Source organism: Chionomys nivalis, chromosome 26, assembly GCF_950005125.1.
Source record: "Chionomys nivalis chromosome 26, mChiNiv1.1, whole genome shotgun sequence".
In the NCBI taxonomy this organism is placed as follows: Eukaryota; Metazoa; Chordata; class Mammalia; order Rodentia; family Cricetidae; genus Chionomys; species Chionomys nivalis.
In genome coordinates, this window is record NC_080111.1 from 4,712,441 (window position 1) to 5,289,156 (window position 576,716).

At 43.5% G+C, this 576,716-nt stretch overlaps 3 protein-coding genes across 6 annotated transcripts; 2 read left to right on the forward strand and 1 right to left on the reverse strand.

Annotated features, from left to right (window-relative positions):
• The first annotated feature begins 18,130 nt into the window (after positions 1 to 18,130).
• On the forward strand, positions 18,131 to 47,516 carry Stk17b (serine/threonine kinase 17b). Of its 2 annotated transcripts, none has more exons than XM_057758860.1 (8): positions 18,131 to 18,240; positions 26,887 to 27,054; positions 31,924 to 32,136; positions 37,361 to 37,505; positions 39,322 to 39,448; positions 40,013 to 40,061; positions 41,056 to 41,235; positions 44,914 to 47,516. In XM_057758860.1, the coding sequence occupies exons 2-8, from the start codon at positions 26,933 to 26,935 to the stop codon at positions 45,194 to 45,196; spliced, it is 1,119 nt and encodes a 372-aa protein (XP_057614843.1). In that variant the 5' UTR covers positions 18,131 to 18,240; positions 26,887 to 26,932; the 3' UTR covers positions 45,197 to 47,516. The 2 variants fall into 2 exon arrangements, with proteins under 2 accessions (XP_057614843.1, XP_057614844.1); XM_057758861.1 differs by having other exon boundaries at positions 26,890 to 27,054.
• Positions 47,517 to 76,451: 28,935 nt separating this feature from the next.
• Positions 76,452 to 274,760, forward strand: Dnah7 (dynein axonemal heavy chain 7). Its single transcript, XM_057758440.1, has 65 exons — positions 76,452 to 76,481; positions 81,159 to 81,221; positions 83,469 to 83,531; positions 85,486 to 85,594; positions 86,266 to 86,413; positions 91,948 to 92,038; positions 92,899 to 93,079; positions 95,231 to 95,306; positions 100,126 to 100,251; positions 102,632 to 102,751; positions 107,104 to 107,287; positions 107,785 to 107,964; positions 112,302 to 112,574; positions 113,617 to 113,744; positions 115,930 to 116,008; positions 118,507 to 118,731; positions 121,406 to 121,552; positions 123,294 to 123,979; positions 125,581 to 125,767; positions 140,029 to 140,222; positions 141,853 to 142,051; positions 146,010 to 146,150; positions 150,892 to 151,104; positions 151,917 to 152,026; positions 156,398 to 156,566; positions 158,096 to 158,198; positions 158,319 to 158,446; positions 164,466 to 164,678; positions 166,818 to 166,916; positions 170,400 to 170,648; positions 173,537 to 173,686; positions 175,688 to 175,870; positions 176,534 to 176,710; positions 178,678 to 178,809; positions 180,434 to 180,658; positions 182,718 to 182,915; positions 184,194 to 184,349; positions 185,935 to 186,103; positions 187,442 to 187,568; positions 188,601 to 188,820; positions 194,259 to 195,131; positions 196,743 to 196,972; positions 200,392 to 200,722; positions 201,324 to 201,670; positions 202,213 to 202,393; positions 205,535 to 205,720; positions 209,504 to 209,667; positions 215,492 to 215,646; positions 221,023 to 221,213; positions 226,869 to 227,002; positions 227,863 to 228,198; positions 232,568 to 232,694; positions 234,130 to 234,324; positions 235,389 to 235,481; positions 238,756 to 238,932; positions 240,347 to 240,508; positions 241,507 to 241,707; positions 247,072 to 247,233; positions 249,709 to 249,894; positions 252,409 to 252,546; positions 257,029 to 257,259; positions 259,672 to 259,824; positions 261,199 to 261,376; positions 266,404 to 266,507; positions 274,489 to 274,760. The coding sequence occupies exons 1-65, from the start codon at positions 76,467 to 76,469 to the stop codon at positions 274,693 to 274,695; spliced, it is 12,078 nt and encodes a 4,025-aa protein (XP_057614423.1). The 5' UTR covers positions 76,452 to 76,466; the 3' UTR covers positions 274,696 to 274,760.
• Positions 274,761 to 274,876: 116 nt separating this feature from the next.
• On the reverse strand, positions 274,877 to 381,058 carry Slc39a10 (solute carrier family 39 member 10). 3 transcript variants are annotated; one of them, XM_057758625.1, is made up of 11 exons: positions 381,041 to 381,058; positions 354,895 to 354,990; positions 298,826 to 299,838; positions 296,736 to 296,943; positions 286,688 to 286,857; positions 285,591 to 285,779; positions 282,071 to 282,191; positions 280,680 to 281,045; positions 280,038 to 280,118; positions 279,487 to 279,677; positions 274,877 to 277,426 (listed from the first exon to the last, which is right to left on the reverse strand). In XM_057758625.1, the coding sequence occupies exons 3-11, from the start codon at positions 299,825 to 299,827 to the stop codon at positions 277,268 to 277,270; spliced, it is 2,487 nt and encodes an 828-aa protein (XP_057614608.1). In that variant the 5' UTR covers positions 299,828 to 299,838; positions 354,895 to 354,990; positions 381,041 to 381,058; the 3' UTR covers positions 274,877 to 277,267. The 3 variants fall into 3 exon arrangements, with proteins under 3 accessions (XP_057614608.1, XP_057614606.1, XP_057614607.1); XM_057758623.1 differs by lacking the exons at positions 354,895 to 354,990; positions 381,041 to 381,058 and adding an exon at positions 348,650 to 348,777; XM_057758624.1 differs by lacking the exons at positions 354,895 to 354,990; positions 381,041 to 381,058 and adding an exon at positions 315,890 to 316,277.
• Between the last annotated feature and the right edge of the window lie 195,658 nt (positions 381,059 to 576,716).

The window sequence follows — 576,716 nt, forward strand, 5'->3', positions numbered from 1 at the left end:
TTCTTCCTAAGCTCCATCTTAGCTGCAGGATCAGGCAATTCCAGGAAGAGATTAAAAATCTGACAATAAAAAACAAAATAGTTAAAGCAAAGCAGATTTATATTGCCACCTCAGGCCTGAATAAAAACAACATAGGCCTTTTTGTTTTCTACATGTATCTGGGTGTTTTGCCTACTTCTGTCTCTATGTACCACAAGGCTGCAGTGCCTGTAGAGGCCGGAAGAACACATTGGATCATTTAGAACTGGTGTTCCAGATGGTTATGAGTACCATGTGGATGCCGGGAACCGAATACTGGTCCTCTGCCAAGTCAACGAAAGCTCTTAACCACCGAGCCCTCTCTCCAGCCCCAAGTACAGGACTTTTTGATAAGTCTGGAGAATTGGGAGATGGTGATGTTTAACTAAGATGGGGCAGCTCTTGTTACTGTCCATCTTCATGGCATGGGAATTGAAGAAAAACCCAGAATAATAAGTGAAGCAGGAGTCCAGAACCAACCAGGCTGATCCGGAACATCATTTCTCCGAGGTGGTACGAGGGAGGATGGAGAGAGCGATGAGTTACCATTTGGGGGACTGATTCTTCCAGAATTTGGCTTTCGAGAATAAAACTAAATGAGCAAATGACCCTTCACCTACGATGCTCTTAACTGCGGGCTCAGGGAGTAGTTACCAATTAGTGCTAATTTTCCATCACTTTAGCTTCAGGTGGGAAACCATGCCTCTTAGCCTTGCATCTTGTCACCCTTAATGCCAGAGGACCCTTCCAACAGGGAGGTGCAGCAGCGTGACGCTATCCCTACCCCTCACAATGACTTCTGTTTTATTTATTGTTCGCTAAACCCTTCTTCATCTAGCACCCCGTGTATTAGAGGCATATGTCAACCCAATAAGGTCCCATCTTTGATTTTCTCCATTCTTTGTCTGGTCCCTGTGTTCCCACACTAACTTGAAAATATTGTCTGGAAAATGATTCTTTTATTATCACTGATCTTTTGGAGCCAAAATGCTTGGCTTGCTTTTGCTCACGTGTATCTAGCTCATCTGTCACGTCACACAGATCAACGGATGTTTCGGGAGGTGTGGAGATAGCCGGCTGCCTGTGGCTCAGAATTCCAGCAGGAATGCCTACAGTGTGGTGGGGAGAGAGGACACACACACACACTTTTCTAACCCGCTGTGCAGCTAAGCTGTGGCAGTGACTGTACAGTTCACTTGAGTAAATGTCTCCAGCTTGACTTCAGTGCGCCCTTAGCTAAGGCCCCAATTAACACATAAAATCTTGGCGTTTCCTAGTGTCTTGTGCTGCCAAGTAAGTCATGAGAAAATTAGTAGATGATGGGGGTCTCCAAGAGGGGTCAAGAGTTCCAGTGGCCGGAGCTGGAACAATCTGAAGAGCCCAATGTTTATTTTACCAAATAAAATCAAAGTATAGCCGGGCGGTGGTGGTGCACGCCTTTAACCCCAGCACTGGGAGGCAGAGGCAGGCGGATCTCTGTGAGTTCGAGGACAGCCTGGTCTACAGAGTGAGCGCCGCCGGGATAGCCAGAGCTACACAGAGGAACCCTGTCTCAAAAAAAAAAAAAAAAAAAAAAGACCAAAGCATGATGTACTCCAATTCACAATGTGCCTTATGAAGTATAATTAATGTTGTATTAGTGTATGTTAGCGTGGGAGCTGGGTATGGGCTCTATGTAAACTCTATTATACGACTTTCTCAACTTTTCTGTAAATATGAAACTAATAAAGTATATTGAGAATAAATGGAAGCATTCATGGAGAAAAATAAGAGCCCAAGCAGACCATGTGACCAAGCCAGCCAATCAATGTAATGATGATTGAAAGGGGACCCAGGCCATTAAGTATAGTCCCTAGCAGCTATGAAAATGAGCATCATTCGGACACAGTTCCCTGGCTCAGAGCCCAAGCATCACAGAGAGTCCAGCGAGAATCAAGGCAGCTGTATAGACAGCGACCAATGGGAGAATATCCAACGTGGAAACCACTGTCCCGCTGAGCAACATATTGTGCTACAAAGGGGAATTCTGAAATTTTGTATTAAAAGCAAATAGTTTTGTTTACCTTTGTTTTGCGTTTAGGAACGAGAGAACTAAGTTGTAGCTCGGTTAGCAGACTGCTTGCCCAGTATGCGTAAGGCCCCAGGTTCAGCGCCTAACAAGGCATAAATCAGGCACAAGGACAAGCACCTGTAATCCGGAGAGTTGGAGCACGGAGGCAGGAGGACCAGGAGTTCAGAGCCATCGATACAGAAAGCCTGAGAGCAGCTCAGGCTACATGGGAGATGCAGGGGAATAAAAAGAATAGCTGTAAGAAAGGAAGAGAATTATGATTGATGCAAAACACCTCGGGAAGGAGGTCTCACTCACGAAAGAGAAAAGAGACGGCAAGCCTGTTCCCATAGTGCTGGACCAAGAATGGCCTCTGGCCTGTTTATTTTATTCATGTTTTAAAATAAACATTTTTGTAGTGGCATTTCAATCGTGTTTTAATAAATAAAGACTGCCTGCAGATCTGAGAGTAAAACAGTCCCACTGCTCAGCCTTACAGACCAGGTTATGGTGACACAGACCGTTAATCCCAGTAGCCACGCTAGTTGCCGTAGAATTCGGGTGGTGCATGACTTTAATCCCAGTCCTAGAATGGAATATAAAACAGCAAGGCAGGGCGGGGGAGGGAACAACTCTCAGACACAGTCTCCTTCTGAGATTCTAAAAGGCAGGATTGCTGTTTCAGACTGAGGTCAAGGCAAGAGCCAGTGGCTGGCTGTTTTGTTTTTCAGATCTTCAGGTTGGACCCCAATTTCTGATCCTAAGTTTTTATTAATTGTGCATCAATTTTCTTTAAACTTTATCCTTAAAAATTCCAAATAAAAATAAAAGCACACCCTGAAATTAACCAGATCCAAGACCTTAATTAACTTCCATACAGCCAGAGTGGCATCAGGAATGCAAGCTGTGCAGTTTCATGTTGGATCCCAGACTTTCACGATCATGATATTTTTATGAATTTATCCTGCACCCCAAATGAAAAACCCATGACAGAATTAAGACTAGTGAAAGAATTAGCTTTATATCCTCTTTCATAGCCACGTCCATTACCTGTATTCAGTCCCTCCCCATCCCCTAATATGGAGCCCTTCTTGTTCTTTTTTCTACATGCTGTACTGTGTTCTTGTTTACGTGTGTGTGTGTGTGTGTGTGTGTGTGTGTGTTATTGGCTAGTTCCACATATACAGGAGAAAATGAGTTTTTTCCTGAGATTATGTGATCTCACTTAATGTTGTATATTGTAAGTCCACCTAGTTACCTAAAAATTAATGATTATCTTTCTTTCGAGTGGAACACACACACACACACACACACATACACTTTTTCATCACCCATTCATCTGATGATGGACAGCTAAGTTAATTCTAATTCTTCACTATAGTGAATACAGCAGCAATAGATACAGTATGCAGATACCTTTATGGTAGGGTAAAATGGTATATATGTGTCTATTTGCTTATATGCATAAATGAAATTTTAAAGTATTAAAAAAGATGAAAACTTGGTTAATGGACAGGGGGAAATAAGTTAGTGTGTCAAGCCTTAACCGTATGTGTGGATAAAAAAACACACTACCATCCAACTCTAGTGGTTATTACATAAGAAGGAAGACGTCTTAACACTCCCATGAGGAAAAGGAAAGTCTCCAAAGAAATAATCATTATTCAAGTAAATGAATCCTTGTTAATGAGCTTAGTGAAGTTGTTTTTAGATTCTGTTATCTGCAGCCCAACAGTCCTAACATCTGCATTCTTTGAAGCATGACTCACCTGTCGAGCTAACATGGAGGAATTGCTCAAAGCTGTACCTGAATGGCTATGGTCCAATAGCTCACCTCCTGCATGAGGCAGCCACTGTCTTACCTGGCCTCTTCTGATGACAAGGAAACCTCTTTCCTGGGGGCTTTGGTGTCCCTACCAGAAGGACAGGTCCTTCCTCACCATTCTGGTCTGATACCTCTAGATGGATCCATTTGCCTTGGTGTCACAGATGGAGCCTGGCATTAGCCTGTTCTATCCTTCTGGGGGTGTTCTGATGTTCCGGCTTACAACACAGCCAGACATGAAAACCTCATTTTCTTCACCAGGAAGCCAAGGAGTGGGATCGTGACAGCTTCATCCAAAAACCGGAAGTAAGCTCTTGCTTCTCCCTTGTCTGAGGACTCACAATACCAGTTAAGACACCAAAGTGTAAGTCTCTAAAACCAGGGCCTGCCTCCATCAGAGTGAGCAGAGGGAGGAGGAGAGGTGATGCCCGCTGTGGACAAGGACATGGAACAGGAGCACACTCTGAACTGCTAAACAGGGTGTAAGCTCACGGAACCACTCTATGAAACTGGCGGTGTGGTCTAAACCCAGGCCCTGTAGAGATCTGAGCAGCCGTCTCGCTATACGCCCAGAAATGAATGCTCTTATAGGCTGTCCCCCAAATAAGCGCCAAAGAATGCCTATAGCACTCGGTTAATAAAACTGGAAATAATGAAGTGCCCATCCACAGCAGGATAAGTGGAATGTGATTCGATGACTTCATCGAACTGTCCCATAGAGATGAAAAAGAATCAATTACCACGACAGCACGGGTGAATTTCACAAAGTTCAACATCAAAAGCAGAGGTTCCAGCACAATTCCATTGACGTCAGGTCTAAAACAGGAGCCTGTGATGACTGAAGCCAATTAGTGGCTGCCTTAGGGATAACGACTGTGGGAAAGACACCGGGGAAGCTTCACCAGTCGGAGGCTCAAAATGTCGGATTTCTTAACCTGGGTGATGATGATGGGATATACACATCTTTAAATTTTATCGACTATACACTTAAAATATGAACACATTTTATGTTTAGTTAAGAAAGAATAATCTTCTAAAAGTGGTACAAGAAGAAGAAGGAGGAGAAGAAAAAAGAAGGAGAAGAAAAAGAAGAAAGAAGAAGAGAAGAAGGAGGAGGAGGAAGAAGAAGAAGAAGGAGAAGGAGAAGAAGAAGCATGGCCTTGAACACCTGACAAATCTAATTCCATACACATCCTGGTGCTATCACTTGTGTGTGCATGGGTGTGTGTTGTGTTCAGGTTCATGTGTGTGTTGGGGTGCCTGTGTGCATACGTATGTTTGCATGTGGAGGCCAGCAGGTAATCGTGAGCGGTGTTCCTCAGGTGCTGGCCACCTTTTTGGAGATAACGTCTCATACTAACCAGGCACTTGCCAAGCAGACTCAGCTGGCCGGCCAGTGAGCCCCAGGGATGAGCTTGCCTCCCAAAGCACCGGGATTATAAGTCACGTCGTTACACTGTGGCCTTTTTGTTTGGGTTCTGGGGATCAAACTTGGGTCCTGGTTCTTAAACATATTAGCCAGGCTCAGCCATCATCTCCCCAGGCCCTCTGTCATTTTTTATATGACCTCAGGTAACCTCACGAACCCATGTCTTGGGTTTTAGTTTGGAAATCGGGGCTAAGTCTCCTACCCTGCTCTTTGTGTTGAGGCAGTGTGTGCGCATGCATGGTGCTGTCTGGTGCTTGGGAAATACTTTGTAGATGCTACTTCCCTTTCTCTCTGTCCCAGCAGGCCAGTGTCATGGCTCCTGCATTTTGTCATTGGGAGACTATCAGATGTCATCCCTGTTTTTAAGGACCGGTGATTGACTTACTCTGACCTAAAATGTGATCCATCCTGCTCTAGACTGGGTGATCAAACCACCTACTCCTCAGCTCCCTTCAGGAACTTCTAGAGTGATCTGCCCATCCATTTGTCCATTCATCCACCCATCCATCCAAGGAACACATACTGAGCTGCTGTTTTCTTTCAGGTACCATGGTATGTGCTTGGGAAACAGCCGCGTAAAGTAGCCAGATGCTGATGTGGGACTCCCTTTGGGGAGTTTACAGTCTCCGAGGGAGGACAGACAATCTTGAGCTGTCCATGTGATGACTAAGTGTGACTTTTAAAAGGTTCCATAAAGAAAAAGGAGCAGCACTGGAGAGAAAAAAAAAAAAAAGAAAAAGAAAAACCCTCTCTGAGGATGCCACACTGAGGATGGGAACGGGAGGGGGAAGATCAGAGGGAAAGCTTCTGCTGCATCCTATCATTGCCGTCCCATAAACATCCCAAATAATTACAGAGCGCGCATGAAAGGCTGAGTCTCTTCCAGGGAGCATCTTCTTTCTCATGAAGAGTGAGCGCTGGGACACCCATCCTGCTTGCTTCCCCTTTGACCCAACAACCAGTTAAGTAGGTTCCCTTAGAGTGATGTGAGTCTCTTGAGTAATGAGTTTGGAGCCAGGACACGGCGAGAAGGAAAATGTGAGAACACGTGACCTGCATGTAGCGTGTACTACGGAATGCTAAGGGTGTGAGATTGGTAGCCTGAACTGAAAAAATCTGTGTCCATTGATTGACTCCGTGATTCCAGACAGGTGAGTGAGCCTGAATTTCCCTAAATGAGACTACTTTACAATCTAAGCTCCAAGGACTAATAAAACGGCATATACATTTTGTCTCATGCGAGAAAGTACGGCCAACTTTTCTTTATTACAGAAGTGTTATCCCTTTGTCGTTTTGTTTGTCTAGTCTTAATCTGGAAATGCGGGTTCTGAAGGACAAGCAGACTCCCTTGACTGCTGGCTCCCAATTCTAGCGTATGCTTGATACCATTAGCTCAAAGGTCGATCAGCCCTGATCTACCGAATCCTCACTCACTCCCGAACACTCAGGTGGTCTAGGATGGGAGACGCGAGTGAGTCTGGCCTAGCCAGTAGAGACTCTGTGATCACTAAGGGACCAGGTCTTAGGACTTCCAGTTTGACACACAGCTGCGTGTGGGAGCTGCACGTTTCCCCCTTGCTTGCCATCTGCTGACAAATTATGCTTTCCTTTTCCCCCTCCCTCTGCCCGTGGCTGCTGCGTCATAGGACCCCTGGTCTGATTCAGGACAGGATGAGAGCGGGGGAAGGGAAGCGGCCCTGAAGTCTCCCCCTGGCTTACCCCTTCCTTGGGTGTAGCCCCACAGTGCCTGCGTGGTCATCAGCTCTAGCCTTCGCCTGGATGGGCATCTCATCTCCTCATTCTTTTCTCGTCTGTGGAATGGGATAATGCTAGCCTTGCTCGCGGTCATCCTCGAGTTACCAGGGCTGAGCTAAAGCACTACCCACGGAAGCTGTCCGGTAACTCTAAAGCGTGGCCATTAATACTGATATACCCTGTGCCACAGTCAGCCTGCATGGCTGGCCTAGAAGCTCTTATACCCGCTCTGGGGCTCTGCTACTCAATGGAGGTTTTTATAGGTCAATAGGTAATGGGGAACGTCTCAAAAGAACTGTCTAATTTTGCTCGGCTAGAGTGGCCTTCTTAGAGGCTGGCTCATAGTGCTGAAATCTCGAGGTTCAGAAGATTAAAATAATGAAGTACTAAACAGAACGGGCCTATTCTGATCATTTCTATGGCTGAAAATATGTACGTGATGCTGCCTAGGTTAAAGTGAGCAACGCTTACAGAAGTAACGGGAACAGGTCAAAACCATCTTTGCCATTTCCTGTTCTTAGCAGGCAGAGAAGACAGGCAGACACTGTGGGTGAGAGACAGGAAGAAGTAAAGGCACACGATCTTCTGCCCATGCAGCTTCAAGTACATCGAGATAAGAAGCCACACACTGCTCAGAGCGCTCGTGGTTAGCAAGATGCACCCATAATTTGAGCGTGCAAAAAGCAGGTTATCATTGCTCATTATAAGAGCCTGTTCTTCAATATGTCAACCTGTTCTCGAGTTACGTTGTCTTATATCTTTCTGCTGCGTTGGGTACTGTACCCACGCCTGCCTTGTGACGACATAGGGACGCGCCCCCCAACCTCAGACTCAACAATCAAAGTACACAAAACGAGAAAGAAAAATCAATGTTTGCTTCCCTGGTTATGTTTTTTTGTTTTTTCTGAATTATTTCAAGACTTCAGAGAATCTTTCCTCTTCCGTATTGTTTCAGTTTCAAGCAGCGTTTCTGCTCCCAAAAGAAGATGCTGTTCTCAGCCAAAATGGACTTAAAGCCCTAACAGTTCGAGTTAAGATGAACTGGAAACATCTGTGGGACCCAATCAGCCTGCACACTCTCCACCCTTAATGTGTAGCAGGAAGGTAATTTGGATTAAAAAAAAAAACTTCAAAATATCAAAATATACTTGCAAAATTAGAGAAAGCAGAACCATTCCTGGCCCAAGCAGCCCAAATGGAGTGGTATTATACATTATATAAATAAGAAGAAAGAAACCTAATAAGAGCCAGGTCCTGGATCCTTTCGAGATACTTCGCTACCTTTGAACTCCAGTATGGTTCTCACGACACTCTTAAGCACTCTATAAAGTGAGATTCTCTCAGACATTTCTGTTTTGGTTGGCTCAGAAAGGCTGGAGGGACTTGAAGGGATTTCTGATGAACTAAGCATATGGCATGGCGTCACCGGCTGCTCGCCTCAGAGCCTCTTGCCCCTTTATAGGAGCTGCGTAGCTGAGCAGTAACAACGAAAGTCTTACACTCTACTGGTTGCTGAGTTGGATCACGGTTCCAAAGTCTGGGTAAAAGTTCATTGCGGGAGTAGGACGCCAGCATCTCCTTTTTCAACTCTGAAAATGTAAATGTTTTAATTTGCTTAAGCAGTTTTTTATTTTTGTTGGCAGACAAAGGGCTAAAGGTCAGGGTACGTTTATTTTGTTTTCTTTCTTTAAAAAAATTAATGACTACTTTATGGAATTTCAGGAAGGCCAATTGATATAAACAGGATCAAGATCTGTATACTCAGTTGCTTGTAGGATCGGTCAGAGTTCTTGAGCATCTCTGGATGAGCGAAATTTAAGAATATTAAAATGGGCATCTGAGTAGGAGAGCCAGGATCAGGATGAATAGCTATGAACAGCGTCCAAAGTCCTGTCTGCAGGTGTTGTAAGTACAGATTCTGCCGCCCAAACACAGGACTCCAAGCTGCAGTGTGCACCACAGATGCCTCTCAGAGTGAACACAGATGAGGCCTCCAGAGCCTTTGCTTCTGAGATCTGATATCTTTGCCACCCTCCTGCCATCTCAGAGTCGGTCACAACTGATGTGGGATTCCCCTGTGTGCTGTGAATACAATTGCTTAATAAAGAAACTGTCTTGAGCCCGTGATAGGGTAGAACGGAGCTGGGCGGGGAAGACCAAGCTGAATGCTGGGAGAAAGAAGGGCGGAGTCAGGGAGAAACCATGGAGCCCCTCTGGAGCCAGATGGAACTTTAGCCAGTAAGCCACAGCCATGTGACAATACACAGATTGATAGAAATGGGTTGAATTAACATGTAAGAGCTAGCCAATAAGAAGCTAGAGCTAATGGGCCAAGCAGTGACTTATTAAGACGTTGCATTTCATGCAGGCACTGGAAGCTCCGCAGTATCCTGAGGGACAAAGAAGGAGAAGAGATCAACACGTTAGCATCATTATGAAACCAGTTTTGACACTGGTGTCTCTGAAAGGGTCTTGGAGTCTCTTCATAGTTCTAGAGCAGCTAGGTGGAAGATGCCCCTTATGATTGGAACCAGATGGGGTCCATCAAATCAGGGCACACAGCGCAATGAAAATACCTTCATTCCTGTCATGATTTTTGCACAGAGGTGGGCAGGATTGAGTCTCCATCAAGTTATAAAAATGATCATGTTCTGAATAGGTAGGAAAACCAAGAGATGGAGACTATTGGTCAGTTTATTGAGCTTTATTTCACTCTCTCCTTTAATTTGGAGAAGGGTTACTTCCACCTTTAGTTTCCGGTACTGTAGTTTTCCTATGTGGATGCCTTAAGAAATGGCAGACAAGTTATTTTAAGCAAGCCATTAAAAAAGCTATAGATTCCTAGAATTATCGCAAATGTAGGATAGAGGTCCTGCAAGCTTGTGACCAATTTCCCCTATGGCAGGGTGCATTTATCACATCTAGCACATTAACACAAACTCGCGGTTATCAGCCTCGGCACATTGCTTGTTCAGAGTCTCATTTTCCCACTTCAGGTTCCCACGCAGGATATCACATTCAATCCAGTCCCCACAGCTCCTCAGACCCTCCTTACCTGTGTCTGAGTCTCAGACATCCCTCAGGTTTGATAGCTTTAGCTGTTCTGAGGGTCATCACTCGGGTGTATTACAGAGTGCTCTCTGGTCAGGGCTATGGATGTTAAGGAGGAAGGCACGAGAGGCATGCTGTAGTCAGTGACCCAGACACGGACACAGGTTATCATCTTAACTGCACAAGCGTTCCTGACTTTGAAATTTCCTGGGCTTGAACTGTTATCACTTCCCTCCAATATTAATGCTGTGCTGCTCTCTCTCTCCCACCGTGTTTGTCTGGAAGAAAGTTATGGATAGACAAGGACAGACTTTGCTAAGCAGTGACAAGTTCTACCTTCTGCCTGGAAGATATTGCTTCTCTATTGCTGTTTATTGGTTCACTTACTCATTTGAGTTATTATCAATCCAGGAATATGTATCTCTTACTCAGACGTGTTGCTCAAAGTCCCCGGCCTTGGTCACTTAGCCTGTGGACACACCCTACACGCCCCACGTTGTGTGATGGCCCTTGTCTGTCTACACTTCTTTTGTAGACACCATGCTAGCTTAGGCCCACGGTTCACCACTGTCCTCTACAGAACCAGCCACGCCCATAAGGAGCTTTGGTTCTTTTGACTGGAGCATGTAAGACCTGAATACTTGTTGCTTCTTGGGCATATTATTTTTAGGCATTGCTGGCTGACAGTTCAAGGGGAGACACGCACATTGTTGTTGTGCATATCAATGAACATTTAGAGAAGTAAGCATCTATCTACATGAAGATAACCACAAATTTACACGGCTGTGTAGGACTCACTGCTGCAGGGGATGTGCTAACCTCCATCTCTTACATTTTTATACTGTTACGATATTATTTTAGTAATTGAAAATGGTAGGTTTGAGAAATAGCCAAAGCATGATGAGAGTGGGAATTCCAGGGATCCTTGTGAATGATTGGCTTGCGGTGGGGATGGAACCTGGGGTCTTCCACCAGCTCTGCTCACAACACCAAGGAGATTAGGCACCCGGAAGTTGTGCTTCTGTGTCAGTAGCTACAGTTACCAGAGATCTGTAACAGGAGTGCTGTTTGTTTCTCCCGGCTGCCCAGAACTGAAATAACCACACAGAAACTGTATTCATTAAAACACTGCTTGGCCCATTAGCTCTAGTTCTTTTTGGCTAACTCTTACATTAATTTAACCCATTTCTATTCATCTGTATATCGCCACGTAGTCGTGGTTTACCGGCAAAGATTCAGCATGTCTGACTCTGGCAGATCTATGGTGTCTCACTCTGACTCTGCCTCCTTCCTCCCAGCATGCCATTTAGCATCCCCCCACACCTAGCTCTGTGCCCTACAGCTCTGCTAGAGGCCCAAAGCAGTTCCTTTATTAACCAACGAAAGCAACACATAGACAGAAGGATCTCCTACACGAGAGATCCATAAGTAAAGTCTGTGCAGTGGCGATGGGGTTGGAGCCTGGATTCATGGGTGACTACTTCAGTTACGTGGGTAGAATGGATTCCTCCAGTTCATTATCTTCAAAGAAGGAAAGTGTAGCACTTTAATTCATGAGAATGTGTGAGTGGCTCGGGGAATTAACACAAGCTCCACTTTTAGAATCACCAGGCTCATTATTTGTGAGTTGTTGTTATTTATACCGTGGGGCAAGTGTATTATTATCTCCATTTTAGAGATGAAAATAGAGAGGCACAGAAATTTTCTGTCTTGCTCAAGGCTTCCCAGCTGGTAAATTAGAGAGCGACTCTGCTATCCACTGTGACCTTTCAAGGGCTGCTGCCCATGTCTGAGCTTGCTTCTCGTTCTACAAAAATAACTTTATGGACGGCTGCTCTCTGCGTCTCAGAGTAGAATACACCACTGAAAAGATCTTCATGTCAGTGGTACCATGACAACGGTGTCAAGGGTCCCAGTGAGTAGAGGACCTTTCTCAATTCTTGTGGTATTGCCTTAAACCAGATGAGACAGAAGTCCCTCCTAGAAAGGCAGCTCTTCCCCAGCTCTCTGCCTGTTGTATGGAAACACAGTGAAGGAGGTTTAGGTATTGCTCTGCTGCTGTACACTCCAACAATGCATGCATTGGGAAAGTGAACAGAAGATCTGCTGGGGAGAGCCGGTAGGTTGGTCCAGCTTCCCAAATCAAGTTGATAACAATCCACTCCCCACGTTTCCTGCCTTGCTCCACTCCTATCTGCTTCCCTTAAATCCTGCTGCCTAATTCCTTTATCTCACATAGCCCCCACCCCCAGGCTTCACCATTTATTGAGTCTAGAGATTCATGTTGATTGTGGCCTACCAACCAGGCAAATCCCAAAAGCAATCCTCCTCTCTGCCCTCTCCCTCCCCAGGGATTGACTTCTCTTCGTGGTCTTCACGCTAGCCATCTATCTCTCCTGGCTTTCGGATGTGTATTCGCGTTGCCCTGTCTGTCTCCGGCCTTGGACAGTCACAGGTGCAGTCAATGGACCAGGCAACTGTGGTCCCTTCTCTGCAGGGAGCCTGTGGACCTTCGGAATCTCTCACCAGGTGATGGAAGCCCTGCTTGATCTGGCCAGGCATTGTCTGGCCGTCATAATCACATTGAAATTTTACAGAGGCAGCTGTTCCTTTTATTTCCTTTTTAATTGCAAGAAAACCAAGGACTTTCCAAAGTCACAGAAGGAACTGGCAGATAACACCGCAGCCGGAATCGTGTCTTATAGACATCCTCTTTCTTTCTCATCCTTCTCGCGGGGCTGGGTGTTCGAGGCTGGGCCGCCTGGCAGCGCTTTACTCTGCTGCCATTTGTCCTAAGTCTTTTGGTTTGCAAATAGAAGTCCCTGGTGCACAACCGTAAACAAAGTGTGGCAGATAGCTGGGAAATGACAGCTGCAGAGAGAGAGAAATGTGGCCGGATGCTCTGGGGGTGGGTGGGATGCATGCGCTGTCAGGTGACTCCCTGAAGAGGAAACTGTGACAGACAGGCTGAGGTAAGGGGCGCTGTGAGGGAGGTTCAGTCACCCAGCCCTCCAACCACAGTGTAAGCAGGTACCAACGCATTTGCTTTCCTTTGCCCACAGCATTTGATCAATTGTCCAAACAAATTTGATTTCTTTGATTTCTTTCCCCCTGAAGTGTATATCTGACATAAGAATAACAAAATATCCTCGATTAAGAAGCAGGAGACATAGGCCAGGCTATATTGTTTGATGATACAGTGCTTGCCCAAGGCCCCGAGTCCGAGCTTCAACACCGCAAACTGCAACATAATGAAAATAAACAAAACTACTACCTAAACATTTGTTCAGGTACAGGCTAACAATGAGTGTAGGCTTGCGAGCGAGCCTATAACTTCTCTCGTTCCATTTTCTTTCTTTACTTTCTAAAACCAAGGAAATTTGGGCAAGTAGTGATATTTGAAATTCCAAACTTTTCTGATACTATGATTTACTGAAAGCTTGCAATGTCTCCAGCACTGAAACAGGGCAATCTGAGATTTAGACCAATTAAAAGAGTACATTTCCAGATTCGTAGACCTGGGCAGCAAAGCGGCCACCAGCGTGTGTTGATGCAGCCCTCGAAATGTCGTGAGTGCGGCTGAACTTTCCTTTTAGTTCTCCTTACTTAAATTTAATTAAGAAATGTTTACTAAGGTCATTTATTTTAAAAAGTAATATATTCAAAATCACTTACACGTGTGGCTCTATTTTATCCTGTGGTAAATACTATGAGCTGTAAACACATTTAGTGGTTGAACTGGAAAGGGCTATTGGATGTAAATTTAATGATAATATAAAAAGGAAGCAAAATGTCCCAATAAAGCCGGGCGATGGCGGTGCACGCCTTTAATCGCAGAACTAGGGAGGCAGAGACAGTTGAATGTCTGTGAGTTCAAGGTCTGCCTGGTCTACAGAGCGAATTTCGGGACAGGCTCCAAAAGCTACAGAGAAACCCTGTCTCAAAAAGCCAAAAAGAAAAACCATTCTAATAATTCGTTCCACATTGAAATGCTAATACTTTAGTTATACTAAAAAACATAGTATCAAAATTAACAGAATTTATTTTTTCAGATGCTATTAGAACCCTTAGAATTACTAACGTGTATGGTATTTCTTTCAGAAGGCCCGGCCAGTTTTCCCCTGTAAACTGTAGTGGGTGGCTGCATTAGCATAATGGCCCGAGTCTGTCATGAATTGTGTCTCAGTTTGAGGAAGTCACCTGACTCACCCTGAGTCACTCTTCTTCGCCAGGAAGACTTGCCCCAATTACTTTTGCTAACAGGGTCTAGGAGAGTCAGGAGGTTTGAATCGGTGTCTGCAACATGAGGGGCCTTCACATTTGGGATGTGCATAAGTGGCGTGGCTAAAAGACTCTGATGTCTTCATCTGACACCTGAAAGAGGCATCCCTTGCCTTCAGAGAGTGAGTATTTGGAGGCCTGGGCTCCATCGGCATGAATGGAAGTTGGGTGGAAGTTTACACCACGCCTCTACAGAAGTGGTTGACTCCTCTTGTGTCTGGCTGCCTTCAATCTGGCCTCAAATGTCTGGACTATTTGGCTGTGGATAGTTTGATGTCATCTTGACACAAGCTAGAGTCATTCTGGAAGAGGGACACTCATTTGGGAAAATGCTTTCCCCAGATTGGCCTAGGGTCCATTTCCTTGATGGATGACGGGTGTGGGGAGGGCCCAGATCGCCTTGGGTGGTACCACTTCTGGGCAGGTGGGCCTGGGTGCTATAACAAAGCCAGCCGAGCAAGCCATGAGAGAGCAGGGTACTAAGAAGCATTCCTCAATGGCTTCTCCACCGGGTCCTGCTTCCAGGTTCCTGCTCTGACTTCCTTCAGTGATGGACTATGATATGGAAGTCTAAGATGAAATAAACCCTCTCCTCCCCAGGCTGCTTCTGGTCATGGCATTTGATCATAGTAATAGAAAACCAATTAAGACAACAGTAAAGAGTGTTTTTGCTTTTGTTTTCCTCTTTTCACGTAGATTGAACTCTAGGCCCTTAATATTTAAATACTGGTAGGCATTGTGGGTATCTTTTAAGGAGGATGTGACAGGAATTGGAGTTTGAAGGCTTCTCTCTGCAAAACACTATCCTCCTCTCCCTCTGGAGGTATTGAATGGAGATCAGGGAGAATTCCTTTCTCTGGTCAATACATAACGGTTGGCCTGTTTGGACCAGGGAAGGTACCTTTTCCTGGTATGGTGAACATAGTGGGCATGATCAGAGCAGGAACAGGGAACATTTTGGACATGGGCACACTTAACTAGAGTGACCAGGAAGGACCACCTGCTCCTAGTCCACATGCGAGTTCTAAGCTGTGAGTTCAACTGTGTTATTTTGCAAGGGCTGCTCCGACAGATACCAGAGTGAGTAGCTTACCCAACAGAAACTGGCCCTTCCCACAGTCTGGAGAGCTGGGTCAAGGTGCCAGATTGAGGGTCTTCTGAGGGGTCTCCCCTTGGCTCGCGGATGGCTACCTTCTTTGGTATCTTTCCATGACTGTCCCTGGGTCTGCACTGTGAGCGAATGTCTTCTAATCAGAAGACCAGCCATACTATATTAAGATCCTTTCATGTGACCTCATCTTACTTCGACTGCCTATTTAAAGATAACATCTTCCAAATACAGCCAGATTTTATGTTCATATAAGATGCAAATGAATTGGGAGAATTCATCCATGCAATCTATGACCACCCCCATGCCTGCTGGTCAGTGGTGTTCAAGGATATCAGGTCAATACACAGGGCAGAGGCTAAGACAGCACAATGACCATCACACTACACGAGGATTTCCTCTTTGAATGAATAACAATAAGAACATACACAGCCATGAGTGCATTGAATTCCTGATTGTCTTCAGAGACCACAGGTGGTACAGGGCTCTCCTCAGAATAAGATATTCCTTGTTACTTAAATCACAGTACCAGAGACCAAGCGAATGCAGTTGAATGTAGCTGAGTGTCTTTGGAAGAACATAAGTCTGGCATCAGGGACAGGGTTGTGGAACTGTAACGGTTAGGTTTGTTTGTTTGTTTGTTTTGATTTGATTTGACCTAGAATCCCCTAAGACGCAACTCAATGAAGACTTCTGATTGCTGGAGAAGGCAGCCTGCTTACCGTTCAACAGTAAACGGAATGGAAGAAGACAGTGGAGAAGCTGGTGGCCTATGGATGGTGGTGGCAGAGAAATGACTCCTTGGTTAAGATACAGTGATATCTAACTCCAGCTCCACGGGGGAGGAGGGTGCACCACCTCCAGCTTCCCCTGACACCTGTACTCATGTGTGCATACCCTTCACATACAAAGGATTAAAAGTTTGTTGTTGTGGTAGTGTTGGGAATGGGCTAGGGAGGTGTCTCAGTTAGTAGAAATGTTTGCCTTGCCACCACATTGCCTTCAGCTCAGATCCCCATGTAAGAAGCCGGACACAATGGTGCCTGAATGTGTCACCTGTAATCCCAGTGCTGGGAAAGTGGAGACAGGTGGATGGATCCCCAGAGCTCACTGGCCGAGTCTGTAGAACTGATTCAGGGTGAGACTGTCTCAAAAGTAAGGTGGAGAGCTAACAAGGAGGCCTCTGACTTCTTCACGCAGGCACACAGATGCACAACGCCCCATGTAAGTACACAAACACACCCCAACACACACAAAGCTGACAACCGAGGCACTGTCGAAATGACAAGGGTATAGTTACACACATGTATACACCAGAAACCACCACAAAGAACCCTCAGAGGTTGCTGAGACTTTGGGAGGCAGCTGGTGTTTCCTGAAAGAAAAGATGGGGACAGTTTCATTGGTCTGTGGACACCTGACAAATCTATTTCAGTGTGTGACTTTGTTTCCATCCTAACATTAGGCTTCCCTGACTGAAAAAAATGTGATATTCTCAATTAGACAAAGCTTAGAGAATCAATCCGCTATGCTGAGGCCCGTGTAAATAACAACAGACTTCATGACATGGCCACGATGCTTGAAATATATCTGTCTTAGGATGTTTGGGAAAAAAACGGAGGGTCTGGGGATAGCTTGGTTAAACGTGACCAAGGAGAACAGCTCCCTTAAAAATGTTGCTAAGATCTTTTATAAGCATGAGGATCTCACTTCCAGTATCTTTCCCCAATAGTTTTTCACATCTCCTGAAAAAAAGATACTCTTCCACCAATTTTAGATTCTATGTGCACATACTACATACAAGTAACCTAGGATCTTATACGTATGTAAACCAACTGTGTCTAGCCCAGAACTTTAAATTTTTTTCACTGTCTTCAAGATTCTGGGGGCTGGGGCTGTAACTCAGTGATGGAGCCCTTGTTTAGCATGTGAAAGGCCCTGGGTTTTCTCCGGACTCCTAACACTGCTGAAAAAAAAAATTAAAAAATAAAAAAGTTAGCAATGCATGTCGAGCAGACGCAGGTTTTCATCCTTTCTCTTAGCTCAGTAAACTAGCAATTAGTTCGTCTTTGGCCTCTGCTACAGTGCCTCGAGCCAGTGTCTCAGGACACCCAGCTGTAGAGACCAGAATCGGGAAATCCCTGAGTCGTGTTTATGGTTCCATGAACTTGTACCGAACCGACAGCAAACAGAAATCTCTATTTGCAGGGAAGGTTCAGGTGGTAAGGAATAGGAAGACTTAAAGAACAGGACTTTGGTCGTCACAGACGCAGACAGGTCTCCTACTTCTGTCCTCTCTGGCGTCTCAGGACTCACACCTCCCCCGATCACAGGAGGTGGAAAAGGTCGCGCCCGCCCCCACCCACCCGCTCTGCAGTCCCAGACTGCCAGCAGCCCAGCCTGCAGGCGCCAGGCGCCCCGCCCAGGCCCCGCCCACTCCCCCCCCCGCTTCGGCCCCGCCCCTCAGCACGCGCGGCTGGCCTGCGCCCCGCCCCGCCCTCCCACGTGACGACCCCACCCTCCGCGCGCGCTCCGATTGGCTCTTGGACTCGAGCGGGCGGAGTCTGCCGAAGTCCAGCGGCCCCAGACGCGGCTGCACTTTTCAAACCTCAACCGTGAGAAGCGCCGGTCGGCGTCGGTGCGTGCGGCGCTCGTCGCCGGGAGTCGCCTCCCAGGGACCCGGCCGCCGGCGAGCAGCCGCTGTGAGCGGGGAAAAGAGCGAGGTGAGCCTGGGTAGCCGCCGCCCCGTCGGGGGCAGAGCCCGCGGCGGGCCGAACCGTCCGTCCGTCCGCCGGCGTCGGGGGTGCGGGGCGCGGGGACACAGCGGGGAGCCCGAGGGGCCAGGGCGGCCGTCCCGGAGCGTGGGCCTTGCCCGATCGCCTCCACGGTGTGTGTGTGGACGCGGTGGTGGGTCCCGGGCTCGCGTGCTGCGGCCACGAGACGCTTTCTCGTCGGGGCGGACGCGCTCGGCCCGCAGCCCCGGTGGAACTCGGCGGCCATCGCGTGGGCCGCTGTCAGCCCCGGTGTTGGGGAGCCGCAGCTGTTTGCCCGGACGGTCCGGCTTTCCCCTGTGCTGGTGACCGAGCCTCAGACTGCGGTCTGGACCGGTCTCCCGGCCCGGCCCTACCGTGGGAAAAGGCGCTTCCGTCCGCTTCCCCCTTCGGGACGAGGAGGAGTGGAGACAAAGTGGCGAAGAACTCCCCGGCCGGCTTGCGGCCGGTCTCGGTGGCTTGCATGGGGGACTCGAGGCGCGCTGGCTTCAGCTTGCAAGTTGGGATGAAGGAATACATCCGAAAGTTTAGTGATTTCGGTCACCCTCAAGCGTCAGGTCCGTGGATGACATTCACCGAGTGTTGGGCTGACGTCATGTTGACATCCGTGGCACCGATAACGCCGAGCCTCGCCGGCAGGTTTGATAGCGTGTGGACTTTTTAAAAAAGTTTTTCAAGCCTAGCGGCGAGGTCTGCCGCGATACATAGGCGACTGGAGGCGTTTGAAACGTGGGATTTTGAACTCCAGGAGCAGAGTTTTATTACAGAGAGATAATAAACTCACTTTCTCATTGGTACACCGTTGTTGTACCGTCTTTAGGGTGAGATGCCCAGAAATGGTTTTGCGCAGTTTCGTAAAAATTGAATCACACTGCTTTAAAATCGTGTATATTTCAAAAAAGCTGGTGACCAAGTTTTAGACCCGTGTTCTTTCCCAACCCTTTTCTGATATTAATTGAATTTTCTGATTTTAATATTTTAAGTGTTATTTTTTTTTGAGATACACATACATTTTAGATAATTTTCTAAAATGAAGGTTTACTCTTAAAGCACATTTACCTTCATGAGAGTATGTTTAAGTTAGAGAAACAACATTTCGGTAATCATTTGAAAATCTTTTTTGTATGTGGACAGAATGGTGACGGTTTCTCTCGGATTAAGTAAAAAATTACAGTTCCAGGTCAGGGAGAAGGCTCTACTGGAAAAGTGCCTGTCACCAACCCAAATGTCCTGATCCCCTGGGACCTGCATGGTGGAAAGAGAGAATTTACTCTCACTGGCCTCTCCGCTTGCATGTAATAAAAAATTAAGAAAAAAAGAAATTACAGTTTGATTAAGGTGGAAGTGGTATTTTAGTAGAGACCTCATTAATCAGTGTGAATAACATCTATAGAAAATACAGGCATTTAATAGCAGGCATTTTTTATTAATTTCATTTTTAAGTTTGTACTGACAGTCAGGCAGTGGTGGTGCTTGCCTTTAATCTCAGCATTCGGAAGGCAGAGGCAGGTGGATCTCTGTGAGTTTGAGGCCAGCCTGGTCTACAGAGTGAGTTCCAGGACAGCCAGGACTCTTACACAGAGAACCCCTGTCTGGAAGAGAAAAAAAACAAACTATGCTAACAGTGAACAGTTTACTGGTACTGAGCGAACATACGCACTTGTTTCAACGCTTTGTTCTGTAGCAATTTGAGAATTATAAAACAGGATCTCCGTGTCAAAGGCTCTCAGTTTTAATTTTAGAGACTCAGTTTAAAACTCAAATCAAGAAAATCAATTACAAATTTATGCATTTTTGTCCTTAAATTTTCTTAAAATATAATATATTATAATGCACACCCCCTTTGTCTAAAATTCTTACTTTCTGCACCTTGGCATTCGCTTAGCTGTTGAGTTATATACCCCAGTTTGAAAGGAGTGTTGCTTTTTGAGACAGAGTCCCACTGTGTAGTCCAGGCTGGCTTTGACCTCAAGAGAGCCACCTGCCGTTGCCTCCCAAGTGCTGAGAGTAAAGACGTGCGCCACCGTGGCTGCTCAGAGCTGATTGTCTGTTTATTTCTGTGGGGTGCTGGCCATTGAATATGGCCTCGTGGACTCCACCAACAGAGCTGTGCATGCAACCATACCTATCTTACATTTTCTATACCAGACTACTAGAAAAAGACAGGTTTTCTATGTTCTTTTCAGTCAGGTCTCAAGTGTCTGTTTTTACGATGTTGCTGTGATAAAAGTTGCATTTTTTGAGAACATCGTTCATTAAATTACCTTCTATTTATGTTTTACCTGAGCATTTAATTCAGTTACTTTGTGCATGTAAATGAATCCTCTTATAAATATTTATATATAATATGTTTGGTTGATTTCCTTGCTCTTTCCAACTAGTCCAAAAGAGGACGTATTAAGCACTGAGAAACGTGAATGGTGAGATAGCAGGTCTCTCTAATCCTTTAAGGGCTAAATTCCGTTTTGCATTGTGATAGCTACTGAGCAAACAGTGCTTTGGCTGTGTTGTTAGTAAATGGTGTGGTAATTTATTGTACAACAGAAGCCCGGCTTTCCACCTGATGAGTGACAAGCTCCGTGTAATTGTTGGCCCTCCATTATTTCCGGTTTTCAACATCTTCCATCCTACTTCACAGCTGTAGGATCTATTCTTCTCTGAAGGTGGGGAGAGGTGGCGGCAGGCCTTACTGCCTTGGCCTGGTGTCAAGCTGGGGTTCTTTGCCTGGACTGCAACCCTGGTGTAAACCATATCCCAGGGCTGGACTAGAGTCACTTGGCTTCCTATTGTGATCTTCAGGGGATTAAATTATCGAATTATGCTTGCTGTTGAGTACTTAAAGACAAACACAAACAGCACAACGCTATCAGAACACACAGCACGTGGGAGCCATCATTTGCTTGCGACAGGACTGTGTTCCAGTCCCTGGCCGACTGAAGCAGATCCCTCCTCAACATGGCAGGAAGTTGTGTTTTTATGGATGCTAGGTAAATACATCTTCAGTCTATTTTTTCCTGGACGCAGTTCAGCCTTGTTGGTGCGCATGTGGGAGAGGGGAGTTGCTCCCCTGCCATAGCCGTTCACACTTCCTTCATGCAGATCTAGATTTGCCAGTCTTTAGGCAGCACAATGTGGGGCTCTCAGGGAGCGCTTAGCTAACCCAGATATTGATGTGCAAATGGGGGGTCACCTGGGCAAAAATTAGTAAGTACAGACTAAATGGTTTTTCAATCTTGCATTACAGTAGATGATAAAGATAATTGTCACATTTCTGGGTCTTGTGATGACCTCGTTTTAAACTGACAGTCTATAAGAAAAATCTTAATTATTTTAGTCAACTGCTGAAATAATGAGAGACCGCTGAAAGCTTCAGGACTGCAATTTCAAGATGGTCTCAGTTCAGCCTACCCTTAGATGTACCCAGACATACATTTTGCTCTGCCTTACCTATAGACTTGTAGTCAAACGTTTTCAATCCTCACTAGGGACGCCACGCTGAGGTGTGAAAGGTAGGTGTCCCCAGACACAAAGTGTGCTGCTCTCTAACGGTCAGTCTTCAGGTGCTGTGTCCAGAGTCCTCTTGTTTGAAGATAGACGAAAGGCATGTAAGACAGCCTGTGGGTTTTAGGCAAAGCTTCCTGGGGCAGAGCATGCATAAGAAGTAGCCATTTAAGGAAAGGTAGGATGTATGTTTCAGGCAGAGAAGCAAAGCAAAGAAGTGGAGATCAAATAGGAAACTGAAGCGTGAGAGGAAACGGAGCTAGGGCATATTGAGCTTCGGGGTCTTTGAGCGTCACGCCACAGAGGGTTTTACCTTACAGTTCCTGGGGGTAATAAAGGACTCAACGCAGGCAACTTAATTCTCAGTGCGTTCAGGATTGCACTCTGTAGTTTCTGCATTCACAAGCTCTTTGCATTTGATAACTTTGAAAGAGTATTGCAGTGAGTAAGTTTTAAGTTCGCAGGTTGTTTATTTAATGCTCATCATGCTGGCTTTCTCTGTCCAGCTCAGCCAAGGCACAGACCGAATCTAACATTTCCTCCCTTCCTTCCTTGATTCCTATCTGAATTCCTATTGTAGTTATCGTAATGGGAGTTAGAGAAAACACTGGAAAGAGTGTGTGACCCCATGCGTGTGCACCACGCGAGTGCACGGCTGAATCTCACTGTGTCTCTGATTGCTTATGAACACGAGTTCACCAAGTCCCCTATGTCTTTATTGCTATAATCTGATAAAATATTCAGTGATTTCAAATTGAGTAAGCCAAATTGGTAATTTGAATTTAGAATGTTACATTCTTGATTAGAACTGGCTATAAATCTATGAATTGCAGAAGAGAAGATCTCTGGATTGTTTATTAGAAATGAGAACTTGATGATAATTTGAGGACAGACAAGGAGAGGCAGAACTGACTGGCAGCCCTCATGTGTATTGTATCACAGGCAGCCCCCATTTGTGAAGACTTTGTTGACCAGAGATGACTTGTGCTCCCCTATAGGCAGCATTGGATATAGGAGAAACAGGAAAACACCTAGACTGACAGCTCTTAAGGAAATTAGGAGGAGGCAAACAAGAAGGCTGTACGGTGCAGGGGTATTAGCAATAGGTAGATGTGCCTATGGTCTGGTCTCTTGAAATGTCTTGTCCTGCGGCAGAACTTGTATCCCAGGAGATAGAGAGCCACGATGAAATGAGTCAGAGCATCCAAACTCATTTGCATATTTAAATGTATTTGGAAAACTGCAATTGCCCAATTCTGTTTCTGGTTACATCTGTTGTCATACAAGTACCGGTGCTATACTCATCCTTTTTGGTGACCATCACATGAGTGTTAAAGAATTTGCTAAGGGTATGAAGTTAATACGTGCCAAAGACCAGTTAGGAAAGTCCTCTAAGCAGGCTGATCAATAAGATCTGATTTAGACCACCACTGTGCATTTCACTTCCTTTTATTAAAGAGAAACTACGTTCCCTTCTTCCTCATATAACTAAACAGCAGGCTTGGCCACACTTAATTCTCATTGGTATACTTGAATGTCACACTTTGGACTCTTGGTCTCAGTATCGGACTTTTCTCAATACCCATTCTGTGTGTGTAGATTATTCTCTGAAAATTTCATGCATGTATACAATGTATACAATGTATCCGTGCCCACCCCTCCCTCCATCTTCTCTTCGGACTGCATCACATCTTCCTCCTAACTTCATGGTCTTATTTATTTATTTATCTCTGAGGCCTGTATGTGCATGGCTGCTAAATTAGCACATGGGGAATTTTCAGTGACCACACTCCTAGAGGAAAGGGGCTCCCCCTCTTCTGATAGGTAATCAACTCCTGATAGAGCCTCAGCTAGGGGTGGGGCCACGGGAGCACCTCCCCATGCTAGAACTTTCACCGGCGTGGTCTTGTGCAGGTTAGCACAGCACCATGCAGCCCACGTCTCGCCCAGAGGAGAGCATTTCACAGCACTCCCCATCCTCCAGGTCTAATGTTCTCCCCCGAGATGTTCCTGACTCATTACATACAGTGAGAACTAAGTCTAGTCAAAAAATGCATAGTGTTTTTCTACATAACATTAAACAGTACACTGATTTTTGTTTAGATTATAGCCTGAAGTCATACATGGTCTCTGAATGAGAACTGACCTTTGATTTGGATAATAAACACCATCAACTATACGTAAAAGCAAAGCAAATGTTGAGACCTTGAAAAACCTGGCCAATAATGGTTACTGAACTGATTTATCATATGATCTATAAACTTTTATGTCTTTCATTTCGTATTTAATGAGGTAAAAGTCATCTTTCAAAGTGCAACTTTGTTGAGTGTTAATATGTGGATTTTAGAGTTTCAGATTTTTGCAGTGTTTTTAAAGTTACAAATTATGCTTAATTGAACATAAACCTTTCATGCCATAAAAGGATCATATTACCTCTTGAAAACTGAGAGTAGAAAATGACTATTCATAAAATGTTTATTAGTTTTAGTTTCTATGAGAGGCAAATATCCTAGAATCTAAAATTTATATAAAAAACTCATAAACTTGTCTCTCTGATTACTTGCCATGTTTTTTTTTGTTGATGAAAGGTGCCGGGACTACAGCCCAGTTATGTCAGTGACTGAGCCCTGGCCCTTCTATTTGTGGAAATGGGAATAATGGAAGTGTAACCATAAGCATGGACTCAAAATAAAGGTGGCACCGGAAAGCCTTAGCCTAACTCCATGTAGAGACTGATACTTGGGTTGATTTGTCAGAGAATAAAATGTGACCCGTGAACTGAATGTCTGCAGCACTAGGAAAGTATGAAGAAGTTCACGCCACCGGGTGTGATGGCACAGGCCTGTAATCCCAGTGAAAGAGAGGAGAGAGAGAGACAGAGAGAGAGACAGACAGAGAGAGACAGAGACAGAGAGACAGAGAGAGAGAGACAGAGAGAGAGAGAGAGACAATGAGAGAGAGAGAGAGAGAGAGAGAGAGAGAATGAGAGAGAGAGAGAGAGAGAGAGAGAGAGAGAGAGAGAGAGAGAGTGAGAGGATTATAACCATTTCAAGGTCTCCCTGGCTTACACAGAGTTTTCTAGGCTAACCTGGATCACATAGTGAGACCCTTAAAAACAAACAACAACAACAGAACCCAAACGGCGCTTTCCTCTGTGGTCATGTTCTGCCGGTGTTGTCGCTTGCCTTGCACTCATGTGTTTTCTTATAGGAACACCAAAGTCTTACTGCATTAGTGCCTACCTTACTGACCATTTTAGCGCCTCAAACACCCTTATCTGAAAGGCAGTTTGAGTGTGAGTTACTGGGGGTTAATATTTCACTAACAAATACAAGGAAGGTGTAGTTTGCCCTAGAATGGTAGCCGTTAGCATCCCAAACTCATGTTGAATCCCCATTGCGAGGCTCCCTTTCCCTCCTAGAGGAGGTTTTGTTGTGTAGTCCGGCGGACGTGTGGTTCAGGTTGGCCTCAGACTCCCAGCTGTCCTACCTGCCTTACCCTTCAGACTGCTTTAGCCTCCTGAGTGCTGGGTTTGTAGGCATGCACCCCACCGCACCCAACCATTGTGAGGTGTTGAGAGAGGGAGGACTTCAGGCTGTGTTAGAGCCACTGGGAAGTGATTAGGGTTAGGTAGGGTCCTTAGGTTAGAACCCCATGGTGATGAAGCATCTAGGGGCTTTATGAAAGGAGGGGAAGAGACAGACAAGTGCACATACTCCTTGTCTCTTGTGATGCTTTGTGATGTCTCTGGACTCTCCAGCAAGAAGGCCACCATCGTCTGAGGCTCCTTGGCCATCTACTTCCAGAACTGTAAGCCAAAATACACACTCTTTCTTTAGTAATAGTGCAGTTGCTGTATTGGCCTTCCAATACAGCGACAAGAACCAGACTGACACAGTCGGGAACTTAAAACTGCACAGCCTCGTGGCAGTAATGAAGAGTAAGTGGAATTCAGACCCGAGCGTTTCCGCTCCGTGTGTTTCCAGTGCACTGCGTTGATGCTCTTAGACTCCTAGAGATGCTCCTCCAGCTACCTAGAGGAGTTTTCCCCGTGGGACCAAAGGTTACAGAGAAACGGTTTGCAGATTTGAGAATTGAACAGGAAACTGTGCTCCAGTCACACTGCCTGTTTGCTGAAATACAGAAGAGAATAGTTTGCATTTGAATTAAAATGCAAAATTAATTTAAAAAAAAAAACCCAGTTCTGAAGCAGGAAGTGGGGCGGGGGATGTGGCAGTGGGAACAGTCTAGAGGGTTTTATGGAGGGTGCTAGCGGACTGATTCCTGGCCTTTTGTTAGGCAGAGGCCACCGTAATTACAGGAGTTCAGCTCATACGAACCAGCAGTTCGGTAGTGAGGCTTCATAAAGCTTTAATATCAGTTAATAGGAAGCAGGAATTTCACACTAGATATGGCCACATAACATAAAGTACACGAAGCTGCAGACAGTCTGAGTTCAGATGCGGATTTGAACTCTGGGTTGGTGATTATCTCTGGCCAGTCCCTGACCCAGCGAAATTACTGAGTTTTCCTGCACGGCCCACTCAGCGTTTAGGCTCTTCCCTAGGAAGAACTCTGCAGGTCTAAGGGAGTTTCTAGATTTAGTTTTGAAAAGTAGCCAGTCCATGAACAAGTTCTATTTTTGTGTTTCACAGGACTGTAATATAATTCACAAAATGTGAACTTGCCCCCCAAGCTTGTTTGATCATATGAAGTTAAAACACAGTCTTTACATTGCTACACTAAATTGCACAGGTGTGTGAAACCTGTCACTTAAAGAAGGGTCATTCACAAATCAAATAATGATCACCTTGTTCCATTTTAATCATATGATTTTTACTGTTTTTATAGCAATTTCATTTAGAAGTGAAGTCGGTAGCTTTGTTTCTGTGCCATGGAGGAGGGGATACCAGTTTAAGCTTCTAGTGTTTTCTCCGTGTGAATAGCATGGTTTCTGAAATCAGCCTATCTGCACTGTGGTTGCGTCTTAATACTATATTTGGACTTGTGCTCTGTAGTGCACATCCTGCCTGAGATAATGTCTCTCTTTCTTGGTTACATTTAAGTGACAGCCTCCCTTCCTGTCTCCCCTTCTAGCAGGTAAAAGTGTGTGCCCAGAGAAGCAGACCTGCCATCATCTACCATGTCTCGGAGAAGATTCGATTGCCGCAGTGTCTCCGGCCTGCTGACCACCACGCCTCAAACGCCAATGAAGACGGAAAGTTTTAATAATTTCTATACACTTATGTCGAAAGAACTCGGGAGGTAAGGAGACTTTGATATGTCTGCTGTCTAAATTCAAATGTTTTATTTCTGCTCTAAAGCTCACTTGGACCACTATCAGTAATTAGAAAGAAAAGCCGCCACCTCTGCTCTCTTAGGTGACTAGAAAGTCACATCTGTGGAGGAGTTCATGTCCAAGGGTCCACCCAGCTTCAGAGCTCAGCTCTTCCTGTGTCTGTGAGTGGGAAGGGGCAACTTAGGCTGCCAGGCCCCCATCTGGGCTCTGCCACTGGGTGTCTGGGTGACTTTAGCTGTTAAACGTACCTGTAAGTGCCGGTATCATCTTAAGAAGAGATGCGGATCCTACGCGGATGCTCGCATTTAACTCATTTAGAATTTTCAGGGTTAAGTCACCTAATGTTTGTGAAGTGCTTAGTGTGGTGTTATATGCTGTGGTTTGAATACATTTATTTCCATTTCTGGTGTTTTTCTAAGAGAGAAATAGAGAGATGCTTCACACACGCGCGCACACACACACACTTTCATAAACAAAGAATATTTGACTCCTGTCTGATATCACAATTTATATCACAGAGAGCTGGTGTCCTATAAATAGAAGCTGTATGAATTCTGCCTTGGCTTAATCAGATGCATCTTTCTCATGGCCAACGGTGCCCTTGACACTTAGTACTGCAGTAGTTTTGATATGCTTGAGAATTAGAAAAGCTATGCCCAGTTATTTATCTGTTGTGTGTCTCCTTAGGTTTAAATTAAGTGTGGTTGTGAAGTTTAGACGACCGTGGTCATATATATATGTGGAGGTCAGTGTTTTGTTTTATGCTACAGCGATCTATAAAGTCTGTTTTTGCTGATATGATTACTTTAGCCTGAAAATCCCCGTGTGGAGCCTCAGATTTGCTGACCATGAACTCTAATTCTTTGCTGGCGTCTTTGATGTTTAGCAGAGGCTAGCCCTGGCTTTCTACGTTTTCAGCTGTCTCACACAGCCCTGCTTTCATGACATAAAGATGAACCCCTCTCTCCTCGCTATAGAATATTTTGCTTTCTACTCTGCTAATCTCTATTTGACGGACACAGGGTTTTTTTTTTTTTTTTTTTTTTTTTTTTTTTGTAGCTGCACGCAGTAAATGTTGAGGTAGCAGTCTCTCAAACGTTTAAACAAAGCTGAACACCGCTGATTCCCTTAAGTGCTGTTGAGGTAGTAGTCTCTCACATGTTTAAACAAAGCTGAACATTGCTGGTTCCCTCAAGTGCTTATCAGGTGATCCAGTATCCAGATCGCCTTCCTTGGTGCAGTTTCCCTCTTCTGGACCTCATTCTGCTTCTGATTGTTTCTCTTGAAAAGAGAGGCCTGTATTAGACACAGCATTGTTAATAGCTTCCTCTTTGGGTTGTAAGCAGACTAGTGAAGAAACCCAGCATGCCATTAGGTGCCCGTCTGCCTCCTGTACATTGTTCCTCTCTCTCCTCCCTTTCTTCCATCCCCTTTGATCACTGCACATGTCCTGTCTGTGTCATACACCATGATGTTACTCCACCTGAGCTAGAAGCTACTCGAGCTGCCTTGGCTCTGGATCAGAATTTGTGTGATGGTCTTAGTTGTGTGCTCTTTTGTTCTTAGTTGAGAAGATAGACTAAATATGTTCAAGTTGCCTTTTATTGCCAAATGTCTGGAAATTGCTCTGAACAGATACTTAGACCATGACTCGTTTAATCTATACCACAAGAAACCTTCTCACCTATTTTTCTAGGTCACTGTTTGGATGAGTAACTTCATTAGTTTGACTCTGAAAACAATAGGCCTAGTAGCTACTAAGGGCTTCTCCCTTTAACTTTGTAGAGAATGTGAGTGCGCCCGCTCTGAGCTTTGAGTTGTCTTACAGAGCTGGTGTCATAGGAGCCACCACGAGTTGCAGTTAGTTTGCTTTTACACATTTTAAAGCAAAAGCTCATGTTAGGAGCTGATTAAAACCAAGTCAGACTGCTAAAATGCCGGCATCAGATGTCGTCATGGAAGAGACCTAAATTGTGCTTTTGAATTGCTTTGAGCCAGTGACTCACATGGTAGATACTGGTGCGTTTAATTTTTAACCTTGGCAATTAAAAATCATACTATTTTTTAATTTTCTGTCCTTTAAGATCCTTTCAAGCTCACAACCAGTCTTAGTGTGCGACCCTTGTGAAGTGACTCTGGGGTTCTGAGCATGTTTCTCTGTGCGGCCTGCGCATTCTGTAACTTAAACGTAATCTAGCATGTGGAAAGCTACAGAGTTATCTTTCTGTATCAGCTAGACTTTAAAATTTAATTTTAAAATGTCAGTGTTTGAGAGTGTATTTCCCTTTAGCAATACAAGGGAAACTGTATAAAGTAAGTCTAAGTTCATTTTTCACTATTCTCAAAAAACTGCATTGTTCCTGTTTTTTAACATGTTGAATAAGTTTTTTCCACCCCTCCCCCAGCTGAGGCAAAGTTTCATGGGCCTTGTGGTTAGAAGGGTGAGGCAGATTCAAACGTCAGCTTCCTCTGTGGCTTCCCCTCCCCCTCCCTTCATATTTTATTGTGTGTTGTAGATGCAGAGAGTACTGGGTAGGCGGTTCTCTGCCGGGAAGCTAGTCAGCTCTGCCCTCTGAAGGTGTGTGTGGACTAGTATTATTAAGGTTTTATGTTTTCTTGACTCTGTCTTAAATTTGGTACAGGAACATTATATATTGAAGATTATTTTTATACTTCTAAACTGCAACTAGCATCTTAAAATGTAAAACTGATACTTGATCGTTCCCCTTAAAGCCTCTAATATTTATGCTAAAATATCTATCTTTTTTCACAGTATGTATGACTTTATGCATGTGTGATTATGTGTTAATATATGGATATAACTTTATCAAGATCTCAAATGTGGTAGTGCACACCTTTAATCCCAGCGCTCCAGAGGTGGAGACAGGCTCTGAGTGTGGGCCAGCCTGGTCTACAGAGTGAGTTCCAGGACAGCCAGAGCTACCCAAAGAACCCTGTCTTAAAAAAAAAAAATTCTATGTGGATTTAAAAACCTAGCATAATGTGTAGTATCACAGTAGGTCCACAAACTCTGCTGCTCATCGGGTGCTATTGTGTGTTCGCAGAACATAGGTTTTTATAGACTATATTAATGAGGTCAGAAATGTTTCCTTTGCTCGTAGTGCTTTTCCTTAGCACTGAACATGTCAGGTGACCATTCATTGCCCATGACATTTGCTCAACTTTGTCCTGGCTCATGGGAGTAAGAGTAGGAAGTGTCAGGAAAGCCAGAAACAGTGAGGTAAAAGCAGGTGAAACTTGTTCATCTTGCTACTTGTTTTTGAAGTGATTCTAGTGCCTCGATACTGTCACGTGACTAGTGTCGTGATGTCATCACAGCTGCAAACTGTCTTTCAGATACATAGCTCTCTTGGCTTCCTAGTTTGTTTCTAAACTTTACAAGGTGAGGTTTGTTTTCTTCATAAAACCCCAAACTTCCTCTCTGTTTTAGACAAGTTTTTGCTTCTATATCTCAGTAAGAATTAGTAAATGTGAAAGTTAATAGAGAAGCAAAGTCATTTTAAGGGAAGAAGTTATTCCATAGTTGTGAGACAAGAAAGCTAGAAATTCATATTCCATTGTTTAATTCCTGGCACTTAGCAATAAAGTATCAGGTTTGTACGTGTAGCATTATTTAGTTACAGTATGTTTTAATAAATGTAGGGCTCAGATTATAGCTTGTATGTTTTATTTTTAATTATTAGCTATACAGTTTAGATTATTAACACTGGTTTTGATGTAATTAGGAAGCAGTGAAGAGGAATATGTCATTTTGGTTCTTGGGAGTAAAAGATAAAATCCAGTCAAGCAACTTATTCTCCTAACCCCACACACTGTGAGCACCACGTGGGTTAAATGGTTGACCACACTACCAGCTGACCATCCATTAGAAGTCTATTTCTGAGAGTAACTGCAGCAGTGGAGTTAAAATAACGTGCTTTCTGAAGATTTGTTTGTACCTGTGGTTTCAAAAACCAGAGTGTGGTTTATTCTTAACATGAAGGTTATTAAATTGGGGTCTTTCAGAGTAAGGCCTAGAAGGTTTGTGATAGGCTTCAATCTGAAAAAAGGACACAATCTGTCACGTGACTAGCGTCATGATGTCATCACACCTGCAAACTGTGTCTTTCAAATACATAGCTTTCTTGGCTTCCTAGTTTGTTATTAAACTTTATAAGGTGAGGTTTTATCCTAAAACCCTGAAAAAGAGGGTTTGCAATAGGCTTCGACCTGAAAACCCTCCAGAAAGGAAAGTAAACCTTCTTATTTGAGGGTATGTATGCATTTTTTGGAGTGTACAAATCAATAGCTTTTATTATTTCTTAAAATAATCCTTGCTTCAGAATAACTTTACATCTTTGTAAAAGTAAATGCTGTAATAGATGCATATACCAGGAGGAATAGTCTTTGTGCTTTAACTTTGGGTAGGATGCTAAGTATTTCTGTTAGAGAGATAAAAGCATTTGTACTTTCTTAGAAAGATTAGCGTGGCATTACTGGGTGTGCTTGTGCCAAACTGTTGATAACCCCAAATTTCTTTGCTGGTCAAAAAATGCATTTGAATAGACTCCGTATCTCTTAGGTGTCTATTAGAAGCATGAAGTTGTTGGTAGGCAAACAAAACTATCAGGTATGCTGAAATTGTGTCACACTAATACTAAAAATAAGTTGATTATCCTGCTGAGATAGTTAGTCTGCATTTTGTGTGGTAGCATTGTAGACTTTATAAAAGAACAAACGGTATTTGATTCAGCTTATAGAGGAAACAATGGCGCAGATGTGAACGAATTCACTTTAAGTTGAAGATATGAAACCGCCCTTTTCTTTCTCTCTAGAGGAAAGTTTGCTGTTGTTAGACAATGTATATCAAAATCTACGGGCCAAGAGTATGCTGCAAAATTTCTGAAAAAGAGGAGAAGAGGCCAGGATTGCCGGGCAGAGATTTTGCACGAGATAGCCGTGCTGGAGCTGGCCAGGGCCTGTCCCCACGTGATCAATCTGCACGAGGTCTACGAGACGGCCACCGAAATCATCCTGGTGTTAGAATAGTAAGTGTGTGCATTCTCATGGACTCAATAGTAAGTGTGTGCATTCTCATGGACTCAATAGTAAGTGTGTGCGTTCTCATGGACTCAATAATAAGTGTGTGCGTTCTCATGAACTCAATAGTAAGTGTGTGCGTTCTCATGGACTCAATAGTAAGTGTGTGCGTTCTCATGGACTCAATAGTAAGTGTGTACGTTCTCATGGACTCAATAGTAAGTGTGTGCGTTCTCATGGACTCAATAGTAAGTGTGTGCGTTCTCATGGACTCAATAGTAAGTGTGTGCGTTCTCATGGACTCAGGGTGTTTGTTGTGATTGGTGGAACGTGCTATGAAATGGCAGAGGTAATAATAACAGTCTGACAAAATTTATAGGTGCTTGTTAAAAAATACTCCTTTATGTTTGTATGTTTTTGACAAGACTAAATGTTTAGCTTCATACTTACATACCAAAACTAATTAATAGCAGGTAATAAACAAAAGACAACATAATAATTTGGGAATATAGTTGCAAGAATTTGATTCCATATAAATAGTACACAAATTGAGATTTTCTTCTAGAAAATAATGGTAAATAAAATCAAAGTCATTTTTATGACTAAAAACTAAAACCAAACCTGTTTGAATAAAAATGCCTAAGAAAATGACTCAGGAAGAAGCTTGCCCAGAGATGTGCCTCCAACGTCACTAAGATATGTACAGTGCATAGGATGTGAAAGGAGTGTCAGGAACTGTGGCCAAAAGAGAGGGAAAAATCTCTTGTTAGTAAAACATTGGGAACACCAAAATGCTCAGACCGCCATGGCCTGCTGACGCACAGATTAACATCCAGTACAGACAATTAGAATTTTTTTTTGAAGATAAACAACACTGGAAAGAGATCAGGTAAATTAGTACTGAGTTTATCTCAGGTTTTGATAGGTTTTAATAAAGTAATTATGCTTTAATTAAATTTAATAAAGTAATTTATGCCAATTTAGCACAAACTATTAAAGAAAAGTGCTATTTTAGAGAAAATAAGGCTACAAACTATAGTGATTCTTTTTGCCTGCCAGTGTACATCATTGCCCGTTGAATTTCTAAGTGTATTTGTCCTATTTTATTTGCACAGTTATGTGTCTATAGAGTGTGTGTGTGTGTGTGTGTGTGTGTGTGTAGCACACAAGCTCGATGTGGGGATCGGAGATAGAGTTTAGCTGTCCTCTCAGTTGGTCTCCACCTCATGTATCAGAGCAGACCTTCCACTGGACCCAGAGCTCACTGTTTCTGCTGATCTGCCTGGCCTGCTGGCTCCTGAGATTCCTGCCTTGCGTTAGCATTGTGGGTGGGCCACCACACCTGCCTGGTGGTCAGGACTCCTGTGGCAAGCCTATCACCTGCTGAGTCACCTCCCGGCTCCCAGGGCTTTTATGTTAGTGTTGCTGTTGTAAGGAAGTGGAGATTTGTTTATATAGTTTTTGAAAACCAATTGTTTTGTGCAAGGAAGTAGATGTGGCTAGAATTAATTTGTGAATGAAAGTGCTGCTTTTCTAAGGTTAAGCTGGCATGGGGTTTCCTGAGCAGCGAACAGTGTGTGCGTCCCCAGAACCAGACCCCGTAGCAAAGTCTGATCTAGAGCCGGCAGAGTAAGGTAGAGTAACAAGGAAGACTAGGATAGCAACGCCACTTCAGTTTTTATATAGTTTATGATGACTTTTGTCAAAGATTCTTAGCAGCCTTTCCTCTAAATAGAGCTACCTTCCTGTAAGCTATGGGAAAGGCAGCTAGCATAGAAACAGTTAAGGAAAGACTGGAGGATGAGTACGTACAGGACCCTGACTGTGTCTGTCAATCCTGCTGGAGCTCAGGTGAAGCAGCAGGAGTCTCTCAGAAACACGATGCATGTCATGCATAGCCTGTGTTTACAGTCGGAAATGGGTCTAGAGACCTCTCCCAATGACTTAGGAACTGTTGTGACCTCACTGCCCGGCTGAAATATAACGAGCTCTCAGCAAGTGTTTGAGTAGATTAGTATATTTAATCTCATAAAGTGGCTACGACTAAAATTTATTGCTAGGACTGGGGCTTAATTGTGTCTATCACTTTCGAGGTGGCAGCCACCCTGGGCGCTTTCATTTAATTCACACAGTTTGGCCAGACAGGTTTGCTGTAACAAGGAGACATATGTCTTTTGTCTTATACAGTGAAAACGAAATGGTGGGGTCTTTTACTTTGACAGTTTACAGTTTAAATTCCTACCACAAACCATCCCATGTACTCACGTTTATTCTACAAAATTCAAATCTCTGAAGACTTGGAAACATAATACAGTTAACATTCACGCATTCTTCGCTTTGATTCCTCGGTTGTTGACCTTGTGCCGTCTTCACTGAGTCCCTGGAAGACTGCACGTGTTAGTACGTCACATCAGGTGGCATTAGCATCAGCTGGTTTTTTTAAATTTGGAGATGAGTACGGCGGTCTGCCGGATCTCCCATTCGTTATAAAGGGACAGCCTCCCTTTGCAGTTGTCACTAATCTGAGTGATGACCTAGTAAATACCCTTCTCCTTGACAGCCGTTCCTCCGGCGTTCCTGTGGTCCTTGACATGCTTGCTGGCCTTAGCAGTCACCGTGGGTGTCAGGACGTGCTTCGTTCTAATCCCATTATTCTCTCTACATGTATTTACGTAAATTGTATATTTAAATTTATTTAAGCTGGCGTTCTTCTGATAAAAGTGTTCCTTTCCCCTTTTTCACTATGTTTTCATGCTTTCGTTGAACTGTTAGCTAGAGTCAAGTAAAGGTAACCCGTTATGATCAATTAGTGGGCCTAATCGGCTTCTTCCATGATTTTCCTTCATGCCAAGTTTATCAAAGATTGACATTTGTCAGGTAGGCTTTAGATCTCCTACCCGTTCTGTCTGATGAGATTGAGTTAGTGTCTAGAGACTTCCTGGTTCTGCACACTAAGATCCCTTGAGCCTTCCCCAGCTGAACCAGGTCAGCCCACTCTGCATGACACCCTGGTTACAGTGGGTGGTATCTGGCAATTCAGAATAAACCTGCTAAGACAACACCTAGCAGCAAGTGACAAGATCCCCCCCCCCCTTTTTGCTGTTCTTTTAAACTAAAGTATTGCCCGCAATGGCATGTTTTCAGAGAGTCAGAGTTACAGGGTTAGGTTAGGTGCATTTGCTTCTGTTTATATTCAGTGTTGGGGTTTCATTAAAAAAAAAACTCCTTATTAAAAATCATTTTAACTGTAAAAAAGGTATGCACAATTTAAAACTCAGACATGTAAAAATGTTTGGTGCTTGTGTGTGCGTGCATGTGCGTGTGTTGATGGGCAGGGGTCGTGAGCACCTGCTGTGTCGCTCTGTCTTCCATGTCCCCATGGATGGCTGATTCCAGAGGACTCCATGTATGGCTTAGCGCTTTATTCTGCTTGTCTTACACAGATGGCTTTATCTCAGGTAAATCTGGGAGCTGATTGCTGGCTCAAAGAATAAATGCATATCTAACTATATATACAGTGTCTGAACCCCCATGATCATTTTAGAAAGTCCTTTTTTGAGTTTCTGCATTTGCTGACTTTATAAATACACATAAAACTTCCTTTAGCAATTAATATAGCTAGGAGTTCTTCGAGTTCTATTGTGTTTTTGTAAATCAAAGTGGGGTTCTTCTAATTACCTTGTCACTTGTAAGTAAGTTTTAGATCTTCTTATTTTTATCGAAACACATAGCCCACAAAAAAGTATTACCTTCCAGTTAAATGTATCAGTGGCTTTCCAGTCCTCTCTTTGGCTGCTTTGCTGCGGTGGTCTTGTTGCGTCTCTTTATGAATTTAGGGCTCTGAGAATGACAAGTAAGCACATCCCCACTTTGCCCACACTGAATGCTTTAAAAGTGTGTGTGCGGGCAATGAGGCGAATACCTTCAGAACTAGTAAGGGGAACACGTTTTTTAAACGGACACATGAAGTGTTTAGTGCTGAGTTTTAAGCAAACTAAAATTGATTGTGGCATAAACTGATTAGTTTTTTGAAGCCATGAGACAAAAGCTGCCCTTGAAACAGAGCAGCCTAAAGGGGAAGTTGCTGGTAATTAACACGCAATAGCTGTAATTGTGCAGGACCAAGACGAGACACGCTTTTTGTTGGGAAGTTACAGAGTTCTGTCCATTGTGAACGTCCACTGTGCTAGCCAACTTAGCAACAGCCACAATACGCAGTCTTGATTTTTGTGGCGCCTCCACGAGTACCCGCTGACCCGTGTCTTGCTTGCTATGGTTTTCGCAGTTCATGGTACATCTGCACCTTGTACAGTGCTTAGCACACAAGTTCTGAGAACTTCGTGTGTCATCTCTCTGTTTTCACCTTCTGAGAATTGCATTTGCAGTATTGTAATTGCCAATCTCATCTCGGTGCCGCTGCAGGAATGCAGTTGGGCCACTCTATTCTTGACTGGCATTTTTAGTTACAGTAAATAGTGGAACTAGAAAGGGAGGGGTAAATGTGTTGCCATCCACACCATGGATTCCTGCTTCTTCCTCCAGAGACCTTGGGGAACTATGTGGAAAGAAGAGGCTAGTATATTAAATATTCATGAGTATAAACTTATTTCTTTTTCCAAATTGCAGTTTTCCTATATTGCCTTCCCATGACTGGTTTTGTAGTTTCTAATTGTGAAATATCTGGTACTTACGTTGCCTTTATCATGATACCTCAAGTCAGACAATACAGTTAGTTTTTGTGAATGTTCAAAAGGTTTTGGTGAGTGGGGTAGGATGGAGTGGGCTGTGTGTCACTGTTGAGTGGGTAGGATGGAGTGGGCTGTGTGTCACTGTTGAGTGGGTAGGATGGAGTGGGGTGTGTGTCACTGTTGAGTGGGTAGGATGGAGTGGGCTGTGTGTCATTGGCTCCTTCAGACATGTTCCTTACCAGCGGATATTTTTCCCTGTGTTGTCATAAACCAGGTGTCAGCAGCAAATCCTCATGATTTTCCTTGGCATGCTGTGTGCAGATCAATCCGTGACAGCTTACAGCGGCAGTGTAAAGTATTGGTGCTTGGAACTTAAGTTTGAGACCACTGTACCCTACATACAACATCTATCTTAGTCTTGACAGCCACGGAGATGCTATACAAGCATGGACGTTTACATGAACATTTGCTTAATGGGTATGCAATATTTAAAGGTCATTTTTAGATAAATGATTTTAATAGTTCTATTTGAATTTTCTTTCAGTGCTGCAGGTGGGGAAATTTTTAACCTGTGTTTACCTGAGGTGGCTGAAATGGTATCTGAAAATGATGTTGTCAGGCTCATTAAACAAATACTTGAAGGAGTGGATTATCTACATCAGAATAACATTGTTCACCTTGACTTAAAGGTTGGTAATGTGATTTAAACTAACATTGCTGTTCTTTCTCTGTCCTTGGTAGCTCAGTGTCAGGCTGGCCTTGGTAGAAATAGGGCCTATCGTGGTCTAGACCCATGGGTGCCTCTGCCTGTGTCGGGCTGCATTGGGCTTCGCTTTGTACTGAGTCAGGAGAGGCTGCCTGTGTGCTAAGCGTGAATCATACCACCTAAAATCCAGCACCCTTACATGTAATCTATCCGTCCTGCGCCAAGGCATATCCACCTTGCCTGGCTCCTCCTCCCTTTGAAGTGATTGGTTCTGCTGACTGCCTGATCCCCTCCTGTTGTTCCTCATCCCTCTGCTTCTGCATCTCATTCCCCTTTCTCTGAGGTGTCGTGTGGTCTGTCTCTGTAGTTTAGTCAGTCCCGAGAGCCATGGTCTGTCTGTCTTTCCTGCACAGCCACTCCCAGGCCTTGTAGTCCGAAGTAACACGTTTGTTACCCCCCTGGATTCTCTCTGTCTGTATAGTTGGCCTGCATGAGCCTTTGGGTTCCTCTGCCACCTTCATAATATAATTCCAAAATAGTTGCCTAGCATAACCCAGACCTGTCTCTAATTTCCAACTCTTTTTCCACCTGTGGATTCTGTACATTTGAAAGTTCTATAAATTTAACTGTACACTGCCCAGCTCTTTATCCTATCCCCTTAAAAACAAAGCAAAACGAAGATAAAAACCACATTTTTGTTTCCCTGTGGAGGGGGACGAAATTTTTATCATCTGGCCTCCCTGCCCCTTCTCCTGTAATCATGTGGTTGGGGAAGGGCAGCATAGTAAGTGCCAGGATGATTAGCTGTGAATCTGTTTGGTCTTTGTCCTGCGTAATGCAAACTGTCCCACGGCACCTCCGAGCACTTGACGTCGGGGTGGCCTGTAAACCTGGCTTTTCACACTGCGACCATGAAGCTGACAGCAGAGTTTACTTGTCTCCTATAGTCGTCTTGTGATTTAACGTGAAGCCTGGCATTAGTCCCTAAGTTAAAAGACTATTAGGATTTTTGCACAGACTTTGTGAGCACCACTTCTGCATTTATAATGGGTTCTGATAGGGTGCTTTATCATACCTACAGTAATAAAGGGAAACAGCGGAGGACACGCACATATACAGATACAGCTTATTGTCTGAGCCATACACCTCAGGACAGTCAGGCCCAGCTCGTCTAGGACCATCCGTCACACTGTATAGAACCACGTTCTGCCCTGGACATGCATATGCGTGTAACTCCTGCATGCTTACCCTGCTGTCTCCCAGAGCACCTTTCTCATTGACAGACTCAGTCTGAGCATCGTCTCTACCGCCAAGACTGCATGTTTGTGTGTGCGTGTGTGTGTGTGTGTGTTCACCACTTAAACTTTTTTTTTTTTTTTTTTTTTTTTTGGTTTTTCGAGACAGGGTTTCTCTGTGGCTTTGGAACCTGTCCTGGAACTAGCTCTGTAGACCAGGCTGGTCTCGAACTCACAGAGATCCGCCTGCCTCTGCCTCCCAAGTGCTGGGATTAAAGGCGTGCGCCACCACCGCCCGGCCCACTTAAACTTTTTGTGGGCAGAATTTAGTGTTCTTGTCTTTATAACTGCATAATCCATATGTCATAATCAGCCCAGTGTCTTACAAACTGAAACTTGTTGGCCGCCTTTTACTTTCTTCGTCATTAAATGTGGGCTTCTCCTAACTGGCAGTTGAGCGGTGTTGGCTGAAGTTCTGTAAGGATGCAAAGAGCTGAGCAGCAAGGTAGACTCCTTCACCCCCTCTGCTGTGCATTGCTCATCTCTTTTGTGTGCTTTATTTAGCCGCAGAATATACTACTGAGCAGTATATACCCACTTGGAGACATAAAGATTGTAGATTTTGGAATGTCTCGAAAAATTGGGAATGCGTGTGAGCTTCGAGAAATCATGGGAACACCTGAATACTTAGGTAAGAAATGCATTTATTTTTATATCATTTTGAAATGTATAAAGATACCTATTTAAAGCTATATTTATGATGGAGATGTGGCTAACTCATATGGTGGAGTACTTACCAAAACAAACAGAAAAATCCTCACGTATTTTAGATCACACAGTACTAGGATTCATTTGATTCAGGAAGTTTAGTGCATTCAAACATGGTTATGACTCATTAAATGAGGGGCAGTGAATACAGGAACAGGTTACACATTTGGAACAGCTCACAGGACATTGGCTACGTGCAAAAGCACAGTGCATGTTTATACTGACTTTGTATGCAGGGAGAAAAGCCTAAAAGGGAAATGAGTAGCAAATAGGCAGAAAGCAGAGGAGAGAAACAGAAGCACTTCTTCATGCCATGTCCACACTATCAGCTGTGCAGAATCTCAAGATGATTAAAGCCCCACTACATTCCTGTTGGCGTTCTCTTACTCTGCCTTCCATAGCCAAATCAAGTCGTAATTTAATGTAAGGTGATTATTTTGTTTTCAAGTTTGCCTGTGTTGAGTCTTAATTTAATTTTCTCTTTCAGCTCCAGAAATCCTCAACTATGACCCCATTACCACCGCGACAGATATGTGGTGAGAGTCTATTGGTTATCTAGACACCAGCCTTCACAACTGCATAATAGATACTTAGCTTTTATAAAAGCAAGTTTAATATTAAGAATAAGGCTTTCTGTCAAAGATTCTATTCCAAAGAGGTCATTGAAGACATTTTACGTGCCTGTCCTTTTCAGTGAGCTCTTGAGCCAGAGGTGCAGAGATAGAAACTCCCCTCGCTAGTCACCTCAGCTGAGTAAGAGCTAGGAAGCCTCAGTGACACACACTCCGGAAGCTGGCTTGTGTGTCCCTCATAGCTTGGCGTGACTCTCTGCCATGCTCTGCGAGTCTAGAAGGGATCGGCACGGTATTTGCTGAGCAGGAGTCAGCACTAGGATGGGCCATGGAATTTCTGTTGCCACGACAGACCGACTGACTTACTTTAGCCTTACTCTCCTGATTGTTTGAATCTAATGGGTTTGTAACGATACAAAGGTCTGATTACTGATAAATGTGTAAAGTCTGCTGTGTTGTCTTGCCCTAGCTCCTGACCAGCCTTGTCCTTAACATATTTACATTTGAAAGTTTTTGCCCTTCCAACCTTGGGCTTTGCCAAACTTGCAGACTGAGTTTGCACAAAACCCTGGCTACATCATTATTGTGTAATTGGACAGACTTAAAATGCAGCTGTCTTATGTTCCCATCATGTGTCTATACCAAAGGTTGTATAGACTGTAGATAAAATAATATTTTCATTGGATTATGTTGATATTATATGTAACATATATGTGGACTCTGTTTTCTTTGTGAGGCCAATGGAAGTATTGTAACTATTTTAGGTTTTAAAATACAGTAATCTCTTGAAGCAGTTTAAGTCTTTTTTTACTGCCAGTTTTGAGGACAGGAACTTGTGTACTATTTATTGTGTTATCTATAAATATTGTTAAATTAATAGACCTTTTAAACTTCCTTCTCCCTCATCTGTCTTTCAGGAATGTTGGTGTAATAGTGTCTTCTCCCTCGTGTTTTTCAGGAATATTGGTGTAATAGCGTATATGCTGTTAACTCACACATCGCCCTTTGTAGGAGAAGATAACCAAGAAACATACCTGAATATTTCTCAAGTCAACGTAGATTATTCAGAAGAAACTTTCTCCTCAGTTTCACAACTGGCCACGGACTTCATCCAGACCCTCCTAGTAAAGAATCCAGAGTAAGTAAAGCTGTGAGTTAAATGTTGATACAAAAGAAATGACGTGTCCCTATCGAGAAGGGCGCAGTCTGCACAAAATACACCGTGTGTGCAGACCATGGTGGGCGCATGGAAGTTGAAGGGAACTGCCAGAAAGCAGGCAGGGGTATGGGGAAGAGAGGGACGGGAATCTCAGTAATAAAAACTATTTTGTGCATGTATGGAATTGTTATTGTGAGCCATTTTTGTAAAATTTGAAATGCTAGGAAAGTAAAAATACACTAATGTCACAAGAAAGGTGATTCTAAAGTCACACAGAGTTATTACACGTCTGTTCAGATTTCTGGTAAAGTGATAGAGAGTTGATATGAAAGACAATTAAATAACCAATATGCAACTCTAAGCAAAAAAGCACACAACAGGAAGTTTAGAATGAAGGGGAGATTAAACTAAATGCAGAAAATAAATTCCTGATTTACATTTTCTCCTGAGGCTTTCTAAATTGAAGGGCTTTAGTAATTTCATTAACATGTGTTTGCTTGGCCAGCACGTGTTTCAAACTTGACTGGTTTTCCATTGTTCTCTGACACATTATCTGTTCAGCATAGGTTAGGGTGAGGTGTCTGCACCCCAGTTTTCCTCTCAGCTGTCGTGAAAAGCACATCTTCATGCGTAAAGGGAATCTCCCCATAAGCAGACGTTAGGCCTGGGGGTGAGGAGGAAATGCTCTGTCCAATCCTCTCAATCTGTGTTTTCGGGTAGTGTTGAAACACAGTATTTAAGCATTTTGCTTACCAGCTGCATCCCACATATATTTCAGTTGAACCGACCAGTTTAACTTCAGAAAAAAAAAATGATTGTCTTAGTTAGGGTTTCTACTGCTGTGAAGAGACACCATGACCACAGCAGCTCCTATAAAGGAAACATTTGAGGTGGCAGCTGATAATTTCAGAGCTTCAGTCCATCATCATGGTGGGGAGTATGCAGCATACAGGCAGATACGGTGCTGGAGAAGCCTACTTCTTTGATTCACAGACAACAGGAAGTAAACTGAGACACCAGGTGCTATCTTGAGCATTTATGAGCCCTCAAAGTCTGCCCCACATGACACGCTTCCTCCAGCAAGGCCACACCTCCTAATAGTCCCAGTCCTTTGGGAGGCCATTTTCTTTCAAACCACCTCAGTGGTCCTTAGAAAATAAAGCACACATTTATTCTGTAATAAAGGATATCTAGCCAGGTGGTGGTGACGCACGCCTTTAATCCCAGCACTCGGGAGGCAGAGGCAGGCGGATATCTGTGAGTTCGAGACCAGCCTGGTCTACAAGAGCTAGTTCCAGGACAGGCTCCAAAACCACAGAGAAACCCTGTCTCGAAAAAAAAAAAAAGAATATCTAAAGCACGCATTTATTCTGTAATAAAGGATATCTAAAAATTAAGTACAACAATCAGTCATGATCGTTGACTGATGTTTTCTCTGAGCTTTATAGAAACAGATTTTTTTTTTTGTATTGCCTTACACAAATGTGAATTCATGGGCTGAGGGTGAAGCCAAATGGTAGAATTCCCTCATTTGTGTAAGGCTGTGGCATTGGTCCCCACCACTGAAAACTAGTATGTGAGCAGAGATTAAAGAAGAAAGGTCTAAGCTGGGCGATGGTGGCGCACGCCTTTAATCCCAGCACTCGGGAGGCAGAGGCAGGCGGATCTCTGTGAGTTCGAGACCAGCTTGGTCTACAAGAGCTAGTTCCAGGACAGGCTCCAAAGCCACAGAGAAACCCTGTCTCGAAAAACCAAAAAAAAAAAAAAAAAAAAAAAAAGAAGAAGAAAGGTCTAAGTTCACAAAGTACATCCTAGATACTATAAATGCTTGTTTTCCATAATCTTCTAAAAGATACTGGTATTATTGCATATTAGAAGTAATTGGGAGGACACATAAAACCATGTTGCAAAATATAAAACAGAAATTCCTGCCCTGGGGAGAATCAACCTAGTTTCTGGAAGGCATTTCTTTAGTGTTCACCAGATTGCTCTTTATAACATCAGGGTCTTGGAAGCACCAGTAGGGTCTTGTTAAACAGACTGTGGGGTACCAGGGTGGAAGAGTGACATATGAATAAATACTTTTAGCTCTGCAGTGACGTAGAGGGATACTTAAGTTGTATTATCTACTTTGAGTTACCACCTTACTCTGAGTGGCTCTCAGAAAATCTGATAACTCTCATGCTGGAGAGGATGTGAGGAAAGAGGAATCCTAGTCACTGTTCGTGAGACTGCAAATCAGTAGTCATTATGCAAATTAATTGTAGGTTCTCTAAAAATTCAAAAGAAATTATTTTATGACCCAGAGGGACTCTATGTCCTACCACAGAGATATTGGTATACCCATGATTATTGGTGCTTTATTTATAATAGCAAGGAAACCGAGCCAGTCAGTAGATGAATAGATAGTGAAAATGCACAAAATATACAAAATGAAATATTACCCAGTTGTAAAGAAAAATCATGAAATTTGTAGGAAAATGAAGTTGGAAAGTATAATATTAAGGAGGTGCAGTATAATATTAAGAAACTAGCAGTGTTCTCCCTCATATGTGGATCTTAGGCTATAATATAGGCATGTATATGTAGACAGCTCCAAGTGTAGATATAGTGTAGCATCTACAGAGGAGACCAAGGCAGGGTGACGTTAAGTTATGAGGAAGGTCGGAATGCAGGCTGAAGGACACAGGAGTCCCGGAAGAGCATAGAATGCCAGTTGTTTTTCTAGTTGAAACTCTGCCACTGGCTTTCCTTTTCCGCGTGTGTGGTGGATAAGTGCGTGCAAGTGGAATTGTCAGAGAAAGTGTGAACCAGTGCAGCCCCATGGCTTCAGAATTCCATCCTAACTGTGGAGAAGGCCGCTGAGACGCACAGGTCGCGACCGGGCAAGTGTTTTGAGTGGCTGCTTAATCTGTTGTGAGCTCATTATAACAAAATGGTTTTGTTTACTAAGAGTAAAGTGATGTATTTTCAGGTGGGCGAGAAAGCAGCTGACAAAAATGATCATAGAGAAACTCTCTGGAGTTGACATAGAGAAAATAATCTTACTTCCTTAGAACGAGACTTGAAAGTACACACTAGCCCATGCCTCCACCTGGCTGCCAGGCAGGATCCATTGCCGTCACGGGTTAACACAGACCTTGCACTGCCGGGAAGAGAGGTTTTGCTCAGGACCTCACAGTGCTCGCCACTTGTCTCTGCCGTGTGGGGCCGAGGCGAGATGGATCATGACGTGCCGTATGATGAAGGCCCAGCCATGTTACCTCCTCCAGGGTTGTCCTCAGCGAGTCCACCACCTTCCACTCATGTCACAGGCCAGTGGCCTTTAGGGAGACACTCAGTATCCAGACTGCAGCATGACGCTGACAGCTTGGGAAATTTGCCTCAGATTCAAGTCTTCTAGTATGTCCTTCAGTGGTCTGTTAGATGACAGTAATGGTGCCTATTTCCTAGGTTCCCTGTGATTATTAATAATATATTGAAGCATGTGAACTAGCCCTAGTGTATGCATGAGCAGTTCATGAGAGTCAGCTGTGCCCACTGCACTGTTGGGGCTTTATGCTGTGTGCTGTCTCCATCCGTGTCCGTGTAAAGCAGATGGGAAGCCGTCTCCAGCCGGCTCTTGTGCTCATCTTTCCCGTGTGCTTCCTGCCGCAGGAAAAGACCCACAGCAGAGTCCTGCCTGTCTCATTCGTGGCTGAAGCAGTGGGACTTGGGAAGCTTGTTTCACCCCGAGGAGACTTCGGGTTCCTCTCCAGTTCAGGATCACACCCTCAGATCCTCTGAAGACAGGACCCCCAAATCCTCCTGTAACGGAAGCTGTGGAGACCGGGAGGACAAGGAGAATATCCCCGAGGACAGCAGCATGATCTCTAAGCGATTCCGCTTCGATGACTCCTTGCCCAGCCCCCACGAGCTTGTTCCGGACTTGCTGTGCTAGCACTTTTCTCTGTGAGCCGTCGGGACTGACGTGGAGATTGAAAATCCTCTCTGTGCGAGATTGTCTCTAGCTTCATGTGTGATATATTTTTATTACAAATGCACTTTTGCTTAGAAGAACGTAGGGAACAGTTTAAATGCTAGGTTTCTATTTGCTAGCGTAGCATTTCCTGTCCTGAAGTTGTTTTACAGAGAAAAATATTTAAGTATATGACAAAAATGTAAATTGTGCATGTGAGTTCACATGCAACTAAAAGAATTCAAGTTCAGTTGAACTTATAAAATGTTTTACATATCAAGAAAAATGGGTTCTATTATGGTGAGTGAAGACTGAACAGAGTGCAAACATTGGAATGTAATAGCTTCTCTAAGGCGAGCCCTGTGCCGTGACTGTTGACGGAATTGGTCTGGGGAAGCAATGTCAAGTATAAAGCACACTGTACTGAGATGCTGTTTATTAGCAATGCTCCAGAGATAGTCACTATTGGAAGTGCTTTCCACTTACCAACCAACACCTTGAAACTATGTAAGATTTCCTTTGTGTGCGGGATGCTCCGTGAGAGGGGCTGTCAGCCAGAGCAGAGAGGAAGCAAGGCTGATCCAGGCTTTTTCTCTGCAAGCTGAAGCAAAACATGACATCATTTTCCAACTCCGATGTGTTCTGCACACTCATCGTACATCAGATCTAGCAAAGGTCTGGAAGATGGGAATGTGTGGTTTGCAAATAAGAAAAGCCCTCCCCATCCTCTAGAATCACCAGAGTATAGGAGAATTGGGAAAAGCCAAATGTGTGCTCATTTCAGTCAGCTAGACACACTCATAAAGGGAAATGCTAAGTCCAGGCAGCTCACTCAGTGTTGGGTGTCTCCTAAGTCTTAGAACAAGCCCACCGTTTAGAGTCTTCCACAAAAGTACCAGAGTATTAGTGGAACTGTTGGCACCAGAGTCCTTGGTAGACAGCGCAAAACATTATGGCTTAGGCATTGCTGGAGTTCTTCAGTGAAATTCCGAGTGAGTGAGGAGGCTTGACACGCAGCTATCTCCAGGGTCCGTGTGTGTGTGTCTGTGTGTGGCGTGTGCGTGTGTGTGTGGCGTGTGTGTGGTTTTGCTGGAAACGACACAGATGAGCATCTAGTGTTGAGTCCGTGGTCAGTAACTATGTTCAGTCCTGATGGGAAGGAGCCTGGGGAATGCTCTGGTGACTTCCCATTTGTGCCTGCTAGAAGGTCTGTAATAATATGCTACTATAATAAACTCCATTACCAAAAAACTTAATAAAAAGCCCCTGTATTTCCACATTGAAGTGGGTTTAGGCTAGCGATCTGTAAATTCTTGAAATTGTTAATAAAAATTCTGAGTTCTTTAGAAAACTTTAAACTGTTTTAAATGAGCATCAGGTGTTTGACTAAACATTGAGTTCCTTCTGTCTTTGTCATCTTTAAAGGAACAGTTGTGCTTTGTATATGTGTGTGCATACGTGTATGTATACAGTGTATGTATATATGTATAGATAGAGAAAATAGAGTCTTGGGTTGTTTTTTATTTTATTTTTTTTTTTTATTTTTATTTTTGTTTTTCGAGACAGGGTTTCTCTGTGGTTTTTGGAGCCTTTCCTGGGAACTAGCTCTTGTAGACCAGGCTGGCCTCGAACTCACAGAGATCCTCCTGCCTCTGCCTCCCGAGTGCTGGGATTAAAGGCACGCGCCACCACCGCCTGGCCAAATAGAGTCTTTAAACATTCTTACGTTAGACATTCTTTGCTTGTGTATTGTGCTCAACTCAGGTGCCAAAGGAACCCTCTTGTATGAATCATAGATGCTTTCTGGAGGACATCATCTGTTGGCCCAGTAAGCTAAACTCTGAAGATGCTGCATTTAACTCATGTGTCTAAAACTGAGGAGTTGATAAACCATTGATTGCTTGTGTATTTTCCACCAGTATTAATTCAGGTGAAGTCGTTAGTCAAATCATAAGGAAGGATTGTGGTTGCTTTCCCAACAGGTAACATCTTATCGTAAAACTTTAAAAAGTATTATGCCATACCACAAGAGTAAACATTTGAAGTTTTAATTTTAAGCCATTTGTTTAAAAATCTCTTTTTATTGTCTTTCTTTTTCTGGGGAATTCTGAGATGGTTTGCCTGTTCTCCTTAGTTAAGGGGCCACCAATCTGTAAACTCCGCACCTTTTCTTGAGATGTTGTTTATTGTAAAACAGTAGCTAGTGATTATACACAGAATATAAAAACGGTCTTTCCATAAAGGTGAATTCAAGTATTTCCTGTGTTGAAATCTGGAAATAAATGTCTTTTGAGAGAATCTATCTGAAATGCCTTAGTTCTTCCTCTTCTCCCTGCAAGGCTGAAGAACAAGTCCATCAAGAGCAGACGTGTGATGATGTCTCTCTTGCTCCAGTAGGGGTTGGAGAGCCCCTCTGAGAATCAGCTCACACACCTCAGGAGAGCTGCTGGCGTGTGAAAGCTCATGAAACTCACATCGCTGTTTCGGGTGGATCTGGGTGGCTGGGATTTTGGAACTGCTGGTGCATAAAAGGCATTTGAGGGGTCTCCGTTTGTGATTGAGGTGGCGTCAGTCCTGTTACTCACGATGCTAACAGCCACAGTCCGTCTGAAGTTCCCACCCTTGCAGAGTTCTAAAGCTTTGCTCCCCAGGAAATGCAGCAGCGTGCTTCTGTAACCTCTGCTTGTAACATTCTTCTTTGGCAGCCAGTCGGCACACAGCCTCACTCACCTGTTTAAAGACGCTATGTAATGTAATCTACATGGCTAGGTCATTAGCTTCGAACCAGCTGGAAATAGTCTAGACCTGTAATGCCAGCACTGGAGAGACAGAAGCAGGAGCGTCTTCAGCACATTCAAGACCAGCCTGGTCTGCACAGTGAGTCCCAGCATAGTAAGACCCTGTCTCATAAAAGCCAAAGCAAACGAAAACCTGTGCCTAACTTATGCTGAACTCAGGGCTACAAGGATGAACTCCTGAGCCTTGCTTGTCTCACACTAATTCTCTCCGTGTCACCGTCCTCTGGGTGTAGAGACAGACACACAGCAAGGTACTCTGTCGTGTTTAACTGAAACCAGCGAAAGTGTCGGCTTTTTCAAGTTCTGTGACAGTTTCCTTTACCCCAGCGGAGAGCAAGTTCCGTCAGGTGCCTTGTTCTTTTGAGAAATGGTCAAAACAAGATCATGGCAGAAGCCACAAATTACGTTGCTGGCAATTTTAGACTCAGAGCCTTCTCCATGAGACCAGCCCCTATGTGAACTGTTCCAAACCAGGGGCAGCGGGTGACCCAGACTTGTGTGGGCGTAGAACGAAAAGGTCTCGACTTCCTTCAGGAAGGTCTGCCTTGCATCAGGGGAGGAGGCCTATTTTGGTGGGATACTTGGTTTAACTTTAAAATTTTTAGTTTTAGCCCCTCCCCCTTAAAAAAAATCATGTAGGCTCCCATCTTGATTAAAAAAAAAAAAAGTGACACTGATGTCAAAGGTCATCAGGAATCCATCCAGACTTAGCACCTTCACTCAAAGGAGCTTTGGGCACGTAAACGTGGGGGTCCAAACCTTAGCACCACAAAAACAAAAAACAAAACCCAACCCCACCCCTCCAAAAAAACAAAAGAACGGAAACAAAATCTTTAAGGTTCATTTATCAGCATTGAAAAATAAGACCAGTTTTCTCCTTAAGAAGTGTCCAGCCAAATCAGAGTAAAGTGCAAGAAAGGACTCGGAAGCCAGTCTGTCCTGACCCAGGGCCGTTCTTCCAATGTGGGGCAACATAGGCTAAAATGCTTTGGATATTATCCATGGACACTTTTTTTTTTTTTTTTTTTTTTTGGTTTCTCTGTGGTTTTGGAGCCTGTCCTGGAACTAGTATCCATGGACACTTAAACTTGGAACATAGCACTAGATGGTAAAGCGATGGGATTCAGTGATATTCAAAATCTAGCTTATCTAGGGGGTGGGATTCATATTGCTTTGTGAGGACCAAATCATTTCCTTGTGTCCATCAGCTACCGTTATTGCTGTCACAACATACCAGACAACGCAAGAGAGGAAGAGTCTGTTTGACTTCACAGGTAGTTCATCTAGGTGCGTGAGCTTGGCACCGGTAGGAACCAGCAGGGCGTATTTTGGCCATAGTTAGAAGGCAGTGGTTGGACAGGAAATGTGGGCAGGCTGATAGCCCTCAAGACAATCCTCACTGCTTACAACAGCCTTCCAGAACTGCTACTAGCTTGGGACCTGCGTGTGCACACACATGAGCCTACAGAGAGACACTGAAACCACGTTTTCGAGAAGACACTGTGACAGCAGGCTCCTGACCTGACCTGAGAAACACTACTCTCGCCACTCGGCACTCTCCGGAGCTCCGTAAGCTCCACGTGCACGCTACGAACCAGTAGCAGATTCTGATACAGTGTGCGCTGATTCTCATGGTCCCTCTGTGTGCCAAAGATGCTTCCTATAGAAAGTCATTGCTCAAGACTCAACTTGACCATGCCTGGGCTTCCAGAACTTTCTCTGCCACTAGCACTTATCTCTTTGTGATATTTCCTATAACTCAACTTCAAGGTCTTTATGTATCTCCGTATTCTTGGCAAGTACAGTTGGTGAGAACAGAAAAACCTGTATGGTTTCCTTACATATGTGTACATAATAACTCCATCCATACTTTTCCATCTTAAACGTTAATACAAAAGGTTTTCTTAGGAGGAAGTAAATCGATCTTCCAACTTGACGAAGTATATGAATTCCTTCCCTTTAGGATGCATTACTTAAAAAAAAAAAAAAAAGTCAAAATCACCTCCAGTGGAGACACCAAGCATAAACATGGCCAGAATCCGATGAGTAAAAGCCCATGTGTACGTCCAAGCCAACCTATGCTGTAGTCCAGCCTTAGAATACGCGAAAAGAAAAGGATTATTTTATAATTAGTTCAGAGGATTCCACCCTCCGCGGCTCACCACTGGAATTTAAATTTAGTAATTATAATACTCCTTTGAAAGACCAAAGGAGAGATATATGCTAATTATCCTGGTATTTCTAGCCAGATTGTAAAGTGAAACTGGGTCACTAATTACGCAGTTGCCAGTGTACAATCAGCTCGGCTGTGCGCAATGACCAACGAGTAAATGCAGAATATTGGTGGAAATTAGAAGATAGGCTTGCTGAACGAATAAGACAACGGATTCTGTCGTGTAATGTACACTCCAACCCCTTCACTCTGTGAACCAACAAACATACGTAAGCCCGCTAGGCCTTTTGATTCTCTGTGGTTTCACCCTTGAAACCCAGCGTATTTTATACCTAGATTTCATAATTTGTATCACCGAATTAATCGTCTAAATTGCCTTCCTCCGAGTCAGATTTTACGGGTGAGATATTATAGCTTGTGTCTTCCTCTGAGATCGGTTGTTAGCCCCCACTTAATTGGAACGTGATTGGATTCTAAAGCGTGATGTGTACAAAAAGGCCTCTGAAGTAAATGAATATTTAAGTAAGCACAGGCTGCAGACCATTGAAAACAAGTTGAAAGGGGGAAAAAGCGCCTGGTCATTTACCCAGAGGCCGCCTTGGCTGCTGGAACCGGTGTGAACATCAGCTCCTTTCTCTTAGAGAGCCCCAACCATCAGCCATTTGCTTCTTTGATTCGTTCCGGTCCTGATTCACTTAACACTCATGATGAAGCACAGGATACTACAAATGAGCCTGTCTCCTTTCTTCCCAGAAGTTGAATGATTGCTGGCCAGTGGCTGGGACTTCTATATGACTACATTTGTTAGGGATTTAATTACTTTGGCTCCGCTCCAGCAGTCCTGAGCAAACATGGCAAACAACCCCACAATATTGGATCTAAGTAGTCAGCCTCGTTTTGAACTCTCAGCAGAATATGTCGCTACTGAATTGGGTGCTTGTATGTGGCGTAACAAGTATGGCCTGCGGATACATCCGCGTTCGGAGATCAGCAGCCTAGAAGGCGAAAGAATGAAATGTGTTCAAGGACCTATCGTGAGTCAGGAAGGATATTTGGCTCTTTTCTTCATGCTGGTTCATGTACTTTGCATGATGAGCCGGCAAGTCTAAAGCCACGCTCCTTGTGTGCAGGCGAGGAAGCAGATCTCCTATAGTTAGGTAACCTTTCAAAGTTCTCAGGTTACTCTGTGCTGGGATTTGTGCTGAGGTTCTTCCTTGCTAAGGCTGCCTTCCTGCATCCTCCCCCTCTCCTAAGGCTGCCTTCTGTCCATCCTCCCTACAACTTCTATTCCTTCCTTCCTGACTGCCTTGTAAATTGCTAAATAATGAGCCTTTCAAAGACATCTTTTTCCTTTGCCCTATCATACCAAAATGGAACTGAATTTTCCAGGAACAATTTAAAACCTTGAGGAAGTGACTGGAACCTCATCATTCTTTGAAAATGGATGAAAACCTGAATTCTTGCATGATCAACTGAAAATATATCACAATGCCAAACGAAGTCTATACTATAATATTCTAAATGTCGGTGTCTGTTGCAGTACCCAATGTACTAACCAGGGATGCGAACAATTCATTGTCCTATGCCAATTCGACTGCACACGAACAGCTACATGCTGATTTCCTAGCTCCATACAGTTTGCTACCCTGGAGTCAGAACTAGGTCAGTGTTGGTCCTTCTTTAACCACCATGTCTGAGAAGCATCTAATACGCATAGTTCTCACTGAAGACCTCCTCCAGGAAGGACGATCAGCATTTGCTCTGAGGCACAGAATGTCTGATTCATCTAAGGAACTGAGCTTCCAGAGAGGTGAGGGCAGGGGAGGGCGGGGTGGGCGGGGAGAGCGCGGGTGTGGGCGGGGGAGCGCGGGGTGGGCGGGGGAGCGCGGGGTGGGCGGAGATCGGGTTAACAAGCTTAGCTTTACCCTCAGGGCTATGAGCTCCTCTCCAGGGAGTCTTAAGGTTGAGTTTGGCCTAATCTTATTTCCCGTTTCAAGGGATCTTCGTTTGGTTGTGGTGTGGAAGATGGGTCGGATCTAAGAGATGTCATCTAGGAACATAGTTCCCTGTATCCCGGCGAGAGGACTGGGTGTGGTCCCGAGAGAAATGGAGGGATTCCAACAAAATCTGGGAGACGGATGTGACAGAGTCTCCTGGTTATTCTGGTGTGCCCAATGAGGGACGTACAGAGCTGTCTTCTGAACCAAGCAACTAATGTCTTGGAGAGTTCAGCTGTGCCCACTGGCCAAAGATTACTCTAGCTTGCGGGCCATTTACATCCCCTCCAGAAGGGCAGTGAGGACCACGATACCCTCTCTCTACCACCTGTTATATACCACGCTGTCTTAATTACATATGACCTTGGAGCGGCTAGACCACAGAAGGCTGGAGGAGGGGCCCTATGTAGGTGGCCATAGGAAGGCTGTCTTCTGGGCTGGTAAAGACTTCTCGCTGTGACCGTGTTCCTGGCGAGCATCCGCACCCAGTCACCTCTCACCTATACTATGTCAGGAACCCCCCAATAAACTCACTGGTTCCCTGGAGTGAACTTTGGTAGAGATGTACCTCCATTTGTCTTTGAAATGATAGGAGGGGTAGATGTTCTTAATGTCTCTTCCTGGGAAAAATTTTGGCAGCAAAATTAGAATTGTTACCCAATTTGTTATCATCTACGTAACTTTTGAATGTAGATAAACCTCATTCTGTTGTCTACCTAGGGGGTGCTCTGTATTAGCTTTGAACTTGTAGTAAAAGCCAGTGGATTGATTTAAATTTTCTGACCATGGTTCTGTAGCTTGCTTCAGTGTAAACTGCATTGCCCAAATGCTAGGCACTTATGAGTGAGTACACAGCTTGAAACTCTACCTGGAAATGGCAGTATTAGTAATATTGCTAATTACTACGGCAGCAGTAGTCATGTTGGAAGAATATGGCATCCCTGTTACTGTATAGAAAACGAGGCATGCTATTTATAATGCACTTAGGAATCTCTTACCTCGTGTTGGCTTGTGTATGTTGTGTGCACATATTCCTGTGTAGGTACACGTAGGGATGTGAGCCTGCACATGCCTGAGACATCAGGAGTACCCTTAGGTCATGTCAATCTCGGTCATGGAGGCGGAGTCCCCCACTGACTCCAGAGCTGGCCCACAGCAGCTAATCTGGCTGGCTAGCTTGCCCGGAGAATCCTGTGGCCACCTCCCTTGTAATGGAATTACAGGCAGGCTGCCACACCCCGGCAGCGTGTCTGTGGGCTCCGGGAACTCCAGTCTGAGTAGTGTGCAAGTCATCTCCTAGACCTCCACCTTATTTACGAGACGAGGTCTCTCCCTGAGCTTGGCATTGGAGATTTGGCTGGACTGCCTGGCCAGTGAAGTCTTAGATCCGGCACAGAGCTGGGGTAACGCCATACTAGAGCTGTATGTGGTTGCTGGGAATCTGACTGGGGTCCTCACTCACGCCTTCCGAAGGCACGCCGCCTCTTCCCAGTCCGAGACGACAGTTTCGTGGAGGTGTAATTCCCACATCATAAACTGACCCACTTAAAGATTTTAAGCTTCTGTCAATGTTTTTGTTATTTACCGGCTTACGTAACCAACACCGATAATTCCAGAACATTCCATCCTCCTCAGCGAGAAATCCAGCATCACTGTGGAGTAGCCCGTTCTGGACATTTCGTATAAATGAAGTCCTAAAATGGGCTTTTGTGACTGGCTTCTTACTCAGCATTCCGAAATTTATACATTTTGCAGCGTAAATCAGTATTTGCTTTCCTCTTCTTGATAAATAATATCCTCTCTATTTATAGACATGCCATTTTCTTTATCATTGGTTGTTAGATGTTTGACTCATTTCTACACTTTGGTTATAAATAAGTCCTGATAATGAGCAACATGTATGTATAAATTTTTGTGGGAACGCATGATCTCATTTCATTAGGTCTTATACATAGGAGAAGAAGAGCCAGGTATTAATGGTAACCAACTGACACATTGTTTTCTGGTTTGCATCCACACAAGCAGTAAACCTAAGGATTTAACATTCTTCTCTGCTCTTGTGACTGTCTATGGTATGCATATGTGGTGTATGTGTCCTCTCATTTCTGCATAGCTTGGATTTTTTAAAAATGATAATTTATGACCTTGAGGGTTTGTTCAGGTCTTTATTAACATTTGTATATATTTTTCGGAGAAATGACTACAGGTTTTTTTGCAAACTTTAAAATGGAATGGTTTTCCTTTCTACATATAGGCAAGCCTCAATTGTTCAAAACCTTCATCAAGAAAAAATATTAGCCGGGCGTTGGTGGCACACGCCTTCAATCCCAGCACTTGGGAGGCAGAGGCAGGCGGATCTCTGTGAGTTCGAGACCAGCCTGGTCTACAAGATCTAGTTCCAGGACAGGCTCCAAAACAACAGAGAAACCCTATCTCGAAAAACCAAAAAAAGAAAAAAAGAAAAAAAAAAGAAAAAATATTAGATAAATAGATAATCTGATTTGGACACAAAGCAAGCGATGATACACTAAGCCTCTGAATTACAAGCCAAGCTATACCTTCTCAACTTGTAAAATGATTGTCTCGGGAATTTTCTATAGCAGCCGAAAGCCGGTCATGGTCTGGTTTTCTATGTCTGTGACAAACACAGTTTAAGTGGAGGTGGGGGAAGCTGGCTGTGTTGCTTGAGGTCTGAGGCAGGATGGAAGGAGTACCAAGGCAACAAGAATGAGCAGGACATTGGTTCCTCTCACGACGCCCCAAAAACAGAAAGAGGGAGCAGGATGACTCTAGGGACAGGCTATGACCCTCAAATGCTCACCTCCTAGGGACCACTTCCTCCAGTGAGGCTCCACTTCCTAACCTCAGCACCCCTAAATAATGCCATTGAATTCTGAGTCCGGCAGTGGACTCATTTACTAAAGACAGAATCCTGATGGCTTGATCGATTTCCTAAAGTCTCATATTGGGACACTGTTGCACTAGGGACCGTGATGTGACCTTCTCCTGGAGAGATGCATATGTTTTTACTCCAAATAGAGCACCAACCATTGTGTTCAAATCTAGGTTGGCGAACCAATGATTTTAATCGGCGTTTCTTTCCAGTGCAATGGGTATGGAATTATTTCTTGGAGCAATGAAACATGAGGCTATCCCATGGAACCAACTCTCTCCTCAGGGAGGAGTGGGGCTGCTTGAACCCCTCCTCCCAGTAACTGTCGGTGGGGAAGAGCAGGGTCTCAGAAATCCCTCTGCGACTCCCTGCTGGAACCTAACTGGTCTACAGCTTTCACAACTGCTGAGTGTTAAGGAGGCCATAGCCGTACCATGCCCGGAGAGCACCGCTCCACAATGGGACCAAGGCTGCAACAGATGAGCCCGGGGGCCTTTCATAGCCGGACCAGAACACAGAAGAGCCCAGCGAATCCCCTCAGTCCGTTAACCTGGATTCTGCGCAGTGAAATCGAGGTTATATTTTCCCAGGCTTTACAATTCTTTACGGTGAACGGGCATTTCTTTGATAATCAGGGCACTTTACTAGAGGGGTGGAAAATTGTCTCTGCGGTAGTGTTGGGACCATTTGGAGTCCTGGCCTCCCCAGCTGCTCTTCCCTGCTAGAGATCTTTACTTTCCTTCTGATTTGAGTTACTGAAAGCTGTGTCAGAGTTGTTTACCAGCTCTGCTTCACGAGCACGAGTTGCCTTGGTTAAGGTTTTCACCTGTTGGCCCACCTGACTGTTGGGTATATGAGCCTCCATGGGGCTATTGAATAAAGGGCTTCTTACCAGTGACTAGAGGTTTGTGTGTCTTTGTGTGTGTTTCAACCTCCAGCCCCTTGCTCGAAGCTCATGAACTGTATGGTAACGCATAGAGCGCAGACAGGCGTTGTGTGTTGCACGGTGGCATAAAAAATTGTGAAATTAAGCTAATAGATTATCTTTGAAGATCTGAGAGGGTTTGGGAATTCTGAGTTGGTGTTTCATGACTCTGTATTATACCTTTTTTTTTTTTTTTTTTTTTTAGTAAAGTCAGGAAGTGAGAGTCATTTTCCCTCTAGTGTTCCTAGCCACTTATCTTGGATTGCACTTCTCTCTTTAAGTTGCTTCTTGGAGGGTAGCTTGGGAAACCGAGAAACATTTCCTTGTTCAGAAACAATACTTTGTGGGAGCACACACCCTTTATATTTTCCAAGGTTTGGGGAATTCTGATTAGAGACCATTTTTGCTTTCTCACTGTTTATTTCCTTGCTTCATGTACCTTTGAAAGAGGGGTACAGAAATCTCTGAAAACATTTGTGTGTGTGTGTGTCACAAAATTCCCCGCAGCATGTTTTTCTGGGGCTGAGGCTATTCCCATGAAGCAGGCAAGCAACGGATCTCTGGCCACAGTTCCTGCAACTGCTGTCATTTCAAGGCAAACCACTAATTGCAGAGGAATTCACTCGGAGCTAAAAAAGATTTCTTTGCAGGAGACTCCTCAAGACTCCTCCCAGATTTCCCTTGCTCGAAACGCAAGTGCTCCTTAGGCACGGCAGTCCTCCCCTGCTCTCCACGTGAACGGGATTCTGAGACAGAGCTGCTTCTGAAAAACAGATTGTTCTGGTGGGTTTGGCTGCACCACACCACAGAGACGCTGGCACGGAGCTGCGGACACGCGTCCAGAAGTGCTGTTTGCAATTGTGATAGCGATCTTCCTAAAAATAAGGACTCACTTTGCAGTTCACAGAGGTGTGGGTACCGCTGTCCCCACGTCTCCCCCACACCTCCCGAAGCCCTTTCATTTCCTGATGGATGCTGATGTTTCAAAGCCTTCACGTGAATCAGAATATTTTTTTCACCAGTTTCTGTTCTTAGCAGAAAGCGTTGTCTGTAGGTGTCCTTTTCTAAATTATATCTTTTCCAAATCTGAAACATGAATTAGTCTCTTTAAAGGAGGCAGACAAATCTCTTTGTTTAAGGCCAAGGACTTCTATGGAAGGGATCATTCAACTCCTCCTTACTGACGGTCTCCACTCCAAAGTGACCTGGTTCCAATGTTTTACCTTTTAAGTAAATGTTCCTGCTTTATTTTTTCCAGTAGTGAAGACGACGCTAAAAAGAAATCCCACACGAGCTCAGAATTGAGTATAACAAAGGGTAATTTATTTAGGGGTAAACTCACAGATCACAGTTTTCTGCTAGAACCGGGAGCAGGAACCAAATCCTGCAGTTGGAAGACAGGGTGAATGTGTTCTTTACATAAATAGTATAAGAGGCCACGCCCGAGTGGGCGGGTAACTTAAAGGCTACTGGCTGGAGGAATCGCTACAGCCAGTAGTCAGTGTTCCAGTCATGGATTATTTGTCACGTGGAGAGGTAACTGTTCCTGTGCTCAGGCAAAGAGTATGTCCGGCTGTCCCTTTTGCTGAATAACTCATCTCTGGGCTTCAGCAACGTTTACAAATTTAGGCAGAGATTTTAATTCAGCCCTTTAAAAACTATGGCAACGCCTGCATAGTTTCGGGGAGAAGAAGAGCCTCACGCAGTTTGAAGAGGACCCCCTGTTGCCCAACCCTTGCTGGACTCCGGCTAACAAAATGGTAAGTGTATTGCTCTCCAAGGCTTTGTGGCGCTTGCAGTTCTCCGAGTCAACTCTGACTGTTGTAACAAATTCCACGAGCTGGGCAGCTTAAACACCCCGAACATTACTTTCCTCAGTTCTGGAGGCTGAAGGGCCAAGATCAGAGCCAACCTAGTTCCCGATTTTCAGAGAGAGGTCTTTATTGGTGTGTCCTCACACGGTGAAGAGAGCCAGGTATCTTCCTCACTTTGTCTCATTTTCCAATGGTACCAGTACCGTCCGTGGGCGTTCCAGCTTTACTACCTGCAAAGGCCCCAACTCCGAGTACCGTCACTAGAGACTTCAACTCATGGATTTGAGAGAGACAAAATATTCAGGTCACAGTAACGGCCGACTTAGAGCAGGGAAAGGCTGTAACGAGAGCCGCCATGAATATCACTGCGTGTCCGCCACGTGGCTCTCAATGACTCACCCGCCCGTCCGTTCTCATCTTTTCCACCTGCTCTCCATGGAGCAAGGCTCAACTTCTCCCACGCGTGTGGCGCCTGCTCATGCACCACACGAACCATCTAAAGAGAAGCAGTGTTGTGTGATGTTTTGAGTGTGTTCTGAAGGCGAGACTGAGCAAGGATCTCTGCTCCTTCCTGTGGGAGGAACCAGAGAGGCAGTAAGTTACCCTCATGGCTCCCCTGCTTTCCTGATCTTTCAGGTTTTTACCCCAATATCTGACTCCTGATGTTTCTATTGATAAAGATTAGATTAACATTTCACCGGAGCTTTCACAGAGCCTTCAATAAACATTGCATCTGCTATTATAACTATATTGATTAAAAACCAATAGATTGTATTTTTTTACAAAAATAGTCTATTAATAACAGGTTATAAGTTGAATTTTTCGTATCTGTTTCACAACATCTAGGAGTCTGTATTCAAGAAACATAATGTTTTAGAAATCTCTCCTTAAAACATTCTATTATGTTTTATTGTTTTAATTAAAGCAGAGAATGCACTTCCCATAGAAAGGGCATAAAAATAAAACTCAGCTTAAACCTTTATAAGGTATCGATGCAGTTAATACATCTCAAGGTGGTTCTTGCCACAAAATGTCCTAACACAACATTGTTTTCAGTGATACCATTACCTGGCATTGTGTGGGTGACTCATCTCTTATTTAACTAGTTCTCTCACTTTGGGACATTTCATTTTAAAAACAGTCTTCATCAGAGACAAGGTAGCTATTATCTGTTAATACTGAATGTTATGATCTAGTCACAATTATTTCTTTAAGATAACTTTTTCTTGAAAGTAGAATATCAAGGTTAAAGAATGTGCAAAAAGATTTTTTTTTTCCTTTTAGGAAAAAAATGTGATATTTTAAGGCCCATCAGATGAGTTCCCGTTTTTATTTTAGGATTTATAGAAAAATAGTACTTTGGTTTTTGCTATTTACTTTTTGGTTGTTTGTGCTCCTTGTGTCTTTCTCTTTATATTTTCATATTGAGAAATAAGATTTTTAAATAATTTTGGCTCAGTTTAAGAAATACTAAATCCGGGCTGGCGAGATGGCTCAGCGGTTAAGAGTATTGCCTGCTCTTCCAAAGGTCCTGAGTTCAATTCCCAGCAACCATATGGTGGCTCACAACCATCTGTAATGAGATCCAGTGCCCTCTTCTGGCCTGCAGGCATTATATGCAGACAGAATATTGTATACTTAATAAATAAATACTTTTAAAATATATATTAAAAAAAAAGAAATACTAAATCCCAATGACTGATTGAAAACCAGGTATTAGATTTTTTGTTTGTTTGTTTGTTTGTTTTACTGTATTCTTTTTCTTTCTTGACGTGTAAAGACCAAAGCCTTTGGAAATAGACTGTCTGGTGCTCGATGTTACTGAAGTACAGCCTTGAACAGTGGCAGGGCTTTCTGCTGTGGACAGTCACACATGGTGGTCATTGGATGGGCGTGTGAAGAACTGGGTAGCGGTTGGAGACTATGACCCACAGTAAGCCTTTCTCTCATTGGACTTCAAATCTTAGCACTTAGTAGTCTCTGCGGCTCCAAAGCTATTATTGGCAGATAGTTTTGAGCTCTCAAATTCAGCTCCATCTGTAATTGAATCAGAGACCCACATTCTGAAGTTCTCCAGGGAGACAGATGCCCGATCATTGTCTTTGATTTCTATTTATGGAAAATGTCAGTGAGGAGAAGCATGAAGGAACCTTAATATCTTTATTTTCAATCTAACTTAATAATCAAACGCGAAAGTGAGAAAATTTCTGCCAAACACTATTTAAAAGGAATGTTCTGGGCTGAAAAGCCAGACTGAGGTCAATGAGCCAAAATAAACACAAGTCAAACTTTCATGATGTAGACAAATGAACTTAGAAAATCTAGTGGAAATATGCTTAGGTCCCAGTCAAAAAGCGGGATCTGTTCCCAAATGGCTAAGATTAATTCTGGCTGTTTTCCACTTGAGGTTGGTGGGTTTTCAAAGTTTGGGAGTTGTCATTTACAGTTGAGATAGCCACTTCCTTGTCTTGTCCATGGAGGAGGATGTGTTTGGGGCAAGAAAAGAGAGGGGCAGAGATAGTAAAAGTCATGAAGATACGTGCTAGAATGGCCACAGCTGGCACCGAGGGGCAGCGGTGCACCAGACACTGCTCCAGGTGCTCACAGAAAGCAGTCAGCCTCTCTGTCACCCCAGGTTCACGGCCACGGGACTGGAAATCCAGGGATGTGAGTAACAAAGCTCAAGGGCTAGAAGACAGGATGGAAACATAAGCAGCTCCAACCACTGGACTCTTCTCTGGATGTCTATGCATGTCTCCAGCCTTCTCTGGACATCTATGCCTCTGTCTCCAGCCTGCTTCTCGATGCCCTTTGGGAAACGGAGGCTAAACATCCTCACATGTGGTTCTAAGGCCCAGGCTCCTCAATCCGCGCTACTCAACCCTTTACTGGGGAAAGTGACCTTAGGCAAGGTACCCCCCTTTGCGGCCTGATTTTCTCATCTGTCAGATTCTAATGACATTAAAAGTGCCATATGTCTAGTGTGGATGTTAAACCTGGCCGTGGATAGAAAATACTCAGCCTAAGACCTGACGTCGTCATATCATCTGCCTGCCGGTGAAGTACGAAGTTGACAGAGTTGAGACTCAAGATTGCACAGTTGGGCCGGGCGGTGGTGGCGCACGCCTTTAATCCCAGCACTCGGGAAGCAGAGGCAGGTGGATCTCTGTGAGTTCGAGACCAGCCTGGTCTACAAGAGCTAGTTCCAGGACAGGCTCCAAAACCACAGAGAAAACCCTGTCTCGAAAAACCAAAAAAAAAAAAGATTGCACAGTTGGTAATACAGTTATACTGATTGGACAATGGGTGACAGCATTGTAAAGGTTACCTGTCTATTCATCCCCAGCACACTCTGATTCCATGCCTCCTTGATGGAGGAGACCACCCCTCAAATTTTGTGTTTCTTGTCATCCTTAGTTCCAACATGCACGCACAAAAAAATGTGTGTGTTTGAGTGTGTGAGTGTCTGGCACATTATCGATGCCTGATATCTCACTTAGTATAAAGACTAATATTAACACATGTTTGTATGTGCTATTATATAATATATAGCACAGCATATATTATCATATATACAATAAATAGCCTAGCAAAATTAGAATATATTATGATAATCACACCATTGGTTTGTTATTAATTAATAATATATTAACTCGACCTATTGCTAAAATACTAAGATCCTGTTGTCTTATGCAGCTGAAGGTCAATAGTTTAAGGTGTTGAATAACAATTTATCACGTGGCCATAGCACAGCTCATTCATTTCCCTTGGTAGTGGGCATTGAAGCCGCAGCTCAGTCAGAAAGCTGCGAGGGATCCTTGAGAGAGAGAGAGAGCAGACGCTGTCGTTATTGCTACCACCACACGTGGTCCTCTCTCCATGTCCCTCCTTACAGAAACCAGTGAAGGAAGCCACCACGCCCTTCCAGGGGGCCAGGGGTCAAGCTTGATTCCGCCTTTCCCTCGCGACTGGCTTAGGGATTGCCGCCTGCGTCTGAGGAGATCTTCCCACCCACTGCGTGGAAAGGACCCATGGTGCAGCTAGCTCTCTTTCCCACCTTTTGGGCATTACTGAGTAAGGACCATAATGCTTAGAACTGAAGTAAACAAACTCTTTCTGGAGGCGCAGGGGAAAATCTCACTTTTCTTCTTTCCTTGTCAGATTCTAGAAACTGCCTATACTCCCTGGTGCATGCATGGCCTGTTTTACTCTATTTGAATTGCAGCCCAAAAATACCTTACATTGAACAATTTATAAACAGAAACTGCCTCCAGTACAGGAGGCTTGGACATTCAACACTGAGATGCCAGCAGACTCCTTGCGGCGGAGGCTCCTTGCCATCCACGGGTCCTTCTTGCTGTGCCCTTACATGGCAGGAGAAGCACTCTATCACGAGCCTACTCAATTTTGCCTGCCATCTCAATAACAACACTTGACAACCCAACTGAGTCTTTGCTATATGCTGTTTTAAGGGCTTTAACTGTGTATGATCAGTAATCAGTAATTAGGGCATTACTTTGAAATTATTGCCACTGTTAAAGACTCCCATTCTGCAGAGGGGCACATTCAACTGTGGATGCTGATTTTTGTCTACTTTTAAATCAGTCGAAAGCCCATGGATTTTAGTACTCTTTCAGAAAAAAAAAGGGCAAGCTTCTCCAGCTGGGGAGAGAGTGGGTAGCTAGGGTGCTCTTAACTGTGACTTTAATCTATCAAGGAGGGCTTGGACAGCGGAATTTATCACCTTTCCAAGCAGGAAGTCCAGAGAGAGAGAGAGAGAGAGAGAGAGAGAGAGAGAGAGAGAGAGAGAGAGAAAGAGCTGGGGGGGCAAATTAAGCAACTGGGTCAAGCAAAGGTTCCTTTTATTAGGGAAAAAAAGGCTTCATTTGCAAAGCCCCTAAGCAGTGTCTTTATTGGCTTGATCCCTGCACCCTTTCCTGGCAAGGGGGAAGGGCCCAGCCTGACTCTGTACCGCTTAGGGCCCTGACCAAAGAGTCCCTTAGCGAAGAGTGAAGACAGGGAGCCTGGGGCCTTGGTCTCTCCAGGCCCTTGCATGCCTGCCTGCAGAATGCAGGACGTCCAGCTGCACGCTTATACAGAAAGCCAGCTGTGCGCCTGGGCCAGGCGTCCCCAAAGCCTCTGACCACTTCTTGATGTGACTCAGAACAGCTTTCCAAGCTGCACCCTCGCTGGGGCAGCTGGGGCAGCAAGCCGAGGCTCCGCTGAAAACGCGGCAGGGCAAATGGAATTCCACTTCTTATCTGCCGGCCTCAAAGGGTCTGGGGAGTAACAGTTCCAGATCACTTTAAAGATAATCTTTTATCGTGAGGAAGGAAAGGTTCCCCTTGCGGACCCAATGTGTATCTTCTCGGCGGCCTTTCATGCTGGCTGGAATCGCAAAACAAGTTTCTTTCTACAACCCCCACCGCAAGTAACCTATTTCACTAAGAGTAAAGCATGTAAGCACGGCAGAGCTGAGTCACCCACACAGGGACTCAGACTTACCCTGCAAAGCAACCTTCTGAGCCCCAGCCTCCTGCTTCCCCGTCCTAGACAGGGTCCTACAACTCGGGATACTTGATGCAGCATATCTCAGCGTTCTTGAACACCTGGCTCCTATATGCACGTCCTGCTGTAATTAGATCATTCCCATGTTTCAGAAAAGTAGGATTTTTTTGCTTGGAGTTTTGATCGAATGGAAGCATACATAAAAACAAGCTTTCTGACCTAAGTGCAGCTTCCTTACCCAGGAATCAATAGCCAGCAGCAAGGCTGCCTGCTCAAGAGGACGCCCCTGCTACCATGCTTGAAGTTGGTTGGGATATTCAGAGTAATAGGGGAACACCACTTGTTCTGGCTTCTATTGCAAGGTTGTGCCTCCCTTGCTGCCCTTCTGCTTTCCCTTGTAAACCAAAGTCTCTGCAGTCATTGCCCTCAAAAAGTGCCGTGGTGCCTGTTGGGTGTTTCTTTAGATGAGCCTCTCTGCCGTCGCAAATAATTCCAATCCAATCAAATTAAACCAAATGAAAAGATGCCCATGTTTGTTTGTTTGGGTTTTTTTGTTTGTTTTGGTTTTTTGTTTTTTTTTTTTTTTGATTTTCGAGACAGGGTTTCTCTGTAGCTTTTGGAACCTGTCCTGGTACTAGCTCTTGTAGACCAGACTGGCCTCGAACTCACAGAGATCCGCCTGCCTCTGCCTCCCGAGTGCTGGGATTAAAGGCATGCGCCACCACCGCCCGGCAAGATACCCATGTTTAATGCAGTGCTCTCGGGTGGCCATGGGAAACCCAGAGACCACATGTTCATTCTCTGGGGGACAGTTTTAAAAGCCTGTGGGAGTGGTCCCGACCTTCCCTGGAGAGGGGTTGCCATTTGACATTGGGGCTTTCTTGAGCCAGGAGCGGGAATGAAACCCCCAGGCAAACAATCTAGACTTTTTGTGTAAAGGGGTGTTAGGGAGCTGGAATGATGCTTCCGACCAAACACTCCAGGCTTTTTGGATAAGGGGGTGCTAGCAAGCTGAGGTGAAGCCCCTCAACCAAACATTTTAGACTCCTTGGATAAAGGGGCACCGGCTCAAGTCTGGCTGCTTCCTGTATTTTAGCAGGAAACTTAGCAAATGAACTAATGAGCTACCAGTACCTTAAGTCATCAAATGCCATTAGACAGCTCTAAGGGGGATAAATGAGCAGAAATGAGACAGCTTTTTAGCTACGCAGGCAATCCCAAGTCTCTCCGTCGTCCTTGGAGAACACCAGCCTAGAAGCAGTGCTTGCTGTTAGCTGCTGAGTACAAGACGCCCAAAGATTTTCCTGTGTGGGGAAGATTTAGTCTACCTGTCTTGGCAGGATAAGAAGATCAGTTCCCGGGGTGGCATCCAGGAAGCTGAAGAGGTGGAAGGCCTGCTTTTTGCTGTGCATGGCTTTGCCAAACCCAAAAGCAAGCCTCAAGGCAAAAGGTCTTTTGTAACCATGTATCTTTTTGGAGATGCTGCCGGAGCTGGCCTGTCTCTGTGATAGAAGCCTTTTTGCTAAATGCCATACTCTCAGGTCTGAAAAGGCACTTGAAAATTGGGTACCATTACCTGTTATATTTAAACTAGACATATAAGCAAATTTAGACATGTATTTTATTCACTTAGTTATAGCTTACCAATGCTAGTGAAAGTAAGAAGATTAAAAGGAATGTTTTAATAAGTCAAAGAATACTAGCACACGTGGGTACTCTTACCCAAGACGGCGGTGGTGTTGGCGGAGAGGCTCGTCTAAAGAAATACCTAACAGTGCCTTTTGTACAGAAGGAGTTAGCCTGGTAGTTCGAACCAACTAGTGTTACATGCGTAAACAGAACATTGCATAAAGTCCAAGAGGATTTTACTAACTCCTAAGAGGTGCCCTTGGGCATAAGCAGAGCCAAGGAGCCAGCTACACTTGCTTTTTGGGGGAGATATTTAAGAGGGTATTTTGGGTCTTTTTGGTACCAATTGTTTGCCATGGATGTAGAATAGTGACGATGCTGTGTACTGTGTGCCTCAGTGTTTTAACTGAGCTGTACAGAACTTGGAGACCCCCTGATGCCATGCTGGCCTTCTCTATAGAGCTAGGGCAGGTGTTCCAAGAAGTCCCGCTGTTACATAAATCACACAGTGTCTCCCGGAAGCGGGAGATAATTTCTCTAGTTGAAAGCAAACTGTTCTCAGGTTCGCATCCTCTAGCATGAGTCCCTTGTGTGCCTGAGGAATGAGCTGGGATCCCCAGTTATTGATGCTGGACGCTGCCCGAAAGGAATGAGTCCCAGGAGTTGACGGCTCACGCCGTGAATTTCCCCCCAGTGTTGTCGCGGCTCCCATTGCGAAAGATCTCAGAGGTGTTTTGAGTATGTAACATATTGAACTTTAATACCATGTCCTGGAAGGGAAAACAATTCCTTCGTAGCGGCAGGTCCTGTTGTGTTTTAGAGGAATTTTCCAGTAAATCACCTCACAGCTGTTTTACTGTACAGGCCTTGAAATGCTGTCCTTTATTGGGTCACATACACTTTGCTTTTGGAAACTTTACATGCTTTCCTTTACTACTAATATTTTATTCCCCCAAATATCAGCTCCTGGGGATGGTTTAATAAAAACTGACCCAGCAAGAAACGCTTTTGTGTAGGTCTTCTCGATGTCTTTGGCTAGGCCCCATGGCTTATGTAAGTGCATACTGGGTAGCGTTATCACTGAAGACCCCCAAAGATAACCTCGGCTTTTCACGACAAAAATAAAATGTTGTTGTTGTTGTTGCTTCATATAAAGGCATTTTGTTCATGTGAATGAGGAAGTAGGAGATACAGCGGTGCTAGTAGAGAAATTGTGTGTGTGTGTGTGTCTGTCTGTCTAGAGTGGGGGGGATAGAACAGACATTGATAGATAAACGACCAGGAAAAATTCTCTCCTTTACTTTGTAGTTGACCACTCTCTTTCCACAGGAGAAGGTCTTGAGTCTCAAGTACTTCCCTGTGAACGTTTACTAGAAGGAGGTTGTGCTGGTTTGAAGGAGAGTGTCTCCCATAGGCTATAGAGTTGGAACCTTGGCTCCCCGCTGGGGCAAGCCTTCCAGAGACTTAGGTGTGTCGCTGGAGGTGGGCTTTGACAGTTTAACGACTTGCCGCACCCCTACTGTGCTCTCTCTGCTCGCTTCCTGTTTGTGGTTCAAACTGTGAGCTCTCAGCTTGCTATACCAAACTGTCATGTGTGCCAGACTTTCTAATGAAGTTCAAACCTTTCACAAACTGCCCCTCCCCTTCTCCTGTCAGTGTAAGCTGTCACATTAATAACTCTGGTCTTTGACCGTACCCAGTCTGAGTCACCTGACCTGTATTCTGCACTACTGGTACCTTGAGCAGTGTCCAGTGAGCCCTAGAGCAGACAGCTTGGCTCCTCCCCCAGCTCCCTCTCCTCTTCTTTCTCTCACTGGCCACACAGCATCCTCATTTCTTACGGGACCTTCTTGGTAGCTCCGCCCCAGTGAGCAGAAGTTACACTTGGGGAGTTTCCAGCCGACCTCGTTGTCTGTTTTTCAATCCTATTTAGCTAGGAGCACCTTCCAGAAAGCATCACATCCTGAACTGTCCTGGAGTAGACAAACTCCATAACCAAGGCAACTTACAGGAGGAGGAGTTTATTTGGACCTACGGTTCCAAACGGATGAGAGTCCATCATGGTGGGTATGACGGTTGAGTGTGTACTCCAACGGTTCATTGCTCAGAAACGTAGTCCTAAAAGTCACATATTGTTGGCATTTGGTATAGAGCCTATGTCCATAATTAGAATTAATGATGTGTTGAGGGCCCTCTGATGGCATCTGTGCTATCTAAGGAGAGGACAGAGGCCGGGCGGTGGTGGCACACGCCTTTCATCCTAGCACTCGGGAGGCAGAGGCAGGCAGATGTCTGTGAGTTCAAGGCCAGCCTGGTCTACAAGAGCTAGTTCTAGGGGAAACCCTGTCTCAAAAAACCAAAGCAAAAAATGAAGGAAGGAAGGAAGGAAGGAAGGAAGGAAGGAAGGAAGGAAACGAAAAGGACAGACCTGAGGTAAACATTTGCTCTCTCACCTTGTGAAGCCCTTTGCCACATTTTGGTGCAACAGGAAGGCCTTCACCAGGTCTCTCACATTCAGAAACAAATACATTTTCTTTAGAAATTACCCAGACGTACATATTCAGTTGTCATAGAGGAAAATGACTAACAAACACATTCAAGTTCTATTTGACTCATCTGCCAGTTTTGAGTCACTTTGGAAATTTTATGCAGCGGCACACTGGGAGGCCAATAAATGGAATCGTTCTTCCCTGCTTGGATTTTGAATCTGTTGGTACACTGTAAACAGAATACAAATCTGATTGCTGATAAAAGTTGTATTGGAGGACAGACGATTTGACCGTGGTTAATCCCACTCGAAGGAACTTTAGATACTTTCACCCAAGAGTTTGATATCACAGTAGTTCAATTAGTTCAGGGCATGGAGAAAGAGTGGATTACCAGTAGTTATAGATGTACGCATTTTAAATATATTGGCTCTATTTTAAATGAAGACAGCATAGTTATGTCTTTAAGTGAAGAGTATCTTAATAAAATCACCCCAGGATTTTAACTTTTCATGTGACACAGCAATAAAAAAATCAGCTGAGTCTTCCTAAAGTTAGAGAAGCAGCTCACCTGGGCTTCTGGCCTTGCCCAGACCTACGGAGGCTTGGTACACCTGTTACCACTTGTGGTCTACCGTGTGAGTTTACACTCCATTTCTTCCCACAAATCCTGGCACTAACTACCTAGAGTGAGCATGTACTCAACAAACTGGTCAGCCTGGCAAAATCGCCCTCCCTTTAGACACCAATTACAAGACCTGAGAGTCGTGTGTGCCTCTGACTAACTGCCTGTGGATTTGGGGATTCCCGCGGTCTCCCTGCATGGGGTAAAATAATAATTTGCGAGGTTGGCTCATACCCTGGGAAAGCTGTAGAGTTATAATCACAGGTTTATTATAAAGAATGCAACGGAGGGGCAGCCAGCTGGAAGACATGCACAAGGCAAGGAGCGAAGGACCTTACCAGAGAAGTGGACTACTTTGAGAAAAATAAAACAGAAATTCTATAACTGAAAAATATAACACAGAAAACAAAACTATTACCAGGTAAGCTTAGCATTGCAGAGGAAGAATCCTAAAGATGGGTCCCAGGAACTATGAAAATAGAGGCACAAAATAAAGGCAACAAAAATGAGAATGTAGAAAGTGTGCGCACGCACGCACGCACACACACACAAAGAGCCAGGCGTGGTGCTGCACACTCTAAGTGCCAGTACAGAAGAGCTTGAGGGGGGAGGATTGCAGTTCTAAGCCAGTGAGACTATGACACAAGAGAGAAAAATCAAATAGAACTCTGGTGACCTGTGAGACGTAAGTAGTCACACTACCTTAAGTAGTAGGAATCCATTGGAACAGATAAGGATTTAAGGAAATACCGGTGGAATGCTTTCAAAATCACATGACCATCTCAGTAGCTGAGAAAAGAAACCTTTGACAAATTCCAACATGCCTTCATGACAAAAGTCCTAGAGAATGCAGAGCTAGAGGAAACGTACTTCAACTTAATAAGAAGATATATCTAAGAAACTCACAGCTGACAGCATCCTAAATGGAGAAAAACTTGAAGCCACCCAACCCAAGTCAGGAATGAGTCAGGACCGTCTACTATCCCCACTCCTTTTCTGGGTTGCCCCGGAAGTGCTAACTGGAGCAATAAGGCAAAAGAAGGAAACGAAAGGGATGCAGAGAGGAAAAGAATGAAGTAAAACAAACAAAATCCAAAACCAGAATGTACCCTGTTTGCAGATGACATAATATTGTTTATTAAAGATCCCCAAAATTGCATCAGAATTCTAGAAACAACGAACAAAAACATGTCAACAACACGGTAGAGTGCAGAACCAACTTGCACAAATCAGTAGTAGTTTTTCTGTACACCAGTGATCTTAGGTCTACCCGATCTCAATAGTTTTCAAATTGGATGGCACATACAACCCAAGGAAACCGATTAGTATAAAGCAAGATGATATACACGAACTCATGTTAAACCCTCTCATTTCACACTGATGAAAGATGTCAAGAAAAGATGCATGACTTCTCATGCAGCCAGAATCGATGGAGAGTTTCCTCCCTTGGCCCAGTTCAATCTGCGTGTTCCAATTCAGAGGCTCTCTGTGCTACACAGACATTCTTCAAGGCTCCAGTCTTTCCTCCTCCCCTTCCTTCCCCTCTCATCTTCCTCATCCTTTTTCTTCCGGCAATAAGGATTGAATCCAGGGATTCATGTGTAAGCAAGTACTCTACCAGGGCCCTAATTTCCTAAACTAGTTTTCACATTTTTATTTTGAGACAGGGTCTCACTAAGTTGCCCAGACTGGCTTTGAACTCATTCTGTAACCAAACAGGCCTTCAACTCGCAATCCTCCTGCCTCAACCTCCTGAGTAGCTGGATCAAATTCCTGAGATACCAGGTCCAGCTTACATTCCTTCTAACCTGCCTCCGTTATGTAGCATCTGGTATAAGTGAACACAACCAGTAAGCCAAGAGAACACCATATGGTATGGAAGTGCTGTGTCAGATAAAAATATTATATCTATAATGAGTCTCTGCTTTATGTTTAAAACCACTCTTGGCTAATGATTTCAGAAAAGAAATGCTAGCACTATAAAAAATAATAATAATTCAGCCCAACGAAACTGCCACAGAAGAAGTCAGAAAGCATCTCATAGAACTCAGTCTAAAGGTTTTGAGAAAGGAAGATCAAGAACCCAAATGTGTTTACATTACCCATAAACAAGCCTCGTTTGTCAAAGAACACGACGGCCATTGATAGACAGGTGGGCAGATGAGCATCAGGCTAGAAGGACGCCCCAGAAATTCAGCAGTGACAACACAGTGGCCTCCAGAACGGTTTTTATTTTCTTCTCTACACATGTGACTGTATAGAGCTTTTTAATTGGTGTTGAGATCATCATCATTTACTCTTAAAGCAGTTTTAAGCTCACAGAAACACTGAACGGAAGATGGAGATGGTCATGGACGCCATCCATTGCTTTGCTCACACATGCATGGCCCCCTGCGTGGCAGTCATGCCCCCATGGAGGGATGGATTTATGATAACCCATGAACATGCATGGACACATTATCATCCAAAGTCCCTGAGTGCTATTACTCCCAATTGAGATTTCCTAATTATTGTTTGTTCCTGCTAACTTTAGGTTTGGAGAATAATTATGACAGCAAATGCAGAGTTCCCATAGACTGTTCTAATCCCTACCTCACGTTCCATTAATGATATCAGTATCAGTGTGGTAACGTTTATGACTATAATGAGCAAAACACAGATTTGTGATAATTAGCTGAGGTTTAGTTACTATTAAGATTCACTCTTTGTAGTCTACAGTCTATAATTCTGAAAAATGTATATTGACACAATTACAGCAGAAAATTGGAAGTTACAAAATGAAGTTCACTCTATAAGGATAGGTAGTAAGCATTTCATAAACATAAGCTGGTTCTTAATTGCACTGGAAACAGAATACCACTGAGAGTTCATTTTTATTTATTACTTACACTAATAACACCAATGACTCAATCCAGAAACAGACTGTCTTCTATTAATTTATGTGTATATCCTGTGGTCTGAGAAGGCAATTGAAGTCATTCTTCAAAGCACAGAACTGGGATATTTTATTCGTTCAATTAGATGTATAAAACCACACCTAGTAAAGGTGGCACTGAGAAATGCCTAGAATAGCCAGGAAAGACTTTATTGAAGAGATAATCTTTCAACTGGGACATAAAGAGTAATTAAACGTTGAAATTATAAACATACATATGTATATATCCAAATATAGTTGGAAAAACAATTAGCATTCATGCAACTAATAGCAGTTTAATAATGAGAAGGTTCTTCTGTATGAATTCTTATTAAAAAATAAAAGTATTAGTGTTGACTTTTAAAGCAGAAAGCTCAATTGATGGAGCATCACTGATATAGGATGCTCTTCTTTTTTGTTTTGTTTTGTTTTGTTTTTCGAGACAGGGTTTCTCTGTGGCTTTGGAGCCTGTCCTGGAATTAGCTCTGTAGACCAGGCTGGTCTCGAACTCACAGAGATCCGCCTGCCTCTGCCTCCCGAGTGCTGGGATTAAAGGCGTGCGCCACCATCGCCCGGCTAGGATGCTCTTCTATACTGTGGCTATGTGTTGCTTTTATTGGTTGATGAATAAGGCTGCTTTGGCCTATGGCAGGGCAGAATATAATAGCTAGGTGGGAAATTTAAGCAGAGATAGAGGAGAAGAAGGACAGGGTCAAGAGAGATGTCAGTGGTCACCAGAGAACCAAGATATGAGTTAACAAGCTCCAAGCCTCATAGTATATTATAAACTAATAGAAAAGGGTTAATTGAAATGCAAGAGTTAGACAGTAATAAGCCTAAGCCATTGACCAACTCTAATTAATATTAAGCCTCTGGGTGATTATTTTATAGGTGGCTGTGGGACCAAGTGGGATGCAGGAAAGCTTCAAGCTATACATCACTGAGGCAGGTATAGTGGGGCTGTATGTAAAATAGCAAAGGAGAAAAGAACCATTTTGACCTATAGTTTTGAAGAGTAAGGCAATCAGAGGGATCAGTCATGAAGGCGATTGGGCACTGGAGATTGGTGTTCAATGCTGAGAGATTGCAGAATCTGGAGTCACAGCATGAGGATGGTAAATGGAGTTTCAAAGGTAGATGAGCCTTCTGTGTGAGAACAGAGAGAAAGGGAGCCTGCCAGGAAGGGCTTTGGGGTATCAGGGACTGTCCAGAGATGGAAGAAGTGACATAAAAGGAAATGTCAAAGAGTTAAGGGACAAGGCAAAATGGTTCCCCAAGGCTGAGACAGCAGCAACTTTAAGGATCTGGCAGCAGCAATGAATTCCGAAGAGTAGTTAAGAGAAACAGAAAGGTGGCTCCAGGTTGTTAACAACACGAGGCTGTTTGTATAGACTATGAGATGGAAGTCAGATCATAGAGAGGTTTCAAATACAGCAGGCTAAGGAAGGGGGTTGGTAAAGACCCACCATTTGGGGACTATGAGTAGATCTAGAGGTTGCTACTTCAGTATGTATTTTGCAGCTAGGAAAGTCCTTCTTCATCTTCATTAAAAGCAGACCAGAAGGATTCTTTTCTGCATTTTTGGTGTGCCCTTTTCTGGCTCTTTTTCTATTCCTGGCAGGGGTGCCAGAAGAAACCAACAAACAGAAGCCTGCCATTTTGTGCCTTTTGGGCTCTTTCTTAAGAATCTGTAATTTGAAGGAAAAGGGTAATTTTCAGATGCTACCAACAGAAACTATTCAAACTATCTATAAACTCACCCTTCCAGCTTGATTGCCAAACAGCACATAGCAATGAAAGCTGAAAGAAAACCGGTACGGAAAGTGTGTATTTGGTGCCTGCTTCAGGTTGGGCACAGTGAAATGTGGTAGGTGAAACCCTGCAAGACAGGACATGATTTCCTTTCTGGTGGGTAAGACGTACAGATGAAGCGGCTGAGTAGGCATTTAAAGTATGCATTCCCAGACGATGGGCCTGGGAGACCGTGTGAGTGTCAGAGAGGTTAATTCAGTTAGCCTAGAGGTGAAAAAGAGGGTCTTTACAGAGCTGGGACATAGAACTTAAATTTATGCAAGTGAAGAAGCAGGGATTCCTGTCCGAGACAGTTCATCTCTTCCTGGATTCCAACTGCCCCCCCCTCCTGGTTCTCTCTTCCCCACCCCACATTTAGAGAGGCTGACTGTGTACCATCTGGGGTCTTGGTGAGGCCCACCATCTGCGGAAATGGAGTGGAGCCCAGGGCAATACAATTCCGACAATGTCTGTGGTCTTACAAGAGATGACTTGCAAGTGTGACCTGGGTCACATTCTGTGTTTGACACCAGCACTTGACATAACTTCAGAGTCCGTAACATGCACGACCCATGCTTTAGAGAGTCCCTTGGGAGAGCATTTCCTGTGGAAAATTACAAAGACATGGGAATTGGAATGTGTACTGGCACTGGAAACCAAGCAGGCTGTGTTTTATATATTGTGTGATTCAATCCCCACTATTCGGAAGGGGTGCAATCCCACATTGGCGACACAAAAATAGTCCCAGCAAGATTCAAAGTCACTTGCTGAATTCACCAATCAGTTTAGACTAAGGTTTGATGAATACCAGTTCTGATTCTCCTGCCTTCGGGACAGAAAGGATACCACCCCCTTAACTTACCAGAAACATCTCAACGTTGGGACTTCTGCAATGGAGGATTTATAGAATTAATTTTTAAAATTACTTACAAGGTCAAACAAAGCACTTGGCAGACTGAGAATGGCTGGCTAGGATCACACTCAACCTTTGATAGGAAAAAAAATAGACCGTCTGCAGAATGTTCTTTGGAAAGATAACCAAAGCAAATAGAGAGAGAGTGTGTGTTCTTTAGTTGCCCCAAGCAATCACGAAAACACTACATATCTATGTGATTACCAGGCAAAGTTGGAAAGTATTTTATTGGGCAAATAAAAGTCCACCACGATCTCCGTGCCAGTGACCTTTAAACCACCTGACCGGCAAGGATGTGAAGTACAGTGATTCAGGCATCCGCAGACACCAGACTGTGGAAGCCTTTGACCATTTAGCTTATAGTGTGCAAATCCCCTGAGATCCCGGGGAGGAAGAAGTGCTGTGTATCTGAACAAAAACTGGCAGTTTGTGGACTTTATGCTTTGTATTGCTCAGCAGAAAAATGACTTGCGGTATTGGCCTGAAAACACAGCATATAAAATCATCCAACACAAAGTAACCCGTTCATAGAAAACCTGGTCCAACAAAGAAATCCGTTTACTTTTTAAACGTGTGTCATTTGCTCTAGTCTTAATACATACCCGTGTTTCCTGGTGACAGCAAAATTACCAGAATTCTAAATAGTAGTTCCTAGTGAAAGTTCCGTGTTAAAAGTGTTCTAAAACGTTTCTCTTCCCCATTTGCAAGTGAATATATCTCCCTCTAGTGTTCAAAGAAAATAATGCAGTCACTCGAGGTCGTCTGGTTGTGATTAGCTGCCGGGTAGGTCAAATGTGGTAAAAAGGCAACATCACTGTTTGTTTTCCTAGGAATTGGTCCACACATACTTCAGTGTTTTCCTGAACAAATACCACATGTGCGAATTGCCAACCTCATTTTTTAGGGTTCTTTTTTATCTAATCTCTCTGTTGTAACTTTAACTTTGTACTTGCATCTCTTGGTTAAAGCGTTGAAAAATGTGCGGTTTCTAAAGTTTCCTGAAAGAGAAAACAAGACTTCAGGGCCTGTCCTCAAACTGCCTTTGTCCTTCTTCCCCGCCATGATAAAATCATCTCAGCAGCCATGAACCAGGAATAACAAAACAGTGTGGGATTATAAATTCAATAGAATTTGATATTTAGGGAACCAAATATAAACACATTTTCTCTCCTCCCCTCCCTCTTTCCCCCATTCCTTCCTATATCTCCCCCTTTCTCCCTCCCTCTATTCCTCCCTTCCTCTTTCCTGATGACATCATCTGTCTCCATAGCTTTAGTTAGCATATCAGTCAGTGAAATAGCTCAGCGGGTAAGGACTTTTGCTGTCAAGCCTGGTGACCTGAGTTCACTCCTTGGGACACACACAGTAGAAGGAGAATCTGACCTCCGCAGATTCTCCCCAATAAAGAAGTAGATAGAAAAGAAAGAAAGAAAGAAAAAAAGAAAGAAAATCAAATGCCACGGAGCCTTCCCTCCATTTTCCTTAAAGAGTTTTAAAGCTTTAACTCCACGTGAGGTTGATTTTCTCTGTGACGTGAACTGTCTGCTTGGTGTTTGGGTATATGGATATCTAGTTTGCTCACGTTGGTTGCTGAAAAGGTATTGTTTTTCCATCACTACAGTTTTGTACTAAATTTTGAGGACAGAAATATGAGACTTCCAAATGTGTCCTTCTTTTCCGATATTGTTTCGGCCGTTCCATAAGCTGTCACATAAATTTTAGTTTCGGAATCTGCCATTTCTCAGTCGCAAACTTTCCAGTCAGGTGTGGTGGCATACGTCTGTAATTCCAGCGCTCGGGAGGCTGCCACAGGAAAATGTAGAGTTTGTGGCCAGCCTGGGCAGTGAGACCATTTCAAAACCAAACCAAAATAAACAAAACTAAACTAAACAAGAATTTTGCAGTGGGAGGCCGTTTCCCTTAAAGTCTAAACTCCTCTCCATATATATATATATATATATATATATATATTTTTTTTTTTAAATCAGGTCTTTAAAATACACCACCTATTTATCTCTTCACCTTTATCCCCGGGCTCTAATCTACTTTACCCCACTCCTCAATCTGGTAGACTCGGTTTTGTTTTTGTTTTTCTTCCTCCAATAGCCGTGCAACGCCTCAGGTGGAGCGGCCCTTACACAGTCTTGTCTTCTCCTCCTTCAGACCTCAGCGTTCACATCCCTGCCACATCTTCCAAGAGAAGTCAGGAGAGCTGTGGCTCAGGGCATGGCCTCCGGGCTGGCTTGACGCTCTCCCAAGCCCCTGCGTGGGTATCGTCTTGACACAGAATCATTCATCTAGTCAGTCACGCGTGGATTTACTGAGTCTCCGAAGGCTCACTTTCTAGTGTGCTGGAGAAGTCAACAGGACTGAAAACCGATGCACCCAAATAAGGAACACATTTCCTGCTCCAGTCCTGAGTGCTCCATTTGCCTACGTTAGCAATGAAATCTGCAGAAACAGCAAAATAAAGGCGGGAGGCAGAGGATCACGTCCACCCAGGTTGGTTGGAAGGTGTCTGCCACCACCCTCAGAAGGCCCCAGAAAGCCACCCTTACTGGATCAACGAGAAAGTTCTGGACCTGATCACGCAGATACAGATGACCGGAAGTGAAACCCGCCAGCTTGTTGCTTAGCAACACATGAGGCAGGGACGCTAGAGCTCCCAGCTCAAAGAGAGCCGAGACTGAGTGAGCTGTCCAGCGGTGGACACCTCTGTCCCCGGATTCAGGGTCCCGCAGCAGCGATCCAGGCCGGCCGTGCGCGGTTCGCAAGTCCTCGCAGCCATGAGCAGCGAGCAGGTGAGAGCGGGGCCGCCAGGGTCGCGGGTCCCGGGGGACCGGGCACGCAGGAGTGCAGACTGCGGCTCTCGGGGACCCACCCTCGACCCCCGTGCCACCCCGGGTGTTGAGAGTTTCCCTCCGGTTCCCTACCCAGCCGCTGGGTCTCGCTGTCACCGTAACTGCGGAGCACAGCTCTCTGGGACGCGCTAGCGGCAGAAACAGCTCGACAGCGACCCCAGCTGCTCTCCCGGCTGCTCTCCCGGAGTATTTGTGACCCGAGGCTGGACGGGTTGTCAATGTGGGCGTGGGCTTCTTAGATGTGGGACTTTCTGCCAATCACTTAGTCTTTTTCTTTCCAAGGAGACAGAAACTCGCTTTTTAGCACACCCCCTCCCACCACAAGCTGGCCTGGGGTTCGGTCTTTAGGCCAGGCTGGCCTTGAATTTGCAGCATTTCCTGGTCCCCAGTCTCTGCCAGCTGAGATCACAGGCCACCCAGGGCTCCCACTTAGTCTTGTGGTGTGTAATAAAAGCTGTAGGCCACAATAGCTTGTAGAAATAAACAGTTGCAAAAGTAAAAACCTTTCTCTGTTGACCTTAAAAGAAACTGCACTACAGAGCCGCGGTCATTGGTTTTGATGCCAGCACACCGCAGGAAGGCTGTAGGGCGGACATTTTTCTGGATAGCTAGAGAAAAATTGCAGCTCTCAACACGGTGACAAATGAGAAAAGGACTCTGTTAGCAACCCAAATGAGATGAAGCTGAATTTCCACCTGGGTTTTTTTTCTTTTTTGTTACTTCATAGTGTGTTCTTTTGCAAGTCGAGTTTGTTGTGGAAATGATGTTTAAAGGTGTCTTAGGGGTTGCGATGGCTCAGCGTTTAAGAGCTTGATGTGCAAGCCAGCAAAACATAAACCCTACTCCCCATCATCCCCTTGAAGACCCAGAGTGACTGCACTTGCCTGTGACCCCAGCACTGTGAGGGACAGAGACAGGAGGATTGCTGGGACTTCCCATCCACCAGCTTAATTTCTGGTTCAGGGAAAGACCTGTCTCAAAGTAGTAAGTCAGCGAGCAATTGGTTGGTTTCTATGTGTAGGCATGGACACCCCCATACATACATGAACATACCAAACACACACATTCACACACACTTGGATATGCCACACACTTTCACACACAGGTCCATACTCATATACACACTCACACACTCATACACACACACTCACAAGACATGCTCATATTCACAGATACGTACACACATACGTGCACACACTCATAATGTACACATACACCATCACACAGACACACACACTAACAATTATATATACACACAGAGACACACACTCAAACAGATACACTCACAACACACGCAGAGACACACACTCATACACATGCTCAGGCACACTCACATACACCATCACACAGACACACACACTAACAAATATAGACACACAGAAGGAGGTTTTTTTTTTTTTTTTTTGGTTTTTCGAGACAGGGTTTCTCTGTGGTTTTGGAGCCTGTCCTGGAACTAGCTCTTGTAGACCAGGCTGGTCTCGAACTCACAGAGATCCACCTGCCTCTGCCTCCCAAGTGCTGGGATTAAAGGCGTGCGCCACCACCGCCCGGCCAGAAGGAGTTTTTTAAAGCCTTATTGTGCCGGTCAGGTTGTGTGTGTGTGTATATGTGTGTGTGTGTGTACGTACGTGACAAAACGGAGCAAGGCAACTCAAGGGAGGAGGATGTTTACTTTGCCTCATGCTTTTAAAGGTCACGTGGCTCTGGGCGTTTCTGAGTACTATACCAAAGTACTACATCAAGGCAGGGAGGGCACAGGAGAATAACGCTGCTCACCTCAGGGCAGTCAGAAGGCATAGAGCACGGAGGAAGAGACGAGAGAAACATCAGCACGGTGAAGGCATTCTCCAATAGCCCATGTCCTTCAGCCAGGCCCTACCTCTCAACAGCCCATTCTGCCGAAAGCTTACGTTAATTTTTAGATGAAAATAGCATCCCCGTGGCATCACAGCTTCCCAAGAGCATCACCGACTGGCGCCGCCCCTCAGTGCGGTGAGCCTTTTGGAAAGACATGCCATATCTAGATTTTAGCATCATAGTTCTAGATTATATAGGTTATAGATTAATAGCAGACAATGTCAAGTCGCTAGCTTATTCACCAAGTAAATAATAGTTATCTAAATGCTCAAGAAAACTTATTCCAGCAGTTTTGAAATTCATATAATAAATTGAGAATGAAGAAACTGGTGCTATGATCCAGATATCAAAGAATAATCAGCCATGAGTAGTACAATAACAAACGAGCAAAAATCCTCCCAAATTTCAGGTCCACATAACAAAAAAGGACACACCACAACACCCGAGCAATCACTAGGCCTCACGGTGTGGTAGCAGTGTGTTCAAACTTCTTAACAACAACAACAACAAAAAAAATCACGAATCATTGCCATCGATAACTGAGTAGCTCTTTTGCTTGACGTCCAAGTAAGTCTTTGGCCCCTTTGCGGAACCATGGTCTATACTGTCAAATCTAAAATACTTCGTTTATTTAATATACAGTGGGTTTTCTGGAGAGCTAGTTTCCATAATTCCTTCCACGTGTTCAGCTGGAGCTAAGAAGCAGCCAAGTGATCGCTGGAAGTTGTGTGCTTCCTCTTCCTAAAAGTGACACTGGAAACCCCAACTCCCTTGTCTCCCCACAACCTCCAGAAGGGCCACGTTCCATTGAAGAAGCCTTGGAATCACCCAGAAGGGCATTATTAACCCATCCAGGATTTTTGCCGCTGTCTCAATCAGCAGAGGGCTCCCTCCTACCGTTTTGGTTGACTTTGGAATTTTAAGTCATTTTGACACTTCCCTCTGTCTTAGCTTAGAGTACAGTTTTCCTTTTGAAAAGATAAAAGTTTTACACCGCAATCTAAAACAAATAGAATGGATTAAATTTTCAGCAATTCCATTTCAACGTGACATTTACTTATGAATTCATCCCACTTGAAGATGTGAGCAGGCGGCAGGGACGCATTTACTGAGGAGGTTTTTTTTAACATATCCATCCCATTAAGTGGAAGGCTAAGAGGGACGTGGCATTTTCTTTTCAGAGATAGCTGTCCGTCTTTTTCTCTTATGTTAGGTACTTAAAGAGAAATAGAAGTCTTTTGCAGTTGCTCATTTCATTTTAAAAAGTAGTTAAAAAACAAACAAACCCTCTAGCCCCTTAGAGATTCTGCTGAAGGCGTTTATAGCGTTTAAAAGGATGGCCCTCACGTAAGGGTTGCTTGTGGGGAGAGGGAAGGAACCCGCTGTGCAGCACTTTTGAAAGTCACAGAACAAGTGGTTCTGCTTTGGCTGCCATGATCATCCTGCTCGCCACCTTCTTTTAAAGAACTATTCTTATTTCGTGTGTGTGTGTGTGAGAGAGAGAGAGAGAGAGTTTTGCCTGTGTGTGCACTGTGTTGCTAAGTCCTGGTCAGGCATGATCCAGGCTCTCGTTAGAGGACTGCACGCTCGGATGATGCCCATACGTATATCCGTCCCCTCCATCACAGAGCAGGAAAAAGGCAGAGGCTCAGCTTGGGGCAAAGAACAAAACGGTCCCAGAAATGACTAAAAACAGATGAAACCTTCATAGACAGTATCATAAGCAGAAGCATTTTTCTGTTTCCAAATCATTTGAGGGCTGGGGACACAGCTCATTGACAGAGCCAGCATGCATGAGACCCCAGATTAAAATCTTCTTTAATGGTACTTTATAGCTTAATTAAAACATCTTACACCTTATTATTATTATTATTATTATTATTATTATTATTAGTCAAATTCATTCCTCAGCACACAAATGGAAATCAAAGGACAATTTACAGAAGTCTGTCCTTCCTTTCCATTGTGTGGGTCTAGGCTATTAAACTCAGGTCGTTGGGTTTGATGACAAGTACCTTAACTGCAAGGCCCTTTGTCCTGGTCAAGTGGTTTTTATTTTATTCTTTATTTATTTATGTAGTCACTATGGCATATGGTAGAGTCACCTGAAAAAGAGGGAAACTCGGCTGAGGAAATACCCCTATTGGACTGCAGGCAAGTCTACGAGGGCATCGTCTTGATTGATGATTGACGTGGAAGGGCCCAGCCCACTGTGGGTGGTGCCAACCCGGGCAGGTGGTCCCGGAGTCTATAAGAAGGCAGGCTGAGTAGTCAGGAGGAAAAGCCAGTTAGTGGTGTCCCGCCGTGGTCTCTGCTTAAGTTCCCGCCTTGGTTTCCCCTAATGATGCAATGTATATATAACCTGTAAGCCAAATAAGGTCTTCCACCCCAAGTGGCTTTGATCATGGTGTTTATCACAGCAAGGAAACCCTAAGTGAGATAACATTTTACCTGCCCTAAAATTGTTCCTTAATTTCAGCTTCGCACTGTTTACTTCTAGTGTCTGTAAGGGTGTGTGTGTGTGTGTCTGTCTGTCTGTCTGTGTGAACTTTGTATCCTACAACCTTCTAAATAAAGTAACTAGCTCTAATAGTTCCTTGGTGTGTTATAAGATTTCTATGTGTAAGATCATATGTCAGTAAAATCATATTTTAGGATATTTTGGATGGTATGTGCTTGACTTTATAGAAAATGTAAAACTTGGCTGAGTGAATTAAATTTAGCGATAATGAGTAAACAATCCCCCCTCCCCCATTACAGGATAAACTACCCAGCAAGGAAAAGTCCAAGGCACCGGTGAGGTTCCTGCCACAGCTGTCTATGGTAAGTTCTTAACACATCTTCATGCTTTGCTCGGTTGCGATAATCTTGCTCACTATTGTCTGATCTCACATTCCGTGTCCAGTCGAATCCGATCCCGATGGGAAAGTGCTGTGTGGTACAGATCCTAGAATAGCCAGTTTATTAGTTCAGTCACCACGTTTGTGTCTCTAGCATGAATGGATTATTTCAGCAAGCTGAGCTAAGAATTCCCGAATGACCTCAAGGGGAGTAGGTGTGTGTGTGTGTGTGTGTGTGTGTGTGTGTGTGTGTGAGTGTTGGTATCAGGTCACAGCTTTGTGTCTGGCTCTGTGGTCTTTGGGATATCATTCACTTCTCTGAACCTCCTTTGAAAGCTTCAAACTGAGCTGGGCGGTGGTGGTGCCGCCTTTAATCCCAGCACTTGGAAACTAGAGGCAGGCGGATCTCTGTGAGTTTGAGGCTAGCCTGGTCTTCTACAAGAGCTAGTTCCAGGGGTTAGAGAGATGACTCAGCGGTTAAGAGCACTGACTGTTCTTTCAGAGGACCCAGGTTCAATTCTCAGCACCCACATGGCAGCTTACAACTGTCTGTAACTCCAGTTCCAGGGGATCTGACACCATCTCACTGACATATGTGCAGGCAAAACACCAAAGCACTTAAACATAAATATGTCTTAACAACAACAAAAAAAAGATCTAGTTTCAGGGTAAGCACCAAAGCTACATAGAGAAATCCTGTCTCGAAAAACCAAAACAAAAAAAGAAAGTTTAAAACTGAGAGAAGTTTCCATATAAATTATCACTATCCACATGATGTGGGATTTCCCTTTGTATGCCATGATTACCATTAATGAATAAACATTTATAAATGTTTATAAACATTCATAAATAAAGCAGACCTATAGCAGGGCAGAACTTAGGTTGGCAGGGAATAGCTAAACTGTATGCTGGGAGAAAGAAGGGCGGAGTCAGAGAGAAGCCATGGAGCCGCACCGCTGGAGACAGACACACTGAAACTTTGCTGCTAGGCCACGACCTCGTGGTGATGAACAGATTAATGGAGATGGGTTAAATAAAGATGTAAGAGTTAGCCAATAAGAAGCTAGAGCTGATGGGCCAATCAGTCATTTAAAAATTACAGTTTCTGTGTGATTATTTCAGGTCTAAGATAGCCAGGCGGCTGGGATAAACAAGCAGGCCCTCCTACAGTCTACGGAAAAGGCAGATAACAGACACTGTTAGTTGGTATAGCACTGGACAAGTTAGATCCCTCTGCAGTAACACTTACCATGTATTAATTACTTTGGGCTTAAATGACATTGAGTAACGTTCTTATGGCTCCTAGGAGTTGAGTTTAAGTAGAATTTTAGAACAGATATTGTTTCGAAACATATTTTAAAGGCCTGGGATGAAATAAATGATGGGATGTTTGCATTGCTTCATACAGGGAAGATTTCTAACACTCTGGAACAAAAGTTTCTTCAGTTACAAAAGCAAAATTAAATGAAACAAAACGAAAATGAAACGTTAAGGGAATGACCTCAAACATTTCAAAGCACCCATGTTTTAATTTTTGGTCTATTTGCATTGTTAACAACTAGATTGTCAGAAGCTTTATTAAGTAGAATCAGAAGTTTCTTACTCCTATGAATGCCTACTTTATGTTTCCAAGTTCACCAATCAAAGAACTGAAGTGAAATCAACAGTTTCTCTTTACAGTTTAACAAAATAGAAAATCTCCCAGCACTCGGGAGGCAGAGGCAGAGGCAGGCAGACTCTGTGAGTTCGAGACCAGCCTGGTCTACAGAGCAAGTTCTAGGACAGCCAGGGCTACACAGAGAAACACAGAGATGGAGGGCAGGGATGGAGGAATAAAAGGCAGGAAGGAAAGAAGAAAGGAAGAAAGGAAGAAAGGAAGGAAGGAAGGAAGGAAGGAAGGAAGGAAGGAAGGAAGGAAGGAAGGGAAAAAAGGGCATTTATCTAATTCCCTTCATCTTGAATTGATATACATGTTAAGACAGACAGGGTCTCTCTGTAGAGCGGTGGCTGGTCTGAACTTCTGCAGACCAGGCTGGCCTTGAATTCACAGAGGTCTGCCTGCCACCTCCTCTGGAGAGCTGGAATTGTAGGTCCCATCATGCCCAGCCCCAACAGTGAGGCTTCTGAGTTGGCCTTTGAACATTTTGGCTACAATGCACTTTGCTTTATATTGGACAATATAAAATTTGTGACAATGCCTTTTCTCTTTTATCTCATGTGTGCTATGCAGGATAAACCACTCAGCAAAGAAAAGGCCAAACTGCCAACGAGAGTGCTCCCCCAGTTAGCTGTGGTAACTGTATACTTTATCTAATTAATTTATCTGTATCAATAATACTGCCATTTTCAAAGGTTTATAGGATCCAAACTTAAAGCAAAATATCAAATTCCTGATTTTGTGCCCTAATTTGATTATTTTTTGATAGAGAAATTCTCTGTTTTATGTGTGCGTGTGTGTGAATACAAATATCTAGTAATATCATGGTGCCCATCCTTTCTTAGTGTGTAGAGAATATTTAAGGATAAATAAAAGCAATACCAAGATGGATTAGCAGAGAAATGTCACTGCCAGGAAATAAGGACTCAGAGTGAAACTCCGTGACCTCGGGGGAGTCATTTCTCTCTCTAGACCTCAGTTTCTGGACTGAAATGGGAGATTTTGATCAGTGGTAAAAGTCATGCCACCAATGGCCCCATCGATCCTGGCTTCCTTTTTCACCGTTTTGGTTTTGAATGCTCATTTCAAACAGCGGGCATTTTAGTTAGCAAAGCACCGGACTACTTAATGCTCACTCTCTTTCATAGCCAACGCCATCGAGTTACCTTCTGTAGCTCCTGGGATTGAAATTTAGATAGAGTCTCAGGAAAAATCAGTTTTCTGTTCTAAATGAAATCATATAGAATATTTTCTAGCCACAGTGTAATAAAACTGAAAGAATCATAACGAAATCTCAGCAAATTACACAAATTAGGAGAATTAAGCAAACTGTTTTTGAGCAACAAATGAGTGAAGGAAAAAATCAAGATGGAAACTTAAAAATTAAATGAAATTAGGAAGATATTCTTCCAAAATGTGTGGAAGGCTGCACTAAGAAAGGTTATACAGCAGCCAACAAGTGCAAACTCGGCAGCTGTTAAACACATCACTGTGTCTTCACAAGAACCCAAAGAACAAGCCGAACCCCAAGGAGGTTAAGAGACAGCAGGGCATAGCTAAATGGGATGGATACCGCAAAATCAACCCCCAAAGACCTGGGAAGTAAACATTTGGTCCTTTGAAAAGATAATAAAAGTTTTAGGCCAGGCGGTGGTGGCGCACGCCTTTAATCCCAGCACTCAGGAGGCAGAGGCAGGCAGATCTCTGTGAGTTCGAGACCAGCCTGGTCTACAAGAGCTAGTTCCAGGACAGGCTCCAAAACCACAGAGAAACCCTGTCTCGGAAAACAAAAACAAAACAAAACAAAACAAAAACAAAACAACAACAAAAAAAAGTTTTAAAAAGTCTTAGCAGAGCTAGAAAAAGAGAAGATTCCAATGAAAAGGAGGGACCACAACTTAGCCTCACAGAAATACAGAAGATGGAAATATCTGTTCCACTAACAGAGGTCATTAGGATTAGCTGTGTGATGGTGGCCTTGGCAGCTTAGAAGACATGAATTCCTAGACATCCGTACCCCTTCCTAAGGAGGCAGGGATGGGGCACAAAGCTACAGCTAGACAAACGGAGGCAGCCAGGCCTGCCAGTGTACAGTAGGGCGACTATAAATAACTAGAACACAGTGTGCCTTTTGGAAGGCTAAGAGACAGAACTTGGAGATTTTCACTGTGATAAGTGTTCACATCGATTTGTTGAAACTCGCTTAGATATCACACAATGTGTACGGCACTAAACACTGCACGGCGTCCCATTGGTGTGTTTTGATATGAAGAATTTCACGCTGTCATTCACCAGCCAGAAACATGAGAGGAATTTTATAGACAGTGGCCGATACGGGCCATGAGCAGGCTGTGCAGAATAGGCACTCCAGGTCTGGGTAACGGGCACTCATAACCACGGAGCAGCAGGACTTTTCTTAATGGTCCCTGGTCACGCCCAGGCAAAGGAAGACCTGCTGCCGCCGCCGCCTATACATCTCCCCAGCGGTCCTGATGCGCTCGGGACAGTGCTAGAGCAGCTCACAGAAACGCGGGTTAAATGAAACATCTTGGACATGACTTACTAATACTATGTAAATGTTCCATTGTAGACGGGAGTCAAACCCCAGTGGCTGCAGACTGCCCCGTCATTCCACTTAAATATCAACCAGGAAAACCAGTTTCCAGAACCCTATACTGTTAAAAATGAGCAGTCATACGGTAAGAACTTTAATTTTTGATTAAAAGTGTGTATAGTTAATAAAGCCATAGAATTATAAAGTCGAAGAGGCATACGCCATATAGACAACTTTCTTCTAGGCATTTTCCATCAGGAAACAATTGTTTCCAGCTCCTAGTTACTTAATGCCATCGTAAATGCTTTTTACGAAACATTTGTATTCATTGTAATTTATTCTCTCACCATTTCATTATATATATGTGTATATATATATATATATATATATTCTTACTTCCACCATAGTCTCTTCTGTTATCTTTTTGTATCCACCCCCCTCACACAGGACCCCAACCTCTTCCCCCCAGCAAGTCCCTCCCGTGTTCCTATCTTGAACAATGTGACTTTGTTTTTATCATGGTTTAAATCTTAATCCTTTTAAGAGACGCCTACAGATGCAACTAAAAGCACTTATCACATCAATCAAAGTAGCACAAAAGGCAATAATGAACTTATGATAAATAGAGGTTCCTGTTATGATGATTTAAGTAGGTGTTCAATAACTTTTGATAACAAGACAGCACGCATTAGGATTCTTTGAGATGAGAACATAAAGAACGTAATATTTTTCTTGTTGCTGCTGCAGCGCCTTGCTCTAAGGACTGACTTGTTTTGGCTAACCTTTCTCACGGGCAACTTGTTTTTAAAATTTAAGCTGAATACATGGAGCAATATGGAAAAAAAGGCAAATTGCTAGACCAGGTTGATGACAGCCGACCCGGACCATCGACTACCAGATCGAAGGCCAAATCTCCACACAAGGAGCGAGAGAACTTTAGAAGCACGCTTGTCAACGTCATTATGTGAGTCCCGCGAGGCGGCCAGCATGCTACCCTAGCAAAGGCCCGAAAACAGAAGCACTCTATGCGTCTCTAGAGAGTGTCCCAAAGCCTTGCTACAGTGAGGCTAGTGTAAAGTCGGAGGCCGGAAGAGCTGGAGGTCACCCTGTTAAGTATGCCCCGCTTTTAAATGCCATTGCCTGTCAAGGTGCCCGTGCTAATGCAGGCGTCCAGTAGAGGATGTGGCTCCCCCCCCCACCGCTGCCACCCCATGTTGTCTGTTCAGGTGATATGGTGACTTCTGTGATGTTGAGGGTCTCCTCGTGTGGGGCAGGGATGAGGGCAGCTTTCTGTGGAGAGTCACGTTGGTCCAGGTGACCCTGCAGTTCTCACACAGCGTAGGCAAGTTGTTTAGTGCGCTCTCTTGCTTCATTCCGACCCTCAGGGTGCTAATGACCATTTGAGGAACACATGGGATTTCATGACCCATAGAAGGCTGCTCGCTGCCTCCACGGCTACTTCACTCTCTGGCCTTCTTGAGGGGAACAGGGGATGCTGAGTGCTTCCGTGGAGCAAGTGAGACGTATATGTTCTCACGGGTGCTCTAAGAACGTGGTTTCAACATACAAGTTTATTTTTTCACATCCTGCTGGGATGGAGACAGATTCACAATCCTTTTTCTGCCCGACCAGAGCTGGGGGAGACACAGTGCTTTGCCTTCGTATCCAGCTGCCGAGTGGCTTTGAGTTTGCGTTCGACAGACGCCAGGAGACTATTATCTGCTTATCCCATGCAGGCTGCTTTTGTTTTCTTTGCACACGCACACCTGGAAGAACACACAGCGCAAGATCGACACCCTGTGGGCATAAGGCTGAGTATTTAGAATGTAGTTAGGAATTATTCTGTTCTAGTATAGCGGAATAGCAGGATCACCTCTGAGATCCCAGACCTCACTAGCGCTGGGCAGCTGAATAGGTTTCCAGTGCCAGACACGGCGTCCCTATTGTTGAGACATCTTTGAGTCTGCTTGGCATCTCTTGGTTACCACCACCATGTGAGTGCCACTCTGTCACCTTCAAGACCATGGTGACCCTTTGGTTATTGCTGTGGTTCACAGGCATCACCGCTAGGTGGGACCACAGGCTGCCTTCTTCCCTCGGCAGCTTCCGATGCTGTGGAAGCTGGTCTGCAGAGAGGAGGCCTTCAGGTCAGATCCAGTTTGAATCTTCTGAGTCCTGGGTCTGAAGTATGTGGGGTATTAGTCAACAGGGACACAGGGTTGCTCTCTGAGAGGCCACTGAGGACCACGGCAATAGCCTACATTGCTTGAGGAGTCCCTTGGACTCCTGTGACCAACAGCTTAGAGGAAGGCTCCCCATGCCTGGTGCTGAGGTTTTTGTTAGCTACCCTATGGCTCTCGAGGGGGGCATTGTCAGCCCAAGTGGCATGACTTTATTTAAGACATATCTGCAATTTTAGGTAAATAAAAAATAATATGACTCCTTAAGGCTTTCTTCAAATATTCTTAGTGTTATTTATCCCCCCCCCCCCCCCCGTCCTTTTGTATTGACCTCCTTTTCCCCTTCCCATTTCCCGATTTCCAGCTTTATGACCCTTGTCTTCTGGCAATGACGTCCAGGGGTGGGTGCTTCCCCTCCCTGGGGTTCTCTTTTGCTTCCCTGGTTTCTGCAGTTACCCCAGGTTACACTTTGGGAGCTGAAGACGAGAGAGGGAGGTGGCATCTGTCGTTCTGGGTCTGGGTTACCTCACTCGGTGTAGTGGAGGTTACCAAAGGCCGGACAAGTTCAGGTAGGGGTGAGATCGGGAAGGGATCACCGATCATGCAGGAGGAGCACGAGGGGTTCTACTCAGAGGATCTTTTCAGAACAAGGGAAAATAGGTAAACGGGAACCATACAGCTAAAGATCACCCAGGCAAGTAGATTTCAAAAGTTTTATTCTGAAAAAACAATGAGTATTTACTAGATTTAATTATACATTATGTTAATAAACGATAGTATCACCTTTTGCTTAATAAATATAACATTACAACTTCCCCACTTACAATGGTGAAACTTATAGCTAAATTAAAAATGAAGGCATAAGGTTCTAATTTCTGAACTGAATTGTAAATGAAAATGAACTCTGACCTTTATGGCTTGAGGCGGACTCCTTCCTTGCCTAGTCTGTGAGAGGCTTTATTATAAATAGGTGCTACATTTTCCCCAGATGCTTCTTCCACGTCTACCGAAATGACCTTGCGGCCTTTCTCCTTTGTTCTATCAACATATGATAAATTTTGCTAATGGATTTCCTAGACTCCACTCAGTAACCGAATACCATCTCTATAATATTACTGGATTTTATTTGCTAAAACTTTCGAAGGACAATTTAAAGACCATGTTTATGTTAAGAAAACTCAGAAGCATGCCTCTAACCTAGTTTGGTGTCCAGTCCCTTGCTCTCGCCAGCTCGACGGCGAAGCTGCACATTTTGGACCTTGCCGCCCACCGTCTCGGTCGTAATTGGATCCGGTGGCTTCCCGTGCTTGTGCAGCGGTCCCTCAGCTTTCCACTTAACTTGAAAGCGCGTCCGTGGTTCGTGTGCGCCCGTGCACCAGCCTGGCTCTCCCCTTGACGACGCAGTCGGTGCCCCGCAGTTTGCAACGTGGGACAGGCAGGAAGAACAACAGCCGCGGTTAGGGGTCCACCGTGTGCAGCCAATGCCTGCCGGGCCCTCTTGACCTCTACCAAGGTCGTAGCGGTATTGACCCCGGCTTGAAGGACTGCTCTCTTCTTCAGGACAGCCTCAGTTTCTCGCGCTCTTCTCTGGCTTAAGCAGCAGGAAGCTGTTGAACGGTCCAAGGCCCAGGGAACTGGTTCATCACAGGGGAGACTTCTGCTGCAGCAGCCAGATGCAGCTGGGACACGGGACAAAGCCCTGGGGACCTCGGGACCTCCTTCCCCAGGGATCCTGGACGGTACCCTCGCTCCTAGGCCCTTGCTCACCCAGAAGACATACTACCCTCTGGGCGTCACAGGACCAGCTCGCCACCTCCCTCCCCTCCTTCCAGCATCTTGCTCGGCTGGAGGAGAGAGGTTTGCAATTTTGTGTTGGGTCTTTAAACAAGGCGCACAATTTGGGCCTGCCACGTCATGTCTCCCGCTCTGTCATGACATCTTGGCGCTACCCTCCTAAAGCGAGTGGTGACTGTGAGCTTCTTCCGGGCTCTGTTTTCTCTGAAGAAGTTTCTGGAGCTGGTTGGATTTCTTCCCTGCGGAATCCATTAGCGAGGCCACCCGGACCTGGAATTCCTTGCTGGGAAATTATTAATTACTAATTCAATTAATTTGCAGGATATCGATCTAGTCACGTTTTCTATTCTGAGGCTGGATTTGGAACATTTTTTGCCCTTGGGGTATGTGTCGTTCCCATTCAGCTACCTAATTTTCCGTGTAATTAGCTAACGAGATCACCTCATTTTCCGCCGCCTCTGGTACCCGCCGACTCCAGGGTGAGAGCCTTTCTGGAGGCTCCAGGCCTATTGCTTGCTTCCTCCCAAGACAGAGGCTACCTGTGCTGTCTGCCCTCTGTCTCCGCAATGAAGAGTTTTTTTCTTATCTCCTCATAATCATGGGTTAAAATAATTTCACTTCTTTTTTCTCACTTGAAGAAGGGATTTCCAGGCTGCTACTGTGAACCAAAAGCCTCTTAATTTTATAAACAGAAAATCATTAATGTAGCTTTTTTTCACTTTTGAGAAATCAAGTATATCCTATATTTCTTTAACTAGGCAAAGCATTTCCTGTTTGGATTTTTTTTTTTTTTTTTTTTGGTTTTTTTTCGAGACAGGGTTTCTCTGTGGTTTTGGAGCCTGTCCTGGAACTAGCTCTTGTAGACCAGGCTGGTCTCGAACTCACAGAGATCCGCCTGCCTCTGCCTCCCGAGTGCTGGGATTAAAGGCGTGCGCCACCACCGCCCGGCTGTTTGGATATTTTTAGTTCTGACGGGAATACCATTCTCCTGGAAAGGGCATGGATGCTCAGAGACATAGCGACCCTCCTCTCTCTTCCCATACGTCATTAGCTAGGTGACCAAAGGGGACAATTCTTCTCTCTGACATTTAGTTTCTTTACCTGTGAAGTGGGGTGGTTATGACTTTGAGCAGCCTATGTAAGGCTTGGCAATAACACTTACAAAGCCACTGAGGACTTGATTGGTGACGGGCAGCTCTTGTGATCTCTGCTGAGCAGAGAAACTTCGCCTGCAACCCTAGCACAGGAGGATCATGGGACGGAGCCGCAAGGGTGTTGGCACTCACTCACTTCTATCGTGGTTTCCACAACCCCTGAGTTCTTCCCCCACCCCTGGCCTTCTGGATTGCACCCTTCCAGGCTTTATCCTCACAAAGGACGAACAGGCAATGCCAGGATGCAGGAAGGCTGGCAAGACGAGATGGGTGAATTAAAAAGAACCACACACACACCACTTCCTGATGTCCTGCACCTTACGGCGGCAGAATATGAATCCAGTCTCGATGACCTGGAAACGCAGTATTTTTGCGTTAGTTCCTTTCTGGGCAAGCAAGCCACAGCACCGTAGATTCCATTGGTGGCTAGAGTAATCAATTCCCGTCTCTTTGGCTAGTTAATGCTTTGAGACTCTCCCACCGTTCTTCCACTCACATTCTGTCATTTGTCAAAGATTTATTGATCACCTACCATGTATTAAAGTGAATGGACTCTCACATAGTTCAAAAACGAAGTTCACAGAACGTTGGGTCCTTAGAATGAATTAAAAAAGACACATTACAAGATGTATCCTGGGTACCCACTTGGGTATGGTTTCTGAGAAACAAATTCCATACATTTTCTGCATCTGCTCCTCAGTCAGTGAGGGGACAGGTGTTTCTGACTCAGTACCATCGATCTGTAGCAGCAGAGCCCCACCGGACTCAGGAGCACAATGCAGAAGTTGGAGCTCGCCCAGCACAGCCTGCTGCGTGTGCTGAAGCTGTAACCATGCCCGCTGTGCCGTGGAGCTTCAGGAGAAACAGCGTGGCTCATCTCTGACACAGCATTTGAACTGAATTGTGATCACACTCAATAAAAAAAACGCAAGTCTCGATGTCGCTCGGTGTCAAGGCTCGTGCCCCTAGAGATGCGAGAAAGGGTCCTCCGGGGATGGGTCTGCGTTCTCTGCCGTCACTTCATTCCAAACAGATGAAAAGGCAACTGTACATCTTGTAGGGATAATGCAAGAATATGCCTTGCAAGTCCACAGAAGAGAGAACTCACTTGTGTCGTAGCGGATGCAAATGCGCCGAGGCCGCTTGCGGGGACGTTCCCCGTGAAGGAGGTCTCGGGGAGCACTTCTAAGTGTCTCCCCACGCACAGAGAGAAAGGGGCGTTCTAAGAGGAATGTGGTGCCAGCAAACATCTTCAGCCACGTATCTTTTGGGTGATCTAATAGAGGACAGCCCTGTGTTTTCATATCGATGTTTTGTGTTTGAATCACCTTTGTATGTTTTTGACTCTTCTGTGTTTATCACTGTCTTAGGCAACAACAAGACGGCCGCTTAGACTCCATTATCCCTGAAGAGAGCCTGATTTCAAAATCGACCACTTCTTCAATAGAGAAAGACATCTTGGTAACGTCTTACTTCTTTTGTTAGTAGAACCACAAATAGAGGGAGGACCCGAAAAACGTTCTGTATCCTTGAGATTATTCTGTCTTGTTTTTCTCTTGATTTTTCGAGACAGGGTTTCACCATGTAACAGTTCTGGCTGTCCTGGAACTAGCTCTTGTAGACCAGGCTGGTCTTGAACTCACAGAGATCCGCCTGTCTCTGCCTCCCAAGTGCTGGGATTAAAGGCGTGCCTTATACATCTCTATGTATGCAGAAATGGACAGAGTCACATCCAATTATTATTTTAGATCAATGGAAGAACATGTTCTCTTCCTCGCCACCTAGGGCCACAGTGAAGGAATCTCAGTTCTGCCTGATTCTAGCATAAAGCTCATCTCTGTCATATATACCTGCACACACCCTTATTCTTTTATGATTAATTTTCTGAACTGTGATACCGTGCCTTTTCAAAAGTACATTAACTTATTTTAGAAGTAGCCATTCAGGTCTTTCAGATATATAAGAAGTTTTAGAAATGTAAACATTAAAAATTTCAACATTGTTACTGCGTGGTGGTGGCACACGCCTTTAATCCCAGCACTCAGGAGGCAGAGGCAGGTGAATCTCAGTGAGTTCGAGGCCAGCCTGGTCTACAGAGTGAGTTCCAGGATAGCCAGGACTATTACATGGTGAAACCCTGTCTCAAAAAGAAAAAAAAATTGAGATCTCCAAGAATGCTTACATGAATTACACAGAACCCTTTATGATTTAAAAACTCCTTCATCTCTGCAGACTTGCATTTCCCCTGTGGTTTTATGTGTGGACAAACACAATCCCTTACCGCAGTACTAACTCCCCTGCCTCCCTCCTCACCCGTCCAGAGATATTACTACTACATTCATCACGGAATTGATACGGATCACGTGGCCCCAATGGAAGATTCTTGGCTGGAGCATGTGCTGGATTTGGTCCCCCAGCATCTGAAAGTCCTGACCAACAGCATAACGGTCCTGTCAGATGAGATGAGAGAGGACTATCTTCTCAGCGTGAAGAAGTCCATAGGTGAGTGGCCGCCAAATGCGTTATAATTTGAGTGTGTGTTGTGACAGGTGAGTCTTGAATCAAAAGCTACTGCCCGTGCCTGACACTTGTCACTCTGTGCTTATGCACGCAGTTTCTTCCCTCATTGGTGTGTTCCTTAAGACCCCAGTCAGGGCTGGAGAGATGACTCAGCAGGTAACAGCACTGGCTGTTCTTCCAGAGACCTGGGTCCAGTTCTCAGCACCCACCGTCTGTAACACAAGTGCCTGTAACTCCAGTCCCAGGGGGTCTGACGACACCCTCACACATGCCGGCAAAGCACCAGTGCACATCAAATAAACATCAATTAGTAAAAAAGACTTCAGTGAGCTTTCATTGATTGGGCATAAATTATGTTTTAAATGAAATTTTCTACATATAAAGCTATGGTCTCTCATCAAAGGGCAACGCTGAAGAAAGTAATAGTAATTATTTCCAGCCTCTCGTAATGTCTATTGTCTCAGTCAGCAGAGGGCATTAGACACTGGGAAGCATCTTTCCCTTCAGGACCGTCCCTTGTTTACAAGTTTCTTGGTATAGTCAGGAGAGACAAAGCATGCACACCTGTGGACGCATGCGTGTGTGTGCCTGTGCGCACACGCATGTGTGTGGGTGAATCATTACCACAGATTTGAATCATTACCAACTTCCATTAATATTGCTGATGAGAAATGTAGATATGGTTGAGTACATTTTTGCTCCAGACCAGAAGGTGGCCAGCTATGGCTCAGAAGTCATACCTGACCACGGCCTATTTTGTAAATGAGGTTTCAGTAGTACCTGGCAATTCTAAGGTTGTATGTGGGCTGCTTTTGAGTTAAAACCAAAGAGCTGAGCAGCTGAACAGAAGAAATCTTGCGGCTCACAAAGTAGAAGGAGTTACCCTGTGACCTTTTGTGCAGGAAGCGTGTTGAGCCACAGTATAGACTTAAAAAGTTTATCTCTAAGTATCAGTAGGTAATAAGAATACTTTTTTAAGACAGCGTTTCTGGCCCAGTCTGAACTAAAGTCCCTGAGGGCAGAACCTTGGGTCAGGTCCTTTCCGACTGTTTCCCAATTGTTCCTGTTAGTAGAGCTTGCACAATGAACGGTCCCCTAAAGGCTGGTGAGATCACAATGCAAGGAGCAATTTAACCCTTCAGAGAACAGGCATTTCCTGCATTCCTGGTAATAAAAGATGACAATGAGAGAGATGGCTGAATCTCTAAACTACAAAGGAGCCTGCCTAGCAACTGATCTGAGGTGGCTGGTCAGTAAGGAAGAAGAGGCCACCAGGCCACTGTGACTTAGGAAGGACTCCAGAGGCTTCTGAACTGAGTTCTTTGTAGTGGTGGGATGGGGGCAGGGAACGAGACAGGATCTCCCTAAGTAACCAAGGCTGGCCCGAATTCACCATCTAGCCTAGGGTGGTTCTGAACTTGTGATCCTCCAGCCTCTGCCTGTCTAGTTCTTGGATCACGAGGGCATAACACCATCCCAGCTCCTTGAAGCATGTCTCCTAGGTAACATGCTTGGTCCAGGAAGGGCATGTGGTACCAGCAGGCCTGTTTCAAAGGCTGCTCTAGACCTGTGAACCGAGGGGCCCGCGTGCCTCTTTAAAGCCTGTGAAGGTCGGAGGACAGTCTGAGGAACTGTAGGCAGAGGGTAGTAGTGTAATTTTGCATTGTAGAAAGTGAATCCTGAAAGACAGGCAGGAAGACCCAGAAGGCAGGCAGGCACAAAGGGAGCCTTCCTTACTGATTCTATGACTGTGTGGTGCGCTTATGCAATTTCAAACGCAGCAAGGTAATGTGGGCTTTTCCCCAGTGAGAGAAATTCTCCTCTCTTCCTGACCCACAATTTAATGTGAGTGCTTTTGATGGAATAACTCTGAAGGAAAATGTAATATTAAAGTCAATTATCATTTTCCAATGCAACAATTGGAACACATTGTTAAGAAAGAGAACACAATTCTCCAAGACAGACTTGGTAGGTCTTTCCCACAGGTGTTTCTTCAGGAGCACACACACATTTTTCTTTATTATAAAACTAACACATTTTAAGTGATTCATTTGAATAGAATTAGTTTTCTTGAAAATATGCTGTAATTAATGTAACGTTGTTTATCCAAATTTTCCATTTTTTTTTCCTTAGTTGATTTTGTTCTAAAAGACCCCAGAGAAAAAGACGATGATACCAAAACAACGGAGGTCCCTCCGCACCGCGCCGAGTAAGTGTACAGGGTTCTCTAATAACGGTCATTCCATCTACTCATCGATATATAACTGCTGCCAAATAGCAACGTTCCCATTCATGTTTGTATTTTCACACATATGTGCTTATCGTTTATATATTATATCTATGTACATAGTTTTCTCACAAGTGAGGTTGAGGGCAGCATCAAAAACCAAACCAAACCAAACCAACTGACCAACCAACCCAATTAAGAAACCTGCTGCGGAAAGGATTTGATGTGGTTCTTGTGCCTCCGTGGCATGTAGATCAGGCTTCTGGTATGGTAGAGGCATGAATATTTGGTGACACAAAATCATTTGGGACATTGAGAAAATCAAATATATCCGTAGAATATTTCAATTTATTTGTGGATTAGAGTACAGCATATATGGGGGAAACCACCTACTGTACATTTTCCTTAAAAGTAGCATTTAGGAGTACAGCTCTTAAATATTTAAAAAACAAAACATAGATCCTTAAAGATTATTAATGGCTTTCCAACAACAGCATAAGCTTTGTGTGGGGAAATTCCTGAGGAGGAGTGCTCCGGTTAGGCTAGGTGTGAGAAGGTGTTCCCGACTTGCAGCCTGGAGTACCTGTAGGGAGGAAGTGGAGAAGGGGAAGGAAGGGAAGGAAAGCTTTCCCTTTTGAGCTGAGGTCTGCCGTTTCTAGAGAAGGAAAATCCGGGTCCTTTGGCATTCTCAGTCTCCTTAGTAGCGGGCTTTAAGATCGGACTCAAGGGAAAGCCGGAGGACCATTTGATTAGGGATTAAAAGAAAAAAAATCAAGATGAGCAAACTGTAACTCTCAGCAGAGGAGACTGGAGCAAGAAAGTAAAAATAAATCTTGCCCTTCAAATGGCTGTGGAGGTCAGGCATGTAGCAGCAACAAGCAGCCACGCGGCAGGGAAAGGGAAGGAACATTGGAGACAGGGAGCCAGCACTCAGAAGGCCAGGCAGACCTGGATAAACTCAGGGTTACCGGTAGTGTGTTGGTGTCTCGTTAAGGAAAGAAATCAAAGCATTTCTCCTGGCTGTCATCTAATGAAGAACGAGCCCAGATTTGAATTCTCTACTCCACCCTCCCTGTGTTTTCTGCTGTCCTGTCTGTTTGTTGCGTGGGTCTGAGTCCGTGCCTGCCTGAAGACTGTCTTGTGATTCTGTTTGTCCTTGTTTCTGTGTGTGTGTCCTGGTGTGCTTGTCTCTACCGAAGGGCTTCCTGGATGCTGTCTTGTGAATCTGCCCCTCCCCTTGTGTGTGCCCTAAATGCTGGGCTTTTTCTCTCTCTTTTCGCGAACAGCACAGAAAACATCACATGGGAGACGTAATGAGAGATATTTTAACAGTTTTACAAGAGATTAAGTCACTGGCTCCAAATGACCCAGATAACAAACAATATTAGAGATATCATTATTTATCGAGCAATATCCATATGCTGTTTTCAGCATTTTTGGTACTCATTTCATAAGGCTGCTATTACTCTGCCTTAACCAAACTGTTATCATTACTCATGCTTAAACACACATGCATTACTCTCGGGTCAGGGCATGGAAGAGTATACGATTCAAGACTACAGCTGTGCATTAACTTAGATTGTAAATGTTGATTACCTAGGAAATCAAGGTGAGTAAGGCTGGTTGTCACATTGTTCGCGTAGAGGGAGGTCAAAGGAACAGACAGAGCACACAGTAGGACAGCAGTCATAAATTCTAAGTGGCCTCAGGGTGTGTTATTAATTCTGACTGTGAGGTCCAGCAAAACCTCCCATCTCTTTGAATGAAAGAGGATTCTGTGTATTTGTCTGTTTTTGTTTTGTTTCAAAATGTGTTGCCTCACAGTTGAATCAACCCCGTTTACATTTTTTGTAGTTTGGAGTGTCAGGTCTCTGCCCAGGCCAGAGAAATAGCTCCCCCTAGTGGGCCTCCTCAGAGCCCTGATCAAGGCCCCTGTAGGGTCGTGTCCATCCGTGTCCGTCCCCTTCCCCCGTCCCCACGTCCGTGTCCCCCCCCCCCCCCCCGCCTTTTTGGAATAGGTGATCCCAAACTCATTTAGGAACCAGATCAAGGATCACACTCCCCCCACAGATCTGGCATTTCTGGCCACTGGCTAGGACAGGATCAACAATATTTTTGCTCGGCCAAAGACAGGAAATGAAGTCCCCATCTGTAAGCTGCCTGCTTCTGTTCCGTCTCCTGTCCCCGTCATCTCCCCTCTAAAGAGGTAAACACTAACTGCCAGTTAGGGAATTGGACACACAACTGAATCTGGCTTCTCTCTGTTACATGGGGTCTTCATGTCTGGCAATTGGGGTGCTCTTCAGCGAGCCTGTCTATGAGACCCCGGGGATTGTATTGGTGGTTTTGTTTCTACAACAGTCAGGAATAGGGGAAAAGAGGAAGTCTGGACGGGCATCTGAACAGAGATGCGAGGCAGAAGTAAAGGCAAGAATTACCAACATTACAAACCCTAAGCAGAGACCCAGGAAAAGTTAGAGCAAAAGGCATTTTAAAATATGTGATTTAGGCCGGGCGGTGGTGGCGCACGCCTTTAATTCCAGCACTCGGGAGGCAGAGGCAGGCGGATCTCTGTGAGTTCGAGACCAGCCTGGTCTACAAGAGCTAGTTCCAGGACAGGCTCCAAAACCACAGAGAAACCCTGTCTCAAAAAACCAAAAAAAAAAAAAAAAAAAAAAATGTGATTTAGAGTCCATTAGAGTCACTTGGTGGGCTTATGGAATGTGTCCACCCATTCAGTTCCTCCTTGTGTTTTTTTCTACATAGCTGGACTTAACAGTGCTGAAATCAGAATCTGCTTTCAGGGTCTCTGATGGCTGTTGGGTAGCTAGATTCACAGTGTGAGTACCTACCAGATGACTTCTAAGGATAGAGAGCCATCATTTTTTTTTTTTTTTTTAAAACAAAGGTTAAAACAACAATGGACTTCCCTCTGCTGCACGGCCCATGCCCATGCAGAGGTTAGAGAATGTTGAAACTGAGCCAAGATTCAGTCAAGCAAATGGAATTTGATTAAAATATTTAATACACAAAGCAGTTGTGTCAACTGGAAATGTCTAAAGTCAAATGCTTAACCTAAGTATTTAAGTAAAATGGATGATAAAAATTATAGCCACAAAGTGGACATGTTTAAATATACAGAGGCTTGAAAGCACTGTGAATCAAGAGTGCGTTTGCTACATCTGATCACCTCACAGCTTCCTGATACTTGGTGATGCAGGTCCCTTTGTGTGGCGCCTGCCTGCTACTGCCTACCGCATAGTGCCTAGCATCTCAAGGGCACTGACTGGAGCCTATTGCCAGCTCAGGAGAAAAGCAAAATCACTGTGTGGTGTTCTTCCATCCATTGTCAGAGAGCCAGAAAGCTCATGCTAGGCACGGTGGCGCACACCTTTAATCCCAGCATTTGAGAGGCAGAGGCAGGCGGATCTCTGTGAGTTTGAGGCCAGCCTGGTTTACAGAGGGAGTTCCGGGACAGCCAGGGCTACACAGAGAAACCCTGTCTTGACGAAGCAAAGCAAAAGTAAACAAATAAACAAACAAAGCCAGAAAACTCAAAAATCCAACTATGGTAAGCTAGGGGGCATCCGTTTTCTGAACAGCAAAGCTGGTCTGTCTTCTGTATGGAAAGGATGGTTTACCCAAGCCATGAGAGTTACAAACTATGTTTTCAGATGAGAATGATAAAGAATGCCTTATTTGTCAATGATCCTTACCCATTAGGTGAAGAGATCAAAGGGGATTTCCATAGGCAAGCTGGACTATATTCTTACAATTTTTTAGATATATTTTTTTAGGACAGGGTTTCACTTTGTAGCCCTGGCTGTCCTGGAACTCACTCTGTAGACCAGGCTGGCCTCGAACTCAGAGATCCGCCTGCCTCCGCCTCTGGAGTGCTGGGATTAAAGGCGCGTGCCACCACTGTCTTGCTATCCTTATCGTTTTTGCAAAATAAAGCAAAACTTTAAATGTTGTGTGTCCTGCCATTAAGGGACCTCATTATTATTCCGTTTGATTATTTTCAGTTATATAAGGACTCAATGGGGTCAAACATCTAGAAGCAAGAATTATGTTAGAGATTTAAATCTGATTTTAACATTATCATAAGGAAATTATACTCGCCGCAGAATATGGTATATATATATATACTTTGTACCAGCTAGTTTAATTGTCAGTCTAGAACCGCCTGGGATGGAAGTCCTGAGTAGGAACCATCTAGACCAGGTGGCTCACGGGCATGTCTGTGGAGGACTGTCAGTGACACCATTTCTTGACTGGGCCCGAGCTGTTCATCGTGCTCTTGACTGGATGTGATGTGACCATGGGCTGTACTCGGGAGTTATGAACCGGGAAACCCCTTTCTCCCTCACAGCCGCAGATGTGAAGCCGGGGTCTCCACGTAGAAAGGTTAGCTCACTCTTGTTTCCATTCGGTCACTGCAGGTCATTCATAGACTCACTAGGATCAAAGAGTTAGACAACACTTTATGTTAAACATTTAGAGCAAGTCTCAGGATGATTGTAAAAATTAGGTTATGCTAACCACAGAGCATATGTTTTAGAATATAACTGCATGGTTTTTAGTTTATAAGAGATCATATTAGAACAAAAATAATTGTTACTCAAATATATATTTACTGCAAAAAAAGCAAAAAACATAAAAAATGTTTTGTGGCGCTTAGGATCAAACCCAGGACCTTCTGTGTGCTAGGCAAGTGCCCTACCACTGAGCCAGATGCCCAAGCCAGCACCCACTGGGATTTTTATAGAGGATAAACTCAGTTTCTCCTTTTCGTTTCCAGAATGGAAGTTTTGCCAAAGCCATGGAGGAGGTCTTTCCTGTTGGCTTGCGGTTACATCAGGGACCACTTGAATGCCATGAACCCTACGATGCTGGCCGTGCTCGACCTGTGGCACAGCACTTTTAAGTGAGTCCTTCCGCCTCTCCCGAGGCTGCATGTGCTCTAGGTTTATTTACTTACTGTGTCTGAGTGTCCTGTCCACACGCATGTGCACTGTGTGTGCACCTGGCCCCGGGGGCGGTCGGAGGAAGGTGATGCATTTTCCCCTACCTGGAGTCACGGCTGGCTGTACGTTGTTGCTAGGAGATGACCTGAGTCTTCAACGACAGGTGCTCAGAACCACTGAGGCCTCATCTCCTGCCCTCACCCTAAAAATTTTTAAAAAGTTATATTCAATCACATCTGAGCTATTTCTTTTACTATTTCAGCTGTAAATTAGTTAATTAGAAATATAACTAAGTATTCACACATGGTGTCAGTGAGTGATACATGGTGCATAGAGGAGCAAGTGGGCATTGTCTCCCATCTAATCGCCATATACGCTTCACAGATAATCGTAGCACGGTTACTAAAAACCCAGAGACAGATTTTGGGGTTCAACCTGATGGTCAGAAAAGCAAAAACAGCCAGCCACTGGCTCTTATGTCGGCCTCAGTCCAAAGTGGCGATCCTGCCTCCAGGAATCTCAATATGAGATTGACTGAGAGCTGTCTCCTCCCATCTTATATTCCTCTCTAGTGCTGGGATTAAAAGCATGCACCGCTACTGCCCAGTTTCTATGGCAAACTAGTATGGTAGTGGGATTAAAGGTGTGTGTCACCACTGCCTGGTCTGTAAGGCTGACTAGGGTGGCTGTTTTACTCTCTGATCTTCAGGCAAGCTCTATTTATTAAAATGCAAATGAAATGTCACTACAGATCATCTCAGCTAAGGGATTCAGTGTCTATACCGTCAGCGCTCTGGAGAGCTCAGAAACAAGCCAAGTGACATGTCCTGAAGCCCCCTGATGGCCCATGGGGAGCATGGCCAGCCTCACAGGCCTTATCCTGGGGGAGACAGGAAAGGCTTGCCAGAGCTGGAAATAAAGGGCTCAAAAAGCCTTTGTCCTTGCAGGCTGAGGAGGAGCACCATGCTGTCTGGGAACTCCAGCTTCATGTGTCCTCTCTTGCAGGCTGGCTGCAAGTCTCAGGGAAGCTCTGCAGTACACTCATAGGGACACAGGCTTCAAAATGCACCAAGACAGCCTCTCCTGAGACCTCCCCAAACCTGGGCCATCCCTGCATCTGCGGTCACCGGGATACCATGCTTTCCCTTCCCTCACCCTTGTCTTCTTCCTGCCAACCCAAGCAAGCTTCTCGCGGTTGCAGTGGAGTGGAGGTTTTCTATATTGTTCTGAACTCACTTACCCACATACATTTGAACACCTCCATACATACAGACATCCCACAGACACACACAGTATTTTGGGATTTGTTACAACACTTAAAACCTAGGTCTTTAGCAAACATTTTTTATTTATAAATGAAGATATATCCTATTTTTCCCCTATAACTATTTTACAAACATCCCTGTGACTGCACTGGACTTGGGCAAATCCCGTGTCTTAGAAACCCACGCAGGTCCCAAGGATTTGGAGGTTCAAGGGATTCTGCAACCTGGGCTCCCTGCTCCTCGGGGCCACCTTCCCCTTGGAGAAGGCTTATTTATACTTGCTTTAGAAGCCAACGCTGCACGCACCAAGCCTTACCACCCTTTCTGTCTTCATTGTTCTGGCTTCTGTGAGAAACCAGTCTAAATTCTCCACCAAATCCCAGTCACCACGTTCCCTTCACCTCTTCACGGTGACCCCTCACAATGTCACATTGCTGCCAACTCTGAAGAGATACGCTATCTTAAAATCCAGTCACCGGTAAGGTTTGAGTCTGAAAGGTCACCTCTGAGGCTCGTATGTTGAAGGCTTGTTCCCAATGCCTCCTTATTCAGAGGGGTTGGGTCATGGGGGCCTCTGAGCTCGGTGGATGAGTCCGTTCTTGAGTTCACCATCTGGAGGCCCTACTGGGAGATGGCGGACACTCAGGAGCTTAGGAGGTGGGACCTAGCTCAAGTCAGTGAGTCCTAGAGGTATACCCTAAGAGACTGTGTCCTTAGGCCCTTCCTTCAAAAGCTCCTCCCTCCTTCCCTCCCAGCCCCTCCCAGCTGTCTTGATCTTTGCACTTCTGCTTCGCCACAGGACCCCAAAAACAGAGCCGTGAACTGAATCCTTTGAAGCCAGGAGCCCAGATCCACCTTCTTGTCTTGGTTTTCTCTGGCATTTCGTCACAGCAACAGAAAGCTGACCCACCCAGAAACATCTCCTGTTCTTGACCATTTAATTTTATAGAATACAACTTTTGATGATAAATCTGGGAATATAGCATTTGTTTTTGGAACAGGCAGATGAACAAAATCATTAACTACCACAAAAATCTCGATTTAATTGCTTTTTTTGTGTGTGTGTCTCTTGCAGGAAATTACGTCTAGTTGACATAGAAGAATTTCACAACCGCCAGGACGCCTTAGAGCTGTCCGCCTTCCAGAACATCGTCATTAGACACATGGAATCTGCCAAGGAGACGCTGCTGAAAACGTAAAGATTTGAGCTCTTGTGTGGGAACGTTTACGTTTAGAGGTGTGATTGGTGACGTGTTTCACTTTAACGGCTTTTAGAAATCCGTTTCCACAAGTCTTTAACACAGTTCGGCCTAAGAGTTATATTTGTCCTTAATTACCCTGGCCTGTGACTTGTTCAGATGCTGTAACGAGTGGAAAGAAGGTGCATGCCCATCACCGACAGTGACCCTTCTGTAAACGCGTGGCTAATGCCTCTGCTCTGAGAGCTGGGGACACAAGGCAGAAACGATCATGCCCTGGCCACCGCCAGACCTTTCTCCTGACTTCTGCCCCAGGCACAGGCTGTGCACTCTGCTGTCTTGACTTTGGGTGAGGGACACAGAAACGCTTCAAGGATGACCCAGAAGGGAAAGTATATGGTGTAAAGGAGTTTATAACCTCAGCGGTATTAGGGTTACCAAAACGTAATTAAACACCTGCTCGGACCGGGCCTTCAGAATGGAATAGACAGATAGGATTATTAATTATGCAGGTACCAAAGAGTGCACCCTGGAGCCACCTGGGACGATCGTCGCTAATGTGGTCATCAATTTATTAAAAATAGGACATTAAAATTAGGTCAACTTAAAACTAACAAAAGACCCAAAAGTCTGGTCACCCTCATGATTTCTAAAAGTTATCTTGAAATGTATGTTGATCTTTTAAGATTAAATATATTTTTTTTTAAATATTTATTTATTTATTGTGTATACAATATTCTGTCTGTGTGTATGCCTGCGGGCCAGAAGAGGGCACCAGACCCCATTACAGATGGTTGTGAGCCACCATGTGGTTGCTGGGAATTGAACTCAGAACCTTTGGAAGAGCAGGCCATGCTCTTAACCTCTGAGCCATCTCTCCAGCCCCTAAATATATTTTTCCTTCAGTAAGTTAAAATAATATTATTTTTAAAAAGTTTTCCTTTTCTTTCATATTATATATAGCTGACAGAAAAATATAAGTAGAGAGGAGATAAGGAAAGAAACTAATTAAGTGCAGAGAAGTGATCTCTTCAGGACGGGACACAGGTGCACCCCCTCAACAGAGAACTCTGGGGACAAACCCCACTGCAGACTTCAGACAGATGGTGTCGCAGTATTGAACAGAACTCAGACCTTCACTGATTTCTGATAAAAATGGCAGATTGGTTTGCGGTGTCCCCTGGTGCGTTCACACTGGCTCTAAGCACCTTTTGTGAGCCAGGATGCCTTCATCTTTTCTAAAAGGCGGAAATGAGCTCTCCGTAGGCAAGTTAGCCAAGAAACTAGAACAGCCCTCCTAAACCCCAGGGTGGGGCGTTCTCTCTGTGTCGTGTTAACCTCTGCCCTCAGCACCAACACGGTCTGCCCACCTTCTCGATGGATGCCTCTCTTGGTGCTTTTCTAACTCTTTATCCCCACCCCCCCTTTGTTCCTGACTCTGTTTCTCTCACTGTCCCCTAAAAGGGGGACCTCCCTGTTGCCTTTCATCTTGACGCGCACACGTCAATCCCATCGTTTGGCCGGTCTTACCTGCTGCAGCACACACCTGTCTCCTGAGCTCTGGGCCCTTATCAAACGTACGCCGAGGCCGAGGGCGTGCAGCTGAGTGTAAGCCTTGCTCTCTCTTCCAAGCCTGTCGTTCTTGTCCTGGGCCATTCCCGGAGCACCTTAAAGTCTTAAGGCTTTAAAGATCCCTTTGTTCACCAATCTCTGTCCACTCTGATCCTAGCAGGGTGTTGTGCTTTTGAGTTTTTTCTTTACTGACCCCAAAACTCGGCACTTTTCTGTCTACAGCTCTGTGTCTTCTATGCACTTATAAGGGTGTGCAGCCACCACCACTAATTTCGGGAAACTACAACTCAGCAGAACGACCTAGTAGTATGTGGTCATTTCTTTCCCGTTTCTCAGAGGAAGTGTGTTTTCCAGGCTCACCCATGGGATAGCCTTGTGCTGGTGACGGTTTGTCAACTCGCTACAAACCAGAGACAGAGAAGAGGGAGCCTCAAACGAAACGAGGACTTGCTTCCATCATACTGGACTGTGGGCACGTCTGCTTCATGTTTCCCGGTGGTGTTCTTTAACTTTCTAACTTTCTTCTTTCTTTCTTTCTTTCTTTCTTTCTTTCTTTCTTTCTTTCTTTCTTTCTTTCTTTCTTTCTTTCTTTCTTTCTTCCTTCCTTCCTTCCTTCCTTCCTTCCTTCCTTCCTTCCTTTCTTTCTTTCTTTCTTTCTTTCTGTTTTTTGTTTTCTGGTTTTTGGTTTTCAACACAGGGTTTCTCTGTAGTTTTGGAGCCTGTCCTGGAACTAGCTCTTGTAGACCAGACTGGCCTTGAACTCACAGAGATCCGCCTGCCTCTGCCTCCTAAGTGCCTGGAATTAAAGGCACTTGCCGCCACCACCCAGCTTGTTTTTTTGTTTTTTTTTTCAAATCACTTTGAGATTTGCTGACTTTACGTTCTCTGTTTCATCTGCATTGCTTCTTCTCTTCTTGTCTTGAGTTTAGTTTGCTCTTCTATTTTTAATGTCTAGTGGAATTGTCTTGCGGTTTAATGTGGTTGTTTAGAACTAAAAATTCCCTCTGTTCTTTGACTTCTGTTCTTCCCTCAGTTTTAGAATACGATAATTTCATATTCACTCATCCTAAATATTTATATTCATATTATCTTATCTCCGCATACTTGTGAATCTCCAAGTGCCATGTCATTGATCTCTGATTTTGAAGTTCAATCCGTTTGTATTTATTGAGGCCTATTTTATGACTACCATCGATTTAGATGTCTTTTTTTAGAAGCATCTTCTCTGTCCATTTAATTCTTGATTCTCATTGCTTCTACCATTGGCAGGCCCATATTTACTGCATGTGCATGCACACGTGTTCATATGTACATGTAGACAATATGTGTGTTGAGGTGCACACACACACATACACACGTGCATGTGAAAGCCAGAAGACAACCTCAGATGTTGTACGTAGGCGTCTCTACCTTGTTTTTGAGACAGGCTTTCTCATTGGCTGAGGCTTGTGAGTTTGACTTCAGAAGGCTCGCCAGGATCCTCCAGCCTCTGCCTGGAGACACGGGGGCCTCATGCTTGCCAGCTGAGCTGTCCCCCTAACTGACGGTGAACTACCGTTTAGACGGACTACTGCAAACTCTCAGTGGCATCTCTATTCCTTGGCTCTGTAAATATCCCTCTTCAGACTCTCCTGTGAACCTTCTTTTTAGCATTTCCCATTTATTGACAAATAATAAATACAAATTCTTAATCTGTCTTTGAAAGCTTGCAGCGTGACCCTTATCTCTCCGGGTCCTCTTCTCTGAGCATGCTTCCTTTCACCTTGGTCCCACAGAAACACATGATGGATTCTTTTAGTTCTTATCCCGTTTCTACTTCAGATACTTCTGTTAGGACTCTGTCATTACTATCTTTGCTATAAAAGCTTTCTCCAAGACTGCAAGGTTAATGCCCGTCTGTCCTCGCTCATTTTTCACGATGAACTCACTACTTCCATCGTTAGGAAAGAAAGGATGATGTAATTTAACTTTTTATGCCCCTCTAACACTATTCTTAGGACATAGGAGACTCACGGTGCATATTGTTAAAAAGACAACAGTTTTACTTAAAACTTAGGCTTACTCTGTTCGAACACTCTGGTCATTCTTATCGACTCTGGTTTAAGGTTTATTATCCCTCATGACAGAAAGTAGAAGCATTCCTAGATCTTGCTGTGCTGTCGGGGATTTCAGAAGCTGAAAACGTCAGCGGCTTTCAGCATGGAGTACCTAGATATGAAATCGCACCGTTGTTCTTTCATCGCAAGGACACGTGCACCTTTGAAACTTCATGTTGCATCCGTCATTCTTTCTGTATCTCACACTAAGGGAAATTGGGAAAATAAAATCCATGCTGTTTTTGATTTGTGCCTTGTTTTTGCAGTTATTGGGAAGCGGTAGCTTGGCATGCCATGTGGGTTTAACTTGGTATAAGCTAGCTTCTTCGATTACTATTCTATAGCTTTAAAATAACAGTCTAGGGAGATCATTTAAGAGTCTGAAAAGAAGTGTCCAATAAGGTTAGCTCTCATATTTCTTTAAAACCTGCAGGAACCATAATTGCAGGGTTAGATTTATATCTTACAGCACCATATCATTGAGTCGTTTAATGATTTAACATTTCTTCTCCTGGAAGTGAAGTACTCTGGCACTTAGGTCTCAGAGCGTGGGTAATGACACGTACCAATACGCCTCTTTATGAAGACCTTTGAGTGTCTAGAACTTACTGTTAACCCTTAATGTGAATGGGGTAATTCACTGAGAGTGTCAACTTCAAAATGCCTTTTGTCCTTTCAAGGTGGTTCCCGGAAGTGCAGAATATCTATTACCAAGGCAATAAAAAAAAGCAATTGCCAACTGGCGACAGCAGCGCCAAACTGGACTCCTTTTTCAACTGCGCCGCGATGCTTATGACCCTGCAGCTGCAGGACCTCACTCTCGTCTCCATGCAAGACTTTACGAACCTCATCGCCCAACCCCAGGTGAGGACGGCTCAGCTAAGCGGCCGTGCCTTCGATAGCGGGTTTCCAATTCTTTCAGAGAGGAAAGCGGCACAGGAGACAGCAGCGAGTATATCCTCAGACCCGGTACAATCGCGTGCTGAAAGGTTAGGTCAGCTTGTACAGTCTGGATAAGGTCATCGTCACAGTGCTGAGGGTTTGGGTAAATCCCCTGGGGAAGATTGTGTCGTGAAGGCTTAGGTAGGGCTTGCATGAGGAGTCCCTTTTTCGTCTGGGAGGAGACTGTATCGTACAGTGTGAGCAAGGCCTTGGAATCAGAAGGTGTTTCTCCTCTGGTTAACCTCTAGCTTCAACCAGTTAGGATGGCTGCCACTCTGGCTGTCTTTCTAGTAGGATCCGTTCTGGTTTAAGTGTCTCAGTCACAAGAGGAAGTGTGTTCTGTGTGTTTAATTTCATTCATAGCAGTTGATCTCTATGTCCCCATGTATACCTATAGCCCTTTTATTTATTTTTCCTAGGAATCTGTTCGAGCTTTTGAACACCCAGGTTTCATCATGAGGCTGATTCTGGATAATAACGCCATTAAGTTTGAACCTGAGTTTAATGACTACATCGATATTCTTGTAAATGTTTACGAAGTCATGATCAAGGCTGTCAGCTTTGTACCAAGAGTGGAGACAAAACTGTATTCCAAGTGGGTGAGTAACGAGGGCATCCTGATCGCCTGAGTTTGCGTGATACCGTTCACGAGAGGCCGACTAAGAGCTGACAGAACCCTCTGCTTCACAGAACGGGAAAGCTAAGACTACCGGCTTACAGTCAAGCTGGGGGCTGGAGAGACGGTCCCGCAGTTTGAGCACAGGTTTCCGGAGGACCAGTGTTAGATTCCCAGCACCTATATGGTTGCCTACAACCATCTCTAACTCCAATTCCAGGGGATCCCACGCCTCCTTCTTTGTCCTCTGGCACTGCATGCACACGGGACATAGGCAAAATCCAGGCAAAGCACTCACACATATAACATTAAAAAAATTCAAAACTCATTTCCCACTAGCTTCCTTTTATGAAAATATACACACTTTCCTAGCCCAGTCCTCCACTGGCCATAGCATAAAACTTTCTGAGGGGCAGGAGGTCAAGCCGTGATGGGTTTGAATACGTGGCGAGTACTGGCCGTACGTCTCATGACATTTGCTGAAGCACGCATTTGATGACATGGACACAACGCCAACTCTGTGAGACTGTCTTATGAATGAGGACCCTGCTCATGGATAGTGTTTTCTGCCAGTAGCAAGCTCCTGCCGCCCCTGTCCTCACAGATCCTGCCTCCACATTTCCTTGGTGGTCCCCGCAGTTTAGCCCACAACACAGGGGTGCCCAGCGAGTTAGTCACACGTGAGGTTTTCAGGTCCTGGAGCTCTCCAATCAGTAGCTGTCTGCTTCCGTTTCTATGTGTGAAATAGCTTACCCATATCTCACGAATGCAAAGAGTATAGACAGGATACTGGTGTTAGGCTTAAGTGGCTTCAGAGTTAGCCTGCGTAGTTACAGGTCTTCTCAAGGAAAGGAGCATCACCACCCAACAAGTTCTCCCCATCACACCTCACTTCAGGGTTCGATTCCCATCTTAGCTTATAGCCTGAGATTTGAAGTGATTTGATTTATGAGAGAGTATGTGTGTGTTACTAGTTTTCTGTATATTCCTAAATGATTTCTTTTTCTGTCCTGTGTGTGCTTACCTAAGTAGAGACATACGTAACTCATGATTTGGCTTTGTGCTAGCTAATTTAACGACAACTTGACACAGGTAGAGTCCTCCGAGGGGAGGGAGCCTCAGTGGAGAAAACGCCTCCCTAAGGTCAGTCTAGAGGGCATTTTCTTAATTAGTGATTAACGGTGGCATCCCGGGAGGTGGCATCCCTGGACCAGCAGACTGAGCAAGCCACAAGCCAGTAAGCAGCACCCTCCTTGGCCTCTGCACCAGCTCCTGTCTCCAGGTTCCTGTCCTGCTTGGCTTCATCCCCAAGTTGCTTTTGGTCGTGGTGTTTCATCGCAGATATAGAAATTCTAACTAGGGCCGGGCGGTGGTGGCGCACGCCTTTAATCCCAGCACTCGGGAGGCAGAGGCAGGCAGATCTCTGTGAGTTCAAGGCCAGCCTGGTCTACAAGAGCTAGTTCCAGGACAGGCTCCAAAACCACAGAGAAACCCTGTCTTGAAAAAACAAAAAAAAAAACAACAACAAAAAAAAGAAATTCTAACTAGGACCAGTTTAGATTACTTAGCATTTTGATTACGAAAGCGTGCACTGGCTGCTCTCTTCTAACGAAAGACAGAAAGGGAGCGGATCTGAGTGGATAAGGAGGTGGGGAGGGACTGGGAGGAGCAGAGTATTTGAATTACATTATGTGAGAGAAGAATCTATGTTTAATAAAGGGGGAAAGGAATTTTAAAAAGAAAGTATGCATTGGGAGGACAATGCTCCCTTCATGAGTGGAGTTCCTATTAATTATTTTGTTTTCTAGGACATTTATTAATTCTTCATACAAATAGATTTGGGCATTTTTATGATCCTTTCTACTTATTAAGAATTTTTTTTTGTCTTTACACATACTAATTCTTTTTCGTCCTGATTTAAGAATTTCACTGCCTGTGTTCTTGACCTGTGTGATTCTGCTGCTGGTGAAATTCCGCCCACGGTGGCTAATTCCTTTGGGTCTTTCCCTTAGTTACCGTGTGATAGAGATAAGAACTTTACTTGTGAAGTTTTTGTGGCTGTTGTTTAAGCTGGCTTCTTAGGAATTCTGCAATCGTCTGAAAGCTCTGGAAGGCTCAGCTTTGACTGAATTATTTTTGACCTAATGATAGTTTGAACTCCCTGGCTGTGCGCTTGTCCAAGTCGGAGAAGAGAATTCTGGCCATGGACTGTTAAGACAACTATTTCCCTCTCACGGGCAAAGGACCGACATCTTCCTCGCTCTTCCACCCCAGTCAAGGATTCCATCTCCTTTTAGTGCTGTCGTGGTCCTGAGAGTCCTCATTCCTTAATGGCGTGTGCGGGTGTGAACGACCTGGTCCGGTGTGAACACTGGGCCCTGCTGTGCTCTGCGCAGAGGCATTGTCTTCTGGTGTCAGGCCCCGCACCCCCAACCCCCTCCTTGCTGGGGAGTCAGAGCCTAGCTCAGCCACAAAGATGACTGAAGCCTGCAGGCAGCCGCACACCTGTGCCTTTTCTAGATCAAGTTTCCCCCATGTTGGCCCCATAGACTCTTTTATTAAACATAGTTAATAAGAATGACCAAGCTCTAAATACTGAATATAATTACCCCAAATGAATTCTGTTGCTATGACTTTATGATTGTAAAACATAACCCCTCCCTTCCTGGGGTCTCAGGTGAAGAGGATACATGGTGAGTTTAAATTAGAATGAAAATAGATAATTTAGGCTTTTCAAAAAGAGAGTGATATTTGCTCTGACATCAGATTGTGAGAGATAAGGACTTCCATGGGGGCATGGTATGTGGAGTAATGGCTCTGTCAACCTTACTTGGTCACATTTTAAAGATAAAAATTCTGGGGTTCACCATGATCACTACCCTTAGATGTCTCTAGGTGATTTGGGGACCAGTCTGATCTGAAAATAAGCTGTAAGAGTACTTACCCAGAGTCTCCATGACCTTTTGCAGTAAATGCCGAAGCAGATTCATTTGATCTTCCATATTATATTCAATAGGAATGGAAAATAGATTAAGGCACACTTTTATTTCCCAGAGAAGGCAAGCCTGGTGTGGGCGAATGCACCGCAAGTCCAAGCTCAGAACTGTCTCATGATCTAATTTGATGTCTTCCAACACCCAAGGCATCATGCAGAATATCATTTTCCTTAACTCTCAATGGGTACTAATTAAATTTAATATTAGAAACTTTCTAAGGTGCTTCTCGAGTCTGAGAATCCAATTATGCCTAGAAAGATAGCTCCATTTTAGACCTTAGATAAGCTGCTAAGGGTGTGCGAGCCAGTCTACAACGAGTAAAAGTGTGTGAGCCATTCTCAATGAGTAGTAATGACCTTTACACAAGAAGCCATAAATCCACACTGCACACAGCTCATCGTGTGGACCTCAGTATCCTAAAAGCTGCTCTGTAGAAAAGACAAGTGTCAGCCGAGTCCAGGAATGAGGGTCCTGTAGAGGCAGCAGCCTTCGGTAGTGTGTGCCTGGGAGCCATCCAGCTTAAGCCAGATGGATCTCCTGAAGTGCCCACTAGGGGGCGTAGTAGGCAGATAGTCGCTGGAGTTCTAAATCAGGGCAGTCAATTTCAACATCATAGAACAGCCACCACAGACTATGATTTCTGCTCATTACCAGTTTAAAATCCCTCCCTCCAGATGTCGGAGCGCGGATGTTTCCAAGAGTGACCGTGCACATTAGAAACCACCTTAATGCTCGTATCTCATTTGCAAGGGGGAGGGGTCAAGCCATTGAGATTGACATGCTCATTTAAAATTGTTGTCTCTCACATCCTTGCCCCGTGTTACCCTAGCTGTGGCAGCAGACTCGGAGCTCAGTGACCCAAGATCAGCATCAGCGGTCACTAGCAAGTGGCCATCCTCCTCTCCGCCATGTGGGCAGGTTCTGCCACTGTGGAGCGCGAAGATGGGACCCACGGAGCATTAGACTTTTAAAAGTACAGGCCAAGGCCAGCCTTAGAGCTAGCACAGCTACTTGTGGGCTTTGCTGTTAGGTGTCCTAGGTCTTATTTTACACTTACTTTCAAATGGCCATCCTCTCAACCATGCAGAAAAGAAAACACAAACAGCCTTTAAGGAAGATGAAAAGTATAGAGAATCAGTTTCTCTCTCTCTCTCTCTCTAGCATTCTTTGGGTTAGAGTGAATGCATTTCTATAGATTAGAGACTAGTAAATCACAGATATTTACAAATGAAGACAATATAATAAGACAGACACTTTCACAGAGGTAACAGGGCTAGTTTAACTACAGATACTTGAAGTGACATTGTCTTCCTCCTTCGGTTAGGAAAGCAAATCCAAGCCAACAACCCTGAAGCCCATAATTCTGAGCGAGATTGTCGACGCTCACAAAGAGAAGATTAAGGAGGTGGTGCTGAGAGAGAGCGTGGCGCCCACCGAGCACCTCAAATTCTACGACAAGTACCAGTTCTTGGTCACCAAGAAAGCTGAGCAGGACGTGGACCAGTTCCTGTCCCAGAATCAGAGTTACGAGAAACTGATAGAGGAGATCCGCAAATACCAAAAGCTGATCGAAGAGATTCAGTACACGTCTCGAAAGGTGAATGGCCCTGTCCTGGGTGACTCCCCCCTGAGTCGAACGGTCTCTATTAATGTCTGTTAGAACCCACAGTGAAAACCGCAGAGCCGGAGACACACGCCATGCGTGGTGAAAGTCTCAGTGTAGCTCGGCCAGGACACACGGTTCTTGTGCCCGAATGCCTGAGCCACCAGCACCACACGCGGCCCTATGTCCTATGCCGCACCTCCTCCCATTTCCCAGAACCTGACTTTTAAGTCATTTGGGAACTACAGCACAGATACCAAAATGTGCTTGCTTCCATTACTAAGGAGCTAGGACTTTCAACATCCTCTCTTAGCCTTTTTTTTTTTTTTTAATCAAAAACATTTTTTCTTCAAATTCTCTACCATGCCCATGTATTATTTTTCAAAACAGAACCAAGTATTTGAAACCCATCTTGCTGCTGAATGTGATGCTATCTACACACCTGTAATGCCAGCACTCAGCAGGCTGGAGGGCCGCACTTCGTGGGCAGATAGTCCCGACTATAGTGCAAGTCAGTGTCAAAAAACAAACAAAAGAAAACAGAACAAAGTGAAAACGAATGAAGTCAATTTTTATCTGCTTAGCAATAGCCTAGTTTCTTAAGCTGTTAAAATATATTCTTCTTCTTCTGGGTTCCGAGATAACAAAATTCCAGCATATTTATTTCCTTACAAGATAGCTGTAAATACAAAGAGCAGGGGATAGGTACCAGAAACTCCCCCATCCCCACGTGTGAATTTGCTGATGTCTTCTGTTGTTTGTTTTTGAGACCAGGCTGGCCTGGAATTCACTGTATAGTCCAGGCTGGCCTCAACACTCAGTGTTAGTAATTCTGCCTCTCAAGTACATGAGATCATAGGCCTGAACCAGCATGCCTGGCTCAATGACTCAAAAACAAAAACAAAAATCCCCAAACTCAAAACTTAACCTCATTACATTGCACACACAAATCCGTATCCAGAGAATGGACGACTTAAGAGGTTTTTTACTTATTCTTCTTCCTGTTGGTGTGCACTAAGTCTTTATCCCCTCGCAGACGGTTCGTTTGGGGATGTTTGAGATGCACTGTGAGGAGCTGATCAGAGCTCTGGTGAAGCGCGCGGACATTATCTGTGGGAGACTGATAGCGAAGATGTTCCGAGACCACCAGGAGGAGAACACGAGGTACGGAGTGCTTACTTTAGGAGCAGTGGATGGGAACGGTGTCACAGCGATCCAAAAAGAGAGGATTATGCTAATCTTCTACATGGAGTGATGTTTTGCGATGCGATTGTCGATATTGCTTCTTTCACAAATGCGCCTCGCAATTTATCTATGTACCATAGCCTTTAAAACACGCTTTCGCCCTTTTGCACAAGTCAGGTGTATGTAATTACATATATAAATGTATGTAATCCATAAAAAAGTTAGTTTTCAAAGTAAATTTATTTACAGTGGATATCAAGGCGTTGCCTAGTTATCATTACTCTTCAAGGCTTTGGCAAGCTGTTACCGTAACCGGAGAGTTACTTTTTGGCTAACCAGGGTTCGGGGCGTAGGAAAGCTGGCTGTTCTAAACTCGGAGAGTACCAGTGAGCAGAAAGCTGAATGCCTGCTTTCTAAGTCAAGAAGCACAGTTAGCGTGGCTGGTCCACAAGCAGAGGGCCTCGTTTCTCGTGTGACAAGGTGGAAAACAGAAATAACCAGGACTTTCCCTGTGTGGCCTTGGAGGACAGGATCTCACTAGGTCCCCAGGCTGGCCTGCAGACCACGATACTCCACACACTCACCTCTCAGTATCCCGGTAGGATTACAGATATGAGTCACACACCTGCCTCAGAATGTTCCTTCCAACTCTGGTATCAGAGGAAGACAAGATCATTAGAAATCGGGTAGAAGCCTGAAGGCAGCCTTCATTCACCGAGGCTGTGTGTGCTACACATGGAGAAAGGCTTAAGTTGTGAATGAAATATGCGGAGAAAAGTTAGGGTGCAGACATGGAAACAAAACCCAAACTAGCGCATTGCACTAAGCGTAGTAAGAACTCCACTCTTCCTCGACAGTAGGGGGAGGGCGGGGAAACGCAAAATGCTTTCTCCGTGTGGTGCTAGAGGAGAGGAGACAGCAAGGGAGGATACAAGGACAAGCGAAGTAGCGGTTTCCTTTTAAGGGTGCGTCTGCCAGGACAGCGCTGTGGGCAGAGAATCCCAGGTGGACTGGGAGTCTGTAAGGAACTTCAGGCAGGTAATGGGTAGCAAGGGTAAGGCGGGGAGAGGGCTGGAGACAGAGGCGCCAGTGAAGAGGCTGGGATTTGTGGGGCCTCTCGGGCAAGCGCACTGTATCTTCTGCGTGAGGCACTGTCCCCTCTAGACGTACTGAGGATGGTGGGAATGTTTCCTGAAGGAGGATTTGGTACTGGGTGAAGCCTTTGCTTTCCTTTTATTGTTTCCCTGCCCCTTTCTTTGAGCCCCTCTGACCTCCTGGCCTCTCTCCTTCCTCCACCTTGTGTTTAGTTAGGTCAGACTCACTGGGTATTCAGAGGGCACAACAGAGGGGTGCAGGAGCCCTGGGCCGGGGTCCCTCAGCCTCACCACAAAGGTCTCCACAGCATGCTCTCGTCTGTCTCCCTGCCGGTTCCTCTGGTTCCTCTCGGTGGTCTCTTCTCTGTAGCGCTTCGGCAGGCACACACCTGAGCTCCTCTGCTGATTGTGCCGCCCAGGGCTGCAAACATTCAACCGCTCAACCATCTTCCAGCCCGCCTTCCGCTCAGCATGGTCCACGCTCTTCCTTCCTTCCCCAGCCTCTTTTTGTGAAGGTTTCTTTTTTTTTTCCCCCTTGAGTCCCTTACCTCTGAAGCCTTTTCTTTCTTTCTTCCCAACTCCAAGTTTGTCCAATATTTTTGTCGTCCACTGGAAAATACTGGTGTGTGCTGGGCTGGTTGTTTCTCGGCAACAGGCCTGTTTGTGTTTGTTTGTTTGTTTGTTTTGTTTTTGTTTGTGGTTTTAGCTATTTCTCGTAAGCAGAGCTAATTACTCCCTCCCCTTTTACCATCTCAGTGGGTTGAGCAGGGGAACAGCTCCTTGAAGGAACCGTCTCTGCCATCAGACTGTGAGCTGTGTGGGGGCCATTATAAAATCTCATCCATTTTTACCTCTTGGTCACTTACTGTTGTAGCTTGGACTCTGACACGCGGTCGTCAAATTTATATCGAGCAAATAAGCAAGTGAGCACCAATTTGTATTTAAGTCCTTAGATGTCATACGAATAAATCACAATCTACTTTTCATGCAGCGGAGCATTAAATACTGTGTGCTGAAGTGAAATTAACCCGCACGTTTGTTTGTAAGATGGACTATGCCTGCTGTTTCAGATTGTGCGATGAGTTTGAGAAGATCGCGGAGAAAGCGCTGAGCACGCCTCCCAACACAGCAGAGCTGATGGAGATGAAGGTACCAGGGATGCGGATGCGGCGGGGTCACGTCGGGGTCAGAGAAGCAGGTCGCCGCGAAGGCTAAGACAGAGGCTTCCAGTCATCAGGAGGCGTTAAATGTTTCAGCACAAGCCTGCAGTCTGGCCTCTCCGGGTGTTCCTCTTGGCCTCCCTGTGGTCACGCTATTGGGTCACCTGTTAGAGTGCGCTCAGTTTGCTCTGCTGGCCCTCAGTCGAGCTGACGGGTGTAAATATTCTTTGTCGATGGATTCCGCTCCATGGGTCTCTCAGTCTCCAGCAGGTCCCCGCGCAGGTCCCCCCTGCACACAGACACGCAAGCACACGTATTAGACCCGCTTTTCTGCCGCTGTCACGTTAGCTAACACCTCACTGACCAAAGCACGTCGGAGTGAGGGGCCGCCAGGGGGCGTGGCTACCGAAAGCCGTCTGCCAGCACGTTCTTGAAAATGGTGTTTGTAATTAGCACCGTGCTGGTCAGGGTAACCTGAGGTGCCCGTGTGCATCCACTCATTTTAATCAACAGCTGTTCAATCCTACAGCAGCAGTTCTGTTCGGAAAAGGCTGCTTTCTGCCACACACTGACCGTGACGGTCGGCTGAAGTGTTTCCAGCGCCGGATCAGATCCTCCCGTGTTCGCATCGCTTATTTTTCCAGCTGCTTCCGATGTTTTAACGCTATCTGAAGTCATATAAAGCAACGAGTAGCAGCTCCACTCCGTGCTCTTTTTGCTCTTATAACATTTACCTTTTATGGGATTCTCTTTTTCCTTCATGTTCTAAAATGCCCCAAATCCAAATTAGAACCCTTTTACATTTAATTTCAGGTATTTAATTGAACCTGGGAACGTGTGAAATCATTCAAAACTCTGTATAAACAGAAATTATAAAAAGAATTAAAGTGGTTACATGTACATGTTCTTCAAGATATTGCTTAAACAAAATTTATTTAAATTATTGGAACTAAATTTTATGTTTGCTGTTAGTTTGACTCAGAGACTTTTATTTTCTTTAAGATGGTCTGTGTCTAGGCTGGAGTTCTGATTGTGTGAACCCATTCACAGGCTAACAGACTGCAAGGGGACATTTTTGTGCTGTGCATCAAGTAATTCTTCGGTTGGTAATGGGTACAGACAATCTCTGTGTCATGCTTTCCAATATTTAACAAAATTAGCAAGCAAGATTCGCTGCTTTGTATATAACTATTTCTGCCCTTTAAACAGTTTATTTCAATAAGAGCAAACCAGTTCGTAAATTTAGTCAGCACAAAAATTGGTCATTTACTACAAATAAGGATAAATTTAAAACTAGTTATTGGGCTCTGTAGAACACCGACTGGCTAAATTTAAAAATACATATTGTGACTAGACATTAATTACGTGTGAAAACTTTAGTTTCTAAGTCAGTCTATTGTTTGTGTATGGGGACATTGCTGGTTTTATTTTACGGCCATATGTTCTAGACTCATTCTGAGATCCCTAGTACCCAATCAGCGTTTTCTCCCATGCAAGCAAGGTAGTTTTGTGGCAAACTTCGACTAGATACAATCTTTTCTCCTTCAGTTGTTTTGGGCAATTGACTTGAGCCCAGATGGTCCCATGGGATATGACTTCAATTTAAAACCATTTTTCCTGGGACTGGGGAGATGGCTCAGCTGTTAAGAATGGAGAGGGCCTGGGGTTTGCTACCAGCACTCACTTTTGGGTGGGGGGGCTTGCGGTCATGGGTGACTTCAACTCCAGATTATCAGAGGTTCTTTTCTGGCCTCTCTGGGCACCCATACTCATGTGACTTTAACCTCCCCCCACGCCCATGCAGATACATAATTAATAAGAATAAATCTTTAAAAGTAAGCCCCTAGAGTGGTGCCCCCCGCCACAGCCTTGGCAGCCATTCAGACCCTCACACAAGTGTCCTTTTGCCACGCGGGCCACATGCTCCCTCTGCCTGCCCCTCCCCATCTGCCACACCCCATTGCCTCTTCCATGTGTGTTTGTGGAGATCACTGTCCACGTCTGGCTGCCTCAGAACTCCGTGACATGCTGCGAGCAGCAGCGTGCCTCTCAGCGGAGCACTGGCCATGCCGAGTTTGCCTCTTCCCTTGTTTGACTAACCACCATCTCTCTCATCAGCTAGCAACCTCCTGACCGCATGGGCCTTTGTTGCCAGCACCCGGCGAATGTGTTGGGCGGATTCCTAGTGCCCCAAAGCGCGGCACTAAAAGAATAAATAAAATAACTCGCCTGGTGCCCGCTTTTATTTTCCAGGGATACACGGCATCCTCCTGGGTCTTCCGTTGTTTGTTTTGTTTTGTTTTGTTTTTAATGTGTTGTTAAGTATTTTCTCACATATTTTCCTTCCCTAATTTAGTGAAGGGGTTGGGATGGTCGAGACGTAAACTGTGCTGAGGTGCCCAGTTCGGGGCCACGGTTCTGATGTGCCTGTAAGTCTTTCCATGGAACTCTCATGAGGCCGCTTGTAACCTGTGTGTTTTCCTGCAGGCTCACATTCAGAAGGTGGAGTCCACTGACATGGTGGAGCTGGCCCAGAGACTGGTGGATTCTAAAAACTGCCTGGCCTTCCTCATTGAGTGCGTCAACTTCTCTCCTGCGGACATTCGGCTGAATAACAACGTTTTCCAGTGGTACGCCAGGATGGGAGAGATTTTTGACGAGCACAGGAAGATCATCAAAGACAAGACGGAACAGTACCAAGAAGGCCTTAAGGTTGGCATCACAGACTTGTTAGGTCGCTCTCGTCCTCGGGACAGGTTTGGGTTTCCACTCTGGACACAGCAGCACAGACACCTTTGTTAGGCAGGCACACACGTACACAAGAGTGTAAGCGTATGGGATCTTTTCTAATGAACGATTCAGGGGTGAGTCAACGGGGCACTGATTGATGACCAGTCCTTGATTTTTAGGGGCAGAATGGAGAAAATGTTGGGAAATGCTGCTCCCGAGTGACCATTAATAACACAGTGTTTCTTTCAGGCGGTTTATGGTACGAACTTCAGGGTTTTTCACTTGCTTGGTTTTGTTTATATATTACTTATTTTTGATTGCTTTCATGCACCGACATCAAGATTCCCTTCTGACACACTTCCTTACATTTCCTGGTCACTCTGGCTCTCCTAAACACAGCCCTGCCGGGACATTTTTCCCGGTAGGAGGGTTGTGGTTTTCTCTACCTATTGTCTAGCTCCCTTTCCTGCCTTTTGGGACACTCCTGATTTTGTTAACTCCAAGAACCTTCCTAGTTCTCGGCTCTGTGCGTCTCTCATGTCTTGTGTTATCTCTGCACCTGTAGCACACGGTCCTGATCTACACCTGTCCCAGTTGATTTTCTGGGACACCTTCTAGAACTCAGGTAGAGTCTCCGTTGCTCTTTAACACCTGGCCACCAGATTAACAACCGCAGTTACTTTTATTCCTTCGGGGCTGTCTGCCACTAGTTGGTCAGCTCCAAATGAGAATTTTTATTTTTTCTCTGTCTATATCTCCCTGGCTAGCACAGTGTCTAGCACAGTGTCTCAGCCCATCTTGTGCTTCTGTAAGAGAAGGCTTGAGACGGGATAATTTATAAAGCACAGATGTTTACGGCTTACATTTCTGGTGGCTGGCAAGTCCAAATTCAAGAGAGCAGCGTCTACTGAAGGCCTCATCCTGTATCATCCCTTGGCTGTAAGGGCACATCTGTAAGGAAGAGAAAAACAGAGGAAAGGAGGGAGAGGAAGTGGCCAGACCCACCCCTGTCCTAGGAGCCACCCTTGTCTTGAGTCACGTCCATGACAGCCGAAAGTACTGCTTATGTGAGCCAGCAGCCTTCGGCCCTGCGCACTCTTAGGGCTCCATTCCTTGCTGTGTTTCTTTCTAATGCATGAGCACAGGACCCATTCAAACCACAGCTTTCAGAGGGCTGTGAGAATTCCATGCATTTTTATGAATGAATTACCTAAAACTTTGGGTTTTGTTTTATGGAAGAAGCCAAAACTCTTCAGGTTGACCTAGGTCAGCCAGTTCAGCTGTTCTTCAATCACAAGCTACCTGGTTTTCTGCCACACCGAAGAAGATTCAGTTCACAGATTACGTCACTTGGAGTCCCCTTCATAGCCTTAAAATTGTGCGTTGTTAAACTGTTGCTGCTATTTCTCTCTTATGACCGGGCTGTTCCCAACATTATGAATGTGGAAAACATGAAAATGAATATTAGATACTTAAATCGACTTATAGAAAATTCCGAGGTGGCCCAGAATTATCCATACTTAATTTTTGAAGTGTCCTATTTAGAAACTCTACACATATTGGGATGGAGAGATGGCTCAGTACTTAAGAGCACTGGCTGCTCTTCCAGAGGACCTGGGTTCGATTCCCAGCAAACACATGGTGTCTCAAATCATCTACAGAGGGATCTGATGCCCTCTTCTTCAGGCATAAAGTGATACATACAGATAGAACACATATACATAAAATAAATAAATAAATAAATACGTAAATAATTCTTTTTTAAAAAGAAGAAATAATAAAAAAAAAACCATTTAAGGGGAAATCTACACCTATTATTGCTGTAGTCTTCTTATTTTTCTTTTCCCATTAAGTCAGAACAAAGAATTTACTGAGAAGCAAGAGAAAACAGGACAGAAACCAATCTAGGCTCTATGAAATAGAAAAAAAAAGATCCTAGTTTTGAATAACCTAGATTTGACTTTTAGATATTTCATTAATAGATATTTTTAGAATCATTTAATCCGGGATATCTTGCCAATGACAGTTTTATATTAAGTGCTTTTTGTGAGTCACACACAGCTGTTTATGTTAGGATATTAAAATATTAATATTTCGCACCTGGCTTTATTAGCTTCACACATTTCTTGTCATAGGCGCTCATGGGAAACAATAACCTTGGGATACCTTGGTTACATGTTGCTAATTGAAGAGCCGTCTTGGAAACAGCATAATTAAAGAAGTTTGGTTTTTCACAGATGCTATGAAAATGACATAGCAATTTGCAGAGCCCTTAAAGAAACATCTTTCCTTTGGTCCCATTCTGCTTCTTATAAGTTTTTCAAATGCTCGGTCATTTGTTTGCAGCATCTGTTCAGCGTACTAGAGAATATACTTTTAACACATTTTTTTAAAATGAACCAGACTTCCTTACATTATTTAGGGCCAACTTATAAACTAGGGAACAAGAGGAATTTTTAGCGAGTTTTCTTTAAATTAATCTTTTTGTGTGTACTTTAGATCCCAGTTGTCTTTTAGGTTATCTTTCTTTGTATCTTGTCAGGAGAAATACAACAACAACAATTTTTGGTGAGCTTTTCAAATACTTAAACTTTCCCCGGATGCGCCGGGGTCTTCGTTTTGGTAGAGTAATAAGCACGCCCTTTGTTTTGATTAGCTGCGGTGTGAGAGGTTTGTGGAGGAGCTGGAGAGCTACGCTAAACAAGCGGAAGAATTCCATACATTCGGGGACCTGCAGGACGTGCAGCGGTACCTGAAAAAGGCACAGGTGCTGAATGGGAAGCTGGATGCAGCAGCAGACAAGGTACAGTTAAGGTCTCCGGAGGATGGAACAGGCCAATGGGGGAGCAGCGAGTTTGTATTGCGTATTCGCTCTTAAAGCAGATCGATCCTGGCATGGTGGTACACGCCTACTCTCAAGGACTTGAGAACCCGAGGTAGAGGGATTGTAAGTCTGAAGCCAGCCTAGGTTACAAAGTGCGACACTCTTAAAATAAATAAATAAATAAAATAAAACAGTTGGATTACACGAAGCAAGAGAATAATGGAAGCAATCCACATTTCCAGCCGCGCTCTGAGGAGACACAGCAGGGCGGTTCGCAATATGTTTCTGTGGTCCTCAGCTTTATTTTAAAGATAGAGCTATCTCTGCCAGTTTGCCGCGCTTAGTCCTCCACATCAACAGCTCCACCGCAATCGGTGAGAGAAGCACGCGCATAATAGCGTTTGATTGCTGCTTAGCGTTTTTGCACTCGGAGGCCTGCTTACAGTGTGCTGTTGTGTCTCACTGAGCCACTGCCTCAGATCCAGCTTTCTTAGAGGAACCTGGAAGAGGGAAGCTCTATCCTTTGCCGTGCATAGTACAACCTCCATTATGTTCTATGACAGAAACAAACTGAGCTTTTCTTATATGAAACGGCCTGAATGTCTGCTTAGGTAACTCAGTAGTTTATAGACCTCTCATCACAAAAAGGCAGAAATAAGCTTTTAAGTTGGTTTATAACTGGGCTCACTGGAATTCTAAGTCACTTGCTTAATGGATGCGTGCAACTGCCCCTTTCCAATTGTGTGGTTTGTGCAGCCCGTGTCTCCGCACGGTCCATGACTAGCTAAGAGAAAATGCTCCCTCCGCCTCTTCCTGTTCATTCCGCGCTGTGGTCTGCATCCTTTTGCACATGTGCAGGCATAACGTTACATACGTGATACCCAGCTATGGTTCTGCAATAGTCCTCCTGTTGACTTTAAGTTATTATCGAATGAGTGCGTTGTACTGCCGCCTCCATATGTCTTTCCTGAGCTGAGTCAGGAACGCTGAGGAACTGGACCCTCGGTCTCTTTGCCACAGCATCTAACGCAGTGATGCTCTCATTCAAAGCACTTAAAGTCTTTCTGTGGATGATGCCCGATCCTCTTTATGTCTTAGTGGGTGAAATTTCCTTCTACTTGTAAATTTACTTGACTGTTAGTCTAATGTAATAAACCATTGCCCAGAAACATGATCACAAATAAAGAAAGAAATGATATCCAGTCTTTACAAATATAAATCATCTAATTTACAACATAAATTAATCCTGAGGGAATGTGTTAAGTGTATAAACCAGATACGGAAAGAATTGAAAAAGAGTCAAGACTGTAGAAGCAGTGCATCAAATCATGGTTACCAGGGAGCAGGGGTAAGGAGATGTTGATTAAAGGAGACGAAACTTCAGTGAAATGGAGAAATTTGTTGGATCGATTTACCACATGGTGTAGTAGTTATATTTAATAGCCATGTGTTTATATATTGAAAATTGCTGAGAGAGTAGCTTCTCGGGGTGAGGTCATGCACACACTCATTACGCTGAGTTACTCATCACAGAATGCATGCATATGTACTCCATAAATATACACAGGCTCTCAATTTTAAAAGAAAATAAGCAAGAACTAGATTCACGCTCAGTCCTTTACACGCAGTGAATTTACCGTTAGGGCGCAGGGAGCACCGTTATTCACATTTTAAACACCACTCACTCTCAGAATCACTTACTCGACACCCGTCTTTCCAGATTGAGCAGTTTAATGCCGAGGAGGAGGCGTTTGGCTGGATCCCATCCGTATATCCTCAACGGAAAAAGATCCAAGACGGCCTGAACCCTTATCTCCGTCTCTACGAAACTGCCGTGGAGTTTAGTACCAAGCACAGGGGGTGGACCGAAGGACCCTATCACAAGGTGAACCCAGACCAGGTCGAAGCCGATGTTGGGAATTACTGGAGAGGGCTCTATAAGCTGGAGAAGGCCTTCCACGATTCTCCAAACGCACTGGCAATGACCAAGAAAGTAAGAACAAGAGTGGAAGAATTCAAGCAGTACATTCCTCTCATCCAGGTGATCTGTAACCCTGGCCTGCGCCCCAGGCACTGGGAGGCCATGTCCGCCATTGTTGGCTACCCCCTGCAGCCAGCCGATGACTCTACTGTCTTCTCCTTCATAGACATGAATCTGGAACCATTCTTAGACAGGTTTGAAGGCATTAGCGAAGCAGCCAGCAAAGAATACTCTCTTGAAAAGGCCATGGATAAGATGATCACTGAATGGGATGCAATGGAATTTGTCATTCATCCCTACAGAGAGAGTGGGACGTTTATTTTGTCGTCGGTTGACGAAATTCAGATGCTGCTGGATGACCACATTGTGAAGACACAGACTATGCGAGGGTCGCCATTCATCAAGCCGTACGAGAAGCAAATGAGGTAAAATAATAGGACGTTAAGCGAGCCACGTGCGTTCAACCTAAAGTTCTTCTGGGGACTAATTCTACACTTTGCATTTAATATTTTTAGATTTATTATTTCATTTATAGTTTTGCATGTGTGAGAGAGAGAAAGGGTGGGGAGGGAGGGAGGGAGGAAAGGAAGAAGGGAGGGGTCTAGGTACCTGTGGAAGCCAGAGAGGGTGTAGGATCCTGTGGAGTTCATTGTAAGGGCTCTCCTCATAGTTTTTGAAAGAGGTTTGGATCCTTTTAGACAACATTCAAATAGACTCATTTTTACTGTCAACATATTGATCTTCCTTTTTTTTTTTTAACTCTAAGAAGTAATTTTGTGACCAAGCATAGTTTAGGAGAGCACAATGTAACATTTCCCAAATTTGGAAACGGATCCCAGAGACAGCCTATGGTAGTTTTAACCCCTATGCGTGGCAGCTAAACCAGGAGCTCTTAAAAGAAGATAATGAAATACATTGAATTCTTACTGTGTCTCTCCCTTCCACCCGTTTTCATACTTTTTTGGAAGGTGTATTAAACATTTTCTATTTTGCCTTAAGAAACAGACAGCCCCGTCAGATAACTGACCCCATCAGATAACTGACACCGCCAGTATGCGTTTGACCAGTAGGGGAAGCTGACTGGACGGTTTCCGCCTCCGCTCTCACCTGAAAGACGGTCAGAGGCTCTGTGGTCGGCTCTTCTCCTTCCAGGTGGTAGAGCTAGGAACTGGGTGGTATATCATTATCTAGTGGAAATCTTTTCCTGCATCACAAAGGGATTAGAGAAAAGAAAGTAGCACCAGAAGGAAGCAGAGGCAGCCCTGTCTCCTTAAGTAAAACAGCTGCCCAGGTCACAGACAAGAAAGCACCTGGTAACCAGGATAACTGTTTCCATGCCTTTGTTTTAATAACTGAAAATTGTGGATTCTCTCTGATAAATGGGTAAGGCATTAATACACCAACGAAGCTATTTCCTTCCCAGTCTCTCACTGACTTATAAGGCATGCTTCCGTGTTTGGTTTCTCTGGCAGCCATTGCATCTGTGGGCTCTTTGTCCGCTGGGAGAACTGCCATCTGCCACCTAACCTTGCCCCCAGCATTTGTTAAGGAAATGCTTTGCTCGGGGTTATTGCAAAGCTGGGTACAAATGCAGAGAAGTTTTAAAACTGTGGCTATAGAAGTGTTAATTTTGGAGTAATTGTGATGTTTACACATAAAAGAACTTCGGTCATTAAGTTTTCGATATTTAGAGATGAGCTGAGAACCCCACTGTAATTTAAATATTGCCTCTTCCTCATGCGTGCCACCTTGTGTTTAGGGAAATGTGGATTTTGTGACCCCAAGTTCTTTCTTAGTTACTGGTTATAAGTCTAACTGTTGATGTAATTATCCTGGAAATAGGCTTTATTTAAAGAAAACATCCTGGCGATTTGCCTTTGAATGCAGCCAGAGAAGTAGAAACAGAGTAACCATGTCAGGCGTGGGGGCGGCAGGCCAGCTCCGGGTTCGCACTGCTGTCTGAGCGCCTGCCTGGCTGGCCGCCCTTAAAGTCGCTGTGTTTGTCCTCACTGTGCTTGTCCCGCAGAGAGTGGGAGGGCAAGCTCCTGCTGCTTCAGGAGATCCTGGACGAGTGGCTGAAGGTGCAGGCCACCTGGCTGTATCTGGAGCCCATCTTCAGCTCTCCCGACATCATGTCGCAGATGCCGGAGGAAGGCCGGCGCTTCACCACCGTGGACAAGACCTGGAGAGACGTGATGAAGACCGTGGTGCAAGTAGGTCAGATTCTCTGAAGCGGGATGGTGGGCCAGAAGCCGGACAACTTTTGTTTGCCCGGTGAGGGCTGGAGAGCTGGTTCAGCGGTTAAGAGCACTGGCTGTTCTTCCAGGGCACCCAGGTTCAATCCCAGCACCCACAGGGCAGCTCACAACTGTCTGTAACTACAGGTCCAAGGGATTCAACATCCTCACGCAGAGATAAATGCAGGCACAACACCAATGCACATGAAATAAAAATAAACTTTAAAAAATAGACATGAATAGTTACCATTTCTAATAAGCCATTACTTGCCCCCAATACATATTCTCTTCAGAAAGAAATGTGAAAATCAAAAATGGATGTTTTGTCCCAATTCATCTTGGAGGCCTACACTGCATGGAGTTTACTCAGTGGCCTTCGTTTCTTGGCATGGTTTCATATTGGGGCTCTGGTAGGAAGCGACCACCCTCACTGGATGCTCTTCTGTCCCTGTCTCCATGCTCTGGCCTCTAAGGTACTGTGACAGGAAATGACGAAATGACCAGCAAACATGCCCGGCGCTCAGGCAGGAGCATCTCTCCTAGGGAGTTTAAAAAAATAAAAAAATGCCAGGAGAAGTCCATCCAAAGAGTCTAATAAATGCAGACAAAACACAGTGAAGTCATAAGACACAGTGAAGAGAGGTGAGCTTGAGCCAAAGGAGGGATTTATAAAGCACAGTCACACTAAAGAACATGGCGTGCAAGATGCATTTACAAGGCTGCTGGCGTTGTTATTGCGAGAACACAAGCTTCTCTGTTGATATTTTAATGAAATACCCTGTAAGGTAGAGGGATTGCATCTAAAATGTCCCAACCTGAAATAACAATATGCGCGTATTTATTATTTAAATACAAAGTTACTCTTTTTTACAAAGTTGTCCTGTAGTCCTAAGTACTGACTATCATTTATCAATGGCAATTATATATTTGACAGGACGCTACCAGAAAGATAGACATGGATTTGTTCTGTAGGCTTGCTTCACTTTTGTAATAAATCAAATATGTACAAACCAAGCTGTAAAATTAATCACAATGTAATTAATTCCACACTTAACAGAGCTATTAGTGAGTTACTGTGTAGCACTGAGTCATTTCTAATGTAGTTCGAAAATATAATCTGTCATATAGTTTTCTTACCACAATGCAAAGCACTTACAATGTGTATTCATTTCGTTAAGAAATGGTTAATTAGAATTTTTATTGTTTCCCCAAATTTAAAGTAGATATTTCTATTCATCTCATTGGCATAATTTAAATATATATATATATATTTAATATATATTTTTGATGCACAGTCTGGCTGGCCTGGAACTTGCTGCTAGATTGGCCTCAAACTCACAGAGATTCATTTGCTCCTGTCTCCTGAGTGCTGGGATTAAAGGCATGCACTACCACTCCTGGAAAAAAAATATTTTTAATATTTAGTGAAAATATACTTTGAAACCTCATAGTTTTAAGGAGTTTTATACATTGTTCGGTGTCTAGGAAGAGAAGTTATAATGGCATCAGTGAAGAAAGGCAGGATTGTTACGGCCATGTGCAACTCGAATAACCGAATAGCTCATGCACTAATTCCCAAACACTTGGGTTCTGGGGTTGCTGCTGCTTGCTTTGGTGACACTAACATTTGTTGCATGACGTCACTGTCTTCCTGAACTGCTTTGCATGTTCTTATTCTTAATGTTCGTATTCAGAGAAGCTCTTGTGCACACTCTCCCCGCATTTTGAAGATAAGCACATGGCCACGTGCTGTCCAGGAACCTACTGAGACGGCCTGTGTGCCAAAAGCCCGTGGATTAATGGCTTGGTGCAAGAGCTTCATCCTTAGGGGTCCTAAGAAGGCTTCTATGTGATAGACTTTTCCATGACAGAATTCCAGAGGTTAAGAAGAGAACTTCACTGTTATTGTTAGCATGGTAGGCTTGATTGACAGTTCAGTCTTTATCCGCATGAAGTCAGCATGTAACATTAAGTAATTTTAAGTGTTTTTTTTTTTTTTTTTTTTTTTTACTGTATACATAACTGAAATACCTTCCTCACGCCAAGACCTTTTGTGTAGTTCTAGACACTTCATATTGGTTTTTCTTTATTAGCCCAGTTTTTGTTTTTGTTTTGTTTCTTGTTTGTGTTTTTTGAAACAGGGTTTCTATGTATAGCCCTGGCTGTCCTGGAACTACCTTTGTAGACCAGGCTGGCCTCGAACTCACCTGCCTCTGCCTCCCAAGTTCTGGGATTAAAGATGTGTGGCCACCACCGCCTGGCCCTAGCACAGTTTTGCCTTTGAAGACTTGTCTGTTTCAGAACTTTAGGCTTATGTTCTGCTGGGACTCTCCTCAAAACAGCCCAGGTAATCTGGAAGATGAGGGGACCCCTTTCCCACTCTGACCTAGTGCAGAGTGAAGAGAAAGAGAGCGGAGGAGAGCAGGGAGCTGTGAGAGGGAGCTGGGAAGAGATGCACCGTGTAAGGGCTGTTCCCCTTGTGGGTGGGTCAGAAGATGAACCACCTCGCATCAAGGATGGTCATAGATTTCCATCTCTTTAAACACGAAGATGAACCACCTCGCATCAAGGATGGTCATAGATTTCCATCTCCTTAAACACCCGTCCTTTCTTCATGGTGAAAGCTTGGCCAGCCGTCTCCTTCTGACTATTTGAAGTACACACTTGTAATAGGAGGGGCTGCTTGTTGGTTCTGGGCCACTTGTTGGTTCCTGACCACTTAGCGGGGAAATAATCACAGAGAAACTGTATTAATTAAATCACTGCTTGGCCCATTAGCTCCAGCTTCTTATTGGCTAACTCTTACATCTTAATTTAACCCATCTCCATTAATCTGTGTATTGCCACGTGGCTGTGGATTACAGGGCGAAGTTCCAGCATCTGTCTCCGACAGGGCTCCATGGCTTCTTTCTGACTCCGCCCTTCTTCCTCCCAGCATTCAGTTTAGTTTTCCCCGCCTAGCTCTGTTACCCTATGGCTCTGCTATAGACCCAAAGCAGTTCCTTTATTTATCAATGGTAATCACAGCACACAGAGGGAAACCCCACATCACACAATTTATTATCATCATCCATAATCCTGTTGCTGTTTAGCAGTGCACGCCAACCTTGGCTCCTCCTTGTTAGCAATGCACTGCGCGTTGGTCAGATGGTCCCCAAACTCCCTCCTCCTCTTGTCTCACCTCCCACCTCCTGTCTCCTCAGCTTCTGGAAGCTACCCGTCCAATCCTGACTTCTACATGGCCAGCCTCTTCAGGATTCCACGCACAAGTGAGATCACTCAGTGCCTGTGTTTGTCCTAAACAATGAGATCTCAGTTCAGCAATGCACATATTCAGTTTTTCGCCTTTCGTGGCTGTACAATGTGCGCAAGCGTGGAAATGTCTGTTTGACGTGCCGATTTCAGCATTGGATGTGTTCCTAGTAGGGTTGCTGGATCATGTTGCTTCTACTTTGAGCTTTTCCCAGGGACTTCCAGACTGTTTTCCACAATGGCAGTATGAACTTACATTCTCAGTGTGCAAAGAACCCTTGTGTTTTTCTGTCATTACTCTACCCTGTTAGATATAACACTTTCCTTTGCTTTCTTTCTGCTAACCGTGTGTTAATGTCTCCAAGTCTGATGAGCTGCCTTTGTGTGGTTTCCTGTAGATTGTGTCTAGTGGAGATCCATTCTCACAGCTTCTGTTTGTCTGGGGATGGTTTTATCCCGCCTCCCCTCCGAAAGGATAGTTTTGATTGGGTACAGTGTTCTTGACTGGCAGGTTTTCTCCTGCAGTGTTTGGGAATGACATGCTGCTGTCTCGTTGCTTCAGGTCTCCCTATTGTTGTGTCCTTCCCCAGCTCGCCTGAGGAGAGCTTCCTTATTGCCCATCAGAACTCGGCACTAAGTGTGAGCTCCACTAGAGTCCAATCTATCCGGTGACTTTTTAACCTCCCCGCACCCAACACGTGTGTCTTCTCTGTCTGTCAGAATTTTACCTTTAGTAAACTTTGTACGCCATTGTCACTCTCAAGTATCCCTCTGAACCCTCGTACCCCAAAATTCGCTCCTTCAATGCAGGCCCACAGTTGCCATGAGTTTTCTTCATCTCTCTTTGTTCTGTTTTCAGTTCCCCTCCAGCTGTGTTTTGAAGCAGCCTTCCTTCCCTCGCTCTGATGTTCCTTTGGGGAGACCTAGCCTGCTCCTCATATCCTCAGTCACATTTTAAACCTGGCTCGTTCTGTTTTCAGTGAGATTTTGGGTTGAGTTTTATAAACGGCTCTCGTCTCTTTTTAAAGTTTCTTTGTAATAGAACTGAACAGCTTTTGTGTTTTCTTGACTCTCATTGAGTTTTCTTAAAGCAGCTGGTGAAAACTCTCCATCCCTGCCCCGGTCGTCCACAGCGACGCTGGCTGGTCTGTTCCTGGAATCCCTCGTTGACTCTTCCGGGAGAATGCAATCAATGTCTTGAAAGTCTAGGTGCCAATTGGTGTATGATGTCAGCTGGGCACTGGAGGAGTACAGATGTATGTCATCTTCCTGACCTGGCTTGGCACCTGTCCTTCCAGAACCTCTGACCGGGCAGCTGGCCTGCTTCTGGGGCTTTGGTCACTTCCCCTTTTAGCGCTGGCAGATACCCAGATCCAGGCTGTTCAGAAGTCTGCGGCTGGCGTGTGCTCACTGTCTGAGGACCAGAGGGTGATCAAAGCCAGACGAGTATCAAGTGTGTCTCGTTCAGATGAACTAGTGGGACATGTAGTCTGTTCCCACCAGATTCATCCCAGGGGAATAAGACCCCAAGGTCACATCCTCATCTATAACCACCCGGCTGTGATCAGGAAGTATAGCCTGGCTCCACGTAGAACCACCATGGATGAACCAGCCTCAGCTTCCATGACACCTCCAAGGCCAACAGTACTATCTAACTTGGTTACACTCGTCCACAGACCACCATAGCCCTAGTCTAGGACCAAAGCCTGAAGTAGTAGGACACTAGGAACCGCTTACTGCTAAGACAGACTCACACTTGACCCAAGACTGTTGCAGCAAGCTCTAGGAAGAGGGATCTGATGACAGACGGGGATTGCATGTCTCCCCCTAGGACTGGGCCTGTTGAGAGGCTCTGTGGACCTGCAGTCCTGGAGAAGAAGGCCGTCGGAACTACTAAGTAGATGATGTGTCTCAACTGGCTAATGTGACTAGGTGTAGACCTCACTCCAGCGCTGACTGCTGGTGGACCTTACCCCGACCGCATCCTTTAGGTTTGGGCAACCCTGAGAATTGGGTGCTTCTTGAACGTTAACTTCCACTGGTGGCTTTTGGCACATGTCTCTGATGCTATGTACCGTAACTGGTAGTCCGTGCCGGTAGTCCCTGCCTGCAATTAAAAAAAAAAAAATCCCCTGTTGCAACTGTGCTGTTGTTCTTGGTCATTCTATAGGAAAGCCTTTCCCGTGTTTCCCAGAATCAGTCATTATGGCTGGACTTTGAAATACAAGAGCTCTAAGAGAGAATGAATTTTCTTTTAAGCACCAGCAATTTAACTAAATGGCATAATTTAGTATTTTAAATTCTCTGCTTAAGATGTATTCAGAGGACAGGGAGTATCTGCGACACTTTGCTTAGAGCTGTTTGATTTACTCAAAATATTATAGAGTCTGATCCAGTGACGTGCCGACTTGGGGTATAACTGTGCAGTCTTTCTGGACTTGGTCTGCACAGCATGGTTTACTCCCCAGGAAAGAGGAGGGTGGCAAGGGCTGGAAAGGGGACACTTGAATGTGTTTGATTGACACTAGGCACTCAGCGCCTCCCATTATGCTGTCTCCTACCAGAAGTCCTGGCAGAGCTCTGAAGAAAGTATGGGTAGCGATACGTTGTAATAGCGCTTGCCTGGGAGCGAGGGGAGAATCTCTTGGATTTGGCCAAACGTGTCGATGTGGACGCAGTTCTCAGAGACCCTGGTTTCAGTGGGCTAGTCAGAGAGGCATGAGTGGTTCCGTCGACCAAACAACCTCCGTGTCTTATTTCAGTGAGATGAACCTTTGCTATAACCTAAGGAAACTGGGTATCGATTTACCTATAGGCACTTATGCAGTCTATGCCTGTACCCGTCAGCAGTGAACAGTGTTGCCCCACCTGAGCGCAGCCTTTCAGAACAGTGGGAGGGGATCCCCGCAATGTGCACAGCTGAGCTTGTTAGTGTTTTTTACTTTTTAGACCTTATTTGGAAGAGAGACCGTGTGGCTTGACCTTGACCATGGTCAGTAGCCAACCTGCTTAGAAGAAACTAGACTGAAAGAATTGGTATCAAGGCTTGAGGAGGAGGGACCTAAGGGCTCACAGAACAGATGGTGACGTGAACGGACGGGCATTCTAAACAAACACTTAGCAAAAGATGCACCCGCAGGACATACATGTTGGCTAGCTGACGTATTTTCTGACCGTCAGCAAACATGTTCCATCTGTGCACAGTGATCTATGAAACAGAGTGATCATGGAGTATGTTCTCCAGCCCGGGGAGCTGTTGCCAAAGCAGGACAAGAGTGAGCCTGAGCGCTTCTCACCAAGTGCGTGTGTGGTCCCACCAAACAAAGAACACAGTCACAGTGGCAGGGGTGGGCTTGTGTAAAGGCCCACTCTTCAGTGTTGTTGATCACCCCAGCTTCCGATAGCAGGTGTGGCCCCATGTTCCTGAGAGGCCGCCCCACCTAGGAACCCGGTAGCTGTGACGGTGGGAGCGAGCACACCGGCTCTCTTTTGGTGTGTGTGGGGGTGATGTGTCTGTACCAGATAGATTTTTCTTCCCACACGCTGGGCTTCTCATTCACTGGCACACTGACTAACTTACCCCTCTCTGCTCCTTTCCACACAACGTCGCTTCTCCCGGGAACTCACATTACGGGGGAAATGAGGCAGCTGCCTAGCACTCGTGAGATTTATAGGTCCTACTATGAGCATTGACCTTATCAAAAGCAGATGGTCGCAGACACGTAGAGACACTCATTCATTCGCTGCGCCGAGGGAAGACGACAGTGTGTGGGTACGGTTGCGTTCTAAGAGTGTGTGCCTTATTAGCTCCAAATATACGGTATATGGCACAGACAGTGCGAGCCTGGGAGTCGAGACAGGAAAACAGGATTGCCACCTTTACCAATTCGTTCAATAAGAACAAATTTGCTTCTAAGCTTTTGCCCTTTGCTGTTGAAATCCAACGCTGTCTTACTGGATTGAGTACGCGGAGTGTCAGGGAGAGGCGGCATCTGGGCAGGGCCACGTCAGCGGTCCACTCAGAGTGGGAAATCTGGGCTGGCCGTGCCACGCCTTTGCCACTCTGTAGACAGACAACTCCGACTTTACCACTTTTAGCTTCACTGGCTCCATCTTCCTCCCTCCCTCCCTCCCTTCCTCTTCCTCCTGTCTCTGCCTCCCCAGACTTGGAATCAAGGTGCTTGTCGCTCATGACTGGCATTTTCATGTGGATTCTGAGTGCTGAACTCCATGCCTACATGGTGCGTACTTTACTAAGATCCCCGTGGCAGCTAGAACCTTTACAGACTGTCTTACAACAACCATCTACCTGTCAAAACTGCCTCTCCATCCTCGGGTTGTGGGATGGGTGTTGTGGTAGCAGGCATGAGCACATTAACTTTACTGTACATCTCTTGGGTGAACAGATGCCTCGTCAAGGAACATACCATTTTGAGAGGAATCGTTTTGTTTTCCCTTCTTAAAAGAGAGCTTAAATATTAAGTGATCCGTGCATTAGAAGCACCGTCACCTGGGCTGTGTTACTCCATCTAGAGAGCACAGCTGAGCAGATGTCGTAGAATCCTCAGAGATCCCAGGGTTTCTGGATGGTAAATAAGTACTCGTTTCAACTTAGAATCAGCTTCTCAGGAAGGAAGAGAGGCAACCTGCTCTTTGTAGCTTAAATCTTGTCACTGGGTTTTTCTTTCTTCATAGCCGTGGAAGTCTTGGATGACAAAAGACGATTTATATTGAAAACAGCCGTTTGCGGTGGCCACCCTCATCTGGTCCCCTGCTAGCGCTTCTGGGTAACAGTGCAACTTTTGCAGGACAGCAGCCGTTCCACCTTGTACTCCCAGGTCCCAGGGGTTTTGCTCACACATTGTTGGCCAAACTCTGCAGCCTTAACGTTTCCTCTGCAGCTTCCCCACGGCTGTCCTTGTCTTAGGGAGAAGGCTGTGGCTGAGGCGCCCTTCTTTCCAGGCCATGGGGCTCTTCTCCATGTGAGCTATGAAACTGTTCGTTTTCCTGCTCCTGTGTCCACTGTCGTGGAACCTTGCCTTTGGATTCACAGTCTTGCTAACTGTTTGTCACAGGACTCCTGGCCCTCAGCCTGTCCTGGCTTTCAGCGGGTCTTCCTTGCATTCCCAGCTTTTGATTTAAAGTGGGAGACACTGACTTCATTTCCCTTAAACAGTCAGAGACCACTGGAAGGTTATTAACTGGCCTAGCTTCAACATTGCTGTGTCCGGGGGAAGGGGAGCAGCGGGATCGGTGAAGCTGCTGTGTGGTGTGTTCTCTTCTATGCCACGCTTGCTGCTCAGCATGTCGGCACGGGAAGAGCAGAGATCAGTGATCTCAGATCCCCACAGCAGAGGTGATGATAAAGGTTAGAAACGCCGTGAGAACGACCGGAGTGTGACACAGGGACAATAAGGGAGTGCCTGCTACTGGAAGATGGCATTGACCGCGCGACTGGGTGCAGGGTCTTCCCAGCATAGTGACGGCGCGCGAGAGAACGTGTTGAGAACAGCGTATCAGTCATTATCTTTGTTATTTATTGTGTGCTCCTTGCTGGCCACGGAGGCTCAGATCATTGTTTAGTTCACTGTGGTCACCAAGCCCAAAGAACTGGCTCACCCAAGGCAGGGCCTTTGAGAGAGAGAGAGAGAGAGAGAGAGAGAGAGAGAGAGAGAGAGAGAGAGAGAGAGAGAGAGAGAATTGCTAGATTTCTGAGTTTATTGTGAATAAAACATCTGAAAATTGAATTTTAGGTAAGTGGTCCCTGGGATCGATATTAATCCCCGAAACGGTCCGGGTCTTAAAGATTACCCATTCCTGGCGGAATCAAGGTCCTAGAGTCCGAAGAGCCTTAGGGGTTCTGTGCAGTCACCCGCCTTCTCTGAGTGCCACAACTTTTAAGGGGTCCCTACTGTTGTCCAGGGGTTTAAGCCGAGGAATGTAATCCTCCAGTTTACTGAAGGGTTGGAGTTTAACTCCACTAAGCATATACGCGTTTTATTTCCTGTAAAGCTCCTGGCGACAGAGACGAGAAATCTTTCTCCATTTGCCAGAAACAACAGCTTCAGGCTCCGCCATACCCTGGTCACTAGGTGTGGACCTGTCAATCAACTCACCAGTCTTCATTTGAGCTACTCAGACTGGTGGTGCTTATGAAGAAACACACAGACACACACACGGAGAGGAGAGAGAGCGATAAACACGTGTTTCCTTAACCAACAATTATGAGAAACATAAAGGATCAAAGAAAGTCATACCAAATTTTAAACACCTTTGAAATCACTTTGCTGTTGTATCTAAGACCTCAGCAGTCGGGCACCATGTGGAGTGCCCGGTGTTCTCCGAGTTCTCTACATCCTCAGGTCTAACGCGGCATGTAAACAGTTAACAAATCGTCCGGAACGCCTGCTCCACAGGAGGGCTTCACGATAAGGATCCGACCAGCAAGATTAAAGGTCTTCCCGTTTTATCCTGAGTATTTTCTCTGGCAGGTAGGATGGCCCAGTGGGCACAGGCACCCCCTTCAAAGCCTGGCGACCTGAGCTTGACCCCTGTGACCCATGGGGTGGAAGGAGAGAACCAGCTTCCTCGGGTTGGGCTGTGACCAAGTGCACACTGTGCTGGCTCGACTCCGCAGAGATCAGGGAGCCCCGTGTAGAAAATGCCTCCAGAAGCTAGGGCTCTCAGCACACCCACGGGGCATTTTCTTAATTAGCGCCTGCTGGGAGAGGGTCCAGCCCCTTGTGGGTGGTGCCAGCTGTGGGCTGGTGATCCTGGATTGGCTAAGAAAGCAGGCCGAGCAAGCTTCCGGGCCCAAGCCAGTAAACAGTGTGCCTCCAAGGCCTCTGCCTCAGTTCCTGCCTCCAGGTCTCTATTTTGCCTGAGTTCCTGTCCTGAGTGCTTCCAGTGATGAACAGTGGAGGGATAAGCCAAGTAAACCCTTTCCTCCCCAATTTGCTTTGGCCATGGGGTTTTAACACAGCGAGAATAATCTTAACTGAGACACGCATTGTGGCATACATGTGTCCCTCCCCAGAATAAATAAAGTGTAATAAAAATATATTTCTTGAAGAACGATGTTATACAATGTTAACTTTAGAGCAATAAAATGCATAACACCTCTCTTTCTCCTCCTCCCCAGTCTCTCTCTCTCTCTCTCTCTCTCCTTTCTCTGCCAGTTACGGGTGGGAGAAGGAAGGAAGTGTGGTTTTGTATGTGTGTAGGGGTGTTGGCATGTACTAACCTCTTCAGACATGTCATCTAGCCTGGTTGCCACACCGAGGCTGAGAACGAGTTCCCCTCCTCATTTTAAAACACAGAGTGGTGTAAGCTAATGCAGGTACGCAGGAGAAGAGGGCAGGGTTGACATCAGCATTTCTCACGGGGGGCCTTGGCTTTCTCCAAGTCTCTCTTCACCGTGTCTGGCTCCTCACAGTGTCTGATGGCTCTCCTGTGGGTTTAGTCCACACGCAAACGCAAGCAGACGGTTTGGAAGTCCGTACCCGAATCAGAGCCCTTGGGCTAATATGGCTGAGTTGGGTAAACCTCAGGACCTTAGAATCGGTTCAGCATGTCCATCTTGAAGCCTGAGTTGCCTCAAAACCTGAAGCCTTTGTTTTGGATTTTTGATTTTCAGATCTAAGATGGTCAACCAGTAAGGTCTAAGCAAATACCATGCAACCCACAAAGCTTTGGCAGACGAGACGTGTCTGTTCCGAAGTGTTCCAGATGGGAGATGCTCGATCCATACCCCTGCCTGAGTGCTTTTGACAGGGTCTTAGGCTTATTTGTTGTTGCCATTCACTGACTTTAATATTCATTGAACAAAAATCGGTTATACTAAATGCGATATTTATCTAAATTCTTGATATCTAAAATACTTTCAAATATCAGACCTAAAACAATCAAGCTGTGATGAACTGCCAGAGTTTCCACCAAATGATTATTGTCAGTTTGTGCAAGAAATGGTTCGCTTGGGCCGGGCGGTGGTGGCGCACGCCTTTAATCCCAGCACTCGGGAGGCAGAGGCAGGCGGATCTCTGTGAGTTCGAGACCAGCCTGGTCTACAAGAGCCACAGAGAAACCCTGTCTCGAAAAACCAAAAAAAAAAAAAAAAAAGAAAGAAATGGTTCGCTTTTGTTAGCAGTAAGTCCTTTTTGTTTCCAAACAAGAGAAGCACATTTTCTTCCAGCAGGTGGCGCTCTAAGAACACGGTTTTGGATTTTAGAGACAGCCTAAGAATGCTAGTCGGCCCTGCATGACTTGCACTTTTAAAAAATTATAGTCTGAGTGTGTGTGTGTGTGTGTGTGTGAAAGAGAGATAAAGAGAGCGAGAGGGAGGGAGAGATAGCGTTTAATGTCTATTTGAAGGCCCAAATCTTCGGAAAATTATAATTAAATGCCTATGAAAATCAGAGATCGCTTAATCTCTTGCTGAACATGTTCCATACTTTTGTTTTATCGATAACACGGCTATTGATGGTAATTATTTATTTCTTTATCAAGTTGTTATGTTTCTAAGTTGCATCATCGTAATTCAAAATGAAGCAAAACGTATTATCTTTTTAGCCCAGACCTAATTATTCACAAAAGTATGAGATGGGTTCAGTGCTGGCATGTGGGAGGCAGAAGTGAGAGGCCCATGGGGGAGTTTGAGGATGGCTGCAGAGCAAGTTTGAGGTCAGCAACAAACAAAGAGCAAGACAGACCGAAAGCACACTGAAAAAAGAGCCGTGTTCTCTTTGTGCTGGTGCTGGGAATTGAACCCAGGGCCCTGTGCATGCTGGATCAGTGGCTCAGCCCTGAACCCCACCTCCAGTCCTAGAAGAAAGCTCATATATGAAACAACCTGCAGCTTATGTTTTTGGTTTGCCTTTTGCTCATGGCTGAGCACAGTTCAAAAAATAAGCAATTTGTTGATGTTAAAATTCAGTGTTCACGCTTCAAATCTTATCCTCTCCCTGGACTGGCCCGTTCTATTAAAAGATGGCTGCCGAGTTTTCATTAGCTTCATAGCTTAGTGTGATTGAGATTTCTATTAGGTTTTAGTGCCTCCGCCCCTTAAAAATTGTAAGTTTAACTTGGAAAGAACTCTATTTTTGGTACTGGTGAACACCAAGCTCAGAAGTGTAAGGCTGAGAACAGACTCAGATCAGACATGAGTTACATGTTAGGAAAACAGAGAGGAGACAGGGATGCACTCAGGCTAGAGTTTGCCATAGGGGCTTAAAGAGCTGATCCTTGTTTGTGCAAGAGCAGTTGGGTGTTGTGATGCACTCTGTAGGCCCGCTGCAGGGGAGGGACGCAGAGATAGCTGGACACCCGGGACTTGTGGGCAGCCTGGCCAAACTCAAAGTCAAAAAGCTGCTTGTGGGCAGTTCCTAATGATGAAACCAGAGGTTGACTTCCGTGTTCCTCACACAGGCACGCTTGTATACAGACACACACACACACACACACACACACACACACACACAAGAAAAGAGAGGAAATGAGTTTTACTTAAAACTCAAGATCATATTTTTATATATAAGAGTTTTATAAATCCAGTGGTTAGGGTGCAGCTCCTTTGAAAAGGCAGTAAACTTTTTTTTTTAAGGCCTGAGTTCTTTAGATTAGCTTTTGGTTATAATTCTTGAGACCAGCAGCCAATCAGAGCAGCAATCCTTTCGGAATGCTTACTTACTTCATTTCAAGTCACTTGACTGCACTCAGATCCCCCCCCACCCCCTCACCCCCCACCTCCCACCCCCCCACCCCCGCCTTAGAGGCGGCCCAGTCTTGTCTCTAGGAAGTGCCCCTGCAAGCAGAAGAGCAAGTAGAAGGACACAGGGTGGCTGCTTCCAAAATCTTTCCAGGAAACTTCCCCACACTCAAACACTTTTATTCACCTATAATTAGTCCCCTGTTGTAACAATATTCAAAATAATAATTATGCTGACTTGCAGTTTGTAGTGTTTTCTTGCAAAAATAAAGGACAGAAGATGTGTCTCATGCTAGGCACTTTACACCCACGTGAGTTCAGATAGCACAGTCTCTCTCTCCAACTTCCCATCCCTTCGCTCTCTCTTCCTATGTTTCTACCTACAGTGGAAGTTGGGAACACCATGACCCAGGGATAGAGTCAACAGGACCTTTACGTGAAAGAACTTGTCAGGCATAGAATATTCAAGACTTTTTATTTTAGAGATAAATACCTTTAAAAGTTCCCATAATCTGGGCTGGAGAGATGGCTCAGTGGTTAAGAGCATTGCCTGCTCTTCCAAAGGTCCTGAGTTCAATTCCCAGCAACCACATGGTGGCTCACAACCATCTGTAATGAGGTCTGGTGCCCTCTTCTGGCCTTCAGGCATACACACAGATAGACCATTGTATACATAATAAATAAATATTAAAAAAAAAAGTTCCCATAATCTTCACCCCATTAAAAATAGATTAAAATCTCATTAAAATCATTAAAATCTATTACAATCTCAAGTATAACGCAAGTAAAAATCCAATTAATAACTAGTATTTTGCATTGTATGCTGCATGGGGTAGGTTTTTTTTTTTTTTTTTGTCAACTTGACACAAACTAGATTCACCCGGAAGATGGAGCCTTTGCCAAGGAACGGGCTCCATCAACTGGCCTGTGGGTGTGATTATGGGGTATTTTCTTGGGTAATTATTGATATGGGTGGGCCCAGCCCACTGTGGGAGGTGCCACCCTTGCTCCCGTGGTCCTGAGATGTATAAAAAATCCCGCCGAGCAACCTGCTAGGAATAAGGCAGGAAGCAACACCCTCTACGGTCCCAGCTTCAGTTCCTGCTTCCAGGTTTCATTTTGAGTTCCTCCCTTGGTTGCCCTCCACGACAGACTGCAACCTGAAAGTATAGATAAGCTACACCCTTTCCCCGCACCCCCGTACCCCTACCCCTTCGGTCACAGTGCCCTTCACAGCAACAGAAATGAACTGAGACAAGCACTGTTTACCTCTTTTTCTCAGAATAAACATGTCCTGATGGTTGTGACCATCGAGCGGATGCTGGAGAGGCTGAAAAAGTCCAACGAACTCTTGGAGCTCATTCTTAAAGGGCTGAATGAGTACTTGGAAAAGAAGCGCCTCTTCTTCCCCAGGTTCTTCTTCTTGTCCAACGATGAGCTCCTTGAGATATTGTCCGAGACTAAAGATCCTACCCGGTAAGTGTTGTCCGTGCCAGGATGCCCGGTGCATACATCTGTTCCAATTTATTATTTTGGGGTAGGCTAGAACACAAATAGTTATGGACAACTATGTTTATATAAACGTTCTACAAGAATATTCAAGACATTATTAGCAATTATAGCTAGTTATCAGTTGTTGAAAATATGCCGGGCAGTGGTGGCGCACACCTTTATTCCAGCATGGGAGGCAGAGGCAGGCGGATCTTAGTTCGAGGCCAATCTGGTCTACAGAGCTAGTTCCAGGAGAGCTCCAAAACTATACAGAAAAAAAAAAAAGAGCCGGGCGGTGGTGGCGCACGCCTTTAATCCCAGCACTCGGGAGGCAGAAGCAGGCGGATCTCTGTGAGTTCGAGACCAGCCTGGTCTACAGAGCTAGTTCCAGGACAGGCTCCAAAACCACAGAGAAACCCTGTCTCGAAAAACAAAACAAAACAAAACAAAAAAGAATATATATATATATATATATATATATATATATATATATATAATATCTCTGAATATGTATGTATTCCTGAATGGGATGAACCTTGGAGTGAAATTCTTGTCTCACCACATATCTTCTTAAGATTTTTAGGATACATCACATTGATCTTTTCATCTATATTCAAACTGTATCAATAGAAGCCAGCATCATGGTGCTTTGTGGCTTGCCATGGTTTCAGAGATGGGCCATTCTCACATATAACACGAATAGGAATGACATTAATAACTAGCCTTTTAGGTGGGAGCTGTTTGTTTTTTGTTTTTATAGTAACCCCAGTCTAACAGTTGTTGCTACTGAGAGAATGCTGGAGAGGAGTGAATGTCGGCTGCAGGGTTCTTTTCCTCTACTGGGCTCTGCCAGCTTCCTGGCAATTCTCCCTAAATGGGGCAGCCTCTTTCCTTATGCGTCATTCTCTCTGCTTAGAAAATTCCTTAAGTGTCCATACACCTTCTTTGTCTGTCTCCTGGAGACACCAACATTTCCCACTGAGGGAGGCCTTTTATACCCACTCAAGAATGGTAGACCTTAGTGCTTCTCCTCCTGTAGTGGGGCACACGCTTCACAGCGGTGAAGGGTTTTCACTGGGATTTCTGTTTTTGTGTTTGTTTTTAATTCCACGTTCCCCTGTCCTCAGGAAAGAATCTGATGTAAAGCAGGCAGCGAATAAATGTTCTTACCAGGTTTTGTTTATTGGATATCTTGTTCATCGGCAGAAATGTCAGAATCTAGATGACTAAGATCAATGTAGGCTCGCACGTCCGTCTGAATTTTATTCACAGCTGCTTTGTCCCCATGTAAGGATGAAAATGTGCCTCTGGGCATTGTTAGATGGTCTGTGTCACAGTGGCCAGAAAGACAGTGGGCACGCCAGGCCCGCTAAACCACTAACCCACTCCAAGAGTGTCCAAATCATCAAAGATTGGAAGACTGGCTTCTTGTGCTTGCGTGCCGATTAGAGTGCTGTAGCTAACGCCTTTCAACCCCCTCTATTGAAAGCAAGCATGCGCATACTACTTTGTACACATTTTCAAGTGTCAAGCGATCAGTGTAGAAAGAACCCTGACAGGTTAGGAGCTGTATTTCTTAGATCGATTGTTTGATTTTTTTTTTTGTCCCCCACAGAGTGCAGCCTCACCTGAAGAAATGCTTTGAAGGTATTGCCAGGGTGGAATTCACTGAAACTTTGGACATAACACACATGAAGAGCAGCGAGGGAGAGGTTGTGGAGCTCGTGGATACCATTTCAACCGCCAAAGCCAGGGGCCAGGTGGAGAAGTGGCTGGTGGAGTTAGAGAGGGTCATGATCAAGTCCATTCACAAGGTGACTGGCTGTATTGGTTACTTCTAGAATATGCCATTGATAAGCGGACTTTGTGGTAGGAACTCGCTGATTATATTTATGTTTATTTTATCATCTAGAACAGAACACAGAACAATATGTTTTTTTTTTTTCATAGTAGGCACAGGATTTTTTAATTTTCCTGGTGAGACATGTCTTCCACAGTGACCAGGAAAGACTGGATCACATTTGACCTGGGGACCTACGAGAGGTCCCCCAAGGAGTTTTTCAATTGTAATGGGTTGTCTGGTGTGTCTTGTGTGTCTCTACTTGATCTACATTTATTGGTCCAATGTCAGCCTTTGCCACATCTTTTACATGATTTAGAAGATTGAGACCTTTTATTTTTGTCATTCCCAGAGGAGACATTATTTTTAGGAATGCCTTGTCTCTGATACCTTTTTAGATGTCCTATTCTACCACAATTAAAACATTTGACATTTTGATATCTCTTTATACCTTTGGAAATTGAGTTTTTTTGTTTTGTTTATTTTTTTTATTTTTTTTTCCCAAGCCTCAGTATTATAGTCAAACTTTTTTTTTTTTTTTTTTTCTGAGACAGGGTTTCTCTGTGGTTTTGGAGCCTGTCCTGGAACTAGCTCTTGTAGACCAGGCTGGTCTCGAACTCACAGAGATCCGCCTGCCTCTGCCTCCCAAGTGCTGGGATTAAAGGCGTGCGCCACCACCGCCCAGCTATAGTCAAATTCTTAACATTTACTGTATGTAGGATCCATTTATCCATTGGTGTTGATCTAACCTTTAAAGGCCCAAGAATTGTTTTGTATTTTAAGTTGGAGGTTTTAAAAGCCAGAGATTTAATAAGTATTAGTCTAGCTTTTGGATCTGTTACTTTTATTTGTATAGCTTTAGTTAATCTTTGTAAAAAGTCATGAAAAGGTTTTCTTGGGCCTTAGTTAACCTTAATATATGATTTATATGATTTAATTACTTTATTTTTTTGGTTTTTGAATCCTGTCCCAAGCATTTAAGGCCACTGTATGGCGTAGGGACAAGATGTGTTCTTTATAAATAGTTTGACTCAATCCCAGCACTTGGGAGGCAGAGGCAGGCGGATCTCTGTGAGTTCGAGACCAGCCTGGTCTACAAGAGCTAGTTCCAGGAAAGGCTCCAAAACCACAGAGAAACCCTGTCTCCAAAAACCAAAAAAAAAAAAAAAAAAAAAAAAAAAAAATAGTTTGACTCTGTGGATCAGCATAACAGCCCTCGCCAAGAATTTGATTTTGGGAAGCCTCAAATCCCTTAACCTTCCTTGTTGTTCTTGTTTAGCTTCCTGTTGCCCGGAACACTTTCACTATAATTGTGGCCCACCTTCAAGGCCCACTGACGCTAACTGAAGCCAATCATGTGAAGCAGCCTTACTGCTTGAAGCCCGTGTCTTTACCAACTCCCTAACCAATGGTGAAAGCATGCCATAAGATACTGCTGCTTGCTTAATATTTTTTATGTCTTTTACACCTATAGATTTTTATTTACATTTTTTTGTATCCATTTGGGTATTGAGTATTTGCTGGCTTGTCAGAGGTAATAACAGGAGAAGTAGCTAAACTCTAGGTAAGTCATCTCTGACTCCGAGAGGTACTGGTAATGCTGAATCCTTTGCTTTGCACCTCCTCTCCTTGTTTATCACCTTTGATACTTTTAAAAATCAATTTAAATTTTTGCCACTCTCTTTTGTAAATCCTGAATCTCTTGACCTGTGAATATTTTTAATGATTATATTGAGTCAGATAACTACTGGTCCTCATTTTACACATGTGATTTTAAGGTATTAATTTATTCATTTTATTAATGATATCTTTTTATCCTTGGGTATTATTTGGATGCCTTCCTGGAGAGATACTCTATCTGCTAACTTACCATAACTTTTAACAGATTTTGATTTTAATCAAATTCAATTTTAACAGTATGAATCTTTTTAGATAATCTCTCAGTACCCTTTTGTAAGGTTTTATAACCCATTTACATGGATTGCATTTTGTCTGTCAAATTAATGTTATTCTTTATAATGGTATTAATTTTTTAGTTAACTTTTGATATTTAATGGTATAAATCCTGTCAGCTAGCTTTTTATTACTAGTCTATAAAGACTGTATCATTTCTAAAAGTGCCTTATTCTTGACTCTGTTATCAAATCGTTTCTTTAAGAATATAATATGAGGAACAAAGCTAAGTCCCATGATCACAAAAAATGGATGCACAAAAAAATACCACAGAATCCTTGTCACTTTTACATCTGTGTATACAGTACATGTGACCATGCCCAAAGTGGGCCAGTATCTTTTTTATTTTTTTAATTTTTTTATTTTTATTTTTTTTTTATTTTTCGAGACAGGGTTTCTCCTTAGATTTTTGGTTCCTGTCCTGGAACTAGCTCTTGTAGACCAGGCTGGCCTTGAACTCACAGTGGGCCAGTATCTTAAAGGCTGTTGGTTGAAGAAGTTCCCTCAGCAGGAACTGAGGATAAATTACTATTCAAAGTCTAATTGGCAATTTATTAGTTATTTGTTGCTATGACCAAATATTTGATAACAGCAGTTTAAAGAAGGAAGGTTTAGTAAAGTGGCACTCATGGATTCTCCTCTAAGATGGTGACTTCTCTAGCTCCAGGTAGCCGGCTAGGTTTTTAGTACCAGGAATGATTTCTTTCATGTTGAGAGAGTCTTCAGTCAAACTAGAGAGCTGTTGGTTACTGTCAATGTACACATGCCACTACTGCATGCACCCTTAGGGATATCTTTGCCTTGCTGGTCATTGATGTGGTTAACAGGCCTCCTAGCTGGATAGGACTGTTGGTTGCTACCCTCGTTTGGAAGCTTGCATGGTAACATCTGGTACCATGAGGGCTAGTCCTTGGGGAGGAGACTTTCAGGTTAGATTCAGCTTGGGTCCTCTGGGCCTTGTGTCTGAAGTGCCTGGTGTCTTCACTGTTTCTTTCATTTATTGGCTGTTTGCTTTCATCTGACCTGCCTGCAGTTTCGTTCAAGGCCAGCCTTGTCTACAGAACAAGTATCAGGACAGACAAGACTATACAAAGAAACACTGTCTCAAAAAAAAAAAAAAAAAAAAAAGTGTTACTATTGGCAGTTACCTCTTGGCATTGTCTTTGTTCTATAAATATCCAGCTAAAACCCAAAGCCTAGAAAATTTTTAAGTTGTTCGATATTTCTCTGGAAAAATCTAATTTTGACAGTCCCTTCTGAAATGTAAACACTGAAGTCAGTGTCACTCCCCAGAGGATGTTGCTCTCTTTGGTTGGTATGTGTGACAGTGGAGAGTGTTTCCTATCGGTAACTTGTAGAAAGAGTAGATGTATCAGTCCACTGAAAATGTGTAACTGAGGACATAAGTTAGACTTTGCGGCTTTGTAGTCTTTGCCTGTCCATGAAAGAACTGTCCATCTGTCCCGTATGCCCATCGCCACTGCCGTGTGCATCAGACCTATGTCTAGAGGTGGGATTAGAGTCTAGAACGCAGGCGGCAGTTAGAGGGGTGTGTGGCCTGCCTGTGTGTACACACGTGAGGTTCACGAAGGACTGGTTTATCTGAACAAAGATCATGTGGCACAACATTGACGACTCTTGTTTTGAAATTGCTGGAATTTATACTTTGTACCAAAATCATACAAATTTGGCCAGCCCAAACGTACCTAGGATATCTTTAGTTGAAACTAGTCAAATAATAATTTGAGAAATGTGGTTTATACAAATTGATAATGCCTGACAAAATAATATGTAACTTGCTGACTTGTATGTGAGTATGAATTAATTTGCTCAGGGTTTTATATAAGTCCATCATCTGGATGAGGATGCTGCAGGAAGAACTGTGGTAGGAGTCAGTTTAGTTTAAGAGTTCAGCTCTTCAATAGGTAGCTTGTTCTTAGAATGCTCATTTTTACCTTTTTTTTTTAAAAAAAAATTAGGTGATTGGAGATGCAATTGCTGCCTATACAAAAAATGAACGAATTAATTGGGTCAGAGACTGGCCTGGACAAACTGTTCTCTGCGTATCTCAAACCTTCTGGACAGTAGAAGTCCAAACTGCTATCCCGATGGGGCACCAGGTAAGCTTTTTATTACTTGCATTTTCTAGAATTTAGAAAATGGTTGTGATACCAAGAATATATTCATCCTAAAGTATAAAATGAAGATAGTCCGCTCAAAAATACACTTTTTGCTGTAATCCAAATTACAGGTTTTAAAAATAAGATGTATATAAAAAGATATGTTGTTATTCAAGATTTGTGTCTGTCTGAACCGTTTGTTAATTTGCATCCTGTCAGAGTCAAGGGGGCTTGATTCCCAGTCTGCTGTTTACACGTTTTCATGACTTTACAAGTAGATTGGTACCAGGGCCAAGGAAGTCCCCCAGCTCAGAAATATGGGGAGGGTGTGGAATAATAAACTTCTTTTTTGTGTCCTGAGTAAAGCTGGCCTGTATAGAAAGAAACATCACTGCACTTACCTTGACCATTTTCATTTTTAATGTACTGATTTTGAATATATGAATATTTTGAATTCTGCTTAATACCAAATATTCAAGTATATTTGAGCATATGAGTTTAACATTATTTGGATGACTGCTCTTAATTTAAAAAATCAAAATTATACGTTGAACTCAGTATAATGCTCTTTTTTCTTTCTTTAATGAAAGAATGTTTAATATCTCTTCATTCATCACAGATACTGTGAATGTCCACCTTATCCCAGGCTTTGTGTTGGGAACAGACTCAGCTAGGAAAAACCTAGAGTGAAACCCTCCTGTTTCCCTTGTAAATTTACTTTATTAGCTTTGGCTTCTCTTTGAGCTCTGGGGACTGTCAGAGAAAGTTAAAGAAGGCCTCTTTGGCGTATTTTAGTCTGTGTCCTTGAAGATTTGAGACTTGCTCAAGTTAGAGATCACTTCCTGTCACGAAAGTTTCACGAACCTTTCACGAGCCATGTTCAATCTCGTAATAATGCCTGTATCAGGCCCTTCAGAGCTCTTTCTGGTTCCTGGAAGGTTAAATGGGCAGATTTTCTTTTTTAACCCATCAAATCCAGTTTATATTGCTTGACTACTTACTTCCAGTTGTGAGGCCTGCCCCGGAGTGTGATCTGCTTACCAGGCCTCACACCACTGAATAGAACTGACCCCTCCTCTCCCTGCAGCAATCAAAGGCCAAAAGCTTCCCAGCTGGCAGGGCCGGCTTTGTGCTCACCTCCCCTTACCCGTGGCTGGGATTTTTGTCTGCCCCCTCTTCCACATGGATCCCTAGCTCTCTCTGTCGTGTGTGTGTGTGTGTGTGTGTGTGTGTGTGTGTGTGTGTGTGTGTGAGAGAGAGAGAGAGAGAGAGGGAGGGAGGAGGGAGGGAGGGAGGGAGGGAGGGAGGGAGAGAGAGAGAGAGAGAGAGAGAGAGAGAGAGAGAGAGAGAGAGAGAGAGAGAGCGCGCGAGAGAGAGCGCGCTCCCATTTAGGATTGAACACTCTAGAGGCTAGAGTGTCTTATTCTCTCCATGTTGCCCAGTTGTGATCTCTGGATTCATTCCCAGCTACCGCAAGAAGCTTCTCTGGTGAAGACTGAGCAGTGCGCTGATCTCTGGGCACAGCAATAAATCATTAGGGATCATTTTATCGCTATGTCCACTTAGCAGAATAATAGTAATGCTTCTCCCCGGGGCCATGACCTACCTAGCTACAGATTGTGGCCTCATTAACAGTGTGCAGTATGGGTTCCATCACACGGGGAGGCCTTAATCGGTAAGACGCTATTACTGTATTTGAAGTGAGAGTTCTAGATCAGCTGAAACCTGACAGTTACGGATCCTTGTTTTGTTTTTTTTTTTTTTTTGTGAGGAATTTGATATGACTTTAGGGCACTGTCGCAAACTAAGCAAGTTTGGCCTTTGAGAGCTCTGCCTGACCTCTTTAGGCGAGCGGATCCCAACGGGGAAGGTCGGAGGCAGGCATGCGTAAATCACTCTGCCTCCCCAACGCGCCGCCTGCTTTCCTGCAGGAAGGATAAAGTGTGTGGAAATAGGTCAAGGGTTTTCAGGTGCCAGAGTGACAGGGAGGGCATAGTGTCCGTGACAGCGGTAAGCATGTGGGGGTCCCTTGGATATCTCTGTCATGTGCATTTAATATTCTATACGTTGACAATGGTCTCCTGACGAAGGAGTGGCCTGCATTTGAAACTGATGAGCTGGTGGCGTGGCAGAAGACCACGAACACCTAGAGTTCCCTGAAGCTTAAAAGCACAACAGTTTCCTGTAGTGCCGCGTCCAGACCTCATGCGCACCTACTCACTAAGTGCCGTCTGTGAAAGGATCCATGGAGATATTAGAGGGCCTTTAAAATAGCTGAAGAGCTCAGGACACTGCAGTCGTGAATGGGATTTTGAGTTAGTTTATTGGTGTGGAAAGACAGAAGGATCTAGGCCTGGCAAAAACAATTTCAGAGAACACAGGGGTCATCGCCTTGGGCATCACCATAAGATGCTGGCAAGGAATAAAATGTGTTGAAACATTGTCGTATCATTTTTCCAGTTTAGCTGATTAAGTTCTCCTCAATAGTATAACATCGTTCCTAAAGAGCTTAGAGTTTAGCATTTTTTGGAGCCAATTTTGAATTCTAACATTATTGTTTTATTGCAATAAAATACATTATTCTAGCACAAAAAAATTTCTGTGAGCATGTAGTTAGTATGTACGCCCAATGTGTCCAACTCTTGGATTTTGACCTGTGTTGTGGTAGAACATGAAGGCTGTAAGCAAGCTAAGAGATACTGAGCTGTACCGATGAGGACAGACATGGCCGTGTGTGATGGGGCTCTAAGCTGTCTTTACCGATTTAGCTCCTAAATATAGTGTCGTTCACTAAGGGGATTCAAGAATTTAAGCACTTACGTGGCTAAACATGGATGGAACAGAAGTTAATTTCTCATTACTTAAGAAGCAAATTACTAGCAAATCATCCATGTAAATAATAGAAATGAAATGGTATTTGAGCCTCAAGAGCTTGAAGAAAGAGCTTTTGCAAAAGTAATAATTAAAGTGATAAGGATCTTCAGGGAAGAAGTGTCTTGTCCCCAGATTGGCTCTCTAAACCGTTCGTATCCTCAGAAGCTGGCTTTTTGGTTTTATTGTTGCCTCTTAACAACAGACCTGAATTAAACCCCTCAGCATGCAAAATTTAGTAAAAAAAATTATGAGAGCGGAGAAATTGGCCACCAGTCTGCTGGTACATATTGATAATTCCCTCAAACACCATGTTTTTTCAGTGATTTTAATTTATTTTCATCATAAATCCTCCTCTGGTTTTGAATTTTCTCATCTACTAGAATAGAGACTCCAAAGCTTGTTCCTTAGATCTTCCCTTAGACCAAGATAAACCAAATCACGTGGCATTATTTATTATCATTATTATTGTCATTGTCATCATCATTATCATTTCTTTGTTCCTTTTTATTCTTACAAGAAAATACCAGAATGTAGATACTTCATACCGAAAAGAGATTCGCTTCTATTACATCTGTAGTCTGCAAGTTTAAAATTCAGGCAGCCCCGTCTGGTTTTGGTTCCTCTGATGAGGGCCCTCTAGTTACAGGGCAACATGGTGGCCGGCACCACGGCTAGAGAGTGAGCCAGAGAGTGAGAAAAACAGCAGGGGCTGGCAAGGGGCCAAGCTCCTCTTTAAGGAACAGTCTGCATCAGCATCCCACCCCTGTGACAAAATGCCTGAGAGAATCAGGGCAGAGGAAGACAGATTTAATTTGGCTCAGGAAAAAGGGAGGAGAGAGAGAGAGAGAGAGAGAGAGAGAGAGAGAGAGAGAGAGAGAGAGAGAGAGAGAGAGGGGAGGAAGAGAAGGAGGAAAGAAAGAAAGAAAGAAAAGAGCAGAAAGAGAGAGGAACAGAAGTGTGCCCGTTGTACATTTTAAGGACACACTCCATCGATCTATTTCCTTCCAGTAAGTCCTCCCGAGGTTTCCACTGCCTCCTAGCAATGCTATCACCTACAAGCAAGGAGCGTTTCATAGCCAAAGCAGAACACATGCCATTCTCATGGGAATCATTCCAGTTCCACAGGACTTGCTCAGTTCCTTTGAGGGCAATGTTCACAACCTGTGCACAGCCCACAAGGCTCTTTCCAGCTTCCACCAGCTCAGCTCTACCACAGTGGAGATCAAGCCTCCAGCACATGAACCACCAAGGCACACATGCAAATCATATTTCATCCATCACGCTGCTGATATTTCAAGCCTCATGTAGCAAGCTTATGGAAGAATGCTCGGAGAACTCAAGAGATCAAAGGCAGAAAGGGGTGGCCCGAGTTTCTCATCACTTCCTAGTGTCTCTTCCCTGTCTCTCTCCCCTTTCTGCAAGTCTCTGTGAAGAGGAGAATGTTTTCAGGCGCTCAGAGTGACAGTCTCACTGAGTCCATGGAAGAGCCATGGTTGGCTCGGATTGGGTCTGTCTCCCTCCTTTATGCCCTGTACAGATGGGGCAATAAGACTGGCAGTGCCGACATAACCAGGGAGAATAGAAGAGGGGTAGAGAAATAAGAGGTTGGCACAAGTCCCGTTTGCCCACTGTGTCTGACAGAATCCGTTTGTTTCCTTAATTGCTTTGTAGTAGGGAAAATTGATTAATTTTAAATTACATGGAAATTACGATAAAAATGCAGAGGTTATCTCATATATATGGGTATATATCTATGTATGATAATATCACATTATATGCATAAATAAAATACTCTGACAAAATATTTTGTTCACACCGATCCTGATCATATCGGGAAATAGTACCTTATTATTATTTTTTTTTTCAGGCCCTTGAGGACTACCTGGATAAGTGTAACAGTCAAATTGATGACATTGTCACGTTGGTCCGTGGCAAACTGTCCAAGCAGAACCGGGTTACTCTGGGAGCCCTTGTGGTATTGGATGTCCATGCTAGAGACGTTCTCGCAAGCCTCGTCCGGAAGAAAATCAGCGACGATACCGACTTCGAATGGTTAAGCCAGCTTAGGTATTACTGGCAAGTAAGTGGTTTCACGCGGCAGTTTCAGCTCTCAGCTTTTTAATCCTCACTCGCTCGGTGGGAAGGGTGACCGCGTCAGTGAGACAGGCCTTTTGCTAACGACCTCCTGTATATGTTTTTCCAGATTGAAATGTAAGGCAGCCAATAACTGCACCCATTATCATCAATATCTGTATTTGCATACCTGTATTTGCATTCACATGTATTATTCTATAGTAACACGCATGTCCATAAGGAAGGGGTTTTTCAGGCTGTCTGGGTGAATGATACTGCTTGATCATGGTTGGGAAGGAAGGAGGGGCAGTCATGGTGGCCTGGGGGGTTTGGGGGAGATGAAGGCTCAGCAGTTCTCAGGGTTCCGTGTAAATCTTAGGAGGCATGGGCAGGAGCAGACTGTTAGGGACCAGCACCGTCTGAGCCATTTCAGGGCAACAGTATCTGTGGGGAGCTTGGGTGATGTAGTCTGTGTTTGCGAAGCCAGATACTCCCTTATCAGAGTGTAGACAGTGTGCTTATCCCTGTAGCATGTGGCTATAAAATTATGATAGTGGTTGCAGTCCATATTGAAGAATAAATAGTAGGTGATAATATAGGAGAGAAAGGGGACATGCTTTAAAATATTCTATGAGAACCATGGAATCCATTGACTTCTGTTAGCCATTCAGAAAGCTAGCTGCTGGCTCCTTCTAGTGAGGGAGCCCGTGCCTTGAATGGTAGTTCTAAAAAAGTCTGCATCCTGGTTGTTCTTATCGGAAGAGCTTGCGAATTCATGCTTTCTTTCTAACCAGCTCCATTTGATCTGATTGACCCCAGGAAAATCATTTAGAAACAAAGATGATCAACGCTGGTTTGCAATATGGCTATGAGTATCTCGGCAATTCCCCTCGACTGGTCATAACCCCACTCACAGACCGCTGCTACAGGTAAGCCCCACCCTCCAGAGATGGATGGGAACTGATGTCCACACCCAGCCATGGACCAATGACTGAGCTAGAGGTTCTTCATTATCTCTGCCTTGCAGTCTGTATATTCACTGTGCTGTTTGCCCCACCTCTTAAGCCTTCTCTCAACTCTGCCAGTTTCTCCTGTTTGTTCCTGGGGACCGGGGTGTTCTTAGGCATGGCTGTGCTTAGCACTTTCTATTCCCCGTTTCCTCCGTTCTTCCTCAAACTCTCTGGCATCTTTTTGAATCACTTGAAGTATGTTCTTTTTCCTTCCCCTGAACACTGAAGTTTCTAGAGTTCTGTCTCTATGTCCCACGCTTTCCAGATTGTGTGTTTCCAGACTCAAATCACCTATGTCCTAAAGAACCAAGACTGGACCTTTCCCCTGCAGTCCTTCACAGTGCACACATCCAATTGTTAAGTTAATATTTACATCTCATCCTGGGCGCAGATTGACCATTTTATGTATTAAATTAGCTTAGACTAACAGACTGTCCATCTCAGGAGGTGGCAGTAAACATGCATTATGTTTTTATTCTCTTCGTCCTCCTTCCCCATCTCTCCCTAGGCACACCCTCGCTCCATTTCATTCCTACCCAGCGTTGTGAACTCTTAATTATTCTTTCAATCTATGGAGCCCAGTTAGTGCTGCCCGTATACTCTTGGGTATGTTGACATCCCCTGGAACATGTTTGACTTACCAGAGGTGACAGCCTTAAAAACAAACAAACAAACAATCAAAAAAACCAACCAGATCTTGCTCTCTGCTGCTAGCAGTCACCAGGAGCTCCTGGCTAAAAGGGGGACTTGATGCCACTGCCTCTCCGTGCTGAGATCTTCTCTGACTTGAGCTGACACAGGCTGTCACGATCGTTGTTAATTCGCCTGTGCAATTTCCCTGTTGCACGGACACACCCGGTTTCTTCCCGTCTTTCTGCTCATCATAACGGGCTGAGGCAGGCTTGCTACATTTTATAGTCTTTATTTGCCCCTTTCACGGATAAAGACTATATGCTATGTTTTTCCTTGTCTCCAATACCTCCACATCCTCTGGCTTAAAGGAGGCAGGACATAAAATGTGTTGAAGCACAGTTTGGAAGTAGACTCGGAGAACACTCAGAACCGTGAAGACTTTTGCAGGAACACTATGATGTCTCACATGTTTGATTACGAATTATAATGACTTTCGGGTAGAGGACAGTGCTAGTATCTGGGTCTTCCTATGGGTCTGTGAGGAGTGTAGTTTATGGGAACACGAAGTAGGGTGATTTGTTCAGGTTTAGGTAAGAAAACTGCAGAAATACCGCCGTTTGCTTTGTGCTAGAGGCCTAGCGCGTGGGCAGGCGTGGTCACTGGAGGAAGCTGCACAGCGGCCTGATGGCTGTTGCTTGACAGAATGCCACATCCTACTGAAGCCTGTATGGACGTTACTGTGTAGGATTCTCCTTAGAGTTGATGCATATCCATGCACCCACCGTGCAACCGTGAGGGAAATCCTGAGTTTCATCTACTCACTCAAGACACAAAGCTTATAAGCCGGTAGCACAGAGCAAAGATGGAGTATATATGCCTTTTTGCCTTTTTTAATATCAAAATGAATGTGACTAGAAAACAATACGACACACCATTTCACGACCTGGTAATAATAACCTCGGGGAACATAGGATAGGTAGAAACACACGCGGGTCGTGTCACGCAAATGTTTTACCGTCTGATGGGGAAGCTAGATTAGAACACAGTTGCAGTAGCGTGAGATGCTCGAGGGAAACCCCAGGTGCCACCGGCGCGTGTTACCCAGACGGGAGCAGAGTTGGCGGGAGAGCCCCTGGAGAAGCAGTGAATGGCTGTCATGTATGACAAGGTATGTGAATTCAGTGGCACGGAAAGGGAAAGACTCTCTCCCTTGCTTCGTGGGCGAGTTTAATTCACTTCCCTTTAATACGATTAGCACACAGTTTGGACCCGTTAAAATAATCTTACTTATGTTTTATGTCCCCGGAGCCTTTATTTTGATTTTAATCTGCTCACTCTAATAACATTCACAAAAATTAAATATTATTCTTAGCATTCTCTTTATCTCTGTTAGGTCCTTTTAGGATTTTTCTCTTCATTGTTGATGTAATGTTACTAGCAGTCATTTATTTTTTTATGGTTACCAGGGATTTCTTTTCTGTTCATGTCTGTCTTCCATTCTGGAATGTCCTTACCCATTGCCATTTAAATTGTGTCTCTCCCCATTGTCTCCCTTCTTTATTCTGGGACCTTTACCTTTTCTTATAGTAAATCTTATATATTATATTTGATCTAACTCTTTGGGTAATTTCCTTATAGTTACCTTCTATCACGTAATTTTATTTCTGTATGTTTATTCTGATATTTAACCTATTACTGAGTTCTCAAAAGTTTATTGGGTATATTTTTGTTGTAGAATTTCAAGCTGTCTCTCTTAAATTGACCTCTTTGCCAGAGAGAGAGAGAGAGAAAGAGAGAGAGAGAGAGAGAGAGAGAGAGAACAGGACAGTATGCAGTGCCTGTAATGACAATGCCACTCACAGGTCCCTGGTCCTCTGCTGCTGCCACTGTGTGTCTTACTCATCAATGCCCGCCCCTTCCGGTTTGCACTGTGAGCCCCCCCCTTCCAATCTGCACTGTGAGCATGGTTAGGTAAGGTTTGCTCCTCATGCTGCTTTGATGATGTTAGTTGTAGACGTAGCCACAGTTCCAAAGTTACCTCTATAGAGGGCTTTAGGGTTTTCTCAGGTTCAGGGAAAATCACTTTCTTTGTTTTGTCTCGTGTGCACTGAGAAGTGGAATCTGGCCCATCCTCTCTCCTTAGGAGCCACACAGGCTTGGTCCCCAGACCTCCAGGAAGCTTGTCATCTTCCTTGTCCGGTCTCGGCTTGACCGTGTCTCCTCAGTGGGTGCTGGAGAGACTGTGGTCCTATTAGAGATAAGGCAGCATTTCAGGCTTCCATAGTCAGTACAAAGAGGAGGCTCCACCCCACTCCTGCTTCTTCCTCGGTTCTGACAACTTCACACCTGTGCTGTCAAAGTGCATTGTGTTTATGCATGTGTACCCAAAGAATCCATACCTCTGCAGACTTGCATGAAGTCATGTCTCCATCACTGAATTCCCTCATTGGTGACAGCTTTTATTCTTTAAGTGATGGCTGTGGACAGGGTTTCTCTGTGGTTTTGGAGCCTGTCCTGGAACTAGCTCTTGTAGACCAGGCTGGTCTCGAACTCGATGGCTGTGGATTTTAACACTGTTTTCTTCCATGTGATATTTCCATAGTTTTCTAATAAGATTGGGTGTTCATAGAGTCAGTTAGATTCTCTACATTGATCAGAAGTCAGGATTGAATTCCAGAAGTACATTTGTTCTGTTTGTCATCTGTAGAAACATGTTTATGCACATGCATTCTATCTGCCTGCCTGCCCATCCATTTACTATCTGTCTGTCTGTCTGTCTGTCTGTCTGTCTGTCTGTCTATCTATATTTATCTGTCTATCTGTCTATCTGTCTGTCTATCTGTCTGCCACGCACCACGCCCTCGTGTCTGTGCTCTGTGCGCTATTACCCAGTTCGTGAGCTTTGGGCAAGGGGGCTGGAGGTTAAAATACACAGACACACACAGACAGAGAGACAGCGACACGGGTCATCCTTGAATTCCCCAAGAATGCCCCCTTTATTGTGTTCAGGGGCAGATTATATAGAGATAGCCACGCCCCAGCCAAACCCACCAGAAACCACTCTCCTGCCATCAGGAACTCCTGAAGGTCTCGTGCTCAGAGCAGCTGTAGGCACTCAGATCAGGGGATTACAAGAAATTCAGGATCTGGAGTCTCACTACTCCCAACATCCATTCATCCGTCCATCCATCCATCCATCCATCCATCCATCCATCCATCCATCCATCCATCTGTTCGTCTATCATCTATCTATCTATCTATCTATCTATCTATCTATCTATCTATCTATCTATCTATCTATCTATCTAATATATACATCCATCACCCACCTACCCATCCATCAGTCTGTCTGTCCGTCCGTCTGTCCATCTGTCTGTCTGTCTGTCTGTCTGTCTGTCTATCCATCCATCTCCATCACCCACCTTCCCATCCATCCATCCATCCATCCATCCATCCATCCATCCATCCATCCATCCATCCACCTTTCATCTATCTACTTTTAGAAGTAAAAGTACTAACAACATAATGTACTGTCCAATTTTCTGAGGCTAGCAGGAAGGAGGGGAGGAATTATTAAAGAGGAAGTGGAGCTAGGATTCCATTTAACCCTTTCTGTTTTCTATGTGCTAGTGAGTCTGTCCATTTCTTTTACCCTAGGACTTTATTTGGAGCCCTTCACTTGCACCTTGGAGGAGCACCCGAAGGTCCAGCTGGCACCGGGAAGACAGAAACAACCAAGGATTTAGCAAAAGCTGTAGCCAAACAATGCGTCGTTTTCAACTGCTCCGATGGGCTGGATTATTTGGCTTTAGGAAAATTCTTTAAGGTTTGAGTCAGCCCCTCATTTCTTTACAGTGGGTAGCTGATCAGAGCCAGAGAGGGGTTATAAAGAGACGCAGCTCTACGCAAGCAGAAGCGTAACTATGCCTTGTAAACATAGAAGTTATAGCAGTCTAAGCAAGTCCCAAGCATGAGCTTTGCCTCTCTCCAGTCCCTGCTGTGGTGGTCACTTCCTGACTGTTCCTCAGTGGGTCTTAGATGGGCAAGTGCTACTAGCCTCTTTGGGAACTCTGACTACAAAGTGGTCTCTCTGGCAACAGATGTCGGGTCGCAGACAGGGTTGTTACAACTTCTTCTTTTAAAAAAAGCAAATAAAGGGCTGAGAGATGACTCAGAGGTTAAGAGCACTGCCTGCTCTTCCAAAGGTCCTGAGTTCAATTCCCAGCAGCCACATGGTGGCTTGCAACCATCTATAATGAGGTCTGGTGCCCTCTTTTGGCCTGCAGGTATACACACAGACAGAATATCGTATACACAATAAATAAATATTTTTAAAAAAAAGCAAATAAAGTTTGCTTTAAGTGGCATCTTTAAATATATTGGGCAGATACAAGTTTGAGAACCACTGACTGTGGTGTGGAATTCCAAAGATTTCTTTCACCTCCGTGTTGTATTAGCTCTGGTTTCAGGATTTACTAATTGACTATGACCCTGTCTCTTGTGGTGACTAAAGCTTATACTGCATCATTACTTATTGGAGATCAAAGTCATGGGTAATTTCTTCTCTGAAGAGTTACCGATCTTTGATATGCATGGAGCTTATGTTCAATGCAAACCCAGGGCCAGTATTAGTGCCTCTATGGCTCTATGCAAGCGACTTAGCATCACATGTAGAACAGCCTCGGTCTCCCTGCATCTAAAGCATCTTTAAAGTACCGAGGGTCACTCTTGGCACATGCCAGATACAGAGTGAGATGCCACACACTCATACACACACGCATGCGTACACTACAATCCACAACATTTGTGCTCAGTAGATACTTCATTTTTATGTCTTAAATTTTGAATCTAAGTTTAAACATAATTGCTCATTCTTATTTTAGCGTTGTTCTTGTGACTAGACAGCATGTAGTTGTGAGGCAATCCATTCTTAGGATTGGAAACTGGGCCTTGAATGTTGGCTATTTGGGTATTCGGATTACAAAGCAGTCTATCTGGCAACGGAAGTCATGTTGCATAGAGGGTTATTACAAACCATTCTTTAAAAATAGCAAATAAAGTCAACTTGTAAATAAAAAGTGAAGGCCTAGAAATTATAGGTGTACCTCTACACGCCTTCAGTTATAGCCAGAGTAAAGGCAATACATTGGAAAGTTTTCCAGTTGATCAAATCCTTCATTCACCTAGAATAATGAATTAGTAATGAAAAATGAGCTGTCTTTAAAGATAACGGTGAATAAGCAATGTCCTTGATGGGATATTAAATCCCCGAAAAGATCAGGTGGGAACGCGTCATTTCGATGTGATGATGTTCAATCAGATAAAGTTGAAAATTTTATTCTCCTTTCCTCCCAGGGACTGTTATCGTGTGGAGCCTGGGCTTGCTTTGATGAGTTTAACAGAATTGATTTGGAAGTACTTTCTGTGGTCGCTCAGCAAATCCTTACCATCCAAAGAGGTACTGAGTTAGGCTGTCTGTGCAACATGCAAAGACAGACAAAAAGCGGGGAGCAGTGATCGCCCCAACTTGCGTGCATGTGTGGCCCCGCTAAGCCGTTGACCTTGTGCTTGCCCACAGGTATTAACGCAGGCTCAGAACTGCTAGTGTTTGAAGGAACAGAGCTGAAACTCGACCCCACATGCGCTGTCTTTATCACAATGAACCCCGGGTATGCCGGGCGCTCAGAGCTGCCGGACAATCTGAAGGTACGAGGGGTGTAGCTATGACTTCTGTTTCTTTGTCATGATTTATGAATGCAAAGAGGAGAATGTGTGATTCTAGAATTGTCTTTTTTTTTTTTTTAAATTTACTTTTAGAAACATCATTTTGGGAAATTATTCTGGAAGATCATGTTTAAAGATATTCAGATAAATATGGAGAACATGAGGAACACCAAATTTTTATAGTTTTAAAATAGCTTTGATTATAGCAAATGGACAAAGAGAGAAAAATACCAGTAACTCTTATTTTATTCTATCTTTCCAGTTTAATATGCATTTTTAAAGTGTTTAAATCCAACACTTGTGTATAGGTGGTGGGTTTTTTTTTAACTTAATTTAAATGCATGATGAACATGTCCCCGTATTTATAAACATGACTCAGACAATAACTAAGTTTACTGAGTGGTCACACTGAGGACGTTTAGGCGGCTTTCGGTTCTTGCCTTACAGACAGGACCCCCGCATGCTGCTCTTGATTAAGGCTTGTCTACTAAAAGACACCCTTAGCTGAGTCAGTCACCTTCAGCACAGCGTGAAGCCGGCTGCCGCCTTTTCCACCCCCAGATCCTATTAATACACAGCCCTGTTTCTGCTTTGTTTTGTTTGTTATTTTTTTTTTTTATAAGGGGCAAAACGTTGTCTTCTTTGAACAGAACAAAGGTCCCTCTTTAAAAACATGACTTTCAATTATTAGTAAACACCCTTTTTTCTACTCGTGTTTGTTCTCCTTTTCATATGCTTCCAGGTGAACTGCATGCTTATGGATCATGCATAAAGAACGAGGATTGCTGGAGAATAGTACATTAATACTTGTCGACCCCACACCAGGTTTTCTGACTAATTCCTGTATGCCTTCCGCTGGTCGCCTGTGCGCAGGAACAGCTCCCCCAATGATTCCAGTTGCCACCAAATATTTTTGCATTTCTATTTTATGCCCCCCTCCCCGTGTGCTAGATCAGACGATTTAACACTTTGCCTTAGTGATGGAGAGAGTGATTTCAAAGTGAGAACGGAGGGCTGGGGAGACTGTTCAGTGGTAAAGGTGCCTGTCCCGAGCCAAGACCTGAGACCAGGACCTGCTAGGGGAAGAGAGAGCCGGAGAATCAACTCCCCCAAGCTGAACTCTGACCTCCACATGCAGGTTATAGCACGAGTACCTTCCCAATAAGTAAACATTGCCCATTTTAAAGGAGGGGAGTGCTGAGTCCTTTATCTACGCAGGGCTCCGTGACTTCTCTTTGAACTTTTGTTCTCGAAAACTCTCTCCCCAGCTCTGTTCCACAGCCGCTGGTGGGTGTTCTTTTATTCAGTGGGGCCAACCTGAATACACCAATAATCTTAAAAACAGGAAGGCAAAATTCTCTGAGTAAGTGGTCATAAGAGCCTGGCAGACTTGGTTGGCTGGATGTTCCAATGCCTGGTGGAGGCCGCCCCTGGCGTGTGTTGAAGTTATAGGCAGATACTTGCCCTGAGGTATCTCCGTGTTGCACTAAGCTAAGTCCCTGGCAGCTCCCTGACTTGATGGCTGCTACTGGTCCTCCCTCTGTGCTGCCTTTGTGGCTGGCGTTGCTATAGAGACCTGTTTGCAAACACAGGAAAATTCCTAGCTGGGTGTGGTGGCCCAAGCCTGTGAACCAGCTTTTGGGAGGCTGAGGAAGGAGGGTCAAGAATTCAAGGCCATTTTGGCTACTACCTGAGACAAAAGGAATTCCTAACAAGTCTGAAATGAGCTTTGAATTCCTTAAAAGGAAAGGAAAAAAAGGGAAGGAGGCAAGGAGGGAGGGAAGAAGTGCTGGGTTCCAGAAAGCATCTTTGCCAGTCCCCACTACTACCCTTGAACCCTCTTCCTCTTCATCAACCCTCTTCTGTGACTGATCTCGCGATTTCTGTGGACTTTGTGCTGTCCCATTGGCACGTCCTCTTCCCAGCCTTCCCAGCCTCTTCTCTTTTGGGTGTGCTATTATGGCAGCTCCTTTGGCACCAGTGCCTTCTGACCCGGATACTACCAGTGCAGTACTACCTACGTCTTCCCCCAAAAGAAATCCAGTCATCAAATTCCAGTTCAAAACGCTACTGGAGAGCTGGAGAGGTGGCTCGGGAGTTAAGAGCACATCCTGTTCTTGCAGAGGGCCAGAGTCTGTTTCCCAGGACTCTCGCTGGGTGGCTGGTGGGCAGTGTACTCCAGGAGGCCCAGTGTTTTCTTCTGGACTCAGGAGGGACATGCACTTATTAATAGGTTTTCTGCCTCCTCCCCCGTAATAATAAGTTTCTCCGAGGACACAGTAAGCCAGATCAAGTCAAACTGAAAAAGTATGATAACAGGTATGTTGAGCAAAACAACTCCCAGACAGATTCACTGGTCTCAGAGAATTAGGCCAGAGAGGTCATGCACCCAAGCCAGGGCAGGAAAGTTTTATAGGTTGTAGGTGAGGGGTGATGACGTGTCCACCACCAGCTGGGTTTGTGCCCAAGTGTGGTCAAAAGCTGAGTGCTTAGGCCGGGACTTGGGCTGCTGGCAGCAAAGGAGAGGAAGTTCCTCCAGTAATCACCGAGAATGTGAAGCTTGTCTGGAGTGCTTTTCCTTTGTTCTCTGTGTGGGCAGGGTTGGCAGAGAGACAGAAATGGGGGGCAGTGTAGGGGCCAGCCAGAGGCTCCATACAAACACATATGCACAGACTCAGACGCAGGCACACGCATCCATGTACTTAAAACAGAAAAATAAACCTTTAAGAATGCTGAGCTCTTTTTTTGCCTACAAAATAAAGCAAATTTACTGCCATTTCCGTGTTTATCACCAGGATCTCATTAGCCTCTGAATGCCCTGTGTCTTTCTGCACACTGCTGGCTCTCTGGAGTGTTCTCCTTAGCGTAGTTCTCCATGACACGTGAATTCAGGGTCTGAGCTAACAGGGACTGCTTATCATACACAGAGTTCAGAGATGGTATGGGCTACGTCCTGAACCCTCACAAGCCCACCTCTGTTAGTCCCTTGGAGATGCCTCTCCTGGGTCTCTCTTCCTCCTGGGTTGCTGTTGATGAACTCAGTCGGCCTGCAGCCGCGGAACTATTGGCTTCTTTGTTTTACAGTGTGCGTTGTGTGCTCCTCTGTCTCAGGAAACTCTGGGCATCGAGCCTATGGCCACTGGCCACTTTTGTTCTCTCAAACATGAGTCAGGCACCAGTCTGCATCCTCCAAATTCAGGAATGCCTCCCAACTTCTCGTTGTACTTGGGGATGGTGTGGAGAGTTGCGGGTCTCAGTAACAGCGGCTCCCATCGAAGGGAATATTTTCACACATCCCCACTTCCTTACCCCCCAAACACTTTACGATCTACTAGAAATGAGAAGGTTCAATGTCTCTGGATGCGTCCTTTGTAAATTGGCATGCACGATAGCTTACATATTTTGATAACTGATAAGCATTATTTTGTGTGGAAAGAATCCCATTTTACCTCTCTTGTTACTTCTGGATAAACCTGTAATCTCTTGAACACTTCCCCACTTCAGAGGAGCTATATTTTAGGTTAAAAATACTCTAAAGAACCGTTTCTCAAGATCGCTTCAGAATAGTTTTTAAATGGGCCTATTCCAGATCTGCTGGCGTGAGAAAGCCAATAGCTTGGCACGTATGTCCCACGTGCACAGCTTTCCAGAGAGGGCGTAGTGTGAGCTCCCCTTGCAGCATCTGAGGAAGACACTTCACTGCACTCAACTAGCATCAAGCTCATTCAAGGACAGCATACCTGTGACTTGTCTTTCCAGGTTCTTAGAAATGGTAAAAAAAACAAGCAAAACAAAACAACATATTGCGTGAGGGTAGGTTTGTTTTTATTTTTGTTGCGTGGATATGTAGACACTTGGAGCATACTCAAGGCCCGTACTTCCCCTTACAGTGCCTTCTAGAAATGGAGTAGGCCTTGTAGGGCCTCAGCTCCATCAAGTATTTCTGCCGAAATAAACACAGAGGATTGTACTCACATTGACGTCGACTGTGTGTTGCAGACATATTAGCACTGGTGTGTTAGCAAGGTCTTCGCCTCACCCCTCCAGTTTCTGGGTTTGGTATTCAAGAAGACCCGCCATTGGTTAAGTTCAAATCCAGTTTACATTTGTTTCCAAAGCACTGGCTTTTCCTCAGATTGACTGCAATGCTCAGAAATTTATTGACCCATCCATAATCAGACTTGCTCTCAGTGTGGCACTCTGTTTGAGACTCACTTGCTTAGGCCCCCAAATATTTTTCAATTTATGGTGTGTGTGTGTGTGTGTGTGTACGCGCACGCGCGCGTGCACTAACATAGGTGCTGGAATACCGCAGCACGTGTGTCGAGGTAAGAAAACAACTTCCAGTAGTTAATTCTCTTCTTTTATGGGTTCTGGGACCAAGCTCAGGTGTCAGGCTTATGCAGCATGGATCTCTACCTACCGAGAAATCTCACCGACCCATCAAATATACTCTGTTGTGAATAATCTCGGTGTTAAGTTGGGACCTCCATATGATAAGAAATAGGCAGCTCCATCAGTGCAAGAAATCCAATTAGGTTGAATCAAACCAAATCAAAATGCCCATCATTTTATTAAGAATGACACTCTCTGGTGGCAGAAGGACAGCAGGGAGCCCATGCAGGCCTGAAAACCACGAGTTTCTCCTCTGGGAGGCCAGTTAAATACCCTGTGGGAGTGGCCCTGACCTGGCATGCTGGGATTTGGAGTCCAGAGCAGAGCAACTCCCAGGCCAGGGGCTGGGGCTAGGAAAGGTGTCAGGATGGTTGGTTGTCCCTTCATTTGCTCTAACGGTTGTCCCTTTCATACAAGTGTGTCTGTTCATAGTGTTCCACAGCCACAACACAGCAAGTGTGAGAGGGGGTGGGAATCCGGGAAGTACGGTGGCTGTTAGAGTACAACCTACCACACAAGGGGGGGGGATGTGGGTTCTAAACTAGCTCTAATGTGTACTATTGTCAAGTCAGACTGAATAGCTCTTACCTACACAGGCTTCTGACTGAAGTCAATTCAATCTCTCTCTCTCTCTCTCTCTCTCTCTCTCTCTCTCTCTCTCTCTCTCTCTCTTTCTCATTAATTCAAGAAAGTAATTGAGAGCCCACCACTTGGAAGGGTTGCCATAGGAATAACAAAGTTCTTTAGTAATTTTTTCCATTGGTATATAGTGGTCTAGAGTCAAAGTTATTGCTCAGCTACAGTTTTTTACACTGTATATGTTTGCAAGAAAGTAACGCTTTAATTAAAAGTGAGCCCTGATGGGCTAATATTAGTACAGTAGTGTTCTAAACATAAATTTCCTATTCATTCCCTAAAATCTGTTTATATTTTCTTACCATCACATGGCATTTAGTTGTTGAATAGTATTTAAAATTACGAGTATAAACGGCCTTTATAACTTGCAGAATTATTGATCTTTACCGGTCATCATCCAGGACTTTGCGGTGTTCTCTGCGCTGTGTGTTCAGTGTTTGCAGAAGGACTGGTCAGGTTTGCACAGGCTCAACACTCAGAGTCAGGGGCTCTGGCTGTCTCAGAACACCTCCTTTCCGTAACGCAGTCTCGTTGCTGGGGCAGCTGAAGACCTCTGGCCTGTGAGGTAGCTGGAGCCCTCGAGAGCCCTCGGGAAGCCAGGCTCCAGCCACAGAGCTCTGTCTCAGCCTTGGGGAAAGACCTGGTCTGCTCGCATCCTAGCCGACCGGCGTTCTCCTTCCCATAACATGCTGCTCTCCACGAAGAGGGCAGAAAAACTGATTCTGGACAGTCAGAAAGTGCAGGTTATCCAAAGGTAGTGGCATGTGTATTACATATGTCTTAATGGGAAGCCAGATTTAATTACTTCATCTGTATGACCTGAATATGGTGTTTAATGTATTTTAAATAACAGACATTATTAACAAGTATGAAATTACTGTAGAAAAGCAATTAAGAACCATAGCACTTTATTAAACAAGAGCAGGATTGCCTTTTATGCCCTCTGAAAGGCCTTTCTTATGTCCCCTAGGCTCTCTTTAGGACAGTGGCAATGATGGTCCCTGACTACGCCATGATTGCTGAGATCGTCCTGTACTCCTGTGGCTTTGTCACCGCTCGGCCACTATCTATAAAAATTGTGGCTACATACCGCTTGTGCTCAGAGCAATTGTCCTCTCAACACCACTATGACTACGGGATGCGAGCCGTGAAGTCCGTGCTCACCGCTGCTGGCAACCTGAAGGTAGAACCAAGAACCCTGACTCATTACATTCCTAGCCGTAAATTTTAGAACTGAATGTCTTCACAAGAGTTCTAGGTTAGCCGGGCGATGGTGGCGCATGCCTTTAATCCCAGCGCTCGGGAGGCAGAGGCAGGCGGATCTCTGTGAGTTCGAGACCAGCCTGGTCTACAGAGCTAGTTCCAGGACAGGCTCCAAAGCCACAGAGAAACCCTGTCTCGAAAAACAAACAAAAAAAAAACAAAAAACAAACAAACAAACAAAAAAAAGAGTTCTAGGTTAGATTCACAATTAGCTGAAAAAAAATTTAAGTAAATAACATTGAAAATAAAATTTTATAATGTTTTTTGAAACTGCACACAAGTAATTCTTAGTGTTTGAGTTCAAATATATGGAGTTAGTAATAGCCAAAGAATACAGTCACTTGTGATCAAGAAATGTTTTGAAGGTTTTCTATTTATGTAACATGTAGGGAATAATGCGTAAATTAGTAACTATATGTAAAATCCTAAGCATAATTGCTTATGTAATTGCCAATTGTAATCACCTGTGAACTATTTACAATAGTTCTCTATATAGCTCTCTCTTTTTAACTATATTATATATAATAGTAATAGTGATAAAATGTTTGCATTTTTAAATTGTGCGTAAATACATAAAAACAGCAGATAATTCAGGACGTGGTTGACTTCTAAAAGTAGAACCATGAAATAGAGCTACATATTAGTTCTTTATGAAGCCAAGATAAGTTATTGTTCAATACAAATCCCAAAAATGTGACCTTGGAGTTTACAAAATGTTTATGTGCACAATTTGTGGAAGATACAAATTTTAAAATACATCCCACATGATTAGAAACAATGGCTTGCATTTCTATTCTCTCTCATAATGCTATCAAGACCTCTGATATATAGTGACGATATACTATTTCATATTAGCCTAACATAACTTCAAGTGATTGTTTGCTGCAAGAAACACAAGTGCCCGGAAGCAACAATTTGTACTGCCCTGGCTTGTCAGGATTACTTTCTAGCCAGATAAGGGGAGAGATAATACATTGTCCTAGTTCAAGTTTGTGCTGGAATCTTGACTGCAATTGAGCTATAAAAGCTGGGCTGCAAATGAATCCTGCAAATGAACCCTATCACTCTTTGTTACAAGCTCATTTAGAATTGTGGGGTGGTTTGGCTTGAATATTTTCAAGTTTCTTTCTGTTCTACCAAGAAACAATTTAAGCATTTGCTTCAAAACAATAGCCTCTCGGATAAATAAAAATGGAATCTGACACTTCAGAATTCACTATCTCTTCCATTGCTCATGAACAAAGTCCGGATGAGCAAGGCTAACTTTGACCTCTGGGAGTTCTGGAGGCCCAGAGGCTGGGATTGACAGCCAGTCAGGCACTTAAGGTCACCTACTTGATAAAGAAAAGGCTAGTGCTCCTCCTGCCTGTCTCTGTGTGTGTCTCTTTTTTTGGTAGAAATTTTTGTGAAAAACAAGAGAATATTCTAGGAACCAAAAAACACAGGGGAACTTCTGAGTCAAATGTTAAGTGAGTATTAGTTTCAGAGAAATAATTCTCAGGTCAGATTTTGGGGGGCACTAATTATGTGAATCATAAGCATGAGGAGCAAGTTTGGAGTTCCAACAGTTTCAGTCAATATTGGGTATGCAACGGACATTTAGAGTTTACATTTTGTCATGGACTCTTTAGTTGACAGGGTCGTACCCTCGCCATCTCCACTATGGAGCTTGATAACCCTGTGGCGTGTGAACAGACAGCCGGTAGGCAGCCAGCAGGCCCTGGGACACTCGTCTCATCCACTCCACTCATGACATTCCTCAGTCTGATTTTCACAGAACCAGCCCACTGGGGGTCTTGAACAAGCAAGTACTACCAATAAGGAAGTGGTGACCAATAAGGAGGTTCTCGAGGTATTGAATTCCTAGTCACCAATCCTTCATCACCATAGCTATGGGAATGCAGTCAGTGCTGCCTCCCTTCATGCGATAGGAGGGTCAATGAGTTTACATAGCAGTTTCTGTAATGAAAAGATCATTCATAGTCACGGTGCATTTGCATACAGATCGACACGAAAAGGTGTCCGTGGCAGAAATCCTCATTCCTGTATTTTCTTTTAGCTGAAGTACCCGAATGAAAACGAAGAGATTTTGCTACTTAGATCTATTATTGATGTCAATCTGCCGAAGTTTTTATCCCACGACTTGCCGCTCTTTGAGGTGAGAGCCCTTATATTCCCGAGTGCTGGCACTCTCCCAGGGGTGCAGTCAGCGCCCGGAGTCTGCACAGCTCTGCACGGGAACATCAGTCAAGGAAAGCAGGGGGGTGTTCAGAGGAATGTGGACCAGCCCTGCTGTTGCTTGAAGTGTGTTTAGCTGGGGTGGTTGCTCCTGATACTTTTAGCGACTTAATATTTTTATGTTCTTCTTTACTACACAAGAATGATGAACATACAAAAATTATGAAATATTTGCCATGAATTCCATGAGAATGTAGACTCTAGGTTGCAAAGTTCTTTGGCTAGCACATCACTGAATCCTTAGCACTTGGTAAAATAAGAATTAAATTCCCTTAAAAGAATACAGGGACTTTTATGAAATTGTATATTCAGGAGGATTTTTCATAAGCAACAAATTTGAAAATCTTGCTATATTTTAAGATTAGATGGTCGACTGTTGGGGGGGAGGGTGCGTGCCTTTAATCTCAGCACTCAGGAGGCAGAGGCAGGCGGATCTCTGTGAGTTCGAGGCCAGCCTGGTCTACAGAGTGAGTTCCAGGACAGGCTCCAAAGCTACAAAGAAACCTTGTCTCGAAATACCAAAAATAAATAAATAAAATAATATTAGATTAATAAAATTTAGAAAACAGTTAATTTCTATAATCAATCTGTATCATTGGAACACTGGCTCCTTCTAAATGGGAGTTGCTAGCTTCCTGTGTGTAAAGGTTGAAGGAACCATGACTGTCATGAGAGGAAGATAAAAAAAGCTTCCACAAGTTGCTCCCATAGCAACCATGTTACATCACTTTGAAAGGAACTCTCCTTAGTGTTTAGACTTGGCAGTGCACATGTCTTAATGGAACAAACCAACAGGGGAAGATTTCAAATGTTCCCCCTAAAGCCCCCCCCCCCCCCCCAAATCCCCTTGGTGCTGGAACATGGAACAGATTTTGCAGGAACAAAAGCTGTATTTTCTCCCAGAAGGTGGGAGTGTGTGTCATGGGATGTGTTCACATCTGGCTGTGTTTTTGTTGAACAAATGTTTAGACAGCACTCTCTCAAATAGAAGATGCTTGACAATTTCCTGCATCACACAGCTCTGTGTCCTATGGGACACACTCCCACCTACACACACGTCAGACGTCTCCAGAGCTCTCTCACAGAGACAAGCAGAGGGATGGTATGTCTAGTCTTTACCCGACAGGAGAGTCTAGGCTATTTTTTGGCTTTGGTTGTAAAACACTAGATAACAAAAGTTTCCAAGTTGTCAGCTTCTTTCAGGGATGTGCTCAAAGCACTTGACCACGGTCATGTGAACAGTAACGTTATGTGGAGACCATTACATATAGACAGAGTTTCTGTCCTATCTGGTCCCACAGGCATTCATTCCCAAAGAAACACACAGAGGCTTATATTTTAAACTGTTTGGCCTATTAGCTCAGGCTCATTAGTAACTAGCTCTTGCAACTTAAATTAACCCATAATTCTTGTCTATGTTTAGCCACGTGGCTTGGTACCTTTTATCAGTGAGGCATTCTCATCTTGCTTGCTCTTTCCTCTTCCCAGAATTCTCCTAGTTTTGTTGCCCACCCATACTTTCTGCCTAATCACTGGCCAATTAGTGCTTTATTAAACCAGTCCAAGTGACAAATCTTTACACAAGCATTATCCCACAACAATTGCATTTCACTATCATTCATTCTTTATCATTTATGTCACTTACCATGACATACTGTGTGTGTGTGTGTGTGTGTGTGTGTGTATACACATGAGGGATCAAATGATCAGATCAGGATCTTACTTGCATTAAGCACGCATCTACACTGAAGTATGACCCCAGCCTGGACCAAGCACTGCTGGCACAAGTATCATGTGTGTGATGCCAGTTTGGGTCACATGGCAAATTACAGGCCAGTCTGATACACAAGCAAAGGCCTTCCCACCTATATCTCCTGTTCCAAATGACAAACGGGAGCAATGGTATCATCATCATCCCCATCTTATGATAAAGAGGACAAACAGCCTGTGTGTGTGGTGTGTGCCTGAGGGCAGGGACTCTAGCCAGCCAGGCTGCACTCTCAATCAGTCTTTGCATAGCTGCCTTTGCTCCTTTGCTCCAAGGGAATTTACTGGATTAGATGAAGGAGTGACTAAATTGGCAGCTCAAATTTTAAAGTGTAACTTTCACGTCCAGATTTTAAAAAATAGTCATTTCTCACACAAGTTGAGGAGTTTGTAAAATAGGTCTACAAGTTTATAAAGGTTGTTTCTTAGATTCATAAGCACTACATGAGGAATGACAAATCTTGCCAAATGCACCTTATGTGACTGTGTTAGCTTCCTAAGGTGGCTAAGGGGATGTCCTGCAAACTTGCAACACAACGCACTTGCTTGCATCCAGTTCTGAAGCAAGAAGCATGAAAGGAGAGTGTAGAGACCAAAACACATTGTCTCAGTCCCTGTTCTATAGCTGTGAAGAGATACTGTGACCACAGCAAATCTCATAAAGAAAGCATTTAACTGAGGCTGACTTACAGTTCCGAGCCTTAGTCCATGATTGTCATGGCAGGAAACATGGCGACATGCAAGCAGACATGGTGCTAGAGACTTGGCTGAGAGTTTTACATTCAGATCCTTAGGCAGCAGTAAGAGAGAGTGACGCTGGGCCTGGCTTGAGCGTTTGAAACCTCCAATCCCAGCACACTTCCTCCAACAAGACCTCACCTCCTAATAGTGCCACTCCTTGGGAACGTTGGGGCCCTTTTTCTTTTAAACCACCACAGACATTTTTAGGGATTCTTTCCAATTGTTCCTAGCCCCTGGTAGCTCCCTGCGATTCTGGATGTTCCCTGTCTGTGGTGGCTTCATGCTAATTTCATGTGAACCCGTCGTCTCCTGGCCTTCTTCACTGTGCCCAAGTATTTGTGTAGCCGTCCTTTCTATCTCCCAGCTAGCACCTTCCTTACCTAGTGTGATGTCTTAACCATCTACATGTGGAAACACAACTTTCATATAAGTCTTGTTCTGAGGCCCTGGGTAAACGCAAACAAGCCATATAATACATGTGTGTACTAAAATTATGTCTGAACTGACTCTTGTATATGTAAGCAGCCTGGATCATAGTCAACTTTTCAAGATCTAGTTCTATAAAAGATACTATATTCACTGACTTGGCTTTGCTTTAGGTCCCTGGATACCTGGTGCTCATGTGTGTGGGGGTCAATTCACAGGCTGCTGGTTCTCTTCTGGTGACATATTTGCTGCTTTTCACCAATATAGCAGTTCATAAGGTCAATAACCACATCATTTAAGGCTTCCAATTTTTAAATTATTTCACAAAACTTCAGGATATAAATTTTCTACCAGACTCGAACTGTTTAAGTAACCCCAGTCCCATCTATATTAAATGCAGATTTATAGTTGACTAATATAATACTATCTTCTTATGTATATGCAATGTAAAATTCCCACCCACTATCAGGGAATTACTTCGGATTTGTTTCCTGGGGTGAAGTTACCAAAGCCAGACTACAACGATCTGCTGGCAGCCATCAAAGACAACTGCACCGAAATGAATCTGCAAATGACCAAGTTCTTCTCCGAGAAGATCCTCCAGATCTACGAGATGATGATCGTGCGCCACGGCTTCATGATTGTTGGAGAGCCGTTCGGAGGGAAGACCAGCGCCTACCGTGTCCTAGCTGGAGCCTTAGGCGACATCTGCGAAAAGGTACTCGTGCCCTTAATGCTCTCACTGGTGGCGATTAGCTTTGTGCTAGAGCAGGTACGCGGCTACTTTGAAATTTACTTTCCATGGGGGCGGTGTAGAAATCACTACAAAGAGGAAATGAATTACAGATGATATCATGAGAAGGGAACAGCTGGAGAGATGGCTCAGTGGTTAAGAGCACAGACTGCCCTTCCCGAGGTCCTGAGTTCAATTCCCAGCAACCACATGGTGGCTCACAAAGGTCTGTAGTGAGATCTGGTGCCCTCTTCTGGCCTGCAGGGGAGAATTTGACGGGAGGAGATGGATGTGTATATGATCATATTTCACTGCACATGTGTATAAAATTCTCAAGAATAAAAACTTGTTTAAAAACTAGAAGGGCAAAATAAAGCAAGCAGTGAGTCCAACAACACATGATGAGTGTGCCACAAATCTGCCATTCAGTCTTGGATTGTTTTTTCAGTTAAAGGCAGCTCATTTTTTGTTTAATTAGCTTTAAATTGTGTGTGCATAAGTGTGTGTATGGAGTACACATGGGGACTGGGCACCAAACCTCAACCCTCTGCTAGAACAGCGGGCGCTCTTAGCTGCTGAGGAGTCTGCAGTCTCCTGTGAGATGCTACACAAATGGGACTCCAGAGCAGCTGCTGCTCCTTCCCTCCATCCTCTTGAGCTCTACAGGGCTCTTACCTCCTACTTCAGTGTGCGGGGCCCCAACGGGGCCTCTGATGATGACATCTTCCCTGTGGAGTCTCTCTTCCAATGCATGTGAAAATATTTACTGCCTTGTCTACCTTGGATTCGCTGTCTCGTTTTCTTAACGTCATCTCTGTGTCCTCCCCGTGTGCCCGTAGCTCCAGCTGCATTCTTAAGAAACAGTTTTCATTTCTGTAGGTTGATGGCCTTGACGTATGACCTTTTTGTTTACAATTTTTATACAATATGTTTTGATCATGTTTTCTCTCCTCTGGCTCCTCCCACATCCTCCCCATTTTCCTATGCACACATCATCTCTCTCTCTCTCTCAAAAAAAATTCCAAAATGAAAATCAAAACAAGAAAAAATGTAATACAAAAAAATACCAAAACAAAACAAAGAAACCCACAAAACATAGCAACAAAACCGAAACAAAACAAAAGAAAACAACAACAATATGGAGTTCATTTTGTGTTGGCCAACTACTCCTGGGCAAGGAGCTTGCTTGAGGATGTGTTTCACATACCCAGTGACAAGCATTGTTGGGCACTTACTTTCCCTTTGCCAGCAGATATCAACTACAAATAGCTTCTCAGTCAGGGGTGGGAGCCCACGGCCGCTTTTATTTTAGAGGGAAATACAAGAAGATTCACATGTGGCGTCATAAATTGACACCCTGCTTCTTTCTTCCGACTCCGCTTCTGTTCTCACCGTTCCTCTCTTCTTTTTCCTTTCCTCTTGACTTGCTTGTGTTTTGCCCGTGCTGCTGTTTCGTTGTTCTGCCCTCTACTTGGTTTCGCCACACACAAAAATCAAGTCTCTAACAGAACCAGGCACTGCTGAAGGGCTGACGGGCGTGTGGGTATGAGCACGTCCTCTGGTCTCCTGTGAAGTCCGAATGGTTCTTCCATTCTCTGGAAGCCATAGAGCGAGATGACTGCTTTTTTAGCTCCTACTCTCGACCTACAGCTCTTCATGGCCTGTGGGCTAGAATCTGTCTACAGAGTACAGCTGCCCATACTTCTCCGTTGAGGAAATTTCACCGCAGAGCTCTTCCTAGTGCAGGGAGGAGAGCAAAGGCCGCGAGCTGAGATTTGTCTTGTTATTTAAGGAGCTGATTTCCACATCTGCTCTTTGATGTACTAGCTTGTGTCTGTCCACAGCTCGGGCAGGATTGGAAAGAACTGGGACTGCTGTCCTGTTGTACGTAGAATAAATGACTAAGGAGCTTCAGCACAGGGGGTTTTAAGGAAATGAAATTATTCTGTACGATGCTATAATGATGGGCACATGGGTAAAACCCACAAAGTTAAAACATATATATATATATGTGTGTGTGTGTGTGTGTGTGTAATTATATGTTCATAATAGCGTATGTCTATACAGTCATTAGCATGTGATGATAACAATGTGGGGGGGGTTAGCATCGTCAGTGAGGCAGAGGAAAGATTTGGGAAGCCCTGCATTTTCTATTCAGTTTCCTGTAAATTTGAGACTGCTCTAAAAATTAATTCCCTTAATTTAAAAACAAGGCTTATATGCCCAAGGGTGCCGACATGTCTTATAATAATGCCATAGAGCCAGGGCTCCGGCCAAAACGGGCAATTTGCTAATATTAAGGTTTTGGCTCGGTGGGAAGTCTCCATCATTTCATGTCTTTATTTTCTCCCAGAGAACATTTTGTAGCAAGGGTCAGCAGATTACAGCCCATAGGCCAAATGCAGCTAGAGTCTAATTCTTGGGATGCCAATGAATTCTGAACGCTGATAACGGTTTTTGCATTTAAAAGAAAAAAAACTGAGAATAGAAGAAGAACCCGGAAAGCCTACATCGTTTAGCATGTAGGCCTTTACCAAAAACGGGTGTTAATTCCATTTCTGTAATTTTTCTGGTTTATAAGAATGAACACCGTTTACTAATTTACCCCTGTGTATTTTGTTATTTTAAAAACAATGTTACAGCAACCTTCAAAACTCGACTTTTCAGTGGTTCATTGGCATTGCGGAGAAGATAGAAACAGTCTCTTTTCACACAGTAACCCCCTGCTTTGGAACCCTATTTAAGGTCCACTCCTTACTTCTGGCAGCGTCTCCTAGGCTCCTTAAGGTGTTTTGATACACGCAGTCACGTTTTCCACGAGGAGAGAACGTATCCTTCAATGCAAATAATGTTGGTTCTTCTCTTTCCCTAAGGGACTTATGGAAGAAAACAAGGTCCAGATAACTGTTTTGAACCCTAAGTCTGTGACCATGGGCCAGCTGTACGGACAGTTTGACTTGGTGTCCCACGAGTGGTCCGACGGGGTCCTCGCCGTGAGCTTCCGAGCGTTCGCGGCTTCCCCGGTAAGAGCCCACCTTGCCCGCCTTCTCCACAGGCTACGCTGTGTCTTGTGACCGCTGTCTGATCTTTTTCCAAGTTATTTCCACTAGACTTCTATTTTGACCTTAAGATGTTTATTGAAAGCGTATTACTGGATGCTTTGGTATTTCTGTGAGGGACAAGAGTAGCACACGCAAGAACAACAGAGCCCATGTTCCCAGGCACCTCTGACCTGGAAGTGCCCATCAGACCTTGTGGGAGACAGTGACAGGTGACCAGCACCAGCAGCTAAGAGCCTGAGGGAAGGCTCTCTGGAATGATCGCCCAGGGATAGAGAAATACTCCTTCTTGCTGCCCTCCGGAGTTTTGAGCACACAAGCACCATTCTCACTGTGGACAGGGATGGCTCCACCCCGGGGCAGCCCACTAGCCTCTGGAGTTGACCATGGGGACTGAGAATGTGGTAAGGACTTAAGTCTGTCTCCAGTGTAGCTTCCACTCAGATTAGCTGAAGGTAGGAGAAACATCACTTGCATACTTAAGTAGATGAAATTGTAAGAATCAGAAGGAGCCGGGCGGTGGTGGCGCACGCCTTTAATCCCAGCACTTGGGAGGCAGAGGCAGGTGAATCTCTGTGAGTTCGAGGCCAGCCTGGTCTACAAGAGCTAGTTCCAGGACAGGAACCGAAAACTGCAGAGAAACCCTGTCTCGAAAATCAAAAAAAAAAAAAAAAAAAAAAAAAATTCAGAAGGTTGACTATTTTCTATACCGTGTGTACGTGTGTATTTTCATATTTCTTAAATATTTGTCAGACTGTCAAGGTAATTTTATATTATATATATACACAGCGCTAATGTTTATTATTACTGATGTACTGAGCTTTGTGTGGATGTCATATTGAATATGATTTTAATATCCTAGACCAGTGGTTCTCAAGCTGGGGGTCATGACCCCTTTGGGGGGGTAGTGAAGACTTTCACAGGGGTTAGCTACGACTCTAGTAAAACGGGTGTTTACATTATGATTCATAACACTAGAAAATTACGGTTCTGAAGTGGCAACGGAAGTAACTTTATGGGGTCACTACCACATGAGGAACTGTACTAAAGGCTCACAGCATGAGGAAGGTTGAGAAGTATTGCCCTATGGCATTATGAGACAATTCAGCCTAGGAGTGGGGTGTGTGTGTGTGTGTGTGTGTGTGTGTGTGAATTCATTCCATGGAAGGAAGAAAAAACTTGAGTGTGGCACATAGAAGTCATTATCATTAACGCTACGAAAAACTTTCAGTAAGATTCATGATAAGAGTGATCTATAAAACACGGAGAACAGGCAAATTTGAATGAACTTTCTGTTTTCCCTGTCCGTAGTATTTTCATTTCTAATATTTTGAAAGAATTTTACATATTTTTAGTCTCAGAAATACTGAAAAGATTTAATCAAGGTAAGATGTTATCGTTTTTCTTGTCCGCAGCATGTGTAGGCTTTTTCCTCTATGCTTGTGTGTGCATGAGTGAATGTGTGTGTGTGCTTGTGTGTGCATGAGTGAATGTGTGTGTGCTTGTGTGTGCATGAGTGAATATGCGTGCGTGCTTGTGTGTGCATGAGTGAATGTGTGTGTGCTTGTGTGTGCATGAGTGAATGTGTGTGTGTGCTTGTGTGTGCATGAGTGAATGTGTGTGTGCTTGTGTGTGCATGAGTGAATGTGTGTGTGCTTGTGTGTGCATGAGTGAATGTGTGTGTGTGCTTGTGTGTGCATGAGTGAATGTGTGTGTGTGCTTGTGTGTGCATGAGTGAATGTGTGTGTGTGCTTGTGTGTGCATGAGTGAATATGCGTGCGTGCTTGTGTGTGCATGAGTGAATGTGTGTGTGTGCTTGTGTGTGCATGAGTGAATGTGTGTGTGTATGCTTTATTTAAAGGGTACTTTTTATGTTTTCGTGGTAAATTGACTCTCTTTGTCTTTTTAAATTTGGAGATAACATGATTGACTCGTTTGCTTCGTTCCTTCCGTCTGTGTATTTAGACTCCTGACAGGAAGTGGCTAATTTTTGATGGGCCGGTCGATGCGGTGTGGATCGAGAACATGAACACGGTGCTGGACGACAACAAGAAGCTGTGTCTGATGAGCGGGGAGATCATACAAATGTCACCACAAATGAATCTAATTTTCGAACCCATGGATCTGGAAGTCGCTTCTCCTGCCACCGTAAGTTCGCAGCTTTTGCATCTGTCTGTGGATCACGCAATTTTCACAGATGTTTCTTTCCACTCAGCAGCTTTCCCTTTAAATTGGATGTCTTTGTACATTCCATCGTGGGCACGATCTGTGATCCTGAAAGAACAGGCATATCTGCTCCCGTACCTTGACAGATGTAATAATTCAGTTATTTTTCTTTTTTATCTGGAATCTTTTTGCAAGATCATAGGCAAAAACTGAGATCATAAAATTATATAAAATTAAGTCTTTGCTCCTATGAGGTTTTTATGAGGTAGGTGTCCTAAGTTATCTTAATGCCCGGTAAGAAGCCAGATCTTGTGCACCAGACTCTCTGCTCAACCTCACGGGATTCTGCTCCAGTGATAACTGCACTAGATTTTCTACCATTTTCTTGTTGATGAATCAACATGAGGCTTCCTAGAGCCGCCCACTGAAGTCAGTCCATATGACAGGTGCTGCCTATGGCCAAAGGAAGTTAATGATACGGTTAGCAAAGGAACTAGTGATCTTTGTAACAACAACAAAAGAGAAATCCATGACTAGGTGCCTGGAATGAGGTGTATGTCATGTGACCCCCAACTTCCATCTGTAAGAAGGTATCTGCCAGTCCTGTGAGCAGACTTTGTTGCTAAGCGACACGCGTCCTTCCAGGTTTCCCGGTGTGGCATGATTTACATGGAGCCCCACATGCTGGGTTGGAGGCCACTGATGGTGTCTTGGATCAACACTTTGCCGCAGACAGTCAGCGTCATTCAGAGGGAGTTCATAGAAGGCTTGTTTGACAGGATGGTCCCTGTTTCTGTTGAATTCATTAGAAGGCATACGAAGGTAAGAGAAACGGAAGTTTTAAGATTTTTTTTTTTTAAAAAGGAAAACCTGAATTAAGTATATTCGTTTCGATGTGTTTTTTTAAAGCTGATGTTTTATTTTTAGCAGGTTTGACAGGAGTTTTCTTTTTTTTTCCATTTTGATTTTTTTTTTCCTTTTTGTTTTCTTTGTTGCAAATCTTTTCTGTGTGTCTCACATGGGCCTGGAGCCCAGGTTGGCCTGTAACATGCAGCCTCTCTGCCTTTGCCTCCTAAGTGCTATGATTACAGGCATATGCCAACACTCCTTGCTAAAACCTTAGCTCAGACTAAAATAAAAATACGTGAATTCATACTGTTATTCTCGAAAAACACAAAAAGAGAAACATCTTAGAGTTTGAGCCAGTGTTATCGGCGCAATTGTTCTCTCTTAAAAACAAGCAAATCTGAAAGACTTACCTAACCCTGCGAACTAAAATATCCAAGATGTTGGCTCTCATTTCTGGCGAGCAGTTGTATGTCTCATTTTCATGTGCATGTGTGCATTTGTTTTCTAAAACAATCAAATCCTTGGTAGAAGGACAATAAAGGAAATAGGGACATCGTGGCAAGCACAGGCGAGGAAGAGCCCACAATATCTCGGGCAGTGGTGGAGGAATGGGAGATACTGGGTGTCCCCTGCACTTTCAGAACCTTGGCTGGTACCTGTGTCTATGACAAACAGGAAGTGACCATGCTCCAAACCATCTAAACAAGCATGCTCTGCCAAGCAGAATACAGCAATTTGTGTTTGTGTACAGAATTTTTCCCTCAGATAATGTATGTAAAGAAATGAACGTTCTATGTCGCGGGCATGTACCTTGGCCACACAGCAAAACCAAACCTTTGTGTAAACGTCGTGACATCCTCCGATTTCTGTTTTTTCTATAGAAGTTATGAATGGCTATTGCGGTAATAGGTGTCTGCCGAGGAGGGGCCCTTTGTGTCTGAGTCTCCTATCAGTTGCGATCCCATTTTAGCCAGTCCTGGTGTCTTCACGTTTTTATGAGGCTGGGTGGCTCAGTAGGAAGCCGGCCACTTCTGGTCTTCAGAGATGAAGTCACAGGGTGAGGGGTGCAACTCTGAAGGCTGGAACAGAGCTGCTGGTAGGGAAGCTAGTGGGTGCTACTGCGAACACTGTTCTAGGAGCTCTGTGTGTTTCCTGGATTAGTTTATAAGTTGTAATAATGACATGCCCCAGATTTAAAGCACACCAGACATTGTGCGGACTCAGACATCTATCAAGGAGTCGAGTTTACTGTAAGTATAGCCATGGGTTGTAAGCAGATCTCTAATTGGGGTTTATTTATTAAGCATTGCACATAAGTAAATTGAGTGTCATTTTTGATTTTTTCCATAGTTTGATTTATAAGATTAATAAAGTATAGAGAAACACATGCCAATAATTTTTTTTTAACTTGAGAATTTTTTCTTTTTTCTTTTCTATTTTTTTTTTTTTTTTTTTTTTGCTTGTGAGCTTTTACAAAAGTTGCATAGCACCGGCAGCTGAGAAGGCTCAGTGGCTAAAAGCATCTGCCCTGTTAACCTCACAACCTGAGCTCTGTTCCGGACTCACAAACAGTCAGACGTGACAGGTGCCACTGAAATATTAGCATCTGTATGGCAAGATGGGAAAGAGTCCCTCAACAGCTCCCAGGCAGCTAGTCTAGGCATAGAGAGGCCTCTAGAAGGTAGGAAAAGAAAGCCAGTACCTGCATGTCACACGTCCATGTCATACTCCTAGCAGTAAAAAAGGGGTACATATTCCTGAAGTGTGACAGTCGCCCCAGGCAAGGACTGAACATGGACCTCAGTTTCCCTTCATAAACGAGAATCACAAGAGCCCAGTTTCTGTGCCTCATAGGCTTAATGAAGCTCTGTCAACAGGAGCCGCTGGCGTGGTGCTCCTTGGCTTCTTGGTTTACAGGCTCTTCCCTTCTGATTCCTCAGGAGCTCTCTCCTACCTCAGACACCAACCTGGTCCGCTCCTTAATGAACCTCATAGACTGCTTCATGGACGACTTTGCTGATGAAACCAAACAAAAAGAAAGAAACGATAGGGAAACGTTCTCCCTGCTTGAGGTAAGACGGCTCGTTGTTCTCTGTGCCGTGCGGTAGAAAACCGCATCTCCGGCTTTCTCCAAAGCCTCTTAATCAGTGAGACCGGCTTGCTCCTGAAGTTGGACTCGGGGAAGTTGCGCAAGCCTAGGAGGGAGGAAGAGGCCGAGCTCCAGACGCGGAGCCCTAGGGTAGTGCCAGTGAACCGCAATGGTGGGATACGCTGTGCATTGAGCTTACAGTGACGGTCTGCATTGAAACCACACGTCCTGGCAGCCGTAGGAGCTTCTCTGTCACAAACCACCTTTCCCCCAAACTGTGACTTACATTTTTCCACTTTCACTTTTCTCCTTTTTGTACAGGAACAAGTTTATATTTTGGGGAGATGGGATGTATGAAGGCATATAAATATATTTGAGGTTGAAGTACTCATTTATTTTTTAATATTGAAGACCAACTTGAAGACCTCATGCGTGCTAGGCCAGTGGTCTACCATTGAATGATATCTTAAGACTGAGAAGCAGACTTGGAAATAGTGAGAGGGGACCGGAGAGATGGCGCAGTGGTTAAGAGCACTTGCTGCTCTTGCATGAGGACCAGAGTTCGGTTCCCAGCACTCATTTCAGGCAGCTGGAAAAAAAGCTGCTTGCAGGGCCGCTGTCAGCCTCTGTGCTTGTGTCCCACACAGGCACACATCTGCATATAATTTAAAACTAATAAAAAGCCATAAAAAGTAGTAATGTAGGTATCGACCTTAGATAGTTTCAGATAAAAAATACCGATATACTGCTAATGACAGTACTTCTAAGTTGGCCAATTCGTAATTCTTACAACTCGTATTCTATGAAAAACAAACTAAGTTACCCTGTAATTTTGGGGCAAGTGTTTTCAGAAATAGTTTTCACATAAGCTGGGTGTTATGCAGATGGGATTAAAGGCAGAACCTTCCTTAGCATCATTGTGGTTGTTCATTTTAGCATTTAGATGGAGACTTGTATGTTCAAGCAGGCACGCTCTTACTGGATGCTTGTAGGACAGCAAATCTAGCTCATACAGTTAAGGCTGAGCTAGTATTTCACACAAAACATTAGAAATTGGTTTTGTCTAAACTCAACACATCTGCATCAAATCTGAAAGGCAAGTATGTCTGGGCTTCTTGCCTTTCAAAGTTAACCCAGTGCTCCTTGAAAGATCAGACTCCAGGATGAGTTTGAAACAAGTGATTTATAGAATTACCTTTGTGCCGGGAGTTGGTGGTGCACGCCTTTAATCCCAGCACTCGGGAGGCAGAGGCAGGTGGATCTCTATGGGTTCCAGGCCAGCCTGGTCTACAGGAACTAGTTCCAGGACAGGCTCCAAAGCTACAGAGAAACCCTGTCTGAGAAAACACAACAACAACAAATTGCCTTTGCAAGATTTGCCTTGACTTGAATGTATGCTCCGTATGGCATTACTTTAAAGATTTTAAAGGACATAATTTGGGGGACGTTAATTTTCATAGAATCCTTAGATGACCTACTATTCTCCCAGACGCTCACGTATTTCCTGCCAGAGACGTCAAGCTGGCTGATCTGATTTAAACCTTATGGCACTGGTAGGCGGAAGCGTCTCTTTAATTGCCCCTTATCTTCTCATCTCTCCACTGCAGGGCATTTTTCTGTTCTCATTGATCTGGTCTGTCGGTGCTTCTTGTACAGATGACGACCGTTTGAAATTCAGTAAGATTCTCCGAGAGCTAATGGAAGGTCCCATTTCAGACCTAACGCGGAATAAGTTCAAATTACAGAGCGGTACTGAACAGACATCCTCAAAGACATTAACAGTGCCGTTTCCTGAGAAGGGGACAATTTATGACTATCAGTTTGTCCCAGAGGTGAGTTCTGAGGCAGGACGCCTCAGTGCAGCCTGGCGGTTTCGGCGGAGACCTAGCCTGTAGTGGCTCTGGACGAGTCTCTCGCCGCTCACGTGAATAAGCAGCAGGAAATAGAGGAAGGTGTGCGGGCTTTGCGGTCAGACACCCTGAGTTTTAGTCCTAGGGAAATTCTTGGTTGGACAAGTTAATTTTCTTGAATATAGTTTTCCTCGGTGATCAAACGTCCTGATACCCAATTGTCCACTTTTGCCTATTAAGTATGATTACACGTTATGGTGCCCAGCTGGCACGATGGACACGCTACCCGAGGCCGTCCCTAGGAGATCCGAGTGTGTGTGTGTGTGTGTGTGTGTTAGCCCCCTGCTGGCCCAGAATCCTGGAGAAACGCTGCCTCCTAGGGACAGGCCCCGACACACTGGACTGGAAGGCGAGTTCCGGTCCTTGGTCTTGTAACTTCCACAAACATTGTGCGTCGAACAACTTTAGGAGTAACAGAGAATTTAAACACATAAAAACTCAGTAGAATAGGGACCGTGCTGGGTAATCACTGGACGGTTTCTATCCTTTTTTTTCTATTTAATAGAGAGGAAAGTTTCCACGTCACTGGTGTTTCTTCAGTAGAGTTATCTCCCAGACCTTCCTAAATCTGGCAGGATGCTTTTCAGACCTTAGTGTTTCACTTTTATAAATACTGCTTTGGTGAAACTTCTTAGGCACAAGTTAAGGAAGGTCTGCATATCTGATTATTTCTTTGAGATACATTTTTTTTTGTTTGTTTTTCGAGGCAGGGTTTTGAGATACATTTTTATGAGTTTCTAATTTTTATAACCCTGGAACTGTACTGTTAACCTCATTCTACGAGGAATTCTTCCTCCTCATCCCGCCCAGCACGTATCTGCTAATATCATTTTAAATTGTTCGTAACCCTGGAACTTCCAGAGAGGCACTTCCTATGGAGGGATCTGGGGCTCAGCACTTGTGAGCGGTCTCTCTACGATCACAGCCTCTAAATGATCGTCCACTTCCAGATTGCGGATTCTTAACTCCTCCTTTCCCAAATGCGGTCAAAGATGTATGTTTGAGTAGATTATCAAGACCGCGAAAAGGAACTCTGTTTCTCACCAGTTAGAAATTTTAGACGGGATGCGAACTCGGTGCCCTCCACAGCGTCTTCAGTAAATGTGTAACTCGTTACCAGAAGACGTAAAAATGAATGAGCTACAGGGCTCATCGTGAACCCATACCCTCTTCAGAAGAGCGTCATGCTGTCGCCTAGACCAAACGGAGGAGACAGCTGTTGTCTAGTACAGCCGCCAGTGAGGAGCGGCTGTGGGCATTTGGCAGTGCCAGGGAAGGATGGGCCTGCGTCTGATGCATTTTGAATCACCAGGGGTTTATTTATAATTCTGTGCAAAGGCTAGATAACGCAGTATTATTTTTCCAGAGAAAACGCAATCTTAAAACTTTATGACAAGAATCAAGCTACATGATTAACAAAGTCATTGGATGCAAGTAGGCAGCATGATATTAATTCACCATAACCACAAACTGGGAAATCTTACTTATACCACAGTGCACCATGAATGTAGTCGATACTGCTTAGTTGTTGTATTAATTACTTAGAATTACATTTATAAATTTTCATAAAATAAACCTTGCCTGAAAGAAGCGTAAGTGTTAAGTGATATACAGTTAACCTCTAGGGAAATTATAGCCTGTTCTTGTTACCATATTAAATAAAAATTCTTTACTCTTTGCCCATTGATTCATCAGATTTTATCAATGTGATTAGAGACTCCAGCATTGACGACTGGGTTGTAGCTGTGGTTTCAGAACATTTGAAATATCTGAACTTTGTCGTCTCAGTTTTATTTACACAAAAGCTCAGTTTCTCCTCAAATTCATGTATAAAATTTAACTTTTATCAGCCCAAGAGGATAATTGTTTTAAAGAATGAAATAAACGTGTAGATATCAGAATTTAATTGGTCTTGACCTTAGCTACAGGGGCACAGAAGTACACAGCCTGTTTTATAACTTTGACTGTTTGCTGTAAACAGGGCTTGGGGAGATGGGATCAGTGGATAAAGAAATTAGGAGACGCTCCCCCGATTCCCAAGGATGTCCAGTTTAATGAGATCATTGTGCCAACTCTAGACACGATCCGCTACTCCGCACTAATGAGCCTGCTGACCACGCATCAGAAGCCTTCGATATTTGTCGGCCCGACGGGAACGGGCAAGAGTGTTTATATCATTGTGAGTGTTGCAGAGATGTAAATATATGTGCTCAAGCATGTGTGCTCTCCTGAGAATTAGAATTTTAAGGTCAGCTTCGTTTAAAAATATAATCAACTATTTTGTTATTTAAATTACAGGGAATTTGAAGGTAATCATCTTTTATTTTAGAAAACGCGTGTAAAATGTGCCTTTTAGGAAAAGGAAAATCCTAGCTGTTTTGTCTCTGGTGGGCTGCCTACGTTAGGTGTTGATGTTGTTTTCTGTCCCTAAATCTCTGCCCCATTCATTTTGATATTCTAATAAGAACTTACTTCGTCTAGAATTAGGTCTCCTAGAAACTGTTAGTGATTAGACCTGACCAGGTTGCTTTTCTGACTCTTCCCCATCTGATGGTGACTTTGTAGTCGAGGTCGACTTGCCAGTGTGATTCTTGATGGAGCCAGCTGCTAGTGATGGTCGTGTTAGCTGCCACGAGAGATGCAGCCCAAACCCCAGCTGCCCTGCGCTGCTGGGGAAGGGGAGGGAAGGTGCCTTTGCCCGACTGTCTTCCATCCCAGGTTCCCAGCCCTCCCACTCTCCTCCAGTGTTTGACAGGATTTCTTTCTGGTTCTTCATTCACCTTAATTTCTATCGAATCCTTTAATCATTCTGAAATGTATCTGGGTATATGCCGGCTGTCCTGCTTTTATTGAGGAAGACTCTGAGAAAAACACAACTTTTTTTTTCCATTTATGCCTCTGTCAAATTCAACCCAGGCAATGGATTTTACTGTTATTAAAGACATTACTTTTCATAAAATGGTATCCACCTACCGTCTGTCCCTGTCACCCATATTGATGAAGGAGCGCAGCACTAACCCTTGCCTTCCAGCAAATACTGCTTGAACTACACTGAGGTCACCTAAGCTCAACTTACAGGAAGGTAACTGGGCCTGGAAAAGCAGCAGAACTGCACATCTAACAGAGGCCTCGTCTCCTCAGAGACAACGCAGGCTGGATTCCTGTCCCTCACTGAGGCTGGAGGCCTAACCTCTCAGTCCTCGCTGCTCCCTGTGATGAAATATGTGTGCTATTAATGTGGTTGTGAAAAATCAGAGAAAATCCATTCATGCAGGGCAGCTGGGCAGGTAGTGGTGCCCTGTTGGCATGGCAACGTGTTCCCTATTCCTTCCTTCCCTCACATTGTTTTGATTTGTCAGGTTCAACTCAAGTTTGTCAACAGTGATGCTTAGGGTGTGTTCTGAAATGCCGAAACAGGTCTTAGCTGTGGCTCACTCTGTTCTCTCCTGTCCTGTAGAATTTCCTTCTAAATCAACTCAATAAGGACATTTACAAACCTCTGATAGTTAACTTCTCAGCTCAGACGACAGCGGCTCAGACGCAGAACATCATCATGTCGAAGCTGGACAAGAGACGGAAAGGAGTTTTTGGCCCTCCTTTAGGCAAGAGGATGGTAATGGCTTTTCGTTCTCTCTTTCCTGTTTGTTCTAGCACTAATGTAATACTGGTATTATCCATGTCCCCTGCTACAGTCAGAACAAGAAAAACTAATGTTCTAAAGAGCTGATGTTTTTAAAATGATTTATTAGTGTGTATGTGTGTGAGTGTCTGGGAACAAGAAGGTAACGGTTCTCTCCTCTATGTATTCTGGAACTGAGCTCGGGACATTAGGCTCGACTGTGGGCACCCTGATCCTCTGAGACACCTCTTTGTCTCACTGGCTCTATTCTTTTAAATGGATTTTTTTGATTTGTGATTTTCCCAGATTGGGGCCATAGCGTAACTAGTGGAGTATTTAGCTAGCAGGCGCAGAGCTCTGAATTCGTGGTGGCCAAAGCCTGTGCTCCCAGCCCTCAGAAGATGGAGGCAGGTGTAAGCGGACAGTGCACGTCCATTTCCCGGCTGCCCAGACCTGAGCAGTCACACAGAAACTGTATTAATTACAACACTGTTTGGCCAATGGCTCGAACATATTTCTAGCTAGCTCTTATATCTTAAATGAACCCATTTCTATGTATCACCAAGAAGTTGTGGTCTACCAGTAAGGTTCCTGCATCTTTCTCCTTTGGCAGCTACATGGCATCTGCCTATCTCTGCCTTCTTTCTCCCTACCTTCAGTTTAGCTTTCCTGCCCTCGCTATATTCTGCCCTGCCATAGGCCAAAGCAGCTTCTTTATTAACCATTAGTAATAAAACATATTCATAGCATACAGAGGAGAATCCCACATCAGGCGAGGTTGCCGGAAATTCAAGGTCTTTCTTGGATACATAGAGAATTCAAGGTCAGTTTCCTAAAACAGGTCCTGTTTGTTTTAGGAACTTTGTCTAACTGGTAGCATTTGTGTGACGCTGAACATTTTGGTATTGTTTGTAAGTGGTTGTCTTATGAACTGAAAACAAAATATTGATATGGAAAATTGGATTGTAATTTCTCTACTGACATTCCTAGCATATTTAATGCTTGCTTTTCTTCCAGAACACTCTCTACCAAAGGACTTGTTTATGCTTCTTTGCATAGGACCCCATTGTCAACTGAGCCTTCTGCACTTGAAGGCTGCGCTCACCTATGGCCACACCTCTGTGCTATTTAACAAGTCAAAGTGTTTCACAGGGAAAAGGGTATCTTGAGAGGCAAATAGCATAAAATGGATTTATAGGCTTTCAATCACCAATATATAAACATTAGTAATGAGAAGGCCTCCTTATTTCTGTGGAAGTCTAAGTATTGTATTCTTGTTTGTTTATATATCACTTCTCAGATACATACTTATTTATTTGTTAGAATACAGACTAGTAATCTGCCCAGCATCATTTATATAATTGGGCTCTATTCAAGTACTAACACTTTCTTTTCTAGTCTTTTATTTATTTGTTATTCTTTTGGAGACTGTGTCTCACTTTGTAGCCCTGGTTGGCCTAGAACTCACTATATAGACCAGGCTGGCCTCGAACTCAGAGATCTGTCTCTGCCTCCCAAGTGCAAGAATTATAGGCATGTGCCGCCATAGGGGTTTAAGTGTGCCTCTTTTCTCTTTTAGGTTGTCTTTGTAGACGATGTCAATATGCCTGCTCGGGAGGTCTACGGGGCTCAGCCCCCCATCGAGTTACTCAGACAGTGGCTGGACCACTGGAATTGGTACGACCTCAAGGACTGCTCAGTGATCAAGCTCGTGGACATTCAGATCATGTGCGCTATGGGCCCTCCAGGTATGTGCCCCGAGTCTGTGGCTTCTAAGAGAGGAGACCACCCCAGCTGTATCTAAAGAGATGGCTGGGGAAAGAAGGAGAAACCCAATCGAGCAATCCCGAGTTCAGTGCTTGGGGAATGTATTTTCAAATCTGTTTCCACTGAAAGCTAAGGGAATGTTACTTTCATCAAATGGGTGGCCCTGGTTGCAACATTGGCCGACCAGTGCTTCCAAACCTTTCAGTATTTTCTGGAAGTTGACTCGCCATGTCCTACCCCTACATTCTGAGAACCTACATGGTCCCCCAGGGCCAGCTGGCACCCACCCATGTGCCGTTCTGGCAGCGTCAGAGACAGTCGTTCTTCCACGCCAGTGCACACCCCTTCTCTGGATTTAAAGTTTGCTAAGAAGAATTTAAAATAGCGAGAACCCAGAGGGACGAGCTCTTCAGTTCCCTTTACGTTTGCGAAACCAGGCTAATCTTGATACGCCTCCAACGGCTTGATTCTGCTAGCTGGGGGGGACCTTTCACTCCTTCCTTCCGCCTTCAATCTGACACCCTACTGAGTGTGTGCACAGTCTATGCTAAAACTGTTCTGTGCTTTTAAAAGCCCTTCTCTACTGACGAGTATAAGAGAAAAATCCCTTTGTCCAGTAACTGTTACTGTCTGTGTGTTTTGTTTGTCGGCCTGAGGGCTGGACCCAGAGCCTAGGGTGTGCTAAGCCTGTGTTGTTCCCTAAGCTTTGACCCCAGGCCTATTCACTTTAAATACGATACAGTTCTGTGACATAAATGTTAAAGGCTATGTCACCTATGGAAGCCTTGTGTTTGGAAATGTGATCACTATGGAAGTAAGACATTCTCCAGATTCTTAAATTGTAAGCAGCCAGCGACGTGGCAGCACACACTTGTAGATTGGCCTCACAGGAAGTCAATCAAGGTGTGGGGGAGGGATTAGGATAAAATAACCAGGCTGAGTTCACTCAAGTCATTCAGTTAAAAAAAGTCGCCTCAAGTTCGAGTGGAAATAGTTCTGATTTAGAGTCTCCCCAAAGAGTTAATTACTTTTAACTCTTTCTGTGTGACATGAATTTATCACCTTCCAAGTTAAACTGCCAAGGAGTGAAGAAGATACTTTGGCATTTTTCTAGCAATATTAAGAATTATCCTTTCCTGCTCTGGGCGGTGGTGGCGCACGCCTTCAATCCCAGCACTCAGGAGGCAGAGGCAGGAGGATCTCTGTGAGTCTGAGGCCAGCCTGGTCTACAAAAAGTTCCAGGACAGCCAGGGCTACACAGAAGAACCCTGTCTCGACAAACAAATAACAAACAAGGAATTCTGCTTTCTAATCCTTAGGCGGGGGCCGCAATCCAATAACCCCTCGCTACGTGAGACATTTCAATATCGTCACCATCAATGAGTTTAGCGACAAGTCCATGTTCACCATCTTCTCCAGAATCCTGACCTGGCACCTAAGGACCTGGTAGGTAATTCAGGGTTGCTCGGCTTCTTTTTAAAAAATATAAAGTTCTTAGGAGTGTACCCACGAGTCATATTTACTACACACTCTTGTGAAAGCCTCCCCAGACAGAGAAAGGTGACAGGTGATGATGTCACTGTCCTCCCTTCCTCCCCTGCCCTGGTGCGAGAACACAGCACAAGGTGGCCACTAATTCTGCTCCGTGCTTCTCTTGAGTTTTCATAACCGAGAACGATTCAGGTTGGAAGGAAGTGTTGGGCTTACGCTGTAACTTCAATATCGGGGGGGGGGGGGGACCTTGCGTTCCACACGGGGGTTCCCGCACCCACATTTCAGAATAGAGACTTGAGCCTACTCTCTGGGGAAATGTTTCCCAGCTGTAGGGATTCAGTTCTAACCCAGGAGATGAGTGGTCATCAGGGATCTGTTACCTGGCTCTCAGCCATCCTGGCTCCCTGAAGCCCATTCCTGGGACATGGTTATTTCTTGCCCAACCCAACGGTGATGGAACAGACGCCTGGCTTCTTGCTGAGCCAGGAGTTGAATGCAGCCAATCTTAACCGATGAATAATCTGCCTCTGGACTTTATTCTACCATAATCATATATTTTGCCTCTCTTATTATTCTTTTTATTTTGGTATTTTTTGGGTAGTTTTTATTCTCTTTTCTTTTGGAAACACATATTTCTTTATGGATTCTATTTGTATAAAATTGAGAATACCAAAGAGTGTACCAGCTAGGGAGGATTTGGCTTAGCATGTGGTAGCGTTTGCCTGGTTCTTACGCTTTTGTGCACAGCTGAAATCCACAAAGTTAGCTGATCCTGCCGAATTCACAGGGTTCCTTTGGACATACCACAAAATATTGAGTGGAATGTTTCTTGAAAAGAAGTAAACTCTAGAATAGTTAGAAGTGGGAATTTTATAAGCCAAATTGCTTCGATCACAATTGAAAATGTTACACTAATCACCTGAGTGTTAATGGCATGTTGTTGTGTTTGCTAACTTTTTTCTGGCAATTTTTTTTTTCCCGAAGTTATAAGTTTCCAGATGATTTTCTGGATCTGACCACACAAATCGTGAATGGTACAATGGCCCTGTACAAGGACGCCATGAAGAATCTCTTGCCTACCCCGGCTAAGTCTCACTACCTGTTCAACCTTCGCGATTTCTCCCGCGTCATTCAAGGTGTTTGTCTGTCGAGACCAGAAACAGCAGAGAACAAAGAGGCCATTAAACGCCTGTGGGTGCACGAGGTAAAATTCCATCTCGGCCCAATGTGGTTACAAGCGAGCAAGAGCTCAGCGGCTATGACTGAGTAGAAAGGACTGCTCAGTAGTGCGCGTTCTCGAGGCTCATTTAGGTGTTTGACACTGCGTAGGCCACGGCCATACCTGAAATTTTCGAGTATTTAATGTCTAATCCTGCCTTTTGACTTATAGGCTATCTCAAAGCAGGAGCTGATTTCAGCCTTTCAGCATCTTAACCCTCCCCAGCGCTTGTTAAAGCGTCTTCTGCGATAGGACAACTCTAAGCAGGTGGTTCTAAAGCATCCATGTCCCAGAGAGAACAAAACTGCTCAGCGAAATGTGTTGGGATTTCTAGTCTGAGCACACAGAAGCAATCTCTCCATTCTCTTGGGAATAAGGCGAGGGTGCCCTCTTCCTTCTTTCTGTCCATGTTCATTTTCTTCTACAGACTTGGATGGAGGAGGGAAGAGAGAAATCACCAAAGGTGACCCGTTGAAAATCATAGTTTGATATTTTAAGTGGTCACTGAGGCTACAGAGAAGTGGAGAGAAAACACCTAGCCCCACCCTATTTTCCATATATGAATAATATAGTCGTTTGAATCTTTGATAAAGTAGCTAAGAAACCTGGCAGTTGGGATATGCTGCTATACTAAATCTGCGTGGTACAGTCAGTTCGATTTAAAAGATACAAACCAGTTTCCCCAGGCGCTCTAGATACAATATTTGAGATCCTAAATCCTTACAAATGCCAATCTGAATCTGAGCGGCCCTCCCCTGCACTTGGGAGTTATGGCCACAGCAGGGTTAGAGCTGTGCTTTCGAAAGTCTGACCTGGCAATCCCACCACCCTAGACCGTGGCTGGGTGTGTCTCACATCTGGGGATGGGGACAGAGGCTCCAACTTTAGTGAGCAAATGAGCCACAGAACTATTCTGGAAGCGAGAGAGTGTGCCATGGGAGTAGCCTGGCAGTCATTGAAAGCTGGTGCCTTCTGTTAGAACATGGCCTATCTCTCACAGATGGCGGGGGTCACTTGGAAAAGTCCCTGAAGAGGTCAGGCCGTGCCTCCCTGCAGCTGTCCCGGGGACAGAGAGTTAAGAAGCAGTGTGGGGGGACTTGAAATTTCTCCATGGATGGTTCCCGACTTTTCTCTGCTCTGTGTCACAAACACTGTGGTGTGCAAGTCCCCTCCAGTCCCTGAAGCTGATAAACTTGTGATTTTCATCTCTTTCTGGGATCTGCTGGGGGGGGGGGGTGCCCTGACAGCCACTCTCTGAGGAGGCTCCTCTCTGCTCCACCTCCCTCTCGGGCCTCCCCCTCTTTCTTTTATTCTCTTTCAAGAAGCTGCTCTCCAGGTTTTAAAGGGGAGCCCCTCCTTCCTTTGGAGACATCGTTTTGTTTAGGTTTCATCTGTTGTTTCGCTTTTGTCTAAGGCTGCTTCTTCCACCTCGAGACCCGAGCATGGCTTTGCGTCTCTTCTTTCCCCTAATAAACCAGAGCTTCTAAAGTGAATTGTGCACCAGTGCCCCCTAAATCTGATGCGGCAGCTCTTGTCGTTACCTTACTATAGCTGTTCTGTTTAATACCTTCTTTGTGGGGGAGGAGACGCGTTAACCAAGAACCTTTAGACCGAGCAGCTTATCAGCGACAAGTGTTTCATTTCAAACAGTTCGAGAGGCCACCATGTACCGGATCTGGGGCAGTGGTGCATGTAGTGTCTGTGGAGAGCCTGTTCCTCGTTTGCGGACAGGGCTTCCTCTCTGTGTTCACATGGCTGGAAGTGGTGGGGGCTCTCCGGTTTCTGTGTGTGACATTAATCTGCTTATGGGCATCTGCCCATAGCCTAATTACGGAGCCCTGTCCACCAGTACCACCACCGTCATCTTAGAGGGAGGATTTCAACACAGAAATTTTGCAATTAAGTAAAGATTTAGAACAAGACAGCATTTCATCACGAGCCAATCTTACTCTAGGAGGCATCTAGAATTTTCCATCTCAGTTCTTCCCTTTATCATCCTTCTCTTTGCGTTATTTTCTTCCCATTATATAAAGGCTTGTGGTCATTGCTTAGATATATTCTTATTACCCAAGTCACCCAGTCCCCAGTCCCATAGGTTTACTTTTTTTTTTTTTGGATTTTTCGAGACAGGGTTTCTCCGTAGACTTTTGGTTCCTGTCCTGGAACTAGCTCTTGTAGACCAGGCTGGCTTCGAACTCCCAGAGATCCGCCTGCCTCTGCCTCCCGAGTGCTGGGATTAAAGGCGTGCGCCACCACCGCTCGGCTCCCATAGGTTTACTAATCATTACTTCGATTTATTTTTTTTTTCCACACTTAGCATCACCTGGCACATTTAAATTTTTTGTTTGCTTGCTGTCTTTGTCATTGTATCAGCCTTTGCTTATCAGTTCCTTTCCCCGGAGCTCCAGTGACTGCTGGAGAATGAAGACGCAAAGGGGGAGGCAGGCAGAATGGATATGGCGTAATCGACCTTATTGCATGGGACTGAACATGCTACGGAGTAGGTTATAGATGCCGGTGTATGTGTGACTCAACCAGCTGTTAGCCTTTTCCGGATTCCATCAGATTATTGGCTGATAGCCATCACTAATAGTTCTTTGAACATTTAACAAGGCTCATAACAATAAAAAAAAAACCTTGTAATTTTAATGATTATTTTATATTCTCCCACATACACGGCTTCTCTGTGGAAGTTCAGCATTTTAGTCCAATGGGGTCCAGTGGTTTGGGTCCCTGTATCCCTTCCCCTCAGGGCGTTTGTAGGGTTTCCTTTCTGATGTGGAGTACTGGACCTAGCCACCTCCCTGCCTCAGATTCTGCCTCCGTGATGTCCCCACTGACCAGGCCGTTTAATGCCACCCCACCTCCACCCTGGCAGTTCAGACTTCCCTGTCCTGTGTCCTGCCTGCTTCCCCTCCCCTTCCCCCCCCCATCTATAACACTTGCCAACTCCCAGCCTGGCAGGAAGCTTGTTTGTTATGCTTCTTAATGTCCATCTCCCCCAGCACACCGACTCCACCGGGAAGATTTCCCTTTTTTCTTTGTTTATCTTCAGGTGCCGAGAACAATATTTGACACATTGTTCTCAGCATTTCAAAAACTGTGAAGTATTGAATTCAAGAGTCTAATTTGTGCTTTATTCCTGTTGACTCAAGACAGTTTCCTTCAGGGCTTAATATATGCTGAAGACTACGGTGCCTGCCCTTTCCCTTCCAAGGTACTGCTGGAAAGGACCTGATCTAATTTCATAACACGGTTTTGGACTTCCTCTCATTCCCCTCGGCTTCCTTATGGTGTCCGAACTTTAGCGAGCATATTACCTAGTATCCCTGTTAAATATTGGTATTCTTCAGAAACAAAGAAAACAACACCCCCAGGAGAAAAAGAGACAGAGGATTTGAGTTTTTCCCAAAATTAAATTTCCTCACGCTGTGAAGGAGACTACCTAAAAAGTGAGAAGACAATAGGAAGACAGAGACAGTGCTTGTTAGCCATGCTTTGAGGAGTGTGAAGTGCCTACAAAACATCAGAAAGCTTTGCAGCTGAGCTCATTATACTAAAACCCAGCACTTGGAATGCTAATTTTCCAAAGAAGGCCCTCTGAGTGAGTTAGAGAGAGAAAGGGGCGGGGCAGGCACAAGAGAGAGCACGCTAGCAAAGCACCCCTTCCTGAAGAAAGATCTGTCTTGTCCCATCAGGGTCCTTCTAATATTACTTAGCAGTAACTGTCTCCTTCAAGGCCCAGTGTCAAGCGTTGGGAAGTGGAATTCGGTCCAAAATGAACTATGACTGCAGGACAGTAATATCGGCATGAAGGAATAATTGTCAAAGACAGAAAACTTGCTTATTTATTGTGGCTCCAAATCGCATGCATATAATCAGATTTATTCTAATAATTGCTTCTGGGATCGATTCTACCAGAAATGTTTTAGACGTCTACCACGTGTCTGAAACAACTGTCCCCTGATCCAAGACAATTTTCTAAAAAAAAAAAAAAAAAGTACTTAAAAACACAGCAAATAATTTGCCAATAAAAAGTTACCTATCTAGGAAAAAAGCAATGTGTTGGGAAGGGAGCTGACAAACGCTGGCTCCCAGTGATCATATCCTGCTACCTGAGCCTGAGCAGTCAGCCGAGGAACTCACCCACCTCACGGCCTCAGTTCCTTTGCAGACACCCAGCCCCATCAGCCTCTGCAAATTGCTTTCTAAAGTTTATTTGCTTATTAATTTTGAGATTATCATATAGTTACAACATTTCTCCTTTCCCTTTCTTCCCCCCAAACCCTCCCATAGACCCCTTCTCAGGTCCTCTTCAAATTCATGGCCTCCTTTTTCACTAATTATTATTGCATGCATAGAGTTATTGCATGCATATTATATATAATATATAAACATACATACACACACACATACACATATTCCTAAACATAGCCTGTTCGGTCTTTTTAATGTTACTTGTATGGATGTTTTCCGGGATGACCGTTTGACCCTGAACCGTTTGGTTTGTTCTTTCGTGCCCCAACCATCTCTCACGCCTCCATTTCTCCTCAGTTGCCTGTAGGTCTTTGTGTAGGGTTTCATCCTGGTGGGCTGTTCCTTGTCCAGTCTGACGTGTCTGTTAGTGGCATCCTTTTATAGCTCATATTTGGGACCTTGTGTTGGTGGGACCTTGTGTATGTCGCTTCTGATGTTACTAGGAAACACAACCTCACAGCAAACTCCCTGATCCTCTGGTCCTCTGGTTCTTAGACCCCTCCACCCTCTTCCATGATGTTCTCAGAGCCTCAGGTGTGGGGATGTTTGCAGAAGGACGCACTGGGACCGGGCTCCACAATTGGGCATTTTTATTGGTTGTGGTTTTCTGTAGTGGTGCACATCTGTCGCAAAGACAAGTCTTCTTGATGAGGGAGTGAAGACTATGTCACCTTGAGAATAAGGACACATGTTTATCGATTGCCGGTTCAGGAAATCAGTGGTTGTAGATTCTCCTGCAATAAGCACGACCTCATCGCACTGAGGAGTTGACTAGGTTTCCAGTAGCAGGCATGGTTTTCCTCCAGTTGACTAGGTCTCGAGGGCAGCTAGAGAGCTATTGGTCTGTCACCAAGCTAAGCACGCCACAGCTGCACCTTAGGGTTGTCATACCATGCTGCTCACTCATGTGCTGCTCAGACACCATGGCTGGGTACAAATTACTTTTCATTTAGTGTCCCTGAAGGTAGCTATTGTATCAAGTAGACACAATTAAAATTAATATTTAAACTTTATTAGGACATAGTCTTTACGTATGCTTTGGATAAAACTTGTGGATATTTCATGACAGTATTTTATACGATCTACTTGGTGTTTTATAATTTACACAGAATAAATAAGCAGACTTAAAAAATATGATTCTTAAAGCCACTTTTAAAATTATGCAGGTCCTCAGAGTGTATTATGATCGCCTTCTGGATAATGCTGACAGAAGCTGGCTTATTAACTACATACAAGAAATTCTGAAAAACTACATGCAGGAAGATTTTCATGAACTCTTTAGCAACTTGGATTTCGATTATGATGGCATTGTGGAAGAAGATGACTTAAGAAGTTTAATGTTTTGTGATTTTCACGACCCGAAGAGGGAGGATACCTGCTACAGGGAAATCGCAGACGTGGACTTACTTCGGATGATTGTAGAAAGCCACCTCGAAGAATACAACAACATGAGCAAAAAACCCATGAACCTGGTCTTGTTCCGGTTTGCCATCGAACACATCAGTAGGATCTCTCGGATCTTGAAGCAGCCGAGGAGCCACGCCCTCCTAGTGGGCGTTGGCGGGAGCGGAAGGCAGTCAGTCACCCGGCTGGCGGCCCACATGGCCGACTTTTCAGTCTTCCAGGTGGAGATCTCCAAGGGCTACGGGAGCAACGAGTGGCGCGAAGATTTAAAAGTGATCTTACGGAAGTGCGCGGAAGGCGACATGCAGGGCGTCTTCCTGTTCACGGACATGCAGATTAAAAGGGAGTCGTTCCTGGAAGACATCAACAACCTGCTAAATGCTGGGGAGGTTCCAAACCTCTTTGCTCTGGACGAGAAGCAAGAGATCTGCGAAAAGATGCGCCAGCTGGATCGCCAGCGGGATAAAACCAAGCAAACGGATGGGAGCCCCATTGCACTTTTCAACATGTTCATCGACCGCTGCCGCAACCAGCTGCACGTGGTCCTGGCCATGAGCCCCATCGGAGATGCCTTTCGGATCCGTCTTAGGAAATTCCCCGCCCTGGTTAACTGTTGTACCATCGACTGGTTCCAGGTGTGTATGTCCACGTGAAATTTGGATAGAAACCTAGAAATGTTGAATCTCCATCACCGTGAAATATTTTTTGACTGCACCCCAAAGTATAGGTTAGCGAGTCTTTAATTTTATCATAATGTGTCCTATGCAGTTATAGCAACACACATCATTACAAGATTACATTCATGAGTCTAAATGCATTACAGAAAGTACCTGTTCTTGTGTCAGGGTCCCGATAGGAAACAGCATAGCTGAGAAGAGCTTGGGAAGGGATTGGCCACAGAAGCGTGGGTAGGGTTAAGGGAGCCAAGAGGGCATGGTGGGAAAAGACTTGGAGAGCTACAGACCCACCTTCTGGCTCATCCACCCTCTGTGCTGTTTACAGAACCCAACAAAAATCAGAAGGGAAAAACACATTGGGGATTTTTGTAGTAAAGTTCTGTCTCAGAAAGCAGGAAGCTGAAGACACAGGGATGGAGGCAAAGCAGCAGAGTGGTTTATGTTTCAATCACAGAACAGACTGAAGGCACAGCACATGTGTGGCTGAGGTCCTGTATGTAGATCTAACCCAACCATTTACGATATCGGAAAGTTACCCAGACCTTCATTGCCATGTCTTTTATTCCAGGCGCGTGTCCTTTGCTTGGCTCCTTTCTTGCTTTTACCAGATAACGCTGTAACAACTGTGCATATAAGGAGCAAAGGCTTTCTATAGAAAATCTTTAAGAGAAAAGGAAAACTGACCCAAACCAAGACCCTGGCAGAGATAAATATGAACTGTAAAATGGGGCTGGAGGAAGGGCAGAGCAGTTAGGGTGAAGGAGCCGAGGGAAGGGGCCTGGTTGAGGTCAGAAAGGTTCCGACAAAGATCTGCAAGTTGGTTTGGATCTTACCACGTGTGCACTGGGCAGACTTCCGGGGTTGGACCGGGAAGTGTGCCAAGGGTGCACCTTTGCAGTTTGAAAAGTTATTTTCTTGTCTTTCCCGGGAGTGAAGACAGGGATGGTCATGCTGGCACACACCGGCTGACGATAGCAGAAACTTGAGTTCGGGCAGTGGTGTGGAAAGAAGGAAAACAGTTTAGAAGTTATTTTAGGGGGTCGAGGAGGAGGAGCGGATGCAGGAAGTCCTGGGCCTTGACTGAGGCGTGTTGGTGACTGATGGAGACGGCTACCGAGTTGAGGAAGGATCTGCTCGGCTGGGGAGGGAGGAACCGTGACTGTGCAGGCTTGTTGACTTGACACTGGCGTCGAGCGATCTGAGGGACATCATGGAGGTGGTCATTTGTGTGATTCTGCTGTTTAGGGGAAAGTATAATAACCGTGGGGAGGATTAAATGAGAAAAGTACACACTGAGTTCAGATCCTCCTCTTTCTTTATCCCGTCGACACTCAATAGCAATTTATCTAATGCCGGAGCACACTGGACAGGGTCGCTACCTGCACTAGCTACCGCCACTCTGCCCCACGCAGGCAAGGGCAGGAACAAAACTCTCTATGGAGTCTTTCTCACTCCATGCCTTAAACGAGTCCTCTTTGTCTCTAGTCCACGACACACGAAGGGCTGCAGCAACGACAGGGTAGTACTAGTGACCTTGGTCAACTGCTGACACACTCATTTTAAATTCAGTCGTGGCCAGAAGACGCTTTGGAAGCGGTGGCGTCACGGTTCCTGGAAGAAATCGAAATGTCGGAGGAGATCCGTGAGGGCTGTATCGAGATGTGCAAGAGCTTCCATACATCCACCATCAACTTATCCACCTTGTTCCACAGTGAGCTGCAGAGATACAACTACGTGACTCCCACCTCCTACCTGGAACTCATCTCCACCTTCAAACTCTTGCTAGAAAAGAAAAGAAAGTAAGGATGAAAAATTCTGGTTTTAAGTACGCTATGAACGTTTAAACGTGTCTGTATGAAACCGACATAGCAATGATGGAATCACACACTTTCCCTATAGATATACTGTTGGGATTCAGTCCTTAGAGTCTGAGGGTAGGAAGCAGGTCTCATTCTTTGGTTTAATTACGTTGCCTAGTACACCGTAAATCTATCATTTCGTTTAGCGCAGGAGTGAAGGCGGGGCTAGGGAGGTGGCCGTATAAAGATCTGGATTTCAATCCTCAGAACCCAAGGGGAGAAACAGCAACTGGGCGTGCTGGCACCCGTTTATAAGGCTCAGTGCTGGAAGACGGAGACGGGCCAGTCTCCGAGGCCAGCTACCCAAGGTGGATGGCTCTTGAGGAATGGCAGCCCAGCCTGACCACTGGCTGCAAAGCCGCGATGCACAGGTGCACCCTCGAGGCCATGTGAATGCCCCCCACATGTGGAAGAATGCAGGTGTGCCCTATAGGGCAGGGGTAAATCCCGAGGATTCCTTGATGATAGTGTTGAGTGAAGAAAGACGCTTAAAAGAAATCCTACGCTAGCTCAGAACTGAAAATAATGGAGGGTTATGTATTTAGGGGTAGACACACAGATCAGAATCCTCTGCTGGAACAGAGAACAGCAACCGAATCCCGCAGCCGGAAAAGAGGCTGAATGCGTGCTTTATTTTGGCATATATAGTATGAGACGCCATGCCCAAGAGGGCGGGTAACTGAGAGGCTACTGGTGGTAGGAATTCCTACAGCACCACCTTTCGTTTAAATAAGAGAATTCTAAGCCTAATACAAAATTAATATGCAATAAGAACAAATTATCCAATAGTTGAGTAAGAACCATTAGCGAGCGAATTTTTTCCCTTTTATTAGGGATAAGATGATTTATAAGTCTTGTTGGAGTCTGTGCAACCACAATCCCGGAGACAGACTTTATTTATGTAGACAGTTTTTCCTCTCCACTAACCTTCTATTTGAAAAAAATGTCAATATGACATGCAAGAGGCATATGCCATAGCCAGTCTCAAACTAAGTTTTCAGACATATATAAGTTTTCAGAGACAGCATAAATTTCCTTTGCTTGTAAAAATACTTGAAATGCACATTCTAAAATCTAAAATTTATTAACAACAAGGTTAAAAGTTTTAAAAGTTTCAAAAATTTTAGTGACCTATCCTCCCTACAGTGAGTGTCAACGTGAGTTCTCGGAAAAGTCGGTCCTAGACTTTCTTTGCTTCTGAAATGAGTACCGGGCTTGCACATTCAAAAATGTAAAACTTATTAACATTCACCTCGGAAGGTGAGAAAACTGTGGTGATACCCCTGAAGGAAGTCTTTCGTCTCAAATGCTCTCTGAAGTGAATTTTGTGTCATATTTATTATTTTTGTGGCAGGAACACAAGCAAGACTCATTGAGAGGCAAAGTAGCATCCCCTGCGGCGGAGCGGGGCGGGGCGGTGGGGGGTGGGCCTGGTAACGGCTGACTTTGCATTTTCACCCTTGATGTATTTTTATCCTGGATTTAACAAATCAAGTTTAGTTACTTAAATGAATCTGGTGAATCAAACATCCATATTACTAGCCATAAATTATACATTATAAAATTCTGGAGATTTTTTAAGCCTAAAACAGAGATCATAGTCTACAGCTCAATTATATTATATTATTTATAGTAGATTTCAGGACTATTAACCTAATAGAGCAAATTCTTTTACATATTAAAAAATACTTAAAGCAGATTTTTTAACATGAAATATTAGTATGTCCTTCCATAATTAAACTCAAAGTCTCCCCACTGGCTCGTTCAAGAGCACAAGCATTTTGAAGTGTTGTTCCTCATATTGATCAAGATGGTACCCAGATAACCACAGACGTTTTTCATCCCCCACTGAGAGTGTCTATTGCTACATTATTCCAGGTCGTCCAGGTCCCTGAGGTCCACACCATACAGTCACACCATTAGTAATGTTTCCTTCTGTCGAATGAAAGCTACAGTTCCCACCCAAAGCTGCTACATGACTTGACAGGACTTCATTTATTTGGCTCTCAAGATTCTTAACCTAATAATGGGATCGTGCTTGTTCTTTTCCATTTACCTATGCTGGAGGACCATAAGTTCTCAGAGATTAAGTTTTGGATGTCACCCATAAACAAGGCTCTTATTTGTAGACGCGCAGTGCTAAGGTTATCCTAACTGAAAATAAGGCTAACCCAGCAATATACAAACTTACAGGGAGGTTAAGAAGCCGTGGCGGAGGGATCTCAGATAATCATGTTGCTCTTTCACTTTATCTTTTACATTTTCCCCTTCATAATTTCTTGCCAATTAATTAAAATATAACTGTATCATTTCTCCCTTCCCGTTCTTTCCTTCTTCTAACGCCTCCCGTGTCCCCTCTTCACACACAGCATAGGACGGTGGGAAATCTGGCTTCTCTGCCCCACTCTTTTGTCAACTATTTTGCTTTCGCAGAAGGAATTCAGCACATGATAAAAACGTGAATTTCTGAGTTTATCCTCCTCCTCTGTGACAGCCTTTCCCATGGTTGTTTTTGTTTTTCCCTTTTTTGGGTTACTTTATCTCCCTCAAGCTGTCTTCCTGCTCTAGCTATTTCCTTGAGAATTTTTGAAATATGTCATATTTTCAGATGAATTGATGCAGATAAGGAGATTTTTTTCAGTAGAGAACATATATGGACACGGGTAAGTATTTTAAAGAATATTAAAATAGTAAATTCTAAAGGACTTAAATTATTCATTTATTATATCCTTTAAAAAAGCACTTTGCACAAAAATGTTGAGTTTTAATATCAGTCTCAATTGTCCCTTCTGTCTTAATAAAAAAATTACTATTTCAAGATGTAATACATTTTTAAATTCAAATACATCTTAAACACAGGTCTCGCTGTATACCCTAGGCTAATACAGCCCTGACTGGATAGCTTCAACTTTCCAACTACTGGGAAGATATAATCTATTTTAAGTACATTTTCATCTCTGGCAATATTCAAAATGATGTATGGAGGGCATTGAAGCCTTTTTGAAGTAAGTGATTATTAAAAAAAAAAAAAAACAAAACAGCCAATAGAATTGTTGAAAGTAATTCACCAAGGTGGCAAGGCGACTGGCCGGTGTTACAGGGGGAGTGTCCAGTTTGTCCCAGGAGGCCCTTTGCCTTGTTACCAGTGAACTCATTTATTCTCTGTAGCTTTTGTCTTATGCCTGGAGGCACTGAAAACACAGAGAATTAAGATACAGTGTTTCTTCGTAATTGTGCATAATCCAGCAGTGATAGGTTCATGGGTTCTTCACAACCAGCTGATGCCTGTGAAAGACTTTTAGACCAGGCGTGGTCAGCAGGTCCCCGAGTCTCACCTCATCTCGTCCCTTTGCTCCCAGTGAGGTGATGAAAATGAAGAAGCGCTACGAAGTGGGCTTGGATAAACTGGACTCAGCCGCCTCGCAGGTGGCCACCATGCAGAGCGAGCTGGAGGCTCTGCACCCTCAGCTGAAGGTCGCCAGCCGAGAGGTCGACGACATGATGGTCATCATCGAGAGGGAGTCCATGGAGGTCGCCAAGACCGAAAAGATCGTGAAAGCTGACGAAATAGTCGCGAACGATCAAGCCATGGCCGCCAAAGCCATCAAGGACGAGTGTGACGCCGACCTGGCCGGGGCCCTGCCCATCCTGGAGTCGGCGCTGGCCGCCCTTGACACCCTGACCGCGCAGGTGAGAGCCGTGCGGATGGCGAGGATTTGCCACCGGGGACCACGGTTGAGTTCCCCTCAAATTACCCTCCAATTTAAGGAAGCCTTTTAAATTGGCAAGGGGATTTCCTAGTTCTCTGAAAACAGAAATGCATTCTCATGACGAAGGCACTTTTGAAAGGGGACGAAGCTGCCAGCATCACCACTACTACACCGCCATTGCTTTGTTTGAAAAATGTGTTATTACTGTTTTTATTTTTTATTTTTTTATTTCTGCTTTTAAAGATTTATTTATTTTTGTTAGTTAGTTCTTCAAGAATTCCATACACTGTATATGATCATATCCACCCCTCTCTCAACTCTTCCCAGTCTCGTCCCCGACCCCCATCATGGCAGCTCTTTCCAGAGCTTTCTACCCGCTCTCCACTATAATTCCCCCCAATGAACGTGTGTCAAAATCCTTGCCATGGTTCTGCCATTGCTGCCATTTCTACCCAACACAGAAAAACAGGCTTCTGTGCGCCTTAAGGCTTAGTTTGAAAGTCTGAGTTTATTGCTATGATTATAATGAAGATACAAGTGCACATTTATTTCTGTGGATAATCGAAATGCTGCTTTTCCAGGATATCACCGTGGTGAAGTCCATGAAGAGCCCCCCTGCAGGCGTCAAGCTTGTCATGGAGGCCATCTGCATATTGAAGGGCATCAAAGCCGATAAAATCCCCGACCCAACAGGCTCGGGAAAGAAAATTGAGGATTTCTGGGGCCCCGCCAAGAGACTTCTTGGTGACATAAGGTTTCTGCAGTCGCTTCATGAATATGACAAGGACAATATTCCTCCGGCCTATATGAATATCATAAGGAAAAGTTACATTCCCAACCCAGACTTTGTTCCAGAGAAGATTCGGAACGCTTCAACAGCTGCTGAGGGTCTGTGCAAGTGGGTCATAGCGATGGATTCCTATGACAAGTAAGTGCTGGACCAAAACCTCACTGCTGTGTTGGGTTTGCTTGTCTGGTCATGTGGACAGTAGAAAATCCCCTCTCAGCCGGGCGGTGGTGGCGCACGCCTTTAATCCCAGCACTCGGGAGACAGAGGCAGGCGGATCTCTGTGAGTTCGAGACCAGCCTGGTCTACAAGAGCTAGTTCCAGGACAGGCTCCAAAACCACAGAGAAACCCTGTCTCGAAAAACCAAAAAAAAAAAAAAAAAAAAAAAAACCTCTCCTCTCCTCCTGTCTCCTCTCTTCTTGTTGCCTTGACCCCTTGACCTTTCCCAGTCATTGGGTCACTCAGAGGCAGCCCCTAATATGCCATCTTACTCCTCTTATGCCTCAAGTCGTAGTGATCATTTCTTATACTTTGTATCTGATTTGATTCCAAGAGAATATGTGGAATGTAGAAATCGGTGTACGTTCTGTGTAAAGAAGGGTTTTGAGTCTTTGTAAAGAGCATTAGAACGGTCCCTATAATCTTCAGAGGAATCTAATTTCCCAACTTTATTGTTTCGTAGAGTGGCAAAAATTGTAGCTCCCAAAAAGATAAAACTGGCTGCGGCTGAAGGGGAGCTGAAAATCGCTATGGATGGTCTCAGGAAGAAGCAGGCTGCCCTGCATGAGGTCCAGGACAAGCTGGCCAAGCTTCAGGACACGCTTGAGCTGAACAAGCAGAAGAAAGCTGACCTGGAAAACCAGGTGTGTGCTGGACGTCGCAAATGGGAGAGGACCCTCACGTAGGGACCCAGAACTCGCCAGTCCTGTTTTGTTCACGGATAGCCTAACTTCTAGTCATGGCCTGTGACCCGAACCCAGATGTCTGCACACTTTTCACAGTGACGCACGGGGTTTCTCTGTGTAGCCCTGGCTGTCCTGGAACTCACTCTGTAGACCAGGCTGGCCTTGAACTCAGAGATCTGCCTGCTTCTGCCTCCTGGGTGCTGGGGTTAAAGGCGCGGGCCACTTCCTTCTTCTCTAAATCTGCCCTGTAATCTGTATCTGAACACAGACAGGACATGGTGTCAGTCTTTAAGACGTAACCTGTTGCTGGGCATTACATTTTCTTTAAGTAAGGTAGTGTAAAAGAGAGTGTATAGTTGCTTGGCTGTGCCTTTGATAGTTTCAGGTTTTTGTAATTAAAAATGTTGGGAAAAATTAAAATGAACACATGCCTAAATTTATAGTAAATGTCTGCTTGGAGAGAAAGAAGAAGTCATGGGAAAAAGGAAGCTGCCGGAATGTTTTCTTTAGGGTTTTCTGATGGCAACGTGATTGTGTTCTGTGATCAGATTCACTGGGAAACCGAGAGACTGGAGATACGTTAGACGGGAAAGTGGAGTAAGAAAAGCTTAATTTGGGGAACATCAAAATTATGACCCATTACAAACCTTGGCCTTTTCACGTCTATCTGTAGGAGAACCGATATTTTGTGTCTTTTAATTTTAAACAACGGTTACTAGTATTGGGAAAATACATAAGACAAATTCTTACTCTGAAGCCACATAAATGTCATCTAACATCCAGTTCTCCATTATAAAATTTCACAGTCTGAATCCCAAAATAAACTTTACTTATCTTCTTTTATGAATAATGATATTTGCCTTTCTGGGTCTGGACTACTTCGTCCAATGTAATCTTTTCTAGGCCCATCCATTTACCTGCAGATTTCATGACCTCATTTCTCTTTACATCCGAGTGGTCTCCATTGTGTCTGCACCAGATTTCCACTATTCATCTGCCTGTTAAGGACGTTTAGGTTGCTTCCATTCCCCGGCTGCTGTCGGTAGGGCAGCACTGAACACGGCCCCGCACGTGGCCCAGAGAGACAAGTGCCCTGTGCTCTCTCATCTGTTTCCCAGCTCTAAAGCCTCCTATGCAAGTGTAACTGCTCCCTTATCAAGAAGCTCCTCTTTACAGCAAGTGGAGACTCTCACAGAAACCGCAGTTGGACGGACGCAGTGCAGAGAGAAACCGATTGTGGCGGTCCAGCCACAGTGGCTACTTTACACTGTAACTCCTACATCGGTGGCTCAGGAAACGTGGGAGAAGGGGGAGCAGAGAGATTGTAAGAGCTAGAACACCAGGGAGTCTGCTGTGAAACCGTCTCTCCTAGGAACGGTGGCATAAACAAGGCTGGGCCAATGGCAAGATCAGTAGACCTGCTGAAGGGAAGGGTTATGAGTTCCCTCTCCTAGACAGAGACCTGCAAGCAGAGAGGGGGAGAATTAGCCCCGCCTGGGGATGAGCCCCCTCATCGGTTGTCAAATTCAGAAGGATCAGCCTTGAAACCATGTACACGCCGATAAGAAAAAGTGGACTCAGAAAGATGTGTATACACACACACACGCATATACATGTAACAATGATTAAAAGGAGGCCATCAGTTTGAGAGGAAGGGGCATGGGAGAAGCTAGAGGGAAGTGATGCAATCCTACTTTTGAGACAGGGTTTCCCTGTAGCTTTGGCGCCTGTCCTAGAACAAACTTTTTTTAAAAAAAAAAAAAACGCCGGGCGGTGGTGGCGCACGCCTTTAATCCCAGCACTTGGGAGGCAGAGGCAGGTGAATCTCTGTGAGTTCGAGACCAGCCTGGTCTACAAGAGCTAGTTCCAGGACAGGCTCCAAAGCCACAGAGAAACCCTGTCTTGAAAAACCAAAAAAAAAAAAAAAAAAAAAAAAAACTTATTATGCATACAATATTCTGTCTGTGTATACCTGCAGGCCAGAAGAGGGCACCAGACCCCATGTGGTTGCTGGGAATTGAACTCAGGACCTTTGGAAGAGCAGGCAATGCTCTTAACCTCTGAGCCATCTCTCCAGGTCATAGAGCACGCTCTTGTAGACCAGGCTGGCCTCAAACTCATGGCGATCCGCCTGCCTCTGCCTTTCAAATGCTGGGATTAAAGGTGTGCGCCACCACTGCTATTAAAATACCTTGAGGCAGTAAAATAGATGTGTTGATTTCATTCTTAAAAGAAGAATGATGGTATCACTTGAAAATTAAACCGCAGTGATTCACTCCGAGCGCCCTGCTGGAATGTCAGTCTGACGCAGGCTTGAGTGCGGTTCCCCAGATGCGCTGCCTTGAGAGACATCTGCCGCTTCCCCTTTCTGTCGCGTTGTTTAATTGTGTAAAATAAACTTGGGCTGATTGTTGGCCGGAGAGAGCAGGCGCTTAGCTGTTGTCTGATGCTCCCTCGGAAGCTTAACTGCAAGTGTCTGCGAGGACGGTGCCGTTCATCACCTCGAAAGACTGTGCTTTGTAAATAAGTGTGAACTGCTAAAACTCTTAGCCTCTCAAAGCGGCCTTCAACCAACTCTGTGAGCGGAGGAGAAACATTTATAAAACATTCAAAGCACAGTGCTCATGCTGGACCCCTGGCCCTTCTGCACGCTGTGCAAATGCTCTCCTAGCCTGCTTCATCCTGAGGCCTCCCCCATTTTTTGTCAGATGGCTTTAAAGCATCTATATTTGCAGGAGGCTGTTTTTATTAATCTCAGTCTCCCGTGTTGAAGATCATTTCCTTAGAGTTAGCCTGTACTGTTATACACTAAATCCTCCGTAGGAATTCCCAGAACTTTGTTAAACTTATTTCCTTGTTTGAAAACACGAGGCGTCATGAACTTTCCGTATTGCAGCGAGATGCATCACGCTTTTCTTTTTAAAAGTGCTTCTTGTAACTTCAGGCTACTCTGTAATTGAGAAAAGCTATCTCCTGAGTTTGGAACGCTGCAGAATTTTCGGCTTATTTTATTTGCACATGTTGATAAAAGCTCCCCTTTCCTTTTTTTTTTTGTCTTATTTGCCCACGTTGATAAAAGCTCCCCGTTTCTTTTTTGAGGTCGATCTGTGCAGCAAAAAGCTGGAGCGGGCCGAGCAGCTGATTGGAGGCCTGGGAGGCGAGAAAACTCGCTGGAGCAACTCGGCTCTGGAGCTCGGGCAGCTGTACATCAACCTGACAGGGGACATCCTCATCTCCTCGGGGGTTGTCGCCTACCTGGGGGCCTTTACGTCCAACTACAGACAGGTGAGGGGTGCCCTTGTGCCTCTGCCTTGCTTTCCCCCTCTTCCCTACACCAGTTTCCGGTTGGTTTGCTTGTTGTTATTGCTGTTGTAGGGGAACTTGGGGGTATTTTTTTCAACTTTGTTTTACTTTAATTTTTGGTTAAGGCAAGAGAAGGCAAATTTAAATTATTTGTCCTTACCTATTTTATTTTATTTTATTTGGATTTTTCGAGACAGGGTTTCTCTGTAGCTTTGGTTCCTGTCCCGGAACTAGCTCTTGTAGACCAGGCTGGCCTTGAACTCACAGAGATCCGCCTGCCTCTGCCTCCCGAGTGCTGGGATTAAAGGCGTGCGCCACCACCGCCCGGCTCCTTACCTATTTTAGATATCCTGTAAGTTGCTTCATAGCCAAAACATGCTATATGAGACATTGTTTTAAAATCTAAAGGCTCTGGTGATGGAATTTTTGTTCCTAAGTGGAAAGGATTCACATGTATGAGTGTGTGTCAGCGTGCACACCCATTCAAGGGGATGCGTGTCTCCCCACCCCCTCTGCATGGGCCCTAATAAGTCATACTAAAACCATGTCAGAGATTGAAACATTATAGAGACAAGACCACCTTCACCGAGGGCCTTATTGATTGTTTCCCTGGTGTACTTGAGTATTGTGTCCACAGAGCCTCACTGAGGGCTTTCTCCTAAGCAGAATTGATTCTTCCTGCCTCTATTACCGTGCCTTTGTTTGTTGAATTTTTAGAACACGCTATTTTAAAATCCTCACATGGAGCTTCTAGGAATAGCTTTTTCGCTTCAGAGGGCTCTGTATTTCCTTTCTAAGGTCACAGAGGCACCGTGATCCTCAGCTCGGCCAGTCTGTCTGTGCCTTGTTCGGACGAGCTCCCAGGGTGCTGCGTTGTTGGCTTCTCTGCAGCTCAGCTGGCTGGTGTTGAACTTAACTATCCGGATAGTGATTGATTAGTTTACTTGCCAGTTTTAGTCATGGAAGTTTATAAAGTTTGGGACATTTTCCCCAGAGCTATCAGTGAGAGGGTGGGAAGAAGAACCATGGCCACTTGACTCTATCCTACCTCAGCTTGGGCCAGTGGAAAGATTAGCAGGCACTCCCACCCATCTCTGTCAGTTCAAAGCCTACTCCTGGGCATCTTCCCTGACCCCCTCTGAACATTTATCTGCGGCTTGGGCAGCTAAAAATGCCACACCACACTACGACTGGCTCTCAGTTATTTTGTATGTTACCATCAGAGCCTGAAATACATCTTTAAAAAAATACCAGGAAGTCCTCTGAAGAGGATGGGAACGTGGGGCAGGAGGGCACACAGAGAACCTCGTATAAGGTAGTGTTGACAACATCTTAAAAAATAACAGTGGTGATATAATATGAAAAGATGAGGGGCCGGGGTCACCAGCTGTCTCCCTACAAGGGCAGAAACGGTCACTGCCAATGGAAAAGCTCAGAGAGCAAATGGTATCTCCTAACTGTAGTCTCCGTCGGTTTCAGCCCCCAGTAAAGCCTGCACGTGTTGTCCGCTGAGCCCTGAGCTCAGTGATTTCCCTTTCTAAACTCTAGCACACCTGGAGGGCAGGGGCCGACTGTTAGAGGTCCTCAAATTACCCAAGTTTCCCAGGGAAACCTCTTGTGAGGTACACAGGATTATCTAGATACATAATCCCCAGGAAGTACATGAAATCTAGCGAATCCTATTACCAACCCTTGCTCCAACTTGCTGCAGCCCTTCCCCTAAAAACACCTGTCATGCACTCATGGCTTCCCCTAAACTCTGCTTTTCATTCATGCATTTGGGTTGTATTCTAACTTCCAAAGAAGCCGTGTTCACACATAACATCCTATAATCATGAGACAGAGCCTGGCTTTAATGAAGCCATAAAAGATGGCATCCTTGGTAGATGAGTAACTTGAAATTCTCTACTACTGCTGGTATGCAATGGGGGAAAACAATGTCTTCTGTAATTTTATTACTAACGGAGATCTGGGACTTTATAAATAACACTAACAACGTAAGGTCATGAAGCTATCCCTGACCCTACTACCGTGACGTTTACGCGTAAAACTAGAGCGTTGACACAGCCCACTCAGTAACCTGGGGGGAGGGTTGTGACAGCCACGCCCTTCCCAGCACCACCTGTGTACACACGGCATTATCCCCATTTGCCCCAAACAGGTGCCAGCGTCTCGTACATTCCCTTGTCCGCTTTGCTTATGGACATCCTCCTGTTGTCTGCTCCTATTCTCCTCGCGGTCGGGTCTCTTACGATTTCTGAAGCGTTTGGTCTGTGTCCCGCACTGAACACTCTCCTGGTTCCTGGGCAGCATACCAGACCATGCCTCTAAACAGGGCAAGATTCACAGCGTGGCCTGGCCCTTTGTAGAGCCCAGTAGCCTTTAGGTGGTCCTTCCTACAGAGCACGTGGGAGCCAGAAATAGATGTTTTCTGTGTCCTCTACCCGTTCCACAGGTTTAGGTTCGTATTATAATACTATAGTGTTTTCTGTATGTTTATAATCTAAATAAAATACGTAAGCTACATGGAGAATGCGATGGTTATTTTTAACTGTCAGCCTGACACAATCTACAGTCACAAAGAGAGTCTCCATCAGGGCTGTCTCCATTAGGCTGGTCCATGAGCACGCCTGTTAGGGATTTTCTTAATTGGGTTAGCTGAGGTGAGTGGGTTCACTCTGGACGCGGGCAGCACCGTTTATGCAGTAGGCTCTGGAGAACGTGAGCTGAGCAGGAGAGGCATGCAGACAGTCAACCTCACTCAGCTCTCAACTGTGGTTATGATAGCTACTCTAAGTTCCTGCCACCTCGAATTTAATTGAGAACAAAATTACCCATTTTCCCACATGCTGATCTTTCTTGTTATTTTATCTTAACAGCAGAAATGACGCTAAACCAGAGAATGTCAGCTACTTTGTAAATTTAAACTTTAGTATAGTGCACAGTAAATGTTCTTTCCAATACAAAACACCAACTTTGTCACATGGTCCATTTAGGCTTTGGGGCACCGTTGATTACAGTTAATCAGTTAATTTTCATTTGAGTACTTTTTTTTTTTTTTTTTTTTTTTGTCAAGACAGGGTTTCTCTGTAGCTTTGGAGCCTGTCCTGGAACTAGCTCTGTAGACCAGGCTGGTCTCGAACTCACAGAGATCCGCCTGCCTCTGCCTCCCGAGTGCCGGAATTAGAGGCGTGCACCACAACCGCCCGGCACTTGAGTACTTTCTTAATTATAATTTTGAGAAAGGTTTGATACCTGTCTTAGTTAGGGTTTCTATTGCTGTGAAGAGACACCATGATTATGGCAACTCTTATCAAGGAAAACATTTAATTGGGGCTGGCTTACAGTTTCAGAGGTCTGGTCTATTATTATCATGGTGGGAAGCATGCAGGCAGACATGATTCTGGAGAAGGAGTTGAGAGTTCTACATCTTGATCCACGGGCAACAGGAAGTGAACTGTGTCCCACACTGGGTGTAATTTGAGCATATGAGACCTCAGAGCCCACTCCCACAATGACACACTTCCTTCAGCAACAACAAACCTACTCCCAAAAGGCCACACATTCCTATAGGCCGAGCATTCAAACACATGAGCCTATGGGAGCCACACCTATTCAAACCATCACAATACACAAATCATTTCTGTGCATCAGAAACAACAGTAGTTGGTTTTCTCAGTAAACAGTTATTGAGGAGTTTAGATATGATTCCTTTGGCAACTGTCCACCAACTCAAGTCTACCTTTTTCTGTGAATGCTTTAAAGAACCAAACCAAGGAGTGGTCAGAATCGTGCAAAGGAAGAGACATCCCCTGCTCAGATGACTATTCTCTTATGGGTACTCTGGGAGAAGCTGTGACAATTCGAGCTTGGAATATTGCTGGATTACCCTCCGACTCGTTTTCCATCGATAATGGGATCATTATAATGTAAGAAAACAATCTTTTCTCACAAATGGTCTTTAATATCTAATTAGCAGATACATTTATTTGCAAACCTTTTTAGCAATTTTATCTAGTAAATGTTCACAGTATTGAAATGTTTGCTAATTAACTGTATGAAATATGAACAATCTTTTTGTTAATATTATAATAAAAGAGCAGAGTTTTTATTCCCATAAAACATAAGTCCTCTTATAAAAAGTTAATAGATACACAGTGACGGGTATCTAATCGTCCTCATTGTTCCAAAATCTGTCCTTGTCCCTGTTGTGGGGAAGGTTTGACTCAGGGCTCATTCTGTGGGCTGATCAGAGCTTTCAGATAGTAAGTGCCCTTCACAGAATCTCCTGGTGATGAAAAGACACGGAGATGGGGCCAGGGGACGCTAGGTGTCCAGGCACACCCTCTTCTCCAGGTCACATGAGTCAACCTGTCCCAGTGTGAGAACAGGTATCACTTTTATTTCCAAGTTGACAGCCTTGTCTTCTTTCCTGGCCAAGTGTTTGGAGTGTAGGAGTGTGAGGAGCAGCATTGGTTTTTCTTAGCATCAGTAGGAGGCAGCTCGGCTCTGCCATCAGTAGGAAGCAGCTCGGCTCTGCCATCAGTAGGAAGCATTCAGTTCTGCACTGCAGGACCCTTTGATTCCATTCATTTGTTTAGTGCAGAAACAACCAAAGAGACGGAAACGAGAGTACCTCAAGGAAAAATGGTGGGAGCCTTGCTGTAAAATCTCAGATCGGATAACGGATAGGTGCGGTGGGTGGGTGCCCTCCACTTTCTGCTGTGTGGTACTTGTGGAAACGACCGCCTGAAGTAAACTTCAGCTGTTCCCGTCATCCCCGCTCATTGGGTTATCCCGACACGGATGCCTAGTGGCTATTGTTCCCGCTCAGAAAACACGCCTCTCTTCCAGCACACGCGTTTCTAGTTGATTGCCTCCAGAAGAACCATGCTTTTATTTCAATCATGCTTTTATTATTTATAAAAGTCTTTATTAACTTTAATTTTTAATCCATGGCCCTTTCTTCTTCCTACCAAAAGATGCTCGTATCTATTATATCCATTAGAGGCCGAATCACATCCCGTTCCTAACCTGCCATCCCACCTGGGTCTTGTCATATTTCAATTCATGTTTCATACTCAACTGTCGGTTAATATTTCTTACTTTTAAGATTTCCCAATGCCAATGATCGCTTTTCCAGATAGCGCACACCTGTGTAATCTCTCTCCACCCCTCACTACCCCTCTCTCACCTGAGCAGAAGAGGTTTATCAGTGCCCCATGCCCCTACATTGTTATTATTCATTTGTAGAAAAATCGAAGTGTTTGTAAATCTTATGGTAACACCTTCCCTGGGAAGGAGACGGTATTGTTCATTATCTATTCCTTTGTCAGTGTGTTTGGCCATCGTCCACCGAGAGCTTTCGGGACAGATGTTGAAGGCATCATTTTAAAACACTGGACACACATCTTGTTTACTTGCGCAGTGCCGCCTTCTGTTCCCCAAAGATGCTTGCTTGGTGATGGTGATCCCTAATGCTGGGCACTTACTGATAACCCAATCCCATGCTGAGTGCTTAATACAGATTACTTTGGCTGAGTACGGCATTGATCCTTTAGGAAAACTCGAAGAACCTATAAAATCTTGACAAGTTAGAATATAATTAACTTTGGGGGCTATTAACACTTAAAAGTCCTTGACTTTCAAAAGTCAATGATGGGGTGACTATAATTGGATTGTATCTGGACATTTCTTGAATAAAAGTATTATTTAACTCCTTGGTAAGTATACCAAACCCATAGGTAACCTAATTGTTTTGAGAAGCAGACTTTGATTTTTCTGTAGGAGAGAGGCATATTTATTTCAGTAGCTATAATCACTGAGAATGCCCACTCTTTCTCGTTCATATTTACGTGTTTGTGTGTAGAGATGTAAACAGCAGAACTCCCTGAAACGTACCACTGCTAGCTGACCTTGTGACAAGGTCCTAAAGGGGAAGATGACCAGGGGATGAGAAGGTGGAGAGAAGAGGAAAGTTTGGGATCAGGCGAGCTTGCACAAGCTGCCCACCCATTCAAGCACATTTGTGAGGAAACACAGCATCTTATTGGGGCAATGTCAGCAAAAACCATCATAGAGCGATGTGAAGTCAGCAGCGAGCTGATCGAGCAGGTTGCCTGAAGGCAACACCAGGTACCCAGTGCAGCACAGACCTGGCACACAGTGAGCCCTTGGGGTTGGGAAGAGCTGGGATTCCCCCAAGGTCCTGGTCCCAGGCCATTACTGGCTCTGCCAAGTTAAGTTCCTTTTAGACAAGGAACTAAGGAAGTTCCTACCTGAGGCCTCAAGGAAGGCCCTAGACCAGCCTAGCCCTCAGCTGTTAAATATTCAAATCCTGGTCCTTCTAGGCCTGCTGCTGTGGCGGTGAATTGTCATGAAAAGAAATCTGCAGTTTTCAAAAACCCTGAAAAGCATTAAATAAGAATTCTCTTTCCACAAACTGTCCATGTTGGAAGCAGTAACTGCTAGCAGATGCCGGTTCCATTTGCAAACAATGGATTTTAAAGATTTATAAATTCAAAAATGTTTGAGGGCTGAATGGGCTGGCTCAGCAGGTACCTGCTAGCTGTTGAGGTTGACAGCCTAAGGACCCGCAAGGCTGAATGAGCAAACAGACTCCTACAGGCTGCCCCTTGACCTCCATACACACACACATGTACAAACGAATAAATAAACATCTACTTATTCTTTCCCCATCAATTTCATCGCTGTATCTTTGTTGAAAGCATACTGTCCCTATGCATGTGGCTCTCCTGCTGGGTTCTCTAGGCCAGCTGTGATCCAGAACTGGATCATCTTGATTCAGGAAACTTTGGGTAGTCTTGAGTCAGGTGATGTCTTACATTTTTTTATGTTGCTGTTGTTGTTGTTGTTGTTCTCTTTTAAGCAATCATTTTGACTGGTTGTTAACTCAATATAAATTTTAGAGTAAAATGTAAATATCTAAAAAATATCCTCTTGAAATTGTATTGGGACTACATTGATATTCCTGATAACACTGACAGGCTGACTAGTCTTCTAACTGATGAATGCACTAATCTCTCCAGCTGCTTTAGGTCTTCAAGTATTTTGCTGTTTTTTTAATGTATGCATAGTATTTAATTTTTGTTTGCTCTTGTAAATGGTATTAATTTTTTGTTTAGCTGTTAGCTGCTTGTATTAGAGAAAAGATTATTTGCATACTGACTTTGTACTCTGCAACTTTAAGAACACATCTGGTCTCTTATGTTGGCTTACTAGGTATTGTCTATTGGCAATCATGCTGTCTGCACATAGTGACACTTTAATTCCTTTCTCATCTGTGTGCCCTTCGCCTTTTTTCCCTTGGCTTATTGCACTGTCAATGGCTTCCACTGTGATGCTGCAAAGGGCTGATTAAATCGAACGCTGTTGGCCACGCAGGCTAAGGGGATGCAAGCACACTGAGCATCTCCAAGTCAGTCCAGCTGCAGGCAGCTTTACTGCTGCTGCTGTGTTGATTTCACTGGATGAAAGACAATCTCTTCTAGTCCGTGCGCTGCCTAGTTTTGTGTTGACTTGACACAAGCCGGAGTCATCAGAGAGGAAGGAGCCTCAGCTGACAAATGCCCTCCACGAGATCTGGTTGTGAGCATTTTCTTGACTAGCTAAACCCCGTCAGTCTGCTTTATCCAATGGGGCACCCGTTGCACACACAGACCCCTCGCTGATGGTAATGATGATTAGGTTTCAATATTTATACACAATTTTGGACACACCGGCACTTCATCATTATCTCTTCATTTCTAAAATTCCGAGTTTTCCTCTATCACTTCCTGTCAAGGGAAAGTCCTTTGGCGTTTGCCTAGAACACGGCTGGTGAGGAGCAAAAGTGAGCTCTGTATTTTGCCTTTAGTCCTCAAGGATGGCTTTGCCGCATGGAGACTGCTGAGTTGGAAATCGAGTTCTGTTTGGTGGTTTGGTGCTGGTGGCAGGGACAGAACCTGGGGCCGGGATTCTCTAAGCGCCCTCCATAGTCCTCAATGAGGCTTTCAGGTTAAGTGAGGCCCTCAGGGAAGATTCCTATTCCATTAAGATTAGTGTCCTTGCAAGGAAAGAGGCAGGATAGGCTGTGGGGACGTGTGGGGACAGTAATGACGCTGCAGTGACACTGGCCATTTACATGTCTGGAGAAACCAGCGTGGATACCTACAGTTGCGGCCGCTGGGCTGCAAGAAGCTATGCAGTCTGTAGGATTTGGTTCCTAAGTAGTCTAACATACAATATGGGTACCAAAGAGTGAGGCTGTCTTCCTTACTGCCTGAGCTACGTGTCTTGTATCATACTGTAACTTATGTGCCAAAAATATACTTACGTTCAATTTCAGAAGGACAGTTATCCAATGTAACATCCTGTCCCATCCCTATTTTCTTCCCCTCGGTCCTTTTCCTTCACCCCCTCTGCTCGGCTAATGTTCTGCATGAATTTTCTATGCTCCCTTTTAAAAGAGGGTGAAATATCTTGGCGACATTGGCAATGACTCTGGCCAGTGTTTATTAAATGCTAAGTGCTGATTGCAATTCCACACAAGACATGAGGCTACATGAGAGACTTCATCTCTCAAGAAGGCAGCAGACGCTGGCTGGCTTTTCGGGTTCACCAATCCTAGATGTAAATTTCATCTTGAAGCCGGGCGGTGGTGGCGCACGCCTTTAATCCCAGCACTTGGGAGGCAGAGGTAGGCGGATCTCTGTGAGTTCGAGACCAGCCTGGTCTACAAGAGCTAGTTCCAGGACAGGCTCCAAAACCACAGAGAAACCCTGTCTCGAAAAACCAAAAAAAAAAAAAAAAAAAAAAAAAATTTCATCTTGAAGGCTGCTGGTCTTGCTCTTGAGACCCCATACCTGGGAGTAAACCAGCAGGGATGAGCTCTCCCATGGTGTGAACTTGCCCTTCAGAAAAACTCATTTCTGTGCATAGGAAGCCCAGTCACAAGGCAGGTGTACAATGAGCTACATGGATGTCATTGAATAGGCAAGTCTTTGAAACAAGGATGGGCCTGTGGTTGTGGAAACACTGCGGTGTTCATAACTGTCATGCAGCTTGATGGTGGGAAGCTATACTGTTCTTCTTTTTTTTCCCCCTTAGGTCATTACATCTTTTGTTTGTTTTCGAGACGGGGTTTCTCTGTGTATCTCTGGCTGTCCTGGAACTCACTCTGTAGACCAGGCTGGCCTCGAACTCACAGAGATCCACCTGCCTCTGCCTCCCTGAGTGCTGGGATTAAAGGCGTGCGCCACCAGCGCCCAGCAAGATCATTATTTCTTTACTGAAGAGAGATAGAGATAGAGAACCTGACTGTAAATGGATCAAATTCTTTTTCTTTCTCTTATCCAGATATCAGCACATAAGAACACACAGATGCTAAGGAGGTGAAGTGGTTGCCCAGGCCACAGGATTAATTAACATCACAGGATTAAATAACAACACCTAGTGGGGAAGTGGAGTTTCACTAGCATATTGTGAAAGAGCAGCAAATACTATTTTAACTTACTTGAGTTATGAATCATAAGCATGTGATTTAAGGTTTAGAGACTGCGGTATCTCCAAAGGAATGAAAGGATTTGTGTGTTAGCTTTGTGAAATGACCTCTGTAGTTTTTCTGGCAATGCGCCTACTTCAAGGAAAGAAAGGAAGATATTACTAACGAAGGGTGAGCCTGCGGTCATGTGGAACTGGCTGTGCAGAAACTTGTAATGGCCTGAGCCAGATTCTCTCTCTTGGCTCTTCCAGGAATGCGAGAAGGTGGCCTCTGATGATAGACCCTCAAGGCCAGGCCAATAAGTGGATCAAGAACATGGAGAAGAGCAACAGCCTTCAGCTGATTAAGCTTAACGACCCTGACTACGTCAGGACCCTGGAGAACTGCATCCAGTTCGGCACGCCTGGTACGTGGCTGAGTCGCAAGAGCACGCGTGGAAATGCTGGACAGGGCACAGTCAGTGCGCAGATGTCTGTCAGGCTTGCTGTTAAATGATGACTTTTCTGGTCTCATCATTTATTGATAATCAAATGAGACCGTGAGGACCACCCCCAGACAGTTAACCCCTGGAAGGCAAGGCGGTTTCCTTTCTTACGAAGTACATTTGTGGCGCACCCCTAATTTAGATGTTTCCGTTGTTGTCTGCCATTTGCTTTTCTTCAGCTTTCATTATTAATATTTGGCAGCTAAAAAGCCCATTTAATATTAGTAATTCCAGCCGGGCGGTGGTGGCGCACGCCTTTAATCCCAGCACTCGGGAGGCAGAGGCAGGCGGATCTCTGTGAGTTCGAGACCAGCCTGGTCTACAAGAGCTAGTTCCAGGACAGGCTCCAAAACCATAGAGAAACCCTGTCTCGAAAAGCCAAAAATATATATATATATATATTAGTAATTCCAATTCTATTTTAATGCAACAGTAGCTCCCCTTTCTGTTCCTTCTTGAATTACGCTACAAAAGTGGCAGGGAAAGTAAGCGGGTTTTGCTCACCTCGCTAGTGTCTGATCTTCACGATGGAGAGATTAGAGAGATGATGGGATGGCTTTTAATCAAGGTCAGATGCAGGCGTCAGACTTGGCAACACGAAGCCCAGACTGTTTGTGATCTGAGCTAACTGGGGTCCTGCTTCAAATCGGTGTAACTTATCAAATTTAGCCAAACAAGGACAATCACTTCTGAAGCTATAGCATATGCAACTCGAGGAGAAGTTAGCTCATCAGGTCCCTCTTGCCGTGAGAGCGGTATCGCTGTAGGAGTCATGATAAGCATGCTAGTCCTCCGATAACATCCATGTTTCCATATTAACAAACTGCTTGCTTTCAAACTTTATGATTTTAGCATTTTAGTATAAGCATGGAAGAAAAAAATCTGTTTATAAGGCTTTGTATCTATGGAATGGAGCACAGACACGCTCACCCACACGGTCTTTCATTCAGTTGCTATCCTTGCATTTTAAAATATTTTAAATTGACACCTAAAATTGTACACATTCATGATGTGCCGTGTAATGTTTATATACACACATTCTGTCAAATCATGGAAGACATACTTATATCCTCAAACATTTATCATTTCCATATGGGGAAAAATTCAAATTCCTTTCTTACTCTTTAGAAAAGTGTACAGTACTTTATCTTTAGTTACCCTACTATGAAACAGAGTAACTTGTATCTATGGTGTTGTATGTGACGTAGGAGCTACACAAAAAGAGGCCATGATCTCTACTCTCAAATAAATTGCTTGTGTGATGTCAGAACCATCCATGTGTTGCTGTAATAAAAACAGAAGGCGAGCATTTCTCCTGTAAGGACCAGTGCCCGTGGTGGGTAGGGGCCTTGGTTCTGGATTCAGAGCGTCTGCCTCTGCCATTCAGTGTTTGGTTCATTACCTCAGTTTCTCCACTTGCACATCAGCTATGTAGCGTGAGGGAGACATCACTGACTTACTGTGTATTGTAGAGCTAGTCTCTGGTGACGGCGACCACTCGGTCCCTAGGCTTTTGTTGGCGGTGTAGCTCATGTCAGTGTGCTGAGCATTACACCCGGGGCTTTGAAAGACTCAGCCCACGCTGTGCTGTGCTGTGCTGGCTTTGAGCATGTGACCAGTGGCTTATTTGTAACGTCTTAAAAGGTAACGAGGAAGCCACAGGTGATGCCTCTGTGAATTCAGGAAAATCAGGGAGGATTTCTAGAAGGGATCATCACCTTAAATTCTTTAAGCAACGTAGATGACTTAACATAAATGTTGAAATGTTTGGTATGATAAGGACAAGTGATGGGTTTCTACCGTCTGGTTGGCGTTCTTGACACTTCTCTGATCTGAGCCATCTATTTTGATGTTTAATTCCATTAATTATAGAGCAGAACAGGAAATAGAGGGGAACTCTCCTAATCTAAAATTCTGCATCCCAATCATGGGAGAGAAAGCTACTTTGGGTGTCTTGAGCAACGCTACATCCATGAGCTGCAATAGGAGAGAACAGAGACCCTAAGGTTGTGGTGCGTGGGGGCAGGAAGTGAGCAGATCGCACAAACACTTAGAGGTGTTTCTTGTACACAGGGCGCTGGGGTTTACATGTGTTCCCTACTCCTACTTTCAGCCACAAAAACCCATTCAGTTTCTTAAGAAGCCAGATAAGCGTTAGAGAAAGCTCAGTGGTTTAGCCAGAAGTATATGCCCACGAAGAACTCCCAGCTTTTCTGCCTCTGGCTAATTTTTTTTTTAAAAACACACCTTCTAATATTAAACATCAGAAAGAAGTGAAAAGTTTCAGTTCTCCTAGAAAGGTGGTGAGCGCTATCTATTTATACTTAACCATCAAGTCAAAGTTTGAAAACGTTAAGTGGTTAAAGCTCTTTCCATTGAGCAGTTATCTATAGATACTGGCCTATTCAGGGACGGTGGCTTCGGATCCCTTGTTCTTCACAGGCAGCCTGGGTGGAGAGGCAAAGGGCTTTGCCAGCCTCATCCACCTACCTCCACTTCAACGAGAGCCATGTGCCTCTCTTCTTCTTCTTTTTATAACTGAGTTGTTTTTTTTTTTTTTTAATCTTCTTTGGAGGAAAATAAAAAAGATTCTGTTATTTAAAAAGTTTTACAGCCAGTGCTCTTGAAAGTCAAGGTGCACCTGCAGCTATATTTACTGTCTCAACCAATAAACTATATATAGTGTGTCCGTCATATAAACATCGCTAATAAAGTACACATAGTATGTTAACCATTGCCAAGAAAGAACTCCATCGACATAGACAATCTGTCGAAACTGCATCATATCTGGGCCTCCCTGATTTTCCTGTCTCGACTGCCAGCATTTCCTTGCCATTCCCCTTTGGGTCAAGGCTTCCAAACGACTTTGTAGTTTTTTGCTTATTTATTCGTCCCACTGATAGACATTTATTTTGTAATAGCCATGGACGAAGCATTGTGGGGGAGAATGCTTAATAAGAATGAACGAGACAGACCTGGTCTCTGCTTGCATGCAGAGGCAGACAGAGGTGCTGGTGGAGAGAGAAGTGGAAGGATGACCACATGGGTCAGGAAGCCCTTCAGATAATGTGGCACCATTTTCCTGTCTGTTGAATCCTCTTCTCTCCATCTAATAGATTATTTCAAAGTTTATCTTTCCAGGGGCACTGTAAATACATTGCCAGCTGGGAAGTGTTCCCTAAGGCTACTGTGTTAAAAGCTTGGCCCTCGGGCTATGGTGCTGTTGAGAACATAACTCACCAATGATGAATTCATGGAAGAGTTCATAGATCAATGAGCCACTCAGAGGAGGGGGACGGCAGTGGGAAGTGGGTGGCATGTCTTTGAAGAGTGCATTTTTGTTTAGACTTCTTCTTGACCCTCTCTCTCTACTGTCTGATTGCCACAAGGCAAGCAACTTTTCAATGCCAAATTCTCCTGCCATGGTGTTCACCTTGTCACAGACCCACAGGGAAATGTGGACATGGCATTGGTCATCCTCAAGGAATACTCTTAAGTGATGTTCCTTTCTTTCTGATGGGTCAAATATGGATAAGTATTGAAATACATTGGCCAAAGAGAACGAAGCTGCAGATGGGGAAGAGAAAGCTGCCAGAGTCTAAAGAGAACGAGGATTCCTCATGACTCAGGCGTGCTGTCCCTCCGTCCTTCTGTCCAGGGACTGTTTGAGTTTCCCTTGACATGAGTATGGGTCCCCGGTTGTTGACATTGTTATTATGAGGGCTTCTGGCCGAGCGGAACCTAATCGTAAATAACATTTGGTATTTACAGTCAACGAAGCTGCTGAAACACCTGCCCTGATTGTCCGGTTTAACTGGACTTTGTACCTGTTAGTAAAAACAGCTGCGGTGCCAAGGATGGGTATAACTGGCTTTTCTCAGACGCCTCTCCTTGTCTACATCGCTAAGTTGTGATGCTGACAGTCCCACACTGTGTACCCAGGTCTGTCAGCCACCCAGAAAGGGCCCCCTGCAGCCCTGAAGTCTCACCGCTTTCCAGGAAAGTAGTTTGCAGTGTGTCTTAAAGTGTCCCCAAAAGATCGGCTGTGAACTGGGCTCCTAGAACCAGCAAGAGCGGAATCAGGAACAGGGTTTTAGTCAAAACAGCATTCACTGTGTCAGTGATGGTGGGAAAGTCTAACTCGACCATGGAAAATTAGCACAGTCATTCATCATGATATATTCATTTTATTTAATAATAAAAATAAATAATGTGAGCAGAAAGAGAAAATAAGGCCGTAGAAGTTACCTGCTGCATCTCTGCTGGCCAAGATCCAAGCCATGGAGGGGATTGGTGGGGAGGTAATTTTAGAAATTCCCTCAGCCAGGCCCATCCAGCAAGGAAGAATATGCCTGCAAGCTCAGTGCAAGTGTCTGTCGGTCTGTCCATCCCGAGGCTTCTCCTGCCAGCCCGGATTACCCCCATCCCTTCAACGGACAGTGACAAGGCTCCTGGGTTCGAGACGGACTGTCCCAGCAGCTTAAGTGGCATCATATAAGCCTTTAACTTAGCTGACGTATTTAACACTGTCAGGGACCTTTCGTCTCTGGATCCTTTCTAGAACGGCATCAGAAGAAAATATTCTGAAATGCTTCATTTTGCTTAGGGTGCTCCTTATATCTTAGAATAGAAAAATATTCAAATAGAACATCAAAAAACAGCACTGGTCGAAAAATGAAAGAATAGTAACAGGTTTGCTAGTTTTAATAATACAGGGCAGTTTCGTTATAATATCATGCAAAATAATTAGGACAGAAATTGATATTTGTTTCATCTCAAGTATGTGTAGAAAAACTGATAGAAATTATTTTTCAGCTAATTATGTTATATGAATTTTGCATCAACTTACATATGTCAACCTAAGCTATTTAACGGAGGAAAGATAAAGAAAATCAGATTAGAATTTGTTGCCTGATTTCTTTATAATGTCCTGTATTTTCCAGACGTTCTATAATATAGATGAGCTATTTTATATAAAAGGCCAGTAGACACTGAAATAACTACAGAAATGCCTTTTCTCTGTCACCGTGCCTAGGTACAATGAGTCCCAGGCCAGGTGGAGCCCATCAGCCAGGCGTGTAGAAGGAGGTGGAAGGAGGGCGGCCATGGGGACCCTCTTGCTGGTCCTTCCCACTGGCAGGCAGTGTTTTTATGACTTCATTTCTCTGTATTCTTAGAAGATGAGGGTAACTTTCAAGGCCGCTAGGAACGGGGCCATCTGGAGAGCTGAACAGAACTTGAGCCTTGAACGTTCACAGTCAGTACCTTAAGGATGACGGACTATTTTTCCGCCTCTAGTGTTGCTAGAAAATGTGGGCGAAGAACTGGACCCGATTCTGGAGCCGCTTCTGCTGAAACAGACCTTCAAGCAGGGCGGGAGCACGTGCATCCGGCTTGGCGACGCCACGATCGAGTACGCTCCCGACTTCCGCTTCTACATCACCACCAAGCTGAGAAACCCGCATTACCTCCCTGAGACGTCAGTGAAGGCCAGTACCCTAAGTTAGCGTTTCTCCACGTCCCGCGTCTCCACGTCCCGCGTCTCCCTGATCGTACTTTCCTCCCTCACCGTAGGAGGACATGTGGAATTTGCCCTTCTGCCCGCTTCCGAAATTTCGAGAGTAATCTCCAGATGTTGCTTTGTGGGTGCCTGAGAGTACCAAAGCCTGGAGTCTTCAGCATACTGCGATGGGACCATCGGAATCCGATTTGCCCAATCATCGGCAGATTTTCACTGCCAAAAGCAGGTGTCCTTCTTTGTGCTAATTGTCGGAGCTGACGGTTAGAAGCAAGACTCCATCCTTTGTTCAGGCTGAGGATGCTGCTGCCGTCTGGTTTTACAGAATTATTGAGAGGAATTATTTTTGATCAGTGTTCTTTTTAAAATCCTGAACATTCTTGCAAAGGGTGAAATTGAAGTGTTGTTATTCAAGGACCACAATGACCGTGACATTGCTCTGAGGCTGGGCTCCTGGGGCCTAGGGTCTTCATCCAGCTCAGCTTTTCTCTCCCTTATCCTCATCTCTGGTGGTACATTCATTCCATCCGTGATCGGGGAACAGGATGCTTGCTCTCTAGGGGTTCACGCTCTGCTCTCAGCAGTGTGTACAGAATGAGTGTAACGCGTGAGTCAGAAGTGGTGATGACATAGCGTGTCCTAGAGGCTCAAAGTACACACATAGCGCGTTGCTGGAGCCAAGAGGACTAGAGGAGACCGATGCGTGTGTGTGTGTGTGTGTGTGTGTGTGTGTCTGAGAGAGAGAGAGAAAGAGAGAGAGAGAATTCAGCTTGACTTTGCAAACATAATGAACATACTGTGGCTACTGTTTTTAATCAGCTAAAACACACTGTTCTCAGAGCAGTTAAAATACCTAGGATCTCCTAACACGTTAGGAAAGAGACCAGCACCGTGGGAGTGTGGATTTGAACTGCTGCTCTATGACAGGCTCGGACAGCTAGTTTAGCGTCCCCGTGCATCAGTCCTGTCTGTAGACCGTCATAATAAAAGTTAACATGTCACTGAGCGACCTGGAAACTAAATCAGTTATCTCCATAAACGCTCACAATGAGGCCTAGCAGACAGAATTTATGTGCGCGCGAAACGTTAGTGTGACTATCTAACTTTTCGATATAAGGAGAAAAGAATAAAACAAAGAAATAAAATCCCAAGGCTGTGTTAAGAAAAATATTAATAAACACTACGAACAAAACCCTTTTTACTTCCCAATAAGGCACACGGCAGTCTCACCTCCAGCGTGAACAGCTCTTGGTTGGATAATAACCGGTTATGACAGAAGTCGAGCCGAGCTGTGGGGAGGACACTGATCTGCGCATAACTCAACGCTGAAATCCCTATGATCCTCAGAGGGCTTTATTGCTCTATTATTTTAATTGCTGGGATTGATTAAGCAGGGATTAGGAAGCTTGGTGAGGCTGTGACTTGCTTTCATTTGCAAATTTACACACACTCTCTCCCTCCCACAGTTTAGGCCTCTCCTGTACCTTTTGCTTTCCAAAGCACCCAGGGGAGGGTGCCACGCCACTATCATCCTTCTGAGTTTCAATGAAAATGAAATCATGATGCTGTGCTTGTAGGATTTTAAATGCTCTGTGGACATGTGGCTACATTTGCGAAATCTTGGTTTTAAAGATCTGACATTAATAGGCTAGTAATGAACAGGCTTGTGTCTGCGTGCAGCGAGAGAAAAGTTACAGCCGTGTGTGTTACTGATGCTGTTTCTGCGTGGAGACGAGTACAGCCCGTGTAGTTGGTTTCTCATGCAGGGTTAATCTGTTAATAGGATCAATTATGGTTTTTTCATGATAATTTTCTCATCTAAACCTAAGATGGCATCCATCTAACCCATGCCTAGTGGTGTTGGAGGCTGAGCCTGAGAAAATGAGGGGAAGGAGCAAGGGCGGGTGTCTGGCTTTGGGTGGAGAAGTGAATCACCTCTAGGGTACCAGAGGACGCTCCTTTGCACTTATGCCCCAGGGAGCAAATTTCAAGACAAAACCAAAATGCCACATCCCTGCAGAGGGAACCGTCTCCTGCCAGGGAAGGCAGGGAAATGGGATAGCCCCTGTACCATAGCCAGATGTCAGGACAGCGTCCTGACACAACAAAGACAAAACTGGAGCCATGGCATCTGTGACCACACTGCATACCTGTGCTTAGGGGAAGGGGAGCCCCGTGAGTGTGGACCGTACACCATGTGCTTGGGGGAAGGGGAGCCCCGTGAGTGTGGACCGTACACCATGTGCTTGGGGGAAGGGGAGCCCCGTGAGTGTGGACCGTACACCAGTTTACAATTCAGACAGAGCCACCAAATGTTCTCTTCAACTCAGAGGTTTGAGAATTGAATGCTACTAACCCTCGCCCGGAAGAGTGGCGGGCAGTGCCCTGGCCCTGTAGTCTGTACCCAGCTTAAATCCTGGGTTGAAGAGGGCTAACCTTCTGTTTTTGTGTGGCGTGGAGCCGAGTCTGCAAGTGGAAAGCAGCCACTGCTCCTCTCCCCCTTTCTTACCTACCGCCTCTCCTTCTCTTTCCTTCCTCCCCTTCCTCCTCCCCTTCCTCCTCCTTATCTTTCTTCATTTCCCTTTCCCCTTTATTCTTTATGGCTGAAAAAAAATTCCATTATGCATATATGTCACCTTTTCCTGATGGACACCCCTGTTGCTGGGCACCTAGGCTGGTTCCGTAATTTAGCTGTGTGCGCGGTGTTGTATTAAGCATTGGTGTGCACAGGTCTGTGGGATAAGTTGGTCAGGAGGCTTTTGGGTAAATACCCAGGGCTGGTGTGGCCTGGTCACGTGGAAGCTCTTTCTCTAGTCTTTTGGGGAAACCTCCATAACTGATTTTCACAGGGTCTGGGTAAGTTTACACCCCACTATTATCAGGGTTCCTTCCCCTGAGTCCTTATCCACATGGATTGTTTGTTTTTTCAATGGCTGTCCTTCGACTCGAGTGATAGGGACTCTCAATATAGTTTTGATTTTGGTTTTCCTCTGACGGCTTAGGGAGCGTAAACAATTTTTCATATGTTTGTTGGCCATTTGTATTTCAGTTTTCGGAACTGTCCGTTCAATTCATTAGCCCGTTTAACTGGTTGTATGTTTTGTTTTACTTGTTCTGTTGTGGGGGAATAGAGGTTTTTATAAAGTCTAGCGATGAATCCTCTATCCATTTGCGTTGACTGGAGCCCTCCTATCATGAGCTGCGCCTGTGGCGACAGGGCCCTACAGCAAAACTTGTAGTCTAAGTCTTGGTTACCATGTGTACAGCATGGGGAAGACTTCTAGCAGGAAGGGTCGCCCTGGAGATAAATCAGACTTCCAGGCTCAGAGGCAGCTTTCAGATACGGTCCTTCCTCTAGGTCCAGGGGAATTCTCCAGGTAAGGACAGGTAGAGAGCAGGAAGTCCTGCTGAGGAGTGGGGAGTCCCCATCTCGATAAACTTTGGAAGAAGCTGCCAAGCCATGGCAGACTGTGACTTCTGACCAGCAAGTCCTTATTGCCGTGAAGAGACACCATGACAGTAACAACCCTTATAAAGGACAGCATTTAATTGGGGCTGGTTTACAGTTCAGAGGTTTGGTTCATTACTGCCTTGGCTAGAAACATGGCAGAATGCAGGCAGACACGGTGCTGGGGAAGGAGCTGAGTGTTCTCCATCTTAATCTGGAGGGAACAGGCAGTGAACTGTGTCTCACACTGGGCATAGTCTGAGCATATATGAGACCTCAGAGTCTGCCTCCACAGTGACACACTTCCACGAGCAAGGCCACATCCGCTCCAACAGCTGGCACTAATGTGCCACTCCCTATAGGCCAAGCATTCAAACATGTGAGTCTGTGGGGTGGGGGTGGGGGGCACACCCATTCAAACCACCTCTTCAACTAACAGAAAGACTATTGTTGCAAGGAGTAGCAAGTCGCTTGTTCATCCTGGCCACCCAGAACCGAAATAATCACACAGACACTGTATTCATTAAATCACTGCTTGGTCCATTAGCTCTAGCTTCTTATTGGCTAACTCTTACATCTTAATTTAACCCATTTCTATTAATCTGTATATCACCATGAGGTCGTGTCCTACCAGCAAAGTTCCGGCATGACTGACTCTGGCGGCAGCTCCATAGCTTCTCTGATTCCGCCCTTCTTTCTCCCAGCATTCAGTTCAGTCTCCCTGCCTACCTAAGTTCTGCCCTATCAACAGGCCAAGGCAGTTTCTTTATTCATTAACCAAGAAAAGCAACACACAGTCAGAAGGACCCCCCACACCAGACTATCTTCTTTTTCTTCTTCCTAGCATACAGCCTGATTCATTGTATTCTAGGAAGTTTCTTGGGAAATAATCATCAAATGGCTAAAATTTTAGGAGCTAGAAATGACAGGAAACAACTCCACAGCCAGCGAGCACTGGCCCCTCTTACAAAGTCAAGTCGCAGACAATCCCTCGGCTAGAGCTGCCTTCACTCTAGCCGCTCTGCCTGCGTCCAGTCACGTGTGTGCCGTGAGAAGTTAGGAGCCAATTAAGAAGCACAGGGAGCTGTCGGGGAGGGGTGGAGTGCTCTGGGAAGGTGTCCAGGAGGAGGCTGTATTATCAGTGTCAGGGTGTTCAGCTGCGCACGGGCTGAAGTGCAGGGAGGCATTTAACAGCCCTTCCTTATGGGTTCCACCATCAGCTCGCCTGTAGACAAGTAAAAGACGTGAAAGGAAGCCGTGGAGGTGAAGATGAGGTTGAGGACGCTAAGGCGTGAAGGCAGCAGACTGGCAAATATACAAAAAACCAATCACGCGAGACTTTCAAAGGAAGCCAAGCTCAAGGAGGTGTCCATTGGCTTCGGGATTCTCGGTGGCCAGAACTAGTCAGCTGTTGTCGCCTTGCTGCATGCATTGGTGGCTACAGAGGGGCCGGAAGGGAGCAGGCTACAGAGGGCTGGGCTGGGACGTGAAACCCAGAGGGGAGCCCGGAAATGCTGGTGTATCTTCAGGGAGTGGAAGTGAAGCGTGGAGATCTTTCCAGAGCTGGCAGGAACCGTCAATAGTTTTTTATATAGAACGTTAACATATTTGTCAGGAAGAACCAGGAAAGGGAGGATTGTAAGTACTGGTGTACAACCACACACACCCCCTCCAGCTAATAAGGTACCTGGATGGAGTGGACTCCACAGATAGCCCTTGATGGGCACTATTAAAATGTAAATTTCCTGGTGTTTCTTCCTGCAGGATAGTGGCTCATTAACATAAAAGACTCATTAACATCAAAATAGTTCTCTCAAGACTGTTTGGTATACACCTCTAGAGGCCTTAAAATGAGAATCAGTTCAGCCTGTATTAAGACTCTTTCCAACCTCATTCTCATTGATTGCTGTTTAAAAATCGACAGAAATTGGAGCAGTTTGAACTGGGAATAAATAAACTGTTCTAAGCGTTCGATTTCTGACAGTCACAAACTTTTGTGGGTTTTTTAAACCAACAGTCAGGCTTGCCTGTACCTCCGGCTCTGTTCTCTATGAATTCTGTCTTCATACAGTGTGTCTGAAATATGGATGAAACCCCGAGTCACACACGGAAGCTTTCTTACTGGGAAAAAAAAACAAAAAAACAATGAGAGTTCAAAATAATTTCTTTGACTTGTAGGTAACATTGTTGAACTTTATGATAACTACAGAGGGAATGCAGGATCAGCTTTTGGGAATTGTGGTGGCCCGGGAAAGACCAGACCTGGAGGAAGAAAAGCAAGCCTTGATCCTACAGGGGGCTGAGAACAAAAGGTTTGAAACCATAAAATGCGGAGTTAGTATTTGTTTTGTGATTATAAAAAATTAAAGTCCATCTAAGCATCTATCTAGTTTAAATAGGTGTCCCAAATCAGAATTTGCTTTAAAGGCGTATATACTTGTTTATATAAGTGTCTGTGTGCCACATAGGTGGTTGCTTTTGGAGGCCAGGAAAAGGTGAAAAGGCATAGGAACCCTTGGAAGTGGAGTCACAGCAGCTGAGAGTACCTGGTGTGGGTACCGGGAACTGAACTCGGGTCCTCTGGAAAAGCAAAGCACTCTTAACTACTGAGCCTTCTCTCCAGCTCCTCCCCGCCAGTGGGAAATTTTGTAATGCAGGGGCGATAGAGCCTCCGTACTAATTTGGAGAGCTACGTTCTTGAATCCTTTTCTCAGACACGGGAAAAACCAGAAGACTTGCCACAGGCTCGGACGTGGGGTTTCAGTCCAAGGTGACCTGAAGTTTCTGTTCACTGTGACCCAGGTGGGAATGAAAGCACAAACTGTTTCCCACTTTCTGCTGATAGCGTCTCTGTCACAGCGAAGCTCTCTAAGTCATGTCAAAATGCAGGAGCGTCCAGGGTGGCAGAGAACAATACAATGGCTGCCCACATTTCTCTCGGGGCGGCACACGAACCAACATTATTAGCAAGGGAGCTGGAGCAGGGAAGCGGTGCCTTGGTGACATTTCACAAGACAAAAAATTAATTTCAAAGCATCCTTTTCCAAATATCTTTCATGACGTGGTGCATTTCTTTAGGTTACTTTGTCTCTGTTTCTGAGAAAAGACTGCATATTTGAAATGACTTGGAAGCCATTTCTTTTTGTCCTGAGAAAGCTGTGCTTCATTCCAGGCAGCTAAAGGAAATCGAAGACAAGATTTTAGAAGTCCTTTCGTCGTCAGAAGGCAATATCCTAGAAGATGAGACGGCCATTAAGATATTGTCTTCCTCCAAGGCTTTGGCTAATGAGATTTCTCAAAAGCAGGAAGTGGCCGAGGAGACGGAGAGAAAGATCGACAACACGCGCATGGGCTACCGCCCCATCGCTGTCCACTCCTCCATCCTCTTCTTCTCCATTGCCGACTTGGCCAACATCGAGCCCATGTACCAGTACTCACTGACCTGGTTCATTAACCTTTTCATCCTGTCCATCGAGAACTCGGAGAAATCCGAAATCCTACCGAAAAGGTGCGTAAAGGAAATGCTAGCTGATACTAAGTTAGTGGAAATGACGGCTTGGGTTATTGATCCAGGACGGCTTGAGCATCACAGTCACGAGCCCAAAGCGAGCTCCGTGCATCCTGGAGTCGGAAACAGAGTCGATGCCTGTAACTTCAGTCTGGGAAACGACTCTTGGCAGAGCTGTAGGGCTGCCACACCAACCTAGAAAAGGAGGCAGTTAGCGCTCGTTCCCATCTGCGGAACACCTATTGCCCGCAGGGATGGAGAGAGGAGTTGTATCTTCCCACGACAAGTGGACTCTGAGCCACCTCCCAAACTGAGGTTCGCATTTGGGTGTCCTGCTTGGGAACTGTGCCAGGTACCAGGGCTAAAGCAAATACCTGCTGCTGGCTATGGTAACCACACAGCTTTTCACACTGTGATTACCCATAGAGAATGTCTTATTTACTGTTGACCAGGGTATAAAAAGTCCAAGTATCAAGATCTTGTTTAGCCTTAAGTCAATGAAAGGGTAAAATTCTTTTGATCTGTCGTCAGTGGGAGGCACGTTTTAGTTTGATATCTGTTTGGGGTGTTTGTTTTTTGTTCTGGAAGTTTTCAAGTTTGTGAGGATTACCGAAGAAAAAAATTGTAGGTGATCTTTCTTTTCAAAGTTTCCCTATGTTCCTAGGACGTTAGTTAGATAGACACATCTGTTTTCTATGCTGGATTTTAGGTCCCGAGACAGTATGTTAGTTTGTGTGTGTGTGTGTGTGTGTGTGTGTGTGTGTGTGTGTGAGAGAGAGAGAGACAGACAGACAGACAGACAGACAGACACAGAGAGAGATGGTGTGTTTGTGTGTGTGTGTTGGTGTGTGTGTGTGTGTGTGTGTGTGTGTGAGAGAGAGAGAGAGAGAGAGAGAGAGAGAGATATGCTTGTGAGGGCAAGAGGCTGTCACAGCACATGTGTGGGGATTAAAGGACAACCTTGGGGTTGGTCCACACTTTGTGCTTGTTCAAGGCCGGGTCTCATCTGTGGCTCGGTGCTGTGTACTCCGGGTTAGCTGGCTACCCGAGGGTTCCCCTGTCTCTTCCTACCATTTTACAGTCAGGCTCTATCACATCCAACCTTTGATGGCTTCTAGGGATCTAAACTCGGGTTCCGAGGCTTGCATGCAAGTGTGTTCTACCTGGAGTCATCTCTCTGGCTCCTAGTGTTCCTTTTTGCTGCAGTTCCTAATCTCAGTCCTGTTTAACACACTAGCCATCAGAATGTTAGCGTCTATGTAGTTTAAAGTGTAGGTATTTGCTGGAATCTGGGAGGAGAAAATTCTCTGACCACCCCTGAAATGACTTTTTATTTATTTATTTATTTTTTGGTATAAGATTGAAAAGCTATAATGATTCCATGCTTCAAGCACATTTTTTTTTATATTTCACCTTTTCTTGTTGTACCAGATTAGAACTTGTCTAAGGTGCTTGTTTCTTCACACTAGAAGTAAAGCCCATGAAATTAACAAAGAAATCAAATCCCTTTCTCCTTAATATGAGATTTGGAAAACAATGTAGAAAACAAACACAGCTTTTTACTTGTAGTTAAAATGTTTTTATCTGTAAGCAAGGGAAACTGTATGTGTGGCTACTGTAAATGAGAAGTATAGAAAGATTGATAGAGAAGATGCATTAAAGTCATTCCTGAGGGAGCTTTCATCAGGGAGCATGCTTGTGCCCCGCCCAAGACAGAGAGCATCCTCAGCACCCCGGAAGCCACCTCTCATCCCCTTCCCTCCCCCAAGACAGCTGCTGTCCAGCTTGCAGCCCCGCAGATCAGTTCTCCCATTTTAGAAGCTCGTCTAAATGGAATCACTATATGTGCTCTCCTGGGCCGGCGTTCTGCACCCAACCCCTTACCGGTGGAACGCGAGCCGATCATTTCGTGCAGCGCAGCGTTTTCTCTACTTTCCTCTTTAAATAGTTCTCTGTTATGCGTCTATTGCTAGGGAGGGATAATTAAAATCTAAATCTTCTCCTAACCCGGGCACCCTCTCCAGAAAGGCATTAGAGAAAGAAAGTCGTTGAAAAACTGAATCAGCATTAAACCAGTGTGCGCTACGCATCTCAGGCAATCTGCAGAAAGATCGTAAAAACAGAAAGGCATCTCGCCCCTTTTAGTAACCAAGCAGAAAGCCACACTTAGTTCATCCCCACTCTGCTAACTGAGGGACCATCTGTGCTAGAAATTAACTTTATCAGGAGAAAGAACAAACTCTCCACACTTACATAAGAGGAGACACCTTCGCATCTTAAAGCAGGAGCCTGCTGAAGCCAGGCCCCCGACCTTCCACAGGCATTGGGTTTCTTTCACAGTAGTGACCTCCAGGGCCTTGGCAGACATTCGAGACATTCCTGGGTCTTAAAGCAAGTCCTGCCAGGCAGTGCTGGCACACATCTTTAATTCCAGCTTTCAGTAGTCAGAGGCAGGCAAATCTCTGTGAGTTCAAAGCCAGCCTAGACTACAGAGCAAGTTCCAGGACAGCCCAGGCTACACAAAGAAACCTAATCTTGAAAAACCATAAATAATAACAACACCAACAGCAGCAGAAGCAGCAGCAGTAGCAACAACAACAACAATAGTAAAGTAAGTTCCAACTAGGTTTCGAAGTGATTTTTAAATTAAATTAATTTATTTTACATCCCAACCACAGTTTCCCCTCCCTTCTCTCCTCCCATCCCTTCCTTCTTCTCTTCTTCCCCACCCATCCACTCCTTCTCTGTCTTTGTTCAGAGAGGTACCAGCCTCCCATGGGTATCAACAAAGCATAGGATGTCAAGTTGCTGGAAGACTAAGTACCACTCCATGTAATAAGGCCGGGCAAGGCAAGCCAGTGTGAGGAATAGGGTCCCCAAGCCAACCAAAGCGTTAGGGACAGGCCCTGCTTCCATTGTGAGGAGTCCACAAGTAAACCATGTGTTTACATATGTCAAACAAGTATCGCATATATTTAGAGGGCCTACGCTGGCCCCATGCAGGCTCCCTGATTGTTGGTTCAGTCTCTGCAAGCGCCTATGAGCCCAGGTGAGTTGTTTCTGTGGATTTTCCTCTGATGCTCTTGTACAATCCTTTCTCCCTCTTTTCAGCAGGATTCCCTGAGCTCGGGCTAATGTTTGGCTGTGCATCAGATACCAGATGAAGGCTCTCTGATGACAGTTGGGTAGTCACCAATCTATGAGTAGAGCCGAATATTGCTAGGCTTCGTGACATTGACATTCTTTTCCCTCCAGTCATGTTTGGATCCATCCTAGGTCTCTGGGCCATCCAGTCTCTGGGTGGGCTGGACCACTCATTGGTTGGCCACTCCCACAATCTCTGCACCAACCTTACTCCAGCACATCCCATAGGCAGGACAGATTGGAGGTGAAAGGTTGGGTGGCTGGGTTGGTGTCCCAGTCTGTCTGCTGGGAGTCTTGCCAGGTCACAGGAGATGGCCAGTTCAGGCTACATATCCACTGTTTTTGCGAGTCTTACCTGGGGTCATCCCTGTAGGTTCCTGGGCATTTCCTTTGTGCCAGGCTTCTACCTAACACCAAAATGCCCCCCTTTTCAGTCATCTCTTTCAGTACTCTCCCCCCTCTACCCACCCCAACTAAACCCCTCGTGTTCTCATCCCCGCTGCCCCCAGTCCGTCCGTAAGGTCTCTCCCCTCGCCATGTGTTCGCCCATTGTTCCCGCTTGTTACTTAGCCTCTCTGGGTCTGTGAATTGTAGCATGATTATCTAATATCCACTTATAAGTAAGTGTATTCCATATTTTTCTTTTTTGGGCCTGGATTACCTCACTCAGGGTGATTTTTATTTTCTAATTCTGTCCACTTGCCCAAAAATTTCATGCTGCCATTGTTTTAAACAGCTGAATAATACCCCACTATGTAAATGTACCATATTTTCCTTAGCCAGCCGTTCTTCAGGTGAGGGGCATCTAGGTTGTTTCCAGATTCTGGCTATTACAAATAATGCTGCTATTAACATAGTTGAGCAGGTATCCTTGTGGTATGTTAGGACATCCTTTGGGTATATGCCCAAGAGTGGTATAGCTGGGTCTCTAGGTAGATCGATATCCAATTTTCTGAGAAACCGCCATACTGATTTCCAAAGTGGCTGTACAAGTTTGCTTTCCCACCGGCAATGGAGGAGTGTTCCCTTTACCCCACTGCCTCTCCAGCATAAGCTGTCATCAGTGTTTTTGATCTTAGCCATTCTGATAGGTGTATGATGGTATGGAGTGAAGGTCTTTGACTGTTTGGATGAGAACAGACGTCCAACAGTCTGTACTGTGTGGTCTCAGCATTTCCCTCGTGGTGACCCCGTTTCTGCTCCCCCCTCCTTTGTTGGTCCTCAGGCTTCAGATCCTGAAGGATCACTTCACGTACTCGCTCTACGTCAACATCTGCCGCTCGCTCTTTGAGAAGGACAAGATGCTGTTCTCCTTCTGCCTCACCGTGAACCTGCTGATACACGACAATGCGGTTAGTGAGGGTCCCGTCTGTAGGACACAGATGCTCGTGGTACAGGAAGACAGTCTTAGGGATGTACCATGACGTGTGTCAGTGTCTGAGCGTCCCTGTGTCTCGATAATACAACTTAAGAGTCAGCGCAGAGGAATCGCAACTCTAGACCCAGTTGTATTCAAGAGGAGATGATAGTACGCAGTGCCCTAATCTTTGGGGCAGGTTAGACGATCGTGGGTCTAAGCTTGGTCAGAGGTAGAAACTGAATTCTTATCATCAGGTGGAATAGCTTTCCCAGAATAGGCCTCAAGCCCCGAAATCTCCACGCTTTTATGTGGTAACATCGAAAGTGGGCTCTAAAGTTTACCATGAGCGAGGAGCCCCTCTTCAGGATCGTCCAAACCTGATGGATGCTGCTTGTTTAGCTAGCGACACTATTGTGATATCATTGATTAGTTTGCTAATCTGCATGGGGACGTAGTCATATATATGTGTGTATGCATATGACGAAGAACAGAAACAAGGCAAGAAACGGCAAGGCTGACTGTCACAGTGGCAAAGTATAAATTTCAGGCTGGAGTATATCACTGTCATGCAGAATTTTTTGTGTTTCGGTTTAAGAACCTGGCGGAGCACACAACTATAATCCCCACACTTGGGCAGCTACGGAAAAAGGATTGTGAGGCTGCGTGCAGGCTAGACTGTACAGCAAATCTGAGTACAGCCTGAGCTACATAGCAGTATCCTGTGTTTAAAACAACAACAACAACTTGTTTCTATTGGATTCTCACGTGGCCATGCATTTAACATTTAACATTACTAAATAATTTATTCTCATTCTCAAGGAAATTACTCAAATCTAATGATTTGACTTTAATGATCGCATGCAAATGTAACCTAATTTTAAATTCTCTTTATCTAAAAGATATGAAATGCTTTATTTATTTATGAAAGAAACATCATAGTCTTTTCATGTATTTCTTTTTAAGATTGGTAAAGTTTCATATGGTCATATCTTGATGGAATTGTGAAAAATATTTATCATTTTTCCATATATTTTCTTGTACATGCTTCATAGTAACTCCCTATATTTTATAGAGAATAAATGGAAATATGGCGGATTTTTGCTATCTTACCTTTCTATTAATTTTCAGAGCCAATATTTGAGACTGTAAGCAACCATTTTTGAGGAACATCTATTATTCAAGTAGAATTTATTTAGGCCTTAATTTTTAAGCTATTAATTCTAGAGAAAATGATTGAAAAGTAGCTATTTAAATGGAGCTACGTTTTTAACTGCTCCTATTCGGTACTCGGATTTTTCGTGACTCCGTAGACAGCCATAACAGCCGTGGGATTTCCCCAGACTCTGAAAAGACCCCACTGCTCTGCCGTGACTGTAAACTAACCAGGGAAAGTTTCTGTAACTCTCTACGGTGTTTCTCTTCTGCAGATCAACAAGGCAGAGTGGAGATTTCTGCTCACCGGTGGAATTGGGCTGGACAATCCTTATACCAACCCTTGCCCGTGGCTTCCTCAAAAGTCCTGGGACGAGATCTGCCGTCTAGACGACTTACCGGCCTTCAAGACCATTCGCAGGGAGTTTATGCGCCTGAAGGATGGATGGAAAAAAGTGTACGACAGCTTGGTATGTATTCATCCTTTTTCCTATTCCAAAGCTTTTAAATGAAGAAGACAATAATGTCACAAAGCACATCTTTACCTTGTACACAAGCAAGATTTCATAGCCTTCAGCAACCGGTCGGTGGTTAAAATACAAAGTTTGACTCCTTTTCTCCTTCACTGTCTAAGACAATGGTCCTGTTTCTATTTCTACCCAAACTCCAGAGATTGAAGATTTGAGCCGCATGACCTTTAGAAATGTTTTGCTGAATTTCCTCAGCAAATGTTTCTTTTCCATTTCCACTTAGATTGCAGCGATCATTACAGAAGATGAACTAAAATTTTACCAAACAACCGTTTAGATTTTCTGAATGTGGAATATGAGCTCGCGAATACTTTTATAATTGGAAGAGCGGGGAAAACTGGCATTTCAAAAACAGTTTTTATGAAGCGCCAGCTTTCTAATTAGATCCTGAAAGTTAACATATGCCATGAAGCAGTTTGTTTCCCTTTTTAAGAGAGGTAGCATCTCTTACATTCTCCAGCTTTACTTTGGCATAAAGGCTAAATTTTTTCCAGTCCCCAGTTACTGTTTTCTGCTCCTTTGTTTCTGCTCTTGCCATCTTTACTCTTCTTGAATACAGTAGGTAGCTGCTCTCCTAGAGACAGTTGTAGCTAAACCAGGGTTAGGGAGGTGGCTGCTCTGGGGTGGGGTGGGGTGGGGGTCTGGCAGCAGGGCTGCCTGTCCTGTGACTGAGACCGAATTCATTCCTTGGGGATGGATCTGCTCTGGATCCGCCGTGGCTGCTGCTCAAAGTAATTCCCAGAAGCATCTGTTAGTGAGTGTTTCTTCTCAGTTGAAAATGACAGCTGCATTCACTGTGTTGAGCCATGGAGAGAAACCACATAGCTGGTTCTGAAATTTCAAAGGTATACACATTGACATTAATTTTCCGACACCTTAAATAACATTTGCTCTGATGTTCTGTTTTCACGAATCATATGTCTTCCTCACGAATATGATTATTTGTCAACTATTAGTGCTTTTAGAGATGATCTCTAGCCCTGACTTACTTACTGTAATTTTAGGAGCCACACCATGAGGTGTTCCCGGAAGAATGGGAGAATAAAGCTAATGACTTCCAAAGGATGCTTATCATTCGCTGTTTGAGGCCAGACAAGGTGAGGTGAATTTGACATTTATGATAGTCCAAATTAGCTGAAGCATGATTCAGTTATCTAAAAATAAACACACACACACACGTGAATTTATTCTTTGATTTTGTTGTTCAGAATTTCTAGAATTAGCATCTTATGCTCATAGAAGCTTAGTCTTGAGAGTTTCTGTCTGCTGATTTAGTAGATGTTGAATCTGAATGAACAGTATCACCACCTTGCTGGCTGGTCCTGGTTACAATACTTTGATTGTTTGTCATTTAAGAGTCTCACTACACAGGTGAGGCTGACCCCAACCTCAAGATGTTCCTGCCCCAGCCTCTGGAATGCTGGGATAGTATGTGCCACCACGCCTGTTTTGACTGAGTACATATAGGTGTGTTTCACTCATCCATACCTTTGCATGTTTACATGAGTCTGCGAAAGTATTGAATAGAGATTAAAAAGTCTAATTTGGGCCAGCAAGATGACTCAGTGGGTAAAGGTACCTTAAGCCTAGTGACTAAGTTAGAGGCCCAGAACCCACATTCTAGGAGAAGAGAACGCATGCAAGTTGACCTGTAACTCACTATGGCTCACGCACACCCACCCCCACAACACACACACACACATACAAATAAATAAATAAATAGTCTAATCTGTACCTGGCTCTCTCTCCATTGCCTCTCAGTTCCTAGTCACACACATGCACGGGAACACACATTTGCCAGACTTTTCAAAAGCGTGGCACGCGAGTGATTTTTGCTTACAAATCTTGTTCAGACAGATGTTGCCGAGAACACCCAACTGGTGTTTGGAGCTACTGTAACTGTTTCCAGAGGTAGCGCCTTTCCTAGATACTGGGCATTGGCAAATTGCTCCCGCGGTTTGCACCAAGCTGAGGGGTGTTCCAGGCCCGAGGAATTGCTCCCCTAGGCTGGGGTGCTGTGTATGTGTGTAGTCCCATCAGCAGCCATTCTGCTGGGCTGACTGTAGGGCCTTCGCAGACACTTTGCGTTGCTCCTTCCTCTGAAGTAGCCTGCGCTCCATTCTGCAAGAGGGGGGGTTTGTCTTGCCACCAGCCTTCTATGACTAAGCTCTTCCAGAGGCGCTCACAGCACTCTGTGTGGCTGGACTCTGAGAAGAAGATGAAGAAGAAACGGAGCAAGTTTGTGACTTCAAAATTTGAGCAGACATCTGCATTTCAGAGCAGGGTTAAAGGTGCATTCGGTGGCTACTGCTCGAGACACAAACTGAAGTTGGGTAATGAAATAAATTATATGTATGATGTTAGCTGTATGAACCTCTGTAGCTGCAAATCTCTATCAAAGGGAATGTGCATTTCAGAATCTACAAGTGTAAGTGAAATAAAAACATGTTTCTCTAAAGAAGCTGTGTCAAAGGCAGCTCTGAAGGAGTAGATTGGCATCTCGGTACTGCAACATGTTCTTCTGACTTCTGCTTCGTGTGTTCAAAGGAGAAAACTAAGTACTCAGCAGAGCAAGGAAGGCAAAGGTAGATTGAACACCGCCCTCAGTGGAGCTGGTGGTATGTTAGCCAGGGATGGGTGCTTCTCTAGTTCAGTCTCAAGTGGACACCCGCAGCTCTTAGCAAGTCAGGGAGAAGATGTTGTTCTTTGACCCAACAGCAGGACTTTGAGCAAGAGACTCAACTCCTTTATTGCTGTGGCTTAAATCTGAAGACTGTTGTCGTTAATTTAACTCAACATAAAGCTCGACTTAGCTAGAGAAAGGTTAGCTAGCTTTGTTCTCGCCTATTAAAAAAGGTTTCAAATGAGCATCACAAATGAATCGAACAAAGGCAGAGGGAGGACTGTCGAGAAAATTAGCACACTAGTGTCTGCTGAATGTTTCTTCTCCAAATCTGTGCCTCTTCAACTGTCGGGCTTTCTTTTCCAAAGTTTTATTTATTTATTTTTTAATATTTATTTATTATGTATACAATATTCTGTCTACATGTATGCCTGCAGGCCAGAAGAGGGCACCAGACCTCATTACAGATAGTTGTGAGCCACCATGTGGTTGCTGGGAAATGAACTCAGGACCTTTGGAAGACCAAGCAATGCTCTTAACCGCTGAGCCATCTCTCCAGCCCATTCCAAAGTTTTATTGAGCTCCTAGGGAACCATCAAAATTAGCAAAGAGCACATAACAACAGAAAATGAACGTTTCTATTTTCGGAGGGCACACTCCACAATTTGTCGAGATCGAACAAGAATGGTGTTCTGTGCCCTGTTTACATCACACCTGGGCACAGTACAACCCAGAGATGCCAGGTGAAGATCCGCATTGGAAAATAAGGAATGGTACAGAGGAAGGTATCCTAACTCTTAGCACATATCCACTCCTGCAGAGACCCCAACCCCTAGAGTTCTACCCGGGAAAATTCTATGTATTGAGAAAATCTGCCAACCCGGCACGACTTGCTTCTTGAGTGATAGCTTGTGTCTTTTTACAGAGCTTAGCTTCCTCCGAACCGGGACTATTTCGATCCATTTGTAAAGATGTGGGAGGGAGGTGTGTGGTGTCTGTGATAATTGCTGCGTGGGAGCTGTGGGGACATAGTCAGTGTTTTAAAACCCCAAGGCCTTGGCCACCCCAAGAACAACGATGCACTGAGAGTGGGAGAAACGGTCTCCCCCAAGGACGAGCACATCAACTGATTATCCAGTGCCAAATGGTCAGTCCTGGAAATAGGCACACACAACACTGTGCAGACCGAGCATCCATATATGTATATACTATATATATTATATATACACATATATGTACTCATGAATATATGTATAACAATGAATGAAGAAAAGATGACATAAATTTGAAAGAGAGCAGGGCGGACTGTACAGGAGGGCTTGGAGGGTGAAAAGAGAAGGAAGAAATGATGTAATTATAATCTCAAAACAGTTTTAAAAAGTTTCTTTTCTTCTCCGTGTCTTGGATACTTATTTTTTAAAAAATGAAAGTGTCTTTAAATTTGGCGGATCGTATTCATCATTAGTGATTATTTACATCATCTGTAATTGTTTTTCTGAAAGGAATTTATGTCCCAGTAACGCCCTGGATCCCCTTTTAAAACCTCATCTTTATATCCAGAGTCTGGTTTGTTTGGTTTTGAGACAGGCTCTCCCATGTAGCCCGGCCTGGCTTTGAACTTGTAAACTTCCTTCCGCAGGCTTCCCCAGTGCTGAGGTCGCAGGCAGGTGCTCCCAGCCCAGCCACCGTTTGGTTTTTAACACAGAGGATCTGGACGATTCTGTCAAGTGTGCTCTTGTCGCTTTTAGGTTATCCCCATGTTGCAGGAGTTCATAATCAGGAAGCTGGGGCGCTCTTTCATTGAGCCGCCCCCCTTCGACTTGTCCAAGGCGTTTGGGGACAGTAACTGCTGTGCACCGCTGATCTTTGTCCTCTCTCCTGGAGCGGATCCCATGGCGGCTCTTCTGAAATTTGCGGACGACCAGGTAGGTACCTTAGAGCAGATGCAGTGAGCTGATGCTGTTGCCTTCATTTGTGCTATAACTCAAGTCTTAGAGCACGAGAGAAAGCTTCAAATTGTCTCTCCACTGGAGGAAGGGCTTGGGATTCTGAAACTTGCCAGAGCCCCGGGAAAAGGCGCGTGACGGCAGCGCTTACATTAAAAGTAGCTCCTTAGATAACTTGTGAAACTGAAACCGGGGGTTTCTGGTTGTGGTGGCGCACGCCGGAGGATTTACTGGAGGAGATGGAGGCAGGAGGGTCATGAGTTTTTTTCTCCACATGAGCTTGGTTGGTTTCATTAAAGTCCACACAGTTACTCCAGGGTGGACCGTCCGTCTGTTCTTGTCCATCTTCCTCACCTCTAAGGTGAGGTAAGTCACTCTCCAGAGCAACTATACAACTGTACAGCTATATAGCCCTTTTGCCCGTACAGTATGTTCAATTACCTACACTTGTAAGAGATTTAAAAACATATTCCCGTTATTTATGATAAATGTTCTTCTGCCACACTGTCTAGAAGAAAGTAGCGAGCAGGCGGCTGTGTCTTTCTGAGTTGGTTCTCATTTTGGAATAATCTAAATTGCTTTTTGTGTGAACACCACTGTAGTTTCTAAAACCAACATGAACGTTTCATGAAGATCGTGCCCCCTCGGGAATGTTGGTGGTGAATAGCTCAGGGTGGCCATCTTCCACTGGGCTTTTCTTACCACGCTCCAACATCCTTTTCTACTCTTCTTTTCCTCTGTGTGTCTCTGGTGTGTTAGGCAATGTTGACGCTCCCTGGAACCTGCTTCTGCCATGCTTCTGCGTTGACTCCAGTTGCTACCTCTACTTTTTTTTTTTTTTCCCAAAGTGATTTTTCCCCTCACGGAGTTAGTGGCTGTAAGCAGTGGGCGATTGCAGAGGACCCAGGTCTTCCTCTGCTCCGGCCGCTGCTGGAGGCCTCTTCCTGGAAGCCTAGTGACAACCGCCCTCAAAATGAGGAGCTTAGGAAGCCACAGTGAGCTGGGGAAAGAGTCTCAGAGTTTCCTAAGGAAGCTGTTGACTGGGAGTCAGTGGTCAATGCTTTCGTTCTCCTAATTTTATCAGAATCCAGAGGGACTGGCGCATTCACTCAAGGTGGCCCATCCGTGTTTCATTTTACCACTCAATTAACAGAAAACTTACGTTTTAAAGGTCGCTAAGTGACAGCTGTGCCCTTTGGTATACTCCTATATTAAAAATCTAATGCTTTTGTTTTCTATATCTTACATCAACAGCCAAAAAAACTTAGAGAATTTTTCTCTTACTAGCCTGCTCATCCCTGCACCGTGCCCTCTAAATGTTGTTCAGATGTCCAGGTCACATCTGTCTGAACCAGTGTATGGCACTAAGTGACACTGTTGTTCTCGCACGCAGGGCTATGGGGGCTCAAAACTGAGCTCTCTCTCCCTTGGCCAAGGCCAAGGGCCCATTGCTATGAAGATGTTAGAAAAAGCCGTCAAGGATGGAACATGGGTGGTGCTCCAAAACTGTCATCTTGCCACCTCCTGGATGCCAACGCTTGAGAAAGTGTGCGAGGTAAAGATGCAGATATGTGTTTACCAGAGAGCACCTCCCGTCTGTCGGTACCCGCCCCGTCCACGGGTGCACCTCCCCTCTGTCGGTACCCACCCCGCCCACGAGAGCACCTCCCTTCTGACGGTACCCGCCCCGTCCACGGGTGCACCTCCCTTCTGTCGGTACCCGCCCCACCCACGGGTGCACCTCCCGTCTGTCGGTACCCGCCCCGCCCATCGGTGCACCTCCCCTCTGTGGGTACCCGCCCCACCCACGGGTGCACCTCCCGTCTGTCAATACACAGCCCACCCACGAGTGCTCCTCCCCATCTAACTGAAAACCCCACCTTTAGAGAGCAGAGGGCCCTTTCTGTGTGTCAGAATGTCCTCGGTCTGGAGGAACAGGCCCAAAGATGGGAGTGAACCCTACATTTTACAGCAGTGACCAAGCCCACAGTAGTTACTCCTAGGACTTCGTATCGCACTGCTAATGGAAGGTTCTGTGACCTCCAGCCTCAGACCTAATGCAGCTAAGAGTGGTAGATATGGTCCCTTCAGGATACACCAGCTCTTACCCTTTGAAATACCCTTGGCTCCTAAACCAATGATTCTAGCTTGGTGTAGTATTGATTTGTCTGACTGCATTGCTTATTCCCAAATCTGGCTGCGGCAGGAGGAGGGGGTTAGTTTTAATCTAGCCCCGAGCAAAGGATTATTTTTGTAAATATTTCAAAATATCAGTGCAGACCTGAACATTTTAAGAAGGCTTTAGTCTTTGGACCAACTCTGTACTACGTAGCACCTCTGTAATCTGTATAGCCATGTGAATTAATTTTATCAGGAGGCTGAGTATGCTCTGGGCCGTCTCAGTGAAGTGTGGTGATTCTGAGTTCTCGCTTTAACCACAACAATTCCATCTCTGTTCTGTGGCTGTTTCTGTTTCCAGACTGTCCCTCAGGTGCACTGAGATGATCCCTCGGGACTCACTCACACTTCCCCTTCTGCTTTGTTTGCTCACAGGAGTTAAGCCCAGAGACCACGCACCCGGATTTCCGAATCTGGCTGACGAGTTACCCATCTCCGAATTTCCCTGTGTCGGTCCTGCAGAACGGAGTGAAAATGACCAACGAAGCCCCGAAAGGATTACGGGCTAACATCATCCGATCGTACCTCATGGACCCGATCTCTGACCCTGAATTCTTTGGCAGCTGCAAAAAGCCCGTTAGTGATGGCTAAGTCCTGCCCCTCAGCCCTGTAAAGCGGTCAAGTGGCCCCGGTGGTCAGGGATGTGCGCACAGAGGGAAGCTACAAATTGAGCAGGCCTCCCGCTCCGCAGCACAGTTGCTTTTCATCGCTGATTATTGACTGTGCTGAAGTCAATTTTATTAATATTTCATTTTAATTTTACCACCGGCTCCATGTCTGCTCAGCTGAGATATTATGGGGTACCATCAATAATGCAGACTTCTGTTGAGAAAGTCAGCTGTAAGCCATTCCCAGCGCCAATCTGCAAGGCACGAGAACTTGTTCCAGGATATGAACTGAGCTCTTTCCTATCTGGAACCATCTCTCCAAATTAAAACATAAAAAACATTTCCTCCATATAGCCATAATGAGAGCCAAAATGATTTCCCCCCTCGGTTGACGAGGCTCATAAGGGTCTTTTCCGGAGCCACCAGGCAGGCTGGGAAAACACCCACTGTGCTCATGATTAGAATTCTGTCTGAATGGCTGTGACCTAAAATTGTTTCATGGTGTTTTGCTGTAATTAAAAATGGAAGGGCTCTCTTATAAGAGACACTATGAACCTTGATAAGTTTCAGCACTCAAAAGCTTACTGTCTTGATGCATGAACGTTACTTATGTGCACATCAAGAGAAACCACTGAAACTACTTTCTCTAAGCAAAAGTTTGGACACATACAAAAGAAAGAAAGGAAGAAGAGAGAGACAGAGAGAGACAGAGAGAAAAAAGGGAGGGAGGGAGGCAGGACGAAGGAAGAAGGGAGGAAGGGAAGAAGGGAGGAGGAAGGAAGGAAGGAAGGAAGGAAGGAAGGAAGGAAGGAAGGAAGGAAGGAAGGAATTCACATATACATTTAGAAGTGAGTCACCTTGTCCTGATCCCCCAAGACTTGTGTGTGTCCGGCTTCTGCACTGATGAGGCGTGGTGAGAGCTGGGGACTCCCACACAGGTAGAAAGGGCATCTGTCCACGTGACAAGCCGCACAGAGCCCCATTTGAAAGTGCACCTTTCTTCTGGTACTCACTTTGTAGAGGTAGAGGCGATAGGAAGCATGGCTCCAACACAACATAAATATCTCATTAACTCCCACAACAGCTCTTTACAGCTTTGCGTTATTTGGAAGTTGTTTATTATTTATTTGGAAATGGTTTTATATTTATAGGAAAATTGAAATTTTAAAATAGTAAAAGGAACAACCTATGTCCTTCTCCATATTTACCTACCGTTAATTTTTTTTTGCACCATTTGTCATTTTGTGTTTCCCCTCCAAATACATTAATATCTGTTGCGGGAGGTCCTTCGGCTCCTCCAGCCAATAGCCGTTGAGATACCAGCCCACTGGGGCGTGGTCTCTCTCCCTTTAAAAAAGCGGCTACTTCCCTCCTCGCTCTCTCTTTACTTCCTGCTCGGTAGGGAAAATGCTTTCTACAAACTGTAAAGCACATGTGTGTGGAGCAGGAGGGCCATCTGACGAGCTCCCCCCATCACTGACATTTTGGGGACCCAAGTTTGTACAATAAAAGTTCCCAAACTCTTTTCAAAGCTCCAGTCTTTCCTGTGACAGGCCTTCATTCTGCAGTCCCCTTCACCCACTCTGTGTGTCTTGTCTGTGTCTTTCTGTCTTTCTATTTCTCTATCTCTGTCTCTCTCTTTGTGTGTGTGTGTGTACTAAGTCCCTCCATATCCATAGAGGATTGTTATAGTTTAGAACTTCCCTCAGATGCTCAAGTGCATAGATGCTCAAGCTTCATATAAAGTGGTATGGCCTTAGCCTATAACTTACATTTGTCTTCCGGTATGCTAGCTTAACACATTTCTAGATTTCTAGCTAACTAGAAACATACAATAGAAGATGAATACTACATAAATGTTGGTCAGTTTTCTTGTTCAAGGTATAAGAAAACTGTACATATTCAGCACAAGCACAATTAAAAAACATTTCAATCTGAGGTTGATTAAATTCATACATGCAGAACAGGCAGAAGATAGAAGGCTGACTACATGAGTATGCGTATATACATCTGTGCACACACACACACACACACACACACCTTAGCTTGAAGGTAAGCTAGACATAGCATGACCCCTCATCCTTAAATACTTCCAAGAATGTCCAACCTCTTGATATTCCTTTTGTCATGAAGACACAATGTTATCGCATACAGAGTTCATACCTGCAAACCAGTAGTCAAATGACCCTCAGAACATTTTCAGTTTTGTGTTGGGTCATGTTCACAGCTATCCTGGGTCTCAAGTTGGCCTCATTTATATATGTTTTAGGAATGAGGACATTAACTTACCATGGTATTCCTGTCAGCTTTTGTAAATGTAACTGTCATGTCAGTCTCTCGTGTGTTTCAATGTTGACATTTCCTTGTCTGTGAGAGCATCACCTTAAGGTGCAGCATCACGTCCTCTTCTCCTTACGCTGTTTCCGCTCTGTCCGCGCCTCTGTGTGTACGGCTGGCAAGTACTCCACGTCTGAACTCACTCTCAGGGCTCTGCCTCCTTTAACCCGAGGCTCCCTCAGCCCTTCTTTGATGGAGGAGTTACTTTCATTTAATAAAGAAACTGCCTTGGCCCATTTATAGGCCAGCCCTTAGGTGGGTGGAGTAAACAGACAGAATGCTGGGAGAAAGAAGCCGAGTCAGGAGTCGCCATGATTCGCCCACCAGACACAGACGCAGGTTAAGATCTCCCTGGTAAGCCACCAGATCATGGTGCTACACAGAATATTAGAAATGGGTTAGATCAATATGTAAGAGCTAGCCAATAAGAGGCTGGAACTAATGAGCCAGGCAGTGATTAAAAGAATACAGTTTCCATGTAATTATTTCGGGACATAAGCTAGCCATGCGGGCGGCCGGGTGCTAGGAACTTAGCCCACCGCTCTTAGTACAACACTTCTTGCCTTACGACAGCAGCTTTTCTGAAGACAGTACTTCCTGATATTGTTTTAATGTGGGATATCCCCCATTCAGAATCTGGGTGACATTCTCTAATGATTACATTCAGCTTTTTTTTATTATCTGTCAAATTAAGTAGGTGACAGTGTCCTCAGTGGATAAAACTAATTTTGATTGTCCAAAAAGGCATTGATTAATTTTTCCATGGTCTAATGATTGCTTGTCTTTCCTCTGTCCTGTTGGGGGGTGGGGTATTCAACGCTACATCAATACTTAGTATGCAGTTCACGTTCTTACTTCACTGAGTTGGTCCTAAGTAGCTAATCCCCAGTTGCAACGCTCAGAACTTTTGATGCTTAGCACTTACTCCTCATAAGAGGTAGTTCCTCCTATATGATGTTAGCATGGACCTGGAAATTACTGATTTGAGCCCAATGATTTCCAATTCATTAATCAAGAATTTTATACTCAAATTTTTCCAAATTTTGTCAATGGGAATTGCATTCAACTGGTTTCTGTGCGTATTTCAGGCCCCAGCCTTAGGAATTCTGGGTTCGCAACTCTCGCTTTCTGGTTTAGGGCATTCCAGACTCAACACGTACCTGGCCAGTCATTTATCTGAAGAGCCCTGCTCCTTCCGAGTGGGGAATGGTATTGGAGACCACAGTGAATATTAGAGGAGTTTCTTGGTACTTGAAAATGTTGACACAGCCGGGTGTGGTGGCATACCTGTAATTCCAGCACTGTGGAGGCGGAGGCAGGCGGATCTCTGTGAATTTGAGGCCAGCCTGGTCTACGGAGTGAGTTCATTTCAGGATAGCCAGGGCTATATGCAGAGGCCCTACCTAGAGACATACAAATACATATGTATCTCATACACACCCTCTAGAAGTGAGGAATACGTACCAGATATATCGGTACTCCAGGCTTCATTGCATCTGCCACCATCTTCCTTGTCTCTCTTGAATCTACAATTGTTTGCCTTTTGTTTTACATTGAAATATCCGGCTTCCAACAGTTACCTGTTAACTTGATTAACAATTCAATATATATATGAAATAATTGAGTTATGCTAACATGTTTAACAGGTTTATTCAATTTCTTTAGTTAAATTTATGTTACCTCTCTTTTGTCAAATATCTTCTTTCATTCTTTCTCTTTCTCCTTTGCTTGGTTTTGTATTTTTCTCCTTGTTTCCCCTTCTTTCTTTCAAGTTTATTCTATGAAGGAAACTTACTATGCTGTGGGATAAAATTTAGGCCTCCCTGTGATTTTTTTTATGGGTTTTGTTAAATAATGAAATAGCCTATAGTTATGTTCAATTGCAAGGAGAGCCAGATTCAGAAATTGGGAGGTACAATACAATATGTTAATTACAGCTTCCTTGTTATTAAAACTGTGGGCTTAGGATTCTCCGAGCTCTAACCAGATGTCCCTGGTTGGCAGGTTGCACACTGTCTAGGGAGGTGGGTGGAGCTGGCATCCCGAGACACAGCTGGCAGCCGTTGGTACCATCCACTTCAGAGTGGGCTCTGGGACAGGAAGGGGCAGACGTTCCTGATCTCAGCTGGGAACTTTTTGGTCTGGGCATGAGTTTAAGGCAACAGACTCCCTCCTCCCCTGCCTGCCCCCGTCTGGCCTCTTCTGTTTCTGGCTCTCCAGCAAGCCCTTCAGACAGGCTCTCCTATGAGGTGCCCTCACCACATGGCACAGGTTGCCTTCCCCAGTATCCCTTGCTCCCTGTGGTTCCCACCCACCTGACGCATGGCTGGCCGTGAGCCTGGCATTTCCCTCTGCATCTTATACCCTGTGGCAGAGGACTGCTCTTTTCCAGGTCTGAGTTGAGCATCTTCCCACAATCCCCCGCTGTTGTGTCAACCCTGATGGTCCATTCCTTCCTGGTTAGTGAGGATGAATGACTGCCTCCCCGTGCCCTTCACCAGGGAAGAAGGGAAGAGTACAAGCAGACAGCCAGCAGAGAGCTGCTTTTTCTGAGAAACTCAAGTTCTGTTGTTGACTCTCAGTGTTCTTGAAGGCTTTAGAACTGCCAGCTTCCTTCAGTTATCTACTTAGAAATTCCTCCACCATGGCCTAGGACTATACATAGGAATTCATAATTCTCAGGTTGTGTTGTTTTGACTGGAAACAAGCCCTCCTCCCAAAAAATCCTATAAAATTCACATTGTATGACCTTGCTCTGTCTCCTAGAACCCTAGTGTACGTAGCTGTGTGTGCCCATTGGACTTGAGCATCAGTGGGCAGAGTTTTGCTTGAAGTACCTGTAGAAATACACTTGTGTTTTTGTTATTTGGGGGTTGAAATAGCCTCGTATTATTTACAGGCAAAGGAATTTGGTTCTATGGATTTAGAAATATAGCAAGTCTAATACAACGTTCACAGGAAAAAAATGTCATTGAACAATTTGTTCTCATTACAGAATGAATTCAAGAAACTGCTTTATGGTCTCTGTTTCTTTCACGCTTTGGTACAAGAGAGACGAAAGTTCGGACCCCTGGGGTGGAATATTCCTTACGAATTCAATGAGACCGATCTAAGGATCAGTGTGCAGCAACTCCACATGTTCCTGAACCAGTATGAGGTACCGTAAACGTCTCAGCAAGGACATCGCCCTTTCACGTTTTATTATGCTGTAACTGTTGGCGCAGCAAGCAGGGACTTCTGATTAATTCTGCTCTGCTAGAACAAACTGCAGGGCGGTTCCCAACAGCCTATTTCATAGTACTTTATTATAACAGGAAGTGATGACTGCTTTGGGGGTGGCTAGATGCCGGTTCGACTCCAGGGAACCCGGATGTTATCATTTATTCAGACACATAGCCACCTGTGGAGATTTGAAAAGCAGTGGGGTTATTATATCTATTATGAAGAAACTGTAAATCAAGCCAGGTGTAGAAATGGGGTGGGGCAAGAGGGTGGCCAGGTTTCTTCTTCTCTGGAGCACGAATTCGGTTTTTGTGAGAGGAGATTTTGACTTTTGAGTCTGGACTTCCTGTCTAGGAATAAATTACTTAAAACCATTTAAAGAGAGGAGTAGATTCCGGGAGGAGCCAGAGAGCCCGACCTCACATTGGGATCACGTCACCCTTCATATTCTTATTCTCTCTGGGGCTTTTGTTGTTTCTGTTTTGAGACAGAGTCTCAATATGTGGCCCTGATTGGCCTGGAACTCACAGCAATTCTCCTGCCTCAGCCTACCAGGAACTGGGATTGAGGGCGTCCATCACCACACCAATGGCTTCTTTTCTTTTCCTTTCTCTCCCCCATGAGGCACCATTTGATCTCCTTTCCCAGGCTAGTCTTAAACTTACTCTGTAGGCCAGGCAGGCCTCTAGAGTGGTCTCTGGAATACTCTTCCCTCTCCTGCTTCCTGCCTCTCTTCCTCCCTCTTTTCCTCCCTCCCCTGCCTTTCTCTTTCCTTCCATTCCTCTCTCATCCCCTTACTTGCCCTCTTTCTCCCGCTCTCCAGAACATCCAACACTGGGCGTGGTAGGATGTTCTCTATACCGTTGTCAGCTGGATTTAAACAAGTTTGAGACTTTGAAAACTAATTACTACACATGCCTGTAAGAATAGGAAGCTAAGGCAAGTTGTCTGAATTTTGGCAGAATCCTGTTCAAATTTAGTTGGCTGTCTTTGATTAAATCTATCATCAATAGAATACAAAAACCCCCAAAAGTTTCAGCCTTCTAATTTAGGATTCTAAATGGAGAGGGTTGAATTCTATTCCCATAAAAGCAAATAAGAAGCTAGGTAAATAACGCTGGCGGGCTCACGTGGGAGAAACATTCAAAGGAATCATAAGCTTGATAAATCGTCTTCTTACCGTAACACCTACAAGAAGCATGGAGCTAATATAGAGATAAAATACAGTGCCAGAGGAGAACGTATCTGAGCTAAAATAATTACAACCAGCAAGGAGCATTCCTAGATAGCAATGTGACTATCTGGATAATATAGTCTACCTTAAAATACAGTCTACAGTGAGGAGCTAATTAAAATATATAAGTAGGCGAATTTGGTTTAGCACCTAAAAAATCAAATCCACTATATCACCACGCTAAAGAGAATTTAAGACGCATGATCCTATCAGTAGATATAGAAGACAGCATTTGACAAAACCCCACATTCATTAGTGATACAAATACTCTCAATAAAGTAGGGACAGAGAGGAATGTGGTCAACAGGAGAGGAAAATTGTCTTGGTCACTGTTCTTGGCTGTAAAGAGAGAGACACCATGACCGTGGCAACTCTAATATACGGAAGCATCAATTAAGGGTTGTACAGTTTCAGAGGCTGGAATCAGAGTCCTCTGTAAAAGCACCCAGTTCTCTAATTGCTGAGCCATCTTGCTAGCCCCTCTTTTTTTGTTTGTGTGTTTGTTTTAGTTTTTTAAGACAGGGTTTTTCTGTAGCTTTGTGAAGCAGGACGCATAATGAAGTTAAATTGTCACAAGGCAAGAAATGTGTGGAGTTACCAAACGCCGGGGAGCTTGGAGCATCAGAGGAGCAAACGTGCTCCCCCATTGCCTTGATGCTGAGCCTCTAACCCTTTGATTTTAGCCACCAAATGGGAGCCACAGAAAGTAAGCTGGGAGACCAGGCAGGCGATGCGAAGACCTGAATTACGATAGGGAACATGGCAGACATGCGGTACCCACGGAAGTTAAAGGATTGATGAGATTTAGATATTAAATCTAATATGTGGAGAGGAGGAGAAACCGTATGTTCAAACAAGTGTTAATAAGTATATGCAACAATTAAGACCCTCACTGGTATTTTAAAATCAGTATCCCTTCAAATTCAAATGTTTTTGAATAATAAATAAGTCACAACAGAATCCAGGAGTTTTGTCTCAGCCCCAGCTGAACGCACTAAAACAAGAAGAGGAAGATCCTGGGGGCAACTGCAGTAATTAGCAAGAAGGTATAGAGAAGGAGATTGTTAATGCGAACCTTTAGGAAGATCCTTAGCTTGATGTTGGTAGCCAGACACAGCCCCCACCCCACACCGCGTGGTGTTCCTGACCGGTCGGTGACCACTCTGTCCGCCTTAGGAGCTGCCTTACGACGCTCTGCGGTACATGACCGGGGAATGCAACTACGGAGGCCGAGTCACTGACGACTGGGACCGGCGCACACTGCGCAGCATTCTGAACAAATTCTTCTGCACGGAGTTGGTTGAAAATGCAGACTACAAATTTGACTCGAGTGGCATCTATTTTGTCCCTCCTCCTGGTGACGTAAGTCCGCCCCCTCTAAGAGAACCGGAAACGGGGGAACATGAAACTCTTGGGGACTGACAGCTAGGTTTCCCTGCTGAGTCCCCACCAGCCTTTCTAATCTTGTTGTCCAGCCTCTTGTTTTTCTGAGTGACGTAGGAATAGCACACACACAGTGAGCAAAGGGAGTTAGGAGTCCCCTGTTCACTGCAATGTGGGATCGTTTCTTAATGACCTGAAATTCTGTCATCGTAAAAAGACCTGTCCCAATGAAAATGAATATATACATGATGGGGGTCATAAAACATTAGCAGTAATAATTAACATTGATATCGGGTACTTTTAGTTAGTGCTACGCTATCTCACCGCAGCATCCGATAACACTGTATTATTCCTCTATCCTTTCCCAAACGAGGAAGCAGATTTATTAAGTCTGATTGAGCCGTCAAAGACCGCCAGAGCAGAAGGCGGAGAAGCACGACGGCACACGGCCGCTGCTCGCTTCCGCTCTTCCGTCCAGCCCCGTGCACCTTTGGAATGATAACACAGCACACAGTTTCTTCCAAGGGCTTTCCGGTGTAGTTCAGTCCTTTCTCATTTGGTCCCTAAGGTCCAGTAACATGCATTGAGGTGGGACCCGTGGCCACACGCGTGAGAGATGTATGGAATCACTTAGTAACTCCAGCCCGTCACCTCCTAGGGCTGATGCTGGGGTTGATAAGAGCAACAATGATGAGTTTGTCAGGTCTTAGCGAGGGGTGTGCCTGTGACAGAACCCGCATCATAGAACTATTAGTGAGGAAACCTCCATCTTGCCATGTGTTCTTGGATGTTTGGGTGTGATTGAATGAGCTTTGGTGAAAGTATGACCTTTTAATAGTGAGATTTTTGTAAGTATTTGTTGTGGGAGGCTGCTTATTTATTCCTGGCTGCTCAGCTCTGAAATAATCACACAGAAACCATATTATTTGCAATATTGTTTGGCCAATAGCTTAAGCATATTTCTGGCTAACTCATATCTTAAATTAACCCATCTCCATTAATCTGTGTATCGCCACAAGGCTGTGGCTTACTGGGTAAAGTTCCTGCATCTGTCTTTGTAGGGGCTCCATGGCTTCTCCCTGACTCCACCTTCTTTTTTCCAGTATTCTGCTTAGCTTTTCCCGCCTAGCTAAGTTCTGCCTTGCTATAGGCCAAAGCAGTTTCTTTATTCATTAACCAATTAAAGCAACCCATAGACAGAAGGACCTCCCACACCAAGTATTTGTTCATTTTTATGTTTATGAGTGTTTTGCCTCTATCTTAAGTGTTCCATGTGTGTGCAGTGCCTGAAGAGGCCAGAAGAGGGTGTGAGATTCCCCTGGAACTGAAGTTGTAAGTGCTTCTGAGCTTCCTGCTGTGGGCGCTGGAACTGACCCCTGGTCCTCTGCAAGAGCAGCAAGTGCTCTTAACTGTTGAACCATCTTTTCAGCTTCGGAAAATATGAATTTTGATGCATGTTCACGTAAACATAAAATATGTGCACATATGCATGAAAGTTTGTGATATGGATGATGGGTATCTCAGGATAACAACACTTAAGTAACCTTTACGTCTAAATCTAGGTGTATTTTCCATGATCAGAGTACACCGGAATAAACCAGAAAAGATTATTTCAATTTTTACAAATTAATAATAGAATAATGATAAGAGTAATCATCAATCAGTAAGGGGAATGTGGGGCCACACATAATCCTAGCACTGAGAAGCAGAAGGATTAAGAGTTCAAGGTCGAGCACCACTTTAATCCTAGCACTTGGGAGGGAGAAGCAGGTGGACCTCTGAGTTCAAGGCCAGTCTGGTCAACCGAGCTCTGGGACGAGGGATGGGGAAGGAATTAAGCTGCTGAGTTCAGTTGTCCAGGGGCCTCCTCACAGAGCCTCCAGGCAGAGGTGCTCAGTTCTAAGCAGCAACAAGGAAATGGATCCAGGACTCTCTTCTGGAGTTCCGGCCTCCCACAAAGGCAGCCTCAGAATTATTTTTTGTTTTGTTTTATAAATTTTATTTGTTATGTATATAATATTCCATCTGTGTGTATGCAGGCCAGAAGAGGGCACCAAACCTCATTACAGATGGTTGTGAGCCACCATGTGGTTGCTGGGAATTGAACTCAGGACCTTTGGAAGCGCAGGCAATGCTCTTAACCGCTGAGCCATCTCTCCAGCCCCCGTGAATTGATGCTCCATCCTTGCCCAAGTTTCTATCTCCCGTTGCCATTGCTAGGACAGGTTTTTAAACTTGATTGCCATAAATTTTTTTCAATAATAATAATAATAATCATTTTTGTTGGATGGTGCAGTACCGTCTTCTCTCAGAATTTGCCCGTACTGTTGTGAGCCCTTGGCCTGGGCTGGAAGAGAGGAAAGGCATTCAGCATGCCGCCCCACCAGCTCATCCTCTCCATGGCTCAAGGACAGAAAAGCATTGACTCTGAGCCAAGTCCTCCCTCGTAACTGACTTCTAACCTCCCGGCTTTTCACCGTTCCGTCTCCGCAGCACAAAAGCTATATCGAGTACACGAAGACCCTGCCGCTGACCCCGTCGCCGGAAATCTTTGGAATGAATGCCAACGCCGACATCACGAAAGACCAGTCGGAGACACAGCTGCTGTTTGACAATATACTCCTCACCCAGGTGTGTTGTGAGGTACCTTAGGCCAGAGCCAGCAGGGATCTGTCCATCCCCTCCCCCACCCTGCCACACACACACACACACACACGCACGCGCACACGCACACGCACACGTCCTCCTCCCCCATCCAGCCAAGGCTCCTGACCAAACTCTACCAAAGTGAAGGAGCCCTCAAAGAAAAGTGGGGTGCGGGGGACCCACATAATCCCTTGATTATGGACTTCAGCATAGGGAATGTGGACATCAGGTATTTTCTTTCCATCAATCTTGTTTTGAGAGTCTGAGTCTCTTGCTTTTAGGAATTCCTGTTTGTTTTGTTTAGTGCCTAAGCCTCGCCCCAATACAGCGTATGTTAAATCCCTTTCATTTCCCTTAGGTGGGAGCCATCATTTTAAAGATACCCGCATAGCCGTTTGGGAGCGGGGTCTGTGAACAACTTTGCCCGTTTTTCTTTTCTAGTCTCCTTCTGATTTAATGGCAGTTGCTTGTTTTATGACCCCTTTGTATTTACTATCCCAGGCCATTTTGCCTAGTTTACATAAAAGATTCCTTTCCCGCTATTTTATTAGGTAACATAATGCTTAAGTGTTTGATAACAATATTATAAAATGAATTTAAATAAATAAGCAGTTGACCGGTGGAAGGCACTCAGCCCTGCTGGTGGAAAAATGTGCTCAGGGTGGGTAGAGGAGGAAAATCTAAATCTACAGTGCATGCAGCAGTTGCTAATCCTGAGCCCAGTGAGATGCGTTCTTTCTCTTTCTCTCTCCCTCTCCCTCTCCCTCTCCCTCTCTCTCTCTCTCTCTCTCTCTCTCTCTTTCTCTCTCTTTTTCAAGACAAGGGTTCTCTGTAGTTTTTGGTACCTGTCCTGGAACTAGCTGTTGTAGACCAGGCTGGCCTCGAACTCACAGAGATCCGCCTGCCTCTGCCTCCCAAATGCTTTGCCATTTTTGAAAACAAATCAAACTGGATGCCAAGAGTTCCTGTGAGATTCAGGGAACTTTCAGTAAACCGGGGCTGCACACTGGTTCACTTGGGCCCATTTTCCCATACTGAATTCGGGTGTTTTTATGTCCTCTCAGAGTGGAACGGTGGTGGTTCGTGTTCCTGAGGTGCTGGCCCTGGCTAGCTCTGCTTTGAGAGCTTTGTATATACCATGTAGTACACGGGGCAACCCAAGGAAGGGGGCCACTGCTGTTCCTGTTCTGTAGAAAGGAAACTGAGGCACAGGAGGATTAAGTAGTTTGACCAAAGTTGGGTTTTCCATTTTCAAGGCCGAACTCAAAGTCAAGCAGCCTGGCCCGCCCTGGCTCCAGAGCCTGTTCTAAGCTGCTGTCTTGTACTCTCCTGTGAGTCTGTGACTGGGTCAGATCTGAGACACTGAAAGGGCCAGGCCTGAGGAGGACGTGGGTGTGTTGTCGTGAATGGGCCTGTCCACGAAGCCTGCGCTCTAGTTTCTGCTAGTATGCCGTCTTCTAGTAAGGCAAAACAGGACAGAGAGTGTTTTTAATGCCCATCTCACACACTGATGGCGTGAAAGCCTGTGCTCGCCAGAACACACGGAAGTACGTGAGCCAGCGTGAGTTAGAGTCAGTCCTGAGGAGGAAGAGCCGCTCCTCATACATGATAGGCCAATGGCAGGATCACTGCGGTGTCTCTGGCTTTATTTAAATTTGCTGGTGCGGGGCTGGAGAGATGGCTCAGTGGTTAAGAGCACTGAGTACTCTTCCTGAGGACCCAGGTTCATATTCCCAGCATCCACAAGGCAGATCACAACTGTCTGAAAATCCAGTTCCATACCAATGCACATAAAATAAAAGCTAAATAAACCATTAAAAAAAAAAATTAAGCCGGGCGGTGGTGGCTCACGCCTTTAATCCCAGCACTTGGGAGGCAGAGGCAGGCGGATCTCTGTGAGTTCGAGGCCAGCCTGGTCTAAAAGAACTAGTTCCAGGACAAGAACCAAAAAGCTACAGAGAAACCCTGTCTCAAAAATCCAAAAAAAAATTAAAAAAAAAATAAATAAAAAAAATTTAAAAAATAAAAATAAACTTGCTGGTGCGTGTCACATTGTAGAACCCACAGAACAGGGTGCCCATTCCAATGGAAAATAACTCAGACCCAAACAAATACATTTGAATAGACCAGGGTATCGCCTCAGTGTGTGGTTAAACAACCTATCTCAACACCCCTGGCCTCAGCTTCATGAGTGCGGCTCTCTTGGCGGGCAGGCAACGGGCCTTGAGTGAGCAGTCAGGGCGGAGACCCGAGCTGCAGGACTCTGTGGGCTGTTTCATGATAACAGGCCTTCTGCCCTGATGTCCTTAGCTAAGATGTCTCAGAGAAAATTGGAAGAGGCAGGTGCCAGAGTGGAGGGTGTAATTTTTGCGGAGATCATTGGTTTATGCTTGATGGTCACACTATTTCAAGAAGGAAACTTATAAAACCAACATGCTGTAGGCTGTCTGCAAAGGCTAAATTCTTCAAGGTCTCTTTAGAAATAGGTCACACCCATCTTTACTGAATTGAAGCAAAACAACCCAACCAGGTGAGGGGATTCACACTTGTAATGCTGGCGTTTGGGGTGGGGGTGGGGCAAAGCAGGAAGATCTCAAACTCAAGGCTTGCTTGGGCAGCCAGTGAGCCATGCACCCTGTCTTCTGAATATGTGTTTCTGGTGTGTGTCTGTGCTTGCGTACATGGTACCTGCAGAGGTCACTGGGTGGAGTCAGGTGTCCAGCTGGGAACTGAACTCGAGTCCTCTGCAAGAGCAGCAAACCCTCTGAACCGCCAAACCGTTTCTCCTGCTTCTCCTTTGATTCAGAACAGATGGCCGAAAAGGGGGGGGGGGGACGAGGCACGGCTTAGTGGTGTAGTGTGTGTCTCGCTTCAGTGGCCAACATGGGGGGAGGGACGGGAAGGAGGATGAACCTTGGGAAGCTGTGCCCTGGTGCTTGTGGAGGCGCCAGAGAAGGGAGCAGGAATGTCCAGCCCAGCTAAACAATCACGGATGAGTAGCACGCTGTAGCTCTTGATGCTTCCTGTGAGTTGCACATGACTTTCTAAAGCTCCCGAACACCAACTGTGTGACCCGGGTGTTGTAAGGAGGATGGCTGAGTTGCTGAAATATTTTTCTGACCTTTTTGGTTGGGTCCAGGCCTGGGCTTTTGTGTTATCTTTGTAGGGCTTGTGTTTCACATGTTACAGCTCTTGCTAGAAAGTAGAATGGTTTTTTAATCCATTTATACTACTTTATATGTAGGTCAAAATACAAAAGGCAAATTATTCCGTAAGTGGAGTAAAAAGAAAAAGATTATTTCACTACTCTGGACCCAGCATTCAGTATCTTTTTTCTTCTATTGTTTTAAATATTAATTGTAAACTAAATACTTTAGGACTGTAAAAATTTATTATTTTATGGGCATAGTTCTTAATTTTATTTTTCTAGCAGGCAATTAAAACTTGCCGACACTTAATTGTTTTATTGTCTTATTTTGTAAGCTCTTCTAATGGTGTGTGACAGGTAGGTATAAATCTAAGAAAACATGATGGTGTTCACAGATGTTTAATATTAATCATAAAGAAACCAGAGAGCCGGGCGGTGGTGGCGCACGCCTTTAATCCCAGCACTCGGGAGGCAGAGGCAGGTGAATCTCTGTGAGTTCGAGACCAGCCTGGTCTACAAGAGCTAGTTCCAGGACAGGCTCCAAAGCCACAGAGAAACCCTGTCTCGAAAAACCAAAGAAAAAAAAAGAAACCAGAGAAAATGTAAACTAGAAGGGAGACTTAACTCAATTTTCCTGAACTGGAAAAATGTGACCTGGTCAACTGTATTCCAGAAGTGATTATTCTCCCCCTGTGGACTCCTGGGAGGATATTTGTTCTCAGAATTTCTTTAAAGGATTTTCTAGAAAATACAGACTCATTTACAAGATGGTACTAGAAACACACGGAGCACAAATTACATTGGATGCTCCTCCATGGCTTCCAACGGTCATCACTAATGCCGGTCCTCTCTCCATAATGCTGAGCCTCCTCGAGGAGGCAGACTTATTTTCTTTGCCCTACAGGCTCAGGGAGAAAGCTGTGTCTCTGTTTCTGGCAATCTGTGTGCATCAGATAGTGGCAAATAGATTTTGTGGCCCGCTCTCGTAAGACAGTCACCTTCCCTCTTTGTGGGCCTTGAGGTTCATCATCGCCCGGCTGCTCGGTAGAGCCTCAGTGGGCACCAGGCGGTGGGACATACAAACGTTCCCTTGAGGTTCTGTTTCTCTTTTGAATACATCACATGCTCCTTCCTCCTCCTGCGTCACAATCATCTTCTCTCAGAGCGTCATCCCTAGGGCTCTTACATTTCAGTAAATCTTGTGCAGAGAAGAATCATCCAGAGATCAGCTGATTCCTGGTGAGGTTTACCCGGCGGTTTTCCCCTCTTGGCTCTTCTCGGGCCTTTATGAGGATGTCGTAACAGTTTGGATCGTTCAGTCTCGTTCGTCAGGTTCTGGAGCAAAGTCGTCAGATGAAGTCGTCGACGAGGTTGCTGGGGATATCCTGGGCAAACTTCCAAACAACTTCGACATTGAGTCCGCCATGAGGAGATACCCCACCACTTACACCCAGAGCATGAACACTGTCCTGGTCCAAGAGATGGGGCGGTTCAATAAGCTGCTGATGACCATACGAGAATCATGCATTAATATCCAAAAGGCAATCAAGGTAAGGGGAGCTGAGCAAAAGAATCACCAACTCTCACACCTTCCTCAACTCAGCAAATGGTGATTAGTTACAGGTGCTGGCAAGCGCAATTGTTGACCCTCAGTGTAGAAAACGTGTCCCTGCTCTTGGTTAGCCTATGGAATTCCGGGAATAGCAGTTCATAACAGTTAATAGATATGTAAGTGACAGACAGCACATGTACTGGGAAGGGTCCTGCTGAGGGGACGTCGTGCTGAGCTATAAGGAGAACAAGTTTGCACATTAGCAATGGAGACACATAAAACATTAAAGAACACATATGGAATTTTTAAAGATTTATTTTATTTGCATTTGTGTGTGTGTATTCATGTGTGCTCACATGTGTGTGCGTGCATGTGTGTTTGTATTCGTGTGTGCTCACATGTGTGCATGTGTGTGTGCAGGAGCCCACAAAGGCCGGAAGTGGACGTAAGATCCCTTGAAGCTGGAGTTACAGATGTCTGTGAGCCGCCCTGTCCTTGGCTCCAGCAGAGTCCTGAGGCTCTTCACCCCAGAGCCATCTCTCTAGGCCCATATATAAATTTTAAGTGATAAATCCTTTAGACAAATAAAACAGGTTACGTCAGCAGAGTTGTCTGAGACAGGCTGGGGCAGACCGTTCTGAGGACAGAGGCCTGAATGACAATAAAGAGGAAAGTAGGGACTATTAAGGGAAGAACATTTAGGCAGACGATTTTAGCGGCAGTCCAAGCCAAGAGCAGTACCAATATGGCATGGACAAGAAGCGCCAGGAGAAGGGACAGGAATGAGATGAGCCCGGATGTGTGTGGAAGGAGGGGCCGTGACCAGGGACATGATGGCCTTGCCTGCCGTGGCTAGGATCTTGAATTTTATTTTGAAATACAGAGGCATTAGAGGTTTTCAGGCCATAGTGATATTTCATTTCTTTTAAAGGTTACTCTTATGGCTGCGAGGAAGGATTGTAGGGAAAGAGCGATAGAGAACCCAGGTGAGGTGTCCCTGCCGAGCGTGGCTGGAGCATTGAGGTGAAGAGAAATGGCTGTGTATCATTAGGACACCTGAAAGTCTTTGTAGAGATGAGCAAAGAGGATCCAGAGACAACTCCCAAATGTGCGGCCTAAACAAGGATAAGGTCTAGGAAGGGGCAGGTCTGAGGGAGAAAGTCAGGAACTGTGATGAGGGTCTTTCTGAAGTGCTTCCCCGAGTCGGTGAAGAGATCACTGCTGAGTGCATGCATGGGGGTCCAAGAGGGAGGCCAGGGTGGGTGTAACTTCCAGGCTATTATAATATAGTTACTTTATTAACCAGTGGTATTCACAGCATACAGAGGGGAATCCCACAACAGATGATGAAACTTTGGGGAAGAGACCTAAGAATTTGTTCTGTAAACTAGGTTTCAAATTCCTTTTCTATTGTCATTTTGAGACAGGGTTTCTCTGTGTAGCCCTGGCTGTTCTAGAACTCACTCTGTAGACCAGGCTGGCCTCGAACTCACAGAGATCCACCTGCCTCTACCTCTCGAGGGCTGGGATTAAAGGCGTGCGCCACCCCCACCCAGCTCAAATTCCTTTTCTTTTAGCACAGTTGTCCTGCCTGACATTTTGATCTTCTTGAGTGGCTGGGAATATACACAGGCACAGCACTTTCTCAGCTTAGGTGAACCTTAGGCTTGAGTCAAAGTCCTATGAAAGACTGAATGCTATGCAGACTGTTTTGACTTTTCAGAGTATTTGATATAAGCTTCCTGGTTCTATATCCATGACTGTGACTTTAAGAAGGTAGCTGAGAGAGCCGGGCGTTGGTGGCACACGCTTTTAATCCCAGCACTTGGGAGGCAGAGGCAGGCGGATCTCTGTGAGTTCGAGACCAGCCTGGTCTACAAGAGCTAGTTCCAGGACAGGCTCCAAAACCACAGAGAAACCCTGTCTCGAAAAACCAAAAAAAAAAACCAGAAGGTAGCTGAGAGTCAGGTGGTGGTGGCACGTGCCTTTAATCCCAACACTCAAGAGGCAGAGGCAAGAGGATCTCTGTGAGTTGGAGGCCAGCCTGGTCTACAAGTGCTAGTTCCAGGACAGGCTCCAAAGCTACACCGAGAAACCCTGTTTCGCAAAACAAAGAGCAAACAACAAAAAGGCAGGCTAGGAGGCCTTTAACCAGCAGGTAAATTAAATGAAAGCTGAGCAGTAGTGATTCAGTAGCTACCAAGTAGCCATGTATGAGTTAAGATTTTCAACTAAAATTTGGCTAGAGAAACCATTACTCCTTTTCTAAGGAAGGTCCAAAAAGCTGTAAGCCTTCCTCGCAAATCCAAAGAAACCTGACTTTCATTAACAAAGGCACCGTGAAGCAGCCTTTCGGAGAGGCTGCGGAGGACGGCCAGTGCTGATCCCGCCGAGGTCTGCTGTGTTTCAGGGGCTCGTCGTGATGTCCACGGAGCTGGAAGAGGTGGTCAGCAGCATTCTGAACGTCAAAATTCCAGGAATGTGGATGGGCAAATCCTACCCCAGCCTCAAGCCGCTCGGCAGCTACGTGAACGACTTCCTGGCAAGACTAAAGTTCTTACAGGTGAGTTTATTCATATGCGCAAGGCTAGCTAGCCAGTCTCTTCTGGCTTCATTTTCTTCATGAGAATGCTGGGTGAGTTGAGAAAGGCTCTCTACAGTCCTGCATAGTCCAGGGACAAATGACCTCTACTCAGTAATGTGTGTGTGTGTGTGTGTGTGCGCGCGCGCGCGTGTACTCTGCATCTTAAGTAGATTTGTGATGTCTGACATTCAAATAAATGACAGACTTTGGAGAGAGAAACATCTGTGACAAAGCCCTATAACAAAGCATCTTAGGAAGCCAACAAGCTTGCGAAGAGAGGGACTGGTTCTTCATTGCCCAGCAACCTTCCAGCTCTGCCATCCCAGTCCACGACAGCAGTGACCTCAATGGTTACTTTTCCTGAGTATGTTGAGTGGGTAGAATTCTGACTCCTAGTTACCTGAGGATGATGCTTCACTATCTTTTTTGAACACCAGAATAAGCAATTAAAAAGAAAAAGCATAGGTACTTTGTATATGACGTGGAACTATGGGGAAATTGGGCCTCAGGACTCACACATTCAATCCCAGCACTTGTGTGCCTGAGGCAGGAGAGTCACCAACAAGTTCAAGGTCAGCCTACGCCACTACCTCAGCTACTATTGAATTCCAGGCAAGATACAGTCTCTGAACAAAACAGACACCGAGGAAGTTTCTGCAGGGATCAAATGAGCAACTCCGCTTTCCTAGTACAGTCTGTCTGAGGTGCCAGCGTCAGACGCTCTAGGACCGAGATGGCCCCGAGAGCTAAGGTTTTGGGCTTCTTCTCGAGTAGAGGGGTGAATTCCTTTCTTCAGAGACGCTTCTGTAGTTTGTTATTCAGCAACTCATCATCAAAAGCTATGCAACAAATACAGAATTAAGGTGCCATTGTACTTCCAAAGACCATACGCATTCACCACAGACACTTGCAGTACTGTGTCTCAGTACGTTAGATTTCTTGGTAAGTCAAGTAGGAAGGAAAACTTCCAAAAGAATAGTCTACCACATAGTAATAACTAATTAATTATAAAAATAAAAATATTACCATTTGACCAGACTTCATGGAAATCTGTTCATCTACGTAACATGATAACGCATTGTAACAATGAATTTGAGTTCACAGTGGTGTGTAGGACTTTGGCTGAAACCACTGGATAGTAGAAAACAAACATCCACATCTGCCTTCATCCATTGCAGATCCTAAGCTGGTATGATGGAGATGATGTTGAGTCAGGTCTTGAGATCTCAGGAGAGTGCCTGGATATTCATTGAATCACGTTTGCTAGTTTGCTTGGAGATGCGTTGCATTGGTAGTGTGCTGGAAATCTGTTTGACTCTCCTGCTGAATCACTGTCGTCTGGGTCTATCCTAGCAATGGTACGAAGTCGGCCCTCCGCCCGTCTTCTGGCTCTCTGGCTTCTTCTTCACACAAGCCTTCCTGACGGGTGCACAGCAGAACTACGCCAGAAAATTCACCATCCCAATCGATCTTCTGGGGTTCGACTACGAAGTGATGGACGACAAAGAATATAAAAATCCTCCCGAGGACGGTAAGCGCGGTGACAGAAGGGACCGCCTCGTTGTCCGTGCAACGGACAAAGTCATAGCAGTTCTGCTTATCTTCCCAGCTGTCTAAAAGCAGCCATGGACATAACACCCTAAGACAAAACATAAAGCAAATAGGGAAGACAATGAAGTGAGTAGATGAATCTGGATAAAAGGTACACTCCTCCCCCCCCCCCCATACTATGCTTTCTTCTCAAACTTAGAAAATTAGAAACCATGTGCAGTTAAATGAATAATCAAATTAGCAGTACACTAATCATCCCTAGCTTTGTGTTGGCCTTGGGCAAATCAAGAGGGAGGACTCTCTTGAAGACCACACCCATTTGAAAAATCCCTGATATATGTATCCACTACTGTTTGTATATTCTGATACTTACAGCTAACGATAACATTGTGTGCACGTGTGTGTATGTGTGTGTGCGTGTTAGAGAGAAAGAGGCAGACAGAGACAGCAAGAGGAGGGTGTTGTGAGTGAGGTCTAAGCACACACGTGTGTAGACACGTGCTGCGGGAGGACCTTCTGCTCCTTAAGCCAATAGCCGCTGAAGTACGAGCCCATTGTGCTGCAGGAGCGCCTGCTCCGTCAGCCAATAGCTGCTGAAATACCAGCCCACTGGGGCGTGGTCTATTTATCTTTAAAAAAAGAGCGGCAAGCCTCGGGCTGCTCTCTTGCTTTCCGGCGTTTGCTCCTGCTCCGGCGACTAGGCTCCTTTCCTGACGGTTGGTGTTTCGTGAGTTTTACCCCCCTAAATAAATACCCCTTTAAGTCATAACTGGTGTGGGATTGATTTGCGCATTATCTGGCACCCAGAGTTTGGTTTTAGAACCAACCCGCACCCCCAACCCCCGGGCTCGGCTGCCTGCCTCTGGCTCGGCTGGCGGAGGATGATGGACGTTCTGCTCCTCGTTCTCTCCTTAGTCTTCTGAATCAGGTTCTCTCACTGACCTGGTGCTAGGGTGACCTCCAGGAAGCCCCAGGGATCTTGTCTCCACCTCGAGAGCGCTGGCATTATTAGGCACACCTGGCTTTTGGCATGGATGCTGGGTTCCGATCACAGGTTCTCAGGCTTGAGCCGCAATTGCTCTTACCGGAGGTTTGAGGACCTGGAAACATTTGAAGGCTGGGAGGGTGATTATGAAGAGACATTCCGTTTCCTGGTTGTTGTATTTTAAATACTTTATGATGCTGGGATGTTTTATTGTAAATTTAGTGGTGGCCAGCAAGATGGTTCAGTGAGAAAGGATACGTTTTGCCACGCCTGACAACCTAAGTTCAGTCCTCGCTAGCCACGTGGTGCAAAGAACTGAATCCCACAAGCTCTCTTCCAACTTCCACGTGTGCCTTGGCATGCATGCATGCACTCACACATGCAAAATAAATAAAAGGTGATAAGCATGCGTAAACACAAAATAAGCAAAATGGGAATTCAGTGGACAAGGCCACCACTTCAAATAAATGTTCCTTTTGAAAAGCAAAAAAAAGTCAAAAAGGACTAAATTTTCCCCAAACGGCACTGACTGTAAATGAATGGTGTCAGTCCTTCAGTGACTCTTACTGCACCCTGTCTCAACCAATGTGTCACAGGCCGCTCTGCTTCCCCGTCATCACTGGTCCACACCTGCAGCCACTGATGATCAAGTAGACCAACGTAGGCTTTTGTGGCCGTGTCTGTTCACGTGGGACACATTGACCGGTAGATGCGGTCCCAGCATCCTTACCGTGCCAGGTGCTTTCACGTCCGGCCAGATGGCCCACAGCTCAAGGTTTTGGTGATGTGATGCTGTCCTGATGCGCTCTGGGAAACTCCTCGCTCCCAAAACGAACGCGTGGGCTCTCGCCGCACAATGCCGTCCTCTCCCGCCGCATCCTTGCAAACGTTAGGAGGCTAAGAAACAGCTGTTAGCACCGCCAAATTTGTGAACCTGTGCACCTCTGTACCTCCTGTGAATCCAGACCTCCTTTTTTCCTTCCTCCTGCAGAGCCTTGCTCCTTTAACAGCACCCTCCTCTTTCTAGAATCAACAGACCCAGAGATGGGGGGGGTCCCTAATGCTCTGACATTTCTAGTCTTAGAAGCAATCGATGAACTTTTCCATTGTCTTGATACCCACTGCAGTCCTGCCCTGATCCTGTCCTTTCTAAAAGCAAAAACATCTCAGAAGCCTGGCCTTGCATGAGATCCGAGTTCTCGGCTATGCATCTTCTGCTTTTCATCCTCTGCTCTCCAAAGATGCTCATTCTCCTCAGAGTTACTGAGGGTGTCCATGTTGACAGATCCAGCTGAATCCCCTTTGTCTTGCTATCAGCTTCTTAGCAATTTCTTTTGCCATGATTATCTTCCTAGACACACCTTTCTCCTTTTGTTTTGAGGACGTGGTCCACTGGTTTTCTTTTCCTTGTTGTCTGGATTTATGACTCACGCTGGCTTATGCTCCTTCAGCTGCAGGAGTCTCCAAGGACAAAGGCCTTGAACAATTTCTGTTTACTAAGCCATCCTCTTCCCAGGTGATCTAATCCATTTTTATGTCTTTGAATAGCTCCTTGCAAGATGCTTCCTCTGTGGTCCAGAAGGCTGTCCCCATAATTACCAACATGCCATCTCTACTTTTGTATCCCCCCAGATTCACAGAGCATATAATTAATTTCAGTAAATAACGCCAGCATGCATCCAGGACCCTGTGACTCTCCCCGCTCCTTCCTCACACACAATCCACTCAACCTTTCCTGCGCTTGCTACCGCTCCCCTTTGCCTGGCCCTCCGTGACGGTTTGTCCTCTTCCTTCTCTTGCTCGCTCTTCTTAGGCAACACTGGCCCATTCCACCACGACTCACGGGTTTCCTTTTGTTGTCTTTCCTGTGACGATACCAACACAGAGTGTCACCCTGTCTGGCAGCACCAGACCCTCAAAGGCTGCTGTGGAAGTCCCAAAATATCATGGAGCTAAAGCTCACCGCATGTTCTGGAAGCTAGCCCAAGATTGGACACCACCCCTTATTCCGATATTTAACGGCGGGAATGTCTTTGGGGACACTGAGCACACAGGGAAGCAGACAGTGGCACACATGCTATGTTGTAACTGTTCATACGTCCCCACGAGCAGGTGCCTACACACGTCCTGAATGTGAGCAGTGTTTGGAGTCCCCTCGTTAGTGATGCATTTGGAATTAGTAGTTTGCTACTACTGTGCTCATTGCTGAATCTCAGAAGTTTAGCAGCTCCTTGGTGTTGTTTCACTTATTTCCTTTACTGTGTAAGCTTTTGAAATAGTCCCCTCACACAGGTTACTTCTGTAAAAAAAAATAATAATAATCTGAGCCCCTGTTCTCATAAAATTCGGTTCATCTAGACAGGTTGAGGAACATGCCAGGAAGGAGAGATATTCTAAAGAAAATACAGGGGAAAGGAGCCAAAGAGCTCAGAGGGAAAGAAAGTCAAAGAGCCTCATCCCCCGCGTGGTGTTGCTCTGGTCCATGGCTGTGCCACAGAAACTGACCAGCCCTTTATACTTTACTTACTCTTTGCAGTAGCCCTACAGCAAAGACCCTGGGCTGCCTTTGTGAAGTAGAGGCCGGACCCTGGGCTCAGGGCGGCTCAGTAACTTCCCCAAGGACTCAAGGTGGCATTGGCCCGAGATAAGACTTAAACGCAGGCCACCTGGCCCCACACTCAATTGCTTTCTTGTCAGCCTACTGTCCTGAGCGCACCAGGAAGAAGCTTAAAACCAGCGCCCATCTCACGGGAAGTGTGGTGAGATTGTGGTTAATTCTTCATTCGGGAGCCCAGAGTTTTTCCTCCTAACCTTTCTCAAAGCCATTCTCATGCAAGATGGAAAGGGCCATCCCAGCCGATGTCTGAGTGGAACTGATGCCTCTCTATAGTTTTGGAGGATGCTAAAAGATTTAAGTTACGGAAGTACTGCGTGAAGTTTTTGAACTAGCTAAATTTCCATGCTCACACTATGGAACTGGATACACTGAGTGCTGAGCTTCTACAGAGTTCTTTTCTGTGCCCGGTCAGCCACCCACCTGTTACTAAGTGAGCTCTGGGGGAAATCGAGATTACCAGGCACTAAAAATTCAGAGTTATCTACTGGGGGAGTAGCACGTAAAACACAATTTACGTAATAATCAGTACGGATTACTTGGTGTTCCAAAACTGCTCTGTAAAGAGAGGCTATCAGATCAGCAAATCCCTACTATCCACGTGGCCACCTCAGCATAATGGTGAGGATAGACATTTTTAAGTTACGAAATTTATTTTGCATGCACATAAACATACTTGTACATTTTTAATACAAAAATGCGCTTTTATACATGCTGGGTATTTGCCATGCCAGCTTATTTCATTCATCTTCATAAATTACAGGAGCAATGAGACTCCACAGAATGGCCTGGGAGGATGGAATTTTCTTCCCTTTCTCACAGGACCCTGGGAGAACAGTCACCACACTGAGTGTAGCTGAGGCTGGAATCTGAATTTCCTCCTAACTTCTGCCCTCCTTCAGCCTTTCTCCTTTTATACCTGTAAGATGTGTCTACTTCTCATTTACTGACTTTACAAGCCAGGGTTTCGTGTGTGCCTCAGAGTAAGACAGAGCCAAGGTGTTCAGCTAGCACTTGGGACACTGAGGCAGGAGCATGGAGAGTTTATGGCCAGTTTGGTCTATGGCTACCCTGAGACCTTGTCTCCAAAGGTAAATAACTCAGTAATCAATAACTAGACGTCACACTGAATGCAGGAAGCCACCGTGAGTTCATTGAGTGTTTCATGTCGGGAACTCCAGGCATACTGCCTACGGTTCCTGTTACCTGAATTGCTAGTCACATCTAGGTAACTCTGTCGTTACTGGAAAGTACTGCCTAGTGGAAATGGAGGTAGCGAGAAGGGAACCAGAGAGTCTATGCCTGCCACTATGCACTGGTCTGGTTCCCCCGAAAAGCAATTTCAGATTCAGAACTCAGTCCGCGCGCATCTCTCAGCATTAACATTGAAAATTTCTTTGTTACTTAGGTGTCTACATCCACGGATTGTTCCTAGATGGCGCTTCCTGGAACAGGAAGATCAAGAAACTTGCAGAATCGCATCCGAAAGTTCTCTATGACCCAGTTCCCGTGGTTAGTATTTGCTAAGGGCCCCGTACACGTGCCTCTGCCTATGGATATATGTACATACAGTCTGTTCTTGTTCTGTGAAGCTGCTCCCAATGCTGAATTATCGGGTCGATTTGCTCTAAGTGGGATTCTCGATTGAGGTTCTGCATCTCAGAATTTTTGCTGGTTAAGTGATATACACTAGTGTACTGTTTCTGTTTAAAGGGAACTCATTTGCTAGACATTGTTGGCTCGTTGCCTGACTCACGGCCAGCAGCACTGATTCTCTGGATGCTCATCCCTCAGCCTTCTTGCACGCAGGAACCTTGGGCTGTCCTGCAGCCTCTTGCCAGTGAGTTATTTTAAAGAATGGAACGCCAACAAACCGACACAGAACGTTCCTAACGGGGCACTGAGTAGACGGTGAAGAACATAGTTCTTTACAGTTGGGAGAGCTGCAGTAAGCGAGCAGGGCTTCCCTGGTTCAGCCACAGCCATGATAAAGTGTGGGATAGAGACAACTCAAAGCCCAGGTCAGCGGATGAGCGCAGAAGCGCTGCGAGGGACGTTTCTAGGATGAGAAGTGAATTCCGGTGTCCCATGAAACTTCCAAATAAAGAGCTCATGGGAGATGAGGAGCGCCGGCGTGCCATTGCTCCTTTGAGTAGCCGCATCATGGCAAAACAGATGTTTGCACAATTGGAAGAGCTCACCCAGGATGCTGAGATAAAACACAGGCGATCAGAGTCGCGTGAATTGTAGGGTTCTGTAAGCTGCGTAGACACAGGTAAAAGGTCCCCAGAGCAGCTGCAAAGGGTGGGGCTAGCTCAGACCCGAGAGGTCCGTCCAGATCCGCCTCTGTGTGTTAGCAAGATACGCTGGGCAGAGACGGTGTAGGGCGCGAGGTTCCCAATGTGAAATATCGGCCGTCTCAGGAGTTGGCTGGGGTTGTGATTCTTTTCTCTTGTGAGGACCCCCTTAATTAGCTCGCAGGAAGTGGGAGGAGTGTACCTACAAATGGATAACTATTCTTCTAGACAGAGAAGTCGATGCAAACTAAAAATTCTCATTAGAAAACTCTCCTCTGCTTAAAATGAAGTACATCCAAGTTGAAAGTGTTTTGAGAGCTATGTTATAGCGAAGCCGCATAAACAGCCTGCCCCCTCCATGTTACAGATTCCGCAATGATTTGAGAGGGGTGGGCACCCCTGGGTCTTAGTCACTGGCTTCTTCGTGTGATCCTGTTTTGACCTAAGGACCCTAACGGAGGGTTCTGAACAGGGGGAGGTCAAGTCATTCGCCTCAAGGACTGCTCATTACTAGGAGATGAATTAATTTGGTCAGATTCTAAAAGATGCTTATGGTTGTAGTTTGTTCTTTGCCCTTATAAGTTAAAGGTCAGCTGGCCTTGTTCTGAAGACTGGCTGTGTTCTACGATAAATTGCATGTTCATATTCTGGAAACTTGCCTAATGACTGAAAGGAACGTGGGTGAATTGTAGCTCATAGAGGAACGGAACTATGCTGTGTTTTTATTCAAGTGAGAAAATCGTGTTTTGCACAACTGCTTTGATAACTGGGGAAGACTATAGTTGTTAATACATAGTATGCAGACATTGGGATTCACTGTGGTGTTTCCGTACATCCGTATATTGTACCTTGACACGTCCTTCTGCTTTCCTTCTACTCTTGTCCCCTCTCAGAGACACCATCTCTGATCCTTAGTCACCTCTGTCCTGTTTATATCCATGCCGTGTTGCTTCTCATGTTTCTGCATGTAATGGAGAATGTACCAGTGATTCTCTCCACATCTGCCTGATCTCACTTAACTTGGTATTCTCTGGTTCCAACAAGCCCTTTGTTGTGAATGATTTCATTATTATTTAATAATATTATTTAATAATAGGCATCTATCTATCATCTCCATCTATCTCTTGCATATATATTTATACACACACATATAACATATCTGTCTTCATCTATCTATTGAATATATATATACACACATGCACATAACATACGTGTGTGTGGAGAGAGAGAATGCATTTTATGTATATATGTCATATTTCCTCCAAGCCTTATCCCCTATTCTAGCTATATTTTATGGTGTTGCAACAAACTTGGGCATGCAATCATTTTTTCATGTTGACTTTATTTACTTTGGATATATACCCAAGCATGGTCTAGCTGGATCATACGGTAGTCCTATTTTTACTTTTTTTTTTTTTTTAAAGAACTTCCATATGATTTTACAGAGCAGTAACTTACACTAAGAAAATGGGCTTTCTAATCTGGTGGTGGTGGCATGCACCTTTAATCCCAGGACTCAGGAGGCAGAGGCAAGCAGTTCTCTATGAGTTCGAGGCCGGCCTGGTCTACAGAGCAAGTTCTAGGATAGCCAAGGCTACACAGAGAAACCCTGTCTTTAAAAACAAAGCAAACAGAAAAGAAAGCAGTCTTCTGAAGGAATGGTCTTTGACGTACATTTTGGCACTCTCGTCAAGGCCAGGTGGCTGCTGATGCACGGGGACTCTGGGTTTTCCATTCTGCTTCCTTGCTCTGTGCCATCCGTGTGAACGCCACGCTGCTGGCCTTAATCTGCTTCTGAAGCATGCGTGCTCTGAAGCAGCAGGCGTGAGGCCTCAGCTTTGCTGCTTTTGCTTCCCGTTTCACTGCTTTTTCCGGGCCACCTGGGCTCTCAAAGGAACTTCAGGTGTTTTCTAGTTCTGCAAGGAGCTCTCACTAGTTTATCCGGGAGCCGTGTCTGACTGAGAGACCCCATCTCAAAAATAAACTGAGATAGTCATTGAGATTCCAGATATCAGCCTCAGGCACGGACACACATGCAGACGTGGGTACAGCAGCACATACGTGTGTGCTTATACGCATGTGAACAATATTACACGCATTAGTAACACATACGGGAAGAAGAGAGACGAAGGCACTCCCTAACAACATACAGAATCAAGGGAGAAACTAAGCTAGAATTCCCGATCACGATAAAGATGGCTCAGGGCGAGCCCTTCTCTTCAGTGGTTAGATAGCCACCGTTGAGCGGCCCATGATCCATACAGGCAGCCACAGACTCGGTGGGTTGAGCAATAAGAACACCATGGTAAGAAGGCCTTGCTGGGAAGAATGGCTTCACCAAGGCTCAGTGTGGAGGGATGAGAATGGCCATGGAGGGGGGAATGGAGGACCACAAAGAAAGAACAGTAGATAGTGTATTAGATCACCAAGGACTTTAAAAATAGAAAAGAGGCCTGGAGGGATGGCTCAGCCGTTAAAGGCTAGGCTCACAACCAAAAATATAAAAATAGAAAAGAAACCTTAAAAAAGGAAAGAAGACCCAGGTGCAATTAAAGGCCAGGGGACCAGGGGGAGGATGGGAAGTGACTGACGGCTGCATACTAAGGAGAGAAAGGTGCCGCAACCTTGTACTGATGCACTGTGTTGTCGTGGACACGCTAAAAGCTCTGAGTGCTATTGGAAAGTGTGTGCGTCCTAGAGCTTCGGGGGGGATGTTCGGCAAGTGTAAAATTCATTTACCTGCTGCGTACATTAACTCTGGTTTTTCCGTGTGGATACTTTATCTGGATGACTGTCCACTGGCAAGCATGGGGTGCTGACATCCCCTGCTGTTGTTGTATTGGAGCCCGTGCTTTTTTTTGCCTAGTAGTGTTGTGTGATAAAATTGGGTACAACATAAAATAAAATCTGCTGGACAGATGGCTCAGTGAGCGAGAACTCTGCTCCTCTAGAGGACCGGGTTTATTCAAGTCCCAGCACCCACATGGCAGCTCACATGGTATTTTGCCTGCATGTATGTCTGTAATTCCAAGATCTGACACCCTCAGAGAGGCACACATGCAGGCAAAACACCAATGCACATAAAATTGGGCACTGTTATTATATGCATGTATATTTATAAATAATACATCTTCTTGATGAATTGATTCCTTGACTGTTATGCACTGTGTCCTTTGTCTCTTCGTCGTCTTAGTCTTGTAACTACTCATCCCTGGTCTGAAATCCTGTTTGCTGAGGATATCATTTCCCACCCTTTCATTTAAGTCTGTCTATCTTTTCGGTTGAGGCACGTTTCCTGTGGGCAGCATGTTTTGGGTCTGGCTTTTAATTCATCCAATAATCTGTATCATTTAAGTGGAGAATTAAGGCCACGTTCATTCAGAGTTCTGAAGGGTACGTTATGCCTGTCATGACCTCTGCTTTCTTCTGTTTACGGTATTGTTGGATTCTTCCGGTCTTATCTGTGGTCATTTCTGGGGCTTGATGATTTCTTGTATTGATACCTTGCTGTTTTGAATTTCTCACTAGCGTACCTACTCTTCCAGTGGAGTTTATACTGCATGTGCTCGCGATGACTGTTTTTTTTTTTTAGTGTAGGGTTTTGTTTTTTTTTTGCAATCATCTTTAGTAATATGTGTCTTGTGATCATAAATTGTCTTAGTTTCTATTTATCCTGGAAAGTCTTTGTTTCTTCATTCTTGTTTACTGCTCCAGAGGCAGTGGGACCTGAGAGAACAGAGCTGATGAACGAGGCAGACTAAAGTCTCATGTGACAACCAACTTTATTCTGAGCCTCGGACAACTTAACTTAGACTCTGAGGACTAAGAGTCACCCAGTAAAGTGTACACCCACAAGGGCATAGCAAAAGCATGCTTATCCACAGAGGCATAAAGTAAACAATAGTAGCCAGCTGTAATGAGCTATCCGAAGTAAACTCACTCCTGTTTGTTACATCTGGCAGGAGCACGAAAACCCATTCCAAGAACAATCCCATGTTTTGAAGAAACTGAGGTCATAAGTCTTGTTTTTTTGGGGGGTTTTCTCATAAGCACCTGGGATTCTCCTCACAGGATTCTGATAACTCTAAAGGACAGCCTCCTTATAAGACGTGAGAAGTAATCATTTTCTCTCAAGACTCAAATGTGTTCTCATGTCCCCTGGACTGTTAGGCTTCTGCTGAGAATTCTAGGGCTTCCCTTCAGTGCGATTTGGTGTTCTCTTGTAGTTTGTAAAACTACCTCTGGGTGTGATGATATCGTTTCATTGGTCAGAGTCTTTGCTGTACTGAAAAGCAAGAAGACCTGAGTTCAACTCCTAGGTAAAACCCCAGGTATGGCACACACCTGCAACCATGTTGGGGGATGGAGACAGACCCAGGAGCTTGCAAGCCAGCCTGCAGTGAGCTTCAAGACCAAATGACAGCTCATACTTCAAAAACCAAATTGGAGCATGATAGAGAAAGATGTCTAATGTCCTTTTGGCCCCTCTAGGCATGCACAGCTGCACAGATGGGCACACACACACACACACACACACACACACACACACACCCCTCCTTTGTACCATACTTTTGGCCTTTCAACTATGTGTTACCGGGATCTAAGACTTCCTATCTATGAATACACGTGTTTTTCAGACTAGGGAAGCTTCCTGCTATTTTATTGAATAGGTTTTCTGTACCCTCAGTCTTTATTTTTTTTCTCCATCAAGTATCCAGTTATGCAGGCATTTGATCTTTGAGTGGCGCTTCCAAGATCCTGTAGTCTTTTTATCCTGTATCATTCTCTTTCATTTATTAGTATGACATTCTGAAAGGCCACTATTTTTGGTATATCGGCTTAAGCAAGTCTGGTTTGGAGACACGCGGCTGCATTTCCTTTGACTCTAAGAGATGATCTTACCCTGCAGTCCAGGATGGTCTTGAACTCACAACCTTCCTCTCTTTGTTCGAGGAGTTCCTTGTTCATATCTGCATCATCTTAATTTTTTTTTTTTTGTGTGTGTGTGTGTATCTTCCTGGATCTCATTTGTCATTGAGGGTTTTCCCCCCTTTGGATACAGGGTTTCACACAACTCAAGGTGGCTTTGAACTTTATGCTGATGGTAACCTTGAATTCCTAAGTCAGCTCTGTGCCCACTCACCCACACCCCAGCCCTCCCACTAAGCTTTTTAACAACCATTCCTTTGAATCTATCGGGCGCCTTATCAGCAGGATCTTTGGAATCTGTTACCAGGGAGTTATTTTCTGGAAGTGCTATTTTAAAACATTTACACCACTTCTTGTTTTTCTGTTGAAATGGGTATCTCTACCACTCACGTGGGATGGCCTTCCGAGAATATGGCTGTCTCTTACAGCTGTGCCTTAGAGCGTCGGTTCATTCTGCTCAGCTGAGTTCACGTCCAGCTGGTGCTGTGGCATGGTCTCCTTGTAGCGTCTTCGTGTTTTGAGTTTGGGCAGAGCACATACCTGAGAGTCAGACGGTGTCTACGGTCGATGCTGGCTCTGCTATCTGAATGGACTCTAGTCTTGGCTGCCCCACAATGGTGAAGGGTCCAGCGGCTTCCCAGGGACTGACAGCATTGCCCGCCCTCTGCGGTGCTCACTCTTCCTTGTCAGGAGCGTGTGGCCAGACAAGCGAGAGGCAATTGATGCAGGCTCCCAGGCCAAGTGCAGTGTGATGTGCCTACGCAACGGTTAACATCAGGGAGCCCCCTATCCTCCAGCAGGTCCCCAGAGAAATGTTTTCGCGGCTTCAGGAGCTTTTCTCCCAGATTGCTTCAGCAGCGGTGCCCACCAGTGACTATCAATCAGCAGGCCATGGCGGAGGCCAAGCAAAATCCCTCCCAGGGTTCTCCCAGGAGGGAGAGCGGGAATGTATGTTGGGCAGTTTTAGCTATATCTTTGGTCGTGTTTCCTGACGGTATAATTGTAAGGGCTTTATTCTCCCCATTTCTTTAACTTGAATTGCTATGGTAAGACTGTCTCGTTTTCTAGACTTGCCTGGGCTGGGACACCAGCAGGGCTACAGCTGGGGCTGGTTTGGCTGACACTAAGCAGGCAGGGAGGCAGTAGAATCTTTTCCACCCTTCCTAGAGCATCCTGCCGTAGCACAACCCTGGTCCTTGTGGGGGGACTCCCTTGGCTCCCTCCCTCCTCATCACCTGTTCGCCACCGTGTAGTAACCTCAGCTTGCCTGGGGAGCTGTTCTCCTGCTAAGCCAATGTGGTGGAGAACGGTGCTGGGGTTCCAGAGATGGGAGTAGTGAAGGTTTTTGACCCTTAGAGCAACCCGTCAATCAGGTTCTTTCTTAGACTGGCTGTTGGCTATAGCACCCTGAGGGGTCTCCTGGAGGGGGAAACATTTCAGGGTTCTAATCTCCCTAGGCTGCACCTGGAAAGACCTGGGGACTTCAGTGCCTGTCTGGGCTTTTGCTGGCTATGAGCCCCTCCTAGAGCTGTGGAACTGGGCTGCTCTCTCTTGCCTTGCGGCCCCTGTATTTTACAATGACTTTGTGTTCGGATCCCGAATTCCAGTGCTTTCCCAGCTCCAGGTGCAGCTCCTACGGGCTTTAGTTCTTATGGAGAAGCAGCTAAGTCACCAGGTGCTTCCACTGCTCCATCTCGCACATGCGTTTCCATAAGATGGTGGTTTCGTTAGATACTGTTCCACCCTCCCCCCAAGAAAACTCTTCAGAATTCGTTACTAGTTTAAACTAGCATAAACAGTGGCATAACTCTTTGAAAACCGGTTTTCACCCCAGGGAAACGAGAGCTGGTGGTGACCAGTGGGTAATGTGTTTTTAAGTATTACCGCCCTTGTTACTGGCACAATGCAGTATTTATGCATTAACTGTTTACTGTGCATACAAACTGCTGAAACACCACGACCCAGGCAGCGCCAACATAAATATGGGTCATAGTTTAAAGTTCACTAAGAATATTTCCTCTGTAGAAAAAGCGCGAAAAGGAGAACATTTCCAAGGCTAGCCCATTAAAGTTACTTGAGCCAAACAGAAGCCAAATAAACATGAGCGGGCAGTGTGTTTCTAACAGAGGGAACTTTCCCTTTCCATTTTGTAGTCTTTATATCAGAGCAGAATGGGTTCAGGTCTTTAGATGTAACCTTACTCTGGGACTATCAGGGTAGCTGAGGTAACAGCTCTGACTTAAAGAGGTGTCTGTCCTCTCTTCCAGATGTGGCTAAAACCCTGTAAGAGGTCGGACATACCCAAACGGCCAAGCTACGTGGCTCCCCTGTATAAGACGAGTGAGAGGAGGGGCACGCTGTCCACCACGGGCCACTCCACCAATTTTGTGATTGCCATGATTCTCCCCTCCGACCAGCCCAAGGAGCACTGGATCGGACGGGGTGTGGCCCTGTTGTGCCAGCTCAACTCCTAGCTGGAAGGCGTCCTCACCGCCTCCCTCGTTAGACTGAGTAGATCATGTGGTACTGTTTAGACTTTGTTTGGACTTCAATAAACTGAACTAGCATAGCTCTCAATGGTGACTGTATTCCGGCCTCTGAAGTGTTGTGAAAACGCGCACTGAATGTTCAGAGACAGACCGAGAAACAACGGTGCACTTTGCTTCTCTTTTTGAAGAACTTTATTCTGGGAGAGTTCCGTAAGCATTAGGAACATATATATAAAATGACACACCACTGTTGACAATGAAAAAAAACAGCATTTGATCACTTCCAGCTTTAAAAATTTAAAAAAATGATTCAGTTACAACAACAACAAAATATGTTTAGATATTTTAGCAAGTATCACCTTGCGGGACCATAATCACATTTGAGCCACCGACTCCCTGTTAATGGAACGGTTCACACTGCATCGGTTACTGTAGCGTTTCTAAGCATAATCACAGCTGACTGAATGCAATGTGACAGAACGCCAAAGTCCATATGGGTGTCACACGGTGACAGCACTGGACAGGTAACATTGGTGACCTCCAACAAGCGTATGTTAGAACCAGACTGCTCAAGCCAAGTGGAATGTTGGAGCCAAACAGAAATGTAGTGGAATTAGGATTGTCAAGTGAGACCTGGAATATACATTAGGATGCAGAAACTAAATACTGGTGGAACCCTAGCAAAACACTAGCAGCAACTGTTAAGCTCTCCTAGACAGTTAAGAAGATCTAGCAAGGAAAGACAGACTTTCTATACTGTAAGCACAGCTGACCGGCTTTAAAGCAGGCATTTCAGAGTGGACTATTCCAGCTGCTGTTCTGAGTGAAGCAGATTTACTGCTGGGATGCACAACCCTCCTGGGGTGTAAAGCTCAAAAATGAACCACAAACGTATCTTGGTTTTGAAAGCAAAATACCCAAGTCACTTGAAGTTGGCAGTTCTCAGTAGGCCAGCACCTTTCAGCAGGCTGCTCAAACGGCCAAGCAATGAGGCGAGAGGACTGTCCTAGCTATGCCCGGGGGCTCAGAGAAGGACAACTGTTCTCATTTAAGCATGAATTACAGGAGAATAATACCGAGGCCCTCGCTTAGAGCACAATGAAATACTGACGAGCATCCGCTAACACCTGGATGCACGCGCTGCTCTCAGACTCTTGTTTCTGTCTTTAATTCACAGAGTAAGCGGAAAACAACTGGGGAAAGGATTGAATGAAAACATGTAAAATGGAATGGACGGGTTTGGCTCTGACAGTTGGTTGTTTTTTCCCCAAGGGCTCTCCTGACTGCCGCGCAGGTAAAGTAAAGCTAGCTGCACACGGCTCAGACACAGGTTCCTTGCAGAAGTGAGGAGCGAGTGGCCTGAGGTATGAACAGAATCTGCACATGACTAGTCTACAAGTTACTGGGTCAACAGCCAGGCTAAACATGGCACACACTTCTCAGACATCACTTGTCCAGTGGTGTAAGAGCAGGCACCAAACATGACTATTCTGCCCCAGGCACCAACAGTGTATCTTGGCACACAATGATAAAGTGATTTTGGCTTAATCACGTATTTGGCACCACAGCAGTCATGGTACCAGTGCAGTAACTGTTTAGCCGACATGTTATATACAGACAATAAGCATGGCAAACTTGGATTTTACTGCCAGCCACAGCATGTGCTCTGAGTTCCAATGCAAAACTGGTAAGTAACATCAACACTCAGAACTTAAATTTTCCAATTGTTGGTACGAGGGAGATGGAATGCCACACCTTTGATATTTTCTAGAATGGTAATTTTAAGAAAAACATATCTTAGTACATGCTCTGACTCATCCCCACAAATCAAAACAAAGTTAAAGAAAATAACCCCAACACCAAGTATAGTAATGCAAAGAACCATTAAGAATCTTTCATTAAAGTGAAGTTCACACAAACATACAATCACAAATTTCAGTAGTTTCGGCTGCAAGTTTGAACACTATGCAAATATATACAAAAATAGTAACTCTAGATTCAAGAATACGAGCTTTTCCCAATGCTAAATCCCATACTCTAACGCAGCCTGACTTTCCCTCTAGCTCCTAAAGTCGACTTTATACAGTTTCCAAGTTGTGTTGAGTTGATCCCTATTAATCCCATATGTATATATGGAGCTGAATTAAAGGACACTAGAATTCATTCTTAGCATACACACAAAAATGTCTGCTCCAAGTCCATTTAAAATATTTTTAAAGTTTAAATGATTTTTTTTGGTTTAATTTCTATTTCTGCATAGCCACAGAAGTTTCTACTAATAAAAAGACTAGTGTTTTATATGATTTTCTTTTTTAAAGTCTTATACGTCTATCAACATTGGTTCATGGAGTCCCATTTTCTCCTGTCTTTATCACAAACTGTTTTTGAAAGGTTCATTCATGCAGAGCAAACAGCACTGAGCACCAGTCTGCTGTGGTCAGGCTCGACCCTACGGGACCTGTGAGTAGTGCAGGCCGCTGACTTCCCTGAGCAGTGTGCGTAGGACAAGGAACAGAGGCAAGCTGCACGGACATTCTCGCAGTCAACCCGGGAGTGGTCAGAACTGGATGTCAAACACAATTTTGTCTTCATAGAGGGCGATCACCAGCATGATGGCAAATCCAAACAGCAGTCCTAAATTCTGAAGAATGAACTGCCCGACTGGACAAAAGCCATGTTCCTCGTTGTCACCGTCACCATGCAGCATTTCTGGGAGCTGAAAGAAGAGACAGAAGTTAGCGAGGCATATGGAGAGCACACTGGGAACGCCTATGTCTGGTTCTAGTAAGACTGCTATTGCATTGTTTCTCTTCCTTCTCCCTTCCCCTAATACAGAATGGTTCACAGACGTGCACTCTGGATTCCACTATGTGGAATAGAATAATGCTGGGTCTCAGCCACTCAGATTTCACCCCGAAGGCTAACACGACTGCTGTAAGCACAGTAAAGAGCTGACCGACTCATGGAGGTGGGGCTGGAGGGTGGGGCTCTGGGTACAGCCTGCCTGGCACTCCTAAGGACCCTTGTTAGGATGGCACCACTAACACACACACACTAAAATATTAAATATATATGTCTATATATTTATGTCTATATAATAATATAAATGTATTTAGTCATAGCAGTCATAAACAGCATTGCCCAAAGTCCCCTAAGCAGGCATTTCCACAGAGGCTCCCTTAGGAACCTCAAGCGGAACCACACACCCCGAGTTCTCAGCTGGACAGGCTTCAAATGGCTTTAGGTAAGTAATCTTCATTAACATTCAAGTCAAACCGCCCGCCCTGAGAACTCGAGGTGTTCCCGAGAGTTCCGTTCCTGGTGGCGAGAGCCTTTATCTGACAAGTCCACACAGGCCATGATACTATTTTTAAAAACTTTTCCTGCTAATTAGAGTAATTTTGTGTTAATAATGTACTAGAAAATACACGCAGGGAGTGTGCTGCTTCTGGGCCAGCACCAGTGTCTGCCCCATCTGCATCGCGGCAGAGAACAGCTCTGTCCTGTTTGCCTGCTTACGGTATAGACAGCCGTCACCTGCCGTTACTCCCCACTGTCGCTGGACTGAGGCCTCACACACCTGCTCCTCTTGCTGCCAACCAACTCTTCCATGTCCTTTAAACTAGTCCCAGATTTCTCATTAAAAACAAAACAAAATGACTTCCAGTTCTCTTTTTCAGTCAGCTTCTCTGCAGTTCCAAACTGCAGAGTTCAGTGCACAACTTTGACCCAAGCTGGGAAGGAGCAGCGAGGAGCTGGTGAGAGGTTCAAAGTATATTGTATATAATTATCAAGGAAAAAACAAAACTGTTTTTAAAAAACCCTCCAATTCTTACTCTAAAATGTTTCTTCTGATTTCTAGCTTCCTAGTACAAGGGTCAGGCCGTCCTCGTCCATAGTGGCTGCATCTCCAGTGGCAGACGACAGCTAATACGTTGACAGTAGCGCCTGTCCCCCTATGTGCGAGGCAGGAACTTGAGAAATAAAGACAAATGCTCGGTGTGCTAGCTCTAGATGAAGACACAAGTGACGAAAGAGCCCAGCAAGGACTTAGTGGGCTCTGCACCCGAGGACAGACTCCAAGTGCACAGCTGCTGCCTGAGAGGTGAGAAGTGGGCAAAGAGAGCTCCTGACCCGGAGTTGCTTTGAGGCATAGGACGGAAATGAGGCAGGGTTAGGAGAGCTAAGGAAGAAAAGCAGGCACAGATAGTGGAGGATGGTGAAAAGCTGGCAGGTCTGTGTAAGAATTTAGGGAGCCGATTCTTAGATGGGGTTGAGAGTGTGTGGTAGTGTCTACTTAGAGGAAACTGAGCCCCACAGGAAAACTGTGTCTGATGTATTTAGAGACTGGAGTAAAATGAAAACAACCATGCCTGGATGAGCTCTGAAGTCAGACATAAAGACTGGCGTGCGCACAGGAGTCCTTCCTTCACCTTGGCCATCGAGAACCTCCAAAGATTGGCTAACAGTGACAAGATGTCCACCCCGCCATGGCAAGGTCTCCTGAGAAGTGCCATTATTCTGTAATCACATCTCTAAACACTGCTATTACCTGAGTTATGCATTAGTTGGTTAGAAATTTTCAGCATCTCCAAGGAATCGTTGTAAGGTAAATGCCTTTCTCTAATTATTATTGAAGTTGTCACAGTCTTTAAAATTGGCCACAGTCTTTTAAAAACAAGTTTCCAGCCACTTCCAAAGATGTCTCCCATTTCTGGAAGCTGCACTCTACTTTCAAGGTTAGTATTACAGAGAAAGACAGCCAAAGCATCTTACCATGTCCACCAAGGCCACGTAGAGGAACATGCCTGCCGTGACGGCGAAGATCCAGAGGGTGATGTTGTTGGCATACTGGCCGACAGCTGTGCCAATGAGCATCCCTATGTAAGCCATCATGGCGGAGAGCAGATTGTACACAATCGCCTGCTTCACAGTCATGCCTGCTTTCAGGAGAACCGCAAAATCCCCTGCAATTCAGACATCACGGGAGACTTTAAAACCACGGGATGTTTGCAGAAGAAAATATAATGTACATGGTAAGTGAAATAAAAGGGTGTTAATAGCATCACCAGGCGTTTGAGAAATGACACTTCTAATTTATGATCATCAGCCTTCTCCAGTGTCCCATTATGGAAGCAGAGCGCACAGGCACTGACGTTTCTTTGACAGCAGTTGCTGTCAGTCTTACGCTGGGACATGCCTGGCCATCAATGGCACTCTGCACTTGCCAGTGGATCTTCTGTCTTAAGCTATCTACAGTTCAGTGCATTTTACAACTGAGACGAGCTAGATTTGATGAAAGCCGGGAAGAATCTTTTGGCTCATACCTAATTCATGTGGCAGCTCATGACAGAAGACGGCTATTGAAGTACTGATTCCTCCGGTCAGTCCAGCACTGAACGCTGCCCCTGGAGAGGATATGAGCAGAGCGGACAGTGAGTGAGGTTCAGGTCCCCCGTTTCTTCTACTCCTTACTCGCCATCTTACCCACCATGGCTTTGAACATACACTGCTACGTAGGATCTCATCCCACTAGCAGGATCTACATTCTTCAGTGTCGGCGGCTTACTGTGGTTATGAAAAGCATGGTTTCTGCTTTCTCAAACAAACCAAAGCCTACTTCTGATTAACAAAATCTAGATCACAGTGTTTAATATGAAAGTCTTCTTCGCTCCCCAAAGCTGTGACAACTTTATTAACCCAAGACTGGGACTCCACCAGTCTCTGGCAGGCATGTCTATGCGCGTGAAGTGCAGTGCTACGGAGGCAGTGAGGCAATGCACTTCCACGAGAAAGCAAGTTCGTTAAGAAATACACTGCACACACTGGCTTAGCGTCAGAAAAAAACTACCAAAATTCATCTTTTACTTCCCAATGAGAAAAACAAACTGCAGGAACGTATGGCAAGACATTTTAAACTTCCAGGTAAACGTAACCATACGGTGCAGTGCAAGCTCCACCGCGCTTACCGATGGCGAGCCCGTCGCTGAAGTTGTGGATGCCGTCCCCCATTATCACCATCCAGGCTATATTGGCTATGCCCGTCTCTTTCAGATCCGAGCCGGAGTGGCAGGGGCCGTGCGAGTGATGGGAGTGCTTGTGCCACTGGTGGTTGTGTTTCCTCGGCACGGCCTTGTCCTCGTCGTGGTGGTTCCGTGAAGCCGCGTGGACCTCGTGCTCGTGAATGGTGTGTAGCCCGTCACTCTGAGAATGGGCCATGATTTTCTCCTCCTCGGCACTCAGGTAAGTTTTCGGCGGCGACTCCTGCTGGCCCTCTAAATCCGTCAGTTCGGTCTCATTAAGTCGATCTTCAGAAACAACCGAGTCATCAGTCCCTACGATGGAAGAAAGGATCCGCTCATCTAGCAGATGCATTCACACGTGCAGGACAGCAGCGCAAAGAATGCCACTTAAGTGAAGACATTTTAAAGTCTTCAGTGACTATATTTCCCTAAAATACTTCAGAAGTCCTTTCATTAGAATAATTTTTCTAATTATCAGCTAAAATTTAAATAACTTGCCCAAGGCAGTTGGCTGAAGGCTAAGCTCTCTATACTCCTGCTCCAATGATAATGCTGCCCACAGATCTTTGTTGGAATGTGCTGATGACATCTGATAAGTTAAATTATTTTCCAGCATTATTTTTTTTAATGACAAGGATGTGAATAACTGTCTTTTAGAGGAGGCTGCCGCACATGCTAACTGACAGCGAGGGGAAAGAGAAATTCAAATGTAAACTGGAAAACTAGGTTAGGAAAATCTTTTCTCTCAAAACTGTCTGAGCTGCATCGTTCTATCAGATAACAGGGCTTGCAGATTTTAAGTACAAGGGGAAGCCATTATCCTTTAACTATGGAGGCAACTTTCATTTTTCTCCTATAACCAATCACATATAAAGAAAACTATACTGTCAAGAAATAGTACCCCTCGAGGATGGTAATCCACACCTGCAGATCAGCACTGGGAAGGCTGAGGCAGGGGGATGGCACTATCATAGAAGACTCTCATCTGGGAGGTTGTTCTGGCTGGGACAAAGAGTGGCTTAGCACTTTGTTTCTTCTTTTTGAGATACTCAAAGTAGCCTTGCTGAAGCTCTTCCCGGCCCTGCCTCCTGATGCTGAGATGATAGGTGAGTGCCATTGTGCCTGACCTATCCTTTGTTTCACAGTAGCAAATTTTCCTTGTTCCAAATACATCTGGTCATGAACAGCACTGGATTCACAGTGAACAGATGAATAAAATTACAAACCACACTCATGTAAGAAAGAACACATGAGGAAAAGAAATGTTAAACTCTGTATACAGACACAACTGTTCACGCTCTCTAGTTTGTTTTTCATTGGAATGAATGGTTGGCTACCAGCAAGAGGCTTGAGTTGGAGCCAGTCAGCATCTGGTGTGTTGTTTATCTTGTGATCTGAAAGCTTTCTTCCAATAGTTGATTCTTCTGTGCTCTGCTTCATAAACCACTTCTGTTTTCCCTGTGGGAGGGGAAAAAAAATGGCATTAGTATAAAATCTACAGCACTAATTAGCAACAATATACCCTTATTAACACCCATTTGGGGGCAATTAGTGTTAACATTACACAGTTATTTTTTAATTGATCACTACATTTTTATTTAATGTACAGTCAGTGTGTTTACATGTGTATCGTAGTCAGAGGATAAAGTGGGGGCTCTCTCCTTCCACCATGAGTCCTAGGTATGAACTCAGGTCATCAGGCTGAGCCTTTGGACCGCTGACCCGTCTCACTGGCTCAGTTCATCTTTAAGAACAGAACACAAGGCATTAAACTTTCTACAACCCAATACTATGGGCGGTGCTACCACTGTGGTGCTGTAGAGTAGCAGAAGCTCCTAATCTTCATGCTATTTTCTCACCCCAGTGGAATCTCCCCCTTCCCTGGGTCTGCTGGATGGAAAGACTCAAACCTAAGCCAGATCTCAACCTGTAGCCTGTTTCTGAGATGTGCTAGGGTACGTTTATTAACATGGTACATACAACAGCTGCCCTGAGAAACGAACGCAATCTTGGGAGGATTTAGTAAGGTGACATACGACAATCATTGGTTCCTAACAGCTTGGAAATAAAAACAAAGGCATTTTTTTCTTGTGCCTTTCTAAGCGGACACTTCCTGGCTACTGTGCTACACCAACACAGGCCTGCAGATGCTTCCTCAACATTCTAGCTTCACCTCCTTTGAATGTATATCTAGCCATGGGCTTGTGGATCATACGGTGGACTTCCTTTTAATTCCCCAAGGAGCCTCCAAATAGTTTTCACGATGACGGCAGTGTTTTCCCATCTTCCTATGGTACGCAGACTCCCCTTTCTCCACATCCTCTTCAGCACTTGTTATCTTTAAGTCTCTCCCTCACTCCCTTTTTATTTTATTTATGGTTTTGGTTTAGCTACTACTGGAGAGATTTCCTACTGTGGGTTGTTTGTTTTACACTGCTCGGAAGGTACCTCAGAAGCAAGCCAGGTGTGCTCCTCTAAGCTACGCTTCTGACTTTTCCTGCAGTTCCGAGTTCTATCTGTTAAGTAGTAATGTTGGCCGTGTCTAAGACACATACATGCCTATCAGGCTGTTTGTCAATGGGATCATTAGTGTAAGGGCTAAGTGCTTCTGAGTTCCTTATCAAGGACAGAGTCCCGGTAGATGATCATGTTCAGGATGTTCTCCTGTTCTGCTGTCCAGGAGGCTTTGCATTTACTGCAACGCCACTGATCAATTTTATCTTCATCTCTCGTACTTTTGAGTACTATACTTAGAAAAACTCAGTTTAGACCAATAGCTGGAAAGGATCCCCTTGTTTCTTCCTAGCAGTTTTATGATCTCAGGCCTCTGATTTCTGTAAGAGGCGTGAGATGAGTGTCTAGTTTCAACCTTTGCTTGAGGAATTCCAGCACTTACTGTAGGGCCTGGCCATGTGGCTCTGTGGCCTGTTCTGAAGTCCTAACTGGAGCCCTCTGCCTTCTGGCTTTGCTCTGCTGCTTCAGACTGCTTCGGCTTTGGGGTCTTTGCTCTCATGAATTTTAGAAGTTTTCTCTAGTCCTATGAAGACTGCCACTAACCACCTTGCACCGAACTGCAGCTTTGGCCAGGTTTTAAGAACATTTCAACAAGATTAATTCTAAACGGAAGTCTTCCCTATTTCCCTCTTCAACCTGCAGCTACTGGAATAGAATTTCTGACATAATTCCTTTCTCATCTTGTATGTTTTTTGTCAGCTGAAGCCTGAAATTTTCTGGGATGCAGCATTTATCAGTAGGAACGGTGTGACTTCCCCCACCCTTCCTTTGTGCCTTCTCTGCCACCATACTAAGATTTCTAGCCACCCTGCAGTCTTGAACCAGAAAGGAATCACATTCACAGGTCCCGACTCAGTGCCACGGCGGCCGGGGTTATCAAAATCGCCTGCCAGAATGCCAAACTTGCCCTTTCTATACTCAAACACTTACTTTTGTTTACATCATGAAATATTGATTCTCACCAAATTCCTTTCTTGCATTTACATGACAGTGTTAAACACCTGCAACCATTATCTCATCATTAATCCAGTCTTAGGGACTCTTATTCCTCTCATCACCTCCTCCTCGCCATTCTCTGTGCGGTGGTCCTGACCCAGCCCCGTCACTGTTCTGTAAATGACTCTCCTCCTCCTCCTCCTCCAACCAGCCCTGCGGCTTCTCTTCACCTCACTGCCCACCCATCTGCTGGAAATAGCTAGTGTGCTTCTCACATAACCTTTCAAGCATAAAATGTAACTACAATCATTTCATTCATATGTGGTTGGCTCCATTTCATTTCTCTTAAGTCCACCCTCTCTAGCTTCCACAGAAAACAGTTTTCTGGGATTCTCATCTTAACTAGTCCTCCTTTGAAGACAAGCAGTAGGAACTAAAGTGACCTGAAACGTCCCTCTTGCTTAGACGGCAACTGGAGACCATGACAATCAAAGATTGCCATACAACTCATGCTGTAAGAATTAGTCACCTCCCCATCCCGGCTCGGAGAGCTGCTCCAAGTCTACTTTGTGTCAAAGGAATACATACAAAAATGTATGTGTGCATGCACGCATGCAAACAAAACTATGACTAGCCATGCACATACACAAACAACCAAAGTTACAAATAGCCAGAGTACTGGGAAGAAAAAAATTACATTTGGAATTAACATGATGGAAGACATTTGTAATTCTTGTCCATCTGTATAATGTATGGGGGCTGCCTATGTGTCACTACCTCAAACATACCCCTGACGTGTATTGTGACATTCTGTTTAGGCTAACGAGAACCAGTGTGAACAGGCTTTAACCACAGTGGATGGGAGCAGCTCTAAACCAGCTTTCTGACAGACACTTTCCTATGTGCAACATCAGACACAGACAGCTGCAGGCAATCAAGGGGGTGGAGCCATCTTCTCCCAAGTGGTGTATCCGTAGTAAAAAGATTTACTAGTTCCAGAGTTTCCCTTGCTGACTTGCAAGCGAGTCTTATTATTCTGACCCCTTCTTCCCGCTGCTATTTCTATTACTGGCCAAGTTTTTATGATAAGGAAGGTATTGTACAAAAAAACTTCATAAGATAATATGGCGAAAGTCACTTAAGACTCATGAGACCTGTTTCCACATTCATTCTTGGAGTATAACTTGTCAGCAGCTTTCCTGTTCCTTAAGTCCTCAGGTATGATGAAACACGCAGTCTCAGACACTGCTAGACCGTGACTTAAAGGCCAGAGTACATGTAATGACGACGCGATACAGGTCAGAGGCAAGGAAAGGTAGAGAGGAAATACACATAACACCATGCCAAGGAAAACCGCGTGTTCCGAAAGAGAAGCTGTCCCTAATAAACAGGCGTGAAGGCACTTACTCTCTGCTGCTTGTAGTGCTTGAACATCCGAATGCAGTGCTCGATGATGAACAGCAGGTAAATGCCTCCCAGGGCGACCAGTCCCTTCAGCACGGCATCATACTCCTCCAGAAACTTCTTCGACTCGTGCCCGTGAGAATGGCTGTGCCCGTGTGCATGCTGATGGCTGTGGTCATGTCCACCCTGAGACTGTTAGTGAGGAAAACAACGGAAATCATTCCAAATTTTGACCATAACATCTACAGACATAGGAAGACTATATTTTCAGTTTTTAATTTTTAAACATTCTACTAATACATAAAAACCACACAAATTTATTGGGTTCCTTGAATATTTTGATACATGCATGTATTATACAAGGTTCAAGTCATTTATCCTTTATGGTGAAAAAACCAACCGGAGCCCTTCCACACATAACCTCCACTCCGACAGTCCACCTATCCTCACCTCCAGCCACCTCTACTGCACTAAAGGACGGCGGAGCTTACATCTCCACTAACCCTCACTGAGCCACCGACAGGTCAAGCTCTCCCATCCCTCCCGCCATTCAGCTTCCTCTACTCTCAACTTCTGTGAGATCAAAGCAGGAGTATCGGAGCCCACATGTGACTTGTGGGTAGCTTCATGTGAGTTGTCTTCCAGTTCACTTCCTTGCCTTAGCCCCCGAAGTTACTGTATTCCATGATAAAACAAATGCCTCTAAGGGTGAGAAAACTCAGTGAGTGAAGCCGGAAGAAATAACAAAAAGTAATGAGTCCTTTGTAAACAGAAATTAATGTCACCACTTCAACCACAAATATCTAGCAAAAGTAAAAGTGAATCAGCCGCTGACTCGCATGCTCACCGGCGCCCTCCCGGCTAGATGCGCCATCAATACTACGTGCCACATGCAGTTCTTGTAAAGGTTTTCTTAACATACTACAAAGATCAATAATCTAACACTCCTGGTACCATTTAAAACCTAATGGTTCAATTTATTTAAAAAATGCAGTGAAACTACCTGTAAGAACACACAACCAAACAGGAACTGCTGTGGAGCGCTACCCATCACACTCATCTTTATGTGCCACTTTTAGCAGATCAGAAAGATTTCTTACATGGGGCAGCAGATGAAGAAGGGCATCTCCACTCATCGTCCCTACAGCCAGCGCCACGAGGAAGGTGAGGAGGAATTTGAAGCATCCCTGGTTGATGATGGGTACCAGGATCACGCCCAGCAGGGAGAGCAGGCTGATGACAGTGATGGAGATGATGCCGCAGATCCACGCTGCAGGGAAACAGTTGTGTTAGTCCAGGAGCTCTCAGCAAACAGCTGAGTGAGCCAAGGAGACAAAGACATGGTGGACAGCCAACATAAGTTCTTCAAACAATATATTTAATAAACAATGTATCAGCTTCAAATGCAGTATATCCATATGATTAACAAAACATCATAAACTGTAGCTTCATTGTTATAAGCAATGACTCTCAGCTAGGCGTGGTGGTTCACTCTGGTAATCTTGGCTACTCGAGAGGATGAGGCAGAGCACTGCCATGTTCAAGTTTAGACTTGGCGATTTCGCAAGACACTGCAAGAGTGAAATAGAAAAGGCCGACCACGTGGCAGCGGCAGTGTTGGCAGGCATGAGGCCCGGTACCGCAAGGTGAAGACCGTGCAGACGATGCCACGATGTGCACTAAAATACCATCAGCTTCTCCAGAACAATTGTTCTGTGTTCACTGCAGAATATGGGAGTCAGCATGCCATGGTGCGCGCCAGCTGACAGTCAAAAGGACAGTAAATCCTCATTAGAAAACTCAGCTCACAGAACTGACAGAGCAGGTCACCCCTAGTGGGAAGCTTTGTGGCTTACTCTCTAAATAGATAACCACTAGCAGATATGGATGGGAGACTAAGGAGACCCAAGACCCAAACATGTACCACCACAGGGATGAGGTCCTGACACTAGACCCAGACTCAAATTCCCAGTCATGGTAAACACTTTGAGACAATGAGAGAACAGAAACTCCGTTGCTTTCCAAAAATCTTAGGTCAGGGAAATATTGCAGAAGCAACACAGTTGCTGAAACCTAAGGATTAAAAGGAGACTCTTCCACCTCATGTTATTACAGGACATTTTAATTAAAAACCCTACTCCAGGAAGAAAAATCCAAGGTCAAAGCCCATTTAATAATGATAGCAAAGTCACTGTACCTCTGTCCACTGGCGAAAACAGGAAACCTGTGAGAATGCCCGACAGTGTCAATGGGTCAAAGAAAGGGTCGCAATATTTATTTTGATTTTGTGTATGAGTATTTTCTCTCCACATGTGTAGTGCCGGAGGAGGCCAAAGAGGACTGTTTATATATGGCCGTAAGCCACCGTGTTGGTAGCAGAAACTGAGTCTGGGAACAGCAAGTGTTCTTAACCACTGAGCCATCTCTCTCACCTCAAGGGGCCTCACACTAAACTTTACACCTAAGGTTTTGAAGTCAGTAAACTAACAAATAGCTAAGGTTTGTTAAAATCACCCACGCTCTTTCTAGCTTTAATCATATTCACGGGATAAGGAAAGATTAAAGAGAAACTGTACTTTAGTCTAAATGGGACAAAGCAATGTTGGTAACAAAAACAGAGGCAAAATGTCTTCTGCAGTCATGTTTGATTCCTTTCCAAAGATATTATCCGTCGCTGGCAATGCTCCAGCCTAGACCCAGCTTATCTCAAACAGTGACTGGAAAGCAGCTTCAATAGGGAATTAAAGGAAGAGGCAGTAAACTAACTGGGAAGACCAGTCTCTACTGGTGTCTGTGTAATTAAACATATACATTAACTAGCATAGAGTAAGCATCTGCTCACAGGGCTGAGTGAGGTCCAGCTGATGGTGGAATAGTAAACATTCACAGGGCCTGAGTTTAAACCTAGTACGAAGGGAAAAATACTGCTTGATAAAGAGAGAAAATCCTACAGAGAAACTCTGTCTCGAAAAACAAAAACAAAAAAACAAAAACAAAAAAAAAAAAGAGAGAAAAATCTACTACTTAAACAATAAACTTCTCAAAAGGAACACTGTCTTAAGCAATGCTTCTACTACGCTCATGCTAACTTCTGGCTAGGAGTATCTTGGATGAGAAAATAAAAAGTCTAGGAAACATTCTATGAATTCACACAAATTGTAATATTCTGCTATGGCAATTTCAAATGGCTCTTGGTCAGCTTTCCGAGAGTCAAGCAGTCAACTGAACAAAATCTAACTCAACAGACATCAAATTTTCAATATGCCAATGGTTGCACTAAACACACTATAGATGAATATCAGCCACCAGCAGCTAACACAAACTAATCATGAGCATGGGGGAGCTGTGTGAGCCCACATGTAACAGCTACGGTGTTGCAGTACACTTGTCTAGCTGTATAAAGATGGGTCACATTTGTTTAGTTCTGTAAAGCTTCATGGGAATAAGGTTCCAGTCTGGCAGCTGAAGAGTTACAGAGATACCTGTAGCAGTATTGTTAGGAGTCTATTTAATACCAACCACTGTACACTCAATGAGAACTAAGACCAAATTGTTCTATTTTAACACTAAAAATGGAAGAAAAAGTTCCCATTTTGTTGGTTTAACTTTTAAAAAATGTGGTAAAACATCTAACATAGTATTAGCTATTTGAGAAAGTCAAAATTAAACACAGAAGCTAGGGACTTGCCTCAGAAGCACCCGAACCCAGGGGGACAGGCAGGGCTGGCCATAACTGGTCAGAGACGGGATGGTGACAGGACACCGAGCCCAGTCCTCGAGCTCTGACTCACTGTCATACAGTCATGGTACTTTCTGAGAACGTTTGGCTAAGTGTTATATGTCACTTATGATTTACTTACTAAGAGAGGCCTCACAAAAAAAAAAAAAAAGATAAGCAAGACAAACTAAGGAAAATTATGCCTAAAAGTAAGGAGAAATGTTAACAGCTAGTTAATCTAAATGACAGCTCCAAATCTGAGCTAACTGTAAGAAAGATGAAGATAACGTAAAACTATCACCATGTGCTTACACTTACTGTGAGGTCACAAACATAGGGAGGAAGGTGAATCATTTCTCTGCCATGAACTGTCACCTACTGGTGATTCACAGCCACCTCTACCTACAGTCCCTGGGGAACCATCTGTAACCTCAGCCCCTGGCACAAGGCATACGCATGAGCACAGACATCTATGCAGGCAAATCCCTATACACACTAGAAATAAATCAAAACTCAGAAACACCCAGACAGCTCCTGTGGCTCAGCTATTCCACCACTGTTTGACTAGTGGAGCCAGTGCGGCCTCCTGTACGTGGACGTTACTATAGACTTCCCTTCCAATTATTTACTTTTAATTTCTCAAAAAAAACTCAGTTCTCTACTACTATAAATGTGTGCATTTTCCTAGCAAGTTGCTAATCTTTTTCATGGAAAATAACAATTCTTCTGACCCAGAAGTGTGAGGCTGTTTTGAATATTCTCTATTTAGAAATATCTTTCCAGGTTGTTCACTGATTTTTAGCTTACATAAACTCCTAATTTCTAAATACACTAGGGGGAAAAGCATTACAATTTTTTTCAATTTCTAACCAAATAATTGTGTTTTTCTAATCACAGTTTATGCGGTGTAAAACACAGCTGTAAAGGTATCTTTTAGAAAACTGATACCTAGCAAGCAATAAACAAACTATTAAATACAACTAGCTAATGTTTTCTTTATTTGTACCCAAGATACCATATGCACTAAAAAGAGCGAAGTGTCTGAAGCAAGCTCCACTTACTCCACAAATTAGATTGCTCGAAACGTTAGAGGTCTTCAAGCTTAGTTATTCCCAGCTCCTCTTCTCATTACCAGAGAGAAAATGCATTCTTTCACAAAGACGCGCTCATCTGTGGAAACTTTCTAATTAACTTGGTGCAAAGCATGTGCAAGATAGCAGTTTCCACTGTTTCAGCATTTTAATTGGCAGAAACTGCTTAGCAGCCTCTTTAGAACCCCTTGGTAATTAAGCGAAGGTCAACCCTGTGACTAAATGAGCCAATCCTGTGAAACAAACGGTTTCTGCCGCGCACACTACTCAGGGTACCTGGTTTACCGCAATCTTTGAACAAACTTAATGAGGTAGTAGTTGAGTCACTATGGGAGATTTATATAAAACAAGTTAACCCTCCTCAATGGTGCAGCAGTCGTTAAAAATAATTACTAGCAGAGCATTTTTCCTAACAATTATTAACATCTATCAGGACATAATTAATTCAAGCTGCATTTCTGACAATGCTAAAAACCACCTGCAAACAACTAATCAATGTTCACTATTTGTAGCATACTTGATTTCAAAACAAGCAAATTTCCTCTAAGGCGTTCGAACTGAAAAGGCTGTAACTTCCTGTATGACTAGCTGCATACCTGTCAACAGCCTCAGACAACACCAATTAAAAGCCCCAATCAAGACTGCCATGGAAACAAAAACCTGGAATCTTTTTAGACTCCTTCAAAATCAAAACACTACTGGTTTTAACTATAAATAAAACAATCTTGTTAGTTTCCATTTTTCCCTATAAGAAAAAGCACATTTTATTTCCAATTAAACTTCCTCTAGCTCCTTTTTTGTGGCAGTGAGAGGAACGGTCGGTCCCCATCTACACAGAACAACAGGCATGAAGTCAAGTGAGAGGCAAATTATATCTTCTGCACGTGAACATTCAAATCCAACTGTGCTCTAAATTAGTCTCTGCCCTTCTTACCAGCATGAAGCCAGGCTTGAGGATTTCTTTTCTTTTTTTTCTTTTGGTTTTTCGAGACAGGATTTCTCTGTAGCTTTGGTGCCTGTCCTGGAACTAGCTCTTGTAGACCAGGCTGGCCTCGAACTCACAGAGATCCGCCTGCCTCTGCCTCCTGAGTGCTGGGATTAAAGGTGTGCGCCACCATCGCCCGGCTTCTTTCTTTTTTTTCTATTTTTCTTAAATACGCTGTCTTAACTAAGTAGTCCACCCTGGCCTTGGACTCAGAGAGCCACCTGTGTCTGCCTTTTCCTTTTTTTTTTTTTATTACAGGGCATAAGTACATATTTGGTTCTTAAGACTGTTCTTGAGGGTTTTCAACCACTAATCAACACAAAGAACCAGAGTTACACCAACACTCTACACCCCTCCCTCTTCGGCCTACAAATTTGTCAAAAAGCTATTAATAAAACTGTATCCAGCTCCTCGCTTTGCTCTTGTTTACATTCCAGTAAAGCCATCAGATCCTCCTCCTAAGGAAGAGGATCCACAGCACTCGACAACAGGTGTAGGGCTATAAACACCATGTGGGAACCTAGAGCTCACACTTCAAAGCTGGCAGCTATGTGCACTTGAACGAAGCGCTTCTCCAGGCCTCACAAAACTGAGAGAAAAGGACGTGTCTACCTTGAGGCTTTAATAAATCAGAGTCAGGAACAGAAGCACAACCTGTGGTCACAGCTACAGGAGGCTGAAGCAGAATTATGAGAGAGAGGGAGAGGGAGAGGGAGGGAGGGAGAGGGAGAGGGAGAGAGAGAGAGAGAGAGAGAGAGAGAGAGAGAGGTCCCAATAATTGTAGCCTATCATAGTTTATCTATCTAGTCCAGGGTCATTTTCCCACTGGCAATAATACAAATGCGCGCACTGAGAAGACCGGCTGCCCTTGGTAAGAGAACACTTGCTTTTATCTGCAGTGTTCCGGGATGTTACACTACCTGTATCCCAAATAACGTTCTCTTAAATGAAAATCAGATATTCCTAATAGTGTCTACTTTATCACTATGTAATAATCGTCTAAATAATTCAGTCCTTTACCATGCTAGAATTCCATCTTTATCCATATCCATAAATACCGTTTTAAGAAACTTTAATTACCATGCCCTAGGATCAGAACCCTTTTGATACTTCAGCCTGAACCATGTTCGTTATCTTAAGCTCAGTGATACACCTGTGGTTTTGCATATGGGTAAGGATTTATGGAAACTGCAATTTTTAGAATATTCTCATTACATATTTAATGAACTTCAATAAACCTCTTCCTAGAATATAACAAAGAGCTTCTAGGATAATATTAAACAACTTATTCATCGAATCAATATGAGTGCTTGTTTCTTATCTAAAGCTCTACTTACTATGTGTAGAGAGTTATTAATACCGAGGCACTATCTTTAAGTAACTGAGGGCCAACAAAAACACATTTATCTAAATCACTCGCCTTTAATCCCAGAACGCAGGAGGCAGAGGCAGGTGGGTCTCTGCAAGTTCGATGCCAGCCTGGTCTACAGAGTGAGTTCCAGAACAGCGAGGGCTACAAAGGGCTACAACCCTGTACAGAAACACCGGGGGGGGGGGGGGCACGGGGGAGACCCCCCAGTGTCTACTATTAGGGACACAGGTAGATGTGCTGACAAGGGAACCCGGCTAAGCTGCGGGTGAAGAGTAAATTAGCACAGAACATCTAATGCCTGAGCTGAAACTTGGAAGGTAAAGAACGGAAGAAAAATAACCAGCGGTTGGCTAAGCTTACTGAGAAAAGAGAAAGGTGAGGGAGGGGGGCAAGGGTAGAAGTGAGCAAGTGGTAGTAAGGCTTCTAACCTTGACCCCATAGGGCACAGTATAGTGCACATGAAAAAAAGATGTACCAGCAATGTAACACAAAGTATAACCAATGTGAAGACACGGCTAAAATCAGAAGAAGGCAGGATTCAGCTAAATCCAGAAGGGAATGGTGTAAGGATGAGCTACCCACAATTGCTATCAGACAACCCTTCGTGTTTGTGGGCTGTCACGCATTAAGTGGGCAAGTTACTTCTCTATGCCTTGGTTTCTATCTAAACAGAAAACAAAACCACATGTGAAAAAAATAAAACCAAAGAAGCAATCAAAATTTCTCTCAGTATTACCTGCTGAAATTTAGTGAGGAAGAAAAAGCATATAAAACATTTGGCAAGCCGGGCGATGGTGGCGCACGCCTTTAATCCCAGCACTCGGGAGGCAGAGGCAGGCGGATCTCTGTGAGTTCGAGACCAGCCTGGTCTACAAGAGCTAGTTCCAGGACAGGCTCCAAAGCCACAGAGAAACCCTGTCTCGAAACACCAAAAAACAAAACAAAACAAAACAAAAATTGGCATATAAGCATTAAAATCTATTTGACAACAACTTTAAGTCTTTGAAGAAAGAAATTGAAGAGGACACCAGAAAATGGAAGGATCTCCCTTGTTCTTGGATTGGGAGGATCAACATAATAAAAATGGCAATTCTACCAAAAGCAATCTATAGATTCAATGCAATCCCCATCAAAATCCCATCAAAATTCTTCACAGATCTGGAGAAGACAATAATCACAAAAAACCCAGGATAGCCAAAACAATCTTATACAATAAAGGAACTTCTGGAGGCATTACCATCCCTGACTTCAAACTCTACTACAGAGCTACAGTATTGAAAACAGCTTGGTATTGGCATAAAAACAGAGAAGTCGACCAATGGAATCGAATAGAAGACCCTGACTTTAGCCCACAAACCTATGAACACCTGATTTTCGATAAAGGAGCTAAAAGTATACAATGGAAAAAAGAGAGCATCTTCAACAAATTGTGTTGGCAAAATTGGATGTCAATCTGTAGAAGAATGAAAATAGATCCCTATCTATCACCATGCACAAAACTCAAGTCCAAATGGATTAAAGACCTCAATATCGGTCTGAACACACTGAACCTGATAGAAGAGAAAGTGGGAAGTACTCTACAACACATGGGCACAGGAGAACACTTCCTACGTATAACCCCAGCAGCACAGACACTAAGGGCAACATTGAATAAATGGGACCTCCTGAGACTGAGAAGCTTCTGTAAAGCAAAGGACACTGTCACTAAGACAAAAAGGCAACCCACTGACTGGGAGAAGATCTTCACCAACCCGCAACTGACAAAGGTCTGATCTCCAAAATATATAGAGAACTCAAGAAACTAGACCATAAAAGGCTAATCAACCCAATTATAAAATGGGGCACTGAGCTGAACAGAGAATTCTCAACAGAAGAAGTTCAAATGGTCAAAAGACACTTAAGATCATGCTCAACTTCCTTAGCGATCAGGGAAATGCAAATCAAGACAACATTAAGATACCATCTTACACCTGTCAGAATGGCTAAAATAAAAAACACCAATGACAGCCTCTGCTGGAGAGGTTGTGGAGAAAGGGGTACACTCATCCATTGCTGGTGGGAATGCAAACTTGTGCAACCACTTTGGAAAGCAGTATGGCGGTTTCTTAGGAAATTCGGGATCAACCCACCCCTGGACCCAGCAATACCACTCTTGGGAATATACCCAAGAAATGCCCTATCATACAACAAAAGTATATGCTCAACTATGTTCATAGCAGCATTGTTTGTAATAGCCAGAACCTGGAAACAACCTAGATGCCCTTCAATGGAAGAATGGGTGAAGGAAGTATGGAATATATACATATTACAGTACTACTCAGCAGTAAAAAACAATGACTTCTTGAATTTTGCATACAAATGGATGGAAATAGAAAACACTATCCTGAGTGAGGTAAACCAGACCCAAAAAGAGGAACATGGGATGTACTCACTCATATTTGGTTTCTAGCCATAAATAAAGGACATTGAGCCTGTAATTCATGATCCTAGAGAAGCTAAATAAGAAGGTGAACCCAAAGAAAAACATATAAGCATCCTCCTGAATATTAACCTTCATCAGGCGATGAAAGGAGACAGAGACAGAGACCCACATTGGAGCACCGGACTGAAATCTCAAGGTCCAAATCAGGAGCAGAAGGAGAGAGAGCACGAGCAAGGAACTCAGGACCGCGAGGGGTGCACGCACACGCTGAGACAATGGGGATGTTCTATCGGGAACTCACCAAGGTCAGGTGGCCTGGGTCTGAAAAAGCATGGGATAAAACCGGACTCCCTGAACATAGCGGACAATGAGGACTACTGAGAACTCAAGAACAATGGCAATGGGTTCTTGATCCTATTGCACGTAATGGCTTTGTGGGAGCCTAGGCAGTTTGGATGCTCACCTTAATAGACCTGTATGGAGGTGGGGGGGTCCTTGGACTTCCCACAGGGCAGGGAACCCTGATTGCTCTTTGGGCTGACGAGGGAGGGAGACTTGATGGGGGAGGGGGAGGGAAATGGGAGGCGGTGGCGGGGAAGAGGCAGAAATCTTTAAGAAATCAATCAATCAATCAATAAATAAATAAAAAAGAAGAAGGGCCTGCGAAATATGTTTATAAAGCAAATAAACGACATGACTAATGCAATGTCAAAAACAAACCACTTCCACGCTGCAGGATCTCACTCATATCTTAGAAAATAAATCTAGTTTAAGTGCCAGAATGCCTTGTAAGGAGGAAGAACATAACAGGCAAGAGGAAATGAAGCTATTTCGACAATCACAAAGCAAGACGAACATAAGCAAAGGTTACAGTAAAGTTCGCGGGGTTAGAAAGTGTCTACATTAGACTCCTGGTTACCCAAGAGAGAAAGGACAAAGAAGACATTAGAAGGAAGGAAGTCCTTGCTTCTGTCAGAAGAATGGTGGTGGGGTTCAGGGCCACGAGAGCCACAGCAGACTGTCACACAGCAGAGTTCTGTGCTGTTAGGAGGGAAGTTATTCGGCCCCTGGCTATGACAGGAAAAACAACCAGCCAGCCTAGGGGGAGACAGCAATCAGTATTGGTTTCATCCCATCAGAACCTGGGAGAAGTGGCCGAGAGGAAGCTGGTGGGCCAACCATGGGTCACGACAGAGACGTTCCCAGTCTTCAGCCTCTAATCTTTGCTTTCACGAAGCCCCACCCCTGCATAAGATGAAATAATTGTATATCAGATAACTTTAGAGCTCCGTTATTTACAGGTGCTCGTCACGAAGATTTTTACTTCCTCTTTAATTTTGTTCTCTGTCCAAAAAAAAAAAAAAATCACTCCTCTAGACGGCCAGAAGAATAAAATTAAAATTTACTCAGCCTCTTCTCTCCCACGGTGTTTTATATGCCTATCTAATATGACAGAACATTAAACTCTTACACGAAAAAAGAAGCTAGTATTCCTTTTTAACTAACATAGTTTATGAGACACTATAAGTACTATCTAAGGAAGAAAAAAGGGTCTCTTACCTGATGCCCCTATATTCGCCTTATCTTCAGGAACCAGAGTTTTATCCTTACTTAAATCTTCAACTAAAAGTTTGTCAAAATGCTCAATACAAAGTCGGCTGTCGATCTGATAGAGCAATGCAGGGCAAAGGTACGTGAACAAATCGGGTGAGATGGGAGAGCTGGCGCCAAGACCAAAGTGTTTTAACAGCTGAGTGACGTTCAAACACTGCAAGGAAATGGAGGAAAGAAAGTGAGTATAAGCAGGTCTTCAGATTGTGCAGAAATAAATTATTGTACGATTAAAACATTTCAAATATCCCTTGAAAATACTGCGATACAAACATAAGAATCATCCTTTCCACCCAAATCTGTGCAAACATTTAACAGGGATACACTCTACTAGATCACTCAAGGCTTTCTAGAGGTCCTACCCATTGTTCTTCTCTAACACATGGAGATCCATAGACATCAGAAGGCTCTTCCTTACCAGACGCAGCATCGATGCCACAAAAAACCATCAGCACAGGTATGTTTCCTGCCGAAGGCACGCCAGGAGAGTGTTATATTGAATAGTCGGGGACACTTTAGCTCAATGAGTTTGATCAGCACAACGGGAAAATAGTAACAGCAACCCATTAGAACACACACACACACACACACACACACTCCCGTTCTAGTCCAGTGTGCCAATGTACACTGAGGGAAACAAGGACGATGAAAAAGGGTAGTAGCTGGGGATGCCCCTCACTGCAAGGTCTTGGGTTTAATCTCAGTACAAAAAAAAAATATTCACTGACATTTCAAAAACAAAGCAGAAAGCAGTTATACAAATTTGGATCTATCATAAAGTATAAAGTAAAAATTAATGTCTTATATTAAGATTAAGGAACTGGACCCTTTCTTTTCTTCTTATATCTACCTGGTCTGGTTGCATACTTCTATACTGCCTAAGTACCTCCATCTTTTCAGGAGCTCAAAATAACCATGACATACAAAATCAAAACCTATTCTCAGGTCTTAGTAACTGTGAGGTACTACCCTACTCAATGCTCAAAACATTTTCACAAATTCCAGGGTGTCGGGGCATCAGATCTGCCAGGACAGCAGCATGAAGATCTCTTGAGTCTGACACACTGAGTAAATATGAGAATACAGCATGACATCATCTAGGGAAGGCGTGGAGGTCTTACCCATAATAACAAATATACACTTTAAAATCTCATTAAAACTTTGACACATCTTCTTGTTAAAACAACTGTTTGTAACTGCCGGCATCAAGTGTCTGCTGATTTAGCCAGGAAGGAACGGCAATGAACTCACGCAGATGCACATTAATCTCAAAAGCAGTCACATCGCCCTCCCCTCATCTGATGGTGCTGCTCATCGTTCATACAAACAAAGTCAAAGCGTTTCTAAACTTGAATGAGACCGCTTGAAATCAGAAGAAAAGTAGGACTGGCAGACATATAACCAAAGACTACACTTTAAAAACCAAGGAGGAAACAATCAAAAGTGCAAAGCCCTCCACAGCAAGAGGACCGAGGAGAAGAAGAGCATTCCCGGAGTCAGGACCACTCATCGCTCCATCCAGCCAGGCCTGGGAAGGCCTCAGCAACGACCGAGAGCACAATAGGCCTTATCATAAAGAAATGAAACAAGAGGCCCAATGCATGCACAGAAGCTCAGAAGATAAAACTCTGGAAACCATTAATGGATTTCAATAAGTTAATAATCATGCAAGATAAACTGTTCTAGCTACTTTCAAAAAGGTCAGGTTGATCAAGAAAAAACATGTTTTAATTTTCAAATATTTAAAAACCAGCCATAGTATTAACAGTGACAACTGTCAATTAGAGTCGGAATCCCTAAAACAACATTGCAAAAGAAACTAAGAATGTATTTCCAAACAACATTTAAATATTTAGACTTGAGGAATACAAATGTGAAAATAAATAAAACAGTGACTAAGAATTTCCAACATCAATTTTAAATCCTTAGTCCTACCTGACGTTCCACAAGTAACTACTTATCCAAACCTAAACTGCTCCACAACTACCCGAGAACCACCAAGGACTACCACGGCACCATGGAATCCGTTTTATACTTACTTCATGTTGGCGGTCATCTTCACTGTGGTCTTTGTGGCTAGCAGTGGAATAAATTGCACTTTTTTTAACATGCGGAGCTTCTCTCTTTCTCGTATGTCGAAGTTCACCATCAATATCAGGATCAAGATCTTGGTGTCCGTGGGCATCACGCTCTGGAAGGTGTGCATGCGGATGGCCCGGGCTATGTGCACGGTCAGGCTTGTGAACCCGATTATGCTCGTATTGCTCACTGTGGTCATGGTTGGGGAGGAAACCTGGTGTGTTAGCTTCGGAGTTTTCTTTCTTCCTCTTCCCTTTTTCCTTTTTCCTGACCTTCAACGGCTTCACTTCAGATTGTTCTTGGGTTCTGTTGGTCTCTGTGGAAGGTCCGTGACCCGGCTCGCCGTGCTCACTGTGAGGGACAGAATCATTGTGGAGACGCTGAGTCGTGTTCTGATCCAGGTGGTGATGTGAGCGGTGGCGATGACGGAGGCGGTGATTGTGGTCATGGAGGTGTTTGTCGTCAGACTTGGTGGGGACTTCAGCTGCCTCTTTCTCCGGATCGCACCTGTGGTTTCTCTGTGACGTCACACTGGTCGCAGTGTGGTTCTCTGCGTTGAAATGATTGTGGGAATGCTGGTGGCTGTGCGAATGAAAATGCTTTCCCTCCTGAACCGCCAGAATGTCTAGGTGAGACACGTGATCGTGGCCCAGGTCCTCATGATTAATCTCAACGACTTTGATCTCTCCAAGGCCCAAGTTTGTTAAAAGTTTCTCCAGCCCAAAAAACGATAATCTTCCATTTTCACCATAACGGTCAAAAAGTTTGTCAATATAGTACTTCTTTTCATTTTCAGCATCCTGTACTGAAAACTTGCTGGACTCTGACTCCGTCATCCCACGATGGTGTCTGTGCAGCTCCTCGGGGCCATGGTCATGGTCGTCATGGCAGTGGTTGCAATGATGGAAAACAAATGTCAGCAAACAAATGAGGCAAAATTTTGTGTGTATGTGTACCTTCATTTCTATTCTTCCTAGAGAGATTGGAAAGAGATGATTAGTTTACACCGGGGTGCGGGCAAGACAATAACGTTCTTTTCCATTTGCCAAGGCACTAAAGTATTTTATCCCATTTCCTTCATGACTAGTCATTCTTTGCTTCAAGACTCCCTCTGAAAAACAGCCCCTTTTATTTAATTGTATTAGTGAACAGCACTTTTCAATTAATACAAATTCTCAAGACACAGGACAGTTTTAACTATTTTGAAAACATAAAGACTCTCTCTCTGTATATTTTGTTTTATTGTTTGCTTGCTTTCAGTCTAGTCCTCTAAAAATAAAGGTAAAATAAAGCTCCTCTGTTCCTGCAAACAGGGGTCATGCTTAGGGCAGCAATATGGAAAGAAATAAGATGACTCAAATGGGGGCTAGAAAGATAGCTCAACAGTTAGATCCTAGATAGAGATGATAGATACACATATATACGTATTTATCTATCTGTATAGACATATCTATATAGACAGGTAGGTGATAGACAATTGTACATATAGACATATCTATCTATATAGACATATCTATATAGACAGACAGATGATAGATTGCTTTTGCAGAGGACCCAAGTCAGTCCCCAGTTGTGGTACCAGGCAGCTTACAATCTGAGGTAATTTCAGCTCCAGAGAAATATAATGACTTCTTCTGGCTGCCGTGGGCTAACTGAATACACACATAAATCTCCCCATAGAGACATGCACACATAATAGATCTTTTAAAAATCACTAAAATTGTTTTTAAAAATCAGGAAAAATTTCTCATTACATACAAATGCTTAGAATTAGATAAAATAAAAATCCAAGAGTAAGTAACTTTCTACAGTTGCTTGTTGTAAGAATAATAACTTAAAAAAAATAAAAAAAGAATAATAACTTAAAATCAAATGTACTTTTTGTTTATTTTTATTTTTGTTTCTGAAGGCAGGGTTTCTCTGTGTGGCCTTTGTTGTCCTGGAACTCATTCTGTAGGCCAGGCTGGCCTTGAATTCAGAGATCCACCTGCCTCTACCTCCTGTGAATGCTGAGATTAAAGGCGAGTGCCATCATCCCCAGTCCAAATGTACTTCTATATACTACAAAAACTAAAGCATGAAACTAGTAACTAATACCTTTATTAGTAGCCAACAAATGGCTAGGAATAAATTTAACAAAGTCCAAGGACTGTATGTAGAAAAGGTTCCCACTTTACTGAATAAATTGAAGGCTTAACTAAATAGAAGACTATCCTACGTTTGAGTGGATCAAGTGTTTATCTGATACAATCTCAGTCAAAATCCTGGAAGTTACTCTGTGAAAAGCAATGAGCTGTACGTAACATTTCTGTGAAATCAGACAGCGTCAGAGAGGCTATGACAAGCTTGAGGAAGAAAACAGGCAGGAACACGCGTTCAATTAGCTCTTAGAGGCGGTGCGGTAGGTGTCTGGTGCAAAAATAGACCAGGAAGGCCAACTAGATGGCTCAGCGGATAAAGGAGCTGCCTAGCCCGATAGCCTGAGTTAAATCCCCAGAATCCACATTTTGCAAGTTTATCCTCCAACCTCTAGAGGCATGTCATGGCATTTGTATACACACAATACATACCCACACACAAGAGAGACAGAGATTAAAAATGTAAAAATGAAAAAAAAAAGGAATATGCCAAAAGAAGAAAAAATAGTCTTAAAAAGAATATTGTTTCCTTGTTGTCTGTTGGCTCAATTTGCACAAAGAAGAACGAACACCCTGGTGCTCTCGATCTGACACCACACACAGTGCAGATAAAATGGGAGGCAAAACCCAGACAATAAATGCTAAAACAGGAATGTCCAAAAATGTCAGTCACTGCAGGCGGGCACTCAACTCTAAATGAATTAAATGTGAATCTGAATTTCGGCTTCTCGGTGATCAGTCACATTTACAACGTTGGTCGTCCGCATGCAGCTGAGGGCCGCGGTCGTGGATGGAGTGGGCACAGAAGACAATGGTGACTAGGTAAGTCCACCCAGCAGCACACTTCGAGATCCCAGAAACAGAATGTGAGCCGGCTTTGGCATTTGGAACTCTTCTGAACATGCAAAACTAATTTCATATTACATTTTAGCTGACTCACATCTGAAACTCGTTAGCTGGTATTCTACATCCTGCTAATACTATGTATTGGAACTGATGCAGGCATTTCACATCAGCATGATGTAGAGCACAACTTAATTCAGACTAGCCGTATTTCAGGTGCTCAGCAGTCGTATGTGACCACCGACCACCGTTACTCGCAAGCGCAGCTCTACGAAAGTTACCTAAGAACTTCAAGATAGGAGACAGAAGGCGCCGAAAAAGGAAAACTAATGTCACTGACTTCAATTAAAATTAAGGATTTCTTTTCAAAAGGTATCTCTGAAAAAGGAAAAAAAAACAAAACACAAAGAAACAAGTCCTGGGCTGGAGACATGGCTCAGTGGTTAAGAGCACTGGCTGCTCTTCCAGAGGTTGCGAGTTCAATTCCCAGCAACCACATGGTGGCTCACAATCATCTGTAATGAGACCTGGCGCCCTCTTCTGCTGTGTGGGCATACATGGAGGCAGAATGTTGTACACATAATAAACAAACAAACAAATAAATAAATCTTTAAAAAAGAAAAAAAGAAACAAGTCCTAAGTACGGAGGTGGGGTGGGTGGATCTGAGAGGAACTAGGGGAAGGGTGGGTATGATCAAAATGCACTGTACGGAATCTTCAAAGACTCAATGAAACCATTATGTTCATAAAAGGAAGCCACAGCCTGGGAGAAGACCACCGGGAGCAGAAAGGTATGGACTCTGCTGTTTACAAGAGGGAAACTGACCAGAGGCAACCTGAGATCTTTAACACCTGTTGATGCAGGGTAGTGGAGGTGAGTGGTCGCTGTTTTCCTGACCCCATACACCTGGGCAGAGGTTATGGAGCTGTTTTCCTAACCGCATATACCTGGGCAGAGGTTATGGAGCTATTTTCCTGACCGCATATACCTGCGCAGAGGTTATGGAGCTGTTTTCCTGACCCCATACACCTGGGCAGAGGTTATGGAGCTGTTTTCCTGACCGCATATACCTGGGCAGAGGTTAGCGAGGGGTGGTTCTGAGTGGCATCAAGATCCTCCTGGAGGCAGGAATACCCTAGTCAAGGAGTTACTACACCCTACTCAGACCTGCCACATCCGAGTCTTGGGTTCTGGTCAAACAGTGTTTCAATCCAGCTTCTTATTGAGTCCGATAGAAACTAGCTAAAGTTTGAGGTCTAACAATTTATACCAATAAATTATCAAACACTCCTCATTAGATACTGTAGTCAACCAAAGGTTATAATTACCTGAATATGTTAGGTTGAATTATAGGTGACATGAGCTAAGAATTATTATAGTCTACACATTTTATTGCAAAGCTACCCTGAGATTCAATTTTTTAACCTAAGCACTTCAATTTCTTATCCAGTCTCACTGAAAAAGTCACCATTACAAAAATATTAAATTTAGTGATGTGGCTAGAAGCTACAGACCACCAAGAAACTGGGAACCATCAGAAGGGAGGAAAAGGAAATACGGTAATTAAGGCTTCTCCCTTAACGTTTTCAGAGTCTGTGGTCACCTGGTTGCAGGACAACAAACCACTGTAGGCTGGTTAGACGTGAGACTGAAGGTTGCAGACACTGCAGGAGAGCCATACAAGGGCTCACTGACAACTCGCAGGAACGGATGTCAACAACTCTGGGTATCTGACTACATACGTCTACGAGGCAATAATCAATCGCGTGTTAAAAACATGACATACCTTTTAGAATGAAATGAAATACCCCATGAAAAGGACGGGCATGTCCTGAGATGCTGGCTTCTCAAGCACAACGGGACGAGCAGAAGAGCTGTGTGGGGGCAATGCTAATCAAAGCACCAAGCTCCCTGCCTGAGTGACCTCCTTGTTAGCCAAAAAGATAATCAATTAATCAAAAAATTTAAAGTTCTATTTAATCCACATAGTTTCTTCCCCACCAGACATTTTAATGGTCAAAGGAGAAAGAAGTCTGAGGAAAGAGTCAGTAACCTGTAAAGCCCAACGTAGACACTATTTCTACTAATAACTGTGACGGTTTTGTCTTTATTTCAGAAGCACTGAAATAAGAGAATCATGCGGAGATAAACTGTCAGCCTAGATAAAATTATATTATTTTACTTGAACACTCATGACAATGAGCCTCTCACTTGTCTCAGCCTTACCACTCCTCTCTGAGATGCTGGGGTAAGCTGACGGTCTGAGTTATCCGCTCATGCGATACACAAATGTCACACGGCTTGTTCACTGTGCCTTATCTCACTGCTCAATAAATGGAACCAGCGGTAGTAAATGTAGATTAGAAAACATCTATACAATGACACCATGAAACAGAAAACCTAGCAATCGTATACATAAAATTTATGTCGCTATGGATCAGTATACATTTCTGTAAAGGACTCAATGTGTTCCAGGGATTCTACTCCCCAGACTCTCAATAACTACATTCAGGGGAGAATGATGGGTCCGTAAGAGCAGAAGTGACCCAGGAGTGAGCTCTGGCCGTCTCGGTACTACCACTCTAGCAGGTGTGTTTGAGGAATCCATCTGAGCAAAGACGCTCTGCAGAGAGCCCTTCTCAAAGGCAGTAGCTCAGGAATCAGCGAGTTCTACCTGTCACAGGAACAGTCTAACTGTGGCAGGGTTTAGGGTCTCTCTGCTCTGGTTATTCTGAAACCTATCAACCTGCCATGGATGGACTCAAACTCAAGACAGTGGAAGGAGGAAAAAAAGGAAACACGGGTTCAGGAGTTCACCCGCGGCAGCCACGGCCTCAGTTAACGTGGAGGTGGGAATCCAGGCGCACCTTTAATGTATGGAACTCCCTAGGCTTCCATGGAAGTTGAGAATCCCGTAACTGCCACAGGCTACCCGTGGGGTGGAAAAGGGAGTGCAGGAAACGTCAGACAAGCCCATAGGACTCCAACCTAAACACTGGCCTTCAGAGGACTTGGCTGTGCCTTAAACAAAATATTCCCACCATGTCTCTGCTTTAGAGTTCCTCAGACTTTATGTGTTCAGAGTACTGATTTTATAATTGAGAATCGTCTTGGCTTGGCAAGACTTCTCCCGTGCTCTGCAGACACCAATGTGGATCCGACTGCACAGCAAAAGTTAGGATGAGCTCCGACAATAAACAACCTAGCAGGAGTCACCATGAAGGTGGGCTCAGGTTCCCTGCGGATGTGTCATACAGCGCCAGTCGAAAGGTTAGTGTCACTGCGTAACTGCTAATTAGGACGGTTAATTTACAATAAGGCAATTTCATCATTGCGCAACCACAATATACCCAACATTCCTCCTATACTTAGTTTTAACATCTGAACTGTGCGTATAGCGCTGGCCAACCTGGGCTGCATCGTGAGACAAGTGGGCTCGTTACTAAGTTCTCTCTCCACCTGGCTGCTGGCCCATGAGCACTTTCACTTTGCATAAAACAGCTGAATTTTATACCCAGATGTGGATGCTCACCTGCAAGTGTGTTGTCATTTTATACCCACATGTGGGTGCATTGTCATTCAACTAATGCTTACTTTTTAACGCCCGTACAAAAATACAGGCTTCCACTTTGAATCAGAAAAACAAAACAAAACTGGAAACAGCATGGACAAATGTTTAAAAAAATTTTTTTTATCCTGAAATAGTTTAAAATTCAGCAGTTGTAGAAATAGCTCCAACTCCACACCACCTTCCCGTCAACCTTTCCCAGTGGTCTTACACAGCCACAGGCACTCCCAAAGCCAAGAGACTGACGCTGATTAAATGTAAGAACTACAGAAAGCACCTGACTGTGACCATGGTTCCCACGCAGAGCAGACGGTTGGTTGTCCGTAAGGGAGGAGCCCCCCGGGTCCTTACACAACACGAAGCAGGAGGCAACAGCACACACGCCACGCTGGCAGGCACAGGAGACTGGGCAGCCCTGCCCAAGACACACAGGAGCGCTTCCCTTGGCATGCTCTTCCTGGGAGGCACACTTAGCTCAGCAAACGTCAGTCAACTGGCCTGGCCCATCCAGTTTACAGTGCCATGCGTGAACCAAAACACAAGGCTACACACAGTAATGACCATTTGTGTCGATTTACATAAAGAGAGTTTGAGATCTTTGACAGGACGTTCTTCCATAAGGCTTAGAAAATTTTTTTTTTTTTTTTTTTTTTGGTTTTTCGAGACAGGGTTTCTCTGTAGCTTTGGAGCCTTTCCTGGAACTAGCTCTTGTAAACCAGGCTGGTCTCAAACTCACAGAGATCCGCCTGCCTCTGCCTCCCGAGTGCTGGGATTAAAGGCAGGCGCCACCACCGCCCGGCCTAGAAAATTCTTTAATTGAATTTTTTACTATATAATGTCAAGTTACAGCTTTTTAGTTTTTCAAGTAAAGTAATAGTACATAGCGCCTTATACACTAACTGTTATTATTACAAACCTTCTGATAGATATTTTACTTATACAAGTAGACATAAATGTAGAAAATTTAAGGTACACCCCCCCCCGGGGAATATTTAACACTGAAGGTAGACACAAAGGATGAGACACCAGGACTGTGGAACTGTTTGAAACCAGACTCGAATCTTATAGCAAAGTGGCCCATCCAGCACAACACAAAGACGGATTTAAGGGGAATGCAACTGTTTCCTAATAATAGCTAGTCAATAAAACAATATAAACAAAAAACAAAGTCATTCAATTAGTTACTAACGTGACTGACACAGGAAAGAACACCAGTAGTAAACAACTTATCTCCAACTCTGGGTTCTAGAAAGGGCAATCAGGCCAGCATAAACTCTATATGGCATCATGCAATAAACACGAACAGGAAGGTATTACGAGTTCTTTATGCTATCCCTCTCGATGTTCTCAGCTGTTAATTTTGAAAGGCAAAAGGCAGGGAGGTAGAAATTCAAAGAAAAACCACTGAACTGCTCAACTGGGATTATGGAAGTATGCCACCCTTTAAGTAAACATGTAAACATCCCTGTAACAATGTGTCTACGTGTGCAAATCTGAAAACCAACTTTTTTCCAGTGTTTCAGCACAGCACTTCTTCATGAAAGCCGGGATAGTCAATCAACAATGGCATCCACAGGAAAGCTGAGTGAGTGAGCCTGAAGGAACATCAGGCAGGCTGTCAAGTCTGTCGGGAGGGCTGCGGACAGAAGAGGGAGCTGCAACAAAACCCAACCTCCTCAGTTTGAGTCTCAGGAGAGAACCAACTCTGCAAAGCCGTCCTTTGACTTCTACACATGTACTGTGTACAGCTCATTCATTCACACACACGTACATGCACACATAATAAAATTATATATAAATATAAATATATATTAAAAATAACTTTTCGAAAGATTTGTTAAAGACTAGACTGCCTTATTAGTTATGAATCCTTAGGTAAATAATAACATTTAAAATCTTATCACTTAGAACGTGGTGCCACTGATCTCTGCTTGTTTCACAGTTAACTAAGAACAAAATAAAAAGTCATACAACATTTAAGTGATAAAAAAAATTTTATTTTCCTACCTTGCATTATGTAAATGTTACTTAAGTGCGAGCTATGAACAGTGGTGCTCCCTGGAGGTCATCCCCATTTCTGATGCATTCACAGATGCACCATCGTGTATAGGGCACTGTCTGTCCTCAATAAAGCTCATCTACTAAGGGAACTAACACAATGCATCCTAAACTGCTCTGGAAAGCAATTAAGACACTAGTATTATTACATGTGACATTATTGCTTGACTTAAATTTTTTTAAAAAAATATTTTATTATGTACACAGTATTCTGCCTCCATGTATGCCTGCAGGCCAGAAGAGGGCACCAGATCTCATTGTAGATGGTTCTGAGCCACTATGTGGTCGCTGGGAATTGAATTCAGGACCTCTGGAAGAGCAGTCAGTGTTCCTAACCTCTGAGCCATCTCTCCAGCTCCCTTGACTTAAAATTATACAAAGTACAAAACTAGGGAGAAAAGACCCTTTGTAATGGCTTTAACAAAATGTTATCAAAACATTTCAAGAGCACAAGCAGGACCAACTAGCACAGCCAAGGCGTATCAGATCCATTCAACTTCAGCAGTAGGAGGACTCATCCCAACACACCAGCTTCCTGACATTACAGAATCACTCCGAGAATACAGTACTGCAGAACTGAGTTCTCAGCAGAAACCAGAATCCTCCTGCAGCAGGATGGTTTGTTTCTGTAACAAACCATCTATGACCAGCTATGTAAACCCCTGAAGCCATGCTCACAATGTAGAATGCCAATAAAACTTTCAGTAACTAAATGGAAAAAGAAGCACAGTTGAGGCAATCTCTTAATCTCCCCACTGAGATTCACTCATACGACAACACAGATGTGTTCACTGAGCTTGAGTATAACTCTATAACTTAAAATTAGACTCTAAGCATCTATGTCTTGATTTAAGGCACCTCAATAAGCAACACCCCTAACTAATACTCCGATAAACAGCACATCAAGCCAACATTTCTAGTATTCTGAACACTGACTTTCTCATTAAATGTCTGTACAACTACCTTAATTTCTGCACTCTGATCCTTTGTTACAGGGAGCCTGACGCATAGGAAGATAACAATGTTTGCTAGTCTTTCCTATTGGTAATACAGAGAATACCTGAGATCAGTAAAATCTCACTGGTGGAGGCGCCTTTCTGTCATTAATTACTGAAAAGCTTTCAAAGCTACTTAAATGTATGATTTTATTTACTCTTCAGTAAAGGCTTCAACTCCCTTGCATGTGCACAGTTATCCTTACGAAAACACTCATCAGGAGGGCGATGCCTTCGATCCCAGAACCACCACTGCCCAGGCCTTCACGATGGCACCCGTATTTCCTCTCCCTCCATATTTTTTCTTTTCACCACGGTGTCACTGTTATATTTCCCTGAAGTTACACCATCTTGCCATTCATAAGAACTGCCAGTCAAAATGCTCCTTCTGAGGTCAGGAGGTGGGGCAGCGACCACAGAGCTCAGGGTGATGCTGTCTAACACGGACAGACTCTCATGCTGAGGGCTACACAGAGGCTACTTCTCTGGTAGGAACATTCTCTGGCCCATTAGTTCTTACCATTGTTGCAGTTATTTGAGCTACTAGGGTCCTGTAATTGTTGGACAAAGTGAGATGACATAATTCAAACATTTAGCAATCTCTTATGAAAACATCATCCAAATGCCAAACTAATCTGTCAATAACCAAACTAATGTTTATTACCAGGCTTAATCATTTCTGCCCAAAGACTTAAGAAATTAATTTTCCTCTTGCAACACATTTCAAAACACAGAGCTGATACAGATTTTAATATATAGGAGAAGTTAACAAGAATGATGTCTGAGAAAATAGTAAGGTTGGAAAAGAAAATACTGCAGAAAAGACAAAGTAATTATTTCCCATAATGGGTCAATTGTAGTTAACACTTGCATCATAAAAACATAACACTAAATGATCTTCCAAACTAAAATAACAAACTGACTTAAGGAACTAGGACAGGAAATGGAAGGCATGCAGAGTGGGAAGAACTCGAAGTCACCCTGACTCCCCGACTCACAACAGGCAGTGCAGGCTTGGAGCCGGGCTGCGAACTTGTGAGCCGGAGACAGGCACTAAAGGTGCCTGCCGTCTGTGTAGAAGAGTATGAGAGAGGACACAGGAGACTTCCTCTGCCCTTAAAGACACTTCATAAAACCATGTGAATTTAGGAAACCCTGAAAATCAATGAAATTGGAAAACATTTAGCTAATGAGCCAACAAATGTCTAGCACACGTAGAAGAGAAATCACACCAGCTGAGAACTTCACAAGTCTTTATGTAGTTCTAACTGCAATATACATCTTACTTCTAATTTATCCATTATTTCTGGATACTTGCCTGTAATTAAGTCCATGATGAGAAATAATTGCAAAATTTGAACACTGTTTAGTCTTGCACTCAAATTATTTAGCAGCGAAAGTTGAGACTCAGCTCTGTTATTCTGTCGCCACCAGTGTAATTACACCACTCTCAGTAACAGGACTGTTACCTTTGGAATTAGCCCAAGTGCCTGCTTTAGTTTTTTAAAATTACTCCCGATTTATCAATAATCCCATCAACACAGGTCACTTTTTCCACAACTATGTCACGTTTTCAGCTCTGGCACAGCATATTTTCAAAGTCATAACTGATGTTTCCACATGCACGCAACCATGCCTATGAAGATTTTGGAATTTCTTGCATGATTCTTAAATATAAGTAGCTTCCCCCAGCTCACCATCTTTAACATATTCCTACAAGTCTAGCTAAAGGCAGCAGAGCCCTAAAATGCTAGGGTCTCTTATATCGATTCCCTTTTTAAGAGAAACCTTCAGCAGTGCTCACTGGTGGTACATCCCTGTAAATCCCAGCATTCGGGATGTTGGAACAAGAGTTTAAGGCCAGCCTGGACTACCTAGAAAATTTCATTGCCATCTGAATGAACACTTTATTAATAAAGTATTCTACCAGCAAACACTTAAAAGCGACATGTAGAATAATGGTAAGAGTGTCAAGAATAAATCCAAGGGTTGGCAGACGTGCGCTGCTCGGAATGAAGCCAGAGTCTGTGGGCCTGCTGCCTCCAGCACAGCTTCCTCAGCGCCAGCACCAGCACGAAGGCAGCCACGGGTGACACAGACGCAAACCAAGAAGCCACATAAAAGCAAGTTTACGAATTTGTCCCATTATGGCCCCAGTTTAGTTCACATTAAAACAAACACCCTAGAAACTGAATGAGAAACCAATTCAGGAGAAATTGTTTAAAAATTCAGAAGTTCACAAAATATGTAACAGCGAGTTCACAACCATTTTAGATCTGTAAAAAGCCATCTGCAATGTCTCCTTTGACATCAGTAGCACGGTAGAAAATACATCTTTAGCACTACACCACAGCTGAGAGTTTCTAATGCTTCCATCAGTCTGAATCCTGAACTGATCACTAAGTCTCAGATGAACGAGGACGAAGAACTGGCCTCTCCTGCAATGCTAAGCCTTTTTGGAGTCAACTGAAAATTGGAATGTAGAATAAGGACAAAATTATTTCCTGTTGGCAATGTTAACTCAAGGATGAGTTCTAGCTGACATTTCCCTTCCTTTTAGTAGCAAAGCAGCATCTTTCAGAGGAACTATAAAACGTAATTATTAAAATAATTACAAAATCTTCTACTATTAACTTATAGTTATTCCCCCCAATAACAAAAATAAACACCCACTGAAATAAGATGTTATCCTTACAGCTGCATAAACCTGTCGCTGCTGCTAGCATCCTGCTAGGACATCTTTTAACTTTCAAAAGTTCACTAAGTTTCCAGTCCCTGTTATCCAGGTGGCTGTAATCCTGAGTATGTTCTATTCAAACGAATTAGGAAAATAAACTCAATACTATTTGTGATACAACACTAAATGGTTGTTTTCTAACATTTCTAAATAATATGGGTGACCTACAGAGTCTGGGAATAATTTCAGTAACTTTGCTGTTACTTAAACCTTTTCACTTCTGTTACGTATTATTTTATACCTACTGAACACTTTTAGATGTTCCAATAAGTTTTTATTGAGAAGTAAAATGTTTTCTTGTTTCAAAAAAAAAAATCTAAACATGACTGTGGCCCACCCACAGATCTTAAAAAGTAAAAACAAGTGTCTCGGAAAACTGGTTATTAGCATAATCTGAACCCATAAAAGACTGACAAATCTAGTGGTCAAGATAAGAAACTAGAGACTTTCTTTTATTCAAAAATTACTTAATTTTAAAAACAAGGTCACCATGTGAATAGAACATTTTCAAACTTTATTATCAGTACAACATAAAGTTAGATTGTCAGGAGCCGTGTCCCCCCAAAATTTACAGGAAGCACCGCCGTGAGGAGTTTTTACAGAGGGCTTCACTTCTCAATTGTATTGAGAATAGTCTTATTGACCAAGCCTATCCTGCACCCAAATTAACTGTTAATAGAGAGTTATCTCTTAGCAGAACCTGCCTCACATTCCAAACTATCTAGACAACTAGGTGGGGTCACCTTGTGACTTCCTGACCAAGGAATCGTGACCTGGCCTAGGTGATGGGCGTGGACCACGTGGCAAGACCCCATGCCCCAGCCCCCAAGCTCCCCATTCAGGGGCTATATAAGCTGTAACCATGACTCTAATAAACGGAGGCTTTGACAAATAAGCTTAGCCTCCTTCCCCTTATCAGCCTATGCCTTTCAGGTGGTGCCTCTCCGTGACCCTGGAATAACTGGCCAGCCAGGCGGGTTACAAACCCTAGACAGAGTAACCCGTCGAGGCCGCAACATTAGATGGGAAAAATTAAGCCGGAAAGCTTAACAGCCTTTTCAAGACAAAAAGCCCAGCTTAAATGAATAATATTGACATTACTCACATACAAAGCTAACTTCAAATACCTCTAATTTTAACAAATTGCTTTTGCAATTTAAAAAGAAAAGCCTATATATTCTTTTGAAATGTAACGATTTTGCATCTATTTTTCCATATTTGGAAAACGAGGGACTAAATGTATGGGAAAAAAAAGTAGGTACACATTTTTATTGGCAGCAGCAGTCAGCTAGAGGAAATCCATAGGTACATCTACAGGAAGGCAGGTTCTAATTTTAGTCCACAGGACAGGTGCCAAGAAACGTCAAGGTAAATCAAACACTAGGGGGCAGCAAACTGCTGAGGATTAGACCAGGCAACTAAAAGACAGACTGTATTTATTCAGTGTGCTGTAGGGCTAGAGATAGAATCTAGGAATCGACTGTGGCAGCTAAGTTGTTGACTAAGCTGCCTACGAGACCCCCAACCTTCTGTATATTTTTAATACGAATTACACTCTAATGGAAGATGGCTTATAATTAAACCACTGATTAAAAAGCTGTTTTGATTGTCAGTATTTTTCTTCTGTTTTCAGTCGTCTACTTTGTTCAATTTGTGAATATTGCTTTTCAATGTAATAGTGACAGTGTCCCATTGATACAAAACTCTGCTGCACTTCCACTCCTGAAGCAGGCATTGTATTGTGAGCATGTTTATCCGGGGATCTTAAATTAAAGCCAGGTTTAACCCTGAGAGAAAAGCTATCTATTGGATGAGTCATGGCACACTGACACTTTCGAGCAGAAAGCGGTGGGGTATATGCTTCCCTTCAGGAATCTGACTCCGTAAAAATAATTTTTAATTAAAAATAGCCCATACACATGTAACTACAGAATAAAAAAATAAAAAAGGCAAAAACAAATCTACAGTTATCAGTTACTAGCTATGAGTTATGGGCGTAAGAGATGTGCCCTCTCAAAGACCTAAATAGAAATCATTAAGTTATCATCCTGGGGTTAATCAATTAGCAGGAAAAAAAATAGAGAGAAAGTAAGTTCAATAATTAAAGTTTGGACGCACAAAAGCTTAGAGGGTGAGCTCTTCGGTTCCTTATTAATGGCCATATTAAACTCCTGTGGTGGGTTTTATGACAGTTTAAGTTCACAGTCTAAAGCAACTTGTAAAGGTAACCAAATTAGTTAACAGTAAATCCAGGTTTTAAATATTCAGCCTCATTCCAATTCCAAATTCCTAAATTTATCCCAGGACTGCTCAATACCCAGAGTTCAGAAGGGGCGAGGGCAATACCATGTGAACAAACTCAGGATCAGCTCAACTGCTGAATGATTTCCCTTGCTGCACACACTGTATCTTCTCATACATCACTGAGGCTTCCTAGAGCACTGCCTGCATGCTAAACATTAGGCCTCCTCAAAATTTGGAGAGAGCCACGGTGACTCCCAAGAATCCTGAGTTCCAGGTACACAAGGACTACACGGGTAAACTACGGATCAAAACCGAAAGTCTGAACAAAACCGTGGAAAGACGGTAGCAGTTTACAGACTATCAGTGGACTGTAAACTGTAACAGGAAGACCTAAGACAGGGAGCACTTGAGTATAAAATGTGAGAGCTACCAAATCCACAGTGCTGTGGGAACCAACACGCAGTAGCTGGGCTAGCATCCACACCTCACGTTTGCATATGCCTCAAACTGCGCATGCAGAAAAAATATTGTAAAATTACCTTCAGTGTCTGTGCACTTGGCCTACACAAAACAAAACTGTAATTCGTGTTTAGACCTGGGCACAAGAAACATCCCCAAATCCGGACACAAAACTTGGAAATATTTCTAGTACTGCATCTCAGGTGAAGGGTATTCACCTGCACAGCTCATGACCGTAAGCACGCACACGGCCACACACACGTGCATGCTATTTGTAGTACTGAGGACTGAGCCGAGGTTCGTGGAAGCCCTGGGCAAGTCTCTGAGTCACTGAGCTATGAGATTTTTTTTTTTTTAACTTTTTTGAGACAGATTCCAGAAATGGAACTTGACAGCTCCCTTCCTCAGTCTCCCAAATTCGCTGGGTTTACTGGTCTGGGTGTGCCTTCAGGTGTAGCATAAGGAAACACCTTCCTTCCCACCTATTTTAAGAAGCATCCAGGTTATTCTCGCCCTCATTAGTAGGTAGAATTCGGTTCTGTCAATTTGGGGCGAGATTAAAGGCACTGAAACTTACTTTCAGGTGGGGAAGCAGTTTTTGAATACAGGCCAAGATGACAGGGATACAAAGAGCTTAAAACAAATTCTGTAAAGACTATTTAGTTCTTGCTAGCTTGAAGTTAGTCAGTAGGCAGGCCAGATCGGTGGGTTATTTGAGGTTTTATTAAAGTATGGCCACAAACACGTAGTTTCCCCGTAACTGTTTCAATGTAACTAACAACTCATTGTATCCTTACCTATTGGAAAACACACAAATGTTAAGAAAAACTCAGTTTTCTTCGCAGCACCTCAACACCGATGTGTCTTCCCAGTGTAACATTCCACGCACACCGGAAGTGGGGTGTGTGGGACGGACTCCCAATGTCCTGAATATATGACTCACGGGGTACGTGGGGAGCAGGGGATCCTAATCTGACACTGGACACGGTAGTCTTGCTTTGTTACGGCTTCCGGATCGTACTGTTACAATTCTCAGCCTCAAGGTCTTGTATCACTTTATCACTAGATACATCCAAAAGAAACCATGAAAGAAACCTGTCACCCGCCAGTGACCGCACTTAATAATGCAGACATAAATGAAAGTTTCTAGAAGGCTGTTGCCTTTGAACTAGTGCTTTGTGTCACTGTAGGAGCAGACACTCGTGGGGTTGGGGAGGGAGGAGAGGACCCTTCCCAACCGGTGGCGGGGCGTCCTGCGGCGAGATGGCTTCCACGTGCCCAGCTCCTGCAACTCGGCCCATGTGGACAGGCTCCCACGTGAACGCGGCTTCTCGGGAGCCACAGGAAGCCCTTTCCACGTCACGCCACCCGCGGCCTCGCCTGCCTGGGGACTTCCGAAGACCCCCGAGGGAGGAGCGAGGCGCGGACCCCGTGGCGGGCGGGCCGAACGGCCGCTTCCCTCCGCTCCCTACCGCGCCCACGCCGCCCTGCATCCCGGGGCCCGGGAACAAAGCCCGCGGCCGCGCCACGCTCGCCCCACGCCCCGGACCGGGGACCCGGGAGCCGGCGCCACCGCTTCCGCGCGCCCTGCCGAGCCTTTTCGGTTGGCCCGGAGCTCGGCGGATGTCGTCCGTTAACCCCCCGCGGCCGAGCCCCTGGGACCTGCCTCGGGGTCTCCGCACGGCGGCCGCGGGGAGCCCCCGCAGCCCCCGCAATGGCCGGGGCCCCTCAGCGGGCCGAGGGGCGCGGGTCCCCACCGCCGCCCCGCGGCCCCACGCGCCGGCCCCCGCGAGCCGCTCGCCGGCTCGCCGCCACCGCCAGCAGCAGCTGCGGACACCCGCGCCCCGGCCCGGAGGCCCCCGGTGGCGGCCCCAGCCGCGGCCTCCCGGCCTCCCGTGCCGTCCCGGGACTCGCAGGCTCGGCCGCGCACGGGGCCGGTTCTGGGGGAGGGAATGTAAACAAATCGGGGTTTTATAGTTACCTCACACTCGAGTGCCGTGTGCATCTCCTCTCCGCTCGGTACCAAACCCCGGCTGCACCCAGTCGTGTATTCACCAAAGCCGCCTGCGCTAGCTGCGTCGCGGAGCCCAGCGCGCGGGCCGCGGCTCTACGCCGACGGCGCACCCGGCCCTCTCCGGCGCCCTGCGCAGCCGCACCCGGGCCGCCTGAGCGCTACGCCAGCGGCGCACCCGGCCCGCTCGGGCTCCCCGCGCAGCCGCACCCGGGCCGCCTGAGCGCTACGCCGGCGGCGCACCCGCAGCGCCCAGCCATTCTCTTCGCGGACGCTCCTGGCGTAAGGGGAAGCCGCGGCACCCGCGGGAGCTCCACCGACAGGCGGAGCTGAAGAAATTCGATCTACGCAGATTGCGCAGCTCACAGGCCCCGCGCTAGTTTTGTTCCGAGAAAGGACGCGGTGGGGAGGGGGAGGAGTTGGGGCGGCTTCTAACGCATGCGTGGAGCGCCCTTGGTCTCCTCGCACGTTGGTTGCTGAGGCCTTGGGCTGAAGGATGAGACCTGGAAGCCCGGAGAGCGAACCGCTCAGCGCCCAGGTTTCCGAGTGATCAGTCAGGATGTTGATCTGTACGCGGGTTAGACATCTATATTAAATTAACTCCTCCCCTTCTGCCCCAGCCACCGTTCCAGTCTCAGGGCAAATCTGAACTTTAGTGCTACGTGCAAAGTGTTTTGCATAACTCCCCCCACCGCACCCCCATTTAAAGCCGCACTTACAGTGGGTCTTCCGGAACAGAAAGGAGAAGTTGAGTCTAAAAGTATGTCACGTAATTCTGGGTACCCATCCAGGGACTCCCCACCACCTTAACCAAAGACAGAACTCCCTGATCTGCCCAGCGATTCCGGGGGACTCATGCCTACATCCTGCTGGAGCTTGCTTTCCCTTTGGTCACACCGCCATCCTCAGTGGCCTCCTCCCCTCTTAAGCAACTAACAAACAACCCACAATTTTCTTAAAAGGAGGCTCGGCAAACCCTTGGCTTCATTATTCATTGCTCCGCTTCCTGGCTCTTAATTCATGTCTAGACTTATTTGTATTCTGCCCGCATGCCCGTGTTTCTGTATTCAAACTGAGCGTACTTTACTAATGAAAGTGAATTCTGGATGTCCGACGGAGTGCGCGTAACCCCGAGCAGCAGTAACTACCAGCTTTATGTAGCAGGTACCTCCAACGTGCATTGCGTGTGTATTAATTTAATACTCCTAACAGCGAAGAATGATCAGCCAGGAAATGAAGGCATGGAGAATAAGTAACTTGCCTAAGACAACACAGGGAAGCAGGGGGCATAGATAGAGAACCAAACCTATACAGGGTGGCTACATGACCTATTTGGCCGCTTGAACTCCATGAAAGAGGCTGTTCTGCCTGCTGTTCTCTGCTTCTACACGGAACGTCTTCCAGGTGCCCGAGAACCTTGTCTGAGTAAAAACAGATTGCACTCCTCAGAGCCTGCTTTCTCCCTTCTGGGGAAGCCAACCCGTGACCTAAGCCCTGCTATCAAAGGGAAGAGTTCTGGCCGGGCGGTGGTGGCGCACGCCTTTAATCCCAGCACTTGGGAGGCAGAGGCAGGCGGATCTCTGTGAGTTCGAGACCAGCCTGGTCTACAAGAGCTAGTTCCAGGACAGGCTCCAAAGCTACAGAGAAACCCTGTCTCGAAAAAAGCAAAAAAACAAAGAGTTCTGAGAAGCCACGCCAGACCTTACAGCTAATGGAAGAAGACGGTGGATGACCGTAGTCCTCACATCCAGGAATAGAGCCGGGAGTTACATAAAAGCATTCAAATTGCCCTGGTATTTTAAGGCTTCTAATTATTTGATTAACACATTGTCAGGGTCTCAAAAATATCTATCTTTCAAATAAGGTAGAGCACTTGAATCACAGGGCTATGTGTTTACTAAACAACCGTTCACCTGGTTTGCCAAATACTTGATTACACAGTGAAGTATGGCCCATGCAAATCAGTCGCGCTGTGAGTGGCCTTCCTCCATGCTCCCCACATCTCTCTCAGTCCTGTCAAGATTTCCCAGAACTCCCCCGTGTGGCAACGAAAGGGCTAATGGTCTTGCCCACACTGCTTCAGACACGTGTTATTTCACCTACGCGAGCTTCAATTTTAAAGGTAGCCATCCTACCTCGATGGGACAGTACGGTAAATTCCTTGGCCCTCTGAGTTCTTCCAAAAATTAGAAAAGAGCTAGGTACAGTAGTGGAAGTGTGAGTCACGCGCCCCAGCTTGAACCTGAACGGTCAGGGAAGCAAGTCCACGTCAGAAATCCAGCTTTCCCTCTGATTTCAGAGAATGCATTGCCACCCAAAACAGTCAGGATGGTAGTGAGGTCTGCGAAGAGCGGGACAGAGCCGAAGAAACAGACCTTTCGAACTCGGTTCTTCTTTTCCCGAATCAAGGTTAGGATTTTTTTAAAGTCTTCTTAAATTCTCTTCAGTCTAATCACTGACTGTCGCATGGCCAAATGTCTGGGCCCGACAAGTTATGCCCAGAGAAGCGATTATTTAAGAGAACAAGAAGATGAAAAGTGAGACATAGGTACCAGAGCGGAGGTCTTTTGAAGCTGGGGAAAGAGGATGCCAGGAAGATAGAAACAAAGGTTTGGACCAAAGTTAGCAATTATCCATCATTTCTGGTTCATTTTTTCTTTTTGATTTTTCAAGACAGGGTTTCTGTGTGGGTTTTGGAGCCTTTCCTGGAACTCCCTCTGTAGATTAGGCTGGCCTCAAACTCACAGAGATTCCCCTGTCTCTTATTCTTGGGAGTGAAATCCCAGCTCTCAGGGCCTTCCTGTTTCTCAAGAGCAAGACTGCATGTCTGAGGAGCCTGACTCTGGGAGACAGCACAGGAAGCTAGGCCAGCATAGCCTCAACCAGGGACAGATGTGACTGGCTTACTCGACAAGTGAAATTACGTAAGAAACCAAATCTCAGAAATCTGCAGAGACAGAAATAGATTGGAGATATGAAACAACACAAGTATTTCAGCTCTCCCACCCGGAACAACCGAAAAATTGACTTCCTTATGACATGCCAAGCTGTCCATAGCCCTAAAATGGCTGCACACTTGTCTCTAGTAATGGCGGTGTGGAGACAAGATCTTTCCTCTGCAGGCTGCTGCTACAGGGGCACCCACAGCAGAGAAACGGTAGAGCCACCTTGCATTCACTCCAGCATGTTCTTCAATAATATAAATAAGACGTAGGTCACGAGAGAGAGGGAAGTTCACTCAGACAAACGAAGCAAAGCAAGGAGGTTCACTCTTGGGACATCAGGAAGGCTTCTTGTCCCAAACCCACTATGCATACTCATGCATCCCTGGAATTCCATCTTTAGCCTTTCAGTGCTGGGCCTTGAGACCCCACGGACTCTGACCATGACAGAAGTTACTATCCTATTATTTATTTATGCTGCTCATAGAGTATATTTTTCCCAGGCCTTTTTAGGAAAAAGAGGTTCCAAACGAGCAAACACGATTATCTAGATTCCTAAGGGTAGTGGGCTGCAGAACAAAAATAAACTCACAGCCCACTTATCCCTCTTGCTCTCTGTTAACGTTCCCCACGCAAGAACATTAAGATAAACAGGCTCAGTAGCCCCCTGCAGCAAACAGCGAACCCAGCAACCCACAGGAAGCCACTTTAGATCCTTAAAAATCCTGGCCGCACAGCTGCCTTGGCCTTTGGAAACTAAGCTCCTAGTCCAAAGGAATCAGGGAAAACAAAAACAAAACAAAACAGCAAAAGTGATCATATCGGTATGGCAAATCTGAAATGTATTTACAATGATTATCCTCCAATTGAAGGGAAATCACCAGCATGGAAACAATTACCCGTGAGTTCCCATTAACTATCTTAAAAGTGTATTCAATTAGTTGAAATGAATAAACACATATTAAGGATTCATTTTTAAAATGTCATCACATGAGAGTCAGTTTCAGATCTGACCCAAAGCTTCCAAAATAATGAGACCAATTTCACAACTCACATCTACAAAAACAAGCAAGTCTGGCGTTTAAGCCAAGATACACTTAGCAAACATTGTGTAGTTTTGTGTGTTGAAACTTTTGACAGCAAGAATGCAGACAAACTGTACATTTTAAGGAAGGCAATAAATGAAGTGTCGAAACGAGAGTAGCAATTATTGGCTGAGGAGATTGATGGTTCAGAAGTTAAGGGCATGTTTGCACTTTACCTGGCTCAGTTCTCAGCATCTATGCAGCAGCTAACAAATATCTGTAAGTCTAGTTCCTGGGGAGCCAATGCCCTCTTCTGACCTCTACCGGAGTCAGTCACATACATGACACATACACATGCATGTTGGGAACCAGGCACACACATGATGCACATACATGCATTCAGGAAGAACATTCATACCCACGAAGCACATAAAGCTAATTTCAGGGATTTCCGAATTTCTCTTGTATTTCAGTCTAAGTAAAGCAGAATGCTTTATTTATAATAAGATAAGCTGCTTTCCTGCTCATCAGGCGATCGCATAAATCACCACCTCTTTGCAGCGCGCACATTGGGAGAAGCGTCGGGTAATTTCGCATGCTTGCAGGGAACGTGTCTGGCAATGCCCACTGGTCTAGGACTCGCTGGGCCTGGCTTGCTTGCTTTCTTGTAGATGAGCTCACATACGGCGTCAGATGACCTCATACTTCAGTTTCATTCCAATTACGAGGATAAGGACATTGTTTCTTTAGGCAGTTAGATTTTGTAGCTTCCCTTCCCACCCTAAACACATGAATTCACATGATTTAAAATGTGTCAGGCAACATTTCAATGGTTTAAATATAATTCATTCTTCCTGCTATAACCCCATAAAGTGGATGTCTCTTCATTTGATTAAAATACCTTGATGGCAGAGCCAGGATCCCTGTCCTAGCTATCTGGTCCCTGAGACGGTTCCCCTACTCCTGCTTCTTATATCAAGGCTGCACCAGAGGCTGGGAGACAGCTTGGACCTTATGGTGCTCTCCACATAGACATGAAGACCTGAGCTTGGTTCTCAGAACCCAGTGAAAAAGTCCACGTGTGGAGTGCATACCTGTAACCCAGTGCTGGGGAAGCAGACACATGGACCCATGGGATGTCCTGGCTGGCCATCTTAGCCTACTTGTACATGCGCCCACCCCACACCTCGCACACATGTGCAACCCACACACGCCGCACACATGCACCACTCCCACACCCTGCACACACGCACCCACCCCACACCTCGCACACATGTGCCATCCCCACACCCATACACATGCACCACTTCCACACCCTGCACACATGCACCCACCCCACACCCCACACCCATGCACCCACCCCCACACCCCACACATGCACCACCCCCACACCTCACACACATGCACCACCCCACACATCACACACATGCACCACCCCACACATCACACACATGCACCCACCCCACACCCCACACACATGCACCACCTCCACACATCACACACATGCACCCACCCCACACCCCACACACATGCACCAACCCCACACCCCACACACATGCACCACCCCACACCCCACACACATTCACCCACACACACACATGCACCCACCCCACACCCCACACACATGCACCCACCCCACACCCCACACACATGCACCCACCCCCACACCCCACACATGCACCCACCCCACACCCCACACACATGCACCCACCCCACACCCCACACCCATGCACCCACCCCACACATCACACACATGCACCCACCCCACACCCCACACACATGCACCCACCCCACACCCCACACACATTCACCCACACACACACATGCACCCACCCCACACCCCACACACATGCACCCACCCCACACCCCACACACATGTACCACCTCCACAGCCCCCACACACGTACCCACCCCCACACAATGCACCCACCCCCACACCCCGCACACACGTACCCACCCCCACACACATGTACCACCTCCACAGCCCCCACACACGTACCCACCCCCACACACATGCACCACCCCCACACCCCCCACACACGCATGACTGTGCCAAACCTGATTTCTGGGAAGATATCTGGACAGCTTCTCTGAAACAGTAGTAATTAAAACGCGAAAGAAAAGGGACCCATAACTGGCCCTTGCCAGTCTATAAAAGCTGTAGGCCAGTGGAAACTTTAAGTGTAATGTTTAAATGAAACAAAGATTAAAAATAAAAACATGTTGAGATGCTTGCACTGTGAACTTCTGTTCTCTCTTTTTTCTTTATCTTCTCTTAAATCAACTCTGAGGGTGACGTTCACTTCAACCTTTCAAATCAGAATGTTGATTAGCCAATCCAGTTAAATCCAGTTAAATCAGAAGGTTGATTAGCCAATCCAGTTAAATCAGAATGTTGATTAGCCAATCCAGTTAAATCCAGTTAAAGCAGAATGTTGATTAACCAATCCAGTTTTACATCCATTTCAAAGCTTTTCCTTGATCTTGCTGTTCAAATATGTATATCAGTAAAGTTATATTAAAAATTAAGCGGATCAGTACATATGTAAATAAGAATAAATGTAAATATGAACAACTAATGTGTGACTCAATCAGGCCTTGGTGGGGCCCACTAAAACATACCCAAGCAGAATTAAAGTGGACGTCATTAGTCCGCGTCGAAAAACAGACCAGTGTTGCAGGCTAGATAACTGTCAAGCACATCTTTGAGCTTCTATTGCATGCAAGTCACTGCGCTAAGGAGCTGGGACACCGGGGTGGACAATTGAGATTCCAGCCCTTGAATAGCTTATGATCTGGTGGAGGAGGTGATTCAAGAGGTAATGATAGCGCAGAGCGGCGGATGCCAGGCTAGATAGAGGTGTGGTTGCTATGGCAGCAGAAGTAAAAATGGGTTATACTCTGCCTTCCTGAAATCAGGAACATCTGACAGGTGACTTAAGGGGGAGTGGAGGAGAGCTGGGCAAAGGCGTGGGGCCATGGCAGGTGATGATCCACACAGACCTGAGGGTGAGGGAAAGTGTGGCTTTCAGATTGGGGAACTGAAACAACTCTCTCTCTCTCTCTGTCTCTCTGTCTCTCTCTCTCTGTCTCTCTCTCTAGCTCTCTCTCTCACACATACACTCTGTCTCTCACTCTGACACATACACACACACTCTCTCTCTTACACTCTGTCTGTCTGTCTCTCTCTGACACATACACTCTCTGTCTCTGTCTCTGTCTCTCTTTCTTACTCTCTCTCACATACATACACTCGGTCTCTCTCTTTCTCTTTCTCTCTCTCGTGGTTTTATTTAAAATTTTTTAGCATGGGGGATTAGGAGAGATTAAGCAAGGCCTCTGTGTGCCATGTCAGGTGTCTGAATGGGGGAGCAAGCACTTTAGGAGCCCCAGAAAAATCGAAAGCAGGCAGGTGGTGTCAGCCCAGGCAAGAGGGAAGCAAGGAAGATCAGTGTGGTAGGCCGAAGAGGTCAGGTCCCTTCCAAGGATGCCCTTGTTGTAATCCATGGACCTGCGTACATATTAAATCAAAAAGAAATAAAAGCTGATAATGAACTTAAGGGCCTAATTTAATTACACAAGTCCCTTACGGGGGGGAAAAAAAGAGGGAGAAAGAGAGAGTCTGGGAAGGTGAGATGGCTCTGTGGGCAAAGGTGCTTGCCTGACTACCCAAGTTCAATCCCAGAGCCCACATGTTGGAAAGAAAACCAACTTCTATACATTGTCCACACCAGCACTCGCCTGCCCTACTCCCAAAGGTATTTTTAAAATAATGGCCAGTGATGTGGAAACTCTACCCAAACGGCGAGTCTAGCAATGATGACAAAGAGTTGGAGCCCCCACCGAGAGCCTCTAGGAGAAAGGTGGTCTTGCTGGTATCTGGGCTTTTGTTCAAGGATGCCCAAGTCAAGCCTCTGACCTACAGGAACAGTGAGAGAATGAATTTACTTTGAGGTTTTAAGACAGCACATCTATGGAAACATGTTATAACAGTATTAGAAGTAGGGAGTGGTGGAAAGGTAGAGTCCAGTTTCAAGATGAACTTTACTCTGTACCTGTGGCCTTAATTTGGCCATCCACCTTCATCTTTATTATCCATTAGAGGGGCCATACTTCAGGAGGTTTGGTTTATTTAATTTCTATTGGGAGCGTCAATATGACAAATACCCTAACTTTAACATACAAGATTCAAATAGAAATGCCGGCTTTAAAATGATGGAAACCTAAAAACACTGTGCTAAGTGAAATACAGAAGTCAAAAACATTCTACTGCACTGGGCAGTGGTGGTGCACGCCTTTAATCCCAGCACTCGGGAGGCAGAGGTAGGTGGATCTCTGTGAGTTCGAGGCCAGCCTGGTCTACAAGAGCTAGTTCCAGGACAGGCACCAAAGCTACACAGAGAAACCCTGTCTCTAAAAAACCAAACCAAACCAACCAAACAACAACAAACAAAAAACCCCACATACTATTGCATGATTTTTCTTCTGCAAGATACTCAGAATTGGCAGTTCATAAAGATGGGAAATAGAAGTGAGGGACTGGGGTAGCAAGGAAGGGAAGTCCTGAGGGAATGGCTAGTAAATATTTAGTGGGTACAGTGTGTCTACTTGGGATGATAAAAATATGATGAAAGAAAAGAGACTAAAGAGTTGCAATAAATATAAAATAAACAAATATACTACCTACAGTGTATAGTATTCGAGGAACTGAAATTTATTATACCACATAAATGATTATATAGGGGTTTTGGTTGGTTTATTATTTGGTTGTTTTTGTGATAAGATCTTACTGTATATCCCTAGTTGGTCTGGAACTCATGATGTATGTAGCCCAGTAATTTCTCCACACTGATCCTCCTGCCTCAGCCTGCGAGTGCTAGAGTAACAGGTGTACCATATAGGGCTCTGTGGAGTTTTTGTTCTAGTGCTAGGCGTGGACATCAGGGCCCAGTGAATGTTAAACACACTTTCTACCTTTGCTAGCCCTTAACCCCTACAGGGTTATCATGTAGGTTATGAGCTATTCTAAAATTAATTGGCTCCGATTCACAACGGATCCACCCTCCTCTCAGTAAATTTTAAAGTAGCCAATTTCCATTTAACCTAATTCAACTTTTACCTGTGTTTAGAAGTAGGGTTCTCATGGTCCTATTTCTATCTCATCTCACTTGAACTTCTGTATTGAGCAAAGTACATCTCTTATTGGCTGCATTGGTGCAATATCTAAGATCATACTTGAGAACGCTAAGTAACAAGTATAGTGGCCGATAATCTGACTTTCTACAGCAACCAGGTAACGGGTTAGTAACAAAGGGTGGAGAGAAACCGAAAGCTAAGACAATATTACCACAGCAACAAAGTGCTGACCGCCTCTCTTCTATCAGAATGACACAGCTGATTTTTGAGCTAGCCATGGCTAAATAATGTGGCCAGTTTGGGATGGGCTAGGTACGTTCCGCCAATTATAGATGGCTGTCCAGTAGAGGAAGATGAGAAAGTGACTGAGAAATTTCATTTCAAAACTCTAGTCTCGTTTCATTTATCATCCTGTCCCAACCCTCCTGTAGCCTGGCACTTCACTCGTACTGTTGGTAAAAAGGTGACTACAATGAACAATGATTTATCCATCCTGAGAAATTGCTAAAAAAAAAGAGACAGTCTGGCGGAACATCACTTGACTGGTTAGGATGTATAAGTGAATTGTCATTAATACCATAACTGGCGGCCTCCAATGTTTCCCGGTCTTGACTCGAAATGAAATCAGGAGGGCCCGCATCCCTCAGAGGCATTTCCCATGAGCACCGCCCATGCCCTCGGCCTTCTCTCGCCCCTCCTCACAGCCACGGTCACCTAAAAAGATTGTCCTCTGTACCTACTTGACAGAGGCTCTTCCTCAAGTCCCCCTTCGAAGGGAGGCTTCTCTCCTAGTTCATCTCCCAGATTGTTACTGCAGACCCTAGTCACGAAACCATTTGGTCACCTTTGAAATGATATTCAACTTCATGCCTCTGGGACGGTGAGGCAGTTAACGACTCCTTCCCTCTGATTTTGATGAGTTTAAGAGGATGAGAAGACATGCCCAGAATGGACACCTGAAACTGGTAACCGAAGCTAGGGGGCTCCCTTACTGATTGCCCCCTATAGACTACACCAGCCCCTTCCCTCCATTGCGGAACTCACTTCCCCTTAGGAAGACTCTGACATACTCTGCTACATTGGTAGTAGACAGCATCCTTCTAGTTTCCCTTAATCTCCCTAGTGGTTCATTTTCTGGTTTATTCACCGGCTCTTATTCTCAGCCCTCTGCATGTCGGCCCTCTCTTCTGGGTCCTTCAATTTGCTTACTCTACCCGTGTTTGGAAAGGAGTGTTTGAAGGACCGCTTGCATCGACATCTCTAAGGGCTCTTATTCCAAGTCCAGAGTCCCACCTTCCCCAGGTCATTGAGGAGAACCAAATCCTGCATTTTAAATTGGTTTCTCGGAAACTGTAAAAACTCAGATTGGAGGAGCTGGGCGTGTAACTGAGTAGCAGAATGCTTACCTAGCATACTTAAGGGTTGGGTTCGGTCTCCCCAAAACAAACCAAACTAGAGGCCCGTAACAATACGCTTATCCCGAATAATTTTATGTCCCCATGTTTAGCCTACTTTCTGTAACTATTAGAAAATGACAGAGATCGGGTGCCTTGGGAAGAAAGGAGGTTGGCTTAGTTCAGTTTTAGAGGGGTTGAAAGTTCAAGATCAGGTGACCCAACCGAATTGTTCTCAGAGCCCCCACAGCGAGCCACGACGTGGCAGAGGGTGTGGCAGATGCAAAGGCACACACACACACACACACACACACACACACACACACACACGTGGTGAGGCGGGAAGCCCAAATGAGGAAGGGCCTGAAGCCAGGCTTGCTTTTGTACAACAACACCCTCAGAAGCCATTAATCAGCATCCCGTGGGAAGCACTTGAACCACTTCTGAGAGGCATTCTAAAGACCGAATGACCTCCCACGAGGCCTCACCTCTTAAAAGTCTAAAGCCCCCTCAACATCACCACACTGAGTGGCAAGCTTCTGACTTTTCGGGTTTCAAGCACAAACCACATCCAGACGAAGCCAAGTCCCACAATTTCGGTTACTAATTTTAATCCAGTGATGCCCACCTCAGTTTTAGATAGGAACATTACAATGGGCTGTTTCATTAGCAACTCAAACGCATACACCCCACTGCTTGACATACACCGATGCTTGCTCTAGTTCTATTGTACTTCCCGGAAGGGTGGAGGAGGGGAAACGGAAGTGATGTAATCTGCTCTGGTCTGTACTCTATCCATACCTTCAGATCCTCTTACTATCCTTTCTCCCCTAGCCCCACCTTGGCCTGGATCTCCTGGGCTCCGGTCATCTTCCTCAGCCTTGAAAGTAGTTGGAATCCCAGGTCCATGCCGCCATTGCGCCAGTTGGCCCTCACAATTTGAAGTCTTGCCTCAGGTTATACCACATCACCACACAACTAGAAGTTATGTATTATCTAGAACAGGCTGGGTCTCCAATCTATCCTGCGCAGCGGAAGTCTATAACTCGATCCGCTACTCTCCCACATAAAACTTCCAGGACCTCCACAGTCCTTGAGGTGACCGACTGAGCTGACAAACATTTGACCTAGGCTGTTCCTGACGTGACTCTGCAGATTAATCTCTCACTACTTCCCTCAGACCCAGAGAGTCCAATAGGTTAGCCATGAGTCTACTGTGTCTATCCACCAAGCACTTTAAGTGTGGGCAGTTCAAACTGATATATGACGTTATAGTGATATTTTGTGTTTTAATAAATAAAGCTTTACCTGAAGATCAGAAGGTAAAACTAAGCCACTAGAGGCCAGGTGTGTCACATACCTCTAATCCCAGAATTTGGGAGGGAGAGGCAGGCGGATCTCTGTGAGTTCAAGGCCACCCTGGGCTACACAAATCCAAAACAGAAACAGATCCAAGTAGTGGTGACTCACACCTTTAATCCCAGTACTAGGGAGTCACAGCCTTTAATCCCAGCATTGAAGGGGAATATAAAACGGGAAGAGACAGAGGCTCAGGGCTCAGTCTGCAGTCGCCCAGCCATGGTAGAAATTAAGACTTCTCTAGTAGCTTGGCTGTTTTGCTTTTCTGATCTTCAGCTCGAACCCCAATATTTGTCCCTGGGTTTTTATTATTCGTGCTACACGACATGAAACATACTTGGATTTCTAAAATTTAGTACGAAGTTGAAAGAAATCTCTACTTTTTCATGTCAGTCACATGCTGGGTGACATGTCAAACATATGAACATGTGGAAATGGGACTAGCTTCTTCACACCGTCCCAGTTCTACTTGGGGTTTGCAGGGTGAGGACCCAGCTGCACCGAGGGACTTGCTCTGTTTCCTACAGTCTCTGTCCCTTCAAGCACCTCCTCCCCTCCCCCTCTCCCTTGTCCTTTGGGGCTCGGTTGAATATAGTTCTAGCTTCCTAACTCCCTTCCCTACCCAGAGCAATTCTGGTTTAGGAATCCTCCTACACACAGCAATTAGACTCCCCTCCAACACAGAGCTCACACAGATGGTTTCATTTGTCTGCACTCTCCGTGAACCGGGATGTGTCCTTGCTCACCAACTCCTTGATAGCAGGGTCTAGCACCTCAGTATCCTGTTCACTGCTGAGCACAAAGACGTTTCTACTAAATTCTACTACCGCACATGGCTTCTCTGGACCAAAGTCCAGGAAATATGGCTAAAGACATATGTACAGGATGGGCTATGAATACATGGCCTCTCCTTACCCGCGTCTGCATTCTATTCAGCAATGCACCCAACCCACTCAAATTTCTTTCGATCCCAGTAAAAGCTGAAAACTGTGCCAATTAACGCGACGGAGGAAACGCTAGGACAACAAAATGAACACAGGTTTGGTCTCCCAAATATCCCAAACTCGCTCTGATGCTAAAGGACATTCATTGTGAGAAAAAGTGCCTGCTTGCCAGAAAACATTTTTTTTTTTTAATAGCACTTCCTAAGATCAAGTCCTTGCAGGAATTTAAATGAGGCCTAAAATCAAATCATTTTCTCTGTAATCCTGCGAAGTTGGCATTCACGGCGGAGTGTTGAGCCCATCAGAAATCCTGGCACACTTGTATCATAATCAACGCTTACCACGTTACGTGCTGTTGGGGGCGGGGGATTGTGTGTGCCAAATATAAAAACAGTAAGAACACTGACAATTTGCCTCCCTCAACTCCATCAGACAGAAATTTTAAGTGACATCCTCACCATTCATTCGAATGGTTTCCATCTTTTCATGGCGTAACTACGGATTTTGTCCCTTCACCTCTTTTTTATAAGATTACAGCCTGCTGAGGACAATATTATACTCTTCCTTGTTAGTTAAGGGTCCCAGAGTTCCACTATGGGGACACTCTGTGACATTGTCAGAGTGCAGAATGTTGAGGGAGGAGCTTCACAAACTGATTGACAGCAAATGAGAGCCAGGGAGCCAACCGGAAGAGCTCCCAGGAATGAAATCTAAAAGGACTTAAAGCAATAAAGGAAAATTTTGCCGGGCGATGGTGGCGCACGCCTTTAATCCCAGAACTCATCTCTGTAAGTTCGAGACCAGCCTGGTCTACAGAGCTAGTTACAGGACAGGCTCCAAAGCCACAGAGAAACCCTGTCTTGAAAAACCAAATAAATAAATAAAAAATAAAATAAAAATAAAGGAAAATTTTGTTTTATGTTATAACCCAACTTTAAAACGAACACCCATGAGTCTATACCGATAGAAAACGAATGATTGAGCGCCCTAGCAAAGGTGGGGGAGAGACAAAGACTCCACGTGCAGTTTAAAATGCTAGAGGTGGACTTTCAAAGAAGAGGCTAGACTTAACTTGCCGGTCACGAGATGTGGGCCGTGCTTGGAAACTTCCTCTCAGGGGGTGGGGCAGGCAGGGAGAAAGAGCAACTATTTCTCTGGGAGAGAAACTTGATGGATGCTCTCAGCTTGGCTGCCCAAGTCAGCGCAGTGATAAAGCCGGTTGTAGATTTGAACGGTCTTCCAGGTTGAGGGTAGACTGTGTGGCGGAGCACATGTGTGGAGCGGCTGTGATGATATGAGTTTGATCCCCAGCTGCTTAACATTAGTGCACGCGCGCACGCGCGCACACACACACACACACACACACGGGGGGGGGGGGTTGGGCTCATGCTCACACAGAAATTATTCTTCTGGTAGGCAAACAGATCTCTATGAGTTCAAGTCCAGCCTGGTCTACATAGCAAGTTCTTGACCACCTAGCAGTACAAAGTGAGACCCTGTCTCAAGAAGAAAAAAAAAAAGCATATCCGCACGAGCCAGCTACTGTGGTGTGTACCTAGAGTACCAAAAATTCAGGAGGCTGAGGCAGAAAAACTGCTTAAGCCAAGGAATTAAAGGCCAGCCCAACACAGTAGGATCACTATCTTGAGGTCTCTAGTTAGATGATAGATAGATAGATATAGATAGATAGATAGATAGATAGATAGATATAGAAAATAAGTCAACATTAGTTTATTGCTGTAGCAAACATGAGTATAAGACATTAATAATAGGAAAAGTGTGGCATTTAACATCTTCCTATACCATATTTGTAATATTCTATAACTAAAACTGAACTGAAATGGTTTAGTTTTTAAAATCTTTATTGATTTCTTGTCAAATTTTACTGAGTTTTTACATTTCATCCTGAATTCTCAGCTAATGCCTTCCTTTTAGAAGCACCCCCTTTAACATCTTCACAAACACTCTTAGCTCTGAGAACGCTCTCTTCCAATCCCTGTTTCTTAACCTTGACCACCTTATCACTGCTTATTGTGAGTCAGGGGAAAGAAACATCAGCAACTCTCACAACTTCAAATGTGTCCTTTATATTAAATATTCCAAAATCTCTATTCGGAGCCTAGTCACTCTTAGAAAGGCCAGGTTTCCTTTCCAAATACCAAGTAGACTTTCCACCCATGGACCTTTCAGGCTATTCAATTCAGTGTGTCCAAAGGAGAAATTCCCTTTTAAAACGCTAATCCTATGGTGTCCCTGATTATGATCAAGAGTGATCATGGTAGCGTCCCCAGCCATCCTAACAGGGTCCTTCCATAAACTCGTGACTATTTTCTTAACCATCCTTAATCTCTGATTTCATACCAATATTCTTTTAATCTAATTCTGTTTGTTCCCTTTGTTTCACTCAATTAATTTTCTTGCTTAATTAATTAATCAATCTGTCATTCAAAAACCCATGGCCAGCCTGTGAAGCGGGGAGGTGAGTTCAGGTACAGCTGGCACCTAGGATCAGGGTATGGGATGGGAGGAGGAGATGTCAGTATTTTATAGTCTTTAGAAAAGAACCAAAGCTCACCCAGTGCATCGCAAAACCCATTGTTGCCTTTAGGAGTCAGACTATAGGGATAGGCTAACCCCAACGGGCAGGACAGGTCCCTGTCTACGACCTCTGTCCATACTGATGTGCTGTTTAACAAGTAGGTGCCCCCTTGAGTCTGGTAGCCAAGGAGCATGGCAGTGTAAGGTCTTCTTTGTCCCCTAAGACTCAGGATTCCTGTGTTAGCGTTGCACAAAAGCAACCACAGTGTGAGGACTGCCATGTAGCAATGGGAACGTTCTCCTTTGCTTTAATCCTGACAGGGGGCTGCTGGGTCAAGAAGGAGCACCTCAGCTTCTTCCTTGTTCACAGAACCCTGACTTTATTGGGACAACAGAAATCATGTGATCATGTGGGAGGCAGAAGCCAAGCTCTAAATGGTTTCTCTTTAATTAGTTGAAATTAAGTGGTTTGCAAACATATAGATTTGGGGGCCTTTCCATTCTCTATGGCTATGAAAGACTACAAAGTGCATTTGGGTGAACTGATTATTTTTATCATTATTTACAATAACATAGTGGTTTCATTCCTTAGACACAAATATAAGCTAGATATATGGAGGCTCATTTTTGCAACCCCAGATTTGAAATGCTAAGGCAGAAGATTATCATAAATTTGAGCCCAGCATGGGATGACATGGTGATTTTCAAATCAGGTCAGTCTATGACACAAAGAGAAATCAAGTGTAATACATAATACCTTATAGAAAAATAACTTTAGTTTTCATAATAAGGGAAATCATTCATCTTATTAATTGAATGCATGGCTTCTCACATCTAGTGTTGGATACAATCTGTTGATTTGGTCTCAAGCTGTTGCTATGGTTTCTTTCTGTTCTCCTATGAGCATTTAACTTAAAGAGGCAAGAGAATTGTAACAGGCTCGCCACATACCTTTGGGTATCTTTCTTTCCTATTACAATAACATTCAATACCGGAAGCTTCTTGAAGGTTGATTACAACATGGAATCAGGAAAGAAATCAGGGAGCCTTTTGACTCTGCCCCCTTTGGATTTGTGTCTTTCTACTCAAGTATGATTCCATAACCTGCATCAGTCACTGGGAAAATATTGGCTCACTGGGTCGTGTGGATCTTTCTAATGTTGATATATTTCATCCCAGCATCTAAAATATCAGTCTGGTTAATATCACTACCAATCTCCTCAGCTTGCTAGAGAGTCTCTGAGTCCTGGGAAGCTGCCAAGCTCCCAGGGGTGGATGAGGGCTCTCTGACACCCTAATTTTCCTCTGAAAGCGGGGATTTTTATCACTTGCGGCAAACAGAGCCAGTTGTTTTCCTTGAACTGACAGGCTTAGCTTATTCACGTACAGGAAATGTCTGCAAAAGGCCCGTGTCTGAGCAGCCACGTTCTGCTTGTTAGTCTTTCAGAGGGAAAACAAGCGTCATAAAAAAGGGAGCATTTCATCTCACAATTCAAAGGACTGCATAGGGTTGCTGAATGAGAAACTATGCATGGGGGGAGATCCCACCATGGTACTTTACATGAGCGCTTGACAGTGGAGCAGGTGAGCACCATTTGGTGACTCTCCTTTAATTGATGTTAAACTCTGGGCAGAGGTACATACCATGGCCACTTCTGCATTTCTGGTGAAGTGGAAAAGACAAGAGATGGTTTTAGGACTTCAGGTTCAGGGACCACTGATGACCTCAGCTTATGAGATCCGTTGGTCCATTTCATTCACTAATGAATTCTGAAACAGACATATGAAATATGCCTGTCCAGTAAGCCAAAGGGACCTCTGAAAAAAGTACTTCATTTGAATAGGACACATCTAAAAGAAATTACCCTTTTCTGACTGTGGATTTATGAGAATACCAGATACATAAGAACACTAGAAACCGCTCATCCAAGAGGACAAACAACACCCCTAATTTGGGAAAATAGAAGAAAAGACCGGGGTAAACTGAGGTCAGTACTGAGCAATCAAACTCATTATTCAACCCTGTGACTGCTTTCCCTTGAGAATTCTAGCTACGTGAGGCGGTTCTTCACCAATTAAGTGAGTCTTAGACATTTAGACTTCTGTTCCTTTAAAGTCAAAAGCATCTTTACCCAGATGGGTCCTCATACTTTCCCTGAACCTACCAGTGTTGGAAGGCCCCAAGAGCCTGATCCCTGGTGTCAGATATGCCTCAGACTCTGTGAAAGGAGAAACATCAAATACAACCATTACAAGCCATTTAACAAGGACCAGAAGCTAAGAAGAGGTGCACCAAGTTGAATAACTTGAATTGCAGTTTGTATGGAGGCAAGTCTAATAAAAAGAGGAAAAGTTAAATTTTAAGACAATAACATTGTGAACTCTCAAGGAGATAGGAATATAACATCAGACACTCAAGGATTAAAACACGTTATTAATGAGGAACACAAAGTAACCAGGTTTGCAGAGACAAAGCCACCCTGGCATCAAGATGCCAAACCAAGCTGGGCCCAGGGGTACAGCATTTACCTAAACCATTCGGAGGCTGAGGCAGCAAAATCGACTGTTAAGATGGCATCGACTACAGGGTGAGGTCTAGCCTAGTCTTGATGGGGAGGGGAAGAAGAAAAAGGGGAAGGAGGAGGGGGGAGGAGGAGGAGGACGAGAAGAAGAAGAAGAAGAAGAAGAAGAAGAAGAAGAAGAAGAAGAAGAAGAAGAAGAAGAAGAAGAAGAAGAAGAAGAAGAAGAAGAAATGGAACGAAGTAAGGGATGGGTGTGCAGTGCTTAATAATTCGCTACGTAAGTGACAGCCCACTAAGGGGTCAAGTATTAAAACCGCTGGCTTTATAGTTCAGTGACTCAACACCTGACTGCTATTAAGAGAGGGGAGTCCTGATTCTTGGTTCAGAGTATCAGAAACAGCAGGGTAGGTATGGCAGTTGGGACAGCCCTGACTTGGGCAGAAGCGTGAGGGGATAAAGTAGAGCTGGGACCGGAATCAAAGCTAGGCAAGAACCTTGAAAAACCTGAGCTCTGGAATTGATGGCCATGCCTTGCATCCCAAAGGTTCCACAAACCCTCCAAACAGTTGAACACTTGAAGACCTAACATTCAGACACATGAGTCTTGAGGGATATTTCTCCTCAAATCATAGCAGTAACAGAATACATAGGTCAAATCCCAAAGATGTCATTGAGAAATAAAAGAAAGAAAGGAAGGAAGGAAGGAAGGAAGGAAGGAAGGAAGGAAGGAAGGAAGGAAGGAAGGAAGGAAGGAAGGAAAGAAGAAAAAAAGAAAGAATTGAGTCTCTCGGGTACATCTAGAAGACACTTGCAATCGTCAGACTGGATAAAATCAGACGGAATGAAGAGACGGTCCAGGACTTCTGACTGAAAAACTTAGGAAGTAGCTCTATTTTCTTGAGGCGAATTGACATGATCTGAGATCTCTGCTTATTGTCATTATTATTTTACTTTTCTTGGAAGAGTTCCATTAATGCCTTTCTCCGAAGCAGTAGTACCTGCACCGTCTGCCCTCATCCTTCAGAGAGCTCGTCAGAAGTTGTGACCGACTAGGTCTGAGTATTTTGCCTTCGTTTGTCCACGAGGAAGTGTGTTTTACGGGGTAGAGGCTTTTTTGTTTCAGTCTGCATTCCTCACGCTTAAAACAGCGTCAGCCACACAATGTACATATATCACACAAATACCAGTGAGGAACTGAAGTGGGTGAGGCCATTGGTCAGCACAAGAGGAACCTACTAAGGTTGAAAGGGAAATTTAATGATGATGAAGCTGTGTAATGGTTTAAAATGTTAGCCAGGTATTTCTTTTGACCTCCCCTAAAGGGAGAACAAATTAAGCGGCAAAGGCTTTGAAGTCGGGGTGACTCCACGCTAGAGAATACACTTAGCGTGTGCCAGCCCCGGAGTTCCAGCCCCGGAACTAAAACAAACGCAAAAGAATACATAGCAAAGACTACAAGCCTTTTACCTCAATGTCTCCTTCCATAGAGGACCCAAGATTGAGAATATATATGGATAATTTTACATGTTTAAAGCACAGAAAATCTATCAACTATCCAGGGTTCTCTTATAAGCTCCAACGATGGAGGGAACATCTGTACCTCCTAGTTCTCTTCTGTATGATGAATATCCATAAATGTTGACTGCTTTAACATATGCTTTAATTACAGCTTTTAAGCTTCTTCTTACATGCTTTAATTATAGTTTTGGCAAATGAGTTAGAAATGGCACTGATTTTGCTGGCATTTTTTTTTTCGTTTGATCTTACTCAAATTGCCCATTTCTCTAAATGCTTTTTATACCAAAGGTCCATTAACAAAACGCGTTTCAATCTCTCTTAGCAAAGCCCTTGCACTGAGGGCTAAATGTGTTGTTCCCCACATCAAAAGCCACCAGAGGTATGTGGCCTATCCCCTTTGACGTTGAAAACCATCAATTCCTATCTTCACAGGTCCTGTTCCTTCTCAGTGAGCTTTAACTGCTCCTCCATACCTAAGATTCTAAAGACAGCATCTGACCATCAACAGGCTATGTACCTAAGATTCTCAGGACAGCATCTGACAGTCGACAGGCTATGTACCTAAGATTCTCAGGACAGCATCTGACAGTCGACAGGCTATGTACCTAAGATTCTCAGGACAGCATCTGACAATCGACAGGCTATGTACCTAAGATTCTCAAGACAGCATCTGACAATCGACAGGCTATGCATATCTTCTTGCCTTCTTCCTTTCATTTCCCACCCTACAAGGTACCTTTTAGCTGTGGCTTAGGGCAACATACATAGCATGTGGGAATGGGTAGGGCTTAGGAGAATCTTGTTCTCGTTTTTCTGCTATTTTTGTGGGCACGTTGATTTGAGTAATGTAATTGCCCTTATGGTGTGCTGCTAATTATGAGAAATTGATGTTGCCCAAATTCCATTAGCGTTCAGCTACACAGAATGGTGAACACACAACACTTACTTTAAATGAATACCTACACGCTTACTCCACTTGAAGATGGAAGAAGAAACTATTATTGAAACCATAGCTTTTCTTCTTCGCTGCTAGACAGACCTGTGTCCCTGGAAATGGGCGGAGGGTGTTTCTTTCCAATGCAGATTCCTAACCTACTACTTCCAAATGTTTGAAGAGATGACCCAAGACCGACTCGCCGAAGTCATCATAGCAATTTGGAATGTACACAGATCACGGGTTAAAAAGAAGTCCCCACACAAATGTAAACCCTCCTGAGCTAGGTGACTCCTTTGGAAAGAGTCAAGCCTTCGCTTGATCTAGAAAGATGATATTTTAAAACAATTTGAAGGCAAATGTTTGAGCAATAGAGAATTTACTGATACATCACCACAAATATAGCTCCCCCAGGAAACATAGATTAAGGCTCTGAGATGAAAACAGCCAGGGGATGTGGGAAGACAGTCATGTGCAGAAAGAGAAACTGCGTCCCCTGGCTACTACTATTTCTCAGTTTTCCTGCCAATAAAATTTGCCAGTCGGTTTGTGGACCTGGGGTACAGATGAGCAACTTTATACGGAAAAACCGTGTCTTTAGGGGGAGATTTGCTCAGGGAGATTATCACCCGTCAGCAATCTCTTACCCAGGATCCCCCGCACCCTTCTCAGCACCATGCGCGGTGCTTGATCCAACCACACCTCTGCCGGAGGAAGAGCCGCTAAAAACCTTTCCTAAAATCGAGAGACAAGAATTGGTTTTTGAAAAGAAGCCTTTTGAACTCAATTTCCGCATAATTTAAAAGTTCTAAGGGCTTTTAAAAAAGGAATTATCTAGATTGGTAATACTTATCTTGCAACCATGAAAAAAATTAACTTCTATTATGTTTAGTTTAAAATTGTGTTTGTAATTTTTTTTTTCTCCTCTTTTTTGACAAAGTCTCTCTGTAGCCCTGGCTGTCCTGGAACTCCTCATGAAGACCAAGCTGCCACCACATTCACAGAGATCTTCCCACTTCTGCCTCCTGAGTTCCGGGATTAAAAATGCACACCCCCGCACCTCTGTTCTTTTCTCATCTGTCTAGCGGAGGATGGGCGACAGGAAGGAGGGCATCCGGGAGAATTCGCAAAGTGCAAAGTACCCCAAGTGTGGCCGCCCACAGAGACATGAGTGGATTCACTGCAAGGCAGCCCCCCACAACCTGGATTGCAGTGAAATCTTTTCTTTGTCCCGAGAACAGTTTCTTATTAAAGAGGGGTGTGTCCACAATAAACAGGAAAAAACAAAAAAACAGCAGGAGAAAAAGTTAGACACTTTCAATTCCAAGTTTAGGAAGGTTAAGAAGTGACTAACTGGCCGGGCGGTGGTGGCGCACGCCTTTAATCCCAGCACTCGGGAGGCAGAGGCAGGCGGATCTCTGTGAGTTCGAGACCAGCCTGGTCTACAGAGCTAGTTCCAGGACAGGCTCCAAAGCTACAGAGAAACCCTGTCTCGAAAAACCAAAAAAAAAAAAAAAAAAAAAAAAAAAGAAGTGACTAACTTAGAAAGGATTTAAAGTTCTGAGAAGATTGAAATTCCCCGTATGTTGTACACTACAAAGCTACGCATAGCAGATCACCCGGTTACTTAAATTGATTGCTTTTCCACACGTCCTTTTTTAAAAATGGGGCCAGCCTGAGGGGGAGCGTTTAGACTGGCAAGACGGTTCGGTGGGTGAAGACGCTTGCCACCAAACCTGATGATCTGGGTACAACTCCCCCAAACTTACATGGTAGAAAGAGAGGACCAAGTCCTGCAAGCTGTCCTCTGACCACGGCGTGCACACAAGCATGTCTCTCTCTCTCTCTCTCTCTCTTGCACGCATGCACACACGCACGCGTGCGCACACACACTTGTGTGGAGGGGAAGAGACTGCGTGCAAGTACTGAAGGTCAAACTTGGGACTTCACGCTCACTAAACAAGCTTTTTGATCCCTGGACCGTAAATCCAGCTCACTACAGTTTCTTTCCTTAGAAAAGTCGAAGTTCATCATCACTGGACTTCCTTCCACTCTTGCTATCTGTGCTCTGCTGGTGTGGACTGAAAAATCCAAAATAGGCAAAGACCTTATCTGAAAAATACCTTTCCTGGCTTGTTTCCCAGTCGGAAGATGCGTATAAATTTGGTTCTTGCTAAATGGATGTGGGCTGAGGATGCAGACAGGTGAAGACTCTTTACATAGCTGGTTACCTAAAATAAATTGTCAACAGGGCTTTTAATCTTCCACACTTTACTGCACAAAACCCACTCTCCTTCCTTCCTTCCTTCCTTCCTTCCTTCCTTCCTTCCTTCCTTCCTTCCTTCCTTCCTTCCTTCCTCCCTCCCTCCCTCCCTCCCTCCCTCCCTCCCTCCCTCCCTCCCTTTCTTCCTTCCTGAATGACTAAACATCTTTATGCTGCTGTAATACTCTCTGCACAGTAGATGCAAATTTGCGATGCTTTTGGGCTCTTTCCCTTGCAAGCGCTAAAAAGAAGAAACTTGTTCAGAAACGAAAGGATAATGCAAGTAAAGATGGGTGAGGCATCACAGATGCTCTGTTCCCTTTAAAACGGAGGGGCTGGTGGGGGAGATGGTATCTTAGTGGTAGAGCGTGTGCCTAGTGTATGGGAAGGGCTGGGTCTGATGCCTGGCACTAAAAACAAACGGACAACAACTAATTTTATAAAGTGAAAAGTGCTCTGTTTTCTCGTGCAAGTCTTTGCTGGAGAGCTAAAGCATGCGGTTAACGCGGTGCCTCAAGCTTCAATTGTCACTCCAAAGTGAAAAGAACTCTCCATAAAACCGCAAGCGGAGGATACCAGTCCCTTGTTCCACAGCGTTTGGCTCACGGGGATCTGTTTCATTTAGGGAACACACATACATACACGGCACTTTTAGGCAAGAATATCTCATATCAACCGGCATTTAAGTTATGTAACACCGACTAGGGAAGGAGTCACAAGTGAGAAGGTTCTTTTTGTTTGCTTGTTTGTTTTTGTTTTTCGAGACAGGGTTTCTCTGTGGTTTTGGAGCCTGTCCTGGAACTAGCTCTTGTAGACCAGGCTGGTCTCGAACTCCCAGAGATCCGCCTGCCTCTGCCTCCTGAGTGCTGGGATTAAAGGTGTGCGCCACCACTGCCCAGTTCGAAGGTTCTTTATTTTTATAAACATTAAGTCATAGAACAATTCTAAATGAACTTTAAAATACAAGCATCCATATTTAAATAATATTCATTTTAAGTAATACCAACAAGCATCCATATTTAAATAATATTCATTTTAAGTAATACCAATTTGGGGGACAATCCTGTCGACAAGTAACCTACTCAAAATCACTAATGTCATGAGGAATATAAGCCCTGTGATAACCGGGCAGCATCCCTGAGCACAGTGAGCCTTCATCACTGAGGAATATAAGCCCTGTGATAACTGGGCAGCATCCCTGAGCACAGTGAGCCTTTATCATTGAGGAATATAAACCCTGTGATAACCGGACAGCATCCCTCAGCACAGTGAGCCTTCCTCATTACGTTCTGCATTCCTGCTTTGAGGGACTTGGCTCATCTATGTACAGACATTCACTTTTGCTTTTCTCTCAGACTTCTCCCAGTCATGATTCGGGGTTTAGCTGACTTGTCCCATGTCACTTGGGGGGGTCTCAAGCTACTGTCTGCCCTTTCTACCCATTCCTCAAGCCCATGCTCCAGTGATGTCTAAATTTTCTTGGTATTTATTTGCAGGTTAGTGAAATTCTTGAGTTCTCACTAAATGCCTTGCCCTTAAGAAATTTTCTTTTTCTGTGCCTAGATTTGAGGTTGACTAGTTACAGGTTAGGGGAGGACACTTATTAACACTTGACCTCATGCCAAAGATGTTGATGTAACCCAAAACATTCTGAGAGTGTTGGAATGCTTGACATTTAAGGAATAAATTCTAAATGGCATATTTTGTTAGCCATTATAGCCACCTTGACGTCAGTGGCAGAGTGATGGAGACATGCAATGATGCACTGTGGAGTGTCCTGGCTAAGGACCAGGGAGCTTTGGCTTAGAATCCATCGCTTCCATTTGCCCAGTCTAGGGAACGGGTTCACTGTTTCAACCATCACGTTCTTACCTACAAAATGTTCCTGACTTTATAGAGTATTGGTGTGGGAGGTCCTTCTGTCCATGTGTTGCTTTTATTGGTTAATGAGTAAGGAAACTGCCTTGACCTGTTGATAGGGCAGCGCTTAGGTAGGCGGGGAAAACTAAATGGCATGCTGGGAGAAAGGAGGTGGAGTTAGACACAAGCAATGAAGCCACCGCCAGAGTCAGACACGCCAAAACTTTGTCAGTAAGCCACTGCCATGTGGTGATACATAGATTAATAGAAATGGGTTAAATTAATATGTAGAGCTCATGGGCCAAGCAGTGTTTTAATTAATATTAAACTGTTTCTGTGTGGTTATTTTGGTTCTGGGCTGCCAGGATGAACAAGCAGCCCTTCCCCAACAGGGTATTTATGAAGATTTCCTAGGAAAATGTTTGGAAGGCTCTAATCACTGTTGTTATGCGTTCTGAGTGAACCATGGGATTTGTTATCAGAATAGGTGATTGTTCATGAAAACAAAAACAGAGGCTAGGATTTCAGCTCAGTGGTAGAGCACGGTGGAGCACGCACAAGCTCCGAGCACTGGGAAAAATAAGCAGAGTGCTTTATCAAGCGTGGTAGCACATAACTTTAATCCAGTATCTTTGAGAGCTAAGGCAGGAGGTCTACCATGAATAAAGGCCAGTCTGGGCTGCAAAACAGACCTTGTCTCAAAAGACATCGTCATCATTACTATCATCACCACTACCACTGTTATCATCATGATTTCAGAATGCTCTGGATTCCTCCTCCATTCCTGACATCTTCTCAAAACCATCAGTCTGTTCATGCATAGTTCCAAAATTCCACCTTTTAATGTTTATCTTTCCAAGCTAAACTTTGTTCCAATGTTTAGTCACTTCCTAGTTAACCATTTATTCTGGCAGGCTTGTGCATCTACAAGCTGATGAAAATCTTCACCAATAAAATGGTCTTTAATAAGCATCCTTTTGGCTCTACATCTTTTTTGCCTTACTTTTACCTTCTGCCCATGCCAGCTTGATCTAGAGAATTGAAGCAGATCATACACAAAGTCCCCAAGCATGCCTGACAAATGTTTTCCCACTGAACTAGTCTTCTGGCCCCTTTGAAGTGTTGGGAGATAATACCAAAAAGAAGAAAACGACTTCCTACCCTCCAGGTAGCTTTCCAACTGGCATCATCACTATCTACAAAGCTATAACGGCTCAAGCTTTGTCCTGTGCTGAATTCAGCACCAAGGAAACTCCACCAAATATCACAGTCAAAGAAACAAAAGACATCACAGTAGACACAGTAATAATTTCCAATTCTAAACTGTGCCCTTAAAAATATACTCTTGTAATGGTCTCTTTTCCAAGTTATTTTCTATTATTATCTACTTATGAATACATAGTGTCGTAGCATGTGCATACATAAACTACTTAAACTATGCATATTTTAATGTTGTCTGAGCAAATATAATAGATCACTGTCTATTCCACAAATCCCTGCCAAGCACCCATGTTGAGCATTATGCTGCCTTACCATGGCAGCAGAGATTCAGCAGACAATGGCCGTCGGTGAGTAATTTCATTCCCAATAAAATTGGTACAAATTAAAAAGCGACAAACAATCCATGTGCTATTTTTAAAATGTATAAGCAACAGTCTTGAATTTGCTTAATTTCAGAGCAGGGATTCTCCAGTAAGCTACACCAGTTTCTGTGAAAGCAGAGCTAGGGAAACAAGAGCAATCAGGCAAGGGGCCCAGGGAGCAGGGAGTATGGCAAGAACCAGGCTTCAAATAAGGTGAGCATACGTACATATATACCTGAAAGGCAGTGATACCTAATATTGGCCTGGTGCGTTCATTACTGGGTAGAATAGACCAGGGGAAACCACATGCATAGCATGAGAAAAGCCCTACATTCTCAGGCCTTAAGACCATACACACACACACACACACACACACACACACAAGACCTGGTTCTTGAAGGAACCCTCTTGCGACCTTCTAGAAGTGATAGGTGATGTCTCCTGGCATCTACTTAGTCAAGATTTGTGGTGTGAAATTTCTGGAAGGATCAGAACCCTCAGTCTGTAAATACAGAGTGCTGTTCACCATGTTTTCTAGGTAGCTCTCCACACCAAGATAAATGGCGCATGCCTTTAATCCCAGCACTTGGGAGGCAGAGGCAGGCCGATCTCTGTGAGTTTGAGGTCAGCCTGGTCTACAAGAGCTAGTTCCAGGACAGGCTCCAAAACCACAGAGAAACCCTGTCTCGAAAAAAGTTTTCACAACCTATAGACAACTTAAGCCACCAAATCCAGCTCTGATATTTAACCTCCATCCCTGAAAGTTTCATTATCTCACAAATCTTAGTTTCCAACAGAATCCCTTCTTCTCTTCCATTGACCGCTGGAGACAGGAATCCATGGTGCTCATCTATGTGTTTTGAGTGAAGACAGCATTTGTTCTTTCCTTCAAGTTAACTCAAGCAACTGTTCATATCTCAGTATTTTTTCCTAACCCTTTAATTATCTCTGTTACACTTTGAATACTCTCCAGGATTTTAATGTCTGAAGTTCTGAAGTCCAACTCTGAATACAAGACGCTGCCAGCATGTGTTATGGTTCCCGCCCTCTAGGCTTCCTATGGCGTTGTGTTGTTATGCCAACTCCCCCTTCCTCCTCCCCTTCCCTCCTTCTCTGTCTCCATCCTCCTCCCTCATGCAAGTTCATCGCTTTTGATCATCTCTGAGGCAGGGAACCTTTACACTGGGAATTCACAAATCTAATCAATCGAATTTCTCTTTAAATTCCAATATTCACAGTATTGACCCAAGCCAGCAGTCCAAAGGTGTCCAAACACTGTATTGACATCTGAGATGTAAAACCAAACCCCACCTGCTATTACTGCGTCTCCATCCTCAAATGTGTTTACCTTCTCACGTTCTCTGTCTGGGTCCCCACAGCACTACACACCAAAGTAGAGGTGTCAATGATTTTTAATATTATCATCTCTCTAAGCAATTTTTAACTGATCGGTTGCCAAGTTCCAATGGGCTTGATCCAGACACATCCTGTTTCGTGTCCCTCTGATTCGGAAGGCCATATAGCTTCAATTTCTTCTCTTCGATGCGTCATGACCCTCCCCTTTCTCTACGCACATCCCTTATTTTGCCATTTTCTACTTTAAAGAGAAAAATTCAATGCGTGTTTAAGACCCGGACACCCCTTCCTTTCAACCCCATGTCCTACCGGTTTTTCCCAACCAAATCTTTTCCCAAGCGTTGTGGACGTGACGCTATTGGTTATTGGAAATGGCTGCCTGCAACCATACACTGCCAGGTGTCACGAGAAAACGCCTGCGTCTGCTAAGAACAGGAAGTGAGGACAGCACCTGTGTGATGCTGATCTTGCTGCCATCTCAAATCCACATTTCCCTGACTCTGCACCTGCTTCGGGAGTTCGAGACCATTTCCCACGGGCCTGTCTTTTATTTTCAAGGCTTGCTTTTCCCCCTTTGTGGTCTGTTAACTTGAAAAAAACTTCAAACATTGCTGTTTTGATAGGAGGTGAACATCCCCCCCCACCCCACAAAACAGACCTAAGCTTTATCCGTGTATCAAACGCGAGTGAAGGACGAGAGCCCGCGAAGCCCAATGGTGCGATGTTAAGTTATAGTAGACTGTAAACTAATTTCCAGTGTTGAAGGGCTGTGTAGCAACGGTGCAAAACCCTGAAAGTATGGTAGAAAAGACCAACATAAATATCGTGAATTGCTAGTTTTGTTTGGAATTTTTCTCTTCTCTCTTTTTTTATTTTTTAAATAATGCACAGAGCTAAGGAACGAACATGGGGTCCTGCATTTCCTAGGGCCTTTCAATAATATTAATTAAGACATCTTCTGTAAAAAGCAAAGCTGAGTGGACAAGTCAACAAATTAACAAAGCCTTCCACATATTATAAGAAAATGTAGAAAAGAAAGGAGAATTCTTAGCAGCTTACATCAAATAACCTGACAGCTCCCCAGTAGGAAGAGCTTGTATGACCACGGCCCACTATTCAAAGTGAACCTTGCCACAGTATTCCTCTTGGGCTCTGCTTCCTTATTTAATGGCTTAAAACTCGACTCTATTTCAATCTGCTAGAAAAACAACTTAGCTCCATTTTTTAAAAACTGGGCAAAGAAAATGAATGCAGACAGTAGTTCTCATTAAAAATATAATTGTCCCTTAAACACAACAAAAGCTGTCACCTTTGCTCGTAATAAAAGAGACCCAATTAAGACATTGGAAGATACCCTTTTAACCTGTCGAACCTAAAGGACATTCAAAGCATACCACAGAAGTTGTGTGTAGGGGGTTATGCGTTTCTGGAGATTTACTAAACCATACGATACAAGTAGAAGGCAATTTAGCAATATCACTCAAAGTTACAGAGCATATCCTTAAGACCCGGCAATTCCCCTCCTGGAAAGTTATCATACTGATCAATTTCCAAATGCAGAAAACGTCCCAAGTGCAGGAGTATTTACTGACACTGATAGGGAAAGCAGAACACTGGAGTCACCTGAACCAGGGTATAGCATCTAACGTTACATATAACATGTAACAAACGACATGAAGCAGTTTGGAAATACATTTCCCCCCTATTAAAAAAATAAGATCACTTCCTAATTAAATGAGAAGGAATGCAGTACGACTAGTTAGGTGAGCGGACATGTTTGAGGGGTTAGACAATACAGAACTGCAATCCCAACCACTCAGAAGGCTTTGGCAAAAGGATGCCACGTTCAAGACGGCCCAAGTATACCAAGTGAGTTCCGGGTCAGCCTAGGCAGTTAGGGAGATCTCACTTGAAGAGAAAATGAAAACGAAAGGAAAGACTGTTGCACACCCCACTGGGGAGCAGAACGTTTATGTGGAAGATAGAAGGCCCTGTACTGACCACACACGCACACATTCACATACATGCGTGCACACACTCAAAGGAGTTATGTGAAATGAAAAAGAACAGAGTAGTTAGCATGCATTAGTTTTCACATGCTAAGGTATACAAAACTGCTAAACTCGGTCACCTGTCTGGAGACCCAGACAGACGGAAGATTGTTATAAGAAGCAGGTTTTTCAGTAAGAAATAATTTCTAACTTTTAATCTTTCCCTTTCTTCTTCAGGAGTAGTGGCTGATGCAGGCATTCTTAAACTCTGCCACTGAGTTAATCCCCCAAACCCTTACATTCTTTAAACTGTCATGCAAATATCTCACTCCTGAAAAACTTAAAATCCATTTATTTTTATGTTCTCAGGGATTATAATACACTGAATATAATGTTCAATCTTTAGGGTCATTCATAATTTTTGAACTGTAACGAGACACCTCGTTCTATTGAGAATTCCAAATGCCAAGACCATACATCTGGAGTCTGTAGCCTCTTAAGAATTTGAGCCTTCCCTTTTCAGTCATTGTGTAAGGAAACAGCATGGTTTACCATATGCTGATCAGCCTGGGGACATATCATTTTCCGATTATCAATGTTGTTTCTCCTTTCCTAGGTACTCTGAAACATCTTTGCTCCTGAATTGTCTTGAATAAGCTGGGTCACATGTCCCTCTGCCACACAAAACCATGTCACTTCCTAACAAGGGGGTTGCCATAGATCATCATTCTCCTGCCTCACCCAACTGCCTCTGCAACCTTAAAAAGATTCTTCCGGTCTAGAAAAGTTCAGATGCCTCCCTGTCTCTGCGAAATCTCAGAGCTATTTGGCAGCACCCCTTGAATGGTTGCTCTCCATAGATGAGGAGGCTGCTAAGAACTGGCGGGGAAAGTGGCTGATTCGCTAACTCTCACCAGGGCCTGACCTGATTGGTCCAGGGAATGGACATGATGTTTTCACGGAATCTCTGTTGAATATACAAATGCCTACTCAGGACATGGTGGGGGGCAATGCGTTGAAGCCTGGAGAAGATAAAAGAGATGACACCATCTCTGCCTCCACCAGGGAGGGTGAGGTTAAAAACACATGATTACAACGTGGCCATTGCCTAAGGGGTGGTAAATTAAGCTGTGTAGGAGTCAGGGCAAGGTGGCTGCTAGAACTTTCTCTTTTTTTCCCTCTTGGAGATAAGATCTCAAGTAGAAGGCTGGTCTCCACTTGCCACGGAACTGAGGATGACCTTATACTACTGACCCTCCAGCTTTGAGGCCTGTGATTTCAAGTTTGTGTCATCATGCCCGCTTAATTCGGTGCTGGGTGTTGAACCCAGGGCTTTGGCATACTAGGCAGGCACTCTACCAACTAACTGGGCTGCATCCTCAGTCCCAGGAGAGTTGTAAAAATATATTATGTATCTGAAAATAAGCAGTGATATTTCAAAATCGGTCTTGAAAGGCTAGTGTGGTTCTCTCAAGGGGGATGAAGGCCCTAGGATCAGATTATCACAAGACTATAAGGGTTAGACAAGGGATATGTGGGAATGGATGGACCGAGTGGGGGAGGGGTGATAAAAAGTGGTCTAGGGTTTTTTGTTTTTTTTTTTGAGCCTGATCTGGGAGATTTTATCCTGTCCGGGACAGAACATTCATTGCCCAGTGCATCTGTCCAGCGTTTCCATGGGGAACACAACCCTGGGACCGTAAACTGCTCTAACTGTTTCCATAACAGTCCAGAGCTGAAACCGGCTGCAAGCCGTCAAAACGTGACCACGGTCGGAGAGGGAATGATGAATGGGTCGAGTGTGTTGGGCTTAGATTATCTTCAGGCAGGAAGCAACGTGGATTTTTCTCATATCTACTCAAGGGTTTCCTTGGCAGCGGCAGCAGTCTTAGTAACAAATACTCCAAGACAGAGCTCAGCAAGCGGTACTGCTCTCACTGCAGTGGGTAGGGTGGGTGCGGGCAACTCGACTCTGTGATTTCCTCAAAGCAAAATTCAAAGGATATGTTGAAACAAGGCTGGAAAGCTCAGAATGCTAGTGTAAAACTCAGCCGGCTGAATTTGTCAATATAAAGTCATTGCAATACAAACAATCCCCTCCCCCTCCCGTGATCTAGTTGGGGACATATTTGGTGTAAAGCTAATGGCTGAAGACCTTCACCCTGCAAATACTCATCAAACCCCTCCTATGAATCAGATGTAATCCCAAGTCCTCTTCTGTGGTCAGGGACTTTATCTGTACCCCTAGCCAGCCAACTTCCTGGAAATCAATGTCATTATTCATAGAATGCATGATCTCAGGAGATAAAAATGTGGGTGACTCAGGGTAGTCCCTTCCAGTGCGAGAGACTGGACACATTAGTAGCTTTGTCTGGGAGTACTAAGGACCACTGAACTCCAGCACCTCAGGAAGAGAGAGGCACACACATGGCACACACCACTGGTCTCTCTCTCCATTGTTAAAGAGTTTAGCAACAGTTAAAAACTTAACCCTAGGCCTCTGCTCTCAAGGAATAACAAACACCAACAAGTACTTTTGGTTCTACCTAGAATCCTTTTAAGACCTGTGTGTGTGTATTTGTGCGTATGTGCACGTGTGTGTGCATGTGCGTGTGTGTGTGCAAGTGCTTGTGTGCATGTGTGTGTAGGTGTGTGGCGCTGGGAAACTATTCAGGAGGTGATGTCCCTCGTGCTATATACCCCAGTCTTGTTAGTCTTCAAGTTCAGTTCTTATATGAGGTAATGTTTATACATAGCTCTGCTGAAATATATTCAATCAGGATGGTAGCTAGATATAACCGACTAATTAGAAAGACAACATTCAAAAGCTTTACTCTGTTCAGTTTCTATTTCACTACAATGCGCATGCCTGTGTCTAAAGCAAACTGAGTATTTATGTACGTAATCTGGAAGGACACAAGTAAAATAACCTCAGAAAATGAGCTTCTGTACCAAGTTGCTCGGTAGCTTTTATAAAGAAATTTGTACGCACTGTCAGAATTTTAAACACCAAACATATAACCATGGGAACCAGCCTTATTTGTCCTTCATGGTTTTTTATAAAGTATGCATTTCCTCTGTTTTGATACAAAGCTCACATTTTTCAGAAGTGCTGAAGCACAAGGAACAAGAAAAGAAAGGAAGCAATGACTACATTAGACAGGCAAGGCACACACACACTTACAAATAAAGGAAGCAGCAGTCTTCTGGGAGCTCAAAAGAAAAGAGGCTTCGCTACGATTGAGGGGAAAGAACGGCATCCCTGAACAGAAACATTTTCCCAGCCGTGAGCTCAGGAGGTGTGGGGTTGGGGGAGGAGGAGGAGCGGAGGGTGCCGGGGAGAGATCATGGCTTAGGGACCTTACCATCAGAACCTCGATTCATAAAATAAAGCAATCCACGTAGGGGACCTGCTTAACTTCACCTGTAGGGAGGTAAGTTCAGTCTCTTCCCCCTTCTCGGAATGAATGGGGAAGGCTAGCTGCTGAGCTCTGCCTCCCCCCAAAGGAATGTGTGCTATCTGGAGTTGTTTGGAAAGCCAGTCCTTAAAGGAGCTGTGGCAACAGGTTTTCCCTTGGCCGAGCACTGAGCCAATTGGAAATGTTGAATGAAAACCCTGAGCACGCTAAATACTACCTTAGGAATTCAAAACCTGCTCCAGGTAGGGGGTTGCTTTTTCTTTGTTTTAAAATAGGACCTCAGCTTCTATCTTCATTGTGGAGCCTGAAACAGACAGGGGGCTCTTTCCCATCAGTATAATGAGAGCACATTTTGAGGAATGCATGCAGGCTAGTTTGGAAGTTTGGTTTGGGCAAAACGGAGACTCCCGCCTCCCCCCCCCCATGGAGCTGTTGGTGTGTCAGGAAAATGAAGTTGAGTGAATCCAGTCCCTCTGAGGAACACGACTGACTTCCCGCCTTTTCTGTCATATTCTGTATTTGCCGTCTTCTGACCACCTCCCTTCAGCACAAATATTTATCTTTCTCTCTCAACTTTTACCTGTACAGTCTCCAGTCTGCTTTAAAGCAGGGTGTTTCTAGAACACAGGTAAACAAGTAACGAGGTAAAGAGTCTTACCCATTAACCCTTAATCTTTAAAAACAATCATCATTGTGTATGAGCCTGGCGGTGAGTCCCAGGCAAACATCTACCTATGACTGTTAAAACCTGGAGACCAAGAAGCACCGTGTATAGATGTGTGTGCACACGCATGTGTGTGTTTTGTTGTTGTTGTTTTTGCTCGTGCCAGTGCCTGAATTTATGAAGATCAGAGGTCAGCGCATCTCGAGTCCTCCCTTTCTGGCACTAGACTGTTTGAACCAAGTTTCCCCCAGCTCAATAGACTTGATCGCCAGCTCCAGGGATCCTTATGAGATCTGCCGGTCTCTTCCTTCCAGCACTAGGGTTATAGGTGTGTTATATCGTGCAGTCTTTTTTAGGAGGGGGCTGGGGATTTGAACTCATGTCCTCATCCGTGCCCAGCGAGCATTTCACCCACTGAGCCTCCTTCCCAACCCAGCTCTCCTTTTTGAAAAATATTAACCATTACTTTAAAACAAACAAAAACAAACAAACAAAAAACCAGCTGAGGTTCAGATTCGGTTTACAGTGTTTCCGTAGGATTTGCAGTTCACTCTACTCTACCAAAGCGATTTTATTAATTGCGAAAGCTTCTTCCTGCTCACCAAACAGGAAATAATTGGCATAGTGAAGACAACCTACAAGATGGAGAAAACCTTCATCAGCTTCTGCTCACTTACTTATTGAGATAGGATTTCAGTAACACACACTGGCTGGCCTCAAATTTACCATCCTCCTGCCTCAGCCTGCCAGATGTGTCTGTTTCCACATCTGGCTTAGAGGACTGATTCCTGAGGTTCTGTGACTTCATTATGAAGCCTTTCAAACTTCACATAACAGAAACATAATTGAAAATTATTTTATTCTGATTCTAATACCCAGCAAGGAATGGTGTTTCAAGAAACATGTACTTCCTTCACAACTAAGTGAGCAAGAATACAGTGACGAATAAGTTAGCATTTCCCCACATAAATACACAGTAAAAAGACCATTCTTAATTTTGGTGATGGTGATAGAAGACATTTAAGTGTCTACAATAAAAATTAACCACCAAGCAAAAAATTTGCTAACTATCATTATTGATTATCTTAATTCCTTTCTTTTCCAGATGGTTTACATTTGTAAACTGGAAAAGGATCATTGATGTCTAGATACTTAGTTTATTAATGTGGCAGGTTCTAGAACTCAAGGAAGCAGACCTCAGTGCCTAGGGACTTTATGTATTTGAGGAAGAAAAAAATTGGCAGGAAATGTCTAAGAATTTTAGAGGAAGTAGAAGAATGGATCCAAACCCCAGAGTCGGAAATATGGCACTCAGCCGCCTCAGGGTGTCAAGATGTGTTCCCTTGCCTCGCTGGACTTCTGAGTCTCAGCCTCCTCATATCAACAACCAAATCAAACAAGCAAATAAATGCCAAACAGAAAAAAGCCTTTTAGGGAAAGTCTCCAACCTCAGCCTGGCCCTTACACTTGGTGCTGTGGTTTGCCCTCTTCTGAGAGAGACACAATGTAACTCTCTGACCAGACAGTGTGGGAAGCTCAGCAGGATCTCCACAGTGGGGTGCAGTCTGGAATCCTGCAGGAACTACCTTCTTAGCCACTGACTCTTAAGGCGGAGTCTTTATAAAACCGGGATTAGGAGTTGTAATTTCTCCTCCCAACTCCCTTTCATAATATCTTTACAGAGCCAGGCGATGGTGGCGCACGCCTTTAATCCCAGCACTCGGGAGGCAGAGGCAGGCGGATCTCTGTGAGTTCGAGACCAGCCTGGTCTACAGAGCTAGTTCCAGGACAGGCTCCAAAGCCACAGAGAAACCCTGTCTCGAAAAACCAAAAAAAAAAAAAAAAAAAAAAATCTTTACAGTTGGGGTCAACGGTAAATTTTTGTCTTCATTTAAATTTTGATACCAAAGTAATACAACTAAGGAGGAGCCGGATGGAATGATTGCTTATAAGCCTCTCATCCATTACCACAGTTTCTATGAAAGAGTAAAGATTGTACAGGGAGATCTGCCCGCTCCAGTCTCCGGGGCACGGATTCTGAGCCTGGACCACCACGCCCGGAGAATTCCTGTCTTAGCTCCTTTAGCTTTCCATCTCTCTTTTCCACCCTCCCTCCTGGACTGTCTTTGTACCATCACTAATACAAAGTATCTGACAGGACTGACTGAGCCTTGCTCCAGAGCTTCCTGGTCTGCCATTCTTGCTTGGGCCTGGGTTTCTGATAAGATCTCTTCCATATTCAACTCCTGAAATTCAAACCACTTTCATCCTGACTGCTTATGAAAGTAACTTGGAAATGTCATCAAAATCAACGCATCAAAATCAATGTCATCAAAAAGACAACTGTGTGCTATCCTAACCCGAGCTTTTCATTTAAATAATGTCTGTGGGTGAGGAGATGCAGCAATTTAGGGTCTATCTACACTGCACGCATCTGACCCTTAACAAGTCTTTGGAAGCTTAGCATCTTCGTTTTCCAGGGGGAAACTCCAGGTTTCCGGGGCGGCACTAAGTGTGTGTAATCAGAGATGAGCTGCAGAGGTAGGTGAAGTCCATTGTACTGAAAAGGACCTCAAGGCCTTGTTTTAGGAGGGATGGTGAACTGTGGACAGCAACAATATATGGAGAGCTAATCCTGATGGGTCCTGAAAGTGAAGGAGGCGGTTCCCTTTAAGGCCTGGAGAGGACAAAGGAGCATATTCAGAGAGCAACCTCCCCAAGGTGTCTGGGACCAAGTCCTGGAACAAAGGGAATGTGAGACATTTGAGAATGAGAACCGTTTAGATGCGGCAGGAGGTTTTGCATCCTTTAAGTGGCAGGAGGTTTTGCATCATGTGATTTAGTCCAGCAGAGAGTATGTGGCAAGGAGCATGGAGGGGGTGGAGGAGAAGGTAAATTAAGAGCTGTCAAAGCACAGCACAGACTGCTTAGCTGTCCCAGAGAGAGCTACAGAGGGGCGTGGCCTGATTCGGGCTAGGTGCAGACCCCGGTTCCAACAGCAAGCAGACAGGGACCAAATTCAGGTTTGTCTGACCGTGATGCCATTTTCCTCACCACTACACTGGGGAAACACACTGGGCATGGAGGTGCATTCCTAAGGTTTCAGCACTTTAGAAGCAGAGAAAAGTAGCTCTCTGGATGTTGGAGAATAGCCTGGTCTACGTAGGGAGTTCTAGGCTAGCCAAGGCTGCCTCGCTTGTCCCAGTTGCGAAAACAATAAAAGTCAGAAACCAAAACCCCTAACAACACAACAACACAGTTCTAATTCGCAATGCCCAAAGCTAGACTGCACTTTTGTCTGAAGGAGGAAAGGCAATCTCCTCAAGGGCAAAGCCTGGTGACTTTTCCTGTATATGCTGGGAAAGAGGCAAGCATGAGATGACTGTTGGCTGTATAAATATGTGCATAAATAACAATTCCTAGAAGCTGATGTAAAAGTCACCGTCATTGCTGTTTTTAATTCAAACATCTGTAGAAAATAAAATTTGCTCACTTAGCCGGGCACTGGAGGCGCATGCTTTCAATCCCAGCACTTGGGAGGCAGAGGCAGGTGAATCTCTGAGTTCAAGGCCAGCCTGGTCTACAGAGAGAGTTCCAGGACAGAGAAACCCTGTCTAGAGAAAACAAAAACAACAGTAACAAAATTTACGCTCCTAATATAATACAGTTAAAAAAGTAAAGTCGAGAAAGCACGTGGTTAAAATAACAAATGATGAGGGTCTTCCTTCCTTCCTTCCTTCCTTCCTTCCTTCCTTCCTTCCTTCCTTCCTTCCTTCCTTCCTTCCTTCCTGTGACAGGATTTCTCTGTGTAGTCCTGGCTGTCCTGGAACTGACTTTGTAGCCCAGGCTGATCTTGAAATCCCCAGTGCTGCAATTAAAGGTGTGCCCCACCGGGGCTGGAGAGATGGCTCAGAGGTTAAGAGCACTGCCTGCTCTTCCAGAGGTCCTGAGTTCAATTCCCAGCAACCACATGGTGGCTCACAACCATCTGTAATGGGATCTGGTGCCCTCTTCTGGCCTGCAGGCATACACACACAGACAGATTATTGTATACATAATAAATAAATTAAAAAAAAAAAGGTGTGCCCTGCCACCCGGAGATGAGTGACATTTTAAAAGTTAGACATCAAATGCATTAGTTTTAGGGCAACTTAGCTACTAGCCTGTTATTCTATAAAGAACAGAGGGAAAGCTGGCTGCAAATATAGGAATTTTCAGTCTGACAACTGACTCAAAATATGGAATCAGCTAGAACAACATGCAAACACACGATCTGCTTACGCAGAACGAAGCCTACAATTAGCACTGACTCTTTGTAAAAGTGCACTCTGATGACCGGTTTGTTGTACCATCAAATTCCAGGGGAAAAGAAAATCCTGGAAACCTTTCTCGCTGAGTTAACTATCACCTCATTTAGTTCTCATGCAGGAGAGAAGCCCTGAACAAGATTTAAATTCCTGGCACCTGATACGTGAAGAAAACTACTCTGATTTCACTTTCTTTACTTTTCCATCAAGTCACACTTTGCTTTGCTGCTGTCTAAGTGATTCCGAATTCCAAGGCAAGGTGCATCACTAACCTCCTCTACCAGTTATAATAACTGAGATCCTGCACTGGCCTGACGGGGACCATTCAGAATTGAAAGTTCTATCACAGAATAGGCATCTTCATGCGGGAGCAGAGGTTTTGGTTTTCAGATAGGAGTGTCCAGATTTTTCAAGTTCCAGGTTGTATTTCTGCCTCAGAATCATCTGGAATGAATTGCTGGTGTCTCTGCATCCATCTGCGGGTAAATCAGCTAGTCACCACTAACCACAGAATTCCTGGCTAGGTTCAGGGGCGAGGTTAGGAGAAGAGAAACCACATTAGTGCAGCTCTCAGTATTTTGCCTTCCTTACTTTGGTTCATGATGATTCTAACTGCGTAGGTGTTGAGCTCAACAATGCCTACCTCTGCATGGTAAGCCACCCACTGTTCTTTGCCCGCACACACGCTGACAGTTCACCCCTGTGCAAAGGCCCAAGGAATGAGTGTTGTCTTCTTTTTGAAGGCAATACTTTTCACTTTAACGGGCAAGTGTTCTACAGACCCCTGGATGCAGTCCCTCGCCCGCATTGTGGTTTATAAGTCATACGTTTTGCACGCAGGTGTCCTTCCTGCTCCCATTGTCTCAGTTTTTCCGACCTCCAATTCTCACGTCAGACGTGTGTCTTTGTCAGAACCGATTCTGCGCGAATGTCTCTGCACGGGATTGGTCACTACTTCTCTTTGAAAGTCAGGAAGATTTTTCCTCTTTGTCCCTACCATGTGGTAATGCCAATACAGTCAGTCACACACTCCAGGTTTGCTCCACTGGAAAAGTCCTGGGGTGTGTGAGGGAGGGCAGGAACATTCTGTCACTTGTACAGATTCCTAGGAATAAAGACATTACTACCCAAAAGTAAAGTAGTAAATCATTCAACTGCTTAACTGACGCCACAGGGTTTGTGGAGCAATTTGGAACAAATGAAAGACAAGCAGAACTTACCGTTAAAGAAGGTTTCAGTGTTCAGTGGATGCCCTCGACTCTGCCTCTGTTTCAGCTCACCCCAGCTCAGGCATCAGGTACAGAAGTCTCTTGGATCTAGGGAATAATAAAGCAACTCCCTGCACATCAATTCGCACCAGTTTAGGCCAGCCAGTTGCCGGGGCTTTATAGAAGGAGTTTCTCTTGAAGGATGCTTGGTAGCCTTAGCCAGGCAGCAAGCATCTTAAGATCTCTTCATTTTTAAACCTGCAGGTCGTTCTTACTATTCTTTTTATGACGGCTAATTCTTGGGGCTTTATATCCGACTTCCATATTTAATGGATTTTAATTCGGTCTAGTAATGATCTATATATACACGCACCCATGAGCTCATCTTCCCCTTAGGACTTACAACGGTAGCAGGGACCAAGTTGGCATTCATTGTTACTTTCTGGCAATTACAAGGCTGACTTCATAGATACCTTTATTTCTGCACTAGTATCCAAAAGTTCCAGGCAAAGGGTGTGATTAAATAAATAAAACAAGGACTTCTGGGCTCATCTCTGTGCAGCGCCCTGATTGTTATTAACTAGAAATGCCTACATTCTGGCTTTCCTTCTTCTCTACGTGGCCCTTCTCCAACTTTTCCCCCCCGAAATGTGAATTATCCTTTTAAAATCTTGCAGATTTTCTATACTTTCCAAGAGAGTGAATTATGTTTTCACTTCCAATATAATATGTTGCACGATTTGTGCCGTTGGGTAAAAACACAGTTTTACAGTTGAAAATCAAGGATTTGACCATATATTAGTTTCCTCTTTTTGAAAAGAAAGAATGATAGAAAGAGATGGAAGAGAAGTAATCCCCAAACCGACACCAGTGGAACGGATTGTAGGCTCCTCTTTCCAGGCCATCGTCCATGGAGAATCTTTGGTAAAACAATAACAACTATCACCTTCTAACTGTAGTGATTGAGAAGAAAGATAGAACCCAAGGCACAGGTAGAAGACTTCAACAGACGTTCCTCCAAACAAGATTAACAACTAGAACAGGTGTACGTGAGAAGTGTTGTTTAGCCTTAATCACCAGGGAACCGTAAATTAAAACTGTAGACGCGAAAACCTCAAACTAGGTAGAAGGAAAACCCTATTATCAAAAGGGTGAGAAGTAACAAGCTTTGGAAAGATAGGAAAATGAAAACTCTTCTGCACTGATTAGGAGAATGTGAATTAGTCCAGCCATGATGGGAAACAGTGTAGAGATCACGTACACACACACACACACACACACAATGAAACAATTATGATTCAGAAATTCCACTTATGTAGTTGGCCAAAGAAATGTCTGCACTTCCGTGTACAGAGTAAGCCTATTCACCCACAGGCCCCGGTATCTGAGCACTTGGCTCCCAGTTGGGGGCACTATGTAAGGATTGTAATGGAAACTTTCGGAGGGAGAGCCCTGCAGGAGGAAGTACTTCAGCGGGATGGGCGCGTTGAGAGTTCATAGCTTCAGGTTACTCCCAGGAAGCTCTCTCTGTTAGGGTGGACATTCCTAGTCAACACTGGAACAAAGGAAAGGGTGCCCTCTGGATGAGCCCCAGCCCAGCTTGTGAAAAGAGAAAGCCTAAAGGGTTGCTTCTTCCTCGAAAACAATTGTTTCTACAAACCAAAGCCCCGCTGCTAATGTGGTCAGAGGGGCCGGGGTCCAGCCTGACCAGGCAGCTAAACTTGGCCCTGTCATCAACCTGTCACTCACTGACATGTGTAGCAGACAGTAGCGCTGCAGGGGCAGAGTGATCCAAGCCCTTGAAACTAGACATGGAGTTACAGGATGGGGTATTGACTCTGCTGGATTTAGGTCTTGCTTTGGGTCTAGCATCACTTCGCTATGCCCACATTGGCTCTCTTTGGACGAGGGCTGTATGTCCATGACACTTGGGAAGTTTGTCATTTGCTCTTTGACTTTATAAGGGTTGATAGGCAACTGAATCTCAGAAAAGACTTTGGACTTTTGATTCATTGGAACTGTTAAAGGGTACTGGGACTTTTGAGGTTGAACGAAATGTATTTTAGGTCCTAATAGGTCCACGAGCTCCCTGGGTGGCCAGGGACTGGAATGTGGTGGTTTGAATGAGAAAAGCCTCGCATAAGCTCAGGTATTTGTTTTTTGTTTGTTTGTTTTTTTTTTTTTTTTTTTTTTTTTGGTTTTTCAGGCCAGGGTTTCTCTGTGGTTTTGGAGCCTGTCCTGGAACTAGCTCTTGTAGACCAGGCTGGTTCACTCACAGAGATCCGCCTGCCTCTGCCTCCCAAGTGCTGGGATTAAAGGCGTGCGCCACCACCGCCCGGCTAAGCTCAGGTATTTGAAGACTTGTTTCCCAGCTGGTGGCCCTGCTGGGGTATTGTGACCCTTAGGAGGTGAAACCTGAATGAAAATGAAAATGGCGTGTGGTTGAAAAAAAAGGGATTTTATTGTGGATGAGGGAGAACACAGAGGTTTCTGGAAAAGCCTAGACTGAACTGGGCCATGAAAGGAGAGAGTGAGAGGAAAAGAAGAAAGAGAAGAGAGCCAGGAGGGCAAAGAAGACAAGACCAAGACCAAGCCAAGAGCGAGGAGAGAGAGAGAGAGAGACAGAGACAGAGAGAGAGAGAGACAGAGAGAGAGACAGAGACAGAGACAGAACAGTGCAGCCTAGTTGAAATAGGGAACTGGGGAAGGAAGAAGTCCTTGGACCAGAGAAGTTTAGGATGGGGGACGGACGGGGGGGGGGGGGGGGGGACACGCTAAGAGGAGCCTCGGTTCTGACTGAGTAAGCCTAGAAGTCAAGCATGCACTTTTAATATGCTAATAGACACCACAGTTAGCCACTTGTACCAGATTCCTTTGGGACCTGAGAACACCTTATTGGAAAAGTCCTTCCTTAAGGGTGGGTTTTGAGAATGTATGGCCTCGCCCTACTTCCTGTTGGCTCTTTCTGCTGGTGTTTGTGGCTGAAGCTTCAGCCGCCTGTGGCCAAGCCTCCCCCACCATTGAGGACTCTCCCGCTGGAATCATCACAAGCCAAAACAGCCTCTCTGGAAAGTGACTGGTTATATCTGGATCTTGTTATGAGGAATTTCAAGCCACCAGAACAGGAGAATTCTGGGAAGAGGAAAGGCTCAGTCTGCAGTGGTCACCCAGATTCAGAGGAAGCAAGGTGTGACTGCCTCACTGATAAAAGTTACCAAGTCACATGGCTAACACAGACAAGAATTGTGGGCTATTTTTAGACGTAGGAGTTAGCTAATAAGAAGCCTGAGTTAATAGGCCAACCATTTTATAATTAATATAGGCCTTTGCGTGTTTCTTTGGGACTGAACACAGGCTGAGGGACCGGGCGGGACAAAAACCTCTGCCAACATTATGCAACTATCATAATATTCTACCTAGTGAATGAGTATGTCATATAATATAATTGGATCTGATATTTTGCTTTTTTTTAAATTTTTCCTGGGGTTGGTTGACATTCTCAAACAGCGTGCTCGGCTACTTGTCCAGCAGTTACGAGGCAAAAGGGCAAAGGAGGCTGACATTTCTAGAAGCAGCTAAGATTGGAGAGTGAAGATAATCCCACATCAATCATCTTCTCTTCAGCTAAATATCTAAAGTACAAACAAAAAGTTCACCAGCCTGGAAGAGAGAGCACTGCTCTCCAGCGAATTGCGGGAAGAGATCCTGGTGTGCCTTGCAGGGTGTGTGTGTGTGTGTGTGAAACACAGCCTGTGTCCTGCCTAGGACCATACTCAACATGAGCAGGGAGCTCTCTGTCTATAATTCGTCAGAAGAAGGTGGTGGGAGGGGAGGCACTGGAGGGGAGATTTACTAGTTTAGGGCACAGACAGACATGGAAGGCCTTGACTGGGTTAAGAGGCCAAACAAGAAGGAATATTTGCTTGTTGCTCTCTTACCTACATCAGTGTGGTCAAAGAAAAGTGATTTATTTTATAGTGCATTGGGGGGGGGCGCATAAGGGCCATGGGATAAGTCTTGGTACTGACATTTTTTACTGACTACGTAGTTCACATCCATCCGTATTCTCCATGGCTAGGTTTCTTTGTACATAAAACAGGATATGTATGCCTATGTCATGGGTACATGTGCGGGTTAGATGGCACAGTGGCTGGCATTCTCTGAGGAATGTCAGCTGATCACAGTGAAGCTTCATCTGCTCAGCCTCTGCTGTCTGGAAGGAGCAGCATGAGGAAAAGAAAGGGAGCACAGGAAGTCAGGGAAACTATCGCCAGAACAAGGACACCTGCATCCATCCGGTCAGAGGTTACTTAAAGACATTCCCTGTAGAGAGCCGTGTGGAGTCACACCTGATGGCTATGTGTAGAGAGCTGCGTGGAGTCGCACCTTATGGTGCTGGCTCCCGCCCTCTGCAATCCCGAAAGCGAGTGCTCTCTGTGATAATCAACTCCTATGGCTAAAGCCTGACTTATGCTATTATCACGCAATGACTGTCAGCTGCTTGCATATGCGTGAACCTATGGGCAGTGCCTACCTGGCAATCTGAGGTTGGCGGCCCAGGCCTACTTAAGGGCTGGGAGAGGTTTGCCCAGGGAGGAGAGAGAGAGAGAGATTTTACAATTGTCAAAAGGTCCTGAATAAAACTGCAGTGAGAAGAGCTCCGGTGGTCGCGTCATCCTTGCGGGACGAGGTAGAGCCGCGACAATTCCCTCGCTCAACAAAGGCTCAAGAACTGTGGCTTCTGTGGCCAGCGACTGGCTGTGTGTTGAGAATGGACATGTGAACACATACAGAGACAGTTGAGCGGACAGTAAGAACCAGAGTCGGGCACAGTGACTCACAGCTCTAATCCCACTGCTGTGGAGGTTGAAGAATGACTGATTTTCACAAGTTCAAGGTTACATAGTGAGCTCCAGATGAGCCTGGGCTACAGCATGAAACTTTTAATGCGAAATAAGATCACGCCTGGTGGGTACATGCCTGTAAGCCCAGCTTTTAAAATAGAAGCAGGGGCAGGAGGATCATGGCAAATTCAGGGCCAGCCTGATCTATACTGTGAGTTCCTAGCTAGCTGGTGCTATAGGTTGAGGCCCTTTCTCAAGAGACCAAAAACAAACAAGCCATTAAAAAAAGATTTAAAACAGAAGAAAAGAAAGAAAGAAAAACCTTCAAACAAAACAATCTCACACAAAATAGTTCAGGTGGAAGTTTAACCTTAGCCCCTGACGCCCCTAAACCCAAAGAGTCTGGAATGTTCAGGTGGAAGATTCATCCCAAGCCCCACCCCACCCCTCGCCCATCTCTCATCAAACCCTGCTGCATCTCAGAAAGCCCTTCAAATAATGACCCCCCCCTCCAGAGACGCTCAAGACCACTCCCACAGGGTATTTAAACTGCCCCCCAGAAAACAGACACGAGGTGTTCTGGCCTTCCTTTCCGACTCCTCTCTGGGGGCTGGAAAGCCATCTGGAAGCATTGTATCCATTAAACCTGGGCTTTTGCTAATTCGATTTGATTTGATCTGATTTGGATTATTACATCGATGGAGAGGCTTATGGGGTGCAGAAACTTTTCAAAAATAATAACTGTTGTGTGCAATAATTATCTCCTCTATGAAGAAAAATGTCCCAGGGGATTGTCTGTCTAGAAAAGACCTTATTGAAAGAAAAATTTAAGCCAAGACACTAAAGGGAAGATTTTCTCTTCATATGTATGGCCTCTCTGCTGAGCTTGTGATAATCAACCTTCAGCTGTAACTCCCTATCTATGGCTGTCACTGCCCAGAGGTGACATCTGCCAACATGTATCCCAGGCAGACTACTTCCTCATGTAGAAGAACCCTGGAACCAGGACTGTGGCTCTGAGTTCTGACACAGGACTCGAAAAAAGCCAAGGAGGAAGCTGAGTTCACCTGGCAGGGTGCTGGCGAGGACTAGCAAATAGACCCGGGCTAGCTGATAGACCCGAGCTAGCCCATAGACCCAGGCTAGCCCATAGACCCGGGTCCACGGTTTTCCAGGGTAGGCTTCTGTGAAGAACTCAGGGAGGCCCCCTTAGGGGCACATAATTGGATTCTTGTATCAGGAGGCAGACAGAACCCATTACTCATTACTACAGCCTTGCACCTTTGTACCAGGAGATCTGCGTCTCTCCTGGTATCTAAGGGAGGCAGGCTGTGCTGGCTTGCACACTGAGTTCAGCCGATGAGCCCTCACCCACCAGGGGAAGGGAAACATGAGTCACCCACAGCTCCTTTCCCAGCGACTCTGGAGCTAGGCGCCTCAGTATGGCAGGGCTGTCTCCAAACTGTGGCTCCTTTTGGGTACTCAGTATGAGTAGTTTTGTGGATTCGAGACCATTCTTGCTCACTCTAGAGCAGAGTCATTTTTACTGTTGGCAAAAGCGAAGTACCAAGAGCTCCCTTGGAGTTCTAGTAACGTGTGGGAGGAACAGAAGAAGGAAAGAAGGAGAAATGAGCTAGAACTAGGGAATGTCAAGCTAATGTTCGCATACCTGGGCTAGTATGTAATTAAAAATTCCAGGAGGTGGGGAGAAGGTTTTTATAGAGATTGCATTAAGTTAGTTTCAACAACAACAAAAAATCACAAGTAATATTCTCTTGGCTTGCTTTCGTACATATTAAAACCTAGAATTATGTAGATAAATTCTCAGGCTAAGACATGTCTTGCCTAATTGAAAAGAGACTAGCAAGCAAGCCTCTATGATTGCAAAGATAGTAGTCAGGCTTAACGTAAGAACCAGAGGAGCCGGCCAGACTTGATTTCTATCAAGGTTTTCTTGGAGGGAATTAAAAAAGGAAAAAAAAAAAAGAAAAGAAATGAAATGGAAGGCATTAGTCTTTTAGAGAATCGAAATGACAGAGAGCTGACCTGAAGGCCGACTGTGCCCAAATTTGATGCGGATTAGTTCAGCTGTATTGACTAAGAGCGGACTAGCCCTCCTACACAAGGCAGAGCTACCAACGAAACTGCTTAATAGGTTTCCCAACCTCGAACTGATCACGAGCCAGTGCAGAAACCCCGGCTTTCCAGCATGCCAGAGTACGCATAGCGCCTTCAAGGACTGTTGTAAAAGTCTCAAAATAAAATTAATATCGATTTGACTGAATTTTAAGAAGACATAAACATGAAATATAACTTTCCGGGAAAACGCGGAGAGCGCACTCTGGGAAGACTGACGGTCTCTGTAGCAGGCACTGTGATTTTTATTGTGGGCCACAAACACAACTGATACCTCTTTTAAAAAGAGTTATGCAAAGAACCGAAAGCCTTGTAAAGACAGAGTAAAATAATAAAAAAAAGTGAAGAATATCTTTCTGCAAAAAAAAAAAAAAAAAAAGTCAGCTGTCACCCTGTCTCCTCCAGTCCCCTTCATTCCTCATCCTTAGCTATCCACTGCAAAATCAGGTTTGTCATACTTGTGTTTCGAGCTCGGGATGGATTTGCACATGCACACGCGTGCGCACACACACACTTCAGTGCTGGGCATGAAGCCAGGACCTTGTATAAGCTGGGTGAATGCTACACCACTCGGCCCCAGCCCTGTAACACACTTAGTGTCCTTTCCTCTGGGTGTTTTTGGGCAGCACGTCCTCGAGAGGCAGCGATCCCCAGACACTATGCACACTAGTGATCAGCGTAGAACAGGGGCAGCCTTCTACCTAGACGCTTGGTGGCAATTGTCTAGAAGGTGACAAGACTGGTCTGGACTGGCTCTATTTGAGATTAGTCTCCAGCGAGCCCAATGTTTAGTGTATTCTGAGCCTGGGAAGGGCGAGACCGCGCCAGAACCCGAGTTCGCTCTAGATCAGCACCAGGAGCTGGTGAGGGATGGGGGAGGGGGAGGTAGAGAGGGGGAAAAATTCTAGGTAAGAATAAAAGCAGTAATAATATTCACGCTAGGGCTGGAGAGATGGCTCAGAGGAATAGAGCACTGGCTGCTCTTCCAGAGGTCCTGAGTTCAATTCCCAGCAACCACATGGTGGCTCATAACCATCTGTAATGAGATCTGGCGCCCTCTTGTGGTGCGCGGGCATACATGGAGGCAGAATGTTGTATACGTAATAAATAAATCTTTTAAAAAATACTCATGCTATAGATCACGTGTCTAGTCACCCAATCACTTATCCAAACATCATTTCTAAGGAACCATGGGCATTGACAAAAACAAAAGCTGTCAATAGTACCAGAAGACAACACCTAAGTAGCATATACAGAGTGCCCTGTCTAGAAGCAGTAAGACCTATGCTTCCTTCAACGGACAGGGAACATTCGAGAGTATGTAGCATAGCCCAGCATCGTGGTCCACTCCAGGAATCGCAGGGCCTAGGAAGCCTTAGGCAGGAAGATCAGAAGTTTGAAACCAGTGTAAACAGCATAGTGAGGCCCTGTCTCCAGCAAACAAACAATAAAGGGGGAAAAAAATAGACATATAAGGGTTTGAAAAGAAAAAAAAAACAAACAAACACGTCCTTGGTCATAGGGGAAGAAAACCAGGAGGTTTGGGGTGATGATAGACTTACTTCCAAACATGGCACCTTTACATTGAGAGAAGACTAGGAAAAGCAGGGAAGTCTGTGACCTCCCGCTTGCTCTTCGTCCATGAAGTGGCCCTAGGAAGTCCCTGAGGCCCCCATGCCAAGCAGCTGCCTTTGCTAAGTTCCTCTCAAAGCATTTATATCTAAACGTAATCTTTCCTCTTACTTTCTATGGCCTGTCACCCTTTCTAAAACCTAGGCTTGGAAATACACAGTGGACCTCCCTGTTTCTTTGGGTGTTCACGTCGTTAAGAGGCCTCTCAACTAACAAAAGTAGTACTAAGTTGCTTGCTTTCATTTGGAAAATCTGTCTTTTGTTTCAGAGGTTTGAGCCCGTGCCTAGAGACCCTAGAGACGCACGAGGAAAGGGCCCAAGAGGCTTGGCTTGCAACATTCTAGGGCTTCCACGCTCTTCCCTCTTCCCTCGAACTGATTCCCAAGGCTAAGGCACCCCGTGGTCAGCCTCGCGGAAGAATCGTGCCCACTTAGCTCTTCCAGATTTCTGTGTCAGTCACTTCTCTTCTCTCTCCACTGCCACCAAATAGCTGAGAGAGACACTTGAAGGGGGAAGGATTTACTCTGGCACACAGTTTGAGGGGAGGCAGGCCCCTCACGTCAGGGAAGGATGGGCAGTGGGAACTCCAGGGCTGTGCTTGTACACGCTGGGGTGCCTACCTCTTACCTCAGCAGAACTGGAAGCATAGGGGCAAGAGTAAAACTCTAAACTTCAAGCTTGACCCCTAAGGACCAACTTTCTTCAGCTAGGCTCCGCCTCCCCAAAACTCCTGCAACGCACGAGAACAGCACCAGTCTGGAGAGACCAAGTGTTCCAACATAGGAGCCTGGGCGGGAAATTTCACATTCAGATCATAAGTGATGAGAAATCTATGTATTGCCAATAAGCAGGGAGCAGCGGCACTGGCTCATAATACCAGTACTCCCAGCATCAGGAGGGCTGAGGCAGGAGATCACCTTAACTCAGAGCAGCAGACCAGCCTGCACAACCCGGGGTGAAGCCTGTCTCAAAGCAGAAAAATAGAGTGACAATAATGTTTCAAAGCTGTGAAAATAATTATCAGTTAATATAAAGTATATTGCTCAAAAGCCAGAAAAGACCGGTAAAAAAAAGTAAGAAGAAGAGGTGTCTCTTCTCCAAATCAGGACTCGCGAACAGAGGAAAACCTCCAGACAGATGGATGAGGCTTTGTGGAAAGTTGGAATGCTGATTGTGGCCGCCAGGCAGTATAAGCTATTTCCAGAAATCCAGATTTATATTACATGCATTCTCTATTGAAAGATCTGACATTCATTACACCTCAGCTTTTGCAGCAAGCCTTACTTTCAGAGCGGATTCCTCAGCTTCCTCAGAACAGGCTACCAGCCGAGGTGCCTTCGCCCCACGCTCCACTTCAGGCTGAGAGCGCCTTCCTCCTCTCGGCAGTTATACCTTCGGCGCTAGGGGAAATGAAGACTCCCTGGAGACCGGCAGCAGTGATGCTGACAGGCCTTGCAGCACACTACTCACTCGTGAAGCGTTGTAAACTAAGACCCAAGAAATCTAAAAGCCCAGCGTATTGACCGAACAATTTGTAGTTTCCCCCGAAAAGCAACAGGCTTGTTTCCTATTGCTGTGATACTTGGAGAGAAAAAGGGTTATTTGGCTTAGGTATCCTAAATCACAGTCCGTGGAGGAAAGTCAAGGCAGAAACTCAAACGAGGACACAACCTGGAGGCAGGAGCTGATGCAGAGGCCATGGAAAAGAGCTGTTCATCATGGCTTGCTCAGCCGGGCTTTTATAAAACCCAGGGCCACCAACTCAGGGGTGACTTCACTCTCCATGGACTGGGCCCACCCGCATCAACTACTGACTAAGAAAATTCCCTATCAGCTTGCCTATAGGCTGAGCTTAGGGAGCAGGGGTTCTCAACCTGTGGGTCACGACCCCCTGGAAGAGTCAGCTACCTTTCCACGGAGCTACATAGTAGATGTTTACACGAGAATTCATAAGAGTAGCAAAATTACAGTTATGAAGCAGTAATGAAATAATTTTATGGTGGGGGGGGTCAGCACAACATGAGGAACGGTGTTAAAGGATCGTAGCGTTAGGGAGGCTGAGAACCACTGTTGTGGAGGCCTTTTCTCCATTGCGGGTCCCCCCTCAGATGACTTCAGCTTGGGTCAAGCTGATGTAAGGAAGTTAGCATATCAAGCACCCTTTGCGTCCACACTACTGGACCACGACTGTCTCTTCAGTTCCTTGAAACTGTGTAAGAGAAGGTAGTGCATGCTAGGATGCTTGATACCAAATGGTGTGCATTCTGGAAGTAACCAGAATGGTAAGTGCTTCCGACTAAGCTTCTGGAAAAGGCATGGCTTTTGGAGAATGTGCTTCAATCCCAGTGAGAAATCAAATCCTTGAAAAAGCTGCAGAGCAGGCAGGGAAATGTTGATCGTGGCGGAGTAGAAGCTTTCTCCCAGCAGTTTGGGGAGGGAGGTTCCTGAGTAGCTTTGATGGCCTATGAGGAATAAGACAGGGGTCTGAGGGAATCCCTTACTGGTGCCTGAGCCTGGGAGAACACCGCAGCCGACCGTGTTCACAGGCCATGAGCTCTAAGGAAAGTCCCTGTGGGAGAGGTGGGGCTGTAAGTATCTGGGAACTCAGCATTCTGGAGTCTCCTCTCACAGAACCACTGTGAGACCCACGCTGAGGCTGTCAGCTAAGGCGTCCCAACTGTAACATAGTCTAAGGCCCCCATTCTGCCTCTCAACTGCTAAGTTATTGTGTGCGCGTCTACACCCAGTGTATGCGGTGCTGGGATTTGAACCCTCAGCCTCTGGCAGGCTAGGCAGGCACTGAGCTATATATACCCTCTTACCTTGAACCTTATAATTTGATCATATCTTTGTATCGATTTAGAATGCAGACTTAGCTTTTTCCTACACTGAAGATGCCCATGGCACAGTTTCCAGTTTCTAGGGTCGTTGGATCCAGCTATCTACTGCGCACAATGGCCTCCTGTGAATACCTCCCTGGGGGACAGTTAGATAGTCTAGGGCACTCTCCCACTGACCCCCCCTCCACACACCTTATATGAATGGGGCCAGTGTGCCACACTGGCCTCTCCTAATCAGGTGGTGATGGCACTGACCTTGGGTTAACTTGCCACAATGCCCTGGGTCCCATAAAACTCTGGTCCACTGAAGGCTTGCTTTCTCTTCCTTCTGACATAGTAACGTGAGTGACCCAGATGACCTTGCCGTCCCCTACCCCACACACACACAGAGCAAGTTTTCTCTTCTCTCTGCAACCCATGATACCTTTATTATTGTTGAGTTGCCTTCCAACAGGTAGGCGCCTGACCAACATACCTGAATGAGGTTTCTCCCAGGGCACTAGCTGTCCTGGCAGAAATAAACAGGCCAAAGGTCTGATGGCAGCCACCTGGTGTGTGCAAGCATAAACAAGCTTCCTGTAACAGGGACATCTGGTCAGAGAAGACCCCCAGGCCTTCACTATCCAGCAAGACAAAAATCTATTTCATAAAAAGCACTCTGAATTATCTACAGACAGCCATTTCCCAGAGCCCCTACTGAGCCCAGATACAGCTTATAACCACTCTGCAGAGAGACCAAATCAGGAGAAACCACAACCTGAGCCTGGCGGCGGTTGCCCAAGCCTTGAAGGCAGAGGTGGACAAATCTTTATGATCTATGGTCTACAGAGTAAATTCCAGGACAGCCCCCTACATAGAGAAGCACTATCTTTAAAAACCAAACCAAACCAAACCCAAACCCAAAAAACCAATCTCAACATGAGTGTGTTGCTCAGGGTGCTAATAGTGGCATGTGTTCTAAGATTTACTTGAAATATACACCAGAGTGAACTCATATTTCCTTATAGATTCGTGTTCTACCGGACTGAACATGATGTGAATAGTTAGCCAGCAGCCAAGGGATCTCAGTTATGTAGAACCTTGGGTAGCCCCAAGAGTATTTACGGTGCAGAGGGAACAGGAGCTGCTACTCACACCAGCAGGAGCCCTGAGATGCCCCCTAGCCTCATAAGGCTGTCGACAACTGGAAATTTGGTTGTCTGTTAAGACGAACCAGCTCCAAGCACCTAGAAAGCATACTATCGTCCCCTGACTTTAACAACGAGGCAGAAACTAGGTTAAACGAGAATCACAAATAGACTGAATTCTGAACTCCTTTCCTGGGCTAAAGAAAGCTGCCTCTCTTGTGCCCAGAAGAGGTTGCTGGAGTTAATGAAAGATAACAAAGTCTCGGGCAATACATCTGCAAGTCCCCCTCCTTTGTACTTTTCCAGCACGTCCTACTTCAGTTTGACAAACAAGGTTAGACACTGAACTTTCATACACTGGCCATTAGCTCTTCTGGAAAAAGAATCACTGAACGGCGGTGCCTTTATAGTTTCCACTTGGGTGGGAACGCGGCATTTTAGCTTCCTGTGTGAGAAAGGAAACTCGACAAGAAATTACACTGGAAAGCTTCTTGCTTTCTGTCGACGAAATTAGTGTCTCTTGTTCTCTTCTGTGTATTTTACCTTCTTCACGCTCTGTCCCACGAGTCAGGACAATGAGCTTTTATTGAAACCACTCTTTTTAACTTAGTACTAATAGAATTTGATTAATGACACTGTTAGATGATTCAGGTTGCTCTCTGGCAAGAGCAGAGACCATGATTTACATCAGGGACAAGCTAGCCTTTTCTGCAAAGGCCCAAGTGGTAAATATTTGGGTTTTGCTTGACAGGTGGTCTGTGAACAACTGTCCAGAAGTGGTCTCAGACAGTGTATGCGTAAACAAGTGTGGTCGTGTTCCAGTCGAACTTTATGTAAGGGTGAAATTCATGTTTTATGCCATTTCCACACGTCAAAAAATATTCTCTCCTATTCTTTTTTTCAAGCGTTAAAAGTTTAAAAGACACTCTCAGCTTGTAAACTGCGCAAAAATAGAGAAGTGATGAGATCTGCTATAAAGCGAAGATGCTCACGTTAATCTATGATGCAGCCTGTAATTGCTGTAGAGAAGTCTAAATGTAAATCTTTCAGCAGTGACTTGCTTTAATTCGTATTCAGGAATCTGGAGGTTGCTGAACCTTGATTTCTCTTGTTTTCCCCTATTTATAGACTGGCATACGAAAGAATAACATTTCATACCTGTGCGTCATTCCCCTTGTTACCGTCTCCACTCCTGCTCTCCCCGGACCTCTCACGCCTCTCCGGCTGGCTCCTCTCTTTCCCTCGGGTAGTCAGTCAGTCTACACCTCTGTTTGTTTGCTTTTGAGGCAATGTTTCAGGAAGCCCACAGTAACCTCTAACTTCATTTGTACAGGAGGGTGACCTTGAACAGGAGGATGACCTTGTACAGGAGAAAACGCTCTGCATTAGAAAGTCCCCAAGCCCTGTTCTACTCTGAGCTGCTTTCATATCAGGGTTTCTAATTTAGAGTCTCCTTTGACACAGTTACAGGCTTTGACTTTTTCTTATAATATTCTCGAATGTCTAACTTTGAATTCTCAACTTGACGCAAGCTAAAGTGGCCTGTGAAGAGAGTCGCAATGAAGGACCGTCTGACTCAGGCTGGACTGCAGACGTGTCTGTGGGACATCGTCAGGACTGCACTTATTTAGGGGAGACCGACCCTGCTACGGGTTGCACCATTCCCTGGGTTTGGGTCATGGATTGTCGACGACTGAAGAAAACCATCTGAGTAGTTAAGCACACCTGCGTTCATTCTTCTGCACTCTCGACAGGAGATGTGGGTGTGACTATTCGGAATACATTTCTATCTCCTTGACTTCTGCTACAATGGACCAAACTGCACTAGACCTTTAAATCAAATTAGCCCTTGTCCCTTGAAGTGACTTTGTAAAGGTATGTTTATCACAGCAAAGGGATTGGAATTTGGGTAGACGTATCCTATCTATGAACCCTACTGGTCCTCGTCAGTTTTTACTTGTTCATAAGCCAGATTTCTAGTCAGAAGCAAACAATATCACAATATCGTTCACCTTCTTCCCATCATCCAGTCTTGAGTTAGCACACCTAGAAATGTCAGATATCTAGACTTTTCAACAAATGCAGACAAAAAAATTCGCGAGTCAATAAAGTTCGTTGCTCCTGGGATGACGAGATGGCCCAGCAGTTAAGAACTCTGCCTTCGCCGGGTGGTGGTAGAGCACACCTTTATTCCTAGCACTTGGGAAGCAGAGGGAGATGGGTCTCAGTGATTTCCAGGCCAACCTGGTCTACAAAGTGAGTTCAAGGACAGCCAGGACTGCTACACAGAGAAACCCTGTCTTGAAAAATAAAAACAAAAATAAAACAAACAAAACAAAAAAGAACACTCCTTCTTTTTCAAGGATCTGGGTTTGATTTTCAACACCCACGTGGTAGCTAACAGCTGCCTGTAAATCCAGTTCCAAGGGATCCAATGCCCTCTTCTTGTTGCAAGCTATTTGAACATACTGTAAACCATAAGATTTTTGTTATTTAAATAAAATCAACCATAGGTCAAGAAGCGGAGCAAGCAACCAGTTGATGGAAGTAACCATAGAGTAAGGGGAAAGCGGGAGGTGAGACAGAGAGAGAGACAGAGAGACAGAGAAGGGGAGGGGGAAGTAGATGAGAGGAACATCCTGCTGGGGAAAGTTTTGTTTCAGATGACGTAGGAGAGCTGGTTAGCCAGCTGCCTTCTCTGCCTCTCTGAGCTAGCAGGTTTTCACCCCTGCATCTGGCCCCCAAGTTTTCATTAGTAAATCCAAAAGATAGAGACTTAGTTCAAAAGCCAGGGACAGGCTGGTGGCACTCGCTGCCAGGTGTAGCTGCCAGCTCAAGACGGATCCTGGCCCCTTTGACCACATTAGCAGCAGGTTTTGTTTGTTGAAATGATTGTTTTCTAGGAGCAAGCAACCCCTGCGGCTTTCTCCTTTCTTAACCTGGGCTGGTCTCACCCTTCACACAGGGCCAGTGCCGAGCAGGAAGCATCTTCCCCACAGTTCACAGTCCCCACCAGCCCCGGCCTGGCTAGGTCTCTAGTGTTCTCCCCCACACCACTACGCCCCCTTTACATTTTGTTTTTCTGCCCACCCCACTTGCTCTTTTCTTCGTAAATTTGTATGAGAATAAGCAGTAATAGCAATGCCACAGCCTCAATGTTACACTGTTGGGAGGTTTCTTTTGAGAAAGAAATTGGTCCATTGCTTTTTAGTTTGCATCAGGAAAGCTCTTGAGGCACAGGCCGGAGGCAGCCAGATTCCCTGCCAAAGGGTCACAAAATGGCCTCTATCCCAGTTCCTAACAGAGACCTCACTCCCTCTGAAACCACTTAAGATGGGCCCCTCCTTTCTGTGTTACTCTTAGCAGCACTGGCTCCAAGCTCCTGCTGAAATTCGACTGTTTTTTCTAGTTATAAATTCTCAAGTATTCTACATTAAAAAACAAAACAGCAATAAAACAAAACAGAAACAAAACAAAACCCCCAAACCTCCAAAACAAAAACACTCAACAGCAAACCCAAGCAAATGGAAAACAATCTTCACCTCGGCAGGTCTGCTTTCCAGCACTGACTTCTGCATTAGGTCCTTTCCTTGCTGCGTTAACTTATCGTGACCAAATGCAATTGATGGAAGAAGGAGTTTATTTTGGCTGATGGCTCCGGAAGCGGAATCCACGAGGAGGAAGGCGTGAAAGCTGTGGCCAGGTCAGGAAAACGGAAAGGTCACGACGTCTTCAACCCAAAACTGAAAGCGGAAGGAGAACTGGGAGTGGGCGTGGCCGTAAACGCTGACGCGGAACATCCCGTGTGGCGCTTTTTCCAGCCAGGCTTCACTTGCTAAAGGTTCCGTGGCCTCTGAAAACAGCGCCTAACAATCAGGGACCAAGTGTTTAAACAACCTGAACCTATGGGTGTGTGTGTGTGTGTGTGTGCATTTTTCATTCTTCCTGTGCTATCGGTGTTCTTTTGCATTGCCAGTCTTTCACTGGCCACTATGCCAGAGATCCGTCTGTCTTTGTTTTCCTAGCAGATTTTTTTATGTGATATTTAGCGATCAGACTCAGTCTCCCATACTTGGAAAGCAAGTCTTTACCGACAGAGTTATCTCCCTAACTAGACAACCTCTCCCCTCCTCCCCTAGCTGTTTTTGAGACGGTCTTACTGTGTAGCGGGGTAGCTGGCCTCGAGCTCACAGAGATCTGCCTGCCTCTATTCTAGAATGCTGGGATTGAAGGTGTGCAAAGCAGCCTCCACCACCAACAACAACCAGCAACCAGCAACATCCCCCCTTTTCTGAGGCAAGGTCTCCTTTTTTTAAAATTTTTTTTCAATATTTATTTATTAGTATACAATATTCTTCTTCTTCTTCTTCTTCTTCTTCTTCTTCTTCTTCTTCTTCTTCTTCTTCTTCTTCTTCTTCTTCTTCTTCTTCTTCTTCTTCTTCTTCTTCTTCTTCTTCTTCTTCTTCTTCTTTTTGATTTTTCGAGACAGGGTTTCTCTGTGGTTTTTGGAGCCTGTCCTGGAACTAGCTCTGTAGACCAGGCTGGTCTCGAACTCACAGAGATCCGCCTGCCTCTGCCTCCCAAATGCTGGGATTAAAGGAGTGGGCCACCACTGCCAGGCTAGTATACAATATTCTATCTGTGTGTACACCTGCAGGCCAGAAGAGGGCACCAGACCCCATTACAGATGGTTGTGAACCACCATGTGGTTGCTGGGAATTGAACTCAGGACCTTTGGGAGAGCTGGCAATGCTCTTAACCTCTTAACCTCTGAGCCATCTCTCCAGCCCTAGCTCAGGCTATTCTTAAACAGACATACACATTGATAAGAATAAGAGCAGCTCTGCTGATCCAAGAAATCCAATTAGGTCAAATCAAACCAAATCAAAATATCCATCGTTTTATTAAGGATGACACTCTTGGGTGGCTGAGCGCATGGCAGGGAGACAGGACAGGAGGGAGTCTATGCAGACCTGAAAATCACATGTTCTTCCTCTAGGAGGCCCCTTAAAACCCTGTGGGACTGATTCTGACACCCCCCAGGGAGGGGTCAGGGCCTGGCATGCTGGGATTTGGAGTCCAGAGCAAAGCAACTCCCAGGCCAGGGGCTAGGGCTACGCTCCCAACTTAACACACACATTTTTTTTTTTTTGACAGAAAAACTAGTAGACCAGTGTTAAAGAAAAAATGCAGAAACCACTAACCATCTACAAAACAGACGTGAAGCATGACTGAGACTCACATTACTAGGGCTACGGATGTGGTTCAGGTTAGTGTTTGCCTAACATGTTCAGTACCCTGGGTTTGAGCCCTATGATACCCCACTACCAACACATACACACATATGAACACACACATACAAACACACAACACACACAAGGCAGGGTTACCCTACTGTCCTGGGTTTGATCCCTGTGATATCCCACTCCCAATACACACACATACAAACACACACATACACACCACACACATGCACACATGCACACACAAGGCAGGGTTACCCTACTGTCCTGGATTTGATCCCTGTGATACCCCACTCCCAATACACACACATACAAACACACACATACACACCACACACATGCACACACAAGGCAGGGTTACCCTACTGTCCTGGGTTTGATCCCTATGATACCCCACTTCCAAAACACATACACACAAACATATACCACACACACACACACACACACACACACACACAAGCCAGGGTTACCCTACTGTCCCTACTGATAACAAGAAAAATCTCCTTATAATTCTGTAAACCTGAGACCCTGCCTAGCATAGCACCTAAAGTCTAGTTTGGAGAAGTAACCTTAACAACTCTTACGACTCCTGATGCACCCCTGGTACTAATTTTACCGGATTCACATACTTGCCCTGTTTCAGTGGAAACAAACATTTATGAGGATTCCTATATGACCACTCCTGCCCTCCTTTCTTGGATCTTTCCCCTGAAGCCCCCTTTCAATCATATACTTCCTGTACGAAGAGTTTGGACATCTGAGTTTGGCATGTACCCCCAACACTGGGCAGCCAGGAGTGCCTGAAATTAGAAGAGGGTTGTAATCAACAATTAATTCACACTTCAGCTTCCCCATAGCTGGAACTGGAGTTTCTACCCAGGAAGTGGACCCCTCTGTGTGCTTCATAGTTGGCACTGACCTGAAATGCCTACCCATCTGCCTGGGCCTGCAAATCATTTTCTTTTATCTCTAAAATCGGACCTTTGTTATAGCTAATCTCAAGGTGCAATATTAAAAAACTAATAAAGAGTATAGAGCAATGTCAAGGGAGATGTGGAAGGCAGGATTCAGACTTTTCCCGTTTTCTTTGTTCAATAGGAAGTCCTCAGGGAATGGTAAACACTGATGCAGGAGCATAGCTTTGTTTTTGTATCTTTAACTCTTCTAGTAATGCCAGCATCATGAATGCTACACATGCTTTTAACATGTCTTAGAGTTTTGGTTGTGATCCTAGTCTTTAACGGCTGAGCCATCTCTCCAGCCCTTAACATGTCTTAATGCATATATTTCTTCGCATATGTGGTGTGTGTGCACAGATGCACGTCTTTGTATGGAGCCCAGGCTGGGTCAGCCTCTGCTGCTGTTCCTCAGCAGTTCTCCATCTTGGTGTCTTCAGAATGTCTCCTTCAGACAGGTCTCTCATCAACCAAGTAGGCAGCCAGGCCCCAGGGGTCCCGCTGTCTCTGCCTCTCCAGCATTTGAATTGAAGTGGCTGTCGCAAGGCTTGGCTTGTGTTTTCCTTTCTTTCTTTTTATATGAGGGCTTAGAAGAGTAAGTCAGGGGACCCCTTGTAAGACCTGCTTCTCCGCTTCTACTATGTAGGTCCTAGGAATTGAACTCAGATTTTGTTTTTGTTTTTTGAGATAGAGTTTCTCTGTGTAGTGCTGACTGTCCGGAAACTCACTCTGTAGACTAGACTGGCCTCAAACTCAGAGTTCCACCTGCCTCTGCCACCCTAATGCTGGAAGTTTTAATCGCCAGTTTGTCTTGACTTTTTTTTTTTCTAGTATAACCTACAATGTAAATCAACCATTTGGGGATGAATGATCAATTTCAGTAGATAAGGTGATGGCCAGCAACATACCCTTCTCGTTACTATTTTGCACATATTATTCGTTTAATGATTTTCTAGTTTTTTTCTGATCTGCATGAATATTTTGCCAAGTTGTTAACTACTTTCAAAGCATCTACTGTATAAATTATTGTGATGTGGGGAAACCAGCATGCACACGGACCACTGTCTTGGATAGACAGTTATATGTCGTAGGAGGAATGAAAACGTTTGGTTGCTGTTTCCATCGGATCTGATTTGACAAGTTTTTCCACGGAGTTAACAGCTGAGGGTTGTAGCTCTGTGGTAGAACACTAGCTTGATATACAGAAGGCCCTGGGTTCAGTCCCTGGCAACCCTTACTCTCCTATACAGAGAAAGTTAAAGCACACGTAATTCTTTTGTATATTGCTTTATGGAACGCTTGCCTGACAATGGTGTCATCCACTCAACATTCTGCATCATCCTGGAATCTTGTAGCTCATAGAAAGGATGAAGGCAAATGAAATTGACAATCTCTACCTTATTTCACTCCTTGTAATTATGGTTGTATGGATTATGAAAACCATGCGGCGAAACTCAACATCTCTTAGTGAGACAGCAAAGAATCAGCCACCTCTGCTTCGGTTCTCCTGATGTGAAACTGTTTCTTAATAACCCAGACTTGGATAGGTGAGATGGTTCAGAGAGTAAAGGCATTGGACACCATGGCTCGCAGTCTGAATTTGCTCCCTGGAGCCCACCTGGTGCAAGAAAAGAACCAACCCAACAAGCTCTCTTCCTAGTTTAACAGGCATGCCTTTACCCCTGTGTCATACACACACACACAAGAAGAGTAAATTAAATCACGCTGGAAGTACCCTAGACCTACCTAACGCTGAAGGCTTCAAAGGACTGACTCCTTTCACACCAACAAGCATTTTTATGTGACACATTATCTCCCTTACTAGGCTTAGCAGCTGCTATGCTTGCTAATCAGCCAAGAACTCAGAAAGGGCGTTGAAAGAGAGAGAGGGTCAAAGCACGTGAATCTCATAATCAAGGCCAACAAAACTTTTCCTGGGGTATTTCGTTCTTGTTTTTGTTTTTCTTTCCCTTTTCCTTTCTCCTTTTCTTGGGGTTTTCGGTGTAGGCCAGGCTGGCCTCAAATACACAGAGATCGGCTTGCCTCTGCCTTAGGAATCAGTTTTTTTTGCTCTGTAATAACTCAAGTTGTGTCTTCAACAAAATAGTACCTAACCCTGGACGCACTCACCCATTGAACATTGCTCACGGTTGACTTGAGTGACGTCAACTTCAAACGTTTCCAAGTAGGGCGGTACAAAGCTGTGCCATAGAGACATTTAAAATCCTTGGCATGGCCTTGGTGGCAATGTCTTAAGTCCAGGGTTGGATGGGAGATTTACCTACAGCTGTTTCTCCATGTTGTGATTCCTTTTCAGGGTCTATTTGTCCTCCTAGCGTCTGCGTGTCTGTGCTCGTTTTTTCTTAGTGAAGATCATTTATCCTTGAGCTTTCAAATCTTACTTTATAATTTCACCAAATTTCATAGGACACGAGATTATCCTTGGGTTAAGAAGGAACTTCACCTCTATGCCTCTGGGCTGAGGGTGTAAGCTCAGCTGGTAGAACGCTTGTCCAGCGTGTTCAAAGCCCTGGGTAAATTCTTGGCACCATGTAAACCAGGTGAAGAGGTCTATCACCCCAACACCGAGAAGGTTGTTGGAAATAGGGGGTCGTAAGTTTAAGGTGGTCCTTGGCCCTTAGCTATATAAAGAGTTTGGAGATAGCCTGGGCTATACAGAGTTCTTTCTTTTTCAACAAAACAAAACAATCACCTACCAATGATAATTTTCGCAGTAAAATCATTTGATCAAGTCGGTTGTTCACTGCCATGGGAGGAGGGCAAACCTTGGTTTGGAGAGTTGCTGTTTCTTTCAGAGCCACAATTTTTTTTTAGGACTCCTAATCAAAAATCGTAATCACTGCATCAGAAAGCCTGTGGCATCAAACACTTCCTTCCATCCCAGAATGCATTCGGCTAAAAGCGCTCTTTCCTAATTATCTTTGCTTCCCTCAGATCTCCTCCTGATATCTTCCAACATCTGCTCACCCCGTCGTCACACAGATTCCAGACTTTGCAAGCTGCTGTTAGCTAGATGGCTCCACAGATCCTGCGCTTCGAGGTGTCTGGCTTATCTCCTGCCGTAGCGATGCTTTATCGTGCAGAATCGTTTGGTCTGGGTAGCAATTGGGAATCTGTCTGAAGCAGATGGTTTTTTAAATTTTTAAAGTAAATCACATGTAAGCCGTTAGCAACAATACGAAACAAAGCACCTGAAGGATTTTGCTTTTATTGTGTTTATCCCAATTACTGAAGTAGTTTAAACGAAGCAGCCTTATAAAACATTTACATATCTGTGCAGACTTAACTCAAGTTAAACACATTTCCAGTAATTTACACGTTATATTTAAGAAGAAAAGAAAGTCATTTAATGAGAAAGTTATTTTTTTTCTATTGACTGTAATAACCAGTTTCTTTTTATTTGGATGGATAGTTTTTTCATTCTTTTTCTATATTTTCTCCCCGTTTCTTCCCTTTCCTCTAGCCTACCTTTTGTCTTTCTCTCTGTAACTTTATCCCTTTCCCCATAGGAGGTAGCTTAATCGGGCGTATTGGCATAACCTGGGCTGGGGCAGAATTCAAGGCCAACAGCAACTAAGAAAACCTTGCCTGAAAACACACATCAATGGATAGAATAAAGAAAAGGAAGAATTAAGACAGAAGGGAGAAACCACTGAGTCTTAACCCATTGAGGGTGGTATAGCTTTAATAAAACACAGGCCCTGGAGAGCAGCAAGCAGCCTCAATCCACTTCAGATAAGGAATACTGCACACTCAACTGGAACCGACGCTCAGCTCATGGCTAGGGTACTATACATTACTGAATCCTTTGTGGGCTTGCTGTAGGTATTTACACAACCTTGGGAGAACCGTGCAGTGACCATCTTTATTTGAACTCTATACACACCACGAGCGAGACTATAACGGGTTTTACTGTGCAGAAAGGACAAGTCCACGATTGGCTTTCTTGATAGCCTCCGTATAGTTAGAGGTCAAAACAGGAAGCGCCATTGTTAATGTGCGGGGGAACAAGAAAGCTCTGCTCTTAAAAACACCTTGAACCTTCTTCCCCAGGAGGACAGTTTGCCTTCAGGAACTTTGGGTGGGACCATATGGCTTCCTGTGGTTTCTTCAAAGTGGTAAACCTTGTTTTTGTTTCAAAATACAAGTTAAAGGAAATACACTTAGTCATTTTAGGAGGGAGTAGCATTCAGATGCTTTGAGATCGTTACGGGCATCTTGGATCGTTTGTCATATGCGGCTAAAGAGTGGCCAAGATTTTATAGTTAGGGAGAAGACTCCAGTACATTTGCCCCAAACTAATTTCTTTTAAATCTCTACCTGTTTCTGGGAAGGCCCTTGGCTGAGTGTGGACGGTCTGCTTCCGTAGCTGACACCCTTTCTCACAAATGCATGGTGAGAAGGTGAGAAGTTCAAGGGCTTTGGGGCTTGAACTTGCTGAAGCATAATTCCGCAAGAGACCCCTTCTGCGCAAGTATGCACAGGTCATTTTTATAATATCTGTTGCCTTGGAATGACGTTTTAGATAAAAAGAAAAACAAGTCTTCAACTAGCAAAAATGAAGGTCAATTCAAGAAAGGAATACCCTACTAAATATTGTTATGACTTTTGTGTCTAGCCTTCCGAGGTTTTCACAGCTCACGCTTGACAGCCAATAATCTAGAATGACCCATCATTCGAAATAAGTAGAGGCATTTCTTTCTTTTTTTATTTTTCACAAGGAGAATGAATCGAAGCTGCTCTTCTCATCTCTTGGGATGTGACTGTTGCAGGCATGACTGTACCGATATACGGAGGGACTTGATTACCAGTTGGTGGCTGTCTTTCAGTTTCCATTATACTACAAACACAGCTTAAAGCAGTAATACAGCAGATGGCAAAGTCCCCAGATAGCAGAGTCAGAGGCAATGCAACCCCTGTGGCTCCTCATCCTCCTAGTTCCAATCCAGGGCTTGTGCTGGGGAACCCTTATGCGTCTTCTTTTTTTTATTTTTTGGTTTCTTAAGACAGAGTTTCTCTGTAGCTTTGGGGCCTGTTCTGGAGCTAGCTCTTATAGACCAGGCTGGCCTCGAACTCACAGAGATCTGCCTGCTTCTGCCTCTGCCTCTTCCTCCTGAGTGCTGGGATTAAAGGCATGCACCACCACCGCCTGGCTATGGGTCTTCTTTATGATCCTTTCATGCAATATCATTTGAGGTGCCATGATGGAGGTCCAGAATGATAGCCTGAACTCTGCCAGAGGTAATCCCCTGAACCCTTTCCTGTCTCCTTTCTTTGCCCTTCCTCCCTTCCTCTCTGTGGTTCTCAAATGCTCTTCATGAATGTTGAAAAAGAAATAATAGATTAACAGTTTTCGCGGTGGCAAATTTAGTATGCTATTTGTCTTTGAGATTCTAGTACTGAATTCTAAGAGAGTCAATCAATGCTTGTTGAGTGGATAAGTGAACACACCAAAAATTAAACGGCAAATTGAAACAGAAACATCTTTTCAGATGTTACATGAAAATAGAAGATCAATATCATTGCTTAAAAATTTTAATTTAATTTAATTTAGTACCGAGGATTGAAAACAAGTCTCTACAAATGATAAACAGCCACTCTACTGTTCAACTATATGCTTAGACCTAATATTATAATCTTTAGGTAACGATTCAGTATGGAATGCCATGAGAAGCTATTCACAATCCAGACATTCATCTTTATCTATCAGTTCTCATTAATATATACCTGTCATTAATCTTGTTAGCCTCCTTCCAGATAGTACTTTTTTCCCCTTTGCTTTTTTGAGACAGGGTTTCTTTGGAGCCTGTCCTGGAACTAACTCTTGTAGACCAGACGGGTCTTGAACTCATAGAGATCGGCCTGCCTCTGCCTCCCGAGTACTGGGATTAAGGGCGTGCGCCACCACCATCTGACCCCAAATAGTACATTTTGATCAGTTATTATCTACAGATTTTAAGGTCCTAAGTTTTATTCTAATTTTAAATGGCTATGCCCTATTGATAATTTAGATGTTAGAATACATTATTCAGCATTATTGGGTCTACTGGAATACAACAGATTAAAACGATCAAACTGCTGTCATATCTGCAAGAAAATAAGACTTTTCACTAACATACATTTAAACCAGTTTTATTTATAGCTGCTATACTCCTTAACGAATTTCATGTTTATGGAAACATTAGCTGATCATTTTAATGTTATTGCATGCATATGGCTTAACCATGTTTATATATGTTTATACCTTCATATGTGTATATGTATATATACCTGCTTATCAGATAGACAACCTACATGTACTGAGCTTTATCTTATTTCCTAGTGCCAGAAGCATTGATATAATGTGTTTACAATTCCCAGCATCACCTGATTCCGAACTCCATCCCTGGCACACACACACAGGTCACACATATAGTGATTATGTGCATGCACGCATGCACACACACACACACACACAATCTGTAAGGTCTCTAAGTAAATATTTATATACAGGACTTGGAAAATCAAACTTAAATAAAGAATCCATTAATTGTTTTAGGATTAATATATATGGCATTTACGGCCGAGGAAAATACATTGAGGAGAAAAAGTAATCTCAAAGAAGCAGTACATTTCATGGAGTGAAGCCTCTAAAATTCCTAAGGAACAAATATCCAGACTCATTTATTAATATTTTCTTCTGCCAGAGACTGACCTGAGGGCACACACCCCACCACTGCGCTATGTTTTAAGGTCCAGCGTCAGATCTGGAGTCTCACGATTCTACCAAAGGAAAAAAAAATGCTGAAAGATACAGCAAGCTGTCACCCTGCCAACTTAGCTACGTTGTCAAGGAACACGGCACAATGCCCTCTAGTGATGAGTGACCAACTTATGACCAACTATTCACATAGAAGTCACTGGGTGAGCACGGACGCGTCCCCCGAGTCGTGTGCATAAGACAGAAAAATCTTCCTGAGAGAGTTAAGATTGCGAGAGACAAGTTGATGGGCAGAAGGGGTTATATCGGTAATGGTCAGCTATATTAACAGAAATGAGTTTTATGCACAGGGATGTGTTAGAGTATTGCAGATGTTCAGTACTGATAGAGATAATTAGTATTGATAGGCTTGACTTATGTTGATAGAGATGAGATGAGCTATACTGACAATGATGAATCCCATTAATAGAGATGAATACCGCAGATAAAGACTGTACAATTGAAAGAGATGAGCTGCGTTGATAGACAGGAGATGTACCAATAGAACCGAATCGTGTTGTCTCAACAGAGAAGAGCCGAGGATGCTCAGCATGTGAAACTCCATTCCGGGCGCGCATCTAGTCATGCTTCTGTTGAGATAAGGTGTTTGCTGCACCTACCTCAGATCTCCACGTCCCAGCTTCAGTGCCCTCCCATCCAGTCCGCAGCTGGGGTCAGACTAAGGATGCTCTCCAGGCCACATCCCCCAGGGGCAGTGGTGGAGAGGTGGGGCACATGAGAAACCAGAGTCAACAAAACTTTTTCTTTTTCTTCCTTTTTTTTTTCAAAAGAAAAAGACTTCAAAAAGGGGAACCAAGATAACCTTTGAAAGAATCCATGCCAAACTGAAAATACTAACAATAACAATAAACAAACTGTTGGGAGTTCAAAGAGTAAATTAAAATAGGGACCGGAGGAAACCATCTTTGCTTTGTTTGGAGAAGACCTGGTTTCTTGTCCCAAAGCCTCTTCAAAGTGCCATAGCCGTCTCTGTGGTTGGCTGCAGGAATATTCCCTGAGGGAAAGATTTCCCCACCATTTCTCATCTGTTTGATAAACAGACAGGGCAGGTGGTTTTTTATTTTTAGAGAAAGACCAACAATCTGTCTACTTTGTAAGGTTTCTACAGCCCCATAGAGTCTTTTTGTTAACTGTTCACAATGGCTCAGTTTTTTGCTCTAGGTACATTTAAGAAAATGAGACACTTTCGTGCCTTCAGATCTCTGGGTTTAAGCTCAGTGGGAATATTTCAGCTGTCTGAGAAAAACAGCAAGCTGAAGCCTTTGCCTGAAGTGCAGAGAAACGCTTATCACAGTCTCCAGCTTCGAGTCCTTGTGCTTGTTCCCCTTCGATGGTCATCTGCGTGCTGGGATAGGTGCAAGGCGTGTGGAAATGACACACCCAACATTCCCACAAATCAAAGCCGTGGAGCAACGGGAAGGCCTTACTGAGCTGATGTATTAACTGCAGATTCTTCCCCAATGCCTTTAACATTTTCTTTCTTTTAAGCATCAATTGTGTCAGACTTTTAACCATCCCTGGAACTTCTTTGTTTTCTGGCAGCACCTTTTGCAAGCTACTGTAGAGCCACATTCCTGGCCCTCTGTATTTCTTTGTTGTTGTTTTAACTTTATTTTAAAAGTACTTTATCTCAAAAGAATATGTAGGAGTCTTGAGCTTTTAAGTATAGAGACCATCAGAAAAGGGTCAGTATGATATCTATGACTCAGGGAAAAAAGTTTTGGTACCCTCTCTTCCAGGTTTCTAGGGACTGATGGAGCCTTTTCTGAGTTACTTCACATTTAAATAGTGCCCAGTCCAGTGGCTACTCAGGTCCAAGATCCCGGGCACATCAGAAGAGAGGGAAGGGACAGATTTGCCTCTTTAGCTTCTGTAGGGATGTAGTTGGGCTTCTGCAAAAACCACACAGCGCTTCTTTACCCAGTGGAAAAGCAGGTGTGGAGAGCTCAAAACCTCTCTCCAGTGAATAGCTCTGATGGGCTAGACGGCAGAGGGGCTCTCTACATCCTGCTGGAAATCAGGAGAGGAAAATGGATTGCGTGAAGTGAAAGTCTCCGGTGGTGTTGTGTTACTCCTTTCGGTTTTTGCTTTTTGGACACATGTGTCTCATGAAGTTCAGAGTTGGCAGGTGGCTAAGGATGGCCTGAAATCCACAGTCCTTTGGCCTAAGGCTCCCTTCCAGTGTTTGGAACGATTTTGAGGAAGTGGTAATCTTTGCTTTGACGCTTTACCATCTGGGATATATGAAGCTTGATTAATATCTTTTTAGGATCTACATTTGATTAGAACTTAATTTTCTTCTATAATATCTCTCCCAAAAGAAGTGTTTTGGTGGTCTGTGAAATGAATGTCAGAGATTAGAAGTCAATATGGTGATTAAAGCCCAAATCTGAGTCGCCACAGGGTCTAATTTTTAATCACGGTGACATTTTGTTTCTTAAGCTTTAAATTGGCTTAGATTTTTTTCCCCTATCATTTTCGCCACTGGAACTGTGTTAAAGCAACACGCCTTTCTGCCCACAGCTCCTAAGAGGAGCTGTTTCTCTTCTGAGGAGACATACTTAGTATCCAATGGGTTTGTCTTTGTCCCATGCCTGCTTATTGCCTTTAAAGTCCAGCTCCAGGAATCTGTCTCCAGGCCAGATCAAGCCAGTCACAGAACTCTGTTGGGAACATCTTACCAGCCATCAAAACAATTGGTGCTGGAAATTGGAGGAACTGAGTTTAAAGTTCACAGCGATGAGAGTTGTCCATGTCAAGTCTTGGCCATGTGTGTATCCGACACCTTGCACATAGAGCTAGCCCATGAGCCTGGCGTGGAAACCATAAGCCAAAAGAAGTAGAAGTCAGGGCTCTAGTAGAAGCCTGAGAATCCTTCCTTGCCATAAACATTCCTACTCTTCATTAAATATTCTGTTTTCCAGTGAGGCCAGGTTGAAACGTCACCTCCAGTGGACAACTTTAATAATCATGCCTTAGAGAGCAACATTGTATTTCCCTCTGACCCAGGGTTACACATCCGAGTTGATTAGGAACAGTGAAGTTAAAGAGACAATCACTCAAGTGTTTGAGAGAGAAAATTCCTCTCTCATCCATAGAATTCATTTCAAGGTCTTCACCGCTTTGTGAGCTATGACTTAGGAAGTCTGGGGCTGGGGTTGCTTCTCACTGTTGTTAGGGGCAAAGGTCCAGGACGGAAGTAGCAGCATGTAGCAATGGAAATAAAGAAGCAGCAAGGCCGGGCGGGTGGTGGCGCAGGCCTTTAATCCCAGCACTTGGGAGGCAGAGGCAGGCGGATCTCTGTGAGTTCGAGACCAGCCTGGTCTACAAGAGCTAGTTCCAGGACAGGCTCCAAAGCCACAGAGAAACCCTGTCTCGAAAAACCAAAAAAAAAAAAAAAAAAAAAAAAAGAAGCAGCGATACTCTAGAGTCTTAGGTTGTCTTAAGATCCCTAGACTTGTGGGCCTGGCAATTAATCATTTAAACTATTTGGTTAGATTTTCTTTCACTTGTAACTGAAACCTTCGATGGAAATGTGTTACAGATTTCCTGGCTTTCTCCAGAGCCCCAAAAATATCACTAGGAATTAATCAACCCAAAGTCAGTCTGTTCTTAGCACCGCCCCCATCGTGGTGCCTGTCATGTATCACGTGTATCAGCAAAGCTTCCCTTTTTTCTTACTTTCTCGACGGTATGCTAACACACCACAACCAGGGAAACTTCTAGAAGAATGAGTTTGTTTGACCTTCAGTTTCAGATGGATGAGAGACCATAAGGTAGGGAAATATGAGCAGGAAAATGAGAGATCATAGCTTGAGCTGCTGGCAGGAAGCTAAGGGGAGAGAAAACAGAAATGCTGCCTGTCTTTAAACTCCCAAAGCCCACCTCGAGAGATGTACTTCCTCTAGCAAGGCCACACCCCCTAAACCTACAAAAACAGTGCCACTAACTAGGGACTGTAGAACTCTGAGGCCATCTGAGGCTTCTCAGCCTTAGTGCTCCCCCGCCCCGAACCTAACAACTGCACCTGCACGTATTAGAATTTGGGGACTCTCCATCCCCGAGTCCTTGTGAGTGTTCTCCAAATAGAGCTCCATTCCTGGAATTGGGCAAGATAACCCACAGATGTTCTGACTCAGTCCTTGGGAAGGGGTCAAAGTAACCCTCAAATGTTTCCTCTTACCTCACCTGATCTGGCACCCACTCTCCAGCCCGGGCTCAGACCAATCATTGTTAATAGCCCTTTGAATCAGCCAATCCCAATAGTTGAAGAACAACCCCCGAGTTTCCACCCTCGTTTCTATGGCTTTTTGCTTTAAAAATAGCTTGTAACAGTCATTCGGGGTCTTTTGACTTATCGAATGCTGAAAGACCCTGTCACAACAGTATTAAATCCTCTTGCTTTTACATCAACTGCTGTGTGAGAGTGGTCTCTTGGTTGATTGGACTTCAGGGTCCCACAGGATCAAGTATTCTAATGCCCAAGACCATGGGGGGCACTGAACATTCATCCCACCACAATATTATCTGTAGAAAATCTTTGAAAGTAGCATATTTTAGGGAGCCATCAGCCTTTCAGGCTGTGTGTAGTAGTCTTTAAGAACATTAAAAGAGAAGTATCAATGATGTGTAATAAGCCAAATAAAGAAGAAACCAATAAACTTAATCAAAGTTTGGATGGAGTAAACAGACAACGTGGCACATATTTATCATATAGATTTTTCGGACACCCGCATTTATGCGTTATTAACTTTTCCATGATGTGATAAAATACCATGACCAAGGAAGAAGCGAGTTCCTTTGGACTTACGGTTGCAGAGAGAGGTTCCGTAAAGGCCAGGCAGGTGTGGCATCAGACAGCTGGCTTGGGGAGCTGAGAGAACACATCTTCAACTGTAGACATGAAGCAGAGAGAACAACCTCGAGGTGGGGTAAGGCTACAAAATCTCCAAGCCCTTCCCCAGGGACATACTTCCTTCAGAGAAGCCGCACCACCAACCCTTCCCGGATAGCGCCATCATCTGCGGAGTGGGTCTTCAAATGTGTGAACTAACGGGAGCAGTTTTCCATCCAAACCACCACAAGGGCTACCTCCATGAGACATTTGAATTTGAAAGTCCTTACAATACATGGCCCAGGCCTGGATCTTTGGTGTGTCACCTTACCTAAGCCTGATGCTCCTACCTGGCAGGCCGCTGTAGTTCCATCAGATAAATGGAGAATGTTAGGACTGCCTTAATGAACTTGCCCAGGTAAGTGACTGAAGTCAGATGATCCTGTGGGACTAAGGCTGTAACCCGCTAGGGAGTGTTTGCTTGTCCAACAGGCGACAGACCTGGATTCCAGCCCTAGCACCGCAGACTCAGGAGTGCTGACAAACATTTACGGTCCCACCACCGGAAAGGGAGAGGCAAGAGGGTGAGGAGTTCAAGTTCTGTTTCTATTATACAGTGAGCGGGGCAACTTGAGATCCTGTTTTTAATAAAACTCACTATTACTTTATGATAATTAGAAAACGTGATTAATTTATGTCTTCTTGGGCATTGCCAGGTTCAAGCTCCGACGGAAAGGATGTCAGCGTACGAATTGCACAGCTCTGGAAAAATCATCGGAACCTGTAGTGGTGGTTTTCTCCAGGATGGCAGGAAGCAAAGATTTATTGCTCATGGTTCGGTGTTGTGCGCCTTTTCAAGTTTGGAGCATATGCTCCAATTACTTTCTCCAAAGAGAATGACATATTTAGAAAACCATCATATGGAAAGTTTTCATCTCATAGCGCAAGAGACCCATCACGGATGACGTGGCCATGTCTCCTGGATCTAAAATGATTCCATTCTATGATTCTGTGGCAAGGCTTCCATTTTTAGGGAGTTCAAAGGCTCTGCCTTGATAGTCTCCCAAACCACCGAAATGAAAAGTGTAATTAACAAGGTCCCCTGTACTTTTAGCACTAATCAGTGGCTTATAAAGTGTCCAAATGAATTAAATTAAATTTTGGAAGCAAACCTTCAGATTTAGATTGGTACAAATATCTCTGGGGTCCAGGAAAACTGTAAGGGACCTAAAAGATTTAACAGGATAAGTTTGTTGTAATTAACAACAAGCTACCCCAGGGGTGGGGAGAGCAGCAGTTTAGAGTCTGACAGCAAATTACTGAAAATATCCCATCAGGGTGGATAAGCTGGGGCTGGAGTGGTGGAGCAGGCTTTGCGTACTTTTATTTTCTCATGAGCACAGCAGAGCCTTTGTGAAATCGCCAGGAGACACCCCGTAGCGGGACAAGGGGTGCACAGCGCTGGCAACTTGCCTCATTTTGTAATGGCAAGCCTACAGGAAGCAGAACGCCCAAAGTCTGGTCTTGTCTGAAGGCATCCAAGTGTGCGCGTGCGTACTTCACATTGGTGCCGTTACCTTGACGGTGTCCCTCCAATGCCAGAGATACTGATCGCGTGTCACCGTAACAAGCTTTCGTGCTAAGCACGGTGCAGTGTTGTTTTCTGATACACGTACTTGAGCGTTCATAATTTTGCACAGCTTGAAACGGGAAGAACGAGGAGAAACCCTTGGACACACTGGAATTAACGTGGACATTATGTGTGCTACCAAGCTCCACTCTTTTAGCATGGAAGACAGGCACATCTAATTTCGTTGCTACGGAAAGCAAATTAGTTCTCCTGACTAAAGCCTACAGCATTTTCCACATTGTTATTATTTCTTAAAATTTCTTCTATTCTAGTATTTGAAATGAAAAAGAAAATAGTAATTCTTTCTGGAAAAGTATGTGTGCTGTTGTTTGATCTCTGCTACTTCAAAAGTCACTCTTGACTGAGGGACAAAGCAAGAGAAGGGGTTTTAGTTATGGAATGTCTTTCTGTTTCCCATACTCCCTGCTCTCTCTGAAGCCACAGTACTCTGCCCCAAACTGTAACGAGAGGAAGTCACGGTAGCTGTTTGCTATTAAGGCCCCAGAACGTCAGGAGGAAGATCCCGGAATCGCATCTCAGTGTGAGATACGTTCCCACCCTTGGTGGGTTCACACGAGAGGAGACGAGAATGAGACGTGGGTGGGATCCACTGTGAGTCTGTAGCCGGCCTCACTTCAAGCCTGAAGAAAATGCCGCAGAGCTGTTCTTGGGTCTCTCTTTGCCTGTCTGAGCCGTTCTGTAGATAACCTTCTTTATACTGGGCCAGAATGCCAGGCACCCAGTCCTGCGACCCACAGTGCTGGTGCCACGTGGCTCTGCCATGTGGTGACGTCAGACATTTCCGGCCCTGGCCCCTGCTTATCAGACAGGCCTCGGCAGTGGAACCTGGGGGATCCATCAGACTGGCTTCCATGTTCACACGACTCTCTATCAATTCGAGCATAACTTTTAGCTTACTGCCCTCACGGCCGGGTGAGTAAACCTTGAGTGTCACTCATAAAGTTCCATAGGTTAGTCATCGTCTCATTTAAACCACCCCTATGAAAATTCCCGGCATCTTAAGAGGAATAAACTTTAATCGACAGTGTGGCTTTCTCTCTTCCTATGCCCTAACTTCTATTCCTTTTGTAACTGTTTAATGCGGAAAGGTAAATCCCTTGAGACGAAGAGATTACCACCTCTCTCCTCTCATCCAAATGGGACCTCCGCCCCATTTTGCTTGTTGCGTTTTGTTAAAAAGTACCAAGCCTTCTCTTAGTGAAGACAACCCAGAGAGCCTGTGTCATGAACTTTACTGAACTCAGAAAGTCAGCACATAAAAACCCATTAATCCATGCAAACCCTGAAGGAGGAGACTTAGCTCTCTGGCCTAGACTCTATTCCTTTGAAACACAGTTGAAAATGCCTTCCTTGAAGGGATGCTTCGTGATTAATGAGGTAATGTTCATAATGTGTTTTGATATCTTGGAGCAAAAGCCTTACGTAAGGAAAACAAGTATTGATTAATGTTAGCATCCAAATGCAGGGACTATAGATGTCCCAAGGACAAAATACAGGAAAGATGCAAAATTTTCCTCTTATCAGGAAATGTGCATATCATAGATATCCTTTGACAAACATGCTAAATATATACGTCTATAATAAACTAACTCTTGAAGCAGGGCAAGTGCCTCTAGGGGTTGTCATTAGGACTCAAGGAATGTCCTGGCACGAGGCTAAGTGGAGAATTCTACAGATATTTGATGAATGTTGTGGACCATAGTTCTTTTTTTTTTTTTTTGCTTCCCTCCCTGCCTACCCCTCCCCTTCAACCCAAGGTCCCCATGATCCCAATTTACTCAGGAGATCTTGTTTTTCTACTGCCCATGTAGATCTATGTGCATCTCTCTTAGGGTCCTTATTGTTGTCCAGGTTCTCCGGGAATGTGATTTTTGGGCTGCTTTTCTTTGCTTTATGTTTAAAAACCATTTATGAGTGAGCACATGTGATAATTGTCTTTCTGGGTTTGGGTTACCTCACTCAAAATGATGTTTTCTAACTCCATCCATTTGCCTGAAAAATTCAAGATGTCATTATTTTTTCTGCTGTGTAGTATTCCATTATGTAAATGTACCACATTTCCTTATCCATTCCTTGGTTGAAGGGCATTTAGGTTGTTTCCAGTTTCTGGCGATGACAAATAATGCTGCTATGAACATAGCTGAGCACATGTCCTTGTGGCACGATTGAGCATTCTTTGGGTATGTACCCAAAAGTGGTATTATTGGATCTTGAGGAAGGTTGTTTCCTAATTTTCTGAGAAATTGCCATACTGATTTCCAAAGTGGTTTTACAAGTTTGCACTACCATCAACAATGGAGGAGTGTTCCCTTTACCCCACATCCTCTCCAGCAGAAGCTGTCATCAGTGTTTTTGATCTTGGCATTCTTACAGGTATACGATAGAATCTCAGAGTTGTTTGATTTGCATTTCTCTGATGACTAAGGATGTTGAACATTTCCTTAAGTGTCTTTCAGTCATTTTGGATTCACCTGCTGAGAGTTCTCTGTTTAGGTCTGTACTCCATTTCTTTTTTATTGGATTATGTATTCTTTTGATGACCAGTTTCTTGAGTTCTTTGAGTAAGTAGCTGCCATCATCATTCGATCAGCAGAGTCTGTGAAAACTTCCAAGGGAGGGAGGCTACCAATCGTCCTAGACTTGACACCTTTGATCCACAACAATGGCCAGTGTGGAAAGATGCCGTTCAGGGAACATTGGTGGCACTCAGATTTAGTGGTAACCAACAACTCTCCAAGTGGATGTCCCCTTCTCAGTGGAGGACAGGGGTCATGCTTTGGAGTGGAAACTTCCAACTTCAGGGATAGTGAGGAGATCTTAGAGGAGAATCCCACATCATTACGTCACTGAATGAGCATCATTCCTAAGTATTCTAAATACTAACCCTTATACTGCAGATGAGTACAGCACCCACCCCTCACTGAAGAAGCTTTCTCTTTACAACAGAGACCATTGACAGAAAACCATAGCTGGTCAAAATGTAGAGAGCAACTGACCCTTGGGTGCTCAGCCCTAGTGAGTACATTTACAACACAATTCCTGGAAACATCAAGAAAGAGAGGCAGAAAGATTTCGGCGACCAGATGAGAAGGAAATCTGCGGTGAGACTGTCTCCTAGAAACAATAGGGGCACTCCACCCATGATACTTTAATGATATGGCTGTGGCCAGGTGTGGTAGCACACGCCTTTAGCCCTAGCACTCAGGAAGCAGATCTAGGTGGATCTCTGTGAGTTCAAGGTCATCCAGAGCTTCACAGTGACACCCGTCTCAAAATAAAACAAAGCAATAGGGATGCTTAAGGAAGACCTGAACAAACACGACCCTGACAGCCATGCTGATGTGGAAGGCAGAAAACTCCTTGGGCCACTCACCTAGTCAAAGAGCTACAGGGAACTAATGGCTAGGGGAAAGAGTGTTCCTCGGGGTTGAGTCTCCTAATTGGTTACCCAATACCAACTGGTCAGCCCTGAAACCGTGTACATACAAGTAATCTGAGAAAGTTGCGGTTGTATATTTATGCATATATATCCCTGTTTGTGTGTGTGTGTGCGCGCGCGCACGCGTGTGCACGTGTGTGCCCGTTTGTGTGTGTGCGCATAACAATAACAATGAAAGAGGCCTTGAATTTGTGAGGGAGCAAAGAGGAAGATATGGGAAAGGCGGGGAGGGAAGGAAAGGGAAAGGGGGAATGGTGTAATCATATCATAATTTCAAAAAAAACATCGAAAAGAAAGAGCAGGCTTGTTGACTTTTGATATCCCTCAGAGAAGGAGGGTGTGAGAAGGTTCACTGAATCCCATCTTAGACTTGAGGCACTACTTCAGGCTTTGTAGTTTTGTCCTGATTGCATGTGGTCAGGGGTTAAGGGGGTACTTCCAGAGGTACTGCAGTGTTGGGGAAGGTCAACTGATAGGAGCCCCACGTATGCATCCATGGGGAAGCCATCGCGTATGTGGGGTGAAGACTGTCCAGTATGGCTGTTCTGGGGGCCACCCATGCTTGGAATTAAATTTGTTGGAATAAACTCATTGGTTCCCTAGGGTGAACTTGGTGGAATTGTACTCGGTTTGTCTGTGCCCTTAGGACATTACGAGGAGGAGGTAAATGTTTAAGTCTCCCAGGGGAGGAATTTTTAAAGCCACAGGTTCTCACTTGCTTTTGTGATGAGCTGCTTTCCCGACCACGGGTAGAAAGAAGTGTTAACAGAAGCAGCCTTGCGACTGCAGCCCTTATCTCCAGCATGTGGGAGCGAAACCTGGCAGATGCATCAAGGGGGCAGTCTGCCCAGGTGGCAGGTCCGTGCACACTTTGACCCAGCGACTTAATAGCTTGTCCTTTATGCATGAACATACACACATCGCGGCAGTGTTGGCAGGTGTCGGAACCACCCAAATGCCTGCCAATTTCAGGATGGCTTCCTCGCTTGGACAGTCAGCTGCATATTTTGTAATTAAGAAAGAATGAGGGAGATTACCATCTGCAAATTGAAAAAGATGTTAAAGATATATCTTTCAGCAAGATAAAAAGCTGAGTGTGTGGCGTGACTGTGCTTGTGGGCGTGAAACAAAGAATGCGTGTAAAATCTAGGGCGTAATAGATAAAATAGTTTTGTTTTTATATTCACTGAACAGTTACTGGACTCTGGTTAATTTGTAGGGAGACAGAGTGTTACTACAGAATTAAAAATTCTTTTCGTTTAATACTTTAAAAAACCGCACAGGTTCATGGTAAGTAGCAGGTGTTTTATGTATGTATGTATGTATGTATGTATGTATGTATGTATGTATGTATTTTAAAAGACTTGGAACGTGGGGGCCTGTTCCACCACACAAAACTTTAGAGAAATATTCAAATGTGTATGTATAGTACACATATGATATCAAATGCATGTGTGTATTACACATATGATATCAAATGCATATGTGTATTACACATGATACCAACTGTATATGTATATTACACATGATATCAAATGTGTATGTATATCACACATATGACATCAAATGCATATGTGTATTACAAATATGATATCAAATGTATGTCATGTTTACCATCCACCCCGTTTCACTGTTATGCTGTCAGGAAGCTACCATACTTTGGACAGAAACACCTCTGGACACAGAGGAACTATTGGAAGTTTATGGCGTCCGCAAACAGACCAGAGTAAGCCTCTCTCCCCTCTCATTTTATATTCCCTCTAGTGCTGGGATTAAAAGTGTAGGCTGCTACCACCTGAATTTGTTTCTGCATTGATCTTGTGTAGCCCAGGTTGGCCTTGAACTCACAGAGATCCATCTGGTGGAGGGTGCGAGCATCCATCCCACTAGCTGGGTGGTGGTGGCACACACCTTTAATTCCAGCACTCGGGAGGCAGAGGCTGGGATCACAGGTGGATCGCTGTGAGTTTGAGGTCGACCAGGACTACAGTCCCTGGTTCTCTAAAGAAGCAGGCGGAACAAGCCATGGCAAGCCGGTAAGCAGCACTCCTCCATGGCTTCTGCATTGGTTCTTGCTCTGCCTTCCCTCAGTGATGGATGGTGACCTGGAAGGGTGACGGTGGAATGAGCATTTCCTCTGCACGTTGCTTTCAGCTATGGTGTTTGTCACAGCAACAGAGCTCTAAGACAGTGTGCGAACACATCTGTTCCCATGATACAGATGTGGAGGTCAGAGGGCAACTTGCCAAGACTCAGTTCTTTTCTCCACTGTGAAGGGTCTTGGAGATCGAAATTGAGCCATCAGGCTTGGCACTGGGTGAACATCTTGCTAGTCCAGAAACATACTTTAAAGGAATAGGAGGGAATCACAATTCAAACCATCACACCCCTCATAAGCCATAAGCTCACCTACTGCTCTTTGTTGCTGCGTTGTGGTGGTTGTGGAGAATGCGAACAGGAACATGGCCTAAGGACCCCAGGCTTCTGTGTGCAGAATCTCCTGTGCTCCCAACTGGATGAAGACGGGACACACTCTCGATTTTTTTTTTTGTTGTTGTTATTTAGGATTTCTGAAATCTTTTAGAAATACGTACATAGTTTGGGTTTAACACCCCAAATATGTTGCTTAATAACAGCATATAAATGATTTCTGAAATCATTTAATAGCTAGAAAATTAATTCAATGTGCAGCAATAATTTCTTGGACCCTATCCACGTACACAAATCAGAAAGGAAGGATAAAATGCAATGGATAAGTCGAAGAATTAGAGACCAGCACTAGGCAGACTCCTAAAGTGAATGCTTGTTTGTTTTTCCAGTTTAGGTCAACCAAGCCTGTTGTCTTCAGTGGGCAAATTTAAACATCTTCCCCTGTGGGTACTCAGAGTGATTCAGAGACTCTACTTGGAGTTGGTTAATATTTTCTTACTTTTTACCTTTTCTTCCCCTTCCTCCCTGCCTCCTTTTCACCTCCCATCATTCCACTCTACCCCTCCTCCTTCTTCTCTCCCTTCTCCTGCTCCTCCTCCTCCTTCCATTCTAGGATGGGTTAGCACTATGTAGCATAGCAGCCCAGCCTGACCTCTAGAGATCATCCTCCTGCTTCAGCCTACCACGTGTGCCCATGACACCTGGGGCAACTGGCTAACATCTACTTAATCTCCTTCTCTTCCTAGTACCTCCAGGTTGCTATTTCTCATGGATCCATGCTTACACATTATTTCAAGATTTGCATTAAGCTTTGCTTAGAAGGAAGAATTTACTTGCAAATTGAACCCATGTTTTAAATTTCCTGGTATGTAGGGGAGGTAAGCGGGAATAAGACTATATTCTATTGTCTAAAGCAAGACTTCTTGAGACCAAAAGGACATTTTTAAAAGTAATTAGGCCAGCATAGGCTTTGGATAAAAGGTTGACCACTAATGAATGCAAGGATGAGCGGCAGACTTCTGAGTTGTCTTGACATTGCTCCTAAATATTCTCAACACATGCTTCACCATGTTTATATTATATAATCTGATAAACCCTGAAGAATGCTTTTTTCATAATTGTTGTCTGGGAAATTCAGTGGTGTAGTGGCATTTCATTTGTATTTTAATAAATAAAGCTTGACTGAAGATCAGAGAGTAAAACAGCCCCACTGGTCAGCCTTACAGACCAGGCAGTGGTGACACACATCTTTAATCCCAGTAGCCACACTAGTTGCCATAGAAACTGGGCAGTGCATGCCTTTAATCCCAGTGGTGCACACCTTTAATCCCAGCACTAGAGAGAAATATAAGACGGGAGGAGACAGCTCTCAGTCTCATTCTGAGATTCCTGGAGGCAGGATCGCTATTTCAAACTGAGGTCCAGGTAAGAGCCAGTGCTTGGCTGCCTTGCTTTTCTGGTCTTCAGGTTGAACCCCAATTTCTGTTTCTGAGTTTTATTAACCGTGCTTCACAGTGGTTCCTTTGAGACTCGTAGAAAGACGGTCCTATACTCATGACTGAGAGTGACGTAATAATTCAACAAATGTTTATTTTTAGTATGTTCAAGCATTGTTCTCGGACATGGGACAAAGGTAGTGGCTTGGTTCTGGTTTCAGTTGCAGTGATGAAACACCATGGCCAAGGCAACGTGGGGAGGAAAGGTGATGCTTCCAAGTGACGAGAGTCCATCACTGAGGCAAGTCAAGGCTGGAGCTCAAACCGAGCAGAGACCTGGAGGCAGGAACTGATGCAGAGGTCATGGAGGGTGCTGTTTCCTGGTTTCCTTCTCATGACTTGCTCAGCCTGCTTCCTTATAGTACCCAGGACCACCAGCCCAGGCATGGCCCCACTGACCATGGGCTGGGCCTCCCACCTCAATCACCAGCTCAGAGACATTTTCTTAATTGAGTTTCCTTCTTCTCAGAAGACCTTAGTTTGTGTCAAGTTGACACAGTACTATCTAGCACAGGTAGTGAAGAGGATAAATAGATAAAAACTTTCACGCTCTTGAGGTTTGCATCCTAACAATGAGGAAAAAAGTGATTTGATTAACCGAGACAATTCGCGAAATTAGGATTTTGTGTTGCTTCCTCTTCTCCTTCTTCTTTTGTAGTAAAGTTGTTAAAAAGTGCAATCCCCCTCTCCCCCACCCAGCCGTGGCCCAGATTCCTCGGTGGCCTGTCTGTGTGCTATAGGGCAGTGGGTTGAGCTGTGTTTACAGGCACAATGAGCATTAGAGTTCAGAAGGGGTGTGTGTCAAAGTTTCTGACTGGTGCGGGACTATTCCTGTGGACTTGAACTCTCGCTTCCTGTCAGTTGATTTCATAGCTGATGAGTTCATAGCAGAGTGAACTCAATTATCTTGCCCAAGGGAAACGCTTGCCAATTTTATAGTTGGATAGTCCTTTTCAAGAAAATCAGTAGCAATTCCAGCATTCAGATTTTCCATAAATTAAATCTGCGTAGATTACCAGCAGAGCTAGATTTTCACCAAAATAATAGAGTCCTACTAATTACTATGTAAAGTAATCCTCAACCTCTCTGCAAATACTGCAGGTGGTAATTTACGCTTCTTTAGATGTATAAATTAAGCCACCAGGAGGTTAAGTAATTTATTCAAGGTCACAGTATGTGACAGGCTACAAATTCAATCTAAACACCTTCATTACTGATTTTCTTTTTACATCAAGCCATCTCTTCCCCCATATTCTAATTTCTGGATACTGGACACAAAATAACCAATATCCAGAAATAAATTTTTCTAGAGATGATTGTTATAAACACATAATCTACTTACCTCGTTAGTTGTTCTAACCTCAGGATCATTGTGGTGCTGGCATAGCTGGAGGTAAGCCCAATAAGATCGAGTGAGTGGTTATTTTATGCTAATGATCGGCGACAGCAGAAGGCCCCCGCGAGATAGACGAGCTTTAGGTTAAGAAACATACACATGCCCAAGTTCCCCTTCCTCCCAACCCCTCACTGTTCTACTTTTCATCTAAATAAATTAATAAACTTCCCAATTTATGTGTCTCATAGAAGTTGAGTGGTAGATTTGCCATTTATGCTTGGCTTATTTCACTTCAGTGGTGTTGGTGGGGTGGGGTGGGTTCTTTTCTTAAAAGACCTATTTTTAATAATGCATATGCTTTCGGAGTAAGCTACGGGCACCTGAGTGCAGGTGTTACAGAGACATGGTTGAAGGTTCCTCTCCTAAGGGATTCTAGCCAGGTCGGCAACCAAAGTTAACCATCACAGACACCAAGTCAAATTTGGAGAATTTGACTTGAAAATTCGTTATCTGCTTGAAAATTCACTCACATCTTTATTTAGCATGGAAAAGAGGAGGTGTTTGGGCAGGAGAGAGGCTTCGGTGGTTAAGAGCTCTCTCTGCTCTTTCGGAAGATCCAAAATACAGAATCCATTTTGGGCGGTTCGTAGTTGTCTGCAACTCCAGTTCCAGGGTATCTGACTGGCGTCTGTACACAGGTACACAGGGTCGCACATGTATTTCTCACATTTTTTTTTATTGATTGATTTTTATTAGTTCTACATTTTTCTCTGTTCCCTTCCCTGCCTCCCCCACCTTCAACCCTCCTCCAAGGTCTCCATGCTCCCAATTTACTTAGGAGATCTTGTCTTTTTCTACTTCCCATGTAGATTAGATCTATGTAAGTCTCTCTTAGTGTCCTCATTATTGTCTAAGTTCTCTGGGTTGTGATTTTAGAGACTGAGAAGTCCAAGATCAGGGAACCGGAAAACTGGGGGTTTGGTGAGGACCCTTTGCTGGTTTCCAGAACACCATCTTCTTGTACTAACACACCTGGCCAAGAAAAGTTTCTTTTAAGTCCCAGACATGGGGGCTGCACTGCCTAACATCTTTATATGGGAGGGTATGAACATCCTTATATGGGAGGGTATGAACAGAGTTCCAGTGTATGAATTTTTGAAGGTAATGAAGCACTCAACCCATAACAATGTTCATGGGCACGCTGTATTAGGTATCAGAACCAAAGCAAAATTAATAATAATGATAAACATAATGAAAAGAACAAATGTATTGAATCACAAACTGAAAGTTCACTGTATTCTATTGAAAGCACGTTCATGATCCACTCGTTCCCTGTTACAATTAGGTAGGTAGAGAAATATTATTTCTATTGTACATTAAAAATATCTACGTACCTAGGAAAGTTTAGCTGAGGAACTAACTGAAGTGTGACATGTTAGAAACAAGCTGGTGGCAGATGATTACTCTCCTAGGATCGACACTACAAATGGGCTAGGCAGACTCATTTCGGCAATATTTACAGAGTGTTTACCATGCCCAGGCGCTGACCTAGACAGTGAGCTACAAAGAAAAGACAAGTCACGAGTTCTGCCAAAGGGCTCTGTCTGATGGAGGAGGCGGGCATGACGCAGCCTGCCTTGGGTGGCTGAGGCTGGGCAATGGTTTGTGGTCAGGAATTTAAGAGCAGTTAGAAGAACACACAGTTCACCGCCCTCCCTCTCCCTCTCTCCCCTTCTCCCTCAGAAAATACAGTCAGTAAGAACAGTAGTAAGAACTCAGGATTATTACGTCTACAGGGAAGGAGGTGATTCATATTCTGAAAACTAGTTTTTATCTCTGCCAGGATAGCACTTTACCTGGGAGGGTGAGGCAGGAAGGCTGCTGAGAGCTCCAGAACAGAAGAACAGCCTGGGGATACGTAGAGGAAAGATTTCTCAGATAGAGAAAGAGGAGGAGGAGGAGGAGAAGGAGGAGGAGGAGGGGGAGGAGGTGCAGGGGGAGGAGGAGGAGGGGGAGGAGGAGGAAGAGGTGGAGGTGGAGGAGGAGGTGGAGGAGGGGGAGGAGGGGGAGGATGATGAAGAGGAGGAGGGGGAGGGGGAGGAGAATGAAGAGGAGGAGGAGGGGGAGGGGGAGGAGGGGGAGGAGGAGATCAACGCGAAGCTAGCGATCAATGGCAGGAAGAGAACAAGAATCATGCAATAGAAAAAGCAAAATCAACGAGTGTAACGGAAAGTCCATAGAATTGATTATGGTGTTTTGTTTTCTTTTATGTACACAGGCTTCAGCCTTTGATCTGAATTGTACAAAAGGCGGCAGTAAGTATTATTTTCCCCAGTAGTTTCGTTTTCCCAGAGTAGTTTTTTTTTTTAATATTTATTTATTTATTATGTATACAATATTCTGTCTGTGTGTATGCCTGAAGGCCAGAAGAGGGCACCAGACCCCATTACAGATGGTTGTGAGCCACCATGTGGTTGCTGGGAATTGAACTCAGGACCTTTGGAAGAGCAGGCAATGCTCTTAACCACTGAGCCATCTCTCCAGCCCTCCCAGAGTAGTTTTAAAAACAGCTTTATTTATTTATTTTTTTTTTAAACCTGCCTTTTGTCTCCACCTGGGACAGTCTAAGGAGTGGGTCACTGTAATTGAGCCTGTAACCCCTCAATCCTTAGCCACCGCGGAAACTCAAGCAGATCAGCTAACTGGATCTCAGGGTGCATCTATCATGACACCAGCCGCTACTACAGCCCTGTGTGCCAGTGTGGGGAAATCCAGACGCGTTTTTTCTTGCTCAGACCTTCCTTCTCGGTGTGGGCAGTCTCTAAGCTCAGTTAAAAAGAGAAAGCTGTGCTCTGTAATTCCCTGATGACTCATTATTATTAAAACCCCAATCAGGCTTCTTTTTAAAAAATAATTCTGCAGAGGGAAATGCTGTTTTGGACCCTCAAAAACAGTTATGCAATCTCAATGTACATATTTAGTTCTTTTTTAAAGTTCTTGTCAGTTTTTCTTTTATGTGCTGAGAGTTTTGATTTTGTATATGTATGCTGTACCATGTGCATGCCCAGTGCCATCGGAGGCCAGGAGAAGGAGCTGGATTCCCTGGGACTGGAATTCCACAGATGGCTAGGAACCACCATGTGAGTCTGGGAACTGAACCTGGGTCCCCTGCACAGCAGTAAATGCCCTAACTGCTGAGCCACTTCTCCAGCCCTTGATTTCTCTACTTTAGGAATTAGCAATGTCCTTTGCCACCAGATAATTCTTTGTGTGTGAATGTCACCTCGATATATCTCTGTCTTCTGGTGTAGCGGCTCGTATCTGCCATCCCAGCACAAGGGAGGCCGAGGCAAGTGGACTGTCTGTCACAAATCTGCGTCCATCCCTGATAACATGGGAGGTCGCAGGCCAATACGTGCTGCAGTGGGAGACTGTGTCTCAGAAGAAAAACAAGAAGAATGAATGACATGATTTTATCGTCTTAATAATAAAATAAAAATTGAAACTATAAGCAGGCTCACTGTGTCCTTTTCCTTCTAACCTCCTTGTTCATGACCCCAGTCCTTAGAAGCCAGCATTCTGTTAGAGCAGCGCACGGGCTCCTCCCGCTAAACCCTTGAACAATCTTTACAGTTAACCCCTTTTCTAGAAAATCAGCTGAGTCTGACTACCTTAGAGTCTCCACTCTCATGATTCCTCCGTTTCCGTCAGCACAGAAGTCCCGCCGTCACTTTGTGGGGCTGGTGCTGGTCAAACTTCTTACAGAATGTTTGGGGTTTTTAGGAATATCCGCTGTGTTAATTGGAGAGCTCTCGGCACAAAAGCCACCACCAGTTACTTACAACGAACATGATTTTATTGATTTGTTAGCTTTTTTTTTTCATGGATACATGCAGTCCCTCAAAGACCTACATTGACCAGGACTCTGCTAAGTGATTAGCACCTCCTGCCCCCCTACAGCTCTGATACATTCGCTGACTGCTGAGTCCTGTCCTCTCTGGAATTCTGTTTGGCATTTTCCAGATATTATGGGTCTCCTCAGACAATTAGTTCTGTGCATTTAACTCAAGTCATTCCCTGAGTGTTACCTGAGAAAGGACACTTTCTCTCAGAGGAGGAAGTGGGAGCCTTCCGGGAACTTGTGATGTTTGTTCACCCTCTCTTTGGGGTCACTTTGTCTTACTGACTAATGTTCAAGGTCTTGAAAACTACTGCTGAATATATTTAATCTGAGCTGGGCATGTGTGGTGGTTTCAAAGAAAATGGTCCCCAAAGGGAGAGGCACTATTGGGGGGTGTGGCTCTGTTGAAGTAGGTGGTCTTGATGGAGGAAGTGTGTGATTGTGGAGACAGGCTTTGAGGTCTCATGTATGCTCAAGCCATGCCCAGGAAGATAGACCACTTCCTGTTGCCTGCAAGATATAGAACACTCAGCTCCTTCTCCAGCGCCATGCCTGTCTATATGCTTCCATGTTCCACCATGAAATATAACTGAACTACCCCGATTAACTGGAAATGTAACTGAATTACCCCATCAACTGTTTTCCTTTATAAGAGTTGTTATGGTCATGGTTTCTCTTCAGAGCAAGAGAAGCCCTAACTAAGACAGCATGATAGTCTTATGCCTATAGTCTTAGGACTTGAGAAGTTGGGATGGGAGGATTGCCATGAATTTGAGGCTACCCTGAGTTATACAGTGGGTTCCAGACCATCTCAAAAAAACAAAACTTGTATACACACATGCACACACACACACACACACATCTTTCTGTGTAATTTCAGCCAATAGAAAGTGTTTATCTCCAATGATTATATGTTTGTGGTAAAATAAGTTTCCAGAATAAAAGCTTGACATAAAAAGCCATTACCGCGGGCGATGGTGGCGCACGCCTTTAATCCCAGCACTCGGGAGGCAGAGGCAGGCGGATCTCTGTGAGTTCGAGACCAGCCTGGTCTACAGAGCTAGTTCCAGGACAGACTCCAAAGCCACAGAGAAACCCTGTCTCGAAAAACCAAAAAAGAAAAAAAAACAAAAACAAAAAACCATTACCATGGAGAAGAGCCCTTTACGCTTGTGGTGCCAGACTGATATAAAGACTTTTTGAGTAAATATGGTTAAAATGCCTGTAAAAAGGTATATTTGCCCATGGTAAACAGACTGACAAAATGAAGAAAAGCATACCTTGGAATTGGTGCTTTTAATTCCAGGTGGGTTAGTTACTCGCTACCTGGCTTTTGCATCAGTTCAGCTTGTAGAGCCCTAATTTCTTTATTTGATATATCAAAACAGGACTAAGATGAACAGCCTGCACGTGACATCATCATCATAAGGATTAGATGAGGTGATGTGTGAAAACCGGGATGCTGTAGTCCCTAAACAAGTCATTCTTATCCCTCTCCTCCCCCGCTGCATCTACCCACGTTTCTATTCCCCAAAACCGCTGTGTGTTTTCTGTTGTGGTTTTATGAGATCCGAACAGCAAAAGGCCTCATTATAAAATGTCTCTGGGAGACAGGACATAGATTTTTTTGTTCCTTTTCTCTTGTATTTCTCCACACATCAAACACCTGCTATATGAAAGAGAATGTGCCCCAAACTATGGGGTAAAACTATGCAGGACCGGTCCTAACTCTCCAAGAGCTCACAGACCAAGAGAGATGGGCTAGAAGCCCATGGCGTGAAGACGCCACCCTGCACACACCACCTGAGATTGTGAAAGGGAGGTGGCGGCTGGCTGCCTGGCAGATGAAAGTGTCTGTCTGCCAGCGAGCTGTCTTCTGTCTCTTTTGTTGTTTACTTCTTCAGACTCTGATTTATTTCCAGGCTCAGGCTCTGATCCCGTTGACCCCGTCGCTACAGAGACCGTTCAATTCTTTCTTCTTAGTGTGTTCAAAAGTCACCTGTGGCAGACCGTATCCTTAATGAGCTGACAAAACTGGGGTCAGAGGTTCCCCCGAATCATGGCACCTTCTTTGGGGGACTCATTGCCTCTGGCCACGAACTGATTACCTAAGGCAGCGACTTTAGGAAAAGATGAAAAGCGTCTCTCTTGATAAGCCTTCCTCGATCTTGACACTGAAGGCCTAGTCGGCTGTTCTCATCAAGGTCTTACTAAGTCATCACCAACTGATCAATAAGAATTTGGCAGAGAGGAAGAAAAGAGGGCAGGTTTCTTCTCCTGGCAGGGAATTAAAGCCAGCATAAAGAAGGGCAAAGTTACAGAGGAAACAGAGCAGGATGGAGCAAGGAGATGGCTTGCTGTCTGATCCGCTTATGTAAAATAACATCACAGGACTGCTCTAGCAGTTTTCAAATCCTGGGCTCTGCCTGTGGAAGCAACTAAACACCACGGTGCCGTGCATACCAGGAGGAAGAGCTTCACAACTGGCTATTTTTTTTTTACATTATTTTAAAATGTATTGTTTTGTCAGATATAGTTTTAAACTCATTTCAGACCAAACAAAATGCATTTCTCCTTCTGACCGAAGGAGAGTAAATGGATGTTTCTTTCTCTGAACACCGTGTTTCCAGAAACAGAAGGAAAGGGCTCACAAAGAAGAGAATGTTGCACGGCCCGGCCTGCTTGGCAGCGAAGACTATCGTTTCCTTCACCTGGCCCTGGCTATTCCACTCACAGATAAGGCCTCTCGGGTCTGACTGCATCGTATCAGAGGAAACTACCCCACTGGCTGATGGCCCAGGGTTCATTAGAATCTTCTGGGGTGTATGCCAGGGGCAATTTGACGTGGTCATCTCTGAACTCTGGTTTGGGAATTCCAGGCCCTCAAAGTTCACTTGTTGCTGTTCCCTCCTCCCCACCCCTCCTCCTCCTTTCCTCCTTTCCTTTATAACATCACTGTTTGTCTGCTCCTCCTTCTCTTTCTCTGTTTTCTTCTTCTTCTTCTTCTTCTTCTTCTTCTTCTTCTTCTTCTTCTTCTTCTTCTTCTTCTTCTTCTTCTTCTTCTTCTTCTTCTTCTTCTTCTTCTTCCTCCTCCTCCTCCTCCTCCTCCTCCTCCTCCTCCTCCTCCTTCTGCTGTAGACAGCAATGCTTGAGGGTTAGTAATGGGCACAGAGGTAAACCACTCAGGAGATGACTTCAGTGAACAGCTTCTGCTTCCTTTGCTTCTATTACGTATACAGTAGAAGCCTATTGACAATGATTGGTTAGCACATTACCTAGGACTGGGAACTCACACCACCAGGGCCTCTGGGAAGAAGAAGCACATTAAAAGGAGACGTGGGGAGTGCAGACTCGTGCGCAGGCCAGCTACCAGCTACTCTGGAATTCAGTGTTATGACTTCTGGGGCCCGGTGCGCCACGCTTCTAATTTAGAAGTGCAGTGTGGCAGATAGGCCTTGCCTACATTTTCTCCTACAAACTCCCTGCTCACCACTTGTTTCTGAGAGGTAGTTCGGATAATGGCTAGGTGCACGTAGCCAGATTTCTGCTCTGCCTCACGTTTCCCATTGATAAGCGTTAATTAACCTCACAATGTTTCAGATTTGCTGCTCATCTGATGTAAGGATTCCACGAGGTAATTAAAATGAAGATATGACCCAGCACTGAGGAGACACTCACTCGCTCAGCCCAAGTAGGACAGACGAAGCTAGTGAGGAGCAGAGCACAATGAACAAGCAATAACTTAACAGCATCCCAGATGACGTGGTAGCGGCCCAATGAGCATCCAAGCCTTGTCTAGACCCTTAGGAGGGAATGGAATCTGTTCTCCATCCCGTGGTTTCAAATTTACTCTACTGTCATCTTCGCAATGATTACCGAGGCGGATAAAGGTATTGGCTTGATCCAGCCGAGGAATATGGAGATTGTTTTGCTCTGTAGGTGTTCCAGGTTAGATGGTACGCTGGACAGTTAAACTAGAGATTATCCCAAGCTTGTCTTTGTCAGTGACACGGGATGTTGCTATCTGCGCTTTCCAAAACATTCAGTGCGTTCTCACGTCAGAGTAGACATTCATCTTCTAGACAGAAAGCCTTCTTCCCAGTTTCGGCGTTGCTCACGACAAGGCCTTATCTGGTGTATGCAGCATGGGCTTAGACAAGTGATATATGTAGCCCCCTCAGTCCTTATAGCCACAGCCATAGGGCTGTTCTTAATGGTTTTGAAGCAGGAGACTCATTTTTATTTCCTGCTCAATTTGCCAAGCTGTTACTATTCATCAACTGACGAGATTACAAAAGCACCAAGGGGACACCTTAGTTTGTCTTCAAGAAAAGAAAAGAAAAAGTCTGTTTGTCTGGTCTTTCCCATTGCCAGTGACTCCACCACCCACAAAACGAGATTTTTTTTTCTTCATCCCAGCTTACGGCAAAGATAATTTGGGTCACAGTCAGGCTTGTAGATTGGTTTATTTACCCACTTCAGGTTGAGATGCTCCCTGTGCAATTTATGGTTCCACAATCCTCAACATATTAATGCCACGGAATTGGTTTGATGCGGACCAAGAAGCTGCAATCCAACGTGGACCTTTGGGTTTACACCGTTGATACCTCAGATTCTGATGACTGTGGACCTTTGGGCTTACACCGTTGATAGCTCAGATTCTGACGACAAACGCCAATGTTCATTCTGCCTGTATGTAGATGTTTCTAGTCATTTGAATCTCAGTCCTGAACGTCTGCCTATGTTCCCTGTGATGGCGCTTTGTTTTCTCATAGGCAGGCTTCCACCTTGCCTTTTGAAGCATCTTTAGGGCAAACTTTTTGTGCGCAGGCGCTTCCCCTTCAACTTTTCCAAAGTCTTTCACCTTTCTTAGGTGCTTCTGGCACTGCAGAGGTCTTCTCTTGCTTCTCTGGCACAGGTTCCATGGTTCCGGCTTGGAGGAGGGGGGAGTAAATTTTCACTGAAGCACGTATTGCGTTAGATGACTTACATAGTTAGTTAATCTATCACTGTGTTGTTCTGTAGTGATAGAATTTATTATCTCTATTTGTTTTCAAGTTCTCTATTCCTGTTACACAGTCTGGAGTATGTGAACCTATGGATCCTTTAAAGAATCGTCTTCTCCTTGAATGTAGCACTCTGCCTGGCTCCTACCAGACCAAGAGTTAGGTTCATTTCATGCATTTTACCAAAATTTAGCTCAGGGCAGTGATACAGCATACCAAGCCAAAGGCTTTGCCCTGTGTACTGGCTGGCTTTTGCCACTTAATGTCAACTAGAGTCACTCGGGGGAAAGGGCCCTCAATTGAAGACCGACTTCCATCAGGTTGGCCCATGGGCATGGCTGTAGGGCATTTTCCTGATTAGCATTTGTCTTAGTTAGGGTTTATTATTGCTGTGAAGAGACACCCAGACCATGGCCACACTTAACTGAGGGTGGCTCGCTTACAGTTTCAGAGGTTCAGTCCGTTAGGATCATGAAGGGGAGCCTGGCAGCGTGCAGGCAGATGCGGTGCTGGAGCTGAGAGCCTGACGCCTTGCAGGCAACAGGAAGTCAACTAACTCAGGAAAATTTGAGAAAAAGAGACCTCAAAGCCCACCCCCACAGTGACACACTTCCTCCAACAAGGCCACACCTCCTATTGGTGCCACTCCCTTGGGGGCCATTTTCTTTCAGATTCTACCACTGATGAAAGATGGCCTAGCCAGCCGTCGTCTGTGCTACTCCTAGGTGGATGGTTCTGAGCTGTGTAGAGCAGGAAGCTCAGAGAGCCAGGGACAGCAAGGCAGAAAGCAACGTTCCTCTGTGAGCTTCGCCCCAGTTCCTGCCTCCAGAGCCCTGCCTCGAGCTCCTGCCCTGTCTCCTCTCAATGATTATAACCTGCGAGCTGAAATAAACCCTTCCCCCATATTGCTTTCCATCGTGGCTTTATCCGAGTGTCAGAGACCTAACTAGGACTCTATGCGTGCCTGATAACCTGAGTAGCTCCAGAAACCGTGCTGGAAGGAGAGAACTGACTCCCCGATCTGTCCTCTGACCTCTACGCATGAGCTACAGTGAGTTCATGCGATCACACACACATAGACACGCAAGCACACGCATATGCATGCACACAGATACACACATTAATATTAAAATAATTTAAAAAAATGAATTCAAAATTTTTCCTCTATGCCTGGCCCTGTGTTACAATTCTGCGCTTCTTAAAATCTGGTCATGGACTTCCCCTGACTTTATTTTGTTTTATATTATGCTATTTTAAAGGTAGTTATAATTTATATTGTTTCAAGTAAATTTAACAAGTAAAATAAACAGCGCTCTCTAGTATATCCATGAGACTTAATGATTATTTTCTGGAGGTTGAAAGAGGGAAGGAAAAAGAACAATTCAGAGCAAAGAGTGACTTCACGCTCTGCCTAAACGGTATGAGAACAAGAGAGGGCTTGTGTTTCATTAGGATAACACCGTAAGGATACAATCTCAACTTCCGAGCCCAAACCACATAGTATAACTTTTAGATATTCCTGCCTCACGCCTTCCAGGCCACGACTGGGAGGCGAAAGCAAGCCTGCGGGTCAGACTAAGACCACAAGGTTAGTGTGTCCACTCTTGGGGAATGCAGAGAGAGCACGGAGCTCAGCTGTGGGCGATGCCTCTGTTGGCACAAGCTAACCGTAGAGAGCCGCCAGTCCAGTGGAAAGTTGCCCCTGAGGCCCTGTTCGGATCTTACCCCTGTAACCTGAGGATTCAGTCCTGCCACAGGATTGGCTAAGCACTCCTACGGGAAACATAGCCTTTATGGAGGAGGGGAGTCGCAGGGGTGCCTTCAAGAACTCCTTTCTTGCCTTGTTTGTAAGGCCTCAGCCCTTCTCCAGAGAACGAACTGCTGGGCTTGGCCAGAGCCTTGACAAGTTACTTTACCAGGTGTGGCTGGGTTCAGTAGTGATCACAACCTAGATTACAAGAGACCCCTAAATATAAGTGAATGGTGGAACACTAGCGTTCTGCTTTTTTGCCCTCAAGTCAGTCTAGTGTAAATAATCATAGTCCTCAGACTTGAAGGACTCAAGCAAACCAGGGGAATCTGAAGACTGAGTACCCTGACACCATACAAGGTCACTAGATACCAGCCATGAAAGAACCAATGTGGATAACAAGGGAGGAGACATGACAGGGATGTTAAATACTGAAGGCAGAATCATTTACGTTTACCAAAGAATTCCAGTTTTGCAAAATAATCATAACGCAATGTACTTATTTTTCAGTACATAAATATAACTAAGTTTAGAAAAAAATCGGTGTTAACAAGTGGAAGAGAACAAACAAGCTTCGGTCTTTTACCTCCAAAAGAAAACCAGGGAATGCGGGCGACAAGGTCATTTAATTGTGTCCGTCTCTTTCAACTTTCCCGTCCAAGGTTGTCACCCTTCGGTGAAGATAAACATCGCTAAAAGCTTGTCAGCCCTTTGGAGACAGGAAAAAGGATTTGTTTCCCCGCCTGTCTCGAGGAGATAGATGTGGGCGTTGGTGTCCTTCTGCAAAGCAGCCGAGGAGCCTAAACAAGATGAAGTGGCCTCGTCTTGATGGAGTACATTCAGAGGTGACAGCGCTTTCTTCCTTATTCTGCCAACAAGACTTCAGAGGGCTCACAATAGGAAAAAGGAGGAAAGAAGTTACCCTGCCAAGGTTAACAGTTAGGAACTTTCTGTATCTCAAGGACCTGCCAGCACATCCCTACGCAGAACTTTCTTCTCCCTCAAGAGTACAGTCTCATTTTTAAAACACACACACACACACGGGGGGGGGGGGAGGATAGGAATATTTGAAACATTATAAAGAATGAAATGGACTTTAGACCGTTTTTGAGGTTAGATTCAGATTTCTTTTGCAAGGGACGCCACCATTCCCTCCTGGGAGGCTGAGCTAGTAGGGTCTTTGAACACTAGAGATGGCTACGGCTGTGGAAGTTTTAAAATACTGTCTCGCCCAACTGCCTTTCCTGAGGGACTGAGAAGCCTAGATTCAGTATTAATTAACTCACTCAACCACTAGGTCAGAACGCAGACGGAAGCAAAGCTCACCCCGTCCCCAGCCTTCTGCTTTATTCTCTTAGTCCGCGCTGTGCTGAGCGCACACTGTTAGGCAGAAAGACAGAGCTCATGGATGGGGACCTCTGCAGGCTCTCCAATAAGGCTAAGGTTATCAAGTTACCAATACTGGCTCCATTTTAAAACTCTGTTTAGGCTCCCCCTGCTGGCTGGTACTTCCATGGGACATTTTTTTTTAAAAATTGTTCTTTAACGGTTTAAAATTTTTTTTGAGATAATCACATTATTTTCCCCTTCCTTTTCCTTCCTCCAAACCACACCCTCTTTCAATCTGTGGCTTCTTTTTCTTTAATTGTTGAAACATATATATATATATATATGTATATATACATATATATACATATATATTCCTAAATACATACACAGCTGGCTCAGTCTGTATGTTACTTGTACGCACATCTGATATTGGATAGTTAATCAGTAAGCTCTTCTCTGGGAAAGACTGTTTCTCTTACTCTCAGCACTCCTTAGTAGCTTCTTGTTCTCTTGGTAGGGTTGAGGATCCCTGGGCGCCCCTCCCCCTGTCTGCCGGTGCTGTCTGGGTTCAGGTCCTATTTAGACAGCCTTGGATGGGCTTTTAAAGGCAAAACCACATCCTGGTATCTTGCTCTGCATTGCAGGAGGAGCTTCACACAAGCATGCAGTTTAACAGAAGCTAAGATAAGCGGTTAGTTGGTATGCGTGTGGGGTCTTCACAAGAAGCTAATACCTGTTAGTATCTTGTCTAACTTGTATTAGTATTGTATTGTATCTTGACTTTGGGTTCCTAGAATAGAGTTGGGCATTTTCCATGGGATTCTCCATCAAGGAGACCATATTCCAGTTAAACCTGAAATGGCCTCAGCAAGAAATCCAAGATGGAGGAACCTCTGCCCTGTCTCATCCTGCCACAATATCTAAAGAGAAATAAAATCTATATTTAGATACAGATGCAGACAAACTGTAAACACCGTTACTAATTCTTCACCGATGAAGAGAATAGCTAAAATGGGAATATTTTCCACCGGAGATTTTACTTTTTATTACTATAAACTTTAATTTGTGCTTGTGGGGCAGACCACCTGGAAGCCACTGTATCTGTGTGAATGACCCAGGCTGCTAGCATCAGAGTAGAGTTCGGGAGGCTGCTTCTCTCCTTTCACCGTGTGGACCCTGGCGATGGAACTCAGCCCATCAGGCTCAGGCGTAGGTGCCTTCACCTGCTGAGCATCTTGCCAGCCCAGATTTTATTCCTCTATTGCCTTAAGACAGGGTCTCTCTAGGTAGTCCTGGCTGCCCTGGGATTCACTTTGTAGACTAGGCTGGCCTCCAACTCCCAGAGATCCCCCTGCCTCTGCTCTCTGAGCGCTGGAATTAAATGTGTGCACCACCATGCCCAGCCTCAGATTTTGTTTTTTGAAGTGAGTTTTTAGGTTAGCATGCAAAACGGGGTTTCCTTGCGGCATCTTGTATACATTGTTATCCTTTGTCTCAAACGGTCTCCCCACAGTGCCTCTCCTGTGCTCCTTGCCACTTTTCCACCTTGGTCCCCTCCTTCCACTGTTTACTTTGTCCTTCTGCTTTTTGACCACGTGTATTTCAGTACTCTCTCCTTTGAAGATGTCTCGATCCCCTCTCTAGTCTCATAACCTACACGTGCACACGCACATGCACACACACACATATGTGCACACACAATTTTAAATCTAGGGTCTGCATATTCAAGAAAGCATTACCTTCGTCTTTCTGAGTTTGACTTTTTTATTTTCTTAATATGATTTCCAGTCCCACCAATTCTCCTGTAAATGTCACAATCTCATTTTTTTCTTTATGGTTTCACAAAATATCATTGTGTGTGTGTGTGCCCTGTTTTCCTTATTCATCTGACGATGGACATCTAGATTAATTACATTTCCTGCTTGCTGTGAATAATGAGGCAACAAACATGGGTTTCATTGATGGCTTTAAATACATATATGAGAACATGCACTCTTTTGTGTGCGAGTGTGTGGTGCACACATATGGAGATTTTAGGACTCTGGGTGTTGCTCCTTGACCACCTGCCTTGTTTGGGACTGGGTCTCTGTAAGTCAGGCTACCTGGCCACTGAGTTTCTGGGGTGTCTCCTGTTTGGGCTTCTCATCTCCCTGCGTGCGCTGGCGAGGACTGCAGATGCTTGGGTTTTGCTCAGGTTGTCCGATTTGTGTATCAGGTGTGCTTACACCCCTTCCCCCTTGACATCCAAAGATCTGCACCCTTGTTTAACACAATCTCCCCCTCCCACCGTTTACTCAGTGAACTAGACAGCTTGCTGAGCCCCCCCACCCCTCCCCATGCATTTAAAGAGATACTGTTACTTGGTGAAGTTAAACAAAGAAGGAAGCCGTCATTACCGCTTTAAAGAAAGGTTTGTCGAATTTTATCAGGTTTGCTTGGTTACTTGAATCTTCTTTGGTATCCGGAGGTTTCCAAAAGGGGAACATTGAATGGATGATTTTCTACAAAGTTATTAAAAGACATTTGGGAAGTTGGTGGTGCGAAATAGGTCAAGAGCTAAGAGAAGTTCAAAAATGGAAGAAACACTACAGGGAAAAGAAAGAGTTGCTCAGGAATTTGTGTGGTATTTCCCATGGACCGACGCCGGGTTCAAAGATGATTGCGGAGCTTTGTCGGGGGCTTCAGAGGCCACTCGAGTTCAGCAGGGGCACTATTTTGATAGTCAGGAATAAAGCATACAGATTGTGTTTCTGCCATCCGTTGAGAGAAAGAGTCATATTTTCAATTTCTCTTCCTCTTGACCGAATATTGCACGTGTGATTAGCATAACAACTTGAACTGTAATTATCTGTGGAATTTTCCTCTCTGGGAACCCCGCTCTCTCCTTATAACTTCCTTGTCCCAATCCTTTTCAGACTCCCCACCTTTCCTGATAAATGTGTTGATTTGATTTTCGGAATAAAATTAGATTGGTCTGAAGCAGCTTTAGCTTGATGCTTAACGTGTGTGGGAGTCTGGCACTCAGTATAACATTTAGCTACATTTGCGAGAGCCTTCCAGATGTTATTTTAGGAGGATTGGGAAGAGCTTTACCCTCCTGTGCTCCCGCCCACACCAACCCATTTGGCTTTTGCTTGATGGCTAAAGGCTGAAATTTGATTGCCAGTGTTCTCAATTTCTTTCTCCGATAGCAAAATGCTGACACACCTGTGAGGAGTCAGTCACTCACACTTGACTGACGTTCAAGGGTGAGCTGATTTCTTGGTGCATTTGTTTGTTGAAGCGGGGCTTCTCTGTGACTCAGGTTGACCTTGAGTTTGAGATCCTGGTTTCTTTCTTCCAGAGTGCTTGGATTACAGAATCGTACCCCCCCCCCAGCTCAAGCACAGGAGCTAGCTTTGAATAATAGTGCATACATTAAGAACGATTACTAGGTAAGGTGGTGTATGTCTTCTACATCAGCACTTGGAAGGCAGAGGCAGGCAGGTCTCTATGAGTTCCAGGCGAGCCTGGTCTACACACTGAGCTCCAGGATACATAAGGCTACATGATGAGAGCAGACACACATTCAAAAGGACACCTTACAACCAACTAAACTGAGTAGAGCAGGTATGTAGCTCTGTCCCAGAACTCTTTGCCTGATATACAGAAGGTCTTGGGTATGATCCTGAGTCCTGCAAAAACTAAAGCCAAACCACACAACACAACCCCGAAACAAAACAAGAGCAATGTAGGAAGGCAAGGGAGTACCGGCATCTGGTGTAGATTTGTGGCTGGTATTTTTGGGAAGGATTCTGAATCCATGGTCCAGTCTGCCTCTGACTAGGGGTCATTGTGGAGTCTCTTACCCCACACCCTGCCCTGAGTATCTGCTATTTTAGTGCATTGTGGGATAAAATTGCTAGCCTGGTTTACCTAAACGGGGCTATTGGAGATTTGTAAACTGGCATATGCTATGCCAATAAAGACAGAGAGATGTATGGTTAACAATAATAACATAAACACACTGGACATTTTGCTGAAAATTCCCCCGTTGCTGACCCAGAATGCTAAGGTTGGAAGCCCTGGAATAGGATGGTGAATGTGCCATCACTGGGAACAAGTGTCACGGGTGGGGTGAGGGTGAACTACGGCTACGGAGTCTAAGAGACTTCTTTTGTGAGAAGACGCAGACAGATTACTATTTGGTAAGGTCATAATGTATTCTGACAGTCTGTTTAACCATATGCACAGATTCCTGGATGTGATTTTAAATGTTAAGTCCTAATTATAAAACTCAGATTCAAAACAATTTTGAGTAAGCCCGTCGAGAATGAATGTGGATGCAAAGCATGCAGCCACGGTCACTGGGGAAATAAATAAAGAAACGGAAGTTTTAATCGGGACCAGGTGTAAGCCCCAGTGAACTATTATCAAGTAGACTTGCATTGGAAATAAACAATACACGTGAATAAAACATTAAAGAGATTACATTCTGCCAACACGAATTATCCAGGAATATGTCAAGAGCTACCAAATCTCTTTATGAGCGGTTTTGAGAACATTTAAAAATACAGAGAGAATTCTAGGCCTTCCAAACCATGAAGATTGATTTCTGCTGGCTTCCTTAGCACCTTTCTTGTTTCAACAGGCTTTCTTTGTACATACTGAATTATCGGAGTCAACTGACTTGGTCAGTGTGCTCTCTGGGTCACCACACATGCCCTTTTGTTTAAATTAATCAGCCCTTGGAAGGGAGAAAGACAATTCCGTCCTACCAACCGAATCCAGGAGAAAAATGAATATGTCAAAGCAAGCGTGACATTCTTTGTAGTTGGCATGCCCAGTGAATGGAGCTAATAATAACCCCTTGAATTTTCTGCCAAGCAGATCGATAAATCTCTTTATTCGCTGCGGTCTATATTGTAACATTCATCCATTCTATTATTTATCCACTTACCACTGATTGAAAGCTTAAAATGTGCTTAGTCATTGCACAGTGAATGGGGATAAAAGGCTAACTAACTCCGAATCTGCCTGGAGCCCAGCGGGAGATTGACGCTACCAAGTACAAGGGCTCACGTAGTCCAGAAACAGGCAACTTTTGAGGATGAGCTGGAGCCAGCCAGCTAGCCTGGGACGTGAAGAGTAGTCTGATAAGCCACCGATGACACTGAGATTTGTTTTAGGAGGCCACAGTGTAGTTAGGGTGGAAACAGAGCAGAAGTGGGGAGTGACCTTATTCTATATATTTCTGAAAAATACATTCTATATTTTCAGGTAGCACTGACTTAAGGGAACAGTCCAGCCTGACTTGAAAGACTTCATGAGCGTGCTGAGTTGCAGTGCTGGTCACTAAGCTGGAGAAGAAGGGGCAGGTTAGAGGAGGAACCTCTAAAACATTGATGTGTTTTCAATGTGACAACTGTCCAGTACCTACACACTCACGTGACGGTGGAGGTAGACAGCTGGGGAGCAGAGGTCTTGGATTCTGCGGTCTGCATCAGAAGTTTGTACTTGACAGTCTCAATCAAACATCATGTCTAAGGACATACGTTGGCTAATCGCACAAGAACAACATTAGATGGCAAGGAAACCGGATGGCCCAGCAGTGAAGTAATGTCCAGAGTCTGAAGGTGACGGTGACCAGGAAAGAAGATGGTGAAGGAGGAACCTCCGGGGCAGGCACAGAGTCTGCTCTCCAAGGTTCTAGACGCTTGAGATAGGGTTGTTGAGGTAGATGAGGTGACTTGCCAATGTCTCCTGCTGGACTTCAGAGCTGAGGGCTGAGAATTAACCATGGAGTCAATAGGAGCGCCGCTGAGATCTTGCTACAAGCAGCTTTGATTGGAAATTTGGGATGAAACATTCACTAAAGAGGGCTGGGGGGGGGGGGGAATGGCAGGTGAGAAAGCTTAAGATGCGTCCTGGATCTCTTAGGCACACTTGTTTGAAAACACGGGAGCAGGGGCTGGAAGGTTGAAAGTCGTGTGTGTAACAGCGATGTTGAGGCGTGATGGCTGCGTGGATAAAAACGGGATGTTTTTGCACTGTTTTGTATTCAATAGATACTGTAGTTGGAGAAAAAAAAAATCAGTGGTGCAGGCCAGGAGGCAGTGCTTTCTCGAGAGGACACCGTCAGCATCCGGTCCTTTGCCTGAGCAGCTGCACAGTTTACCTGGGCTCCGGGGCAGAGGCTCTGGCTTCACGCGTGCAGCAAGGCCGACAGAGTAGGAGATGGGAACACATCTTAGCATATATAAGCCCAGGCAGACACAGCAGAACCTTTCGTTCTGTTTTATTGAATGTTATAGTCTTTCTTCCAGAATGTATTCGACCTTGGCGGCTCTTCTGACTTTCATGGAGAGCTTTTTGAAGAATGCTGATTTCTGGGGCCTCCTCCCAGAGATACTTGATCTGTACTGTGATTTGCATGTGGAGGGCCCAGCATGGGCTCCTCTGTGTTTAAACTTTTTTTTTTAATATTTATTTATTATGCATACAATATTCTGTCTGTGTGTATGTCTGTAGGCCAGAAGAAGGAATCAGACCTCATTACAGATGGTTATGAGCCACCATGTGGTTGCCGGGAATTGAACTCAGGACCTTTGGAAGAGCAGGCAATGCTCTTAACCTCTGAGCCATCTCTCCAGCCCTAAACTTTTTTTTTTGTTTAAGTTTCTTTTTTAATAAAATATTTCCCCCTTCTCCTTTCTTTTTTCAAGCCTTCCCAAATACTCTCCCTTCCTCACTTAAATTAATATCCTCTGTTTTTTTTATTCTTAAATATATGAGAAATTGTATATGAGTACAATTTTCTCAGTCTATGTAATGCTCCCTGTATGTCTATGACTTCAGGTCTGACCCCTTGGTATTAGATGACCAATCAGGGGCTTGCCCCTAGGGCACAGCGTTTCTCTGCTCTCAGTATTTCTTCAGTGCCTGTAGCTCCTTTTCTAGGGGTGAAGCCTCATAAGATGTCTGCCTTCCACGATAGCATGCCGATCGCTGTTGTGCTTGTTCAGATCTTGTTCAGTTAGTGTTGTTGATGAGACTTCGTGGGTGTAGCTTGCCTGAGTCCAAACTCTTGATTCTCAGTTCGGGACACTGTTTGGGAGGATTGCTCCAGCTTCAGGAGATGCAGCCTTGTCAGGAGAAGCCGACCCCTGGAGCCCTGCCTTGAGGTTTGGGAGCCTGGCAGACCCTACTTCCTGTTTTCTCTCAGTGGGACTCCCCCTTTCTTGTGGCCACATGTTTTCCACCAGGACAGAGTGTATGTCCTCAGAACATAAGCCCAAATAGAACCCTCCTCTCTGAAGTTGTTTCTTTTAGGTATTTGGTCCCCGCAAAGAGAAAAGCAATTAATAAAATCTTGATAGTATTATCAGAGTCATGCAGTCTAGAACAGCAAGTGCAGATGTTATAATGTGTCCTTCTTTCTAAGTGGCTAGAAAACCAGACTTCCGTTGTTATCAAATGAGTACAGCTCTCTACTGTTTCAGGAAGGGGAGATTTGCTACCGCAACTTGAGTTTTAACTTCTGAAAGCCACAAGCTTCGTGCCTAGGAAATCTGCTGTGGAAGGAGAGAAGGGTGCAGGATGAGTCAAGGAAGAAGGTGAGCAAAGCAGGTCTGTGGCAACCTCTACAGGTTCCATGGAGAAGTAGGTGTCCTCTGCACGGGGTGTAGTGGCCTCATATCCACCTACCAGTTACAGGGCATGGATCGCCTCGAGAAGCACACGGCTCTAGGGAAGGCAGATTTTGTTGTTCTTGGCTCTGAAGGAGATGACACATGAAGAAAGCTGGTGAAAAGGTCCCTGGAGTGTGGTGGCCCAAAGAGGTCAAAGGGCAGAGAGTTTGGGACTTGTTTTTAGTTCAGTCAAGGTTGTTGTGCTCAAAGGTCTCACCAACACCTAAATCAGTTCCGCGCTCTCTCCAGACTGTGGTCAACAGGTGTGGCTAGTTGCCAGCCCTCTGCTCCTGAAATAGGGAAGTAGTTGGTTCCTACCTAAAACAAAAGTCTAAGTTCTAGTTCCCTTTATGGAAAAAACTAGGGATTCCACCCAGGGAGTGGTTTGCCTACAGAGTGTTGGGTCTAGGGTCTCAGTCTAGGGCGTGAAGCGATCAATGCAGCCGGTGACTTTCAATTTGTATGTTAATTCAGACTTTTGTTTTACTCCTACATTTTAAGGTCAGGGGTATATTAACCAGATGGAAATTAAACACAGGCGAATTTTCAGTACTCACTGAGAAATTCCCTCCCCGTGCTATCCTATATGTTTCTGCGTTTTATTATTTTCATTTGCATCTTTGTGGTCTTTGCTATATTTCTAAAGTCCCACGCTTCCACTCTGGAAGAGGGTATGTTGGTCGACGCTGGCCCCCGACACTGGAGAGGGACTCAATATGTACCACAGGTGTTAGTAACATTCAGGCAGACATAGTGGGAGACTACAGCAGGCTAGAGGAGGCAGGAGCTTGTTCCGTGAACTCAGGTAGACTTTTTAGAAAGACATGTTTATGAATAATTACGATTCCTCTTCAATTCTTGTTGAACATAAACAAACATAATGGTTTCACACGTGTGGCTGATTTTCTCTACATCTCCAGATGAAAGGAAGCTAGTTTATAAGCACACAGTTATTTTCTACTTTGAACTCATCTTCCTGCAGGGTGGTTCTCTGATAATATGGGAATACTGGAAACTGTATAGAACTTACAAATGAGGTTTTTCCTCCCGTCAACCATTAACATATGAAGAGTTTTACAATTGAAAATTACCAAAACAACTGGGTATACGAGCCGCTGGATAAAGTGATGGACGCTTGAAGGCAGTGCCAATATTCACGGTAATGAGCAGGCTCGAGCTAACTGACCCACTGCCTTGGCTCTGGCAGCAAAGAAGATGAGAACACCATGGCAACCATCTAGCCAAGGGCACAGGGAAGCCAAGATGAATTAAAGAGCTAGGAAGAGAGGAAGGGACATGCTCATCTGAAATGCAGCATCTGTGATCAAGAAGATGCAATATGCCCTCCTCTATACGCTGGATACCTGCTTTCAATGTTCCCAAGCGTGAGTATGCTCAGGGTCACTCTGGCAATGATATTAAAAGAATATAAAATGATATTGCTCACATTTTAAGGGAGGGACCAGAAGAATCTTAGTGCTAGCTAGAAGTGATATGGAAACATTAGTGCCCAAACAAATGAAGTCTTCCTTGATGGCGCATAGGTTAGATAGACTAGAGGCTGTGTTCCTCGCTATGGAGCTTTCCAAACTTAATTGGAATGTAGATTTCATGCCAAAAAAGAAAAAAAAAAGTAAGCAGAGGGAACAAAACCTCACAGGAAGGTGCACTTTGAGTTGGCTATGAAAGTGTTTTAAGCAAGAGAATGTGAGTTAGCTTTGATGGGGGTGCTTTGGTTATCTTCTTGATGGTGAAGATTGAACTTTGGGGCTCATGCATGCTAAGCATTTTATCACTAGCCACCCCTCATTTTTGGCTCACACAAATGAACTTTGATCAGCAAGTTTAAATGCACCATTCCCCAATTAGTGAGACGGGGCTCAAGCAGTGGTTTAAGTCTATTATAGAAAAGAACAAACACTTTAAACGCGAGAAAAGAAAATTGAAGACCATAGTCGTCTTTGACTCAGTTGGTTTTGTTTCATTGGTTTGCAATGACTCAGCCTCTACCTGTTGGCCATGGAAGGACCTTTAGAAGGATATGGCTTTAGGCAAGAATACGTTAAAAAAAAAAGAGCTACAAGTATTTATTTTATTAGAAGATAGCAACTCTCAAAGTGAGTTAGCATGCATTTTTCTAATATGATATCAGTATTTATAATAAAGTAAAAGATGTCACCACCAGCTGTCTTTATACACTGGAAAATGGTCTAACAAGCTGTCTCTTGGAAGGTAAACAGCCTATATTTGACACCATTGGCTATATGACATCAGGGATTTTACAGCTCAGCAAAGGGCTACAGTGTGAAAATATCCACCCACACGTACCTAAAATTGCTTGTCACCCACCACCGCTTTTTAGCAATATTCTAGCAAGTATTTTCTGGATGCAGCTCATAAACCCATCAATAAACAGTTGCTATTTGTGCTCCACACTTAATAGAAAGCTTGGTTAATTTAGTGGTGTCTTAGAAAGGCAGCTGACTGGGTGTCAGATCTGCAAAGTGCCTCTACCACAGTCAGCGGTGCCCCTGGTTTTTATTCAGTTGTCACTTGTTAATTTAGTTAGTGATGCCATCCATAAAGTAGCCTCTTGCTGGTCAGTCAAGGAAAGAGCTAGAACAGCTTTCTTCTCTATCTGATGGCAAACCGTTTTGATCCTCTATATATTTATAGAAATTCGGCCATATCCTGTTGAGGACAGAGGCATTTACACACATTTTAAAGATGAAAGGAACACTCTAGATTAGTATCTAACTTTTCTAGCCTAGTATCAGGTTAAACTGTTAGCTTTAGGAATATGTTCTCTCTAACTTCTGGAGGTAGAAGGATTTTGAAAGGGTCCTTTAAGAAATCCTGGTGGGGATATAAGACCGATGTAATGTCGGCTGGGACTGAGACTTCTAGATTGACGTACAAGCGATTCACAGAAGAGAAGCACAAGGGTTTATATATTGTAGGCAATGTGAAACACTTCAGAAGAAAACCCAAAGAAAAGTCAGGATCGAATGCTTCCATAGCGGAAGCATAAAGAAGTGGCTGTTCAAAGAAACAAAACCACCAGCAGGGCATGCATGCGCACAGCTCTCCTGGCCAACGCGCTTCATTCGTGATGAAGAAGCACTGTTTTTTCCTTCTCTCTGGGGGATGGAGGATGCATATACCACATGTGAATTTCATCTGCTTCTAAAAGCAGGAAGAATTACATGTTTCCCTTGCATCTGCTACTTTTCAAGTGCCTTTAGCTCAAAATACTCCGCATGTGAAGGTAGGATATTTGGGGACGGTGCCTTCTGCCGCTCTGCATTTACAAATGGCATCTATAGAAGAAACTGTCGGCCAGCCTACCCAAGCCGCAATCACCCTGCCCAAACCAGCTCACATGAGCACAGGTGGCAGATACTTCCTCCCTGAGCCAACCTAAGGCCTGCTGCTACAGCCAGAGACTGCTGACTCAGAGACACCTGACTGGAGACGCCCATGAGGAGAGGACAATGTGGCAGCCAGAGTATGGGACCTTGGGAGGGGGTATAAGAGGCCTACCCGTGCCCTCAATAAACGATTCTGCTTCAGCTTCTCACCTGACTCCCAGGGTCTCTGTCATTGACTCTGCGTCTTCTCACCCCCTCCCCCAAGGGGTGGCCAGGAGGGACGGTCACTGCGACAGGTATCCAGGAGGAAATTCTCACCTGAGAACAGAAGTATGGTTGTTTTTTAAATATATCACCTTGATCATGTAAAATGCTCTACTGTAGGATCTGGTAGCTACTATCTCCTGTGGTTGTTTGCAGTAAGTTAATTAAAATGAAATAAAATCAAATTACTTGGTTACTCTAGTCACATTTGGATGCATTCGATAGGTTCCTGGCTACATGTGGCTACCGAATTAGTCAGCAGAGATGTAGCACATTTTCCTAGGGGAAGGGACTCTGGTACAACATGTATTGAAGTAGAGTAGAAGAAGCAGGCTTAGGAAGTTGAGTAAGTGGAGGTCTGTCTAAAAAATGAGGCAAACATCTATCTTTTTTTTTTAATACATTCTATATCCTAAGCTTCTTTTATAGAATAACTTTGGCATTTTTTCTCTTTAGCAATAAGGAAGAAGAAGCAATTTATAACAAAACGGAGTTGCAGTTAGGCCGTGGAAAGACTGCTGCTCCAATCACAGAATGTTGGTGTTAGAAAGGACCTCTGATGTCCTCTTGTCCAAACACCGTTTGATGGAATCCACTTTAATTGGCCATTTAGCTGATGTTTGATCTCCTCCAGGAGCCAAGCACACGTCCGTCTCTTGAGATGTAACATTTCACCCTGGTGATTGTCTACTTGCAAGGCTTGGTACAACCTTCCAGAAAGGGCAGGCGGGAGAGTGGTGGAGAGTCCTGACTAGCAGCTGAGTCAAAGTTGATGGCCCCTGGACTGGGTGTGGACCCCACTGCAGGAGAACGGTCAGCGTCTCCCCCTTTTTTCCATCTCCAGTCTTATACAACGAGAAGAAAAATAAAAGCAAAGAACATCCACAATGAGTCACAGAGTAAAATTATGTAGGTTATTATGTTTTTACAAAGTTTCAAGTACTGTCCATGAGGCGGTTTTTATCATTACAAAACCCCGTGGAATTGTGTTGACTCAACAAAATCCAGAAAAGCTGATATTACGGCTGCGGAAACCCTTGGGGAGCTCGAAGTTGAATTGCTTCGACAAGTCGGGCTTACAAAGTAGAGCCGTTGAAGAAGAAGACGTAGAAAGGAAGACGAGACTGTTAGAGCATGCGCATGTAAGGATGGCTACAGTCCCAGGCTAGGGGCTCAGAAAGGGGGCCGTGCTCCTAGGTGCTCTTCCCGCACGAGGCTCCGGAAGCTTGAGAACAGAGATCTCAGCAGCATGAAAACAGCAAGACGGGAAGGCTTAGGACAGAAATATTGCTCTAAAATAAAACCGTGAACTTTGATTCAGAAAGATGTTTACGAAAATAGTACGAGTCCCGGTAAATGTCCTGACACTCCTAAGGAAAAAACCTTAATCTGAATGTCTGGTCAGCTTCCACAAAGGGAAAAGATCCAGAGCTCTTTCGTGACGTGAAGGCAATGACCACGTTGACAGACTCCGGGCATTAATGGGTTAAAATCTGGCGGAGGAGCTTGAGTGCTTACCACCAAAGAAAACGTAGAACTGAACATCTGTGTGCCCTCTAGTTTCTCCCTGTGTGTAGAGAGAGTAGGAAGACGGGCTATGTTGTCTTCAAACTGGGGGTGACAATAGGGTCAAATATCACATACGATCTAGTGTATATATTGTTGGAATTCAGCGGTGTAGTTCTCTTTGATATGAGAACAGCCTTTGAGATTTTAGAAAAGAAGTAGACGCTGAGGTAATTTCCTCTAAACACCCAAAACCCTTCTAAAATGGGACTGGTCTTCTTACGCTCCGCCCTTCCCCAACAAGCTTCTCACCGATACTCTCCATTTTCCACTCTTTAGACTTCTTGCCTATGTCGTTCAGGGTTTGGCTAGGCAACCGCCAAGTCGGTTTATTCCAACTTAAAACCAATGCTTATTTAGTTCTTTACCAAAGACGCTAAGAAGACCAAGTCAGTCAGGTGGTGGCACCCCAGCACTCAGGAGGCAGAGGTAGGTGGATCTCTGTGAGTTCGAGGCCAGCCTGGCTTACAGAGCGAGTTCCAGGACAGCCAGGGCTACACAGAGTTTCTGTCCTGAAAAACAAACAGACAAATAAACAAGATTCTAGTCAACACAGGTGGCGTTTTCATACTTTTATGTTGCTGGACTTTGCTCTCCTTCATCCCTGTCATCTTCTCTTCCTCTCCACCCTCCTGTTCTGCTCTTATTATCCCTCCCCCAACCCCCAAATAGTCCTCGCTTCTGCTCCCATGTCACAGGCAGCCCATAACTTTTTCCATTTTTATTTTCTGGCGTTTTCCTCCTCAGCCCTTTTATAATCTCTCTCTCTCTCTCTCTCTCTCTCTCTCTCTCTCTCTCTCTCTCTCTCTCCCTCTCTCTTTCCCTCCCTCCCTCTCCATCTTCTTCTGACATCTTCCTCCTCAGCCCTTTTATAATAACCTCTCTCTCTCTCTCTCTCTCTCTCTGTCCCTCACTCTCCCTCTTCTTCTCCCTCATTAAATCTTTAGCCTGCCTATGAGAGAAAACACGAGCCATCTCTCTGAGTCTGGCTTACTTTGACTGACATAATAACCTACAGTTAAACCCATTTTCCCGCAAATGTCATGAATTCATTTTTCTTCATGGCTGCATAAAATTTCATTGTGTGTTTGTGCTACATTGCCTTTGTCTGTTCCTCTGCTGATGGGCATCTTGGGTAGTTCCATTTCCTGGTTATTGTACGGCAAAATACATGAACATCTCTGGTGTAGGCTGACTTAGATTCTACTGGGTATATATACCCAGGAGTGATACAGCTGCACCATATGGTGATTCTATTTTTAGTTTTCAGAGCCACCTCCACACTGATTTCCATAGTGGCTGTACCCGTTTGCATTCCAGCCCTGTATAAAGGTCCCCTTTCCCCAACGCTGTTTAAGGTCCTTTGTGCCCATCTATGTGTACATTTGAATCAGGGTCAGTTTTTATAAAGTTTTCCCATGTGAAATTGAACTATTTCACAACCCTGACTTTGAGAACAGCTAAGTGGCCTGACCTTAGCATTGTTCTTAACTCTGTTCTTAGAGCCAAGGCAGGCTAAGATTTGATTTCACCTCGCTGCGGTTTGTCAAATGCTTCTCCACTCTCATCCATCTCTAAAAGGCTTAGTCTCTAGTGTGGTGCTATTAGGCTGTGAAACCTTTAAGGCCTGATTTTGGGGGGAAGGGTCCTTAGGCCCAAAGAAATTAGGCCTCCAAATCCTAGACGGGATTGCCTTGTTTTTATTATTATTATTATTATTATTTGAATTTTTGAGACAAGGTTTCTCTGTAGCTTTGAAGCCTGTCCTGGAACTAGCTCTTGTAGACCAGGCTGGCCTCAAACTCACAGAGATCCGCCTGCCTCTGCCTCCCGAGTGCTGGGATTAAAGGCGTGCGCCACCACCGCCCGGCTTTATTTATTGTTTATAGTGATGAAAAGCTGCGAGTACACATGCCTGTGACACCATAGATCAAGTATTAATGCAGCCCTGAACTACCTGTGTAGTCAGATCCACAGCTAATAAATACTAACCTGAGTGACGTTATGGGGCACAACTGGCGAATGTAGTCATCAAATATGATTTCCAGGGTCTTTGGCTTCTTCAAGGGACAAAACGGCGTGGAATCGAGACATTATCTGGGCCTCGGAATGTGGAGTTATAGCAGGGCACTTGCTTAGCAAAGTCCTGGCTTCAGTATTCAGCTCCATTTAGAAACAAGGAACTTATTTGGCTTCAATGGTTAGCAATGTTCCTTTAACTCTGACATGAATTTACTTTCATTAAGCAATTAAAAAAATTGCTGTAATTATCTAGTCACATGTAGTTGCGAAAGCTTGCGACATAAAACAGTACCATATATCCTTTACCCAATTCCCCCACAGAAACACCCATTGTGCTATAGTACAATCGCAGAGACAGAAGTTGACACGACCTTTCAACCTTTCACGCATCTCTCCGGTTTTATGAGCACTTGCGTGTGCAGCTCACCCCTTCCAGTTTATCGCAGGGACAAGTATGAACTTGTGACGTGTGACACACGGGATAACAAGGATCCTTCTGGCTAGCCTGACGTCATCACAGCCATTCCAGGGACAGACATTTTTACTCCTCTGCAGTAAATGCCACACCGTAGGTTGCAGTGAGCACGTGTGTCCAGTTTCGTGAGAAACCAACCACGCTCGTCTTTTCCAGAGTTCCTGTACCGGATACGCTCCCTTCATCTCTGCCGGAGCAATGCAGTCTCTCAGCGTTGTGTCCAATGCTACTGCTTTGTCCGGGGGACAGCTATGTGTTCTACGGGTCAGGGCTGGTTAGGAGAATGAGACCCTTACCCGGAATTCAGCTGCAAAATGAATCTTAGCATGGGGGGCGTGGAGGAGCGCTGGTGGCCTCCCTCTCCTGAAGAGGCAAGAGATTCTTCAAGGAAGATGCAGGCGGAGAGACTTCCGGGTCTCAGCAGCACCTGCTCAGAGTGGAATTGCTGTTCTCTTCGCCCCGCCTCTACTTCCTGTCTGGTGACCCGCCTATACTTCCTGTCTGGCCAATCAGTGTTTATTCGAAATATGATTGACAGAAGACAGACAATTCTCCGACACCACTCTTGAGATCAGAGAAGGAAGGGCAGAGCAGGTCATAGTTCAGATGCCAAAGGCTCCCGCTGTGCTTGCTGAGCTTTGGTAAACTTTCTTGGAAAAGAAACCTTTTCAGATGTATTTTCAATTAAAGTTTACAATATCTCTTGGTGTTGTAAGTCCGCAGATCTTAGCACAAAATTCCTGCCAGGGAGCCGGGGCTGTTGGACTGTGAGTCCTTGGTCAGAAGCAGGATGTGTGAACACTTTCTCCCAGGCTGCTCTTTGTCTTTACTCTCTTCCGAGGCTTTCGGCCAGAAAGGGAATTTGAATTTTGATGTGATCCAACGTACTTTTCTCTATTATGTAGGCTTTGACTTTAATGATAAATCACATTTCTGCTTTAGTTTCCTTGTGCAAAATTGTTGCACCTGCATGAATTCCCATGATTTTTTTTCTATATATTTTAGAGCACACACCCATATATACAAGGACTTTGGCTTCTGTAAGGAATTATATTAAGGCGGTAGAGCAACTTGGGGAGAATGGGCCTCTCTCCGGTGTCCCTCCCCTTTGAAATGAACGGAGCAGCTGACTGATTTCTCTGAGGCAAACCGAGCATGGTGGAGGCGGTCTCATTCGTCATGAGAACACATCTGTGATACTCGTCATTCAAAGGGAGCACCTTTCTTCCGGAACTCATGTCGATTTCAATGTCGGTGGGGATGCTTGAGTTCACCTGTGTTTCTATGGAGACACAGCCACGCATAACGGCGGTACCTTTGCCTCCACTGCCAGTTAAACGACAGAATAAATGTTGAAATTGTTGGGGGAAAACAGGTTACCCAGCCAAATCACTTCCCGATTAGGGCCCCCTAGAGTGGATGGGGGCACATTTATCCTTCTAAAGCCCATCAGGATGGAACGCGTGTTGCTAAAACGGGATATTTGAGATTCTCTCTGGTCTTGTACAGAGAGCTGATATTGGAAAGCTCTGATCTCAGTGCAACTTTCCCTCCTTGTTTGGTTGGTTATTGCTACAGGCAGCTCTGTTAGTTGAGTGACTTCACACAGAGAAATGAAGGCAGAGAGAGCTCTTGGGGCTGGCCCGACTACCCCTGAGACAAAAAGACCGCATGCGCGACAGGCTCCTTTGGAGCTGCGTTGGGGGCCACGGCAGCTGGGATAGTTGCAGGTGCAGTTGTGGGATAGTTGTGTGTGCAGCTGTGGGATAGTTGTGTGTGCAGCTGTGGGATAGTTGTGTGTGCAGCTGTGGGATAGTTGTGTGTGCAGCTGTGGGATAGTTGTGTGTGCAGCTGTGGGATAGTTGTGTGTGCAGTTGTGGGATGAGGTAGTTGCGGGTGCAGTTGTTGCTGTCTTCAGTTTTTTCCCCTCTAAAATAACAACAAATCTCCAATTTGCTCTTGAGCTTTTGCAGCTTCAGGCTTTTTTAATTATGGCACTGTGACATGCTAAATCTTACTTAATCAGCCAGTAAAAACAAAAATTTGATTTGCAAAGTTCTTCTCTTCCTAAAACAATGTCTTGGCATTCTTTTTGTTAGTGATTGAGATGGGAGAAATTATTGATGATTAAAACCCAGACAGGGTCCCTTGCTTGACTGGAGCCAAGACACAAGTTAAATATCTTTGTCTCCCTTCCAGTTTTAGAACTGTGGTCCTCTATAAGTGTGTGCAAGTCATTGTGTGTTACATCCCTGTATGCGCCTCGCTTCTGTGATTTTATGTGGCCCTACCTGCAGTTGTTATATGCTAATGTTCTCTTGGTGGCATGTGATAGAAAACCATATCTTGACTGGAATAGGAAGAGTCAAGGTATATACACAGACGGACTACAAAGGTTGATCAGTGTCACTGGGTCCTCATTTCTTCCTATCTCTTGCTTAGGACCAAGTCTTCTCATCCTGTATCGAGGACTTCAGAGTCTTGTAACACATGCTCATCAGATCTTATGCCCACGCGTGAACCAGTCGCTGTGGTCAGGGCAAAGCTGCGTGTCTGCACAGGGAATAGGGCTTACCGAATACGCAAGCGTTGGCAGCTGAAGACTCCATCAGGTTGGAAGGAGTGGTTCATTATACTGGGTATGGTGGGGTCCGCTGTAATCCCAGCACTTGGGAGACTGAAGCAGGAGGGTGATGAATTCGAAGCCGGCCTGAGCATCATAGCCAGGTCTTATCTCAAGTTGTTCATTAAAACGAAAATGAGGGCGCATGAAACACATTTATGATTGGCATATGACATGGCAGATAATCTCCTCTAAACAAAACCTGCTTATGAAAGATGTTTAATAAAATCACGACGGCTCATCTACAGACATCATTGTCTGGACCTAGATTTCCTCCTGTATAAATTTAGGGCTTTGATTAAATAATATCTCTGCAGTTTCGACTGTAACATCCTGTCTCGCCTCCTGATTAGCCACCAGCCCCCCTGCTGTGTGTAATGTGTCATGTGTCTGTCAGCCTGAGAGGATGGTGACGTAGAAGCGGGAGATGATGTTGTATCTTTGGATAAACTTGGCCCTGAGGCGAGCATATTTAAGGCCCTAGTCTTGGACACGTGCACAGTCTGGGAACTCCCCAGGGGGAGGGACACCGCTACCGTGAAGCCTACGAGCGCAAGGTGATAAGACAAAAATTTCCCTGTAAATGTCTGGAATCTTTTTCAGGCTGTCTTATTCGAAGGCATGCTTTCATTCCTGCCGCTTCGGTTATTCCCATTCTGCTAGCTTACGTTTCTCTGACATTGGCCGGTCCAGCAAGGTGGCAGAAGTTGATTTTAAGTTCCGGTAGGCTGTGACTGGTGGATAATTTTCCTTGAGAACACACCTGTCATCATTACCTAACAAATGGGCACGGCTTGTGGACTCGATTGCTGTGCCCTGTCAGGGTGGACTGCGCTTTAGTGAAATCAATTTCCTGATCTAATGGAGTTTGCGTTATATGAAAAAAGATAATAAACACATATGTAATGCTCTTTGGAGCATTAAAGACAACGAAGCTGAGCAGCTGATTGCGAATGACCGCAGTGTTGTGCTGAGGGCATCAGGAGAGACGGGAATTAAGGGAGGAAGCAAAGGCTTCTTTTCTGGCAGAGCTTGTGTTCCGTGTGGAGAGATCCTCAAATGCTGAGGCTTACAGTGCATCGTGCAGCTCAAGGTAGCCGAAGTGTCTGTGGCAAAGAGGGAGATGTGCGGTGGGAGCAGTGAGGAAATGGGCTCAGAGAAGCTGCCAGAGGCCAGATTGTGCCCATCGGCGGGGCTTAGGGACTTAGGAAGATTTTTCAGTGTGTAATAAGGAATCTTGGAGAGTTCTGAGATTTCTCAACAAGATCTAGCTTACGCTGAAGGCTTCCCTCGGGTTTCTGCTGGGAGAGTGTGCCCAGGGGGATGCAGAGGGGAAACATCTGCAGATGTTTCCTTTTGCAGATGTTTGTGCAGAGAAGGACTTTGGGATGGGTCAGTCCCATCTAGCCTTCACCTTCTGTCTCTTGATCCCTGTTAATGTGGCTGGAGTCAGAAGATGCCCTCTTCTTACTTTGGGACCAGGGCAAATGTGTATGTGTTCTCTCCTTAGAGGGGTGAGCATATTTGACCGCCACCATAGCACCACCGCAAGAGGAAGAGGCTTGTCCAATTTCTTTCTCTAAGTTGTAGAAGTTGTGGCCTTTGGGCACAATCACTTCATAGAAGATTATTTATCTGAGGATATTATCTTTAAGTTCAGTGAACGTAATACATCTTGTATTCTACTTGTTAAAAGTCGTCGAAGCTTAGGAACTTTTTCTCGAGAAGGCTATAAAGACATTATTGATTAATAATATCAATGTGAGCAAGAGAAGCAATTAAGTTTTATCTTTTTATAACAACACTATAGCAATGACACAGCATCCGGTTGAAGTCAAGCTGCTGCCTGAAAAAATCCCCTTCTCCAAAGAGCAAAGTGAAAATTCCAAAAGACTAATTCTAAAGGGTGGTGGTGGGGGATTCTGATACTAATTTTATAACTGTGAATAGACTATTTGGCTAGCATATTAATGCCACGAGTGATTGTTCTTAGAGACCCTCAACCACCATCTTGGGAAGTTCATCTGTGGCCCCTTACAAAGGATTATCCAAGGGCACAAGAATCTCTTGCGTGAGTATCCATTTGCTCACCTACCAGCTGACAATGTGGCATGTGACCTGGGAGACTGGTTAGAGTATACAGGGGCGGGGAAGACAGGATGGTGTGGCAGGGTATACTCCCTATAGCTAGCTACTCTCGAAGCCCTCACCGGTGCTAGGTAAGGTTACTTATTACGGCTATGGCTGGCTGTGGGAGGATTGTCCAGACTCTTGTAACTAACTCCTCACCTAGGAGGCTCTGTAAGGAAGTCCAATACATTCGTTGGTCTCCCAGAATGAGCTTCAGGGGAATTGTGCCTGGGTTTGTCCTTCGGACCTTGAGAAGAGGGAGACATCGCTCTACGTTTGCCTCAGGGAAGGAATTTTAGCAACCATTACTCAGTACTCTGCAATTATCATGGAATTTTTGATGTCAGGTAATTAACAAACGAGTTTATTTACCTCTAGTTTTGGAGATTCAAAGACACAGTGCGACATCATCTTGATTCTGGTGAAGGCTTCATAGTCCTCGTGGCCAACAGCATCCTGGTCGTGGTATGTGTGGAAGAGGAAGACTCCCATAGCAAGACCGGAAGCCAGGGAGGGACAGAGTCCCATCAGGACATTTATCCCTTTCAAGATACATTTCCAGCCGGGCGGTGGTGGCGCACGCCTTTAATCCCAGCATTTGGGAGGCAGAGGCAGGCGGATCTCTGTGAGTTCGAGACCAGCCTGGTCTACAAGAGCTAGTTCTAGGACAGGCTCCAAAACCACAGAGAAACCCTGTCTCGAAAAACCAAAAAAAAAAAAAAAAAAAAAAAAAAAAAAAAGATACATTTCCTCCATGACCTAAAGAGACATACCATACGAGTTAGTCTGTTCTGAATCACCTTGTTGCTCTCAGCTGCTACCGATAAATGAATATTGTATGACATTACACTTGCTCAGCACCGAGAATCCTGCTATTGGGATTTCTGTGTCGGGATCTGGCATGCCTTCCCCGTTGTTTAACGATCAGGTCAGTCCCATGTGCTCAGAGCTATCATAGGGCTGCAGAAGAAACAGGAAAAATACCAAGTAGTGTTTCTATGTGCACCATTTGGGAAATGGTTCAGTGGTAATTGTTCCCGATTGTCTTAAATTTATAAATGGAATGTCTTATTCTTATTTATGTCTGAACAAAATGTTACCAGATGATACACGATGTAGCTATTGATGTAACATTGAATACAAATTTGCAAAGACTCCTGTATGGTACAAGGCCTTTTTACATCAATATAATGTAGGGAAAAATTAGAGTGGGCTATAATATGCTTTTCATTGAATCTTGTAGATGACTATGCCTGATTTTTGGGGGGGATTATAATAAGTAATAGTATCTCTTCAGCTATGAAAAATATCTCTGACTATTGCATTTCCTAGGGAGAACCCCCCTTTTTTGGAACCAGTAAAGGTCCCTTCACAATCTACTTTCATCTTCTCTGTGGTATAAAATCCGAGTTAAGTCGGTACTTCTCGGTGTATTTATTCGTGTGGTTATTTGGAAGGAGAGAGCAGCTGTTGATTTCAGAAAACGATGCCTTGAGACGTGCGTTGTGACAGGCGTTGACTTTGTTGAGTCAGGTTCTTTCCGCCCACCCACACATTCACTCTGGAGACTGAACCTTAGACTCGAGGAGAGAATCAAGGTCCCTCTGACTTTCCTTTGTTTCTCAGCCACAGCAAGAGGCTTCCTGGAAAGTTTTCTTCTCTGCTTGACAGGACACGCCTGTAAAGGACCATTGCCTTAAGTAGTCTTGCCATTAGCAGTGGTAAAAGCAAATTGAAAGTACCAGCTGTGCTCTGAGGAGTTCTTGTCAGGTCCTCAAGTGGCCCTGGGAAACTGACTTATACCATGGGAGAGGATTTCACGAGAAGGGGTTGGGTGGCTAATGGTGCTTGCTGTGTGACCCTGGTGGATGAGTTCAGTCTCCAGAACCAATGTGAAGGTGGGAGGGGGAACCTGACTCAACAAAGTTTTCCTCTGACCTCCACATGAGAGAGGAGGCATGGATGACTGGCTGCCCCTCTGTCTGTCTCTCTGTCTCCCCCCACCCCCCACACATACACACTTCACACTAATTACAAAATATTTTAAGAGTTTCAGGATGGGTCAGTCAAGCAAAGTTAGGGTTTATTGGTGTGTTAAGCAAAGTGTGAGGCTTGTTAAGAAAACAATGCTACCCACTTAAACTCAAGATGGGCGAGAAAAGAAAACAAGCAACGAAAAGGCCATTAGCACACGATGAAGGAGGAGGTGGGTGCAGATTTCTCACGGGAGTTGTGTCATGAAAATTTGGAGAGCATGCTTGATGGGTGGATTTTAACAGCAGGAAGGATTATTCTTATATTATGGCCGGGAATTACAAGAATGGTACGCATTCCTTAGCTGTTCTGATCTGCCCATTGTGTGTGGTCGTGTGTAATTATTGCGTAAGGGTAACATGGGATCCATGGTAACAAGTCTGCAGAGGCATTAGCCTTGAACCTCTGTGCCGTCTGCCTCCTCCTCCCTTCAAATTCAGCTCAGTTAAATTGCATGAACTGTAGAAGACTCAGCTCGTGGCGGGAAGAAAGTGCGAAAAGGCAGACTTCTGGAACACTCCACCGTCCTTGATTTTGGTTCCACATTGAACTAATTATTTACATAATCTGTTGTCTATTCTCTGGGCCCCGTGAACTCTGTCCCAGGCCATCAAATACTCTACAAGTCCATTATGGTCTCCTAAGATCATTCAATATTTCCACATTCCCTGTTATCCCCTCTCTACGCAGAGAGGGGTGTGCACCTTTCTGAATTGCGTAGAGTCAATAGGAATCCACACACCTAGGCCATCTTTTGCGCCATTACTACTCCATGTATTAACATTTGTGTAAAGTCCAGTGCAGTGGTACATGTATATCTGTAATAGTGTTTGGGTCACTAGTTCTGTGAATTCATAAAAGATAAGCTCCCAGCAACTGATTCCTTGCCCCCTTCCCAGAATTGTCAAACTCAGATAACTAACTGCTTGCTCTGGCTTTTGTAAACCTGCTTATGGCTGTGTAACTGGGAATGAGACGGCTCCTTTATTGTTGTTGGTAGGGGGAGAGATGGCTCCTGACTAGCTGCGGGGAGTGAGACAGTCTCTCATTCAGCTGTACACTCCACAGAGAGGAGATATTAAATCTGGTCTCTACCTTAGAAAACCGCTCCCTTAACCCTTCTGCTTGGCACATCTTCATATGGGCCTCAGGGCTGACATTTACCTGGCAGTAATTAATAAATTCATTTCATTATAATTTAAAGTGAGTCTGTGGTCTTCTCTGGTGCTTTGGAGCTCCATGACCAGCGTAATGAGATTCTGTCAAAAACAAAACCAACAAAACAACAAACAAAACAACCCAAACCCTCTCAGGCCTCTCCTCCTATTTAAACTGTCTTCCTCATTTTATTCCAGGGGATGGAGGGGAAATTACCCTCACTCTCTTCAGCAGAGAAGGAAAAATAAGATTCCCTTTGTTCAGCCAGGAGGCAGACATGTCTGTGCGCATGCACACAGACCACCCTTCCTTCTAGTTCCCCTTTTACTATAAGGAAACAGTGGCGTTAGGCTGAATTTCATAAATTGCCTACGAGGATGGACTGAAGTTGCCTAATGGCAGAGGAGAAATCCTGATAAATAAGATCTCAAGGCCTTCTGAACTAAGAAAAGACAGAAATACTGTTCCCATATAAAGTGGCTTCATTCCTTAATTTCCCAAAGGGGTTATTCATAAGGGCAGGGAGCTCTGATCTGCTCAGGAAATCTATCATGTCTCCTGATTTTGTCAGATCTGATACTGAAGGCATCCTGTGCCTTCTGAATCTAATTACAAGTCTTGGTTCGCATGGCTAAGCCCTCGTGATGGAGAGAGACAGAAGTCTCATTCCAGGGCTGATCCACTTAGAGCAACAATCGTGTTCCTTGAAAATGTCAACCCTTTTATTGGATGCAAGTTTTGCAACATGTGTCTCATCTTCTTTTGATTATTCTTCCTTGCAGAGTGCCTGGCTAAAATCTTGGTAGCCTGTGGAAATACAGAGCCCAGTGTTTTAAACCTTGACTTACTTTGGGCATAAGAAAGACACTTCTGCTTTATCGTGAGGTTTGGTTGTGCCATGTCTTCCTAAGGTACTGAGATGGAGATAAAGCCAAGACCTGGACTCAGTGTGGCTCTTTCCCTGTGTGGTCCCTTTCTTTCCTTGCTCTGCTTTTTACTGAGATGATTCTAGGATTTTTGGGTGCCCTTAGTCACGTAGCCTCTCCCTTAGAACTATTAAATAGTTTAAGTTTTGGGCTATGTTTCCCTGCATCATGGAGCCATTTCCACAGTCCTCGGCTGTTTCCCCTGGGTGTGGGCATGGGCCCAAGGAAGCCAAGGAGTATGCATCATAAGGGCACTAACTCATCTCCAGGACGGGAAGATTTTAGGCTTCATAAACTTAATTGCATCAGAGGGAATATTGAGTTCAGAGTAATGTAGTTTCCTTTCCTCTAAAGAAGCCCAGCAGCACAAATTTAGAGGCATGATTTTGAAGACAGATCACAGGCCTTGATCAGAATCTTTTATCAGTTATTTAAGCAGTTGCTAAACTTGGACAAATTACTTAAATTCTCTCAGCCTTAGCCAAGACAATAACGAGAGTAGTGTGTGTCGGAATTAATGGCATGAGGCACCAAAGCATTTACTACCATCTCTGGCACACAATAGGTTGAGATTATATTTCCTGGGGCTGGAGAGATGGCTCAGAGAGTAAGAGCACTGATTGTTTGTCCAGCGGTCCTGAGTTCAATTCCCAGCAACCATATGGTGGCTCACACCACCATTCATAATGGGATCTGGTACCTTTCTTTGGCATGAAGGCATACATGCAGACAAAGCACTCATACATAAGCATGTATGTATGTATGTATGTATGTATGTATGTATGTATGTATGTGTATATATATAAAAGACTACATTTCCCAGTTTCCCTTGCAGATTGGCAAGGCAACTCCAGAAAGAAGAGGCTGTGGAAGGAGTCATTTCTTTCCCTAGCATCTATTTTTTTCTTGTAAAGATATAGTAAAAAAGCAGTCATTTAAATCAATTGCCATAGTAGACTGTTCTTTAGGTAATGAAGAAGGCAAATGAATTCCATTCTGTAAAGAGCCCATTGGCCGAATCAGTTTATTTATGACTGTTAAATCTGTTAACATTCTCCATTTTCCAGATTTCTTTTTCATGAATAATATAGGAGAATCCCAAGGATTGGTCGAGTCTTCAACATGCTGAACATTTAGCTACTCCTGTACCAACTGTCCTAGTGCCTGTAATGTTTCTGATGTCAAAGTTTGTCAGTTAGCCATTTTAAAGTAGGGCTCTTGGTTCCTTTGAAAGACCAACAGTTGGGGCCTGGAGAGATGGCTCAGTGGTTAAGAGCATTGCCTGCTCTTCCAAAGGTCCTGAGTTCAGTTCCCGGCAACCACATGGTGGCTCACAACCATCTGTAATGAGGTCTGGTGCCCTCTTCTGGCCTGCAGACATACACACAGATAGAATATTGTATGCATAATAAATAAATATTTAAAAAGAAAAGAAAGACCAACAGTTGTTGTGTCCTTATGTACAACCTAAAAAAAAATCTGTGATTGTTCTTGAAAGATACCTGTTTGTATTTCTCTCAGAAGCATTCTTTATAATTTGTTTCTAACATTAGAGGAATGTTATCTGTGTTTTGCATTTCTTCAACAATTCACATCCCTGTAAATTCATGGCTGTATTATTCACATATGGCTTTAATTTTCTTATCTGGTCTTCTGGCCCTACACAGTCAACACATCTTGCACTTTGTTTTACCTGATATAATTTTTCCAATCCCTGGAAGCTGAATATTTTCCTCTTGAAGAAGTCAATCTGAATGCCAAGATTTTGGAGACTTTAATGTTGTAACTGTTTCTATGTCTAGTAAATCTTCAATTTTGACACTATTTATTTGCAGTTTTAGCTTTGGTCTCTGATAATTTATAGATGATTCACAAAATACTTGTTTTCTGTTCTCGCCTGAATTTTTTTGTTTCATCTACTGAATCTGTTCTGACCTTGATTACATCAAAAGCAGTGTTGCTTTAAACAACAGGCATTGAATCTTTTAATTGCTCCGTGTATGAGTTTCTCTGATGCTGACAGGGAATTATTGAACTGGATTTGGTATTGAGGTCTGTGGGAGACCCCTTAAGGTGTTTTCTGACAGCAAAGGTTTATCTTACCTATCCCTTGTTGATCTGTATTCATTAATTCAGTGCCGGCCTTTGCTCCACCCTCTGCATATTCCAGAAGGCTGGAGTCTTCTATTGGGATTTTCTCTACAAAAACATTATTTCTAGGAGTTCCTTGTCTACAATCCCTTTTCAAATGACCTTCCTGACTACAATGAAAATATGTGACATTTTTATTTTTCTTAAAACTTTTAGAAATTACTCCTCTTATGCCAGTGGCATCCTAAGTGTGAGATCTGTAGTTCTAACCCATTCTTCTATGGGTGCTGATTTTACTTTTAAAGGCCTAATCATCCTTTTGCATTGAATTAGCATTTTCAAAAGTCAAAGATTCGATTCATATTTTTTCTGACCTCTGGATCTGCTATTCTTTTTATAACTGAAATCAATCTTGGCAGAAAATCAGTGATGGCTTCGTTTTGGCCTTGTATAAATTTAATAAATGACTCAACCTCTTTCCTGATTCTTCAACCTTGTCCCAAATATTTAAGGCTGCTAAGTCGCTTAGTGCCGGGATGTGATCATCAGATTCAAGCTGCCTTTGTAGCTCAGCATATTGGCCTTCCTCTAGAAACTGATCCTGGGGAATATGAATACCTCTAGTCCGATTTTGTTGTTTAGTGGTCTTAGCTTCCTCTTTCTACCAGGTTTGCCATTGCAACTGAGGACCAGCTTCTAATATTGCTGTTGTCAAATGTTTCCAGTCTTTGGGCATAATTCTATTTTGAGTTACCCATGATCTTATTATTTGGTGAATATATAACATGTGAAATGACTGCTTCCTTAAGTTTCCTTAAATCTATATTTCGATTGGATTCTATCTAACTTCTTGATAACTTTGGGCCTGCCTATCATCTCCTGGTAGTTCTTGTATAGTAAAGTGGATGAACTAAGGTTGTTTTTTTTTTTTTAACAACCTTGGGCCACCCCTCATCTGTTTCGTTATGCAGTGGTGTGGTAGGATCTTGTCTTAGATTCCTCTGTCTGTGTCTGAGTATTTCTCTTATTTTTGTTTATAAGTCTCTAAGGCTTTTATCTTATCAATCTACTTTTCCTATTTGGCACAAAACCCCACAATAGCTATTGAGGATAAAATATGAACCACCTGACTGATAGTAATGGTAATCTATATTATGTCAATCTCAGCTGAGTCATTTCTCTTTTCATTTTATGCTTCTACTTTCAAGCCATCTAAAATAGCATTATACAGGGTCCCAACATCATGTATGATTTTTCCATCCTTAGAATAGGAAAGATTTTTCCTTTCAATATTACATAGCTCACTCCTTGAGGACTTCCCAGGTGTCTTACCAAATCTGATGGCTTCTCAATTTGTCCTCAGCTGGCATGATTTCTCTGTCCCTATGGTTCTGCCATGTGTTGGGGCACCAAATGTTGCTTTTGGCTAAATCTCAATCTTTCTATTTTATCAATAAAGACTTGGGAGTCAGATGCTGGGGTGAAAACCCACTAGTTTAGAGAGGCAGAGAAAGCACCTGACTGACCTTCTTCCTCTCGTGACGTCCACAAAAGAATTACAAAAAAGGGGGAGGGGTTCTCTTACACTATCAGTGAGCTTTAGTGTGGCTGGATTTATGTTGAGGTCTTTGATCCATTTGGACTTGAGTTTTGTGCATGGGGATAGATATGGATCTATTTACATTCTTCTATATGTCCACATCCAGTTATGTCAGCACCATTTGTTAATGGTGCTTTCTTTTTTCCATTGTATAATTTTAGTTCCTTTGTCAAAAATCAGGTGTTCATAGGTGTGTAGATTAATATCAGGGTCTTCAACTTGATTCCACTGATCCACGTGTCTGTTTTTATGTCAATACCAAGCTATTTTCATTACTACAGCTCTATAGTTGAACCTGAAGTCAGGGATAGTGATACCTCTGAAAGTTCCTTTCTTGTACAGGATTGTTTTGGCTATCCTGGGTCTTTTGTTTTTCTATACGAAGTTGAATATTGTTCTTCTGAGGTCTGTGAAGAATTATGTTGGGATTTTTATGGGGATTGTATTAAATCAGTAATTGTTTTTGGTAAGACTGTCATTTTTTAAAAATTATTTATTTATTTATTTTATGTATACAGTATACAATATTCTGTCTCTGTGTATGTCTGCAGACCAGAAGAGGGCACCAGACCCCATTACAGATGGTTGTGAGCCACCATGTGGTTGCCGGGAATTGAACTCAAGACCTTTGGAAGAGCAGGCAATGCTCTTAACCACTGAGCCATCTCTCCAGCCCAAGACTGTCATTTTTATTATGTTGATCCCACCTATCCAAGAGCATGGGAGATCTCTCCATTTTCTGATATCTTTAATTTCTTTCTTCAAAAACTTAAAGTTTTTTTTAATACAGATATTTTACTTCTTTGGTTAGCATTACCCCAAGATATTTTATATTATTTGTGGCTATTATAAAGGGTAATATTTCTCTGATTTCTTTCTCAGCCCTTTTATCGTTCATATACAGAAGGGCTACTGATATTTTTTTTTTAGTTGATCTTGTACCCTGACACATTACTGAAGGTATTTATCAGCTGTAGAGTTCCCTGGTAGAATTTTGGGGGTCCCTTATGTTTACTATCAATAGCAAAAGCTTGACTGATTCCTACCCTATGTGTATCCCCTTGATTTTCATTTGTTGTTTTATTGCTCTAGACAGAACTTCTAGAACTATGTTGAATAGATATGGAAAGAGTGGACAGCCTTGTCTTGTTCCTGATTTTAGTGGAATCACTTTGAGTTTCTCTCCATTTAAGTTGATGTTGGCTTGCTGTATATTGCTTTTATTATGCTTAGATACATTCCTTGCATTCCTGGTCTGAGACCTTTATCTTGAAGGGGTTTTGAATTTTGAGAAAGGCTTTTTCTGTATTTAATGAGATGGCCATATGGTTTTTTTCTGTCAGTTTATTTATATGGTGGATTACATTGACAGATTTTTGTATTGAACCATTGCTGCATCTCTGGGATGAAGCCAACTTGATCATGGTGGATGATTTTTTTTTTCTGATGTGTTCTTGGATTCAGTTTGCCAGTATTTTATTGAATTGCATCAATGTTCACAAGGGAGGTTGGCCTGTAATTCTCTTTCTTTGAGTCTTTGTGTGATTTGGATATCATAAAAAGAGTTTGGCAACATTCCTTCTGTTTCTATTGTGTGGAACAATTTGAGAAGCATTAGCTCTTCTTTGAAGTTCTGGTGGAATTTTACGCTGGAACCACCTAGCCTTGGGCTCTTTTTGCTTGGGAGATTTTTGATGACGGCTTCTATTTCCTTAGCTGTTATAAGTCTATTTAAATTGTCTATCAGGTCTTGATTTAATTTTGGTATGTAGTACTTACCCAGAAAATTGTTCATTTCTTTTAGATTTTCTGATTTTGTGGAGTATAGGTTTTTGAAGTACGACCTAATGATTCTTTGGATTTTCTCAATGTCTGTTGTTATGTCTCCCTTTTCATTTCTGATTTTGTTAATTTGGATATTCTCTCTCTGCCTTTTGGTTAGTTTGGATAAGGGTTTGTCTATTTTGTTTACTTTCTTGAAGAACCAACTCCTTGTTTCATTGATTCTTTGTATTGTTTTCTTTGTTTCTATTTAATTGACTTCAATTTGATTATTTCTGGTTATCTACTCTTCTTGTGTGAGTCTGCTTCTTTTTGTTTTTGAGCTTTCAGATGTGCTGTTAAGTCACTAGTGTGAACTTTCTCCATATTCTTTACATAGGCACTTAGTGCTATGAACTTTCCTCTTAACACAGCTTTCATGGTGTCCCTTTCAAAGTGTCCCATGAGTTTGGGTGTGTTGGGCATTCATTTTCATTGAATTCTAGGAAGTCTTTAATTTCTTTCCTTATTTTTTCCTTGACCTAGAGGTGATTCAGTTGAACATTGTTCAATTTCCATGAGTTTGTAGGCTTTCTGCAATTAATGTTGTTATTGAATTCTAACTTTAGGCCATGGTGATCTGATAAGATCCAGGGGGTTACCCAGTTTTTTTTTTTTTGTATCTGTTGAGGTTTGCTTTGTGACCCAGTATGCGCTTCATTTTAGAGAAGGTTCCATGAGGTGCTGAGAAGAAGGTGTTTTTGTGTTTGGGTGGAATGTTCTGTTGATGTTTACTAAGTCCATTTAAGTCATGACACCTGCTAGTTAGTTCTTTTATTTCTCTGTTAAGCTTCTGTGTGGTAGATCTGTCCATTGGTGAGAGTGGAGTGTTGAAGTCTCCTACTATTAGTGTGTGGGGTTTGATGTGTGATTTAAGGTTTAGCAATGTTTTTTTTTTTTTCCATATGTGGGTGCTCTTGTATTTGGGGCATAGATGTTTAGAATTAAGACTTCATCTTGATGGATTTTTTTCCTGTGATGAGTATGAAGTGTCCTCCATTTCTTCTGTTTGATTTTTCATTTGAAGTCTATGTTGTTAGGTATTAGGATAGCTACATCCACTTGTTTCTTAAGTCCATTTGATTGGTAAGTCTTTTCCCAATCCTTTACTCTGAGGTAATGTCTGTCTTTGAGATATGTTTGTTGTATGCAGCAAAAGGATATATCCTGGTTTTGGATTCATTCTGTTAACCCGTGTCCTTCTATAGGTGAATTGAGTCCATTGATATTAAGAGATTTTAATGACCAGTGATTGCCAGTTCTTGTTATTTTTCAGTGATAATGGCCATTTTTACTGCGTTAACCCTCCTAATCCATGAGCATGGGAGATCTTTCCACCTTCTGATATTTTCTTCAATTTCTTTCTTCAAAAACTTGAAGTTTTTATCATACAAGTCTTTCACTTGCAGAATGTGCTCTTAATCGCTGAGCCACCTCTCCAGACCCTACACTGAACTTTCATTCATTTTGTACTATTTCTCTATTATTTTCCATCAATCATTTAATGAAAGGGCCAATCAGTATAGAGGTATGCTATCAAATTCAGTAGTATTAGCCACATATGGCCTTGAAAATTTGAATTGATTTAAAGAAAATAAAGCTGGAAATTCAGTTAATGCATGTGTTCAATGGTCACATGCGTGAGGGATAGAACACTATATCTATCATTGTAAAAAGCAATGGGACAAAACCTTCATGTAACTTGTAATTCTCTAATAAAAACCTAGCTGCCTAGCCAAATGCTTTCTGTTGCAAACATCAAAGCGTTATGTAGAAACTGAAATCCAATAGACGCGTTCCTGAGCATTTTCCAAGATTGAGCCTAGTCATTGTGCTTGAGCTATCGATTCAAAGTACACAATGCATGTACAGAATTAACACCACGGCACCCACTGAAAATGAACAGTTCAAAGGCATTGTTCGCGTACTGTGTTCCTGGCACTCGATGCTCGTTTTCCCTTCCCTCACCTCTAGTCGTAGCACAAGGAACTGAATATCATCCACTTTCCCAGTAACGCACCTGCAACTCAGTAAGTGCAAACAACGCGCCCCTAGGTCTTACACAAAATGTATGAGTTGGCGGTGGAGTGGTTCATGTTGACTCTGATGGCCATGTTTTCTGACACTAATGTCACAAAAACATGTAGAAAAGTGCCTGTCAATAAACAATTACAAGTTTGTTCACGTAATCTGGAGTTCAGTTCAAGGCAATTTCTATTTCTCTTTACTACCCAGTCTTGACAGTTTTCTGGCTCACTGTCCTGGGAGTCACCTTCCAGCAGGCAAAGCTGATTCAGATTTTCATTTTTCTAAGATGAAACACTTGTTTGCACCTTTCATGCCATTTGTGGTATTTTTCCCCCTTCCGGTTTTGAGTTCCGACAGACACTAAATATTTCTGTCTAGTAATGAGCTGTGGGCAGGGCTGGGTCCCTGCAGATCTGAGAGGCACAGGGTTCCAAAGTACAGATGACAAGCAACAGCTTCTGACGACGAGGCTGTGTCTCTCCGAGGACTTGGTACCTCCTTTTGTTGGTCTAAACTTCATTTCCCAGCTTCCCTAATGATCTTGCCAATCTGTCTCTTATATGCTCTAGGATACAAGAGAACTAGTCAAAAATGTGATAGATTTTTCTCCTTCTAATAGCCATTTTAGAAGGTGCCTTAGTGATGAACCTGTCGTCTCTCTTCTGCCTCTGGGTGGAACTTGAAGTTACCTTGCCGGATAGGTGAAGTTGTTGACATCCAGTTTTATACAGAAAATGTGAAGGAAAGAGAATTTAAGACAGAAATTTTTGTTGGGGCACACACAGCTTCAGCAGCTGCTGCTACGAGAGTATCATCAAATTCCAATACTGCCCCAAACCCATGGGGTCTATTTTCTGGTGCAGTCTCGATGGGAACTTGCAATACTGAGCGTCTACAGTGGCTGAGGCTCGCAAAGATTTAGATAACCCTTTTCCCTGATCTAATGAATTCGGATCCTGGAAACTGCAAAAGCTTTCAACTGACGAGACACCAAGAGAGTTGCTGGGAAATTGAAAGACAGCTGGCATGGGCTCGCAGCCTCTGGAGCTCGGCTCAGGAAGCGGTAAAATCACACAGCTGCCCGACTGTCAGAATGAAGACGCTGGAGCAGAGATAGTCAAAATATCGCTAATAGACTGTGTGCTGAAAGCCCTGCAGGAAAGAGGCTTCATTTTAAATAATGAATGCACACAACACGTTCGCTTTCTTCTCCACTTTGCCAAGATGAAATAGGGGAGACTGTTTCTATCTCCATTAACACTGGCTTAAAAAAGTTCAGGTAACTCAGAAGACTAACAATTTTTTTAAACATGGGAATTAAGCGCTTTAGTATGGTTTCCTTTTCTGAGCGCTCTCTTTCTCAGTCTCTGGCCTTGAGAAGTCATGAGGACGACTTAGCACATTGCTTTATTGAGCGGTGAGAAACTTGTCACGATGCCTTTTGTAAGAAAACGCGAAACAAATTATTAAGTAGAGAAGCGAGCTGGCCGGCCGTGGTGTTTCCATGACCTCATCAATTATACATTTATGTATCTCTTTTAAGTGAAATGAAACCCAAACCAAATGTCATGTACAGCACAAGGGAAGAGCTGCCTGATGAGAAGATCTCAGGATATTAAAGATGGAGTTTTCTGAGCGCTAATTACAAGGCTCGTCGTCTTTACGAGAACTTACCGTTTTGGCTGTGTTTTCAAAGGAGCCAGTCAAGACCATTCATACTGCTCATCAAAGCCTTTCCGAAACAAGCTAAGTGGGAGGAGCAGGGCCTAGGCCAGCGATGGGGGTGTGTGTGTGTAGGAGCTGCGAGGCCTTGGTTCAGTCCCCGGGAGAAGAACAACAGCCCAGCAAAAGCCACATCCATTTGGGTTTAATTCGTATGGAATTTGTGAGATGCTTGTTGGCGCTTTCATTTAAAAAAAAATGATTTTACTTTTTATAATTATGTGACTTTGTGAGGCTATAACGTGAAACACTGGGAAGTATCAATGCAGTCACATAAGATGCAGCTGTAGTGTAGCCGTGGGCTCTTCCCCGCCCTGGAGACTTAAGGAGCAGAATCGAAGCCCCTCTCTGGCTTTTGCCAAAAACTCCCTCCTTTTGGTTTCTTCATGTCTGCATCCAACTCTATAATGGTACTTTTTACTACTCATGAACATTTCTGCCTGTGTGCTTGCTTCCCTGAGAGATGCCGAACCCTTTGACACCATGAACCAGGTCTTATTCTTCAGCATTGGGTTATCAATAATGCAATGATGGCATCAAGGACTAGGGCTGTCCCCCCTTTTATTCACCATCCACCGTGATGATGGTTGGCTTTTCTTGTGGTCCCAAGATCACTACCTTTGACCTGTTGTTAAAATTGTACTTAGTCTCAAGGTCCAGGGAAAGAAGTAGAAAAACACAATGATTTTCCCCAGTCATGGGACAATTGTATTTTCTTCAGTCTGGGGTCATTATTCAGGACCAGCTTTGGATCACTATTATTAGGGCAGTGCCATGCATTAGCTGACCAACGTCAGAGGTTGAAGTGTCTTACCCAATCATAGCACATATGTCTCACACAATGTTGTGGTTTCTTAGGACTCTTTCCTGGAGATGATATCATTTCTGCAATGGAACTTCAACTTTTATTTCTGGAACTGAGGGCTGGCCTCAGGAATCTGTGCTTGCTAGGCAAGTGCCCTACCACAGAGCTACGTTCTGAACCCTGAAACTTTTGAGGATATTACGAAATGGATGCTGGTTACCCATTGCTAAAAAAGGCCAGGAAATGGGTACTGGTTCTGTACTGCTAAAGTTTACTGTGCATGTTTTGTTAGACAGCATTTTTCAAGCCCTTTGACTGGGAGCTCTTGGTTCTTAGGACAGACAGGTGAAGTAATGCTCCTTTGCAAGACTGAGTTTAATTTTTTTCCATTATGTTTTTTTTTTTTGTTGGTGCTTGCTTTTTTTTTAAATATAAAAATGGTGTCTTGCTATGCCATATAGTTTGGTTTTAAACCACGTAGTCTTTTTCCCATCTCAGTTTCCTGGAATGAGGAGGGTGCCACAATACGCCACTCGTGTCCTGCAAAGTTTTTGTGGGTAATATTTAACACCCAGAAAAAAGAATAAAAGAACCACAAATGTATATCTTCTATAACTTTTAGAATTTCTTTGATGTTGCGTGCATGTGTGTGTGCACGCACGTGTTCCAGTTCCCATGTATTAAGATGAACACGTGGAGAACAGAGAATAACTTTTGGTAGTTGGTTCTCTCTTCTACTATGGGTTGCTGGAATCGAACTCAGGTGGTAAGGCTTGCATAGCAAGTATTTTTACCCACTGAGCTACTTCTCTGAAGCGTTTCCCAACTTTCACAGCCTATTTCAAGGGCTTGAACTCCATCCCAGCAGAAAAGAAGTGGACATTAGTCAGATGAAGGTTAAAAGGCAGAAATACTATTCTGAGTGAAACATCTGTCGTATTTGAACTTTTGAGCCACAGGGGTGAGTCAATACTTTGCCAGGGACATTCCCCCCAAAAATCTTTTTGTAGTCTTTAGAATACGAATACCTTTAGAATGTCAAACTTATGTTTCTTCAAAGGGAAGCAAATCCTTCTGGAATATTAAATGCGTTTATGAAGGGAAGACTTCTGGCTAGAAAGAGATCAAATGTTTTCTTTTATCAAAAGTTCAGTTCATCACTGTTAGTGAAAGGATCGTGGAATAGCTGCTAAGATTACAAAGGAGCCTCTGCTGCTTCGGCTAATGATAGTATGTGGCCAATTCTGCCGTCTGCCTTTGTGCCTGCTTTATAAGAGGGCTCAGTAGCGGGCTTCTTTTGTACTTCTCTTTTTTTGCGTGTGATTATAGAACTTGATTGTTATGGGATTGAAAATCGTAGAGGTTTTTCCTCCATTACATCTAACCCTGTGAGTTGAAATTACCCAGTGATGTTAAAGAAAGCAAATGAAATGAAACTCTAAGATTTGTACTACAGATAGGAGGAATGCTTTTTCCTTTTGGGGGTGGCAGAAGAGTGTGGATGAAGAGCACCGGACGGAAATCCCTAAGTTGATGGCAGGAGTTTCCTGAAGACAAGAAGCACCACAAATGGAGCGCTCTAAGGTGCTGTCTGAGCCCTGGAGGTTAGAGTGCTGGAGGGGAGCTGTTTTACAGCTGCTATCATCCAAGGCTTTGAGGAAAGGATTTGGCTCAGCCTACTACCATTGGCCTTCCAATGTCCAGTGTCTCTCACATGGCTTTCTCTTCAGGACACAAAGCATATTGTCCCCCTCCCCCAGTGTTCTCATTCAAACTTAATTATCTATCTAAAGGCTGTCTCTCCCAATCAAGCTTCTCTCTGGGGCAGAACTTGACTTAGGGGGAACAGTATATACTAGTTAAACCCGAAACGGCCCTAGGAAGAATGTAAGATGGAGGAACCTCTGCATTGTCTTGTCCTGTCACAGTATGCGGAAAAGAAAGAGCTAAAAACAGATTTTTATATCTGGCCGAGAAGAGGAGAAAGTCAGATGATCCTAGCTTTCCTGTCTACAAAGTGAAGACTCCAGTTCCAGCTTTGGCTCTCTTTCTTGCTACCAATTTCCCTAGAATGATGGAAATGAACACACATGACTGGTTCCCACTCACCTCTCTTGCTTCTATCTGGAACTTCTAATGACTCTGGGTGACTGTGGAAGTCTTTTTTTCCTTTCTGTCACACATTTCTACCTCTGCTCAGGTCGTTTCTTCTTTGGGATGTTCTTCTTTGTTATTTTATTTTTATCATCAGACTTTTACTTGGTCTTTAGCTCAGACATCTGTTCCCTTGTGCTTAAGTAAAGATTGATTTTTTTTTTTTTTTTGCCATGTCTTAAGAACCGACTGTGCTACAGACTGTGGTCATCTTTGTCTCCCTGGTGACCATACAAATTCCCCCCTTACAGGAACCATTCAGAAAATGAAGGAGGGAATGAATTCGCCAAGAGATCGGAAAAAACATAGCCTGGGACAGCAGGAACTTTCAAGCCACCTCCAGTGCCCTTCTCCCAAGCAGATGAAACCTTTCCAAAGAGAGAATTAAGATAGAGAGAGTGGCCTGGAATCACTACGGAGGTGAGCAGTGGAGACACAACAGTTCCCTGGGAACAGCACCTCAGGTTACAGAAACGCAGGCGTTCACGGCTCTGAAATACAGCCCAGAGCAGCATGCTCCAGAAGTATGTGGCTTCGTACCTCAGTTACCAAAGAGAAATGGTGCTCTCTGGACACTGATGGTCAAGCTCATCTTTTCTCAGCCACACTTACTTCTGCTCCAAAGCTCAGTCCGTTGCTCCAAGCCTATCAAAGTGGACTCTTTTGGCCGTGGTGGGGGAGGAATGGGGGAAGCAGACTAGAATTCACACAGGTTCTATTTTTATTCTTTCTCTTCTAGGAGTGTTTATTAAAGGCACCGCTCTTAGAAACTGCCAGGGAGAATGTTTTAAATAGAAAACGATTCATGTTTTTTTAAAATTTATCCTCTCTACCTTTCATTCTTAGGGACTAATAAATCCGGCAAAGCGCGTTTCTTAGAACCTTCATCTGGCGATGGATCGAGATAGAGACAGAGATGCAATTTGGAGCAACGGTCTGAGCTCTTAAGGTCCAAATGAGGAGCAGAAGGAGGGAGAACATGAGCAAGGAAGTCAGGACCACGAGGTGTGTGCACCCACCCACTGTGACAGTGGAACTGATCTATTGGGAGCTCACCAAGGCCAGCTGGACTGGGACTGAATAAGCGTGGGTTGAAACTGGACTCTCTGAACATGGCGGACAATGAAGGCTGATGAGAAGCCAAGGACAATGGCACTAGGTTTCGATCCTAATACATGAACCGGATTTGTGGGAGCCTAGCCTGTTTGGATGCTCACCTTCCTGGACCTAGATAGAAGTGGGAGGACCTTGGACTTCCCGCAGGGCAGGGAATTTGGACTGCTCTTCAGTACCTGGAGGGAGGGGGAATGGAGTGGGGGGAGGGGAAGAGGAGTGGGAAGAGGGGGAGGGGAGTGGGGAGGAGGGGGCCGTGATGTGTGGGAGGAGGGGGAGGGAAATGGGAAACGGGGAGGAGGTGGAAATTTTAATTAAAAAAGAATAAAATAAAGAAAAAAAATGTAAAATCAGATAAAGACTAAAAATAAAAAAGGACCTCCTGATACAAAGACATGGCTGCAAGGTGGTCATAACAAGGTGGTTATAACAACCGTAGGTCATAATAACCGTTTGAAACAAAGGTAGGGTTGCAAGATAGTTATAACAATATTTGAAACAAAAGACACGTTCACCATTTCCTGGCACAGGCAGATTGAGTCATTTGGAGTTAAGATTACAGGTCGGGTATAGTCCAGTCCTTGAGAAACAGATGTTTAATTGTAAACAGAAATGAACCTAGTTTGTCTATACTATAAGATGGCTTTTGAGCCTAAGATGGAGGCAGGCTGGTTCATCAATGTATAAATTAGTTATCCTGGAATTGAAGTAAGAAGAAAGAAAAACAATTAATTAATTAATTGGTTAATTAATTAGTTATTTTTTCCCAGTCTGATCACAGTTTCCCCTTTATCCCTCCTCTTTTCCCAGTCCCTCTTCCAACCTTCTCCACCATCTGGTCCTCCTCTTTTCTCTTCAGGAAAGGGTAGGCCTCCCATGTATATCAGCAAAACATGGCATATCAAGTTGAAGTAAGACTAGGTACCTCCTCTTCTGTTAAGGTTGGATGAGGCAACCCAGTGGGAGGAAAGGGTCCTAAGAGCAGGTAACAGAGTCAGAGATGGCCCCTGCTCCCACTGTTAGGAATTTCACCAAGAAGAACAAGGTACATGACTATAATATATGTGTAGAGGGCCTAGGTGAGTCACATACAAGCTCTTGGGTAGGTTCAGTCTCTGTGAGTCCATATGAAACCAGGTTAGTTGATTCTGTGGGTTTTCTTATGGTGCCCTTGGCCCATCTGGATCCCATAATCCTCCTTCCTCCTCTACCATAAGATTCCCAGATATCCACCTAATGTCTGGCTCTGGGTCTCTGCATCTTTTCCATCAGTTGCTGGGTGAAGCTTCTCTGAGGGCAATTGGGCTAGTATAGCAGAATATCATCAGCAATCATTTCATTGACTTCTTCCTCCAGTTATGTTCGGTTCTATTTTAGGTCTTTGGGCTATCTAGACTCTGGGTCCTGGCCCTTCAGGCTGTATATATGGAGAGACTGATAGCCCTGTCTTGTCCCTGATTTTAGAGAAATTGCTTTAAGTTCTCTCCATTTATATGATATTAGCAATTGGCTTGCCAAATATTACTTTTATTTTGTTTAGGTATATTCCTTGTATCTCTGATCTCTCCAAGACTTTTATTTTGAGGGGTATTGGATTTTGATAAAGGTTTTTTTTCAGCATCTAATGAGATGATTATCTGGGTTTTTTCTTTTAGTTTGTTTATATGGAGAATTTTGTGACAGCTTTTTATATGTTGAACCATCCCTGCATCTGGTCATGGTGGATGATCTTTTTGATGTGTTCTTGGATACGGTTTGTGAGTATTTTTGCATCAATATTCATGAGGGAAATTGGTCTGTAATTCTCTTTGTTAAATCTTTATGTTGTTTCAGTCTCAGGGTAACTATAGTTTCATAAAATAAATTTGACACTGTTACTTCTGTTTCCATTTTGTGGAATAATTTGAAGAACATTGATATTATCTCTTACTTGAAATTCTGGTAGAATTTTAAAACCATCTGGCTCTGGGCTTGTTTTGGTTGGGAGACTTTTAATGGCTGCTTCTATTTCCTTAGGAGTTATAGGTCTATTTAAATTGTTTTTCTGATCTTTATTCAACTTTGGTAAGTGATATTTATAGAAAAAATGTTCGCCTCATTCAGGTTTTCCAATTTTGAGGTTTTCGAAGTATGACCTAGTGATTTTTTTTGATTTCCTGTGTCTTTTGTTATGTCCCCTGTTTTGTTTCTGATTTTGTTAATTTGGATATTCTCTTTCTGCATTTAGTTAGTTTGGATAGGAATTTGTTGATTTATCTTGTTGATTTTCTCTAAAAACAAACTCTTTGTTTTATTGATTCTTTATATTCTCCTTGTTTCTATTTTGTTGATTTGACCTCTCAGTTTGGTTATTTGGGTATGGTTGCTTCTTTTTTGTTTTAGAGCTTTCAGGTGTGCTGTTAGATCCCACTAGTATGAGATCTCTCTAATTTCTTTATGAAGGTGCTTAGTGCTATGAACTTTCTTCTTAGTACTGCTTTCATTGTGTCCCATAAGTTTGGGTATATTGTGCATTCATTTTCATTGAATTATAGACAGTCTTTAATTTCTTTCTTTATTTCTTTCTTGGCCCAGTGGTGATTCAGTTGAGTGCTGGGCAGTTTCCAGGAGTTTGTAGGTTTTCTGTATGTAGTTTATGTTGATGTTGGACTCCAACTTTAATCCATGGTGGTATGATAAGGCACAGGGGGTTATTCTAGTTTTCTTCTATCTGTTGAAATTTGCTTTGTGACTGAGTATGTGGTCAGTTTTGGAGAATGTTCCTTAAGGTGCTGAGAAGAAGGTGTATTCTATCGTGTTTAGGTGAAGTGTTTGAAGATGTCTGTTAGGTCAATTTTAGTCATATTGTATGTTAATTCCATTATTTCTCTGTTTAGTTTTTGTCTTGATGACTTGTCCATTGGTGATAATGGACTGTTGAAGTCTCCCATTGTTAGTGTTGAGCTTCCATGTGTGATTTCAGTTTTAGTAATGTTTCTCTTACTAGCTCCTACTGCAGCCAGAGAAAGGATTTCAGTGTCCAAATATGGCACATGGAGACAGACAGAGTGAGAGTGAGAGAGAGCAAGAGCGAGAGCTAGAGAGAGAGAGAGAGAGAGAGAGAGAGAGAGAGATTTAGTTTTAGATTTAGTGTTGGCACTAAGCCAACAGGCAGCAGCCATCTTTTTTGTGCCTTGGCTCCTTGAGTATTTATTTTAGACACCCCACATGAGAAGCAAAATAGCTAAGTCTATCAGTTATATGAAGTTGACGTAATACAATCTGGTGAAGCCGGAGACTCCAGTTTTATCTAAGGAACACTTGGCTATGGGCTGGGGGAGCCTGTGTGGTTCAACTTGGGGTCTTACTGCTTGGCAGCTTCCTTTACATGCTTGCCTTTTTACTTTGTTTGTTTCTATTAGGGCTTTGCTCTCCTCCATAGTTGGCTGTTCTTGTCACTGTTTTCGTATCCTCCGATTCTCTTTCTTTATTGTGTATTTTACTATTCTGCAAGTTTTCTTCTTCTTTTTCTTCGTTTTCCCAACTTTTCTATGGTCTTTCTGTGTGCAGACTTTTCTAATCACCTTGATGTTATTGCCCATCTGTTGTGACCATCTGGCATCTTTAAGGACCGAATCCCTGATTAAATTGTCATTCTCCACTTAGTTAACGTCTTGGGGTCTTCATTTTTTATCTTTAGTGAAACAGGAGGATTTTACTTTCCTCAGTGAGATGATAGTAGAATTTAATGATATATTGTCCATAACGTACTTGGAAAACAATTTCTACATTTAAAATAATTAATAGATGGTCTTATAGTTTAATATGTTAATCTTACCTGAACTTGTTCCTCAGTTGCATTCACACCAGCCTCCAGAGGGTTGGCCAAGAGTGCATTAGAACCTAGGCTGAGTGGCACTGAAGGAAATGGGCAGGCCAGCACGTAGCAGAGATGTGTGAAGGGTTTATAATGAGTCTCAGGCAGGCGGGCACTTCTTAGTTCTGTCCAGCGACTGCCATCTGCAAATGTGCGTTTAGAGTTCTAATTGAGTCCTTTCAATTTTAGGGGGAAGGCAGTGAATATTAGTATTTTTTTAAATTTATTTATTTATTAAAGATTTCTGCCTCCTCCCAATATTAGTATTTTTTTAAATTTTTTTTAATTGAAAAATTAGTATTTTTTATATGTAGTCTTTGGATATTAAAAAGATACTTGCTCAATATTGGAGAATATTAACTTAAAAACAGGTTTGCTGGTTGTGTTTGGTCGAACGTCTACCACTTTGAAATCTCTATTGGAAGTATTTATTGAGCTGGTTTTGAGCAGTGGTCTCATCAATAGAAAACACTATTATTGGCATATTATGTAATTGATATTCTAGCAAGGGTATGTTTATGAGGATATCGATACAAAACCATCAGAAGAAACCTGGATGTGCGGAAGCCCCAAAAGGTGAAGAGAATTATGTGTGTGTGCGACTCCATTACAAATGAATAGCAACTACAATAATGGAGGTGGGGAATAAAAACCCAACTTCGGGAAACAGGACTTTGGTTTGATACTGTGAGGTGAAACATAAGGAATGCATATGGATAGTGTGTCTATTTACTAAGTTTGTTTCTCAGAGTATAAGTCAGCAATTCTGATATAACTTGATATTGTATTTTAAAGCTCAACAAGTTGAACAAGTAAATAAATACATCACAGAGAATGAGAGCCAGGCTTCTCCTAGTCAGAGAAAGAAGCAGACGTAAGGAAAAGGAGGAGATTAAGATGAGCCCTGTGTTGCCAGACTTTCATTATCCTGCCAGTTCCTGAATAATGACACTGAGACTTCTTATTAATTAAGAAAGCTTGGCCTTAGTTTAGGCTTGTTCTAAGCAGACTTCTATAATAACTTTTAAGGCAAGATTTTTTTTTTCGAGACAGGGTTTCTCTGTAGTTTTTGGTGCCTGTCCTGGAACTAGCTCTTGTAGACCAGGCTGGCCTCGAACTCACAGACATCCGCCTGCCTCTGCCTCCCGAGTGCTGGGATTAAAGGCGTGCGCCACCACCGCCCTGCTTTAAGGCAAGATTTATAGACTGATCTAAATAATGCTTAAAAATATGATTAACAAATGTTTGCCTAGTTTAAAAGTATCAGTCTGTAGATATTTATTAACGCTAAAGGAAAAAGAGTAACTTTACAATGAAGAAAGCTGGCAGACATCACCGTAACTTAGATTCAAGTTAGTATCACATAAAATGGCACCATGTTCCCTAGTTCCTGCCACCTTGACACATCAGGATGAGTCTAAACATTCTTCTGAATGCTGTTTCAAGAATGGAATGCTTTATTGGATCAGGAAAAGAGACTGAAAAACGAACTTCAATCACGTCCCATGTTTTATACCTTGAAAAATCATAAAGACCAGAATAAAAAAAGGAAGAACAGGAATGTCATAAGCTGGAGTAGTCTAAGGAGACAGAGCCACCAAATGAGATGTGAGTGTCTGTGTTACACTGGATCAGGGCAGAACACTAGAGAAAAGCCATTGCGATTAGAAGCTATTGTACCAGAGCTCATTTCCAGGTTACAGATGTGTAATGAGTAAGACATGGTGAAGAAGGGATACACAAAAATTCTACACCCTCACTTAAGAATTTAGCAATTCTGAAATTATTTCAAAACCAAACAAAACAGGAAAACATTAGAGTATAGGTTGACATTAAGGTAGATATGAGGCCACCGTGGGTAAATAATGAAGAGCTCAATGGGGACAATGTACAATAGTAAGGATGATAACAAGAACGGGAAAGATCTGATCGCAGTGGACACTACACAAGGAGTTAACACTACAGTTATCTACGGGGCTGGTGGGTAGCGCTTGGGCAGGTGTTCAGAACTACGTGAGAATGATGGACTCATTAGGGAAGGCTTTCAGAACTGTAAATTTAAATATTGGTGCTTTTAGAAACTTGAATTTAAAGACTGGAGAGGAGGCGGACTCCTCTAGTTTTGGAAGTCTTTCGTGGAGGGATGATTGCAGAAAAGAAGTACAGGTAGGTAAATGGGGAAAGGACTCCGCCGATTGAAAGGGTGGAAGAGCCCTCTGTGACTCTCCTTTGAGACTCTGGCTAGGACGGTCTTGCCTGGACAGCTGCGGATGCATTTGAGAAAGCAGACTTGATTGTGTTTCCAAGACCTCGAAGCAGATGAGCTTTAAAGAAAGAACACTGAAGTTGACAAGTGATAACCAGCTATCAGTGACATTTGAAGATATGTTTTAAAGGAAAAGCGGTTCAAAAAACTAAGACAAAGCAATCGGGAGCCACTGTGAGTCGGTGTACCTTCATTCCCAGCACGCACCGGGGTGATGAACGGGTAGGCAGAGACCTGCTCCTTTTAAATGCTAGCTCTGTTCATAACGCAAGCCTCTACCTGACAGTGGTCAGCTCTTTCATTTAAACACCGGCGCTGGCATTTTACAGTGGCCCGTAGCATCCCCCGAATTCATTTGGTTCCTGTGACTCGCCCGGTAATTGCCGAGAGTGGAAGCAATCGGAGGCACTCAGTTGTGTAAGGGCAGTATGTTTTTATGACTTTTTCATCTCATAAAACAAGGCTAAATTTTGTCTTTACAGTTGGGAAAAGCTTTAGATGGGGATAATACCTGACCTAAGGCCCCGAGTTTATGAGTCCAATTTATTCCCTCCGTAAATTCCCGGGACAGCTCTATGTGAATTCTCCCACAGGGTGGGAAATCTTATTTTATTCAGGTGTTCCTGCCTTTTCGTGTAATTAAGCAATTATTTTCAAATGGATTAAATTTTTAACAGGCTTTGAAAGGCGTTGGGAAAAACAGCATTCTGCTGTGTTTACGTGGAGTCTTACTCCTCGTCTAAGGAGTGTTTCTCTGTTGAAGACACAGCAAATGTTAGCATCTCTGCGTTGTTGACACACCATGTGATGGGCTTGAAGTTATACTGAAAGACAAATTCAGGGCTTTGTGGACCAGAATATTGGTTATTCTACTCTCCGATCTCTATTAATACCTTTCATGTCACCCTAAAAAAATGAATTTACATATTTTTACTTTGAGGAACAAGAGGAAAATCTCATGGGTACATTTGTAATTTTTCCCCCCACAAATATTTTCCAAGAGTGGTGGTTGTTGCTATGGGTTACAAGATTGCTCTCCAAGCAGTAAATTATAGGTTCTTTGCCTACTACACATCGTATCTTACATTCTTCTGGCTTCCCTAACTTTTTGTCAGCATAAACATAATCTAAATAAAACCAGAAGTTTAATAAACTTCCTACAGCTAGAAGACATGCCTGTACTCTTGCTTTTCAAGTAGGTTTATATCTATTTTCAGCCTTCACCAAAGGGACAGTTTCTTCACGTGATGTTCAGCTCAGCAGGTCCAAGGACAACCCAAACTGCTGAGTTTCTCAGTGTGTGCATTCAAAACCATTTCCCAGATCTTAAGAAACCTAGTTTTCCCAAGGAAGGAGGCATGTAGCTCTCTCTCATTGGCTTGGTGGTTTTAAGTAGATAGGGTGTATCAGGGAATGGGTTGTTCAAAGTGGTGCTGTCAGCCTGTTACCACAGAGAACAATGCACACATTGCCACGACTCACTGGGATAGATACACATCTGTCTGTATAGACATTTATATCTGTAGATACGAATCAGAGACTATTGTTTCTTCCTGATGAACAGCTTTAGGATTGTGGGATCAAGAAAATCAAACCTCATAAGGAAATGTTTCCAAGCTAGACTGGTTAAGGTCTGGGGAGGATTCTGGGGAAATGAGCTGAGTTTTTCAAGGACAGCTACAATGCAAACCACAATGGGGCAGGATTGACTTGGACCCTCTTCAAGGGCTGCTACAAATATTTGTAAATGACTGGCAGCAAATGAAAGGGGAATCTAAAGGGGCATGCATAACCATGATCAAGATAATTTACGCTTATTTCTAGATCAAAAAACCTATCTCGAAAATATTAATGGGTGTCTGGCTTTTTATATGGACTGCTAAACATCCAATTGGGTCCTCATTCATGTGCAGGAAATATTTAACGTACTAAAAACATTTTGAAGAGAAAATATTCAATAAACTGGAAGATGGTGTTAAGGCATTTACTCTTTTTTTTTTCCTTTTTTAATTTAAGGCATTTACTCTTAACACTCTATAAAACACACTGATGATTAAGGTAGGGGGTAAATGAAGAGAAAGAGATCAGAATGCTGTGCTATGATTGATGTCTAATGGTTATGTGGTTTGTTACTTTTCTTGTCACTGTGACAAAATCCCTAAGGAAGTGGGTCATAGGTCATGGGCTGCAGCATCTCACAGTAGGGAAGGCGTGGTGGTGGGTGGTCACAGGTCATGGGGTACAGCGTCTCACAGCAGGGGATCCATGGTGGTGGGTGGTCACAGGTCATGGGGTACAGCGTCTCACAGCAGGAGATTCATGGTGGTGGGTGGTCACAGGTCATGGGGTACAGCGTCTCACAGCAGGGGATTCATGGTGGTGGGTGGTCACAGGTCATGGGGTACAGCGTCTCACAGCAGGGGATTCATGGTGGTGGGTGGTCACAGGTCATGGGGTACAGCATCTCACAGCAGGGGATTCATGGTGGTGGGTGGTCACAGGTCATGGGGTACAGCATCTCACAGCAGGGGATTCATGGTGGTGGGTGGTCACAGGTCATGGGGTACAGCATCTCACAGCAGGGGATTCATGGTGGTGGGTGGTCACAGGTCATGGGGTACAGCGTCTCACAGCAGGGGATCCATGGTGGTGGGTGGTCACAGGTCATGGGGTACAGCATCTCACAGTAGGGGATCCATGGTGGTGAGTGGTCACAGGTCATAAGGTACAGCATCTCACAGCAGGGAAGGCACGGTGGTGGGTGGCCATAGTTCATGGGATATAGCATCTTACAACGGGAAAGACACAGTGGTGGGTGGCTCCATCTACGGCATCTTCCGTCGCCATGAAGGGCCTGCCTTATGGTGTTCAACACCCAAATATAGCAGTTCACTTTATTTCTTTTTTTTTCCACTTTATTGCTTAGTACTTAGTTCCAAAGAACACATCACACATGCACATATATATCATATATAATATATATTATTTTAATTTTAATGGTCATCTGTGTATTTGTTCCATGCAGACAGGGATTTGCTATACTCTCTGGACAAACCCCGTGATCCTAACACAGTGCTAAGTGTATTGTAGGTGGTCAACAAGTACCAGGTAGCCAAAACCAACATGGATCAGGCCTGTGTGGCCTGGGAGACATCAGTATACAAGCTGCGCCATTCACATTGCTCCTGAGAGTGGTCCTGAATCCTCACGACAGCAGCCCTTCCGGTTTTGGGTAGATTGATAGTGTGTTGTTCTCTCCCGGGTATTTTCGTAAGAAGCTGAGGAAGGCTGAAGCCAGGAATGTTGGGTGTTATACTAGATATGTCAGATTGTCTTTGAATGTGATAAATCACCCTCGAAGTCACCAATTAAAAATAGCAGATCAACAAGACCTGAAATACTGGTAATGAAAGCTCCCTCAGCTGCTTCCTGTTCTCTTTGCTCAGACTCTTGTCCAGGAGGTCAGTGTCTGATAGGACCATGTTCATCCCGCATCTTCTCTTCAAGCCACAAGGACACGATGCATAGAGTTGGGAGATTCCTTGCCAGATTCCAGACTAATGATACTGATGATGATAATGATGATGATGATGACGTAATGCTGTGTGCCCAGTGTCTTCTGAGTCCTATGCTGTTTGCTGTGGGCCGTATTTTATTTAGCGATTCCACATGACTCTTGCTTCTACTTTTCATCGTGAGGGAGGCCACAGAACTAACAACTGCTAAACTATCTGCCCCTGGCCAGTCTGACTCTGAGGTTTAATTGCTGAGTCCATTTCCCTGGAATTTTGAGTCATTGGAAGGAAGTGGAAAGCCTGGCTATGTTTTGCAATCTTCACCCTGAAGAATTCGAACCTCCCTTTCTTAGGAATATTTACTCATAGGGCAATGAGATGGCTGATCAGGAAAAAAAATGTTCATAACCATAGAGAACACTATGTGAGTCAGGTATTTATAGTCTGTAGTTATTTTTCGTTCTTTTTAGACAACCCAGTGATATCTTTCCTTTTATGCCAATACTGCTTGATTCTAAAAACCCTTTGGGTGGCCAGAAAGCAAAAAACCCAGGTAAATTCAAGTCTCCCTAGCAGTTCTGAGAAGTGGACACAAGGGACCCATGCCTGGTGCTGCAATGCCAGTTGTTTGAAGCATTGGAGGATTGGTGCCCAGCAGACACCCCTGACCTGTGGCCATTGCGCTGCCTTTGATCTTAAGAGTCTTTTACTAAGTTCTCATGCGATCTCATCTCATTGCTCCTTCCGTGAAAGCAATTTTCATGTTTTATATTTAATCCTTTTGAGGCGCTAAGCCAGGTGGTGAATTAATTACTTTTGTAGGTTGAGAAAAGATCTCAGCTCAGGAGTTATATTCAGCTAAAGCTAGAAAGTTTTCTTTGAAGACTCTATGAATACCACTTGGGGTTTTATTTAGTTAAAAATAGGTTTAAAACACAGAACATTCCGTGTTAGTTGCTGATTCTAAATGTACTTGGGTATGGAGAGCCTTCATTACTGCTAAAAGCCAGAAGGGCCGGTTTGTTTGTAAATCAGCTTCTTTCTAGTCAATGACAAATTTCCCTGAAGGTGATATTGTGATGAGGTCTGTTTGATTGCACTAGGGGAGAAGAAAAAAAATCTAACTTGAAATTTCTAGAAGTTTCTATAATTTACTTTGGTAGTTACAACGTTTGTGGGGCCATTTAGAGAGAGTAATACATTATACAAAGCTGTTTGTTGAGAGGGAGAGGAAGGGTTGAGAGAGCTCAGAATTTAATCAGGAAAGACTTCTAAATCTTGTATTTAACATTAACTTGAAATGCTGTGCTGAGTAAACTCCCTAAATACAATTTAATCTCGCACATGAGGAGGCCAGAGGTGTTATGTTTCAGGTGCTGGCCACCTCGTCTGCAAACAGATCCTCTCTTTTGGCCTGGCATTCGCTGAATAGTGAGCAGGCCGGCTAGGAGTCTGTAAGAACCCACCCGGCTCTGCTTCCTCATAACAGGTCACAAGCGCACCACTGCACCATGCACACCACTGTACCAAGCACACCACCATACCATGCAAACTACTGCAATATGCATACCACTGCACCATGCACACCACCGCACCACACACACCACCACACCATGCACACAACTACACCACGCACACCACCACACCCTGTGCACCACACACACCACTGCACCACACACACCACTGCACCATGAACCATTCACACTACCACACCATGCACACCACCACACCACACACACCACTGCACCACACACACCACCGCACCACACACACCACCGCACCACACTCACCACTGCACCGCACAAACCACCGCACCACGCACACTACTGCACCACACTCACCACTGCACCACACACACCACTGCACCATGCACACTGCTGCATCATCCTTGTTAAGAGGCTGCTGGGGATTGAACTCAAGTCGCTGTGCTTGCACAGCAGGCAGGCACTCTTCTGACAACCTCCCCGATGCCCTAATCTCTGTCATTCTGTATATTAAAGGAGATCGCTGCACTCGGTTAAAGAGTGAATTCATATCAACCATGATAATCTCAATAGTCTGAAAGGGAGGTGGGACTGAAAGCATGTGACTCACAGCTGAGTCTAAAACACTAAAAACGCATCACAAACCATTGTGGGTCTGATGTTTTGAGGTCATTCTGCCGGGAGAGGATATGAAACCACCTGTTCCCTTTCCAAATGTGGAAGAAAGTGGCTTCTAAATGTTTCAGACTTCATCATTTGCAAAGATTCAGACAGCATTGTTACGTGACAAATGCTTCCCCCAGCAGCTCCTGCTGTAAACCAAGCAACACAATGATAGGAAGAAAGGTGCGCCTTCCGTCAAGTGGAGTGCATCTCTGCAGTGATTGAATGCAAACCTTGGCTAGGTAAGCGTTTTCAGAAGAAGGTCATTGTCTATGGAATTAATTTTCATTCTTGGCTCAACAATGCCTGTTGGCTGTCAGAGCTTGGTAAAAATCCCATCTGTTTACTTGGGGACTGCCTGATTGATAGTGAGGGACTGATAGGAGTTAAAGATAAACTACTATACCTAGGAATAAATTATTTGAGTGTCCTTAGTCTTGGGTAGGAATTAAGCATCTGTCTCTACGTGAAATGTGGAGTAGAAAGTACTTACCTGAATATGGTTAAGTAATGAAACCTCTCCTGTACACAACATACAAGAGGCACTTCGTTAATTTTGTGTTTCTTGAATTATCCAGATTATTCTTGCTTGCTAGACACAGATCCAGGACATGTAAGTATTAAAACTGTGTCTTATCATTTTATATTCAAGGATTTCCCTTCATCCAGGAGATATTATTGGTTCAGTCTTGTTGTGTGTAGTTTTTGTTCTCAAAAGTCATTAAATATGTAGCTCAAATTTACTTTTTCAAACTATTTAAGTTCTACCTTGTTAGACCCTAATACAAATGGCTTCCCCCTCATCCTTACCAGGATTGCCAGAGTGTGTCTGCCGTTTATCATCGTCCGTATTTGAATGTACATCTCGTCTCACGTTGCCAATGCTCTCAACAAGTCTTTTAGGAATTTCTGCCAGAAAATGATTTCTGGATGAACTGTCAGCACTGCAGAATAAATCAGTGGCTATACTTCTGAGGAAATTGAGTTCAACTAAAATCTGACAAAAAGGAAGTCATATTTTAAATTATAAACACCCAAAGATATATATCGAATAGCAAAACTCATTTTGAAAATTACTTGACTTTAAGGAGAATCTGCCACATATAAGCATGACGGTTGGATGTCCATTTCTACCCCAAATCTATGAACCAACCAGAGCAACTTCTGATGTAATTTGGTCTTTTCAATATGTCCACATTAAGTACCACACACTAATTAATATAGACACAGTAAAATTTATTTAAGTAGCGTTTATTGGTTTGCCTATCAGGAATCCTGCAAAGCCAAAAATAGATCAAATCTCAGGCAGTAGAGCAGGACAGGACAGCAAGTCTGAGTCTGCAACAGCTGTTATGGCTGGCATTGGTCCTACTCCCGTAACGGAAGGCTCCACACCAGCTTGTGACCAGATTCTTCCTAAGGGTCTCAGCATTCGACTCTCGGCTTCTGTCTTCTTCATAAGAACCACAGCAGTGGCCCCATTGTTCATCCCTGTGGTACTGGTAGATGTGACTCTTCCTGCCCCATCAGTAAAGTAAGGTTTTAGTTTGCCCATGGCATCCATGTTACTCCCATGGTGAGGAAACTCAGCAATTTTCACGTTGGTAAAAACTTTCCTGGAAGACACCCGCACTGGCATGCTCTCCTTGTCAAAGTGGCCGGCTTTCTGTGCATCCTCCGCCCTGTTCTGGGACAGAATTGCAGTTGTACTAATTTTTGGCTACATTTTCAGCTTGAGAGGTTTTCTGACTCAGTGGCAAAAACCTCACAGCTCTTTTAAGAGGCTCTGCCACCAAACACTTGAATGGTGTTTATGAACAGTCAGCACCAGGCTTCTTGGTAATGGCTTGGATCTAGAAGCTCTGTCGATTGTGGCAATAAATCTGGCTCCCATCGGTACCTCTGTCATGAAACTAGACTGCCAAAAATTTAAGAAAAATGGTGGAGCCATCCACCAAAGCCACAGCTTTAATCCTAGCCATATAGCCAAGTAGTTTAAGACTCATGTGGTCAGAAAAAAATAGAGATATACAGTAAAGACAGATTGAGATAAAAAAAAAAACCCTCTAAATGGTTCGTATTGTGTTCAGAAATATATGTAGGTTTGGGAGAGGAAAGGAAAAGGATCGAGAAAGTTCTTAAAAAAAAGAAATAGAACATCCAGGCATGGTGGCGAATGCCTTTAATCCTAACACTTGGGAGGCAGAGGCAGGTGAATCTCTGTGAGTTCAAGGACAGCCTGATCTACAGAGTGAGTTCCAGGATAGTCAAAGATACATAGAGACACCCTGTCTCAAAAAAAAAAAAAAAAACCAAATTAAAGAGAGTAAGAAAAAAAGCCACTTAAAAATAAAAAATACACAGAGAGTATAGATACTGTATGTTATTATGTTGTCTCTGTATTGTATTGACTGCTGAAGAGGGAGCAACACCTGCTAAAAGACATTTGATTATAAGTGCTGCTGGATTAATCCAACCTATATATTTTGAAAATGCCTTGACTTCAGAATTTAAGTCAAAATATATGTTATATTGGAGAAGTTTTGCTTTTGTTTCCACAGGAAGTAAGAGGTTATGGGTTCATTCTGGGTTAAGAAAAATAAGGTTTAATCAAGGAAGAGCCTCTGAAAAATCTTGAGTGGGCATGGATGGCCCAGATGATCTAACATTTCATGGCACCTCTGTTTCAGTTTCCTCTGAATTAATTCTACATCTAGAACAGCCTCCAGACTGCTGGCTGAGAAGATCAAGCTTCACTGAGTACTCCACTCAGGACTTGACCATAATCCTAAATTTTCTATGGGTCCCTGTAACATTATCAGCACCCCCAACCAGCAGGAAGTAGCATAGAAAGCTATGCCACATTCCCAAATTATGGATTATCCATGCTTGTCTTTGTTTAGAATGGTTACAAGTTATTATGGATAGAATCAGGAAAAAAGCTAAACAAAGGAGATTAGATTCAGAGTTCTTGTTTTGAAAATAAAAAAAGGGGAAGTGCTGTGGGATAATGTTCTTATATGCTGTAAAGATTTGTTACTTGTATTAGTTTAATAAAATACTGATTGGTCAGTAGCTAACCAGGAAGTATGGGCAGGGCAACCAGACTAGGAGAATTCTGGGAAGAGGAAAGAGAGAGATGCAGTGGTCATCCTACAAATGACCAGCATGGTATGGTAACCCTACAGATGTGGTAGGGGCACACATATCTTGCTGGTGACCACCACTTCTCTAATTGAATTTAATACCCACTCACCAAGAGGGAAATCATATCTGGTACTGGAAACATTGCCAACCACACAGAGATAGTAAATTCAGAGTTTGAAGAAGAACCTGCAACTGCCACTTTAATAAACCCAATATAATCAACAACACTTTAAAATTTGTTTTAATACCCACAGATAAGTGTAGTCCTGACTCCCTCATCAAGGAAATGCTTCTTGGCAATAGACAGAGACCATTGAAGAAAGCCATAAGCAATCAAAATGCAGAGTTCCAATGGATACACCCACAAAACAACTCCAGACCCTAAGTCTCAGGGACCAGTGAAGGAGTGGGTGTAGAATATTGTAGGGTGCAGAGGATCCCCTGAGGTTGTTGTGAGACTCTGTCTGCTAGTGGTATCAGAATCTACACTCTTGAAGACTCACCAACATAACATAGACATGAGGGGAACAAGGAAAACAATAGGCATGCCGATATGGAGGACAGAAAGCATACACAACCTCAAGCCTACCCAAAGGACGGTGGGCAACCAAGGAATGCTGAAGGTGGGAGAAATAGTCTTCCCCAGGGAAGAGCACACAACTGGTTATCCAATACCAAATGGTCAGCACGGAAAACATGCATACAGGTAGAATTATACAGACAGAGTAGATTATTCATGTGCACACCTGTGTGCACACACACACATAAGCACCACACCAATTAATAAGGAAAGAGGTTATGAATTTGAAAGAGCAAGGAGGGGCAGAGAGGTTTGGAGGGAGGAGAGGAGATAGAGAAATGAAGTAATCCCATTATAATCTTAAAAAAACAGAAGAAAAATAGGAAAACCAAAAAATTAATCCAACATTAGGCACAAGAAGTCCTTTTTTGAGTTGCTTCACAGGGTTGTCCAAGAGATTCCCCAAACATACAGCCTATAGCCATTGCCTGTGGTTATCTCCCCCGTGGTGGGAGCTTTAGGACCTTCTGAAAGTAGGGGTTTAACAGAAACAGCAATATTGATGGCCAGTATGTCTTATGTACCATGGGATATACCTGAACAGAAAAAGATGCAAGCTTTATTATTTTAAATAACAAAGCGACGATTCTCAGGATTCAATTCTATCCTCAGAAGAAAGTTATAATCAGGAAGTTCCATGACATACTGTGATGAAGACCAGATGACTTAGATCACATCAAATACACAACAGTACAAAGAACATATTCTTTGAAACATTCTTAAATTTTACCTCACATATAATCTCCTACATCTATTAAATGTGTTTCACACAATTGAAATGAGCATGCTGTTTCTTGGGATGCGGTGGGGCGCAAGTGATGTATCTGAGTTGATCCATAAACACTTGCTAATTCTTTCAATGGCTCTCCTGACTTCTGTCACCTGCTAGGCTTTCTGATACATTCCATTCTCTACATTAAATACACATAGGTGTCACTCATGATATTTTTTTAAAAAAGTCACAGAACATTTACAACTTTTATCCAGGGCCGTTGTGAATTAGTGCTTAAGTTTTATGGGCAATCCGAATAGCGTCTGCAGAAAGTCATTTAGCATAAAATTATTTTTTTCCACCCACTAGATAATTAGAGCGTGGTGCATGCAGGGAGGAGAGCGAGAGAAAATTATCTGTCAAGAATATCTCAAGGTGCTTGGCAAAGGTCCAGGTTTGGGATGAACCTAGGTAGCATCTTGTTATAAGCATTGAAAAAGTAATTTTCTTTCTGAAATTGAAAATTAATGTAATGCTTCTGAAGGGAAACATTTAGTGATGATCAAGTCAAAGCACAGGGAGCGAGATTCCCTTCTGTGACCCGAGTGGCAATGAGTTAGTAACCCAGCTTCTCTACTTCTAGCTAGAACTTGGTTAGAGCCCAGATCTCCAGAGTGGTCCCCCAAACTCCCCTGCCGCCGTTTCATGGCCATTGAGGCAGAGCTGATGAACACTGCTAAAAACCTTCTGTTTCACAGATGTGCAATGGACACTTTGGCCTACCAAAGCCCTCTCTAGTAAAAGAAAGAAATCCTGCACTTGGGAGGCTGAGGTAGGAGAATTGGGATTTTTTAAGGCCAGCTTGGCTGAGGGTGAGTCCTTGGATGAAAAAAAAGGAAAATAAGCAAATGAAATCCCAAATAAACAACAACAAAGCAAATATTCCAATGGGTTATGCTAATGCCAAATTCTGGCCAATGTGTTTTTATTTACTTGATCTATTATGGTTATTTGATACTTGAACTAACATATATATTAGCTGTTGATATACTATCATTTTCGCAAAAGTATATAATTCTAATAGTAAATGCTTATAGTTTTAAAATGAATACGTTAGAAAGCCAGCAAAACTCAGCCCCATTATTATAAGGCCATTAAATAAACATAGCACTTGGCATTTTTATTCCAAACCTCATAGCTTCCTGCTGATAAAATATAACGTTCTGAATCACCATCTAATGTCTTACATAATTTTTAATGAGAAGGTGGGCGCGCTTGAACAAGAGCTGGCTTAGTTGGGGACTCTTCTCTCTATTGGTTACATTGTGAGTACCCCAGCGGTTCTGTTCCGTGCAGCCCTATGCCCGTGGCGTGAGATCATTTCTTTTTCCATCTTTCTCTCTGTGAAAGGATCTCTCCCAGAGCCTTCCTGACAAGCAGTCTTCCAGCTGAAATTACTTTTACAGACAGAGAAGCAAAAGAAGGAATTAATTTTTCACAGGATGAGACATGTCACTGTTGGACCATTTTAATTTGCGTGTTCTCACCAGGAGCCCTGGTTCTGCCTGACAGGGCAGGCTCCTCTCCTCCAATTCAGCCCGTCAAGCCGCTGCCCTCAGAGAGATCACTGGCTTCAGCAGGCAGTGGAGAGAGGGCAGGGTTGAAGGGAATCGGGAAGGGAACCAGACTGATAGGGAAGAAAGAAAGCAAACGTCAGCTTCGGGCTTCTCTTTCTCAGGGTGACAAGTCTATTCCTATTCCCTCCGCGAGTTGTATATGTGGGAAAGATGCTAATGAAGCAGGTTAGCCATTTGGGAAATAATTTCTAAATTGCATTCCTACTGCACAGATGGGCTAGAGGTGAAGGACAAAATTAAGAAGAGGAATAAACCCATTAAAGTACTATAAAACTCATGGGGTGCACATGCGCACACAGTATATATATAAATGCAACATACATATGCTATAGTACATGTGTGCAGCACAGATACACATATAGAATATATATGGGATATACACACGTACGTTTTTTTATTCTTGGGGTGGCAAAGCCTATTTTTAGTATTATATCAAAGTAAAAATAAAAGAGAAGTTGTTAGCTCTGATTAATTTTAAAAAATAGGAGTGTCTTTCCAAACTCGAGACCAAGACTTCACTTTTGCTAAATCAGCCCAAATCCAGGCTTATAATTACCTTCTCCTCCTCCTCCCTTCATTAGAACTAGATTGGCTTAATGCCAGCTAGAAAATGGATGGGCCCTGGTGGAGTGGGGGCATGATGGATTCCAGTGTTCTGCCTTTAGCTTTCAAGGACTTTCCCACATGGCTATTCCTGATACCTAATGTCATGGATGGCCTCCGCTGGGAGGTAGCTCTCAGTGGCATCTCTATGAATGTCACACGCATTTGTGGGGAACCAACCTCCATTACCTGGGTGTACCAGGTAGCCCGTCCCCTTTGAGACCCTGCCCCTCTCCCCTACAGTGTTGCCATCTGCGCCTCTGAACGGTCCTCTCTGAAAGCCCTCGCTCATGGTGGAAGGGAGGAAGGGACAGATCACTCTGTGAAGAGGAAGACTTCAACGTCAACTCTGAGATCTTCCACACGCATTTGTACGCACACACACACACACACACACACACACACACACACACACACACACTGGTGGAGATATTGTCTGCTTTGACAAAGGAACCCAAGTCACATTACGTTATCAAAAAGAAAAGAAAAGAAAAAACAACAACCCACTTTTCATTCTAAGAAGATGGTAGCAAAGACTTTGTATCTATCTTCAACCTACGCCTTTCCAAATGAAGATAGAGAAAGGAGAACCCTCAACCCACAAGAGTTCATTGTGGCTGCTCCTGAGAAGAGAGAATTCTGAGTCATCTTTTCTTTTCATGAAGCAAGCATGGAGGAAGACATTCACATGCTAAAATAAAAAATAATGAAAATAATCCTGGGGTGTGCAGAATTGACTAGGACCTAAGCAAACTAGTATGCATGTGCGCATGCGTGCGTGTGTGCATGTGCGTTTGTGTGTTTGTGTGCGTGCACGGGCGTGCGTGTTATGTATGTATGTAACTTACTATGGGAACTTTCTGAGTAAAGAGCCTTAGACTTCTCTGATGTCTTGAGTTGCTCCTCTTGGAATCCTTCAAATGCAGTTTTTGATGGAGAGGGTGAGTATGGACCCTAAGACTGTATATCCCGAACAAGCTCTGGTCAGGTGATGCTGAAGTTTCTGCTCCTCAATCTGTGCTTGGAGAAACAAGACGCAAGGTGGTAGGTGAGCGCTGAAAGCAAAGGAAAGGCCTCCTTGAGAAAATACTTCAAGTGATGTATGTGCCAGAATGGAGGCCAAAACAGGGGAGGGAGTTTGTGGTAACTGGTTTTTCAGTTCGTTCTCCAAGCGGGAGTGAGCTCATCTGTGGAGAATGCGCGAGTGAGCATGGAGGACTCTGGGCATGAAACCGGTGGGGAGTCTTGGAGAACTGTCATGAGATGCTTATTAGGAGATCAAGAAGAGATGAGCTGATTTTTTTTTCTTTTTTTGTGAGGTGCATTAATAACATAATTAAAGCATGGGATGAAGTGTGGGCTTTAGGAACAGGAAGTAAAGATGATTTTCCCAATTAAAATTAATGAGTTAACTTTTACCTGCGGGAGCCACAATGAGCTTGCTAATGACTGCCTTAGAAAGCCCAGGAATACAGTTCACCCCGTCACCTATATATCTCAAGCAGCCTATTTTGGATTTAATTCAGTTTTCTAAATCTTTTCTGCTTGGCCACTGTTCTGAAAGCGAATAACAAAAAAGTTACAAACGCTAGCTGTAATAAGGCTTGGGAGAAGCAAAAACCGTGCAGAAAAGCGAGAGCTTCTGCATTGTTTAATATATGGGCGGTTTTCAGCTTACCCAAGTTAATATTTCCACCAGCAATTATCCAAGCTGGCGTCCACCCAGGACTCGGGGTAGGCATTAATCCTTTGGCAGCGAATGTCGTGGGAATCTCTTACAACCTACAGAGCCCCTGAAAGGCGCGTGGGTTAGCCCCCCCTCTGAAAAACCCGCTTCCCTCCGATCTCTTGTGTCTCCAACGCAGAGATTCAGGATTCACTGGTGGCTGCTAAAGTGTGAAGTGCATGCATGCAAACCTCTTGCATGAGTTAGTGTGCAGTAGACTAGAAAAAGGAGAAAAGAAACCGCAGAGGTTCCGTTAAGAAGTCCCTCCGTGGTTTGTACCGCTCTTACTGTACCGCAATGGAATAGGCTGAGCATGCGCAGGTCCGAGACACGTCTCCAGGCGCCAGCGGGGACTGCAGCTCCCCAAGGGGGTCGCAGACTCTGGTGTGCCCATCCCTCCTGCTAGTAGTAATGTTAAAGATTCTGAACTTCCCTGTCTTTCTTTTCTTGGGTTAGCTCCTAAAACTGCACAATCCACTCCATACTTCTCTGAAGTAGTTTTCCCCCTTCACTAAATGACCTGAACGTCACCTCTCTCTGTTATACTTATTTACATACCTTATCTCTTGTATTAATTTCTTAAAGACGAAATTCTTAGCTTACTTCTTTTATACTAACCCCCCCGCCCCAAGCATCTAATTCTATTTTATGGAGTTATCCGCATGATGGTCATTTAAAAAAAAACCAAAACAAATCTAGTTAGAGACTCACGAGGAGCTAAAAGCAATGGTGGTCAAGAAGTCTCGTTTCCAGTTCTGGGACCGAGCAAGCACAATCAAGGGACCACCTCAGTGTTCTCCACGCGCATCAAACATTTGCTTCTAATTGCATGCATGTGGGCCTGTGACAAAAACTGAAAGAGATCCTTGCAAGAAGGCCAATCAGGGCTCTGTAACGCAGCCCTAATGAGTTCGACCTGGTGCTCACGCGTGGGAATGGAACGCATTCAACGTTATAGAGATAGTGCCTGCATTCTCCAATTACAGAGACTATAAAAAAAGGGAAGAGTTATAAATTTAAGGTAATAACGTACAGAAAAAAGTAGCTCAGGCTTTTAAAAGTTCTATCTCTTTTCCGCTGGAGCAGGCAATGCATTTTTAACAGGTGAGACGAATTTTATATATAGTTATGGGAAAGGGACTTTCAGAGTGTGGAATCGGCAGCTTAGCTTGGGCTTGCTAGATGATTGCAGGATCATTTGGTCAGAAATTTTAGAATAATTCACCGGACTTATTTCCAGAAGTTGTCGTGTCTAACAGATTCAATAAAATTTTCCAGCTGACTTCAGGCCGCTGGGCCTCTCTAAGCTACCGTGGGGCTGGGCTAGTCTTCACCACAGTTCTTAAAACATTTAATGTAAAATGAAAGAAAACAAAACAACACCAACAAAAAGACAAGGGTTCTCTGTGTATCCCTGGCTGCACCTGAGCTTACTGTGTAGTTCATGCTGGCCTTGAACACCCAACCTCCCAATTTAGCCACTTCCATGGCGAGGTTCCAGGCTGGAGAAATCACACCTGGCTCTCTGCTTTCCTCTTGACCAGTTCCAGCTTCCTGCCCATCGCAATAAATGTTTTCCTCGTGATATTAAAATGCAACTATTTTTTATAACAGGTAGCATTTAAGTTAAACCGAAATGCCAAAATGTAATTGGCATGGCATGCTTCAAATATAACTTAGTAATTAACGCCCACAGTAGGCACTTTTAAACACATGGTACGTGTTTTCTCCCCATTGTTAAAACGACTTGACAAGAACAAAAGAAATATCCAGCAATTATCTGCTAAGTGCCAAAAATTTGCAATATTTCTCTTACATGCTGTGGTAGAAAGAACTTGTCTGTGTTTGCTCATGGGGAAAGCAAAGTTGTAATCATAGTGAATTAAAAAAATATGTTTGTTTTCAAGCAGAAAACACTAAAAAAAATTTGCTGATTCTGCTTGTGTGAAATGTATATATTTGCTAAGGAGGTGCCTGCCTCTGCCCTGAGCAAAGGGGTTTCTAGTTTTACATTTTCTAATCTCATTCATATTTTGATGTGATCTCTGTTTAATTAAAAAAAATAAAATAAAAAGTAAGGCCAAGTTTTTCTCACGGTTATCAATACTACTTTTTTTTTTTTTTTTTGTTATTTTCATTCATTGTCTTAAACTTACTTGGCCTGGCTGGGGAAGTTAGAGATTGTGATAACAGAAGAAAATCACTATGACCCAACTCTAACAGAAACATTTTCATTATCTGAATAGAGTCAACAAGTGAGGCTTATTTATTTACTTTTCTTAAAACAATATTTTTATCTATCTATCTATCTATCTATCTATCTATCTATCTATCTATCTATCTATCTATCTATCTATCTATCTATCTATTTATTATGTATACAATATTCTGTTTGTGTGCATGCCTGCAGGCCAGAAGAGGGCACCAGACCTCATTACAGATGGTTGTGAGCCACCATGTGGTTGCCGGGAATTAAACTCAGGACCTTTGGAAGAGCAGGCAATGCTCTTAACCACGGAGCCATCTCTCCAGCCCCTTTTACTTTTTTTTTTTTTTTTAAATTTGTAATGGCAATCTTAACTACTTTGACAGAAAACACCCAGGGACTGAATTTGTCCTTTTCAAATTACTTTCTGATCTATGGGTACTTGTATTTTGATCAAAATGGAGAGTCATGTGATCGCTGCCTCGGTGAAAGCATGACTTCACCCTGCCTGTCCTTTTTGTATAACTGATGCTTTTGGCACCTTACAGGGCTGGGAGGCAGTCATTCCCTAGAGCAAGTGTAAATCCCAAGTCAGGAAGCCCTATGGATCTGGTCCATCGTTTCCCCCTTCTTTGGTCATTCCCAAACATATCTGGGAAGGAAATCGCAAAGTGGAAATCCTATCTTTGCTTGCTTGCGTAGCTCACGCGAGCATTTGTCCCCACAGATGCTCTGCATTCTCACACGGTGGAGGAGAATGTCGGCAGCCCACCTCCACCACTGATGGGGACAGTGTGAAGAACTCTCTCTTCACTCCCTGTGAGACTCTTGGTAGGTGGGTCCAGAGAGCCGTGTCACCACCGCTGAGAACAAGCGGCCTGGCACTGCCTTGAAGGACAAAGGGAGTGGGTGTCAGAAAAATGCTAATTACATGAAGATATTTTCTGGCTAATCCTTAAAGGAGGCTCGTTAATGATGGCCTCAAAGAGGCAGAAGCATCAATTAGAAGGCAAATGCAATTATTGTACTGACAACTTAGGTACCCAGAAATGATGCCCTTTGCGGAGCCGTAGTGTTTGAGCACGGATAAACCGCTTCAAACTGCACGCTTATTTTATCACTCAGGACTTACCAGAGGATAAAAGTTAATGGAAATATGAAAAATGTTGAGTAGCGAATTACAGTCATTTACCAAGGAGTGTTGACTTCAGTCAGTTTTACTTCTGCAATTCACTGAAGCACCTAGCAATTGCTTATACGCAGCAAAAGCCTGTTGGGTTGGCTAATCAATAAAACATTGCCTCTTCTGGAAGCATTTTAAACATACCAGGCAAAAATTAAAAGACAGAGAACACAACGGCCCAGAATTTTATTTCGACCGAGTGTGTAAATTTCTTCAAGCAGTTAACTTTCAACATCAGCTCACCGTAATACGGTCATCAAAATCAATTAAAATCACTGTTTTCTTACACACGTGATCTGGTACGGGGGGGGGGGCGGGGGGGCGGAGAACCTGCCTGCATGCTTAGAAGTGTTTCCAGGCTTTTAAGTGGTGGTTTCAATGTTACCAAGTTGGTGGACATGCTTACCAGCTGGGCTGTAGCTATGGGCAATGAATCACAACCACACGTTATAACCGCGCTGGGAAAGACCACCCAAAGAATTCCGTAGGCGTCCCCGCTAGGATAATTATGTCTGACTAAAAGAACTTTTAAGTATGTTCAAGAAAAATTGTAGAAGTTTGGAAATCAGAAAGGAAATTATTGAGGAAAATCTAAGGATCTCTTTATTAGTAGTTTATCAATAATTTTTTCTCACTAATTACACTTAATTGGTTGATCTCTGAGAGATTTTTTTAAAAAAATTAGTTTATTAGTTATTTTTTTCTCATGGAATTTAATTAAGATTGCTTGCGTGAGCACTATCCAGTTCTTTACTGAACCATGAACTACTTACCATGGGCCAATACCACTGAAGAAAGTGAGTCTCCCTTTCCTCGAGTGACTTTATGTATGTATATGTATGTATGACCAAGTATGTGTGGGCAGAGGCACTTGCTGTCCTCCATTGCTTCTCTGCCTTATTTTCCGAGACAGGGTCTCTTATTGAACTTGGAGCCCAGTGGTTTTCTTAGACTGGTTGGCCAACAAGTCCCAGGGGTGCCTCTTATCTCTGGCTCCCCAGCCCTTGGATTATAGATACGCACCACCTCACCCAGCTTTTTTTATGTGGGTGCTTGGGTTTGAACTTAATTCCTTATGTCTACATGAGAAACACTTTGCTCATTGAAATATCTTCCCAGCAACTTCAATTGTTTTGTTTTTGTTTTTTAATTATTTTCTTTGGCAAGTACAACTTGCTACATACCAAGGAATGAAGGCTTTGGGTGTCCGTATGTTTTATTAAGAATGAGACAGTGACCAATAACTTCAACAAATGATCATGCACATTCTCATGAAAATATTTTCTACTGTTGTTTCTCCTCTTAACCGCCCACTTCCTTGTTTATGGTTTTAAGTTAGACGGCATTCGGATTGCTTGCTTTGCTATTTCTTCCCTCCATTGTACTGACTCATTAGCCCATCCCGAATGCTCTCAGACATACCTGGAAAATTTTGGAGATGTATTTCTTTTCATTTAAATGCTTCAAGTCTTCTTTTACAGCACAGTTTCTGTGACCTTTCCTAACTATGTGACTTCAAGCTAAGATAATCTGCACCTTACTCTAACGAGAATAACACATAGGCCCTACACCAGAGCATTTCAGCATCTTTATCAGAAAAACAGACTAGAGTTATCATTGTTTTTTAGAAACATTTTGTCATGGTGAGAAAGAGTTGGAGAGTTTTTAGAGAAACAAGTTGAGCATAATTTTGGGAATCCAAATGGAAAAGAAGAATATGAGAGTGCCTCTACAACAAACTACTGAAGTCTGCTGAATGAAAGCATGAAATAAAACTGATGCCCGGGTAATGCTGAAGCATGCATAGGCAGACCATATATGGCGGTTCTGTTGATCTGGTCTATATTGGGTTTCATGGTCTAAGTTCATAAGGATGGCTGACCTCAAGAGGGCACCAGATCTCATTACAGATGGTTGTGAGCCACCACGTGGTTGCTGGGAATTGAACTCAGGACCTTTGGAAGAGCAGGCAGTGCTCCTAACTGCTGAGCCATCTCTCCAACCCATGAAGTCTATTTCCCGTATGCTAACAAAGGTAGTAGGTAGGGGAGAAGTGCAGGAAGATGGGAAAGAGGTAAGTGTGTGAGAACAGTATTGATCAGAGAGTAAAGACAGTGCGTGTTTCTAGACACGTCTGCTCCCAAAGGCACACAGAGGAGAATAAGACAGAGTGGCTGCCCAGTCCTGAGTTCAGTCTTGGAGACACAGAGCTCTTTGCTATCAGATTCCAACTAGCCCACAATGACAAAGGAACCAGGAATGAGTCATGAATTCTCTGTGTGTTCCGTGTCTGTTACCCTTTTCCTTATTTTGTAGAAACCTATTTTAGGATCTGAGCTTTTCAAGGACAAGAAACACATCTGTTATGCTTGGCATGAAACCTAACACAGTAAATGAGGGTGTTAAATAAATATTACCAGAGCAAAAAAAAAAAAATGGAAGATGAACTGCAAGCAGTAATCTCACCTTTGGCCTCCTTCTTATAATGCTAATTTTTTTTTATGACAGTAGGTAGGAAATACTAGTTTATTTTATATAAACTCCTGAAACTGATTCAATATTCGCAGAAACATTTTGTTTTCCTCTACCCCGGCCTAGTTGCTGCATGCTGGACTTGAAGGGCAGATATTTGAAGGGAATTTTTTACTTTGTAGGAAGACTTCTGACTGACTTTGACAAGCTGAAAAAATAAATGTACTGAAAATCCCCAAGGATAAAGAAAGGACAATTTATTTTGTGAAGGAAGAAAATATTCAAAGGATAGTGCAAAGCAAAAAAAAAAAAAAAAAAAGTGAGCAATACACAGATATCCACTAAAATATACAGTTTTTCTGGAGGAAGTCATTAAACCATAGCTTCTGGAGACAAGAAACATTGTCTAGTGCAGCTTCTGGCACCCATATATAAACAAACCAAGACAACGATAAGGTAGGTGAGGCCTCCAAAACAAACAGGTAATAGGTTAGTCAAGGAGGAGTTCGTCATAAGTCTTTTGACTCCTAACCCAGAGCTCACGAAATGGAGTGGTGTAAAGAGAATGATATTTTAATGGAAGATTATATAAAATGCCCTACTTTGATCTCTCTCAGTGATTTTAAAAGACATAAAAAAAAAAAAAAGAAAAGAAGAGAACTTGACCAGAATCCATAAAACCCCAGCAGATTAAAAGTTTGGGCGATGGAATTGAAAGGGGGAGTTTCAAGGACCATAATTATCAAGATTTCAGGGGAAGCATAACTGTTGGCTTCAGGCAAAGATGATTTTACAATGGAGTGGTAAGCAGGTGTGTTCGACTCTCCACAGCTGGAGTGGGATTCGTCATAGTTGTGATGCCTACTAGCTGTGAAGAGTATTCCTCTCTAGGCAGGTAAGAACGGATTTGGTCCACAAAATTCGGTGACTAATATTGACGATGGAAATATCTAAACATGTAGATCATGGATGGCATCCAAGGCCTTGGTTTGCCGTTGTTGGGACTCCAGGGCTGATCTTTGCTGGCTATGTGAGATACAACATGTACTCTGCTACATGTGCAGCCTTTGCTCTGGCTTTTTCACGCTAAGATTCTAAATACCATATGATTTCCCAAGTAAGAGAGGTCATAGGAATCTCTCCTGTATTTGATTTTGTAAAAAGTTGTAAAATACTTAGAGTTTCTTGAGTGACAGGAGTTTCTTTTTGTCCAAGCTGTTTGGTCCCAGTTGAGCTTATGCTATTGGGATGAATTGGAGGAAGGCCTGAGGATGGCTTCGAGCTGGGGACCAGTCACTATAAAGACATTAGGGAATTGGTGGCTTCGAATGCGCGGCTTCTCCCAGCCACCTCCAGAAAGGAGCTGGTAGGATGACAAGGACCAAGATCTACAAGCATTCTGGGACAAGAAAAGAAAAGCCTCATCAAGGGTATTTGAGGAGTTCCCCTGGCAGTGCTTCTCAACCTTCCTAATGACATAATCCTTGAACACAGTTCCTTACATTGTAGCGACCCCAGCTATAAAATTATTTCCTTGCTGCTTCAAACCTATAATTTTGCTGCTGTTATAAATCATAATGAAAATATCTGATAGGCAGAATGTCTGATATGCAACCCCTGAAGGGGTTTTGATCCACAGTTTGAGAACCACTGCTCTGTAGGAACTAACGGTTGGTGCACTTGTGGAAGACACGGAAACTCCACGCCCTTGCAACAGGCCCTTCCCACAGGCCTTACCTTATATATGCATCTCTTCCATCTGTATCTTTTGTTACACCCAGAACAATGTAAGTAAAGTATTTCATTGTGAGTCATCCTGGCGAGCTGATCAAGCACGAGGGAAGGCTGTAGGGACTCTGTGCATAAGCAGTCAAGGAGAGTCTGGGGCATGCATTTGACATGTGCATTGGGGGACAGTCTAGTCTGACTGCTCCCTTAACTGTAGGAACTGAGGTTATTTCCAGGTAGAAATCAGAACTCAATTAAATGACAGCCCGCCCAGTTTGTGTCCATCAGGGAATCTGATATAAAGTTGCTTAGTTGGTATATGGGAGAGTTGCCCCAATCCATTTTGCAGTAGTTGGACATAATGAATTGAATATTGAAAAAAAAAAAACCGAGTTGTTTATTTTTTAAAGTTATAGCATCTAAATGGAAGTGTAGCTCTTTTGTGTTGGGAAAATGTAATGATCTAAGAACCATGTGAGTGTCTTCCTCAACATGAATGTCCTTCCCAAGCCCATGTCTAACTAACTAGGTGCATTATCTTGTATCATCTATGGTAAGCTGAGAAACTAGGTCATTTCAAGAGGAAGCAATGAACCAACCAATGAGAAAACGGGATATCGCAGTGCCTCCCCTTGGATTGTGGAGCCAAAATATCTCTGGATTTGTTTTCCCGTCTTTCACTTACAGAATATGGAAGGAGAAAAGTGTGACCAGGAGAGTGTGTGTGAATTTTCTTCTCGGTTGAAAAAGGCAAAAAACAAAACAAAACAAAAGCAAACAAGCAAACAAAAACCCAGTCATTAACCAAACAAGAAGAACGAGAAAAAACCTTGTAGAAGTTAGGCATCTTTCTCTGTGCCACAGACGGATGCAAAATAGGTCAAATTTGGCATCTATTTGTGGTTTGCTGATTAAATGATTAAGTGAGTTGAAGATAATCAAGCATTGTAAACAGCTCTTGGCACATAGGTGTCCATAAATCAAACTCCTAGGACACGAGAAACCCCATTCATAAAAATAAAATTTTCATACCTATGATCCCAAATGCTTGGAAGAAAGGTGTGCTTTGGAAGCATTTTAGTGAATGCCCCTGAAAGCCGTAAGGGTTTTCAAACGGGACAAAAAGTCATGGCACACATTTAAAACTTGTAACAAATTTTCATTAATGCTAAAACCATAAAAAGCCCAGATTGGGAAACTGATCCCTGAACCCATCCGCTAACAAAGGCTAATGGGATCCCAGCTCAGGAAGCCAGCCTGAACGAAATGATACCTATTTTCTTGGCAGCAGGAGAGTTCTCTTGTCTTTTCGCCCCACCTAGGAGGAATATATCTAAAGGCTTGGAAGCCAGCAACAGAAAACGGGAAACTCCTACGTTCTTTGGAACACCGACAGTCGGCAAATAGCCTTTGCGATGGTCTGACTTGTACGGGAAGCCAGACCCGTTTTAGAGACGTTTGTGGCGTTGTCAGTCATGTGACACTTGGAGTCCCTCTTCCAAAAGCCAGGAGTCAGGATCCCACTTGCTTTGTATGTAGACAGTAGGGGATGGCGTGGGTGGGTGGGAGTGGAATGGAGGATGGGAAATTTCTTTCAAACTTCTGTCCAGTGAAGAGAAGGTTTAAGTAGATCAGCAGTAAGACTTCCAGAAGGTTTTCCCACAGGGCTCACTTTCCCCCAACAGCTTTTTACCTGAAGGGCACTTCCTTGATTGGAAAAGGGAGAGTAGACACATTGGATACGTCACTGAAGTAGGTGGGTTGGTCACTAGTCATTAACAAGCTCTCAAAACTCTAAGCTCTTTCGGGTCTCCAGCTTTTCATCTGCTGGTATTTACTGACCACATGAGTCTTTAATTTACTAAGCAATATGGCTAAGATTAAAGCTGCGGCTTTGTCGTCTAGATCTGCCCACTCCTTGGCTTCCTGAGATTCCTAGTTTCATGGTGGAGGTACTGGCGGGAGCCATGTTTTTTACCACAACTCTGTGGAGTTTTTAGGTCCGTGACACTGCCAAGAAGCATGACAGTGTGCTGCTCATAAACATCATTTAAGTGCTTCTTGGAAGGGCCTTTAAAAGAGCTGCAAAGATTTTGCCACTAATGTTGAGTCAGGAAGCATCTCTCTCTCTCTCTTTTTTTTTTTTTTTTTTGGTTTTTCGAGACAGGGTTTCTCTGGGTTTTGGAGCCTGTCCTGGAACTAGCTCTTGTAGACCAGGCTGGTCTTGAACTCACAAAGATCCTCCTGCCTCTGCCTCCCGAGGGCTGGGATTAAAGGTGTGCACCGCCACCGCCCGGCTAGGAAGCATCTCTTAAAGGAGTCGTGTCTCTGCTTGCCTCTAACAGACAGATCCCACCCAAGACAATGCTGTTACCAGGAAGCCATGTTTGACTCTGTTCATCATCATGTCTGTATAGAATCCTTCCTTCCTTCCTTCCTTCCTTCCTTCCTTCCTTCCTTCCTTCCTTCCTTCCTTCCTTCCTTCCTTCCTTCTTCCCTCCCTCCCTCCCTCCCTCCCTCCCTCCCTCCCTCCCTCCCTCCCTCCCTTCCTCCCTTCCTCCCTCCCTCCCTCCTCCTCCTCCTTTTCTTTCTTTCTTTCTTTCTTTCTTTCTTTCTTTCTTTCTTTCTTTCTTTCTTTCTTTCTTTCTTTCTTTCTTTCTTTCTTTCTTTCTTTCTTTCTTAACAAAAAGCTTTCTCAGGCTTTATGTGGAAATTCTTGCCAAACATTCGGGTACCATTTCTAGAAGGAAGTTTCTCTCCTGCCTTTTCTAAGTGCAGAATTTTCATATTGCTTCCTCTTCATCTAGGTGGCAACTACAGACTGAGCCTTTCCTCTGTCCAGAATTCCTCTAATCTGGTTGCCATGCCTATACTCCTGCCTAGCTACTGGCCAATCAGCATTTTATTAAACCAATACGAGTGACAAATCTTTACAGGGTACAAGAGCATTATCCCATAGCATACACACACATATTAAAGCTAGTTTATGAGAGAGAGAGAGAGAGAGAGAGAGAGAGAGAGAGAGAGAGAGAGAGAGAGAGAGAGAGAGAGAAAGTGGAGAATCTAAGTCACAGTTCCTAGCAGGTGGGTACAAACAGATCTGCTGCAGAAGGGTTAGGTCCCCTCAAGCTGGGAGATCTAGGCAGGTGATGGTCATGTGAAATTTCCACCGGGCTCAAGTTTAATCAATATTGCTCAAAATCATGAAGTTTTGTTTGGAGCTTTTTCATAAGGTAAACTGGAGGAAATAGCGGCAATTCACTCAAACTCAAGGGAATAATTCCAGAAGATAATAAATACTGGACCTTGGAACTGATGGTCAGCGGATGTCATGGGCAATTTTAGAAAATAGTTGGTAACTATTTGTCTAGTAGTAGGTGTAATTTTCAGCTTATCAGAACCTGGTTGAAAGGCCAGATGGACCTAACTAATTGTTGCCAGTTCCAAGGACACCCTGGAACTTCTGCTCATGTAGTTATTCAGACAAACAGATAAGTCTATTTCGTAAATTGTTATAATTATTTTAAGCACCTAGTGATATCATTAGTGGGTTTGGTGTTTTGTTTCAGGAGCCTGGTTTTGGATGTATTCATTTCATCTTGGTATGATAAAATTTGATAAAGCTATCATTATACATATTCCATTTACTTAAAAATTAAAAAAAGTCATTCAGGGAGTCTACTAAAGCATCAAGTAATATATATTGGTCATTGTTTTAAATTAAAAAGGTTAAAACCATATGGTATTTTTAATTTGATAGTTTGTCTAATTACTGGAAAGGTTTCAGAGGAAAATCTAAGTTATTAATACTTATGAACATTTTGGTCACATCTTACAATTATGTCCCTTTATTTTCTTCCTTATGTTTTTATATTTTTAGTTATTTTAGGAGTGTTGCCTTTAAATGTATTTTAAGCTGCCTGGGAACCATGAATTATCAATTTCTTATTCTAAACCATTCTTGCAGCAAAATATTATTTACTAAGGTCTATGTTTTTTCAATAGTAAGTTATTATCTTTTGATACACCAGTTTTTCAGAAGATAAACATCCCTGACTTGTTACCTGTTTGGACATAAATTGTTCTTTGAGAGTAATAGTCTTTTCGGTCCAATGCTAATAGCTGTTGATAATAGTTTCATGAATCAAAGCATGTATAGTACACTTGAGAGCTGTTTTATTTGGTATAAAATTGATAAGGATTAAATACAAGGGCATTCCCAATAAGAGAGTGCCTCTCATAAATCAGAGAGTAGTGTTGGCTTTCAAATTGTTAACACAGAACGAGATGATGATAATTATATTGTTCTGTGAATGTTTTAAAGATAACACTGAGATTCTAGGTCGTGTGGACTACGTGTATCATTACTTTGATAAATATTATTGCCTGTGGAAAGTAATAACTAAAAATGTTATTCATTGTTTTCTTTTAAATAAGGTTTTTCTACAAAGCTCAAACGAATCTTCTATTTACCATCTAAATGCTGGGATTCCAGGTTTATACCATGATATTAGGTGTCCTGTAGCATGAATAATAAAAACCTAAATGCAGATATTGGGGTTCAACCTGAAGATCAGAAAAGCAAAGCATCCAAACGACTAGAGAGCTCTTCCCTCTCTGAAATTTTCAGACTGAAAGAGAGCAGGTTCCTCTCTTATCGCACCTTATATTTCTCTCTAGTGCTGGAAGTAAAGGCGTGTATCACCACTGCCACTCCATGGTTACCTAGTGTGGCTGCTGGGATTGAAGGTGTGCGCCACCACTGCTTGGCCTGGACAGCTGACTAGTACGGCTGTTTTGCATTCTGATCTTCAGGCAAGCTTTTCTTACTAAAATGCAAATGAAATATCACTGCATTTCACCCTTTTTGTATAAAATAAAAAAGAAGGCCATAACTAATATAAGAAAAATTATATGCAATAAGTATAATAACTATATACAGGCAATAAATATGTCAATAGTGTCTAGCCTATTTGCATTTGACAAATTCAGAGAAAATACTCAATATCAATCCTATCTTGGTGAGTGCAAAGTCTTGTACCTAATTTACTTTCTATCATAACTTGCTTTCGGGTAAACAAGGAAAGCTATAGATATCTAGTTTTCTGCTCCTTCAGAGACCCAAGAAGGAAATAATATTAACTGAGGACAAACAAGCGACTTCCAAAAAATTGTGAGCAATGACAGAAACAACTGGCTGCCTGGACACTGCAACATCTGCAACATTGAGGCATCCATCTTTGGTCTATGGGCCTAGAATATTCGAAAGACTTTTCTGTGAAGCAGGATATGCAGAAGGGCTTTCATACCATGTCTTGACAATGTTTGGCAGTCACTCTCTTTTGTATCCTGCTTGTCCAGTTAGGACAACACACTGTCAGCAGTTGAGGCAAGGGCATTTTCTTGCCCGGTGACTTTCTTTTGCTACAGAGGAAGTAAATTCCATGTGGAGCTTCTTTGATGCCCATGATCTTCTCTGAAGTAGATTGGTGCTGCCAGGAGCAGACCTGTCTCATTGTCATAAAAAAATAACCTATGCTATTAAAACATCTCAAACGTCATCCATAATCTGTAGATCTCTGAAGGGTTCGAAGATGACCTGTCTATCTGAAATATATCTTTGTTTGACCTTGAAAAAATACCTAATGTGACTACAAGTTCAGTTATAATAGGTGATTAACTATTAACTTATATTTCCTTATTACCCTAAATAGTTGGTAATAAAAATTTTCAAGGACTAGAAATTTTCATTACATTGTTAAATGTGTTATATATCTACAATACCTTGAACAAGAGTAGAAATAAATGTACAGTATGTTCTGACAAAATTAATTTCAAATTTGTATCAATATACAAAATATGTATAAAATATGTAAAAGTTCAATCCAATGGAAAACATTTAAAACTAGTAGTTGAACTTTTAAAAGTAGATTCAACAATCTACTCTTTTATCATCTGGTGTCTATAGCCCCTTTTTTTTCTTTTCAAAACAAGAAGTATGCTACACATGCATGTGGTTGTGATAGTGATAATGTAAGTTCGCTGGCTGTAGCCAGTGTGCTACACGTGCGTGTCGTTAGAATGGTAATAAGTGAGGGAAGTTGTGTGGATGTTGGTAAGAAACCAAAACTGGTTTAAAAGTGGCCTACAACAGTAACAGCAGCAACAACAACACACCCACAACAGGAGCAAGAGAGTTGTTTTAATGATTTAAACAGTCTGCATTCCCCAGCTGAGTGTTGGTTGGGCAATGAAGTTGGAACTTTTTTTCAATAGCCTTTGATCTTTGATGGCTGAAGAGATTCTCGATATATACCAAGTGCTAGAGGTGCATATTTTTGGAACCAGAACATGAATATGTCAGTTTTCAAATGTCTGTGACCATTTATTAATTGTCCACAGACAGGCTCGGCTAAACAACTTTCTATCTGAATTGATTTACTCGTCCCTCTATTACCCATGACGTCACTGGCTTGTAATTTGCAGAAAGGCCCTCCCAGACTATGGAAGTTGATTCATATCTTGTGTGGAACACCATCTAACAGATGATTCTCCATCAACATTTACCCTATGCCTGTTCAGGAACACCCAAGGCTTCACTTACTTAATAAAACTATGCAAAGCTGGCTCCAGACTCTGAAGTGTAACTCGGGAAAATATCTCAGGAAGTTTCTAAGAATCTGAGTCCACATGGAGCTAAGTTTGTGCCTGGGGGATTTTCCCTTGTCTATCCTGATTGACTTTGGTGTTCTCAACCACTAATAAGAACCCCAAAGATAGAAGCTATGTGTATGTATATATTGCTTTATGCGCGCACTTAAAATGAAGAAAACCAGTTAGATAAAGGTAAGATACTTACAAACCTACTTAAAAGTGAGTTCAAGAATATTATTTAGGTGATTTTATTGTTAGAAACAGGAAACTCTTCAGCACACAACTAATGGATGGTCAATAAAATTATCTTGAAATAGTAGAATGACTTATTTACACAGGTACATATGCTGATACTCTATCACAGAGTCATGGAAGATCAGCTATGGAAATATGATGCTAATTCTGGTTTACAATGAGTGAAGTGTTATTCTATAACAGAGTTTACAAAGAAGAATAAATGTATGATGTGTGACTAATACATTTTTATTATTTTTTAGATATCCCAAACTGTTTTATGATGGGAGAAAAATAAACAGGGCCTTGTAAAATAAATGTCGTTTCAGATCTAATCTTCTGTATTCAGTAGTGTCTCGGTGGACTTATACAATGGTCAATACACATTTTATATTGGGGCCCTTTTTCTCCTCTCTCCAGGTGTCTTTTCTTATGAGAGCTGTGCAGTGGGAAATTAATGTTACTGGAAGGCTTGGAAGATGGCTTAAATGATGTTCTTTGCATCTTTTATTTTTACGGTACTGCTCACCAATGGTGTCCTGGGTGCTGTTAATGGTGCCCTTTTGAATGCAACATGTTCTTTATTGGGTCTTCTCTGTAGGCCTTACTGAGGCCCGTGATTGCGGACCTTCACTGCAGTTAGTGAAGAAGTTGTGTATTCTGGAACCTCCTTCACTGCTAGTTTGAGAAAGTCCACTCATCCTGAGCCACCTCTAGGACATGGTTGTGCACTGTTGCTCAGGGTGTGTTTGTGCACATAGTTTATGGGGCTGAAAGATAAACCAGAAACCTGTGTCGTAGGCTGGCAGGCTGAGAACAGTAAAGGTTTGTGGTTCAAGTCCGGAATCCAGCATAGCTGAAGACAGAGACTCTTCTTCCCTGGAGGACTATGCTGTTTCCTGTTAAAGCCTCTCATTCATTGGGCGAAGCCCACCCAGGCTGTGACAAGGCAATCTGCTTTACCCAAAGTTCACTCATTTAAAGGGTGAGCTTTCAAAACGAGAAAATGCTTCATAGCAATATGGGCGCTGATGTTTTCCCAAACAACTGGGTACTGCAGCTTATCATATTGACATGTATTCTTAATTATCACATTTATGAAGAGCAGATACATCCTTCTCCAGACCTCATGTCCCTATCATGGGTTTGCTTTGCTGGGCACTGAGAATACAGCAGAAATTTGATGCCGTCATATTCTCTCTGAAACCTACCGGATGACCTTATATGGGAATGTGTAAGCTTTTGAACACTTCTCCCTTTGGATCATGGAAATTAAACGGACAGATCCTTCTCCTAGTGCCTGGGTTAAACTGACTGTATCTGGTCGTCTCCAAACTTTGTTCTTACCGTTCCAGAGGTCTCTTATTTTCATAGTACAGGAAGCACTTCCTTTCTCTTTGCTTTCTGCCGAGTTAACATCATCAATCTTTGACGTCAGGCTCAGCCTTTCATACACAAGGGAGAACTTCGGGAACGTAGAACTTTGGTTTTTCGTAATGAAAGGTAAAGTAAGAAAGAAGTCGATTTTTTAGTTTCTCAACTTAAGGAATAATAAAAACCAGAAAGAAGTGATTCTATATTTATGCTTAAAAACACCACGGACCTTTGAACAAAGAATCAAATAAGAAAAATATCGTATATGAAGAAGTTAGCAAATATCACAAAAACCCTGTAAGAATTGTGACAAAGTACCCATACCCACTCCACCACTGCACAAACTCAGCAACACTCTAATGTGATTTACACATGTTTTGGTAATCAATCAGTGATCATTGCTTTGTCCTACATGCCAGAGAGTATGTAGGTGAGTAGTAGGCATCCAATAAATCTTTTTTATTTTTTTTGGAATACCTTATGTAGGAAAAAAGATAATATTTATTGTTGTGAGAAAATAATTCTATTTTTCTTCCTCTAACACTGAATACTCTTAATGTTGTTTATCTTGTCCAGATTGATTAAGATGGTAAGGGATATGAAGGTGTATGTGTGTGTGTTTGTGTTTGGTTAGTAAAAATTTGTGTGATCTAGCCTTTTTAAATAGACAGCAAAGTCCCATTTTAAGTTCAAAGCTTGATAGCTAAGAACTTACTGTTTCAACAGGAAATTAAGAGAACGGAACATACAGAGATAAAATTTAGCGCCAAATAGAAGCAAGTAAATAGAAATTTCTGTTACCAAAGAATGAAGCTATTCTAACATGAATCTGCTTTTAAGTAGCTTCGGGCCATTAAGATATGTACTCGGTAATTCTAAGTAATTAAAGAACAAACCCATTATAGTGATTTCTACCCAGCCAAGATAAACATATCGGAATAGAAACAGAAAGACTATTTTTTTCCCCTTTGGCAAACTGAGGATGTAACCGAAAGCCTGGAAGAACCCTGCCACTGCCCTAATCCTGAAAACCTGATCTTCCTATGTCAGTGAACAAGGCCCTTGGGCTTTTTTCTTCTTCTGTCCAGCTGGCCTGAAAGGATAGCTCATCAACTTCCCCGGATGATTTCATATCCTGGGATGTAAGAGCAACTCTCCTTCCAGAGGCTCTCCTTGAACACACCTGGAACTCCTTGAACATGGAACCGCTGTACCAACCAACAGTCCCCAGCGCGCTGGCACTGCCCAGCCTGGCTGTTCTCTAACAGTATTTCAGTGCCAAGCTGCTCGGCTTCCCTCCATCTCCTGCCGATGCTGCGTTGGCCTCAAAGTCCCCCGTTCACTATGCTTTTCTTTCTGTTGCTCACTGAGTAATCTCATTCCTGCCTGTTCCCCTCGATGCATTTAGATAAGAATCTTTGGAGAAATGGCAAGGAAAGGGAGCATTTCTATCTTGCTGTGGAGTTTTCGCATGCTCTGGGAGTCATGTCAGGAATGTGTATGAGGACCGTTGTTAAAGACCTGCTTAGAGTGTGATTTCTGAACGCAGCTCTTCTCGTTTCCACAGAAACAGAAAACGACATCTGGGCAAATTCGCTCCAGCTTGGCTTTTATTTTCATTTTTATTTATTTATTTTTTTGTACAGTCTACCGCCTCTTTGACTTTCAGAAAATACTTGTTTGTGAGAAGGTGGAATTATCAAAACATCACTCAGCAAATGAGGTGAATGATTTCCCGTCTCAGCAACTCTCAGATTATGCACTGCCCGAACTTGTCCCCTCAGCATCTCTTCCAAGCTTCTTGGCTACTCCTGGACAATCTATAACTGTACAGCGTGGCGTCTCTAGGCTAGGCTAGTCTGAAATGGATTTACTTAAGACAATCTCATTTTGCTTCGATCCTTCCTCGAGGTTATCTCCTCATGGTTACACATCCATCAGATTTTTGCCTGAGATACTTCCTACCAAATTATAGCCCTCAGCACACACAGCGTTAGGCTGGCTGCGATGAGAGCACCGGAACCATAAGAAAGAAACTGAAAAAAAAAATGCAGAGAGTTCACAGTCCTCCTTTCATATAAACATAATAGGATGAAATTCCCTGCAGGGCCATTTTTATCCCATATTCTCCCACTGTGTCAAATTTAGCTATATTGGACATGGAAGGCTAAACGTACGAAGTGGTGACCATTTTTCTAAAAGCCATTTCTCTGGGTGTCTCGGCGGCAATCTCTAAGGCGTATAGCAATTCTTTTCTGTTGAAAGGTCATTTCTCTTCCCCTTTTCATCTCCTATCCCAACTGCTCATTCATTTGGTTGACAATTGGCGAGGGTAGGGCTGAAAAGGTCGTTGGCTGCACCCTCGTATCCTATGTCTCTCTGTGTGGACAAAGACATCTAATACACTTAATGAAAATTTCATGGTGCCTTTCCCTATCTCCCTCCACATGATCATCACGCAATAGGGTTTTATATACATTTGCAGCTGCTAAAATTGAGACTCAAGAAGGGCGCGGCACATAGACTTGAGGAGTTGGGTCTTCTGGCCCCTTGTCAAACATGTTTCTCTTCACAAAAGTGCTTCGATTCTTAATATCAAGATAGCCTGTTTGAAAATAGAAGGGCTAGGTGATAAATACGCAAATTTACGTGTGCGCTTGGAAGGGAACTTACATTAGCCATAAGTATGTGTATCAAGCCTTTGTTTGAAATTTGAGGTCAGAGAAGGTGGATGTTTGGGTAAAGCAGAGGAAGTTCAGGAGCTTCAGACTATGTAGTCTTGGGGTGGAAGGTCACCTAGTGAAGGTAAGGGGAATCAACTAGTGAAGGTGTGGGGAATCACCTAGTGAAGGTGGGGGTTAATGTAGACATCATTAGGCAAGTGTGGTCAGAAAGGATGCTGTAGACTGAGCGGATGTCCCAGGAGTCAGTGTGGAAGACATTTTCCTTCCTCGTCTTTCCCTGACAAGATTAGTTCTTTTGCTGTGCTTACACAGACATGATATTAATAACTTCGGTCAAAACTAATATTTATGTCTACAACTTACATGATAGTTATTTTAAATATATTACATAACACATTTTATGTAATAATGATCTTAAAACCAAGCAAATGCTTCAACACTATGGTTTGAAATATTGTTATTGGAATGCATTTGCATTAAAAGGAGGGGCTTCCAAAATACAAATTTGTTTATTAATGAGTCAACAGTGATTTATAATAAATATTTGACATTTTTAAATTACCATTATAGATTCTGACAAGTGAGCCATTCTCTCTGTTCGCCCCTACAGATGGTAGATGCCTGTGAGTTCAGGGGTATAAAATGCAATTGTGAGCATAGAATTTGTTGATGGCCATTTCATAGGCTGAGACAATTGACTCAATTTCGAAATAGAATTTTCATCGCTAGTTCTTGTGGCTTTGGGTTAAGTTTTGATGGTCACAGTCTTAGAGGAAAATCCAGTAACTACAAATTAGTTTTCCAGGGTTCTTTTTCTTTTTAGTCCAGTGCTTTGAACCACTTGGCCACGCTGCTGCTTGCTCCCGCCTTCTTTTCAATGAGACGCGACCGACACATTCTGTGAGAAGCCAGTTTTCAGAAAAAGAAGTAACTGGAAATGCTAATATTTGCCATTAAATACTAGACTAGAACAATCATTATACCAGAAAAGTAAAGAAAATGGAATAGTCTCTTAGACAAGAAGAAGCATCCCTGGGTAGGCAGAACCTCCTGGCTACTTTAGAGGTTCAGTTGCAGATTGGGAGGCTGACATAGTGTTGCTGTAATTGGAAGCAGGTGCATAAAAATTAGAGGAGAGCAAAGACTAATTGTCGCTAATGAACCTTTTAAAGTAAAAACTTAATGAAATGCTTAATTAAGCATTAATGGCCGAAAGATGGGCAATCTTCTTCCATTTCACGTATGTTAGATTTTGGTCTAATGTGAGCTAATTTTTCACTAGTGCTAAAAGAGTTGCCGTTCTTACATAATTATAAAAACAAGCAATGAACAGGTGTTGTTTTAAAGTGCTAATTTTTCAATGCATCAAACCAAGGTGGCAGCATTCTGATTCAGTTGTGATCGGGGGAAGTACGGAGATCACACCTAAGATATAAAGTCAGATCCAAAAAGCCCGGATGTGCCTCCATCACGGTCCTCTCTGTTTCTCTAAAGGCTTCTTCTGATCAGCAACAAATCTTTTGGAATAGTCACAGTATCAATGATCAGAGTGGTGTGTGTGTGTGTGTGTGTGTGTTCTTGTGTATGGATGCAGACATATTTATGCAATGGCGCACATGTTGGGGTCAGAGTACAACCTCAGCTACTGGTCCTTGATTTTCACCCCTTCAAACTGATCTCTCTTTTGTTGTTTAGCTAGAGTTTACCAGGACACCTGGCCTGCTAGCTTCAGGGGTTCTCTCCTTCTGTCTCTAATGAGAGGTAGTGATGATGGCAGAAACTCTATAAAATGGTTTGTTTTGTGCTTTCACCCTTGAAGTCATACAGATAGTCTAAAAAAACAAAAACAAAACATGAAAATAACCTGTAAAAAATATATATAACAAGCAAAAACTAATGAACCAAACTGGGAACTAGTCAGAACCATGCAGAAGAAAAATTTCTAGCAGTTTTGTAATATAGCAGTTTAATACCTTGCTCATGTCCTGTGAGAAGAAAGGAAACAGAAAGCTGAGCTGTAGTTCCTGGCTTGGGAGCTGGTAATGTTGGCAGTGCATTTGATAGCTACTTGTGGTCATCTGGCACCATATACTCTAACATAAATGTTTGCCTAACTCTCTACATTTCTCTGTGAGAAATTCAGGAGGAAAATAGGGCGCAGTTGTGTGGGATTTGCAATGCTGTTGCTAATTTCTCCCAGTGGCAGCTTTGTTTTCTGTCAGAGCTTGCAAAATGTTTGTTGTGTATTACCACAGTTTGAAAGAATATTAAAATTAATATAAAAATCGAAAATAGCTATAAGTAGAGTTGCAGATAGCTATGATACGGCAGATGAGAATGAGCAAGCAAATATTAGGAATCAGAGCATTTATAGTAAGAGGAGAGAAGAAAAATAACATCAAAGAAGTTAAGCAAAAATCTGTCAATCATTAACTCAAACTGAAGCTGTATGAACGTATCCATGTGAAATATGTTCTCTAGCATTGTGCATTCCAGAGCTCCGGAAACAATGACCACATGGCCACTGTTCGGAGTCTCCAGAGCCCAGCAGGAGGTGTCTGCATAGCACTTCCTGTTCAGAGGAACAGGTATCCTTGAAGACGTCTCTGCTTACAGTTCAGATCAGTGGAAAAAGGAGCTTAAGACATCTAGGCAGAGCAGGTTAGAGAAAGCCCCACCCACGGTATTATCTTCACATTAAAATGATGCAGGAGCTGCCTGGAAGAATGTTCTCGGGTCTCTAAAGAAGGGACAACGGGATCATGTCTGCCTTAAATGCAGTGAACTGCTCAATGAAAGACACCTAAAGACAAGTAAGAAGCCTCCAGCTAAAAGCAATGAGCAGAATGTTAGAGCTTTGGAAGTTAAGATTTTTTTTCTGAACATCAATAAAAGAATTCAAAGACTTCTGCTTTTCTATACAGATTACGTTTTAGAGTGACTAATTTTTGATTAGATTTTTTTTTTGAGACAGTTTTACTGTGTGTAGCCTTGCTGTTCTGGAACTAGCTCTGTATATCAGACTCGCCATAAGATAGTTCTCATTTCAAGAAACATTTTTTTTTTTTGTTGTTGTTGTTAAATGCAGGGAGAATGCTAAGCTCTGATGAGCTAAGGGGTGGGTTTGGCAGTCAAAAACACCTGTTGGGATCAGTAAGGGAAAGTGTGATGGAGCCCTTGATGTTGAGTGATTGTGTGAGAACAGGAACATGGGCTTACTAAAGCAAGTTAACACACACTTCAAACCAGGTAGCGTTGTTCACAAAAGACAAAATGAATTAGTAAAATGATCATGATCAATACGGTTTCTATTTATAGCTCCAACTTTGGGAAAACACCCATGAAAAGGAAGACAAGAAACACCATTTTAAGAATTCAATTAACTATATGTAGAATAGGGGAAAATTTTATCTACAAATGACCCAGTTTCGTCAACAAAGAGCTTGAGGAGCCAGGCATGGCGCTACATGCCTGTAAATGAAGCACTCTGGAGCTGAGGCAGGAGGATGGAGTTCATGGCCAACCTGGACTATCTATATCTATATCATCTATATCTATTCATCCATCCATATCTCTATCTCTCTATCAGTCTCAGAGATTTTATATATATACATATATATATTCTATCAAAAATGTATAAAAAAATTTAATAGAGCAGAGCAAGACAACCAAACATGAAAGGGGAGAGGACAAAGAACTGTTTACAGATTACAGTGGCCTTATCAGCTAACTAGATTTATCAAACTGGACCCAGATTCTTGATTTATTTAAAAGATTTAGCAACTTGATTTCTAGATAATGAGACCCACACCAGATTTTAGTTAATACTAAGGAGTTGCTGTAAATCTTTTTGGGTGTAGCAATGATATTTAGGTCATGTTAGAGAGTTATATTTATGCAGAGGTATTTATGGGTAACTTGACATCTCAAATTTTCTTTAAAATATCTTGAGGAAAAAAAAAACAAAGGGACAAATAAAATGGGAACAATAGACTAGAAGTATTACTGGTAAAGCTAAGCACAGTGGAGTTACTCAGGCAATTCTTTCCTACTTTCATTGCTACTTCCTTTATCAGGGCTGGATGGACAGCTCAGCCAGCAAGAGCGGGTTGTGCTCTGCGGGCGACCTGAGTTCGGTTCCCGGCACCCAAGATCCCAGTTGCCTGTTCCTCCATCTGTGGGAGATCTAATATTCTTTTCTGCCTTAGAGAGACACATATACATACACATAAATAACGTCTTAAAATTTTTCTCATATTAAAAATAAATGTATATCATTATCTAGGACCAATTTGCGTACTGTAAACGTCCATCAGAAACACATTTTTGACAAAGAGAAATCAGAAATGGAGTAGCACAACATCTTCTGTTCTTTACTTTGACTCTAATGACTCATCAGAACCTTTTTTCAATTAAAGGTCTAACATTTTTATTGAGCAGTTATCATGTAATTATTTTATTGACTTAAACTAAGAAGAAAATGTTCTCTTGAACATTTAAAATGAATTCAAGCACAGACCATCATTTAGTGATGTTGTGTTTAACATATCTGGATAAACTAGATCAGAAATGAAAAAAAAATCTATTTTAAAAGGGAGTCACAGATAATCGGCACTATGCTAGAACTTATTTATTTTGCATGTACTTCCCCCCATTCAAGCTATTCTTCAAAATAGGATTTCGCATACATCACACTTCTATTTATGCATGTGCGCACGTGTGTGCGCCTGCCCACGTGTGCATGTGTGTGGAGGGGAAAGGACAACAGATTCTTCTTCAGGCATCGCTCACCTTGGTGTTTGAGGCTCGGTCTCTCTCTGGCCTCGAGTTTGCCCAATGGCTGGACGGAAGCCCCGGGGATCCACTTTTCTTCTTTGCATCAGTTCTAGAATTACAAGCAAGCATTGTGCCACTGATGTGGGAGAGTCTTCTGTTTTGTGTTGATTTTATTGGCTAATTAATAAAGAACCTGCTTGGCCTTTGATAGGACAGCAGCTTAGATAGGCGGAATAGACAGAACAGAATGCTGGGAGAAAGAAGCCCAGTTAGTCAGTTACCATGATTCTCCCACCCGATGCAGAGGTGGGTTAAGATCTTTCCTGGTAGCTGGGCGGTGGTGGCGCACGCCTTTAATCCCAGCAATCAGGAGGCAGAGGCAGGTGGAGCTCTGTGAGTTCGAGACCAGCCTGGTCTACAAGAGCTAGTTCCAGGACAGGCTCCAAAACCACAGAGAAACCCTGTCTCGAAAAACCAAAAAAAAAAAACAAAAATCTTTCCTGGTAAGCCAAACCTCATGGTGCTACACAAATTATTGAATATAGGTTAAAGAAAGATGTAAGAATTAGCCAATAAGAGACTAAAACTAATGGGCCAAGCAGTATTTAAAAGAATACAGTTTCTGTGTAATTATTTTGGGTAAAGCTAGCTGGGTGGCGGGACACAGCCCCACCACTCCGTACAACATGCCACCTTTTAAAGGTTTTATAATCCAGATTCTGGGGTTCTAGTTCAGACCCTCATGCTTTCTGAACAAGCACTTTACAGGAATTTTGCTAACAGAACCATCTTTTTAGTTTATGCCTTCTTTGATATTTAAATACGCATTCTTGGGATAAATGGGCTAAAATACAGAAATGCTGCCCTTTGGTTATTCATTTCTCTACAAACAACAAAGCATTTTATCTCTCAATGCAACATGTATTTTAAAATTCTGTATTTCTAAGGACAAATGGAAGTCAGAAGATACAAAATTTGATATTTTGTCACTCTAATGCCTTTTTTTCCAGCTCGGTTGGTGACCAGCACACAGTTTCAGCATCATGCTGCTTTGCGAGATGGCCTGGTGACACAAATGGCAGAAATGTCTTCAGGGGCATCATCAGGGATCGACACAACTTATGATCTGCACCGTTAATAATATTTCCCCGCAAACCCCGATGACCCAGAAATGAATAATACCACCCAGCAGACGGTGTGGCTACAAGCACAGTAGTCCGTGTGTAGTTGGCTCATTGGTTCCAGAACTTCTATCTCCCCCATTTCTCATTCTCAGGAAGGAAGGCTAACATTAGTGGGGAGAGCATCACAGGAATGCTCGCTGTGCTCGTGTACTGTGGGCATTCTGATGTTATTGTGCAGCACCAATTCTGAGGGAAGCCATCTTCGAGAAGAAACACTTGCGTTTAAGAAATAAGACTGAGATGTTGATGTCTACTCGGAATGTGGAAGGATGACAGAATTTTAGTGTATCATCTCTGTCTTTCTGGGTTTATAACATGTTTCTGCTTCCAGAGTCTTCAGTACTATCGATTTCATGATGGGTAAGAAGGTCTGTAGACAGAAATCAGTAGCCTAAGGCTGTGAAAGCCATTAAGAGGCCGGGCACTAGAATCCATAGGACCGACTCTACAACTACCTCCTCCTCCTCCTCCTCCTCCTCCTCCTCCTCCTCCTCCTTCTTCTTCTTCCTCATTTCTCCTCCTCCTCCCCTCCTCCTCCTCCCCTCCTCCTCCTCTTCCTCCTCCTCCTCCTCCTCCTTCTTCTTCTTCCTCATTTCTCCTCCTCCTCCCCTCCTCCTCCTCCCCTCCTCCTCCTCTTCCTCCTCCTCCTCCTCCTTCTTCTTCTTTTTTGGATTTTCGAGACAGGATTTCTCCGTAACTTTTGGTTCCTGTCCTGGAACTAGCTCTTGTAGACCAGGCTGGCCTCGAACTCACAGAGATCCGCCTGCCTCTGCCTCCCGATTAAAGGCGTGTGCCACCACTGCCCGGCTACAACTACCTTCTTTACAAGTTTAGCCAGATCATTGCTCATTAAACATCACACACTTGAGAAAGCTTTTTCTGGGAGTAACTTTATCTGTTCTCGCCTCAAAGTGTTTTTTTTTTTCAATGTAAAACAACATTCTGCTTATTCAGTTCGTCATGGGTGGTGATAGTGGTGAAGATAAAGGAAAAAAAAGGTTAAAGAGGCCATTTTTGAGTTGTCATTCAACAACCTCAGATTTATAATTACAGAGATTTAAGAACTTGTGAAATATGGATAAAAACTCTCCCAACCATCAGACTCACTGAAAAAGGGACAGCCATGTTTTAATACACTTAACATGTCAAAGTAAACCCCTGATGTTTAAGAAGAAGCTTTATCGTTGGAAGGGAAAAGACCTCAACTTATTCAGAATACATATTCAATTTGACTGACATAAATTGTGACTCTCTGGAGGAATTAAACCTTATGGTAGGTTATTAAAAGAATTTAGTTAGGTCAATGGTATACCCTTCTCAGTTCACCACTTGGGAGATAGAAGCAGCTGGATCTGAGTTTGAGGTCAGTCTGACCTGCACCGTGAGACCCTGTCTCAAATGGAAAAGATTTGGGATGGGACAATTTGGTTTCTAATTCTGACTCTTGTGTCTCTGCTTTACAAACACTTCATTTAGTTGCTTCTAAGGATGTTATGAGAATCTACAAAATGTTATGAGCTATTACTATTACCAGGTGTCTGCAGGGTATTTCATGGGTAAAAGCAGACTTTCATTTCTGTCTTTTTCAGACTATGGTTGAAGTCACAGATGTATTTTAAACTTAATTACACTGAGGACAAATGACAAGGGTGACCTGGAAGAGTCTTAGGTAGATGCTGGTCTCACCGAGCCCAGCTTCCATCATAGAGTATGAAAAGCATACCCATAACTTCCTGAACATTGCTCTGCACTTGAAGAAATGTTAATGAGATTTCTCAAGGTAGCTGGAGTCTATTTCATATATTTCTTGCTTCCTATAGGGCAAAGAAAAAAATTAGTTTTAGTGATTTCTAAATTGTGGTGGTTTGAATGAGACTGGCCCCCATGTATTGGAATACTTAGTCCCTTGTTGGACGTGGTGTGCCATCGGGGGTTGGCTTGGAGGCTTTAAAAGCTCATGCCAAACTCAGTCTCTTTCTTCCTCTGCCCTGTGCCCACGGATCAGCTGTGAGCACGTATGCTCCAGTGTCCTGTCTGCCTGCCTGCTGCTGTGCTACCCATGACGATGGGCATAGACTCACTCTCTGAACCTAAGTAAGTTCCCAGTTGATTGCTTTCTTTTATAAGTTACCTTGGTCATGATGTCACGTCACAGAAATAGAAAAGTAACTAAGACAGGTGTTTCTTTGATTTAACCTATTGAGAAACAGTAGAAAACAATTCTTTAGCATGGTCTTGCTTCTGAATCTCTAAAGATATTTACTGGTTGCTGAACATAGATCTGAAGCATCTTTATATTGTGTTTTTTGTTTCAACTAAAGATGTTTTTCATATAGCACATATTTGAGGAAAGGCTATAGAAGACATGTGGCCCTGAGTCCATATACCATGGTTGTAACGACCTACTTCTATAGTCTGACTGTGTAGCTATAATTCCTGAAGGCCAAGGAAAATTCTGCAGATGAAAGAAGTTGGAAACCAATACAGTTGAGTGCTCACTTTGTTCCAGGAATTCCAATGTCATCCATTTTATTTGCTCTTCATAGCAACCTTGTGAGGGGATTTTATCGTTTCTACTTCCTGCTTTACTAAAGCAGAAATGGAGAGAGAGTTCAGGTGCTCGGGATTTTCTGAACCGTATATAGCTACGGAGAAAGGAAGATCAACGTTAGCCCTGACCAAAAGTGCATCTCGGGAACTTTGCAAGTTACAGCCATAGCTAGTGATACTTAAACAACAAATCAAAACAAAGCCCTTTTCTTCCCTGTGACCCATACTCCCAACATCTCCCCTTTCTTCCTCTTTTCTAAGTGACAGACTATTGGGTCATCCTCATTCCTTTCTTAGAAGTGACTTCTCAGAATCTGTGTGTAGACACTGTTTTCACCTGGTCAATAGAGATATTTCATTGTCGAAGATAAGAGTGTTTTTACTACTTCTCAGTTTTATTATCGACAAAGTATCTCTGTGTTAAAATTTAATACTCAGTTTTATTATGGACAAAGTATCCTTATTTTAAATTTTAATACTCAGACTACCCAATGTGCTCATAAATTTCTTCCTTTACCAGGTTTTTAATAATTTCATTAAGAGGCTTACCTTTTTCTCAGCTATTGAACATAGCTGTCTAAATAACCAAGAGTAATATACTGTTCGTCTTGCTTTCCGTCTGTCTCCAGACAGAACACAACAGCTCAGCTCATACAGGGTTGCATTGTGAGCAATGCCTGCTATTTTATCTAATGAGAAGAAAACAAGAAATTGTAAGGAGATAAACCATGCACCTTTCGGCAGCTCTCACACTTGCACGTGACCCCCTCAGAGCCTTGATAGGAAGACATTTTGTTGAGTCATTTCTGATTGAGATAATAACTACCAGGAACCAAGTCACGGTTTAAACCTCTTGGAAAAGACAGTGAGGGGTCAAGTGGTTTACAGAATCTGCTTCATAAATGGCCTAGCACAGAGATTGATATTTTAAATTTCAAATGTGTGGAAGGCTTGAAATTCATTTATAAAATTTATTATGGTCTATTAAGGAGGAAAAGATGAGCACCTTTCAATTGAAATACATTCCGACCTTTTCAGAAATATAAATGTCTGGTACTTATTTTCTTTGGGTTTCAGGGTCCTTCACAGAAGTTCAGTTATAAAAGAATCATCAAAGCATACGGCTATAAAACTACAAGGGGTTCTGAGAATTGGTTATAGTGTTTTGGCTTTGGGAATCTGATGATTCTCGAACTCATGGAGTCACCTGACATACTGGTCACTTTTATGGTTTCAAAAATAGTTTATTTACCCCTGTTGTATAACTTATTTCCTTTGTTGTATAACCTTAAGGGCAATTAATTTCACTGTACTTCTCAACTCTGCCTTCCTTGGCTGGCATTCACAAAGTTTCCATTTTTACCAGGCAAGCTTTCCTGAATCCCTGGCTCCTCCCCTTCCCACTGTGACACACGCACATGACACGTGCAATGCTTATTCTCCCTAAACAAGCTTCCCTGAACTTTGTTCCTGCTTCGAATTCCAGGAAGAGCCTTCAGTAATGAGCCAAATAGCTGGGATCTTGACATCATCTCCTGGTACGGCCCACTAAATACTGAGTTTAAGCTTTAGGTCAATAAACTATTTTCTCTAATTATCAATCTCCATGGGGGCACAGAGAAATTTATAAATTACCTATGCCTATAGTAAATTTATAAAACTCCTATCCCTATACATGCTCTATGAAGGAGGTACTTTGTTTTCTCTTATGAGCCTCCGTTCTGTGTACACTGCCTAGGAAGACGATTTCAGTGCCACAGTTTCTCTTCAAAAAGCTGCTTCTTTCTGCCATCATGATTGACTAAAACCACCTTGTTTCACTAGAATATACTCCTCTAGTTTTCCCTGCCTTTTAAATCCTTCCCCCACGGAAGCTCCAGTGCAAATTCCCATTCTTGAAGAAGTTTGTTCACCAGTTACAGCTGGACAGTGTGCAGAGTGGGAAACCATGAAACACTCAGCCCTAAAAGGAATCTCTCCATCAAATCCCTCCCCAGAGGGCTCAGGGACTCCTCTGGATGAGAAGCAGAAGGAGCATAGCAGTCAGAGGGGATGAAGGGTACTAAGGAAACCTTCTAAACACAGTAGGACCAATGCACATATGAACTCCCAGGACAGGCACAGGTCTGAGCCTCATGGGGTCCCAACCTGGGTGGTATCGCCTATCTCCAATTGATAAACCCTCACAGATGAAAATTAATTCTCCAATGGAGTCTCACTGGGTGTGCAAAACACTATTTAGGCCAGACCCCATGCCCAATAGTAGATGACCAAGACAAAATGAATCAACAGCATTTTTGGAAGGATGTTTGTCTTAAACTGCTGTGTCTAGGCACCCCTGCCCCTCACCTTACAGGACTTTTGCTTATGTATGATTTCTGATTTTGTGTTTTTATGTGATTTCTGTGTTTGCCAATATGTATCTCTGTGACTACATCTGTTTCTTGTGCTTTTTGTTTTCATTCCTCTGTTTGTTTTGTCCTATTTCAGTTTTTTTTAAATTTTATATTATCTTATTATTTTTTTAGATGCTAGATGCCTGTTTGTTTTCTAACGAGAATTAGAAAGGGTGTGGATTTGGATGAGAATGGATGTGGGGAAAAATCTACGTGGAACTGGGAGAGGGAAATTGTAATTGGAATGTGTTGTATGGGAAAAAACTATTTTCAAAAAGCAAAAAAGAAGTAGCAGCAACCTCTTCACATCCAATCCCAACCAACCTTTCCGCTGTCCTTCTCTTGTCCCTGGCAATCATGGAAACCGTCTGAATTGCATTTTCTTTGAGGCGGGCCTGTATGGCTTTCTAGCTGTCTTTTAAGAGCAAGGACTCTTCGTATGGTGTCTTTGGGTTCCTGGAATGATAGGTCAGAGTGTGGCTCACAGAACGCACTTAATAGAAACTAGAGGATTCCTGGAAGGCGCTCAGTACAAAAGTTAGTGTTGAAACACGTGGGAATTCACAAATCCTGTTGTGGACTCAAGATTCTTAGGAACCAGAAATGAACGACTTTAGACACAAGGCATCTTGGTTGGGTTTCCATCACCTTCTCAGGAAATGGAAATGCATGGCTTATCTCAGTTTGGCCTCCCTGTGACCAGTTTCCTCTAAATTGGACAACACAAGGTCCATGTTGTTCTAGCATGGGCCACACACGACCCTTGGTCTTTTTAGCTGTCATTACCAGGTAGCAACTTTGACTCAGTCTTTTCCTATAGACTTCCTAAAGGGGATATTGTAGCATTTAGAGTCAGGCCATACTTGCCACAGGTTACTGGGCACACTGCAATCAAAATAAAGCCCCCTTCTCTTACATTGCTTTTGTTAGGTGCTTAATAATAGCAAGGAGGAGATAACCAAGACAGAGCCTCACCAAGATGAAAGTATCTAAGCTATGTCAGGCCTCGGAAAGGGAATGGCAACAAATACATTACAGTATGAAACCATTAGTGTCAATGGCTTTGCAGGGGATATTATTTCAAACATTTGGAAGATGCTTGATATAGTAGGTCTTCTGTGAATATGTTTTGGCTAGGAGGTTATAATGTTGAAACAAGCTAGCCATGGAAAGACAAGTGCCACTAATAAGTGGAATTTAAAACCTTAATCCCCTGAAAGTAAAGAGTAGCAAGGTAGTCGCCACAGACAACTTAGGCTACCTGGTGAGGAAAGATGGAGAGAGGTGTGTCAGTGGCTGCTCCATTAAAGTTAGAGAGGAGAAAGATGTTCTGGTGCCATTGCACCCAGGGTGACTGGTGTCAGCAGTTTTTTTTATTGTATATCTCAAAAGCTTGAAAAGACTTAAATGCTTTAAGATAAATGATAAGTGTTTGAGGAGCTAATATGCTTAATCTCATTTAAACATTATACAATATGTACATATTTGATGCATTTGCACAAAACATCACATGGTGCAATATTAATAAGTATAACTCTTACGTTTTTGTGTGTCAGTTAAAAGGCATAAAAGTATAAATGCATAGTAAATATTATTAAAAAATCACCAAATTCCAAAAATAAAAGAAATCATAGAAAGTCAGCAAGAAAATGGGGGTATATGTGGTATTTGGATAAAACAACCCCTCAGAATTCTAATGTGAACAAATTTTTGTTCAGTTCTTACCCCCAATAATGTTTTTTTCCTCTGAGCATGCTTAGGAAAAGATGCTTCATTAAGTACTTATCTATTTAAAACTAATTATGCCATTTAATCATCTTCTATTTATATCAATTTTCACGTCCATTTTGTGACTGCATGCTAAAAATATCTAGATTTGTAAATAACATTTTTTTAAAAAATGGCACATAGTTTGATATATGAAGCTTTAGGCTTAATAAATGCAATAACTTTATTTGTCCAGAATTTCTTTATAAAGATTGTCAGAAATAAACAATACATGAAAGAAGTTTTTTTTTTCTATTGTTTTCTCTTATTGGAATGTTGCTTAAGTTACTGCTTTTTACACAAATTTGGAGAAGTACTGTGGGATTTTCATAGCCAGGGGGATCTTTGCTGTCAGAAAAGAAGGAACAATAAAAAAAGATAATATTTACATCTTCAAAGGAGATATGAGGACTGGGTAAATCAAAGCTCACTTAAAACTCAGGGGGTTATGCACCCAGCGGCATGACCTTAAAAAACATAGCTCTTGAATTGGTTTCCCTACATGACCACTTCCTTGTGTGTGGTTTTTTTTTTTTTTTTTGGTTTTTCGAGACAGGGTTTCTCTGTAGCTTTGGAGCCTGTCCTGGAACTAGCTCTTGTAGACCAGGCTGGCCTCGAACTCCCAGAGATCCGCCTGCCTCTGCCTCCCGAGTGCTGGGATTAAAGGTGTGCGCCACCACCGCCCGGCTCCTTGTGTTTTCTTGAGGTCCTGTCTTAATTAGTTCCTCATGACTGTGACTAAATACTGACAAACGCAACTTAAGGGAAGAAAGCGTTTTATTATAGCTTATGTTTTATTGTAGCTCACAGTTCCAGAGGGATACAGTTTCCCATGCTGGGGAAGACGAGGCACCAAGAAGGGAAAGGAATGGACTGGTCACATTGTATCCACTTTCAGAAACTAGTCTGAGCAGGAGGTTGTGGTGGGCTGGAAAGCTTTAAGACCCGCCCCAGGTGACCTGCTTTAATCAGTGAGGCTTCACCTCCTTCAGGTTCCACGACTTCTAAAAGAGCACGGCTAGAAAACTGTCCAAACCTGGGAGCCTGGGGGAGCCTTCTCATACTCAAATCCCATCAAGCCTTCCTCTTGTCCCGTTTCCTAGCTGGCGTCTTGCTCTACTTTTCACTCAAGCGGAACTACTTTTGATTCATACTTTTGTTCTGCCTCTGTATGTTTATTGCTTCTTTTCTTCCCCTACCCTCCTGCAATGCTCACACTCTTTGCTATTATGAACTTCCCGTCCTTGTTCAAACGCCAGCCAAATTAACATTCTATCTTTCCAAAAAAGAGAGGAGAGTACAGCGGAGAGTCTGCAATCTCAGGCGATGCCGGCATTGATCACTTATCTCGGGTCTTGGAAGTACGACTTTGAACACGTCTTAGACTCATAGTTCACTTGTCTCTGGGATGAGGATAAGAAACACGTCCTTCCAGGATCCTTCACCTGTATCCCTTCTCTTCCTGCCTCCAGCCCCTTTGTCTGAAACACAGTAAATGCCTTTATGTTTTTCTCGTCTGTCTCTATCCTGGTTGTGTCTCATAGGAAACTGTAGCTCTGGAGTTTTAGGAGACGAGAGGAACAGCTGTCCTCAGCAGAAGTCAGGTGACTGTTGTTTAGTGATCTGTGTTACCCAGCTGATTGACTCTCAGCCATAGTAACCAGTCTGTGATCAGGGAGCCTTTCTGTGGTGGTGACGTTCCCAGAGACGCATCGGTCTGCTCCGTGACAAGTCTGCCTGGATGACTGCCGTGATCTTTCTTTTGAGTTTCGTTTGAGGAAGATGTGGGGAGTAAAGAGAACAAAGGGGCCTTTGCTTTTGCTCTTCAAACAGGAATTCCTTTTCTAGGAAAATTACGGTCCGAGTGCAGCTCTTTACAGAGATTAAAGCGGCAGTAGCCCTTCTGGTTCAGACATCAGCTATCTTTGAGAGTCAGGAGGCAAGCTGCTAAAGCTATCCTGCAGCAGGTCTCTAAGTGCCTTCCAAGAAAGGCTAGGACACAGCAGTGTGATTTAAGCCAGAGCAACTAAAACAGAGACCATTTAGGCTGCAGGGAACACCATAAAAGCGCATGCATTATCGCGGGTGTAAAACTTTTATCTTTATCGGTGTTGTCCTATAACAGCTAATGGTTCTTTCATAGAAATATTTTGTTCCTTCTTATAGTTGGCTGAGTGGGCTATTGATTGGTCTACATCCCATTTCCTTAAAGCCATTGTGGAGGCTTTTAATATATGTCTCCTAATAAAAAGTTTACCATCTACCAGCGTCTGCTTTATGTTGTGTCCAGGTGTCTCAGGGGTGTGACTAAGCTTGTGTTTTATCACTTGCCTCTGGCTGCCTCCCCTCTTTGCTAGCCGTTCACGAAAGGCAGAAGGGCACAGTATTAGTGTCCTCCTGAGGAACGCAGCCATGGAAAATACATCATGGGCTTGGGAGATTGGCTCACAGAACCTGAGCCTGTCGAGTCCGGTACCTGCAGTGTGCAGGCTGGAGGGCCGGGAAAATCAGCCACGACTTAGTCTAGCAAGCCGAGCCTCAAGTGAGAGGCCAGAACCTTGCTGGTGCAAGTCCGTATCTTCAAAGGCCTTCACAGCTGATGTGCACAGCTGTGGAAAACACACACGCACCAAGTGACAGCTAGCTTCCCCCTTCACCCCTTTCTATTCCCTCCCGGTCCCTCAGGCTCATGTTGCCCATATTTTAGACGGCAGCTCTTCCAGTCTGTTTCCTGACCTACATCCCCCACTTTACAAAGACTCTCACAGACACCCCTAAGATGTATGCTTCTTTAGATCCCCGGGGGTCCTCAGTCCCATCTACTTGACAACCAAGATGAATCATCATAGACTCCATGATGGTGAAGGACAGGGTTGGTCTCCCTTGTTTCTGTTTCTCTGATAAATTACCTAAGGGAGAAAGGCTATTTTGACTTGTCACTTTCGAGGGGACACAGGTCATCGTGTGCAGAAGGTATGGTGCCCAGATGTGAAATCAGCTCTTCATAATCCATCAGTCGTGAGGAGAGAGGGAGGGAGGGAGGGAGAGAGAGAGAGAGAGAGAGAGAGAGAGAGAGAGAGATTTTAAAAAGTATTTTATTGCTATAGAGTGCATATGTGTGAGGCTTTGACATTAGCAGAGATGAAGATGGTATAAGAGGCTGTGGGGTTGAAGAAATTTTGAGGAAGCACAGACATAGGAGACATGTTTACATACTAGCAGACTCTGCTCTGCTTTCTGACTACACATACAGTGTGAACAACCGCCTCAGACTCCTGCACAGACAGTGTGAACAGTCACCCCAGGCTTCTGCAGACACAGTGTGAACCACTGCCTCAGACCCCTGCAGACACGGTGTCAACAGCCGCCTCAGAATTTTGCAGACACAGTGTGAACAGCTGCCTCAGGCTCCTGCAGACACAGTGTGAACAGCCATCTCAGGCTCCTGCAGACACAGTGTGAACAGCCATCTCAGGCTACTGAAGACACAGTGTGAACAGCTGCCTCAGGATCCTGCAGACACAGTGTGAAAAACTGCCTCAGACTCCTGTAGACACAGTGTGAACAGCCACCTCAGGCCCCTGCAGACACAGTGTGAACAGCCACCTCAGGTTCCTGCAGACACAGTGTGAACAGTTGTTTGCTCCCACCTCAGTCTCACACCTGACCAGGATGTCTCTGCTGTGATGGACTGCATGCCGGGACACTGTGAAATGGAAACCCTTTCTCCTCTAAGTAGCTTTTCTTAGGGTACTTTATCATGGCAGTGAGAAAAATGGCTAAGATATGAGCCACCTTAAATTATACTGCTCAGAATAAAATTTTGTTATAATGTATGTTAAGATAAAAATTTCAGATTTCAAGTTCAAAAGTTGGCCCTTAAATGTATTTTCTTAATTATGTACTCATGGATTAAAGCCAGGAAAGAAAAGTACTTACACTTCAGTTACCATATACTGAAAGTCTAAATATTTTCTCTGGATCAAATCATTTGTGGTAATTTCTATAAAATGATTTTTCTAAATTATTTTCTGAGCATCAGTGTTGAGAATATGTCTCTGAATAAATGAATTCATTGGAGTTCAAATTTTTTGAGCACTTAACAAGCTATCTTTGCAAAGAATTTCAGAAACCACCAATATGTTCCAAAGACAATCTTTTACACTTAGAAAATTAAAAGCACCCATATTGAATCGATAACCCGATTCTTGCTTTTAATTATTTTCTTATGTCACTGATGTATCCCAGGTTAAATCTTGCAATGATTCAAAGACTGCAGCCTTCATCAAAGCCACTGCGCTGCTCCAGAGTATAGTGGCACCCAAGGTTATTTTTCCGCAGTGTGTTGGATATTGCTAGTTCCTGCACACTCAGTGTTAACAGTACTCACGGTGGTTAGATCACAAGTTGATGCAGATTCTGGGGTTCAGAATTTAAAATGCTCACCTCTAGGGAGATTATAATTTATTTTTTGTTTTGTTTCTTGAGACAGGGTTTTTCTGTGACTTTGGAGCCCATCCTGGAACTCGCTCTGTAGACCAGGCTGGCCTCAAACTCACAGAGATCTGCCTGCCTCTGCCTCCCGAGTGCTGGGATTAAAGGTGTGCGCCACCACCACCTTTAATAATTAAAATAATTATTATTTAGACTTTGGCCTATTTCACAATATCCAAGAACGGGTTTAGGGTCAGGTGAGCCTGTGGGTTCTGGCTCTGCTCTTTACTGACTTTGTCTTTGCGCCTCTGTTTCTCTTTTGCTAAACCAGAGTTTTCATACTATTCAATAGAGCAATCCTGCTTCCCTGGGAGTTCTTGTAACAAAGCCTGGGGTGTGCCTCTCCTATAAGTGGCCTGCAGAATCTAGTAAAAACAGGTCACCACTCTCTTGACTCAGAAAACCTTACAAAGTTAAGCAAATCAACAGATTCAGATCTTCATATTCACCCCGAATCTTCCCAGATCACCGAGGTTGTGCATATCCAAAATCCACCACGGCCAGGAAATAATGTTACTTTAAAGGGTGATGGTGGTGTGCTGGAGGGATGGTTAGATGATTAAGAGCACCTACTACTCCTGCAGAGGATTTAGCTTTGACTGGAGCTCCAGGGGGCTCCCACACACATTCAAAAGTTCCCCCTACACACACACACACACACACACACACACACACACACACAATTAAAAATAAAATATTTTTGAAAGAAGCTGTGTGTGCCTTTAGGTGGAGTCAGCAGGTGTGTAAAGGTGAAACTGGGCTTGAATATGGGTTTGTGGTCCAAAGAAAAGTACTAAGTTTTTCCTGTTCGTCTCTAAAATGCAGAAGGATGCTGAATTTGAGGGTTTAGACGTATAGTCTCTGGTCATCTAACACCTCCACGTGAAAGAAACACCTAAGCTTAACTTCAGATTTCCCCACCCCTGAGCTCCCCTGGTTGCTTGGAGACCAGCCTCAAATGCAGAGACAAATGGTCTCTAAGCCAGAAGAGAGGGAAGGGACCAAATCAAGCACAAAATACATGGAAATATCAGTAATCCTCAAATAAAACATAGCATCAGTTTCTTAGAAACTAGAGGCCCCCATGACTAGGTCATGTTTAGGAAACATGGCGGCGATATGGATATTCAGTATGAGTTAACAAAAACATGGCACACGCTGGACGTGGGGACTACAAACCTGCAGAAAAGGGCTTACCCAGGATGTCTGCGATCCTGAAGTAAACAGTAATGCCATCCCTTACAGGACTCTTTCTGGCTCCGCTTTTGTATGATTCTGTGTAAACGGGATCTCGAGGTAAGAGGTGTATACGCACAAAGGGCTCTAACCCCAACTAAGGAGATATTTGCCAATTCCTGTTTACTGTTACAGTATTCTTTCCTGTGGGAGCTGAGGAAGCCTTGAGCGAATGTGTAAAAGAAAAGATAAAGCCCACAGTATGTTAACATGGCATGACCACGTATGTCAAGGATCCAATGCCTCGGGCTCATGGGATAGGCATAGTTTTCTCCAGGTGAGCCTTCCTTTGGTCCACACATGAGTGTCTGTGAACATGGACCCGTATGTACAAAACTAGCATTGCAATTTCCCTCTGCAGGAGGCTCCGAACTGAGACCGCTCCCCTTCAGAGACGATTTCCTGAGACCAGCTGACCATACAGGTGCGCATGCGAGTGATGGTGGCACCTGCAGCCAGAGGATCTATGAGCACCGCCCCCCCCGCATCTTTTATTTTTTATTTATTTTTATTTTTTTTAATAACGTTAGTTCTTGGGATCCAACTCAGGTCCTTCCTCCCGGTAGTGCAAGCGTTGTACTGACTGAGCAATCTCCTCAGTCCTGAATGTAGTTTGAGTTTCCATTTTTCCGGGTGGATAAGGGTGTTGGTCACATTTACAAGCATTTATTGGCCACCTGTATTCTGCTTCAGAGCCGTCTGTTTAACTCATATTTCTGTCTATTGATAAGAAGGTTTGTGTTTTGACTGCTTAGGATTTACAGTTCTTTGTACAGTCTAGATATTAACCCCTCTCTGCCTGTCTGATGTGTGGATGGCTAAGACCTTTTTCTTTTTTCAACTTGTATACTGTCTCTTTTTACTATGGTATTTGTTTAATTTCTGTGTAGCTTCTGGTTTTATGTAATTGTTAACGACTCCTAGGGTTATTTCCTGTACTAGCTGGAGTCCTTTTCAGACAGCTTTCACCATGCCTATATCCGGAAGTATTTTTTTTTTCACTAGCAACTTCTGCATTTTGGGTCTTATAATGAGGTCTTTGATCCTCTTTGCATTGATTTTTGGGCAGGATAATTGAGATGGGGATTTAGTTTGGTTTTGAAATCTAGTTTTTATGCCATCATCTTTTGGAAAGGCTCTTTTGCCTTTCCCCAGAGTGATTTAAACATGTCTAGAAGCTTGGTGGTGTGGCTGTGTGGGTTTAGTTCTTCCTAAGCCTTCCATTGGTCCACATGTCTGCCTGTCTGCCAGATCCATGCTGTTTCTGTTACTCTGGCTCTGTCTCAGGCATTGCCTTATTTCCAGGGCAATAATAAGATTGCCTATTATGCTATGGGCTGTTTTGACTACTCAAGGTCTTTTATGTTTTCTTATAAGTTTTATGAGTGTCTTTTTCCCCCAAGACTTCAAAGGCGCTTTGTTAGGATTTTGAAGGAAATTGCATTGAATCTGTAGATCACATTTGATAATATAGCTATTTTCATGACATTGTTTCTGTCCAGAAGCATGGGAGGTATTTCCTTCTTTACTGTCTCCTTAAGTTTTTTTCTGCTAGAGTCTTAAAGTTTTTATTGCTAAGGTCTTTAGCTCCTTCTTTAGGTTTATTCTTAGCATTTTTTTTTGAAGTTGTTATGAATGGGATGTTTTTCTTTCTATACATTTTCAATACATCTCTAAGAAAATGCATTGTTGGAATGTGGGAAAGCTACTGATTTTTGTATAGTTTAGATCCTGTTACTTTGCTGAAAGTATTTATCAGAACTAAAGCATTCTAGCAGAGGCACTTGGGTATTGTAGGTGTTGGAACGTGACCTCTTTAGGATTAGTTGATTTATTTCATTTCTGTTGTCTTCTTTTGTTCTGTTACTCTAGTTAAGACTCAGCCATTGTATTGAATACTACTGGTGAGAGAGTGAGCACTTTGTCCAGATTTTGAAGAAAATGCTCTGTTTTCTTCCTCATTTAGTTGGCCCTAGCTTTGTTGTATTTAGTTTTTATTACACTGAGCTACGTTCCCTTTATTTCTAATTCTTCAGGGCTTTTATGATAAATGAATGTTGAACTTTGCCAAACGTCTTTCTTCATCTACTGAGATTCCTATCCTTTTCTATATGAATATTGTATGTTGTATTACATTGATTAATTTGCATGTAAATTTAAAAGGTATTTATTTAATCCCCCTCTCTCTGTCTCTGTCTCTGTCTCTCTCTCTCTCTGTGTCTGTCTTCTGTTGGCAGGCTTGTGCTACACTGGATATGTGATGATCATAACAGCCTTTGAGAATTAATTCTTTCTTCTCATTGTGGGTTCTGGGAATTAAACTCAGGTTTTTAGGCTGGTGTAGCAAGCAGTTGCACCCATGTAGCTTGTATAGCAAACACTTATACACAAAGAACCATCTTACAGGCTCAGTATGTGTTTATCAATCCAGCCATCACTGGAGTAAAACTGTTTTGCTCATTTCTCCTATGCTGACAGGGAACGATTGAACCAAATTTGATATTGGGGCTTGTGGGACGTTCCCTAAAGTGTTTGCTGATGGTAAAGGGTTACCTTGCCTATCTCTTGTTTATCTGTATTTATTAGTCCAATGTCAGCCTTTGCTACACCTTCTGCAAACTCTGTTATCATTAGAAAAAGCATTGTGTCTAGGAATATCTTTCCTATTTTATCCCTTTCAGATGACTGTGCTTACCACAATTAAAACATTTGACGTTTTGGTTTTTCTTTAAAATTTTAAAAGTTACTTCTATCAAAGTAACTTCATACGTTTGAGATTCCATATCAGCTGTATTTAATCCATTGATCTATTTATTAGTGCTGATCCTGTCTTTAAAGTCTTAATCACACATTTACATTCTGAATTAACATTTTCAAAAGTCAAAGATTCAATTAATATTTTTCTGACTTCTAGATCTAATACTGTTCTATTTACAGCTGAGGCTAATCTTGGCAAAAAAAATCAGTGAAAGATTCTTTTGGCCTTGTATAATTTTAGTAAATAATTCAGACTACTCTCTTGATTCTTCATCCCTGTTCCATGCATTCAAAGGCGCTACATGACACAGGGCCAAGGTGTGATCACCAAATCCAAACTGTCTTTGCAAATCAGCATATTGTCCTTTACCCAGAAACTGGTCTTAGGAAATATCAATACCCCTAGCTCTATTTCACTGTTCTATGGCCCTGACTTTGTCTTTCTACCATGTTTTCCTCTGTAACTGAGGTACAACTTCCAACATTGCTGTAGCTAATTTTTTTTCCAGCCTTGAGAGATAATTTTATTCTGAATTACCGATGGATTTAACATCTGCTTCACATAGGATGAATGCATGCCTTATAAAACAACCAGTCCCTTAAGTATCCTCAAATCTAACATTTCTATAGGATTCCAATTAACTTCTGCATAACTTTAGAGATGCCTATCTCCTGCTAGTCATTCTTGTAAAGTAACTGGATAAACTAAGGTTGGTTTTCTAATAACCTTGGTCTACCTCTCTTCAGGTTCATTATTCAATGGTGAAGTAAGTTCATGTCTAAATTCTTCTGTCTGCTCCTGAATATTTTTTTTATGTTATTGGTAGGTCTTTCTAAGGCTTGTATCTTATCAGTCAAATTACCTTATTTGGCACAGCTACCAAACCACATTTTAGGGATAAAACATGAATTCCCAATCTGACAGTAATTACAGTCAGCATTATGTCAATTTTAGCTAAGTGGCCTTTCTCCTCATTTATTTTTTTCTGTCTTCATGGCATCCATAGTGGCACCATCAGGGTCCTAACTCCTTGCATTGTGATATTTCCCATTCTCAACATGGGGAAACATTTTCTTTTTACTGTTATTTAACTCTCTCCTTGAGGATTTCCCTGGTGTCTCACCAAAGCCTCTGACCTTTCAGTCTGTCCACAGCAACGATGCCCCCAGTGGCAGACGCCAGTCCTTCCCTCAGTTTCCAAGGACGAGCCTGCTTTCCAGAGTTTCAGTGAGCAGCTACAGCCTACTGATGCGAACTCTCCATTTGTGTGGCTGTGTCCTGCACTGAACACCAAATGATGCTTAAAAGCTACACGTGAATCTACTGATATCATATTTATTGTTGGCCTGGAAGGATTTCCAGTCCCACAAAGCAGACTCAGCTGCAGCCACCATTTGTAGGTTTAAACTAAGTCTTTATCATTCTATTTGCTAACAAAGATTCCAAAGGTAGACATGGGGCTGAAAACCTGCTAGATTAGAGAGGCTGAGAAGCAACCAACTTACCTTTCCTTTTTGCTGGAGACCCAGCAGGAGCTGCGTCTTATCCCAAACCAAAAAGGAGCATGAGATTCCAAGTCCCCACCCTCATCCTTTCTGTGCATCTCTCTATCTGTCTTTCTGGTTCCTCCATACTCTCTATGGCGAATTATGGCCAACTAGTTGCTAACTTCACCCCCTGTACCAGGGTTGATTTTATTTAACTAAATACAAACTGTAGGTTCACAGTGCGATTGAATATCTTGCAACACTTACTTATCTGTTCTTTGGTGGATACTTAGATTGATTTCATGTCTTGACTATTATGAAAAATGACTATGTGATGAACATGGATGAGCCTCTTTGTAATAAGTTAATTTTATTTCTTTTCACTATTTTTTTCAGGGGTAAAATTATCATATTTTATGGTTAGTCTGTTTTAAATATTTTGAGACATGCCCATAGAGCTTTCAATAATGGATGTACCAATTTACCATCTCATCAAGGGCTCTCTGTTTCTTATTATACTTGCAATCTTTACGTTTTGTAGGGGGAAGGAGCAATAGGCATTCTAAGAATAGTGGTGTGACATCTTATCGTAATCCTAAACTCTCAGTCCATTTCTGTGAACCCAGGCTCCCATCTCCACCCTGTAGATTTAGAATCATGGTCAACCTATCCACCACGCCACAGCGAGCCTCAAATCTCCAGATGGGCTAACTGGTGAAGGGCTTCTCTTGTTGAAATTGATCTGTTGAGAATGAAATAAGGGGCTGGAGGGATATTTCAGTGGTTAAGAGCTCCTGTCACTGCTCTTACTGAGTCCAATTTCCGGTACCCATTTGGCACCTCACAACTGTTTGTAACTCCAATTCCAAGGGATTTGACTCCTTCTTCTGACTGAAAACTAGGAAAGCGTGTGGCACACATATATGCATGTAGGCAAAACAATCATAGCCACAAAATAAAATAGATTATTTTTTTTAAAGAATGAAATATATTATCATTGTCTTTCAGTGGCTAGACTTCAATGCATGGCCACCAAGATAAAGAACAATCAGTGTGACATGACCCCACTAGTAGGGAAAGATAACAGCAGGAGGAGCTAACTCTTAGGGAAAGGAGACTCACAGCCTCCCAGGAAAGAATCAAAAGCACTTGTCAGAGAGTGGGAATAATAGAATACAGACATTTAATGAAATTAGGTAAATAATGCACAAAAATTAAAATTCAAACAAAGAAAAGTCACAAAAAAAATCAAACAGGAATTCAGACCCCAAAGACACATGACTAGCCTGAAAATTTCCTAGAGAGCTTCAACAACAGACCCTGCAAAGGAAATGAATCACGGAGCTTATTAGGGATCACTGAAATAAACTGTAAGAAGAAAAAATAAGGGAAAAGGACCAAAACCAGGGAGAATTCTGGGATACCAGGCAAAGTCAGTTCTTTCCTTCTGCCTATGGCAGCTGTAACTACAAACAGTTATTTGATTATTTTGGGTAACTTTTCTTGGGGAAAGCCTTCTTTCACAAGATAAACTCTGGCTTAGAGAAGTGTGAGAGTCTCCAAGGGAGCACTAGCCTGGAGGAGTGAGGACAATTCCTAGAGCATAGATTTCCCCAGAACAATGACCCATCGCTTCCTCCATTTGCTGCCAGACTGTTGAATTCTTACCTACAAGGGTTGGAAGGTGAAGTGGGAGCACAAGTTCAAAGACTGGCCAAGATTCCATAATGAGACCTTGCCTAAAAATAGGTAGGTATGTAGGTAGGTAGATAATAGATAGATTGATGATAATGGATAGATCCATTGATAGACAGATAGACAAGTAGAAAGACAGGTAGATAGAGAGATAGGTAGATAGATAGATAGGTAGATAGATAGGTAGGTAGATAGATAGGTAGATAGGTAGGTAGGTAGATAGATAGGTAGGTAGATAGGTAGGTAGGTAGATAGATAGATAGATAGATAGATAGATAGATAGATAGATAGACATAAGATAAAGGAAGGAAGGAAGAAACTAAGGAAGGAAGGAAGGAACAATAGTCTGCGTCTACCCTGAGGTAGCATCTATCAACAGTTTATTCTTCTATGTGGCTGAGCAGCATCTACATCCCATCACGCTGATGTCTTACACATTTCTTTGCACAGCATAGCACAGAGAGTAGTTGTTCAATGAGGTCATTGAAAAGTCTACCTTTCCCCATCTAATTGCTTTGCATCTTGCAAAACGCCAATTGATTGTGAACAGGAGAGTGTGTGTTTATATATTCACAGCTATCAATCTCTCTATCTAGTCAACCTTGCTTTGGCGATCTATGCTTAACCCTCCTCTCCTGAACTGACGAGTGTAAATGTGTGATAAGTTTTGAAACTGGAAGTGAAAGGCTCCCATCTTTATTATTTCCAGGATCCATTTTGTTGATTTAGCTTGACCTTCTCATATAAGACTTAGAGGTTGTTGAAATGGCTGTCGAAAAATAAAACTATTCGAATTTTGATAAAGTTGCATCCAAGTTTTGTTTAATCTCTAGATCAGAGGGGTGTGAGGGACAATCATGAACATGAAGGGCCTCTGCATTTTTTTTCTGTCTTTCCTTTCTGGCTGTAATATTTTATAACTTTCTGGGTACAAATATTGTACTTCTTAAATTTATTCCTTTGATTTTGTTTGATGCTATTGAAAATAGGACCATGTTCTAAGTTTCACTTTCAGATGGATTACTGTTCATATGTGGAGTTCAACAGAACTCATTTATTTTGGTGACTACTAAAGAAATTTATGTTCTAACAAGGCTCCGGCTGATTTAAAGTGCTATAAATTCTGAAGGGGAATATAAACCTCTCATGAATAAAACCATATCTTATTTATCAAAGTGCAACCTGAAATCCTTCAGCTATGTTTTGACCACAAAGGGAGCTTATCATATTGCTATTTAATAAACATATGTATTTTGAAACATTATCTTTTTACTTTAAAATAATTTTACCATATTTGTCAGTTGTCTCGATTCAATTTTGAATTACATGCATGATGTGAGTTAAAAATTCAACACAGATTCTTTTTTTTTTAAAAATATTTATTATGGTTTATTTAATGTGCGTTGGTATGAAGGTGTCAGATCACCTGGAACTGGATCTTCAGACAGTTGTGAGCTGCCATGTGGGTGCTGGGAATTGAACCCGGGTCCTCTGGAAGAGCAGTCAAGTGCTTTTAACCACTGAGCCATCTCTCTAGCCCCTCAACACAGATTCTTACCACATTGGAAATTCTTGTTTTACTACCAAGCATGGTGTTACATGCCTGTAGTTCCAACACTCTGGATGCTGAGATAGGACAATTTAAAGGCCAGCTTCACTTCCGGTGAGTTTAGGTCAGCTAGATCTATATTATGGCACCCTGTATCTATTTATTTATTACTATTATTTTATTATTTATTATTATTTAAAAGCAATAATAGAAACAAAATGAAATACAGAGTTTCGTTGTTGATAAGAATAAACATTTATGCAATGATATTATGTATTAACATTGTGTCTTTTATAATAAATGTCTATAGTTTAGTAACATGCATGATTTTTACTTGATAAACAGTAATGTTTAGGCAGGAGTATATTTGTTTCTTCAGAATGTTTCAGAACATCTCTTCTGGGTTATACTTCAGAACATCTCTTCTGGGTTATACAATTGTCCGCATTGCCAGGAGAATACTGATTTTACAGCCCACCTGCGGAATTGATCAGGAGCACAGCGACTGTCTTGACTTCTCCACACTACACAGTTCAGACACGTTTTTAAATTTCATTGCTGAGTAACTATCTGACTGTCATGATGGGAAGCCTTGTCCCAATGCTCCCTTCACAGACAAGACAGTGCCCCATAAAGTGCATTTGTAGAATGCATAAGTAGACTTCTCTTGCAGACTGAACAGTGTCTATCATGATAGACCAATCACTTTCAAAGTACCAAATTTGAAAGAGAAGACCATGTGTCAGTTCCGTGTTTTTTCTGCTTATCCCAGGTTTTATTTTTATGATGTATTATATTACCAATATTTGTCCTAAAATAAGCGTTGGAGGGTTTTTATATGCTTCTGGTACTTTCAGCTTCTTCATGGTATTCTGTAGATGTGTAGGCAACGACAGGAATCATCATTAATATATACTACAGTAGAGTCTGAAAGATAAGCATCAATGACCTGGTCCACTTGTGCTAGAAATTAATATCACTCTATCACTCAAGGGCATCTTGGGATATCCTGGTTAATAAAAAGAATACTTAAGGATGGGAAATGAATACAGCTTATTACAAATGGGAGTAGCTTATTAAGCTATGTACCAGTTACACTGTCATCTAAGCCATGACCTGTGAAGTTCATGAAGTCACCGCCACTTACTGGATTTAGATGGAAAATAAATCCAGTACAGAGCAGAGAGACCGGGTGCCATGATATTACAGGGTTTCCAGAATGGTCTAGTTGTTCTTCCAACAGGAATATTACCATTATGGTAAGTTACAAATATAAATTTATTTATATATTTTTACTTTTGGAGGCCATTGTCTTTTTTTTTTGATAACAAAGCCCCCCACCACAATTGTACCATGATAAACGAAGTAATTTCTATTTCTCTAGAATAACTCTTACAAACTATTCATGGAATTTGCCATTCAGTGACGAGTGGGGTTCGCACACATAGTGATGTAATTGTATAAACAACCAAAGGTATAAAAATGAAGAAATATTAGCATTAACGTAAGAATTAATAGTTCTGCTAAGAAGATTGTACCCATAGTGCCCAATTACACAGAAGAGCACACAGAACTTCTTTATATACAAATTTATATACAAATGTATTTTATTTGTGTGAAGTAACTGCTCTTCTAGATCCCCTTTACTTTTTGATGTAGTTTTCTTGCATACTTATGCAGCAGAAGCTATTCTGCCAGCTCTTTTTGCTGAACCCTGCAATCATCAAATGACACCGGTCTTTGCTTAACCTTGCAATCATTAAATGACACCAGCTTTCTCTCTCTCTCTATATATATATTTCTTTATATCATGTTCTCAGATGATTGAAGTAGAAAATGACTCATTTTTTCTACAATGATTTGATGTTATCACACTCTTCATAGAAGTTCAAAAGGCTTAAGGAGTTCATTCCAAAGTGGAAATTACTAACGTTTCCATGAATGCTATTGTAAACCCAGTTAGAACATTCAATATCATTGATATTATCATTTGTTTTCCATGGTAATATACATGCATATTTAGGGGGACACAGGCTCCCAGTCAAAACATTGTGCTCACTAAAGTAAAATGCATACTCTGAAACTAATTGTGAAACAATTTTCAATTCCTTCTGTTTCTATTTTCTGAAATAATTTGAGGAGTATTGATGCTAATTTTTCTATGAAAGTCTGGTAGAATTCTGCGCTAAAACTGTCTTGTTCTAGACTTGTTTTGCTTGTGAGGTTTTCAATGACTGCTTCTATTTCACTAGGGATTTTAGGTCTATTTAAAGTGTTTATATGATATAGTTTTAAATTTTGAGAGTGGTACTTGTCAAGAAAATTATTCATTTCTTTTAGAACTTCCAATTTTGTGGAGTACAGGTTTCCTTATAATTCTCTGGATTTCACCAGTGTCTGTTGTTATTTCTTCCTTTTCATTTCTGATTTTGTTAATTTGGATATTTTCGCTCTGTCTTTTAGTTAATTTGAATAAAGGCTAGACAATCTTGCTGATTTTCTCAAAGAACAAATTCTTTGTTTCATTGATTCTTTTTATTGTTTCTTTGATTCTATTTTTATTGATTTCCTCTCTAAACTTGATTATTTCTTGCCTTTTACTCCTCTTGGGCATCTTCTTTTTGCTATAGAATTTCAGTTGTGCTATTAAGTTCCCAGTATGAGATATCTCAAAAGTTTTTCATGTAGACACAGTGCTACAAACCTCTTAGAACAGCCTTCATTGTGTTCCATATATTTGGGTATATTGTTTATTCATCTTCATTGAATTCTAGAAAATTTTTAATTTATTTATTTCTGTCTTGACCAATTTTTTCATTTAGTAAAGGATTGTTCCTTTTCGGTGAGTTTTCTGTTAATTTTGTTGTTGCTAATATCTAGCTTTAATCCCTCGTGGTCTGATAGGGTTCAGGGAGTTATTTCAATATTCTTGTATTGCTTTGTTTCCAAGTATGTGGTCAATTTTGGATAAAGACCCAGGCGGCATAGGGAAGAAATTATATTCTTTTGTATTTGGATGAAATATTCTGTAAATATTTATTAGAATCATTAGGTTTTTATCATCTGTTAGTTCCAGTTTTTCTCTGCTTAGTTTTCATCTGAATGACCTGTTTGTGAGAGAGTATTGAAGCCTACCACTGCCAGTGTGTGATGGTCAATATGTGATTTAAGTTGAAGTCCTGTTTCTTTTACAAATTTGTATGCCCTTGTGCTTGGGGCATAGATGATAAGAATTAAAGTCATTTTAGTAGATTTTTTTTTGATGAGTATAACGTGTTCTTTTTTTTCTTTTTTTGATATTAAATAGGCTACGCCAGGTTGCTTCTTGTGTTCATTTGCTTGGAATATATTGGAATATATTTTTCAGCCTTTCCCCCTGACTGCTGTTGATTGGGTTTTACTCTGGTGTCTAGGCATCTGGGTTTGTGATGATTATGGGTTTAGGTGCTGATTTCTGGATTTGTCTTTGTCGGGTGGGTGTTTTCTTCCTTGATTTCTGTTTCCACTCTGGATTTTCAGAGAGTTTGATGGCTTTGTGCTGCCTGTTTTCCCCTCCTTCTCTGAGAAGTGTTCACAGGGAATAACTTTGGGTATTAGAAACTGGGATACTGGATGAGTTAGGGGAGGGAAGGTTAGGGGGGAGTGTCTTTCTTGGGGATGGGATCAGAGAGAAAAGGGAGACCACAGTTGGATCCTGCTACAGAGCTGGGGATGAGACTTGGGGAATTGGATCTCAGGAGCAATAGGAGAAATGTGGGCCCCCCTTCAGCCTACTTGTTGACCTGGGCTTCTTAAAATCTTAAGAAAACTTTTTTGACAATCAATTGTTAACTGGAATAATTAGAAATTTCACTGAACCAAGCCCTACGTTGTGATTTCATTCTTATTTCAAAATAATCTGAAAAATTTAATCAACACAGTAATGAACACAGTTTCTAACGTGTTAGCACATTTGAAACTTTTAGCTAATTGTAAGGAGTGTGAACTCTTCTGACATTATGACATTGTCACTTTTTCCAATGACAGAATGTAACACGTTAATTTATAATCTCAAGTGGTGTGTATGATTTAAATTCAAATTTCTGTAACTGCATATTGAAGTTCCTTGACTTGTGAGAAGAATTTTTTGATGATGCTTCTATTTTTAATTAGATAAATTTATACCCTGTGCCAGAACGGAATAAAACTGAGAGCTATGATTTTTACAGCCTCCAACTTTGGCAAAGCATTAAAAAAATCATAAAGGGAAATGACTTATTTGATTAGGTTTGTCTTGTAAAATTCTTTTTAAAGGAAAGTGATTGGGAAAGTACTTTTTGAGCTTGAAAGACTGTACCTGTGAAAATATTTGTGTTGAAGTGTTCACACATTTCAGAAAAGGATTGCCATGGATAAAATGCTCTATTAGACATGAATTCTAGTGATGTTCCCAAGCCTTTCAGCATCAGTAGAGAGATTTCATAAAGCCTTACGGATTTCAGAGAAACATTCAGTGTAGATGTCACTAATTTCAAAACATCAAAGATAAATAAAGACAATTTCATGAAAACACCTATAAAATGATAAAATTATAGAAAAATACTAAGATATGGAATTAGAGACAACGTGCCATTTAAGAAATGATAACTAGGAAGATAACTTTCATTTGTTATTTGTTAATTTTAAATACTCAATGTGAAATTTTTGTTAATGAATGTGCCTGTGTTATTTTATTTATTAAGAAAATTTTCAAAAATAGTGTTCAGTAGTGTTATTTGAAGAGATAATTAAAATATTAGTCTAGCAGTTTAATGTCACTAACTTGTTGGTCATGAATATTTTTAAAATATGATTTAAATTATATTAATGACTTGATTTACTACAGCGATTCTAGTTTTGTTGGTTGCCTATATGATCTGTATAGAAAAGACAGGTAGAGAAAGTCCTCAGTCTTGAGAACCATCTTTGACCAACTAAGTACTAAGTGTACCAGTTCTATACCAAATCTGGCATATTTTTTTTTCTTTTTTGCTTCCATTTCTTTCATGTTTTGTCTACACCCTGATGCATCTCCATACCTAACCACAATTTTTAAACATGAAACATCTATCGTTAGTTTTTTTCTTGATTCTCTTAACTGTAAGTAAACATCTTTTGGCAGACAACCATGCATTGAAATTGTCAAGGCCACAGTTGTGTCATGAAATTGAATTAATATGAGTTTTCTATCCTTCTGGAAAACCAGGGAGGTTTCTATCTGCTAGGATATTCCACTAAAATGTTACAGCTACATCTCTGGTGAGATTCTTCTATGAAAACTAATTTCTGGTTATTTTTTAATCCCACCCGTCCTAAACTTGGCTGTGCATATCCTTCTTCTCATCTTGGAAAACTTCAGCTACTAGCTTTAGAAAAAGAGAGAACTAACTATAATGATGGCCAAACAAAACAAAACCGTGAGGTGATGTTTCTAGAGCTATTATTAAGGATTGCAAATGTCAGATGAATCTCACGTGGGAAAGACCACAGCTTTTCTGAAGCAAACAAAACACAACAAACAGCCTGCTGATGGCACCAAACCACAGGCAACAACACTCTCTCATTCAACAGATTTTTGAGGACAAGGGTTTCTATGTTACTCGGATTAACTAAACTTCTTTTATAACAAAATGTCTAAGTATGCTGATTGGACTTCATTATTACCAGCTGCATGCTTGTGGTGTGGTGAGCTCACCTCATCACACCTTCCCTCATCTACAGGGCCTTGGGAAAGGAAAGAAGGAGCCACAGGAAACGCTCTGCTCCATGCTGGGTTCGATCTTTAAGGACTGGCAGTATCTGTGAATCAATCTTGTTGCTAGCTATCTATTCTCATATGCATGTCCCCATGAAGGCCAGCATCCACTGATGGGAACACAAGTTTCTCCCTGAGTTAGATATGTCCATATACTTCTCTTGAAATATTTTTACAGCGCTACTAATAACATGGCTAACAGTGTAAGCCATGTGTGTTATACCAACTGACCCAAAGCAGATCACCCAGTTTACAGTTTTGGGCATCTCTTTTGCAAAGAAAATGCTTGCTTGCTTGCTTGCTAACATCTCACTTTGCCTTTTATTCCTTATGCACGATACAGGAACAAACCAGTTTATGCCACAACGCAAGAAAAATCTTGTTGGTATTGTACGTATTTTCATTTGCCCAAACATAAACAGCTGAAAAGGCTTTGCGAACACTTGTTCTGTTGTGTGACTTGAAGATGATGTCAGGCAGGTGTAACTGGAGTTCTCAGGACTTCTGAGTACTCAGCATGATGCTGCTTCAGAGATTAGATCATTTGTCATTGATGTAAGACTCAAGTAACTCCAGTTAGCACTTGAGAGTTTAGTGGGAATGGCCCTCAGCACAGGACCTGGGGCGGCCCTGAGCACTGGTAATCGATCTGCCTATCATTTTTAGGACGGCCATGTCATTCAGAGTGAATAGGCACTAAGAAGAGGGACTGCAGAAGAACTTTTCTACTTGATAGTTTTGAGGGCTCATAAAGGCTTTAGGACTTTTGTGTAGACTATATTGTTCGAGCCAGGAATCTGCTGAGAATTCAGCCAACTACTTCTCTCCCGTATCAATAACAAGCCTGCTTTCATAGGCCCCATCCTGCAAGTCAATGAATCCAGAGGAAACCTTTTAAAAAACAGTAAACCCAACAGAAGAATATGACTCTCAGTAAAGCACCTGCTTCATATCTGAAGACGTGAAAGAGGGGTTTGATGGCTGAAAATCCCCACCGACATTAGGGAGCTGAAGCTGATGAATGGCCTCCGTTCCCTGGACCCCTCCTAGACCAAAATGAAGTCTTTCCTGACGAACAAACAAAGTGACTTTCTTTTCCTCTGACTAAAATTTTACATTTTATTTAAAAAACTAACCTGTCGGAACTGTTCTTGTGAGTGTGTATGAGTCTCAGCTCTTCTGTAGACTCACAGAACACAGAATTCCAATACTTCCCAAACTTCCTCTTGCCCTCACCCCACCCTCTTCAGTTTTTGAAGACGGTTTCTATGTAACAGTCCTGCCTGTTCTGGAAATTGCTTTGTAGATCAGCCTGGCCTCGAACTCACAGAGACCCGCCTGCCTCTGCCTCCTTAGTGCTGGAGTTAAAGGCGTGTACCACACACTACGTCTGGCTTTCCTCCTGCCCCTTTGTGGTCAAATACATCTCTGGTTTCTAACCTTCACTGCCCCCTGCTCTACTCTCTCTTTCTACTTTTTTGCTTTATCCTAGGATGTCATATTTATGGAACGACATGCTCTGCGACCTTTGAAGGCAGTTTCCTGCGCTCACCGTGGCTTTGATACTCACCCATGAAGTTGTGAAACGAAGGAGATTGTTAGGCCATGTAACAGGCATGTGAATAATACTGAAAGAAATTGGTAAACCGTGTCCAGAATCTTCTGTATCATGTCGCATCCACAGACCCCAGCCAAAGCGCAAGTGTCCCCAGTGCTCTCCATCTTGTGGGCATTTTGGTTGTTCTGTTTGAGGATTTTAGTTACTGCTGTGTCTGCAGTGCTGGCTCCGGTCCCCCATTTGCATTTCTCCAAAGACCCACCATGCTGAGCAAATTATTAGGGGCTTATTTGTCGTCTCTGTATCTGCCCCAGTGGAGCACTGATTTAAATCTCTCATTCAACTACTACAGAATTGACTTATTTCAGATAGAGTGAGGACAGCCTTCTAGAAAAGACAAATTTTAGATACAAGTCTTTCATGGGACCTGTGCTATAAAAGTTCTTTACAGACAATGGGTATGTGTTTGATTCTCTCGAGAGGGCTTAGCTAGAAGAAGCCCTATAATTTTCTTCTTTTTACTAATGAAAATTCTTGACCTATCCCACCAAATCAACAGAATGTCTCCCTTGGTCTTCGGTCTCTTCATCGTCGAGTTAGTAAATTAGCAATAACAGCAACAAATCTGGTGATGGCTTGGATTTTTCAACAGTGAGAGTCTTGACTGGCAGCACCTTCCAGCACCTTCCAGCCAGTCATCCACACTGGCTGTCAACCAGTCAACCTCACACCGTTGTCAAACAGCTGTGCTTTAGAAGTTTCCGTGAAGATGACGTAGGTTACTGGGTATAAAGTGCTCAGCTAGTGCAGGGGACTTGTTGACAACTCAGTAAGCAGCTCTCTTTCCTGTGTCAATGACATTTGTTTCAGTTGCCTTCCTAAGTCTGAAGCATACGCTCCATCTTGCATGTTAACGAATGCGGAGGACATAGTTTGGAAAATAGTGAGCCCCACAGAAAAATAAGATTTTCAATAATGCTCGTGTTTCCGACTTCTAGAATTCTCTCCCAGAGAGTGTAGTCGGCTGAGCCGATGCTTAGGAAGTCTGAAGAGTGCCCATCAACCTGTGATGGACCTCTGCATAAGCTAATTCCTTGGTGAACTCAACGAGAGCTCCAGCTACGCATGGGAGCGGCCAGAAGAGGTCATTCAAGCTCATAAAGGCATTAGCATTCTGATGATTGTCTAATGAAGAGCCAGCAAGTGCTTCCACAGCCGTGGAGCAAGCAGAAGGTGCTTAGCTAAGCCGTTTCTTTAGCGTTAAAGACTGCTTTTCCCACGGTAGATATTAGTTGTGATTTTGTCCCAAGTAACTGTATTATCTTAGATTTCCCCATTGTCACTGTAAAGACTTTAAATGCTGATTTTTCTGTCTTTTCATCGTTTCCGTTTTTAAAACATTGAAGCAGATCATCTAACCTTGGAAGATAACACAAAGACATTAACTTAGAAAAAGGTTCATTGATTTACAGGGAAAAAGCCACACAAAGTTACCGCTAAGATTCCCTCTTGCTAGGATCTGTATGGAGTCGAGTTGGTTGGGTAGTCAGTCACTGCTAGGCTAGCATGTATATAGAGCCAGGCTGGTAGGGTAGCTTGTGTAAGGAGCCAGACTGGTTGAGTCACCACTAGGCAATATTACTGATTTCTCAATGTGGCAGTTCATTGTACTCCATACCTAGAGGGCAGGTCTCTAAAAGTTGTTCAGTCTGGACTCCATTTCCCAGGACTCTGCTTTAATGGTATGGGGTTTGAAGTGGATTCTGGGAATTTAAAATGTCATTGGGATATTCCAATATGTAATAAAATTTGAGAGCCAGTAAATCATATATAAATGAAAAAAAAAACGATGCTAAAGGTCACCCTTGACTGATGGCTGTGTAGGAAGGGAAGAGTGTCCCATAACAAGATTTAATTAAACTTCACAAGAAATTTACTTAAGCATTTGGCCAGAAATGTTAATTTCTTCCCCAAAGGAAGAAGAACTTGGCTTCTCTACCAGGTTTGAGCCAGTTTATTTTTCCTGCAAAGTGCCTTGCCCTGGAGGAGGAATTAATAAACTTGATTTTTGACCTGTCTCTGTTTCTGTCTCCCCCGTTGGACTTCTTACCCTCACCAGCCTTGCGTTTACTTAGGAAAGGTAGATGGGGACTGGATCAGTCTTATACTATTTCATATCTCTACATTCTGTGAGCTTATAAATTAAAACAAGTAACCAGTGTTAGCAAATTAACAGAAAAAAGTGGAAAAATTAAAATTATAAATTTCATGAAAAATGTAATGTTTGATTATTATTTGAGGTCTGAAGAAGCTGAGCCACACTGATGTGAAGAGAAAAATAGGTCAGTATTTAAACAGACTACGTTTTACACCAAGGCAAGCACACTCTTCACTAGTGCCCAACTTGTAGTGGTCAACTGAGTGCCAATTTGACAAGGTCTAGAATGGCCAGCAATACAACCCAAGCCATGCCTATGGGGGATTATGTATTTTACTGATGTTAGAAACGAGGTATTAGTTTTATTGTCTCCACTGTAAGAATTTAAAGCCCATCACAGACAAAGTCTAGAGAGCAATTTTAGTCTTTATTATTATTTCTATTGTCTGTGCTCCAACAAAAGAGAACCTGAGCACAGCACACCTGCATTCCCGACAGTTCCCTCTGAAACCATGGAGACACGCTTCTGGCTTCTGGCTTTCGATGCACTTAATAAACTGCAGAATTCATAATGTCTGCTTTCAGTGAAAATAAAGGTAGGTAAGGTACGCAATGTTGACTATCTAAAACTGACAGGAAGTTGGATGTTAGGTTCAGTAGACACTAATGAGTTAAGGGAAGCCGAGAACAATTCACAGGGATGGACGACAAAGATTCAGTTCCTACAGGGATTGTTCTGATAAGGGTCATCAAGGTAGAAAGACCACCCTAAAAGTGGGTAGCATGATTCCCAGTGAGTGTCCTATACTGCATGAAAGCTAGCTAGACTCCATCATTCATGGCTCTCTGCATCTTGGTTGTGGATGTAAGGTGACCAGCTGCCTCAAATGACTGTGCTGTGACTTCCCGTAACCCGTGAGCTACACTAAATATCCCTCCAGGATGCTGCCTTTATCAGAATGTTTTGTCACAGAAACAGGGAAAGTAAGTAAAACATCATCACATTGACACAATCACAGACAAAGTCACACATATATGTTCAGCCAACCCGCTGCCTGCAACTCCATAACCTTTGAAGATGAGAGAAGACTTTTTAAAATTGATTTTATTGAGCTATATGTTTTTCTCTACTTGCCTCTCTTCCTCCCCCTCTCCCCTTCTACCCTCTCCCATGATCCTCACACTCCCAATTTACCAAAGAGATCTTGTCTTTTCTACTTCCCATGTAGATTAGATCCATGTATGTCTCTCTTAGGGCCCTTTTTGTTGTTTAGGTTCTCTGGGGTTGTGAATTGTAGGCTGGTTTTTCTTTGTTTTATGTCTAAAAGTCACTGATGAGAGAGTATGGATAATTTTCTTTCTGGGTCTGGGTTACCTCACTCAATACGATGTTTTCTAGATCCATCCATTTGCCCATAAATTTCAAGGTGTCAATATTTTTTCCACTGTGTAGTAGTACTCCATTGTGTAAATGTACCACATTTTCCTTATCCATTCTTTGGTTGAGGGACATTTAGGTTGTTTCCAGGTTCTGGCTATGACGAAGCTGCTATGAACATAGTTGGGCACATGTCCTTGTGGTATATTTGAGCACCCTTTGGATATAAACCCAAAAGTAGTATTGCTGTGTCTTGAGGTAGTTTCCTAATTTCTTAGAAATCGCCATACTGATTTCCAAAGTGGCTGTACCAGCTTGCACTCCCACCAGCAATGTAGGAGTGTTCCCTTTACCCCACCAGCTTTGTTTTGCTCAATACGGTTAACGATGAGCAAAAATTACTGTCTGATCATCACTCCTCTGGATCACAGAGCATCTGGTCCCACTAACCACCCACTTCTGTGTTCTTTTTCTAGGTCCTCAGCCAAACACCAGTTTGCTGTTTAAGACGCCTCTGCAGCAGTTGGGACCTTTTCCTGTTGAGACCATCTCACTAAGCGTTGCCAATTTTAATTATGCTACATTTGGGTTCAGGAGAATTTGGAGCCATTTTTAAAGGCAGAGATACATGTTGGTCAGAATCCCACTCTCTCTTCACTCAGGATATTTTTATTGAAGAGAGTGAAGACGTAATGTTCCTGAAGAGTTTGTCTTCTGGCTACAGTGGTTTTTTTTTTTCCCCATGTCACTGTCAGAACAAAAGCCATTATTTCTACATTTCTCCAGTGGTGGGCATCTGGGGGCTAGTATGGATTTTAGCCCACAATGGGAACTAACCAAAGAGCCAGACAGTTCTGTTGATAAAGCCTACTGAATTAGAAATGAATTAAGGGAAACATTGGTTTTCCTAGGTCCTGAGTTCGGGCATCTTTCACTAAGGTTCACCAAGTTCTCCCAGCTGAGGTGAAGAAGCTCCTCCTAGTCACTAGAACTGGGATGGTTTTGAGAATCAGCTATTAAAAGAACAGGAATGCTGCTCTGGATCCCTGTCTCTCCCCAGGTGGCAACCGCATTGTGAAATTGAAATCTGACCCCGAGGTTTGCCGCAACGGAAGCTTTCCTTATAAGCCAGAATAATTAAAGTCTATGGGAAAGCTTAACCTACTTAAGCTTGTATCCGGCGTCCAAAATTCAAGTGTATGTGAGATCTGTGTGTCCAGTTTAGTGAGGCCTCCGGCAGGTCTCCTTTCTGGCAGCTCCAGATGTCTCAAGCAGTGAGCTGGCTGCCAAGCAACTGTTCTTGACTAGAGGGATGGAGCCGGGCTCTGAATCCCTCCAGACTTCTTTGTCCTTGTTTTCTTTAACAAAGATTCAAAACCAAAGGAATTGGATGTCTGCTCAGAGTCACTCTCAGCCCAGAATGTCACATGAGGAACAGGGTTTCTCTGTGTAAGAGCCCTGGCTGTCCTGGAACTCACTCTGTAGACCAGGCTGGCCTCAAGCTCACAGAGATTCACCTGCCTCTTCCTCCCAAGTGCTAGGCACCACCACCGCCTGGCTGAGGATTTATTTCTTTATTTTTTAAATAACACGACTTGTAGGGAGCTCACGTTGTGTGTGCCTGTGATTTTGTCACATATCTGCAGCACAGCAGGCCTGGGGCCAGCGGGGGTCGGATGGCTATTTTCACCGAATGTGACATGCTCTGGCAGATGTGTGATTATGCCCAGCAGTGGTTGCCGCCTATCCCATGCATGCTAATATGGTTGTCTCCATCCCTTCAGAATGGATCTTTTATTAATCACTTTACCCAGTCAGTCCCTCTCATGACAGACTTCGGTATACTTCATGTATCTCCACACATATTTATGAATCTATGTGTAGATTATTTTGCAAATAAATGAAAGATATATGGACCCATGTTAGCACATTGAATTTACTAAATCTTGTTATAAAATTATGTAGATTGGTTTGGATTGAAGTCAGGTATATAGATCAGTTTGAAAACAAAAGAAAAAAATTATCCTAAATTTGATTTAAAAAAAATCCAGTGTAGAAGATTTCTTCTTTGGCCTATAACTGTATTGGTTTTTAAGAGCCTCCTTTTCCCCAGGTGTTTACCATGAGCCCTGAACACATCCCGGTGATCCCCTGACCATCTTAACTCTATGAGATGCGAGAGTTCCCTAAGGAAGGAAACGTACAATGTTGCCTCTTTGGGTTTTGTGCTAATCATATGATCAGATTTTGAAGATTCCCTTTTAAAGCAAGGATTGTCTGAATTAGAATGAGGAGATCTGGGTTTTATTATAAACATTTGAGGAACCAGACCCGGTGGCCCATACCTATAGTCCACGCCCCCGGGAGGCAAGGCAGGACGCTTACAAGCTTTGTACCAGCTTCAGCTGTGTAGTAGGGCCTTGCCTCAACACAGAAGAATGTGTTTGCGTTCATTTCTCCTTTCTAAAAGTTGCTTCCTATTTCAAAGTTTAAAGCTTTGCTATTCAAAGTTTAAAGATAAAGGACTCGGAATGGTCTACAAGTTATCAGTGTGTGTGTTTGTATTCTATATGCTAATGTCTAAAACTCCACTTAGTCTACTCCTCTACTGAGATTAGTCTTTTTGCATCTAAGCAGCCTGTGTGTGTGCGCGCGCACGTGTGTATGAGGGTGTATGTCATGTCTGTGGTGTGTAGGTGAGTTAGGAATGATGCCCTAGTTTTAACATCTGCATCTTTCAAACAAAAACTGTCACGTAGCGCAACGGATGCATCCACCGGGATGGCAAAGCTCTCTGGGCAGCTGCGCTGACAGCTCGAGCCAGGCGTTTCTAGTTGGCAGCTTTCTTTTCTTACCCAGCCCTGAGGGTCTGGCTGCTTCTTTGTGAGAGTGTCTGTCCATTTCCAGGCTGCCTGTGACATCTCGCCAGCATTTCTTATTGCTGTGCTCACTGTTTTACCCGATATTAACAAAATAGGCAAAACACTGTCAATTTCTTCCTGAGAAGTGACATAAAGATCTCAGCAAAAGTTTGAAGCAAGATTGTATCCATGGTTGCGTATGAAGAGAAAACATGTACACACACATGCACAAGCAAGTATGTGCATACATATACATAGAGACATGGAAACTGTATTTTTTTAATCACTGCCTGGCCCATTAGTTCTAGCCTCTTATTGGCTAGCTCTTACATATTGATCTAACCCATTTCTAATATTCTGTGTAGCACCATGAGCTGGCTTACCAGGAAAGATCTTAACCTGCATCTGTCTGGAGTGGGAGAATCATGGCGACTCACTGACTCACCTTCTTTTTCCCAGCATTCTGTTCTGTTTACTCCACCCACCTAAGGGTTGGCCTATCAAATGGGCCTAGGCAGTTTCTTTATTAATTAACCAATGAAAGCAACAGATCAATACAAGACCCACCTCCATCATTATTCATTGTTATATCTCTTACATCACCAACAAATTAATAAGCCAATGCCTGAACCATTCTTAACGTACTGACCCAACAGTTCGCTTTGCCTGGCTACGCTATATTCGTCGTTGTCCTCTAGCGTCTTCACCTGACTTGTTTTGTCACCGAGTCGGATTCTATTCCCTGTAATAACTGTCACCTAGCAACCCTTTTCCTGTAGAAAGCTTCTAAGGGCAAAGATCTAAGGTAAAGGTTGAGTGTTCTTTGTATCACCGAGGAGCACACATCACTGGGCCATGCCTTCACGTTACATATATTAGAAAATTGTCTATTTTCTCTCCTGGCCATTTTATGAAACGACCATTCTCTTGTCCCTTCCTTCATGATACAGGGTGGTGGAAGTGGGAAAAATAACCGCTGGCTTTCTGAGGTGCTAAAATTATTAAATAAGAATTCCTATCTATGTCATCATTTTTATATCTCTGTGGATCAAGAGGCTTAGGATACAATTAACAATTGATGGTTTGCCAATGTGCTTAACAGAGAGGAGGCCAATGCATAACAGGCACTGCTGAGGCCTGCCTGTGCCCTGCTCTAAGTGACTCGCTGGTGGCTTTCAGGCTAAACCTGGCCCTGGGTTACTTTATTTCAAATGTAGCATTTGTCTCCATTTGAGCAATGTCGAGATGTAGAGAAAAAATGGTTTTGTATCTTGTGGTATACATAGACATTGCCACCTTTCCATCACTGTCCATGAGGTACAGACTAATAAATAATTTAACCCTAGAAATAACTTTTCTAAACTTATCAAGAGATTGATTGTTGAAATCATATCAGAAAAAAACAGGGCTCTGAATTTATTGAACATACCAGAATGATAAAGAGTGTGTCACCTTTACTTGGACACCAAGATGATGAAGGGTGTGACCTTTACCTGGACACTAGGATGATGAAGGGTGTTACCTTTACCTGGACACCAGAATGAAGAAGGATTGTCACTTTTACCTGGACACCAGGATGATGAAGGGTGTGTCACCTTTACCTGGACACCAAGATGATGAAGGCTGTGTCACCTTTACCTGGACACCAGGATGAAGGCCGTGTCACCTTTACCTGGACACCATGAAGAACAACCCTAACACTGTCACGGCTGTTGTGGGATTGTTACTCCTAAAACAGACGTCCTCTCCTTCCTTTTCTAATATGATAACTTTTGGGTGGTCTTCTTGGAATTTCAGTATGTTATTTTGATGAGGTTACGGTATAGACATATACTAGAAAAAGTTTAGGTTTCACAGTGTATAGGGAGATTTCCGCTTGAACAAATTATTTTGGTTTGAGTAGCTTCCAATCTCTCCTCTCAGCCATGCTTCTTAGATGCTGGGATCCCCTTGAGCTTGTCCTGGCCTTGTTTGTAGATTCCAGTGGGTGGCTTGCACTGAAAACAATCAGTGAGGTGAGGCAGCCAGGAGAATATGCTAGATTGAATGTCATGCTCTTTAATTCTCCCAAAGTGTAAACTAAACAAAACTTCCTCTACATGTCAAGCTCCAGGTAACACAATTAGTCCAGGGGATGGCGGACAGATGAGGTCCTGTGAGACAGTGAATTGGTAATACAATCTGAGGCATTGACTCTTGAGGGAAACTTACAAGGAGAAGGGAAAAGTCTGATGTTAGCTGTCCCATGCTGACCAGAGTTCAGTGGGAGATTCCAGTCCCTGAAGACAACTGAAAAGTGAGAAAAAGATATTGAAATTCTTTTTTCAAATTTTATTTTCATTTCTTCGTACTGAGTAGCCTTCTTATAAAGCTGGGTTGGTGAAGATTCATTTAATTTTTTAGACCACATTTCCAAAATCCGAATTCAGTTTAAACCACAGCTCTGTTCACACATAGAAAGCATCTATTATATTTGCTAAAATGGAGTAGAAAAGGGATTTAAAAAAATCCATCATCTATTTCTTATTTTCAGGCTGCAAAAACTGGAGCCTGTTTAAATAATAACTCTGGAAAGGGAAACCATTATGGTATCAGAGGCTAGAACAAGGAGATGCTAGTTGAACTCATTCAGAACATAAAACTACAGTCAAAATCTGTTGTGTGGATGGTCATTGGGACAAATTTAGTATTCAGAATTCTTCTCTGCAATTTTCTTTGATTTAAAGAAATTTTCTTACATTTCAGTATTGGATTATGTAAGATAAAGCAATAAAAGTGTTCTTTGATTGTAAATTATTCTATAGGCTATGATGGAACTACCACCCACAGTTATGATGATTCATCTCCCAAACATTAGTCACCCTTCTCCATAGGATGCCTCTGCAACAGAAGCTCACTTTAATATTGTTATTATTTTTTTTAATCTTGCTTTCTTGGAATGCTCAAGGCTTTCTTCAACAATTAAAACTGTAACACAAGAGCCACTTTTGCCAAATGGTTTTGAAAAAGAGAAACTTATTCAAGATACTCAGCTATGTGATCCCAAAGGGACTTACAAACAAACCCTTTCCTGACATGTCATAAAAACCCACTTAGTGCCACCATTAGGTCACACAGCATTCATAATCACCTCTAACTTGTGCTCCTTCAAGTTTGAAGGGGAATCAGAAAAATATTTAATCTATTCAGTTCTTTTGTTGAGCGCCAAGACAAATCTTGGAACTACAGGATGTTGTGCTAGGTGGATAAAAAATAAAAGATCAACACTTTGAGTTTTGATAGAAAACACACTAAGGAAATTTAAATAATAGCCAAAGCAAACAAGTGGAAATTTTTGTATAGGCATAACACAGGCAGTGAATACTGAAAACCCTACAACTAAGCATATATAAGTATTTAAATAGGAGGTAGCTTACACTCAATATTTGGAGGATTAAATGGGACCATCTGTACTGAATATATACACTATTAAAACAGGCATAGATAAATTCCCAAATGCAATAGGTCAGAAGTATTCTCATGGTCATGCAGCCTCTCTCTGAGTGTCTGAAACTCTTCCCTCTACCGCTACCTTCTTCAGTCTCAGTGTTCAGTGTGCTGCAGTGATTGAGTTTATCTCATTGGCTAGAACCTGGTGCAACAACTGCATCAAAACAGCACTGGCACAGTCTGAGATCAGTGGGAGCTGCTGCTCACTGTTGAGGCAGCCCATTTCATAGGGTAGCACTCTAGTGTGAGGCTCAAAAACACATTCTATCTTCCTTGGGGACAGCCAACTTTGTAGGAGGAGGGCCTGCTTGTTCATCCCGGCTGCCCAGAACCGAAATAATCACGCAGAAATTGTATTAATTAAAACACTGCTTGGCCCATTAGGTCTAGCTTCTTATTGGCTAACTCTTATGTTAACTTAACCCATTTCTATTAATTTGTATATTGCCGCATGGCAGTGGCTTACTGTCAAAGATTCTAACCGGCGTGTGTCTCAGGCGGAGGATCCATGGCTTCTCTTTCTCTGCCTACTCCTCCCAGCATTCTGTTTAGTACAGCTCTGTTATAGGCTCAAAGCAGTTCCTTTATTAACCAATGAAAGCAACACATAGACAGAAGGACCTCCTATGCCACAACTGACCTAAGCAAATTAGGTACACATTGACTAAGTTATGCTTATTTAATTTTATGCTAATATTAAGTAGATTTTCCAGGAAAATTGAATATATTTGGTCATGTGTTTATCTGGACTCTCAATGAATTCTGTGGAATAGTTTGCATTTTATATTATACTTTGTTTTATATTTACCTTTCATTATTTATTAATATAATGTCTCCAGCTAGAATGATAGTAAGTAGAGGAGAGTTCTGCATAATTCATAATTACAATCTCCATAGTATAGTTCTTTTAGCTTTTCCAGGCACTGACGTTGGCACCAAGTTACATTGCAAAGGCTGAGCCTGTAGTTACCGGTAATCCCCAGGAAGAGAGGACATCAACTGGTGCCTGAGGAAAAATCATAGTAATATTCAAGAGGAGTGACCTATAAGCTTGTCTACCCATGACCAGATTAAAAATAGGCAGTGTGGGACCCCAGTGCAGAGCTGAAGCATGGAACATGGCGAGAAGATAAGGTAGTGAGACCAAATATGAGATGGAACACGAATGATCAGGATTACTAACAAAAGAAAAGCTGATTAAGAATTACTAGATGATGAGATGAAGTTGTCTACTTAAAGATCCAGGGTCTGGGCAGCCCAGAGTAGCTTGTGACTTCTTGCAAGAAAATAATAGCTTTCTTTGGAATGAATCAAAGTACTTAATGGTATATTCCATAGTGAGCAATGTAAATCAGTCTAAATGCAAATGCTGTGTCTTTAATAAAGTGAAACAATTATGCATGACCATTAGAATGCCAGATGCATTAACATTGCATTTTTGGGGCACTGACGTTCAGAATTCAGGCTCCATGCTGTGAGAGACATTAGCAGCTTCATGAAGGTATACAGAAAGGAGCTTTGGCCAGTAGCCACAGTGATCCTTGACCTCTGAGTATGTGAGCTGGTTTGCAAATGATTCCACCCTGGTGTGTCACTTTGACTCTTGTCAATTTAGTAGGTGGCACATGAAGCTGAGATAGACGCCACTGAGGACGTGCAATGACATTCCATATTTGTGAGCAAAGCACATGATATTTTTTGATGTTTTCAGCTGATAAATTTGGAATTGCTGTTATTCAGTAATAGATTTCTGCAAAAAATTATGAACAGAAGTAATATAATTTGCGTTATAGAAATACTGCATTGCCGTTTAGTTTCGGTGCATGCCTTCAATCCCAGCACTCGAGAGGCAGAGAGAGGCAGATCTCTTTGAGTTTGAGGTCAGCCTGGTCTACAAGGTGAGTTCCAGGACAGCTAAGGCTACATTGAGAATCCCTGTCTTGAAAAGCCAAAAGAGAAATAGCACTTTGATAGCAACACTTCATCCATGGCCATGCACATGAACACAGCCTCCTCTTTTCTCCATACTTTTCGAAAGAGGTCAGGCTCACCAAAAGAGTGCAGTGCTTTTTTTCGTACTTGATTAATGGTGATTTCAAACTTTCCCAGAAATTAATTTATGTTTATAATGGAAAATAAGTAATTGTTTAAATTGCTATTAAATAATAAAATGATTTTCTTCTGAAGATTATTGAACATATTAGACTTAAGGTAAAAACATCATCTTAGTCAGAGGATTTACAGACTAATATAATGCTCTTCCTAAACATTATTTTCTTCAGAAATATATTTGTTAAAACAGAAGTGTCAGAACACAGTGACTATTGGAAAGGACAGCTTATAATTCAATGCAGCAAAAAATTTGCATTCGAAGGAAATCTCTAGTTCCTACAAATGTCTTCCATGTCAAGAGAAGTTAACATTCAGTATAACATCTTAGGTTAAAAAGGAAGCATTTGGCATTTATATTTTAATTGAGCTAAATGATTAAACCTTCAGTGATATCCACGTAATTTTCTAGAGAAAATAAAAAAGAATCGTCAGACAAAAGCAGTGCTAATAAATTTTGCTTTAAATAGCCCTGAGGTAAGTAGGTACTATTGCACATTTCACAAATTATTCTTTAGAAATATAAAAGACTATCCATTTCAAATCAAGAAAAATGGGAACTAAAAATGACTGGAGCTTCTGAAATTGGTCAGGATAACCAAAGGATCCTGGAGGGAGATGCTTAATAGTACTGTCTTCACGAGTACTATTTTGATTCTCAAGGGCGTTGTTGGAGCTGCTGGGTGGTTGTAGGAACTGCTTGACAGTAGGGCTTTCCTGGGCTATGGAAGGATTTCCTTCCTCCTTTCCTTTTCTTTCCCCACAGCTTCTCAGCCTTACAGGGACAGCCACAAATGCTGGGAACTCTAGTAGGATTGGGCTTTGTGTGAAACAAACAAGCAAACAGATGTCAACAAAGAAGCATGCATTGTGAAAACCAGAGGCAGAATGTACTTTTGTCTAGACAGGATGACCATAGTAAGAATTTAAGCTAAGAGTGTGGGGGAAATAGTGACACAGAGAACATGGGATATAAAAACAACGGGGATTGGTTCGCTCTAAAAATGAGCCTTTTTGCAACCAAGCCATGAAAGGTTTAGGGTTCAAGAACTGCTTTTTGACCAGCAGCTGGAAATTTTTTTCTTTCTATTTTGTTGAAACCTGTATAGCCATCACACACAGAGAAGCTCAATATAATTCTTGTTCTGACTTAGATGGTTATTTAAGCTATTGAAATACGATGAAAGAGTCATTTTCGGTTGGGATGTAAAATGTTAGTTTGGAACACATGAAAAAGCATTTTAGATGATGTTAATTCATTGTCTGTAATGACCTCTTTAGTAAGTTCAGCAGTTTTTGAGGTACAAATGCTCTTACCTTCTGAAAAATCACCATGAGGAATACAACGAGTCTCCTAGGAAATAGATAATGCATGTTTGCCATTTTCTCTACCTCCTCTTTGCCACCCATCTTGACTTTGACTTTCCATTTTATTATGCTTTTTAAATTAATTTCATTGTTTGATAATTTCACACGTACATTATAATGTAGCCTGAGTTCTTTCTCCCCTACCCTCTCTTATCATCTTCTGGTGCCTGCCAACCCTCCTCAAGCCCTACCAACCACTTTCCTAGGTTTCAATGTTTGATTTTTGTCTTATGAGCCTTTTAGTTTAAGAAACGCCATCCTATAACCATTAGATTGGGAGCATCCATTGTAGCTGGGTGTAGCCACTGATGGGTACACTAACCGACATCAATAATTTCCTTGCTTCTTGATTCTATCAGTAGCAAAAAGTTCAATATCAAGAGGTAATAGCAAATAGTTTAATAACCCGAGGACCTCCTCCACTCATGATGTGCTTGATTATTCCAGTTTCTATTCTTTCCCCCCAAATGATCTATCATGTTCGCTTACAGTTCTCTTTGGTTTTCAGTCTGCCCTTTTGCACTGTAATCTCTGACAATGCACCAGTGACCACTGTCTTTAGTTGCTTGACAACGGCATCTTTGGTGTGAGAGATCCTTCCTTCTATGTGTTTATTTTATTGGTTAATGAACAAAGACACTGTCTTGGCCTGTGATAGGACAAAAGAACAGAGCTAGGCAGGGAAAACTAAAGTGAATGCTGGGAGAAAGCAGCAGGGTCAGAGAGATGCCACGGAGCCACTGCCATAGTCAGACGTGCTGAAACTTTGCCAGTAAGCCACTGTCATGTGTTGATACACAGATGAATGGAGATGGGTTAAATTAATATGTAAGAGTTATCCAATAAGAAGCTAGAGCAAATGGGCCAAACAGTGATATTAAATAACATAGTTTTTGTGTGATTATTTCATGGCTGGGAAGCCGGGACCAATGCACCTCTTCCCACTCTTTCTTCCAGTACAGGTTAGTCTTCCCTGTTAACTCAGATGAGTCATGGTTGTTCAGAATTACTCTTTGTCAACTGGACAAAGAGGCACACTCCAAGCATTGCAGAATATAATTTACAAAACTTTGCACATGTCATTTCAATGCCTGGTTTATGGCTTTCGAGCCTGCCAAAACCTGGCATCTAGAGATAGGCTTTGCAGGTTCAATTCTTTAACTCGGGCCCCAATGTTTCAGGTTTAAGGAAGTCTGTCCCCCAAAGAAAGGCTGCACCTCTAAATGTCGAAGCTCGCTCCTTTTCTGAGAGAGCAGTTTCTTTTGTGTACAAAGGTCTTCCTCCAACACACTCAGCGCATTCTCCTTAGCATTAAAAATTAAACAGAGGCGACATATCCTTAAAATAACTGTCTGAACTTGAGTCACCTGTGCCGCACGGAAGCTCTCTAAATGAATGAACTGTCAAACATCACACAGAGGTGGGAATTAAAACCGCTGAACTCGAGGTATTAGAGACAATATCACGCTTCTTCAGGGCAGCGTGTCTGCCAGAGTTCACACGACTGCTGTGACATTATGCGTCTCCTGGTATATTAAAACATTCCCTTTGAATCACACGGGTTCTCGGCAGCACTGCTAAACCTCCAAGAGATTTGGACCTCTAAACCATCATCCAATTAGAGCTGACACTTATATAGTGATATAGAGGAACCTATACACAGGGGTATTTCAGGAAACACGATCAAAACTAAAAAAGAAAGAAAGCTTTCTTGGGCTGGAGACAGGTATTAAACTAACTATAGTTTTTGGAGGATTCTTAGCATTTATTAATAGCATCTTTTGTGATATAAATTTACTTATTAATTGCTTAAATGCAGTATTGTTATTTTTTCACTGGTTATTTTCCTTATAAGCAGCAAAAATCACACCTCTCTGAGGGCACAGGTTTTCATAAGCATGAGCTATGGTTAAAATTATGGCGTGAATATGAATTTTGCCTTCTATGCTAGGGACTCTGCAGTTGGTGGTATTCTGGAAGTTACTGGAAATGCAGGACTGCCTAGCATGAGGAAGTAGGCCACTGGGTATGTGTGTTTCAAGTTTATAGTGGACCATGGTTCCTAGATTCTCTTTGCTTCCCATATGTCATAAAATTAAGTGTCTTCTCTACTGTTGCCATGGACCAAGAGACTGGGCTAAGTGTTCTGAAACCATCACTCAAAATAAACCTCCCTCTTAAGTTTTCTCGGGGATTTGTCACAGGGATATGAAGCCAGACTAATACAGTTGCTCCACAATTTCTCTTCTGAGCATCCTAAGGTTCTCTTCCTTGGGTTCTAGCCAGTAGCAGCCAGAAGTAACAAAGACCCTCTTCTCTGCTAAATAAATAAATATGCCATAAATGAGCATCACAGAAAAGCTATCTTGTCCTTTTCTCTAATATTCTAAGTGAAGGTTTTCTGTGCAGTTAGGCCCTCCTCAGAAGGAAGGAAGAGGGTTCAAATCCTATCTTACCTAGATTGCTCTTCTGTACTGAATCCTGATGTGGTTGCACAAAGCAGACTCAGGAACTCTCCGTTCTGTTCATGGATGGAAAGTTTGTTGCATCACTGCTTCCTGAGTTGTCAACTTAAAGCTTTTGAGTTCAATTAAGAGAGGACGGACACATCTCTTCTCGCTACAGGTTCATACAATGTTCTGTTCCACAGGCAATGGGCAAGGTACCTTCTCAATCTTTATCCTCTATTTGTGGCCTCTCTAAGGTCCCTGCAGAGCTATTTTGTGAATCATATCTTACCAAAACAAACCTGTCTACTTTTGGATAATGACGCCTGTCCAATGATGACATGACCTTTCTTCTCTTCGCAGAGTCTGCCTTCCCTTAGCTCTTCAGAGACAATGGACCCATTTGATTGCTGTTGGGTTGATTAAAGCTCCCAGATTCAATTGTTATCTAGGGAATGTCTCCTAAGCAAATTAAATTATTTTGATTGTGAATCTGATGAGATCGAAATGAAATGATTGCTTTTACATGTCCTGTGGTTTTCTCTTTCTGTACCTGAAATCCCAGTCTCTATTCTCAGATGATGAAGTCTTATTGCTTCCTGAACATACTCATTCTTCCGCCCGCGTGACTCGTGTTTGTCTTGCTGCCCCTCCATACCCAGATCTATCCACAGTGAGGCTCCCTTTGCTTGAACCTCACCATCCTCTTCATGTATATCACGATCTCATATGGCCCAGCCCAGCAGGAATTTGCTATTCACGCTGAGGCAATCTTCTCAGTTACTATTGAAATATGTCACTCACTGGGAGACCTCAACAAGAGAGATTAACACTCCCACGTTTCAGGATTTTTAAAGTTTCACATCAAATCTCATCAAGGTCCAGTTTCTGTAAGGTCTCTCCTCCTGGTTACAGGTAACCACCGTCTTACTCTGTCTTCTCATGGACTTTCCTTCAGTAATCTGGGGTAAGGGAGACAGAGTTCTCAGTATCCCTGTGTAGTGTTACAATCCTGTAAGATCAAGGCCTCACACTTATTATTATTATTTTTTTTTTGGTTTTTCGAGACAGGGTTTCTCTGTGGCTTTGGATCCTGTCCTGGAACTAGCTCTTGTAGACCAGGCTGGTCTCGAACTCACAGAGATCCGCCTGCCTCTGCCTCCCAAGTGCTGGGATTAAAGGTGTGCGTCACCACCGCTCGGCTCCTCACACTTATTATTCAGCTGTAATTCTATTCCACAGTTGCAGCTGCAATTCAGGGAAGAGCTTCCATAGGAATTTTAGGGGAACTCGAACATTCAACTCACAATTCATCTCATTTTGTTATCTTTGTAGCTTTTAGTGCGCCATTTCTTTAAGACTCAAACCTACTTATAAACTTACAAATGTGTCTTTAACTTTTGTATAATTTATGCTTTGTTTGAAAAATTTTCCTTCCTTCTTTATTTCCTTCATTCCTTCCATCTTTCTTTCTCTCTTCAATTCATCTTTTCTGATTGAAGAAATGTATTCTAATATATGGTATCTAATAATAAAATAAACTACTTGGATGGATGTTTTATAATTCTAAAAGATTCTTAAGGTAAAAATTTTTGGGAAATCCTGGTTGTTGTTTCGAGGATGGGTTTCTATGTAGATTTTGGAGCCTGTCCTGGAACCAACTCGGTAGACCAGGCTGGCCTCAAACTCACAGAGATCCGCCTGCCTCTGCCTCCCGAGTGCTGGGTTTAAAGGCGTGCGCCACCACTGCCCTGCACCCAGTTGCCTATTTAATATTGAAGGTTTAATACTGCCAAGAACTTGTTTAGGAAACACAGTTTTGTTCACATTCATATTATTCAAACTGTTTAAGGAGCATCTCAAATTGCCATGCACCGCGCCCCCATGGCTGCGCTTGCTGTGCTGGCACCCAGTTTGCAAGCTTCGGGCAAGGGGGCTGGAGGTTAAAATACACAGACACACACAGACAGAGAGACAGCGACACGGGTCATCCTTGAATTCCCCAAGAATGCCCCCTTTATTGTGTTCAGGGGCAGCTTATATAGAGATAGCCATGCCCCAGCCAAACCCACCAGAAACCACTCTCCTGCCATCAGGAACTCCTGAAGGTCTCGTGCTCAGAGCAGCTGTAGGCACTCAGATCAGGGGATTACAAGAAATTCAGGATCTGGGGTCTCACTGCTCCCAACAGTAAATAAGAATATTTTCCTTAGATTTTCATATGTTTTTTAATAATAATTTTGAGTTTCAGTGCCTTTAGGAGAAAAATACATCTCTGTATGATATATGCACAAGGTCACAGGGTTGGCTTTTGTGTTTGGCTTCATTTTTATAATCATTTAATGTAGCAATACCACAGACACAGGAAGACAAACTATATTGAATAAAGACACAATGCAGTGTTTACATTGACAATTGGTGGATGCATAGCACACTGAATTCATACTAAAAGAAAGTCCAAATGAACCTTCTTCCATATTGGATTTCAAAAATCCCCACTTTGTTTCATAATAATCACAAATTTGGATAATATTCATGTATCTAGCATTTTTGGAAATAGTGTATTCTACTTTAGAAGTTCACGTGTGTGTGTCTGCACACACATGCGTGCATGAGTGTACACACACACACACACACACACACACACACAAAGAGTTAACATGTTTCCTTCCCTGTAACTGGGTAACAATGCTGCCTTTAGATGCCACAGGTTACTAAACAAAAATCTAGTGCTAGGTTCCGCTAGTGGACATTTTTGTAACAGGTTCTGTGATTTTGTGCATATTAGTGTTATTGGTTGCTTTAAAATAGACAAAATAGAAAGTATTCATTATTTAAAGACAGAGAGTAGTAGAAGACAGATGTAAATGTCATCTATGGCTACGAGATATTAAGTGTGGAATTCTAATTACAGAATGTAATTTGGAGAAAATCTGATGGAGTAAAAAAATGTAATTATTATAAAACTGTTGATAGTGAAGGTAAATGACTTGTCCCCAAAATTAAAAAGTCAGACCTACTTAATTATATCTCAGCTAATAAAAACTGCAGTGATAAGGTTTATAGATTGGTGAAAAATTAATGAACTCTTTTAATGAATTTTTAGTAAGTTATACAAGTCAGAAGTAACTTCATAAGAAGCCTAGAAATGTTTAGGAGAGATTAGATTTGTGGAGATACATAATACAACTGAAAATAATGGATGTCCATCTACTATAAAGGATTACTTTAAAATTAAACCTCCCTTACTGTCTGTGTCTCGTTGTTTAAAGTGATGTAGCACAGAGTACCATTTAATAAATGTTAATTGCATAAATTAGTCTTGCTATTTAGGAAAGATGATATACACACATGTGTGGTAACTCTAGGGGTTATTGACCACATTTCAAACTAGTCAAAGATCTTTCTTTGCAGTTTGTAAGGGGCTTTCTCTCTCCTTAATCAATACATTTTAACATAATTATTCTTATTGCCTACCCATGTAAACCATGTGTGTTTAGTACCCACAGAGGCCAGAAGAGGGCGCCAGATCCCCCTAGAACTGGAATCATAGGTGATTTTGAGCTGTCTCAGGGACTCTGGGGATGGACTCAGGTCTTCTTGAGGACCAGGAAGTGCCTTTAGCCTTTGAAACACTCATTTCCCACGCCCAGGTCCCGTGTAGACCCTTGCTTTCCACCACTGGTATTCTGTCTCTAGCTCTAATGTTCTCAGAAAAATAAAAATTGCCCGTTACAATGAGCAGGATTGTTTGGCTTTCTACCAAATACTGTTTGTTAGTCATTATCTTTCCGGGTGATTTTAGAAAGGACTATGCGTTCGAGCATTGCAGATAAAATCGTAATCAGTTTCAACAGTGGCAAACACTGCACTCAGCTCTGCAGTCTGGTAGGACTATTTGAGAATTACGACAAGCACAACCAACAGTGAATAAGGCTGACAAATTCACAATTGAAGTAAGACGCGACAGTCATGAGGACCAGACAGTGCACCAGAGGAAAGGGTTTCAGTATCAAAGAACTAGGAGGGCTTTTGGGAAATTGGATCATCTTTTGGGTAATTTTTTAAGAAAGCAATTCTCTTGTATGATCCTCCTAGAAAGATTAAGCTGGAGGTAAAAAGCCTTACCAAGCAATTTTGTTGGCGTATATGTTTGTTTTGGGAAATGGCAAGAATTACTACATTGTTATAAATAAAACCATTATTTAATTATATTACATGTAAAGTTAAAAGTTTAGAATTTACTTTTCATTTTAGAATATTATGCTTTATTTTCACTAATATGTAAACATTGAAACACTTGAAATAGAGAGAAGAAAGAGAGAGTGTTTGTTTCGGAGGTCGGGCTAGGCTATACCCCACAATTTAACCCCAGTAGCACACTTCTTCAAGCTAAGTCTACTTGCTAAGTATGCCACAGTCTCCCCAAACATCACCCATAGGGGACGAACTGCTCAAATAGTCAGCCTGTAAGGAAAACGTCAGTTTCAAAAATGATAATTGTGAAGAGTAACTTGGATTTTACTGAACTGATTGATAAAAATTTAGTTTTCTTTCTCTATTCCTCTGGATACCTAGGTTATTAAAATTCTCTGGGATTGATAATGAAGCATCACACATCAATGACGGGAAGCTATTTTGCATACAGCTATTATTTTTCTTTTGAATTTGATTCCTTGAAATGAAATGCCCGTGTCGAAAGGCGCAGAGTGTTTTGTTAAGGAGTTGTCAGATAGCTAATTCCAAATCTTCAGTTTGAACAGCATTTTTGAGAGGCGCGCGTGTCTCTTGCCAACCCCAGTTGGTGAGGAGAACATCTCTGAGAACTTCGGAAAGTTCTTAGGAAAATTGATGTCATTTTAATTATCACTCCTTGTTTATTAATGAGGTTGAACTTTCCTTTAATGTTTATTAGTCATTTGTGACCCCCTCTATGTTCCCTGCTCTGTTTTTTCTCCTTTGAATATTTGATGCATTTGCATTTTTGAAGAAGAACTCATTAACAGAAATAAATCTCTCATTAGTGAACTTATGGAGGAAGTACTTTCTAAGAAGAAGGAGAGCTTTATTGTGTCATTCTCTCAAGAGTATTCATAAAGAAAGGGACAGACCTCTACTGATGCACGAGGCTGCTGCAGCTGACCGAGAGTGCTCATGGTAGGGGCTGATGAAAACTTCCGAGCTTAGCACTCACACAAACTCACCAATCCCTTATTCTTTCCGAAGCTATGGAAACCAACTGAAGTTTATTAAAGAAAACATGGACGGTAGCAAAATAAGGCAATCATTCTCCATATAGAGATCACCTTTTAAAAACAGAGTGGATTTGGTTTTATAATTTTTGAAAACTGGCTATCAGTGATTTCAAGACACTGAGCTAAATATTGGCATTAGAAGACTACAGCATTTTTAGCCGGGCGGCGGTGGCGCACGCCTTCAATCCCAGCACTCGGGAGGCAGAGGCAGGCGGATCTCTGTGAGTTCGAGGCCAGCCTGGTCTACAAGAGCTAGTTCCAGGACAGGAACCAAAAGCTACGGAGGAACCCTGTGTCGAAAAACCAAAAAAAAAAAAAAAAAAAAAAAAAAAAAAAAAAAGGAAAAGAAGACTACAGCATTTTTTATACTCCATTAATTGCTATTGTTCCTTTTTTTGAGGTTAAACCAGAAATTCCCATAACCTCTGTATGTACTTGACTTGGAAATGAGTAAAGTTCTGATATTTGTGCTAGATTTGATGGTTATATAGATGGGTATATCTTTAATTCCAACTTAGTAGTTTTTATGTTTAGATTTAGTATTTTCTTTGTATATATGCTTAGTTTTTGAGATTTAGTATCTTCTTTGTATGATATTGGTGTATCCATTTTTCCTTTATATTCTAATGTCTCTTGTATTCTGTTGGTGAAGCTTACCTCTAGAGTTGCTGTTTGAATTTCCAAAATTTTAATTTCAGGCATTCTCCCAGTTTGTGTTTTTTTTTTCCCAATGATTCTACTTTTATATTCAAGTCTTGACCAGTTTGTTCATCCCCCTGCACTGTTTTTCTTTGTGTTTTTCTAGATTTCTGAAGGTATTTATTAATTTCTTCTATAAAGATCCGTATCTTCTTCATACAGGCATTTTTAGGTCCCTTCTTGGTCTTCAGCCAAGGTGGACTACTCAGTGCCTGTTGTGGTGAGGTTGCTGAGTGTCAGTGGAGACATACTTTCCTGACTGTTAATGATTGCATTTTTATGCTAAGGTCTAGGTATCTGAGATTGGGATGATTGCAGGTCTGGGTGACGATATCTGTTTTTGTCTCTGTTGGGTCAGTGTTTTCTTCCTTGGTTTCTTCCTCCTTCCTGGGTTTTAGGAGAGAGGGATGGCTGTAGGCTACATGGTAGGAATTTCTTTTGAGGACCTGTTTCCCTGGTCTGCTCAGCTGGAGTGATCTCAAGGTATATCTGCTGGTATTGGAGGCAGAATTGGAGAAAGGGAGGCCTGCAGAAGATCTTCCTAATCTGTTGCAATGGATCAAAGTGGAAGAGACAGAGACAGGTGTTCTGTTGTGGATCCTAAGAATAAGACCACGGGTTTGGATTCAGGGTACAGAGAGCAGCAATCACCTTAATCTAGCACTTTTATAGTTTCAGTTTTGGTATAGATTTTTTTCTATGCATGTGAACATAGGTGCAATCACACTCTATGCAGCCTTTTATCTTGTTCCTTGTATCTGACAGCATGGTTTGAACTTGTTAGTGTGAGCCATGAGTTGAATTCCTGAATATTTGGATAGTTTAAGTCTACTTATATTTTTTGAGCGTTTAGATTTTCTGTTTTATTTGTTATGACAATTTCTTTATGTCTGTCCTATTTTTGTTGGCAACAGTTCTTGTCACTTAACAATCTGTCACAGGCACACAACCAACTCTTTGAAAACCAAACATGTTAAGAAGATGGATAAGAAATGTCAGGGGATGTAAACCATACTATGTGGTGTTTTAATGCTCTGTTTTGTGGTACCGATTTTTGGAGTGATTTCTCGGGGACTCAAAGCACCCTTCACTAACTCCTCCTTGTACTACCCCGGATGGAGTGTTGGTTGAATAAACACAAGATCTTCAGGCTTCTCTACATGATCTTGGGTACATTGCCCTTTTAGAAAATCTGTTATCACGTATATCATGTGTGATTTCTATTGTCTTCTTTAAGACAATACTTTGATAAGAATTAAGTAAAACAGTACATGGTGCCTTCTGAAATGTGTGCATTTAATGTATCCAAGCTAATGTCAGTTGGGTCCCTGGCTTCTCCTTTAGTTCTTACTTCCTTTTCTTGTGATGTTGTATAAATAAGCTTGCTCTGTTCTTTTTGTTTTGAGACAAGGTCTTTCTCTGTAGGCCAGACTAGTGTGAAACTCTTCATCATTCTGCCTCAGTGTCCCTAGTGCTGAGATTACAGGTGTGCACCATGCGCTGCTCTGAAGTGGTCTCTGTGAAACTTCTAGAACACTTGGGTTTTCTGTCAGTGCTGACTGTGAGCAGAAGTCTGGTTCAAAGGAATGGTTTGTCTCTCTTCTCTGGTTGACAACAGCATCACCATGGGCCTGATGCTGCTTTAGGTGAAACCAGGCTCCTGTCTTTCATCACCTGTGCATCTTTTAACTTCCCTCCCTTTTCCCCTCATTTCTCCCTCCCTTTTTTGTCCTACCCACGTGTGTCTTTGTTTCTTTCTGTTCTAGGAATCAAACTCAGAACCTTAAACTTCCTGGATAGCCTTCTAGGACTGAGCTCTATAGCCAACTCCTTCTATGCTTCCTTTTGTTAGTTAAAAAATGCAAAATAATGTGGTTCTGTAACATCAGGATGCATTTTTAGATACTCGACTCCCTCCCTCCACACGTGCACACCTCTGTCCCCTTCCCGTGCGCCCTCTGCCTCCCTCAGGTAGCCCTTTCTGCCTTCACGGCACGCGTTCTATCACCCTCGTTTGTTTCCCCTTAAGATCAGAAAATCACAATGTCAAGCAACATATCTTAGCGGCAGAAGGACAAATTCCGTGTGTCTTGTTTTATATGGAGATCCTTGATTTCGAATTTGCACGTGTGCACACGTGTGATGATGCATGTGTAAGCCCTTCCATTTTTGATACACTTCATTCTCTATACTCATGTCTTGAAACACTCCTTGCCCATACTTTGCTCATCACAACTAGCACAAGATAATGAACGGATATCGAGCATCACAGCTCTCCCCTCTTCCTTTTCAGAGGGGCTCTGACTACGAACCAGAGCACAGACTCTCCTCAGGACCAAAGCTTGCTTCACCTTGGTCCCTCACTGGCTATAATTGTGAGAGTTGAATGCCTACTGTCTGGGATATGCAGTCATAGTATTTTCTTGTAGAAATTCAAACTGAATAAGAGAATAAGACGAGATTCTACAGTCATCTATACATATAATTCCTCTCATTCTCACAGGAGAAATGATCCCTTTTCCTTGCTTATAAGGTACAGAAAGATCTCTGTGAAATAAGATGGAATTTAGTATTCTGGGAAGGTCTCTTTCTGTTTTGAACCCCAAATTAAAGAGAAATATATTTTATCCTTTTCATCTGTTATAAATGTCTTTTATGATCTCGACTACATTTTACTGGGAGTATGCTGCAGCTTAGTGACCCCAGTTTCTTCATGACTAGAACAAGAGACTATTATGTACTTACATTTAAAAAGAAGGGTCATGGTACCCTGGTTATTTTTGAAACTTACAGATGATGGCAAAAAGGTATATTTTTGAAAAGACTGGCATGCTCAATTAATTGCCTACCATATGAGGTTTACAGTTTCTGTTAGAATGCCTGCGTGTAATAAGGGTGGTTGACAAAATGAAGGTGCAAGTGTTATTAAGTGACATGTTGAATAAGGTGGAGTGGGGTCATGGGGCGGTAGGCGGAGGGTTAGGGAGCGGGCAAGGCCTGAGCTGAGCCCCAGACTCAGCTGTTACATTCCTCAGCTGTCAAGTCCCGTTTCCTTCTCACTTGTGTGGGAATAATGATGACATCCTCTGAGCTAGTCATGACTTTTCCAGTCATTAAGTTGTAAAGACAGACTGACTTTGGTGGAGCGTCACCCCGCTCTGGTTTTGATAATGGAAATTTATTGTTATTATTAATAAATCCCACTATCTCATATTTATCATGAGATAAATTGTGGTTAGGAAATGCCTGTAGTTTTGAGCGTAAGAAATTCAAAGGCAGAGACAGAAGTTCAGTCTTCCAAGGCCAACCTGGGCTACTTAGTGAGATCACAGTCAACATGAAATATCCCGTTTCAACACTTGAACAACAAATAGAAAGAAACTCAAATGAATCATCATTCCTTTTTAGTAAAATTTTGTCTCAAATTATCTATCCTATTACAATTTTAGAGCAGGATAAAATATATGAAATTTACTATTTATAAAAAAGAGGAATAGAAGCAGTTAATTTGGGGAGAAATTTATTCATCACCTCAGAAAACATGTTAGACATTTCAATATCAGTGCTTGTTTCTCTCAACATGCAGATTTTCTTAGAAGTCTTAGACGGTAGAGAGGGTTTGGGGTGGGCAGAAAAGAAAGGAAGAAGGACAAATACATTTGTCATGCAACTTGCCAGTCACATGCACGATAAATATTAATTGGTATTTTACTGAGATATTTTTCAAGGTCTCAAAAAAAAAAAAAAGAACTGCTCTGGAAGGCATAAATTAACATTTTAAAATTACCATGCAGCTACCTGCATGAGTTAGTCACCCAAACACGCTATTTTCATTTGCAGCTGAACTGTTTGGAGTTAATTGTTTATTTTATAATAAAATTAAATATTTTAGAAAAGTCATAAAGAAAGGGCAGAGTCTTGGGCACTCACTACTCGGCTCCTCCTTGTATTAACATCTCACATAGTCACGGAATGGTTAAAGGGATCAGTAATAGAACAGGACAGGAACTAAGCTTTAGATGTAACTGGAATTTCAGCAGGCTTCGCACCTGCTGTCATTTCATGGTTTCAGCATTGAATCCAGAACATTGGATGACATTTAGTCTTGCCTTGTCTGGTTTGGGATTGTTTTCCAGCCTTCCGTGTGTCTCAGTTTCCCCTCTGTTGCCCCCATAAGGTACCCTGGCAAAATCATCTTCAGGGAGATAGGGTTTATTTTGGTTCAAAGATGGAGGGGATAGTCCCTTAGAGTAGGGGAATGACCAGTGGCAGGAACTGGTTACATTGCTACAATTTGGAAGCCGAGAACAATTGTTGCCGGTGCTTAGCTTTCTCCATTTTCTACAGCCCGGGGAATGGTGCCGCCTATTTTAAGGGTGGGTTTTCCTACTTCAAGTAATTTATCCAAGATACTTCGTTACAACTGCTCCCCAAGTCTTATGTCCTAGGTGATTTATCCTAGGAGATTGGAGATATCAAAGTTGATAATCAAAATTATCCACCGCAGCGTTTGTATTCACTTCCTACTGATGCTCTTACCCAGCAGACTTAAGAACCAGCAGCAATGGAAGTGTATAACATCTGCGAAGTCACTGGACTAAGATCAACATGTCTGCTGAGTGGCAAGTACTCTCTCTCTCCTTGCCTCTCTTCATCCAAACTTCCAGTGTTTCTGGAAAGTTCTCAAGAACTGAATGACAGTTGACTTCTGACTTACAGGGCTGTAAGACAATGGATGCGTGTTGTCTGCAACCATGGTGATGACTCTGGTACTCATACATCAAAGTTACTGCAGCTGGACGTGGTGATGGGAAGTCAGCATTAATAGTCTTAAAAATTGTCTCAGAAAAGTGATAAGAAATAGGATCTTGGGGAAAGTACTGGAGGAAGGCAAGGTAACGGCTCGTGGACAGCCTCATCTGGAAGACCTCCCCCAACTCCTACATTTTCATGGCAAATTCCTGTCTTTGTCTTCTGTGACTTTCAGTCAAAGTTAACTTTGGCTTCTTTGGGTTCCTGTCATAAGGACAATCTCCAGGTGTATGATATTATTGCTTTCCCCATTAAAGTCTGTGTAGGCTTGCCTCTTAGCAGCCTGCTTAGGTGAGATGGGTATCAAAACTTTTTATTGAATTAAACTACAGGATTTTGCACATTGACAAAGTGATTATAAGGTTATACCCTCATACCTGTGGAGCTTCGTTGTTTTTACTGTGTAGGTTCAGTTCAATAATTAGGTTTCTAGTCAAATATTTGGAAAGATAAGCAGAAAGATTAGCTGGCTGAACAAATACCCTTCAAATTAGAACATAAGCACACAAAATCTATTTACTGATGTGAAATGTCTTTTCAGGGAAATATTTGTAGATCATTGTCTTAGGCTTCAAAGGAAAATTTCCAAGTAAGTCCCAAGTTATGGCTTTCCATGGAAAGGAAAACCATTCTTATAAAATCAAATTTATATCTTAGGAAAAGGCATGCCAAGACATGCTATAAGCAGTTGAGATCTTAAACGCATCTGCGTTGGAAGTTTAAACACACACAAACACAGGAACAGGAACTTAAACCAATTAGAACCACCAGAAAGCAAGATTTACCCAAATCAACAGAAATAGCAACTTGGGCTTTAAAGTGTCACAGAATTTTCATCTCTGGAACCCATTTAGTTCCACACCTCATCACGTGTTCCTGTCAATCCCCTGGGCTTCTTCTCGACGACCTGCCTCTTTAGTAGTCCCACAGTTCAGCTAGTTTTTCCTGTCCACTGCCACACGCTGGTTCCCACACTTTGTTCGTTCATTATCTGATAGGCACTGAGTCTGCTTAGGGTAGGCCACGCCATCTTGCATAACTGGTCTTTCATCTGGCTGCTCCACCCCGCTGCTCCACCCCTCTGAAACAATGTGAGGCGAGGAAGAAAACAAGCACACTCTTACAAAGCCGAGGCCCTGGAATCTGAGGTTGTCTCCGGGGAGTCCCTCAGATGCTCTCTCTTTCTGCTTCCTTTGACGCCACTGATTTCTTAGCACATCCTGAGGATACCAGCGCTGTCAAAAAAACTACTAAAACGTCCTTAAAATACTTTCCTTTTGTTGAACATAGTAATTACAAATAATGCAGAACATATTTTAACATTCACTTTCAAGTAGTAATATGGTTTTAAGTTTCTTTTGATAGTTAAATATTTTGGAACTTAATAATAATTAAATAAAAACCTTCTGTTGTTTTAACTATAGAAAAGCAGTCTGGATCATGAGCCACTATCAGTCCTGTGAGCTCTGAAGTCAGAGACCTGGGTTCAAATCATTCCATGCCATTGACGGGCTGCGTAATCTTTTACTTTCTGCTTCAGTTTCTTCATTTGAGAAAAGAAGATAATAGAGAGCTCCCTCTAAATGTGGGCACAGGGAAATCACAAATAATCACAGTTTCAAAGTATGGTTTGTTTTTACCAATGTCTGAAATCCAAGTTCCAAATCTTAGCTTTGTAATAGGAATAAAAAAACATTAATGGGAGACAACCTAGAATTCATTTGGTTCAACTTTCGCCCGGTTTAGAAATGGAAATATTCCAATGGGCATTTACTATCTGCAGGGGATTCAGGGAAAGGAATGTTCTGTTTCGGAAGTCTGCCTTTGTTTGTTGGCAGGGCTCTGCAGACATCCTGCTTCATCCATGATCCCTCATCTAGCTTTTAAAGAAATGGATCACAAGTGCGCCCATGTCTGGAGTGTGGCCGATGTTCTGAGTGCTACACTCTATGTCTTGTGTTCAGCATTGTTAATCCGTAGGGGAACCCTGAAGAACTGGTATTATTAGTTCTACATCAGTGACAAAAATTGAAGTCTTAAAAGGTCAAAGATCTTTTCCGAGGTCACACAGTAAATAGGTTTAAAAGTGATAGAGAATTCTTAGCAGCAAAAGCTGTTGGCAATGTTTGAAATCACGTGTTAGTTTTCTGGAAGTTTCTCTCTTTCCCACAGCAAGGGGTTCCTTTCATAGTTTGAGGGATGCATTTCGTAGCTGTCAGTGTTCTTTGAAAGAAAAAGTTGAATACTGTTCATAAATGTGGCACTCATGGATGAATATTTCTCTACTGATAGATATTCTGGTCTTGAGGTACAGCCTGGCATTTTTTTTTTCTCCTGCTGTGTCAAAATGTTGGCTGATGTTCAACCAGAAATCAATGAAAGCCTCTAATCTATCACCTCTCCCTGGAGCTCTCCCACACCTGGTCTCTCCCAGCTTGGTCTCACGCAGGGATTTGTGTATTTACCTGTTTGTGTTTTGAATCCTGACGTGTCTGCTAATTTCATTTTATGGATGTGTGTTCTGCCTTGTCAGAATCATTTTGGATCTTACTCCCATCGTATAGGCATATTAGCTCTGCCTTTCAATTCACTGTTATTTTTAAATTTGATAGCCATGATTTCTGAGCCTTCATCCAGGCTGCTGATAAAAAGATTGAACCAGAAAGGGCAAAGATACAATCTAGCATCCTGGAACCAGAGACATTCTAGTTAATGATGCTTCATCTGAATGAGTAACGGACCAGCGATAAGAAAGAATGCAGCTTTGTTTGTGTGATACTTAATAGTTTCAAAGGTATATTTTTTATCATATAATACATTATTGTGATCTAATCTAGCCTGACTGCGTAGCCAGGGAAATTAGATTACAAGGGGGAGCTGTCAATGCCTGCTGTTCTGGGGTTTTAGAGGTTCCATCTTCACCAGGTTCTCCTCATTCAAGGCATTGCCACAATGAGCCTGAGAAACTTTATATTTGTGACTTAAGCAATATAGAACTTGGTCTACACTAACCTCTTTCCTAATATGGAATATACCACACACTTGTGCCTCATTCTTGCACAAGAGTCATGGCAACTTTTTCCACATCACTCATTTTCAGTGTCCGTGCTACACGCATTGTTGTGTACATTTAAGATGCTATACTTTGTGTTTTATTCATGAAGACATTTGTCATCGTGTTTTATGTGTATGTATTATCTTGTTTGTTGGCTGTTCCTGCAGAATGCTAGCTATGGAAGGCAGGGTTTATCTTTTCAGTTTGCCTCCTTTAAGGATTTTTCTATATTCCTTTAAATCTTAAACTTTTATTACTTTTAATTGTGTGTGTGTGTGTAGGTATGTGCTATTGAGTGCAGGCACCTGCAAAAGTCAGAAGTGTGGGATACTTCTGGACCTCCAGTTCCAGGTGGATGTGAGCTGGCAGACTTGGGTGGAGTTGAATCGGATCCTCTGGAAGAGTCATACACGCCCCTAATCACTGAACCATCTCTCCAGGACTGTTTGCCTACTTTTATAAGTTGTGGTGCTCAGAACACATAGTATACAGTATACGTTGGTCCCCGATATCTAGAAACGACTGGAAAAATGTAAGGTTTATGGATCTGCCAAGTTTGGATTAGCTGTTTGACGTTTTTAAGAAGTTCGATAGATTCAGCCCTACCATGGCAATGAACCATATATGTGAACCATAAAAATGTTAGCTGCTTGCCACTGTCCTTCAGTCTTACTCTGGGCCAGAATCAAAGGGGTCCATCCGTGCTCCGCAGGGTTCCCGGCATTTGCTGCATGGGGCTCAGGATTTTGCTTCAGTCTGCACTCAGTTCTAGTGTTATATTTTTTCTCAAGGAACTAATTATTTGGGATAAAAAATTTCAGCTTCCAAGTGTCTTCCTTTGGTTCCTTTATGGCCCGTTTGGATCCTCTGCAGCTTTGCTTCTTTGGTAGAGACTGTATCTCATTTTTTTGGAGTTGCCACGCACTCTCTGCCTGTGGCTTCCCTGGTCGAATCAAGCTCCATTCCTCTTCCTATCTCACGTTCTTCTGAATCAATGCCAAGATATCACAGACAGGGGCAGCCCGGGAAGGATTTGACACATGCGAGAGCCAACAGCTCAGCCATCAGCCGATGCCTCCAGATTCTTGAAAACGGCTTACGTACTTCTTCAAGTGGATTAGACGTGCTCGGGAAACGTAAAGCACAGCCCATACAAAAATAGCCAGCCAGCCCAGCCCCACTTGATGCCGGAGAAAGAGAAGTGACCTAATTACTGTTTTCGGCTACTTGGTGGATTGTGTCCATCTGTTTTTCTCCTCTGCCAAGAGTAGAGCTACAGGAAATGGGCTTAATCCGTAGCCCGCGTCTTGTGGCTTATACATAAAGGAAAACTTCCTGACAGTGAATAGTGGATCCCAGAATTTGTTTCTTCTGAGACTTAGAATTCCATCTGGCCAAGTATGATAAAGGGTTTGATAGCGTTTTCTCTGAAGATGTAGAATTGAATGTAGGTTAAATGACTCTAACAAAAAAGATTTATTTTAATTTTTTTCAATATAATATTTTTTATTGGTTATTTAGGAATTTCATACAATGCACCCTGATCACGCTTGCTTTTAACTCCTCCAAGGTCAACCCTCCCACTTTTCTGCTTTCTCTGAAAAAAGAAAAAAAAAACCACACCAAGTCCAGTTTATTTTGTCCACATACTTACTGGAGCATGGTAAATCTCCCAGTGGCCAGCCCCTTAAAGACAACTGAGTGCATCACCACCACCAGAAGTCATCAACTGTAAAGAACTCCATGTATTAAGTCTTATCTGCTTGTATGTGTGCACCAATCGGTGTGGGTGAATGCCATGTGTATGCACCTTCCAGAGGAGGCCAGAGAAGTGCGTCAGATCCCCTGGAGCTGACTTACAGCGTGAGTTCTGTGAACCAGACTTGGTTCTTCCTCTGGAAGAAAAGGAAGCACTTTTAACCACGGAGCCATCTCTCCAGCTGCTCTATGGCCTTTTAATTATTCTTACCTGTAGGAATATATGATTTATGTTTGAAAATAAAGAATGAGAATGGTTTCATATGTTCCTAATATTTATTTCTGAAACAATGTTTTATTATTCCCTTAGAATTTTGTAGTGTAATCTGAACATATTCACCCCCTAGCTCCTCTCAAATCTACTCTCTTCGCCCTCACTTCCCTGTCTAACCCCGTATGAGTTTCTTCACTTTTGACCATGGAGTCTAGTTTGCATTACACAATTCCTTTCAAGAATATCATTTCCCAGCGTGCTAGACTTACTAGGTGGTCATATCATTAAAGAAAGCCAACCTTCTCTCTCCCTATAGTCATCAAATGCCAATAGCCCCTCAGCTAAGGATTTCTAGTATGTGTTAGAAGACTAACTGAGAGATAAAGAGCAGACACATATTTGCCATATATCCATGAATCAGAGCGGAGCAGACTAAGCTGCACACACACAGCTCGCTCTTTATCCTGAGTGAGAACTGAACACATCTTAGAGGCAACTCTAGAGATTTTTTTTAGAATACGCAGTTAAGTTTGGACTCTGCAATTAAAGGAGAGTAGACGTTCAGGCAAGATTACGACTGATCTAATTAAAGAAAACAATTCATAACACCAAAGACGATGTAATTAAAACAAGGTGAGGAAAAGAAACCATATTTCTTGGAGGTGTTTCATTCCCAGAAAGATACGGAAAAAAATTAAAAATAAAGTTTCTAAAATATATGTAAGCTTGACTAAAAGAATATAATCTGTGTAAAAATAATTGGGTTGGGGAGAAGAGAAAACTATGGGTAAATTGTCGGATTTTCCTTCAAAGATGCCCTTTGAGGAAGCCTAAGAAGCAGGCAGTGAATTCATCCCCACATTGTTCTGACAGCTGTGGAAGGCAGGTTAGTTTTGACATTGAGAAAACTCTTTCTTTTAAATAAAAATTGCGGAGAACTTTATAATCCTCCCCTGGTTAACATGTTTCTTGGTTTAATTGATATTTAACTTCATTCTCAGCATCTGGGGAGAGCATAACAGTGCAGAATTTGATACTTCTATTTCAAAGTTATTTAGTCACACACAGAAAGAGAAAATGACTCTTATTTTTCATTTTTAATGAAGAACTCAGATGTCAGGGGAAAGTCCTATTATGATGTTTCACACGGTTTATGATGATTTTCTCACCAGATGACCCCAGCATTTAACAATTATGCTCCTTTCTCTCAACACTTACATAAATTGATTCTCGGTTGCGTTTAAGTTGGCGTGAAGCATACAGAAGCCTGTCAAATGAATTGTTAGGTTTTCCTTCCCTTCAGTTTCGGGATGTGGCCAGAGTAAGAGTCTTAAACTCACCAAGGAGCGCTTTCTTTTAAGTTGATAGGAACTGGTTAAATATTTACTTGATTTCAGAGAAGTCTTACAGCTTTACTAGAAGCAATCTTGTGAAAGTGAGACTCCAGAGCTCTGGTCAGTCCAGTTCCTATAATATTTCCTTTCAAAAATCAACACTCGCTAAGAAGATGTCATTATTTGCACTTGAAAAAGTCTGTGCCTTCAAATGCTCCATAGGGCAAAGGGGTCTATGAATTTCTGCATGAAAAAGTGAATTATAATCGTTTAAATCAGCCTCTGCTTGGTCCACCATCATGTGCGATAGCTATAATTCTCATTTCTGCCATAAGCTTCTATTTTTGCGCACGCTACCTAAAGTGTAACACCATTCACTGCTACATCTTCTGCATTCTCTGCTTTTTCTTCTGGGTGGTTATGACCTCTCATGGTTAAATGGCGATTAGGGATTAAGGAAGGTGATAGAATTAATGGGGGCCGGCTTTATTTTCCATTTGGTATGAGCACGAATCAAAGAAGATGAATGTCTGGCCATTAGAAAGCAATTAAAGCCCACTGCCTCCAGCTGGGGATGTCTCTCAGTGGTCGTGCGCCTCCTTCACAGGTGCGTGGCTGTATTCGATCCCTCGCATGGAGAAAAACAAAACAGTTGTCTATTGTGTTCATGTTGTCCTTGGGCCTTCTTATGTACCATCAAGAGACCTTGCACCTTTCTGTCTTCCCTGGTCTACATCTTAACACAATTTCCTTTGAAATCCCCAGTATAAGAAAGGAGATTTTCAGTTGGTCTTCTATGTCATCTTACAATTCTTTGTGGTAGAAGGTTCTGGGGTCTTCTGAGGATGACTAGAGAGAAGGAATTTAGGAAATAATTAACAACACGCCATTTTTCCCCCCGTTTTCACTACCATTTGCAGTGCTGATTTGAGTGGTGACCATCTCTACCTGAATCCAAAGTTTCTGTCCATGGGTCTTTTGTGGTTTGAAGAGTTACCCTTTCAGATTTTCTGAATCTTTGAGTTTTTCACGGTAAGCGGAAGTTACATATAAAACTTTACAATCTATAAGTTTCGTTTCCTCTTAGCTCCCCCTCTGGTATAGATAACTTCTACACCCCTAAAATATACACATTAGTTCAGACTGGCTTGGAATAATTTCTATAGCCAGGCTGGCCTTGAACTCCTGATCCTCACTCCGTCTCAGCTTCTGGAGCTTTGGGGTTACACATATGTGGTCACCAAACACATTTTGTTCTTTTTTTTTTAAAAAATATTTAATTTATTTAAAATGTATACAATGTTCTGTCTGTGTGTATGCCTGCAGGCCAGAAGAGGGCACCAGACCTCATTACAGATGGTTGTGAGCCACCATGTGGTTGCTGGGAATTGAACTCAGGATCTTTGTTTTTGAAACCCATTTAAAAAACCCAGTTGATACCCATTCTAAGAATAGATAAATTCAATTTAAAAAGAATCTAGAAAATAGACACAAGAGACCTTTGGTGACTATTAATCTGGTTTGGTTGATTTTAATCTGCCCTTCTCTTGAAGTGTTCTCTCCAGATTCTTAGTGTAATCCATCTTCAGTTTCTAACCATCACAAAGTCATGCACTGTGATGTGCACCAGAAACACAGCATGCCACGCCCCCACTAAATAAATAAACAAATGTTTTGTTAAAAGCATAACTGTAGATGAAGTTTCTCCACAGGGATAATAAGGTCAGATTCGTTTTCAAATGAACAGCAGTTAGGGCAGAAAGACCCAAGAACAGTTCGTGATGTACCTTGAAGGGCTTAACTTTCTTACCCGCCCTGTAGCTCAGATAATTTGGCATACCACACACAACTGTTGCCATCTCTCATCATCTTGAAAGCCACCAAACTTGCATATTATTATCAGGACACTGTAGGTGGTCTTCTGTGCACAATATTTCCTTTCTTTTTGACGGCCTGTTCTAAGTTATTGATAACGATCATGTCCTTTTTGGGCTCAAGTGAAGCTATTTCACCAGCCAGAGTGGCTTTATAAGCTCACACGAGGATGACATCAAATAATGGGCACTCTTCATTAAAGAGATTTTTAGTTTTTCACTTATAAACCCGGTACAGAAATAATTATTTTTCAGTCTTTCCCTTAGGTAGTTTGTTTTTAAGTGTCTCTTTAATTGACTCAATGGGAAATGCGCCATAGAAAAGCTAATCAGGGTAAAGTTCCTAACATAGTCATGGCCCTGGGTAGAGACATCCATCCGAAGTCACACATATTAAATAAGGATCGAAGCGGTGATGAAAGCAGTCTAGTCTGTGATTTGAGTGTTTACTGGAAGTTCGCTTTATGTGATTTTTGACCTTGTTACTAAATCTGGCTTAACAATAGGCCAACAATTACGTGATCTCATCTTTGGTACAGACATAAACAGAATTATTTTTATGAGCCCAAATTCATATTGTAATAATTTCCCATACAGCTATTCACAACACGGGAAAACTGAGTAGTCCCTGACGTCAGAGGAATTTCAGTCACAATGCTCGGCAGAAGAGGAAAGCTGAACACTCTTATTCGCAAGTTTTATAGCTCCAAATGTTTTCCATAACGCAGCCAATGAGATTCAGTCATTTACCAAAGTGTATCGCCTGGGGCTTAGAATATTCTTGATATTTAGCAAGCAGGAAAGCTAAACTGAAATCGTGGGCTTATGAATTATGAAACAGACAAATCTGCTCCCTCTGGTGAAATGGAAATAAATACTGAACACCTTTCCAAATATTTGTTTATTTGTCCGGTTAATGCACGCCTGTCCCTAGGATTACGTTTCTCCATCTCTTTTAAATAGAAATAACTAGAAGGTGTTCCCACTTGAGAAATCTATTTCCAGAGAAACTACTTGTAAGGAATATTTGCTGTTCATAATTGTATGTTTACAACAAGAAGCAAGCGATACCAAGTAAGAACTAATAGGACTGGGCAGCTGACATGGAAGGACCATCCCAGATTGCCGCGCAGCGCGCCCCCGTGTCTGCGCTCAGTGCGCTGGCACCCAGTTAGCGAGCTTCGGGCAAGGGGCTGGAGGTTAAAATACACAGACACACACAGACAGAGAGACAGCGACCCGGGTCATCCTTGAATTCCCCAAGAATGCCCCCTTTATTGTGTTCAGGGGCAGATTATATAGAGATAGCCACGTCCCAACCAAACCCACCAGAAACCACTCTCCTGCCATCAGGAACTCCTGAAGGTCTTGTGCTCAGAGCAGCTGTAGGCACTCAGATCAGGGGAAAACAAGTTGTTTACAAGAAATTCAGGATCTGGGGTCTCACTGCTTCCAACACCAGATGAAAGACTTCGGTGTTGTGGCATATTCGGCCTTAGCAACCCGAGGGACTGTTAATGTGTCTTTGTCCTTGTGTCCTACTAAGTAAGAAGTTCCAGCTTAGAGACCCTGCAGGATCTGTGAACTTGGCTTGGTTCCACCTTTCACAGAACTGCCTGGGGAGGCACATACTTTGTTCAGGCCATCCCCCGTCACTCTAAAGCTTGCTGTAACCAGCTGATTTGGCATCCTTTTGTGCTTCTTTCTTTCTTTCTTTCTTTCTTTCTTTCTTTCTTTCTTTCTTTCTTTTAAATATTTATTTATTATGTGTACAGTATTCTGCTTGCAGCACCAGAAGAGGGCCCCAGATCTCACTACAAATGGTTGGGGGTCCCCATGTGGTTGCTGGGAATTGAACTCAGGACCTTTGGAAGAGCTGTCAGTGCTCTTAACCTCTGAGCCATCTCTCCAGCCCCTTTTGTGCTTCTTGAACTGTCTTCCACATTAAGATTCAGATGGCTGTATAGACTAAAGGCTGGGATTTCAAATATATGTATATACACACACGTACATATTTCTTTCTTCCCATTTTATAGACTGGTGGAGTTATCTGTTAGTGTTTGAGTTCTGCCTAATTTGAAATACTCTGTATATAACTGTCTGAATACATTAGTGATAAAGTTCATCTGTGAAATCTTCCTAATGCTTGAACATTTGAAAATACGAGATAGACTTAGAAACTAAATTTCGCTTTGGGGGTTATTTATTCTTCTTGGTAGATTGGCCACTATTTGAGAATGGCTTTATGCCAGAGTGCTGAATTCTCCTTTTTATGTTAGGAAATGTTGAATCCAAGGACACATGACTGCGAGGCTGCACATTCTGTTGGTGGCGAGGGGGAGGAAACACGGTTTTCAGCTGTTGTGAGCTTGATAGTACAAGATGACTCTTTTATTTAGAGGTTCCTTGGCTCTTACCTACGGCTAAAGACAAGCTTACATACTGTGTGCAGTAGGCATAGCGTGACACTTAGTACTGAGGCTGTAGTTATTACTATTCTTGTTTTTACATGTGGGATTCCGCAGCTCATAAAGGTTTATTAACCTGCCTAAAGGTCACACACCTTGTAAGAAGTAGAGTAACTATTAAATCCCAGGTCTCACCGATGCTGCACGCTTCTAAGGGCTGCCGTGATTAATGTCAGCACTCAAGGACAAAAGCGTTGTGACTGAGCTAAACTGTGGTGCCCTTCCCCCCCAACGCGTCTCTTAGCCCTAGCGGAGAAGAACTCATTCTAGAATCTGAGCAAGAAATGTTTGCTTCCAAAATAAAACTTTAGGAGCATTGTAATAATAAATGGGAGCACGTACAGGCATCGCTGGCTTCGATACTTACCACCATTAGATTCAGCACGGCTGAATGTGCGCTGTGTCTACCCAACCTACTCACATGCAGAGAGAATAAAACCAATATTTCTTCATCACCGTGCTTGATAAATTTTCTATCTCCCCTCTCTGTCTCCCCCTTCTTGTGCTTGTTCTCCCCCTCCCTCCTTTCCCATGCATCATCTTTACTCCTTGACATCACGCATTGTAGTGATGCCTCTGACATGTTGCTCGTCTGTGTTGAATGGTACGTGTGGTGAGACGGAGTTCCCATAATGAAATTCACAAATGTCCCAGAGTCATTTTGAGCAGTGTCAGCATCAGTGTAATTATTTTTGAACTTGTAGATGACGACCTTCCTTTGAAGTACCCTGCTCATTTTAATGAATTCATCCCAAGGCATGTTGACCTCCCAGGAAAACCTATGTTTAGGAATTTAGGAGGTTTAATATTCATTTTAATTCAGATATTCCATTCCTGTGACATCTTTAGATAAATCATTTCACTGCATCTGGAGCCATATGCAGAACGAGAGTGCAGCGTTCTCATGGCTACTGAACCTGGTCAAAGTCCTTGTGGACAGCAGGTCTTTAAAAAATGCTTGCAGATGCAATGATCTCAGTCTTTGAAGCCCAAGGTCTCCAGCAAAGGTGGTCAGAGCTAGGGCCCTGCTTTGTCCTGAATGTCCTCAGTCCTTATGTCTTCTGTGGTTTTGCCCTTGGCAGCTAGTTTCTCAGGCCATGTTTGTTCACAGAGGGGATAAGTGATCATAAGAGAAAAAATAAGAATTAAATAGACTTAGAGTCCTATCCATGAATAATCTTCTCACAAAATTGAATAACCATTTAAAATGGGAGGAGGAGAAGTGGGTCTGTCTTATTTCTGTTCACTGTCAAGTGGGGTCAGAGGTCAACGATGCTGGAATTATCCATCTCTCTTAGAAACCTTGCTTCTTTTCCTTATTCTAACTCTTGGGTTCCCAGCTGGACAGGAGTGGTGATGATATTTGCAGGAAGAGCCTGTTTTCTTCAGGGATATGGGTCCTGAGAGGCTGCCCAAGCTCCAGGGAGTGGTCCCACATGCTACACACAGGCAGTACTAAGTGGACTCAGTCTATCCTGAAATGCTTTAACAAAGAAGGTGCAAGATCTTAGCGGGGAAAATTGGTAGTGGAGGGAGAAACTGAGGAGAAGAGAATAGTATATGATCCCAATATATAGGCATATGCGCATATTAAACAAAACCTTTTGTGAAGGTATTTTTTTTTTTACATTTGGTCCAATGTATTTGAAATACCTAGACAGACATGTTCTAGAAACTGCAGATTTACCTGCTAATCCATCACCATACAGTCAACGATTTCTGGAAATGAGGTTTTTTAGCAGCATTTTTTTTTTTTTATGAATCCTTTTGACTGTGGACAGAGTTTTCTTGTTAGCTGTTTAACAGCAAATCTGCTTGTCAGCCCAGCCCAATGCATGCTAATTATAAAACAGAGATGGAACACATTTTAATTGATGTAAATAAGCTGGTCTCTCTTAAAAGTATGAACACAATCTAAAAAGTATATATACTTATACACCCATACGTATACATGCACACACATGCACATACACACGTGTATTTGGGGGACTTGGTTTAGGAATATGATATATCGCCACTTGGGGGCACTCTTTACTCATTTAAAGCAGCATTGATGACAGGCGAAAATAGGTGTTTGTAATAACGGAAAGTGACAATCCACAGAGAATTTCAATAGTCTAATTTTAGACGGAGTATGCAGGTGTTTTGGAATTCTGATAGCCTGGATGGGGTGGCTTCCAGAGCTTGCCAGGGCGCTGGAGGTCTGAGGATTGCCGTACGGGTTAGAAAAGGTGTTGGGTTCCCGTAGCATGGTGTTCTCACTCTGCTGCATTAAGCATAGGAGATTTACCTCTTTCATTTTCTTTTGTCTCTGTTCTAGAGGGTACGGCTCTGGAAGCTGGTCCTGCACGCAGGAAGCACATGCATCATGAGTTTCCAAAGGAAGATTTTCCTTTTAGGAATTGCTTAGATCTTTGAAAACCCAGTGAGGAGATCTCTGACAACCTTTGGTTCCTGGCTAGCTGAACCTTGTTTACAAATGAGATTTAGAAAAGCTAATCAGGGAACAGCTGTCACAAGTCGGTTTGTTCATGAAAGAACACTGTTTAGGAAGTGCAAATTAGGATGTATATATAGACATGATTAGTACAATGGGCGGGTAAGTCATTCAGACTGCACACTGCCAACACAGCTAACAATGGCACCCTGGCCAACTGTCACTCTTTCATGTGGGCAGCCACCATTCCAGAGGTTTAATTTGACATCAGTCATTTTTTATAGAACACTAGAAAAGAAATTCTATTTGTATATTGTCATTGGGATGCAGGAGAATAAAAATTGCCACTCTGTCTGTCTTGTTGTTCAGCATTCTTTTCAGGGGTAGGGCGGAATTAAAGTCCCGTGCCTGCCTTCATTACAGTCACAGTGGCTGGGCAGCAGTCCCAGCCTCCAGCATAAAGAACCTCCCAGAGTGTAGCACATTAGTGAAGGGTGTTCAGCTTTGTCAGCCGCGACATCAATGACATTCAGAAGGGTTGTGTCAGGTCTCCACCCAAATTACTCAATTATGAACATCTGGGCAACATGGTATACCATGGCGCTGCCCTACAGTGAGGTACTACTCCACCCATCTTGACCGAGGCAGGTTTAGCTGATAGTTTTGAGTTTTTCCAAGCGATGTCTGTATTTGTTTCTCGAACTCCTAGATTCTGGCTAACGCGCAGATGTCCCTGCTGGAATAATGCAGATGTTCACATCGGACAGTCACTATTGTCTTAAGAGGCTGAGTGATGTCTGTGAGAACTACCATGGGTGAGGAACACTCTTGTGATGGTTTAAACATCAGGCAGAGTTTCTGCCCCTGTTGTATGTTTTTTGCCACTGTTTATCTCTACAGAGATATGGTTCCCAGATTCCATCACAGTCAGAAGTCCTGGAACTGGGAGCTAGGATTTAGAAAGATGCATGCCAAATAGGCAGAACTAGAATGGCTTAGAACTCAAGCTATACAGGGCTCCCTTGCTAGAAGTGTTGATTTATCAAGAATGCGCTATGTTCATATTATACTCCATGCCATTTATATAATAAATATCTGCCGCGCACCACGACCCGGTGTCTGCGCTCGGTGCACTGGCACCGAGTTTGCGAGCTTCGGGCAAGGGGTCTGGAGATTAAAATACACAGACACACACAGACAGAGAGACAGCGACACGGGTCATCCTTGAATTCCCCAAGAATGCCCCCTTATTGTGTTCAGGGGCAGATTATATAGAGATAGCCACGCCCCAGCCAAACCCACCAGAAACCACTCTCCTGCCATCAGGAACTCCTGAAGGTCTCGTGCTCAGAGCAGCTGAAGGCACTCAGATCAGGGGAAAACAAGTTGTTTACAAGAAATTCAGGATCTGGGGTCTCACTGCTCCCAACAAATATCCATGGTTACACATAAAGGCGGTGCTTTCCAGGGGGAGCAACATTTATTGACTGTTGACTCTACAATGTTTATTTTTTCCATATTATTTGTAGCGTATCAATTAATCCAAGTGATCTTATTTGATCTCCCACATACCAGCTACACAGACATGATGTAAACATATCTTCAGAGCCAAGTAAAGGTGACAGAGATACTCTGGGACTGGAAATACAGGTCAGTAAAGAATTTTCCTGGCAAGGGCAAGGCACTGAGTTCAATGCCCAGGTAGGAGAAAGAAAGGAATGTTTTGGCCCCTGTTAGTTGAATTTTTAAAGAGATATATGAATTACTATTGTTAAGATACACTTTGGAGAGTATTAAGAATTTCTGCTCCATTTTAACTGCATTTTAAAATTAATTTTGTGGTCTGTGTACCATGGGGACACAGGCTGCTCATATCTTCCTCTATGTCAAGGCACAATAAAATATGACCTCCAGCCAAAACTTCTTTTTTGAGTTATCGCTGTGAAATTCCTTCAGTGATGAAAGAGACTATGTCGCCTCCTTGCTGTGCTTCCCAAAGATGTTCTGATTGTCCCAAGGAGCATGATTCTGAGAAGCAGAATTGGGTCTTAGTCCTTCATGCTATCATATGAATGGTAGTAGGAATGGTCACTTTGGGGGATGAGGAATGATGTCTTCCTGTATTAAATCAGCACTGCACTACTGGGCTATACCCCAGCCCTGGCTTCTACCTCTTGACCACTGTAAGCATCTTCTGGCACTGATCCCAGCTTCCCAGAAAGTAACCAGGAAATCACACAAATCAGATTCTGTTGTCTGACAGGAAGTCAGTCGCTGGCGTTCTGCAGTGTGGTATGGGTAGAGAGAATGTAGCTAGGTTCGTCAACATGCTGCCTGGCTTCTCAGCCCATGATAGCCATGCTTCTAGGGTTAGTGCTTATCTGCTCCGTCATCTAAGATCCTTATGGCTTGCAGGCCGACGACAGTGACAAGTAGCAGCGTCTGTCATTTCAACTCTTGCTTGCTAATGAAGCTGTAAAAGCAATTTGGGAGTTATTTGAGCCAGATCCCTTAAAACTGTCCACTCTGTGGCTAGAGTAAATACAAAATATATACCATTAATTGCTACATTTTGCAGTTGAAGTGAGATGCAAGGGCTATATTGCTTAAAGCCTGAATTTTACAGACAGGGAATGAATGGGAAGAAACCCATTTTAAGTGTAGAACCGAGTTTACAGCCTTATATAATAAAATACTAATCATATAACCTGCAAAGCAGTGAGTAACGGCTGAGCGTTCAGGCTTACACGTCACGGTTGGAAAGTCTTAAGCTGCTTTTCAGTTTATTTTATTGTCTTTCAACTTCCTTCTATCATTATTTATCCTTAAACAGTCTCTTAAGTGAGGTATCAGTAAAAACTTCAGTTCTTACTCGTTTTTATATCAGGGAATAAATTTACAATATACACTCATTCTGACAGTCGTAAAGGGCACTGCTTAATAATATCTACCATAATTCTTGATAATAATCTCACAGACTTTTTTGTGATACATTGCACTTTTCTTTGTCTTTGACTGAGGACATTTGATTTGGAAGAGCTGGTTGCTTATGAGTTTGCCTCTTCTTGGTGACTGTGGCTGTACCCTTAGCGATGCTAATAGCTTCTGCAAGAAAGTTAGGTTCTTCTGACAATGTCATGATTGATGCCCTGGGTGCTCTGGGAAGTTCTCTACCAAAATCTCAGTAGAGGGGAATCAAGGATAAGTACATGGTGATACAGAGGATTCCCAAGTAGGAGGTCATTTCACGTGACCCGTAATGTGTGCCACACAATGCCATACTATAATGTGCTTTCTCTCTTCTTTGCCATATCTAGCCCCCTACCCACCCTCACCAATTTATTCTCCACTGTGTGTCTTGCACTGGTCTCTCTCAGCTGGAACATTTCATCCTTGAAGCACGTTAGAGATGTCCCTCTCTTATGATCCTGTATGGTGTATTTATTCTGTATCAGTGTTGATAGGCACTCTCACGATTTGCATACGAGCTTCTAGCAGAAACTTATTCACTACTTTTCCAAGAACTTTGTTATTAGAAAACTAGTCAATTAGCAATTATTTTACCCCCTGTATGTGAAAATATTGTCCCCTGCAATATTCAGTTATTTGTTTATTTGATTTTTTTCAACACAGGATCTCACTATGTAGCCCTGACTGTCTAGGAACTAATTCACTATGTAGACCAGGCTAACCTCAGACTTATAGGAATATTCAATATTCCTCCACAAACAACCCTTGCTCCTGAATGTTAGGATTAAAGCTATCTGTCACCACACCAGGCCTGTAACACCCTTTAATCCCAGTGCTCAGGAGAGAGGAGGGTAGATTTCTCTGAATTTGAGACCAATCTGATCTATATACTAAGTTCCATGACAGGCATGACTATAAAGAAAAGTCCTGTCTTGAGAAACCAAAGAAACAAAGCAAAACAAAAAAACATAGTAGTTTGCTTTTGGTTGTAGAATAACGGTAGGCTGAAAGGCCAGCTCTTCAAGGCCACCGTCAGAGTTAGAGGAAGAAGTCCACCCTGAAATGAAACTGAGCTTATCTTTTTCTGTCTGAGGGGTAAAGACTCGCATACATGATCTGAGAGTCATGTTCTTCATTGTTCGGTTGTTCTAAGTCTATCTATCTCTACAGCTTCTAGTTCTCCTTTGTTTCAATTTCTCTGTTCTAATTCTCCCCTGCGTCCTTGTTAACCTGCCTTAAATACATTTTGTTTTCAGGAGACTTAGGCAATAAGTAAAAACATTACAAGAATTACATCTCATTGGTTATAGCACATTCTTTGGCTAAATGATAAGGAAATGAGCCATTTACCATGGCAACTCTAGGTTTTGAGGTTCCAGGTAGAAGACTGTGACCAGGAGCTGGAAACACAGTTCCTGGGTGAGACAAGCTGCAGAGAGATCTGCAAAGAGAGTGAAGTCTTTTTTTTTTTTTTTTTTTTTTTTTTTCGAGACAGGGTTTCTCTGTAGTTTTTGGTTCCTGTCCTGGCACTAGCTCTTGTAGACCAGGCTGGCCTCGAACTCACAGAGATCCGCCTGCCTCTGCCTCCCGAGTGCTGGGATTAAAGGCGTGCGCCACCACTGCCCGGCTGAGAGTGAAGTATTATCAGTTAGACTTGGAAAGCAAAGAATTGCCCTGATTTTTAGGTTTATGCTAATAACTTTGGTTAGATACCTGTGACTCTGACCCTGCACATACTTGTAAAGTTTTTAACTTAAGATCCATTTACAAAAACATTTAGTCTAGTTTGAACTTGTTTTGAGGTAAAAATGAGCTACTTGTGTGCAGTTTGTCTTAGACTGAGGAGCAAGTGTTTGCTCATGTAGTCTGAGTAAAAGGGACAAAGCTGGCTTTTTAAGTGTCTTACAGTCCTCATGGCACAATAGAGCTATGAAGCATATCCTAGTATATTTTCTATATATCAAAATTATACAGTTAATGAGAAGTCATCTTCCTGACCACCCATAGGTATATGTGCCCATGAGATTATGATGCAATCATGAGATTACACATACATATCATATTAAATTACACATACATATCATATTAAGTTACACACTACGGTGCGGGTGTCCTGCATGCCCTCCTTCCTATGCTTCCTAGCTCTTCCAGCAGATCTTCCTCTCCTGCACATTCTCTCATCCATACTCCTTCTTCAGTGCCCGTCTTCTTTCCTAAACCATCCCTCAAATACCTTCTTGAGCCTAGCATCTCCCTCTTGTGTGCTCTCATTTCATTTGTGTTCGCTACACTCATAATTGTTTAATTTCAGTATCCCAATCCGCCGGCTTCTTTAGTCATCCCAGCTTTTCACGGCGTGAGGCGAGCAGGAGCATGCAGTCGTGGGAGTGGAGTATGGGGGCCCGCGGCACAACATAGCACCCATTCCAGGCTGCTCGGCTACCTTGTCACTGTAAGGGCGTGGGCCTCACGTCAAAGGCCGCGAGACTGCTTTGGATGCTCCTTTCTTCTCACCATGGGAAGCTTTCCACTGTCTGCTTCTCATTTACTGGAGTTCATTCTATTTGTTACACTCTTGCTTAACTTAAGAACTCTCTCATTTGCTCTCTGGAGATGTGAGGACCGTCCTTTTAAAACACCGTTTTTCAGTAAGTCTTTGGAAGAGAACAATATGCCAGGTTTAGAATGTGGGCATCTTGTATTCATGCTTTCCTCCATAATGAAAACATTAACATTTCTGTCTAGTAATTTAGTTGCCCAAAGATTTTTTTGACATATAAGTTACCATTATTTTGGTATTATCAAATAAAGGAAAACATTGTGGATCCATTAGTGTTCCTACTGAATCTGAAAGACAAGCAGACCTTGGCCCAACATCAGATGTGGCTCCCAGCTATACCATTGATAGAGAAGGTTTCTTACCCTAGTCAAGGCTTCTAGTATTTTCCAACACTCTGCCAAAGTCTGGCTCCTCTGTGTTAGATGACTCATTAATATCCACGCGTTCTCCAACTGTGACATTTGTTCGTTTTTACATTCATGGGCACATACATCACAGGTATTTTCTTATTTTCTTAAATAGAGTTATTTCCTTTTGTCAAACATATTTTCTACCTTGATAGCTAACTTAGGATTAAAATGTCTTTTGGTCAGCATTAGTCAATATAGATTATACTGTGCCCTCAACATCAGTCAATATGTATCTCACAAATTTTTCTGCAATAATTTAAAAGTATTTCTTTTGATTCATATATATAAATTCCATGAAAACGAAAAATAGCTATATAGAAGAAAACAAGCTATCTACAGTTTTATCAGACACAATGTAATTATCCTTCTAAATAATTATGGATAAATTTATACTTTTATTAAACTAAAATAATTCTCCATGCATCTATATTCTATGGTTTTGGGTTGGTAGTGTACTGAAAACACTGGTTCTTATTATTAATGATATCACTAGGCTGTGATTTTACGTACTCCATTGTATTTACTTTCTGCACACCATAGTTTAATCTACCGCTGACTTGGGAAACATTAAAATTGCTTCCGACTTTGAGAAGGCTCTAGGCAGTACCTGCAGGCTATCGACTGCCTTTATCTCACACTTGCCACTGGGAAATTGCTGTCGGAAACGTGAGCATTTTGACGGGAAGTTGAAGGCAGCGAGTTTGGTAAATGCGGTAATTACCGTCCTTGTCAATATTTCTAGGATTTAAAAAGAATCATCTAAATGTAGGGTGTTAAAATTAAGCCACTTTGCTTTGAATTAAAAAAACACCATGGCTTGGAGACAAATGAGAAATAGAGCAGGTTGTTTAAAAAATAAAAAAAAAAAATAAGATTAAGCTTTAAAAATATTATAGCAGTAACATTTTGTCACAGTGAGTCAAATCTCATCAGACTGGCTTATCAAAATGATATTTCTCCTCCATGGTTTCTTCATGAGAAGCAGTTTATTTCTTTGCATGCTTTATCTAATAAATGCTGCCTAAGAACCCCCCTTCAAAAAAAAAAAACAAAGAATAAAAAAGGAAAATTACAAATGATCACAGAACTCCCTTCAATTAAGCATTGTCTACCTTTTGGAGAAAAAAAATGGGTTGATAAAAACTATTACATTTGAATTAATGCATATTTTATGGGCTCTGCACTGCTAAGGGGAATATTAAACTTAAAGGTGGCCACTGCAGGCTTTGCATAGTCCTGTATAATTTTATTTTCATCTCTGAGTAGTGGATGTAATGCCAGCAGACCAATTACGATGCAGAGATGAAAGAACGGCAGTTTGGCAATCAAGAGTCCATTGTCTAGAAATCTTCCTGGTGTTTGTGATGTAAAATTGTTGAGGCATCTGCTTTTTTTATGGTGGCAGAATTCTGACGGTTCACGATGTACACAGACCCGTCCGTATATCATCTCTGACCTTCTACCAGGGCTCCCAAGATGTTTTATACTGACTTGCAATGTGCTTGTTCCCATAAAAGAAGTTATAGCCATGAATAGAGGTAAAAGAGCTGCAAATAGAATTATATGAATGAATTAATCCATACCCTGATTTATACTACTGGAAAATAAAAATGGCAATGTTTCCCCACGTAATGGGAACATAATTTTCTTTCTTTTTAATGCATCCAGGCACCAGCCTCATCTTTGCACACCCGCAGAATGCAACTCTTGCTGAATAGTCTCCCTCATGAATCACTCCCAGGAAGACATCCCCAAGGACACCCCCCCCCCCGAAGAACTTGTACGCGACATAACAACAAAGGCATAAAAAGGCATTTTGAATACAAAAAGCAGTGGATTTGCAGATTTTTGTATTTCACTTTTAGTTCCAATTCAAGAGTTTGTTTTAGCTAAGTTGTACCCACACCCAAAATATCCGTAACAAATATACCATGAGAGTGATGGGTGGACGTAATACCGGTAGGCCGAGCTGGATTTTAGGGAATAGGAATCTGTGTATAAATCGATGATACTTTGTGATATGGGAGTATCATATTTGACAATAACAGCATGCTGCTTAGAACTAAAAAGATAAAAACAGTCATAACAATTTTAAAGTTATCCTATGCTTCCATATCTTAGCTACTATTAACATATGCAAAACCACATCCTTATACAAATTGTGAAAAGTGTTGTTATTATTTAAAATTTACACTCTGCTAAAAAATGGGGTAGCAACCGAAGAATGGTGGTGGAACTGAGCGTTCTGGCGGAGTGAACCCCTCTCCTGGCATCTCTGTAATTCCAAGGACCATGCTCTTTCCAACAGATGCTGTAATAATTGGTGAGCCAACTGGTTGGTACCGAAGAGGCTCTGAAGGCTTGAGTCTACATCTGATAACCCCTATTGTTTTTGATGTCTCTGCTCAACTGTAAACTCTAAAACCCCCAGCACAGTCTATTTCTTCATGACTGACTTGGCAGGCTTGACTGTGACAGTTTATTGCCATTGAACAATTTTGGCATTGCTGAGTGACTGTCAGTCTTTTGGTAAATACCAAGGGATGCCCCCGAGGTAACCCATGAGTTTTTAAACACCCAGTAGTCAAAACTCCAAAACCCATAAAATTGGGAAAATTTTTGCTTGGATAGGTTTCTCTAATATAATATCTTGGGCTATCTTCTGTTGAGTTATTAAGTATTTCTAGGTGTATAGTTTTCCACTACCAGAATATAAATAATGGGGTTTCCTATAAGAAACAATGTCAAGGCATCAAGGAAGTAAGGAAGAGGAGGACTAAGGAAATATATGAGGGATATTGCTACATTTGTGAAATCTATCATCTATCTTATCATCTATCTATCTATCTATCTATCTATCTATCTATCTATCTATCATCTATGTATGTATGTATGTATCTATCATCTGTATATCTAGCATCTCTCTGTCTATGATCTATTTATCTATAATCTTTTATTCTATAATCTCTTATCTATCTATCTATCTATCTATCTATCTATCTATCTATCTATCCATCATCTATTATCTATTGTCTATCTGTCCATTATCTATCTATCTATCTATCTATCTATCTATCTATCTATCTATCTATCTATCTATCTATCTATCATCTATCTATTGTATATCTGTCTATCATCTATCTATCTATCTATCTATCTATCTATCTATCTATCTATCTATCTATCTATCTATTGTCTATCTGTCTATCATCTATCTATCTATCTATCTATCTATCTATCTATCTATCTATCATCTATCTAATCAACTATCTATACACACACACTCATACACACATATGGAAACACTCACACACTATGAAAGCCAGAGAAATATTTGAGGACAGGAAGGGGACCAGAAAAAGATGAGTAGGGCCATGAGGAAAGATAGCAAGGTTAATATTAACAAGCTACAATGACATTGTGGATTACAATGTTCTAACAAAGCTCACTATTTTGTGCACAAACTAAAAATTTAATTGACAAACACTGAGTTGCTTGCGAGACGCATAACTGTAATCCCAGCACCACCAAGGAGGTGGAGGCAGATGATCACGCAGAGTAAAGGGCAACCTAGGCATTAAGGTGTGGACCAGGCCAAAGTAGGATGAAGGGTGACACTGTGTCTTAAAGCAATTTTTAAGTATTTTCTTTGCTATTTTTAATTACGGTTATGTATGCGAGTGTGTAGACTCACGTATGCGAATGCAGGGGCCCAAGGAGGCAGAATGAGGGCTTTGGTCCTCTGGTGCAGGAGGTACAGGAGGATGTGAGCCACTTTTTGCAGGTGCTAGGAACCAAACTCAGGTCTTCTGCAGGCACAGTACGCAATTTAAAACTGCAGAGCTGTTTTTGAAGCTTGCCAACAGTGTTTTTAAAAATAAGTACCAGAAGTAATGCTATTGTAAGCCATTCTTGTAAATCTACATATTTTGTCTGAAGGGCTTTAAGGAGACTCCAGATTTCTGGGTTACAGTCACTGTTTGCTGTCTTTTCTAAATGCTAATAGTCATAGCCTATAAGACTCAGGCAGAGTCTTCTATGAAATGCCAGTCATTTTAGTCTCTAGCTCACTGTTTTGTTCCTTTATCCTGGCAAGAACTGGAATTGATTACACCTGTGTGCCATTAGGCCTAGCACATCTGTTTCCATTGCCTTCTGTTTCTTTCTTTCTTTCTTTCTTTCTTTCTTTCTTTCTTTCTTTCTTTCTTTCTTTCTTTCTTTCTTCCTTCCTTCCTTCCTTCCTTCCTTCCTTCCTTTCTCTCTCTCTCTCTCTCTCTCTTTCTTTCTTTTTCCTTCTTCCTTCCTTCCTTCCTTGAAAGTAAAGATGTGAAAAAATTGCCTTCTCTCTCAAGTCCTGAAATTACAAACTCCATGAAGTTTGGAGTGAAATGCTTATCCAGGTAGGAACAGTTCCCTCTCATTCATAGTACCTGCAGGTGCCCAGGTGCTTTCACCGGCAGAGAGAAATTCCCTGCAGACAACCCTTCCCTTGTCCAATCCCAGCTTTATCACCTCACTTGTCCATTTTAGGGGTTTTCTTTGGGGCCTGAGGGTCTTGATAATTAGTCATCAGAAAAGCTGAGAACTTGGGTCTGAAAGATGGAGACATCATCAACTTGCGACTTAGAGAAATTCTGAAAAATAGCATTTGATTGGCTTTTTAGAAAAGTTAATGACAACTTTGTTGAGAGAGTTTAGGAGGTATTTGCTGTGCTGACATCTTTATAGAAAAAAATGGTATAATTAAACCATAAATGTTTTTTTTCAACCATAGGTTGTCTGCCAGTATGGAAGAATTCCAAAAAGACAGAACATTCTCTGTCCTGATCTGTTGCTTGGAGGATTTGATGTTTTGCTACTTGGACTGATCTATCTCATTATAAAGATGACATTGTGTTTCACAAGGCCCAGTGGACAGTGTCTTCCTAAAATGGTGTCGGATCTGTCTGATGAGAAGGACCTTGGCTGCACTGTACAGAAGGCTAAGCTACACCTATCTGAACCTGGATTGCAAAATATAAAATCACCGTCTTCCTCATACGGTCATCCCTTTTGTGAGCTCCCATGCTGTCAAATTTCTACATACCCCCTTAAAGTTTTATGAAACATCCATATGGTTATAATTAGATCGTTATTATTTATTAAACATTTCATCTGTGTTTCAAAACAAAAACTGCTTATTTAGAAGATCAGCCCTACCAGTTCACAAAAGTTCTTGCTTTGTTCTCGACTTTAAGAAATTCTGATTATATTTATAACTTCTTCATCATATCAAATACAAAACAGGCCAGAGTTCATCCTGTCCCCTCCTCCAAAGCTGATTCCTGGTGACCTCGTTACCATGAGACTAAGTCTTTGAATCCAAATTTTATCCTCTGTTTCCAGGAATCTTTGAAAACTGACATTTACATGCAATTAAGCCTCATCAACCGCAAAATGTTGTCACAGTAGCTCCGGTCGAGGCTGAGTAGAGCAAGCTGTTTTACAATATTCCCTGTGATTCTACGCCAGAAAGTTAACTTAGAACATGATGCCTAACATCGCCCTCAGCAAGAATGTTACTGCCAGCTCGGATAACAATCAGGACTCATGAAGGTACAAAATTGGATAGTTATTGTTCAATTTGAACTTATATGAGCTTCTAAAAAAAGTAGCTCGTAAGTGCACAGAAATGCAGAATTCCACCCCTCCCTTATAAGATAAAAAGAACGGCAGGGGACCAGCTGATACTATTGCATATGCATCCAGATTAACTTCTGACCCAGAGAGAGTGGGGATGTGTAATTGACAATAGCTTATACAGTAAATTTATTGTCATCTATATAATTTCTATATAACTTTACACAAGGTTTTTAGACCAAGCACTCCAATGTACACTCAGGGCAATTAATAAACCACCTGTCTACTGAGCATGGGCTGTCACTGTGGTTTTGTAACTTTCGGGCCTCATAAGTGGTTTAGTGTACATGGGACCTTAGTGAGCTCTTACTGCCACCAGCTAAAGTCCATGGACTCAGGAGCTGGTGCAGGCCAAATGCTCCATGGTGCTATGGCAGGATGGATGACGAGAGAACGTCACTTTGATGACCGAAATAGTATGCTTTGTATTTGAGTATTCCTTAACTTGAAAAATCAGTGTATTTTAAACATGATTGAACCTTGACTTCCATTCGTTATTTTGCTTTCTGTAACCCGGATCACTCCACTATCAGCCAGGGAGTCCGTTTTCTTTCTGCATTACATTAGTGAATTTCCCGGGAGTGTCTGTGTGATGGTTTTTCCTGCAGGATAACGCTTTCACAACCATAAGTCCAAATACAGTTTTCATTAAACTATTGGATATTCTGCTTTAAATTCTTCTTGGTGGAGTTTGCAGTTGTGATTTGTGATTTTAACCGGCTGATTGTCTCGGGTTTCTGGTGACAAGGAGGGAAGTCCTTTTGTCTGACCAGAGACGTGGCCGTGGTCATTTCAGATGTCAATATCTATGAAGTCTATTACAGACTATTTTTCAAAGTCTCATTGGGTGTTACTAACAGGCTCCTTCAACTCCTGCAACAAACCAGGTTTCAAAAAGTCTAAGCCTGATACTGAAACTAGATTTCCTATTTTCCTTGATGTCTTTAGGAGAAGCAGAATGAATGTCAAGAACAGTCTGAGCCTGTAAGAGAGAGACAGGGATTATATTATAGTACCAGTGTGCTAACTGAGCCTGTAAGAGAGAGAGACAGGGAGTACAACACATCACAGTACCAGTGCGCTAACTAAGCCTGTAAGAGAGAGACCGAGATTAAAACACAGTACCAGTGTGCTAACTGAGCCTTTAAGAAAGAGACCGAGATTAAAACAGTACCAGTGTGCTAACTGAGCCTATAAGAGAGAGACTGAGATTAAAACAGAGTACCAGTGTGCTAACTGAGCCTGTAAGAGAGAGACTGAGATTATAACAGAGTACCAGTGTGCTAACTGAGCCTGTAAGAGAGAGACTGGGATTGCATCACAGTACCAGTGTGCTAACTGAGCCTATAAGAGAGAGACTGAGATTATAACAGAGTACCAGTGTGCTAACTGAGCCTATAAGAGAGAGACTGAGATTAAAACAGAGTACCAGTGTGCTAACTGAGCCTATAAGAGAGAGACTGGGATTGCATCACAGTACCAGTGTGTTAGCAGTATTAACAAACCCCCCCGCATACTGACAAAATCCAGGATCTGAAGACCTGGACTTAAGTACATGATCAGTGGGAGATACAAAATGTAATTTTATATATTTTTATTTTATATTTATAAAAATATATCGATTTTTAAAAATTATGAGGGAGGAAACAACTCATTAATCTTAGGAAGACCATGAAAACTGCAAGAGTGACAAAGCCTCTCTCCTCAAGGTTGAATAAGCAATAAGAAATGCAGAGGAGACTAGTCACTCTGAACCACACAATTGCCTGTGAGTGTGTACGGAGCTCTGGAGAGTTAGTTTTATTAGTCGATACCCAGGTTAGGCAGGGTTTTCAGAGATGCAGCTACTTTTACAACATCCCTGTTTTGTTAGCAGTCTTTCCCTGAGCCCCCTTCAGCTAACACTAATGAACTCACTGGTTTGCCATCTTGAACTTTTCTCTGTTTAGAGCTGGTAGATTATTGTTTATATATCATTAGGGAAAGTCAGACAATATCATGATGATGAGTTGAAGTGAACAAAATTTAAGAGCAGACTGTGGTCGAGTCTACATTACTTTACATTCTATAAAACAGTCGTTTTTCAGGCTTTGCCTTGCCCTGATAGATTCCATTTCATTTTTTTTTTATTTACTTATTTTGTGTATGTGTACGTACATGCATGGAGGTCAAAGAATCGTTTGCAAAGGTGGCTTTCTTCCTCACTGGGATGTGGGCGTTTGTGACCATTTAGAGTCCCTATGTCATAGATACACAAACTCATGCAGGTCATATTTTCATTCAGATGCTTTGTCCTCCTCTCCTACAAACACTCTTCCAAGGTCTTAGGAAACACATAGGTTTGGGCATTAGATTTTTAATGGTTTGAAACTGTTTATTCTTTTTCTTTGTTCTGTGGATTATCTTTGCTTTTATTCTCTGTTCCTTTGTCAGCTGTTTGCGAACTCAACTATGGCAATTTTCAAACCTTTTACTAAGCCATCATGTTAAGGCACAGTGACATTAACAAGGAGAGGAGGGAGCGTTCTTCACCTAATGCTTACAGGGCATTTGGTGTACCCTCACTGGAGCTTAGTTTGCTGGGGTTTGTTTGTCTGTCTGCCATCCACATCTTCCAGCAGAATGTTAAGTTTCTTCCCCAGTCCCAATGACTCCTAGCAGACAGGAGACACAGTCTTCATAGGAAACACCAGGTAGCTCCTTCTCTCTCCTCCCTTTTTGGGGGTGATGTTGCAGTGGCACTTAAATGCTCAGCATACTAAACCAAACTTCCTTTTCTCCCAAGGGCTGTTTTTAAGTAACTATGGTCCAAATTCATTGATCAAAACCATCTTGAGCAATCAATAAGGAAGTATGATAATGCAAAAGTTATTTTTTTTTTTAAAGAAATCTTATCATGATGTTCTATCGTAGGCTATTTGTGCACTATGTGAAAATGCATTGCTGTGATTGGTCTAATAAAGAGCTGAGTGGCCAATAGCTAGGCAGGAGGTATAGGTGGGACTTCCAGGAAGGGAGAGGAAGTAGGAGGAGATATTTGAGGCAGAGGAGACACCAACGAAATGTGGAGGGAGTCAGACATACAAAATGCAAGGAAGGTAAAAAACCACGAAGTAAAATGTAGATTAATAAAATCAAGTTAATTTAAGTCATAGTGTCCGTTATTATTTTTTTGTGAGATGGTAACCCAAAGTAAAATCTGTCTGCAATGTTCTGCATGGAACCTTCATATTTGGCATAAACTTACAGGCCGATCTTGGTACAGAATGATCAGTTGTGAATGAACTAGTTAGTTCCAGCATAATACACTGCATTTACCTTTGAACTTGGCATGGTTTTGCTTAGATTTTAATCTTCTTTGTGTTTAGGTCCATTGAAGTTATCTACTACCCCACTCACTGGATTTTGCAAAAACCAAGTGGTAGAATATGAATTTTATGAGTATGTCCTGACTGAGGTATATGTAGTACAAATTATTTAGCAAACATAAATGATAAAAAAAGAAAAAAATTAAAGCATTATTTTGATTTTGTCAAATATCTCATTTCTCTAAATACATCAAAGATTATTTTCTAAAAAGGATGAAATGCAGATAACATGAATCACATTCTTGAAACTGAATTTATCTCCTTGACATTTAACAGATTCTTGGAACACTACTAGGAGAACCCTAGGAAGCATTCTTCAAAATCAATGGGGAGTCTTGAACACTAGAGAAATCAACTCAGAATTAAAACAGAATTAGGAAAGGAGGGAAGATATATTCATTAAAATCTTTAAAAAGTAATAGATTTTTCTTGTAGTCTTTGAAGTATTGAAGATTTTAACCCACTTGGGATATTCGTTGGCTTGATAATTTAACTTCTTTCCTAAACCCTTTCTCAGTTGATAAATTGATAGTGTGCATCTTTAAGGGTCACAAACGGGGCGATTATTGCTAGCTCTGATCACCCTTGAACAAACGTGAAGGCTAGTTTTTAAAAAAGAAGATTTATATGTATCTTATTTTTAGCAAATTCTGTCATGTTAGAATTATTTAATCTTCCTTGCAGAGAATTTATGGGTTGAGGAGTGAATTTGTTAATAGAGAACATATTTTCTGACTTTATTATAGGGCTGTATATTTTCTTGTCTGCATAGTATAGGCAACCTTAGGCATTTTATGTGCTTTCTTGAGAAAAAAAGTCTACAGCAAGCATTAGTGAGTGACAGTGTTATATTTTTGTTCTCTGGATTATGCATATTCTTTTATCTGGTCCAATGTCTGTATAGTTAATGTCTACAAGGTACCAAAACATAAATTTTATAATCTCTTGGACAATTGAGTGCTTTATCTTCTGATGCACCAGAATTAAACTCTTGGTTTTATCTTTTCCAGTCAAAAGCCCTCTTGCTATTCCGTGATGCAAGTATGAAGCAAGAATATTGATTTTGCCTGACAAGTCCAGATGTTGGTTTAGATACTAGTAAATGAGAATACATTCTATTGTTGTAAGTGTTTATACCCTCTCCCTACAAAATAGTGTTTTTGCTAGGATGCTATTATTTAAGTGAAGTTCAGTTTCTGTTATAGACTCTCTAAAGTTGATAAGCAGGAATAAAAGTTTGTACTTGTACATCATTAACTTGCAGAATTTGAGTCATTATTTATATGCTTGTTAAAATAGGACCATATTTTGAAAGAATAATCTTTAAAGAAGTTGTTTAGAATAACTATATTCTGATACCGATGCATTTTTACCACAAGGCTTAATCAATCTACTGTACTGTTTTTAGAGGGGAAGACAGAAAAGGTGTAATGGTAGGGAATGAACAACATAGAGGATGTAAGTTATGTTGGGTAAGGGGATTATGCAGAATCTATGTTTTGATGGAGTCATGCTGATTTCAGTTTAATGTTTTGGAACATCACAGCTTTCTGGAGATTTATAAATATATGTCCAGGCAGCACTCAGTATAAGGCATGACAAGGACATAAAGAATATGCATTTGCACAAGTGGTAGCAATTCTCACATCAGAAAACAATCATCCATAACCCAAATGCTTTAATCTATGGAGAAAGATGAGGCAATGAGTAACTCCCCTCTCCCCTGCTGCCACACAGCACAGCAGCATACAGCATGAACCAATGGGGCAATGGGGTATAAAAAACAAATAATGCAAATTACCACAGACCAAATAACTCCCATCATTGCCCATGATTGCTAAAGGATTCAGTTTATTTTCCAGAAGGCTCTACAGATTAAATTCCAACCCAGAGAAGTACAGCTTGATCAATAAAGTTTGTAAATGACTTTACAGATGAGGGATGCCATTCAATAGTGACTATGAACTTCAGTTGCTGGAGTTTTTGAAAACTGCACAGCTGAGAGGCACTGCAACCCAGAAGCAGGTGCTGGATCTCTTGCAAGTAAAATGGAATCAGCGGCATATTCATATCCATTAAGAGTAGAGTCCAAAAGAATGGTAAATTATATATAGTGAGTGTCATGATTATTAAATTTTGAGGGCCAATTAGCCCACTAGGCAACCATCTGAGAGATACAATATGAGGCTAAATCAAGAAATGTTAACTTTCTCAGAAGTCCTATTGGCATTGTGTTACACAGTAATTGCAGCTTTCCAGGATCACAGCCATCCCCCGCTGGAGGGTGCATTTACAGGGGGAAATGACATATAGCTACGCTGTAGTGTTGACTTGTCTTGTGTTCTCAGCCATAGTAAGAGAATCCTAGTGGCTTAAGTCCTAACTAGGACACTTTTGTGTTCTATAGGAGGAGGACATCAAATAACCTTGCTAGACCTCTTGAAGCATGGAAAACAAACATACAAAGCAAGTAAGTAAATAAACGAAAAGCGTAAGAAGAGCAGTGACATGTGTATGTGTATCAATTCCTATTGATAAAATGATGGTGTCTGATCAGCAAACCCAAGGAAGTAAGGGAAATGTACAAGGGGCAGGGACCACAGGGAACAAAGCTCTTGACCACGGTAAACAGGACAGACTGGAGACAGAGGGGCAGAGAAGAGATAGTTGACACCCTCTGCCGGAGGTGATATCAAGGTGACAATGAAGCGCAGGACAACAGGTGTGCCTGATTGTTTTGACAATTGCCGCGCACCGCGCCCCCGTGTCTGCGCTCTGTGCGCTGGCACCCAATTCGTGAGCATCGGGCAAGGGGGCTGGAGGTTAAAATTCACAGACACACACAGACAGAGAGACAGAGACACGGGTCATCCTTGAATTCCCCAAGAATGCTCCCTTTATTGTGTTCAGGGGCAGCTTATATAGAGATAGCCACGCCCCAGCCAAACCCACCAGAAACCACTCTCCTGCCATCAGGAACTCCTGAAGGTCTCGTGCTCAGAGCAGCTGTAGGCACTCAGATCAGGGGATTACAAGAAATTCAGGATCTGGGGTCTCACTGCTCCCAACAGACAATGACTCAGTAACTTATAAGAAAGCACTGGAAGGTTTTCGGAGCAATTGTTACATTTTACAACATGAAATTATTATCTCTATGAGTCATAAATAGTGGGCTAACATACATTTCCCATACAAACGGTGGCATAACGATGAAGCTCCTAGCACAAGAAACCTAAGTATTTGTTTTAAAAACTTATATTTATTTCAGATCTGTTTTCCCCAAAGTTTGAAGCTCTTGGTGTAGCATTTCAAACATATCAGGCACCATGTACACACATGCTGTTGTTAGAGTCAGAAGATACAGAAGTTTCCATACTCCTGCTGTGGTCTTAGCTCGTGGAATGATCTCAGTACTAATTCTAGTAGAAAGATATTTTATAAAATATTCTGATTATTAGATAATTGCTCATGGAAGGTATAAAATCATTTTGTATTGTAAGGAACATCATGGTACTGGTAGTGAAGACACCACCTTTTTATACTAAGGTCGGAATGATGGGGGGGCTTTAGGGTACTTGGTATAATGCCAAGTACTTTATAATTGCTTGGTTTGCAAATAAAACTACAATTTTAAGGACTAATTATGCTTACAGACACTTCTAAGTTAATTATAGTTAATGATTTCTTTCTATTCAAGGAATTTATTATAACTTTCAATGCATCCATAATTATTCTTCAAAAGTAGTTTGTATTTATATATAAAACAGGTTTACCCTGTCCTTACACATAATTAATTCATCAGGAGAATGAAAAAGAACATCGGAACGGTTTTGATGCCTTTGTCTTTGATAGTATGATAGTAGGGCAGGCAAGGTTGCTCAGTGGATGAGGGTGTTTGTGGCCAAAGCTTGAAGACCTCAGTTTGATCCTCGGAACTAAGAGTGAAAAGAGAGTTGTTTCCTGAGATCCACATGTATACCATGACACATGAATGCCTATGTACTGCACACACATACTCGCATGCACACACACACACACGAATGTGTTCAAGCAGTAACAAATCAAATAAGTTAAAGAAATAGGGAGACAGATTCTAGACTCAGGATTGAGACTGAAATAGTATTCTGTGGACTCTTCCACCAGAGTTATATTTCATGACACCATCCAGCAGTCTAGGTAATGGAGAAAATCCATAACTAATTGCTGCTATATCAGTTTTAATATCCACACTCATTTTGAGAACTTGACATAGTCCAACTCTCAAGGGCATGCCTATAATTACGCTTTCGAGGTGTTCAAGTGCTTTATCACAGAGAGACACTTGAACTCCAATGTGAGAAGGTTAATTATTTAGAATATCCCTGAAAACATTCCCTGGCATGAGTGGATTACATGAAGACGCCCTGAAGGGACTACAGAGGTTCCAGGAAAGATAAATGTAGAAATCAATGATTAGGTCCATGTAGAGTCCCAGAGGACCGCCGGAGCATATTAACATGAGCCGCTAATCCTGTCTTCAGAAACTGCTTTAAGATGCTATTTCTCCCTCTTACAATACATCCCTCTGGAGGACTGTGCTTAAATTGAGCCAAGACTTTGAAGTTCCCGACTTTCGATGTAGGATTAATCCATGGAAATTCCTGTGCTGATGAATAAATATGGCTTGCCCGCCGTGTGTGTTTCTCCATGGTCTCCAGTGCACGCTTCCACGATCACAGGGCCTTTAAATGAGTGTAGCAGGGAGAGGCTGTTTGCAGAGCTAGCTAGAACGCCGAGTTTGCACCCTTCTCCACAAGTCTTACAGAAGAAAAATTAACTTCATAACTATAGCTGGGAGGATTAGGTTCTAATAGTTATTTTCTCAATAACTTAGTGTTTAG

Bases quoted from the DNA above. Each gene is read 5' to 3' on its own strand.
- Stk17b (XM_057758860.1), top strand. From the start codon at position 26,933: ATGTCTCGGAGAAGATTCGATTGCCGCAGTGTCTCCGGCCTGCTGACC. The intron at 32,137-37,360 runs GTAAGTGTGTGC...ATTTTCTTTCAG, and splicing joins ATCATCCTGGTGTTAGAATA to TGCTGCAGGTGGGGAAATTT. The intron at 39,449-40,012 runs GTAAGAAATGCA...TTTCTCTTTCAG, and splicing joins GGGAACACCTGAATACTTAG to CTCCAGAAATCCTCAACTAT.
- Dnah7 (XM_057758440.1), top strand. The intron at 140,223-141,852 runs GTAAGTGTTGTC...TGTCCCCCACAG, and splicing joins GAGACTAAAGATCCTACCCG to AGTGCAGCCTCACCTGAAGA. The intron at 188,821-194,258 runs GTAAAATTCCAT...AAAATTATGCAG, and splicing joins AACGCCTGTGGGTGCACGAG to GTCCTCAGAGTGTATTATGA.
- Slc39a10 (XM_057758623.1), bottom strand. The intron at 281,046-282,070 runs GTAGCCAACCAT...CTTCCATCGTAG, and splicing joins CCAACTCAAGCCTCTTGCTG to GGACTGATGACTCGGTTGTT. The intron at 280,119-280,679 runs GTAAGCGCGGTG...TATCCTCTCCAG, and splicing joins CAGCGACGGGCTCGCCATCG to GGGCAGCGTTCAGTGCTGGA.